General features: G+C 51.5%; 13 protein-coding genes, 2 long non-coding RNA genes, 1 other non-coding gene and 1 pseudogene across 48 annotated transcripts; 7 read left to right on the top strand and 10 right to left on the bottom strand.

Annotated features, from left to right (window-relative positions):
• Nucleotides 1-8,097: 8,097 nt before the first annotated feature.
• SOCS3 (suppressor of cytokine signaling 3) lies at nt 8,098-10,481 on the top strand. Its single transcript, XM_033438633.2, has one exon. It carries the CDS (start codon nt 8,098-8,100, stop codon nt 8,809-8,811), a length of 714 nt encoding a protein of 237 aa, XP_033294524.2. The 3' UTR covers nt 8,812-10,481.
• Nucleotides 10,482-13,828: 3,347 nt separating this feature from the next.
• On the bottom strand, nt 13,829-49,123 carry LOC117203600 (nascent polypeptide-associated complex subunit alpha, muscle-specific form-like). The gene is made up of 4 exons (XM_033439033.2): nt 49,102-49,123; nt 39,890-40,529; nt 24,232-35,926; nt 13,829-18,433 (listed from the first exon to the last, which is right to left on the bottom strand). The coding sequence occupies exons 1-3, from the start codon at nt 49,121-49,123 to the stop codon at nt 35,524-35,526; spliced, it is 1,065 nt and encodes a 354-aa protein (XP_033294924.2). The 3' UTR covers nt 13,829-18,433; nt 24,232-35,523.
• A 36,612-nt stretch (nt 49,124-85,735) lies between these two features.
• Nucleotides 85,736-88,830, bottom strand: LOC117203559 (transcription initiation factor TFIID subunit 13-like). The gene has a single exon (XM_049701789.1). It carries the CDS (start codon nt 86,143-86,145, stop codon nt 85,768-85,770), a length of 378 nt encoding a protein of 125 aa, XP_049557746.1. The 5' UTR covers nt 86,146-88,830; the 3' UTR covers nt 85,736-85,767.
• On the top strand, nt 88,241-89,555 carry LOC117203599 (uncharacterized). The gene is made up of 2 exons (XM_033439032.1): nt 88,241-88,281; nt 88,743-89,555. Exons 1-2 carry the CDS (start codon nt 88,241-88,243, stop codon nt 89,410-89,412), a joined length of 711 nt encoding a protein of 236 aa, XP_033294923.1. The 3' UTR covers nt 89,413-89,555.
• Nucleotides 89,556-89,735: 180 nt separating this feature from the next.
• On the top strand, nt 89,736-94,598 carry LOC101288592 (uncharacterized). Its single transcript, XM_033438634.2, has 2 exons — nt 89,736-90,874; nt 93,129-94,598. Exons 1-2 carry the CDS (start codon nt 90,599-90,601, stop codon nt 93,789-93,791), a joined length of 939 nt encoding a protein of 312 aa, XP_033294525.1. The 5' UTR covers nt 89,736-90,598; the 3' UTR covers nt 93,792-94,598.
• Nucleotides 94,599-95,506: 908 nt separating this feature from the next.
• TRNAG-UCC (transfer RNA glycine (anticodon UCC)) lies at nt 95,507-95,579 on the bottom strand. Its single transcript has one exon. It is a non-coding gene; the product is annotated as a tRNA-Gly (tRNA).
• A 13,936-nt stretch (nt 95,580-109,515) lies between these two features.
• BIRC5 (baculoviral IAP repeat containing 5) lies at nt 109,516-115,992 on the bottom strand. Its single transcript, XM_004275531.4, has 4 exons — nt 115,761-115,992; nt 115,394-115,503; nt 113,113-113,230; nt 109,516-110,040 (listed from the first exon to the last, which is right to left on the bottom strand). Exons 1-4 carry the CDS (start codon nt 115,869-115,871, stop codon nt 109,951-109,953), a joined length of 429 nt encoding a protein of 142 aa, XP_004275579.1. The 5' UTR covers nt 115,872-115,992; the 3' UTR covers nt 109,516-109,950.
• Nucleotides 115,993-116,015: 23 nt separating this feature from the next.
• On the bottom strand, nt 116,016-140,707 carry AFMID (arylformamidase). 6 transcript variants are annotated; one of them, XM_033438628.2, is made up of 12 exons: nt 140,389-140,703; nt 138,427-138,517; nt 137,371-137,421; nt 127,495-127,599; nt 127,365-127,413; nt 126,188-126,273; nt 126,020-126,092; nt 125,739-125,836; nt 125,409-125,487; nt 125,159-125,300; nt 124,845-124,949; nt 116,016-116,152 (listed from the first exon to the last, which is right to left on the bottom strand). In XM_033438628.2, the coding sequence occupies exons 1-12, from the start codon at nt 140,455-140,457 to the stop codon at nt 116,030-116,032; spliced, it is 1,071 nt and encodes a 356-aa protein (XP_033294519.1). In that variant the 5' UTR covers nt 140,458-140,703; the 3' UTR covers nt 116,016-116,029. The 6 variants fall into 6 exon arrangements, with proteins under 6 accessions (XP_033294519.1, XP_033294520.1, XP_049557510.1 ...); XM_049701553.1 differs by lacking the exon at nt 116,016-116,152 and adding an exon at nt 116,161-119,201 and having other exon boundaries at nt 140,389-140,701; XM_033438631.2 differs by lacking the exon at nt 116,016-116,152 and adding an exon at nt 119,217-120,514 and having other exon boundaries at nt 140,389-140,699.
• A 36-nt stretch (nt 140,708-140,743) lies between these two features.
• TK1 (thymidine kinase 1) lies at nt 140,744-150,912 on the top strand. The gene is made up of 7 exons (XM_004275530.4): nt 140,744-140,862; nt 140,951-140,982; nt 142,009-142,119; nt 144,317-144,410; nt 149,405-149,494; nt 149,797-149,916; nt 150,006-150,912. The coding sequence occupies exons 1-7, from the start codon at nt 140,797-140,799 to the stop codon at nt 150,204-150,206; spliced, it is 714 nt and encodes a 237-aa protein (XP_004275578.1). The 5' UTR covers nt 140,744-140,796; the 3' UTR covers nt 150,207-150,912.
• A 1,073-nt stretch (nt 150,913-151,985) lies between these two features.
• Nucleotides 151,986-155,868, bottom strand: SYNGR2 (synaptogyrin 2). The gene is made up of 4 exons (XM_004275529.3): nt 155,696-155,868; nt 153,625-153,862; nt 153,166-153,305; nt 151,986-153,076 (listed from the first exon to the last, which is right to left on the bottom strand). Exons 1-4 carry the CDS (start codon nt 155,792-155,794, stop codon nt 152,879-152,881), a joined length of 675 nt encoding a protein of 224 aa, XP_004275577.1. The 5' UTR covers nt 155,795-155,868; the 3' UTR covers nt 151,986-152,878.
• A 2,777-nt stretch (nt 155,869-158,645) lies between these two features.
• Nucleotides 158,646-165,588, bottom strand: C19H17orf99 (chromosome 19 C17orf99 homolog). Its single transcript, XM_012535119.3, has 6 exons — nt 165,484-165,588; nt 165,105-165,242; nt 164,719-164,748; nt 159,418-159,687; nt 159,165-159,261; nt 158,646-158,927 (listed from the first exon to the last, which is right to left on the bottom strand). The coding sequence occupies exons 2-6, from the start codon at nt 165,139-165,141 to the stop codon at nt 158,921-158,923; spliced, it is 441 nt and encodes a 146-aa protein (XP_012390573.1). The 5' UTR covers nt 165,142-165,242; nt 165,484-165,588; the 3' UTR covers nt 158,646-158,920.
• Nucleotides 165,589-168,733: 3,145 nt separating this feature from the next.
• TMC8 (transmembrane channel like 8) lies at nt 168,734-180,910 on the bottom strand. Of its 6 annotated transcripts, none has more exons than XM_049701547.1 (16): nt 180,187-180,910; nt 176,429-176,582; nt 176,089-176,237; nt 175,593-175,742; nt 175,219-175,301; nt 174,552-174,688; nt 174,123-174,270; nt 173,585-173,755; nt 173,145-173,284; nt 171,552-171,675; nt 171,111-171,208; nt 170,745-170,928; nt 170,459-170,589; nt 170,211-170,369; nt 169,708-169,786; nt 168,734-169,222 (listed from the first exon to the last, which is right to left on the bottom strand). In XM_049701547.1, exons 2-16 carry the CDS (start codon nt 176,578-176,580, stop codon nt 168,965-168,967), a joined length of 2,163 nt encoding a protein of 720 aa, XP_049557504.1. In that variant the 5' UTR covers nt 176,581-176,582; nt 180,187-180,910; the 3' UTR covers nt 168,734-168,964. The 6 variants fall into 6 exon arrangements, with proteins under 6 accessions (XP_049557504.1, XP_033294515.2, XP_004275765.2 ...); XM_033438624.2 differs by lacking the exon at nt 180,187-180,910 and adding an exon at nt 179,597-179,694; XM_004275717.4 differs by lacking the exon at nt 180,187-180,910 and adding an exon at nt 177,220-177,359.
• On the top strand, nt 177,326-194,537 carry TMC6 (transmembrane channel like 6). 13 transcript variants are annotated; one of them, XM_033438614.2, is made up of 23 exons: nt 177,326-177,431; nt 178,674-179,011; nt 179,255-179,300; nt 181,297-181,430; nt 181,585-181,727; nt 181,900-181,995; nt 182,323-182,481; nt 183,785-183,890; nt 184,035-184,128; nt 184,365-184,622; nt 184,912-185,102; nt 185,970-186,114; nt 186,781-186,936; nt 187,361-187,515; nt 187,622-187,703; nt 187,934-188,031; nt 189,063-189,158; nt 189,326-189,401; nt 190,090-190,223; nt 190,364-190,540; nt 190,633-190,711; nt 192,966-193,033; nt 194,263-194,537. In XM_033438614.2, exons 4-23 carry the CDS (start codon nt 181,372-181,374, stop codon nt 194,327-194,329), a joined length of 2,439 nt encoding a protein of 812 aa, XP_033294505.2. In that variant the 5' UTR covers nt 177,326-177,431; nt 178,674-179,011; nt 179,255-179,300; nt 181,297-181,371; the 3' UTR covers nt 194,330-194,537. The 13 variants fall into 13 exon arrangements, 10 of the variants coding, with proteins under 10 accessions (XP_033294505.2, XP_049557499.1, XP_033294509.2 ...); XM_049701542.1 differs by having other exon boundaries at nt 177,333-177,431; nt 178,674-178,726; XM_033438618.2 differs by lacking the exon at nt 177,326-177,431 and having other exon boundaries at nt 178,423-179,011; nt 190,364-190,427.
• A 4,088-nt stretch (nt 194,538-198,625) lies between these two features.
• LOC117203557 (uncharacterized) lies at nt 198,626-200,587 on the bottom strand (annotated as a pseudogene). Its single transcript, XR_004486392.2, has one exon. The product of XR_004486392.2 is annotated as an uncharacterized LOC117203557 (transcript).
• Nucleotides 198,626-328,411, bottom strand: TNRC6C (trinucleotide repeat containing adaptor 6C). Of its 10 annotated transcripts, none has more exons than XM_033438596.2 (23): nt 328,282-328,411; nt 282,002-282,101; nt 281,235-281,256; nt 257,160-257,486; nt 242,065-244,668; nt 235,135-235,350; nt 233,118-233,284; nt 230,101-230,181; nt 228,764-228,821; nt 226,722-226,864; nt 224,957-225,130; nt 223,466-223,612; nt 221,349-221,468; nt 219,141-219,224; nt 218,729-218,960; nt 215,357-215,524; nt 213,818-214,009; nt 213,184-213,327; nt 209,347-209,463; nt 207,335-207,529; nt 206,505-206,575; nt 205,851-205,990; nt 198,626-201,608 (listed from the first exon to the last, which is right to left on the bottom strand). In XM_033438596.2, the coding sequence occupies exons 2-23, from the start codon at nt 282,062-282,064 to the stop codon at nt 201,248-201,250; spliced, it is 5,826 nt and encodes a 1,941-aa protein (XP_033294487.2). In that variant the 5' UTR covers nt 282,065-282,101; nt 328,282-328,411; the 3' UTR covers nt 198,626-201,247. The 10 variants fall into 10 exon arrangements, with proteins under 10 accessions (XP_033294487.2, XP_004275575.2, XP_033294491.2 ...); XM_004275527.4 differs by having other exon boundaries at nt 224,957-225,106; XM_033438600.2 differs by lacking the exon at nt 209,347-209,463.
• A 31,273-nt stretch (nt 328,412-359,684) lies between these two features.
• On the top strand, nt 359,685-362,956 carry LOC125962016 (uncharacterized). Its single transcript, XR_007473299.1, has 3 exons — nt 359,685-360,229; nt 360,580-361,272; nt 362,393-362,956. It is a non-coding gene; the product is annotated as an uncharacterized LOC125962016 (long non-coding RNA).
• Nucleotides 362,957-471,651: 108,695 nt separating this feature from the next.
• LOC117203555 (uncharacterized) lies at nt 471,652-495,833 on the top strand. Its single transcript, XR_007473295.1, has 4 exons — nt 471,652-472,109; nt 473,689-473,774; nt 481,519-481,725; nt 493,123-495,833. It is a non-coding gene; the product is annotated as an uncharacterized LOC117203555 (long non-coding RNA).
• The last annotated feature ends 66,368 nt before the right edge of the window (nt 495,834-562,201 follow it).

The raw sequence follows: 562,201 nt of genomic DNA, 5'->3' as shown, positions 1-562,201 counted from the left end.
AGGCCTTTAGTGGGTGGGAGGGAGAGTGACAAATGAGACAGAAGTGGACAGTGGGAAAGATGCTTGGTGGCAGAGCCCAGGCGCCCCGATGCTGGTGGCGCACCTGTCGCGGACTCTGCTTGCTCCTAGCACCTACAAGCTGGGAGACGTGGGGAGGTGACCTCTCCAGACCTCGGCTTCCCATCACTCTGCACGTGTCCCTTCCTCAGGGGTTCCCTTCAGATGTGCCCCCCTATAGACTGGGTGTCCCCATAATATGCTCACAGCCCCTGTGACTTCTCCTGCACAGTACTTAGCACAGTCGAAATTGATTAATCATGACATCAATTGTGGGAGAACCTTGTACTTCTGGAGAGAGCCTAAGCTCCATGAGGACCCAGAGCGATAAATTCCAAGCACGCAGACCAATCTCTGACACATAGCTGGTGCTCAAAAGTTACCTCTTAAAGAAATGAATGAATGGGGACTTTCCTGGCAGCCCAGTATTTAAGACTCCACGTTTTCAATGCTGGGGACACGGGTTCGATCCCTGGTCAGGCAACTAAGATCCCCCATGTCGTGGGGCACTGTCAAAAAAAAAAAAAAAAAAGGAATGAGCGAATGAATAGTTTTGTAAAGTAAGTCTTGCAGGAGCAAGAAGCGACTCTGAGTAGGTCCACTTACCCCCGAAACCTGGACTTCCAGCAGCATTTTGTTTATAATTATCGGGGTCTTATGAAATCCTGCGCGGGGGGCAGTTCACGTACCCAGGTGAAGACACTCTGAACTCCACTCATGTGAGGCCAGGTGAGTGCACAAGGTGGAAAGCAAGGGACTCGGAGAGCCAGCCCCCAATGTCATACCTTAGAATCTCACCTCTGTCCCTGCTGGAGACTCCCACCTCCCACTCCTTCTGAGCCACTTCTCTGCCATCCTGGCTGGTTCCGGACCTTGGGAGCCTGAGAGAGGATACATCACATCCCTTTGAACTTGTCCAAGAATCAGTGTGTGCCAATGTGTGCTTCAAATTCAGAGGAGCCAGGGACCTTCCTAGGGGTGTCACACACCTCGATGGGGGACTCAGGAGGTTTTCGTGGCAACCCTGCCACTGCAGGGAGCCTGAGTGCAGGCCCAGGAGGTCAGTTCAGATGCTGCGTGCACGCCCGGGGAGAGAGGGTAAGCAGCACCTGACCCAAAAGCCTGGTAGGTCGAGGGCTGCCCACCGCTGTGCTCCAGCAGCCAGCCCATCTGGCTACTGTAGGGCAAGCCGGACCCCTGCGTCCACCTGGTCTCCCACGCATCCTGGCTCTCCAAGGGCATCTGGAGCCCAGGAGCCTGCCTCCGTCCTCACCCCCCTGCCGGCTCTCCCTCTCGGGGCACTGCCACTTCAGCTCCAGGCGCCGGTCCAGGCTTCATTTGCATTACAGCCCAGATGGTTCACCACAGCCTCGCTTCCCAGAACTGCCCGCTACCCCGGTGTCTGTTCCCGGGCGCAGGAAAGGGCACGCACGGGTGCGTGCACAGTAGCCGCTTCAGAGCAAACAGAGACTATTCCCATCCCAGCTCGGGACAGAGCAGGGCTGGTTGGTTTGGGGTCTGGGGAGATAACTGGCGAGATGCTAGCGCCCCTCCTTTTCTACCCCCGACTCCGAACTTGGAACAGATGTGGATTCTTCTTCGAGCCGGTGGAAGAAACTTCTCTCCCCTCCCAGATACCCCCCACACACACTTCGTACTCTCCAGGCCCTCCTAGAGTCACCCTCCCACCCCCTACCCCCTCTGTGGGAGCAGGACTGGGGCCCCCGGGCAGGGGTCTGAGCTGAGACCCAGCCCGAGTGCCAGAAGGGAGAGGAATCTGAGAAGGCAGGGTGGGTAAGTCGGTGGGTTGGTAAAGTGTTTTCTTTCCCTCCCTCGGCACTTTTTCTGGGAAATGCCAGAGGCCAGCTGGGCCTGGAATGTCAGAAGGAACTCCACTGCTCACAGACATCTGAGCCATAAACCTTTTCATTAGCTCTGCCGCCCCTCCCGGCAGAAACAAAGGCCTGCAAACTGGAATGGCGCTTCCGGCTGCGGGCCATTGTCCAGGCCTCCCCCGCCCGCCCCTCAGGATTGTCTAAAGCAGGAAAGAGAGAGGTCGGGGTCAGCCTGGTATGCGACCCTCGGACCTTTCCTCCTGCACAGGAAAGGTCATCCCTGCCATTGCCCTGCGGCCAGCAGGGCCGGCTCCCGCCATCAGTCCCGGTGGGCAGGGGCTTCAACTAAGAGGGGCTAAGTTGCCCAAGGAAGCCCAGCCCTGGGAGAGACTCACTGGGGCGGCGAGGGGCAGGGCCTCCAAGAGGTCAGGTGAGACACTCCCCCCATCTTCTCCAAATTGTCCAAGAGAAAGGGGGGCAGGAGAGGAGAGACCTCATTGCCTCCTGCCTATTTCCTGTAACCATCAACATTAGCCTAGAAGCTCCAGAGGGAAGGAACCAGCCTTTCCCCACCATTGTATCCCCAGGCTTCCCCAACTAACTGGCATGTAGTAGAAGCAGAATCAACGTGGGATAAGGAATATCAGGCCACCGGGCAGTTGAACCCAGGGTGCCTCCTTGCGCTGTAGAAAGCCCACTAGTCTTGAGACACAGGGAGGCCTGGGGCTTGGTATTGAGCAACTCCTGTGGTCTGAGGCCAGTCTCCTAACCCATCTGGCTGCAAAGGCAGCCACCAAACAGAACAATGGCAACGTTAGTGCCCACGCCCAGGCTGGCCCCCGGAGGATACGGAGATCATGTGTGCAAGGATGGGACCTCGTGTTCACCGAGACGTGCCAGAGCTTCCTGTGACCACCCCACAGGCACCAGCATTCCCATCTAAGAGGCTTGGGCAAGAGTTCACCATCTGTCACACACCATGAGTAAGTGAAGCCCCATGGGCAGCTGAAACCGCTGTGTACTTCCCCTCCATCATGAATGAATATCTTTATTATCTTTATGACCAAGCACCTTTGCCTGGAAATGGGATTCTGACTTCATAAGAAATTCTGCAAAGGGAGAGATTCTGAAAAGGCAGGAGGCTCCGAAATCCCTTAACCAGGGAAACAGCACGGAGGGGCAGAGGGGCCAGACCTGGATAATGGTTTCTCACCACTACCCATCCCCAGCAGACAGGGAAAGTGCCTTCGGTCAAGTCTGCCCTGGTCTGGGCATCTCTCTTGCCTGGAAGAAGGAGTCTGGGAGTGTGCCCTGTATTGTCCCGATCTCTCCTCCCTGACTTTTCCAGCAAAGTTTGAGTCTTCACTCCCTTTGTCTTCTGATGAGCAGGCCTAATAGTCTCCACCAACCACACAGGGGCTTCTATACCCTCCTTCCCAGCTGAACAGCCGTTCCTGAGCCCTTCGGGAAAAGACCAAAAGCTACTCTAGAAGAAAGCAGTCAGTAGTATCTAAAAATGATGGAAAACAGAAGGCGACACAATCCCTTATTTAAAGAGCCATTGGGCACTTTCTACGTACCAGTTTCTAGGCTTCCCTAGGAAAAAAATAATCAACTATAGTCCTTTTCCTCTAGGTTAACAGGGGATGAGTAGGGCACGTTTTTCAGCATAGAAGGAGCTACCCTGGAAGTTTACACTGATCTCCGCCAAATCTTGGAGGAAAAGTAGAAATCAGCCAAGGTGTGGAAGGTAGTTCCACCCAGAGGGAAGCAGCCATGCAGAGACCCAGGCCTGGGGAACATTCTGGACACAGCCTGGAGCTCCATGTAGCTGGAGCTTGAGGTGTCAGTGGGGCAGAGGCAGATGATGAAGCTGAGAGGGAGCAGAGAGCCTCAGACGAATACTCACCACAAAGGCAATGGGAACCCCCTGGAGATATTAGAAAGCCAAAGGGAAACTTGGTGACTGGCTGAATCGTTTGAAGACAAGCAGCTTTTTGGAATATCTCTTATATAGGAGATATATAGCTCTCCAAAACATAAAGCCATTTATAGCCATATGTATCCCCTAGTGGCCCAAGCTGCAGCAGCTCAGCCCTCCTCTCCTCCCTCTCCCCGAAGACCTTTCAAAATCATTATAGCTAACATAAACTGAGCATTTAATATGTGCAAGGCACCATCCTAAGCATTTTGCATGCATTGGCTCAGTCCTCACAACCACCTGATGAAGTAGGTACTATTATCAGCCCGTTTTACAAATAAGGAAACTGAGGCACAGCTGGGAAAGTCAGTGGCCCAAAGTCATACAGCTACTGGGTTGTGGAGCCCGGACAGCAGTTCAGTCTCCTGAGTCAGTATGCAGGGAGCCCTGCCCCTCTCCAGCAGGACAGCTTCTTTCAGGCCGCTGGGCATGCGTGATGACCCTGCCCCTCCTCTCTGCTCCTTAAATCATCCAGGCACTCTTGGGCCCACGCTATGCTCCCCGCCAGTCATGCAGCCTTTGCTGCTGGCCCTTGGCAGAGCCCAGGCTCACTTGGGTACTGTGCTGTTGATATTAGGACTTACCGATTTCAGAGGTATGAGTCCCTCCAACCAGACCGGGGAATCCCAAGCTCAGGGGCTGTTTCTTCCTCCTTATCTCTCCCGCCCTCACTTCTGACCCCCTCTCCCCCCAAGAATGAATGATCACAGTCTCATAGGATCATAATTACAACCACTTCTTTCTCATGACGCTCAACATTTGGGGGTCCCATGTCCCCTCACCTCCCCTGTATCCCTGCAGGATTCACCCAGCACTTCTGTGTTCCCAGCGCTTTGCCCCATGCCTGGCAAAGGTAGGCACTCAGTGAGGGTTTTTGGAATGGTTGAATGAATCTAACTTGTGTCAGAGCCTTATAATTTTTTTTTTTTTTTCGGTACGCGGGCCTCTCACTGCTGTGGCCTCTCCCGTTGCGGAGCACAGGCTCCGGACGCACAGGCTCAGCGGCCACGGCTCACAGGCCCAGCAGCTCCGCGGCATGTGGGATCTTCCCGGACCGGGGCACGAACCCGCGTCCCCTGCATCGGCAGGCGGACTCTCAACCACTGCGCCACCAGGGAAGCCCCAGAGCCTTGTAATTTACAAAGCAGTTTCTCATCCATTAACTCAAGGGCTATTCCTTGTGAGCCTTCCTTGTCCTCCACGGGGCTCAGCACAGCAGTGGATGGTCATGGTGGCAGCCTCCTAAGCAATGGATGAGAAAAAGAATGAACTCCTGATTCTACAAAGAAGGAGAATCCATTTCATTAGCCCGCAAGTATCTGGAGGGCAAAGACTAGGTCTTATTCGTCATTATATGTCAATGCCCAGCACAATGTCTGGTACATAGAGTCCAATATTTGTGAAGTGTGTTGAATAAATCAATTTCCCCCTCTGCAGGAGTAACAAGACTTCCTCCTGACTACTGCTCTCCTAACAGAATCCAAAGGGGGAACTGCACTGAATTACTTCCATGTCTAGCATATTTTGATGTGCAGAATCTTTTCTTGTCTTTTTAATCTCAGATCTCTGATGGGAAAAGATTATTATTCCTACTTTACGGATGGCAAAGCTGAATTCCAGAGAGACTGGGTGTCCTGACCACATCTCACTTAGTCCCCTGACATCTGTGGGGGAGAGAAGTGATGGCACAGAGCGAAGACACAGCGGCAAGTTGGAGGCGCAGTGAGGTGCCTATCAGCTCCTAGAGAAGCAAAGGAGCCGTGTCTCCGAGTTCTAAACTCCCGAGGGTCTCTCCCTTCCTTTCTGAGTCCTTATATTCTGTGGCATGGCATCTGGGAAAAGGGCAGCGTCCAAAGCTCTCAGCCCCTGCGTCCTGAGAGATGACAATCTAAGTGCCACTTAAGCTAGTTCTCAGGTGTCTCCAGCACCCCACTGCCTGTTTGGGGACAGATGGCAAAATTTTCCATCCTTTGTAAAGCTGGCCCTGGTTAGCTCAGACCACCCACATCCACGCCGACGTGACCAAGAACAGATCCGCTGTTCACCTCAATCACCTCCTCTCCTCACCCCCGGGGAGAGATCGGGCCCCGACACTCAGAGGGGGCGCACATTCTAGGCTGTCCCGGGCTATCTGGAAGTGGGCTGAAGTGAAAACTGCTTTCCGGAAATCCTCCACTGCTAGACTTTTATTCCCAGGTCTAACTCCAGACTGTGATGTGAATTCTCCTCGGTCCCCCGAGAAGGTCCCTCCCGCCCCAGCTCCTGAGTCAGCCTCCCCACCGCCCCTTCGGGTTCCCGTTCCAGGGCTTGGGGGTGGGGGGGAGAGCAGCACCAAACTCCGCTCCAACTAGCAGACCCCAGGGCGCCCTCTAGCGGACGCGGGGCGCGGGGTGGGGCCATCGCTCGCCCTCGGGCCAGTCCCGCCGCGTTAAGAGCACCTGGCCGGACTCACACCTCACCTCGCAGGTTTGGAGACCCAGAAGTGCGAAAGCGGTTGTTGTTTGCGTTTGTGTTTTTTTGGTGGTGGGAGGCGGCACCCGTGTTGCATCGGCAAAGAACCTATCGGTGGGCCGATGGGCTGAGGCCGGACAGCAGCCACTCAGGCTGCGTCCCCTCCACCCTTAGGACTCCCGGCTTCACCTCGGGGACATGCCCACAGGTGACTGTCGGGCGTCCCCACCCCCCAGGGCTCCCAGGTCCGGTCCCAGTTTCGCGGCCCGGCCTTGGGGTGTCCCCCGTTCCCCTGAGGCAGGCATGGGCCTCCTGGGGCCGCGATCGGGATCTCGGGCGGGCGCGGGAGGGCGAGGGGGTCTCCCCACGAGGTCCGAGAAAAGGAAAGGGGAGCCGGGAGCCTCTCCCGCTCGGCCTCCTGGAACTGCCCGCGCTCTGGGAGCGGCGCCCCCGCCTCTGCCAGAAACTGGCCTTCTTAGAAGGGAGGGGGAAAGTGTGAATGAGAAGTTGGGGGCGGAGCGCGCGCGGGGGAGGGGCCGCTGCCAGGAACGCGCCGCCGGGGCTGGCGCCTAGCCCGCCGGCCGCCCCGGCTGCCTAGCGTTGCGCTTTGTCTCTGCGCGCGTCTCTGCGGGTCTCTGGCCCTGCTCGCGGCCCGCCCTCGGTCGCCCGCGGCCCCTCCCTCCCATCCGCGCACAGCCTTTCATTGCTGCGAGTAGTGACTAAACATTACAAGAAGGCCGGCCGCGCAGTTCCAGGAATCGGGGGGCGGGGCGCCGCGGCCGCGTATATACCCGCGAGCGCGGCCTCAGCGCCGGCTCCGACTCGGACTCCCCGCGCCGCCGTCGCCGCCGCCGCCGCCGCCGCGACTCCGGCCCCGCACGCCGCCCGCCCGGCCCAGCTCCCGCCGCGATCCCTCGCCTCGCCCCCGCCCGACCAACTCGGGGGCGCGCAGGGGGCAGGGCGGGCGTCCCGGCGAAGCCCGAGGGACGCGCGCGCGAGGGCCCTTTGTGGACTTCACGACCGCCAACATCTGGGCGCAGCGCGGGCCACCGCTGGCCACCGCGCCGCCGCCGCGCCTTGGGGACCGTAGGAGGGGCAGCCCCAAGGCCAGAGACTTCGGTTTGGGACCAGGTAGGAAGGAGGGGCGCGGCGTGGAGGGGGGGTCGGTTCACTAGTCCCGGGAGCTTTTCCCGGTTTCCCCTCCCCTTCCCGGGTCATTCCCGGCAGGGAGGGGACGAGATAGGGGGCAGAGCGGATGGAAGCCGGAGATCCCAGGTTCCCGGAATACCCAGGCTGGGGCCCTCGGGCTTCTCGTGTCCCCTCCCTACCCCCATGCCTCGGATTTCTTTCTCCGTCCCTGCCGCCCGGGGCCACCGGACTGAGCGGCGTCCAGAGCGTCCCGGGGGCCCTTCTCCCGCTCCCCACCCCGGCCACGCTCCTGGAGACCCAACTTCCGCGCCCGAGTTTCCCACTCGGCGCCTTCCCAGTGCGCGCTGGGGAAAGGGCTGCCTGGAGGCGGGGGCTGGGCGGGCTCCGTGGGGTGTCTGGGTCGGAACGAGGGCCCAGGCGAGCGCCTCCGGGGCAGCTGGTGTCCCGGCCGCTCGGCGGAGGGAGGGGAGCCGGGGTGGGCCGGGCGCGCTGGAGGGTTCCGGGTACTCACGCGGCGCGCGCCTTCCTCCCCGCAGCTCCCCGGGATGCGGTAGCGGCCGCTGTGCGGAGGCCGCCGAGCAGCTGCAGCCGCCGCCGCGCAGATCCACGCTGGCTCCGTGCGCCATGGTCACCCACAGCAAGTTTCCCGCCGCCGGGATGAGCCGCCCCCTGGACACCAGCCTGCGCCTCAAGACCTTCAGCTCCAAGAGCGAGTACCAGCTGGTGGTGAACGCAGTGCGCAAGCTGCAGGAGAGCGGCTTCTACTGGAGCGCCGTGACGGGCGGCGAGGCGAACCTACTGCTCAGCGCCGAGCCCGCCGGCACCTTCCTCATACGCGACAGCTCGGATCAGCGCCACTTCTTCACGCTCAGCGTCAAGACGCAGTCGGGGACCAAGAACCTGCGCATCCAGTGCGAGGGGGGCAGCTTCTCGCTGCAGAGCGATCCTCGGAGCACGCAGCCAGTGCCCCGCTTTGACTGCGTGCTCAAGCTGGTGCATCACTACATGCCGCCCTCCGGCGCCCCCTCCTTCTCCTCGCCCCCAGCTGAACCCTCCTCCTCGCCCCCAACTGAACCCTCCTCCTCGCCCTCCTCCGAGGTGCCCGAGCAGCCGTCGGCCCAGCCGCTCCCGGGGAGCCCCCCCAGGAGAGCCTATTACATCTACTCGGGGGGCGAGAAGATCCCTCTGGTGTTGAGCCGGCCCCTCTCCTCCAACGTGGCCACTCTCCAACATCTCTGTCGGAAGACCGTTAACGGCCACCTGGACTCCTATGAGAAAGTCACCCAGCTGCCTGGGCCCATTCGGGAGTTCCTGGACCAGTACGATGCCCCCCTTTAGAGAGCAAAGGGCAGGGGTAGGGGCTAGGGGCCCGGGTCCCCTCTCCTCCATGGCACATGGCATAAGCACAAGAATCCAGCCGTGAGAGTCCTGCAGCTCTGGGTGAGCTAGGGGGCGGACAGGCCCCTCCCTCCGGTCCTCCCCCTGCAGAACTGGGCGGGCGGTACCTGGAATGTGTTTGAGGAGAGGGGGAGAGCCACCTGAGCGCCCCTCCCCCACGCCAGTTTCTCCGGAGGAGCCGGCGGGCCCAGGGGGACCACAGCAACGACCTCAGTGGATTCTCTCTCCCGTCCCGCTTTTTCGACCCCCCTGCGCTTCCAAACGGGGGACACTGCGGGCGTGTTGAACTGGTGAGAACTGCCGGGGAATCTTCGAACTTTCCAACGGAACTTGTTTGCTCTTTGATTTGGTTTTAAACAGAGCTTTAAATCTGAGCAGGTCGCGGGCCTGGAAAAGGGTGGATGAGAGAGAGGGCGCCTCAGGGGCCCAGGGCTACCGGCTGGCCAAGGAAATGGTCACCCCCATCGCCCAGCCCAGGTGAGGAGGGTGGCTGCCTGCTCCACCTCTGACACAGGGGAGAAGGGCAAGGGGTGGCCTGAAGGGGACCTTTCCGCTCCCCCTCTTCCTCCCCGTTCGGACAGCCACCAGAAACACAGGTCCTAGAGTGCATCTAATGCCGGAGAGCCCAGGGCCCTTCCCCTGTTTTAAGGGGGGAGTGGCATTTGGAAGAGGATGGACGGCTGGTCAATTCTTCTTTCCCCACCCATGCTATACCTTTCGGCACCTGGGGGATGGGGCTGGAGGAGATGGAGGAGATGAGCCACCTTTGAGCCCAGATCCTGGACAGAGAAGATGGGGGATTCTACTTTGTGCCTCCTGACTATATCTGGCTAGGAGATTTGCCTTAAATGCTCCCTGTCCCATGGATAGGGACTGGCACACAAGAAGCCACACACTCAGCCAATCCAGGCAGAGGCCAAGAGATTTTCAGAGGGGCGTACACCGGCCACACACCATTCGGCGGGGGAGGTCAGAGATGCATGGGTGGGGGGCAGAGATCCATGCCTTCCACCTGAGCGCAGGAAGAATGCCAGCCCAGTGGGTACTAGCTGGCCAGTGGTGCCTGGGCTCTGGCCAGAGCAGAGCCACCAGGCTCCACAGCCCCCCAGACCCTGCACAGCCCTCCCTCCTCACCCTGGGGGACTGGCACAGGCAGGAAGTCATCGAGAGGCCCTGCCACCCAGCTGCTCCCGCTCTGCAATAGCACTGATCAGTGAAAACTTACAGTAATGTAGCGGGGATGGAATTACCTGGAACTGTTCTTTTTTGGGGAAAACTAAACACAAAGTTTTCTGTGTCAGGTATTGGGCTGGGTGGGGCAGCTGTGTGTTGGGGTGTTTTTTTGGTTTTTTTTTCCTGTTATTTTGTTTGGGTTTCGTTTTTGTTTTTTAATAATGTTTACAATCTGCCTCAATCACTCTGTCTTTTATAAAGATTCCACCTCCAGTCCTCCCCTCCCCCACCCAGGCCTTCGAGGCTGACAGGAGATGCTTGAAGAACTTACCAAAATACCAACAACCCAAGTCAGACTTTGCACATATTTATATTTATATTCAAAACAGAAACATTTCAGTAATTTATAATAAAGAGCACTATTTTTTAATGAAGAACCTGACTTGAGCCTTTCTCCCCCGCCCCTTCTGCCTTACTTGCTCTTTCACCCACACCTACACCCTACATCAGAGGGCGGCGGCTCTACCGCCTTGCTGCCCTGGCGCTCCCTGTGATGGAATCAAACTCGGCTTCACGTCACTGACAAGCTAAGGCAGCCACCTAGACTGTACCGAGAGGGGTAATTCCTGCTAGTCTGATTCAGATCTGACCAGAATATGCAAAGCAAGTTCGAAGGAAGCGCTTCAAAGGGCTTGCAGGGAGTATGAACTGAGCTGTGGTCAAAGCTTTTAGAGGCTTCAAGCTATTAGAGGCGCTGGGCTCCTCGTCAGGGAGGTGTTCCGAGAGAGCCCAGACTATGGGGTCCTGGAGGCGACCCGTGACCTCAGCACAGCTGGGTCCATGGGAGGTGGGGGGAGGGGGAGTCCCGATGCAAACCCTGCACTAAGTGGGGCCCTCCCCAGGGGTAGGAGCCCCAGCCTGAGAAGTGGATGGGGCCACATACCTCCCAATAAGAGCAGCCATCTATTCACCTATTTTCAGCCACTCGCACCCTCTGGGCACTCAGAGACCACCTGGGTCGGTGGTCACCTTCCCAGCCACCCCCAGGAGGCTGGTGTTATCACCGCATATTCTCAGGCCCAGCTGTGTGCTCCATGGGAGCGGGGACTTGGACGGGTCACTTCTGATGCCTAGAACGGTGCTCGGTAAATATTTGTTGGCTGACTGGGGGCAGCATCTCAGGTTCACGGAGGTTAGGCAACCTGCCCGAGGACACACCTCTTGGGAATGTGGGAAAGACACAGGTTAGGAATCCGGGAGCCTTTGATTTTTCCAAAGCCCAGGAACTCTCTCTGCCTCCCTTAAGTAAGCACAAAGAATATGCCCGGGGTTGCCCCTAGGTGGGTCCCCCCTGCAAAGTCAAGAGGTTGGTAACCGCCCCCCACCCCCACCCCCACACTCAGCACTAGGGTTCTGCTAAAAAGGCAAACTAAAAGTGCTGCTCTGTGACATTTTCCTTCCATGCTTCTTCTCCCCCAAGGCCCCAAGCCTGACAGCTGGATCAGTGTTCTCCCCAAGTCAGGGGCCCCATCCCCTCCTCTGCCTCGGATGCCTGAAACAAATGCCACAGCCCTCTTCCTGGCCCCCGATAAGCTGCTCAGGAATCAGTGTCCAAAAGGCAACTGAGAGTAAATAAACAAAGTCGTTTTTCTTTCCCATTTCCTGGACTTTTGGGGAAAATAACCTAAAGTGACGAGAAAGGGCGAGGCCAGGCATGGGACCACTGAGTAGACAGAGCACGTTAGGAAGCACACCAGAGAGACTACCACCTCTGGAACTGGGAATGTAGACCCAGGCAAGGTCACCTTCCCAGAGCACAAGGTCAGGTGAGGGGACCCAGTAGGGCCTGGCTCCCCAGCGCCTCGCAGGAGGACGAGAGCCCGGGAGACTTTTGGTAGGCTCTTCCCCACCCCACCATCTGCTGGCCTGACAGCCTCGATGGAACCTTGGAACCCAGAGCACACGAAGGCCCCGTCCTAGGCCCAGAAGGCAGCTGTTTAGCCAGGATGTCCAGAGTTTAGAGGGTGCTAACGGAAGGGGCTGCAGGGGGGAAGTGGCTCTCCCTACCCCTTGGAGGTGGAACTCAGAGGCAGAAGACCCCTGACTCCTTTCCCTCGCTGCCCACCCCACCCTTCTTCCTTCCCATAGGTCTCTCCATTTTCAGACCACAGACCGGACCAACCTTCTGGTTTGCAGACAAGTCAAAGTGACTCCCAGAGAAAGAAAGCAACCTACTGGACTTCACACAGCCAGCTAACGGCAACATCAGGACAAGAATCTCTCAGACTGGTCTGCTCACCAGCACTTCTCCCTGTTTTCCCTCCTCATAGCAACCCGTGTTGCAGAAGTCTTTCTGTACTTCTCAGTCCTTTCAGAGGCAGACACCGCTCCTCCAGAGGACTTTGTGGGCGACCCTCTGTCCTGGCCGCCAGAGGAGGGGTGCACCTGGTTCCCAGACTTGCTAAGAAGCGTCCTGCAGGGCATAGGGAAAATTCTTTGCGGCTTGAGCCTCAAAGGGGGTTAAGCACAGGGGGTTAAGCCCAGCTGGGGGTCCCTGGCCAACAGAAAGGGAGGAGATGGAGCTCCCCAGACCGTGGGCCCTATTACCGTGCTTCAAGCGCTGTAGGAATCCACCCCCAAGAGGTCCTTATCCTCTCCCCGGTGGTGCTGTCTTTGGGCAGGCCTCCTGATGAGTTAGAGCCAGGAACGGGAACTCTGAGGCTTGCTCTGGGGGAGGGAAGGAAGGAGGCCACAGACAGGGGAGCTGGAGATGGAAAGTAAGCGGGCACGTGTGTCCTAGTCTAAGGATGTTTGGGAGGGGGCACCGCCGGAGTACCAGGCAGAGAGAGAGAGAGAGGGCAGAGTCAGATAGCCACAGAGGGAGTCTAAGCAGAGACAGAAGCCTGCGGGGTGGGGGACAATGTGCACAGGGGCGGACCGGGAAGACCGAGGCCGAGGTGGGAAGAACCCGGTCCCGGGCGCACCTTCCCGCTCCGCGTCCCGCCCCCTCCGGATCCGGCGGCCACCGGGCGAGCGGGCAGGCGGGCGCGTCGTTCTGGAGGCCTGCCTCTGCCAGGAAGAGTCACTTCCCGGACACCGCGGGAGCCCTGACGGAGCTATGCGAAGAATGTACGCGCGGAGCCTGGCGGGTGGCATCTCCCGGGCCCGCGCCGCCGCCGCCGCCGCCGCCGCCACCGCAGCTGCCCAGCCGAGAGTGAGCGCGGAGGACAGCCCACGCCCCCGACACGCCCCCGACACGCCCCCGCCGCCCGCGGAGCGGTCGCCGTGGCAACGGAATTACAGGCGCAGAGTGCTGTTTATTCTCAGACCAGTGCCAGGAAATTCGGCCGGGAGGCTGCCAGGCGCACCTCCCTGGGGTGGGGGGCGGGAGAGGGAGGATAGAGGATGGACCGGCGCGCCCGGGGCTCCTGGAAGGAGAGAGGGAGGGAGGGAGGGAGGCAGTCCGTCGTCCCTGGGGGTCACTGACCCCTCCGAGGGGAGGCTGCTCAGAAACCCCTGACTCTTTGTCGGCCATGAGTGGATCAAGTTTTCCCAGGGGAGCCGAGATCCCCCCTCCAGGCCGGCAGCCCCTCCCCCCCAGACCATTGTCCTTGGAGTCCCCCAGCCCCTGCCTGTCAGTCATTCATTCACTCATTCATTCATTCACTCAGCGAGTACCCATTAACACATCCTGTGTGTCAGGGGATTGAGTGTGAGCAAGACAAGGCCCTGCTACTCCTGCTCTCCAGATATTTACTGGAAGTGACAGACACTAGTTAAAATGTAAATAAAATAAACAGTCTGATATTTGTGCCGCAAAGACTCATCTTTAAGTCACATTTCCAGTACCTCGAACATCCACAGTCCTGTCTCATCCTCAGGTACGGTGACCAGCTTGTCCTGGGTTAGTAGCCCTGAATGTCCAGGACATTTGATCACCCTTCCCTCGGGTCACACATCCATTTCAGTGATAGTGAAAGTGAGACTTGGATTACAAGGGCAGTTATTCCAGGGTCATGGAGCTCATTAGAGAGAGCCGGAGGTCCTACCTGAGAAAACAGGGCTTTTTTTGGCTCAACCCTTCTCACCTCCCAGAGCTGCCTCCCTCCCAAGGCTCATGAAAGCCAAAGAACCACCTGCGGCTAGTCCCCAGGGAGTGGATGAAATTGCAGATTCCCAGACTCCAAGCTCAGCTTTTCTGAATCAGAAGCCCCAAGGAGAGTGGGGAATCTCAATACGCAACACCTCCTCAGGTGACTATGAGACCACTCGCTTCCTTTGGGGAAGACAAGCCTGGATCCTCCTCACTTCCCGGGAAAGGGAATATCCTCCTTGAAACTTGACTAAGCCAGAGCTGGGAAATTAGCAGGGAGGGAAGGCCCAGGATCACTGCCCGCACTGGGGCAAGTGCAGACAAGTGCAGTCCTTCCCTCTGCTGGGCTCCAGCCCCTGGGCCCCAGCCTGAGGATGGCAGGGGGAGGAGGACGGTGCTCCTTCCCCCAGTGCTGAGCCCTCCCAGCTGTGCTGTGCTGGGAACAGGCCAGGCATTTGTGAAACCCTGGGTTAGCCTGACCCACTGTCATGAGGACTGCCTGTGGAAGCTGGCGCGGGGAGGGGGATGGAGGGCTGTTCCCAGAAGTGGGGAGAACTCTGGACTTCCCACTCCTGAGTGCTCCGGATTGCAGCACAGCCTTAAGCAACAGCAGTGGCCTGGAAGGCTGCATTGCAGAGAGAATCAGAGGCCCCCGGCTCTCATCTGAAGCCAGGGCTCTGAATACTAAAACTGCGCGCTCTCCTCATAAATACGATCACAGCTGCTATTCGTTGTAATAATCAGGCCCAGCCTTAGAGAAAGGTGGAAAACCTAGACTTAAAAGAAGAAACAAACGATGCAAGTTCGTTATTTACATTACACAATAAAATGTTTCCTCTCTTTCACCTCCCCTCCCCCAAATCTTCTTTTCATACAGAAAATGCTATTTGGTATCCATAATGTATAGGATGATGAAGGTATAGACATGAAACATAAAACCCACGAGGGGGGCTTCCCTGGTGGCGCAGTGGTTGAGAGTCTGACTGAGGATGCAGGGAACACGTGTTCGTGCCCTGGTGTGGGAAGATCCCACATGCCGCGGAGCGGCTGGGCCCGTGAGCCATGGCCGCTGAGCCTGCGCGTCCGGAGCCTGTGCTCCGCAATGGGAGAGCCCACCCACAACAGTGAGAGGCTTGCATACCGCAGAACAAACAAACAAACAAACAAAAAACAGGAGGCTGATGTGATGTGTACACAACCACAGGGGGCGCTATTCACAGTATGAGCTTTGTGGGTGGGGGTCCCACGAAGTTGTGTGATGGGGGCTGCAGCGTTTCTGAGCTTTAGGGTGCATTATTAGTACCTGCTGCTTACCTGCCCAGTGCCCCAGGTGATATCAATGCAGGTGGGAGCCCTGTTCTGGGCACTGTGACCAATGCTGGAGAGATCATTGCCAACCAGGAAACATTCAGACTTCAAGAGACTTACAGTCTGAAAGGGGAACCAGACGTGAAAACCAATAAGTATCCTAAAAAGGAATGAGTATAAAAATAAAATGGTATACAGGGTACATCTGGAGGCCCCCAGGAGGAAATGACCTACAGTGGTTTCCCAGAAGAGGTGACTCTGGTGATGGGAAACAGCAGGTGTTCCCTTGGCAGGCGTGGGACAGCGGGGCATTCTAATGATCAGAAACAGGGAGATGGCCAAAAAAGGGAAAAGAAGGCTTTGGGGAACTTCAAGAAGTTTGGTGTGTCCCCATCAGGCACTTCCATGCCAGGCTCATCTTCTAAACATACTGGTTTCATCCTCACGTCACGCACACAGCCCTTCTCCGTAGGATGCACACTGGTTCCCGCGGCACTTTCCTCTAAGCCGCTTCCAATACATTCAGACTCTCACCCTAGAGGAAAGCTCATTGTCTTCAACTCGCCCACCCACTCCACCCCACACTGGGAGACTTACTTCCTCCCATCAAGGTGGTCTCCTTACCTGCCCACCATAGGCTTCACACCTGTGCTCACCTGTGAGCCCGTTTCACATTGGGGTTATCCCACCAGCCCAGACAGCCCTTCTCCCTCTTCCAATTCTGCCTCTCGTTGGTGGTTGCCAGTTTCCTCCAGGCTGGACTATGAACTCTCTGAAGGAAGAACTCTCTTATTCATTCCTTCGATGATAACTTATTGAATGCCTACTCTGCACCAGGCACTGGATCTTCCAGTTTTTTACGTTCATCACAAAATCCGGCAGAGTCGGTGGCGCCCAATGGAAGCCCACCAAATGCTTGACCCCTGACTGTACAAAAGAAAGAAATGTCTTTAAATAAAGGGGTTTCTGGAGTCGTTAAAATATGATTTAAATCGTTTACAACTTTTACTTCGGGAAGCAAATAGGCATCTTTTCTTTTTTTTTTTTTTGCGGTACGCGGGCCTCTCACTGTTGTGGCCTCTCCCGTTGCGGAGCACAGGCTCCGGACGCGCAGCCCCAGCGGCCATGGCTCACAGGCCCAGCCACTCCGCGGCATGTGGGATCTTCCTGGACTGGGGCACGAACCCGCGTCCCCTGCATCGGCAGGCGGACTCTCAACCACTGCGCCACCAGGCAAGCCCCGGCATCTTTTATTTTTAATACATTGTGTTGGCATGAATAGCACTTTTGTTTTTTTCAGAACACATCCTAATATATTATCTCGCTCTTCCCTCCTTATATAACTCAGAGGTAAGTGAGGCAGCTCAAATGAAATATGTTGCGTTTTCCAGATGAGCAAACTAAGGTGTCAAGAGATTTAGGCGTGCCTCAAGTCACACAGACGGTTAGTGGAAGGAGTAGACTTAGAACACTGATCGCCTGCCCTTTCTACCACTACCTGCACCTGTGTGTGTGAGTCCCCACCATCCAGGACCTCCATTTAGCAGCTACTGTGAAAGCTCCCCAAGGGACCCAAATGGCAGCTGGATCCACACCTGGCTCTTATCCGAGACCAGTCAGCCCTGGGGGACAGTCCTGGGGCTGCCGTTCCATCCATAGAGACTTTGAGTGGTTGCAGGGAACACCAGGGTCATCCCATCTCCCAGCGTCTGGGAGCCTCAGACGTTCAGGGCTGGTGTCCCAATGGACACAGAATTGCCAAGGAAACTCCAGTGAGACCTCTGGCCAACCCAATGTGCAGAGTTTTGCGTAAAGCCTCAGAGAACCCCAATATCACTCTAAACTATTCCTTCTGGAAGCCAGGGGAGGGATGAGATGACCTCTATATCCCCTTCTGTAATACAATTCTATGAAAAGGAGGCTGGAGGGAAAGGAGCCAGCTTGGGAGGGAGGCAGGCTGGCTTTTGAGCGTGGTCCCCTAGCCATTCGCTGCCCTTTTCAGTGTTCCTTGGCACCTGGTGAAAGTAGGCAAGGGGGTCTGGCGGGAAGGCCACCCAGAAGCTATTCAGAGACCAGCCGGCATTGCCCAATCAGGGGGTGGGGACAGTCAATGGAATACTGCCCTACACACTGGGGTTTCCCCACTGGACTCCTCACGCCATCACTCCAGGGGTTGGCTGGGAACTCAGCAAGGACCCTGACCAGGCTCTGGCCAGAGCCCTGGAGTGGAGGGGAGGAGCCTGCAGGCATCCTGCCAGGCCTCTCCAGCCTTAGAGAAGGAGCTGAGAAGGTCAGCCAAGGGGCCCAGCTGCAACAAGAGACCTTGTGCCCACACCAGGGTAAGGACTGAGCTGGTCCATCCTGAGTGGGGGAGGGGAGGGGCCTCAACCCTGGCAGAATATATAAGGCCCTGGGACCATCAGGCCGGACTCCGTCACTGGTAGGAGAGACATCTGGAGAGGAAGCAATTAAAAGGGCCAGAAAACCGGTAGAGGCTGCAGGCCCCTGGGAGAAAGATGGAGAAATGGCCAGAGATGCCTGGAGGACTTCCTGGATGTGCCCGGGCTGGGCACGTTGCTGCGTGCACAGGCCGCTCAGCACATTTTGAGCTCCGTCTGTAAACGCAACGCCCAGTACCGTCCCTCCGACGTGCGCTGTAGATGAGCTTTCCATGGGGTGATGCGTGATGATGAATCACCCCGGTCTAGCTTCCCACTGTGAGCAACACAGTTAACTGGCAGAACACTGACCAGGATTCAGCGGCGAGGTGATGGCAGGGGTCCGAGCTTTCCTCTGGGAGGAGAAAGCTGTCCTGATCCAGGATCACAGGTGTTCTTGGCCTTGGAGGGAGGATTCGAGCAACTGAGTCAGCCTGCCCAGGACTCTGCTCTCTGGTCTCAGCGGCCCTCCCTGCTGGTCTCTGGAGGGTTCAGTGGGAAACAGACAAGGACTGCATGAGAATGCTGTTGGCCTTGGTCTCCCCCTGGCCTGTGGAGTGAGAATAAAGAAAGATTCACCGTCCCATAGGCCCTCTTGTTGGCCCCGACCCTGCAGGGAAAGAACCTTCACCCACATATTTTATTTATTTCACATACTTTCGTGGCCTGCTTCTGACGCGTCAAGCACTATTCTAAGCACGTGGACGGTAGGAACGCATTTAATTCTCCAGCAACTCCATGAGTTAGTTCCTATTATTGTCCCCGTTTTTATAGTGGAGGGAACTACAGAACAGGGATGTAACGTGACGTGCCTAAGGTCACACAGCTAACCAGGAGCAGAGCTGGGTCCAAACCCAGGCAGTTGGGCTGCAGCATCCCTGCCCATGGCCAGCATGTGCCAACCCTTCCGAGACACCGGACATGGGCACAGGAGCCCCGGACCGGCAGAGGGCAGAGCGCCACTGTGTGGCAGGAAAGCTGGGTGTGTGTCCCAGATCACTGCTTCCTGGCAAATGACCTTAGGCGGGTACTTAACAGTCTAGCCGTGGTTCTTAATCTATACACAGGGATCTCAACAAAACCCACTTCATGGATTGTCATGAGGTAGGGACAAGACCATGTCACAGGTTTAGTATTGTTAGCAGGGTCTCCCTGGGACCAGCAAGATTCAAAATGACCTCCCACATTCACCCCCATCCAACCCCCCACACCCCTGCTATGAGGAAAGTGGAGCCCGGCAAGGCTTGGCCACCATTTCCTGTCCTGGGTGGGAGGAGGATGCTTAGGAAGTGTTCCTTCCTGTCTCCTCCTTGGTTTCATCCAAGCCTTTCCTTTCTGTGCCTGCTGCATTTCCTTCTTGTTTTCCACAACTGCCCCCTGTTTGACATTTGGTGCTCGTATGAGTTTCCTGGGGCTGCTATAACAAAGGTCCACAAACTAGGGGGTTTAAAACAACAGAAACAGATTTTCTCACCGTCCTGGAGGACAGAAGTCCCAAATCAAGATATGAGCAAGGGCCATGTGCCCCCTGAAGTCTCTAGGGGAGGATCCTTCCCTGCCTCTCCCCAGCATTTGGTGATCACCAGCAATCCTTAGCGTTCCTTGGCTTATAGACACATCACTCCAGTTTTCGCCTCCGTCTTCACATGGCTGTCTTCCCCGTGTGCCTATGTCTAACTCTCCCTCTTCTTGTATCCAGTCATTGGATTAGGGCCCAAACAAATCTAGTATGACTTCATCTTTAACTACATCTGCAAAGACCCTATTTCCAAATAAGGGCACATGCACAGACTCCACATGGACATGAATTTGGGGTATACCATTCAACCCTGTACTGCTGGTTGGTCCTGCAGGATCTAAAATGAAGAACATTTTTTTTTCTTTCCTTGCGTTTTCCAGGAAGAGCCTAACAAATGTGTCTTTCTTTGCTCTTGGGCAGAGGAACAGGAGGAAGGCCACTTTACACTGCATCCAAGACACCTTGAGCAAAGGACAGGCTTCAAAGGCGCCCAGGGATGGGCCCAGCAGATGGCCTGGCCGAGGGCAGGCCTGAGAGGCAGTCTGCACAGCCGAGGGCAGTGCCTCCTGGGGAGGAGGGAGCATGCGTCTGTAGCCTGCTTGGCATGGCCTGGTCCTCTACAGACATTGCCTCTTTTAGCTGCAGGGATGCTTCCTACGTTTCTCTGGTGAAGAGCTTCAGTATTAGCAACCTCAGGTGATGCTACACACAAGAAAGAGCATCCTCTAGAAAGCTTATTCTGAGCTTCCATGTGCAAAAGACAGGGGAAGGTGAAGCCTCGGGGCCGGGCATGGGAAATCTGCCAGTGCCACCGTTCCTTGGCAATGTCACCTAGGGAAGAGTCCAGGGGATGCCCAACGGCCAGCTCTTTGCAAAGCCCTGGGTTATCTGATGGTGAAGTGGACACAGGAGCGCGGCAGCCTCCACCCCTCAGATGTTCCAGACAACCAGGTTACAGAGAGCTGGGGATATGAAGTTAAGGGACTTTCATCTGCATCTTTCATCCCTGTATCGTCATCATCATCAGAGAGGAAGCATGATGAAGGAAGCTCCAGGCGGTCTGTTAGAGCTGAAAGGAGAGTTCTCAGGTCCTCCCCTCAACAGGGGCCTGCAGCCCCTTCTCTCCACCCCCTCGGCCCCTCACCTACAACTGGAGACTCCGGACAAATCTCTGGCCCTGAGAGGCTTTCTGGGGCGTCCAGTTCTGTCTGACATCTAGAGCCTGGGAAAGGAGGGAGGGAGGATGCCAAGAAGGCATGGGGTTATGCTTGTACCTGAACTACAGGAAGGGGACCGCCCTACCCCAGCATACCCGCAGCTGCTCTTCCAGGGACAGGAAGTCAGCTGAGTACCCAGCAGACAGCGTGCCTGGGGGGAGGGGTTCAGACACCTGGGCAGTCCGCTGGGCCATCCACTACTCTTCCGGGCCACACTGGTTCCCACACCCAGGAGGCCAGACGGACTGGGGATTAAGAGCCTGGGTTTTCATCCCGGTTCAGTTCGCCTCCTCAAAGTTAGGAGACCAGGGCAGGTCTCTGAATCTGCTCCCCATTTGTTACAATGGGGATAATAACGGTCCCCACTTCCTAGGGTTGTTGTCATAGATCAGTGAGCGAACACCCACGTTACCCAGGACATAGTGAGTGCTGGGTCAACACTGGCTGCTCTGATGCCCCTGGGAAGGGGCTGAGCCGTGGACCAACTATTTCTTGCAAATAATCTGGCATTTAACTAGTGGCCTGACCTGCTTGGGGGGAGAAATGGCGCCCTCTTGGCAGCCCCACCTGGTTTAGTAACTCTCCTTGGGAAAGCAGTCATGCCTATCTCCACTTCACACACTGCATGAGCTGTCCCTACACCAGGGCCCCTCTCTGGCTGGCCTGCCCAACCACAGGACAATCAGGCTTTTAGCCAGGCAGTTACAGTAAGCCAGGCCCGCCCTTCCTTACAGGGGGTACCACTGCTCCCCGGCCCCGAGCCTCGGTTCCCAGAGAGGAGACAAAGGGGTATCAGGAGCCCCTTACCGGCCTGGTATGCCGGGGTTGGCTCTTAACGCCCCCCCCCCCCAGGACATGCTGGTTTTTCCAGCGATTTCCAGGGGCCACTTAGTCCTGGCAACCAACCGGTCCAATCTGCAAAGGGCAGCTGAAGCAGCAAGTAATGTTCGGGAGAGGCTGACTCACTTCAGCCAGGCTGGGCCCTCTGTTAATATTCCTGGACCTCAGCCTGGGATTCCTGCAGGTTCCGACAGCAAGTCGAACCATCCTTTTGTATAAGGAGGGTTCCAAGGTAACCCTGAGGGGAAAGGAGGTGGGGAGAGCGCTGGCAAGGGTGTTGATCCCCACGAAGCTCCAGGCCTGGGGGACGGGATGTTGACAAGGAGGACCTAACTGATCCCAGGCCTGATTGAGGAGGGAGGGCGGGAGAAGGGAAAGAGGACCCCATCTACAGTGCACAGGGCACATTACATAATTATTCTATTTTAATCACAACCACCCTGTATGGTAGATATGACTAATCGCTGGTTAATAGATAAGGAAACTGAGGCTGGGAGAGGTTGAGGAGGTTAGCGGGCGGGTGGAGGTCGGTGAGGGGTGGTGGCTGCATGGGCAAAGAGTGAGGTCAGGCACCTTTTAAACTCTCAGCCTCAGGGCCCAAGGAGGGTAACAGCGGGCAGCCTGTGCTAGTCCCCCACCTCGCCCCGCGAGGCGCACCTCTTGGTGGGCAGGGCAGGCACAGAGCCTCCTCAGGTCACCCTGGTCCAAGACTGCATCTGACTGGGACACCGCGGGGGCGGGGGGCGGGCTCGGATTGGGGTGTCCCTGGAGGCGGGTCCTTGCCACCCTTCCCCCGCCGGCGGGATCTCCCGACTCCCCTGCCCGGGCAGGGCCCCGCGCCAGGACCCGGACCAGGACCGGACCGGGACCTCGGTCCGGGCGCGCCTCGGTTTCACCCACCCCACCCCCCTTCCCGGTGCGTGCCCATGGCAACCGCTACTCTCCGGGCCACGTTTAAAGGGGAAGTGTACACACACGCACATGCCCCATCGCGCCGCCAGCTGCGGATTCCTCAGCCCTTCCATCAGCGCGGCCGGCCCCCGACGACGGGCTTCCTCGCGGACTGTGAGGTCAGCGCCCCGCCCCGCCACCCAGCGGCTGGCCCGCGCCCGGCATCCCGGCCCCCAGTCCCCGATCCCTACCGCGCACCCTGGTGCCCGTTCCCCGGCGCGTCCCCGAGCTGGGGCGGTCCCTCGCGCCCACAGCCTGCCGCCCCCGGGCCTCCAGGCCGAGCCCTATTTCGGGCGCTGGCGCCGCGGGCCGGGGCAGCCCTGCCCGGAAGGGAGGCTATTCTGGGCCGGGCAGCCCGAGCAGCTGCGGCCCCAGGGCTTCCCGGCAGGGTGCGCGCCCGGGACAGAGGGCACGCTGGGGCAGGGCTCCCCTCCCTCCCCACCGCCCCACCTTCCTCCCAGGCCGCGCCCAGTTCCCTCCTCTATTTTGGCCAGACCCAGGTCCTTCCCTAGGCCGGGAACATTCTCTGGTGCCAGGTCACTGAGAGAATGTCCAGAGCCTTGTGGCCACGGTGCTCCCTCATCCAGTGCCCACCACGCAGGTGCTGGCGCCTGAGCCTCTCCGCCCCTCTGCTCCCATCTCTCGGTCTGGGGTGGTCTTCCCAGCACCCTGTGCTTGCCTGGGCACAGCCAGTGTCCCCCTGTGTCCCATTTGCCTTCCCTTCCTGACTCCCGCCCATCACCCCACGTGACCATATGGTTCAGTGTTGAATTCCCAGTGCCCAGCACAAGGATGGGTGCCCCCCAAATGGTCATTAAATGAAAGTTGTTAAACTGTCACATTGAGGACACCAAACTCCAGCCCCTTGGGATCTTTTTACATCCTATCCAGCTAACCCGTCTGATGAGCATATGCTCCAGCTGGCCCCTGGATCCCTTCCCCCACCAGAGGGAGTGGCCACTTCCATGGGTAGCCTGGGCTTGGTGGGTGAAGCTTTGAGCATCTCCACATGTGGCCCTGGTCCCCTTGGGTCTACTCTGTAACCTTAGGACCCATTGCTGGACTCATCAGGGCCACGCTCTTCCATCTGTGAACCAAGATAAGAATACTTGTGTCCTATCCCACACCATGGTTATGAGGAGACAAAATATATGCGACACCATCAGACTGCAAGTCACATTCATTATCTAACCTAACCTAAATCCCATCTGAGCACACTCAGGGAAGGGAAGAGGAGGGAAACTAACATTGCCAAATTCTCTGCTAGGTGCTTTATTTATTATTTTTTTAATTTTTTAGGTGTTTTAAATATGTCATGTTTAGCAAAGCACTAATCAAACTTTGTCAGCAGAAGCCACTTGGATCTTGTCAAAATGCGGAGGCCCTGAGATGCTGCATTTCTAACCAGCCCCAGGTGGTCTTCATCCCACCAGCACCGTGTGCACCACGTTAGAAGAAGGGAGGGGGAATCCACACAGCGGTCCACACAGCGGTCCTCCTGGTGTTCAGATGAAGCATTGGAGGTTTAAAGAGATTAAGTGGCTTGCTTCAGTAATGAGGCCAGCGCCCAGGCCCAGCTGGCCCACAGAATGTCCTCTGCCCCTCGAGCCTTAGCTTCTGGGTCCTCAGATGACCCACTTTTAGCCCCAGACTTTTTCCCCCTGCAGTTTACGCCCCGCAGCTTTTCCTTCAAATTATCACACTAATACCTGTGAGTAAAACACGTGTACCAAATGTATACTTAAACTCAATGAAAATAAATAAAAAATCAATTGTATGTTAATAAAAAATAAAACATCGCCACGCCCCAATTCCTCTCACCTCACTCCCCAGAAGAAGAAATACGGTCTACAGGACTTCCCTGGAGGTCCAGTGGTTAAGACTCCGCGCTTGCAACGCAGGGGGCACGGGTTCAGTCTCTGGTCGGGGAACTAAGATCCCACATGCTGCGTGGCGTGGCCAGAAAATAAAGTAAAATAAAAGTCATCTTGAAAAAAAAGAAAAGGAATATGGTCTACAGTTTACTGCCAGTGCTTTATGCTGCCATCTCGTGTTTACACCTTGGGTTGGCCGGGGTTAACACTGTGGGATATGGGTAAAAGGTCAGGCCAAAAGCCACCAGACCTAGGATGGAAATCGTGTGTGAGACAGACAGAGAGAGAGAGAGAGAGAGAGAGAGAGAGCGAGGGAAGAAAGTGTGGTTCAAATATGGGCCCAGGAAGAGTCAGGAAAGCACTTTCTCCCCAGGGCCCTTTACTTCCATCTTTCAGGGCAAGCTGGAACAGGTGAGGGAAACCCAGCTACATGGGCACCCTGGCTCATGAATAAGTAACCCACCGGATGCTTTGACTCACTCGTCAATAGACAGTTGACTTCCTGACGGAGAGGCTAGCGCCCTCACACTGACACGTGTAAGTGAACGGGTAATCAATTGACAATTAATTACAAGTGGAAGTTACTGGGAATCCAGAACTGCTCGTTCAAAACTCCATGGGGAAGGAAGGCCGCGTTTTCCAGATGTGCATCTGTGTCAAAGGCCAGAGCTGCAGCGGAAATACTCCCAGTGGTGTCCTAGTTTCCTGAAAGAATAGCATTTGCCCAGTCTTGAGGGGGCTTACTGTCCGGGGGGGCAGTGGCCCTGGGGCCAGAGTGTGTGGGAACTTGGCTGGCAAGGTCAGGTCCTGGTCCCACCAGCCACTCACTGCCAGTGAGGGTGCGGACACCCTGCAGAGGGCCCTGGATCCCTGGCCTGATACTTGGTAGGTGCTCAAGGTGGGGGAGGGGGAGGGGGGTTACTCCTTTGCCCCTCCTTTCACCTGCTCAGCCCCACTGGGTGCCCCAAATCTATTCCTCAATTCTGGGGCTGAGAAGAGGCTTACAAGTCTAGTTTCCTTTCAAGACAAACATTTCCTCAGACTTGGGTAACTGGGGAGAAGTCACAGGTCTCATTTCTGAGAGGGAAGGAGGCCCACACCACGGGGGCAGGGCTGGGTGAGACGGGGAGAGAGGACTGGGAAATCGCACGGCTCTCACTTCTGCTTTGCGGGTTATGGGCGCCGAGCTGCCCATAGCCCTCTCCTCTCAGAACTTCCTCTGAAGAGCCCACTGGTCATTTGCATATGTCTCATTGAAATTCCCGATCAGAGCTCACCGTCTCCTCCCCTCGGCCCCCAGAGGGTAGCTGGAACTTCACTGGGGAACCAAAGACTGGGGACAAGTGGCCGTGGGACAGCGCTGATAGCCCCAAACCTTCCCCGGCTGATTCACCCTTATTCAGTAGACGGACCATTTTTCCTAGAATGTTGCAACAGGGGTATTAGGGTTTTTCCAGAACTTTCCACCCTCGATGACCCAACTCTGAGCCCCTCAAGTGGAACTCAAGATGACTCTCACTGGCAAGGGTTGGGCACTTGCCCTCTGACCTTGGTGTCCCCTCCGTTTTATGCTTTTCTCACGGAGCAGAGCTCAAGTCTCCTGAGGACGGCCTCATTGTGCATCCAGCCATGCACACAGCAGGCTCTTGGCCTGTGTTTTGCTTTCTTAATACATATTTGTTTAATGGATGGGATGACTGGAAATTACTTACCCCTGATGAAGAAACGGGAAAGCAACACCGCTTTAAAATTCTTTAAGAAAAACACAAAACTATCCTGATTTTACCCAATTCATCTTTTTGCTCCTTCATTTTAGGTTGTAAGCTCTCCAATTCCAAACCTAAGTTCTTAGTCATTAGATTCTAAGCTCTTTGAGGGCAAGGCCAATTCTCATCTATCTCTTCTCTCCCCAATCCCCGGTTCATAGTCACATAGTCGGTGCCCGGTAGATTTTGTTATATTGGATCACGTTGCCTTTCTTAGCCATTATTTAGAAAGGCAACCCGTTATAGAGCCAGACATAGCATCAACAGTTAATCTTGGGCTGAGTTGACGGATCACAGTGGCGGTGGGGATGATGATGGTCCTTATTCCAGTCAAGAGGCTGACGTTTGAGCTCCAGGAAAGGAATTTTCCTTTCTTTTTTTTTTTTTTTTAATATTTATTTGACTGCGCCGGGTCTCAGCTGCGGCACGCAGGATCCTCATCGCAGCATGAAGGATCCTTAGTTACGCCATGCATGAGGGATCTAGTTCCCTGACCAGGGATCAAACTCGGGCCCCCTGCATTGGAGAGTGGAGTCTCAACCTCTGGACCACCAGGGAAGTCCCCAGGAAAGGAATTTCATTGTGTGTGGGGGGTCACTTGCAGGTGATTTCCTATGGGTTAATGACAGCTAAGGGGAGAGACACTGGGATTTGTCAGATGGGTTCCCTAGACGTTAGGGGACGTTTTTCCAAAAAGTTCAGGGAAACTCTGGCCCAAAAAAGCTGTAGGCCCTAGGAGTGAAAATGGGTCAAGGAAAATCATGAAGTAGGAAAAAAAATCCACAGATCAGACGATCTAATCGCAAGTGAGCTCTATGAGAAAAGAGTGCTGGTGGCTGAGGTACGAAAGAAAACACTTCTAGGGACTTGCCTGGAGGTCCAGTGATTAGGGACTTGGCGCATTTCACCGCCGGGGCCCGGGGTTCAATCCCTGGTCGGGGAACTAGCCGCATGGCGAGGCCAAAAAAAAACACACTTCTAGGGAATTGAGGTCATATTTCAAAAAGATGAGGAGAGAAGGGAGGAAGGGAAGGAGGGAGGGCTCTTCACCAACAGTGATCCCTCAGGGGCAGACCCAGTCCTTAGGGGAGAAGACTGAACTGTGTCCATTAAAGGAAGAGGAGAGAGAAAACTGCCTTGATTGGGCACCTACCGTGTCCTGGCCCACCCCCAAACTCTGTCAGTCTCACCCAAGCCCTAAAGAGCAGAGGCTTGGGTATCTTTCTCACGAGGGAGCCACGCAAGGCAGCCACAACCTCACCCCTTCCCCAGACGGCCTCCCAAGGCCATGCGGACCTGCTCCAAGCTTACCTGCTTCTCAATCAAATTCAGAAAGAAAGGAGGGCCGGGGCAGGCTAATAGAGACCTGGAGTCCGAGAGAGGAGAGGAGACCGACCGCGAGAGTGGGCAGGGAGGCTCTGAATCAACTCGTGTCAGCCCAGGGCAAGGCCATCGCCATCCTGGGACCGTGGGGATGGGAGGGGGGAGCTCACAACCCTGGCTGCACTTTCTCTCATCCCTGAGATTGGGCGAGGGACCAGAAGATGGGCAAACCAGGCCCCACTGGGGCAGAAACCAGACTTCGGGAACTAGAAACCAGCGAGTATGATGTTAATCACCAGCAAAACTGTAGAATGAATCATTAAATAAATTCATTTATTCATGCCCTTAGTCAACAAATATTTACGGAGTGTGTGTAAGTACAAGCTACTGTGTTAGGCATTAAATTGGGGTGGACTGTTCCCTAAAGGATCTTAGCGGCTACAAGCAGGGAGAAGATGGTGTATAATTTTTGTAATGGAAATAGGTTCACATGAGAAGTATAGATAAACACTGTGGGGATTCAGAGGATACTTAGAAAAGGCAGAGTATAAGACCTGAACTTGTTTCAGGGAAGGAACAAGACATGTTCATAACAGGTTTATGTAGCAAGGTTTATAAAGGCAAAAAAATTGGAATCCAGTAATGTAGGGTCTGTTGAATAGGTGTCCTGATAATGGAATACTACACAGCCAATCAAAATAGTTTAGCTGTACACTTATTCATATGTGAAGATATTCACAAAACATTAGTAAGTTAAAGAAGCAGATAAAAGAGTATTTAGGTATGATGGCATTTTTATGAATTTTTTGGCATACATACGTCTAGACGTTTTTAGAAACTTGTAGAAATATATACCGAAATGTTTGAGAGATTTGGAATGCTTTACAATTCTTTTTCATCTATCTGGAAATGATAATAAAATGAATACTGACTACCCTTTTTTCAAGGATAAAAAAAAAATTGTAACTTACTATTAGCAACTCAGGCCAAATAAGTCCTTTCTTCTTTGACAGGACTGTCAGATCATAGAAATACTATGGATAGGGAATTCCCTGTTCCCTGGCAATTCAGTGGTTAGGACTCCACGCTTCCACTGCAGGGGGCCCGTGTTCGATCCCTGGTCGGGAAACTAAGATTCCGCAAGCCGTGCAGCTCGGCCAAAAAGAAAATTGCTATGGATATAGAATACCTTGATTCCATTAGCACATTCGGCTTTCTGTGATCGCCTTACGGAAGACACTGAAGAAGTTAGCCTTGAAGATAGCACAGTTAGGTTGTGGCAGGTAGACAGAATTACTAAAAACAAAACAAAAAGCACAGGGCTTCCCTGGTGGCGCAGTGGTCGAGAGTCCGCCTGCCGAGGCAGGGGACGCGGGTTCGTGCCCCGGTCTGGGAAGATCCCACATGCCGCGGAGCGGCTGGGCCCGTGAGCCATGGCCGCTGAGCCTGCGCGTCCGGAGCCTGTGTTCCGCAGCGGGAGAGGCCACAACAGTGAGAGGCCCACGTACCACCAAAAAAAAAAAAAAAGAAGAAACCAACAACAACAAAAAAAACAGAAAAAAAAAGGGAAGGAAGGAAAGACGGAACAGAGTGGGAAATCAAAGGAGAGAAAGAGAAGCAAAGGTGAACACACAGGAGAGGGACAGTCGGGAACAGGGGAACAGATCCGGGAAGTGAGCGGCTAGGAGGCTGCAGAGAAGCCAGAGAGAGACTGGCCTGGAGGTGGGCACCGGCACCAGGCAGCCCCGGAAGGGATCTTTCACCCACCAAGCGGGGTAAGAGGAACAGGTGCAGGGTCGCTGTGGGTGGGGTTTGGGGCCAAGGACTGGTGCTGGGCCTGTCACCCTCCATCAGACACTCAGTCTGCCTGAAGCCATGCCCGAGCACTCGATGTGTCAGGGAGTGCGGAGTGCTGGGAGGCTTCAGAAAATAAGGAAGCCCTCCTCCCAGCCACCCTTCTTGATCCACCCTGGAGCTGGCAGACAAAGTGTGGACACAGGAAAGCCCACGAAGAGTCAAGGAGAATGCACAGCCCACCTCAAGGAGTGACAAAGGCAGGGTGGACTCTGGAGTCAGGAAGACGCCAGTTCAAACCCAGACTTGGTGCTGCTGTGTGGCCTCCAGAAGTTCCTTAACGTCTCTGAGCCTCAGTCTCCCTCTGTGTTATGAGGATACATGAGACAGCAGATGTGCAAGCACTGGGTCACTTTTATGACCACCCTCATAAACGTGGTCACGCCTTAATTTTGAAGTGAGTAATCCCAGCCCTAAGTGAGAAGAAAAGCTGGAATGGTCAGGGTGTCTTGGAGGGAAGACACAGCCTGGGCCCTGAGCAACCTTTGTTCACTAACTAGTCCAGGTGCTGGTTTTGAACCCACTGATCAGAGAGTAGACAGTTTCCCAGCACCGGTCTCCAAGGCAAGCGGGAAATGCCATAGAGCTTGAGCCTTCACAGGCTGGAAGGGCCTGGGCCCCGGAGACCTGGGCACCTGGGTGTCTGTATGACTTCTGGGTGCTAACAAGGTCCCTGGTGAAGGCACCTGGCTGGGGCATCTGGCAGGGTCGGGGACTGACTGCGGCAGCGGCTGCCAGCTTTGCAGACAGTGGGGAATCCTTAAGGAGTGTCCAGCATTGCCCATATGCCCACAGATGGCCATGAAACGCCATAGGCTGTGGGCAGAGCTGGCAGAGGGCAAGTTCAGCCAGCCCCCAGGGGGCCTGGCTGGCGGGGTGCTCCAGGCCCGGCCTCTAGAGTGGTACTTCCTGGGCACATCACTGTGGGGTGCAGACCCCCCTCATTGGGGGCCATGTCTGACCTGGGGCATCAGCTGCTATCCCAGCCTCCAGGTGGGAGGGGTCAGAGCCATCCATGAGTCACTGTGCCCACTTCCTGCCACATGGAAGCCATGGCTGAGTCACTGGCCCCCCAAAGGGGAAGACTGGCCACAAGGCCGGAAAGCTGGAGCCCGATGGTAGCAGGAGCGGTGCGGGCAGGGGGGGCTGGCACTGTGGTGACACTGCTGCCCTGTCCCACAGCCGAGGTGCCTCCTGCAGAACCTGGGGTCCTCCACGTAGCACCGACCCGCAGCCGGCAGGACTAGCTCCCTGCTGGTATTTCCACACCCCCCAACCCCCGGCAGTAATAATTGTATCATGCCCTTCAAAACAAAACAAAACAGAAAAGCCCAACTTTTTGTTTTGAAATAACTTCAGGCTTACAGAAAAGTTTCAAAAATACTACAAAAAATTACCGTATACGCTTCACCCAAATATCCCAAATGTTAACATTATACCACGTTTGTGTTACCATTTTCTTTCCCCCTCTCTCCCCATTTCTCCCCTAGGCCATTTGAGAGTAAGCTGCAGACATGATGCCTCTTTCCCCTGAAACACTTGGGCGTGTGTGTCCTAAAAACAAGGGCATGTCTTACAGAATCAACATCAATGTCAGGAAAGGGACTTTGCATCAGATGCTTTTTATGTGCCTTCTCAGATGCTCCTGGCCTACAGGGTCAGCCCTGGTGGGGGTCTCCACCTAGCCACACCTGGCGGGGGGCCAGCACCCCGAGCTCTTCCCTCCTGCCCCGCCTGGAGTGCTGAAGGACCACTCGGTATCCGTGAAGTCTGGGACGTCAACTGGCTGGAGGGTGAAGCCGTGTATAAATTCCCCCTTCCTCCTGGCGTCTGTGCTCCGGTCCATTTTATTCAGTCTCTTGGAAGACATCCCAGGAGACAGCAATCAGTCACATTACGTTCTCAGGGGCAGGCTGTCACACAGGACCTTGCACTCGGAAGAGAGCCCCATGCTTGGGGTTTAGTGCTCTGCAGTCACCTTGAAATTCTTCATAATTTTATCTTTCAATCTGTGTTTTCTACAGATGGGACGGTGGAGCTTGCACGGGGGATTGCACCTCGGCTCTCACGTGGTCCTGCCTCCCTGCCTTCCAGGGATGGGTTCTTGGTCACGGCTCTCCCACCCCCCCCACCGGCGACCCCTGCCACCAGCATCCCAGCCTTACTGCTGCCCGAGCCCTTCGTCAGCATCCCCCTCAGTGGGTACTGTTCTGCTACCCATTTTACACATGAGATGACAGAGTCTCAGCAAGGTTAACTTGCCCAAGGTCCACCAGCAATTAATGAATCTGGATTCAAACCCAGCTCTTCCTGCTCTGAAGCCCGGGCTGTCACTCAGCCATTGACCTGGTTGTTTATGAGGTCTCTCCTCTGATCATCTAGAAGGAGTGTAATTGATCTCATTCTGTGCACCACGCTGGGACTGTAGATGCAAGAAAAAGCACGGGGCTTGGAGCTGGGAGTCAGGCTGCTGAGACCCACGGGAGCGATGCTGGCACTTTAGGCCACGTGGGGCCAGGACAGGCTCTCTGAGGTGGCCGAGCCGGGGCTGGGCCTGGGCCAGTGCTGCGTTCTTTCCTGAGGCCCAGCTCGCATCTCTACCAGCTGCAGAAAGCGGGTCTGAGTCATCGGAGTCCCTGTCCCTGACTCCTCACCCATACATCGTGCATTCCGGTCCCTGGATCTCGGCAAAACCCCACTAATTTCTTAGTTCTCCCCACCCTCTTCCCTGAAAGAAATCAAAATTTCAAGCTGGGGAGGAGGTCACTTGATCCAAGCTCTTCAGTCTGCAAACGGAGGACCTGGGTTTCAGACGCTTGCATCTGGGTGGAATTCCAACCCTGCACCAGTGAACCTCTCAACATTCTCCTGACTGGGGCTGATAATAGTAGTAACTTACAGGAAGAATCCCCGGGACCATGAAATACAAGGGCCTTCTAGAGAGAGCTCCAGTGATTGCACCTGACACTTTGTGACACCATTACCCACGGGACAGATCTGTTAGGGAGGCGCTATTAGCTTCCCCACTTTACAGAGGAGGAAACAGAGGCTCAGAGAGGTTAAGTAACCTGTCTAAGGCAGCCCAGCTAGCAAAGCAGAGCCAAGGTCTACCAGACAACTGTGCAGAGTAGCCACCCTTCCCACCAAGTGCTGGCCCAGAGGAGCAGCGGGCACTGGCCGCCCGCCCGGGGCTCCCAGAGTCCAGGGCTGCAGCCATCCCACAGCGGCCAGCCTGAAGGAGCAAGGAAACCGACCCCCTCCAGATAAACAAAACACTTCCTCCCCAAAGCCTGGGCCCAGAAGGAGGAGGTGCCCTGCACAACTGTTTATAGAGACAGATGTTTGGGACGGAAAAAGAGAGACAGCCCTCCTCCATCCCCATGGAGACAGAGGAAGTTTGCAACTTGGGCAGAGGCAACTGGAATTGAAAAAGGAGAAGGCGAAAGAAGGGAGGGAACCAGATCTGACCCGCTGGAAACAGTCTGACATTTTCAGATGCTGGTGCCTAACAAAGAGGCGTTGCCATGGCAACCAGGCCTGCGGCCTGGGGGCTGCCAATCCCAGCCGGACCTAGGGCCTCAGCCAGAAGATAAATAAGCACACGTGGGATAAATACCGCAGAAGAGCGAGCAACTAAATGAGCACGTACACGCCCAGGGGCCTCCCAGCCCAGCGGCCTCCCAGGGACCACCACAAAGTGGGGAGGCTACTCACGGCCCCCCTCCTTCTCTCCTTCCTTCCTCGCTCCTTTCATCCCTCTTTATTTTCTTCCATCCCCTCTCTCGCCATCTTTCTCTCCCTCCCTCCCTCCTTCCCTCTCTCTCTCTCTCTTCCCCCACCTCCTTCCTTCCTCCCTAGGTCTTCAACCTTGCTCCTGCCCCGGCCTAGGAACCACATCCCCATCTTCCTGGTGGCCGTTGGCAGATGGTTTCCAGCACAGCTGAGAGCAGAGGACTGCTTTGGCAGTAGAGTGAGGCCCCCGGGGGGCCCAGCATAGCCATGTCCTCTCTCTCTCTGGCTGGAGACCCTGGGCATTTCAGGCTGTAGTTACGGGGAAGGAGGGGGGAGAATGGGAAGAGAGCTTCGGGCTTCTCCTAAGGGATCTGGTTCCTCAGAATTCCTCTGCCTGGCTCCCCAGCCCCTTCTTCTGCACTCACTCCCCTTGTCATCTCACTGCCCCCAAAGCCGTGATGTCCACTGCGGGATCTACACTGTGGCTACCAGCAAGCTGACCTCTCCCAAGACCCTGCTGCCTCACTACACCCCCATCACCGGAATCCCAGCCTTCTCCTCCTCCAGCCCCTCTCCTCCTTGCCTCTCTCCAGGGGAGAGGGGAGGGGGCGGATGGGGGAATGTCTGATGAACTCTGGCCGAGGTGACGGGAATCCCTGAGGCCAGAAGGTTCTGTGGGAAAGAGCTAGAAGGGAGAGCTGAGCTGCAGTGGTCCTGGGGTCAGGGCCTGCCAGTCCAAAGGAGGGGCCCGTACCTTCCTGCCCTCAACCTCAGAAACCTCCCGTGATGTCCCATGATGGGAAGGCAGGCCACAGCTGGACCACATGTTTATCCAGCCTGGCTCGCCCAGGAATGTGCCCCAATTCCCAGGCTGACGATGGGACTGGAAGGTGTCATGGTAATCATCCCCCTTTGATACATGGGGAGATTAACACTTGGCAATAAGGACTGGGCTGGAGGCCGAGTAGAGGCCTTGGCCAGTGGGGACGTGTCCACAGCTGGCGGGGAGGGGAGGCCAGCTGTTGCAGGCTGTGTTACGCACAGGTGGCTCAGATGCGAGGCTGAGGAGGGGCGACGGGTGACTACGGAATGGGATCCGTTGTTCCTGGGTCTAGCCCTGAGAAGGAAGCCCAGAATCGAGTCACAGAGAATGCCACCATACGGAAGGACAGGGGCCTCTGGGAGGACAGAGGCTGTTCGGAGCCTCCCCCAGCTGCCGAGCAAGCCTGGTGCCAAAGGTGAAAGGCAGGCTGGGCTCCCTGATGTCTCGAGAAGCCTGGCCACACCTTCTAGAAGCCTAGCTTCAGGACAAGAGGCCCAGGACTAGGCCCCTGCTGCCCGGTCACCCAGGAAGCAGTCTGCAGGCTCAATTCCTCCTCTGTCCCAGCTAGCTGGGTGACCCTTGACAGGTTACTTAACCTCTCTGGGCTTCAGTTACCTTGTCTATAAAATGGAGATAATAAAAAAAAAAAATGGAGATAATAGCTATGCCTCACTCAGATGTTGTGAAGATCAAAAGAGACAATATGTAGGAAGCACGCTTAATTGTCAAACACTCGTTGAGCACCTACTGTGTGCCAGGCTCAGTGCTGGGCTGTCTATTAGGAAAGAAGTAGCGCAGGGCATTGTGGGTATGTCCAACTGGATGTTCCCACCTGGTCAGGGAAGGGATGTGTGAGCTGTGGCCTGAGGAGGATTTAGCCAAGGGGGCAGCCTAGAACAGGGGAGCAGCAAACTCTAGCCCACAGGCCAAATCCAACTTGCCACCTGTTTTGGTTCAGCCCATGAACAAAGAATGTATCTACATTTTTAAACAGTTGAAAAACAAACCAAAAGAATACTATTTCATGACATGTGAAAATTATATGAAATTCAAATTTCAATGTCCAGTACAGTTTCATTAGAACACAGCCACACGCATTGGTTTGTTAATTCTCTGTGTCTGCTTTTCACGCTACAATGCCAGAGACGCAAATAAGGACCACCTGGCCCTTTTCAGAAAAAGTTTGCTGACCCCTGGCCTCGGGGAAAACATGTTCAAAGGCCAGGGGGTGAGAGAGAGAAGAACTTTCTGGGCCCCGGGAGAAGCCCACTGGGGATGGAGTGGAGCGATTGCAGGTTGGCAGTAGGAGGAGGGAGGCCACAGAGATGACCCACCCACCGTATCCCACCCAGGAGAGGACAAGAGCTGAGGGTGGGTAGGCTCTGCTCAGCTGCCACCAGCCAGGTGCCAACCTGCACCAGCCTGCTGGGGAGGGGTGGGGGGGGGAAGAGGGAGGGGGAGAGAGCTCCCTAGTCCTATCGCCAGGAAGCAAGGAGCTGCCCATGGGGCCATGGGAAGGCTTGGAAATCAGAACATTCCCTATCCTTCCCAAGGAAACTGGGAGAACTCTCTCCTTCTGTGGAGCTCGACTATGCCTTCCTCTCTCAGGAGGCCAAGACTGGGCTCAGGGCTCAGGGCTCAGGGAGGGAGGGATGGGGAGGGTATCAGAAGCTGCTGTTCTTATTCCAGGGGGGCCCAGTAAGGCCCGGGGGGTATTCCCTCTACCTCTCTCCACTCCTGCTCAGCCAGAGCTGGAGGGATGCTGACACAGCAGATGGAGGGCTGTCCCAGGGGCCTGGTGTGGGCCCACATCTGGCCAGGGGATGCCGAGGTCACATGGCCTTCGGATGAGGGCAGAAGGGCATGAATGTTCAAGGATCCCCTTAGGAGGCTGGGACCATGGGGGACTCTCAGGGTACCCTGGGTATCTATGGGGCAAACCATCTAGGTGGGGGAGAGTGCTGCCTTCTGCCACCCCAATGCACTTGGGGGCTGCAAGATTGGGCTTAGGTGGGAAGAGTGGTACAAGCCCACGAGGTTGGGTGGAGGTGCTTCTCCTCTGCGTGGCGTTGGGAGCTGGCCTTTCATTGGAGTGCGCGGGAGAGATGGATTCCTCCTGGGGTCTCCCCTCACCCCACACAGACCTGCAAACCAGGGGTGGCAGGGGTCAGGCCTCCTCAAGAAGCCACCTTTGTACATTTGTCTCTGAGCTCCCTTCCAGAGGTGGGGCCCCTGGGTAGCTGCCTGAGGACTAGACCCCAGGCCACCTCCTCCCCTGAGTATCTGGGGCCAGTTAGAGTGACTCTATCAAGCCCTGACCCTCAGTAGTCTCAGTCGTCTTTGCTGCAGGCAAAGGGACTGGGGTGGGGGTGAGTCGTGGGAAATGCAGGTCCATTCCTGCGACAGGGCTGCAGGAGAGCAGAGTCCTCTGGTTAGACGGGGAGAGCTGGCTGGAGGCAGGGATTCCTGCTGCTCGGGCTGAGCCTGCCTCCGGGCCTGACTTCAGAGGCTCCCTTCTCCTCCGGCCTCCTCAGCAGCACAGCTGCAAGGAGCGGAACCTGCGACCTCAGCCCTCCTGGCCTCGCCACCCCACCCCACCCCACCCCCGCCCCGTCCCGGGCAGCAAGCCCTCCCCAGGCGCTGGGAGGCCTCCATCGGCAGGGCCGAGGCTCCAGGCCAGGTCTCCCGCCCTCTCCTCTGCGCCGTACCCAGTGGGCTCCATCACCCGGGGGAGCCCCACCTCCCGCCATCCTTGGCCGGGGAACCGGAACACTCAAGTCCCTAGATGTTGCCTCACTCTTCACAGCACCTCCCAGCCAAGGTCCCCGCCCTGGCCCTTTCCCACTCCTCCCTCCCTCTCTCCGAACTTCCTAAAGCCCCTCCCCTGCCTGCCTGCAAGTCACCTGACTGGGTCGCTGGAGCCCAGCCCCACCCAGATTCCCCACCCAACTCTCCCAGCTCTGGAAACGCCCGAGAGCCGCCCCAGTGCTGCCAGCCCCCATCCAGTTCCAGCTGCACGCTCGCCCTCCAAGAACGTGCATACACCCACACAGGTGCATGCACACACGTGTACATAACGCACGCACGGTGTGCACAGGAGTGCACACGCGCCCACCTGTGCACATGCAATGCACGGTCATGGGTGCAACATACACACATAGACACGTGCACACGTTCACGTGTGCCTGCACATGCACGCGCGCACGTGCACACACACACACACACACTCTTGCACCATCCAGTTGGTTTCACGCCCCATGCTCCTTCCTCCCAGGCTCCTGCAATGCTCCTTGCATCTCGAATCCCCTCCAGGGGCCTGCACTTGTGACTTGGGGTCAACGTTAGCTCCCCAAGGCCCTTTCCAAAACAGCACCCGCCTCACCCCTCAGGACAGTGGCACTCTCCTGCTCCCAGGAACTGGCATCTTAGGCTACAATCCATTTTTTGCAGCTGAGATGACAAAAAACAAAAGCCAATCCCCTGTCCCTGTCCAATACTGTTGAATGACTGGGGGGAGGGGGAGATCCCTGCCCACAAGGCTCAGCTTCACTGGCAAAGGGACTTTCCTTAGAAGGAGCAGAGGCATCTTGTATCAGCTCTTAACGATTTGGGAAGGGAAGCTGAATAGCTCTTTACTGTAATTCGAACAACTAAATTATTCATCAAGAGCGGCTGACAGAGATTGGACAGTGACCAGAGAGCCAGGAGACCCCGGCCCAGCCCCGTGACCCAAGCCCATGCCCGGCCGACTCCCTGCTCCTGAGGGGCTAGTGAGAGGGGTCTGGGAAGACGGTGGCCCCAGGGGTCCCGCACCAATTCCATCTGGGAGGTGGGGAGGGGGGTGGGAGGAGACTGAATCGAAGGGCCCTGGCCATGTGGGGAGCCACAGGGCTCCTGGCCCCTCAGGGACTTGTCTTAACGGAGGGGTCTCACCTGCTCTGACCAGACGGACCCCAGGCCACAGCAGGCTGGCACTGTCCTGAGAGGCCAAGTGCACAGGGGCCTGGCTCCCCTATGCCATCCCCTTCCTCAGCCTGGAACCTTCCCTGCTGCCCCCAGAGGTTTGGGTTGGAGGGGGCATGCCACAGAGTCCTGCCCAAAGCTGAGGCCTGGCCTCCTCCTCCCACAGGAGGCTCAGGATGGGGGGACAGGGAACAGGTGGCCATGAGATCCCATCCCTCAGATTCAAAACACAGCCCAGCTCATCATCATCCGGGCTCTGGGCACAAGGAGGAAGAGTGGGCGAGAAAGGCCCCCCCCTCCACGGTCTCCTGCCCGGCTTGGTTGGGCCTCCCCAGACACCCACTCAGCCTGTGGCCCTGTACTCTGATGGGGAGGGAGGCAGGGACAGAGAGCTCGGAATGAAGTCCTCAAGCAATTGGTTGGGGGCCCAGCTCTGTCAGTCCCAGCGGAGGGAGTGACTGGAGGAGCGGGGGTGGGGTGGGGGGGGGAGGATGGAGTGTCCCGTAACATCCTCTCAGGTCTGCGAGCAGGAGTCTCCTTTCCCCACAAGCTTGGGGGCGGGGGAGGCTTTCTCTCTTTCTCTGCTCGTCTTCCCTCCCGCCCACGACACCCGGACCTGGCAGGTGCTCTGTAAACACGAATGGAACTTATGAACGTACGAACGATGCAAACGGGGGCCGAAGGATGGAAGGCGATCAATGCGTGAGTGCGCATGCGTGGGGCCACAGCCTCGGCGAGGGAGGCGAGGCAGCAGAACAGGAGGGGAGAGTCGGGAGAGGACAAGAGGAAAGTAAGGGAGAAGGAGAAAAACAAGGGGGAGCCTCGTGGTGGCAGAGAACGTGCTGAGACGGGAGGTTAAAGTCAGTGTCCCCGGAGGGGGGACAGGGAGGGGCGGAGGGGGCAGAGGAAGAGGGCGCAGCCTTTTGGAAAGTGGAGCCCTGGGGGCAGCACGTGCTGACTCACCCGCCTGCCTTCAATTTTCCCTGTTTCCTGGGGATTCTCATTTTATTTTCGGGAAAGCTGCCTGCTCCGTGACTAATTTGTTCTTAAACAAACCAAACCCAGGCGGTGGGGAGGCTGGGCGGGGCCTGAGTCACTCTCCGCCCAGGGGGACCACACCTCAGCTCTGGGCCTGGCTTCCCCCCAGCTCCTGGGGGCCCCTCAGCCCTGGCCTGAAGGTGGCTCCGATGCTCCCTGGTGGGGACACCCTGGGTTTCTAGGGATCCCAGGCTGCTGAGTGAGCACCCTGACTGTCCACTGCCCAGAACAGTGCCCAGCACAGAGCCGACGCTCAGTTCATGTTTGTTGACTAACTGACTGACTCTTTGGTTCCTCGTTCTTCTCTCTCATCAACTCCTCCTTGAACCCTTCCTCTCCCCTGAAGCCCTTCAGTTTGGTGACACAGGTTTTTACTAAGAGTTACCCTTCACCAGAACCATACCCTAAGCTAGACACACAATAAATTCCTTCAGTCTGAATCTACATATCCTTGTCTGGCCCCTTGGGATGTGCTTCTAGCTGCCTTGCCATTTAGGGTGGCTCAGGGGTGTCCATCTGGCAGCAGAGCCAAGTCAGGGGGCAGCCTGCAACCCAGGCATTCTGCTAGGCAGGGGGGAGATGCTGCCCCCTCAGGTTTACAGAAGAGGGCACTGAGGCTTAGGGAGGCCCGAGGTCACTAAGCCAGGAAGCAGCAGATGCAAGATTTGAACCCAGACCTCAGAGCACCTCCCAGTATACCAGCCTGTCATCTGCTACCCTCCACTGAAGTGGGATCCAGAGCCCCAAAGACACCTCAGCCTTGGGCCTGGTGGGGCAGGATGATATAGATCCCAATGGGAGGATCAGGGTGAGAGTGGGGGTGTTTTCTCCAACTCCAGGTCCAGCCCAGATGCAGCCACTAGAATAAGCCCAGGTCTCGGAAGGCGGGGCATGTGCAAGACAAGCCATTGGCATATGGAAAGAAACACAACCTCTCTATTTCTACTCTTTATCTCATCCTTTGAAACGTTCAACTTTTGTGGGTACATGATATATAAACCCAGTAATAGGGTGCCTATGCTTTACAGATAAATCCACAAACTGGAACATTTTCCTGAAGGGGAGAAACAGCCCCCCACCCCCGTCGGCTGCACCCGGGGACTCACGCATAGTAGGTGGCCAATAAACATTCTGTGCCTGAAGGTGTACCAAGCGGTTCTGGTTGGGAGGCAGCGGGTAGGGGGTTCTCACTGCGTCGGGAGACCGGCCCAGCCGGCCCATCACGGGGCCCGGGCCCACCTGCAACATCGCGGGACGCGGCTACGGCCGGCCCCGCCCCCTGCCGGCGCGGCACCACCCCCCTCGGCGCGGCCGCAAGTTTACCCGGAAAGGAGGCGGGCTCGCCTCTCAGCAGCTGAGATACCACCCCACGGCTTCCCCGGCGGGTCCCCCTCCGCCTCCCTCCCGCCCGCCCGGCGGCGCGCCGGATCCACCGGGGCTGACCCACGCCCCGGGCGGCCCTGCGGGGGCGGCAGCCCGCGGGCGCCGCGGTGCCCAGCCCGGCCCTCGGGCGAGGCGGCCCAGGGCTGCCGTCACCGAGCAGCTCCTCGCCAGCGAGCACGTTTCCAGGAAGCACGCGCGGAGCCGGCTCGAGTTCCCGACAGCCGGCCGGGCGCGGGTGCGCAGAGAGACTACGTCTACACCAGCGATCAATGCGCGCCCGGCTCGCCTCCCGCCGCGCGCAGCTGCAAGGGTGCCTCCCATACTTCTTTCTTGGTGGGCAGGTCTTCTCGCCTCCTTGCCTGTCTTTAAAATGAGAGTGTCAGTCAGCCCCACCCCAGAGCCGTGTGAGCATCAGCGGTGCAAGGGCCCAGGACCGTGCCGGCCGAGCCCTCAGAAATCGCCGCTTTTATTGCTACAGAACAAATCCGAGCGCAGGCCTCGCGGGCCAGGTCCGCTGACCTGCAGTTGAACCAGCCGGCTCCTCCCCCTGCACTAGAACTATTCTCTCCCCGCCCCCTCGCTTTTTTTAAGGGGTTCGAGTGATCAGCAAATTATTCCCTTGGAAAAAAACTCCTTAAAAGAAGGCGAGCAGGGATTGCTCTAGTCAAGGGTTGGGGGCCTCCGAGTTGCCTTCCTAACGCGGAGGCTCGCGGTTCTGGAAGGCTAGGAATGACGGGGTGCGGGGCAAGGAGGCCCAGGTGCCCTCGGATCAGCTCAGCTCGGGCTGCGGGAAGTGCCCGAGACGGGCTTCAGCTCAGCTCACCGGCCCCCACTCCTGATTTGAGAGGCTGGTGGGGAGCGGGAGAGAAGGAGGGAGAGGAGGAAGGTGGGGTGGAAGACCTTTGGGAAGGCGCAGGGATGGCACCCACGCTGCTGGGGAGGTCTGACAGGGGAACAGAGGAGGGGGCTGCAGGGCCTTTCCCCCCGACCCGCCCCCCCACCCCCGCCCCGGGCTAACTTTGGGACTTCAAGCACGAAGGAGCAAGGGGCAGGGGGCGGGGCTCCTGCTCTTACCAGGCCACCTGTGTCAGCCCCTGGTTTCCCACAAGACAGAAAGTGGGGTTCTCATGGGGCCAGGCAGCAAAGTCAGAGTAAGATCCCTAAGGCTGCTCAGCCCTGCACAGGGTCCCCCCTCCCCCTTCCCCCCCCCCCCCAGGTGGCTCTCTGCTCACCTGGATGGGGAAAGAGGCCTAGATCTGGGAGGAAACCTGGATCTGAGCCCCCAACCGCCTTAGCCCCCACCAGGCTCAGGGTCCTGCTTCACAGGGATGGCAGTGTGGAGGGGAGACCCCCCCGGTATCCTCAGCAGGATCAGGAGCCTGGGGCTGGGGAGGTTTGGGGGTGTTTGCGATGGCATAGTAAGAAGTGTTGCTGTGAATTCACCTCAGGGTGTCTGGAAGTGGCAGACTGAGGACTTGAGTCCCTTGATGTTAGTTGCAGGGAGGGTTCCTTTGAAGGGGACCCTGGTCTCAGGCCAGGCATGTGGGCAGGCTTTTCGAGGCGCTGTCCTGCTCCAAGGTCCAAGCAGGGTTACCCTCCTGCCCTAAGCCTTCCTGTCTTCTTCATCCTGCCTGGAGTGCATCCATTCATGCATTCATTCAGATTCACGCATGCATTCATTCATTCATCCATTCATGCCTGCATGCATGCATTCATTCACAGATTCACTTCACACATTCATTCACCCATCCATTCATGCAGTCATTCAGTCCCTCACCCCACCTTTGCTGAGTGCCCCTGGTGGGTGAGACACAGGCTAAACCTGGAGATTCCATGAAGGAGCTCCGACTGGGGGGGGGGAGCTCCCCTTTCGGGCCTGGGCGGCCAGGAGCACAGGGGAGAAGCCCCTAAGCCCAAGTTTGGCACCAAAAATAAATTCTTTGAATGGAAATTTGTATTGAGATCAATGTAGACTCGCAGGCAGTTGTAAGCAGTAACAGAAAGATCTCTTTGCTCAGTTCCCCCAATGGTAACACTTTTCAAAGCTCCGTATAATATCACACCCAGCACACTGGCCTTCATGCAATTTGTCCACCTTGGGTGTGGGTCTGGTTGATATAATCCTATCACCTGTGTCTGCCACCAGTCGAGATGCTGAGTAGTGTCACCACCGTGTCACCACCGCAAGGACCCCATGCATGACCCTGTGCACGACTCGGCATCCCCCAGCCCCAAGTCCCTGGCCAGATGTGGATTCTGAGCAGCAAGTAGGAGGCGTTACTCTCACCCTCCCCTCCCCCAGCCCTTGCCGGCTGTGTTTGGTGCCTCAACCTCCCCTCGAGGGCAGTGTGTCGGGTGTCTCCCATCCCTGGCCTGGCACAGTACCTGGCCTGCACTAAGTATTTGTGGGAGGAGGGGGCTGTATCCAAATCAGTGACCCGGAGGACAGGCTTGCCCTGAGGAGGGTGTATAGTATTCTACGGTTTGTGGGGGAAGGAAGTGTGTGTGTGTGTGTGTGTGGTGTGTGTGTGTGTGTGTGTGTGTGTGTGTGTGTGTGTGTGTTTGTATATGCATGAAACATTCAAAACCAACTGTTTGCTTCTGGGAGGGGCAGTAGGTGGCGGGGGAATGGGGGGGGGATGTATTCATTTCTTTTGTCTGCTGTAACAAATTAGCGGCTTCAAACAATATAAATTTATTATCTTACAGTTCTGGAGGCCAGAAGTCTAAGCTGAGTCCATAGGGCTGTGCTCCTCCTAGAGGCCCTAGGGGAGAACCTGTTTCCTTGCATTTTCCGGCTTTTAGAGGCTGCCTATATTTCTTGGCTCACGGCCCCTTTGTTATAGACTGAATGTTTGTGTCCCCCCAAAAATTCATATGTTGAAGCCTTAACCTCCAATGTGATGGTATCTGGAGGTGGGGTCTTTGGGAAGTGATCAGGGTTACATGAAGTCATGAGGGTGGGCAGTCTTTATGATGGCAGCCCGAGCTAAGACACTCCTTCACCATCTTCAAAGCCATTAGACGGCGTCTTCTCATCTCTCCCTGACCTCGTGCCTCCCACTTATAAGGACCCTTGTGATTACATTTACATCCACCCAGATGATCCAGGATCACCTTCCATCCCAAGGTCCTTAAACTTTTTTTAAAAAAATAAATCTATTGGGCTTCCCTGGTGGCACAGTGGTTGAGAGTCCGCCTGCCAATGCAGGGGACACGGGTTCGTGCCCCGGTCCGGGAAGATCCCACATGCCGCGGAGCGGCTGGGCCCGTGAGCCATGGCCGCTGAGCCTGCGCGTCTGGAGCCTGTGCTCCGCAACGGGAGAGGCCGCAACAGTGAGAGGCCCGCGTACCGCAAAAAAAAAGAAAAAAAAAAAAATCTACTTATTTATTTTTGGCTGCGCTGGCTCTTTGTTGCTGCGCTCGGGCTTTCTCTAGTTGCAGTGAGCGGGGGCTACTCTTTGTTGCAGTGCGCAGGCTTCTCATTGCGGTGGCTTCTCTTGTTGCGGAGCACGGGCTGTAGGCACGTGGGCTTCAGTGGCTGTGGCTCATGGGCTCTAGACCGCAGGCTCAGTAGTTGTGGCGCACGGGCTTAGGTGCTCCGCGGCATGTGGGATCTTCCCAGCCCAGGGCTCGAACCCGTGTCCCCTGCGTTGGCAGGCGGATGCTTAACCACTGCGCCACCAGGGAAGCCCCCAAGGTCCTTAAACTTAATCACACCTGCGAAGTCCCTTTTGCTCACTAAGGTAACATAGTCACAGGTGTCTGGGATTCGGTGTGGACATTATTCAGCCAACCCTTTTCACATCCGAATTGTGAACCATACGAATAGATGACCTATTCAAAATACAATGTCAACTAAACAAACAAAGGAGACCCAAGGTGAGGCGAGGTGCCCAGGACGTGGGGAGAAAGCTCTGCGATCGACCCCTTCCTGGGCCTCGGTCTCTCCTCTGAGTGAGGGGATGAGGCAGCATGAATCTGGGACCAGTGGGACCGTGAGGGCTGATTCCACCTCCCAGAGCCTCAGCCTTCTTCCTGTTCAGTGGGGATGGTGACATTTCCTTTCCTCCTAGGGCTGTTGTGAGGATTAAAACACTGAGTACAAATCATCCCAAATGCACCCCAAAATGGTAACCGGTGGTCATGGGAAAGCTAGTAACAGCCACCTGCCGGCTTTGTGTTCGGAGTGACCTGCCGTATTCCCCCCAGCAGAGAGAAAGCAGTGCCCCGCCCATGTCCCACGCTTCTGCAAAGGCTCCTCATGGCCCCCTCCCCCTGTGGCACCTGGCAGTCCCCTCCCCCTACTGAGACCCGGCTCCCTGGGGCAGCATCCCAGCCACACCTGGCACCTCATCCCTACTCCCAGTCATGGAGGTGGCATGGGAGGCTCAGGAACTGACAGCATATGACCCTGGAGTCAGGCGGAACTGGCTTGGAACCCAGTTCTGTCCCCAGACTGGCCATCCACTGCCTTTGTCTGCCCAGCGCCCCTTCCCCTTCTTTCGGTAAAAGGCCCCCAGTAGGCATTTCTCCACCATTCTTGGTCTTTGCGGCTCATTGATGGGGCTGACCTCCCCCATCCCCTGGAGTGGGGAGTGACCCAGGATGGCCCCGTCAGAACATGCACACCCTTGCTGGTCCCAGCATGGGGACAAGACCCAAGCAGCCCCACGGCCAGTCTGGACTTTACCCAGAGCTGCTGCAGCCATTTTTGTCACCGCTAGTGAGAGCCTGCCCGTGAGTGAAGCCAGCAGAATGGAGAGATGGAGAGAGACAGGGTTTAGGTGACACCACTGGCGAATCTGGATCCAGTGGTGCCTGAAGCCCAGCTCTCATCCTGTGCATGTTTCTCGTGGGAACCAATAACACAACCCCCTTCTAACTGCTTAAGCCAGTGTAAGTTGGCTTCACACAGTCCTAATAGCTGTTAGTTAGATGACCCTGGGCATTTCGCGTATATTCTGTGCCTCAGGACATACAGTCAATGACAAAATAATACATGCTCGTATGGTTGTTGTGATACTTATATAAGATAATGAATTAAGTTACCTAATTAGGCACATAGTAAGCTCGGTTGTTATATGATACGAGTTATTACTTTGTAGGAGTTGGGTTAGAGCTGCGTTAATCAAAAGAATAAGCATGACACAAATGAGACCGTGCCATCTCACCAGGGAGAAAAGCCTCATTATTGAGAAACCAGCCATACTGGCCTGAAATCAGAACACCTGTGTTGGGAGGCAGACACCCTCTCCCTCTCCAGAGCCAGCAAGACTCTGGCAGGAGAAAACCCCCAACAGCATCTGTGGACACACGCTAAGGTGACCCCAGAGCATCACATTTGTGTATAGTCTCCTCTTTGTGAGTGTGCGCAAAACCCAGGACTAGCTTCCCACCAACAGAATACGGTAAAGGGGATAGGATCTCGCTCCTGCGATTACCGTATATTATTTAAGACACCATCTTACAGCCTGGAGCTAGAGCCTCAGTTCTTCTTCCCGGGAGCTTCTCCATGGGGTAGTTTGAGCATCCTCATGGAATGGTGACTGGCTTCCCCAAGAGCAAGTGAGCCAAAAGAAGAGGCTACGCTTTACAACCTTGCTCTGGAAATCACACGCTTCCACTTTGTTGTATTCTATCGGTCACATAGATTGGCCTGACTCAGTGTGGGAGTGGCTACTGGGGGTGTGAATACCAGGAAACGGTATCACTGGGGCCATCTTGGAGACTGGCCACCATACGAGGGATGGCAGTAGGGACAGGGGCTGGTGGGGGCTTGGAGAGGGCTATGGGAGGAAGACCCAGGCACTTGAAAAGCTAGAGCACATCCCAATGCCCTAAAGTGTGAGGCCACCCCCGGCTCCTTCCTGAAGCAGTTCAGGGAATGAGCTGATTCAGGGAAGAAAATCACAGCTCCCAGTCTTGCTTCTCCGAATAGGGACGTGGACCCCGCCAGGGAACTGGAGCCCTGCCAGGGGAGGGGCAAGGGGGGGGTACCCCATCCGGACCACCCCTCTTTGCTGCGTGGTCCTGGCTGGTAACTCCCTTCTCTGAGCTTCTGTCTCACCACTCTCCGTGCAGGTCAGCTTATCTCTCCCTCCGTGTAGAGACAGGGGAACTGGGGAGGGGAGAGGGGGGTTAACATCTATTGCGTGCAGCCGTGGGTGGCCCTCTACAGCGCTCTCCCATTTAACCCTGAATGACTCCCATGCTGGGTGCCCTCCAGCCGCATGATCCAGTGAGGAAACTGAGGCTCAGAGGTCCCTAGGTGAGTGGGGTGGAGACTGGGGAAGACTCCGCCCTGATGTCCTCAGGTGGTCGGATCAAGGCTCCTGCACCCAGGGCCCCCTCCCTGGATGGAGCTGGGACTCAAGGGAGGAAAGAGGGAAGGAAATGGTCTGGGGAGGTCAGTGCCTGGAAGGGGGTGTGGGGCTGAGGCTGGGAGAGGGTTGGAAGCCCTGCCCAAGGCAATCCGAGACCCAGGCTCTGACACTGCTGGCCAGCCTTCCCCGCATTGATCTGGGGAGTTCAGGCTCACATCTCTGGCTGCACAGTCTTCCTGGAGCCATCCTGCTGTCTTCTTTGGGGCCAGCCCAACCTGGCTGCAGCAGGGAGGCCCCTGGTGGAAGGAGGAGGGCAGCCAGCACACTTACAGCCAGCTGGATGTTCAGATCTCCTCTGCCCACTAGAAGGCCCTGGGCTCAAGGTCCTGGAAAAGATCTGCCTACTTCAAGGAGAGGGCCCAGCAGGAGCACTGAGGCCAGATTTGAGCAGGGAAGAAAGCTTGTGGGCCTGGAATCCCAGGGCAGAGAACAGGATAATCTCCTGGTCACGTAGGTCAGGTAGACCTAAGGTGCCCCACAAGAGGATTCCTGAAGGCTGGCTGGGGAGCCCTGAGGAATGATATAGGAGAGGGCGCAGAAGTGAGGAAAAGCTGAGGTGTCTCCTACAGAGCCCGGGAGGGCCACTTCTGCCACACCCTCTGGGCTCACTGCCCGGGCTGAGTCCCACCGAGCCCCACCGAGTGCCACCCATGTATCCTCACCACAGCCCCATGGGCAGGGTTATTCCCACTCCCTGTGGACCGGCCGTGAGAGGTAAAGTTGCCACTTCACTCCCTCCCCACAGAGTTGCAGGTTCCGAATCTAGTATGAAGGCTGACCTCTGGAGGACTTTGCTCACTGCTTCCCGTGTATGACCTCATCCACCATGAGAACTAAGAGGCTGGAACTGGTACAGATCCCATGTCATGGATGGAACGTCCAGAGGCGTCCTGTCATGTGCCCAGGTCCCCACTGCCCCTTGGTGCCAGGATTAACATCCAGGCGTCCCACAGGAGCCAAAAGGTGGGAGCAACCCGAGCACCCACAGACGCACGAATAGATAAACAAAACGTACCCCATCCACACGGGGCACCCTTAGTCCAGTGTAATCTTAAAAGAGGAAGGAAATTCTGATTCATGCTACGACATGGATGACCTTGAAGACATTATGATCAGTGAAGTAAGCCAACAAAAGGACAACTACTGTAGGATTCTACTTAATACGGGGTATTTAGAATAATCAACTCCACAGAGACAGAAGGTAGACTGGAGGTTGCCGGGGGCCCGTGGGGAGGGAGGACGGGGACGTAGTGTCGATGGGTAGAGTTTCAGCTGCACAAGAAGAAAGGGCTCTGGAGATGGATGGTGGTGATGGCGGCACAACAACGTGAATGTGCTTTACGCTCCTGGACATGTAAAAGTGGTTAAAATGGCAAATCTTATGTTATGTATATTTTACCACAATAAAAAATATTAAACGAAAACAAAAAAACCCCAGGCATCGATCTCGGTGTCCATGCCGCAACAACCAGACCGCACGAAACTGGCTGCCGCGTCCAAACCTTTGCTCCTCCCTGACTTCACGGTCCCAGGGCAGCGGGAGGAGGACACCAACACCCTGGGACACAGGATCCCACCATCCGGGAGTCCTGAAGATGTTCTGGAACAAACTCCGAGGGCAGCTGTCCCTCGGGGCCGACCGGTAGCGGACTAGGCAGCCAGACGTCAACCGCCCCTCCCCTCGACGGACGCAGATCCTGAGTCTAATATACAAAGGCTGACCTCTGGGAAGACGGTGCACATTGCACCCCCCGGGGCATCCCCACAGAGAAGACAGGCCACGCCCACGCCCTTCACACTCACCTACACACCCTGGGATACTCAGACGGACGTGGGCCTCTGATCCCTGGTTTCAATGCAGCGCACACACAGAGGTCCCCTCCCCCAGGTCCCTTGAGCTTTCAGAACAGCACAGGGGAAAGGGGATCCTTGCCCCACAGGAGCCCAGCTTCCCCCATACCATCCTGCCCATCTCAACTACTGCCCCAAATAAGAGATCGAGTGACCCCAAACATGGGCACCATGGTACCAGGCTCAAGGCAGGCCAGGGCCAAGACCTGTACAGAGACCGCCTAGAAACAGGAGGCCAAAGAATGCAGTGGGCAGCTTGGCAGAAAGACAGACAGAGCTGCCAGGCTTCCAGTAACACGCTGGCCCTGCCCTGACCTCGCCCACCAGCCCAGAGGCTCAGCCAATGGATGCCCGGTCCTGGGCGCCAGCTCCCAGCTGCGCCCGGCCCAGCACAGCTGCTGCAGCGCCCTCCTGGTCACCACCCCCTGTCCCCCGGTGACAACAGGACAGGAACTGGATCCCTGTCCTCTCAGCGTTCCAGCCATGCCGGGAAGGGGGTATCTTTAGCTTTCCTTCCTGGAAGCCCACTGGCTCCCGTCCCACCATGGCCCAGCAGCATCGCCTCCAAGCCCAGGCCACCTCCCCTTCCAGCACCAATTCCCTAGAGGAGGAGCAAGTACCCCAGAAAGGTCTGCTTGGCTGTCTCATCCCCCACCCGGCTCAGGACCCCATGCCCAGCCTGACGTGAGTCTGCTGACCCCAGTCCTTCTCTCGGCCCATCGTGAAGCTGCTGCACTGCACGGGGGGCGTTGGCCCAAACACGCACCCCCACCCCCATCTAATTAGAGGACCTTAAATAGGATTCAGGTGAGAGGGGATGGTAGCGGCCTGCGGTCACTACAAACAGGGGCAGGACAAGGCCCGGGGCTCTTCCCAACAGCGCCACTCTGTCTTCCTGGCAGCAGGGTCTGAATCACAACCTGAACAGCTGTCCATGAAGTGACCTGGGGAGGGGCTCCTACCTGCACACCTCCTGATGCAGGGCTGGGCAAAGTCGGGGTGCGGCTTTGAGAAAGTCAGAGTCTGGAAAACAAAGGACAGGGAGGGACACATTTGCCAGGGCCACGGGGCTGCTGGGAGCAGCCAGAGGAGAAACGCTGGAGTCTCTAGAGGGAAGAAACAGTACCCTGCAGGAAGAGGGCCTGGGGCTGGACAGGTGATAAGGAGCTGAGTCAGCCACAGGGCGGAGAGGACTGGCCCATTCTCGAGCTGCAGGGTGGCCCTGGGGCCTGGAAATGGGCTGAGGGTGCAGTGAGCCCCTGGCCCAGGAATGAAACCAGGCAGGTCAGGCCTGGCCTCACTTGCAGGCCCAGAGAAGACACTCCAGCCTGGATCCCTGGATCGTTAAACCAAGACCATGTTTGGTCCACTCTCGTGTGGTGTGCTGAGACTGCAATGGAGGGAAGATTGAGAAAGTCATTCTGTCTGTGTCCCTCTCCCAGGGGCTTGTAGTTTGTGTGGGAAGGGAAGGCAGAGGGAGCAAAAGTAAAAAGAGAAACAGTGAGCGCCCAGTTAGCTGCGATGCAGGCAGAGAGCAAGAAATGTCAGAAAAAAGGAGTAAAGCAAAATGCCTCCAAGCAAAGGTGAGGGAGTTTGCAGCTGGTTGAGGAGAAGCTCAGGAAGCCTTCAGGAAGGAGGTGGCACTAGAAGGAGGCCTGACAGGGTGAATGCAGAGCGATGGATGGCAGACACGGGGTCAGGGGGCACAGTGCATGGGACAGCATAAAAGGATGGGAGGTGTGCAACGCTCAGGCCTGTGATTTCAGCCACAAGTAACAAAACAGATTTAAGTCATAAAGACAATCACTGTGGGGGTTTTATTTGTTTTCTTTAAAAATATTTTATCTTTTTTAAAATACAATTTTAAAGGTTATACTCCATTTACATTTATTATAAAATATTGGCTATATTCCCCGTGTTACACAATACATCCTTGTAGCCTCTTTTACAACAGTCATTGTTTATATAACAAAAAAATCCAGAGGTTAAGGTTCCAGGGTTGGTTAACAGCTCAAGGATATTGGTAAGGGCCCAAGTTCTTTCTATCCTTCCATGTCACCAGTTTAGGGTGACCAATCATCCTGTTGCCTAAGACTTTGCCAGTTTTAGTGCTGAAAGTCTTGCAACCTGAGAAATCCAATCCAGACTTTTAGTTACTCTAGTGCTGAAGATGCTGCTTCTCAGGGGCACAACATAGTTGCCACAGCTCCGAGCATCACACCCTCATGCAATGACAGTGCACTGAGCAAGAGGAAATGTGGTGCAAGCAAAACGTATTTCTCCTTGAACTTCTCAGAAGCCTACAGAGACACTCCCCTTACATTCCTTTGGCAGGCCTGGGTCTCAGGGTCACCCTGGACCCATCACTGGCAAAAGAAGAGGGGGCTGGTATGACTGGCTAGGCCCCATCACTGTTCATCCCTGGCGCCAGGACTCTGTTAATGCGGAGGAAGGGGGTAGGGCTGCTTGGTGGTACCCAGCGGCGTGAGGACTGGCTGGACAAGCCACACTGGGGGACTCAGCCTGCTCCGAGTGCCAGCTCCGGCCCTTCATGGCAGGTTACCTGTGCTTGCTGCGTTTCACGCTCCTCACCTGAAACAGGGGGACACTAAGAGTGGCTGTCCTTGCAGAACCGTGGGAAGCGCTCATTAAATCATGAAGGGCGTTGAGCGCAGTGTCTGGCAAACACATAAAAGGACGGCAGCTGGTGTCAGTGTAGACCAGCCATGCCCACCGCTTTCAGTTCAGTTCCCAAGACGGCGGATGCTGCAGCGCAGACCCCATGCTCTGGGGCCTCAGTCTCCCCTCTGGAGGAGGGTGTGTGGGAGGGTGGGTGAGGAAGGGTCTTCAAGGGGAGCCTTGAATCTGAATCTTGTTCTTCCTGTACAAGTCTTTTTGTTTATGTACGATTATTTCTTTGAGCTGTTTTCCCAGAAGTGCAAATATTGAATCAAAGAGAATGGACTTTGAAATGATGCTTTATTTTAAATTATGTATGTAACTGATGATCCTTGTAGAAAATTAGAACACACAGAGAAGCAGAAAAACTAATATTAAAACCATCTGGTTGGGCTTCCCTGGTGGTGCAGTAGTTCAGAATCCATCTGCCAATGCAGGGGACACGGGTTCGAGCCCTGGTCTGAGAAGATCCCACATGCCGCAGAGCAACTAAGCCCGTGCACCACAACTACTGAGCCTGTGCTCTAGAGCCTGCGTGCCACAACTACTGAGCCCGCGAGCCACAACTACTGAAGCCCACATGCCTAGAGCCCGTGCTCTGCAGCAAGAGAAGCCACCGCAATGAGAAGCCCGTGCACCACAACGAAGAGAACCCCCCGCTCGCTGCAGCTAGAGAAAGCCCGTGTGCAGCAATGAAGACCCAACCCAGACAAAAATAAATAAATAAAATAAATAAATAAAACCACCTGGTTGACTTTTTTAAAAAATTAATTTATTTATATTTTGGCTGCGTTGGGTCTTCGTCGCTGCGCACAGGCTTTCTCTAGTTGCGGCGAGCCGGGGCTACTTTTCGTTGCGGTGTGCAGGCTTCTCATTGCGGTGGCTTCTCTTGCTGTGGAGCACGGGCTCTAGGCGTGTGGGCTTCAGTTGTTGTGGCACACGGGCTCAGTAGTTATGGCTCAAGGGCTTAGTTGCTCCACGGCATATGGGATCTTCCTGGACCAGGGATCAAACCCATGTCCCCTGCATTGGCAGGCGGATTCTTAACCACTGCGCCACCAGGGAAGTCCCTGACTTTTTATTTTTGGAAAAAGTAAATCATTTTTAAACGCAGGCCCATTTGGGGAAAGAAGTGACTTGTGCCTCAACCCAGTCCTGATGGAGGCCCCCAACCTGGCCAACCAGGGGGCCAGGGATTCACCTTCTTGGGCTGAGCTGGAGGAGGGAGAAGTTGGAGTGCTCTGGCCACCGTGGACTCAAGAAGTGCCCAGAGGAGGGGCAAGGGAGCGGGGGTGTGAGAGACACAGGCTGGGCCCCTGGTGGACCCCCAGGCAAAGCAGCGGCAAGGGAAGGTGCAGGGTTTCACTGGGGCTGAGAGAGTGGGGCTCACACTCACAGAGGGGCTGGATGGTGGAGTGGAGCCTTGCGGGGTCTGGAAGAGGAGCGCGCAAGCAGAAGAAATGGAGCATCTTGAGCTGGGAACGCACTCGTGAGGCTGGAGTCCAAGGAGGCAGGGGAGAGAAGAGGCCGAATCCCGCAGGGCCTGGGGAGCCCTGGGAAGGAGCTTGGGTTATTTCCCGCATGTAACCTGCCAACTTTGGAGACAAATAACAGAAGAACCAAGTGTATGATCAGATTTGTGGTTTAGTTTTTAATTTTTCTTTGGCCGCACTGCTTAGCATGCGGGATCTTAGTTCCCCGACCGGGGATCCAACCGGCGTCCCCTGCAGTGGAAGCGCAGTCTTAACCACTGGACCCCCAGGGAAGTCCAGATTTGTGTTTTAGAAAGATCACCTCTCCTGCTGTCGGGAGGAAACCCCAAGGGGAGTGAGGAAGGAGGACCAGGTGTCTCTGCAGCTGAGAAGCAGAGGGACCAGGACCAGAGAGCGTGAGGAGGGTCTGGCTTCCGGATCTACCCTGAAGGCAGAGCTGGCCTCACTCCTGGATTGAATGTGGGATGTAAGAGGAAGACAGGGGTCAGCGACAAAGGCACTGTCGGGGCCGGATAACTGGCAGCGTGGAGTTGCCTGGAAGACTATGGGACGGGGGCGAGGAGAATGTGGTTAGAGCAGTGGCACCAGTGGCTGGATGCTGACGGATGCCAGGACTGTGTTGGGCTAGTTCTATGTCAACACTGGACCAGCAACCCAAGCTCCACACCCAGTAGAGTGAAGCAGGCTGCTTTTTGGTTTTTAATCTTTTTTTTTTTTTAACTGAAATACCACATATATACAGAAAATGCAGAAATCCCAAGGGTGCAGGTGGGTCAGTTTTTCAACTTAACACGCCTATAACCAGCACCCGGGTCAACCGAGTATCACCAGCACCCCAGAAGCCCCCTAGTAACCTTCCCAAGATATTCATAACCACTCCCTGGACTTCTAACGCTGCATCCTTTTTTCCTTTTTTTGGACTTTTTACGTTGATGGAATCATACAGTGTGAGCTCTTTTCTTCCTGGCTTCCTGCGCTACCATCATGTTGGAGAGATCCGCCCATACTGATAACGCAGGCCCTTGTTTGTTCCCATTGCTGGGTGGCTGAGTCAACATTTATTTATCCATCCTTCTCCTGTGGACGTTTGGGTCATTTCCACTTTGAGGTATTACAGGTAGTGTCGCAATGAACATTCTGGTCCACATCTGAGCGCACACCTGGGAATGGAATCGCTGGGTCATGGGCTATGAATAGGTTCAGCTCTAGGAGCAGTTTCCAAAGTGGTTACGTCAGTGTAGCTCCCATCAGAAAGAATGAGAGTTCCATGTGCTCTAGGTCTTCACCAGTGCGAGGGGCCTCCTGTCCTTTTCGCTGTAGCCATTCTGCAGGGTGGGCAATGGTAGTCCACTGTGGATTTAATATGTGAGCCTTCTTTTGGTTTACTAGCCATTTGCCACGTGGGCATCCTCTTTGCCAAGTGCCTCTTCGAATCTTTTGCCCATTTTCCTTTTGTACCCTTGTACCCTCTGTCTAACTGATGTGCTTTATATATTCTTTTTTTTTTTTGCTCACGCAGGCTCAGCAGCCATGGCTCACGGGCCCAGCCGCTCTGCGGCACGTGGGATCTTCCCGGACCGGGGCTCGAACCCGTGTCCCCTACATCAGCAGGTGGACTCTCAACCACTGCGCCACCAGGGAAGCCCCTATATATTCTTTATATATATAATCTGGGTCCTTTGACAACTGTATGCAGTGCGGTGGTCTCCTTCCAATTGCGACTGGTCTTTTGCTCTCTCACTAGCCAGGCGGAGGCTAGGGATGGCTCAGGGAACTTCAGCACCTCTCCCAAATGTCCACCAGGCCTCCCCAAAGAATATTCCATCTGAGTGGAACAGTGCACTTGCCAGACAAGCAGGTCCCCGAGCCCCAGCTCTCCCTGCAGGGCAGCCCTCTAACCCCCTTTGTAGAATCTTCATGGAAACTCAGGGACCGTCATCGTCCATAGCTAAGCAAGCGTGTGTCCACCTGGACTGTATCCAGGAGAAGAGGTAGGGGTCCAGGCTTAGACCCGAGCATGTCCCCAGTTCCTCCGCTGCAAGCACCTGAGTGGGGCTTTCTGTACATATATGGGCAGAGATCTGGGGGCTGTAGACCCCCAGGAATCCCATGCCCTTTCCCGAGGCAGTTCCTATTTCACACCGGCAGGGACCTGTCCCATCTTCTTACACCTCCCTGCCCTCTTCGTTCACAGATGAACATAACTGCATCCATCCCCAGGCCACCCAGCCTCGCCAGCTGGGCCACCTTGCACGTGAGCAGGACCCCCCCCCCCACCCAGTGCAGGTCCTCTCTCTCCTGCTGGGGACCATCCCTCCTCCCCTCTCACTGTCACCTCCCCAGCAGTCTTCCCTCTACCTCCCACCGCCCACCCCAGACCAGACATACTGGGCCATCTCCCGTCTCATAATCCCTCCCAGGACCCCACGCAGCGCTCTTCTCCCTACCCCCTCGACAGAGAAGCTCCCCGAAATTGGCATCTGTGTCCCTCCCCCATCCACACACAGCCTCTCCTCAGCCCACTCAGGCTGGCTTGTGTCCTCACCGCACTTGTCAAGGTCACCAAAGAGCCACCCCTCACCCCATCCTGGTCCCCTAGCGTCTGCAGCAGCCTCTGACACTGCTGGTCCCACCCTCCCCTCAGACCCACACACCCTCCCAGGGTTTCTTCCTCCCGCGCCGAGCAATTCTCGGTGACACCAGCTGGCCATCCCACTGAATTTAACTCAGTTCTGACACTGTTCACCTGGAGATCCCACAGGTTGAGGGCGCAGTCCCACGAGACTGCCCCCCACTTCAGATACCAATCAGAAGTGGTAGGTCCCTGGGTTACCCACAGCTTCTGTGTAACTTCCCATGACCTCCTCCTCGATTACGCATTAGAACAGCTCACAGAACTCAGGGAAACACTAACACTTACCAGTCTATTATATAATAAAGGACATGAAAGGACACAGATCAGCAGCCAACAGAGAGATACACAGGGTGAGGTCTGCAAGGGTCCCAAGCACAGGCGCTTCCGTCCCCATTGGGGTGGTCACAACCCAGAAGCTCCCCAAACCCTGCCCTTTGGGGAGTTTCTGGAGGCTTCCTCACGCAGCCGTGATGGATCAATAACCCCATTCCCAGGCCCTCTTCCCTTCCAGGAGGATGGGGGATGGGCTGCACGTTCCCAGCTTCTAACGTGGCCTGGTCTTTCTGGTGACCAGTCCCCACCCAGAGTCGCCTCGGTGACTATCGCCCCGGAAATTCCAAGAGATTTAGGAGCTCTGCGTCAGGAACCGGGGTCGAGGACCAAATATCAGCACGAAAGATAATCCGTGTACCCTTAGCACTTAGGAAATTACCAGGGCTTTAGGTGCATTGTGCCAAGAGCTGGGGTCGGAGACCCACATAGATGATATAATATATAGTCACGATAATAAATACACATGTATTTCTACTCACACAGAATCCCCTCACCTTTTCTTTTTTTTTTTTTTGGCCACGCCGCACAGCTTGCAGAATCTTAGTTCCCCAACCAGGGATCGAACCCAGGCCCCCGGCAGTGAAAGCAACGAGTCTTAACCACTGGACCGCCAAGGAAGTCCCATCCCCTCACCACTTCAAACACCACAAAAGGGAAGACAGACGCAGGAAGCAGCATTCTCTTTTAAACGGTACAAAGTACAATGTATGGGTAGTGTCCCCACTGCAGTGCTCCCCGGGGGTTCTCACAAACTCAGCCCAGGGCCAGCGTCACCATCCAGGCAGCTGACCCCTAAGATTGTGTGTTTGGGGCGTTCGCCTGGCAACCTGGCCAAACCCACGACTGGCCTTATTTCTGAGATATTCTCCCCATTTAAGGAGTGAGGCCTTGTCCTGTGGTCACACGCAGGGGACGTCAGCTGGGGCACAGGCTGATAGCCAAGACTGGCACACACTTCGCCACCTGGTGTCTACGTGTCCCGGGGGCTTCGCAGAGTCCAGTGTCCAGCGTTCCCATGTCCCCAGCTGTGCCTCGCCCTCGAGGGGAGTCCTCTTGGTAGTTTATGCCCCATCTGCCTCCTGCACTAATTATGGTCCCTCATTGGCCCCTTGAAAGCCTCCAGCCCTTGGAGCCTCCCTTGGAGGACCTCTCGTGCCCTCCCTCGACACATCATGACCTGTGTCCGTCTTGCCCCTATGAGATTGCCCTGAGTTCAAGCAGGGAAAGCCGGTGTGGACTTGAAGACCCTCTGGCAGAGGGATTCTGGAGAGACCCCAAAGGGCGTGGGCTGAAGCAAGGGTTTCCAGTGTGTGCTCCTGGGCAGAGATGGCAGAGAATTCCGGGGCTCAGGACTAGGTGCACATTGAGTTGGGGAATAACTGATCCAAGACTAAGGGTAGAAAGGTCAGGAAAGCAAAATGGCAGATCTAGGGTCAGTATTAGTATTTCTTGAGTCAGAATGTTCCAGAAATCAAGTGGGCTGGCTGCCTCGCCCAGCAGCAGGCTCCCCGTGGGGGGGGGGGGGCACTCCAGGAGGGACTGACTCCTCCTGGGAATACAGGGAACTGCCTGCTAGGATGCCGTGGATCGCAAGGACACAAAAAACAAGTTCCACCCAGCCTAGACCTCGAGGGGCAGTGATTGGCTCACGTACCTGAGTCATCCGGGGTCCCGGGAAGGGGCCTCCATCAGAGGGGCAGCTGTGAAAGGGTCCGTGCTTCCTGGGAAGCCGCTCTGTCCTCCCAGGCTCTCCTGCATGGTGGAAAGATGCCTTTAAGCAGCCGCAGGGCCTGCGCCTCTGGGTCCAAATCCAACAGAAGATGAACACGCTTAGCTAGCTAAAGCAGGGATTCACATCTTATGGGGCCACATCTGCCCTGAGGTGGGACCTATGTCCTGAATTACCGTGACCAAGGGACTGAGATATCATTAAACTGGCTTAAACCAATCAAGGCTCACCCCTGTGGGTGGAGCTGGGTCAGTGGGGAAAGTGGATAGTGGGGAGGAAAGCAACAAATGTCCACTCTAAGAGGGGGTTGGGTGGATCCTAAAACTTCTATGATTATAAACGCCCAGAGGACACATGTAGCAGCACACGGTGTCCATATGATAGATGTTTAATAGATGATTGTTGAGTGAATAAAATGAAAGAAAGGAAGGATGGAAGGAACAAAGGGAGGAAAGGAGGGAGGAAGGGAAGGAAGGAAGGAAGGCAGATTAAGAGTAGAGGGTCCCAGTGACAAGGAGAGAGTTCCTTCTGAACAGCAGCTGAAGCCTGCTCTTCCCTGGGAGGAGCCAAGCCAAAGGTGGAGAATGAAGCAGGAGGGTGAGACCCACGGGAGGCGATTGCTCGGACCACCAACCAATGGTGTGGGGCCTAAGTGGAGAGGGCAGAAGTCACCTGAGATGAGGTGGGCTGACCAGGGCTGATCTTGGGAGCTGTGGCCCCGACACTCCTTTGAAGTCCGTCTCGGCCAACTTGGCAAACCCGGAGATGAATTCTCGAATCAGAGAAGGGTGGGGCAGGTGTGAGGGACACAGCTGGACCAGGCTGCTGTGGGTGGGAGGCCAGGTGGAAGGGACTGGTCCCCATTCCCTCCTACCCAGTGACCTCAAGCCCTCCTCGGCTGGTCTGTAACAGGCGAGTACCCACGGCACCTGGGGAGGCCTTGGGGGCTCCGGGTAGACCTTGGAGAGCCTCCAGCTCTGGCTGCTTTCCTGGCCAGGACACCGCCTGTTCCCAGAATACTGCCTGCCCCAAAGGCCATTCACCCTGGCTGGTCAGGCTGGGCCAAGGGCAGGGGCCCAGCCCAAGAACCAGGGGTGAAGAATGAAAGCGGTCAGCTGCAAGGCCCCGCGTGCCCACTCGGGCTGCCGGACGCGGATGCTGTAGGTGCTCAGAGATGCAGGTCTGGAGGCGAGTGGACAGTATGAGGGGAGCCGGACACAGGCTTCCGCTTGGAAGCATGAGAATTTCTCTTTCCAAATGGTGCAGTGCTTAGCCTAAGGCGCCAGACGTTGGCCTCGGGGCTCCCACCAGAGTGAAGAGGGGGGTGCCGGGGAGGCCCAGAAAGCTTAACAGATGGTGGAGGCCGAGATCCCTGCTAAAAACCCAGGGTGAACCGGTGTGGGCTAAGAGATGGTACCACTGCAACTGGGGGACCCAGAGGTCTTCCGCCTTCAGCCACGGTTTAGGGGGAGCAACTGACCCGGAGGCCGAGTGAGTGTGAGGCCGAGAAAGAAGGGCTGCCCCCTGGGGAGGGGAGGTCCTGCGGCCTGGGGAGGGCCACCTCTGCCGTTCTTTGCACACTTTTCATATGGAGGTGGCTCCTTGCCTGCTGTACCCGATGACGCAGGGATGGGGCAGTGACAGAGACAGGAGAGCTGGCCCAGCTGCCACATGTGCAGGGTCCAGTGTAGAGCAAAAATGCAGGGCCCTGGGGTCAGAAAGTATTGAGAATTTCAAGATGGTGAAAGCAGAGCATTAAGCCCGGCACAGGGTCCTTCGGGCACACCCAGAGGGAAGAAGAGGAGAAAAGTCCATGGTGGGGGAGCTAGGACATTACAACGGGCACCTTAGGGGCACACTGCATACATACCAAGGCCCTGAGGCCACACGCCAAGGGTCCTAACAAGAGCCCTGGAGTCTGCCTCCCTTCCCATCTCACGTCTCAGTTAAGCCTCTAAAGAATGCCCCTCCCACCCCAGGTAGCTGTCATTAGCTCCATCTTACAGAGGAGGAAGTGAGGCTTGGAGGGGAAGAGACTCAGGGGCATGCAACAAAGAGTTGTCTCAGGCCTGTGCTCCCCTCCCCAGAATTTTGGGGCCCAAGCCCTGACTCCCCCTCCCTGGGTTCAAATCCCAGCGCTGGCCTTACCACAGCTCTGGCAAGTTATTCAGGCTCTCTGGGCCTCAGTTTCTTCATCTATAAAATGGATCTTGTATCAATAGCCCCTACCCTCCATAGGGTTATTTCTCATATATACACAGAATGCGCAGCAACAGCAGTGGACACAGCAAAGGCCCCCAGTACGTGTCCTCCACTGGACCCACTGTGGTTCTTATCTGCTGAACTTCCTCCCCGGTGCCAGCTCCCACAATACCCCCCAGCTTCTAAGTAAGTCTCAGCCACCATCTAGTAAACAGACTTCCACCTGCAGGAAGCCAGACCACTGCCCATCGCCCAGGTAGGACCACACACACACACACACACACACACACTTTCTCCTGCACACACTCACCCTCTTTAGCCCGCCGCTCTCACCGCGGCTGTGCCGGGCGGCTGCACCCAGTGGCTTTGGTGGAGCACAAAGCTGGGCCGAGAAGGTCTCCCTCTAGCGGCCCCAGAAACAGCAGCTGCTCGCTTGGGCCTGACGCCAGACCCGCAGCAGTAGGCAGCAGGAAATGTGCTTTGACCCCAGGCTGAAGCGGAATCCCGAGGGGCCCCAGCTCCCTCCCACCGCCCAGTCCGGCAGGGACACCTGCCTTCGGTGCACTCGTTCATCTGCGCAGTGGGAACCCAGCACTTGCCAGGAGCAGCCCCAGCCGGGGGCTCAAATCTCAGAGCAGAACGACAAGGTCGGAGACCTCCAGAAAGTCCCAGGCCGTGGGGAGCAGAACAGGTCACTGGCAGGTGCTGAGTGCCATGCCAGGCTCACACCAGATCCAGAGCATCAGAGGGATGGGCACAGCGGGGAAGGCGCCCCACAGCCCCTGACATCCCACAAAAGGAGAGAAGAAGGGCGGGAAAAGCACTGCAGCCCCTGGAGGCAAGAAGCTGAGGAATGTTTGGCACTCTAGGCAGTTGGGCTTTGCTGAAATGTAAGGAGGCTGGGGGTGCAGGAAGAGAGCGGGCGGGAGGGGTGAGTTGACACCACGCAGAGTGGGCATAACACGGACCAATGAAAGAAAACGAGTGGCTGGTGGCCTTTGCCATCCTTGTATCACACGAGTGCCTCGGCCATTCCTGACAAAAGATTCCAAGGCACCTTTCCCCAACCTGCTGATTCGGACTCAGCAGGAAAGAAGCCGGAGAACCCATATGTTGACAAGCAGCGCAGGTAATTCTGAGATCAAGTCTGGAAATCACCGGGGTTCTCTGTGGCACCGTCAAATTGCCTGCCAGGCCTGTGATTCTGAGCTGGGGGTTCTGGGGTGAGCCCCGGAAGCTGCCTGTGTAACAAACACCCCAGATTCTAGGGCAGGAGGTGCGGCTGCACTCTGAGGACTCAGGAGGGACCCCAGGGCTAATGGTTTAGGAGGGAACTAACCCAGGCTCTGGTGACCTCAGCCACTCCCACACTCTCTGGGCCTCTGGTCCCACTCGGGAGAGGAGGCACCCTGTCACCAGCCTGCTCCAAAGGTGCTGATGGACACAGACCAGGCTGGGGACCTGCAGCTCCTGCCTTTACTACGGAATAGCCACGTGTCCAGACAGCCTTCCTCGCCTCTGAGACCGGCTTCTGCACAGCCAGATGGGACCGTGAAAGCCCATGTGCTCTCATGAAGCTTCCTTTTTTCTTCTTTTAAAGAAATTGTGGTAAGGGCTTCCCTGGTGGCGCAGTGGTTGAGAGTCCGCCTGCCGATGCAGGGGACACGGGTTTGTGCCCCGGTCCGGGAGGATCCCACATGCCGCGGAGTGGCTGGGCCCGTGAGCCATGGCCGCTGAGCCTGCGTGTCCGGAGCCTGTGCTCCGCAACGGGAGAGGCCACAGCAGTGAGAGGCCCGCGTACCGCAAAAAAAAAAAAAAAAAAAAAAAGAAAATTGTGGTAAAACACACATACCATAAAGGTTGCCATTTTAACCATTTTAAGTGTTTTAACTCAGTAGCATTAAGTGCGTTCGCATTGTTGTGTAACCATCACCACCATCCATTTCCAGAACTTCTCCAATTTCCCACATGAAATCTCTATCCCCATTTAACGCTCACTCTCCATCCCCCCCCCAGCCCGCGGTACCCATTTCACTTTCTGTCACTATGAATGTGACTGCTTTAGATGCGTCATGTAAGTGGAGTCATACAGCACTTGTCCTTCTGTGACTGGTTGATTTCCCTGAGCACAGTGGCCTCAAGGTGCATCCACGTTGCAGACTGTGTCAGAATTTCCATCCTTTCAAAGCCAAATAATACTCCACTGTGTGGATGGACCACATGGTCCCCAGGGTCACCTCCTACTTGATTCCATCCATGGGGCTGCTGCTTCTCAACTTTTCCATCTTACCTCCCAACTGGCAATAATAATAATAATAATAATAATGTTACTTAAATGGACCCCCCCAAAAAAATATGGCCACCAAGAAGCTATGAATGTGATCTCATTTGGAAAAAGGGTCTTTGAGGATGCAATTAAGTTAAGGATCTGAATGAGGTCATCTGGATTAGGGTCCACCCTAAATCCAAGGACAAGCGTCCTGAGAGGAGGGACGAGATGGCCGAGTGGAAGGACCTTGAGCCCACCTCCTCTCCCGAGCACACCAAAATCACAAATAACTGCTGAACAACCAACAGTAAAAAAGACTGGAACCTACCAAAGAAGATATTCTACATCCAAAGCCATAAAGAAGAGACCACAATGACAAGTATCCTTATAAGAGACAGGAGACAGATGCAGAGACACAGAGAGACCTGAGACCACAGAGGCAGAGATGAGAGGGACGTGGCCACAAGCTAAGCAACGCCGGCGGCACCAGAAGCTGGAAGAGATGAGGAGGAATGCTCCCCTTGAGCCTTGGGAGGGAGCAAGGCCCTCCTGACACCTCGATTTCAGGCTTCTGGCCTCCAAAACCATGCAGAATCGATTTCCATTGATAAAAGCCACCCGACTTGTGGTAGTTTGTTTTGGCAGCCCCAGGAAACCAACACAGGGATCATCCAAACGGAGGCCACTGCATGCCCTGGTGACCAGCCCTTCTAAGTCAGTGTGTTTGGTCCCATTTCACAGGCCATGGAGGCTCTCCAGGAGGCCGGCAAAGAAGTTGCTTCATCCTTTTGAAGTCTGCCCAGGGGTCCCTGACTGCTAGGCCGGGCTCCGTCGAATCAGGGGAGACACAGAGAGACCACTTTTTCTGAGAAGGATGTTTTATGCGTTTTACAGGCATCCTTTTATTATGTTTATTATTTACGGCCAGTTTTGGGGACATAAAATGGCAGCTGTATTGTTGGGAGTAAATTTCATTTCCATGGCTTTAAAACACAAATGAACAGTAACCCCATTAGTAGCTGAATATTGTCATAATTCTGTAGAATATAAACTTTACTGCAATAATAATTGTAAAATACCAAGAACCCACTGCAGCAAAATTTGGGGGAATAAATGTTATTGTTGGGCCTCAAACACTAACCAATAATTCCATTCTGGCTGCAAAGGAACCTCATACTGGTGAGCATAAAGTGTTCTGGGTAGGTAACTATAAAGCAGCAACACTGAGGGAATATTTAAAAACTGCAGTGGTGTGACTGGGAATCCATTTTATGCCTCTGACACAAATACAACAAATGATTCCCTTTGCAGTCAAATTTTCAATCATCCTGCTGACAAGAATTTTTTTACTGCTGCTATCATGAAGCTATAAAAGGCAAAAAGAAGTCATTTCAGCTCCAGGAAAGGTGGAATGATAGAAATGCAGCTTCCATGCAAGAAATCTTATGGGGTGGATGGGACTATGGTTGCCAGATAAAAGACAAGATGTTTGGTGCTTCCCTGGTGGCGCAGTGGTTGAGAGTCCGCCTGCCGATGAAGGGGACACGGGTTCGTGCCCTGGTCCGGGAAGATCCCACATGCCGCGGAGCGGCTGGGCCCGTGAGCCATGGCCGCTGAGCCTGCGCGTCCGGAGCCTGTGCTCTGCAACGGGAGAGGCCACAGCAGTGAGAGGCCCGCGTACCGCAAAAAAAAAAAAAAAAAAAAAAAAGACAAGATGCTCAGTTAAATGTGAATTTCAGATAAACAATGAATAACTGTTAGTATATCCCACATACTGTGTGGGATACACTTATCCTACAAAATGTCTGTTGTTTATCTGAAATTCACATTTAACTAGGCACCTGGTCTCCTGTTGTTTCGTTTTACTAAATTTGGCAACTTTTGGTGAGACTAAAGAACAACGATGAACCTCCGCTCCCCAGTGAATTCTTAATGTGCAGAAATGCTGGGATGCCAGGGAACATTCACAGCTGCAAGTGCTCAGAGGTGGCCAAGCGGGTGCTCTTGGTCTCAGTGGGCTTTAAACACACTGGAATCCTTACTTCCGGGCAGTAGGTAGGGCTCCAGCTAGAGCACCAGCTCACCAGGCGGGCGCTTCTGTCTGCTGTGCTGTCCCAGCCCCTAGAACAGCACCTGGCACATAACAGGCACCAAGCAGATGGTTCCACAAGAGATGAAGGAAGGAAGGACAGAGGGAACAGCCTGCTTCACACTGGCCATCTCTGGGCATCATTCTTCATCACGGAGGCGGAACCACCACTTGCCGGCCCATCACCTGCTGGTGCTGTGTCCCTCTGTCTGCTCCTTGTCTCCCCACTGGGATTAAATCCTCTGAAAGCCGCCACTGCACCTCTCTCCTCACGGCCCCGGCCCCGCCCGCCCGGAGACCCTGCACACCGTAGGTGCCCCCGCATCTCTGCTGCCACAGCTGCTGGTGGGGACAGGCCAGCAGCTGCAGGCACCGGCTTGAGTGGCTCTTCTCACCCGGAGTGGGGTCCCTGGTGGAGGCAGGGCCCCCTCCTCATGTGCTTTACATATGCTTTGCATAAACACTACCCTTGGTGGGAGTTTAAAGATCTTTCTCCACCACTGCTGAAGCTTGGAAGTCTGGTGCAGTCAGAGAAAGGGCCTTTTGTGCATCCCTAGGTGGGAAGGGGCAGGGGGCCAAGGTGAGGGGCCTCAGGGCAACCTGCTCCCTGGGGCTGGGCAAGGCTTGCCATGCCAGCCAGAGGGCAGAGGACCAATGCAGGGCCCTGGAGAACTGGGAGAGTCCAGACGCCCACCCCTGCTCACGCTGGGCCTGGGAAGGTGGGCACAAAGGAGACTGGCCCCGGCACCCCACAGGGCTGGCCCCTGAAGCACAGAGGGCAGATGTCCTCCCTGGGGGTTCCTAGGGGACCGACTCCACCCCCAGAGCTGGCCCCTCTCCCAGAGGCCAGGTCACAGGGTGAAGCTTCTGGCCACAGAGAGGGTGGGGATGGAGGCTTTGTCCCCAGATGCTGCGCCTTCCTTCCTCTTTCTGGGAAAGGAGAGGCCGCCCTGCCCTGTAGGCCCTGGGAACCTGCCCAAAAGTCTCTCCCAAGGCCACTCCCGGCTCCCTGCACCTGAGTGGCGGGGAGGGGGCATGGAGTGGGCAGGGGCAAGCAGCACCCACCTCTGAGGGTGAGCCCCAGATCCCAGGGAGCACAGATGAGGGAGGGGGGACGGGAGGGAGTGTCAGCACAGTGGGCAGCACTGCAACCTCCGCCACGTCCCCTGCCACGCCCCCCTGCCACGCCCCCTCTGCCACGCCCCTCTGTCACGCCCCCGCAGAGTGGCGGTGAGAGGCCAGGTCTCCCAGGGGAGGGTCACAGGGAGCTCTGGTGAAGGGCCCTGTCCACCAGCCTGGGAGATGACCTCTCCCTTCCATGCCCGGCAGACCCTTGGACGGAGGCCTCCCTAGGGCCACCTGCCCCCTCAGGGCAGGCAGAGAGCAGCGTTCGTGGAGCTGGGCCGCGTGGGGCTGCGGGCTGGCAGGCGCTCACTTCGGGCCTGGCTGGGACGGCATCTGGGCTGGTGGTGAGGTTGCGAAAGGGGGGCAGGGGGCCCCTCCGCCCCCTCAGCAGGCTGTACCAAGCTGGGCAGGATCCCTCACTGGCCCCTGCTTCTCTTCCCAGCTGTCACGAGAATGGTCCTGCTGTACCTGTCATCTTCCAGGGAGGGGTTAGCCTGGGATTCAAGCGCAAGAGGAGGGGGAGGAGAGGAGCTTGGCTGTGAGGGGAGCAGGGGGGCGACGGGCGAGGGGAGGGGGCGGCCCTGGGCGGGCAGAAGCTGGCGCCCTACCCCGCGTTCTGTCATTACCGGAATCGAGGAGGGCCTCCTGGGGTCTCAGCAGAGCTGCCTGCTGGGAAGTCCCTTCCTCAGAGGCCCCTCCACCCCTCCCACGGGCCCGGCTGTGCCCGCTGCGCCAGCCTGGCCCCTCTCCTGGTTCCGCTGCAGACGATCCCCTGCGGGCCTGAGGCTCGGGGTGGGCATCCGCGCCAGCTGGCTCTGCCCCTCCCGAAGGAGGCCTCCTCCTCCTCCACTTGGTTTACAGGACACCAGGCACTGAGGCCCAGGCTTCTGGGCCACGCGGGGAGCTGAAGGGTGGGTGGGGCCGTGGGCACTGAGCAGGTGGGAGGCCCTGCCTGGCCTGCCTGCCTCTGAGCCCCCAGCAGGCAGGCTCTCCGCGTCACTTCTGCCCATGAGATCCACCCAGCAAACCCGTTCCACAAGGAGCTCGATAACAGGCCAAGGCCCTGGGGACCAGGCCAAGGAGCAGGGTTTTAACTGAAATCTAGCATTTTAACTGAACACAGTCAGCTTATTGGTGAGTAGGGGGTGGGCAGCTTCCTTCTCAACCCCGCTTCCCAGAAGGAAGGAAGTCCATATTGTTAGATGCCACAGCAGCCCTTTTGGGCAATGAGCTCCTCTTCCCAAGATGCTATCAGCCTCCAAATGCCTCATCTTGGGAGAGAAGGAAGGAGTCTCAGTGCCTTCTCTCCTCCCAGTCTCTCCTGCACCCCGGTGCTGCCCAGAACCCTGACACCAGTTCTCAAGGGCCAAGGGAGTCTTGGGCCAAGGGAACAGGCAGGCCTCCCCTGGCAGTGACCTGACAACACCCACCCTACCCTGGCAGGGGCCTAAGGTCACGGCTCAGGTGTAGACCTGCCTTTGAACCCTAGCTATGTGCCTCTGGGCAAGTCATCTATCCACCCTAGCCTCACCCTACACTGTGCGTCAAAGCATCCCCCCACACTGGGTTGTTGGGGGGTTGAAATGGGACGGTGCTCGGGAGTGAAGAGCCTGGCTTGCTGTAAGCTCTTAGCACACGTTAGGCAGAACCACACAGCACTTGCTGCTAAACCCACCCTAACTAGTATCAGTTACAAGAAACAGAAACCCACCTCAAAAGAGAGCTCAAGTCAAAAGGAGATTGAAACACAAACCAAAACCACTATTAGACACTACTTCATACCCAGTAAGATGGCTATGATGAAGAAAGAATGAAAGAAAGGAAGGAAGGAGGAAAGAAAGAAGGAAAGAGAGGGAGAGAAAGAAGGAAAGAAAGACAGAAAGAAAGAAAGAAAAGAGAAAAGGAAGGAAAAAAGAAAGGAAAAAGAATTGGAACCCTTGTGCATTGCTAAAAGGAATGTAAAATGGTGCAGCCACTGTGGAAAACGGTATGGCAGTTCCTCAAAAAGTTAAACATAGAATTATTATATGATCCCGCAATTCCACTTCTGTGTATACACCCCAAAGAATTGAAAGCAGCACCTCAAACAGATACTTGTACACCCATGTTCACAGCAGCATTATTCAAAATAGTCAAAAGGTAGAAGCAACCCAAGTGTCCATCAATAGAAGAATGGATAAACAAAATATGGTCCATCCAGACAATGGAATATTATTCAGCCTTAAAAAGGAAGGAAATTCTGACACACACTACGACATGCGTGGACCTTGAAAACATTATGCTATGTAAAATAAACCAGTCACAAAAGGACAAATATTGTGTAATTTCTCCTAGATGAGGTACCTAGAATAGTCAAATACATAGAGATAGAAAGCAGAATAGTGGTTGCATGGGCCTGGGGGAGGGGAGAATGGGGGGTTAGTGTCTAATGGGGACGGAGTTTCAGTTTAGGAGGATGAAAGCGTTCTGGAGATGGATGGTGGTGATGATTGCACAGCAATGTGAATATCCCCAATGCCACTCAACTGCACACTTAAAAATGGTTAAAATGGTAAATTTCAGGTTATGCATACTTTACCTCAATTTTTTAAAAGTTTAAAAACATCTTACCAAGAAAAAATAAGCAGATCAGACAAATATAAGAAGATATTTACAGTTACGGAATCTGGGTGATGTCCTATGGGGATGTGCTATACCCATCTGCCTACTTTTGTTTTCTATAATTTATTTATTTTTGGCTGTATTGGGTCTCCGTTGGTGCGCGCGGGCCTTCTCTAGTTGTGGAGAGTGGGGGCTACTCGTTGCGGTGCACATGCTTATCGTGGTGGCTTCTCTTGTTGCAGAGCACGGGCTCTAGGCACGCGGGCTTCAGTAGTTGCAGCACTTGGGCTCAGTAGTTGTGGCACGTGGGCTCAGCAGTTGGGGCTCGCCAGCTCTAGATGTAGGCTCAGTAGTTGTGGTGCACGGGCTCAGTTGCTCCGCGGCATGTGGGATCTTCCCGGACCAGGAAGCAAACCCGTGTCCCCTGCATTGGCAGGCGGATTCTTAACCACTGTGCCACCAGGGAAGTCCCCAAAACTATTTTCATAATAAAATTAAAAATAAAAAAGAGGGAATTAAGTTATCAATCCTGCCTCTTCACTCCCTTCTAGCAGAGTTAGGCATCCATGTCCTTGACATTGGGCATAGCCATCTGTCTTAGTTTGTATAAAGTACCATAGACTGGGTGGCTTATAAGCAACAGGAATTTCTCAGTTTGGGAGGCTGGAGATCCAAAATCAAGGGGCCAGCACGGTCAGGCTCTGGTGAGAACCCTCTTCCTGGTTCACAGTCGGCACCTTCTCACTGTGTGCTCACGTGGGGAAAGGGGCTGGGGAGGTCTGTGGGGTCTCTTTTATAAAAACACTGATCCCATTCATGAGACTGGAGCCCTCACCACCTACCAAAGGCTCCACCTCCTAATACCATCATATTTGAGGGTTAGGATTTCAACATCTGAATTTTCGGGGGACACAAACCTTCAGACCAGAGAGCCACGTGACTTGCGTTGACCAATGGGATGGCAGTGATATGCACTGAGCAGACTTGAAATGCGCTTGCACAAGGAACCTGCTCTCTTGCATGGCTGAGACAGCCCCAGAAAGAACACACTTAGGGGCTCTTGCTGGTCTAAGGAGGACAAGAAACATGTGGAGCAAATCTGGACCCAACCCACAGCCCGGAGCCAAGCCTGGATCTGCTGAAACCCAGCAAGCTCACAGACATGACAGCAAAAAATCAATGCTTACTGTGCAATGCCACTGAGAATGTGGGGCTGTTTGTTATAGGGCCTAATTATGGCAGTAGCTGACTGATACACGGAGTTTCTCATGGAACACAAGAGAAGTCACTAGTCTGTACTGCATCTGACAGACAGGTGCTCTCTGGTTAAGACAAGCAGAAAAGTAGCTTATGGGTGTATTGGTTAGCACTGAACAGCCTGCATAGAATAGCACTGCTGGACCCTCACTGCATGCTGTCTGACCCTACCATAGGCCCTGGGAAGGCTGTCTGGACACCAACCAAGAGGACAAATGTCCACCACCAGCGGGAGTGCAAGGAGGGGCTGGAAGCAGGCTTGGGCTCTCAGCTCTGCCTCTGCTCCTTCCTGGGACGCAGACTTCGTCACACAGGCTCCTCCTCACCTCCTGGGCCCTGTGCATCCACATGCACCAGCTTCCCAGGCTTCAGCCACCTTGAGGGAGACCTGCTTGTCTTCCTCAGCTGAAGAACCCCTTAGGTGAGGTGCCCATGAGCTCCCACCATAACCCTGCTGAGGGCAGGGAGGGAGGTTCCCGGAGGTGAGGAAGAGAGGGCAGGGGAAGCAATAGGTGTCACTGTGGTGGGGGGGGGGGGTGTCTCATAGACGTGGGTTCAAGCCTCCGCTCCGACATTCACTCACTTGTGACTTGGGGTCATTGTCTAAGTCAGGTGTGATATGAAAGTCAGTTGTTCGACAACCTCACTCGTAGAACTGCTAGGATGTACGGAAACCCCTGGCACATAGAAGATGCTCAAGAAAAGCACGCAAACAGCAATGCTGACAGCAGCTCTGGAAGGAGAGCTGAGTGCATGGGGAGGGCTGCCGACGACAGGAGCTGTAGGCTGGGAGGGCACACACCCCCCCTGAGCTGTGCTCAATGCACCCCATCTCCGCCCACATCTCCCGCTTGTTAAACACAACAGGAGGCAGAGGAAGAGGGAACCCACTGGCGTGGACCATAGGGCAGCCTTCCGGTCACAGAGCAGGCGGGGGGTGGTGGGGTATGGAAAGATGACAGGGGATATCTGGCCGGGGACATCCAGTTCCCTGAGGGCTGCCCAAGTGAGAGCCCCTTCACTGTGCTTCCTGAGCTCTCCCCCCACTCGCAGACACACATCCTCATTTGAGGTGTCCCCTGGGGTCATCTCCAACCCTCTGTCCCCTCATCTCCAGGCCTATGAGTCAGTCAGTTCCATCCCCCCTTTCCTCCTCCCCACAGATCAGAGCTGTCATGGCTTCTCCATCCCCATTGCGGTGGTCTCGGCCCAGCCCCCGCCATGGCTCATCTGGACCAAGCACTCTGGTCTCCAAACAGCTCCCCAGCTGCATCTCCCCTCCCCAGCCCGTGTGCCCCACGGCTGCATGGCTGGGGTTTCTAAGGCAGGTCTCCCCGTGCCTGCAGGTGCCTGCTCTCCCATTCACTGTGGTCCAGCGGCCACAGAGGCAGGGGCTGACACCCCCCTACCCTGCGCAGTGCTCAGGGCCCCCACCTCCCCTGGGGATCACAGGTGCAGCAGAGCACGGGTCCTCGAGCCAGACAAAAGGGGGTGTGAGCCCAGCTTTGTCACTCCGTTTACTCACATTCATTCATTCACTCATTCATTCAACAAACCCTCATCTGTGCTAGGTTCTGCCCTGAGCTCTGCAGACCCATCAGGGAACAAGTCCACGCCCCTACCTTCATGGGGTCTGCACTGAAGGGTAAGGGAGTTAGTCCTCGTAATGTGCTTAGGACAGGGCCTGGCGTGGAGTAAAGGCTATAGAGATAGTCGCTGTTATTATGAACTGCTAGCACCCACCTAGCGAGCCAGCCGTCTCCAGGCTGACAGCGTCCCGCCCTCCTTGGTCCCACAGATGCCCGGATGTTTACATGTCTGATCCCACCACCACAGCCTGGAGGGCTGGATCGCTGCCTATTTTCCTGTCACCCCCTAGGCCCACACAGGGGCTGGGGGCACAGTGGGCGTGCTGGACTCAGCGGAGAGAGACCCATGGAGCCCAGAGCCAGCCCACAGGTCCCCTGCGGTGGGGTGCCTCTGCCCCGAGGGACATGGGGCCGTGTGCAGAGCCTGGCCCCAGGACAGGAGTCCAGCGTGCTGGGCAAGTGCTCCCAACGTTGGGACATGCCCTGTCCCCACTCCTTGGGGGAAGGGAGGTCCCTGCTTGCCTCTTGGAAGATAAATGAAGCAGAGCTGGGGCGGAGGGGCAGAACCTTGCAGCGAGGGGCCAGCGAGTAGGGGCTCGCAGCCTGTACCCTTCTCTGGGCGAAGGCAAAGTATGAACCCTGGTGGTGCTGAGGGAACCCAGAGTGCAAACTCCACATCTAGCTGTGGGCCGGCGCAGGCACAGTCGGGGGCCTTCCCTTCGTCATCTGCAGCGAAGCATTTACAGTCAATAAACGGGCTAATTAATTCTCTTCAAAGACCTCTCAATTATTCATCCTGGGCTACAGACAGAATAATTAGAGCATCGCCCACTCACAGCTCTGAAAGTAGAAGCAGGCTGGGCCACAGAGCTGAGCCCCCTGGGCCCACACAGCCTCAGGGGTCCCCAGGGGCCCCTCCCCCATAGAGACAAGGCAGGCTTTATCCCTGGGGCTCAGCAGGATGGAACCCCTCTTCTCCCTCAAACTTGCAAGCAGCCCAGATCATTACCCTCACTTCTCAGGGGAGGAAGGCAAGACCCCAAGCAGTCAGTGACTTCTTTTGCCCAACAGCCCATCAGAGCAGACCTACGTACACAAAGCCAGGCTCCGGGCATGCAGCCTCCCTTGGGGGGCTGCCAGGTGTGGGCAGTGGGGCTGCTGGACTTGAGCTGAGCCCTCTCTGCCTCTAGGAGAGAAGTCTGTGCTGGGAGGAGGGGCAGCGGAGGGAGAGGGGAGAGCGAATCCGCCAGCAACTGCAGGCCAGGCTAGGTAGGTCTGCTGCCCCACCGACTGCAGCGGAAGGCACCCTTGGGCGGCTGCAGCCCAGCGGGGACCTTGGGGTTCCACCGGGAGCAGTCCTGGCGCCCCAGCAAGACTCCTCCAAGGCGGCAACGGTGGGGAGCTAGCTTCCCTTCTCCACTCCAACTTCCTGGAGTTGCTGAAGTCCCATCCTGGGGCCCTGAGGGAGAAGGCAGCCGGCCTGCCCCTGTCCACCTTCTCCTCTCCAGCCCAGGTCCCCCACTGCCAGCTCTCACTCCCCTGACTCCCCCAAAGAGCATCGGCTGGCCGGCAGGCGAAGGGTTAACTCCCAGCCAATCCCAGACCGCGCCGAGTAGGGGGTGGGGGGCCCGGGGGCGTGCCTGTCGGGAAGTATGGATTTCTGCAGTGGTTTTACTGGAAAAGCTGTAGCTGTAGGTGGGAGGGGGTCACCATGGCAACTTCTGGCTATGGGAACAGGTTGGCTGGTGGGAACCAATTCTTCCAGGGGCCCAATGGGGCCCTGCTGGCGCTTGGCACCCGGGAGGGGGGCCCTCGGCTGCCTCCCGGAGGATCCTCACTTCTTGGGGCGGCACAGAGACCCTCCCCAACCTGGAATTACCGCCTTCCCCACCTCCCTCCGGCAACACTCCCCCAGGGCTGGGCCCCAGACTCAGCCGCCCCGCCCCCACCCGCTGAAGCGCGCCCCACACCCGAGCTGTTAATCGATGAACCAATTACCCAGGGCCGCCCGGAGCTCGCGGGAATCTCCCTCTGAAAGAGCTTTACCTCCGGAGACATCCTCGACTCCGAGGCCTGGGGTGAAACTCAGGGAATGCCATGCATGAGCCTCCCCTTCCCTGGCCCTGCCCAACCAAGGGAGTCTAGATTCCAGGGGGCCCAAGAGCTCACCCCAACGCGGCCCCTACCCAGCCCCGACCGGGAAGATTCCGCCCAACGCGGCAAGTTCAAGGAAGTCCTCCCCACCCCCAGCATAAACATGCACACCCTCTCTGCAAGGGACAAGGGCCCCGTCCTCCCCCCTCGAAGCCCCAGATGGGGAGGGGAAGGCAGCCCCCACGCACAGGGGGCTCCTGGGTGCACTTCCAAATCTCCATGCCCTCTGCCCCCGTGGAATTCCAGGCAGCTGGGGTAGACGCCACCCAGCGCCCCTCCCCATCGCAGGCGCCCCCTACCCCCAGCCAGACCTCCCATCGGGACCCTCTGCCGAGGCTTCCCAGGCCGCTGATTCAGCCCTCGGCCCCAGAGGGCCTCGTGGGTGCGGCTGGGACGAGGGTTAGGCCAGGGTTCGCTGGGCACTGCCGGTGGGGGGAGTCGGGGGGGCTCCCGGGCCCTCCATGCTCAGGTTCCTGGGGGCCTGGAGGATTGGCCTCGAAGACACCCCTGCAAATCCTGCACACGTGGGGGGGCGGGTGCAAGGAGGGGTGTGTGCACGGGAGGCGCTTCCAGGAATCTCCAGTGGCGCTGCCCAAACGGCCAGGAATAGAGGGCATATACAGGACATAAGCAGCTCGAGGGACCTGCTGGGGAGGGGGGCCAAGTGAAGGGGCAGGCCCGGCCCACTACCCTCCCATTGCTCCAGGAAAGACCACCCGCCTGAGTCCACGTGGGCACCAATCCCTGCTCTGCTGGAGGTCCTTAGGCTGGCGACTCCTCTGAACCTCAGTTTCCTCATCTATAAAATGGGCAGGAAATGTCTCCAGGGGATGGTGAGCACTAAAGAAGACCATAATGCCCCGGCTCGTTAACAGGTGCGGGGTCCCAAGGTCACGCCCATTCTCTTCTCCTGCCACCTCCACCAGGCAAGAGCAGGGACCCTTCTTAAGGCTTCCTGGGTTGCTGCTGAAAGATGTGGTTCTCCACTCTCCTTCGCGTCCACCAGGGACTCACCGGGGAGAACTGGCCCCCTGGAGTGGCGCCCCCTGTTATGGGGATCGGGGCAGGTCAGAGCCCAGAGAGGTTAAGCCGCCCCAGGTGTTAATTCCCGCAGGCCGGATACCCATTGCGGTTTCCCAACGCCCATCAGGGCCTGAAAGAATCAAAGCGACCGTGAATGGGGTCCTTCCTTCCCTCACCCCCGGGCTGATTTAGGGGACGCCTAAACTAGCTTCCCCTGGCTCCCCACTGCTCCTCCACAGTCCCCTCCCCGCCCCCGCTCCTGCCCTGGGCTTCCATCTCGCGCTCTCGGATCTGCCGAATCCCGATAAAACGTTTGGGGGAGATAAGTGCTGCGTATAAATAATTAAGACCACATGCATATTCGCCAACAGAAAAAAAGTTTAAAACCCCCATTCCGGGAACAGCTGCCTGCGTGGGGTCGGGCGAGACTGCCGAGGCCCACCCCTACCCCAGTTGAAGCCCGCCCCAGCTTACCCCCCCTTGCTCCTTGTGGAGGGTCTGCCGGGGCTCCTTCCCCAGAGAGCCCCTCCCCCAACCCAGAGGGACTGTCTCCCTGCTTGGCCCAGAGTGGGCAGAGTGGGCCGGGAGAGGGTGGCAGAGAGGCTCTGAGCCCACCGGTGGGGTGAGGGAGACCAGCACCACCATGGGGGTGGCCCTCACACACCCTCGGAGGCCAAGCCCCTGGCAGGATCCGCCACCCCAAGGCCAAGCACCCATGGATGCTCAATAAACATTTACAGAATAAACGAATGAATGAACCAGCAAACTAACTGACCCCAGGTTTCAGGGGACTGTCTGTCCTGAGCGCTGGCAGAGGGCAGGCAGCCCTCATCCCCAACCAGCTGCTGGCAGACACGTTTCCCAGGTGCAGCTTGTGGGCCTTAGGTGAGAAGGCTGGAAGTACTTCCAGAGGGAGTCAGGCCACAGGCCAGGAGAGTGGAGCTGCCCTCCCACCCCCCCACACCCGCAGGAGGGTTAGCACAAGATGGTGCAGGGCTAAAGGGAGGCTTGCCCTGTCGTGCCCCTGCTCAAGAACCTGCCATGGCTCCCTCCTGACAGCAATGTCTAATGCCTGTGTGGCGCTGTCCCCCCGGTAGCCTGCCCTCTCTCCACAATGCATGCACATCCTGTCTCTCTCGGGGTCCACTTCCCATCTTCGGAAGGAAGGCTCTCCCAGCCCTCTACTCTTGCTTTTCTCATCCACATCTATTCAGGTATTTCCTTAACACCCATGCTCCAAGCCCCGTGCTGGGATCCTGAGAACGAAGGACACAGGTCTTGCCCTCAAGTAGCCTGCAGCCCAGTGAGGGACACTGGCAAGTGACTGGTAACGAGGCTCTGAGGTAAGCCAGGTGCAGAGGAAACAGGGAGAAAAAGGTATGTCTTGGCAGAGGGTTGAGGGCTATCATGGAAAGCTTCCCGGAGGAGAAGACAAGCTAAGCTGAGTCTGGAAGACAGATAGGATTCCTCCAAGTGCAGAAGGGGAGCAAGTCCTGGGGGTGCCTCCAGGCGCTTCCAGCACTGCCCCCTACTGGCTCTACACACACCTGTGGTGCTCGCAGCCAGAACTTTAAGGTATGGGTTCCAGTCCTTACTTACCAGCAAGTTACCCTCTGGGACCTCAGTTTCCTCATTTGTAAAATGGGGATCATGGTCCCGGCCATGCAGAGCTCCTTGTGATCTATCCTTGGCCCTCTGTCATCGGCAGGAGACAAAGCACCCTACCCCAGCACCCAGCACCGCTGGTAAAACTAACAGGTGCCCAGTAGATATTGACTGGTAGATGGATTGAGGACCTCAGCATTTTCTTGCTGATCTTGCTTCCTCGGCACCAACAAATCCCGGCAGGGAGCACTAGCCTCTGCTCACCCGGAACTTGGGGAAACGCAATAACACTCCAGATCACTGGCATCTTGTACTGTCACCCACCCACCTGACCAGGAACATGTGATGGCACAAGCTGTGCCCTGCCCCTGCTCTGGGCCCCACAGGAGCGTGACAAATATTTGTTTATGGGGTTAAGCACTCTAGTAGCAAAGCTCCTCCCAGGGGCCCAGGGCTGGAGAGACAGGTGGGTGGGCTCAGAAGGTGCCACTCCTGCGTGCTGCCCTCCATCCTGAGCAAGGGGTTCTTGGGTTCCTGATCAGAGGGCCCAGCCATGGCTGCCTCTCCCACAGCCCGTGCCAGGGCGAGCTCAGTCTTGTCTCTGTTCCAGATGGGAGGAAGTGCCCACCAGAGAGAGGCCTGAGCCCCATCTATGCCCATGACACCTGCTGGTCCTCAGACCTCCCCCATCAAGCCAGCCTGAGCCTTTCCACTGATGCCAGCTCTCCAGGTCCCTGAATGGAGGACCTTCCTTCATCCTGCCATCCTGGACTTCAAGCTCAGTAGGAAGGGGCCCAGGATAAAAGATCAGAAGCCCTAAGAGACAGTGACCTTCAAACCCTCTGTTTGGACCATGCACCCTCTCATAAGAAATGTTTGAACTCACAACTCCATATGAGCTCATAACTATATATGTACAGTTATTTATAGGTTTCAAGTTTCCATGACTGTATGAATCTATTACCTGCATTATAAAATATTCACAGAAGATAGACCTTTTAAAAGGACGAAATGTAAATCCTAAGCATAAAGTTCTCCTCCCCACCCCAGTAGATTATCCTGTGTGTCCCACTCTGGACACCAAAGTCAGGGAGAGGCCTCTTGGACTCCCCAGCTAAGACGGGGTCCTTGGCAGCTCCCCCGCTTTGGCCCATTCCCCAGCCTCACGTCCCAACCTTCCTCCTTCCCAAAGACTCCCCCTCTGAACTCTGCCACCATGAAGACCTGCTTTCCCTGATACCAGTCATCCTGTCGGAAGCTGGGGAGTCAAGCCCAGGATGTGCAGGGGGCCCCCCAAAAAGGGCCATCTCCCATCCTCTGCAGGGCTGCCATGGGAAGAGAAATTAGACTAGTCTGTGGCACAGGGGACAGAAACAGGCCCACCGGGGACAAGATAACAGAAGGATTAGGGCTCCTTATAAGACAAACTTCCTGCAGTTAGGGCACAGAGGGAGGGTGCTCTTCACTACTAGACAACCGGGTTTCAATTGTACCTCTGGGTAAATGACTGATGCTGGGGCTGTCTCTAGGGCGAGAGGCAGGTGTGCCATCACTAGGAATACCATTCATAAACAAGGTAGGATCTACACCCAGGGCGCCGGATGTCTGTTCCTGGATTCAGAGCCCGGTGGACGCTGGGCTGCCATTCTCGCCCACACTCCCGTGACCTTGCAACTCCTCTGGGGCAGTTGGGGAGGCCCACCCCGGGTGCACATGGCAGGGAAGCCCTGGAATTCTGCAGCAGAAGCCCTTTCCCATCCTTGTCCCTGCGGATAAGGCCCAGGAAAGCTCTCGGGTAGCGGACCCCAAAGCCCCGACTCTTTCTGTCCATGTGAGTCCCGTCCAGGTCTGCTCGCCAGAACCTTGTTTGCGCTTCCTTCTCACACAGGCTCTGGCCCCGGTGGCTGCAGGAGCAGGGAATGGGGAAGCAGGGGAGGTCAGATGGGAGGTGCTCTCCGTGGGTACTCTGCCCAGCCGAGGGGCAAGCGGAGGAGCCCGGCCGCCCACCACCCAGCACCTGGACCCCCAGCCTCCGAGCCTGTGGTCCCTCGCCCTCGGGTCCTCCACCCCCAGCACAGGGTCAGCATACGCGGAGCAGGTCCCACCCCAGACAGGCCGCCAAGCCCATGCCCGGCATCTGACCCCTCTGTGTTCCCCGCCGGGTGGGCTGAGGGGCCAGAGCAGAGGCCCCGGGAACAGGCGAGGGCCCGGTCAGCACGGAGCTGACCCTGCGCCTCGGCCCGGCCAAGTAACAGGAAGCGAGAGGCCGATGCCGGTAAGAGAGCAGATTCGAGAGATTAGCGGTCTGCTGCCTGATCAGAAGCTGCCTGGAGTTGGAGGACAAGTTACTGGAAGGAGGAGGAAGCTGCCGCAGTAAATAACGCCAGGCCCTCAACACTGGCCTCCCGCTGACGGGGCCCAGCCGGGGCCTGGGGGTCGGCGGGGGCAGAAGGTGCAAGGGTCTGCTCTGGTGGCAGCCAGAGCCGGGGGGGCCTGGGAAGGCAAGGAGTCCAGAGGGTCCCCTGGGCCCAGATGGCGGGTCCTGCAACTCAGGGAGTCTCCAAAGCTCTACACCCCGCTCTCTCCTGGCCCTACTGCCTGTGCACACCCAGCCCCTCCTCAGGGAGGCCCTTGAGGTGGGGACCCAGCCCTGGGCTTGCTTGGCTCCCCCCACAATCCTCCCTGCCCCCACCCCAAAGTGATTCCTGGAAGGCTGGCTGCTTCGCAGCAGAATGGAGGGCGCCCTGGGGGTACTGTCCCAGCGGATTTCCCAGGATTCCGGCGCTCAGCCCACCCTCCTGCCAGGCTTCACCCTGGGCTGTTCTGTCTCCCGAGGCCCCCCAGGCCCCTGAGGAGCCCTTAAGACCCAGAGCTCCCTGTGGCCCAACCCCTGGAGCCCAAGGTGTGGGTGCTTCTGTGGAAGGGGTTGGACCCTGACCCAGTACTCTAATCCCGAGAGGCTGAGCCCCCAGCCTTGCACACTCTGGGAGGGGCCCTGAGAGGCAGCAGAGGCCTCCCACCCGCACAGGGGTCACGGAGCTGTAAGGCCTGTCCAAGGCCACCTTTGTCCCCAAAGCCTTGGTGGCATGTGCCTCCCATCTTCCCTTTCACTTCCGACCAAGACCTTCCCCAGCCCCATCTCAAGTGCTCCCTCCCCCAGTCAGGACACTCCGATTCCCACTCTGACCCAGGCAGTCCCCCAGTGCACGCCTGGGCCACGCCTGGGGTGGAGGGAATGCAGCCCCCATGTCACACGGGAACCTTCTCTCCAAGCTGCAGTTTCCACACCACAGGACAAGCAAGTGGCTCAATTTAATGGGAAAACTGAACTTCCAAACTTCAGAAGACGATTAGGAGAATGTCATCATGACCTTGAGGAAAGGAAGGTGTTCTTAAACAAGACATTAATCATAAGGTGGAGGGGGGATTTAATCACAGAAAACAAAGAGCTTGTAATCTATGAAGAATTCTACAGGGGCTTCCCTGGTGGCGCAGTGGTTGAGAGTCCACCTGCCAATGCAGGAGACACGGGTTCGTGCCCCGGTCCGGGAAGATCCCACATGCCGCGGAGCGGCTGGGCCCGTGAGCCATGGCCGCTGAGCCTGCGCGTCCGGAGCCTGTGCTCCGCCACGGGAGAGGCCACAACTGTGAGAGGCCCGCGTACCGCAAAAAAAAAAAAAAAAAAAAAAAGAATTCTACAAAAGTGAAAAGACAATCCATAAAAAGGGGGAAATTTTTTTGCCATACACGTAACTAACAAGGGTTAGTATCCAACATATGGAAATAACCGACAAAACAATTCAAAGAGACTTAATCAGGCTCCTCAAAGGAGCGGAATCTGAAGGCTAAGACCTAAGCAAAGGTGCTCACGTCGGTCAGTTACCAGAAAGAGCAGATTAAAATCACAAGAAACAGCCACGCGTCCACCAGAATGACTGAAGTTTTGAAGTCTGACGATGATGCGGAGTGATGGTGAGAACGACAAGCAGTGGATATCACGGCGGCGTTTAAATCATTTCAGCCACTTTGGGGAAGGTTTGGGAGTGTCTAGTAAGGAGGAGATAAGGATTGCTGCCTCAGCAGTTCCTTCCCAGGCGTTTGCCCTGCAGAAATGTGTGCACTTGTGCCCCAGGAAACACGAGTGTGAATGTGCCTGCTCACAGCGGGGCTGTTTGGAAACCAAGTCTGAAAACAGCCAAAGGTCCCAAAATGGTAGAATGGAGAAATATACCATGACACACAGTGGAAAACCGCACAGCCATGGCAAGAACCAGCTACAGCTGCAACACGGATGAATCTGGCAGGCGGAGCGTCAAAAAAGGAGCCAGGCACACAAGGGCACACATGACCCAATTCATAGCAAATCCAAAACCTAGCAGTACTCGGCTATGACTAAGGACCCATGCATGGCGGCAAAACCATAGAGCAAGGCAGGTAATAAGCATAAAAGTCAGGCTGCAGCACAACTTCTGGCAGAGGGAAGGGGCTGTGCATAGCAAGGAAACTTACTGGAATCCTGGCCGTGTTCTATTTCTTGATCTGAGTGGCAACGACATGGGAGTTCGTTTTATATTTATTTGTAAAACTGTACAAATATGCTTCATGTGATTTTCTGTATTATGCTGTGTGATAGCTCATTACTTTTTCAAAAACACAAGTGCATCTGAGCACCCACTGTACCAGGCACTGGGAATCCGCACAGACTTGCACCCAGCCCTGCTCCTGGCACTAATGGCCCAGGAGCTCGTGGAATGAGGATGTGGTTTCCCCTTGGCCAGCACAGCATGGGGTCTCCTGGCTACCATAACCTCAAGCTCACTGCAGAGCCTGCCTGCTGAGCAGTGAGGCGCAGCCCCCCACTGCTCCCGTTCTCTCCTGGTCCCCCACCCTGCTTGGAATTCCAGAGATGGCTCTGGAGGGAACCCCTCTGATGCGCTGTCACGTTTCCCTCCCCAGTGGGGGAGGCACAGGGGCTTGAACAGGCTCCTCCCATGCCCTACCCTCCCTCCCACCAGCACATATGACCTTGACATACTGTGCCCGGCCAGGGCCCCCAGGCCCAGAGCTCTGTCCCTTGTCATCCCCCAGTCTTCAGAGATGATGGTACAAAGAGCTTTCCCTCGACTCCCAGGCTGTTGGGCCTGGACCCAGGCCAGTGCCCTATAGATCCTGCAGGCTCAGGGCCAAGAGGATGGGATGGGAAGGACATCTCCCCAACCTGTTTACAGGACCCAGGCCGCTATCTCCAGCTCCAATCTGCTGCCTTCCTTTATCTCAGCGGGGCCAGCCCCGGGTTCCCAGCAGCGGCCTCGCCGCCACTCACTTCCTGCCAGCGGCCCAGCGTTACAGGAATACGCACACTGAACTTGGCTCGTGCATGTGTACGTGTGTGTGTGTGAGTGTGCGCCCACACTCCAGAGCCTGCCCCTGGAGGGGTGCCAGGGAGCCTGGGGGTGCCGCAATAGGCAGCCACCCCAGGACTCATATCTCGCTCCCCCGAGAGCCTGCCCCGTCCTCCCACTGCTCTGAGTAGGCCAGGGAAGGGGCTACCTCGGGGACCCCCAGCTTTCCCCAGCATCTGTTCCTCATCCACTCCTGCCCCCTCCTGCACAGGGCCCCACAGCCCGCCACGGTCAGAGCTCCCGACGGGGCTCCCCACCTCACACCACAGTGTCCGCACTGCCTGGGGGTCCCTGGGGTCAGGGGAAGTTGGGCCATGTGTCTCCCTCATCTTCCATTCAACTGGAATTACTGAGTGCTGTGGGCTGGGCTGGGCTGGGCACACAGGACACCTCGAAGGCCAAGAGTGTCCCGGCCCTGCCTATAACCTGCGGTCAGTGACAAGAAGAGACCCTACCTGCACCCCAGAAGGACAGCCACCTCCCTCCCCTGCTGGACCAGGGTCAGGGAGCTTCCCGGAAGGAGCGTCTCAGCTGAGACAAGAAGACAGAGAAGGTGCTAACCAGGGACACGTGCCGCTGACTGGGGGGTTTCCGGGCTGAAGGAGCAGCAGGTGCAAAGATGTCAGGGTGAGAAGGAGGCCAGCACATTTGGGGAAGCAGAAAGGCTGCAGCAGTGTGAGGGAGGTAGCTACGCGGAGGATGCGACCAGGGAGGGGTGACATCTGGGGGCAGGAGCCCAAGTTGGCTTGACCCAGGGCAGTGACTACGGGGTGGGGGTGGGGGTCTGCATGGAGGCAGGAGAGGACCCCATGACCTCCAGGGTGGCAGCTGCGGAGTGGGCTGGACTTGCCCTCTGAGAAGAGGGGGAGGGAAGGGGATCAGCTCAGTGACCTGGGGTAGGGGGCAAGCAAGGCTGGCTGCACCAGGGGCTTCTGGCTTCTTATCTGGGACCTGTGAACTGTCCCCAGCTTACCAACAGGGTGACTCAGATCTCAGACACACACTCTAGGGGGACACACACACACACACATACACACAGGCATACATATGTATACACGGGTACACACACACATGGGCACACACACATACCCACCCCCCCACACATGTGTACAGGCACACCTCATTTTTTTTTTTTTTTTTTTTTTTTTGCTGTACGCGGGCCTCTCACTGCTGTGGCCTCTCCCGTTGTGGAGCACAGGCTCCGGACGCGCAGGCTCAGCGGCCATGGCTCACGGGTCCAGCCGCTCCGCGGCATGTGGGATCTTCCCGGACCAGGGCACGAACTCGTGTCCCCTGCATCGGCAGGCGGACTCTCAACCACTGTGCCACCAGGGAAGCCCAATAAAATATTTTAAATTAAGGTATATACATTATTTTTAGACATAATGCTATTGCACACTTTTTAAAATCTTTTTACTTTTCTCATATTTTATTCCTTATATTGATAGGTTAAGAAAGTAAAATCTTCCTAAGTACTGATTCACAGATAATGCTTATAAGTGGCACACAAAACATTCAGTTTCACAAACAGTAATATCCAATGATCCCCTTAAATGCAATTTTAATCCTTACTTTAAGCTAAGTGCAAGAATAATACAATAAGCTAAATACACACAAAACCTGTATATGCTAAACTACAAAAGTGGTTTCCATAGCCACACATGGTCTTCACATTTCCACAATGAACAAGTACTAACAAATATGTTAATAAAACACTACCCCAGGGCTTCCCTGGTGGCGCAGTGGTTGAGAGTCCGCCTGCCGATGCAGGGGACACGAGTTCGTGCCCCGGTGCGGGAAGATCCCACGTGCTGCGGAGCGGCTGGTCCCGTGAGCCGTGGCCGCTGAGCCTGTGCGTCCAGAGCCTGTGCTCCGCAACGGGAGAGGCCACAACAGTGAGAGGCCCGCATACCGCAAAAAACAAAACAAAACAAAAAAACACTACCCCAAATGCTTGTCCTGGCATCGGCTTTTTCCGCAGTGCCATCCCTGCTACTGAAAGCACTTATTTTTTTTTTATAATTTTGAATTTTACTTAATTTTTTTATACATCAGGTTCTTATTAGTCATCAATTTTATACACATCAGTGTATACATGTCAATCCCAATCGCCCAATTCATCACACCATCACCCCACACCCCCGCGGCTTTCCCCAGTTGGTGTCCATACGTTTGTTCTCTACATCTGTGTCTCAATTTCTGCCCTGCAAACCGGTTCATCTGTACCATTTTTCTAGGTTCCACATACATGCATTAATATACGATATTTGTTTTTCTCTTTCTGACTGACTTCACTCTGTATGACAGTCTCTAGATCCATCCACGTCTCAACAAATGACCCAATTTCGTTCCTTTTTATGGCTGAGTAATATTCCATTGCATATATGTACCACATCTTCTTTATCCATTCGTCTGTCGATGGGCATTTAGGTTGCTTCCATGACCTGGCTATTGTAAACAGTGCTGCAATGAACATTGGGGTGCATGTGTCTTTTTGAATTGTGGTTTCCTCTGGGTATATGCCCAGTAGTGGAATTGCTGGATCATATGGTAATTCTATTTTTAGTTTTTTAAGGAATCTCCATACTGTTCTCCATAGTGGCTTCATCAGTTTACATTCCCACCAACAGTGCAAGAGGGTTCCCTTTTCTCCACACCCTCTCCAGCATTTATTGTTTGTAGATTTTCTGACGATGCCCATTCTAACTGGTGTGAGGTGGTACCTCATTGTAGTTTTGATTTGCATTTCTCTAATGATTAGTGATGTTGAGCAGCTTTTCATGTGCCTCTTGGCCATATGTATGTCTTCTTTGGAGAAATGTCTATTTAGGTCTTCTGCCCATTTTTGGATTGGGTTGTTTGCTTTTTTAATATTGAGCTGCATGAGCTGTTTATATATTTTGGAAATTAATCCTTTGTCCGTTGATTCATTTGCAAATATTTTCTCGCATTCTGAGGGTTGTCTTTTTGTCTTGTTTGTGGTTTCCTTTGCTGTGCAAAAGCTTTGAAGTTTCATTAGGTCCCATTTGTTTATTTTTGTTTTTATTTCCATTACTCTAGGAGGTGGATCAAAAAAGATCTTGCTGTGATTTATGTCAAGGAGTGTTCTTCCTATGTTTTCCTCTAAGAGTTTTATAGTGTCCGGTCTTACATTTAGGTCTCTAATCCATTTTGAGTTTATTTTTGTGTATGGTGTTAGGGAGTGTTCTAATTTCATTCTTTTACATGTAGCTGTCCAGTTTTCCCAGCACCACTTACTGAAGAGACTGTCTTTTATCCATTGTGTATCCTTGCCTCCTTTGTCATAGATTAGTTGACCATAGGTGCGTGGGTTTACCTCTGGGCTTTCTATCTTGTTCCATTGATCTATGTTTCTGTTTTTGTGCCAGTACCATACTGTCTTGATTACTGTAGCTTTGTAGTATACTCTGAAGTCAGGGAGTCTGATTCCTCCAGTTCCGTTTTTTTCCCTCAAGACTGCTTTGGCTATTCGGGGTCTTTTGTGTCTCCATACAAATTTTAAGATTTTTTGTTCTAGTTCCGTAAAAAATGCCATTGGCAATTTGATAGGGATTGCATTGAATCTGTAGATTGCTTTGGGTAGTATAGTCATTTTCACAATATTGATTCTTCCAATCCAAGAACATGGTATATCTCTCCAACTGTTTGTATCATCTTTAATTTCTTTCATCAGTGTCTTATAGTTTTCTGCATACAGATCTTTTGTCTCCCTAGGTAGGTTTATTCCTAGGTATTTTATTCTTTTTGTTGCCATGGTAAATGGGAGTGTTTTCATCTTTAGTGTATAGGAATGCAAGAGATTTCTGTGCATTCATTTTGTATCCTGCAACTTTACCAAATTCATTGATTAGCTCTAGTAGTTTTCTGGTGGCATCTTTAGGATTCTCTATGTATAGTATCATGTCATCTGCAGACAGTGACAGTTTTACTTCTTCTTTTCCAATTTGTAGTCCTTTTATTTCTTTTTCTTCTCTGACTGCCGAGGCTAGGACTTCCAAAACTATGTTGAATAATAGCGGTGAGAGTCGACATCCTTGTCGTGTTCCTGATCTTAGAGGTAATGCTTTCAGTTTTTCACCATTGAGAATGATGTTTGCTGTGGGTTTGTCGTATATGGCCTTTATTATGTTGAGGTAGGTTCCCTCTATGCCCACTTTCTGGAGAGTTTTTATCATAAATGGGTGTTGAATTTTGTCAAAAGCTTTTTCTGCATCTTTTGAGATGATCATATGGTTTTTCTTCTTCAATTTGTTAATATGGTGTATCACATTGATTGATTTGCATATATTGAAGAATCCTTGCATCCCTGGGATAAATCCCACTTGATCATGGTGTATGATCCTTTTAAAGTGTTGTTGGATTCTGGTTGCTAGTATTTTGTTGAGGATTTTTGCATCTATATTCATCAGTGATACTGGTCTGTAATTTTGAAAGCACTTATTTTTAGAAGCTTTAATGTGACCTGGGAAAATGAGTTCTCTTAAAACCTGACAAATAGTATAAGCCCCAAAGATTTTAAATCAAATAAGTCTTCCAACACAGAAGCATTCATAGGGAACTCTTAGTTTCTCAAAAAATTAAAATTAAAAAAATCACTCTTGTTATCTAAAGAAAAGAGTATTAAAACAAATTATGTTAAGACAAATAAACACTCCTAAAAAAAGGTTGTATTTTCTATCATTTTCTCCTTAAAAGAAACACAAACCAGTTCACTATCTTTTAATAACTTAAGACTACTGTAATCTAAAAACTTTAGAATACATGAAACACGTCTTAGCTATCAAAGGTACCATTTAGATTCCACATATTAAACAGCTACAGTACAGCCTACGATGGCACAAGTACACTTAAAACATAAATATTAATTCATCATTTAGACGGTCAGAAGTCAGGAGGAACTGAATGGTTTGCAAGGTACTTTGACTTACATGTGGTCACTAAAATCCAGTAAGTAATTCAAAGTATGGTAATATAATCGCAGGCAATTAAAGGCTCAAATATCACTCTAAAATTGAAGACATGAAAATAAAGACTGAAAACTTTGTGGTTCTCTAGCTTTCATTCACATGGCTAGATATCAGAACCTTACTGTGGAAAATATAGTTATTAAATATGATTTCCCCAGAAAATAATGAAGCTGCAGAAAGTACAAAAGGTGTCAAGAGCCACAGTCACAGTTTGCTTCATCAAATGCTTTTCTAGCTCGTTTCAGTTCTTCATTCATAGTAAACAAGTCTTTAACCCTAGCAAACTTTCCTGGGTCCTTTCGAATCAAGAAGATGATATCTTCAACTTGTACCTGACCTTGTCTTCCAATTGACATTGCCTTGTGAGTCATTTCAGTGATGAACTCTATGACAAGGTCTTCAAGAATATCTACTGACTCAGTATAAGGATTCTGACCATCCCCAAACCCATACACCATACACCGTAATTCTTTAGAAAAAAGTCTCTTTCTTTTACCCTGTCCACCTTCTGCACCTCCTCCAATTTCTTCATTTTCCTCCTCAAAGGTGGGGTCTTCTTCATCTGCCATCCCAGCAGCCAGCCACCTCCAGTGTGCACCCGCTTCCCACGGAGCTGCTATTGCACACTTAAAAGACTACAGTGTAGTGTAAGCATAACTTTTATATGCCCTGAGAAACCAAAAAATTTGTGTGACCCACTTTATTGTGATACTCACTTTATAGCAGTGGTCTGGAACCCAACCTGCAACACCTCTGAGGTGTGCCTTACACTTACATAACAAATACTTATACACACAGTTACATATACCCCCATGTGTGTGCACATGTAAATGCATACCTGTACATGCATACATGCGTGGACATATCAACATGCACGTGCACACAAACTTATACACGTATACATGTACACATACATACATAGACACATTCACACACGTGCATGTGCCTACACAACCCCGAGACCAAGCCTTGTTCAGAGGGTCTCCCCCCCTTGATAAGACCTCAGAAACAGACCTCACTGGCCCAGGGAGAGCCCCCCCACTTCTCCCCTGATAGCCTGAGCTTTCTGGTCCCCCCCACCCCCGCACTGGAAGCCACCACTAGGCGAGGTGGGGGTGGCCAGGTGCCCTGGGACAAGATAGGAGGTGGTAAGCAGCCACCTGGCAGAAGCAATCTCCGCTGGGCCCAGCCTTCCCCAGGAACAGCCCACTCTCCTGGGAAACAGCTCTGCTATGGGAGGAGGAATGCCCAGTTTGGTGACCAGCTGTGTCACTTTGGTGGCATTCTTGGGTAGCCCCCAAAAATGGCAGGTAGCCCCTTGCCCAGCCCCCCCCCCCCCCCCCGAGGTTGCTGTGAGGATTAGCTGGGAGGCTGTAGGGGGGAAGGCTTGGCAAACTGTGAAGTGACTGCAAACACAAGGTCACTCAGTGGTTCTGCCATGGCTGGGAGGTGCCTGGGGATCCAGCTGTTTGCCCCCTTCTCCCTGCTCCCCTGGGAGCCACCATCACTGCCCCAGTCCCTCCCTTCCTTCCCACAGAGGCCTCTGCTCCCCTCCCCCCACTTCCCAGCAGAAGGGTTGGAGCCAGACACTGAGATAAGGGGCTTGTTTTCTAAGGGCCTGGAATTCGGTGGAGATTGAGGGTCAGGGCCGGAGGGCATTGGCGCTGGCGGGAGGAAGGGGGGCGGGGTTAGGGCATAGTGAGCCTTTCCTTGGGGCCCCAGACCCTATGGGGACTTGCAATTTCCACCCTTTCGGGATGGCTCTGCAGGCACAGGGGGAGAGGTGGAGAGCTCCAGTTGTTGGGCCCCATCTCCATCCCTGCTCCCTTTTCCTTCAGGGCCCCAAACATTCCGGCTGCCTCCTACCCCAATTCTCCTCCTACCCCAATCCTTTGCGCATGCTGTTCTCTCTGCCCAGAACACTCTCCCCTCTGCCTTTGTCTGATTAACACCTTAATGTCTTCAAAGCTCAGCCCAATCACTGCTTCCTCCAGGAAGCCTGCCCTGATGCCTCAGCCAGGTCCAATGCAGCTTCTCCCAGCGCCAACAGGCAGCATCCTGTCCCCATCCCAAGGACCTGACCTCCAAGGGCAGGCTGCTTTGCTCTCCTTTATCCCCAGACCCAACCCGGAGCAGACACATGGCAGAAGTCCGATGAAGGTCAGTGTCTGAGAGTCCTCTTTGCTGAGGGGTGCCCTGATCAGAGGTGTGGGTGCCTCTTCTGGTGACCTTCAGCCCCTCAGGACCGACTTCCTCCCGTGAGGAAGAGACATCTGTGGCCCACACTCTGGGAAGGGGAGCTGCTGAGTGGGGCTGGGCACTCAGAGGGAGGCCTGTCCTCCCTGAGTGAGGGAAGGTCACCCTGCAGGAGGCCCAGTCCAGGCTGTCAGGCTGCACCCCACAGCAGCACGAAGGCCCAGGGCCCTGGACTGTGACCAGTAACCATGATAGAGCAGCAGCAGTAGGAGAGCAAGCACGCATACACAGTACTCACTACCAGCCAGGCGCCAGGGTCAGCAGGAGAAGCCTTAAGTCATCAAATCCTCAACAGCGCATTTTGCATTTAAGGAGACTGAGGCACGGAGAGGTTAACTGAGTTGTCCAAAGCCGCACACCTGGTAAATTGGGACTTGAGTCAGTCGGGTCCTTTTACCACTACCTCGCATGGCCCTGGGGGGAGGCAGCCCACCCGTCAAGGGTCGGGGGTATGGAGGAGGGAGCTCTCCATGCACCCCTCTAATTCCACCTCCATCTGAAGTCGGACGCTCAGATGGGTTGCACCACTTTGGGTCCCTCTGCCTGGCACCTAGGCGATGCCTGACACCAGTGGGTGCTCAATAAATCTGTACTGAAAAAAGTAGATAATGGGAAGCTAGTTTTTAGGGGCAACGTAACACAGTGGTTCAGAGCTGGACGCTCCTCGCCAAGTTCATTAGCTCTGTGTGTCTCAGTTTCCCCATCTGTAAAACGGGATGAAAAGAGTACTTGTCTCCTAAGAGCTGTTTAGAAACTTTACTGCGTTCACACTTGTAAAGTGCCTGGGACAGTGCGGGGCACACGGTAAGAAGCACATGAGCGTCTGCTCTATAAAAACTTGCCTGGTTTCGGTTTCTTCTTGGGTAAGCAGAACCCTTCCTCTCCCTCATCCCTGGTTCGCGCGTCGCAGACCGCGACGAAGGTCGTACTACAACTCCCAGCATGCCGCGGGGGCCCTCTCCCGGACTTGCGCGGTGCCGGCCGTGACGAAGGCCGAACTACAACTCCCAGCGTGCCGCGGAGCCGTCCCGCCAGCCACGGTCGGCCGCGGCCGAAGTTCGGAAAGTCCTGCTGCTCGGATCCCGCCGCTCCCGGTCGCCCTCGCCGGGGAGGTCAGGGCGGGGGAGCCGAGCGCTGCCCCCGCCATGCTCCGCAGACTGGCCCGGGCTGCGACCCAGCAGCAAAGGGCCCTCTGGGCGCGGGGATCTGGGAGCCAGGCGGGGATCCCGACGCACGTGGTGGACCTGCGCAGCGACACGGTTACCAAGCCCGGGCCGGCCATGAGGCGCTCCATGGCCGAGGCGGTTGTGGGGGACGACGACTACGGCGAGGACCCCACCGTCCGCGGTGAGCCCGGCGTGCAGGCCGGGGCCGGGGGTCCTCGCGGCGACCCCAGTGCGCTGTCCATGGTGCTGGCGGGGGGAGAGGTGGCCCGGGACCCGGGGTGGCGGCTCAGCTGCAGGCTAGGCATTGCGCTTGGCGTCCTTGCGGCTCAGTCTGACGCATCACTCGAGAGCCTGTTAGAAATGCAGATTCTCGGGCCCCACACCGGACCTCCTGAGCCAGAATCTGCAAGTTAAAACAGGATCGCCGGGTGACTTGACTCATTAAAGTGTGGCCCCACTGCCCGATGAGATGGGTGTTATCTCATCTTGCAGAGGAGGGCTCCGAGCAGCTGAGCCAGGCACTCAAGTTCCCATACCGAATAAATGGCAAAACAGGACTTGAACCCAGGCCTTCTCACTCTAGCACCGTTAGCTATTGTCCTGCACCCACCACCTTCCCACATGAAGACAAAGAGAAAACCCACCTAGAAAAGGGGATTCTCCACAGGCTGCATTACCCCACCCCCCGCGAGGAGTGGGTTCTAAAAACCTAGGGAGTGTTTTCAAGATGGTGACTGGTGCCACCACCCTGGGTTGAGTTGCTGCCTTAATGAACCATTGCTATTGCTGGAGTGTGTAGGACCGTCAGCTGTGCTAGGGGCAAGCCTGAGGGTTACCACTTGAGCCCTGAGGGCCTGGATGTGGGGTCAGGTGGTGATGGGGCTGATCATGCATCCAGCAGCACCCACTTTTGCCTGAAACTTCAAAGATGCTGACCCACTGCTCAGCAGGCCACCTGATGCATAGACAGTCACCCCCACTGAGGGGAGGGAGGTGCTGGGGTTAACGTGCATCCACAGAGAGTGCCTTGGGGACTGGCAGGTGGGGACATGGGACTCGCAGGAAATGGGGACTTTGTGGAGGAACCTCTTAAAAGATGAGTGAAGTGCTCCACCCCCAACCCTGGGCAGGGAAGGGAGTGCTGGCTCACCGGGCAGGGGAACTGCAGAAGCAGAAGCAGAGTGGTGCAAAAGGTGTCTGGGATATGGATGGGGAATGGGGCTGGAGTGGGTGTGCAGGAGAGCATTCCTGTCCCTGGAGGGGAGGCAGAAGGCAGATCCCACCGGTCCTGAATGTCACGGCAAAGGCTTCATACTGTATGCCACAGGCAGAGGGGAGCCACAGTGAGCTTTAAAGCCGGAGCCGGAATCCCCGCCCCCTCCATCCCCCCAGTCTCCTCCAGTCCTGTTCTGGGAGAGGAAGTCAGCAGAGAAACCGCAGGGCCCCACCTGCAAGGGACTGATGGGAAAGGAAGTGAGACAGGTGTGAGGTCTGGGTGGGACAGGAGGGTTCAAACCACAGAGTTTCAGTGTGTGTGGGGAGAACATGGCCCAGGAGGAGGCGGGGCACAGAGGGTCGACTGAGGGGCCCCTGGACCCAGATGTGCAGCCACCAAGACCACAGGCTGCAGCTGGCAGACCAGGGCTGGCGTCCTGCTTGGCTACTCACCACAGCCTTGGGCAAGATGCCCTCATCCGGACAAAGAGCTCATGGGGTCGGCAAAGAGAGGAATTTGAAAAGTGCCATTGTTGATGGGCTCCCCCCGCCGCGCCCCCATCCCTTCCCACCTCAGAGCTTCAGGCCACGGCTGCGGAGCTGCTCGGGGTGGAGCAGACCCTGTTCGTGCCCACAAACACCATGGCCAACCTCATCTCTGGTGAGCGCGGGGTGACTTCCATTTGCCCTCCAGGCCCTCCCTCCATGCTTCTCCCTTTTGTGCTGGGGGCTGTGACAACGTCAGTGGGGCTCCGAGCCATCTGGAACCTGTAACCACACCCTCCTCTCACCCCTTCCTGCCTGGGGGTCCTGCACTGAACTTCGTGACTTCCCAGCATGCTGCCACACCTTTGTAAATTGCCCCTTTATCAAATACTCCGGATTCCCAGGGTGCGAGTGCCCTCTGTTTCCTGCTAGGGCCTGACTGGTGCCCATGCCCTGGGCTGCTTATTCCCCAAACAGCAGCATCATGGCTGGCTTCCCCACGCAGGAGATACCCTGCAGGTGGGCTGCAGGGCACAGGGGTGTAGGGTGTGCAGCGCCCAATGATCCACAGGGTCACCGTCTTAGACTTGTGGACTTAGTGGGATGGTTTTCCAGCACCTGGCAGGAAGGTGTCTTGAAGGGGCGCTCTTTCCTAATTGGCATAAGGCACTTGGGAGCTAGCTGTGGCCTTGGGGGTCAGTCCGGCTGAGCTGGCTGGGGACAGATGGGCCCCATGGGACTCGGTGTCAACGCTGTCCCCCACCCCATCTACCTTAGTGATGTATGACTGCCAGCGCCGGGGCTCCCCGCTCCTCCTTGGGCAGGAGTGCCACCTCCACGTCCAGGAGCAGGGCGGGGTGGCTCAGGTAAGGGCCCAGCACCGCTCGCCTGGGGCCAGCACAGGATGCTCAGCACGTGGGGTGAGAACATGCCTCCCAGGCACCAAGTTGGGACCTGCAGAGGGAGAAATGGTGGCCTCTCCAGGGAAGGCAGTAAGGAGAGCCATTCCCAGATTGACCACACAGGGGCGGGCTCGGCTCAGGCCAGTCGGTTTGCTGGCTGTGCTTGTAACCCTGCTGCCCCCTAGTGGGAACCCAGAGCACTGGGCGCTTAGGGAGGAGGGACCGCAGCCTCCCAAGCAAACATGGTGCCTTCAGTCCTCCCCCACCCTTAGCTGGGATGTCTATGCCCACGTCCACAGCACAGGGGGAAGGCTTCACGGCCCAGAGCTGGGGAGGAGCAGACAGGACAGGGGTAGGAGGTGCTGCTGGACCCCTGGACCTCATCATTTGCACGCCCACACCTGCAGATCGCTGGGGCGCACTCCCACCCCCTCCCAGACCTGCCCCATGGCACCCTGGACCTGGCTGAGCTGGAGGGGCTGGTTGCACGGAGCCTTGGGAGCCGCTCCCACCCGGTCTGTGAGCTCATTTGCCTGGAGGACGCCCACAGCAGCTCAGGGGGCCGGGTGCTCCCCATCGAGTGCCTATGCCAGCCAGGCCTGGCCCCACCACTGTGCCCCCACCACTAGCCAGCTGCCGGCTTTCTGTCCCTCAGGCCCCTCTCCTGGGGTTTAGTCCCCTCTGATACATGCCTGGGTGCCCATCAGTGACCAGAACTTCTGTGGGAGACATGGGTGCGGTTCTAGGCGCAGATGCAAAGGGAATTATTGCCCCAGTGCCCAAGCTTTTCTCCAAAGAGCAGAGACCCAGTCCTCAGGGAGGCGAGTCCCCAAGCGGCACCACCTTGGTCTGGTCTTAGAGCCAGCGTGCAAGGGCTGGGCTCTGCCGCTCTCCCCTGCGAGAACTTGAGCGCTAACTAACCCTCCAGACCTATTCCTCATCTGGGAAAGGGGACTGAGGGCATCCTTCCAATAGGGCTGCGGCGAGGCTTCAGTAAGATGAGGCATTCATTGCTTGGCCCACAGTGAGCCCACCATAAACAGGAGATAAAACCCTTATCCTCGGGCTTCCCTGGTGGCGCAGTGGTTGAGAGTCCACCTGCCGGTGCAGGGGATGCGGGTTCATGCCCCGGTCCGGGAGGATCCCACATGCCACAGAGCGGCTGGGCCCGTGAGCCATGGCCGCTGGGCTTGCGCGTCCGGAGCCTGTGCTCCACAACGGGAGGGGCCACGCAGTGAGAGGCCCGCGTACCACCAAAAAAAAAAAAAAAAAGAAAAGAAAAAAAGAAAAAAAACACCCTTATCCTTGACCCCCTTTCACAGAGGACAGCCTCAGGCCCAGGCCCAGAGTGACTGCTCGGGTGCCAGATGGCCAAGCTTGTCACCAGCCAGCTCTCCTGACTCAAAGCCCTCCTGCTTCCTCAAGGACACAAGCCCAGTGACCCTCCAGTGATCTTCTGGAGACCCATCCTCCCTCTGCCCCTCCCCCCAGCCTGGCCCTCTGACCCCTCCTGCCTCTCACCCCCAGGTGCACCTGCTGGCCCGGAGCTATGGGGTCCAGGTTCACCTGGATGGGGCCCGGTTGATGAACGCCGCGGTGGCTCTGTGCATGCCCCCTGCCCGCATCGTGGAGCGCTGTGATTCTGTGTCTCTCTGTTTCTCCAAGGTAGGGAAGCCGCTGGGCCGCCCCCGACACAGGAGGGTAGAGATGCCCACAGCAAGAGGCCGAGTTGGGTCCCCGAGCTCCTATGTTGACAGCCGCTCACGCTGGGCCCCTCTAACCCCCTCCCCGATGAGGCCACAGTGTCGCCCATCCCTGTCCCTTTTGCCCCCTCCCGAAGACAGAGATGCACACCCATGGGCAGGCAGGCAGGACTCTCCTCTCTTCCCCCAGGGCCTCGGTGCAACAGTGGGGGCCCTGGTTGGGGGACCCAAGGGCTTCACTGAAGAAGCCTGGCGCCTCCGGAAAGCCCTGGGTGGGGGGATGCGCCAGGCGGGGGTGCTGGCCGTAGCTGCCCTGGTGGGACTGACTGATGCTGAGGAGGTGCTGCTGAAGGACCACCAGAACGCCCAGAGGTTTGCCAGAGGTGCCTGGACACCCCCCACTTCCCTTTGGCCCCAGGGGTGTGCCTTGGGGGTCCCCTGTAGCTGGGCCCAAACCCCCAGCAGGTGTGCATCCTTCCAACTCTAGAAGGTGAAGGTTAGCCGCTGAACCAGCAGGGGTGGGATCCAGGTGGTCTATGCTTTACCAGGCCACAACCCATGCAGGTCCTAGACCAGTAGGCACCCAATGCGTGTTAGTAATTTTCTACAGGATCCAGCAGAATGTAGCCTTTAACTTGGGTTGAGTCCTCACAACAACCCCAAGATGTCCCCACTTTACAGATGAGGAAACCTAGACCCCAAGAGGTTAACGGATTTGTCCAAGGTCACGGAGCTGAAAAGTAGCAGAGCCAAGCCTGCCCATGTTAGGAATAAGACTCCCTCTTTTCCTCCCACTACAGTTGGGCTGTCCTCTGCCTTTCCTGGGGTGACACGGCTGGAGTGGTAGGGAAGTGGTGGGGTACTGGGGTTGGGCTCCACTTACCACAGGACCTGGGCTCAGGAACTGGCATCCCCTGTCTGCTCCATGGATCTCACCACCGTAGAGACGAACATGGTGATGGTGAGGGTGGATGGGCTGCTGCCCGAGGAGCTGTGCCAGCGCCTGCAGACCATGAGCGCTGACGAGGTGGCCCAGACTGGCCACGCGGTGCGTGTGCTGCTGTCCCCTGGACTGAGCGGTCAGTGCGAGCCGTGTGGCACGACGATGTCTCTGCAGAGGACACCAAGCTGGCGCTGGGAAAGTGGGCGTTCGTGCTGAGGGCCCTGAGGATGGGGTGACAGACCCTGTGCCCTGGGTGGGATGGAGGGAGGCGGGGAGTGGAGGTGTCCCCAGGGAGTGGGTGGGAGGAGAGGCAGTAAAACAACACCCCTGTCATCCACTGGTCTCCTTGGACCCCTTCACCTCCATGACACATGGGGTGAGGCCTTCCACCTGTTCATCCAGCAAACCTCGCGTGCCCCTGTGTCCGGGACAGGGGCCCAAGCATGCAGGGACAGGTGGGACCCCATGCTGGCTCTCCCAGCACAGTCCAGGGGGCAGCCACATGGCTCATGAGAGCATCTTGGGGACTTGCAGGAGGAAGTGTGAGAGGACACAGAAATGGACACTGGTATTGGGTGGCCCAGTAGGAGGCTGGGACTTTACCTCGCAGTCATCTCATCTGTATTTACCTTTTTAAACAATAAAATTTTAGTGCTTATGAAATAATATGTCATTGCTGCACATAATTTGGGACAGGATCTCCTTTCTAGCAACTCCTGGGGTAATTTAATTTAGGCAGACTCAGTGGTTAAGACCACCCTCCTGCTGAAGTTAACAAGAAAACCTGGACAAAATATATATTTAAAAACCACCTAAGAATAACCACTGTTAACATTTTTGCGTATTTCTTTCTGGATATATACATACGTATGTATATATATGAATCTGTGAATGTGTGTACGTATTTTTTTAAATAGGGGCAACAGGCCATCACATCAGTGCTGTAGAAAGCCCTTAGTAGGAATCATAGGAGGAGGACTAGCTTTGTGAGGGTAGAGGATGACTTCAGTTTGAGAGTGTCGTTTTAGCCCTGGTGCACAAGTAGTTAGAAGTGGTCGGAAGCATAGGCACGGTGCTCAGGAGAGGGCCCGGGCTGGAGGCATGATGGTGAATGTGAGTGACACGAGGAGAGAAGGCATCTGGCGGGCCAAAGAGGCTGAAGCTGAGGACTCTCCTTCTTTGCCTCCCTCATTTAAAAAAAATTATTTATTTATTTATTTATATCGTTTTGCCACACTGCATGGCACGTGGGATCTTCGTTCCCTGACCAGGGATCGAACCCAGGCCCCCTGCAGTGGAAGTGCAGAGTCTTAACCACTGGACTACCAGGGAAGTCCCTGCCTCCTTCCCTTAGAAGAATCTAGATCTATGTATACTCTGGGAGATGCAGCTCCTGGGCTTCCCCAAGGCCCCAGAACCACTCTCCTGTGCTTGAGGGGTGACAATAATACAGAGACAGAAGAAAGCCAGCAACTCTAAACCTCTTCAGTGTCTCCCACCCTGCCCTGCAAAATCTGTACTGTAGTCGTTATCCATTGCTTGGTAACAGACTACCCCCGAACAGCAAGAATCCTTCATTACTTCTCATAGTTTCTGTGGTCCAGGAATTAGGGAGAGGCTTAGCTGAGCAGTTGTGGGAGTTCTTGGAGCTACTCAGGAAGCTGCAGTCAAGACCCTTCCTGCCAATGCAGGGAACACGGGTTCGAGCCCTCGTCCGGGAAGATCCCACATGCTGCGGAGCAACTAAGCCTGTGCGCCACAACTACTGAGCCTGCGCTCTAGAGCCAGCGAGCCACAACTACTGAAGCCCGCACGCCTAGAGCCCGTGCTCCACAACAAAAGAAGCCACCGCAATGAGAAGCCCGCGCACCACAACGAAGAGTAGCTCCCGCTCGCCACAACTAGAGAAAGCCTGCGCGTGGCAACGAAGACCCAACACAGACAATAATTAATTAATTAAAAAAAAAAAAAGACCTGGGCTAGGAGCTAGAGTGAACGTGAAACACCCACTGTGGACTTTGGGCAGCCAGAGACTGAGGCTTGCCTGGGCTGGCCTCACTGAGTCATGGACAGGTCTGTTCTAGAAGCAGGGGAGGGGCAAGTGCCCCTTCTCTCCACCCTCCCTCAGGGAGTTCCAGGATCCCAGGGCCATCCATGTGTGTCTGTTCCAGTGTCCATGCCTGGAGCCCCAGCCTGTCTGCAGTCAGAGAGGCCCAGGGTTAAACTCTCCCACACCCCGACCCCCAGCAAACCCACACGAGAAGCCCTGTGTGAGAGGAGGGAGAGGTCAGGTAAGAGCCACACACAGCTGGTAACAGGGTTTCCCTGCACTGTTTGTAAGCCATGGGCATGTATTGTCTATTCTAAAAAGTTTTAAGAGAGTAAAGGTTTAACTGCACACAGAACGAGCTGATTTCTTTAAGGACAAATTGGCACAATGTTAAATGCTTAAAACACCAGTAGGAAGGGAGGCCCCCACTTAACCCCCAAGCTCTTTGTCCCTCAGTGGGACTCCCTTGATGCCCCCAGAGCTTCCTGTAACTTCCCAAGCAATAAAGGGAGACGGGGGGGTGGGGGGGTGGGGAAGACCGAGGCACAAGAGAGGCCGCCATGGACGCCCCAGCACACACCCCAGACTCAGGAGGGCCCTGAACCTGAAACAAAGGCCAAGGAGGGCTTCAGGTACTGCCCAGCATGGGAGGAGAGGAGCCTCAGCCTCCCTAGACCATGATGACCGGCGTGGGCGGGCCGACCACCTTCCTGTCTGTCTGGCCTCAGAGGAGCACCAGGCCTGGGTGCGCCTCCATTCAAGGAGCCTGCAGTCAGAACTCCAGGCTCTGGCCTCTGCCACCCTGGGTGGCCCCCGCCCAGCCCCTCCCTCTCCACCCTGGCATGGCTCCCCCGCCCCATAGGACTTGCACACCTGCTTGTTCAGGGGCCCACACGGCCCTGGCAATCACAGACATTCCCCAGGGAGCTGCAGACCAGGATCGGGTCCTGGAGCGCCGGCCCCTCAGGAGCAGCAGCACCAGGACGGGGACAAAGGCCTGAAAACAGGGGGAACAAAGGCATGTCCAGCCCCTTCAGCTCCCCCTGCACCTGCACATCCGAGGGGTCCCCCCAGTCCTCAGTCCCCTCCCCAGCAACGCCTGCCCTGGGGAGGGGCGGGGAGAGGACAGAATAGAGGCCTGCATGGGCACGGGCTCTGCCATCTGCTCTGGGGTGATCTGGGCCTAAGTCTTCCTTCCATAAAATGGGTGAATGGTAACTGCTGTGAAGGGTGACTGGGAGACTGGACGAGCAGAGTGGACGAGCGGGCAGCGCTCAGCACGGCGCCTGGCACAGGGGGTGTCTGCCGGATACCTGCTTCTCTCTCGAACTGCCCCCTCCTGAGGACTGGGGTAGCTTTTCCGCCTGACTCAGGTACCTAGGAATGGGGGCAGCTGTGGCACACCAGGACTGATAGGGAGCGGCGAGCGCAGGCCATGGCCTCAAGAGGCCAGGAGGCCCGCTGACCACCCAGGAGCCTGCAGCACCCTCACGCGACCACCACAGGCCGGCCCTCAGCCCTTCGCTGCTGCTTCTTTCTGGGACTCAACGTTCTCACCTCTAAGAGGAGGCTAAACCACTTAGGCCCTAAAGAAACAACAGAGCAGAGGAGCCCCCCAGACATCAAGCCAAAGAAGTCTGGATTCTCAGCTCTGCTCTCAGCCCTCTGCTCACCCCAAGGCCACCCCTCCCAGCCAGGACTCCAGCCAGGCCTTCAGAACTGAGCTCCCAGCCTCCTTCCCGGGGCCTCTCAGGGCCGGGCTCTGACCACCCACTCTCAGGAGATGCATAGGGAAACCGAGCCCCTCTGCCATGACCTGCCTGCCTGGGACTCAGATGCCCACAGAGTGGGGGGCGCCCGGCTGCCGGCTCAGGCTGAGGGCTCGAGCCTCTGTGACCAGGAGGATGCCGCTGGGTGCCTCTGAGGGGCAGGAGCCCCAGGCCAGGGCCACAGACCAGCCAAAGCTGATGCAGATGTCCTGCACATGTCGGGGGCCGTCCCGGCGGGCCGTGTCAGCAAAGGCCAGGTGTGAGTAGCTGATGTAGGTGCTGACCCCTGCCAGGGTCAGGGCGCCTGGGGGAGGGGGTGCAGTGACCACTCAGCGCGTCTGCCTGCTGGGGGCGCCTGCCCTGCCTGGGCCCCTGGCCAAGGTGGGTGCACAGACACAGCCTCGGAAGCTTCTGCCACTGGCCTTTGGGGAAAACGGAGGCTCCAATTCAGTCCTCAAACCTCAGGGCCTCACTCCACAAAACCGCCTTGCAAACAGCACAGCCTACACCCCCAATACATGGTCCCTACTCACATAACTGCTTCCACATATACAGCACCCTCCCATACCCCCTGCAGTTCTCAACACACACACACACACACACACGTACATGGCCAGTGACCTGTACTGGCAGCCGGGAAGGGTGGGGGGAGCTCTGGAGCTCTGATCAGACATCCTGAGCCAGGCCCCTGACCTGCACTTCCGTCCCCTGTTCCTCACAGCTCCCCCTCCCCACTTTACTGGGCCCCAGCCTCCCCTCCTGGCCCTAGCTCAGTGTACCTCTTTCCAGAGGCCCTCTCCCCTCCCCAGGTCTGAGTTTCAGCCCCCTCTTATAACTCCTGTTATAACCCCTGTCCTTCACCAGACGAGGATGCCCTCCTCCTCCGACCCTGCATCTCTGCACAGTCAAAGGAAGAAGACTGGCTTTGCACATAGTGCCTGGTGACCCTGGAGGGCCAGGGGCAAGCAACGAGCTGGGCACTGGGCACCTGCCTGTCCACCCAGGCTCAGAGGGACCAGCCCAGAGAGTCAGCCCCTGTCCCACAGCTGCAGGTTGACGTCAGGGCCTGCCCTCGGTGCCCGCTGTAGGGAATGTACAGTGCTCCCTCGGGACACTGCCCAGCCACAGCAAGAGGCTGACCAGATCTGACCTTCGGGGCCAGGTCTGGATCTCACTGGGATCCAGAGAAGGGACAGAGCCTGGGGTGATGGCTGTGGAACTCATCACCCCAGGCCCTGTCCGTCCCCAACCCCCTAGCTCAGGACCCAGCCAGTGTCATGCTGGAGCTCTCCGTGTCCCTCCCTTTTCTTGCAGTGATGATGGTGATGGGGAGGGCTGGGGTGATCTAGCCTCACACAGGTCCCCTTGGTGTGACATTCCTGTCTCAGAGCCCCCAGAGCTGGTGCATCTGCCAGCACTGGCCTCACCCGGGCCACCCGGGCTCCTGACGGTGATGTCAGATGATCCATTTCCACCGGGTACCCGCCATGCAAGGAAAGCAGAGGTGCAGCCAGTCTGGCCTCTGAGCAGTGGAGCAGACAGGGTGTTCTTGGAACCAGGCCCACTGCCGGCCCGCCCTCGGAGCCAGCGGAGCGCCGCCTAGCAGCTGCCTGCAGACCCTCCCTCCACCCACTGGCCAGTGCCTTGGTTCCAAGCACAATACCAATTCAATACAAATTGCTCCTGCTCTCATTCTCTACACCAAACACCCAGGCTGCTGGTCCCCCTGGCAACTGGCACCTACTCCCTCCTGACCAAGGCCTCCCAAAGGGCCCAGCAGCCCCTGGGGAGGACGCAGGCCTGCCCAGGAGGGAGCCCCAGGCTGGTGTGTTCTGGTCCTCGTGCCACAGCCCTGACAGTGGAGCTGGCCCAGGACACCAGACTCAGCTCAGGGCTGGCCCTGGATGGAAGGGGTCACTGAGGACTGACCCTGAGGAGCCTCCAACCCACGGTCAGTGACAGCCAGCCGTGGGCAGCTGGGGACAGCGGGTGGCTGGCTGGCTGGGGCAGACAGCACAGAAAGGCAGTGAAGAGGACTCCAGGACGAGCTTCCTGCTGAGCTCGGGGAATCCTCGGACATCTCAGCAGAAGATGCAACCCGAGTGCCTGCAACGCTGTGTCCCTGAGGGAGGGCTCGGCCCAGAGCCTGTGGGCTAGATGTACGCCAGCTCATGCACTGTTACTAGCTGCAGTCTGGGCCTGGCTTGGGGTCACTGCCAAGGACTCCAAGGTCCCGTCTCACCCTGTCTGGCAGATGCCAACCCCCCTGCCTGCATTGCCCCCGCACCAGGGTGATCTGGGAAGGACAGGGAACAGGTGCGGGTTGGTCCGCCACCCCAGTGCAGGTCCAGTGGGGCAGTTCCTGGGACCCCTCAGAGATCCTCGTTCCTCCTGCGCCTGGAAGCTCAACCCTGGGGCTCCCCAGCCCCGTCCCTGGCTCTGGGTTCACGATCAGAATCTCTGCCCCTACAGAGGCCCCAGAGCCACCCAGGGCGTCCCTGCCTGCTGCAGCTCAACGGCCAGGGTGGGCCCCCAGGCTCAGAGCAGCGGGGTTGGGGGCGCAGGGGATGGGGCAGCAGGAGAGGCAGCACCCCACTGCTAGGAGCTGCGGCCCTCACAGCCCCCAGACTCACCCCCCCAACAAGAAGCGGCAGCCCATGAAGAGCAGCCGGGGGAAGCTCTGGGCCGGGGAGCCGAGGAGGCCACGGATCCGACCGCACACGACAAGGACGAGGCTCGGGGGCAGGACCACCACGAGGGCTCAGCGCAGCGCTGCCGGGAGAGGGGGTTCAGGGAGCAGGAGGGGACCCGGACCGGCCCCCCAAGGAAAGCCCAGCTGAGTACTTCAGAGCCTTGTCTGCCTGGAGGTCCTCCTTCGTAGGACGCTCGGGACTGTCTTGGCCTTGGCCAGAGGAGGAGCTGGGCCATCTGATTCCCTCTGATGTCTCCACGGTAACCACCTGACCGTCCCAGGGGCCACCCCTTGTCCTGGCACAGCCTTCCTGAGGCCCAGGGTGAGGGAGGCTTCCCAGTACCCTCCCCAACCTCCCAGGCTTCTCTGGGGCAGCAGAGACGTGCCCCCAACTCACCAGGTGGGAGATGCCCACCGGGTAGACCCATTTGGAAACATAAAGGAGAGTCAAGAAGGGGCATAGGGAGGGCAGGACAGGCTGGGGGTCGGGTGCCTGTGGTCACAAGCCAATGGCAGAGCATGGGGGCTGAGGCCAGTCATGGGGTTTTTCAGATACATATGGCAGTGTCCTCTGGGCAACAAAGGGTCCAGCTGGAAGCAGCTCTGTGGGCCTAGGATGAGGGGGTTCTGAGCCTTGCCTGGAGATTAAGGATGGGGAAATGCTTGCCACACCAGCACGCACAGATGAGGTGCTGCGCCAAGGTGGAGGCGTCCAGGCTCTCAGTGGCAAAGGGGTCAATCGGGGGATGCAGCTGTTCTGCCCTAAAAAGCAGAAAGAACGCAAAACCTGATGGGCTGGACCCACCCTGTACTTCTCAGAGATAGGTGGCCTGCAGGGTCTCACCCCCGACCAGAGCCGAGGGCCCCGAGAGGTGGCCACAGGGCCCCATCAGGTTCTCTCCTGCCACTTGGAGTTGAGGCCCCAAACGGGTTTGGACGGCTCAAGACCTTTTGTTTATTTAATGTACAAATAAGACCTACGTGGACGCCTGTCGAAAAGTTTCAAACACTGCAGAGAGGCTGCCCTCAGGCCTCCCTTGGGCCGGCTCACACGTGGAAGCCAGGCTTTGCCTGCACAAGAAAGGGGCTCTCCGACTCTCGCACACACGGGCACACACGGGCACATGTGCGTGCGCACACAGGCAAGCCGGGAGAGCCTTGGAGCCTTGGGCTGCCTGTGGGGTGGCTGAATAAACTGCACTGTCCTTCCTCCCCGGCAGCTCCGAGGAGGCACTGTGTCACACACACGCACAAACGGACCTTGCTCACATACACGTGCACACTCGTTTACTCATGCTCACGCACATCCCTGCCACCCTGTGCACGTCCTGTGCAGTGGAAGGCCCCCAGGCTGGCCCCAGCTTGGCGAGGCCCGCAGCTGGGGTGCGTGTGGAAGCCCGCTGCCTCTCCCCACCCCTCGCCGAAGAAAGTCCTCCCCGCCCCTGCCCGGGTCTGAAGCCACGCGGCACTCTGGTTTTCCGCCTGTGTGTCAGGCCATCGGGGGTATGGGAACAGGGGCCCTGCGCCACAGCCCTGGCTGTGCCTCACAGGGACCGGGGCTAATGGGGTGACCAGACCGAGCCCTGGACGGTAATAAAGAAACAACTCCCAGTCACTGGGATGAGGAACCCTGGCCTTGCCAGGGCCCCAGCTCCCCACACTGGGCCTCCCTCCTGCACACTGGCTCCCAGCTCAACCCCAGGGCCCCTGCAGACAAGTGACAAGAACAGCAGCTGAGCACCCCTGGGTGCTGGGCCTGCCCGTGTCTCCCCTCCCTAATTCCTCCCACCCCGAGCCCTGCATCCAGAGAGGCATCATTCTCTCCCCATCTGACAGATCAGAGCTTGGAGGTTGAGGGACAAGGTCCCAGGTCACCCAGCAGTGTCCTGCCATCACTTCTAACGCAAGACAGGCCCCCAAGGGCGAGGCCAGGGGACCGCCAAGGGCTCCTGCTCTGGAAGGCTCTTGGGTCCTTATGGCGCCACCCAGTGCCCCCCTTTTCATTTCCCACCCTTGGCTAGGCCCTGAGCCAGAGTCCCTTCCTCCTCCGGCCAGACTGTCACCAAGACGGTTGGGGGAAAGGGGTGCCCGAGAGACCCCCTTGTGGGCAGACAGGCAGGGGATGGGGCAGCCTCTCAGAGCTGCTCTGGGAGGAGGGGGTGTGGCCCCTGGGTCTCCGGGGAAGGGGTCACACGGGGGAGGGGCAGCCGGTACCTTCGCAGATGCGCCAGAGCCGCGAGTGGGAGGGTGGCTGCTGTGGTTGCCTGCGTCCGCCACCTGCAGGAGGTACCGGTCGCTGGCCAAGGCGGCACCAGCAGTGCAAAGCTGAGCAGTACGCCCAGCCGGGCCTTGCGGGTCGCGGGTGCAGGGACCGGGTCGCGGGTGCAGGGACCGGAGCGGAGCCGGGTATGGGGGAGAAGAGGGAGCCAGAGGGTGAGGGGGAGCACGGGAAGCTGGCACTTAGGGGGTAGAGAGAGCCGCAAGTGGGGGAAGAGGGCGTTCTGGAACCTGGGGGAGTAGGTCCAGGGAGAAGGGCTGGGGGGCACTTGGTGAGCAGGGCCGGGGAGGGGGCGCTGGGAGCGGGGAGTGGGGAGCCGAGCGGCAGGCGGGCACTCCCGGGGCTCTTCTGGGTGCAGTGCCCCTCCAGTTCGTCGGGAACTCCCACCTGTTGGTGATCAAGTGATAGCCCGCCCAGCTCGCCCCTGAGCTGTGTTCAAATGCCAGCATCCCCAGCGAGCTGGCTGCTGGCTGTGGGTCCCTGGGCAAATTTCTTAATTTCTCTGACCCTCCGGTTCTTCAGCGCCAGATGGCCAGGCTGAGGAGGGAGGGTGGGGCCTGAAATGGCCCGCGCGGGGGCTCAGCAAGCAGCCCGCCACCACCCCGCGCACACATTGGGGCACTCGGCTGCTGGTTGGCCCTGCGTCCTGGTCTTCATCAGTCCCCAGGACCAAGCACCACAGGGATCTGGTGAACTGGGTGGGCTGGTGAGGGGCTACAGAAGGAAGGAGTCTTGCTTCCTTTTAGCTCCAATTACAAATGCCGAGTGAGGCAAGGCCAGCCTCTGCCTGTCCGTCACTCACGCACAAACATAAACGAAGCTTCTCCTAGGACAGGTGTCAGGTGCTAGTGGGGTGGCAGGCAGAGGGGCCCCCACCAGAAGCAGGCCTGTGACATGTGTGGGACGGACAGGCTGGGGCCGTCACAGTGAGGCTCTCTGGGGTTCAATCTTGGGAGACGGGAGGGCCTCCTCTCCAGGTCCCTGGACTGTGCGTTGCTGTCCCCCTCCCCTGATGCAGGGCAGAGACGGGAGTCAGAGGCCTCACTGAGGGTGAAACTTCTCAGACAGCAGCTTCTCGACTTAGGGTCATCCCAGGGCTCTCATTTCCAAGTGCTTGGTTTTCTCAGCCCCCTTTTCTCTACCAGGCTCTTCTAGGTTTGAGGAATATAATCAGGAAGTGAAAGCGGTCCTAGCAAACTTACTGAAACCATACTTCCATTCAGACAGAGAGGCATGGAACAGTGTAGTATCATGCAGGCCACGCGTCGTCCTCACGCCACACCCGGGGGCACGCGGCGGGGTTGGGGTGGGAGTGACCCTAGCTGTGGCGGTCTCAGTACCCTCTTTCCTGACAGCCCTCCCCTAGCCCCTGCTCCGGAAGCTGGGTGCCAGCCAGGGGCCCTCCTCTCTCAGGGGGTAGTGGGCCTGGAGCGTGAAAGAGTCCAGGAGGCAGACAGAGAAAAGCAGGTGCTCAGGGAGTAGCAGCCATCTACAAAGGCGGGGCGGCAGGTGCTGCTGGGAGTGGGGAGGAGGGGAGAGTGGGGTGGAGCTGGAAAAGCAGGTAATGACCCTAACACACACCTCACAATATGACAGAGATGGACACTGCTTCTGTGTGTGTTTAAGCTACGATCGTGACTGTGTTCAGGGAGAACTAGAGGAACCCTGTGGCTGCACGCTCCACACGCTTCCTCCCAGTGCCCCTGCCTCTCCGCCTGAGCTTGTTTGAAAGGGTCTCCTTTGCACCCCATAAAACTTAAACAGAGCAGGATTCAGCTGTCAGGGCCAGCGACAAGTGCTGTTTGAGGCCACTGTGCCTCCAGAGCCCCACGTCTCTGTAGAGGAACAGACATGTATCCTGCTCATGCTGCAGTGTAGATGGCCAGGGGAGCAGTCTACTCCCTACTGCTTTAAAGCCCTGGTGCAGGGTTTTAAACCCTAGATGTGTAAGTCAGAGCCACTGACTGCATTGTCCCCAGACAGTGGGTACTGGTCCTTGAGAGGCCACTTGGATGAATTCCGCCAATCTACTTCTCTTGAGATGGATCCAAATTATACCGTAGCCCAGTGAAAAGGTACCGCTTAGAATGACCCATTATTTCTCATTATTCATCCTCCTTTCATCAATTTGCAATCCAGAACTTGTGAGCACCAAGCCTGTCACCAGGCTGTCGGGACCTCTTCAAAGCCAGCATCAGACCACTACCCCCAAAATCAGGGGCAGGCGTCATCTTTGATAGAAGAAATCCCAATTACATGTGACAAAACAGGGCTGCAGCCAAGCCTCTTTCCTTTAAACTTACACTGAACTAACTCACAGAAGCTGAAAGAACAGGATGCCTGAATCCAGTGACAGGCTTCCTGCTCCAGGCCGACGACGCCATAAATGGCCTCCATCGCAGGACTGGGAAACAGCTGAAACCACTGGCGAAATTACTGTGAGAGCAGCTCAGCACCAGCTATACTACGACTAATCTCACCACATTTGGCAAACATCCTCCAACAGAAAATGAACTTTCCTAAATCACCCTTCCCGACAGGTCAGCTCCTTCACTCAGGGTGCATTATGAAGCGAATTCATCCTGGTAGACTCTTCTGGTCAAAACCAACCCTTCTAAAGGGTTCTCAAATGATTGGGGTCACAGGTGGGAAGCACTGATGTGCAGGGCGGCAGCCGCATGGCTGGTCGCACTCATCCCCCAGGACTCACAGGCCTATGAAGGGCTCATCGTGGCCGCCTTGACAGGCTTTGCTAAGAGGGAAACGGGAGCAAGCCACCCCTCCCCCTCATCACAGAATGCACCTGCTGTCCCCAGAATGGACCCTCCCGTCCCCTCTGCCCGGCACATCTTTCCCTTCCTCATCCATCTGGCAGCCTCCTCCTCGTTCCTGATAGGCAGGATGCTCTGAGAGTTCCTTGTCATCTTGGTGCTCCCACGGACACACTCATATGGCTACTAGGTGGCCTGTACCCTCCCACCATTCAGAGAACAAGGAACCCGTGAGCTCACTGCAGGAGGCTTCAAGCCCTGGACATAGCACCTGGCGAACAACAGGTGCTCAAGTGTCTGAGCGAACAGATGGACAAACGTCACCACCTTGGAGATCAGGTGGAAAACTGCCACAGAAACCTAGGCCCCAGTTTGGTCCCAGCCAGCTGAAATCCGGCTCAAATGCTGTAGCTGGGCCAGTGGAGAGAAAACCTACAGCTCAGTTGGCTCTTTGCTTCAAGAGCTGGATTCACCCAGGGCGAGACAGGAACTCCCTGGCGATGGTAAGCCTGGCTCAGAGCTCGCTGGGCTGTAGACCAGCGAGGAGAGGAGGCTGAGACCTCCTCTCAGCTTAGGCCTTAGATGCTGGAAGCGACTCCAGACGCTGTACTGTAGTTATGACAGGAGAGGTTGGGCGAAGAGTACACAGAAACCCTGTTCTAGCTTTACGACTTCCTGTGAACATTAGTTCAAAATAAAAAGTTAAAACTTGTACAGCGAGGATCCATGGAAGCTCAGCAGGCAGGTGTCAGTTTACATGAGGGCCTTTGTGACAAAGCTGTCTGAAAAACGGAATGGGGACGGTTTACAGCACTAGCCCCCTGGGGTCAGGCTGTTGCCAAAAGCCATCCCCCGCTGCACCCCCTCAAGGCTGGGCACTGTCATTAGACAGTGAGGGCCCAGCTTTGGGGATAGACAGCCTGGATTCAAATTCCAACCTGAATGCTTACAGTTGTATGATCTTGGACAAGCTATTTCACCTCTTTACGAATCTCCATTTCTGCATTTAAAAAATGCGGGTAAGATCACATTAGACTTTACTGGCAATTGTTATTTCTTTTTAAGTGAGTACAACCTGCAAAGAATGGTCAGCATCCCAAGGGAGTGCCAACCTGCAGGCAATGGCTGGCTGGCTGGCTGGCGCTCCATCTTTCCCAGCGCTGAGAATGGAAGATCCCCATTCCCCAGGCTGTCCGCAGGCTCTGACCATGTCACACCTGACACCATTAACCACCAGTTACAACCCTTCCAGACTCCCTCCGACCTGGAGAACCTGAGAGGCAGACACATATTCGAGAGAAGGTTGAGGCTGTTGCCCTTAGCAAGGGTCTTAGACTTCATTAATAGATGTCTAGGAAACTTCCCGACGCTGGCGGCCATTAAGGTCCAGCAATAAATATGGTTTTTAGAACAAAAGTTTCTAGAAGAGGAAACGTGTAAGATGGTCTGAGGGGTCGGCCCCAGCTTTGCCTTGCTCCACAGCACAGCCCGACAAAGCCGAGAACTGCAGCAATACCCACTGTGCAAAGGAAACTGAGCGCAAAAACATTTTCTCCGCTTCTCTACAAAGCCAGTTTGGAAGGACCAGTTATTAAAGTGAAGTATCCATTTACAGATTGGCACAAATATCAAAAATAAGCAGCTGAGATGAATATAAAGGCGGGAGTGCTTTTTTCCCCATAACAAAAACCTCTGCAATATTCTCCAAACTTGGAGGGAAAAATTCATTTTACTCTCTGAGATGTGGCAGAAAAACCTAAGTCTGAGGTGCATTTTTCATAGCCGGTTTATACACGGAATGAGTCCAGATGACACAAACAAATGGTTCTGGGTTCAAGTGGCTCTTGCAGAGGAGCCCAAGGCTGGCTCTGTCTCTCTGCGAGGACTCATCCCTCCCCTGCAACCGCTGGGGCGGGAAGGATCAGTTGGCAGGCTAAGAAGGGACCACCACCAAAAGCCAACAATATTTTAAAAGCCCAGTAGGGTCTGCAGTGTTTGAAATGAAATAGTTTTTATTCTTGGCAACTACCAAGATGACCCCCAGAGGTTTCCAGTAGGACAGTGACAATCCACCCTGCAGCTTAACTTTGTGAAGGAGGATGAAATCAAATCTATCATCTTAACATCAGGCCTCAGCCCTGCGTGAGCCGGCCTCGGGGAGGAGAGCAGGGTACCCGTGCGGAGGTGGTGATGTGGAGAATGTGGCACAGATGTGGAGCAATGGAGACACAGCCATTCAGGGCTGACAGATCGCCTGCAGCAGCCCACCAAGTCTCCACAGCTCTGAGCCAAGTCATTTAGAAGGGATTCAGGCCACTGTACTGTTCCGGGGAGCAGCAGCCAGTGTGCGCCCTCCGCCTCACCAGGGCGGCTAACTGTGCAGCAATTTCGTAAATGACAGTTGCTGCTAGATATTTCCTGCTGCTTTACTTTGTCTCCAAATCCATCTAAAATTCACATTGGTGCCCCCAGTGACTAAGAAAGGCTTTGTGCTTACTTTTAATTGTAGTTTGTCCTGTTCTGTGAAATAATAATTCAAACAAACAAAAAAAAGAAAACAACATTGCAGAATGTTGTGCAGAGGGGCCGAGGGCTTTGTCTCAATTCCTCTCCTCCTCAAATGAAAACCATGTTGCTACAATAAAAAAAGCCAGGTGAGGCAACAAGGTTCTAGGATCCCCACATCACTGGTGAGGAAACTGCAGCTCCAATTCAACAGGCGCCAGTCCCAAGCCCACAAGGCAAGCACACCGTTAGAGGGCACAGTCAGGGCCCGGAGTGGGTGTCCCACATGCCTTTTTTACAACTGCTCCAACTCTCTGCTCAGTCCGTGCTGGTGCTGAAACTCAAATATCACTGAATTTGTGATCTTGCAAGACTGCAAACAACATAAACGACTCATCTATGTTTTTAAGAAGTTTCCCCCAAAGAGGTTTTCCAATCCACTTTTTAAATTAATTTATTCCTTTAGGAAGATTCACATTAGAAAGACAGTGGAATTACCAGCTGCCTAAGCCACATCATTAATGGGAAGCAGCTATTCGAAGAGTATTAGAAATATTAAGAACAGGAACTCCTTCCTTGGATTTTTCGTCCCACCCCTGCCTGCTGTGTCCATGGATGACAGCTGGTCCAGAGCAAAACTTCCCAGGAAGAAGCCCCTCTGTGTGCCCTGCTAACTAAAGAGGAAGAAGCAGTGAGCCAGGCTTCTGGAAAGTTCCTTGTCTGGCACAAAGGACAACCTTCTCCTCGTCCACTATAGAGAAATGTTGCAAACTTTCCATGTGCCACTGGAGGTGAAGAAGTATCTTCAGCTGACCTCAAAAGCAAGAGGGCAGCTCTACTCTCAAGACATCAGTCCTTCTGCATCCCCTCCACCCCCCAGCCACTCACGCTACAGTCATGGAAAGGGCTCTTACACAGATCAAGTCCAGAGGCAGAGTCTAGGGTCTAATCCCATAGCTCCCCCTTGTAAACCTGCAAATCACAAGATGGGATGGCGAGGAACACCTCACACACAGGGCACCTTCAGAGGCGTGGCAGGGATGGGTTTGTACAATCCACCTGGGAGGAAGGGAGCTGCTGAGACACCACAGACCTGATGCGGTAAAAAGGTATAGTCACAGGACCTGCAGCCGACAACGTGAGATAATACAGAGCACCTGGAACATGAGAAGTGCACACAATAAATGGAGATTATTACGCAAATGAAATTTAAAATGGCATTCTTAATCCTGTTTGTCCAGTCACAATGGACCAATGATCACATTCACACATCGCATCTCAGCTGGACAGCCAGTCGTCAGTGTGAAGCCCAGACAGGTCACTGTAAAAGGGCTCTACCCACGTGGACAAACTTCTCCCCTCACCCTAAGTCCAGGAATCAATAAAGCAAAAACTACCAAAGAGAAAAAAGAGAATCCGTCACTGTACTTAGCACCAGCTGTACAACAGAAATAGCCCCTGGCACCGCCTTCAAGGAAAACCCAAAAATACAGGTAAATATTCTAATTTCAAAGTGTTGATGTTCTCCTTTCCTAAGGCACAGTTAAGTGGCCCCAGAGGAAAGCTGGTAATGCTGAGGGCTGTGCCTTGGAAAGGATGTGTCTGTGTCCCTGTGGGGCAGTGACGGTGGGGATGGCGTCACTCCGAGGCAGCTAGCTGCTCAATGGCACAGCGGACTTTCTTTGCAGTTTCTTCAAATTCTTTCTGTTTATTGTTGGTTTCCTTTGCCTGGAAATAAAGAATAGACACATGAAACTGAAGCTCTAGGCATGCTCGAATAGAGATGCCCAGCTATATGGGGTAAATGTCCTCATTCACCTCATCTGCCTCTCTCTCTCTCTCTCTCTCTTTTTATCGGCCATGCCGCTCAGCTTGTGGGATCTCAGTTCTCCGATCAGGGATCAAACCGAGGCCCCAACAGTGAAAGCGCCGAGTCCTGACCACTGAACCGCTGGGGAATTCCCCTCAACTAGCTCTAATTTGAGCTGTCCCACAATAATTATAACAGAAAACACTGATGGACCGCTTTGCTTGTACCAAGCACCATTCTACCTGCTCCACACACCCTAACTCACTCACTGCTCCATGTCCCCATGAGGTAGGTGCCACCTTTATCCCCATTACACAGATGAGGACACCGAGGTCCACAGCAGCAGCCAGCTCAGGGGTACCAGCTAGTCTGTGGCAGAGCCCTGCTCTTCCCCACTACCCTACATTGCTTCTGAAGCTCCCACAGAAAAGTCCGGAGCCCTCTTCTTGTTCACTTAAACAGACGCCGTCAAGCATCAGCGTGCTCCTCAAACAGAGAAACCTTCCACCTGCAGCAGCTCTCTAAATCTGGCTTCCAACCTTTCATTCTGCTAAGTGCTCTCTCCAGGAGGACAAATGACAATCACATCAACAAATCCAGAAACCTCCTCCCTAATTTTCACTCTCCTGATTTCTCTGCCACATTGAAAAACAAACAATAGACTTTTATTGGGTTAAATGTTTTCTAATAAGAAAAACAACAGAGGTAACTTCTTTTCAAAAGAAGGTGGCAGCGATGCAGTAGCAGGAGCAGAGAGCACGTGGTGCACTCCAGGGTCAGACCCTGAGCCCCGGCTCTACCTCAGCCGCACACGTGCCCAGCGTCAGGCCCAGGTGGCTGCCTGACCAGTGGTCCTGTCAAACTGACCAGCAGCATCTCAATTAAATGCAGGGTCTCAGAAATTCACAGCATCACGACAAACAACACTTGTTCCTCGTTTTCAGTATTTGTAAACTGCAACACATAATTATCTCACCTGGATAAACGTTTGCCTTACAGCTGTGTGCTGCAATCCCATAACTGACTTAATAAATGGTTTAAAAGTTCAGCTCCCAACTTATTTCCACCCCACGGTACAGTCGAGGTCCGCACGCCATCCCACCTCCAGGAGCGATGTACCCTAGAGGGGCCATCCAGGAGCTCTAGCAGGAAGCAGACAGGCCTCTGGTTATGCCCATTCCCTGCACTCTGACCCCAAACCTTACTGTCCACATCCATTCACATGCAAATGTGCCTAGGGACACAAGGGGACCTGAATTTTTATATCAGTGATAAATTATTTGCAACAAACCTCAAAATTGGGTGTCACTCTAGAGCAGCCCTGTCCAACAGAATTTTTTGCAATGATGAAAATGTTCAATTGTCTGCACCGTCCAGTAGTCACTGGCCACATGTCGCTAATGAGCAGATAAAATGCTGCTAGTGCCACTGAAGGACTGAATTCTAAATTTTCTTTGATCTCCTTTTCTTTCTTTTTTCCGGCTGCGCCGCATGGCTTGCAGGATCTTAGTTCCCCGACCCGGGATCGAACCTGTGCCCTCGGCAGTGAAAGCACGGAGTCCTAACCACTGGACTGTCAGGGAACTTCCCCCAAATATATACATTTTAAAATGATCTGGGGGACTTCTCACAGCTTTCTCACAACTGTTCCTGAAGTACACAAAGCTTGTCTTTTACCTAGAACAGGAGTGGCAAACTACGCCCTGTGGGACACATCCATCCAGCCCATGGCCCGTTCTTAACCCAATGGCTAAGAATGCTTTTTACATTTTTAAACACTTGTGGAAAAAAACAAAGAAAGAATAATCTCTAACAGAAACTCTGTGGCCCAGGAAGGCTACACACTTACCATCTGCGGCACTTCACAGAAAGTGAGCTGACCCCTAATCTCGAAGGCCCTCCCTAGCCCCCTTCCCAATTCCAGCACTGCAGTTCCCAAGACCTCCATCGAATACACCGCTTTACTGACCACTGATTTCTTCTCACTTCCTGAAAAAATTTTCAATTTTGTCCTTAGCATTTAAAAGGTACCATATTACACAGAATTATTTCTATTGATCTCTAAAAAGGAATACGATTTTCAAGCTGAAAAGGACCTGAGAAACCACAGAAGTCTATCCTCCATTTTACAGCAAGGAAACTACGACCAAGACTGGCCTAAACTCACAAAGTCTGTGAGTGGCAGAGACAACTGGTACATCTGGACTCCCTGCCCAGGGCTTTGCTAAAAATAGATTAAATACCTGAATATTTACTCTCTGTAGAGCTGCCAGATTTAGCACATAAAGATAGAGCCTGCTCAGTTAAATTTGAACATCATATAAACGAGTAATTTTTTTGTAAACAGCCATACAAAATGTGAGATATACTAAAAAAATTACTCCTTGTGTACCTGAAATTCAGACTTAACTGGGAGTCCTGGTTTTCTCTGGCAACCTTAATTCTCTACAGCCCGGGCTGCTTGGGAGCTGCCTCTTTGTGGACTCACTGTTTCACTCTTCCAATAACCCAGTGCAAGAGCCTAAGTTCGCCTGCAGAAATCCCTTCAAGGTCCAGTAGGACTGGTGCTTCTTTCTCCCAACACACATAATGCCCCTTTCCCAATATGCTGTCTACTCTGTGTCCCCAAACCCTCTGTTTCCACCACTGCTAACACATGAACACACCCCATATAAATGACCTACCATCTCAGTTGTCACTAAAGGCAGAAATGCCAGCCTAGCCATCACATGTCCCACCACCAGAGGTAACCGCACACTGAGGACACCTCTACTCAGGGGATCCGTTTTTCTCTCTGCACAACCCCAAGGCCACACTCCAGGACAGATGCTTTTCTACCCTTTTATATCCACACGCACACACATCAGAGGGGCTCAGAAAGTGTTTACTGAGGAAAGGCGTCTATGCAGTGCTTGTGGCGGGCTAGGGAGTTTAGCACTAAAGATGCCGAATAGGATTTGTGCTTGCTTCTTATTCCCAGTAATACATACAATTTTGTTCTTGGCTCTTTCTTTATCCAGTTTTAAAAATTCGCTGAGGGTTAATTCTTCAAACTGCTTCTTGACAGAAAGGAAAGCACAACCAGATGAATGCTTTTTATGTTCTTCTCTAGAAAAAGCAACACATGAGCACGTCAACAGAGAAAATTCAGGTAAAGGGAGAAAGGCAACAGTTTGTTACCACCAGCCCCCTCCCCACCTCACAGACACACACTGCTCTGCTTCAGGAGCAGAGTGTGAAGTCTGAAGTGGACGGAACCAGGGGCAGGACCCACATTCCCACACAACTTGTCTCAGCACCTTCTTGCTCTGTGGACTCCCCCCAGCCCCACCCATATCCTGTGGCTGATGTAGTCTACCTGGAGTCCTTTAGCAATTAGTAGGAAAAGTGTTAGAGTATAAATCCAAAGGTATCACATGTCAAAGCCCTTAAAATCCTCCAGGAACCATTTGCAGTTGTCTCATTTCACTCGAATTATTACATAATCTGTTGGTTTGGAAAAAGTGCACCACTGACCCAGTTTCTCCAGTGAATTCCTCTGCCTCATACCATCATTCTGTGCATTCGGAATTATCCCTGCTAGCGGATAGCACTATAACGAGAACAGTCTGGGGAGTTCCCTGGTGCTCCAGTGGTTAGGACTCCACACTTTCACTGCTGAGGGCCCAGGTTCAACCCCTGGTTGGGGAACTAAGATCCCGCAAGCCGCGCGGCACGGCAAAAAAAAACCAAAACAAAAACCAGAACAGGCTGGAAGGAACACCCAGCCACGCAAATTCCAAAAGGACAGCCAATAGTAACTATAATCTGAAAATATTATAGCACTTGGAAATTCACTCCCAAGAATACAACCAGTATTTCCCCAGTGATACCTGGTATGATCACCATATCATCCCAGTCAATACTGGGTCATGAGAGCAAACACATTAGGGAAAACAGCAACACTCTTCTTGCCAAGAAGAGAAACAACTCCGGTGATTCTCTACGGGGGAAAAAAAGTTCAAGCCGTGGAAGCAATTGATTCTGACAGGAGAAAAAACGGTGCGGGGAAAATGTGGCATTACATTACGGGAATATTGTTGTCTGTATGAATATATGCACACAATAAAAAAAAAACTAGATGCCCTAAAGAACAAAATCTAAACCAAAACTGAGTGTACTACTTTAAGGGGTGGCTTTTGTGCTGTATGAATTACAGTTCAATAAAGCTTCAGGGATTCCCTGGTGGCGCAGTGGTTAAGAATCCGCCTGCCAGTGCAGAGGACATGGATTTGAGCCCTGGTCCCGGAAGATCCCACATACCGCGGAACAACTAAGCCCGTGTCGCACAACTACTGAGCCTGCGTGCTAGAGCCCGTGAGCCACAACTACTGAGGCCCACATGCCACAACTACTGAGGCCCACGTGCCACAACTACTGAGCCCGCATGCCACAACTACTGAGCCTGTGTGCCACAACTACAGAAGCCCGTGCGCCTAAAGCCCGTGCTCTGCAACAAGAGAAGCCACCGCAATGAGAAGCCCTCACCGCAACAGAGTAGCCACCGCTTGACGAAACTAGAGAAAGCCCGCGTGCAGCAACGAAGACCCAACGCAGCCAAAAACAAATAAATTTATTTAAAAAAAAGCTTCAGATTTAAAACCTCTGAAACAAGAAAGGCACCTGGACATCCCTAGGCCACAACAGTATCTGCTCCAGTATTCTGTCTACCCGGAAAGGTATCAAGCACCTACAAGAATGAGCCTTTCTTCAACACTCCACCCAGGAGGACATTCGGCCAAATCAGATTTGATTAGGTTGAAAGCATCACCAAGGTGCTAGCAGAGACTCATCCTTTACAGCAGCTGTTTAGGGCACAAACGAGGCTGGAAAGCCGCAGGTCCTTCAATAATACTTCGAAATTCAGATGTTTTGGGGGGAGCCCAACTCAAAACAAACGGTCCTATGGACATATATACACTACCAAACGTAAGGTAGATAGCTAGTGGGAAGCAGCCGCATAGCACAGGGAGATCAGCTCGGTGCTTTGTGACCGCCTGGAGGGGTGGGATAGGGAGGGTGGGAGGAAGGGAGACGCAAGAGGGAAGAGATATGGGAACATATGTATATGTATAACTGATTCACTTTGTTATAAAGCAGAAACTAACACACCATTGTAAAGCAATTATACTCCAATAAAGATGTAAAAAAACAAAACAAAAAAAACCCCAAACGGTCCTGAAGTAACTGGGGAACCCCGGAAGCCCAGCGAGGCTGGCCTGAGGGACTTACATAGGGTCGTCATCTGGCTCCCAGCCTTCCAACTCCTTGAAGCAGAAGAAACACTGAGCCAAGTCGGGCTCGTTCTCAGTTGGACAGTGGATGAAGCCGGCCGCGGCCATCTGCAAAGCAGAGCTCGGCTCAGGCCCCAGAGCGGAGGGGTTCCCCCGAGATCCGGGAGGCCACAGAGGGGCTAGAGCCCGCAGAAGGGGTCGCCCCAGGGGCCCGGGAACCCACAGAGGGACCAGAGCGCGCGGGAGGGGTCGCCCCGGGGGCCCACAGAGGGGCCGGGGCCCGCGGGAGGGGTCGTCTCAGGGCCTGGGGCGGGGCTCTGGGGGCGGGGCGGGCCTGGGGGCTCCGGGAGGCCGCGCGGACTCACTCGCTCCGGGGTGCAGGCGCAGCCCTCCAAGAAGGGCCAGTTCTTAAATGTGGAGACACGATGGTCCTTGAGGTAGAGCTGCCAGGCCGGGGGCAACGACGGGGTACTCATCCCGCCGCCGCCGAGCGGTGCCGCGATTCAAATCCGGCGGTTGTCGGCCGCCGCGGGGCATGTCGGGAACGCGCCGCCCTCGGCCTTCTGGGAAATGGGAAGCTGGGCGGCGCGGGGTACGCTGGGAGTTGTAGTCCTCCCGCCACATGTCTCTGCTTCTACTCACCAGGCACCGACCCAACCACGCCCCGCGTACTCCCATCCCAGCTACTTGCAAACAGTGGTAGGAAGAGGAGTGGAGAATGGGCCGAAGTCCCCGTGATAGTTTCTTGGAGTGGCACCTGCCGAGCACAAATGGATTAAGCCCTTTCAGCGTGCAAACTGTTATTGTTTTTGTGGGTACCCCACTCCTGGAACCTCCTAGTGCCAGCTTCCTCAGCCAGCCCTTGTGCCGTCCGGGTTGGAACATGTGCTGAGGCAAGTCTTTTCACTGAAGCTTCCTGGAAGTCCAGAAATTGACCCTTGGAGCTTTGTTCTTCCTTTCCCACCAGAATTCCTCAGGAGTTAGATATCCTTTCTAAGTCCCTGCCCCAAACAGACGTGCGGGTGGGGGTCAACAGAGGTGAAGAAATGTGTGGAAACAATGCCCACTGCCCTCCAGCCAGGAGACCTGGGTGTCCTATCAGGGAGGTGGGATTGTTATGTGACTCCAGGAAGTGAACAGCCTAGGACAATCCGCCTGGATAATAGAAATGAGAGCCCAGGGAGCAGGCACCTGCCTGTAGGCACAGCCAGACTGGGTTCAGAGCAGGCCTGTGTAGCTGGTGCCTAGCCTCATGCAGACGCCCCAGCCTTCCAGCTCTATGAACCTGACTTTAAGTGGTTTTTATAGAGGTTTCACAGGCTTGGTTGATCAAATCATTGGCCTTTGGTGATTAATTGAATCACCAGCTCCTCTCCACTCTCTGAAGATTGGGAGGGTGGGGCTGAAAGCTCCAAGCTTCTGATGAAGGCTTGGTCTTTATGGCCACCAGCCCCAGCCAGAAGCATCTAGGGGTTGCTCATTAGAACAAAAGACGCTCCTATCACTCTGGAGATTCCAAAGGTTTTTTAGGAGCTGTGTGCCAGGAATCGGGGACAAAGACCAAAAATATATTTATCACAAAGGCAAATTTGCATTTTTATGTGAACTTTCTGGATTTTCAAGTAGTTGGCAACAAATCCTGATGGATACTGTGATGATCAGACAAAACTGTTTTGAGATCATAAAACATCAATGCTAGATATTACCTTATGGCCATCTAGTTTCACCAAAACTTTTGTGAACACATTTTTCCTCTACTGTAAGAGTGACACATCAATGCTGTAAAAGCAAAAATCATGCAATGGGAAGGAAGTCTTCCTCTCCCCAAAGACCTCTAGCAGAAAGAAACTTTTCAGCAGTTTCTATGTATACTTCCAGGTGTGTATGTGTGTGTGTGTGTGTGTGTGTGTGTGTGTGTGTGTTCATACACCACTTGGCATCCTGTCTTTTCAGGTAACAGCACATCTCAGCTTTATCGGCACCTAGAGATCTCAACATGTTTTATAATATCTGCATGGTGTTTATTGGATGGTCTACCCTAATTCCAATTAACAAATTTCCCATTGGGTATCTCCAATTTTTTTTTTTTTTTTTGCTATTATGAATTGTACTACAGCAAACAGACACACAAACGTGCAACTATGCCTGTAGCATAAACATCTGCAAGCAGGATTGCTGGGAAAGTGTGTGTGTGTCTTTCAACATTTTTTAATATTGCCAACCTGTCCTCACAATCATCAGACCAGGACACGGTTTGCTCCGCCATCTTGTCTGGGTGGATGTTGACCCTGCCTTTTTCATCCTAGGATATTTTAATCAGAGTTCTATCAATACTGATAGCATCTGTATAAAAATATATATCTTCCAGGGAACTCCCTCGCAGTCAAGTGGTTAGGACACTGTGCTTTCACTGCCGAGGGCACAGTTTCAATCCCTGGTGGCGTGGCCAATAAATAAATAAAACTATATATCTTCTGGATCAAACACCATCAAGTCAACGTATTTCTGTGATTCATTTTCTATTTGGCACCAACATATTCCAACTTTTACCATTTAAATTTTTATTTTACTGAAAACTTCAGCTGCTTAGGTCTTTTCCATAAGGTTTTTTTTCCCCAATTATCTGTTTTTGTCTGCGTTGGGTCTTTGTTTTTTTGTTTGTTTTTTTTTGCGGTACGTGGGCCTCTCACTGTTGTGGCCTCTCCTGTTGTGGAGCACAGGCTCCAGATGCGCAGGCTCAGCGGCCATGGCTCACGGGCCCAGCCGCTCCGCGGCATGTGGGATCTTCCCGGACCGGGGCATGAACCCGTGTCCCCTGCATCGGCAGGCGGACTCTCAACCAGTGCGCCACCAGGGAAGCCCCAGCTTATTTGTTTTATACATAATAGTTTATACCTCTTAATCTCCTGCCCCTATCTTGCCCCTCCCAAATTCCTTCTCCCCACTGGTAACCACTAGGTTGTTCTCTAGATCTGTGAGTCTGTTTCTTTTTTTTTTATATTAACTAATTTGTTTTACTGTTTAGATTCCACAGATAAGTGATAACACACAGTATTTGTCTTCCTCTGACTCATTTCACTTATGCCCTCCAAGTCCATCTATGTTGCTGAAAATGGCAAATTTTCATTCTTTTTTTATAGCTGAGAAGTATTCCATTCTGTCTATATGTGTGTGTGTGTGTGTGTGTGTGTGTGTGTGTGTGTATCACATCTTCCTTATCCAGTCATCTGTTGTTGGACACTTAGGTTGCTTCCATATCTTGGAAATTGTAAATAATGCTGTTGTGAACATTGGGGTGCATGTATCTTTTCGAATTAATGTTTTCATTTGCTTCAGGTATATATCCAGGAGTGGAATTGCTGGGTCATATGGTAGTTCTATTTTCAGTTTTTTGAGGAACCTCCATACTGTTTTCCACAGTCGCTGTACCAATTCACATTTCCACCAACAGTGTAGGAGGATTCCCTTTTCTCCACAGCCTTGCCAACATTTGTTTGTGGTCTTCTTGATGATGGCCATCCTGACAGGTGTGAGGTGATACCTCACTGTGGTTTTGATTTGCATTTCCCTGATGATTAGTGATGTTGAGCATCTTTTCATGTGCCTGTTGGCCCTCTGTATATCTTCTTTGGAAAAATGTCTATTCAGTTCTGCGCATTTTTTAATAGGCTTGTTTGTCTTTATGATGTTGAGTTGTATGAGCTGTTTATATATTTTGGATATTAACCCCTTACCCATCGTATCATTTACAAATATTTTCTCCCATTCAGTAGGTCGTCTTTTCATTTTGTTGATGGTTTTCTTTGCTGTGCAAAAGTTTTAAATGTAATTAGGTCCCATTAGGGTTTTTTTGCCTCATTACATTCTTATCCTAAAAGATACAAATAATTCAGATGAAGCCAAAACACCCCCTCCTCGTGTTCCCGACGCCACTTCCCTCCCCCGAGGGGAGCAGAGGTGTTAGGTGTGGAGCCTCTCCAAACTTTTTCTCTCCATAGACACACTCGCGTGCACACACAGAAACGTGTCATTTTGTGAGTATTAGGTAATGCTGTTGAGATGGTACTGTATTGTATCGTTGAGCATCTTGCTCTTTGTCAGGTAATAGTATGTCTTGGAGATGTCCCCCGTTATAAACACAGACCTCGGACTTCCCTGGTGGCGCAGCGGTTGAGAGTCCGCCTGCCGATGCAGGGGACGCGGGTTCGTGCCCCGGTCCAGGAAGATCCCACATGCCGCGGAGCGGCTGGGCCCGTGAGCCATGGCCGCTGAGCCTGCGCATCTGGAGCCTGTGCTGCGCAACGGGAGAGGCCATAACAGTGAGAGGCCCGCGTACCGCAAAAGAAACAAAAAACACACAAAAAAACCCACAGACCTCTTTCTAATGATGGTCGGCTGCTCAGATGTACTTACTCCCTACTGATGAATATTCAGGCTATTACCTATTTTCGCTATCATCAATCATTCTTGAACTGCTAGCTATTCAGAGTGGGCGAGAGAGGGGTGTGGTGGATGGTGGGTGGACCCAGCTGGCTCCTTGGGAACTGAATGCACACACACCCCTGTGTGTGTGGGGGAGTGGCAGAGGAAGTGTGTTCTACCTGTGGATGTCACTGTCCTGTCAGTCAAGGTGTTAACCCCAAGGATAAAATCCCAGGGCTTTACGGGACAAATCCAGACAGGTCAGGTGGAGCCCACGTCAGGTGGAGCCCAGACAAAGGAGTGAAACAAAAACACAGAACAAAAACTGGTTTGGGGAGCTCTTACTCTTCATTTTGGTTGGGAGTTGTCACTTTTGTTTCACCCTCTCAGCAGACTGTGGGCCAGATTCTGGGTATCACACATGGCGTGGACCTGGGCCAGACCTTCCCTGGAACCCGCTCGATCCAGGCCAGGGGCAGGCCATGGAGATTTGTACTCGTGTTCAGAGCAGTGAGGGGAATGGACCCTGGCCGGGGTGGGTGGACAAACAGAGGCGCTGCTGGGCACAGGGAAAACTGAGGCCGGCAAGAATGGGGAGCAGTCGGGCTCTTGGGAGAAGTTTCACAAGTCGGGGTGCATGCTGGCGGCGGGGCTTCAGGTGTCATCAGGACTCCTGGAAGATTGTTTTCAAAATAATCTGCAGCAGGAGGGAAAAATACAAAAGCTCCAGAGTTGGAGAGGCTCTTGTGAGGATCTCTTGGGAGGAATTTGATTAAAGAAACAGGCTACATTTTCGATCACAGAAACGTAATTTAAATGAGTCCTTTCCCACCTCTCATTTGAAATGTCACCCACTCATTGCCCGTTTTTGTACGACCCATGAGCTAAGAATGGCTTTACATTTTTAAACAGTTGGAAAAAAAATCAAAAAAAGAATACTTTTGTGACATGTAAAAATTCCATAAAATCCAAATTTCTGCATCCATAAGTACAGTTTTATTGGAGCAAAGCCATATTTATTCACCTGGGAATTGTTTCTGGCGGCTTTTGAGCAACAGTGGCAGAGTTGGGTAGTTCTGTCACAGACCATATGGCCCTCCAAATCTAAAATATTTATTAGGTTTCTTTAAGAGATGTCATTTATTGGGGGCTTGTTTTTCCCCAGTTAAAAAAAAAGTAATACATGTTCATGGTAGAAAATGTGGAAATTGATTTTTTAAATCCATTGTAACACCACTGGTAAACGTTTTTTGCGGATGCATATATATGCCTCTAAGGGCCTAGCTATCTATGTATCATAAAACTAGGAAGATACTAGGCCAGTTAATTTTTGTGTTTTTGCTCTTACCTCTGAAGCAATTTGACATGTCCTAACTAATTTTCACAAACTTCACTCTGTTACCTGATTATATCATAATTTAACCTCATTAGACATTTAGGTTATTTCCAAGTTTAGAACATTAATAAAGCTACAGAGACTATGTTTCTGTGTTTCTCTGATTATGCTGAAGACAAATTCCAAGCAGCAGAATTACTGGGTGAGTGGGTTTGGGTCCATATTGCCAGGCTGTACTCCCGAAACATCAGGCCAACGTGTGCTCCACAGGATGGGGGAGGCCCGCTTCACTGTGTCTTCACCAGCATTAGGCACTATTATAACTAGAATATTTCCCGTGAGAGGTGGGAAAGGACTCATTTCCAGTTACATTTCTTTCTTTCTTTTTTTTTTTTAAAGATTTTTTGGATGTGGACCACTTTTAAAGTCTTTATTGAATCTGTTACAATATTGCTTCTGTTTTATGTTTTGGTTTTTTGGCTGTGAGACATGTGGGATCTTAGCTCCCCGACCAGGAATTGAACCTGCACCCCCTACATTGGAAGGCGAAGTCTTAACCACTGGACCACCAGGGAAGTCCCATTTCAGTTACATTTCTATGATCACTAATGCAGCTTACTTTTCCCCCATGTTTACTGGCCATTTATATTTCTTTTTGAATTATCACTTATTTTTTGTCCATTTTTTCTATTTATTTCTGTTCTTAAAGAGAAATAAGACCTGCTCTTATTAAGTGGTACAAACTACTGATACTATGTATAAAATAAATAAGCTACAAGGTTATATTGTACAGCACAGGGAATATAGCCAATATTTTATAATAACTTTAAATGGAGTATAGGCTATATAAAAATATTAAATCACTATGTTACACACCTGAAACTAATATAATATTGTAAATCAACTAAATTTCAATTTAAAAAAAGAACTGTTCTTATTGACTTGAAAGTGCTCTTTGTGTGGTAAGGATATTAACTATGTGAATTAAAACTGAACGCTATAAAAGCCTAATGGAGGGACTTCATTGGTGGCACAGTGGTGAAGAATCCACCTGCCAATGCGGGGACACGCCTTCAAGCCCCACATGCCACGGAGCAACTAAGCCCGTACACCACAACTACTGAGCCTGCGTTCTAGAGCCTGTGAGACACAACTAATGAGCCTGCATGCCACAACTACTGAAGCCAGCGTGCTACAACTACTGACCAGCGCGCTTAGAGCCCATGCTCCACAACAAGAGAAGCTGCCGCAATTAGAAGCCCGTGCACTGCAACGAAGACCCAATGCAGCCAAAAGTAAATAAATAAATATAAAAAATAATTTAAAAAAACGTCCTATTGAGGTGGCAGCTAATTGGGAGTGGGGGGGAGGGGGAATTGGAGGAAGGTGGTAAAAGGTACAAACTTCCAGTTGTAAGATAAATAAGCACCAGGGATGCAATGTACAACATGATAAATTTAATTAACACTGCTCTATGTTACATATGAAAGTTGTTAAGAGTAAATCCTAAGAGTTCTCATCACAAGGGAAAAATATTTTTTTCTTTTTCTTTCCTTTTGTATCTGTGAGATGATGGATGTTCACTAAACCTATTGTGGTTCATTTCATGATGTTTGTAAGTCAAATCATTATGCTGCACACCTTAAACTTATACAGTGCTCTATGTCAATTATATCTCAATAAAAGTGGAGGAAAAAGAAATATTAAAAAAAAAAAGTAAAGTTAATCAGGTACCCACTTTCCCAGGAAAAAAAAGTAGTGACTGTATATTTTCCGGGTCCATGGCAAATATTTTCCCCAATCTAGCCTTTGACTTTTTTAAAATATTTTTTTCAGTTGAAGTATAGTCAGGACTTCCCTGGTGGTCCAGTGGTTAAGACTCCATGCTCCCAATGCAGGGGGCCCAGGTTTGATCCCTGGTCAGGAAACTAGATCCCACATGCCACAACTAAGAGCATGCATGCTGCAAGTAAGACCTGGTGCAGCCAATAAATAAGTAAAATTTTTTTAAATAAATAAATAAATTGAAATATAGTTGATTTACAATGTTTCAAGTATACAGTAAAGTGATTAAGTTATATATATATAATATATATATTCTTTTTCAAATTCTTTTCCAATATAGGTTATTACAAGATATTGAATATAGTTCCCTGTGCTATACAGTAGGTCTTTGTTGGTCTTCTATTTCATTTATAATAGTGTGTATAGGTTAAACCCAAATTCCTAATTTATGCCCCCCGCTTCCCCTTTGGTAACCATAAGTTTGTTTTCTATGTCTGTGAGTCTATTTCTGTTTTGTAAATAAGTTCATTTGTATCATTTTTTCCTTTAATTTGTTTTTTTAATATAGTTTTTGGCTGCGTTGGGTCTTCATTGCTGTGCACAGGCTTCCTCTAGTTGCAGCGAGCGGGGGCTACTCTTTGTTGTGGTGCGCGGGCTTCTCATTGTGGTGGCTTCTCTTGTTTTGGATCATGGGCTCTAGGTACGCGAGCTTCAGTAGCTGTGGCACACGGGCTCAGTAGTGTGGCGCACGGGCTTAGTTGCTCTGCATGGGCTTAGCTGCTCCGCAACATGTGGGATCTTCCTGGACTAGGGATCAAACTCCTGTCCCCTTCATTGGCAGGCAGATTCTTAACCACTGCACCACCAGGGAAGTCCCTGTATCATTTGTTAAGATTCCCCATAATAAGTGATATCATGAGATATTTGTCTTTCTCTGTCTGATTTACTTCAGTTAGTATGATCATCTCTAGATCCATCCATGTTGCTGCAAATGGCATTATTTCATTCTTTTTTATGGCTGACTAATATATATACCACATCTTTATCCATTCATCTGTTGATGGACATTTAGGTTGCTTCTTGGCTATTATAAATAGTGCTGTTATGAACACTGGGGTGCATATATCTTTTTGAATTATAGTTTTCTCCAGGTATATGCCCAGAAGTAGGATTGCTGGATCATATGGAAACTCTATTTTTAGTTTTTTAAGGAACCTCCATGCTGTTCTACATAGTGGCTGTATCAATTTACATTCGCACCAACAGTGTAGGAAGGTTCCTTTTCATCCTTAGACTTTTTTGTGTGTGTGTGGTACGCGGGACTCCCGCTGTTGTGGCCTCTCCCGTTGCGGAGCACAGGCTCCGGACGCGCAGGCTCAGCGGCCATGGCTCACGGGCCCAGCCACTCCGCGGCATGTGGGATCTTCCCGGATCTGGGCACGAACCCCTGTCCCCTGCATCGGCAGGCGGACTCTCAACCACTGTGCCACCAGGGAAGCCCCATCCTTAGACTTTTAAAAGGATTCTCCACATTAAAATTGTAATAAACATTTATGTGGCCAACTCCATCCCTCCTTTCCCAACGGAGTTGGTGTTGCTTTTATGCTTACACACAAACAGGCTAATACTTTCTTGTACCTGCCTGTCCCCATCCACACCACAGCCCCATGCAGATCCCACCTGTGTGCCCAGGACCAGCCTCTGCAGATCACCTGGGGCTGTTTCAGAGGGAGGTGAAGTACAGGAAGCAAGCGTGGCACTCAATCCCTATCGTCAAGTCCCCCAACCTCCTGGATGCCAAAGAGCCAGCGAGGTGACTCCCCACGCCCCCTGCCTGGCCACCTCGCCTTATGTGTAGGGGCTACAGCAGGACGCATTCTGTCCACGGTGAAGGGATGCACCCTACCTGGGTGAGCACGTAGTCCTTCTGGGTTAGGTTCCAAAGGATTTCAAAGTGATCCACATCATGGAGCTCTTCAAAGGAGACTTTCCACCCTCCTCGGCGCAGAGTCTGAGTAGGAGAAACGAGGGAAGAGGAAGCATGAGGCTGCGGGGGGCTGGGGGGAGAGGGGCTCTCGCAGCTGCCTGGCACATACCGGGTGCTAAGTATTTATTGAAGAAATGACTGGTATCGTGGGGTCCGTTTGGGTGAAATAAACAGGAAGATAATAAGACTGCATGACCCTCAACCTCGAGCCAAAAGCAGGGTGCTGGGGGTACCTGATAAAGTTCCCTGGACTGTCGGTGGAATTCAGGGCTGTCGTGTTGGCCCACAGTCACCAGGATGCGGCAGGCTGGATCCACAGGCTGTGTCGGGGCTGTCTTCAGGTGCCACTGTGGGCTGTTCCTCTGAGCATCCTCCCTGGTGCAGGGAGTAAGTGTGGTCAGGACAGACAGCAGCCTTTGCTGCACCCCTGGCCCTCCTCGCAGGCTGCAGGCCAGCTGGGGGACGAGCGGACAAGTGACTCACAGGGTTGTGAGGAGAGAGGCGTTCTCAGAGGTGTGCATGACAGGCTCCAGGTCATAGATCCCACTCACCAGGAAGAAGCCTGTGAAGGTAAGGAACAGTCACAGAGCCAGGCTGCAGGTGGGGCAAGATGGGGCCAGCCCGCCTCCAGGGCCAGTGGGGCAAGGCCAGGGTAGGGGGCAGAGAAGCAGCAAAGCAGGCCCTGCTCCCCAGGCTCAAAGCCCCGAGGTCAAGCTACTCACAGCTGTTGAAATTTCAAGCAGCTGTTACAGACCCTCAGGCCCATCAGGGGAGGGTGAATGCTGCCCAGCCAGGCTCAGTCCCCGTGGAAACCTTTGAGGTTGGGCGTGACTCCATGCTTGGTCCAGTTGGCCAGGAGCATCATGGCGGCGAGGTGAGCCCCAGCTGAGTGTCCGCACAGGTAAATTCCCCTTGGGTGGGTCAGAGCAGAGAGCTGGGTTTGCATCCAGTATAACCAAAGCAACAGGCCAGTATCAAGGAGTCCCAATTTGCCTTTTGCTCCAAAGCCAGAGGGGGCAGTTGGGCTGCATCCAAGATTAGTCCACTGTCCTCCCACTCAGTCTGACAAAAGGAAAATCTACAGCGATACCCACTGGTTGCCTGGATACTGTTTCTGGACAAACACGATGCTCTGCGTCACCTGGGCTACCATCTGGTCCAGGGTGCCTGTGCAGAGGGTAGGCGCTATGTCAGGCTCCGCCGGGGGCCCTCTCCCCTCCAAAGCCCACCAGCCCTTGCACCTGCAAGACTACCCTCATTACCTTTGGGGGCAACGTCATAGGCCACTATCACCACAGCCAATCCCTGTGCTGTCAGTGGGCCGACCATGAAGGCTGATGAGTCTTTACTGCAAAAGGAGACAAAGACGTGACAAGTGGAGGCCACTTGGCCACTAGGCTGCTTCTGTGTCCTGTCCACCCAGGGCACTGTCGCTCTCTGACCTGGTGCAGTAAGGGAAGAAGGGAGGCTTTGTCCTTGCGACATCACATGCTAGCTATGGGACCCTAGAGACTATATTTAACCTCTGAGCCTAATTTCCTTCTCTGTAAAATAGGAACAATTATGTTTTTTCTCTTAGGGGGCTGTTTTTGAGAATTGAAGGAGGTGAGACATGTAGAGAGCTTCACAAAGCAAAGGGTAAAACTGCAATAAATGTAGCATTGAGATGATATGCTTGAAGAGCAGTAGGTCCTATAACAGGCAACGCCTTAGTAAGATCCTAGGGAACAACAGTGTCCCTGAAGATCCCAAATTCCCCTCTGCTTATCTTAGGATGCCCCGTGGTCCCAGTTTGCCTGGGACTCTCTCTTTTTTTACCACTGAAAACCCCAGGTCCTGGGAAACCACTCACTTCTGAGCAAACAGGGATGGTGAGTCACTGTGGTTTTCCATTTGATTAGAGTAGACTGAACAGGCTTTTCACTGGGTATAGTGGATCCAATAGTGTCCCCCCCAAAAACATGTCCAAATCCTACACCCCCATACCTGCAAATGTGACCTTATTTGGAATAGGGGCTATGCAGATATAATTCAGAATCTTGAGACGGCATCATCCCAGATTTAGGATGGGCCTTAAATCAAATGCCTGGTGACATTGTAAAAGAAAGGAGAGGGAGGATTGAAATACAGACACACGAAGACCCTGTGAAGATGAAAGTTGAGGTTGAAGTGATGCGGTCACAAGGCGAGAAAGACCCGGACACCCCAGAAGCTGCAAGAGGTAAGAACGGGTCCTCCCCAGAGCCTTCAGAGGGAGCGTGGCCCTGCCCACACCTTGAAGAATTTCAGATTTCTGGCCTCCAGAACTGTGAGGTAAGACATTTCTGTTGTCGGAGCCCCCAAGTTTGTGGTAAGTTGTTGCAGCAGCCCTAGGAAATGAAGAGTCCAGGCAAAGATGAATCTCCCTTTTTCTCCATTCATCCAAATCCCCCGACTCACCTTCCGCTCTGCCAGTATCCTCCATGAAAAAACACGAGGAACGGCAAGGCTGTAGGACAAGACAAAGGGCGTGTGGGCCAAGGCAGGGCTCCCAGCTGAGATCCATGGGGGACCACTAGCCCCCGCTTACCTTCAGACACTGCCTCAGGAAAGTAGATGTCCAGTTTCTCCCCTTCGCCGTCTCCATAGGGGACATCGAGCAGGTTCCTCCTGGTGGCCTGGGCCCTCTTGGTAGCTGTCTCCAGAAATGGACAAGTCGCTGTCAGCACAACCTCAGGCAGAAACTTTTTGCCGAAAGCCCCTTTGGGTTGACCAGTTAGCTCCAGCTATCAGTGCTTCCCCAAGTCCTCATGGTAATCGGGGCTGGGGGTCTGAAACATCCCACAGGTGCATAGTTACAAAGAAATCAGACTGGCCCATCCAAGTGGGGGCCAGAACTATCTGTGACGTCTGTCTCTGGTGAGCTGGCAGTTCTGATGGGCACCATTTCGACCACTACTTTATTACATGCTTATTATGTGTGTTACACTTGGCTATGTGCTCTGGGAAGTATAAACTTTTCCAAGTATTTGGAAAAATAACCTTCTAGGAACTAAGATATAAAATCACTTGAAATAAATAGATAATAAAGCAATATGAATATATAATTGAGCACCATGATGGGAGAGGTCAGAGGGATGTGAAAATTGGCTAGGACTGGGGTCAGGAGAAAGGAGGAAGTACATTTACGTAATTTACCGTAAGTAAATTAAATACCAAAGGCAAAGGCCTAGAGGTGGGATGGGACTCTGTATGTTCATGTTGCAGTAAACAATGTCCCCTCAAGGCCCCACTTCGATCACTGAAACCCAGGAAGCTCAGCTCCCTCCACCACTGGGTGCCAGAGAGTGTAAACTGGTAAGTTCTTCCTGGGGGGCAACTTGGAAATACGTATCAAAGCCCAAGAAGATCATATTCCTTGATGCATAAGTCCTTATCCATACATTTATTATAAGGAAATAATCAGAAATATTCTTAAGGACTTGTTTTAAAGATGCCCACACTAATGCTATTTATGACAGCAAAACATTGGACACAGCCCCAGTGATCTACAATAGAAAACAGGTAAAATACATTATGGTATATCCCCTTTCTCTCCTTTATTTATTTATTTAAAATTTTTTATTTTATTTTTTAAAATTTATTTATTTATTTTTGGCTGCATTGGGTCATCATTGCTATGCGCGGGCTTTCTCTAGTTGTGGCGAGTTGGGGCTACTCTTTGTTGCCATGCGCGGGCTTTTCATTACAGTGGCTTCTCTTGTTGCGGAGCACGGGCTCCAGGCATGCAGGCTTCAGTAGTTGTGGCTCGCGGGCTCAGTGGTTGTGGCTCACGGGCTGTAGAGCACAGGCTCAGTAGTTGTGGTGCATGGGCTTAGTTGCTCCGAGGCATGTGGGATCCTCCTGGAGCAGGGCTCGAACCCATGTCCCCTGCATTAGCAGGCGGATTCTCAACCACTGCGCCACCAGGGAAGCCCCACTCCTTTATTTTTTATCCCAGCATTCATTAATCCTTCATATATTTTTTACTTGTTTACTGTCTGTCTGTCACCCTAACTAGAACATGAGCTCTGAGAAGACAAGGGCTTTGCTGTGCCCACCTCTGTACACCCAGGACCTGGTACATCATAACCACTTAAAAGAAAATTGTGTAGGGAATTCCCTGGTGGTCCAGTGGTTAGAACTCGCACTTTCACTGCCGAGGGCCTGCGTTCAATCCCTGGTCAGGGAACTAAGATCCCACAAGCCGTGTGGTGCAGCCAAAAAAAAAAAAAGAAAACTGTGCTGCTCTGTGGTGACCTCAATGGGAAGGAAATCCAAAAAAGAGGGGATACATGTATATGTATAGCTGATTCATTTTGCTGTACAGCAGAAACTAACACAACATTGTAAAGCAACTCTACTCCAATAAAAATTAATTTTTAAAAAGAAAAGTGTGTAAAAAAAAGAAAGAAAAAGAAAATTATGTAATGAATAAATATTTCAGTAAGTAGTGTTGGGTCTATTGAATATCTGAAGGGAGAAAAAAATAGTTTCCTGATCCCTACCTCACACCACACCAGACCAATTCCAGATGGACCAGATGAAAGTGAAAACAATAAAGCTTTTAGAAAAGGAAATAGGAAATCCTAATGACCTTGGACTAGGCAAAGATTACACAAACAGGACCCAAAATGCATTAATCAAAAAGGAAATACTGGAGGGAGAGTATTTTGCCATGTAAAGAGCGAAAGCAGGTTACGCAAATACCATACAGCACGAACACGGCAATCTTTCTGATACTGAAGATTGGTGGCAAGAGACCTTCAACTTGGGATCCCTGTCCCTGGAAGCCTCCAGATCCCCAACCTCGGTGGCCACGGTTCCCCCGCCCACCGGCCCCTTCCCAAAAATAATCACCAGGGCTCCCTTGGGTTGGGTGATTCTGCAATTCCAGAAAGGGCCAACTAGGTAGATGAAGATAGTTTGCATAGATCGTGTTTATGCAAGTGTGAATAAACTGTTAAAGTGGGCCGCCTCCATTTCTGCTGGACTGCTCAAGGCCAAGAGAAATAAAAATGATGGCAGGTGCCAAGTTTCCCACATGCCTAAAGCAGGGACCAGGCTGCCCCTGCAGGACAGGTGAGGTGGCTGAAAAACCGATTTTGCCATCACCAACACCCCACCCTTGAGTGAGGGAACAAGGCCAGGGGGAGGCTTCTTAGGAAAGGGATGAGGCTGGCTGTGTTCTGTGGGTTCCCACTCCCTCTCCCATGGAGGGGTGGAAGGGGGCTTCCCGTCTCCTAAAGCTTCAAGCGACCAACTGCTCAGAGCCTGATGTGTGACTTCTACAAGGATCAGACCCAAACAGGTTTCACCTGCCCCCAGGTGCCACGCTGGGTGCAGACCACACTGCAGGACACACTTAACTGAATCAATCCATTATAAATAGGTACGTTTTACTTGATTAGAACCATGAGATTCTGTTAAGCAAATCAAATGCATTGCATTTGCGATTATAATTTGAAGTGCTTTTTTCAGAATTCCATCACATCTTGTAAGTTGCGTTGAAAAGTTGACGGGAATTTAATCTGTGAAAGTTATGAGCTATCTGAGCATTAACTTAAAAAAATAAATGAAATGCCATTCATTTTTCTTTTGAAGAAATAATATGTTTATACGGTTAAAAAATATACAACAGGCATTTGCATGAAATATCCCTGCCAAGGTGACTGTTGTTATTAATACGGATATGGACTCTCTCTCCCTTTAATCCAAAGGGCAGCGTATGAAATACATTTCTGCCCTGCCTGTTTCAATTCATATTTCTTGGAGAGCTTTCCCAATCAGTACATAGACAGCTTCCTCGTTCTTTTCTTTTTTTCATAAAGTTAACTTGCTATTCCATCCTATGGCTGCACCTTAATTTATTTAACCAGTAGTGACACTTTTTTTTTTTTTTTTCCGTCGGTACGCGGGCCTCTCACTGTTGTGGCCTCTCCCGTTGCAGCGGAGCACAGGCTCCGGACGCACAGGCTCAGCGGCCATGGCTCACGGGCCCAGCCGCTCCGTGGCATGTGGGATCTTCCCGGACCGGGGCACGAACCCACGTCCCCTGCATCGGCAGGCAGACTCTCAACCACTGCGCCACCAGGGAAGCCCAGTAGTGACAATTTTTAGGGCAAACAAACCACATCTGATCATCAGTAAAGTCTCCTGGCTCCCTCTCTGCTTATCCTGAATCCTGAGTCTTCTCCCCACCCCTACTGAGACCACCCTGGAACCCCTTCACTACTCCCTTGGAAGCAGGGACAGTCCCTCTCCACTCCCTTGCTTTCACCAGGGCTCCATCCAGCCACACGTGTGTGCCGGGTATAACTAGCATCACATCCTGTTGATCTGAGGCGCAAATTCAATCGGAGCCTCGCGTCTTAGTTGCTGAGGCTGCCTTAACGAAATGCCATACAGTGGGGGGGCTTCGACGACAGACATTTTTTTCGCCCAGTTCTGGACACTGGAAGGCAGGGTCAAGGTGCCAGGTGGGGTGATGTCTGGTGAGGGCCCTCCCCAGGGGTGGCAGATGACCTTCTCGCTGTGCGCTCCCGTGGCCTCTTTGTGCTTGGGAGGAGCTCTCCCTCTCTAGGGGGAGGAACCCTCTGTGTCTCTTCTAATAATCCTACTGGATCAGGACCCCATCCTTACGACCTCATTTAACCTTCATTACTTCCTTAGAGGCCCCATCCATCTCTAAACACAGCTACAGTAGGGGTTAGGGCTTCTACACGTGAATTTTGGGGAGACACAAAATTCGGTTCATAACAGCCCCCACACTCCCCCCAAAGGCCCTGGAGCTCCCCTGCTCGCCTTCTCTGAGGGGTTTGCCAACCACCCTCCCACCAGCACTGTGTGAAGGTGTTTGTTCCCGACAAGCTCGTCAACACAGCAGGCTCAGCAAAGGGGAGCAACTTAATTAACGCAAGGGTTCTGGAAGTGTACGTGGACCAACAAGATTTATGCTGTGCCAAAACTAAGAAAAAGATGATGCAATTTATGCCCTAAGCTGAAGAGCAATTAAAACCAAGCAGCTATCGATATTCGTTATCATGCATAAAAAAGTCTTCCTCCAGTATTAAAAAACCCAACCGACCCTGAGCCAGAGAAATTGCCTCTCTCCAGGAGGTGGTATGACGGTGATGGCGGGCAGCTGGCTGCAAGGACAGAGAATGGGGGGACCCACTGCCTCCTCCAGAGCGTGAATCCTGCCAGCCCTCCAGGCGCTGCACTTACAGGCAGCACAGGAGGGCTTCAACAAGACACCCCAGCATAAACCCTATTACAAACTTCCTCTTTTGAAAAAGCAAAACTTCGGTTTCTATTAATCACAGTCCAAAGTGTCACAGCTCTTACAGAGAGAAACTCCAGGTCCCTGGACCCAACTGAGCATCGTGTTAGAGCAATTAGGGGGAGCAGGGGCCTAGAGACTAATGCAGGTGTGGGGCGGGGAGACCCATCAGACAGTCACGGAGAGCTGAAGACCAAGGGTTCATCACATCTGGGGCAGCAATTTAAGAGGAGGCTGGGGCCCATCAGCCTCCATCTAGTTTCAGAACTATTCTCCCCCAGTCTTTTAATTCATTTAGCAAACAAATACTTATATAAGCAGCAGCCTTGTGCCCATTTTGGAATATCGTAGTGACAAAATAATAAAAAAAATCCAAATCACATGTGCCTTACCCCTTAGTGAGGGGGACAAGCAGTTACAGAAAGATGTCAGGTGGTAACATGTGCTACAAAAATGAGCCAGAATCTGAAAAGGCTACATAGTGTATGATTCCAACTATAGGACATTCTGGAAAAGGTGAAACCACGGAAACAGTGAAAAGATCAGTGGCTTCTAGGGAGTGGGCGGGGAGGGGGGAGAGGGATGAATATGTAGAATACGGGATTTTTAGAGCAGTGAACACACATTGGGAGCCATTGTCTGCCAGAACCAGTGGACAAGCTGGAGAAGCTGGGGGAGGTCAGTGGGGTGGGGTTCTGGGGCTCAGTCACAGTGAGTTCGTAGCCAAGTCTGTGATAACCAAAGTCAGAGAAAAACCAAGTTTCCCAGGAGGAGGGAGTGGAAACCAGCAGAGCGGCACAGGCTGAAGAAGTGGAGAGGGGGGTGGTCAGGAGAGAAGACAAAGGCCCCCCTTCTTCCCAGCACCTAGCACAGTGCCCCCGGGGCATGAGGACTTGCAGATGGACAGAGAGAAGTGGTAGTGCTGCAAAAGATTAAAAATAATTTATTGAGGTGAAACTCACATAACAAAATTAACTACTTTAGGGACTTCCCTGGTAGCGCAGTGGTTAAGAATCTGCCTGCCAATGCAGGGGACACAGGTTCGATCCCTGGTCCGGGAAGATCCCACATGCCATGGAGCAACTAAGCCCGTGAACCACAACTACTGAGCTTGTGCTCTAGAGCCCGCGAGCCACAACTACTGAGCCCGCGTGCCACAACTGCTGAAGCCCGCGCTCCGCAACAAGAGAAGCCACTGCAATGAGAAGCCCGTGCACCGCCACGAGGAGTAGCCCCCCCACTCGCTGCAACTAGAGAAAGCCCGCATGCAGCCACAAAGACCCGACGCAGCCAAAAATAAATAAATAAACAAATTTTAAAAAAATTAACCATTTTAAAGTGAACAATTCAGTGGCACTTAGCACATTCACAATGTCATGCAACCATCACCTCTATCTAGTTCCAAAACATTTTCATCACCCCAGAAGAACACCCCCTACCCGTTAAGCAGTGTCTCCCCAAACCCCCCTTACCCCAGACACTGTAACCACTAACTGCTTTCTGTTCCTACGGATTTCCCTATTCTGGACATTTCACCTAAATGTGACCTTTTGTTCCTGGCTTCCTTCACTGAGCATTGTGTTTTCAGGGTCCATCCATGTTCTAGTAGGTATCAGTACCTCATTACTTTTTAGGGCCAAAAACTATTCCATTGTATGGACATATCACATTTTGTATATCCATTCATCTGTGGATGAACATTTGGGCTGCTTCCACCTTTTAGCAACCGTGAGTAATGCTATGAACATGTGTGTACAAGTACTTGTTTGAGAACTTATTTTCAATCCTTTTGGGTTAGAAAGATTTTTTTTTTTTTTCCGTCGGTACGCGGGCCTCTCACTGTTGTGGCCTCTCCCGTTGCGGAGCACAGGCTCCGGACGCGCAGGCTCAGCGGCCATAGCTCACGGGCCCAGCCGCTCCACGGCATGTGGGATCTTCCCGGACTGGGTGGGGCACGAACCTGTGTCCCCTGCATCGGCAGGCGGACTCTCAACCACTGCGCCACCAGGGAAGCCCTGGGTTAGAAAGAATTTTTAAAATTGAAGTGTAGTTGACTTACAATATTATATTAGTTTCAGGTGTACAACTCAGTGATTCAACGTTTTATAGATTACACTCCATTTAAAGTTATTACAAAACAATGGCTATATTTCCCTGTGCTATACAATATATCCTGTTGTTTCTCCATTTTATACATAGTATCTCTTCTAGAAATAATTTTTAAGGCTGTTTATGCTATTAAAAACAAGATTGCACATTATAAGTACAGAACACTTTCTCCTAGGAGAAAAAAAGACTATAAGAAATGATCTCACAGTGTTAACAATGGGTGACAATTATTGACGGTTTTATTTTCTAAAATCCTTTTCAATCAGCAAATGCTCCTTTTGTAATCAGAAAACAATTGTTGCCTAAAAATAGCCAACCTCAGAGAGTGCAGAGCAGGGCTATTATAACGTGGTCTGTGGACAATGGGTGTCCCACACGGCTTGCTACTGGTCCATGATGAACTAAGTAAAAAGGTGGAGGTAAACATTTGGAATACATGCAGTTTGGTAGAATGGCTGTGTCTATCGAACTTAACAAGAAATTAGGGCTTTCAAACAAAAACTTGTACATGAATGTTCACAACAGCACTTTTCACAATCGCCAAAAGGTGGAAACAGCCCAAATGTCCATCAGCGGACGAATGGATAAACAAAACGTGGTCCATCCATACAATGGAAAATTATTCATCCATAAAAAGGAAGGAAGCACTGACTTGCTACAACATGGTTGGACCTTGGAAACATTATGCGAAGGGAAAGCCACCAGACACAAAAGAACACATCTTGTAGGATTCCATTTATACGAAACGTCCAGAATAGGAAAATCCACAGAGACAGAAAGCAGTCAGTGGCTGCCAGGGGGCTGCTTAACGGGTAGGGGCTTTCCTTCTGGGGTGATGAAAATGTGTTGGAACCAGGTAGAGGAGATGGTTGTACAACATCGTTAAGGTACTAAATGCTGCTGAATTGTACACTTTACAATGGTTAAAGTGGTACATTTTATGTTATGTGTATTTTATCACAGTAAAACAAAATTGGGGCCTGTATTTTGCGTGCCTTTGTTTTCTTCCTTTGGTTTTTCTGATGGAGAGGAAAAAGCACAATCTCAGCCTTGAAAGGCAGGAGGGGTCCTCAGAGAGGCTCTCAGTCGCAGGGGTTGTCAATCACGAGGCCCCACCCACCTCACTGGTGATTGGTGCTCCTTGGGCGAGGCGTGGTTTGGGGGAATGGGAGTTTGGAACTGTGCCCCAAGCCGGGTTATACATATACCTCCTTTAGTTTCTTGTACAATGTGTTTTTACTGAGTCTTGTTAATCAAATTTAATAGCTACTGGTAGAGGAAACAGTTCTTCAAACCTTCCTCTGCCGGTGCTCACCCAGCTGTCCCCAGGTGCCCAGCCTGAGAGAGGCCAGGCCTTGGTGGAGGATAAAAATAACCTACTCATTGGAAGAGGGCAGTCCCCACTGCAAGTTCCAGGTCGACGCTGTTAGAATGAATATAGATCAAAAGAAAAACAATTTCATTCTCCGTAGTGCAAAAAAGGAAAAGAGAGTTTACCTTCCTCCCTTTTCTTAGAGCATTTATTTTTAGGAGACTTCATCAAATATCCTTTCTCTACCCCTTTGGGAATGTGTGTAAATATTTTATCTATCTATCTATCTATCGCTGCGCGGCTTGTGGGATCTTAGTTCGCATACCGGGGACTGAACCCCGGCCCTCCGCGTGGAGTCCTAACCACTGGACTGCCAGGGAATTCCCCATATGTAAATATTTTTTAAAGCTAAAAGAGTCTCTTGCCAGTTTTACAACCTAGGAATATTCTTCTCAAAGACCTGGGAGCTCTCCCTTTGAAATATAATTATCGAGCAAGATACCCCATGGGAGAGAAGGACCCTAACTTCTACAGGCACCTGGCTCCAAGTTGCAAAACCACCTCTTGCCTTAAGGATATGGGAATTTCTCGTCTTCCTCTGGATAAAGGCAATTTGCAAACACAGATGGCCACCCTTATGGAATTAGGATGGACTAGGGCAGTAGATAGTGCCCTCAGGTCCTCTTGCTTGAACACAGGTATGCTGATTTTGAGAACAGGTATGCCCTAGGGATATAAGCCTGGCTGTATAAAAGGGTGAGGTTTCTTTCTGGTTTTGCAATCTCCTTACTCAATTAAAAATCATGTTTTCTTTCTCTTCTACCTCTGTGGAGAGGTTTTCTGGGTTGGCGGGGGATTCCACTGTTCATTTTTTCCGCTTTACATTCCTTCGCCATCTCCTGGGAGTTTGACTCCAAGGAGGCAATCTGCAAGTCCAGAGGTCTGGGGAACTCCACCAAGAGAGGCAGCTGGTGGGCACTCACCAACGCCACCTGCCTGTCATCACCCCTTGTCAGCCTGCTCCCCTCTTACCTGGAAGCTCAGCTCTGGGAAGTGGTGACTGTCCCTAGCCACGTGAGCTTGGGTGAGTTGTTTAACCTCATCATGCAGGACTAGGATGGGGTGAGTGAGACACCTCAGGCACAGCATGGGGCAGGGCACCAAAGACTCAGTAATGAGGATCGCTATGGGCTGAAGGCCTGTGTCTCCCAAAAATTCATACCCTATTTTGATGGTGACTTTGGGAGGTAATTAGGTTTAGTTGAGGTCATGAGGGTAGAGCCCTTGTGATGAGATTAGTGGCCTTATAAGAAGAGGAAGAGCAAGTGTTTCTTTCTCTCTCTTTCTGCCATGTGAGGATGCAGGGGCAAGGGGTCTATCTGCAAGCCAGGAAGAGTACCCTCACCAAGGAACCAAATCATTTGGCACCTTTTTTTTTTTTTTTTCAGTTGGCACGTTGATCTTGGACTTCTCAGCCTCCAGAACTGGGAGAAAGAGATTCCTATTGTTTAAACCACCCAGCCTATGGCATTTTGTTATGGCAGCCTGAGCTGACCAATACAAAGATAACATTTAAGTGCAATATTTTTAAAAATCAAAATTAATGCCAAAAAGTCCACGATGAAAGAAATATCAACATTTCCAATAGAGACAGCCTCCAACCCTGCGCATGCATGGCTCCGCCCACTCGTCTGGCCCTGATGCCCCCCTGTTGTCGCACTCACCTTCTTCACCAATGAAATAGGGCAGATGCACCTGCGGCACCTCTGGGCCAGCTGGAGCATCGAAAATAGGAAGGGAGGTAGGATGTGAATGTAAAGCTGTCCATAGGGCTTCTCAGGAGGGATTGCTAAAGACAGTCTCTGAGGGCAACAGCCTCAGAGTCTCTTCTAAGCCCTTGCTTCTTATGAGAGACTCCCTTTCTCTACAGGGTCAGCTCTTTTCTCCCTCAAGACAATTACAATAGACAAACAGGTTTTCTACCAGCTCATGTAGGTTTCTCTGCACACTCAAATATATATTGAGTATATAGAGACATATTTGGTGCAGAGCTAGGCACAGTAGGGGACTCTGAAGAGCCCAGGACACAGCTCCACCCCCTATCAGGACAGGGAGGGCGCTGAAATGTGCTGGAACCAACCCCCACTAGCCTGTCCCTCCAGCTGGCTTATCTCAGTGTAGAGAACCACCAACCCTGGGAGCTCCAGTCAGCCTGCTGACACAAAGCTCATTTGCCAACATCCAGTTTTCCGACTTGGAGGAGAGGCTGGCTGCTCCCTCACCCACACATCCCCCATGGAGCCCACCTGCCCAACCCACTCAAAAGGTGGCAGCACAACACTCTAGAGACCCAGGGCTGGGCTGGGAATTAACCTTGAGACTTCACTAGCTTACAGATTCCCAAGCCCTGATTTCTCTAAAGAAAAAAAAAAAAAGACCTCTTTGCTTTTTGTAGATAGCAACAACATCCCGCATTCAGCAGCCACATTCCTTTTCTCACTCCACTTCCCTGGGCCACTGTGGCCTTAGGGCCTGGGCATAGTTGGCAGGTTGGCTGAGCAGGAGGGGAGGTGGGCCATGGTCACTGCCCCTGCCCTGCCTCCGGCAGTCCTGCAGCGAGGGCTCCGGGGCGCCTGGCCCCGAGCAGATGAGGTGCCTGGACTTTGGGAACTGTCCCGAGAGGCTGGGGCTGGGAGGCCCCTCCTCCCCGCCCTGGCATCCTGAAACACTGCCACATGCTAAAGTCCACCTGAAGCGGCCACAGAGAGAGCCCCCGGTACCTTCGTTTCCTATCTGTGAGTAGGTCCTCAAGGCCTCCTCTGCTCCCAGTCGGACGACCCATCTGCTGGGGGAGTACTGATTCTCCAGCTCCTACGGGACAAAGACACGAAGTTCCATAAGACCTTTGACCTCCATGCAGACTGTGCTCCTGCCCCTCCGCGTGCCTGGAGAAGCCCCTTCCCTGATATCTCAGGCTCTCATAGATGTCCTTAGCTTCCTTCAAGCCCCCCGGTCTCCAGCCTGGCAAGCCACTCCCCACTCTCCCCCCACTAACTAATTAGGCGTTTCAGATACAGCACTGCAGATGCTGCCAGATCCACGGTCTAGAGCAATGGCCATGCCTTTAACCAGCAGGACAGCTTTACAGGGAAATGAGGTCCCATAGATCTGTCCCAGTCAATGCCATCATGGGTACCACTTCCACAGCGGCTAAGGCCACAGGAAGCCAGGGAGCTGGGGTGGCCACTGCAGAGAAAGTGAGGTAGAGCTGATGTTCCCTGAAAAGGTATGATTCTGACTGCAGGTGGATGCAGCACAATCGGTGAAACAGAGGTGAAGAGGAAGGAATCAAAGGTCAGTTTGGAAATGTTGACCAGCCAGATTGCTGAAACACAGAGGTGAGGCTGGGAAGCGGGGGCTGGGGGGTGGAGGGTCTTGAATGTCAAGCTAAGATGTTCAGACTTAACGCAGAAAGTAATAAGGAACCAGGTTTTGGAGAAAGGGCTCAGAGGCAAAACAACAACAACAAAAAAACAGGTGAAGGCTGGACTGGAGAATTTGAAGACAGGTGGCCTCATGGAAAGGTCTTGGGCTCTGGAATCAGATGGGCTGAGCGCCATCCAAGCTCCATCACTTGCAGGCTCTTTTACCCTGGGCAACTTACTGACAGTCAGTTCCCTCATCTGTATAATGGGCAAAACAATAGTACTTTACTTCATTCACATGACTTATAGCTTTCAGCCTTGTGAGGCTGTATACCTTGTGAGGCTGAAAGCTATAAGGCATGTAAATGAAGTCAAGCTAGCCACTCAAATGTGGGTTTCCCCCTCTTCCCATTGAACGGGGTTCTTGGCCAGGGGTCTTTGGATCTGTACAATCTATGCCCGTTGGATGTTTGCAGTCATACCTCGCACACTCTGTGACTGCTATCATCATCATCTTTTATTATTGCTATTATTGATAATAATGAAAATGCAATGGGTTTCTGAAAGTGCTCTGATATTATAGGGGTGTGTGTGTGTGTGTGTGTGTCTATGTGTGAGACAGAGAGAGACAGAGACAGAGAGAGACCGAAAAAGAGAGGTTAGGATTTCTTGGGGGCAGTATCTGTAACTGTCACCACATTCTTAGAGGCGTCCGTGACCAGAGAAAGAACCACTACCTGAAATGTAGGAAAACTAGTTAGGAAATTATAACAGAATGATAAGCATAACAAATGCTTTGCATATGTGGTTTCTAACCCCCATAACCTTCCCTCAGTAAATACCAGCCCTCCGGTATTTACTCCTTCAGGTCTGACACATCCTCCAAACATTGCACAACCTCAGATTAAGGTCCAGAACTTCGGCCCCTTCCTCATCCCGGTTTATGGGTATTGACATAGCCAGGGCTGGACTTCCCTGGCGGTCCAGTGGTTAGGAATCCGCGCTTCCACTGCAGGGGCACGGGTTCAATCCATGATCAGGGGACTAAGATCCTGCATGCCGCACAGTGAGGCCAAAAAAAAGTAGAAAAACATAGCCAGGGCTTCCATTTCCTCTACCCTTAAAATCAGGCTAGCAAAAGCCTACCTGTGGCGAGAAGTAAAATATCAATAAATCACAGTGCTAAAGCTTTCGGGAGCTGGCACACAGTAGGCTATCAACGGCGCCCACAGGAGTGGTTCTAAACTTTCCTCTCAACCCCCATCTCACCTCTGAAACACACTCCTCAGCCCTAGCCTCTCCCAGTGATCCGCCTACCTCTTTAGACATCCTCTTCCAGGGAGCCCCGCCCTCAGGACCTCCGTCCAAGTCGTCCATCCCGTCCATCCCGCCGTGTACGAGCCGACAGGCGGCCGGGCCGCCTTTTTATGCCAGGAGGGCGGGGCTCTGGTCAGGCCCCGTCCCTGGGAGCCGCGCCCACCGCCCTGGTGAGCTGAGCCTGGTGCGCGCGTTCCCGGTCCCTCCCACGAGGGGGCGGGCTGAGGTCAAATCTCCCGCCGGTCCCACAGCCGCACGCTGATTGGCTCCGGGCCGGCGGCGCCGGCTCCCGATTGGCCCGCGCGCCGGGGATAAAGAAGCAAGGCGCGGGAACCGACGAGAGCCTGCAGGGCGGCGGCGGCGGCGGCGGCGGCCGGGCCCTCGATTTGTGATCTCCCTGAAGGCACCATGAGCTGCATCAACTTGCCCACCGTGCTGCCCGGCTCCCCCAGCAAGACCCGGGGGCAGATCCAGGTGCGGGCCGCGGGGCGGGGTCGGAGTCGTGATCGAGGCCCGGGTGTCCGTGCGCACCGGGGCCCAGTGACCTCTCCTTCTCTCCTAGGTGATTCTCGGACCCATGTTCTCAGGAAAAAGGTAATGGCCTCGCGGGACAGGGGTAGGCCGGGATCTCTTCCTCTACTTCCCTGCTTCTCCTCCAACCCCCAGGACCCCGTCCTCCTCCCATGACGCCCCACGACCCCGAGCCTGCCGCCCCTCTCAGAGCCCCGCTTCTAGAGCAGCCCCCACTGCCCGACCCCGCGTTCGCGCCCAGGATGCCTCTCCTCCGTGGGATCCTACCGGAGGAGAAGCTCCTCCCCTTCCCGTCCGGGTCGGAACCTCTTCCCCTTGGGGTCATTCAACCACCGCTCCTTCCGGGAGCTGGTCACAGCTGCTCACCGTTTAGCCCCTCACTAAAGCCCTCTCTGAAGGGTGCATCTACGGTGGCCAGGCTCTGTGCGCCGTGCAGTATCTGTGGCTTCCTTGCAGTGTATGACTGTTTCCTTAGATGGCCCAGGAGCGTAGTTACTCTCCACACTGAAGAGTCAAGCGCTGGTGCCTTTGCTTCCCTGAAGTGATAGAACCAATCCCAGTGAGCCCCCAGTAACTCCCCTGGCCCCCCTTCCTATATGGCGCTGGGGAATCACTCCAGCTCAAATCCCTTGCCCACGACGGTGAGGCTCAGGGTGGGCTCTTGGACTCAGAGACAAAGCACTTCCCTTGTTGCACCAAAAGGTTCTGTGAAGTTAGTTCAGGCTATGTGAAGAACTGTGGGGTGAGATTACTTTGGAATGGAATCTGAACCCCTCTCCTGTGCATGTGGTCTTTGCTTTGCCCCCAACAAAATCACTCCTCCAGCCCTTCCCCGAATCACCTGAGGGCCCTTCTTTGCCACCCTCCCCATAGAGAATGACTATCAGCCCAGGCATGCTCCTCCCTCCTGGGTCGAGACTGAACTCTCTGTGTGGGCCTTTTCTGTCCTCACTGGTCCACGCCCTGCCCTGCAGCCTTCCCATCCATTGGTGGGGCTCAGGCTGTATACCCCTAGAAGGCGGTAAGGAGCCCGACTTGTGCTGATGGGGTCTTCCTCGCCCACACTTATGCATGGGCCTTACCTTGCAGTACTGAGCTGATGAGAAGGGTCCGTCGCTTCCAGATTGCCCAGTACAAGTGCCTGGTGATCAAATATGCCAAGGATACGCGTTACAGCAGCAACTTCTCCACGCATGACCGGTCAGTCCCTGCCCCTTCTGTCCTGTCCCCACACCTTTTGTGAGAAGGCCAGTGACTGTCAGAACTCTTTAGAGAGGATGGTTAATAATGCTGATGCCAGGCAGTGAACCATTCAAATCTGCAAACTTTCCAGGTTGCTTGGCAAGGTACCCTAGAACTTGGCCTTTCTTGGGGCTCTAGCCCAGTGGTTCCTAGCGGGACGTGATTCTGCCCGCCAGCGTCTATTTGCAATGTCTGGAGACGTTTTTTAGTTTTCACAACAGGAGGAGGTAAGGGCATGATGGCAACTAGTGGGTAAAGGGCAGGGATGCCACTACATCCTACAATGCACAGACAGCCCCATAACAAAGAATGATCCAGCCCCAAATGTCAGTAATGTCTGGCCAAGGTTGAGAAACCCTGCTCTTGACCTATGTGGAGGTTGCAGACTGGTTTTGCTGGCCTGCAGGCTGAATTTTATTTAAGTTTTTAGTTGGCTTGTCCTTGCTGACTCCCTGTCTCGTGGCCTTTGTGCATCCCCCTTTTATGTTTATCTGCCTGTGTCCTGTGGACATTTCAGCCTGCAGCCTGAGGTTGGGAGGTTAAATTTAATACCACTCCTGCCGTTCCGTACAGCATTTAGGGCCTGATGGTTTGGAGGCTGAGACACTTTTCTCGTCTTCCAGATTCATCCACCTGAGCCCCCAGCATCAAGGCTGTGCTGTGTGTGGCTTCAGGGTGGGAGTGCGGGGGGCTCTGAAGCTGGGCAGGTGGGTGAGGCGGAGAGGGCCCAGGACTTGGAGTTAAGTTAAACGTTGAGTGACGTTTCCTGGACATGTTGCCTGATGCAGGTCATTTACGTCTCCACGTTTGCTTTCTCATCCCTAAAACATAGGTGTCCGCTGCTCAGGACGTGAGAAGTGTCAGGGGAGGACAGTGAAAGCAGTGGAGAAGATTAGAAGTGCAGCTTCTGGGTCTGTCAGATGGGGGTGGAATCCAGGCTCTGCCCCAGTGTCACAAATCCTCTCTAATCTGGGCTGTAGAGGCCCAGACGAGCTGCAGCAGAGGCCTAGCGCTTGGCAGGGGTGACGGTGCTCCAGAGACGCTGCTCTTGCTGAAGCTGGAACCGGCTTGCGTTGCCTGCAGGATCAAAGCAAGATCATCACTAAGTAGTTGTAAAGTTTTACATAAATATATAGCTGCAAAACTGCAGAGCCGTCAGGAAACTCCTAGCTCCTTGGAAGGGTAGTTCAGAGGAGCAGGCAAAAATGGAAACAGAAGAAAATAACATTGCAGAAAAACAGAAACTAGAAGACAAAGAACAGCATTCCTCTTCCAAAAGGCCTGGCTGTGGGGCAGGGTGGGGTCCACCGCGTCATTTAATGCACTGGAACACTCCCACACATGGCCTTTCACTTTCAGACTCTGCTGGGTAGGAACCTCCCCTCAGGACACACAAGGCAGCGGTATGAATGCGGATCTGAATCCTGACTCTGCCCGTTAATAGCTCTATGATCTCTGAGAAATCCTTTAATCAACCAGAGGAGTCAAACGGAGGGAATCCTAGGTCACTGCACTGCTGGTCGGTGTTCGTGGCTTATCTCTGCTGGTGCGCGCGGCGCCTAGTCTTAGATTCTGGCGCTAATGGTCTGCCCGGGGCCATGGTAGGATTTTCATGGGCCCCTTCCTCTATAAAGAAAAAAATAAAAATATATAATTTATGACTGCATTGATATAAAGACAAAGATAATCCAGACTGAGTTACATTTATTCTGATTTTTAGAAGAAATTAAAATGTTTCATTCGTCCCCAAAGCATCATGGGCCCCAGGCACTGTACCTGATGAAGTAACCCTGTCTGCACCCCACCCCACCACACACACACACACACACACACACACACACACACACACACACACACACACAGCACAGAAGAGCTTTGCATCTGGGTTGAGCTTTACATTGGGCATTGCTAATTTCCAGTCCAAAGCGTGAAGTGAAATAGCTCTTGTTGAATAACTGGTTTTCCAAACAAAGGCCTTTACTCTTCTCCCCAGATGCCTTCCCACAGGTGCTAATTTCTCAAAGCTCTGGGCAGACATCTCAGCCTGCTCTGCAGGTAGGGGTTGCTCATGAGACCATTTCCCTGGCCCCTCATTCTGGTTCCTGGTCTCCTCTGGCTCCCTTCTCTTGCTCACACTCTGGCTTTCTGTCCCCAGGAACACCATGGAGGCCCTGCCAGCCTGCGTGCTCCGGGATGTGGCCCAGGAGGCCCTGGGCGTGGCTGTTATAGGCATCGACGAAGGGCAGTTTGTAAGTTGACTTGTCCTGATAGCACTCTTCCTGTGAACTCAACTGTCCCCCTTTTTCCTCTGCTAATTTGGAGGTTATTGGTTCAATTTCTGATATTTTTATAAGGTAAACATTGTTAACTTGCTTTAACTAGTGTCTGAATACCCTTTGAATTCCCTTTACTGCTTTCTGTGTTACTGTTATATAGAATTTATTGTACCTTAAAAAAAAAAAAATTTACAGGACTTCCCTGGTAGCACAGTGGTTAAGAATCCTCCTGCCAATTCAGGGAGCACGGGTTCAAGCCCTGGTCCAGGAAGATCCCACATGCCATGGAGCAACTAAGCCCACGAGCCACAACTACTGAAGCCCGTGCGCCTAGAGCCCGTGCTCCGCAACAAGAGAAGCCACCACAATGAGAAGCCCATGCACCGCAACGAAGAGTAGCCCCTGCTCGCCGCAACTAGAGAAAGCCCGCGCGCAGCAACGAAGACCCAACGCAGCCAAACATAAATAAATAAATAAATAAATTTTTTTTAAAAAAAGAAGCAACATTGAGCTAAACAGAACCAAACCCTCCCTATACACCAGTGTTGAGAAATCAAATTTTTTGTTTACTGTAAAAATAATTTTTTAATATATATAGTTTATTTATTTACTTATTTATGTTTGGCTGCATTGGGTCTTCGTTGCTGCGTGCGGGCTTTCTCTAGTTGCGGCGAGCAGGGGCTACTCTTCGTTGCGGTGCACGGGCTTCTCATTGTGGTGGCTTCTCTTGTTGCGGAGCACGGGCTCTAGGCGCACGGGCTTCAGTAGTTGTGGCTCGTGGGCTCAGTAGCTGTGGCTCGCGGGCTCTAGAGCGCAGGCTCAGTAGTTGTGGCACACGGGCTTTGTGGAATCTTCCCGGACCAGGGCTCGAACCCGTGTCCCCTGCACTGGCAGGTGGATTCTTAATCACTGCACCACCAGGGAAGTCCGCTTCTTTTTTTTGATTTATTTTTTGGCGGTGTTAGGTCTTTGTTGTTGCGCGGGCTTTCTCTGGTTGCGGAGAGCAGGGGCTACCCTTCATTGTGGTGTGCGGGCTTCTCAAGGCGGTGTCTTCTCTTGTTGTGGAGCATGGGCTCTAGAGCACAGGCTCAGTAGTTGTGGAGCATGGGCTTAGCTGCTCTGCAGCATGAGGGATCTTCCCGGACCAGGGATCGGACCCGTGTCCCCTGCATTGGCAGGCGGATTCTTAACCACTGCGCCACCAGGGAAGTCCCTGCCCCACAGTTCTGTTCCCTGTTTCTATGGCTACTTCCTCCCTGGCCAGCAAGTCAAACTCGAGTTCCCATAACTAGTGTTTATTAAACCTACTGCAGAAACATCACCAATCTTCTGTTCTGCCCTCACCCCTGTGGGTCTTGCTCTGCAAGAAGTTCTGGGGCCCAGAGGTGGCTGCCTCAGTTGCCTCTCAACATGGGACCTGACAAAAGGACTGCCTCTCCCTCCCTTCATCCTTCCCTTGGAGAGTGGTACATCTGAAGACCCCACGCTATAAGCTGAGGGTGCAGTGGTAGGTGGGCAGCTGGATCCTGGGCATGCCAGCCGCACAGTGTCACTCCAAGTGTTGGTCTTACCTCTGTTTCTTTTTAATTTTTTTTTTTGTCTGTGCTGGGTCTTAGTTGCAGCACACGGGGTCTTCGTTGCAGCGTGCGGGATCTTTAGTTGCAGCATGTGGGATCCAGTTCCCTGACCAGGGATTGAACCCGGGCCCTCAGCAGTGAGAGCGCGGAGACCACTGGGACCACCAGGGAATTCCCTAGGAGGGGTCTGGTTTTGTCTTGACCATCACAGTCACAGAATGGCCTTGCCGGAAGTTCGTATTTATAGATCGGGCTCATATCACGTGTTGTGACCATTTTTTCCTCATCAGCAAATACCTATCCTTATGAACATCCCATGTCTTCCACGAGCTGGCCCCTTGGGTGTGGCACTTACAGGCTGTGACGGACGTGTGTGCGGACATCCTGGCTATCGTCCGGTGTATTGGGGTTTATCTACTAAGTAGAATCACTGGTCAAGGGACCGATCTCATTCATTCAGTAAGTGTTTTCTGAGCTTGTGCTGTGTGGCAGCGATGTTCTAGGTGTTGGGGATACAGCCAGGGTCTCACCCTTGCACTTACATTCTAGTTGGGGGAGAGAAATATGTAAAAGGTGGTGGCAACCGGGGGAGAAAGGCACTGTGAGGGGGTAGAGCTAAGGTGGGGATGATGCTTTATGAGGACGGTCAGAAAGGGGCCAAAAGGAAAGTGGGGTGAAGGTTCCCAGTCAGGAGTGTGCTTTTGGGCATGTCTCAGGAGCAGCCAGGAGGCCAGGGGCTTTGGCCAGGTCAGCGGGAAAGACTTTGGCGGTAACCCTGGGAGAGCCTGGAAGCCGCCCAGGGCGTCTCCTCTGCTGGAGGAGCATGGACAGCGTGGGGGGTGGGGGGTGGGGGGAGAGGCATCTGGGTGTTTGCGGAAATCCCCGGCGGTCGAGGGCAGGGTGTTGGCGGCTGCATACACACATCCTGTTCCAACTGCCCTTCTCTTTTGTTGCTCGGGTGGCTGACATCATTTTCCCTGTGTTTCTACTTTTGTAAATTGCCTCCTTCTCTTGGTTGATCTTTCCTCTACAGGACATGATGTAATCGGTGCCAGTTTGTCACATGCTGTAAATATTTCTTCCCTGTTTATTTGCCTCTGGATTTGGTCTGTGCATCTCATTTAGTCTCTACCATTCATGGTGGAACGGTTGAATGTTTCAGTGTCACGTCCTTCGTTCCTGTCCTCTGTGGCCTTTGCGCCTTCAACACCAGCCTGGCTGCCGGGAAGCCGGGCCTCCACCGGGGCAGGGCTGGGGTGCTTCCCTCGTGCATCATGAGGGCGCCACCTCTCAGCAAGATAAGGACGAGGGTGAAACTACTTCTTGGCTTCCTGATCTCCCCTTTCGGTCCTCTCCCCTCATCAAACCTTGTTCAGGAAGTGGCTCACGGCAGGTCAGCCCAGGTGCTGGATCTGCAGGTGAACCAAATGGGTAGACTTGTCACCATCAAGAAACCCCCCGTTACTTTTCTACCTGGATCCCGTGTGGCAATCATTTTTGTCTACCAAGAAAACCCTACGTTTACTAGGTCCTCTGAAGTTCCGCTTTGAATGTAACCTGTATTAGAGTCTATGGCTGCTGTGACACGTACCACAGACTGGGCGGTTTAAACCACAGACATTTACTTCCCACAGCTCTGGAGGCTGGGAGCCCAAGGCCAAGGTGTGGGCAGGGTGGGTTCCCCCTGAGGCCGTGAGGGAGAATCTGTTCCAGTCCTGTCCCCTTGGCGTGCAGGTGGCCATCTGCTCCCTGTGTCTGTCCCTCTCTGTGTCCAAATTTCCCCTTTTTACAAGGACACCAGTCATACTGGAGTGTGACCCTACTGACCTACTTTATGACTGGATACCTCTGCAAAGATCCTCTCTCCAAATAAGGTTCTGAGGTATTGGGGGTGAGGGTTTCTACGTATGGATTTGGGGGGTGGGAAGGGACACAATTCAACCCATAACATAACCTAAAAAATTTAATGGCAATAAGAACAAACGTCAGTAATGTGGTTGGTTACCAGTGGGCATTCTGGGATGTTGCAGACAGCTCTGACCTTACCTTTGATCATTCAGGAACCCCAGCTGGAGGCCCAGGGTTCAGTGTTTGGGTGGGGGCAGGGTGGCATGTGAACAGGGGACAAAGTTTAAGTGGAAGAATTGAAGTCTCTGATGGTGGGCATCGCTGCAGCGGGCAAGGTGGAGGACCCTGAGAGGTCCCCAAACCCTGGTGTGGAAGGACCCACATCTGATGAGGCCTTGACAGGGAGAGTGAGACACAGGGGGTGCTCATCCCAGGGCAGTTTTGCCCCCAGCCCCTACCCGGGGGATATCTGGCAATGTCTGGAAACCATTTTGTTTGTGACAATGGGGGTAGGGTGGAGGGCACTGGCTGACAGCTCCTTGCAGGCTGGGGGCTGCATTTCTGTGACCTGTGATGAGTCCTTTAGAGAAGAAGAGGGGCCTCACCTGGAGCCAGGCTGGAGCCTCTGGGTGGGAGGTGCTGTTTCCGTAGCTCAGGCTCGGCAGCCCTGCAGAGGCCGTCAGATCTGGCTTCGGTGAATCCCGCTGGAACTGATCCAGGTTTTCTAACCCCTCTCCTGGACCTCGTCTTGCTGAGCCCTCAGGTCTTGGTAATTTTGCACCTACATGAACGGCTTGGAGAGAGACCCTTTGCCCAAACACAAGAACTCCCCACTTCACCCAACCCAAAGACCAATCTAGACAGATGATTGACCAGTGAAAGTTCACCAAAGAATTTAAGTAGCAGCCTTGCCCTGAGCCACTTGAAATTTGATTTCCCAAGTAAGTGACCTTTCTGCAGGCCCTGTATTTAGAAGGGTGTGCCGTGCCATCCTGCTCTAAGTGGCCCGTGGAACCCTCACCCCTTCTCAAGGCGTCACACGGGCACATTATGTTTTTAAACAAAAGCAAGCACACAGAGCCTGCCTCTCGGCCATATAGCATATGTCATAAATTATTCGAGGCTCCTGAATCCCTAAACACCACCAAGGGCCTTCCTTGCCTTTTCTTGGGCTCAGAAACGTGAAGTCATTGCCAAGGTCACAGCTAATGGGTCCAACCAAGACCACGGTTCAAGCCCAAGGCAGCCTCTGGCCTGGGCTTTTGACCACTGCGGTAGCAGACTGCCTCTCCTGGTGACTGTTCCGGGTGCTCGGCCTGGAGTGGGGCCCGGGTCTGCCATGGAAAGCTGGCAGGATGGTGGAGCGACTGGGGCTGCTGCAGATGTGCAGGCAGCGTGCCGGGTGTGGGGGGCTGGGGCCACCCTATTCTCGCGCTCCACGCCGATCCAGGTGGCCAGAGCTGTTGGGTCCAGCCACGTGTTCGTGGCTCCTGGAAGCTGCTGCCCAGGGCGGAAGCTCACTCCTCCTCTCACCCTTTCCAGTTCCCCGACATCGTGGAGTTCAGCGAGACCATGGCCAATGCCGGGAAGACCGTCATTGTGGCTGCACTGGATGGGACCTTCCAGAGGAAGGTAAGGCGTCTGGTCCAGGTCTCGGGATGGGACCCAGGAGGGAGGAAGGGGCCGGGGCTGTGCACAGATGGACAGCTCACCGCGCCCTGGATGACCAGATTGCCAGAGCCCAGGCGCTCAGGCGAGCCAGACCCGGCTCCCTGGTTTGCCCCAGACTAGGCCGCCTGCTGCAGGGGCTGGTGCTCTGGGGGAAAGCAAGGTCAGGGCCTAGTTTCCTGGCTTCAGGGCTGTGAATCAGAGGGTTTCAAGGAAAAGCCCACCCGGTGAGGTAAGTGCACACCAGTCTTTCCATGGGAATACAGGCTTTCGGGACCATCCTGAACCTGGTGCCCCTGGCCGAGAGTGTGGTGAAGCTGACGGCGGTGTGCATGGAGTGCTTCCGAGAGGCCGCCTACACCAAGAGGCTGGGAGTGGAGAAAGAGGTGGCGCCTCCTGCCTTCTCCAAGGGGTGGAGGGGCGGGGGTGGTGCTGTGTCCCCGCTCAGTCCTGGCGCTTCCTGTCCCATGGCCAGGTCGAGGTGATAGGAGGAGCAGACAAGTACCACTCCGTGTGCCGCCTCTGCTACTTCAAGAAGGCCTCGGGTCAGCCTGTCGGGCTGGACAGCAAAGAGAATAAAGAGAACTGCCCAGTGCTGGGAAAGCCCGGGGAGGCCATGGGAGCCAGGAAGCTATTCGCTCCTCATCAGATCCTGCAGTGCAGCCCGGCCAACTGAGGCACAGGCCCCACACCCAGGAGAGGCGCTGACCGGCCACCCGCTCCCGTGCCTGCTGCTGCCCCCTGGCGGACGCCTGCCCCCTGCGTGCTGCCCGGCCTTCTCGGAGGAGGAAGCGGGGGTGGGGGGGTGAAGTTTCACCAGCGCCCCTTCCCCGGCCAAGGGCCACGGGCCGGTGGTCTGCACATCACACTTCCCTCCTTGCCTGCCCGCCGGCTTCCCTCAGTTCCCTTCCCAGACTACTCACAATCCACCCCAGGCGGGCGCGGGGCCACTGCTGACGTGAGTCCCTCCCTCTCCAAGCGGCGAGGCCGGAGGCGCGAGCTCCTGTGGCATCAGCGCTCCTGGCTTCTTCCCCTTTTGTGGCTTTTGCTGTTGAGTTTCTGTTCTCACTGGGAAGTCGGAGCACCAGCACCTCTGGCTCAGCACCGAGCCTCCTCTAGTGCAAAGACTTTAGTCCTCCTGCCTGGGACGGGCTCCTGGCCCTTCTGAGGATGGCTGGACTTGTTCTCTCTTACTTCCCTTTGGGCCAAAAGCCCTTCCTGCTCTGGCGATCATTTTCTCCAGAATTACAGCTTCTTCCATGTGGGTGACACCCTGCTGGGGCTCAGATCCCAGGGGCTTGTCTTTTAAAGCAGGGGCTGTGATTTTTCTGTTGTAGTGTGTGATATTAATAACTAATATTAAAATTTACTGGTTGATGAAAGCGTATTTCTCTTTAACTGTCTGGGATTCCCCAGGTCTCACTGGAGACAGCTGTGACCTGATTTAGCTGTGGGGATTTCTTTTCAAATCATTTTCTAGTACTACTGATCTCTTAGCCACAATGCTTTTTAACTGAGAAATGATCGTGAAGTGTGTCCTGAGAGGAATGTCTGCCTGCTCTTCTGTCGGGGCAGGTTTCAGGTCAAGATGGGTGGATGAAGGAGCCTGAGGCCCAGGTTGGAAAGATGAAGCTTTGGTCTGTGCTGCCAGATGGGGCTGTGAGGTCAGGTTTTGTTTGTGAAACAGACACTTGACAGTTCAGAAGCCAAGAAGACCAGCTCTGCTGTGCCTCAGAAAATACGCTGTGGGCAGCTTACACGGAGGCAAGAGTGCGCCAGGTCAGGTGTGGGTGGGGTGAGCCTGGGCTGTAGGTGTGCCCCATGCACATGGGGGTCCGGGTTCCCCACCCTCGCCCCAGCTTCTCCCTCCCCTTTGCTCGCGGTTGGTCCCAGGTTACAAAGGTGCAGTACAGTGATGAGAACGTAATTCCCAAACCCTATTGGTTTTTACTCAGGATTTTGAAACTGTTGGGGCCCACTTTTGACAGCTCCCTGTCTGGGCTCAAAAGGGGAAGCCCCGAGTTGCCCTGGGGGCCCTGGCCTCCTGCCTGAGCCGGGCTTGTTCCCTGGGGCGGGCTGGGCAGTCAGGCCGGCCCCCTGTGTGTCCGGAACAGGCTGCAGAGGTGCTGAGCCCTGTCTATGGGAAGCAGAGGGCCCCTGCCCCTCCAGGGGCACACCAGGACCCTGGCAGAGCGGCCCAGAAAAGCCATGTTGTTTACAGGCTGAGCACAGTTACTATTTTAAGATGCTGATGGGAGGGCAGCGTGAGCAATGAGACCCTGGGTCGGTGGGGGGGTGGGGGTGGCGGGGAGCTGCTAGGCACGCTGGAGGGCCAGACTGCCACAACTCTGTTCAAAATACAGGTTCCATAAGACCTCGGCCAGAGGGTGTACCTCAGGGTGGAATTTCTCTTTCTCCTACCCCTAGACAGAGGCCCCACCCATGACAATGGAGATTATGAATGAGAAAAACATTTATTCCATCTCCAAAGTTAGTCAACAGAATCCAAGGGTGCTGTGCATCTCCCCCAAGGCTCTGCAACACATTCAGAGCAGCCTGGGGGCTGTGGGTGTGCTCCACGCCTCCCAACTAACGGTGCTGGGGTATTTACATAAAGCTGGGTGCTGTCGTCAGGCAAAGCCCCTTCCTGCGGCCAAGGGGTGGGAGCAGAGACAGTGCTGCCCGCCCGAGCCCGCTGGTGGGGGGCGGCACCAGCCCTGCGCCTAGGCTGTCAGGAAGGTGACCCAGAGGCACTGGCACAGAGCCCAGATCCAAGCGAGCAGACACTTCAGCAGTGAGCACGGGCTGCCGCTCGCAGAGCAGGCAGGGGGCAGGGGGCTGGGGGCAGAACGAACCTGAGTGAGGAGGAAAGGAACCCCAGCCCAGTGCCAGCAGCAGAGCAGGGGGAAGGCCCCACAGCCTCATCTTTGGCAGAGACCCCCAGATGGCGGTGGCCACCGAGGCCTGCACGTGGCCCGGCTCCTTCAGGCTGGGGAGAAGCTAAGGCACTTGTCAAACCAGCACATCGGGCCCTTGGAGCTACTTCAGGTGGGGTTGGGGATCATTAAAAGCAATGACAAAACCCATCCAACCAAAAACCCTTCCCTAAAAAATGCCCTCGAGGAGTGGTAGGTGAAGCCCCCTGGGGCACAGGCCAAGGCTCTGAGGCCAGCAGCCAGGACGAGGAGGCATAGGCTCTCTCTCCAGGCCGTGCGTCAGCTCCGACAGGCCCCAGGTGGATCGAGCGGGGCCGGCAGCTCTGGGAGACCAGCCTCGGGGGAGGAGTCCGGGAAGAGGGGAGGCCCCCCAGGCGCCCTCCCTCCTCCCCTTACCATCCCCGGCCGCAGCTCAGTACACGGGGGGCGGCTGGTAGCCCTCTGTGGTCTCGGCGTTCTGGGTGAAGGGCGGCTGTTGGTAGCTGTCCACAGGCGCGCCTGGGTAGGAGGCGTAGGCCGTGCTGGGGTCCAGAGTGGGGTCCACGTAGTTCTGGATGAAGTCATCCACTCCGGCCTTGTAGCGCTGGTAGGCCAAGGAGGCCAGCACGCCCTGCAGAGAGCCCCGAGGTTTGGGTTCCTCAGCCCTCCACCACCCTTCACCAAAGACACCAGGGCCCTGGCCCGTCCTGGTCCACTTACCCAGGAGAAGACAGAAAAGAAGCTGAAGGCGATGGCCGCCCGGGCCGAGTCGGCTCCCACCAGCACGTATTCCGGCTTGGTGGCTGCCCACTGATTGGCAAGGAAGCAGAAGCTGACGAACCACATGAAGGTCCAGAGAGCTGGGGAGAAGGCCAGGAGGGCAGGGTCAGCTCCACGGAGCAGGCAGGAGGGCAGGCACCTCCTGGAGGGAGGAGCCTCCGGGGGTGGAAAGGGCACTGATGCAGAAGCCAGGGTGGGGACAAGAGGCTATCCTGGGAGTCCTTGCTCCAAGTCCCACTCAGCTGCGGAGGGTTTCAGCAGATGGTCTGCTGGGAGGTCTGGGGACCTGGGGCTACTCCCACCCCTCCCAAGCCCTGCAGTCACAGCACCCTAGAGCTCTTGGGACCACTGCCGCTCCTGTTCACCCCAAGATCAAATGGAGGTGCAGCCGGCAGATACCTGAGAAGAGCAGGTCGCTGATGACCAGGTACTTGCGGTCAGTGGCGTTGCTGATCTGGGGGAAATAGACGTCGATCACGAAGAAGAAGGCCGAGGCCAGGAAGGCCAGCACCCCGATGGCGCTGCCGAAGCGGCACGCGTCCTCGTTGCGGTTGAACACGCAGTACTGCTGTCTGGACTCGTGGGTGTTGCTGTAGCCCTCACCGAAGATGCATGAGAACACGATCAAGGCGAAGACCTGAGGGGGAGGCAGGGGAAGGGCTGAGTGACTGCTACCCTCGTGGGACAAACCCCCCAGGTGGCACACAGAGTGGGGCCTCCTCTGCTCCTGCTGTCCCCCGTGCTCCAGGTCGGTGTCCCAGCCCCTCCTGAACTTGGAGAGCGAGCCCCTCCCTCTCCCTTCTCCTGGGCTATCTCCAGACACCAGTCACAAGTCACGAGGGGCATGGCCGGGGATTCCTGGACTGGGGATGGTGGGGAGTGAAGGGGATCTCCTGGGAGGGGACTGCCCGCCCAGCTGTCTGCCTGGAGGATGGGTACTGGTGGTTAGGTACTTGAAGATTAAGGGCAATCGCCCAAACTAAAGCACTCCCACTTTCAGTGAGTTTTAAACAGGATGGGTCACAAAGTCATAAAAACCCAAGCTTGGAGTCTCACCCCCATCACCTGTCTGAGTCACCTCTACAGCACCCAGCCTCTGCCTAAACACCCAGTGATGGAGGGCTCCTCCCACCTCAGGAGAGCCATGCCTCCGAGCCGAAATAGCGTCCCCAGACCCCCACCTCCTGGAGCCCCCTCCACCTCTTCCCTGCTGGGCTCCCCAGTTTGGCCAGCTTCTTTCCTACAAGGAATTCTGGGCTCTTTGGCATCCTGGCCCCTGCCCTCCCAGGGAACCCCAGCTGGCCTCCCGCTCACAGTGGGTCCCACCCACACAGAGCACCTCACGCTGGTCTGCCCAGCAGGCCTGTGGACACAGCTCTGCACGCAGACCCCTGGATGTACTGGGGTGGGGGTCGAGGGGGTGTACCAGCCAGAACGCTGGGAGGGGCTCCAGGCCCTTGCGAAAAGCCTCACGTCACCCGTCTCCGCCCCAAACTGAAAGGCCACCGCTCACCCCTGCCTTATGTCAGCAGACCCGGGACAGTCTGGACGCCTGGCTCCCTCTGGGACCGGCCCAGGCCTCTCCCCAGCCTGCCCTGCCTGCCTGCACAAGGCCCTCTCAATAGGCTCTGGAGCTGGCAGTCACAGGCCCCACCCCCAGCTGGAGATGAAGCCGGAACTCTGGATGCTGGGAGCAGTGTGCCAGCCTGACTCCTGGCACTGCCATCCCGAAACGTGGGCATCTGCTCCTGGAGTCAGACCCCACAGTCAGGCAGAGCGGGGGTGAGAGTGTCACCAGGGCAACGCGTAGGGCTCCAGTCCCAGGCAGGGGCAGGTGTGGTGTGGGCGCCGCATGCCCAGCCCTCTGCCTGCGGGCTGGCTAACAGCTTGTTCAGCTTTGGGCTCCGGTTGTCCGAGAGCATGGGACCTCCCACCAACGCCCCACCCCGGTAACCTGGTACTGGAGCGCTCAGCCAGCTCACATGGAGGGGAACATCCTGGGGTCACCTGATCTTGGATGGGGAAGCAGACCCATGGGCTGCTCTTGAGAGACTCTATATCAGGGCGCCAGGCTGCCCCCCAACCCCACGCACCCCACGTGGCTTCGGAAAGCCCCTTCCTGATGAATTCCCCCAGGGTGGGAGTCGCGGCGTGCCGGCCACCAGTCCTGGAGCCGCCTCAAACTCCTCCCACTGCCAGCAGGGCGACGGGCCTGCTCCCCGCGGTGCCGCCCGGCCATTCCGCGCCCGGGCTGGGAGGTGGGGGGTGGCGGGACCCGGGTTCGGGGGGCGGCGGGGCCCGGGGGGTGAGGGGCTGGAGGGTCCCGGGCCCCGCTCGCCCGCCCCACGCGCGCCGCTCCCACCCCCGGGCCTCGGCCGCCACCACCTGTCGCGCTCTCAGGCTCCCAGCGGCCCCACTCCCCCGGCCTGGCGACGAAGTCGGTTCCCCGAGGCCCCGCACCCCGGCTCACCAAGCACACGGCGCGCACCACCACCTGCGGCTGCGTCAGGAAGCGCCTCAGGTCGAAGGAGCCGCCCGCCTTGGCCGCGCCGTAGGCCCCGCTCTCCATGTCGCCGTCGCAGCCGCCGCCGACGCCGCCGCCGCCGCAGCCGCGGACTGCTGAGGAGCCAGCCCGCCGCCCCGCCCCCTGCCCGGCTCCTCCCCAGGGGCGTGGCCAGCACCGCCCCAGGGACCGAGGGCAAAGTCCGCCCAAGACGAGCGGCGGTGCAGGAGCGGCAGGGTTACCCCGACATCCCGGCCTGCGCTTCCAGCGGCCGACATCCGTCCAGCGGCAGCGGACTCGTTGTCCAGCCCACCTCTCGGCCGGAGTCTCGTCCCTCTGCTCTACTGGTCCGCAGGGCGACTGGAAAGGGCCAGAGAGTCCCCAGGAAGAGAGGGTCGCAAGGAGGGCCCGCCCCCCTGCTCCATCCACTCTTTGCCCCTGCACTCCCGCCTCCGCCTCCAGGAAGCCCCGCCAGACGCCGTCTGGGCCCCATCTGCCCAAGACCCAGGCTCCTACGCACCTCCTCTCTTCTCCCCCATTCTACTTAAACCCCAGGCCACAGCCTGGACCCCTCCCTGCATGGCCTGTCACTCTTTTCTCCTCTCTGGAGCTAAGCCTGGGATGTGGTCGAGACCACCGCCCCTCCCAGTTTTTCCCGAGCCGGGCCCGGCCCCAGGGCCATGTAGGGCCGTGCGTAGGGCCGACTTCCAGGCTCCAAGATGGTGTGCAGACAGAAACGAAGTTCCCAGGGTGGCCGGCAGGGGGCAGAGTTTAATACAATTCTTTCCGGAAATGGTTCAGAGCGTCCAAACTGGGATGGCTCTAGGTGTGTGTGGGTGGGGAGGGGGGCTGGTTCTCCAGGGGCCTCAGGCTGACTCGGCAGGGAGGAATTCCAGACATCATAGTTGCAGGTAAAGATTAATGAGGGGGTGCTGGCCAGGTGGGGCCCAGAGTCCTCCAGGTGAATGGGACGGTGACAGGTGAGCAGTGGAGCCAGAGGACTGGGCCACCAGGAGATGGGGTGCCACTCCAGGGAAGAGGGGAGCAGGGGTGGGGGAGGAAGCAGTGGCCCTGGGTGGGCTGGTGCCTCTGGGCCTTCACATCTACCCCACCGTCTCCCCAGACCTGGATGGACGGTGACGAGCTGCTGAGCGGTGAGGAGAGGGGCCCTCACAGAGCCCCGTCCTCCTATGGACCTCTCCTTCCCCCTACAGCTCCCCCCATCCTAAATCCCTCAAACTAGCACCATGAGTATTTGATGAAGAACACCAGCGCTCCAAGAATCCAGGCTGGTGGGGCTTTTCTTCATTCTTTTCTTCATTTCATTTCTTCAAATGGTGGGTCCTTCTATAGGGGACAAGGACCAGGGCTCTCCTGGGGACTCTGCCCAGCCTGCATCTTCTGGTCACGACCTTGATGACAAAGGAGTTGAGACTCCAGGTTAAGCCAGCATACCTCCCAGCCACCCCCTCCCAAGGCCTCCAGGAATTTTATTGGTGGCAAGTGCATCAGTGCCCTGGGCAGGAGGAGGGGCGTGAGGCTTAGTGACACCACGAAATAAGGTGGGGGCACTGAATCACCTGGAGGCCAAGTACTGGCCCCTGGTCTGTATACCCCCTGTTATAGAAGGGGAAACTGAGGCTCAGAGAGCTGACATGGCTCGCCCATGAGCCTAGCCTCTGGGACAGACTTGGGAGGGAGGGGCGCAGAGGTAAGACAAGGAGAGTGCCAAGGACTCCTGGACAAAGCCCACCAAAGAGGCTGGCCAGGTGTTAGTGAATTGGTCGACCAAACCCACACTGGGGTCCTAGCTCGGGCTGAGACCCCCTGTCTCAGCCAGGGAGGTTTGATTTGCTCAGTCAATAACAAAACGGATGCTGAGACTGGAAGAGCACCAGCTTTCTTCAATGGCCAAAGAATGGAGAAGCAGGAACCTAGTTTGCAAATCAACTCAACCCAATTCAGTTGGAGACACCAAATAAATAGGAGGGTTGGAGTAAAAGGGAGGGGTTTGGAATGAGTGGGAGGAATATTCATGAGTTATCCAAGAACAGGGGTGTGGTTTGGACCTGGAACTGATGCAACTCTCCTTTTCAGTTCTCATAGGGGCTTTTCTGGTTGTCATCATGGTGATCGCCAGCTGTCCTGGTGCTGGTGGGTGTGTCATTTAGCTAACGTATAGAGCGTGTAGTAAGGCTCTAGATCTATTGGAAGTCGAATCCTCCGCCATCTTGAGCCTAGTTGGTTCTAACTGGTTCTTGTTTTTTTTCTGTTTGCTGCTTCCTCCTGAAACTTAGATAAGAGTAATTCGTTTCTCTTTGAGGGAGGGACAGGGGTGTGATTCTGGGGAGACAGCTTTGGTACCAGAGGGGCGGGGAGGATGACCAGGAGACAGAAGTGTCTTAGGAACGAGGGGAGGTGAGAAGTTCGGAGGCAGAGGTGACCACTGCCAAAGGCCAGGCAGGTGGGGCACACAGAGGCCTGCGGTGCCCAGGGTTGGACAGCACAAAGGCCCTGGTCACTTTACAAGTCAGTGAAGTAATAGCCTTCGAGAGGGGACCCCAGGAGGTCCGGCCCCTGCCTCCGGTCACCAGCTGGAAAGACTGACGGGGTTTCCATGGAGGGTAGAAGCCCCTGGCCCACCCTGGTGCCCCGGAGGCTCCATCCTCCTCAGACCAATAGGGAGTATTGGAGAGAGCCCCACCCAGAGGCAGTGGACTCCACGACAAGGCGGCTAGAGCATGGTCAGGGTCAGATAAAGCCGCCAACGTGCTCCATGGGCACTTGGCACACGGTAGGCCCTAAGTAAACTTTTGCAAGTCATGCATAAGCCATACGGCCCTTTCTTTGCCCTGGTGGTGTTACCGAACGCAAGTTCATGTGCCCAACACACTGTGAGGCCAAACAGAACAAAATGTTGGAGTTTGGAGCACAGAAAGTTTTACTGCGGGGCCATGCAAGGGGAACGGGGCAGGGGCGCTCGTGCCCCCCCAAATTCCGAACTCCTCGAGGGCTTTCAGCAAAGCACTTTTATCGGCCAGGTGAGGGAGGGGAGCCGCAGGGTATGTGATCAATTCTCTGATTGGTTGGTGTCACAGAGGTTAACATTATCGATCCTTAGGCACCAGAAGGCCCCTGGGCTACGAACCCATGATCCTCAAGTAGTTAATTTCTTCCATTGGGTCGTGGGTTTTAGCATCTGAAAAATTCAGGAAATATGCCTGAGATACTGTTATCTGGGTACTTCAGAGAGGAGCTACAGCAGAAGATATGGAGGAGGGGTCTGTCCTGGGAAAGCCCCATAGGGTCCTGCTTGGTTCCAACGGCAGCCCTGCCCTACCAAACCACCACCGGCTCTGCCAAGCCAGGGCCCCCGTTGGTCCACATAGGCCATCAGCAGTTCACTCCTCCCCCACATCCAGCACCCGTTTCCTACCTGATCTGCTTGGTCCAGCTCAGTTTCCAAGAAAAGACGGCTATGATGGAGATGAGGCAGGCAGCCAGCGCGAAGGTGGGTCCCTGGGGCAGCTCTCCTGTGAAGGAGGCGGGGGACAGCTGGGCTGGACTTCCGTTAGGCCAGGCCAGGGTAGGCATGGCTGCGTCAGGGCACCCGTCCCTGCTCTTGGCACCTCCCACTGACCTACTCAGAAGTGCCAGCTGCCCCTCTGGAAACCAAGGGGCCCTCTCACCTGGGGGCACCAGTGTGAAGGGAGTGTGCTGGACGCTGATGTTGTTTTCAGCCTGGCACCGGAACCAGTCCGACGTCTGGTTCAGTGGGAAGGAGAAGTTGGCTGGCTGCCCAGGGTTCTGAGTCTGCTGCATGTGGATGTGCCCGTTCCTCCTGACCAGTCTGTAGGTGATGGGTGGGCTGCCCGAGGATGCCTGGCAGAACACCTCTACCCTGAGGCCTGACCCCCTGTCCAACAGGGTGAAGTCAGCTTGCAGCTGGGACACCGGCTCTGGCAGGGTGGGAGAGGGCGGGAGCACAGGTGTGGCTGGGAGACTTTAATGCCCTCCCCCTAGCCAGTTCCCTCAGTACACATGCCTAATGAGCCTAGTGGCCTAACTGACTGATTGCTCCTCCAGGCAGCCTTCTGGATTGCTCCCTCCGCCTCGCGTCTGAGCTTCTACCCTACTTGCAGTGTATACCATACAATTTCATACATGTATTTGGTTTTATTTTCATGTGGTATATTCTGGGTTGCCAGACTGAGCAGCTAAAAATACAGGACACCCAGTTAATTTTGAATTCAGATTAACAATGAATAAAATTTAGGCAGTCTCTTAAAGATGAGACAGTCCAAAGAGGAAGAAGGAAACCAACGTTTAACAAGCACCTTAAGAAAATGCTCGTCTGGCAATTCCTCAAAAAGTTAAAGAATTACCACATGACCCAGCAATTCCACTCCTAGCTATATACCAAAAGAATTGAAAACAGGGACGCTAACAGGCACTTGTACACACATGTTCACAGCAGCACTATTCACAACAGCCAGAAGGTGGAAACAGCCCAGATGTCCATCAGTGGATGACGGATAAACACAATGTGGTCCATCCACATGACGGAAGAGTATTCATCCATAAAAAGGAATGAAGCACTGACACCTGCTACAACATGGATGAGCCTTAAAAACATTATGCTGCGGCTTCCCTGCTGGCGCAGTGGTTGAGAATCTGCCTGCTAATGCAGGGGACACGGGTTCAAGCCCTGGTCTGGGAAGATCCCACATGCCGCGGAGCAACTAGGCCCGTGAGCCACAACTACTGAGCCTGCGCGTCTGGAGCCTGTGCTCCGCAACAAGAGAGGCTGCGATAGTGAGAGGCCCACGCACCACAATGAAGAATGGCCCCCACTTGCCACAACTAGAGAAAGCCCTAACGCAGAAACAAAGACCCAACACAGCCAAATAAATAAATAAATTTAAAAAACCAAAAAAACACATTATGCTGAATGAAATACATCAGACACGAAAGGCCACATATTGTATGATTCTATTCATGTGAAATACCCAGAATTTTTTTTTTTTTTTTTTTTTTTTTTTGCGGTACGCGGGCCTCTCACTGTTGTGGCCTCTCCCGCCGCGGAGCACAGGACCCGGACGCGCAGGCTCAGCGGCCATGGCCCACGGGCTCAGCCGCTCCGCAGCACGTGGGATCCTCCCAGACCGGGGCACGAACCCGCGTCCCCTGCATCGGCAGGCGGACTCTCTGCACCACCAGGGAAGCCCTCATACTATTTTTTTTTTCAAACACTCCTTCATGCAAAATCTTTGAAGTTAAGTAAAGCTCTATCTAGAGTTTAATCTACTCTCCAGGGCACCAGTTTGCAAACTGCTACCAACAATTTCGTCAACGTGACTCTGGGGCCCAACAGTCAACGGCTCTTGGGGCCAGAATCTCCCCACCCCCACCCCCGGGGAAATGTGGGTTCAGGCTTCAGGGTGATGACACTGTTGCTCCCTTCACTGTGGGGAAATGACCTTGACTTAACAAAAATGGAAAGAAAAAGCTGGCCCACCTTCATTTCCATTACGATGGCCATTAATAGAAGCCCGATTTACATAAGTTCACAGACAGAAGCCACTTTCGGTTTTAGTGCCCTACAGGGTAGAGCACTCACTTTTTATTCTAACAAGACCTGTGTGGGTCTTTCCTTTTGATTATTTAGTTTATGCATCTAGCCCACCCATAACGAGGGGTCTATCATTTAATTACAAACTCATCATCTGTGTCTGAACATTTGAAGATAGGATGGCACACTCAGAATTTGATCAAGCGACAAGGACACCCCGGGGACCGGAAGCTGAGCCAGCCAGGGCTGGGGGTGATCGAATGGCTGTGCAGAGCCTCCCGCTGTCACTAAAGAAAGAGCAAGCGGCTTAGGGCTGTGCCCAGGCCGGGCAGTGGATTGCCGTCCAGCTGGGCTTGGAGGCCCTTCAGGATCGCCCCTACCTCTCCCTAGCTTGTTTCTGTGATAACCCAGAAGCTTGGAGATTGGAGTCCCAACCCTGGAGGCCCAATGCATTAGACCTGAGCTCGGGCCCAGGGATCTGATGAGGGTTGAACAAGCAGCCCATCTGTTGAGAGTTGAATTGTGTCCTCCAAAAAGGAAGATGCATTCAAGCCTTAACCCCAGGTACTTGTGAACGGGACCTTATTTGGAAATGGGGTCCTTACAGATGGACTTCAGTAACCCTTGCTGGATTAGGGTGGGCCTTAAAGAGAAGAGACAAAGACACACACACACACACAGGCCATGTGAAGACAGAGGCAGAGTTTGGAGTGATGCTGTCACAAGCCAGGGAACACCAAGCACTACCACAGCCCGCAGGTGAGCCTTCAGATGAAGCCTCCAGAACCAGGAGAGAATCGATTTCTGTGTGGTACTTCGTTAGAGCAGCCCCAGGAAACTAGCACAGCCCCCTTACAAGTGAAGCGGGTTTCAGGAGTGGGGGGAGGGGACAGTTATCAAGACTCCTTGGTACACACTCGCGCTCTGAATCTGTCCTTCAACCGGCCGCGCCCCAGCCCCCCACCCCGAACATTGTCTTCTTTCATGGCAGCCCCACGGGAGACCCCAGGCCTCATCTTCCTGCCCCACCTTTTCTAGGGCTCTGAAAGTCCCCCTTTATGTCCCACCTCCCCCTGCGCCCTCTGGAAGGCTGGTAGGCTCAGTTGCACCAAATCCCAGAACCCTCAAGCTCTCCTCTCACATCTCACCTTCTACACCTAATGGAAACCAGCCTCCCCTCCCCCACGCAGTGCCTGCACCAGTGGTATCTCAGGTGGCGGGGGTTCCTCACAGCCTTCCCAACACTGGCCTGGGATGGCGAGGGCGGGCATCCTCTTGCTATTCCTGGACCACTCTCCCTCCTCCCTCCCTAAACAGCAGCCTTGAACCTCATGTCTTCAGACACTGCACCCTGCCCCTCTGGGTTACAGTTACCTGGAAATGCCCACCATCCCTTGAAGATTCTTGTGCCTGGTTCCTGCTACACTCAATACTGCACTTGCCATGATTCTTGGGGATTTCAAAATACACAGAAACGTTCCAAAATCTTGGCTCTTAACACCCAATATCTCAGGCCCAACCTCTCGTTCCCATTAGTAGTAATCAGTTGTAAGGCTGCCCTTGACTTCGCCAGTTCCCAGCTGCTCAGACCCAAACCCCCCGAGTCATCTTCCACAGCTCTGTCTTTCCCATCCCATCCCATCTATCAGCAAAGGCCTTCAGAATATACCTTGACCACCTTGCCAGGCCTCCTGGCTATCACCCAATCTCTCCTCTGGATCCCAGGAACAGTCTAAAGGCTCTCTGGGATTCTAGCCTTCATCCCCACCCCATCTCTTCTCAACACAGCAGCCAAAATGACCCCAGGAAGAGTAAATCAGGTCAACCCTTCTGCTGTAAACCCTCCCATTGCTATGCCCACAGGGCCCCCCCTACTCAACACTGGCCCCCCACCTCATCCAACACTCCCCTGCCCCTGCTTCCTGTGCTCTGGCCACGCAGGCCCTTGTCCAGGCACATCCTGCTCTACCACTTCCTTCGTGTCCTTGCTGGCGTGTCCCCTTCTCAGTGATGACTTCCCAGTAGATGGTGCCCTCCCTCCCCACCCCCAACCCATGTTCCCTTCCCCTCTTCCCTGCTTGCTGTTCTCTGGGACCTATCACGTTCTAGCACGCTGTAGAATGTGCTTATTTTTATTATCATCTGTCCCTCCGGCCCCACTAGAATGTAAGCTACGTGAGGGCAGGGATGTCTGTTTTGTTTCTGCACCCACCATCCTGGGGCCTCAAGCAGCACCTGGTACCAAACAGATGCTCAACCAGTAATTACTGAATGATTGGATAAATGAATGAATGAATGAATGAATGATGTGTCAGTCGGCTCCTTAGGAGTTTAGTTAGCAGGACTTGCTGGGCAAGAGTCTGAGCAGAAGTCAGGGGCTGGAGGGGGGTGGACCCGCACTACCCAGGTACTTCCCGGAGACCCAGAGGCCAGGGCCCTGCACAGTTCTCCTTTTAGCGGAAACACCATGATGTGTTTTTTGTTTTTTTGTTTTTGATGTGTTTGTTTTTAAAGCAAATAAGGAAATGATAGTTCAGCCCATGCGGCACTCAAGTGAGGTCCACCCTTAAGTGGAATAGAAGCGGCTGCAGCTGCAGCCCTGAGACCAGGGAAGTTATAGGTCCAGACGAGACCAGAGGAAGGGCAGCCGCCCTTGCAGAGATGTGGAGAGGAGGAGGTGACTGACCACCTTGACTTTAAGGGTCACAGGGCTGGAAGTGGGGGCAGGGGAGAGGGCAGGAGAAGGAAGGGGAGTGGAAAGACGGAGGCGGCCAAAGCTGAGGGGAGGAGGGACGGCCACCGGGAGCCTCCCCTCTCACTGGCTCTTACACCAGGCGGCTGGTGGAGAGAGGGGCCCTGACACCTTCCTGTTGCCTCTGAGAGTCAGGCAGTTTCCCCTTTGCTGGACCTCAGGGAGGGGGGAGTTGGGGGAGCCCAGACTTCCTCATTCTCTCACTCGCCCTCCTCCTGGGCCAAGGCACCCCACCAGAATGCCCCCAGCCTGCCCTGGGGTCACACCCACCCCAGGGGCTTCTGCTACAGATCAGGCACTCAGAGTGATTGGGGTACACCTGCCCGGGACACGCCCTCTGCCCACCTCCGCTGGTATTACCCGCCCCCCCACCACACACAGCCCAAGGGGAAGCCAAGCACTTTCCTTGCCCCACGTCACTGTCCCCACCGTCTGTCTGTTGTCCCGCCCACTCCCACCTCCTGCAGAGCTTTCTCTTCTCCAACCCTCCAGGGCCCTGCAGGGGTTGAGGCTGGGGTCCAGAACCTTCCAGTGGTCTAGCAGCAGACGCCACTCACCCGCAACACCCTTCCCCCGGCCGGCCAAGGCCTCTACCGTGGGTGGGGCCTCTGACTCCAGGGTACCCATCTGGGGGTACTCCGCCCTCCAGCATGCTGGGAAACTCACCTTTCTCCTGCTTTGCGGAGCTGCTGGTGGCTGTAAGAGAGGGGAGGGCAGTTAGGAGAGCCCAGGGTGGAGGGGAGGCCAGAGCTCGCTCAGAGAGCCTCATCCTGAGCCCAGAAGGAGGCCCAGGACTCCACGAGCACCTTCACTCACAGAAGCTCTTTGGAGGCCGGAGCCTTTCGTATCATCAGCCCATTCTGCAGATGAGTAGAGTGGGCCCAGAGTGGTGAAGCAATAACTGGCTGGTCTGAGACTCAAGCCTAAACCTTCCCCTCTCTGTCCTGTGCTTCCAGAGGTGTCTCCTGTGCTCCCTAGACCCCTGGACCCTGAGTCTGCCACCTCAAGGCCCTGGCAGCGGCCCCCTCCCACCACGTCCCTGGGCAGCTCACCTAGCGCAGCCAAGCAGAGCAGCCGCAGGACCCTCATGCCTCTGCCGCGCGGGGCCCTCAGCCAGGAGGGCAAGCGCTTCCTCGAGCGAGGCCACCTCCACTCCAGAGCCTCTGGGTGCTCCCTGGGTGGGTGCGTGCCTGCAGCGGGGAGATAACCGGGATGCCACAGCGCCCCAGGGCTGGGCGCGACTCTCCCCACACCCCCAGGGAGTTAGGAGGGGCCAGGAGCCAAACCAGGGCTCACAGTCACCACCACTGCCGAGCTGTAGGACCCCAGGGTAGAAGATGTCCGTGTCCTCACCCTGGAATCCTCACCGGGACCCCCCCACCCCAAGGTGGAGGCACTGGTAGCCAGCAAGGGGCAATTAAGCTTGCTAACCCGCTGATTTTGAGATGAGGGGATTATCCCAGATTATCGAGGTGGGCCTGATGTCATCATGAGGGTCCTTCTGAAGAACTGGTGGGTTGGACCCCTCAGGGCTGGGGGCTCAGGGCAGAGAGAAGAGAGGGAGCAGGTAAGGCGGGACTAGGACCCATCCAATCCCACAGAGGCTTTTTTTTTTAATGAATGAAGTGACTTTATTGAAACACTCCCTGTTTCTACACTGACACAGCTGCATATGTGTTTTTCTCCTGCTATCACAGAACATGGAGCTTTGATTTGCACACAGGTGCCTTCCTCAGGGAGGATGTCCCGCCCCCAGGGAACAATTTGCTTCCTGTGCGGGCTCTTCTCTCCTACAGAGCCTCACAGGTCAGTGGCACTCACATCCCCAGCACAGCCCGGGAACCGGCACCTGACCCAAGGCAGGCCAGTTACAGCCCTGCCCTGGGGCCCCTAGGCCCGGCTCAGGGGCACCCACTGAGGCCTGGGCGTGTTGGGAAGCTGGTCTGGTGGGATGACCCTGCCCAAGCCTGGGCACAGTGTCCTGGAGCTCCCCTGAAGACTGGCTTTGTCACCTCGGTGGTCCCTTCTCCTCAGTGGGCAAGAATCAGCATCTGTCCCTTGCCACCCAGAGTCCTGACTCGTACCCCTGGGGATGTGCTCTGGGGACCCACCTACCTCTCTACATTTGGGCAAAAGCTAATCTTCTCTTAGTTTTCCTAGCGAAATTCCCTTCCAGAAAGTCTGTTCTCACTCTGCCGGGAGGGGTGCGTGGAAGGAACTGACGACTGAAGGCAGGCAGAAGGGTCCCCTCAGCTGTGGGCAATCTGTTGCCTGAAGTCCCAGAAGCTCGAGGTTTTTCCTCTACGTTGTGCTCAGGGCTTCTGATTCGAGCTGAGGCAGCTCATGAGAAGCCTCCCCCTTTTATCGGTGTGTCTGGGGAGCCAGAGTCAGAGCAGAGAACGGTGGGTGGACTCGAGGGACAATTCCCCCAGGCCTTGGTGGGACCGGGGGCATCTCTACTGCCTCACCCCGACTACCCCTCTCCAGCCATCACCTGTGTGCCCCACCAAATGAGGGCTGTTTCTCTGAGCTGTTCTGCGCCTCTTCTCCACAGGCTGCAGGTGTGACAGCACTGAGTAGGTTGCCCCAGGTGAGCCCAGGTCACCTAGATGGAGCGGAGTCAGGGTGTCCGCAAAGCGTTCCTGTCACCCACTAGACTGACATTTCGTGATTCCTGCCCACCGAGGGCCAGTCTCCTCTATGATAAATGGCCTTACCAGCACCTCCTTGCGTCACTTTCCTGGGAGGGTCCCCTGGGTGGGAATCTGTGCTGGGCTGCCTTGACCAGAGTAGCTGGGAGCCCTCTCAGCGCTGGGTGGGGAGAGTCCGGGAGCCCCACCCCCACCCCAAGTGGAGGCACTGGGGCTCCTGCACCTGGAGAGACCCTGGCTTCACTTACTGCAATAACCCCACGGGCCTCTCCCTACCCACGTGTGTCTTCTTTGCTGCTGGTAGACGCTCAACGTTACCGGACCCCCGGGCTCTCCAAGCCCAGCCATAGGTGTGCTGGTTCTGCCTTCACTCTGGTTGTCCTCGTGGGCCTCAGAGCCCAGTCTAGAGGCCTCAGAGTCCCAGTTTCCACAGCTCAGGCCCGCCCGGCCCATCTCTACACCGTGGCTCAGGCCGTTCCTCTGCCTTCACCTCCTGTCGAGTCCTCCGTCCCCCAAGGCCCCGCTAGTCGCCCACTCCACGAAACCCTCCTGCTGACTGCGATGGCTCCCCCCTGAGCCCCGGGTTGCCTCGCTGGGCCGGCACGGTCACAGGGCCATCAGGGCCCCTTCCCATCTCTCCCACTTTGCTCCTTTAGGCCAATGACCATGTTGTAATAGGGCCTCAACTGCTCTCCTAGGAAGGACACTATATAAGTAACTGCTCATTCAGTCCTCACAACCACGCAGAGGAGGGTGGTGTCATCCCCAGGCTTTGGTCAAGCAAACTGAGGCCCCGAGTTTGAGTTCCTCAAGGTCCCGAAGCTCGTCCCCCTCACATCCGGTGATGCACTTGGTGGGTTCTCTGAAGGCACGTGAAGGTGATGAGAAGGACCTGGATGCCTCAGTGCTGCAGGTTCTCCCGCTTCGCACCCAACAGCCTCACCCCTGGGGGCTCGTTAAACCACATCGCTGGGCTCCATCCTTGGAGGAGGTGCGGTGGGGCCTGAGAACTGGCTTTTCTATCAAGTTCCCAGGTGATGTTGGTGCTGCTGGTCCGGGACCACACGTTGACCCTAAGCTGCTAATTAACAACGTGTGTCGCCTTCTTTGGGGCCAGACTGGTTGCCCTCCCCAAGCTGAGCACGTAGCTCCCTGTGTCTCCCGCAGTCTCCTCACCGGCCCCAGAACAGGGCCCGGCACTTGTTGACAGGCGGATGGGTCATGGGATGCTGGGTGAGTGAGAGAGAGGGACAGCGACAGGAGGAGCTGAACCAGCCAAGACTGCAACGACCACGTGAAGCCCCTGGACTGAGGGCGCCGGGCCAGAGCCGCCCAGATGCCGTGTCCAGGCTGGGAATCCAGCCAGGCACTGGCCTCCTGCTGCTGGAAGTAGAGCCTCGTCAAGCACGTCCTGGGGTTTCTCCTGACCTTCCCTCCTGACAGCTCTTTAGGCCAGCAATCCTCAACCCTGGCTGCCGGTGAGAGTCACCTGGGAGCTTTAGAAAGTCCAGATGTCTGGCTGCTGGCTGCACCTGGACCAATGGCGTCAGAGTCGCTGGCACAGGGCCAGCATCTGACGGGGCTTCTCAGGAGTTCTCCGAGGCTGAGAACCACAGATTGAGAACCTCTGCAGCCTCAGCACCCGAGGCTTGGGAATCTTGGACGCAGCCCTGCCTTCCTGGGCAGCGGGCTCCGCTACCTCCCGGGGCCCACACTCGGAGTGTCTCCTGATGCAGGTCAGATCTGAGCTCTGCCCCTTGCTGACTCATAACGTCTGTGGGTCTCAGTGGTCTCATACGTGAAGGAGGAATTACAGGAGGTTGTGTAGGGTGCCTGCAGTCAGAGCACAGTAAGCCCCCACTGTTTGCTCTCACTGCGGCCAGGCCTTCCCCTTCCCGCAGGTGGAGGTCTCTGGACTTTTATAATGGTACTGCCCAGGGTAAACAGTTCCTGAGCACTGCCAATGGATGTGTATTTATAAACTGCATTCATGGGTTACTATACTAACATATTATGCATATTATAAAACATTCCACAAAAATAGAAACTTTTAAGGATTGAGATAAAAATATAAATACAAGTTCCCATATTTTCTTCTTGATGCCCCTAGGTATATGCACCCCACCTTAGGGCACCCTGCTGGAGGGCCCACTGAGAGAGGCGGTGGTCACCTGGGGTCACGAGCGTGGGGCGAGGGAGCAGGAAGTGGGGAGCTGCACACGGGGCCCTGGGGAAGCTCCGGGCGGTGGTGGGGGTCGGTGCTACAGCTCCGAACCGCTGGGGAAGCGGCAGCTACGGGCGGGGACCCGGACACCGCGCAACCCGTTAGGATCCTCAAGGGAGGGTTCCGGCCTGGAGGCCCTGGGTCCCGGGGAGCCCGGGCACGGGAATCCGGGGCAGAAGGATCTCGGGCGCGAACCTCGGGAGTGAGGGGACTCAGGCCCCAGAGAGTCGCCGGAGCCCGGCTCCGACATCAGCCGCGACAGGTCATCCACCAGGTGCCACTTCTCCTGCACTTGCTGGGGCGGAAGAGGGGAGCGAGCGGCCGGTTTACGAGCGGCGCCTCCTCTCACCAGCTGCCGCGGGAGAAGCGGCCACCTCGCAGTAGCAGCCCCGAGGCCCCGCCCCACCAGTTTCCCCTCCCCGCCCCCGCTACGGCCCCGCCCCACCAATCTCCCGCCCTATCCCTAGACCCGCCCCGCCGGGCCAGAGACCACGCCCCTCCCGATCCCGCCCCAGCCCAAGGCCGCGCCCCATCAGGTCCCGCCCCAGCCTGGCCAGAGACCACGCCCCCACCAGTTTCACCTCCTACTTCAGCCCAAGCCCACACTCCCGTTAAACTGGGTCCCCAAGCCTAAAGCCACATTCCTGTTGACTGGTTCCCGGCCGGAGGCACCGGTTCCCTCCCTCCACCTTCCCCACTTCTATCCGCGGCCTGAGGCCACAATCCCGACAGGGTCTTGCCCGGAGTCCGTGACCCCTCCCCAGTCCGGCGGACACTCACCCACACCAGTTGCTTCCGGAGCCCCCGGATGGCCCTCGCGCTGGCCTGGGACTGGGAGACGCACACGGTCAGGACAAGGCTTTGGATAGACGGGGATGCTAGGTCAGTCAGCCCCCCTACTTCCTCCTTCCCCACCCCAGTCTCTTAAAAACCACCTCCCGGGGTCTTCTCTCTTCCAGGTTCCTAGACACCGCTTTCTCTCTCCTCTCCTTCCTCCCACTGGTCGCTCAGCCCCTCTCCTCTAAATGTAGTAAGAATAACAAGCGCGGCAGGCTCACAGCGTGTCTGCACCAGGCGACGTGCTTCCCCAGTGGTCACTTAAAGTGCCCGCTTTACAGGTGAGGGCCTTCAGGGGCTGCCCAGGGGCACAGGGCAACCCCCATGCCACCTGCCCTTGGGCCCCTGGCTCCCTGCGACCTTGGGCTCTCCTTGTCTGGCCCCCAGATCCCATGAGACTGGCTGAGGGTGCCCCCTCCCTCGGCCCCTGCTGCCCTGAAAGGCACCTGAGCAGGATGAGGAGGGGGAAGCTGAAGGCGTGGGAGCCCAGGTAGTGGAGGATGCGCTGGCTAGGGGGTGGGAGCCGGAGGGCCACCAGCTCTGGGACCACCTGCCAGGGGGCTGAGTAGTTGGTGAAGAGGCCACAGTCCCAGGAGGAGCGGATGCTGGGGAGAGACCGCCAGAGGAGGGCCGGTGTCAGTGCTCGGGTGACGAGCTGCCGGCCCGGCAGCCTCAGCCCGTCTGCTCCCCTCACCTGCTGACCACATAGCCCAGGGGCACAGCGGCCAGGAGCAGGCCCAGGATGAGCACCAGCTGGAAGAAGAAGATGGAGCTGGAGGCGCGGAATGGCCGAGGGGACGCCCTGGAGTTCCTCAGCAGGGTGTACTAAGGAGAGAGCAAGGACACAGGGGCCTCAGCGCAGTGTGCAGATGGGAGGTGCCCGGCGGGGCAGCAGCAGGAGGTGAGGGCTGCTCTGCTGCTGGCGCTCGAGGTGCCCACACAGGTGCGGCCCTGCTCCCTCCCAGCCCCCGAGCCCTCACCTTCTTGATGTAGAAGGTGAGGAAGACGAAGATGCTGTTAAGCAGGGGCAGCAGGGGGCAGTAGAAGAGGCCCATCCAGGTGACTGTCTGGCCCTCCACGATGTCCAGCACGTTCTTGGGCAGCAGGAACTCCTCCCGGTCCAGCCAGGCCCAGAACCGGCCCGAGAACCGCTCCACCAGCAGCCTGGGGGAGGGGAGTGCCCAGGTACCCACCACCCAGAAGTGTGTGGACCTCGTTGGTCCTGGCTGTGGACCATAACACACTCACACGGTAACAGGCATGTAGAACTGCTCACCCCTGGCTGTGGCCACTGGCCACCCCCAGACACGCCCACTCCACCCCCGTAGTGTCCCCACGTGGCTCACCTCCTAGGCAGGCTGACAAGGAAGGTGAAGGCCACCGTGAGGAGGAAGTTGAAGATGCTGAGTTTGTACAGCTCCTCCCCCACCGAGTTCTCCCAGCACTGGTCAGAGGGGGCATCTGTCACTACCCTCGGTCCCCAACCGCCCCTCACCCGCCCGTTGGGGGACTCTGTGGTCTAGGAGCCTTGCCTGGAGTCTGATATGATTGCTAAGTTAAAACCCGGGCCTGGGATAAGATTTGAGCAGACAAAGCCCACAGTCTGGGCTGCCTCTCTGCACAGCGCAGAATGTGATGTGAATGGCGCCCCCTGGAGGTGACTGCTGGGTGGGCAACTCTGCCCACAGCCTCTCACAAAGGTGAGACCCTGAGAAGGACGAGGAGCTCAAAGAGGTGGGGCTTTGCAGAGGACAGGAGGGACAGGCCCTGATAGAGTCACCGGCCACCTGGTAGTCACATGCGTTGTAGCCGTAGGACTCACAGCTGGTCTTGTTTCTGCCAAAGCACAGCAAAGTCTGGCCCAGCGAGAAGGAGAACATTCCCAGGCTGGCCAGCTTCAGCACCACACACCTGGGGGTTAGGGGAAGGGGCGGGGACTGTGTCAGGGGAGGAGCCCAGGCACATCTACTCGGGACACAGGTGTGGCTGACATCTGCATGAGCTCAAGTCTCTCCCGGGCCCAGCCCCCTCGAAACCCAGAGCCCAGCCTCCTTCCAAACTGCTCCATGCGTGGCAATATTTCCCAAAGTGCGTTCCCTAGAATCTTGGTCTCCAGATGATTCACAGGAGAATGGTTCTGTTTACATCAGTTTGGGAAACACGGCACAGTCCAGCCATCCTCCCCCCACACCCAGCTTGGAGATTCACAGGCACATACGTGCTTTTATATCATTAATGCAGGTGAGATCTCTCTTCTAGGGCCTATTAATGCCCTAGTCCGTTTACACTGTCCATATATCACAAACACGTGCATGCATACTCCTGAATAACATGTAACTGGATCACACAGGTAGGGTGGCCTAACCCCAAACGATTGCCTGCACGTTATATCAAAGTGTGGACTTTCTTTTTTTTTTTTTTTTTTACTTTTTGTCCATACTCCGCAGCACGTGGGATCTTAGTGCCCCGACCAGGGGTCGAACCCGTGCCCTCTGCATTGGAAGCACGGAGTCTTAACCACTGGACCGCCAGGGAAATCCCATGAAGTGTGGACTTTCAAGGCTGATACACGGCCGGAGCCTGGCTGGGAACAGTGGTTCTTGTGTTGAGGAAGGCAGGGGTGGTGGGGGCTTATTTTTATCTTTCATCCTTTTGAGCATTTTGAATTTTTTTTTTTTACCATGTGCACGTGCTATTACCCATTCCAAGAATAAAATTTCAAAGCAAACACAATCTACCTCGGAATGGGTAGATACGCAGAATGGGCTCCGGACAGCTTCTGTGCCAAGGAAGCCCGAGGAAAAGCAGACCGTGCCAAGTGAGGGGTGGGTGGCAGACGGAAAGAGAACCTGGGCTGGAGCTGTTGTGTGTGTGGGGTCCTGTGGGTGGGTGGGTCCAAGGCAGGACCCGAGTCCTGGGAGAGGAGACAGAGCAGAGCCTGGGGGCGGAGGACGGCTTGAGTTTGAACCTGCACCCAGCAGGCATGGGGAGCCTCCCTTGGCCAAGGCGCTTGACCCTTTCAAACCTCAGTGTCCTCACCTATCCAGTGGCAGTGAGGATGGTCCTAACTTCACAGGTCACGTGAGGGTGTCAAGGTGAGGGGTGTAAACCCTCGGGGCACATGGGAGGGAGCTGTGTTCCTAGGTGGGTGACTGTGGCACCCAACGTGTCCTGGCAAAAACAGTCACTGGCTTGCTTTGGATGGTGGGGACTGGAGAACCTTAGACCGGGGCCCCCCAGACTGTGTGTGGGAGCAGCTGCCTGCCTTCCCTTGCACGGGACCCCTGATGCCAGGTGATAACCAAGACAGGCGGCAGGACACAGCCCTTCCATGCCCTCCACACTCCGTCCCACCTGTCACCCCCCCAGGTGTCACTCACCAGATAAGGGTGAGGTTGACCTCAGTGTTGGGAGGGTAGTTTTCCAGCTGGACCAGGAAAACAAACAGCAGGGGACCCAGAAAGTTGACCAGGGCGATGACCCCAGGGGGCAGGTACTGGAGCAGCAGAAACAGGGACTCCTGTGGGGAGAAGTGGATAAGGGGGTGCCGTGGGCTGGAGGGCCCCCAGCGGCTCCCCTATCCCCTACGGCCCCCTTCAAGTGTAACTCTGGTGCAGGCCCGGAATCTGGAAGCCCACGGATTATTCCCAGTGGCAGCAGGGGGTATCCACAGGTAGAGCCTGTCTGACTTGGTTATGACTTTGGGCAAATTGCTTTAACCTCTGTGAGCCTCGGTTTCCTCTTCTGCAAAGTGGGACCATCCCGTCTCCTCCCCCAGGTCTGGCCAGGATTAAATAAATGCATGTCAGTCGCCTGGCACCTCCTTGTTGTCCTGCGAGTACTTGGTGGCACAGAAGATTGCACTGATGGCCCCAACCACCAGGAGCCCGATGAGGATGTTGACCCGCAGGTAGGTGAGCAGGTGGCAGGCCCTTTGAGCCCGGGTCTGATGCTGCACCATCAGCAAGTGACGCCCCTCCTCCAGCTCCACCTGTCACGGGGGCAGGGGCAGGGGCACAGGTGGGTTAGGGCTGGCCCAGGTGGAAGCGGAGGGGGCTGGCAAACAGCCCCAGGTCGGTGTGCGTGGGGAGAAAGGCTGCCAGGCTCTAGGCAAGGTTGGGGTGACGCTGAGGTGGGGACAGACGGGCTGGTTTTGTCCAGAGCATCCCCAGAGTACCGTGCAGGTGAGCGCTCACACCCAGACACGGCACAGCCCCCGCCTCCAGCTGGAAAACCGTGTGTGCACACACACACACACAGACACACTCCCACACTCAAGCCACACACTCATACAGTCTCACGTGCTCTCACACTCATTCACTCTCACAACTCACACTCACGCACATCCTCACACACACCTTGAACTCGTTGCTGATCTCATGCTTCTTGATGGTAGCTGCCTCCTGCCCCTGGATGCAGAAGTCCCAGGAAGAGAAGACCTTGGCGCTGAGAGGTAACCTGTAGTCCTGGCCCAGGAACATCTTCTGTGGCAGCCCCTTCACCATCCTGGAGGGGGCAGAGGCCAGGGCTCAGCCTCAGCTCGGCTCTGATCTGGGGTGGGAAGTCCCAGGCAGCCCTAAGTGCAGCCTTTGGACTCGGCCTGGGTGGGGGGGTGGGGACACAGGAGCGGTGGCCCCGCTCCTGAGGTCTGCAGCTGGGGATGCAGAGTTCCAGCCCTAGAACCTCCATTGGCAGGGACTCCCTGCCAGCTTGGGGGTACCACGCCAAGCAGGGGTGATCAGGGAAGACCCCCTGGAAAGGGGTGGAGGCAGGGGCTCTGCTCTCACCGCTGTAGAATCCCACAGAAGCAGAGGAGCAGGCAGGCCAGTGGGCTCAGTAAGTAGGCCAGGCGGATGCTGTATATTGAGCTGCTCTCAGGTCCCGCTCGGTACGCGCCGTAAAAGAGATAGGTGTTGTTGAAGGCCTAGGGATGTCAGACAATGACAAGTGAGCCAGGCTGTGTGCTAAGTGTTTTCTTGCTGTTAACACATTAGCCCTCACAGTGACCCCATCAGGTAGAGAATAAGAGTATCCCCATTTCACAGAGGCTCAGAAGGGTTGGGCAACTTGCCTAAGGACACACAGCTTGGAAGAAGAGCCAGGACTGGAACACGGGAGCCTGCACGGTAACCACCCAGTGGCTTCCAGGGATGAGGGTAGGGTGGTGCTTATCCCAGAATCCTGGACACTTTTTCCCTTCTTGTCCTTCAAACCCCGACCCCAGCTGGGCTCTGAGGGCTGTGGGCACATGTCCACGGGCCTGGGCTGTGCACAGTGGCCTCAGCCTCTCTCTGACCCCACTGCTGACCCAGCCAGCCTGTCTGTGGAGGACCGTCTCCCTAGAAGCCAACGTGCCCTTGGAGGGGTGAGGGTCCTCTTAGACTGGGGTTCCCTGAGGCTAGATCACCAGGTTCCCCAGCCTCCCTGGTCCACAGCCAGTACAGACCCACTCACCCTGCCGGTTAAAACATTCCAAAGTAGATTGTTGAACTTGGGAACACCAGTCTGGGGTTGGTGGCCACCAGGACACTGGAGGGCTGTCGAGGAGGGAGAGGGGTCCAATAGGGAAGGGTCCCCAAGGCATAGGTGAGACTCTGCCCCTCTCACTCCATAGCCTCCAATCTCAGGAGGCCTGAGCAGGGTCATGAGGGCATGTCAGGAGGCCTGTTATGCAAAAGGCGAGATCGAGTAGAGCCTCACGGCTGGACCCAAGCAGGACGATGCCCAGGGTTTGGACACAGAGGGTTGGGGCTGTCCCAGTGGACCAGGCCCCACAGGGTTCAGGTGGGCTCGGGGGGCACTGTTCCCTCCGTGGGCCAGGCACTCACTGAAGTTCAGAGCAGGTCCTCTGTCAGGGGGGCGGAGCCAGGTCAGGGGCAGCAGGACGAAGCTGGTGGTCAGAAGTAGGGTCAGCAGGTTAAGCAGCAGCAGGAAGCGAAGAAAGGTGAAGTAGGACTGGATTCCGGTGCCAAAGAGGCCTGCGGGGAACAGCAGGTGGGTCCGGAGGTGCCGAGCCGTGGGCCCAGCTGATAATCTGAGGGTTGTGGGGGGTGGGTGAGCAGCCTCACAGGGACCTCAGTGTAACGGCCAGTCCTGGAGGCTGGCCTAGCAGTACCTCTAACAGCCACCAGGGGTGCCATCATCCACCAAGGTTTGAAGGGTGGCTCTGGGGGCAGAGGGGGATGTGTGAGGAAGGCGGGGTGGGTTGGTGGGGGTGGAGGGGTACAATGGCCAGGGGGATAATGCCCTCCTCTGGTTTCCAAACTAGACATTGAGACTCCAGAGAGGGGAGGCAGGAGGTGGGGATTGGGGTTCGGGTCCTACCCCCGATCTCGTAGAGAGCCCCCTCCCAGAGCCCACAGCCCCGGGCCAGCCGCCGTGCTGCCTCCCCCAGGCGCCGTCCTGCAGTCTGCTGCCTGTGACGCCACTGCTGCCAGCACGAGGTCTTCACCCCCTCGGGCTCCCGCAGCTGCCTGGGATGGGGTGGTGATGGGAGGGGTCCCTGAGTCACCCAGCATGCCCACCTGGCCAGGTAGAGCAGCACCCTGGGCCAGGGAGTCTTCCCACTGCTGGTGATTTCCACCCCCCCAACCAACAGGTGCATCCTCTCCCCACCCCCACTGCTCCTCCTCCGCTGTGTTCGGCAGGGTGTTCGGGCACCCACCGGATGAAGCGCTTGTCCACCATGGCGTAGGGCAGCACCTGCACAGGTTCCTGGGAGGAGCACAGCCGCTCCATCTCCTGCTCCCACAGCTCCTCGCCGGCCGGCTCAGGTTCTGGCTCCCCTGAGGCCTGCACCGACCACTGCCTCAGCATCTCTGTGATGGGGTTGAAGTTGGGGTTGTAACGCTCCCCCTCCTGGGAGGGGATGCTGTTGGAGGAGATCTGGCTCAGTCTCCAGCCACATCTCAAAGCAACGTATGGCCTCAGTTTCCCCATCTGTCAGACGGGGAGAAAGGTCCAAAGGGCTCGGAAAGATGGGACGTCACAAACAAAGCCAAGGCCAGGTGTGGCCACAGTTAAGTGCGGTGGAGCCCAAGGCCCGCTCTGCCCCACCGCAACCGGTTACCAGTGGCCGCAGCCCTTCCCCATCGCCCCCTGGCAAGGGACAATTCCACGTGCCGATTCTCCCATTGGGAAGACCTCTCTGCCGCAAACCCCAGCAGTTCCCTGGATTCAGCATACTGCAACACCTCGAATCTGGACGTGTTGGGACCTCCTCTGTCTTCTACCTGGTGGTCCAGATCCCGGGACTGGGTCCACCCCGGCCCCCCATGGAACCCAAATGGGGAAGCGTGGCTACAGCCCCGGCCGTGGGAAAGGAAGGAAGGGACCCCTCTGCCCCTCAGCAGCGGCTCTCACCCCTTCCCCGCCAGCTGCCAGCAGCTCCTCGGCCTCAGTTCTCTCTTCCACCCCCTCACGATCCCCCCTCCCCTCACGCTGCACCCAGCTCACCTGGGGACAAGGGACCTAGAGACCGTCCTCCGACTGGCTCCCGCCACTCCCGGCGGGGCTGCGAGAGAGCCGAGGGGAGGGGTCACATGACAGGAACCCCAGCACCCCTAGCCGTCGCCTCCCCGCACTCCTCTCTCCCCCGCCTCCGGCACTTCCTCCGCGCTCCACTGAGGCCCGCACTTCCTGAGGGGGCGCGGAGCGCCAGCAGGCAGGTGAGAGGCGCTGCGCGTGCGCGCTGGGCGGGGGTCGGGCCCTTCCCCTCCCCACGGGGGACCCGCGGCTTCTGGGCCGAAGGTCTGACCCTGCGGGGCTGCGGTCCGCTGGGCGCAGGCCCCGCCCCTTATCCGCCGGTAGCCCCGGCTCCGCTCGGCTCAGAGGGCGCGATAGTGCCATAACTTAGGGGGTGGGTCCGACCACTCAGGGCTGCTCGATTTTCAGAGGCCCTAGGCGTTATTTCTCAACTTCCCGCCTCGATCTTTGGCACTTAAGCCGAAGCGGCCCAGCGCCTGGCCTATAGGAAGCGCTCAGGAGCCCGCTGCACTCATGCCCCGCCCCGGCGAGTTGTCTCGGCCCTTTCTCTCTCTCGGGACCCCCTGGGAGGACCCGCGGTCCTGTCCTTCCTCCTTCTCCCTCTCCGCCTCCTTGAGGGCCCCCCTCATCCCTAAAGAGCTCCAGTGTTTTTTCTGCCTCCCTGCCTGCTTCCGCTCCTGGTTTTCCAGATGCCCCCGCCCCCCCGCCCCGCGCCCCATGCCAGGCCCCAGGCTGGGTGCTGGTGCTGGGCACACAGTGAGCATAGAGATAGAGACGGAGCGGGAGAGGGGGGACGGACTAGTAAATGTACATGTCACTAGGAAGTGGCACATGCTCCAACAGGGTTCAATCCCGGAAGGCTCCCCAGAGGAGGTGACTTTCAAGTTGTGCCTGGGATCATGCAAGTAAAACGTGACTGGAGCATGGGTGTGCAGGGCAGGGAGTAGTGTTGGGGGAGAGGCGGGGGCTGGGCAGAGCTAGTTCTCTAGGCTGAGGTGCCTGTACCAAGATCCATCCTGAGGCAATGACTATTTGGGCATCCTGGCTTGGCCCACCTGTCCTCCCCTCCAGGAGGGCCCTCCCCTTCCTTTCTGCCTTCCAGCTCACTTTTACCCTGCCCGCCTCTCAAGTCTTCTCCCAACCAGAAATGGCTCCCACCACTGTCCAAATCCCACCCTTTTCTCAAACCCAAGGGTGACTCTCCTCTGCCGGGCTTTTTCGAGGTCAGGTTTCTAGGTAGAGCTCCCAGGTGGACAAGACTTACACCCTGGCCGATGACACCCTGGAGGCTGACTGACCTCTCGGCCCGTTTCCTCATCTGTGAGCTAGGGTCATCAGTGCCCCCCTCCCTGGCTTGTGGGGAATAACGGAGCAAACAGCAATGGGGACAGCCCCCAAGTGTGCCTCCTCTCTTCCCCACCTAGCACACAGGAAGTGTGCCGGAACTCTGCTGGAGAAACCACGCCCACATCGGGAGGTCGGAGATAACCCCGGGTTCTACCAGCCAGTTTGGGGCTAGTTGTCGCAGGAGGCTGTGCTGGAGGAGGGGGCTACCCAATGTAGTCCTGCAACGCCCGCCGTATCCGTGTGGCTTTGCCGCATGGTGTTATTTTGATAATCGCCCTGGGAAGTGGGAGGGTCCGGAATCATTGTCTCCATTTGAAACTTGGGGAAACTGAGTCCCACAGAAATTGGCTTCAACCGGAGATTGGAACACTTCCAGACACTCGCCGCCTTCATCTTGGTCAGACCTCAGGGTGGGGTGAGAGGAGGGGTCGGAAGCTGGTGGGGAGAGGGCACAGTCGCCGAGGGCTCGACGGGGAGGGGAAGCAGGAGGAGCGGGGCGCGCCCCCCCAGCCGGGTCACGTGACTTGTCCGAGCCCCGTCGCCACGTGGGCCGGGCTGGGCGGAGCAGCACTCTGGCCCCGCCAGGCCTGGTACGCTCACAGGTCGCCCCAGGGCCCTTGGCCACTCCCTCCCTCTGACCTCACGACCCCTCCCGCAGCTGGTGGAGCCCAGACACAGTTTCCGGCGGCCCTCGCGGGGGACAGGTGAGCCGCGCGCCGGGCCCCTCCTCCCCAGCGCCTCCCAGGCCAGTGCCGGGATGCGGATGCCGGGTCGTGGGTGGGGGCCGCAGCTCCGGGGCTTAGGGACCTCGCCCTCGTCCTCCTAGCCCCATCCAATTCCCCTGCGGCCACCAGCTCCACCCCCTCCGAATTCCTTTGGGCCTCTGGGGCCACTGGGCACTGAGTTGACTCCTCGGGTTCTCTTGGATCTCCCTGAGTTCACTACCGGAGTTGACTCTCTCAGGGGTGTCCGGGCGGGGGACGTGAAGATCTCAGCTCACCCCAACAGTCAGGTGGCGGGCGTCAGGGGAGAGGGCGGTGGTGTGCGTCTCTCCGGATGGGAAAGGGTGGGGAGGCTGGGTTTGCAGGTGGGTACCACTGGTGGAAAGTGGGCGTGTGGGAGACTGGCAGATGAGGGGTCCAGGGTCTCTCGGAGTTCCTGCCTTCCCTCGGCTCAGAGGCTGGGCCGCGGCGCTGACTGGGCAGTAGCTGCTCCCAGAGGACTGGCTTCCGGCTGGGGTGGGGTTTCTGGAAACGCGCCCCACCCTGCCCCTCCCTACCTGGCTCACGGCTCAGGAATGGTGCACCCTGGGAGCTCCTGCCCGACTTGTCCCTGCCTGGGCAAGGGTGCCGGGGTGCTGGGTACCAGCCGGACAGAAGTCTTGGGCAGTGCCCAGATGCCAGTGCCCAGGTGAGCCCCCATCCTCCAGGCAGCCTCTGAGCGCCTTCCCTCTCCCTGCTTCTCCCTCCTGGAGAAGGGGTGTGTGGGAGAGGCCTGTGGATCTGAACCTGGGAAGGTCTGTCTTTCCAGGAAGGAATTCCAGCTCTAGGGACTGGATTGGGGGGCACACCCTCAGCCCCAGCTACTTACCATTTCAAGCGGAGTTAAGAGTCCACCTCTGACCTCTCTCTGCTGGTTTCTCCACCCTGTGCTCCTGTGAGAGAGAAGGGGAGGGGGCTTGGACTCTGTGCGGCCTGGGCTCAGAGACTGGACACCCCTAAGTGAGGGCACTGTCTGGGTACAGCCCTAGCGGGACCTGCTCTGTCTGGACACCCTGGCCTCGCCTGAGGAAGCCCCTTGAGCTGAGCCAGCTTTCCTCTGTGCTGAGTTCCCTGGGGGTGAGGGTAGCGAGGAGGGGTGGACAGGGCAGACCGAGGGCTGGGCCCCGTCTTGCTGGGGCAGAGCCTGCAGGACTCAGGGGGTGGTTGGGAGCCTGCTGCCCTTGCCCCACTCCCACGGGCTGAAGAGCCTGGACAAGGCCGCCCTGGTTCAGTTGTCTTGGGTGATGGCAGAGCCCGGACAAAGGCTGCCTGTTCAACGCCCAGCACCCCTCCCCCAGCCAGCTGCCCTGGCCTGCGGGAGGTGATGGAATATACGGGAGTCTCCCAGGAGGGCTGTCAACATTGACGCGCCCAGGCTGGTGTGGAGTGACTCCTGTGGGGGGGATGCAGGGTGGGCCGCAGCCGAGGAGGCCATCCTGTCTGCCGTTCTGTCAGGCGCTGGTGGGGGTGAGGGCCCAGGCTGCTAGCTGTCTGTGGGATTTCCGGCCGGGAGGAAGTGCTGTGTGGTCACGGGCGGGCACAGGGAAGGTCTCAACTGCTCTGACCTTTCCCACCCAGAGGGCGGCATCTCTGGGTCAGAACCCTGGGAATGGAGAACCTACCTACAGGCACCCCACCCGCTCCCCATCTCTCAGGGATGGCGTCACTGAGGAAGCCGGTGGGGAGCTGCCCAGACTCCCCTCACTTCCTTCCTCCTTCCCTCCGGAATGAGCTCCCCCTCAATCCGTTCTGGCCTGAGGATTATTTGGGGCCCCTCACTTGGCCACTCGTTTGGTGTTTGTGTGTGGATGGGGGCAGGATGGGGGCTCAGGCAGCCTGGGCTGGGAGTGGCACCCCCCATGGTCCCCAGGGAGCGGGCAGTGGAGCTGGGTGCCAGGCTAACTTTGCTGTAACGCTTTCTGTCTCATCACGTGGGCAGCGGGAAGCTCCTGAGGCTGTGTCCAGGCTCTGAACTACCCTAGGTCGGCAGACTGGCTGCGGGTGGGCCGCAGATATGTCCCGGTCGCTGGCTTTTGTCCTCAATGTCCCTGAGACCCCACAGGACCCAGAGGAGTAAGTGCTCTGAGGTGGGGCTGGGGGGCTGGGATGTATCACCCCCAGGGAGAGGTGGTCTGGACCTCAGCCCTTCGGAGGGGGTAGGCTGCTGGGACGAGGACTGGGTCAGCCGCAGCCTGAACTCCTGCCCCTTCCCCCATTCTCACCACAGCAGCCAGGAGCCCAGCCCCTATGATGAGAGCGAAGTGCACGACTCTTTCCACCAGCTCATCCAGGAGCAGAGCCGCTGGGTGGCCGAGGAGGGGCTGGAGCTGCAGCAGAGGGTGCTGGGGGCTGGAGCCCTGGGGGCCTCAGGTGAGCCCGCCTGCCCTGGCCCAGGCCGGGTGCTGGGATGTGTGGGCCGGACACGGAGCCTCTCAACCTCTCAGGAAGCCCCTCCTAGCAGCCTGGGGCAGCGGGTGGGCAGGGGATATCTCCGGCCAGTGGTGTCTGTAGAACCTCTCGACGAGTCTTTCTTGCTGGGCAGGCAGTGACCGCCAGGCCTTGCTGGGGCCCGAGGGCGCCCCTGTCTACAGCACGGCCACACTCCGCATCTTGGCCAGCATGCCCAGTCGCACCATTGGTGAGTGGGACCCTCTGCCTTTGGACCCTGGGCTGGGCTGCGGTTTCCGGCGGGGATCTGTGTACCTCAGAGCCAGGCCTCTTCGGCTCTTACCCCACCCCGTCTGCTGCTTGGAGGCCCAGCCCAGTCCCATGCAGCCTCGCCGCGGTCTAAAAACCTAAAAACGACTCCGGAGTCGTCACGGGGATAAAAATATGCTCTTGGGAACCCGGTGGTGCTTGAGGTCTCTTGTGAAAGAACTTTCATGGGTCCTGGGAAGGAGTGGGGGGGCAGCCCCTGCTTCTACATAAGAGGGGCGCGTCCCCCCCTGACCAGCGGCCTCCACAGGCCGGAGCCGCGGCGCCATCATCTCCCAGTACTACAGCCGTACAGTGAGGCTGCGCCGCAGGGCCGGCCGGCCTCAGCTCAGAGATGTGGGCCGCTCAGCCCGGCCCAGCCTCCGCCTGTACGACCTGGAGCTGGACCCCGCGGTCCTGGAGGAGGAGGGTGAGTGAGGGGGGGCCGGAGCCTCGGTGGGGAGGAGGTCAGCAGGCTGGGTCGGGGGACTGGGGTGCAGTGGGCTGTCTGAAGGCCCCCAGCGGTGAGGTCTCTTTGCGGGGGTATGGGAGTGTCTCGGTGTTCTGGCCACTGGCGTAGAGAAGTGCGGGCCTTTCCAGCTGCACAGTGTTTGGCTCATGCAGGCACGCGCTCCACAGCGTCTGTTGAGCATTTGTAGTGTCGCAGACGCTGGTGTTGGCTTTGGGATGTGATGGTGGTAAGCAGACCCAGTCAGCTCTCATGCAGCTTATTGTCTGCCTTGTGAAACAGACAGGAACCAAATAAATGGATAAGTGGATGGTTGAAGCTCAGATAAGGGCAGCTGAGGAAAGGCATGCCGCAGGAGAGTGTCACGGAACCTGTCTAGCCTGGAGCGACCCAGGAAGGCCTCCTGGAGGAAGTGACACTAGAGTCAATGGGGCATGGGCAAAGGCCCTGAGGTGGGAGCCTGCCGGCTTGCCTGAGTATCTCGGAGGCCTGTGTGGCGGGGCTGGGGAACAAGGGAGAGTGGTCATAGGAGGGAGCAGGGCCCAGCTCACAGGTTGGTCTTCAGCCAGGTGATCTCTGGCATCAGTGCCCAGGGGCTTGGGTACTTCCTGGGGCCCTGCCTGTGTTTCCTCTCCCTGTTTACCCAAGGCCTGCAGCTGGTGGGTGACGGAGCAGTGCAGGGTGGTGTGGGCTCTGAGGTCAGGATGGACATCCCAGTTTCATTGTGTAAACCATGCCAGGTGTCTGCTTTCTGGTCATTTTTTATGTGTAAAGTGGGGTTAAAATAGCACCTCCTTTCCAGGGTGGTTGTGAAGATGAAAGGAACGAGGACATAGGGGAGGGGCAGATCTCCAGGTCCCGCCCTCCCCTACTCACCCCACCAGGCCTTGGCATAGTGGGATGTGGTGGGGGCACAGTGGGGACTGCTGAGTGGGGGGCGGACGGGGCTCAGGGGCATTGTGGGGTCAGAGCAAGATGCGAGTGGGGACCCAAGAGGAGAGTTTGGTTCAAGGCAGAGGGGCCACTGGGCTGGGCCTCGGAAGATGCTGGGAGCTTGATCGTGTCCTGAGCTCCAGGGGGTGGAGGTGAGAGAGTGATGGCCAGTGGGGGTGTGGGACAGGTGGGCAGCACAGTGTCCTAGCAGAGAGGAGCCATCGGGCCCGGCAGGGCGGCAGAGGCCTGTGTTGCCGGGGAATGGCCACAGTTGTGGGAGGGAGGGAAGGATGCTGCGGGGAACCTGCAGGGCTCCCTCCTGCTCCTACAGAGAAGCGGGGCCTCCTGGTGAAGGAGCTTCAGGGCCTGACGGTGGCCCAGCGGGACCACATGCTCCGGGGGATGCCGCTGAGCCTGGCCGAGAAACGCTGCCTGCGGTCAGTGCCCCTCGGCCTCGTGCGGACCCCAGCCCCACTTCCTCGGCTGGGCGTGGTGGTTGGTGAGAAGGGCCCTGAGCCTGCGGTGGGCGGGTGGTCCCTGGGAGGGAGTGGACCAAGCCCTGACGCTGCCTCTGCCCCCAGAGAGGAGAGCCGGCCCCCGAGGGGCAAGCGGAGGGTCCGGGGGCGCCATGGGCTCCTCTCCTGCTGCAGCCGGCTGCGCGACAGCTGTATCCTGGTAGGCGCCTCTGGGCGGCTGGGGGCGGGGGCACTGAGGGGGGCCACGTGTTCTCCCTCCGCGTGCTGCTCGTGGGGTCCTCTAGCCTTCAGCCTGGCTCTGGGTGTGATCGACCCCCCTCCCCTAGCGGCTGCCCCTCCACTGCCCCTGCGCTCTAGGCCTGGCCCGGGGTCTGGTTGGGGGCCGGCTCCCCTCTCCAGCCTCGCCTGAGGGCTGTCCTGCTGCTGGCCCCACAGGCGTCGCACAACCTGGGGCTCGCGCTGCTCTCGGGGCTGCAGGCCCTGATGCCCTGGCACTATGCCCTGAAGCGGATCGGGGGCCAGTTCGGCTCCAGCGTTCTCTCCTACTTCCTCTTCCTCAAGACCCTGCTGGCCTTCAACACGCTGCTGCTGCTGCCACTACTGGCCTTTATCGTGGCTGTGCAGGCCGCCTTCCCGCCTGCGCCCTCGGGCTCCACGCCCGCCTTCAGGGGCCTGGAGCTTCTCACAGGCGGGGTGAGGCTTGGTGGGGGCGGGCAGGCGCCCCCTTGTCACGGCTTCCTCCAGGGATCCCCACCCCACCCCTTGCTGCGACTCCGGGAGGGGGGTGCCCTGGCAGCTCCAGGGTGGCCGTGGCCCTTTGCCCACCTCTGTGTTCTCCTCACTGCCCCTGCCCTGGCCCTTCCCCTCTGCCTTTCCCCTCTCCCTGCCCCCTGGGTGCCCTCCATCTGCCTTCCAAGCCTGAGGGTGGGTCAGGTGCAGGGAGGGGGAGAGTCCCTGATGTGGCCGGGCGTCCTCTCTACAGGGCTGCTTCACCCACACCGTCATGTACTACGGCTACTATAGTAACGCGACGCTGAACCAGCCGTGTGCCTCCCCACTGGATGGCGGCCAGTGCACGCCTGCGGCGGGCGGCCTGCCCTACAACATGCCCCTGGCCTACCTCTTCACCGTGGGGGTAGCTTTCTTTATCACCTGCATCACTCTGGTGTACAGGTAATAGCCCTCCACTCTATGACCCTGGCTCTGAGCGCCGTTGATCCACCCATACATCCATCTGTCCATCCATCCATCCATCCAGCTACCCATCCATTCATCCGTCCAGCTACCTATCCATCCACCATCACTTCCTCATCCATTCATCTGTCCATCATCACTCCATCCATCCATCCATCCATCCATCCATCCATCCATGAATCCTGCCTTCCTTCCATTCATCCATCCACACTTTCATCCACGCACCCATCCACTCCACAAACATTTGCTGTGCTCTGCTCAGGACAGGAAGGTAAGTGAGTTTGGTGCATGTCCTTGAGAAGCTTGCTGTCTACAGGAGAAGACGGGCCAATGAAGAGGCTGGGAAACTCCTGGTGTTATGTTGCTCCGGTGTTTTGGAGCATAGGAGAGGAAGTCAGACCAGCTCCCCAGGGCGGTGGCACTCATCCCAAAGAGGGAGGTTAAATAAGGGTGGGCTGGACAAAGGCCGGGGAAGGTGTTTTGGTTATCGGGAGAGGCAGTGCAAAGGCCCTGAGGTGAGCCAGCACCCTCTGCAGCCACGTCTGGGTGGGAGGCAGCCGGCCATGTTGGTGGGGAGTGGAGCCTGACCCCTCTTCTAGCCACCTGTGGCTGGCGGGCACCCTGTTGGTCAGGGCTGATCTAAGAGTGGCCGGCCGTCCACACCAGGAGGCTGAGAGCTCTGGGCTAGAGGTGGGGCAGGGAGAGTGGCTGGAGGCCCATCCAGCGCCGGGAGGGCCCCCCTGAGTGGGTGGTAGGTTTTGGCCGCAGGGAGCATCCCATCTGTCTTCTCCCAGCCTCTGCGCCTTCCGCCCCATCTCACCCTCTGCCTGCCTCTGCTTCTCCCAGCATGTCCCGCTCTTTTGGGGAGAGCTACCGGGTAGGCAGCACTTCGGGGGTCCATGCCGTCACTGTTTTCTGTTCCTGGGACTACAAAGTGACTCAGAAATGGGCCAGCCGCCTCCAGCACGACAATATCCGAACCCAGCTGAAGGTGAGCTGCCCAGGGACCCTGGGGACGCTGTCCCCCACCCCGTGTCCAGGGAACACCAGTCAGGGCCTGCTCCAGTGGGAGAGGGTTAGGGCTGCTCTCGGGCCCTCTCCCCGGAGTCCCCGTGTCCTCCGGCCCCCGCGGGCAGAGGCCTGCGGGGCGCCAGCTGGCACGTGTCCCAGTCCCCGGGGTACCCTGGGGTACACGAGAGGACACTGCCCAAGGCCTCAGGGCTTGAGGGTGGCTGGCCTGGGCCTCGCGGAAGGTTCTCTGCCTGTCTGGGGTTTCCCGCTGCGGGATTCGGGTCAGGGCTGTTCACGGCTTTGACCCGGCTGATGGGCCCCCAGGGAGTGCCCTGGGGCTCCAGGTCAGCGAGGGTATGGCTTTCCACAGGCAGGACAGCTCAGGAGGCAGGGCTGGGGAGGGTGCATGGGAGCGGCTGGGGCAGGCCTCAGCCTGCGGCCCCGTCCTGCGGTCTCCTGGTGCCTGGAGGGGCCCCAGAGCAGGGGGAGCGACAGGCCGTGGCCCCAGGGGTGGGCGGGAGGCGACCCCCGGTGCTCCCCGAGCCTCCCTGTGTGTCTGCTCCACGTGTCTCCTGGGGTGTGGCGCGTGTGTCTGCGTGTCTCTGTGGGTCTGTGCCGCGGGTGACAGGCCCGCTGCCACCCCCAGGAGCTGCTGGCCGAGGGACAGCTGTGGCAGCGCCCCCGGAGGGCGTGCGGACGGCTGCAACAGGCGGCCGTGCTGGGGCTCGTTTTGCTGCTGTGTTTGGGGACCACGCTGGTGTGCGCCCTGGCCGTCTACACCTTCTCAGAGCTCATGATCCAGGTGCGGGGAGGGCATGGGGGGTCCCCGCGGAGGCTCCGGCCGTGGGGTCAAATGCCTGCTTCGTTAGACTGGGCCCCCTGGGGCCCCGCCGCCTCCGCCCGGGCCCTCCCTGGAGGCCACTTCCCTCACGAGCCTTGTTCTCATTCTTGTTCTGTCTCAACACTCTCCCTATTTTTCTGTCCTTTTGTTTTCTCGTCTTCTTTTGGTTTCTCTTTTCTTCCCCCACACCTGTGTTCCATCCTCCGTCCTCCCCCTCCCACGCCCCTTCCTGTGCGGTTTGAACACTGGGCCTAGGGCGGAGGGTGGCGTGCCTGCCACTTCCACCCCCTCCTTCCGCCCCGGGAACCCCTCCTCCGTCTCGGGCCCATCAGTGGACCTGCCTCTGTCCTTGGGGCGCTGACCTCTGGCCCTCCCCCTGCCATAGCAGAGCCGTGTGTCTGCTGAGCGGGACTGGGTGCTGCTGGCCTTGCCCCTGGTGGTCTGCCTTCTCAACTTGGGGGCCCCCTACCTGTTCCGCGTCCTGGCCGTCCTGGAGCGGCACGACTCCCCGGTGCTAGAGGTGTACGTGGCCATCTGCAGGTGCGTGGTTGGATGGGACCGCCAGGTGGGGCTTTCTGGGGCGGGACCTCTGTCTCCCAGGCACCCCTCCCTCAGCCTGTGCACGCCCTCCCCCCTCTTTCCGCAGGAACCTCATCCTCAAGGTGGTCATCGTGGGGATTCTTTGCTACCACTGGCTGGGCCGCAGGGTGGGCACCCTGAAGGACCAGGTGAGGGCGGGCTGGGCGGTGCTGGCAGAGGCGTGGGGCTCCCCAGGCCCCTCAAGAGGGTCTGCCCTGGTCCCAGGTTGGGGGTGGACGTGGTGGCCCCTCACAGCAGCCAGCCCTCACCTCATCTTACCTGGCCCGGTCTACAAGTGTATTGGAAGCCCCGAGGTGGGCATGGGGAGCAGGGGTGGGGGGCACCAGGGCACTGGGGGCTGAGGCCGCGTCCGTTTCAGTGTTGGGAGGACTTTGTGGGCCAGGAGCTGTACCGGCTCATGGTGATGGACTTCATCTTCACACTGCTGGACACGCTTCTGGGGGAGCTGGTGTGGAGGTGAGGCCCCAGGGGCGGGTCCCTGCGCTCACCTCCTGGGCACCTGGGCTCCCCCTGTGGAAGGGCTCCTGGCATCCTCACCTGTGTGGTGGAGGTGAGGGTCACTCAGGCGGTTCTCAGGCCTCTGAAAATCAGGACCTGACCCCAGATTGGGGCCATAAATCTCTACCCGTGACGGCTCTTCTGTAAAATATCGATAAACTGAGAAAAACATTTAGGAGACAGGATGTAACCTATTTTGAGATTGGAAAGGAAAACAGGTTTCAAAATGATGCATATGGTATAATCTGTCTCATACAAAGGAAAAAGGGGTGGGGAGGAAGAACAGAAAGTAGAGGAACGTTTTCAGATGTCCTGGCTATGAGTGCTAGCATTGTAGGTGTCGTTTCCTTCTTTTTGTGTTTTCTTTGAGAACATATGAATTTAATAATAATAAGATTTAAAAAAAGCCGTAAAACAGGGACTTCCCTGGTGGTGCAGTGGTTAAGAATCCACCTGCCAATGCAGGGGACATGAGATCGAGCCCTGGTCCAGGAAGATCCCACATGCCGCGGAGCAACTAAGCCCGTGCATCACAACTACTGAGCCCGTGCTCTAGAGCCCACGAGCCACAACTACTGAGTCCATGTGCCAGAACTACTGAGCCTGTGCTCTAGAGCCCGTGCTCTGCAACAAGAGAAGCCGCCGCAATGAGAAGCCTGTGCACTGCAATGAAGAGTAGCCCCTGCTCGCCACAACTAGAGAAAAGTCCGCGTGCAGCAATGAAGACACAACGCAGCCAAAAAAAAAAAAAAAAAAAAAAAATTTATACCCGGGTATATCCGTACATGCTTAGAAAAAGGACGGAGATGAAGCTGGCTGCAGTGTGGACCCTTCAGGGTGGGACCCCAGGCCGCCGTCTCCCCTCTGCATCACTGGGCACCCTGGTGGGGCGGGCAGGGTCTTCAGCTTGGCGTGCGGGTCGGGGTGGGGACGAGGGTCTGTCTTGGGGATTGGCCCTCCTGCGTGACCCCAGTGGTTCTTCTGCCCAGGCTCATCTCTGAGAAGAGGTCTCAGAGGAAGGGGAAGCCTGAGTTCGACATTGCGGGGAATGTTCTGGAGCTGATTTACGGGCAGACCCTGACCTGGTGAGCATCTCCCACTTGTGTCCCAGTGCCTGGCCCTTGGGGAGGCTGACTGCTTCCCCCTGGGCCACAGCAAGACGCAGCCCTGGGAATCTGGAGGGACCTGACCCTCACTTCCCCGGGGACCCAGCCTCTGGGATGCAGCCCTCTCCTCTCCTTGCTCTCCTCAGGCTGGGGGTCCTCTTCTCCCCGCTCCTCCCCGCCATGCAGATCATCAAACTGCTGTTCCTCTTCTACGTCAAGAAGGTAGAGGTGCCGCTGGGTCCCTGGGAGGGCGGTGGGGCCTGGGGAGATCGTGCAGCCAGGGTGGCCGCTGGGCCGGCAGATGCGGAGCCCTGACCCAAGTGGTATGGGGCTGGCAGCCCAGGGCCACCCTCTGGGGTCAGTCCCACGGGCCACAGCTGACCCCGGTCCCGCCCCTGCATCACTGCCTTTGTCAGGGTCCGTGGTCACTGCCAGGTGCCCGTGTGCACGGGCCAGGGCTTGGGGCCGGGGGGCTGGGAGTGCTCAGGGCCAGGTCCTTCTCCCTGGTCCTGTGCTCCCTCCTCTGTACAGCGTGGATGCTGCGCTGGGGGTGCTGCCGGAGATGACGTTTATAAAGCGTCGGGCACGGTGGAGACCTTCAGTCAGTGGAGGTGGCTTTTAGTATCAACCCTTTCACATGCGGGTGACCTGGCCAGCCTGCCCCCCGTGAGCCTCAGTCTCCCCTCCGTAGACCGGGAGGTAGCCCCACTGGCCCTTTCCAGCCTGTGGGCTGAGATTCTGAGTGTCTGCTTCTCTGCGGGGCTGTCCTGGGGGATCGGCTCGGGCTCCCCCTGCAAGCAGAACACCCCCAGCCCACTGCCGGCCTTGCCCCCTTCCCTCTTGGAGGCCCCACCAGGCCTGGGGGAGGGTGGGTGGCAGGGTGGTGGCAGAGCGCAACCTTTGTCCCCAGACCAGCCTGATGGCCAACTGCCAGGCGCCCCGCAGGCCCTGGAAGGCCTCCCATATGAGCACCGTCTTCATCTCGCTGCTCTGCTTCCCCTCCTTTCTGGGCGCTGCCGTCTTCCTCTGCTACGCCATCTGGCAGTGAGTGGGCCCTCGGCCTCCGGGGGGCGGGATGGGGAGCTGCCCCCTGGGGCCGCTGTGGCTGGTGGCCGCGGTTTGGGTGGTGTGGAGGTGGCCTTTGTCCGGGCTGAGGGGTCAAGCCGCCCGCCCTCTTCCCCCAGGGTGAAGCCCTCGAGCATCTGCGGCCCCTTCCGGACCCTGGACACCATGTATGAGGCAGGCAAGGTGTGGGTGCGCCAGCTGGAGGAGGCGGGCCCCGGGGTTTCCTGGCTGCCCTGGATCCACCGGTACCTGGTGGAAAGTGCCTTCCCCATCTACTTGGCGTCGGCTCTGCTGCTGTGAGTGCGGGGCAGGCCCGGGTGGGGGCCCTGGTCTCCCTCCCCCGGGGCTCCTGCGCGGGGGACCCAGCCTGAGCGGCCATTTCCCGCAGGGCCGTGATCTACCTCAACATCCAGGTGGTGAAGGGCCAGCGGAAAGTCATCTGCCTCCTCAAGGAGCAGCTAAGCAACGTGAGTGCCCCTTGGGCTCCCACCTCGGGGGTGCCTGCTGGCTCACACCCGCGGCCCCTCCACATCCCCCCGCCCCCCCCCACCCGCATCCCCACTAGAGGCCGCCCAGCCTTGCCCGCAGGCTGTCCTTCCCTCCTTGCGCAGTTACTGGGCCTCCCATCACCTTGAAAACAAGTCACTGCCCCGTAGGTCAGAGTCACTTGGGCTGGCATTTCCCCAGACAGGAATGGCCTTTCACCTGGTCCTGTCCTCCCGGGGTCTGGGCTGGCTGCTCAGGGGCACCTGTCAGTGACAGCAGGTCTCCCCTGAACACTTGGTGGGCCCTGACCTCATCCCCAGGGCCCCAACCTTGCCCCCAGGGCCCTGACATCACTCTCCCCACTGCTGTTTCTTCTTTTTTCCTTTTCCTTCCCAGTTTCTCACTTGTGTACTTAATGCTTGAGCCCACCTTGGGGCCAGCTGGTGCCTGTGTCCCCTAGGCGGTCACATCAGGGCTCGTGGCCACCAGCCACTCTTCGTTAGAAATGACTTGGGGGTCAGCTGCTGGGTGTCAGCCGAGGCAGGACAGGGCTGGGGTGCAGCTCGCCTGTGACTCTGCTGCTGGCTAATTGGTGCAGGGACTCTGGGTCAGGTCTTCTTGGGTGGAAGGATGCCCTGGGGACAGCTCCCACTTTTTATACGGTTATAAGTAAGGCAGTACAAGGTAACCCCTCTCCTCCCCTTTCACAAACCGAGGGCAGGGCTCAGGCTGGGCATTTTGGGTGAGGTACAGCTATTGGAAGTGGGCTTTTCCCAACCGGCTCCTGCCCTACCTTGTAGAGTTTTGGGGCCTGCGGTGTCCCGTGGTGGTGGGACGCACAGCAGCGTCGGGAGGGGAATCCCAGCTCCGCCCGCCGTTCCTCTAGGAGCTGAAGGACGGTTCCCCAGGCAGCCCTTGCTGCAGGCTGTGTCCTCCCAAGGCCGAGGCTGGCCCTGGTTCTGAGTCTTTGGGGCCACACTTCTGATCTCAGCCTGCGCTCGGAACATCTTTTCCCTGGCCTGGGCAGGTGGCTTACTCAGGTGCACAGCCCTCTGTACCCACCAACTCGATGGAGAGAAAACAGGGAGGTCTCTTAAGGAGGTCCCACCTCGTAGTGTCTCAGCGCCTTCGTGGGTGAGCCAGGGTCCCCAGCGCCCAGAACGCATCCTGACCAAATTGCTGTTTTCCCTTTGTGAAGACTCCATGCGAGGAATCCAGTCTGACCCCGGGGTTCGATGGGCCCTGAAATCCGCCTGATGTTTACTGGGTCCTAGACTTAAAGCTGTATGTGCGTTTTCACAGTCACTTGTCGAAAGAGCCCTGGGTTGGCCAATACCTGCCCCAAAGACGTCTTTGTCCTAATCCCAGAAGCTGTGAATATGCCACGGTTACGTGGCATTGGGGTTGTGGGATTAGGTTCACAGATGGCATTACAGTTGCTAATCAGCTGACCTGGAGGTGGGAGATTATCCTGGATTATTCGGGTGGGCATGATGTAATCGTAAGGTCCTTAAGAAAGGAAGGGGGTGAGTCACTGTCAGAGAAAGAGGTGTGAGAAAGACTGGACTGGCCATTGCTGGCTCTGAAGGAGGCCATGAGCCCAGGGATGTGGGCAGACTCAGAAGCTGGAACAGGCAAGGATAGATTCTCCCCAGAGGCTCCAGAAGGAACCAGCCCTGCTGACTCCTTGCTTTTAGCCCACTGAGACCCATTTTGGACTTCTGACCTCCAGAACTGCTGTTGCATTTGTGTTGTTTTAAACCACTAAGTTTCCATAATTGATTAGGTCAACAATAGAAAACTAATAAAAGCCCCATGACACAGACATTTGTGTCCCTCTTTTACAGATGGTGACCGAGGTCAGAGGGGAGGTAATTTGCCCAAGACAGACTAAGTGTCAGGGCCGGTTGTACATTGAGTCAGGCTGGGTAGGCAGCCCTCACTGTGCAACTGATCACATTTCCCTTTTCACCTTGGCCACTAGGAAGCTTAGATGCATATAACTATATATGTGTGTGTGTGTGTGTGTGTGTGTGTGTGTGTGTGTGTGCCCACTACTTGGCTCTTGGTATTTCCTTGTCCTTGTTTGGTGCCTCTGTCCCCCTTCTTTAAACTTTTTGTGCTTGTGATGTCAGACACTCTTTGTGAGCTACCCCAAGTGCAGTCTGGAACAGGGCACTTCTGGACGGACACGCGATGGCTGTTTTCTCAGCCTTTGTGTTCTGGCGTTTCTAGGAGGGGGAAGACAAAATCTTCTTAATCAACAAGCTTCAGCGCATCTATGAGAGGAAGGAGAGGAGCAGGTGAGGGGCCCTGGAGGGGAGTGTGTGGGGGAGAAGGAACGGGTGCTGCACCAGGAGGCCTCTTCCCGCCGGCGGTGGGGAGGGAAGTGGCTGCCGGCGGCCCGGGGTGGCCTGCAGCCCCTTGGGACTCCCCTACCCTCTTTCCCCACCTTTCCTCCTCAGGTGTGTGGGGCATTTGGGGGAGGAAGAAAACTTAAGTTTGCTGAGAAAGGAAAAAAAAGAAATGAAGGAACTGTGTGCAGGGGGCAAGGTGGAGCTGGGGGTCTCTCATGCCCTTTCCCTCCTCTCTGCCACCCCTGTCTTTCTTTTTTTAAATATTTATTTATTTTATTTATTTTTTGGCTGTGTCGGGTCTTAGTTGCGGCACGTGGGATCTTTGTTGAGGCATGTGGGCTCTTTTGTTGTGGAGCGTGGGTTCCAGAGTGCATGGGCTCTGTAGTTGTGGCACGCGGGCTCTAGTTGAGGCACGCGAGCTCAGTAGTTGTGGCGCGTGGGCTTAGTTGCCTCACGGCACGTGGGATCTTAGTTCCCCATCCAGGGATCGAACCCTCATCCCCTGCACTGGAAGGCAGATTCTTTACCACTGGACCACCAGGGAAGTCCCTCTGCCACCCGCGTCCTGATGGGTCGGGGGTCAGCCTGGCTGGCCTTCTCAGACCCCTGCCCCCATTCTCCCCGTGAGGTGAACAACCCCCCTGCCCCCCCCCCCACCGAGTGCTGCTGCCTCAGCCCCGGCTGCCCTGGCGCAGGGCCGGGGCTGCTCCTGTGGCCGCACATCTCACCCTTCAACTGTTACCTGCGGCTGAGCCCAGGGAAGGGGAGATGAACTCAGACACCCTCCTGCTGCCTGGACAGACAGGCCACCCACGGGAATGCACACACACCCCTCCTCGACCCCCGCCCGGCCAGGTGGGCCAGCTGAGGTCTGCAGGTCGAGGCCCCTGGGGCTCCCCCGCCCCGACCCCAGGCAGCAGGAGCCCCCAGAACGAGCCATCTAACAAGATCCCCTGCCCACCCCACTCCCTCCCTTGCCGAGGCCTACCGGTGGTGAGTCCCGGCCTCGTCCGGCTCCTTTCACTTCTGTCCAGAGCCTTTCAGCCCTGGGAGGCCTGGAAACAGCTCCTGAGGAAGGCTGCTGGGGATCCTCTGGCCTCGGCTGGCCAGAGGGATGACCGTGGGGCTTCTCAGCCTCCCGAGCGAGGCCCCTTGCCGACTCTGCTTTCTGGCAGGGTTGGTAGAACCGAGGAGGCCGTGATGCCCCCGGCCGTATTCACAGACGACTGGGATGCCCAGTAGGACAGCGCTGGGCCTGCCAGCCCGGGAACCCTGTCACCCTGTCACCCTCGGTTCCCATGGGCCTGCAGGCACAGATGCCGCCTGGAGATGGCCCGCTGGGACACGGGGAAGGTGACGGGAGTCTGCAGCCCGTCTGAGGCTGGAGCACCCCCGGTGGACCCTGCCCAGGACTCTATTTATCCTGATTAAACACATTTTGCGAAGTGGGCTTGTCTCGTGGGAGTCCATGCTTATGTTCAGGCCTGCCCAGGTGCCCAGGGCTGTAGGTACAGCCCGTGGACGACCTCCAGGCCGAGGTCATGGGAACTTGGGCCTCGTGCATGTGCCGCCGCTTCAGTTTCTCCCTCTGGTTCTTCAAGGCTGCTCTCCTTGCCAGGCCAGGGCCCTGCGGCCTACCAGATGCCCGAGGGGCCTCCCCTGGTGCCGGGCTCCCCATGAAGCAGACTCTGTGCGGCTTCAGTATTGAGCGCAGGGCGCCCTTTTCTGGCCCCGCCCCCGATGGCAGGGATGGACCGCGCTGCAGCTTCAGGCGCTGCCCTGCCAGCCTGTGCTGTGCGGGACAAGAACGGGGGTGCGTGGAGGGTGACGAAGTGATGCTCTAGTGGTTCCTGGGGTGGGGGTGGAGGGAAAATATAGGGCGGGACTGGGGTGGGTCATTTGCTGGTAAGCCGTGGGGAGAGGAGCCTGCAGGCGGAAGGGCAGCCAGCGCCCAGGCCTGTGGCAGGAGCAGGGTCTGGCTGCCGTGACTGGTGGGGGGTGACCCCGGGTCTTGCCAGGCTGTGCTTGAGGAGCCTGTGGGATGCCGTGGACCAGAGGGTGCGGGAAGGAGGGGACGGAGCTGTCACAGCCCCAGCGCCCGCTGTCCACAGGAGCTGGGGCAGCGGCCGCCGTGGGAAAGGATGGGAGAGCGGCGATGGGCCCACGTTCCTCATCCCAGCGGGGAACCTGGGAGAGCAAACCTGGCCTGGGGGGGCCAGGCCAGCCCCGCAGTGAAGATGCCACTGCCATTAGCAGTGCTCCCAGCTGGGCCCACGCTAACCCCGAATGGTCCCTCTTCTGAGGACAGTCCCACGCAGGGTGCTCCTGCATTTGGCAGACGTCCAGGGGCAGACTGTCACCTGACTTTCTCGGGCGCCCGACAGATCAGGCAGGATTCCTGGGCCTGTTGTGGCTGGTCCCAGCCAGCTTAAGGACCTCTACGAGTAGCTGGCCTGGGCTGCGTCTCTGAGCATGAGTGCCGCTGGGTGAGGTCGGGTGAGGACACTCACCTGGGCTCTAGGGGCCAGCACCCCCGCAGATGTCTGCCTCTGTGTGAAGAGGATGCACTTTTGGATGGATGGACATAAACTGACCACATCCAGTCTGAGCTGGCACTGCCACCAGCTATGACTGGGCCCACTTCGCCTGCCTTGCAACAACTATGAGGTCAGTCAGGACGAGCTGCTGACGACAAATAGGCGAAAGGCCCGCGGGTATTTCTGCAGAAGCCACGTGGGATGGTCATTTGGTGGCCCGGCTATCGACTCAAGCGCCACCTGAGGTGTTGCTGTGAAGGCATCTTGTAGGTGCTCGGCACCCAGTCAGCTGGCTTTAAGGGTTTTATCCCCAGTGACGTGTGTGGGCCTCATCCAATCAGTCGGAAGTCCTCAAGAGCAAGGCTGAGGTTTTCCGGAGAAGAAATTCTGCCCAGGGCTGCGGCACCACCCTGCCTGGCCCTGTACAAATTCCAGGCTCGCCAGCCCTGCTACTGCTGCAGCCAGGTCTCTTTACAGGCACACCTATCGCCCATCGGAGCTGTTCCTGATACACACGTGGCCTCAAGGTCCTCCAGCTGGAATATTCCGTGGTGGATCCTGTGTGGGGCTGACCCAGCGAGCGATGGCTGTGGAGTCAGATGGGCCTGGATTTGACCCTCATCAGCTCATGGCCTCGGGCACATTCTGTAACCTCTCCCAGTCTCAGTCCTCACCTCGTGGGGCTGTTGAAACAACAGACACAGTCCTACACAGTGCTTAGCACCCTGCCTGGCACATAGCAGTTTTGCTAAGGAAAAAAAAAGCAAAAAGCTAGCTATGACTGCCAAATGAGACGCACTGAACTCTTGGAAATGGCTATTCCAGTGGGTAGGCGGCCGACAGTCTCAGCCTGACAGGCTCCCTCTGACACCGCCTCTGCCCTGGCTGCTCAGTGGAACCAACTGGGGAGATGTGAAAACTCTTGAGATGTGCCCTGGCACTGGGATTTAAAAAACTTTCTGGATAATTCTAACACGCAGCCAGGGTGGAGAACCAGCGAAATGTCACTTAAGCCTGAGGCTTCTGCGCACTTAGGGAGCATTTGGAAATGTGCTTCTGGTTTTCACGATGACTGGGGATCCAGGCTCCGGGGCCAGGCCTGCCACACGGTCTGCCATTAGGGGACGGTCCCACACAAGCTAAGCTGTGAAAACTGATGTGTAAAGCTAGTAAGTTAACTACATGTTTCCACCACGACTCTTACGTGGTTTCTCCTTGATCCACCCCATATGTTCTATTCCTGCAAAGAATCTTCTCGAAATGCCTTCCTGAGTGAACGCGTGCTCAGCACCTCAGCTCCTCGGATCTTGTCGTTTATGCGGTTAGAATCAGTGCTGGCCAGGACGGCTCTCTCCCGGCCTCTCCCCTCCATTCAACAGGCCCTTCTCACATAAAGGTTCTGCCCACTGAGCACCCTGCCCCCTTTCTTTGCCTTCTCCCACGGTATCGCCACAATGATTTTTTTAAAAAGTGCAGCTCTGAGCCTGATTTTTCTCTTGATCCCAGACACCGAGCCTCCTTTTCACCTGTGGCTACCAGGAGCCACCTCCACTCCAGGCCATGAGGCCGTCGGTTGGCTTACCCTGTGTTCCCCACCTGTTCCCTACTTCCCCTGGGCCTGGGAGGAAAGTGCCACCTCCTCCATGAAGCCCGCCTCAACCTGGAGGCACTGGGCTTGTTCTCCTAGGAGCAGGCATGGGGCCGGCTCGCTCCCTGTAGCGATGCTGGACTCACGGGCACTGAACGAACACTTGCAGAAGGGCTGCTCACAGCTCCGGCAGGGTCGGTGCCTCCAGGTGCGTACAAGGGTAGGGTGTCAAGTACATTCCACTGTGCACATTCTGAGTTCCATGAGTTTCGGTCTAGCCTTTCGCTTCTCCTCCGGATGACGGCTCTTCTGCGCTTTCCTCCTCCGCTTTCTAAAGAGGCCAGTTAGAGCCGGGAGCTCGCTGTCTCGCCTGCGGGGGCCAACCCGGGTCCTATCTTCTCGATAAAACGTGGCCGAGGCACCTAAGAGTGGAGAGAAAAAGACACTCACTCTGCTGGTCTCTGAGCGGGGGTCACAAAGGACATTCTGGCTGGTTTTCAAGAGGCTGTCTTTACAATCCTGACGTGACAGGAGCACTGGTGCTGAACTTACTTAAGGTCATGGCAGGCGACCCAGGGGTGGACCTGAGAGCCAGACCCGAGTGTTCTGACTGCCGCCTGAACCCCGTGGGGAGAAGGCTGCTGCTGCTTTGCCCAGTGCCGTCACTTCAACTGTGCTTGTACAAGACGCTCTGTAAAGTTAGCTAAGGCTACTTTACCGAAACGAATGTCTAGGAAAAACAAAAGACCTTTTTTTAAAAAAAAAAAATTTTATTTATTTATTTTTGTCTGCGTTGGGTCTTTTTTGCTGCACGCAGGCTTTCTCTAGTTGCAGTGAGCGGGGGCTACTCTTCGTTGTGGTGAGCGGGCTTCTCATTGTTGTGGCTTCTCTTGTACGGGCTCTAGGTGCGCGGGCTTCAGTAGTTGTGGCGCACGGGCTTAGTTGCTCCGTGGCATGTGGGACCTTCCCGGACCAAGGCTCGAACCCGTGTCCCCTGCACTGGCGGGAGGATTCTTAACCACCGTGTCACCATGGAAGCCCCAAAAGACCTTCACTACTCTCCTCTCTCCGAATATTTCTTATGCCCAAACTGGGTCATGGGTGAGAGCGAGCAATGGTCCTCGGCTGGGGCCACGTCCCACGGCTGCCCCAGATGACACCGGTTCCCACACGGAGCGGGTGGGTCCAGGCTCTACTGCACCTCTCGAAGACTAGTAATAAGATTTCAGTGTGGACTGCAAAACCACAAAACAAATGATAAGATCACAAGTCAAGCAACCAAAACTTGGAGGGTATCTGATTATACACGTGAACTCTGAGGACGGCATAAGACGACACAGGGAATTTCTTACACACAGTAGGACAACTCTCTCTCCCAACACATACAAAGTGAATTTGGATGACATCCGCCTCTGAAAAATAAAAAACACATTTATTTGAACAGCCAAGAAAAAAAATTGCAATTTATTAAGATTCAACAAAGCGTTGTACTTTTGAAAGCAACTTTCGGTGCATTTTCTTCAACAATCACATTCTATGAGGAAAAACATTAAAAGCCACAAACTTGTCTTTTAATCTCAGAGTTACAGACATCTTTAATTCAAAATAAAAGGTCCAAAGAAAAAAACCAAACCCACCCCAACAAAAAACAAAAACAGAGAGAATCTTTACTTCCACCCTCAATTTAAAAATATCAGTTTTCTACAACTCGATGCTAAATGCAGCATGGGAAGCTGTATGTCTGGGTGCACACGGGCACGCACGCACGTATATTTGGTGTACATAACGCAGGGACGTGTACATCAAATATACAGAACGCATGTAATGGCAATGAGATGCACTTACTCTGAGGAAGGTCTGTTTAGCTAAATACACTACTGAACTTGAGAAAAAAGTCTTGAACCAGTTTGTGCATAGTTCATGATCCTCTATAAAACCAGCTTTTGTTGATCTGCAATTTTGCAGGAACTTATTTTTTCTTTTCTTTTTTTTTGTTTTTTTTTTTTGTTTGTTTTGTTTTGATAAAACCATTAAAAAGCTAATTAAAAAAAATGTAATGCACAAGTTTCCTGATCAAGCAGGCAGGGAGCACATGTTCATATATTTTTTTAAACATACTCAAGGGTATGTTACTCCATTGTCTTTCTTTCTTGCAAAACAATCAAAACATTGATCATTTTTAAAACATAAAGCAATTTTTAATATATAAAGCACTCTTCGAACATCTATTTCCTTTGAGTCCATTATTTGGTACATACGTAACTGCTACACGTTAGAGATTAGGTATCTTTCTTCTTTGTGTTTTTTTTTTCCTCTTTTTTCTTTTTTTTCTTTATTTTTTGTTTGTTTTTTAATAACATCTTCAGTGCTAGGAGTTGGGTTACAAAATACATGAAATGGTGTGGAGCTGCCCCTCGGGAACCCTGGCTTTCCTGAGAGCGCATCCGCGTGTGCAAGACAGTGACCACAACTCGTCACCTGGACGAAGGGGACAGTCGACAGAGTCCACGACGGTGGCCGGAGGGGAAAACAACACTGTTCAATCCCAGAGCTCTGAAGTAGCGGATCTGCATTCTGAAAATAGGTTTCTTTACGACGGAAGTCTTTTTTTTTTTCTTTTCTTTTTTTAAATTCCTTTTTAAAATTTTTTTATTTTAAAGTCTGAAGGAGAAAAAAAGGTCTGTAAACAGGTGGGAGCCCGCGCCTCGGGCTCCTCCGAAAGCAGTCACAACCCACGTCCAAGTGCTTGTCTCCGTTCCTCCCGCGGAACCATCCACCTCTACAAGTATCTATGGCCACAGTTCAACGAGAGTTGTTTTCTCTTTAACTTTATATTCCAAATGGAAAAATGGTGCAATACTCTGGTAATAATTTTCTTGCATTAGTCCACGATAAAAAGCTGCTAAAGGTAGGTATACATATTATTTCTCCAGAGATATACACTGTAATTTTTAAACGCAATAACAGAGTCCTTGAGTAAACATTTACACATGAATTGTCACCGGCCCTGTCCTATGAATTCTCTTTAATGTATAGGATTAGCTAAAGGAAGGGCAGGGACACTCAGTGCAAAGTTAGAAGCTAATAATAACAAACGTTTGACCAATGCGCCAAAAAAAAAAAAAAGCACATACTGAATAAAAGGGAAAACCCACAGTTAAATCCCTCACACACTTAACACACACAGAAAGTGCGCACGCACACGCACGCACACACACACGTGCTTCTGTTTCAACACACACACACATAGGCTGTGAACTTAGAAATTTTTCCTAGAGCCTGTTTCTGCGTACTGATGCCAACCTGGAAGTGTAGAATTAGACTTAGAAAGTGTTCACATTTCATTATTGGCCTGCTGGATTCAAGTATTTGCATGTTTGATATGTCTATTTTTTTTAACTTTTAAAAAATATTTTTTGGGATTAAAAAAAATGACATGAAAAAGTAATGAAACAAGGGTAATGTGCATAGGCGGCTCCGTGGGAACAGAGAACAGATCGCAGACCGCTCCTTCCGCTCGGCTCGCTGGTCTGGGCCGCCAGGACCGTGTCCCAGTGATGGACGCCAGCTCCCCCTGATTACGGGGTCCGCCTCTGGTAATGTGCATAATCGTCACAGGCTCGTTTTAAATAGGCTTTCTCGTCTCCCTCCCTCCCCTCCCCACCCCCTTGATAAAATAACCCTTTCCAGCCCACAATCTGAAAAGTGCCCTTCATGATAGAACTATTCTAAGCAGCTTTTATACTTAAAAAATCAAAATGACAACACACCATACAAACATAAGACGACACAAAATAAAAAGCTGTGAGAAGCATCCTGTCATTACACATGACACTGACCCAGCGCAGCCCGCACTGTCTTGGGAACAGTTCGCAAGGACTGCGGCCAAGGTTCGTCTTCAGTACTGGACAGAGGTACTTGAAAGGGCTGCCGGGCTGCTCGGGTCAAGCGGGGTCCTCAGCGACGCCCGGACTGGAAAGGGTCAGCGTTTCTTCCTAGTGCTGATGACTGCGGTGCCCATGCAGCCTCTCCGGGCTAGATGGACTCCCCACTGAGAAGGTCGCCAGGAAGCAGAGTGTTCAGCGGGGTGGGGCTTCCGATGACCCTGCCATCGTCGCTACTGGGGGGGCCCCACAGGCTGCTGGAGTACTGGGGGACCCCGCCCCACAGCAGGTCGCTGCTCCCTTTGCCTGCCAGGCACGGGGCGTTCCAGTGGCCAGTGTCGCTGCGCACCAGGCCGTGGGAGCTGCCCGAGGCGCCCAGCCGCGTCTGGCTGGTCCCAGCGCTGGGCTGCCAGCTGGAGGTGGGCGGCAGTGCTTGGCCTTGGGCTAAGAAACGGTTCACTTCTTCTTCGCCAGCAAACTCGGCCAAGATGGTAGTGTTTCCCAGAACACACCTAAAAGAGCAGGACAGCAACGAAAATAAGAGCTGGTTTTTTGAAAAGATACACAGAATTGACAAACCTTTAGCTAGACTAACCAAGAAAAAAAGAAGACACAAATAAAATCAGAAATGAAAGGGAGACATTACAACTGATAACACAGAAATACACAGGATGTGCCAACAAACTGGATAATCTAGAAGAAATGTTCAAATTTCTAGAAACATACGATTTACCAAAATTGAATCATCAATAGAAAATCTGAATGGACCAATAATGAAAAAGGAGGTTGAATCAATAATCAGCTGATTACTCCCAATACAGAAAAGCCCAGGACCACAGATGGTTTCAATGATGAATTCTATCAAACACTTAAAGGGGAATTAACATCAAATCTTCTCAAACTTTTCCAAAAAACTCAAGAGGAGGGAACACTCCCAAACTCATTTTATAAGGCCAATATTATCCTGACACTAAAGCCAGATAAGGACACTACAAACAAACAAACAAACAAAACAAAAAACAAGAAACAAAACCCCAAAAAACACACACAAAAAAAACAAACAAAAAACCCACAGACCAATATAAATGAATATAGATGTAAAAATTCTCAAAAAAGTAAAGATTCTCAACAAAGTACACGCCGGTTAAGTGGGACTTATCTCTGGGATTCAGGCAGGGGTGATGGTTCAACATATGTAAACCAATAAATGGGATACACCACATTAACAGAATGGAAGATCAAAATCATGTGATCATCTTAACGGGAGTAGAAATAGCATTTGACAAAATACCACGTCCTTTCAAAAAAAAAAAAACAAAAAAAACCCACCATGTCCTTTCATGATGAAGACTCCTCAACAAATAGGGTACAGAAAGAACAGGCCTCAACATAATAAAAACCATACATATACACAAAGCTAACATCATTTTCAATGGTAAGAGGTTGAAAGCTTTTCTTCTAAGGTCAGGAGCGAGACAAGGGTGCTCACTCTCACCTCTTTTATTTGATATAGTATTGGAAGTCTTAGCCAGAGCAATCAGGCAAGATAAAGAAACAAAAAGTATCCAAGCTGGAAGGGAAGAAGTAAAATTTATTTGCAGATGACATCATCTTACATAGAGATAACCCTAAAGACTCCATCAAACATCTGTTGGAAGTAATCAAAGAATTCAGTAAAATTGCAGAATATAAAATCAACACCCAGAGAGCAGTTGCATTTCTTTCTATACACTAACAATGAAATATCTGAAAAAGAAATAAAGAAAAAATCCAATTCACAATAGCATCAAAAACAATAAAATACTTAGGAATAAATTTAACCAAGGAAGTGAAAGATCTATACCACGGAAACTACCAGACTTTGATGAAAGAAATTGAAGAAGATACAAAAGGAAAGCCATCCTGTATTCATGGATTGAAAGAATTAAAAATACTTTAAAAATATCCATACAACCTAAAGCCATCTATAGATTCAATGCAATCCCTATCATATTCCAATGGCATTCTTCATAGAAATGTATAAACAATCCTAAAATGTGTATGGAACCACAAAAGACCCCAAATAGCCAAAGCAATCCTGAGAAAGAACAAAGCTGGACGCATCAAACTTCCTGATTTCAAACAACACTACACAGCTACAGCAATCAAATCAGTATGGTACTGGCATAAAAACAGATACATAGACCAATGGAACAGAATAGAGAGTCCAGAAATAGATCCCCACATATACAGTCAACTAATATTTGACAAGGGCACCAAGGATACTCAATGGGGAAAGGACAGTCCCTTCGATAAATAGTGCTGGGAAAACTGGACGACCACATGCAAAAAAATGAAACTGGACCCCTACCGTACATCACTCACAAAAATTAACTTGAAATGGACAAAAGACTAAACATAAGACCTGAAACCATAAAACTCCTAGAAGCAAACATAGGGAAAAAACTCCTTGACACTGGTCTTTGCAACAAAATTTTGGATATGACAGCAAAAGCACAAGGAACAAAAGAAAAAAATCAACAAGTGGGACTACATCAAACTAAAAAGCTTCTGCACAGCAAAGGAAACCATCAACAAAACGAAAACACAACCTATAAAATGGGAAAAGTATTTGCAAACCATCTATCTGATATAGAGAATATCCTGTAACTCAAATATATACAGAACTCATATAACTCAATAACAAAAAAACCCCAAACAATCTGACTAAAAAATGGGCAAAGGAACTGAATAGACATCTTCCCAAAGAAGACATAGAAATGGCCAACAGACACATGGAAAGATGCTCAGCATCACTAATTATCAGGGAAATGCAAGTCAAAACCACAATGAGGCATCACCTCACACTAGTTAGACCGGCTATCATTAAGAAGACAAGAAATAACAAGTGTTGGTGAGGATCTGGAGAAAAGGAAATCCTCCTACACTGCTGGTGGGAACGTAAATTGGTTAGCCACTGTGGAAAAAGTATACAGGTTCCTCAAAAAATTCAGACTAGAACAACCATACGATCCAGCAAGCCCACTTCTGCGTATATATCCAAAGGAAATGAAAATAGGCTATTGAAGAGATAGATATCTGAACTCCCATGTTTACTGCAGCATTACTTAAATAGTCAAGATATGGAAACAACCTAATTGTCAACAAATCAGTGGATAAAGAAGATGTTTACACACACACACACACACACACACACACACACACACACACACACAGATACAAACAGACACACTGGAATATTATTCAGCCATGAGAAAGAAGGAAATCCTGCAACAACATGGATTAATCCTGAGGGCCTTATGCTAAGTGAGATAAGTCAAAGATAAATACTGCATGATATCAATCATATACGGAATCTAAAAAAGCCAAACTTGTTGAAACATTCGGGAGTAGAATGGTGGTTACCGGGGGCTGTGGGTGGGACATGGGGAGAGGTTGGTCTCAGGGTACAAATTTCCAGTTAGAAGATGAGTGAGTTCTGGGGAGCTCATGTACAGCGCGGTGACTACAGTTAGCAATTCTGTATCCTTTACTTCAAAGTTGCTGAGACAGTAGATCTTAAACGTTCTCACCACAAAAAGGAAATAATAATCATGTGCCCTGATGTGGGTGTTAGCTCCCACGGTGGTAACCACATTGCAATATATAAATGTGTCAAATCAACACTACACTCTAAACTGACACGCTGTTGTATGTGAGTTACATCTCAGAACAAAAACTCAAAACAAACAAACAAAAAAAGCAGAACAGGGGTCATGTGAGCAGAGCAGCTGTGTGTCTTCCTGTGTTCGCCTCGTTGGCGTTCCCCCCTTTTTTTTTTCAATGGGAAAAGGGCAGCTGGAGGCTTCATGTCACAGGCCACCCAGAAATGGTCCTGCAGTTTACGTTTTAGTATAGCTATTTCCAAGGCCAGATTATGACCTTTTTTTCTCACCTTAGACTTCTAGCAGCTATGTTGTGTCGGTGTAGAGAGCACATTCTTAAGGAAGTGCATGAATGGACCATTAAACTTGGGCATCATTTAGGGTCAGTGCAATTTTATACCCTGGGCTAAAAATAGGAATGATTAACTTCTAGGGTCCACACCCCAAGTGATGTCGCTGAGTAGGTCTACTCACACATCTTATCAAAAGCATCCTTTAATCAGGGGAGAGGAGTTGGCTGCAGGGACCACTACGAGGCCCAGCAGTGGGTCTGAATGTGTCGTATGCCTGGAGACATCTTCTATGGACAGAGCATCTTCTATCACTGGGCTCTACATGTGCTCTCTTGGGGGACCATTTCCCTACTGGGTGCGGGGGAGGCCGAGCCACGGCACTTCAGCAGCAGAAGAAACCGACACATCACAAGACACCTATTACGGGGTGAATTGTGTCCCCCCCAAATTCATATGTTGAAGCCCTAAGCCCCAAGACCGCACTGTGCCTGTATTTGGAAAGAGGTCTTTAAAGAGGGAATTAAGGTAATATGAGGTCAGGGGGGTGGCCCTAATTCACTTAGACTGGTGTCCTTAGAAGGAGAGGAAGTCAGGACGCAGACACACTCAGGCTGAGAGACTTGAGGACACAGGACTGGGCAGCTGAGTGCAAGCCGAGGAGAGAGGCCCCGGGGGCAGCCGACCCTGTCCACACCACATCGGACTTCCCGCCCGCCCGCGGTGCTGTGTGGCTGCGGCCCCAGGACCCACCCACAACGCCCAGCCCCCGCACCACCGGGCTGCAGCCAGGGCTGCGCAGGGCAGGGGAGGGACATACATGTGCAGGGACTTCTGGGCCTTGGCGGCTTCCTCCTTGGAGCTGTACCGGACCACGGCGTTGCCTTGGGTTAGGTTCAGGTGGAATGTGATGAGAGGCCCGTGCTGCAAGCACAGCGTCCGCAGGGTGGAGCCATCGATCTGATTAAGGAAGCAGAGGGGCGGTAACACGCGTCCTGGGGGTTCTTCACTATACACGTTTATGAAATCCAGGTGCACGGTACCTTGGGAAGATGTCTGTCCTTGAAAGGGCTTACTATGTGATTATGGTATTAACCTTTTGCACCTTGTAACTTACTGTGTAATTTAAAATCTTGGACATTTCAGTTATAGTTTCTGAGTTGGGCTAACAGAAGAAGGAGAAAACCCTGCTTTGGTTCCGACCCCCTCTCTCCAGAGCACATCACACAGAGCCTCGCGGCCCCCGACCCTGGGAAAAGTGAGCGCAGGCCAAATGGTTCTGGAGCGGGTGCAGGTGAGCAATTCTGTTTATAAGGGGACACTCTTTCAGCCTCGGAAGAGTGAAAGGTGAACAATTCACCAGCAACATGGTTAAATGACCCATGCTGCCGGCGCTGCCTCTGGGCCATGAGTGAGGCCTCGGGTCACCGACAAGGCCCTCAGGCCTGGCGATGCCCCCACCGGGTGCCTGTACCTGGGGCGTGAGGTTGCGGAGAACGAGCCAGCTGCTTGTCCTTCCTGAGGTGTCAGTACTCCAGGCAGAACCTGTGCCCAGGGAAGAACCCGGTCAACAAGGCTGCGGTGAGTCAGACAGCTCTTCCCGATGCCCTCCCGTCTCACCACACGGACGCAGCACGGGCCGAACCTGTGCTCCAAGCCTTTCCCAACCCCCGGAAACCAACCCAGAGTCACAGTCCCTGCAGACCCCTGGGAGGCGGGTGTGGTGGCAGAGACTTGAGAACTGCCTGGAAGTTCTGGTCTCCTCCTCTGCCCCCCTCCCCCACAGCTTTATAATCAATGCTCTAAAATCCCACTTGCTAACAAAAATGAAGCAGACTTGCAGGGCTGGCTTCACTCTCAGCTTCTTAAATGCCCTGTGCACCCGGCTCGTCCCCGCAGTTCAGCAGGGGGCCGGGAGAAGCCTCCAGAACTGCAACTTAGGATGGGGTGGTGCGCTCACACTGGGAAGCGAGACCCTCGTGCTCGTTGATCGGGCCTCTCCAAGGGCCCAGTGCGGCCCCTCAGTGGGTGCCGAGACCGCCCGCCGGGACCTCCTGGCTCCGAACAAAGCTGTGTGTGCGAGCACCCAGGGCTGATGCTGAAACACAGGCAGCAGAGCCTGGGACCAGATAATTCCCGAGGGTCTAGGGCGACTTGGCCCCTCCTAAGCCCTCCCAGTGTCCAGGAGTCCTTACAAAGGAGCTGCAGGACAAAATGATAGGCATCTTCCCTAAAGGACAAGCGGAGCAGGCACGGACACCCCCGTCCCAGCCACCCCGTTTGGACACGAGAACGGACGCGTACCCGAGGAGTAGGAGCTGGTCCAGCCGAGGGGACTGGCTCCCCAGGTGGAGGAAGGCTTGGGATTGGTTAACCCTGGAGGTGGCCTTGTGGGTGCAGTAGTGTTTCTGGGCACCTTCCACAGTTCATGAGACAGAGAGGCTTGTGTGTGAGAGGCAGGGCCAGAGGACCACGTCGATTTAATGTCTGACAGTTTACCTGGAAAGGCAGAGAAGTGGAGCATAGGCATTCCTGAGACAGAGAAGGAAAGTCACGGCAGCGCCTAGGGAATCACACCAGGCGCTCTGGCTCCAGAGGACTGCGTGACCGGAATGTAGCACCAAGTCAAGCTCCCACACGAGGACCACAGGCATCCTCTCTCTTGAATTTCTGCCCAGAGACACAGTCTGCTGGTGTCCGGTATAGATCTTGCCAGTATTTCTGATACTTAATTTGCTAAATGTGCCAGACACGCGCTTGCCACCCAGAAAAACTGCATTTTTGTAGTTCAGTGTTAAAGCTAAACTTAACAAATTCTGCTGGGACACATCTTATCTCATAACAAACTACTCAAGGTCAAGAGCTTTTTACGCCATTTCTTTAGGTGTCAGTCCCCTGTCAAAGCAACGCCCCCTCTGACATAACCCGCCTGAGCTCACGCTGACCAGCGTCATCTTTGCGGCTTTGAGACTCGCTCCCCATGCCTATAGAAACGGGTGTGGCCCAGGGCTGAGCGGTCTGGCATCTTGGCACCTTGGCCGGGGGAAGCCTGCTTTAAGGCTCTTGGGGAGAAAAACCAAAACCAGTAATGACCACCAGCTCCAGCCCCTCCTGTGCCCGGGGCACCTGCCACGCCTGCTTCAGCGGCCCAGCGCTGCGAGGACAGCAGGCAGAGTGGTCACTGTCACCATGCTCCTTGGGCAGCAGGGCAGCACCCAGGCCGGCACAAGCCCCGTGCGGAGCGCCTCTGCCACCCTGGCGGCCAGGGTCCACTGCAGCTTCACAACAACAAATGCTAATCTGAGCAAAGGCGTCACTGATCAGAAAAAACAAAACGCCATAAAAAACTGCCTGAGATATGGGAAGACGGTTTTGTTTGCCCATCTCTTTAGCCAAATGATTGGGAAGCACTAAAGGCCTAATGCATCCCCTTTGTAAACATCAGAGGGAATAAACATTAGAAGGAATAGACATAATCCAGCAGCTCTTTTTCTCTCTTTAAATAAGACGCTAAAGTACATCAAAACGACTTTCTCCCCTAGGCACTGGTATAAAAGGAATTCCTACAGCATTCTTACATGGATTTAAACAAAGGCTGGTGGAATGCAGAAACATATTTGAAGAAATGTATAAACAATAAACCCTCTTTACTTAAGTTCCACCTCTTTTTATAAACCTGTACTGTACACATTCTGTTTGTGTGTGTGTCCATTATCTCTATCCTTGTCTTAAAACTTCCAGATAACAATTCCTTTGAAGTTACTATGACAAACAATTCTCAATTCTCCTCTCAGCCTAAAAGAAATTTCTAACTTGAAAGACTCGTAAGGTCTACACTGAGAGAGGAACAACCCAGGCCCTGCACTGATCCCAGAGACGGCAGTGAAGCACGGGGCTGCTGTGGCCTCCTAGCCCCTGGTGGCCAATGCAAGTTAACAGCAGGTCCCCAGAGGTGGCCGCCTTCACGTCTTTAAGCCTCCTATACCCCTGGTCTCATGGCTACGGCGGGAAGGGAGGAGAGGGGAAAGCAGCTGTGTCACATCCTGCCCTGGGGAGTTTACATAATCCCCGGATCTTCGTGACAGCCCACGGAGGAGGTGTCACCATTCCCACTCCACGGGGGTGGGGGGTGGGTGGGAGCAGTGGTGCCCGAGGCCCCACGGCTGCTCAGCAAAGCTCAGGCCCGCTCTCCATCACACCACATGGCCTCCCAGCTCAGGGAGGAGCAGACAGACCACCAGGAAAAGCCAGGCCATCCGTTTTGTTTGCGGAAAGAGAGAAAAGGCTACCTGCAAGTCGAGAGGCCAGGTGCGTACCTGCAATACTAGGAGCGGGCACAAGGCTGCTGAGAGAGCGACTGTAGCCGGAGGCAGCGAGCGGCCAGGCACTCGAGGAAGGCAGTGTGGCACTCTGAGATGACGGTGGGGAGGACCCTGCAGAACCAAACGCGGCACTAAGAAAGGTGAGCACGGGCCTGCGGGGTGAGCCGCTCAGCTTGGGCCTGAGAGTCCTAACAGCCAAGAACCAGTGTCCTCCTAGGCTGCCGTTTGAGCAAATGGTGGAAAATGAGAGCGTGACGCGGCCAAGACCATGGGGAGGAGAGGAAGACACGGGCACACCACCGCCTCTGGGGGCCCGGGGCCCTGGGAGAGGCCGGGGCGGGGTGCGGGAAACCAGGCAGCAGGAGGGAAGAGAACGACCACCGAGTGTTTACAACAACACGTCCAAGTTCGGAAGGATCCCATGGGTTTCCCCTTCCAAGTAAGATAAAAATAAAAACACAGGGCCAACTCCACCTTTTCACACCTCCGACAAGATCCACAGAGCTGTAAACAAAACTCCAAGCTTTCTGTTACAGATTTTGCCATAAAAAGACCAGCGCTTTTCCTAACTCGAAAGGTCTCACGTATCCCATCTCCCCCATTCGTATTTCTCTTTTGAATACGGGAATAATGAGGAGAAATGTGTGCTAGTAACTGTGTCACTGTGAGCTATCGTGTCCCCAGAACTGCGGTTCCCTCTGTTAAGGACCCTGTTCCTGCTCCTGGGAGGGGGGCTGACGGGGTGTGGCCCCCGGAGCACCCCTGCTGGTGCTGTTTCCATGTCACCCCATCCGTTTTCTGAGGAAAGCAGGAAGCCAGGGAAGAGGGAGGATGAAGCCGTGGTGACTTGTGGGTTAAAGCAGGATGGATCAGAGCTCTTCTGACTTGGCAAGTTACTCAGCCAGAGTGTGGAAGCTGGCCGGGGGAGGGGACAGGCGCACACAACAGTCTGGCTGTCAGGTTTACTACCGTGAACGGAATCTCACAAGACACGGGCCCCTGACGCAGGGCCCCAGCTGGGATGGCACTGAACAACGTCGGGAGTACCCTTCACTGGGACTACCAGGCGTGTGGCACCTCCCAGACTTGTGCGGTCTACAACCTGCACAGCTGTCTACAGCTGCTCTGCTGTAACTGACCTCCTTAGAATATGGCATGAGAGCGGATGAACATTAAAATTTATTTGTAATCTGCAGGTCTTCAATTTTGAAAGATGTCAGCTTTACTGACAACCTAATCGTAGTTCCTGAACCCTCTGCTTCCATCTACCAACAAAATGCAATCAACCCAAGATCCCAAATTATAGACTATTTAACCCTACGTGGCATTTCTTTTATAATTAACAGTAGGATACTTAGATTTTAACAGTGTTCTAGTTTTGACATTTTTAGTTTAATAGTGGAAACTGTCCCATAAAATTCTGGTTAATTTTCCTTTTCGTATCAATTTGTCAGGAGATGGCACAGCTGCATTTTACCATTCTGGTTGCTATTCACCTCATAAAGGTTAAAACTATAAATAACATCCAAACAAATACTGGGCTAATTTAAATTTTTAATATCAAATCAGAACTTAACACCAATGACAATAAATAAAAACAAAAATGCAAATAAAAACCCAACACCTAGTATACTCAGTAAAAAAAAAAATTCCATTATGAAAGTACGTAAAATAAATAAGCCAACAACAAGAGGCCAGTGGCATTTCTCACTCTTTTCCTTCTAGGGCACATTTTCTCCATTTTTTTCTCTGTATTTTATTTATTTGTTTATTTTATTTTTGGCTGCGTTGGGTCTTCGTTGCTGCATGCAGGCTTTCTCTAGCTGTGGCGAGCAGGGGCTACTCTTCGTTGTGGTGCGTGGGCTTCTCATTGCGGTGGTTTCTCTCGTTGCGGAGCACGGGCTCCAGGCGCGCGGGCTTCAGTAGTTGCGGCGCGTGGGCTCAGTAGTTGTGGCTCGCGGGCTCTAGAGCGCAGGCTCAGCAGTTGTGGTGCACGGGCTTAGCTGCTCCGCGGCATGTGGGATCTTCCCGGACCAGGGCTCGAACCCGTGTCCCCTGCATTGGCAGGCGGATTCCTAACCACTGTGCCACCAGGGAAGTCCCTTCTCTGTATTTCAGATCAAGCTGGTCACTCAAAAATACGACAGGCTTTTGTGGCTGGGCCCTGAGCGAGGTCAGCCCCTGGGGCGCCTGAAGGCCCTCGAGTGTTGGGTGCGGCACGTGGGCCCTGGAGAGGGGCGGTCAGCGAGGTCTGGCCTTTGCAGTTTACTTCTGGCCCTGCGGCTGTGGTGCCTTTTGTAAATAAGTTCTACATAAAGATCCGTTCATCCCGCCCCTTCTCTCAGATAAACAAACCAGGAGGTGGGGGAGCCAGGGCTTTCCGGGGCGAGGCCTGGTCACGGGGTGGAGGAGGCGCTGTCCCAGGGCTCCAGCCCCAGGAGGTCACACAGGGCCATGTGAGGCTGCAGGGAGCTCTCTCTGTCCTACAGCTGAGGTCCCGTTTCAGCTAACATCTCTGAGGCTGAGCTTCCCTCTGCCCTGACGTTCGTCTCATCTGCTCAGCTCTGCCCTCGCAACTCCCCTGCCCCTCCAGGACGCCTGTGTCGCATCACGGCACATGCATGCGAAGGCGGAGGTGGCCCACAATGCCCCAGGTGCCAGGGACCACGGGCTGACCATCAGGCACCAGTTGGGAAGCTCTGCTCTGTGCCGAGCAGCCTCGACTCTTTCCAAGGTCTTCTACTGCCCTGATCGGCATGGCTCACCCACCCTCCACAACCTCGAACACACTGACCCACCCGGCTGCCCGGCTCAACCCTGCGGCCACACGCAGGGTGCCGAGGGGCGACGGCCAAGTCTCACCTCTGGCTGTGCCACCCCCCGGTCCCCACCACCTCAAACAGGCTCCACGTCCCACAGCCTCTCGTCCCCCGTGCCACTCATCCGTCCCTGACCTTGGGGTGGCCTGCAATGTCCCTGCTCTGAGATGCAGCCGCCTCGCGACACGAGGAATGCACGGCACTAAATGGGAAGGTGATCTGCGTTTATGGCGCCTTTCTACCCGAACCACAGGCACGCAGAATCCCGTCACTTGAAAGAACCATTGATAAGAACGGCCTCTCCCCCACAGGCCATATTTAGGTAGGAAACCTAAATTAATGTTTTGGGAAATATGTGAGTGGCCTTATTAGTGCTGAGCCTCTCTGGTAAGCTGGCTATTCTTTCCCATTATTAGAATTATGAGGATAAAACTCCGTCAGCAACGGCACTTACAGAGCGTCTTCATTTGCAGGCCTTAAGGAAAGGCAAGTTACTGCCCTTCTCGACGCTGCATTTGAAATCTCTGTTTATGTTCTGTAACCTTGCAGCTCAGCTCATCACTTGCTCTGACTGGATCCTGAAGTCTGAAGAGGGTGTGCCAGACCTTACAGCATCGGGAGCTTGTGCCAGGAAGCAAGTCCTGGGGAAAGATCTGAGGCTTTTTACCAGACTCTTTGAGGAAAGGAAAAATTGGCTGACATGGATGAGTAAAAGTTCACTTCTAGCTCAAAGAATTTCAAGTGGAAACCTTTTTCTTAAAAAGCTCGATGGTTAATATTGTTATTTTATAACACAATGTTTATAAAAAACGATGTGTTAATAAATCCAGCAGAGACACTGAACCCAAATCAATTTCCATTTCCCCGTAAGCACTATGTTGCATCACACGGCAAGAGAAGGTTCCCATCGGACGTGCCTTGCACGCCCCAGCCCCACCACCCACACCCTCCCGCTGCCCTGGAGCGCCTGCACGGAGACCACTGCATGGACACGGGCGGGGCGCCCCCTCACCTCCACTCTTGAGGAGGTAGCGGTTGACATCCTGTATGGTGGTATTGATGGTAGGCCCGGTGGGGACACTTCCAGGAGTGACGTCGGGGTCATTCTCGGGATCTATATTCTGAAGTCCTTTCCAGGGAACTCCAGGATGGAACTCTGGAAAATTCCAAACAAATGAAAATCAACACATGAGTATTAGAGCACCTTCATGTTGCTTCATGATAGCTTATGGAAATGTTTATAATCTGCTAATTAAGTTAAGAGGCACACTTTAGACTTTCTTTAGTAAATCATCAATCCTTCGGAACAAACTAAGTATTATAGCCACCACGCTGGACACTAAGATGGTGTCCAGACGGGAGGATACAGCCCAGACATGCTCTGACCGGACGGGACACAGCGCCCCTTCCCCACTCTCCTTCCCCTCTCTCCTTCCACTGAACCGAGGGCTGCAGAAAACCCTGTGATGCCAACCACACCCACAATTTATCTGATGAATGGATTTCCAATGAAAAAGCCAAAGCTATGGGGTTAAGGCTTCCAGGATTCTCAGCTTGGACCCTGGCTTCTACTGGGCCTAGTCGTTCCCATAGGCTTGGCGTGTTCTGATCGGCTGCCACAGGGAAGCGTGCACACTCTTTCTTACCTGGGGGCCAGTTGATGCTGGAGCCATTTGAGATTTTATCACTGTCAGATTTGGCACGTGACCAGCTATGGGGAACAGCTACAGGAGGACTGGCTGGTGACTCACTGCTCTGGATTAAATCGTACCGGCCATAGGAGTCGTCGATGGAGGACTTAGCTGGAGGCCCAATGCTCAGACCTCCAGGGATAGCACCTGGGGGGACGACAGGGAACAAAGAGCCGAGTGAACAGGGGACCCCGAGTCCCTGTGCTGGGCGCCGGGCCTTGCCCTTTGCACAGGTGCACGAACTGTCAGACTCGGTTTGGCCAGCACCTTCTGGGGGAAGTGACTATTTCCGTTAGCCCAAACTTGGCCTTGAAAGACAAACTCTTTAAGAACTGTTTCAGTTGTTCAAGTTGGAATTCTTGATAAATGCATACCCACACCACGGTGAAGCCCTCTGGGGACAGCCTGTGAGTCCCTGTGGTCAGCTCCTGTCCTTGTTGCTGCCTGTGTCCCTTCCCCAGTCTGCTGCCCTCACTATGGAAGGACAAACAGGCATGTGGACTCGGAGGCCTTAACCCCACCCACCCTGGGCGACTGAGCTCTCTCCTGCCACGGGAAGTGCCCAACTAGCACGTGATGATTTTCTTGTAGAATTAACCATTAGGAAAAATTTTCTTTTTAGAATGCCTTATATCGAGAGAGAATTATACACCCTATTAAATTTCCTTTGCTGTTTATGCTACGAGGAATTTAAGAGCTAAATTTAATGCAAGTGAGATCACCTCCTACGGTTACTAGCTTTCCCCCCCCACCCCCGGCCGTGCCTCGCAGCTTGCGGGATCTTAGTTCCCCGGCCAGGGATTGAACCCTGGCCCCAGCAGTGAAAGCGCCAAATCCTAACCACCGGACCACCAGGGAATTTCCTGGTTGTTAGCATCTGCTGTTTCTCTTTTCTAGGCATTAGATTTTCTATTGTGTTTTATCATTTTGTGGAAAAAATTTTCTCTTAGACAAAGTTTTGGTTGAAGATACAGATACATGAGTGTGCGGCCATGACCTGTACTCTTCGTTGCTCTGGGGCATTTTCAATTACTTCTTGGTTTGTAGCTAAGGCGTGAAAGTTGAGGCTTGGAGAGGTTTGATCATTGACTACCTGGGATCTGACATACTCTGTAATGAAGTGGAATATATATGTTTAACTTACTGAGGTAACACTGGTTTCTGACATCTAAGTTTCACGGGTGTGACACTGCATTTCGACTTTTGTCTACACCACAGGGTGCTCACCACCAAGAGCTTAGTTTATACCCGTCTCCACGCAGTTGACCCCCTTTCGCCATTTCGCTCTCCATCCACCCCTTCCCCTCTGGTTACCACTACTCTAGTTCCCTGTATCCCTGTCTGTTGTGGTTTGGTTTGTTCTCTTGGAATATTTTCTATTCAGCTTTCAGCACTGAACTCTTAGAAGGGAAATGCAGTACGAGTAACAAAACGAGCATAACCAGCGAGTAGGAAAGAAGTGACCAGACTCCAGGCACCTTGGCTCAGACGTACCATGCTTGCTGGGGTTCTGGTCGAGTGGAGAAGCAGCACCGGGTAAGTTATCCATGGGGTTGGGATGTGTCCACTGAGGGAGGCGTGACTGGGACTGCGACGGGTCCTTCACTGATAAACCACCAGTCATGTCCATGCTGCTGACATTCATGTTTGGGTTCAGTCCAGCTAAAAACAAAAACGCTATCAGGATACGTCTGCTCTTCCTCTAAACGTTTACTTTCTAAAGCTCTCCTAGAGAATCAAACTAAGTCTTAATTCACAGCCAAATATTTTAAATGTAACTTTTAATGCTGGAGGAAAAAAAACCCCTTTTTGCCTTTTTAGTAACACACATCTGTAGGAATCTTATTCCTAAATTAGGGGGACGATGGTAACAAATAGTCTTTGATTAAGTAAGACCAATGATTCTCTTCATTTTACTCGCTTTGGTGCCAAACGTGGTCCTGAAGCTTCTCAGTCAGAGCCCACAGAAAAACAGAACCAGTCCAAACAATTAGGAAAGTCTTTTCTGATCTCAGGGCACCTTGTGCAAACTCACCAGATCCAAACCAGTCTCTCAGAGACGTAAACGGTACCCTAAGGTCCCACCGACAGAACAAGCTGGTGGGGAGACCCCAAATCTGCCTTTAGTGAACTCACTTTACAAAAGGCTGCTCTTAAGGAGTTTATGAATTAAACATCAAACTCCCTTAAAGGACTTGAACTATTTCAAAGTGTGGGTGCTGCCGTCTGCCCTGGCTGGAATGTGAGCTGATCCTGGGTTTATTTCTTACAGCTAAAAGCAGGCATGCACTGGGGCACGTGACAAGCGCCCTCACTGTGCTGGGTTAGTGGAGAGAGATGAGGGGGACGATAGCAAAAAGGCTGAAGTAAAGAGTCGCTGATGGGACACCCGTCATGAGCTGAGCAGGCTGCTTGGCCGGACAGAATGACCAGTGCAGGTGTGACCCAGTGTTTCCAGGCCATTTCTAACCTGCGGTTCCCACACCACATGTCCTGGTACAGAGCAAAGGTACTGAACATTTTTGTTCTTAACTTTAAATCAAGAGCTTCAAACTCAAATGCCCGTATGGGCCAAGCAGGAAACACAAATGAAGGTGATGCGGGCCTGGTGGGGACAGCGCCCGCCCTGCTACAGGTGCTACCCGTGCAACCAGTGAATGGAACACAGGCCCAAGGCAGCCATTTTCAAGAGAAGCCAGAAGCCACTTTTGGTTGAAAATTTCCAATTTTTAAATGTTGGCAATCTCACACACACACACTGTGCAGACCTAACCGAACGCCCATGGGAGTCCGACACCACTGGGGGCTACCTTCACCTCCACCCACACAGACCCAGTCAGGTGAGGGCACAACCGTTAGGACGGGCTTCAGACTGGCCTCCAGAGCACCCCAAGTCCCATGGCCGGGCCCCACCCTCCCCGTCTCGTTTCTTTCTGTTCCTCCCTCCACTGGCAGCCAGCCTGGCCGGCCCTCGCCGACACCGACGGCCTCTTCTTCCATGCGAGGCTGGCTCTGCTCCACTGAACTCTACGCGTTTGAGGTCCATGCTTAAACCCTGCTCTGATTCTTCTTTCACCGCGCAGGGTGACCATGCACTCTCCCTTCCCTAAGCCCTGCAGTAACCACGTTGCACTGCCTATGAAGGCTGGTTTTCGTTTTTATACGCCTGGTCTTCCTGGGAAGACGACAAGCTCGGGAGTCAAGACAGCATCCGGAGAAGAGGCTGCACAGGAAGGAAGGCGGACGGGACTTGGAGCTGCTGAGGAAAAGGGGTGAGAACCAGCCAGAGAGGCAATTTTACAAACTAACTTTCTTAAACTTTATTAGCTATCTATTTTAACACATTTATTTTTAAACTTTAATGTGATTATAAAATATTATCAGAAGTATTTTCCATCAATTTTGAAGATTCAAGGCACTAATTTTTTCACTTGTAAGAAAAAGCGTTTAAGGGTAAAGATTTGTGTACTACATCCTCTAAATATAGGTTAAGAGGACAGATGGATACTAGGATACTAGGAAGCTGCAGCTAAACATTTCAGGACAATAGATGGAACTGAATTTTCTTCTAAAACAACTATTGTTAAAAAAGAAGTATTTACATAAGTAGCCAACATTCTACCAAGTGCTTGCTATTACAAAGTACTTTGCCTGTTAGTTCACCAAATCTTTAGAAGAACCCTATGAGGTAAGTATTCCCACTTTACAGATGGGGAAATTGAGGCAAAGAGCTGCCAGGCAGCTTAGTCGTGGGGGCAGTGTGGTGGCCTGATTCCTAAGGCAGGTCTTAACTACTAGACTATTCTGCTTCTTCAGCACAGAGGAAAGTAACGGGTAGGACAATCATGAAGGGACAGAAGAACCGTAGTTTAGCATTTGTCAGTTTTGTATTAAAGACACACCACATTGGTTACATGTCAAGGAGACAGTGCTCATGTGATCAGAACATAGCTCTCTTCTCAGAGGTGCTGGTGGTATTCCACAGAAAGGGACATCATTAGCCGAGATTCGCTGTCACTCACCTGGCCTTTGACCCTCTGGATATGTATTTCTCAGGTAACTAATGCCCTTTGCCCTGTAGCTTCAGACTCTAACAGTCAGCCTGACAAGGCTGAGGCGCTTTCACCCACTTCTGGATCCTTAGAGCAAATTACAGCTGACCCTCGAACAACGCAGGGGTCACAAATCCGGGTATGACTTTACAGCGGCCCTCTGTACCTGCAAACTCAACCAACCGCAGGTCACGTAGCACCGTTATTTACGGGAAAAAACCCATGGGTAAGTGGACCACGCTGTTTCAGCCCGTGTTGTTCATGGGTCAACAGTATTCCCCGTACGATCACTTTCCTGACACAGCCCTTCTGACGGTCTTCAACGTCGTAACCTGTGTCCCTCCTGGTGACCTCGAGGGCGGCACCACATCTGCCACTGGCCTGCGGGTTTCAAGTGCTGGGCGGGCGCCCTACCGGTTGGGGGTGAGGGTGTGCGTGTTGGTCTGGGTGAGTACGCAGTCGTGCTCTGCACTACAGGACTTGTGCGGGCAACCATGGCTTTTTAAGAAGTGCCTGGTTCACGGAAATCTGCACACCCTTCCTGTTCCCAGCAGTTCAGGCTGGAGAGAGCCAGGGATGGAACAAAGCGCCGATTCAACAGTGGAGAGGAGATCATTCTGGTACTACTTTCAAAGATTTTATACTGAAAGCACTTATGGGCGCAGCAAAATTCTTGCTCTGCGAAGACAGCTAGGGTCCCTCCCTTACGAAGGAGACCTGAGACAGCCTCGCTCCGGTTTTGCCTGGAACTGCATTTCTGCCCGGCTATTTCAGCCCCGCCAGGCGCACGCGGTCGGCGTCGACCCGGACTCACCGAGAGGGTAGGGAGCGAAGGTGCTGGGTGAAGACTGCTGCTCTTTGGTCTGCAGGTCGGGGAGGCCGGGGGCCTGGGGGTGGGGGGGGAAGCTGTCCAGGGCCGATTTGCCTGCAGAGGGGTGCAGAGACAGGGGCGGCGGGGGCGGGGGCGGCTTCACGAGCAGGGCCTGGGCCAGCTGGCGCTGGTGCTGCTGGATCTGCTGCTGCAGGTTAGTGATTGTGCGCGCAACCTGCGGGCGGGGACGCGCGGTCAGCGGGTCGGGAGGGCCGCCGGGGCCGCCCTCCTCCCCAGCCCAGGTGACGCCGAGGCTTTCAAAACGGGAGGCTGAGCGAGAGAGAAGCCAGTGACAAGTAACAGGCCAGGGGAGGTGACAGCTAGCGACCCGCTGAGCCACCCGGGGGGCGCCTACTTGCTGCTCCTGTTGTCTCATGGGTCCGGAAACGTTCCGCTGGGCCTGTAGCATCTGCTGCTGGATCTGTAAACGTTGGTACGCCTGTGGACACAGACACAAAGAGAAGCGTCCAGTAGATTATAAGAAAGCCTCAACAAAGGGTTCCACTTCTGTACATTAGTGTAAAAAAAAAAGGCACAGATTCTCGGTCCCCTTACCATCCTGTGGTTTAAGCATAGCGTGAGGCATGAAGCTTTTTCAAAAGGAGACATGTCTTTCCAAAACCTTTCTAGTGCACAGACTTTACAAAGTAACTCAGTCAGTACCCCTGTTTAGTGCTGGTAATGAGGTTTGTCAGCAAATATTTTTCAGTTAATGAAGAGATCAAAATTCTTCTGCTCAATTCATACAAACTAAAAATAAAAAAGAAATGAGGGGAAAATAAAATTTTTTTTCCCCTTATAAAGATGCAAGTTGTCCAGAATGGCTCAGACCATGTGGCAGGACAGCAGTGATCGGCGGCCACAGAACAATACACGTTAAAGGGCTTGTAGCTACCAGGAGCCACGTGTGGCCTTGGTCCACAGGGAGCCTGAGGTCCAGACGTGGCCACTTCTGCCACACAGACCCCGTCCACGAAGCCAGCGAGAATGATCGTCAGATTCTTCCCACCACGAGGCAGAAGGCCGGATCATTTGTTTCGAAAGTTGGCTGAATACTGTAAATTTTTTCTTTACAACATGGATTTTTTTGGGACGTTTTGGGCAAGAGGATTTATTGAAATAGAATCCAAGTAGAAGTAGAGATTATACTACTAGAAATGCCTCATTAATCTGTGAATTAGAGAGGAATAAAATACTTCACTTAAGTGAATCCTTATAGGCTCTAAAACTTAACCTTAGGATGTACTGAAATATCATTTTACCAAGTTTTCCGGAAAAAAATGTTAAAACAGTGTACATTGTTTTTAAAACAGAGCAGATTAAACATAATCCAACATTTTCTTGGTATCTTTTACACTACAGAGGTCAATAAAAATTATGTATAAATAAAGGATTCCAGAACATCAGTACGACTGATAACGAGTTCTGTCTCCCGTCAGAATCCAGCCGTCCTCTGTGTTATCAAGGAGTGGAAAGCTGTTTTCCTCTGCAGTGAGAGCTCTAAATAGCATGTTTCTCAGCTGCTCCCCACTGAGGCCGGCGGTCCCTTCCTGGCGCTGGCGGTAGCACACCGCGCAGGGGCCTTACAGCATGACTGTGAGGCAGCTTGGCTCCCTTTTCCGAGTGAGGTCCAGTCCCGGTCTGGATCCCGTGCCCAGGGCCCTGGGTACTTCACTGCACTGCGGCTTGTCCTAGGTCACCCCCACCCCACCTGGCCACTACCTGGAACCAGACACCCAGACGGTCAGACGTGTGTCTAACAAACGCTGAAGGGTCAGGACTGAGAGCCCCGGGCTCCCCCGTAAGGAAAGGCTGACAGCATGGTTTTGTCTATTGGAGGCTTTTCTCCCTTCATGACTCCTGGTCATTTTCTAGGAGATGAAGCTGTTGGGCAAGACTTCTAAATAAATCAGGTGTCAACGTATTAAAGAAGGAAATAATATACCGGGCCCTTCAGGGAATATAAATTCAGGATGCACCTAGGGATACAATGCCATGGCATTTCATGGTAAAAGCAGTAAGACTGTTGAAAATTAAAAATTCAACGTATGTTAAACTGTAACACTTGCAAGAATTATTAGGCTACATCAGCCTTCCTCAAGAGGGATTCTGAGAAAATCAAGTCCTAATCTCTAAGGCATCTCATCTCCTGTATGTAACGAAGTAACTTCTGTCTTTTGTTTCTAGAATGCTATCTGTGTAGACCAACCCTGGAAGAATTTAGAGAACAATCATGAAATGATTTGTTGGGTTCTGTGGTTCAGATGAGAAAGGCTGGCTGAGAGCTAACAGACACCCTAACTGTCAGATCTGGAAGACTGTGATCACGAAAGGGCCACAGAATCCACAAAGCTTAGTGGACACACCCTTAAGTGAAGAACTTCCTAATTCCTTTAATAGTTTACAAACTTCATGAACGTCTCAATGACATTCCCTGACGTGAAGAAAAGCGTTACGGCGACTGCTTTTCTTCAGTCGGCGTGCATGTTGCTGGCACATCCCCGAGCTCACGGGGAGAAGGCTCTTCCTCTGTCCTAGAACCCGAGCAGATCTACCTACTCACCAGCTGCAGCTGATAGAGCTGGTTCAACATCGTCATATGCTGAGGATTAATTGGCGAGGTTAATAGTGCAGGGTTGAGACCAATGTTTTTTGCTGCAAACTGCAAAAGCTGTGCTTGAACCTGTTAACAAAAAATGCACCATTAGACATGGATTCTCTATTCAAACATTTACTTGTCTGTGCAGTTTTTTGAGATTCAAAACTGAGTAAATGACAGTTATATTTGTCTCAGTGAATTTCAAAAGCCATTAAAAAATTTACAGACATTTTAACATTAGTAGTTTACATGCTTTTGTGGATAATATGAAAGGAAGAAAGGAAGGAAGGGAGGGAGGGAGGTAAAGGCAGATGGCAAGAAAGAGATTTCTTCCTCCAAATATTTTAGTTACGAATTAACTTTCTAGGGCTCTGGGTTACTCCCATCGGTAACTGGTTTCACGTTCTGTCGAAATGAAGCTAAGTGGGCATCGTTTAAGGGTGGGAGACAGCGAAGGCGTGGGTCTCTGGGAGGAAGTTCGAGCCTCCTCAAAGGAGGCCAGTGTCTACGTCTCACACAGGCGCCCTGGACTAGTCCCCGCAGGAGCTCAGCAGATGGCACCGCGGCCATCTGACCGGGGGGCCTTGTTCCAGGGCAGGCAGGGACCCCTTCTCAAGTTGACACGTTCGGGAAGTGGTCTCCCCCTGCTCGTGGGACCAGCCATTCCTCTCGGGGGGCCCGGCTGCCCAGCCTCCCATGTGGCACGTGCCCTGGTGTGGCCGGCCAGCCCTGACCGCAATGGTCAGCCTGCCTCCCTGCCCAACTGGCATTCACTGCTCTGAACCCTTCAGGGGCTTGGCACTGGCCAGCTCAGTGTTTTCCACGGCGTGCGCTGTACGCTTATCACAGCATTTACACAAGATGGTTTTAGGTAGAGCACAGAAGAGTATCTTTTACTGTCGCCTAACGTGTATTAGAAAAATGTTGCTTTTTCTCTTTACGACAGATATGTTCAGTTTTAAGAATAAATTTATCTAAATTAAGAAGGCAAGTCAACTTAAAGAAAACACATTATGTAACAGTCGTGGGAGGCACACAGATGAGTGACGTTCGGGACACGCTGGCTTGCTGTGTGCGGAAGGCTGCTCTGTCTCCAGGACCTGTCTCTGCTCCTGTGCCTTAGCTGGGGTGGCCATGTCACTAGGCTTGGGCAGTGGGACATGAGTGGAGGTGGTATGTCTCTCGCTTTCCCTCTGTCATTGGGCAACGGCCGAGGCAGAGCTGCTACTTTCTGCTCTGTTGCTTGGGGGCAAATTACTTGTCTGTCTCGTCCGAGCATCTGTATTTCAGGGTGTCTTTGCTGTAGCAGCTTACAGTGTACCCTGTTTAATGCATTTTACTGTAGCAGCTTACAGTGTATCCTGTTTAATGCATTTCACTATTATTTTACCCAGATTTCAGCCATCTCAACTCAGTGCACAGATCTCTGGTCAAACAACTGTGGAGGAATAATTACTTCCAGCGAATTCTATGATTTACCATTTTAATCTATTACTGAATATTCTTTTAAGCAGTAAGGACTGTAACACTGTAATTAAAAACTCAGCCCAAAGTCAAAAATTATGGAAATGTTCTAAAAGTAAACAATATTAATATGAGAAAAAGCTGACATTATGCTTTAGAGCTCTGCAAAACAATATCCTTTTCCTTGATTCTATTTGCTCTTTTGTTTTAAAACGATCTAATACTAAAGAATAAACTTAACTCAAAAGTCTGTGATATGGACACTATTATATATTGTCACATTTAGTTTGTCACTAAAGCATTACTCAGTCCTTCACTGCTTCTAAGAATTTTCTTTTATGTCCCAAGCAATTTCACTTGCCACTTTCCTCTCTCACTAATCTAGAAGAATTCAATGGGTTCATCCAAGTAATCTTCTCCAGACCAGGACAGAAGTCCCATCCCTGGCATGTGTCACCCGGCAACAGCACTCTGCCGGGAGGAGGCCCAGTCCTGGCCTGTGGGGCGGGGGCCCTGGGGGAGCAGCTCCGGAAATGCCTCCCAGGGCAGGAGGGTGGGACGGACAGGTTAACACGGGCGGGCTGACTGGCTCTCAGTGTAGCGGAAGCGGGTCTGACCTGAGGGGATAGAAACTGAGGCACTTGAGCACGGAGACTGGGCTGGGAGGAGCTCAGGGGCTGCACGGGCGGCTGTGGCGGCTGCTGCATGGTCCTCGCTGGGGCTGCTCCGCTGCTGCCAAACATGCCCAGGTTGCCACTCGGTGTCTGCAGGGAGGCGGAGGGCGCGTTACACAGTCGCCCGGGAGCAAGCGGGGGGCAAGGCTGCACCTGCTTCCTGCCGCTCTCAACGTGTACCAAAGGGGATGTTTAAGAAGTGCTGTCTAAACTGGGTACAGATGACAGGAGATCTGCCCGCAGAGCCTGCCTATGTCTTTAAATCACAGAAGCCGCCCACAGAGCCAGTTTTAGGTGCCCCCCAACAAGGCCGTCGTGTTCCAGGAAGCTATAATTACACAGAGCCAGGCACAGGAGCAGCAGGCACGGCTGTGTGGGCACCGTCTGTGCTGGGGTAAAGGGCATCATGTGTGGGGACCACTAACCTGGGAGAACAGGACATTTTCCAAAAGGAAATATAATTATGATTTCAACAAACCTGAAATTGAATACGTGAACAAGTCCAGGCAGTTAACTTTGTGTTAAATATAATAACTATATATTTGAGTGCTTCTTTCTACTCTCCTGACTGGGTATCTGATCCCCGGGGCCCGCCGGCCAGGCTGCTGACTTCCCGACCGCAGAAGAGCTGAAACTGGCACCGCAGCCCGGTGGGCAACAAGAGATGGCCAGGATCACGCGGATGGGGCGCCACTGAGAACTGCCGCCGGCCACCCCAAATCTCACAGCATCACTGGAAGAGAAGGCTCAGAGCTGTGTGATGTGAGCCTCCCCCAGGAGAAAATCAAGAAGAGCAGTCTGTGGACGGGAAGAGCGTGACGCGCTTCCGTATCATTTCATTCCAGGGGAGAGAAGTGACACGAAGCGGCCGTCGATCAAAACCCCAGGTCCCTCCGTTCAGGGACGTCTGAGGGTGACTTTCACCTCCCCCAAGAGTGTCAAAGGCAGGGAACAGTGCCAACATCACTCTCTGAAAACCACTGAGAACCTGCAAGAGATGTCACCTCTGTTCTGGGAAAAAGGGGAGAGTATGGTGTTTTCCTGCAGATCAATGCATTTAAGGTTTCGACTGTCAGGAGAGACAGGACGGCACTGCCTGGACCTGTGAACGCATTGGGCAGGTGAAGACGGCTCTGCGGTCCATGTCATTTCACTAGCAGTACTTTAGTACCAAGGGTGTTTTAGTTACATGTAAGAATAAATATAATTTTGAAGCATTTCCTATAACATGGTTAAATTTCAAGAACTGGATTCAATTCTTGACAGCAGTACATCACTTGGAAGGAAATCCTTATAATATTTCAGCTTCCTTTACATATTCAGTTATATTTTCAAATGCAGGCATTAATTAAAAATAAGAAGGTTTGCGTGTCAAACACACTTTCTTAAAGGCAAGTGAGAGAGACCATGGTGGCCCTCTACCAACAGCCTTACCTGTCTAGAAGAATTCAAGTTTTGCATGCCCAGCCCTGAGGCAATCCCGCCCAGGGCCTGATTAGGGAGTGCACTGTTGGAAAGGGGGAGCTTCAGGCTTGGTGAAGGCAAAAATGGTGAAGTCGTGGGCTCTTCCACGAGGCCGCCATCCTGATTGGGGAAAGAAAGCGTGAGCTGTGTGCGGTGCCCGTCCGCACACAAAGCACAAGTTTCCCGGGACACAGAAAGGGATGCGGATGAACAAAGAATTAAAAGATCAAAAATGTGTGGACAGGAAAGTGGAGAAATGGTCAAAAGGAAGAGGGGAAAAAGAAAAAAGAGAAACAGGATTAAGATGCTGTTTTCATTTTAACAATTATTTTACAAACACACATCAGCTTATAATATTCTCATCACTACTGACCCTGCCTACGGGTAGGAATCAGAAGAGAGACAAACACTGTAAAAAGTCTTACTTGGAAAACACTTTACAACCATTTTCAAATAAACAGGCTCCTTTTGAGAAGTTATTAGCAAGGCTCTAGGTATACATTAGGTTGAAATCTGCTGACATTCAAATGTTTTTGACCTACAAACAGCGATTTCATATGGTTTAACCTAATAATAAGGTAAACTATAAAACAGACAAAAATCTTGTTATTATTATTTTTTTACATTTATTGGGTGCCAGGTCCTTTGTAAATTTATCTCATCTAACTTCACAACAAACCTGCAGTATTTATTGATAGACTGATTGATTGCCATGCCATGTGGCATACAGGATCTTAGTTCCCTGACCAGGGAGCAAACTTGTGCCCCCTGCAGTGGAAGTGCAGAGTTTTAACCACTGGACCACTAGGGAAGTCCCCAAACCTGCAGTATTATTTCACATTTTAAAGATACGGAAATAAGTCAGGGTCCCACAGTTAGCAAATAAAAATACAGGGTGTGGAGTTAAACTGGAATTTCAGATAAACTACTAATAATATCTGAGAATAAACATGGTCCAAAAATGATTCATTGTTGTCTGAAATTCCGATTTCTCTGGGCACAGTGGTGCCGGTGCCGGGCAAGGTGAGGTCTCCACTGTGTGGAGTGCTGGCAGAGGACACTGCTAATCTGAGAACAGACGAACTCTCAGCTCTTCTCCTATAAGCTTGCTTTTAGTCTGTTTGTTTGCTTTAAACTTGTCCTTTCTTGCTTCCATTTTTTTTTCAAGGATGAACATTCTGATTGAGTTTAACGGGATGCTGTTTCCCCCCTCTGAGGTCACACCAATCTGGAGAGGGAGCATGACGATACTAAGGGGAATGAACTGGCGACTACACTTGTTGAAACATCTAAGGGGATTTTCCCACAGACCCCTGCGTGTTCTCTGAAGTAGAACATCCAAGCAAGGGCCATGAGACATGGGTGCCCATGCCTAACCACTTCTAGACCCTTTTTCCTGAGATTAGACATGTAATACATCATTTCCAGTGGGAAGAACTGTGCATATAAAGTAAGACCGTAAAACAGAAATTTGATGGACCCTCGTCTATTGGACAAATTGAAGCAGCCAAGCGCACCTGCTAACATGAAAATCAGTTTTCAATTTCAGTATTTTTATTCCTAGTCCCATCATATGAAATATAACACAACCTCTTTTGAGTTAAACATTCATATATATTAGAAAAATGGGTAAAAGTCACTTAAATGTTATAGCCCAATAACTTTTTAATCCAACACAGTGAAAACGAAAAACCCCTCTTGTTAAAAACAAACAAAAAGCCACCTAAACTCATACCTTGTCCAGGAAGGTGGGGCGGTCTGCGGAAGACTCTTTGGAGATCGGTGGGCGGCAGCCAAGGGGCTTGGTGACCATCCCATTGTAGTCGGTCACTCCCAGTCCACGCTTGTCCACGTCCACCTTCTTTTCCAGCAGAGCGCCTGGGGCAAAGCAGACAGAAGCAGCGCTTGAAACGAGACGCCTCGGGGGTCGGCTGCGAGTTCTGAGCACGGACGGGCACCAGCCTACCCCTCAGGGAAGGAGTTAAGACGCTCACCCCCAGAAAACAGGGGCCTCGGGTTGGCTCTGGCCCCTGCTCCTCGTCCCTCGCAGCCATGCCGGCCACCTCTGCCACTGTGGGGCTAGGCCCTTCCTCTCCCCCGGGACTTGTCGCCTCTTTTTCCAAAGAGGGCCCTTCCCTGGCTGCCCTGCCTCATGGCCATCGATTTCCACCTGCTGAGTCCCTACTGGCTGTAAGGACCTGTCCGAATGTCGGGGATACAATACAACGCAAACCAGACAGAGTCTGTCCTCGTGCTCTTCCGATTCAGAGACTGGTGTTTGTTCCACTCCCTCTGACTCTGCGCCGCCTCACGGCTCTGAGGAGGCGGGACTAACTCCCTCCAGCTCACACCGATTCCCTGTGTCCCGGCAGCTTATACCACCCATTTGGCATTTGCATGTGATTATAAAGTTGATCCTCATTATTTGTGAATTCCGAGCTTGTGAATCCACCTACTTGCCTAAATATACTTGTAGCCCCCAAATCAACAGTATGGCGCTTTATGGTCATTTGTGGACACGTGGGGCGGTGAAGAATTTGAGCCCCCGACACACACATTCCCAGATCAGGCTCTCACAAAGCGACAGGTGTCCTTTTGTGGTGTACTTAGGGCTATCTCTGTGCTTTTTGTTGGTCATCGCAGTGGTCCCCACGGTCCCCAAGCCAATGTGCTGTCTAGTGTCCTAAGCGCAAGAAGGCTGCATGGTGCCCGCTTTGTTTAGCAGCTGCTGCAGCAGCGCTGCCCAGGCGGCTGCGTTCAGCTGATGAACAGGGCAGTGCAGCCGGAACAGGGACAGAATGTCACCATCGTGTATAAGGCTGTGTGGGGGGAGCTAAAGTAATGTCTACAGTGTGAGATGAAGCTTCAGAAAAGATGGAAAGTGGCTAAATTTGTGGATTCACAAGATGATAACTTATTTAAAAAAGCATAGCTCACGGCATTGGTGTGAGTCAAAAAGGGAACAAAATCTATGGTCACATTATCCAGGGTCAGGAGGATGTTCAACCCTTCATAGCTAATGCTTTATTATAAAGAAATATGGCACATAATTATTTGTGAGAAATACATATTAAATACGGTGTCTTTAAACAGAAACACACATAAAACAAGGTTACGTGTTGACTGGTTGACAAAAATGCTGTGGCCAGAGGCTCAGACGACCTCAACCCTGTATGTTCCCGAGGAGCAAGGGTTTAGTACTTCCTGATTCAGTGTCTGCAGGGACTTTATAGGACATAAGTACCACGAATGATGCGAATCAGCTGTATTTTACATGTAAACATTTAACATAATTGATATTATTTTTAAAGCAATTCCAGAACTAGGGTTGCTTGTTCCTTGACAGTAACTCTTGTCTCTCAGCCAGCAGGCAATGCTCCCGTGGGGCCTGAGCAAGCCCTGCCGGGCGCGGCACAAGAACAGCTCACTCAGCACCCAATGAGGTGGGCACGTGGTCCCAGTGCCTTTCTCCAAGAGGGTCACTGTCTCCCCACTCAAAATAGATGGAGACAGAAAAAATTCACCTATTTGTTGCAAAAATAATAATAAAAAAAAACCCCAAAACAGAAAAAGCAAACGTAGTTCAATGTGGTGTTTGGCCATTTGTTCCCAGTGCCCACCAGTCCTGAGGGACCGGCCCCGTGGCAGGTGCACATCCTGTGGGTGGTCTTGTCTCCCCAGTGCGTATTCAACCATTAACCCGTGACTCTGAACATCAAAACTCACAAATTGGTACCTTTAAAAAAAAGTGTGCTTTAGGTATGTCATCTTACTTACTCATGGCCTGGTCAAGATTCATATTATTACTCTTCAAGGCCTCTTCAGCTGGCTCTCTCTGTGGAGGGAAACAGAGTTTTCACTAGGACTGCGTGTTAACAAAAGGAAAAGCTTGTAAAGAGCTCTATCACTATTAACTCAGGGAAGTGATCGATATTAACCTAATATTGTTAGATTTTAGAACTAGAAATACTTTTCTTCCATGTGGTTAGAGAGAAATGCCTTCTAAATAAAAAATACTTGTAATAAGAAAATGTACTGAATTGATTTTTAGAGGGAAGAACTTGTATTTAACACTTTAAACCCCAAATGTCCAGTGCCAGGAGAGTCTTACTTCTGACTCTGTGGTTTAGCAGGGTGAAACCTCTCCCAGGGCAGCTGCAGGAAGTCACAGTAAGAGTCAGATTCTAGGCTCTGCTGTAAACTACTTTTCGCAAAAAAATGTAAAGACAACATAACACAAAACACGTAGGTTCATTTTGATAATTATCTCTCTGATTGAAACAGACTAGTCTCGGTGGAGGCCAAAACCAAGCTGGGCATGGTGTTGAAGCACTGCAGGGCCAGTGTGGGCCTATCACCTCACCCGTGGGGAGGCTGGGCCCCCGGCCACGCCCGCACAGGGTCAGGGGCCTGCACCCCACGTGAAGTATGTGGTCCCCTGCTCCAGTCTGGGGCCACTCTAGACCCGTCCTTTAGGGACATCTGCAGCAATCAAAAGGTAAACACTCATTTGAACAAAGATTTGGAAAGAAGACATTTGAAGGGGCTATGTGGCAGACACAGGAGGCACTGCTCATGGTCTGAACTCCTGCCACTGGCTCTTAGGGACTGAAGAGACCGGGAGGCATTTTCAGAAGAAGACCCTAAGATTTCCAACTCTCCCTACACACGATATGAAACTCAGGAAGCAAATAGGTCTGGTTAGGATTCTTTATCTGGACACGAGGGTTTAGTACTTTATACCAAGTTTTCCCTTGAGATCTTGGTCAACGTACTGCATAAACGAATGAAAACTCACTTTTAATTATAAATGAAAAGAAAATATAAAACTGTATAAACCAATGAAAATTAAAAATCACACATCATTTTTTATTCTAAGAAAAGGTTCTCACACCATTCTTGATAGAAATGATGTGGATCTTTGCTGTAGTTCAAAGCAATGATCCCTAAGCAGAAGCGCCCAGGTGAAAGGGGAATTTACGAGTTAGGTTTTGCCAACAATCTCATCCCCCAAGTCTTCCTTCCGTGTTACACATGACAAAGGTGGGCAGGACACAACAGGGCCATGCAGGGCAGGACACATGGCAGGAGGAGTAAAGTAAGACGCCAGTCACCGGGAAGCCCATGTCTGTGAGTTGTTTGATCAGCCGGGTCATGATCCAGGCCTCGTCCTGCTTGCCAGATGTTTTCATGCCCTAGAACCAAGTGTGGGAAGGAGAGTCCATGAGCCACGCTTTAATGCACTTCTCCCGGAAGTGGGAGATGCCTAAAGTTCACGTTGATTTACACGTCACAGCGTCTCTCCGTTACCGCTGAGCAATGCTGTGCTCCACATCGCCCCGACAGTATTCGGCGGCTCGTGCTATGAAATGCTTCAGGGTGCTTCTGAGGTTGGCATATGTGTGCAATTTATGGACTTAAAAAAGCAAGATAATTATTTCTTTTCTCCAGAGAATGAACTTAGTTCATCACAAATATGTACCGCTTCCATTATCAAATAATCATAATAAGTGCTCCCTTGAACATGACCCTATAATAACCATATAAAGTTTACTAAAAATTACATGGCTTTTGCCCTTTTATAAGCTTTATTCTAAAAGATGACAAAATACAGGGTGTTCATTCCAACAGAAAAGATGAAAGGGATCAAAAAAACCTATTAATTTTGTTAATTATTCATTGTTTATGGCCTGTAGGGTGGAGAAAAAAATAAGCGGGGAAATGGCGGTGAGGGAGAGGATGAAGACAAAAGGAGGGAGTCCAGTGGAAAGGAAAGGGCAGCGAGACGGAGAGGGGGCAGCAGGCACCGCGGAAGGGCTGAGCGTCAAGATGTGACCCCTCAAGAATCTCCTGCTCTTCTGCAACGAGGGGGATGTAACAATGCGTCACTACCATACACAGTATTCTTCACAGTGCTTTCAAAACTGAGCCTGCCACAATCACAGGACAGAGCATGTGGGGTGACTGCAAACTAACAGGCTCACTTTCCTCAAGGCAGCGGCTTCTCTAGAGGTGATTTTAATCATTACTCTGTGGCCAGAGCCAGGTTTGCCAAGAATATACAATACTTTAACTTATCAATTTGGTGTTTCTGGTCCCATCATTAACAGGATTATTTGCCAGCCTGATTGTGAAAAGATTTAATTTGAAGTCTGCAATCATTTCTACTCTTTATGAGCAAAAAGCCGTGGTTTTAGTTTCTGGGTTCTGCTTACTGCTAACTGAATGGTTTTCAAATTGAAAAATTTTTGAACAGATAATACATTCACATGATTCAAAAGCAGAAAAAAGGGGCAAATGGAAGCATCTTCTTCCCGCCCCATGACCCATCTGCTGAGCTCTTCTCTCCTTACTCATCCTTCCAGAGAATTTTAAATTCAACAGAGGCCGTTACGAGTACGTGTGTGCCTCACACTCACACACCCATTTTCTCTTCTCTTCCCCTTGCCCCCCAAAAGCGGGGTTGTGCTATACATATACTCTGTATCTTGCCTTTCACTTAGCAATATATTTCGTTGATCTTTTCATATCAATGTTTAGTTTCTTTAAAAAAAACTTTAGTTTTTCATAATACGGATGTAGCATAATTTAACTAGTTACCCCATCAATGTGCACTTAAGTTACTATTTTTTTGCTGTCCCTTGACAAGTAGAAGGTCTGTGTCAAAGTGCTGACGCATCTGTAATTTTGACAGATGACGCCACACTGCCCTCCATTTGGGTTACACTAGTTTACACTTCCACCAGCAATGTACGAGAGTGCTGGTTTTCCTACAGCTTTGCAAAGACAGCGTATTTTGGATTTCTGCTGGGCTGAGAGATGAAAAATGGCATTTCTTCATGTTGTTTTAAATTGAATTCTCTTTCTGCAAGTCAGGTTGAATATCCTTTCACACGTTTAACAGTGACTTGTGTTCCTTTTCCATGGATCGCCTGCTTACATTCTTCGCTATTTGTCTACTGGATTACCGGTGGGTTTTTTTTTTTAAAAAAAAACCAGTTTCTAGGATCTTTCTCTATTTATCAGGAAGGTCAGTCTTCTCTATGACTTACAAACATTTTTTTCCAGTTTGTTATTTGTCTTTTGACTTTGATGATGAAATTTTCTATCAGGTATAGTTTTTATGTTTACTGAAGTTATAAGCCTTTCATTCCATGGCTTTTAGATTTTGGTCATAGTTAGAAAGGCCTCTTCCTCGCCAAGATAGTTTTTAAAATTCTCTTACATTTTTCTCTTTCATATTTGAATTTGCGATCTACTTGGAAGCTGTCTTGGTGCGCATCTGTGCTGTGGACCTCACTTGATTTCTTGTGGAGGCTGTGCATCTGGGTGCAGAGAACTGAGTCCCTGGGGAGTGCTCACACTTCCTGCTCCCAGGACCCCATTACCTCTCTTAAAAACCGAGGATCCTGGGCTTCCCTGGTGGTTGAGAGTCCGCCTGCCGAGGCAGGGGACACGGGTTCGTGCCCCGGTCCGGGAAGATCCCACATGCCGCGAAGCGGCTGGGCCCGTGAGCCATGGCTGCTGAGCCTGCGCGTCCGGAGCCTGTGCTCCGCAACGGGAGAGGCCACAACAGTGAGAGGCCCGCGTACCGCAAAAACAAAAACAAAAACAAAAACAAAAATAACCCGAGGATCCTAAAGAAGTTTTGTTTATATGGGTTGTATTTATTGATATTTACTGTATTAGAAATTAAAACTGATAAATTAAAAAAACTGTATTAATTTGTTTAAAGATAACCATAACAAAGCCATTATATGTTAATATAACAATGTTTTTTAATGGAAAATAATTATATTTTCTAAAACAAAAATTTTTAGTGAGAAGAGTGGCATTGTCGTACCTGACTGAACATCTCTCTACTGTCCGGCTTCACAGAAGCAGCTGGATTCACCCATCTGTCCTTGCCTTCGCTCTGCTGTGACAGCAATGGCATGTAGTCTCTGGAAAACCCCATTCTACGCTCGGCAGAGACCCGCCGAGAGGGCCTCAGGACCACCAGGGTCCTGAGAGCACTGTGAGAACCTCAGATCTCTCTGTCACTGTTACCTGGAGATACCACCTTGAAACTGAATGTTTTTAAGTACCACCACTGATTTTTAGAGTTTATTTCCTTTAGTGTCACACGCACCTTTTGGAGTCCTTTTTTGGGGGCGTTCCCCCAGGAACTGCAGGAGGAGGTGCTTTCTTGGGAAGCGGCGTTGTTCCACATGCCCCCATCCTCGTCTTCCCACTGACCGGCACCGAGGTTCGCATCGTCCCCGCCGCTGCCCCAGCCTTCTTGCATAGATTTTGAAGCTAGAAAGAGAGGGAACACGAACGTATCAGATTCACCATTCCCAAAGCAGACAATGGTGCCCTATAACATCATTTAGGGGGAGGCAGGACAAAAGGGGTGTACATAACCTACCTTTTACTACTTTGTTTCCCTTAGACCTAAGAGTTTAATTTTCCCTACTAGAAATGTAATATACATGTATATATGTACCTATTTTTTTCTTCAAACTTCAGCTATTTGTAGGCTGTGCTGTTCCAAACTCCTTTAACTAACTAGAAGTCATTTCAAAGCATGGACATTCTAACAGTAAATCCTGGAGGCTACTGAAGGAGGCAATCTCTGCGTGATATGGAACGGCTGGTAAAATGCAGAGTCCTGCAAAACGTCACTATCCTCCCTGTCACGTGGTATGTCACGTGGACCAGTGCTCCCCCAACGCGACCATACCCGAGTTGCCAGGGGATCAGGAGAAATGCGGCAGGTCTGTGGTTGGCCCAACAGTCTGCGCTTTTGACAAGCTCCCAGGAGATGCTCCCAGAATGACAGGACGGAGACAGCTGAGGCTATAGGCAGAGGGAGTTTTACAAGTTGAATACTGAGTTTTGATTTCAGGATATTATCTTTCTCCTTTCTTAAAATACAAAGCAATTCTTGGTATAAAAGTTACCCCAGGGCTTCCCTGGTGGCGCAGTGGTTGAGAGTCCGCCTGCCGATGCAGGGGACACGGGTTTGTGCCCCGGTCCGGGAAAATCCCACATGCCGCGGAGCGGCCATACCGCAAAAAAAAGTTACCCCAAATTTTCACTTCCTGGGGAATCTGAAGAAGGACAAAGGTCAGGTGACAGTACTGTTACTAGAGTCCATAAGACGATGAAGACATGAGGCTTACAAGGTGGACAGGCATATAATTAGGCCTCCAAGGACAAATTATTAAAAACAAATATACTATCTCAGTGCCTGAATTTAAATACCCAGGAGCTCCCCATCCTTTAGATGTATAACAAGAAGTAATATAAATGAAATAAATAATCCAGCAGAATGGTTGGTATACAGAGCATACTATCCAGTGTTAACAACGTAACAAAATACTAAAACAATAAAGTTTCATTTTAAGATCTGAGACATTTAATGATGTCCAAAAAAACCACAAGAAACCTGAGCTTCTGCAGCCATGTGAACAATTAATTTTAATATCAGACTTAAATCAGCAAACATATTCATGCTCTTGTCGTAAGTATCACATTGCAAAACAGCCACACGTTACAGGATGCCACTTGGTAAACATGATCTCATTTGTAAGGATGTACATTTTATATGTATACTTATTATACTTTCAGATAATGGGAGGAAAACACAGCATGGTTTTTCTCTTTAAGAAAAGAAAAAGAGAGAGAAGAAGCATAAACCTGGAGAATCTAAAGCAGAATTTTGTTTACTTGAAAGCAAAGCAAGTGTCAGACTGCTGTTAAGTAATGTATGTTTCAAAACCTAATCTCAAAAAGAAAAATGGCCTGGCTTATCCGCCTTGCTCAGTGAAATAGCAAGTTTAAGTAGTTTGAATGGCAGGTAGCAGAACACTGCTGAAGAAGCGTGGAGGCCACTAACCATCAGGCAGCTATGCTTTACTGCTCTGATCCTTGTATTTATTTTTTTGTAAAAAGGAGAACATGGACTTCTGTTAAAAGCTCCCTTGTGTTCTTGTATCAGACAGGGCAAATATTTCTTTATAGTTTTAGTTTAACGTTAGACTTAAAAATGAGGAAAGCGTCCTAAAACACTAATTCTTAAAATTCAATGAGAAGCATCCCTCTAAACAGACTACCCGGGTCCATCTCGAACCGGCCAACCCAGGGCAGGAAGTACGGCTCACCTGGTTTGCACAGGGTTGGGGCGGCAGCGGGGGCGCCGGCTCTTCCAAACGTCACCGCCGGCTCGGTGGGCTGGTCCCCCCATCCGCTGCCGCTGCTGGGCGGCTTGCCCCATGCTGCTGTGCCGTTATCAACCAGGGTAGAAGGGGAGGATGGCTCTCCCCAAGAGTTTTCAGCCTTTGAATGAACATTAGGCATTTCTCCCCAGCCTGACGAAACTGAAAAGGGCACCAGGGGAGAGAGAAAACAATAAAAATGAAACAGAGAGAGAAAGTAAAAATGGTAATTTCAAGTTCAAAATAATTTTGAGATAATCTATCTTTAGGATGGCTTTTAGTAGAAAGCGAAAAGGAGACAATATTGAATCTAATCAGATTTGTTCAGTTTTTTTTTAAGCTGCATTTTTCTCAATCCTGACCCCTACCCACTTAAAAGTCCATTATATTAAAAACTATTCAATTCACAGTATTTGCAACATGATAGAGTGTAAAAGAATAGTTTAAAAACTAAAGTTTAAGAAGTAGCTCTTTTACTTCTGGTATTATACATAACAACCTAAAAGAAATTTCATGTTACATTAATCTCTTATAAAACAATTTACAAGTGGCAAATATACACTGAAAATTATTTTTGCTTATCTTTTGGCCAACCATCAAAGACATATATCTGGGCAAAGAAATGAGAAGATGGCAGATTAGACATGTACAAATAAAGTAATAATAGAGAACCCAGACAATTCTCAGGTACCAGCAGTGGGCTGAGAAAGAGCTGAGGCATTCATCTTTAAAGACGGGAACAGAGTGGAGGAATTATGGATAAGCGTGGTTCCAACAAACACACTGATTGCAAGTATTTTTTGCAAGAATTTTTCAGAATTCTTCTTTCATTCCTCCACCCAGTCCTGTTGCCATAGCACCCTGATCTGGGACTGGGATGCAATGAAACTAGATAAGGGTCCCTAATGAATCCAGGAGGTTATGGCATCACTATCTACAGGCACAGAAGCGGTCACGAGACCAGGCAACAGTAAGGATCTCCCCACCTTCTTTATACTTTAGTAAGAAAAACATTTTATGTTATATATGCAAACTTCACTTTTTCCGAATCAATCCAAATTCTGATCTTTTTGCTTTTGCCCATAAGCTCACTTGACACTACTGATAGTCACAATGACAGGTCATATCACTTGTAGTCTTCATACAGATACAGCTTCTCGGAGACAGAACTGTGAATGTTTTAAATACTAACTGAAGAATAGAAAGCATAAAATACAAGTAGCCAACCACAAATTTTAAGTTATTTGGTTAAAATATGGATAGTACCATCTCCATTATGAAATTTATTAATTTTCTGACCAGAAACAGCATGTGATCAGCTCCCATGATGCTTTACTCTAATAAAATGCAATAATATTGATTCACAATAAAAGTACATGCAACCTATGAATCATTTCAAACTACAAGCTCTATGCTGAGCAATATATTATGTAAACTATTACCAATATCAGGGAAGTTAGCCCTAATTGCTGTTGTCGGCAATTGCTAAGTGTAATATTACCTATAATTACACATAAAACAATAATGCATTTTGGGAGAAGGAGTTTTACAAATCGAAGGGACAAAATTAAATTAGGAAAATTAACACAGATGACAAAAATTATGGAAGTTTGGGGAAGATAAAATAATACAGGTGTTGCTAAAGGCCAATCAGCTATAAAAATACTGATTTACTGTTGGTAATTAAATAACAAACTCACCTAAAATCTGTCTGTCACCCTTATACTGCCATCTCTTTGAAATACAGTACTACAAATTATTTAATTAAGTCAAAAGTGAGAATAAGTGTTAAAACCCTGGTAATTATAGTTAAAGAGGTTTTAATTCCTGAGAAAGCAGCAGGAATGTCTACAGAGTATTTTTATATGAAAGGCAAAGGGTCTGCAAGCGGCAGGTTCTAAAACCTTAGAAATAAATGGAAAAAAAGCCAGAAAACAACATTTACAGTTTACGTTGCTCTCTGGCAAGAAAATAATTTACCTACAAGGCCAAACTAACATACACATCAGAATGAGTGCACCACCTGACAACCGAGAGCCTCTGGAAGAGATGCTAAAAACCCAGGCACACCAGAACGTTTTGATGCAAAGCAAATATTTTCGGTAGCTAGGAGATAATTTTAAATACATACTACTAAAATAAATACGCTCTCCACTTTTAATGTTTATTGCTCAAGTGAATTTGGTATCCCTGTTGTTAATAATTTTATAGAAGTTCTTTTAAAGTTGGGCTTAATGAGGCTGAACAAATTTCTATCTTGCATTAAAACATTGATATTAAAGTGTTAAAAGATGGTCCATGGGATACAGGAGTCACTACCCTCCCAACCTCCCCCTTTTTTTTTTGGCCACACCACATGCGGGATCTTAGTTCCCTGACCAGGGATCGAATCCATGCCCCCGGCAGTGGAAGCACAGTCTTTAACCAGAGAAGTCCCAATTATCTCCCTTCTTCAACTGAACAAACACAGTGCTGGGAATAAAATAACAACAGCAATGAGATGCTACCAGAATATGTAGTTTTCAGTCCATTTTAAATATACAGTAAGTCCCCTACATACGAACGAGTTACGTTCCGAGAGTGCGTTTGTAAGTCCAATTTGTTCGTAAGTTCAACAAAGTTAGCCTAGGTACCCAATTAACACAATCAGCTATATAGTACTCTACTGTAATAGGTTTATAATACTTTTCACACAAATAATACATAAAAAACACGGAAAAAGAAAACATTTTTAATCTTACAGTTCAGTACCTTGAAAAGTACAGTAGTACCAGTACAACAGCTGGCATACAGTACAAGGGGCTGGCATCGAGTGAACAGGCAAGAAGCGTTACTGACTGGAGGAGGGAGAGGAGGTGGGAGATGGTAGAGCTGAAGGATCGTCAGCAACAGGAGACAGAGGGCAAGCTGCACTTTCACTCACTCATCCTGGGTTTGAAATAAAGATACTGTACCACTGTACTCTATACAGCACTGTACAGTACAGTACACAAAAGCACAACCACTTGTAGAGGATGCGTGCACGTGACAATGTACGCCAGACATGTTGTTACCGAACCCAGGTCCGGCTGCTTGCCACTCAAAAGCCAATAAAGAGGCCAGGTTGGTGCAAATGAAAGTTTGCTTTATTTTGGATGCTGGCAACAAGCGGGGAGGGTGGGGAGGGCGGACGCCTGTCCAAAGGCCGACTCCCCCCTCCCCCGACAATCAGGGGGCAACAGCTTTTAGAGACAGAGGGAGGGGGCTACATGTAGAAACAATACAGTCAGCCTGACAGGCATCTTGAAATTGGTCATCAGTGGTCTGACCAGAGTCATCTGGATTGCTTTAGGTACAGTTAATCTTCAGTTCCAGGGTCTGTTCGTTTCCATTTCCTTGAGGCCAGTTCTTGGAATTGTGGCAGCTTATGTCATGGCTACAGCCTGCCCATCATGTAGATAACTTCTGCCACCTGGTGTGGGTTTCACTATCTATAAGACAGCTCACAGGATACGGCTCAGAATACTATCTACAGCCACTGAGGAGGAAATAAAGGTCCTTGACTATGTTTACTGACTAAACTATTATTATTTGGTCTCCTCTGTTTTCCTTTGTTTCTGCATTTTCTCACTTCTCTGATTAAACTAATTCTTTGGCCGAAGTTTTTGCACAGACAAAAGGCAGGCTGAGGACATGGTGGGAGGGGGCAAGGACCCTAGGGTCCTGTTCCGTTTCAATGTGAACTAACTAATGTGATTGGACGTGTGAACGCACATTCACATCTTTGAAAGTTCGCAGCTTGAAGGTTGGTATGTAGGGGACTTACTGTACATTCTTTATCTTTCTATCAGAACGGAGAAAACCAGGGTGCCCAAGTGCTGCAGGCCCAGAAGACTGGCGTGAAAATGAGCACAGAGCAGATAAGAGCCCAGGAAACAGAACCTAGAGAAAGAGAATCTTCACCCGACTCAAAGATTCTCATCCTAAGCACTACAGATAGTTAAGCTGGGAGGTGGCATTCATTCGTTATTCTGTGAGATAAGAAATCAACGCTAGCTTGTTCCACGGATGCTACTTAGAGAGTTCTACAAGTGTGACAGGCACTCCTTGTGGGGAAGAAAGGTTCAGTTAAAAAGTGACCAATTACAATTAAGTGAAGGAAAAATAAAGAACTGAAAATTTAATTGATTAGGCATTTGAGCGCTTGCTATGTGCTTGGTATTTTTAGGTACTAACTTAAGTATTAAGGAGATGGGAGTTTGTTCATAATGATGGCACGTAAGCCTAATGTAAATTTATTACAATGCTTGGATGGCTACTGGCTACTGGCAATTTTTCTTATTTACTGCAGCAACAATTAATTTTTCACATTTGAAATCAAGATAGGTACTTAGAGTGAAGCTTTATGTGGAAGAGTTTGCTCAGTCAGATGCAGAGCATCCCATAATTTTTAGAACGCCCTGTTTCTCGGGCATTTATTTGACACTTCTGTTACAAAAACAGAGGAGTCTATCTGAGGGTTACAGATAAGGGTCCTTTTTAAAGCTGACCACGTGGTCTCAAGTTGCACAACAGCCTCTTAGGAAGAGCTGCCTTTGCCCGTCTTACTGAGTCATCACAGAGGGTAGGTATCAGAAACAGAAAAATAGGTTTTTATTTTAGTGCATTAATACCGATTTTAAATGGGCTAACTCTTTCTTATTGATACGCTGTGTAGCGGGGCAAATGGCATCTTTGTCTCATTTTTCTATTCATTTTGAACTGAAGGTACCTAAAGTGAAAACCTTCATGTGTATCCGCAGGACCTGCACTGACAGGCATCTCCTCCTACTTCTTGAGCAGGACTTCTGATTCCCTGGTCCTCCTTCATGTCCAGCCTGACTTACCAAGTCCCTCAACACACACGAAAGTATAAACAGCCTAACCAAACTGAAACCCAAGAAAAATCTCATACCCACACAAAGCATTGATTGCTCACAGCTCATTCCTCTTTCAGTAACTACTGCGTGGTGCTTAAAATAGAATTCCTCTGGCTGGAGGGGTCGGTGAGATCGATTTCTGAGGTTATGGTGTGAAAATAGTCACGCTCTAACAGCATCTTGCTGATTCACTCCATCTGCAGGTGACTCTACTTTTGAGTATCATTTTTATACCAAAGGATGATGAAAGAGCAACTGAGCTTCTAGGACAGGGCGGCTTGCAGGCAGGACAATGTCCTCCAGCTTCTGCTCTAAGGAGACTTAGAGAAACCGCACATGTGTTTTATCTACCTAGCGAGAGGATTCCCAAATCCAATTTCTTCCAAGTTTTAGTTCATCGAATGGGTGATATGCTTCTTCCATGATTAACTCACGCAATCTCTGCCTTTGGTTATGTTTGTGCCAGAAAACTAAACGATAAAGCAAATATAATATCATTAGAATAAGAATACAATGCAAAGTCAAGTCTGCTTCTGGCTGGGGCCTCCTCCAACCTCATGAGACAGCTACAGGGATTACCACCAGCACAGCTGAATGCCTGGCCAAGGGTAATGAGACCCATTTCCGAGGAGCTGAGGAGAATAGGTGGATAGGTATGTAGAATACGGATTACAAAATGTTCTGGAATAGGAGCGACATTAGCAGTATTCTTCTGGTTTTCTGATTGACATGTGGCACTATGTTTCACTTCCATCCACCGTGGGAGGACACAGCCCTAGGCAAGATATCATGACCCCACCATGTCACTGGTTTCACTCAGATCAAGCCTATAATGGCCTTCATATTTGACTCTAAATTAACTGGGTAGTTATCTCTCTAACCCCTCACCCCACCGCCTCCCAATCCCTCTCAAATTATCTGTACGTCTTAATGAAACCTGACAAAGTTCAGGGGTGAAAGAAACCGTCTCTGGAGATTCTCCCTTAATCTCATTGCTAGATTCAGAGTTTACTGTGAAGATGTTATTCATCAAATGTTTTATTAATTAATATTCAATGTTCTCCTGTGTCTGCACATAGATTTTTAAGTGTCCCAGAGTGTTTATTTCTAAGTGCACGAGATAATCGGGCTGTACTTCAGGAGCTGCTTTCACTTCCTTAGAAACGTAAGTAAGGGCTACGCTTGCAGGTCTGGCTCAGACTTACCCCAGGCCTCCGGGCAGAGCTGAGGCGGCGGCTCTGCTCCAAGCCAGCTGACAGCACTTCACACCCTCCACCGCCAGTGAGACCCCGAGTCTGAGAAGGACTGGGAAGGGCAGCTTACCATCTCTGATCAAAAGGCAGGCATGGGGTATTTCTCTAGATTATTACTGTACTGTGTTCCAGCTCCAGAATGGGTTTGAACCTCCAGACCAATGACACTAGCAATCTCTCAGGTTGGTATCCCCCAGTCCCCAAGCTCCCGGGTAATTCTAACGAAAGTCCTCTGGTGTTGAGAACCAGTGGTTTATCTCATAAGGAAGTGAAGACTTGGGACTTCCCTGGCAGTCCAATGGTTAACACTCTGAGCTTCCACTGCAGGGGGCACACGTTCGATCCCTGGTCGGGGAACTAAGATCCCACATGCCGTGCAGCGAGGCCAAAAAAACCCCACAAAAAACAAAAAAGACTTTGTAATAAGTAAACACAAACTAACATAATGGTCCTCAATCTTTCCTAAGAGGACGTATTTCTTCTTTCCTCTCCTTTCTTTTGAAGGTGCTTAATGTTTTTTTTTTTCTTGAATCAAAAGCTATCAGAGAATCCTACTTAACTTTCTTCTCTTTGGGTGACATTCAATACGATATTGTAAGGTGAAGGGCACTAAAATCAGTTTAATGTTATTTGCTACAAAAACACTAGTCGAGTATGTGTGCAAATGTAATGAGAATAAACATTTTTTTCTTTGCCTCTAAAGGAACACACAGCCCCCCACGTACCTGGACCGAGCAGTGGCGATCGGTTCAGCTGGGCGCTGGCCTGGTGCGTCGGGGGCGCCTCAGCCACGTTTGCGTTGGTGCTCGCGGTGGTGGTGCTGGTGCTGGTGGTGGTGCTGACCGAGGCACTGCTCTGGATGCCCGGGTTGTTTCTGTCCCACATGTTTACAGTTTTATTGTTGTAGTTGCTCGGGTCGCCCCAAGCTGAGGTACCGTCATCAATTTCCATTTTGCGTCTAATAGATGGCGGGGAAGGTTCCTCCCAGCCCGTGGCCTCACTGCTGTCCTTCTGTTTGACAGGGACCGGCCCCCCAATCCACCCTGTTCCTGTCTGTTTAACGGAAGTGGCTCCTCCCCAGTTACTCGCGCTGCTGTCTTGGGGTTTGCTCGCCCAGTTCTGTTGCGGGCCAGGCTTTAAAGACTCTCCCCAGCTTGTCCCTGGATTCACCTTTGCATTTGTGCCATTGCCCCAGCCACTGGTCCCAGACCTTGGAGCCTCGTTCCAGCCAGACCCTGATCGATTGCTGTCAGCATCCCATCCAGAGCCGTTTTTTTTCCCATCCCCCAAGTGTCCGAGGACAGAAGACGAGTCTGCCCAATCTCCCCCTCCTGCGCTCCAGGCGGGATTCGCTTTGTGTCCGTCTCCCCAGTTCTGAGCTCTGGGTTTTTGAGGCTCACCCCAGGTGGGCGACTTGTCCTCCTGATTTACGGTCCCACTCCAAGCGTGGCCACTCTTGGCCGCAGCAGCATTACTAACAGCAGTAGAGCTTATCGTGTCCCCCCAAACCCCGGGGCCATTTGGCGCTTTGCTGCTGCTGTCTCCCCAACCTGTGTTTGCTGGCGCAGCAGCAGGTGGTGAGCTGACCCACCCCGTTACTGAAGAGGTATTTGTACTGTTCATGATGGACCCATCGTTCTTCCCCCCTGAGTTTGAAAGCTGAGTAGCTGCGCAACCCCAGGCCTCTGTCCCATTGTCATTCTTTCTCTCAGACCTTGGGGATTCTTCAAATTCCCAGGCAGTGTTTTGCTTTACTGGAGTCTGTCCCCAACCAGTATTAGACAGAACTCTTGGGTCAAGATCGTTCCTTGGCAATTGGATGTGCCCTTGGTCTAGAATCCCTTTGTCTCGCCTTCGGCCTTCTGTTCCTTCCCTCCCAGCGCTTCCTTCGTTGTGGCTGCCAGAACCGTCGCTGCTTCCTTCACTTGCTGTCGTTCCAGAAGATGCAGCTTTGGCCCAAGAGTTCGTGTGTTCGCTGCCAGGCTGCGTGGCAGGATTCTGGCTGCCGACACTAGGACTCTCCCACCCTGTTGATCCTTTCCCATTGATGTCGCTACTGGAATGCTGGTTTGGGGGCTTTCCCCAGTCCCCGTTCACCCCGTTAGAGGGGCTTCGGCTGGGGTGGCCCCAAGCTCCCGAATGGAGGTTACCGACGCCATGGTTGCCACTGCCCCGCCCCCAGGCGAGGATGCCAGGACCGGCAGGAGGTCCCGAATCCCATGCGTTCCCTCCGTTTCCCTCCTTGTGCACAGCACTGCTGGAGCCATTCTGCTTAGCACTTGATGCCGAGTTCACAGTGTCGCCATTCCCCTGATTGAACCCAGAATTGCTATTTCCTGTGGCAGGGTTACCTGGGGACAGTCCCCACACAGAACTGCTGATTCCTTCGCTGCCACCCCCACTGACTTGAGAAACTGATGATCCGTTAGCACCAGGAAGGCCTTGCAGGTGGGGCGGGATGATGGCCCCCATACCAACAGCCATGCCCCAGTTTGGCAGTCCGTTTGTCTGCACTGCATTGATAGGGTTTGGTGAAGAGTTCAGGGGGTTAGTGTTATTTGGTCCATCAGTGTTAAGGTTCTGAGGTTGTACGCTGAAAGACACATTCTGAGAAGTGGACGTTTGTGGTTCTGTGCTCTCTTGCGGCAGCAAGTTTCCCCAAGCACCTAAAGTGCCCGCTGGGTTCCCATTCTGGTTGCCCATGTTTTGACCTATGGCACTGACTGGACTGCAAATACTGGAAGGGTTGCCTGTCGCCACAGTTCCTTCATGTCCAAGTACAGGCCAGGCAGCTGGGTTGGCATTGGGATTAAGGTTAAGATTAATGCCAGCATTGGAGTTGGAAGCACCCCAGCAATTCTGACTTCTCCCATCTCCGATCATGTTGTCCATCTTTCCATCCCCACCACTGAGGGAGCAGTGAGCCAGGCCGGAGCTGGAGCCCGTGGCTACGCCCCACACTCTGGCTGCATTTCCATTACCGTTTGCTCCCCCCGCCCCAAGGGCACTCTGATTAGAAGGGCTTTGGACGAGTGCGCCGTTGGTGCCATTATTGCCGTTCGTCTTCTTGGTATGTCCAGTGAAGCTGCCCTGGGCACTCCCTGTAGCCATGCTACTGTTCTCTGAGCCACAGCTGGAGGTACAGTCAGTGTCTGTCGTACATTCTGAGGCAGATTCAGCCTCTGTTCCCGTGATGGAAGGCCACGCCTCCTTATCGGTCCTGTCTATTATCACTTTATCCCAGCTGCCGTTGGCTTCGCTCCTGTAAGTGGGCTGCTGTCCCCAGTGGGAACTTTCATAATGCTCTGCCAGCCCGCTGTGGCCGATTTCTGCAAAAGATGAAACAAGTTCAAAGTTAGATTCTCCTCCCACTTATCGGTGAATCAACTGTTAAAACTAGTCTTTGGGGGAAGCTCTTTATTTCGAGTTTTCAATTCTGAATGACAAATACTAAAAAATGACTTCAAGAAAAAAGTTATTTGTCTTCTAAGTAGCTCCCATTCAAAAAAGAGTTAATGCTTCTAAAATTACTTTAATTCTTACCACTACACCATAGTATTGAGAAGATTCACAATGCACATTAGCACAGGAGCATCTGTGAAAGCGTTTGTAGTAAAGAAAGTGGCTTAACTGGAAGCAGTTTGGAATCTATGCGACTATGCAACACCTGTGAACACTCAGCTTCTGGGAAACGCTGGCTACAACACTGAAGCTCGCCTGGATGCTGGGTGCAATTTGCAGTTCTTTTCAAGACTGCTAATGAGTCACAGTATTAGATAGAAGTTACACAGCTCATTTGGTAGAAAAGAATTGTAAATCTCCCGCAGAATCATATAACAGAACCAATATTTGGGGGGTGGGGGATGGAGGGAGGGAGAGAGAGAGAAGTGGTTTTAGAAAATGATCTCTCATGTTATCAACGGTACAAGAGTTAGAACGATTTGATTACATTTATACTACTTTATCTGTTATTACCAGTGATTATGGTTTATCCTGGTTTCCTGTGCATTAATAAAAAATATTCTCAGCGCTATATCTGGTATCTTCTCGGATCTCTATGGATTCCTTCTACAGTTGCTTTCTACTTCCTTAATTTAGTCTTTTCTTTGGAGATCCCCAGAATAACTTTATACGATATCTTCTATAGTATTTATATCTTTTCACTCTTATGATCCTTTTAAAGAAGCTAGTATTTGGTATCTGTTATTTACCTCCTTTAATTTCCTAATTTTTGGGGTATTTCTAACATTGCAATCAAACTTATATTCCAACGAATTTTCCAATAGACTTTATTCGAAGTATGCATCACTCAAGACCTCACACAGTTTAGAAATCGTTGACAGTTTCTTTAAATAGTATGATATACAGATAATTGCAATTAAATATTTCTTCTCTTTTAGAACACTTTCATTATTATGTTCTCTGCAAATTAATTTCAACAAGAAATATCTTACTCACGGACAGTAAAACTGGGTTCCCCCCCGCAATCTCTTTTATAGTTTGATGGAGCTAAAAGAGGAAGTATTCAAAGAATTATCACCATCACTAGAAAGAACATACCAAAACTAACTTCAACCTTAAAAAAAAAAACCCAAACAAATGACTTTTGTTGCCTGATTTAAAAGGAATGTAATGAATTTATCAGCTCCACGCTCTAACCAACTGAGCTAACTGGCCGCGACTAAAAGGAATGTAATGAATTTAGAATGATGGTCTAGGTGATTCTAAAGTAGGCAGGTAGGGACTTCCCTGGCAGTCCAGTGATTAAGGTTCCATGTTCCCAGTGCCAGGGGCACGGGTTCAATCCCTGGTAGGGGAACTAAGATCCCATGTGCTGCACGGCGTGGTCAAAAAAAAAAAAATCAACTGTGTCGCTTGTAAGAGGTTTTTATTCTTCTTTTAAAAAAATGTTTGGCAGCATTGGGTCTTCGTTGCTGCGCACAGGCTTTCTCTAGTTGCGGCGAGTGTGGGCTTCTCACTGCGGTGGCTTCTCTTGCTGCAGAGCACGGGCTCTAGGCGCGTGGGCTTCAGTAGTTGTGGCGCACGGGCTTAGTTGCTCCGAGGCATGTGGGATCTTCCCAGACCAGGGCTCGAACCTATGTCCCCTGCATTGGTAGGCAGATTCTTAACCACTGCGCAACCTGGGAAATCCGAGGCTTTTGTTCTTAAGAAAATAAAGAAGTAAATATTAAAAAAAAAAAGTAGGCAGGTAATTCCAGGTGAAAACTACAAAGGGAAAATGAAGATAGGCAACAGAAAACTTTAAGTATCTAAATTACCATAAAACAATGAAGTTCTTTATTGCCAAATATTGATATTAGGGGTTGGCTCTGCTACCCTGGTTTATGACAATTTCCTCTGTTGGTTTTGCCTATACTATAAAAACTAGCTTATGTAATAACCAATTTAAAGAGATCAACGAGGGCTTCCCTGGTGGCCCTCAAAATAAAGAGATCAATGAGCCACTCATCATTTAACACTGAAAATAAGACCAAGTTAAAAAACAGAGATTATCCCTAAATGCTCATTGACAGATGAAGGGATAAAGGTGTGGTACATATATACAATGGAATATTACTCAGCCATAAAAAGGAACGAAATTGGGTCACGTGTAGAGACATGGATGGACCCAGAGACTGTCATATAGAGTGAAGTCAGAAAGAGAAAAACAAATATCATATATTAATGCATATATGTGGAATCTAGAAAAATGGTACAGATGAACCAGTTTCCAAGGCAGAAATACAGACACAGACGTAGAGAACAAACGTATGGACATCAAGTGGGGAAAGGTGGGGTGGGATGCATTGGGAGAGTGGGACTGACATATATACACTAATATGTATAAAACAGATAACTAATGAGAACCTGCTGTATAGCACAGGGAACTCCACTTCGCTGTACAGTAGAAACTAACACAACATTGTAAAACAACTATACCCCAATTAAAAACAAACAAACAAAAACCAAAGATTATCACTTTTTGTCAGCAAACCTACCACAGTTCACTCTCCCTCGGTCTTGCCTCTGCAGGGACAAGGTTTACCCAAAGGCGGGCCACCTACCTCTTGACTTGGAGAGCACTCACTGCAACCTGCACCCAGCAGTAGCAGGTTACCAGCCTGGCCTAGCAAGGTTTTACATCCATAATGCTTGCTACATATTAGGCAACCAATAAATGTCTGTTGGACAAACAAAAGAATCAATGTATAGAACCAAATATGAGTTTTAGCTAAAGCCACCAATTAGCTGAACAATCTTAAGTCATTTCTCAACTCTACAAAGATGATGATGAACTAACTACCTAAGCCCTAAAGTTCTCAGCTCTAAAATTTATAATCTAGAGTTTATATATACTACATAAGAATCACACAAAAAAATACCTAGCAACATATTTAACACTGTCAATCTCAACTACAATATTGGAGAGAAGATTTTTTTTCTGGTAAAATATACAAAATATAATTTTCCATTTTAACCATTTTTGAGTATACAATTCAGCAGTGTTAAGTACATTCATTTTGTGAAACCATCACCACTATCCCTCATCCCAAGATGAAACAGTATACCAGCAATACACCAGGGTTCCAATTTCTCCACATCCTTGCCAACACTTGTTATATTCTGATTTTTGAATAACAGCCAGCCTAATGGGTGTGAAGTGGTATCTCATTGTGGTTTTGATCTGCTTCTCCTTAATGATTAGTAATGTTGAGTATCTTTTCACATGTAAAGCATTTTTATAATCAAACTGATTTATTTCGTTTAAAATGAACAATCTAAGAACTACATTGTTTGCATATAAAAACCCCATAAAACCCAATGAGTTTTCAATAAATAATGTAAAACAATTCCAAAATATGCCATCCTCCTACTCAGATGGTTTTGTTTTGGAATTTTCTACAAATATTTATAATCAAAACATAAAACTGTAAATAGTAAATATTATTTAATTTCTGACATTATGAGATGATAAAATGTAGGAGCAATGTTGTTGCTTGTGAGAAAAATAAATCTAGATCATTACATTTTGAGCTATAGAACATCCTACATTTTACAAGATAAAATAATTTATAAACTTCTCTATGAGATAGAGAGAGGGTAAGGCAAGTAATGAGTTTAATACAGTAACTAGGGAATTCCCCGGCAGTCCAGTGGTTAGGACTCCACACTCTCAATGCCGAGGGCCCGGGTTCAATCCCTGTTTGGGAAACTAAGATCCCACAAGCTGTGCAGTGCAGCCAAAAAAGAAAAAAAAAAAAAATACAGTAACTAAACCTGAAAAGGGGAGATGGAAAACAAGGAGGAGAAAAATTACATGAAAAACACTGAATCAACATGCTGATAAATACCTGAATTCTCTACTTTCATGGATAGTCCTCTGCCCTTATAGCTTTACAAGAGCAACAAAGGGCCAAGGACCAAAGGCTAACGTTGGAATTAAGGAGATAATCCTGTGAGAAAAAGGATTTTTTTCATTCACGTAAATTTTAAAAATCCCAAATTTCATGAAAAATATTAGTCATTAGGTTAAAAAAAAGAAAACACATCCATAAAGGTGTATCAAGGGTATGTAGCATCGCCGTGCAGCCTGGGCTCTTTCTAACAAGTGTGTCTGTCTGCTGAAGGGATGGCCCCCACAGTGATCAAGTTCCACCGCTCAGTCCTTCCCTGGGGTGGAGAGGAAGAGCTCAAGGGCAGCAGAGCCAGCTCGGCACCAACGAGGCAGTGCTGGCAGGAGCCCCAGCACCCGAGCCGACAGAGGGCAGGATGAAGTCTCGCCTGTGCGTTTACACACTGGAGTCTCTAGGACACTTTCACTTACTACGACTGGATTCTCCTATGAGAATCTAGGAGAATTTCTAACTGTCTCCCCCAGACCCATTCCTGCTTCTCTCCAGTCTCTTCTCAGTAATGCACCAAATAGTCTTTCCAAATGCACCTCCAGCAGATCATGAATGCCTACTCACACACTTCAGAAGGTTCTTAACATCAAACCCACGAGGTATCACCTCACACTGGTCAGAATGGCCATCACTGAAAAGTCTACAAATAATAAATGCTGGAGAGAAGAAAACCCTCACACACTGTTGGTGGGAATGTAAATTGGCGCAGCCACTATGGAGAACAGTACGGATGTTCCCTAGAAAACTAAAAACAGAGTTACCATATGATCTAGCAATACCACTCCTGAGCATATACCCAGACAAAACTATAACTGGAAAAGATACATGCACCCCTATGTTCATGGCAGCACTATTAGAATAGCCAAGACATGGAAGCAACCTAAATGTCCACTGACAGAGAAAGAAGATATCATGTGATATCACTTGTATGTGGAATCTAAAAAAGTTACACAAATGAACTTATTTACAAAACAGAAACAGACTCACAGACATAGAAAACAAACTTAAGGTGACCAAAGGGGACGGGGGGAGGGATAAATTAGGAGTTTGGGATTAACAGATACACACTACTATATATAAAATAGATAAACAACAGGGACCTACTGTAGAGCACAGGGAACTATATTAAACTATAATAGGGAACACTGGAGTAAGGGCAGTTCTGGGAAGGAGAGAAGAAAGGGAGATGACGGACTGAGATCCAGACATATTGAGTGTGGGGCGGTTGCAAGACCTCCGAGCGGATCCGCCCTCAGTCCTGGGAGAAGCAAGTCAGAAGCTCAGATGTTAATGTGCAGTTCATCAGCAGTCTCTCCGTGTGGACTCACGCATCCTTGCAGGTGCTTCATCCAGCTCCTTAAAAGACCATTAGCACCACTCTTCTCCCCTCTTCACTCCCCTCCATCACCTGCTTCAGTAGCTGGATCAAGTGGGGGCTCCCTCCAACAAGCACTGCGGAATCTACGTGTTGTCATCCGCTCAACAGGACACTTTTCTCAAAGGCGAGAACGTGTCTGCAAGTGGTGCATGCCAGGAGACCAGTGCTCCTAACTCAAAGGGGAGCTAAGTGTTCTGGAACTCGGTACACATGGTGGGAAAGGAGACGAGAGAGAGAAGGCTAGAGGAGAGGAGATAAAAGAGGGAAGGAGGTGAAAGCATGAGATGAAATGTCCCCCTGGGAATTCCCTGGCAATCCAGTGGTTAGGACTCGGTGCTTTCACTGCTGTGGCCCTGTGTTTAATCCCTGGTCAGGGAGCTAAGATCACTCAAGCTGTGTGGTGTGGCAAAAAAAAAAAAAAAGAAGGAAGGAAGGAAGAAAAAAAGAAATGTCCCCCAAACACCAAGGGAGTTTTACTGAACGGGTACTTACACCTGTGTTTTGGCACAGACGGTATAAAGGACAGGGGATCACTGCTACTAAAGGAACCTAAAGGAGAAGCTCAATTCTCACCAGTGCACGGAACAGCTCAAGTCCATTTCCAGGTGAGGACTTCTGTCCTAAGCTTGCAAAGACGGCCACCCTTATATGAGGAACTATTTGGAGGGGCTTAAAGTGAGGCTAACAAGTTAATTTGCTATATACATTTATATGTGTTATTACCATGTAAGCCACTAAAAATATTTTTCTACTTAAAATGTTTTTAGTTGTAATGGAAACGGGATAAGGAAACAAAATGAAAGAGACAAATATTACAATGTCTTTCACTGTAATTAAACTTCAGGAACACCAAAATGATATATGGATTTTTCCAAGATAATACCACATTTGGGGGTGTTTATAGGGTCAAAATGAACATTAAATACATTAAAAACCAAAAAGTTAAGGCTAAATGGTAAAAATTCCTCTATGCCGTGGTTCTACAATTTGATTTTCGGCCTTGCTCCTTAGTGTTCCCAGTTCTGGTACATTAAAGAAAGCTCTTAGCCCCAGGATCTTTCTTTACAGGGTCCTCTCTTCCTACAGTTTGGGGCCCCGTACAGAGCCTGTTCCTGTGTGACTCTAGTCACAGTGTCCTCCGATGACAGTTCCCTGAGACACTCACATTCTGCTGAACAAGCATGTTCAACAGCCCTACCGATGAGCTCACAAACACTGCACAGATGAACAAGACCTAGTCTCCCCTCAAAGAACTTTCTGTGCCGAGACGAGCATGAAGCACAAAGGTGCCAGTCTTTGCTCTAGTTTTTTATTTTCCTTCTTTCACTTTATCTTGTTTTCTCATGTTTTTCCTTCTCAAAAAGTTTTAAAATGGGAATCAACTGTGACCTATGTACTTTAATACATATATAAAAAAATAGTTTGGGGACTCCCCTGGCAGTCCAGTGGTTAAGACTTGGAACTCTCAATGCAGAGGGTGCTGGTTTGATCCCTGGTTGGGGAACTACGATACCACATCCTGCGCAGGCAAAAAAAAAAAAAAAAAAGTTTGAATACATAAATGCATTTAAAAGCTGGAAAGGACTTGAAAACTAGAAAGCAGAAAGTTATGATTTTAATGCAATATTTTTGATTTTCAAATATAGACTTAAGTTGATTTGAAAATACCACTCACCGTCTTCTTAGTGCAGTGGTAAAAACCAGACAACAGAAAACAAAGAGCAGAACCTACTTCCCCAAAACACAAAGGAGTTAAACCTAAAGCCACTTTGGAAAAATTAGGCTTTCCCCACTCCCACCATCCTTTCACCACTCAGACTCCTTTAAAGTCTTCTGTGGGTATCTGAGGAGCACAGTTTGACTAGTTCTGTTCTGGGGAGCCCCTGAAGTCTCTCCTCTCTTGCCGCTCATCGTCATCATCACCAACACCACCATCACATCAATAGCATTATCACTCCCACCATCACCACCACCACCATCATCACCAGTAGCACCAGCAATACCCCACCACCACCACCACATATTCTGACACTAGAATTTATCTCTAAAATGAAAACGTGTTACATTTTTAAGGCTATTACTCTCTTTATGTTTAAAGCACACCATTCTTCTTGGGAGAATTTATGACTTCAAAAATATTTGAATAACATGCCTTTCATAAACCAAAGTCTCTTGACTGTGCTATCAATTCAAAAACCCATCTTTTAGTTATAGTCTAAAAGACTCTATGAAAGAAATTTGTGAAATGACTGACTTGTGGGAACAGGCATTTTGAAATGAATGAAAGCTCTAAAATAAACCAAGACTGAATTCTCTTGTAAGTTATTCTCAACTCTCCAGGATAAGCCCACAGGAACTGTTAAAGGCTAAAATCCATGCATCTGTTATGCAGCAAGTTTGAGAGAGTTTATAAATAAGTCTTCCTATCCCTAAGACACCACATATTTCATAGCACTTTCAAGTTCTACGTATTTCCACACACATTAAATGAACTGAACCTTACAAATTACATCTGTTTTACAGATGGGGAAACAGAGGCTCAGAGGCCAGATTTGGAAAAGGTGTTATAACCAATAACCAGTAAGGACTGAACAGAAATGCCTATCTTCAGGATAAAATTCCAGTGCTCCTTCCATTACAACATTCTATCACCAAATGTTAAATTCACTTTTTTCCTGCTGTTTGAATGGTTTACACGTTCTACAAATAGGTGTCTCTATAAAAATGTAAGTAACATAAACAGTCTTAGGTGATTAAAAAGGATCACACGATAGCATGGTTTAAAGAAAAAAGCTTTCTTCTTTTTTTAAATTCCAAAATGTTACCATGTAAAGATAAAATTTTCAAGAAAAAGTGTTTAACAAAGAGCTTCCTAAAGCTACAGTAAGCGAGCTTTTAATTAGGTATCAAATTAATCAGATAGGGAAGTGTGGACAAGATTTACTCAGAAGTGCGCGGGATGCTTAATTATTGCTAACACTGACAAACAGTACGTAGTCCATTCTTTCTCACCGCAGTCCTTTTAACCGAAATGACAGAATAATAAATTATACAGTCATTCCAAATGCCTTCCATAGTTGAAAACACATGAGTGCTACGCTTACTGATAACACACAGTCCTCGGTTTCAAGGGGCGGGATCAACGAAACCATCGTTTTCAGCTTTGGAGAACCGAAGCCACCTCCCTCTCCACTGCCTTGAGTGTGCGTAAAAATCTTGTGGAGAAAGTGCTCTGAGTTCAGAATTCCGTCACTGGACAGACTCCGAGACATCTCCTTCGTCAATTTCTATCAATGGAAGGAATTATGAAATGCAGAACCAAGTGAAAGGTTTACTGCAAACAATAATTAAAGTGTCCAAAAGAAAATGCTTATTGCCTTGTTTTTCTTCAAAACGGCAGGAAACGAGGCTGCTTCCTCCGCGGTCAGACCCTGTGAGAGGCACTGCCGAGCGGGGCGGCGCGGGGCCCGGAGCAGCTCCGCGCGCAGCGGCGGGGTCGCCATCTTACGCGTCGTCTGCGCGCCCCTCGCGCCCCGTCCGAGGCCCTGGAGAAGCAGCTGCTGTCTGCTCCGTGTCGGCTCTGTTTCTGCGGCTCTGCGGGCCGCGGGGGCGAAAGTACCTGCGGAGAGGGGCCGCCCACCCCCTGGAGACGCTACCTTGCGCGCCGAACGCCCGGGCGCCCGCATCTAGGGCAGCGCGGGTTCTCAGCTCCACCCTGTCGCCGCGCGCCCCGGGCCGCCGGCTGTCGTCACCGGGAGGCTCCGTGCTGGCTGCGCCCGGCGACCTGCAGGCGCCCGCGGGGCAGGAGCTGGCGTTGCCCTTCCCTTCCCGGGAGGGAGCCGATCACCCCCTCCAGCGGGAGGGGCGGGGGGAGGCATCCGCGGAGAGGACTTGAAAGCTCTGATTATCTAATTGCAGCTGACACTAAACCGATCTTCCTGCCTCTTAAAATTCGTTCAATTGTCACAGCCATTTTCACTACAGGACCCAGTTACAGCAGCACCAGAGCCACTTTTCCTCGGTTTTTTGAAAGTCTGCCAAAAGAGCAAGGGCGCGTTGCCCACTGGCTGCATGCAAATAAACCGCTGCTCCTTCCTACTCCTTTGTGTTCCGTTCCTTCCTCTTTCCCGCTTTTCCTGAACACACACTAAACGTTCGGCATACCAACACTAGCTATAATTTTCTAAATGAGCCCCATATGTAAATTGGCACGTGTCCAACTTCTTTCCTGCTTCTATCTACAAAAGATCTAAGTAGCAAACACTACCGCGTATTAATCAAAGCCTCAGTTTATGAATGTACAAAGTAGCCACCAAAACAATACATTGTTCTGCCTTAAGCGCAGCGAGAAAGAGTTTTTTCTTTTTTAAAAAAGATAAAAGCTCTCAAGTGTTTCAAGCTGGAGTTATACTGCAGGTTGGCAAAAACATAGTCTGAATAGAAAATAACATTTTTCTGGAAGCTTAATAGGGTGAATCACTACACATATACGACTATATACACTTATCAGTTAAAATTTTTGCCAGTTGGCTAAGTGACAAGGTCACACAGGGGTCGTGGGTCTGGAAAACGAATCGGACCTGTCTCTTGACCACACTGCCACACTGCCTCCATGCCCGGGGACGCCCACCTAGGTCCCTGTGCTGATTCCACTAGGACATGGGATGGCGTCCCAGCAATGCTTTGCATTGACAAAATCAAGCGAGCTCTTTGGAAGCGGGTTTGAGTTGGAGATTCCAGGGAAAGGACCTTAGAAGTCTCATTTTAGGTGAGAAATGGAAGTACTGGCTGTGGCATAACCAGTGCCGGCTGCCAGGACTTCCCCTTCAGTTCAGTTCCTTTCACTTTGCTCAACTAGTCACACAGAGGTTCGGACACTGTCCTTTTAGGATACAATACAGGTTACACAGTATACAGTGCGTGTGAGGCTGCATGTTGCGGACGAATGGAGTATCCTACAGCTTCAAGAGGAGCTTGAGGACAGAAATACTCAAGGGGCTTCACGGAGGGTGGGTGACTGTGATTTGCAGACAGAAAGGGGCAGGGCGATCAGGTGTGTGCATGTGCTGGGAAAGGCAACACTGAGTGTGGCCTATTTGTGAAGCCAGACGGAAACAATCCCAATCAGAACGGAAAGCAGGACCCGGGGACAGAAGGAAACATGCTGGCTGGACAAGGCTGGGAAGGGCACTGAGCCAGGCAGAGAGACGGAGACTGCATTAGGAACTAGGAAACCAGGACAGGTTTCTGAAGGGACCTCTGAAGCTGTGATACCAGAGACTGCTGGTGAAGAGATGAAATTGGTGTAAAACAAAGACTTTTGCTTGGGAGCCAAAAAAATCAATCATTTCTTATTTTATTAATATAAATATATAGATTGATTCCATTTCTCAAGATGTTTTTATGTATAAAATGATGATTTAGTCTTCAATGTATATATTTTAAAAAGTACAAACAACTAGGAATAACTTTCTGGAGAAGGATATTATAATTACAGAGCCAGATACTTTCTTAAAGAATATTACTTTCATATAAAATTTTACTGAATCAATTTCTTGATTACTTTCTCCTTATCTAAGAAGATACCAGTAACATCTTGCACCTCTCGCATTTGGTGAGAACACTGATGCAAGACTGCCAACTAATCTTATAACAATGAGATAAGCCCAGAAAAAAGCAGGGCTATTACACTTCTTTTTCAGTTTTTCAGTTTTTTAAGCGTCTTAAATCAACACCCCAAGCTATACAGGTCTGACTATACAATCTTTGTCTCTGTTAAGATTGGTCGGAGAACCATATTTCAGTGTGGAAAGTAACCATACGTTTGACTATAAACTGGTTGCAGTTAAGCAGATGGGATTATATTCAGTGAATATATTTGATCATTTCTTTCCTTCCTAGCTTTTTGCTGAAAATCACTGACCTACATCGCCTCTACCAGGAATTTAGCAGATGAAAGTAAAGACTATTTGAAGAGACATGGCAAAGCTGTCTAAAAATATTTGTTCCAAATAAAACCACAAAGTCATGGTTTTGAGAAATTCTGCTATAAATACTTCTATGTCATGCTGGAATTATTCCCCATATAAAAAGGCAGCACATGAAGGAAAACAAATATTAATATGAATTGTGACATGTTTCTTTTAAATTCTAATCTAACACAAGAAGCCTCCTTGACTCTCTAATTACAGACCTGAATTTCACTACTATCAGCAAATACGCTTTCGATGCCAGAACCATTGCCAATTGTTAGTTAAATTACTTGAAACGTAAAGATTTAAGAAAATCAGAGATTCATGGCAGTCAAACACATGTACTTTGCTCTTCCAAAAATTTCCCTGAAACTCCAGCAAAGAAATTGTTAAAAGTGTAAATCCATGAGGTCAAGAAGATGGGAACAGGAGAGAGAGGAGATGAGAGATGCTGACATTCTGGAAGCTGGAAAGCAAATGATCAAGTTGCGAGCTCTCCTGGGAGCCCAGAGAAAGTTATCGTTGAACTGCAGGCGAGGACACAACAAGCAGCAGGCGGCGTAGAGCCCCAGACACCGCAGGGGCCGAGCACGGGGAGACAGCAGGCAGGGTTGCCTCAGGATGCTTGAATAAGTTACTTAGAAACACCGCTCCCCATAAAATGCTATTACCTCCCTGCACAGAAAGTATGTGTGCAGTCATGAGATATCCTAGTAACCTGAGGGAAAAGGGTTTTATTTTGAAGTGTTCACTGCAGGGTTCTAAAGCATCTGCCTTGGCAGATTTATGTGTACTGACATAGACCTTTAGTTTCTGGTGAGCAACGAACTAGCTGAAGTAGCTAATGCCATCTGAAAGTGTATGAGGAACAATATAAATGAGTAGGGGGAACTAGAAGTAAACCTTAAGATCTAATTGAAATGAATCGAGCTATCATCTAGCTAGCTTTACTAAGTGTACAGTAAACATGGATCAAAACATGTCCATTTCTATTTCTGGGCAGCAAGTTGAAAGTAGCAAACCAGTTCTCAGACAGAAAGAACGCCGGGTTCTGTGCGGTTTACCTGGCTGGGACTTGCTGGGGTGCGGCTGTGCTCCAGCTCCAGGCAGCGGGGGAGGGCTCAGCCCTGCAGGCCCAGCACCCTGGGTGGGGCTCACGCTGGTCAGAGACCCCGTGGGCAGTGGCTGACCTCTCTTTAACAGCTGCTTCTGTTCTTGCTGGCGGAAGCGTGGAGGCACCTCGCGAGGCAGGTAACGGGATGCAGCTGGCTGCTGGCCGCCGGCAGACGCACGTTTGCCATTGCTGCTGCTGGAGAGAGTGCTGGTGGAAGTACTGGTACTGGTCCCGGCAGGTTGGAGCTGGCTTGAACAGGTCTTAGTAGGTTCTGGCACTAGAAGGAACAAAAGGAAAAGACCCCAACACTTTAGTTATCACCTCCTTCAACCCAAACCAAAGAAAACAAAACCAAAAACTGAGAAAGAAATGACAGTGGAGAGCTTTGGAATCGAACTGCACGAAAGCCCAGAGTTCCAGGCTTGAGACCCAGTTGTCCTATAAATGAACCTCGATCCTGAGCTGTAGCTCTTGGCCAGTTTCCTCATCTATAAGACAGGTGATCACGCTGGGTTAGAGCAGCAGTTCAGCTTGAGCTGGAGTCAGGTTAAAGGCCTGATTCCTAGGACCCGCCCGGGGAATTCACGTGGTTGGAAGGGAGGGGAGACTACAAATCTGCATTTCTAATAAGTTCCCAGGTGAGGGTGATGCCCCGGGTCCTGGGCCCACACTTTGAGAATCACTGCTCTCAGTCTGTGTTTCTCAAATTTAAGGGATCATTAGATGTCCATGAATTTATATATATATTTGTTTCAATTCTGAAGACAATCTAAAAAAAAAAATATATATATATATATATATATGCGTATTCTGGGTTATCTGAATGATTAAGGCATTTGTGGTGATGGTATCGATAGCACCACTACACTCCTCCCAGATTTACTGGAAAAGAACGCCGGTAGGCTAATTTGCAAATGATGCATTAAGTGAAAGCCAAAACGCTATCAGAGTACGCTGCATCAACAAAGGTTTCACAGCAATGTAAACAGGAAAAAGGAGCAGGAGAGTTGAGTGACAGCCCTGCTAGTGAGCATGCCAAATGCAAAAGGTGATCTGAGTGGTGGCCCTGAGTGAGGAATGGAGCACAGGCCTGTCAAGTGCCAAAGAATCTGAGCCTCAAGTTCATTTCCATCTTGAATTTGAAACATTAATATCCTGAATATTATGTTACCCTGTTATTTGAAAAAAAAGTTTTTCAACTTAATTTATAAATGTCTTTGATTTCAGAATTGAGTAAAAGCTATGTGCAAAACGAGTTATACCTAGTTCTCTGTATATCTTGTTTGTATAAGCAGCATTATAAAAACCTTTCCAGTCGACACTGTTTGCCTTTTATTATCCCTTGCGATCAGCCCGCATTTCTCACCTCCCGTAATGGGTTCTGCTGTCCACCCCGCAACCCCATTGTACACAGTCAGTATCCGCGAAGCCTCTGCCCACTGTTTTTCTGTCTCCCTGCCTGGCAAACCCTCAATTCTGGATGAAGCCACTGTCACTGTCCACTCTCTCCACCCTGGACTCGGACTGCTAAGTCTCTCAAGAAAACAGAGCCGTGCAGTTTGGCATCACTATGAACTCCTGGGCCCTAACCTCAGGACACGCTCAGTGCTTCCTGACCAGCCTATGATTTCCTGGGTCTGCCTGGTTCCACTGCTGTCAATGACTCATTCAAAGACCTTCCACTCTCCAGTGATAATGCCTTTATCTCCCATCCCCAGAAGATAAACTGGACCTTATTCTTCAAAGAAATAAAGACCAGCAGGCAAAAATCAGGTTTCTGCTCCTACAATACACATCACACTGTTCTCTGTCCCACACTTCTGTTATTCCTATCCAAGGCTAGTATTATATTTACCAATTCCAAGACTCACGTTTCTTCACATATGAAAATCACTTGCATCAGCATGTGTCTTACCATCGACGGCACATCCCTTCCTCAGTGGCACATGAAATACTGGGGCATCTCACTGCCTATGGTGTCAGAGAGGCACCACAAGACGGCTCCCTCCACGGCTCTGGATCCCGTCTCAGGGACTTTGTGTGTCCTGGATCTTCAACTCATGACATGCTCCAGAGCAGATATAAAGGCTCAAAGTTGAAGACTGGATCTTCGATTAATTCTTTGTTTTACAAATATTTGTATTTTTTCTTCCAGGGCTTAGTAGATGGACATTGCTGAGTGTAAAAGAGAAGAGAAATCCGGCCACCGAGTTCGCGTGTGGAGTGGAGGAGAGCACATTTCCAACCAGTAACCAGGCCAGGATGTGGCCACCCTGCAACCAGGCCCTCCTGGTCAGCACTTAGACATGCGCACACCTCTGCTCTCTCTAGACAGCGGCTCTCCGGCTCTTCTCGACCCACACCCCCCTCCCGACTGGCCTCCTTCTCCTCTCCTCCATCACACCTCTGGTCCAGCTTCCTCACCTGCTGTGTGCCTCTCAGCCAGGTCCTCTCACCCTCCTCTTCCTCCTTGTGGCTGAAACCCTATGCCCCCCTGAGCTTCCTCTGCTTGCCCTCTCAGTCGTCTGTATTGGCGGTGACTGCTGTAGCTGTCCTGAGCCTCTCTTCCTGGGCCTCCACGACACCGGAAGTCCTTTCTTGGATTTCCTCTGACCTCTCCAGCCACTCTTTTCTTCTCCCCAAAGACAGGCTGCTTCTTCTGCCTCTTTAAGGTTCTGCTGCAGACACTAATCCTGGGTCATCTAATCTACGCACAACGCTTCATTTATCAACCCTGTGGTCCTGGTCTGAGACCTGGATGGCTATTAGATACCTACATCGAAGTCTTACGGGCACCTCAAAGTCAACGTGTCCCAAACACTCATCGGCTTTCTCGACTCATTCTTCTTCTGAGTCTTCCCGTTGTTCTTCCGGCAAATGGCTCCAAGTCAGAAACCCAGGTTCCATCCTTGATTACTCCCCCTCTCTCCCCAAACCTATATCCAACCAACCACCAAACGTTGACATTTCTAGCTCCCAAATGTCTCCCCTAAGTAGCCCTCAAACTACTCCCTCAATTTCCATTCCTTTTGCCATGACCAGAGCCTGTTTCTAATCCATCATCCACTGCGGCCAGCATGATCCTTCTGAGATGCAGATCGCCTCCCTGGTTTAGAAGGCTTTGGGGATTCCTACGGCCCTTAGGATAAAGTCCAAGGTCCTAGCAGTTAGCTGTCCTAATGCCCAGTTTTCCAGCCCCCTCTAACTTCACGATGCTGAACTTCCTGCTTCTGGGCCATTGTGCCCCCTCTTCTGTCTAACCACCATGTATCATGAGTCCTAAAACAACATATTTCCGCATTTCAACATCTCGCAAACTGAGATGCATCTTATAATTGATGTTGTATGTATCAGTTTAAAAGGCAATGCTTTTTTTCTAAGTGGTGCATAAAATAATGCATAAAACAATTGATCATATCTCAGATTCAATAAAACATGGTAATTCCTAGTCATTCTTTAAATATCAAATTAAATGTCATTTCCCCTCAGAACCTTCCCTGACTCTCCTAGGCCAGTTTGGGTGTTTCCCAATGCATTCAGCATTGTATATTGCTTAGATGAACATCCATTACATCTTTTTTTTTTTTTTTTTAAAGAAAGTGATAAAACCTATTATAGGTTGATTTTTAACACTTCCTTTTTTTTTTTAAATTTTTGGCCGCGTCGTGCAGCACGTGGGATCCTAGTTCCCTGACCAGGGATCTAACCCACACTCCCTGCAGTGGAAGCACAGTGTCTTAACCACTGGACTGCCAGGGAAGTCCCTATAGGTTGATTTTTAAATGTACAGGGGCCTTCAAATATATTTTTTCCTGATATTGGCCTTTAGCTAATTAAAGTAGCAGAAGTTTCTAAGTATTTACCTAAATGAGTGGAAAACTTACGTCCACACACAAAAACCTCTACATGAATGTGTACAGCAGTTTTATTCATAATTGCCAAAAACCGGAAGCAACCAAGATGTCCTTCTATACGTGAGTGGATAAACAGACCATGGTACATCCATACAATGGAATGTTAGTGTTAAAAAGAAATGAGTTATCAATCCATAAAAAGAAATGGAGGAACATTAAATGCATTTTATTAGGTAAAAGAAGCCAGTTTGGAAAGGCTACATGCTCTATGACTCCTATAATATAACATTCTGGAAAAGGCAGAACTACGGAGACCATAAGGCACTCAGTGGTTGAGAGGGGCTCGGGGGAGAGGGAGGGAGGGAGGGAGGGATAAGCAGGCAGAGTGCAGGAGCCTTTCAGGGTGGTGACACTGTGATACTGTGAGATTGGATACACAACATGAGGCATTTGCCAAAACCCATCAACTGTACAACACAAAGAGTGAAGGCACAGGTAAACTCTGGACTTCAGTTAGTAATAATGTATCAATACTGGTTCATCCATTGTAACAGATGCACCACACCAAGGCCAGGTATTAATAACAGGAGACACTGAGGGTGGGTTGGGGGTGGAGAGATGGAATATATTGGAACTCTTTATTTTCTGCCCAGTCTTTCTGTAAACCTAAAACTGCTCTAAAAAAATAAAGTCTATTAACTAAAAAGACAAAAAACGAAAAGCAGAGAAGCAAATTTGATGTCTCTTTCACTTTCCATTAGGACTTTGCGAACGAAATTGAGAGCAGGGTAGAGGTACACTTGTCTGGGAAACTTAGAACCACTAAATTTATTTAAAAACATGTCATCAGCAGATCAATTCACTTAACTGCACATTTTAATGTATCTGGCCCAAAGGTTTTATTCTAGACCTTGCAGTTGCTTCTTAGGAAGCTCAGTCTGAATGCAATTGGTTCTTTCCTTTTACTACAAAATTCAAAAGAAGCAGAAGAAGAAAAGGAGGAAGAGGAGTAGAGGGAGGAAGGAAGCAAGAGAACCACTAGAGAGCCCTACCTGCCCTTGTTACAAAACCTGTTTCCTTTTGTAGTAACCAACATCGGCTGGCCAGCTACTACCAGGCAAGGCGCTTCCACCCATCATCCTGCCTGTTCAAAGGCTGGAAACGAAGAAAACCTACCTGAACTCAAAACCTGGAGGAAACAACTGGCAAGGACTCAGAAGCAAAGAACCCACACTGAGCCTAAGAAATCACCCCGTCTTACCCTCATGCACACAGACTCCCTCGGCCCAAGTCTGCTAACCAAGATGACAGTTGCTGTCAGGACTGGTCTTCCATGACACTGCTGTTATCTTTTCAAAAGTATCAAAGGACAAATTCAGGGCTATTTTTCTTCAAAACCTTTAGAGGAAAAGGAATTCATGATACAGAAATGAAGAAATAAATGAATGTTATCAGTTACTAGTTTATTTATTTATTTATTTATTTATTGCGATACGCGGGCCTCTCACTCTCCCGTTGCGGAGCACAGGCTCCGGACGCGCAGGCTCAGCGGCCGTGGCTCACGGGCCCAGCCGCTCCGCGGCACGTGGGATCTTCCCGGACCAGGGCACGAACCCGTGTCCCCTGCATCGGCAGGCGGACTCTCAACCACTGCGCCACCAGGGAAGCCCCAGTTACTAGTTTTGAATCTAAACAACCAGTTCTAAGTTATTTGATATGAAATACTCAATTTTCCTTGTGTTATCTGCCTGATGCATTATGTGTAGTCCTTTTTATATCTAAGATAGCCCCTTTTTTTAAAAAATTTTTTTAATGCAGCAGGTTATCTATTTAAAATAGTTATCTATTTTATACATATTAGTGTATATATGTTAATTCCAATCTCCCAATTCATCCCACCACCACCAGCCCCCCACCCCGCTTTTCCCCCTTGGTTTCCATACGTTTGTTTTCTACATCTGTGTCTCTATAAGACAGCCTCATTCTGAGAGTGAAAGTACTCTAGGCCAGTCTTCCCTTTCCGCGTGAATAACTGCTGATTAAGGCAGGAGCCAGCAGGTGAACTAAATGTTTCTTACATTTTTAAAAGGCAGGGAAAAAAACAATGAACAATATGTCACAGAGACCATATATATATGGCCTACAAAGTCTAAAATACTTACTATCTGGCCCTTCACAGGAAAAGTATGACCAGCTCCTGCTGTAGGGATTAGAAACTTCTTGTGCTATTATATTAAGCATCAGACGTACAAATTTCTTAGGGGAAAAATCCAAGTAATGTATGCCAAAGTCTTGTGTGAGCGTTGTTTTAATAACTAACTAACTAACTAATTAGTTTCATGTCTCCTCTCCAATTGTGAGGCTCGCCCTCTTTATGATTACTGAATGAAGGGTAATATGATGCTATTACTCAAGAAAACAAAGGGAACACTTTAAGTTGAAGAGATTTGATCGCTCTCTTAGAAACCCAGGTGCTCTTAATACAGCCTAGCACTGAGCTGCGAGAACAGAATGCACTCTGTTACCCTGTCAACACAGACTGGATGAGCTGCTCACCTCTTCTTCCTATTTGCTCTGCTGGCCCTCTGACCAGAAGCAAGAAGCAGACTTCGAATCTTTGGCCTCATTCCTCTGCCCTGGACTCTGCGGAGAGGCCATCCAGGTTCACGATTAGGACCATCAACTCTAGGCTGACACCCAAATACTCTCTGTTCTATATTGCCCCCAGCTCTAGTTCAGCCTTGACCTTCAGTTGTGTACTGGACGGTGATGCTTGGAAGCTGTCACCCTTCAAACTGAAAGTACCCAAAGGCCAAACAGGATTTCCTGGGCTGAGCCCAGGATGGTGCTGACTGTTGTAGGAAGGTACTGAAGCATGAGGTGTTTCTCACCTAAGTGAACCAACAATCAACAGGGGAAATAAAAGTTACAAGACACAGAAGCATGTGGTATAGACTGGAAGTTGGTCACTTAGCGGAAAGATAACCATGTACTGCTCAACATGGTAGCCACTAACCACATATGGCTACCGAGCACTTGATGTCTGAACTGAGATGTGCTCTAAGTACATACACGCTGCATTTCAGAGAGTCAGTACACAAAAATCTCATTAATTTTTATATTGATGTATTGAAGTGATAAAATTTTGAATATATTGAATTAAAAATATTAAAAGTAATCTCACCTGTTTCTTTTTAGTTTTAAAATGTTGCTCCTGGAATATTTGAAGTTCCTTATGTGGCTCACATTTGTGGCCTGAATTCTATTTCTATTGAATAGCGCTGGTCTAGAAACAGCACTGTCTTCTTGAAGGAGTTAAAGTTTGAGTTGGCTTCTCAGAAATGTGTTAAATTTAAATAACTGTCTGTTTTCATAAAGGACCATCAGTCGTGGTAGATCACAAGCCTTTTCGGGTGAGAGATTTTCCCTTACAATTCTGTACCAGCTGAAGTACTAGCGCCTTATCTCACAAACAGAAAAATGTCACTAGATATTTGCAAAGTAGCTAGCGAGACCAAGGGCCCAGAGTACAGAGCAAGCACAGTATTCCCAATTTACCCACACACTCACCCTCATGGTTGTATTTCTAGCTGCCTGAGATACTAGTGTCGTGGCTGGTGGTCTTGGGGGGGGGGTCACCCTGGATGCTGAGGAAAAGGAAGAGAAGCGTCACTCAGCAGAGGGACGAGGGAGAGGGAACCAAGAATGCTGACCCTGCCAAGTTGCACCTCTGGCCTCTTTTCCATGAGATAGTGATAAACCTTCTTTAAGCTAGTATTTTGCAGATCTTTGAAACTAGCAGGCAACTAACAATCTCAACTGAGAAACAGAGACTCTTAAAATCTGGATCTATTCTTAAAATACAGATAAATCAAATGGTCAGTTTTGACTATCCATACTCTCTTCTCAATCTATCGCTGCCCAAAGAACTAGGCTAGGGTATCAAAGCAATTCTGACGTGCCTCTTCTCAAACAGACCGCGATCTAAGGTGATACCTCAATGACAAAGTCTCAGAAGCCAGTCGACCTGACACATCACTATTTTCACAGTAGAACAAAGTAAGGCAATGGGAATTTTAGCTTGATTCATATGGATCGCCAACAAATGATCTGTTTTATTTAGAAGAAATTAGAATAGCATCCAGTGAATAACTACACAGCTAATAAAGAACTTCCAGCAAGCTGGACACTGGTTCTTTAATAAACCTTTACTTTTTTTATTTTAAATGAGAGCGACACCTGCTGGCGAAAAGGTAAGATATTAAATCCTTACGTAAGAAAGCAAGTCCTTTCAACAATTTTCTTTCCAAGAAACAATTTTCCGCTTTCAGTTAAAAATTTCAGGGGACATTGTCACATCAGGGTCCAAATAGTTTATAAATTCCTACCATTGCTTTTCCAAAACAACAGGCCACAGTATAGGCAGGAAGTTTAGACTGTCCCTTCAGGTGTCTGGGTGACTTCAGGAAGGATCTCCTTTCAAACTTTTGTACGACACCTTGCCATCTCTAGGAGACCAAGACAGAAGGCTCTGCCCTTGCTGACCCAGCCTCCTTACCTTTTATTCTACTCTGGACGACCCCGTTCTCTCTTCTGCTTCTCTAGCCATTTTACATGGCCCAAGCCCCAAAACTGCCATCTGGAAGCCCCCCTTGGCCTTCCTTCCACTATGCTATCCACACCTCTGTACCATCCCAGCCTTCAGCTGCTTTCCAGACTGCCTGAAACTGCAGGCTCAGGAAGCGACGAGTTCTGTACCCACTTCTGCTATTCCAAGCCCCTACTGCTAACGCTCCTCTTATAATCTAACGTGGTCGGCCCAAAGTCCCTTATAGCAACTGTTTCAAACTTTCCCTACCTCTTCCAAATCCTGATACCCACCCCCTTCTCTCAATCTCTGGCTGGGACTCTAGGTTCCTGAGATCGATGCTACTCACTCACTCACACACACGAAGCCTTTCTACAGCCCAGCTCCAGGTGCTGGGACCTTCCCGTGAACAAAAAAGGCAGACTCCCACCTCCTCACCCGCTCCGCTCACATCTCAGCAGGGGAAAACGACAATGAACGTGATGCATTTAAGATAAGCAGTCATCAGAAGGTGCTAAGTGCTGTGAAAAACGAGGAAAGCTGGGCAGGGTAACTAAGGGCTCAAGCTGACTTTTCTCATGTTATCTGCCTATCATTTTCACACCCCACATGTGTCAGTATCCTCATTTATCCTCTCTTTATTTACTTATTTAGGAAATACATAATCAGTGCCTATTTTGTGCCAGGCACTGGGTGTGTTGACGAAAATAAATAGATACGGCTCCCGTCCTTGTAGTTTATAGTCTAGTAAGAGATACTATCTTAAAAATGATTCCACAAATATACAATTACAAGTTGCCACAAGCACGATAAAAGCGATAGGATAAAAGAACCCAGCTTAGGTTAGGGACTCAGAGAAAGCTCCTCTGAGGAAGTGACAGCTAAGCTGGGCCTGGAAAACTGTTGGCTGGGTGGAGCGTGTCTGCGAACTCACGCCCACCAGCTGGGACAGGGCATGGGAGGGTCTTGAAATGGGAAAGGGCTTCCGTGCTTTCAAGGTCTGAAACAAGGCTGGTGTGGCTGGAGCTTAGTGCCCAAGGGAAGAGCTGCTGGACACAAGGCTGGAGAGGCAGGCGGGGACTTTGTAAAGATTCTGGGTCCCATCACTTGGCCGACAGCTGGAAGAGCACTCGGGGCAGCCTGTGGAGGGAGGCCCCGTGGTGTTCCTGTCCCGGCTGCAGCACACTGACGAGTCTGGAGCCTCCAGTTTCGGGCAGAAGTTCTCTGGGGACGGGCTCCTCTGATTACAAACTCACAGAGTCCAGGATGTTGTGACCACTGGCTGTTTAAACTCAACAAGCAGGTGACCTTGATCAAGAACCTGTCTGTCCAGGCTCCAGAGCCAGGGGGTCCTTCTCGACAGCACCTTCCCGGCAGCCATGGCCCAGAGCAGCAGCACCCTCGTTGTCTTGTTCTATAAACTCGGGCGGTTTGGTTCCTGCTATGAGGTACCTTGTGCTGCTTATCAGAAACTGAACAGAGCAGGGGAGGGTGGGGTGCCCAGTGTGTTGAGGTGTTTCCATCTTATTACCCAAGTCATACTACAAGACATTCTTTGTAAAAAAAAAAAAAACTTTATTTGGAAATATTTAAGGTGTACAAAAAGGCATAAAGACCAAATAGTCAACAAACTCCATGGACCCAATCTCCAGCTTAAGAAAGAAAATGTCCCCAATTCCACCAAAGGCTCTTCTCTCCCCCTCCCTGGCTTCATACTCCACCTCCCCCCAGGAGACTGTGGCCATGCGCACTTTGGGGTTTATCATTCCCATGTGCTTCTCTTCAGATGCGGTGTAGTGGCTATGGGCATAGACTCATCTATTTAAATCTCAGCTCTGCCACTTACTGGCTGGTGACCCTGGGTAAGTCACTTAACTCTGTCCCTCAGTGGTGCCACTTGTAAAAATGTAGGTAAGTGGAGGATGAAGTGAGGGTAACAGTACCTCACTGAGAGGGTTCTTTGAGGAGCGAACATTAATATATGTAAAGAGTCGTTTAGAATAGTGTCGGGCACATAGTGAGTGCATGGTAAGTGTTTATATTATGTTATAGAAAAAATGCAATGACACTTGTTGAAGATGGTAAAGCAGAGTTGATACAGGACCATCACAACGGGACCACTGTAATGGGATTTTACAGTGTGGGAGAGAGACTGGGCTCAGCTCGGAATATAGCACGGGCACGTGGGAACTGAGAGTTAAGGAGCAGGGGGTGAGGGTGTCAGTGGATGGAAAATACTAAGCGGAAACATCAGGGGTGAGGGGGTGTTCTAGCTAAACCAACCTAACAGGATTCTTGCTGCAGGCAGGCGGGGTGGGGGTGGTCGTCAGACATCACCTGGGCGATGGTGGAGGAGGAGGAAGGAAACTGGTTAAAGCGACCCAGTGGGGCTCTTGCTAAAACTAGATTTTTACAGGGAGGTGCAGAGATGGGCCTAAGAGAAGGTCCAGGAGCCTGAGAAAGGTTTGGTCAAACAAAGAATCTTTGTCAGTCTTAATAATCCTCTTCCTCTCAGGAGCAATGGGAGGTATTTTAGGCTGATTAAAAACAAAAACCATGGGCTTCCCTGGTGGTGCAGTGGTTGAGAGTCCACCTGCCGATGCAGGGGACACGGGTTTGTGCCCCGGTCTGGGAAGATCCCACGTGCCACGAAGCGGCTGGGGCTGTGAGCCATGGCCGCTGAGCCTGCGCGTCCGGAGCCTGTGCTCCGCAACGGGAGAGGCCACAACAGTGAGAGGACCGCGTACCGCAAAAAAACAAAAACAAAAACAAAACCCAACTTACATTAAATGAATTGCAGATGATGAAGTAAACAAGGGAAGAAGAGAGGCAACACTCAAAGAGGTTAGGCCAGGCGACAACTTGGGACAGACAATGACGGTTGTACTCAGGATCATCAGAGCACTAGATCTCCAGTCTGGCCCTAGACCTCTTCCGTTAATTTGGGTCTCTCATTTCCACTGTTTGAAAAGTGTGAAGCACTATACAAATGTTATTAATGGACAGCCATCCCAGCTTTTTAAAAGCCTTACAGAGCAGCAATCAAAGGTGCCTGCTCAGCGACAGGCACACCAGCGGCAGGCCCCACAGGGGTCGGTTCACAGCTGCAAGGAGGCATGTGCGCGAGGGATCCAGCAGTGACTAGGCGCTCTGTCCGTTGCGCCAGCTCCAAGTGTAAGCACGGCCCTGGAGATGGTGGAAGTCTCTGCATGGGGTCCCGGTTCCTATCACTGTCTTGGTCGTGGGGAGAGGCAACACTGGTGGCAGCTTCCTGACAGCTGGGCTGCGGCAGTGACACCGTGCTCCTGAAGCCAGCAGTACCGGCGGGGCCTCCTGACTCTTCCCCAGGGAGCAGCTCTTCTGGAGGACCCTTTGGGGAGTCATATCTGCCTCCCAGCCTAGGGCACGCCCCCCCCCCGATTTTATAAGCACCCAATTCCCTGTACTTAAACTCATTTCCGCTTAAAATAGCTAGAGTAGTTTCTATACTTTTCAATTCAGCTCTGGTTAAGAGCACAGATTTTTTTTAGCAAGTAGGACATTTAAATCTTTCATTCACCTAGACGGTATCACAGTATATGGTATGAGCTAGATATTCAACTAATGACATTTACTGTAACGGGACTTACCTACGTACACCTGGATTAGACTCTCAGAGGCTACCTCCATTAGCCTGAAGTATGCTGACAAGCAGGCATGCAATGGGTTATAGAAGTATATTTTAAAAGTAAGTTTTTATAGGTAAATGTTAACCTAAAGGGACGTTTTAACCTACACATTTCAATACGTCTTATTTCTAAAATTTGGATGCTTCTACAACTGGTGTATAAATTTAACATACTTTCCTCATTCACCCTCCAACTCCATCAATAAGACATTATTAAATCAATGGTATGCCCTATAATTGATGCTATCTTAGAACTTAAGAAACAGATGTTTCTATATGATAAGGCATAGAATTTCTCTTATGCATAAGACAACACACAATGACAAAAAAGGAAAAATATTTTAAAATCATGCATTAATTCTAGCCATTTCAGAATATATACTCCAAGATTCAGAGTTTCTTAAAAATTTAAATTTACTGAAATGTATATGTTAACTGTTTGCAAAATGTGACTATGAAAGAGAACTATTCTCCTGTGCTGAAATAATCAGTGATTCCGAGGAATATTTTCATTATTACAATTACTTCTGCAACCTCTACAGCAACAAACATTTTAGCGAGATGTTCCCTTAGAACAACAGAGATTCAAGGAGAAGACAGCTATGAGCATTGGTCCATCTGCTGTTTATCGCAGTCCCGGTGGGGTACAAAGCGGTGGCCTTCTGTTTGTTCTGTTGATGGCTTCTGGCTGATCTGTCACCATAGCAACTTTTAGAGTCCAACTCAAATGAGCACAAATTCATTAGCTACTAACTACATTAACTTCGTGTCTGCTGCTAATGAGAAATGCTGTTCAGAGTTTTCTATTCTAATGGATTATAGTTACCTCTCTGAAAGGTATTAAATTAAACGCTACTCTTAATGTATCAGACTGGATAATATGTTACAGTAAAATTATTTTAATAAAGGCTACTAACAATAAGAATCATTTCATTAAAAGGTTACCTTAGGGACTTCCCTGGTGGCGCAGTGGTTAAGAATCTGCCTACCAATGCAGGGGACACAGGTTTGAGCCCTGGTCCGGGAGATCCCACATGCCACGGAGCAACTAAGCCCATGTGCCACAACTACTGAGCCTGTGCTCTAGAGCCCGAGAGCCACAGCTACTGAAGCCCATGTGCTTAGAGACCGTGTTCCGCAACAAGAGAAGCCACTGCAATGAGAAGCCCGCGCACCGCAACGAAGAGTAGTCCCCACTCACCGCAACCAGAGAAAGCCTGCGCACAGCAACGAAGACCCAACGCAGCCAAAAAATAAATAAATAAATTGGGGGGGGGTGGAAAGGTTACCTTGTTTTGGTCCTTGGATTCTTCTACTCTAAGAAAATGTATTACTTGTCACACCGGCAAATGTTTCTAGGTTCTTTTAAACGTCGGCTAGCTGATTTAGAAAATAAAAATTGAAAATTTTGATAACAGCATATGTTAAAGCCAAGTAGCCAATACAGCATTAACATATATTGGCTTTTCTATAACCTTGTCAATACGGACCATCAACTGAAATACTCCCCAAAGAGGTGACACACCGGACAGACGTGAAGGGTAAAGAAAGTCCAGTGAGTGTACAGCTTCTATGTCTGACCTCTTCTCTCTACACACAGAATCATCCAGAGCTGAATAAGCTCTGGAAGCAAAGAGCAAATCCGAAATCTCATGAAACAGAGGTTTTAAGTGGGATTATGTCTCACCAGTGTTCCAGTGTTCTCCCAGGACATGTATATTGCCTTGTGCAGGAGGGCTGTGTGCGTGTGTCTTAATAAACTAATAAATTGTGGAAATGAACTTATTTACAAAACAAAAACAGACACACATAGACAACAAACTTACGGTTACCAAAGGGGAAAGGGGGTGGGGGAGGGATAAATTAGGAGTTTGGGATTAGCAGATACAAACCACTATATACTGGGCTGGTCAAAAAAGTTGTTTGGGTTTTTCTGTACCGTCTTATGGAAAAACCCAAACGTAAAATAGATAAACAACAAGGTCCTACTGTATAGCGTAGGGAACTATGTTCAATATCTTGTAGTAACCTACAATGGAAAATAATCTGAAAAAGAAAAAAATATATGTATAACTGAATCATTCTGCTGTACACCTGAAACACTGTAAATCAACTACACTTCAATAAAATAAATAAATCACGGAATAGCAATAATCCTGAGATGTTTTTCCTCCCACAAAGTGCAGAATCCTACATCCTGCCAGAAGAGGGAGCCCAAGTTTCTCCAACATTTAGTCAGAGAAGGCAGCGGATCGGGGAGGGAAACTGCCCATATTGCTAATTTATTTTGAAAAGCCTCCTTACTGTTCTTAGGAAAAGGAATGTTCCACCTCTATCACGCCCTGGTCTCCATCTACCACTTTCTCCTCATCTCACACCACTCTCTCCCCCTTGCTGATGGCTCCTAGGCCCTGACGGCTTTTTGTTTGTTTAGGGTCCAGCCAGCCAGCCAGCCTTTGCAAGCGCTGCTCCCTCCATACGCGGAAGCCCTTTGCCCTCTCTCTACTCTCCCGGGCCTAGGTTCTCGTCATCCTTCAGGTCTCATTTGAAGCAGCACTCAGTTGCCTTCCCTAATCCCAGCCTAGTCCAGGCTCCTGTGTTCTGTGCTCTCATTAATCAATGCTCCTCTCCTTCACGGCAGTTGGTAACGATACCTATAGCATTGTGACTGATGTTTATGTCTGTTCCCCATAAGACTCTAAGTTCCAGGAGAGTGGGAAATATATCTGTTTTTTTAATAAATTTATTTTTTATTTTATTTTATTTATTTTTGGCTGTGTTGGGTCTTTGTTGCTGCATGCGGGCTTTCTCTAGTTGCGGCAAGCAGGGGCTACTACTCTTCGTTGAGGTGCGCAGGTTTCTCATTGCGATGGCTTCTCTTGTTGCAGAGCACGGGCTCTAGGCGCGCGGGCTTCGGTAGTTGTGGTTCGCGGGCTCCAGAGCACAGGCTCAGTAGTTGTGGTGCACAGGCTTAGCTGCTCCGCAGCACGTGGGATCTTCCTGGACCAGGGCTCGAACCCGTGTCCCCTGCATCGGCAGGAGGATTCTTAACCACTGCGCCACCAGCGAAGCCCCTGTATTTATTTTTTAAATCTTTTTCTCCCCACAGTGAACAGCAAGCGCAAGGCCAATAGTAGGTGTTTAATAAATATCTGCTGGATCAGATGGTTAGCGCCCGGTTGGCCTCTGGGCTCTGCCTACTCTGTCAACATGAGCCGTCCTCCCTACCCCCACCCGTCAGCTTAGCATCTGCAGGCTGAACTGGGCAGCGGTCTCACTGCACCCGCTGCCTCCAGCTCTCTCTCCAACTGTTTAATCCACCTTCAATCTGGTGCTTTCGGTGATCTTTCTAAAACATAAATCTCATGATGTCACTCCCCCACTCAGAACTCTCCAATGACTCTCCTTTTTCATAGGGTAGGCTCACACCTGATGGATGGGTTTGGGATGACTGGCGTAAGGCATCCCTCCTTGTCCTTGTCTCCACAGCTAAGTTAGGGGCCAATGGGAAGAGCAGCCCAGCTCCAGCATGCATTTATCTCACTCTCAATCAGTACTGTCCTTTCCCCCAGTTTTCTCACTTATTTTTAAAAACAGGTTATCTTTTCTCATAGAAATATAAATATAGGATGAAAAGATGATCAAATGAATGTAACTTCAATCCTTTCAGGTAGAAGATGTGGGATAAATAAATCACAACACCCAGAACATTTTATTGCATTCACTTGCTTATATATCCATTTGCTAATACAGCCAACTCTTCCCATTACTATATCTCTTTGAGAACAGAGAACTTATCTCTGCTGTCTGATAGGTATTTATAACCTATTTACTAAATTAATTAGTGAACTAACTTGACAACTCTAGGTGATAAAATGTGACTAATATTTAGCTAATTTATTAATGCAATCTTTAGTATGTTAAAGCTAGATGAAATGTGATCACAATGGAAAGTGCATATCTTCTGATATAACTATCAATACAAATAACTGCAGGCACAGAAAGAAAGGGAAATGACTGAGGCATGCAGAAAACTAAGCTGCAGTGATGAGACTTTCCGGCCGAGTCTAGGGGCCAATTTAATATTAGAAACCAATCTGGAGTCAGAAAGCAAATAACTCAGGAAGCAGTGGCAAAATATTTGAATACACATCCACCAAAGAAGATCCGCAGATGGCAAAAAAGCACATAAAAGTAATGTTCAGCATCATTAGCCGTTAGGGAAATGCAAATCAAAACCACAAGGAGATTCCACATCTATTAGAAAGGCTAAAATTATGAAGACTGACTTTCCAAGTGTTGATGAGGATGCAAAGAACTGTGAAATGGGACAATCACTGTGGAAAAGTTCTGCAGTTTCTTGAAAAGTTAAACGTCCATCTATCATAAGATCTGGCCATTCTACTCCCACAGATTCACCAAAGAACAATGAAAGTGTATGTATATATATCCATGTGGAGATTCGTACATGAATGCTCCCAGGCACTTTATTCATCACTGCTAAAAGCTCAGAACAACTCAAATGTCCATGAACAGACGAATGGATAAACATGTTGTGAAAAATCCAGACGATAGAATGCTACTCAGAATGGTCTCCTGATACACGCAGCAACAGGGACGACTCTCCCAAGTGTTACTAGGCTGAGTGGAAGCAGCCAGGGTGCACACTGTATGATTCCGTTTATGTAGTAGTCTAGAAAAGCTTCTGTAGTGACAGAAAGGAGATCAGTGTTTGCCCAGAGACTGGCGAGGGGACGGAGGGGTAGGAGAGTTGGGTTGGGAAGGGGCACAGGGTACTTTCAGGGGTGATGGATGCTGTCTTGATTTCAGGGATGGCTTCACAGGTGTGCCCATGCCAACATTTATTAAACTGTTCTCTTTAAATACATGCAGTTTATTGTATGTCAACTATAACCCAGTAAAGCGCTTACAAAAAAAAAACAAAAAGAAGAAAGCAATCTGGGCAAACAAATGATTTCTCAGAAAGCAGATTGCCAGCTTCCTTTAGAGCTATAAACTGTAATTTTATGCCTGGAGATCATGATTATGTTTAACACTTCAGTGAAGTTATGCTAAATAGAGATGTGGACTTCACCTGAGACCTATCCAGAAGATGCAGTTAAAGGGGCTTATAACAGACAACAGATAAATTATCACTGGGTTTACTTCCTTTCCTCTAAAATTTGATCAAGAAAGAATATATATATATATATATATATATATATCTATATATATATATATCTTTCCTTAGGTTTTTTTTCCAATAAATTTTTATCCTTTTAAATTGTCTACATATTTAGGGGAAAAATACCACATCTTAATATACTATCTTTTGTTCCCATGGAAAAAATATTCATGCATTTATTATATCTTCCTTCCCTAGGGATTTAATAGTAAAATTAAATAATTCCTTTAAACAGAGAGCAATGGGGTTGAAGAATGACATAGATAATGTTTAAAATCCTGTAAGATACCAACCCATAACTTTCCCTCATATAACAAATCTCTTAGGAATTTCTTCCAGTCTTATTTGAAAATATCCTAAGTTACTTCTTAAAAGGAACTCACACAGTACTGGTGATACATAAACAATATCTACGTCTCCAGTCCCTTCACATGATAGCGGAAAAAATATATAACTGACAACCAGAAGATGAGCGTTCTAGTTCTAGTTCTGCTATTAACTAGCTGTCAAAACTTGTACAAATCGTTTAACCTCTTTGAATCTCATTTCCCATCTAACAGGAATTGGATAATCTCTAAGGATCCTTCAAGCTCTAAGATTTTATTAATCTTGTAGACAGGCAAATAAAATGCCATATTTTATAGAAAATATTGTGCTAAGTACGCTGACTAGATTTTTAGATGCTGCTTTTAAGAGTAACTCATATACTCGAAATAACATGTGCTTTGGTTATGCGGATGTGAACGTGAATACATGTAAATTCAAGGAACCTGGCCAATTTTATGACACAGTATGACTCAGGAAAACACAGACCTGCTGCTTTATAAATACTAACTGCTGATCATTGTGTTGAGAGCCCTGAAGGACTGAGCAACAGAAATCAACTGCCTCAGCTAAAGAAAAGTGCGACCTAAGTGGTGAGGCGCAGAAATCTGGGTTCGTTTCTGTTGCTTTACCTGTATCTGACCCTGAAGTTGGGAAGGCACGCTTTAAACACCAGTTCTCACTTTTTTCACTCATGTTGAGGGAAAGCTTTATAAATATATGTTTAGGGAGTCCCCTGGTGGTCCAGTGGTTAAGACTCCATGCTTTCACTGCCAAGGGTGCAGGTTCAATCCCTGGTCAGGGAACTAAGATCCCACAAGCTGCACAGCATGGCCAAAAAAAAAAAAAATGTGTATATATATATATATATATATTAGAATGAGCCTTAATAGCAGTACAGCACAGTGACCCTCTCCAAGCCCTTATCACTCAACATAAGGCTACTGAAAGAATATGCTTTCAATTGACTTACATTAATAAAAGCATATAAAAGTTTGCTTAAAATTAACAATTAGAAACTGAATGCATGCCAGTCAGAATGGCCATCATCAAAAAATCTAGAAACAATAAATGCTGGAGAGGGTGTGGAGAAAAGGGAACACTCTTGCACTGCTGGTGGGAATGTGAATTGGTAGAGCCACTATGGAGAACAGTATGGAGGTTCCTTAAAAAACTACAAATAGAACTACCATATGACCCAGCAATCCCACTACTGGGCAGATACCCTGAGAAAACCATAATTCAAAATGAGTCATGTACCAAAATGTTCATTGCAGCTCTATTTACAATAGCCAGGAGATGGAAACAACCTAAGTGTCCATCATTGGATGAATGGATAAAGAAGATGTGGCACATATATACAATGGAATATTACTCAGCCATAAAAAGAAACGAAATTGAGCTATTTGTAATGAGGTGGATGGACCTAGAGTCTGTGATACAGAGTGAAGTCAGAAAGAGAAAGACAAATACTGTATGCTAATACATATATATGGAATTTAAGGGAAAAAAATGTCATTTAGAACCTAGGGGTAAGACAGGAATAAAGACACAGACCTACTAGAGAATGGACTTGAGGATATGGGAAGAGGGAAAGGTAAGCTGTGACAAAGTGAGAGAGTGGCATGGACATATTTACACTACCAAATGTAAAACAGATAGCTAATGGGAAGCAGCCGCATAGCACAGGGAGATCAGCTTGGTGCTTTGTGACCACCTAGAGGGGTGGGATAGGGAGGGTGGGAGGGAGGGAGACGCAAGAGGGAAGAAATATGGGAACATATGTTTATGTATAACTGATTCACTTTGTTATAAAGCAGAAACTAACACACCATTGTAAAGCAATTATACTCCAATAAAGATGTAAAACAAAACAAAACAAAACAAAAAACTGAATGCATGGAGAAGCTGAATACCTGATTGCAAAACTTATAGTCCTTTCAAGCAAGATTAGGAAACTAATTAAAATGTACAAATTTTTAAAAGTATATGACTCGAAACCATGAATCATGAATCATATGAAGTTTGAGCCATGTTGGGTCATCAAAATATTCACTTTTATACATGATATAATTAACTTTGAGCTTTTGGTATGAAAAATTATCTTTCTATTTTATGAATTTGAGAAAATCTGGCTAAAACCACTAAATTAAATCCACTTCACCTTTAGGAATATTATAGTTAATCCTAAAAAACCCCTTTAAATCCATGAAAAAACCCAGAAGACAATACGGAAAATTTAGGCTCATAAGGTCATCACATCACATGTAAAGCTATTATTTTCTCTGCCCAAATTAAGGGCAATGCCTCAAATAATGAACAGAGATTACTGATTACCGAAGCAAAACCCATTATAGTGTCCAACACTTAGACACTGGCTACTCCACAGCAGGGATACAATACACAAGTTAATGGTGTTTCGAAACAGGATTATATCTGATTCCTCTTCCCCCTAACTATGAGAACATCTAGGGTGTCACTAAGGCATTGTGTTCTGCTGGCTCTTTCATTGGTCACCAATGCAAAGACAATGTTTAGAAGAATTTACTAAGGACTGTTTTGTTTCTGAATAGGCTTATACAGAGGTTTTCAAGTTGCTTAGTGCAGCTCCTTGAGAGGCAAGGGATGGGGAAGTGTTTAATTAGGGGAAGCAGCAGAGAGTCCATATAAAATGCATATTTATGTATTCATAAAGAGATGCTTTCAAGGATGGTCAACAAAATGTTAACTGCTAAATATCTCAAGATGGAGGGATTTCACTGAACTTTAACTTCTTTTTAGACAATGAGAATATTATTACTTACATTTTTCATCACAGGAGGAAAAATAAGGAAAGGATGATTGAAACAACCCCACCCAAGACTAGAAAGCACTGAAGGAAAAGAGTTCCAGTCACAGAAACATGCTCAGATTCCTACAGTGCAGGATACTCAGGGGTACAGAAGGAGGAGGAAACTGGTGAAAGGTGAGGGTGAATCCACTATTTGCATAAAAGTCTCCAGCGCTTAACTAAGCAGAGAAAATGCAGCTCCCCCCTGACATCAGGGCAGAAATGCTGGGATGCTGGGCACAAATGCTGGCAGCACAGTGTTTCAAACAAACCAACTCGCTTGCCTGAATCTTAAAACAAAAAGAAAATGACCTTAACAAAGAAATCGCAAGGCAGGATTTGAAAAAAGAGGTACTAAATTTAATTTTACTTGTAATTCTGTAAAGCAGAATTTCTAGCACCTGGTTTTCAGATTGCAGTAGGGGAGGAGAAGCATGCTATATATTAGATTAAGCTAATGAAAAAATTTCCATTGAGATTCAGTTCTTCATTTGTCTCTTAAATGAAGATTCATAGTTCAAGTTCAATGGTTATAGCCAGATATAAAAAACTTTTTAAGCATAATTAATGCTATATGAAGACTCGTCTATCAAGAATGGATTAGGCTAGTTATTCTCTAGGAGAAAGCAGAAAGGTATAATATATGTATGTGTATAACATAAAGAGTTCCCTGAAAATGTTTAAAATAAACCAAAATTTAAAGAAGTGAAGTTTCAGTTATTGAGAAAATTAAGTCAAATATAATGCTAACTAGTGGAGGCACTGCTTTCCTAATACCACTATTTACGCCATGTGTAATACTGCAGAGCAAGGAAGTTACTAATTGATATGGTCTAGTTATCTAATTATCGAAATAAAATCAATTCAAACTTCTACTATGTTGATTCAGTGTATTATATAACCTTAGTTATAACTGTAGCCTCTCTCTTAAGAGTATTCAACTCCTGGACTCACTCAAATTGCTAAACTCCTTCCTACATTCTAACAACTCAGGGCCCTGAGACTTCTGGGTGCTGCCTTGTGGTGAGAGCAGGGTTCTCCGGCTTCTTGTGGTTCTGAAGTGGGTCATCACATCTGGCCAGGAAGTCAGAGACCTGGCTCGGGAATCAGAGGCAGGACTGACCCAGCTCTGCTACTCACTAGCTCTGTGACCTTATCTAAGTTACCATACCTCTCTGAGCATCCCTTTCCCGATACAGGATTGTTTTGAAGCATGGTAGGTACTGAGATACAGTAAATGCTTGATGAATGTCTGTCGTGTGCCCTTCCTGGATGCCGTAAGTTCAGGAAGATTCTGGGCACATCAGCCCTGCTGTTCACTAGCTATACAGTCTTGGGGGCACTGGGCAAACTCTCAGAGCTTCAGTTTACTCGTGTGGACACTGCAGACAGTGCCAACAACTGGAACTAATACATGTACAGGGTCTGTCTGAAAGCAGCTGCTGATGAGGGTGCCGGTCTCAGGCCTCCTGACTGCACACACAAAGCAAGGAGCTGGGCGTGTGAGAGAGAGCAAGGCAAACTTGGCCCTGCCCTTCTGGCTACACACAATAGAGTAGGGGAACGACTCGAAAATGACAGAAGGTTAGAAAAGCGGACCTATTGCTCCGTGTGAGCACTCATACTATTCCTACAATGTATCTCAACGTTCAGTCAGGCCCAGCTTGTGTTATTTAACACACATGTCCAGTTGGAAATTCAGAACCACCACCTTGCAGGCAGCTAATTTTGACTGGAACCAGTAATAATGGACAGTCTGAGAAAAATTTAGACCTTGGTGCTGCTAATATTTATTAATGAATTACCTAGCAGCACTGTTAGATTATTGATAATTCAAAAAGCATTTTTTTATTGTTTAGAAGGACGTTAACAATCATCATTGTTCTGAGGCTAGTTATGGTTAGTACAGTTACTGACAAATTGTATCCAAAGGAGCAGTATTTTAGAGAAGATGAAAGGAAAAGATAAAAACCCAGTAGGGTTTGGAGTCAGCAATGAAAATACTCATCAGAACAGTAATAGAAAATAATAACTCTGTGTAAGGTGGCAGGACAATGTAATTCATGATCGCTATACAATCATAAGCAATTTGTTACTATTTCAAGAGAAAATAATTATTATGACAGTGACAACAGAACACTGCTGGTACTGAATCAGGTTGTAAAAACTTCTCAAAATGTTAAAAAAAAAAAAGGAAATAGATGATTCAGAGCAATAATTCTGTACTTTTAAATGACAATTTTAAGAAACCATTATTTCTCATTCATGATCATAATTTCAAAACAACCATGTACCAGGGCCCTTCTGACAAGAGTTTTGTAAATTCACACTACCACTGAGAATGTAAGAGAGAAAAACGTCCTTTTTGAAAACTATGCTGTCTTTAAATATTCTTTTACATGAAATCCATTTCTTACCGTGGCTCTGCTGCGGAAGCTCTGCAGCCGCCTGCGCTGGGGTCAGACGCCCGGGCTCCCTCGAGGCCTGTCCTTACACTAACTCGAGGCCAAGAGCAAGCCACGTAAGTCACACTATCGGCCTCAGTTTCTTCACTGTCAATTAACACCTGCCCTGCTCAATCATGAAGTTCAAATGAGATAACATAAACTCCACTTTCAAAACTATAAATGTCAAACAAAAGTGGAGCCCTTCGCTGTGTCGCTGCCTGAGACACAAGCCTCTGCAGAGCATGTGTCTGTGTCTACATTTATATGTGACAGTCCAAAAGAAATAAAACTTACAATTAATCACAGGCAACCTCTAGTGAGCACCAGCTCTGTGCCAGGCACCAAGCCTTGTCCATGTGGATCTCATATAGTCGTAAGATAGCTCTGTGAGGTGGGAACCATTCACCCCTTACCCTTCTCATTGTAAATATGAGATACCCAAGGCTTAAAGATGTGAAGCGCCTTGCCCCAAATTAAACAGAGCTGGTCTATGCGAGTCCTGAGTGTGTGCTTCCCAGCACTGGACAGTCCCTGAACAAATCAAGTATGAAGTGCGGAGGCTCCGAGCGTGGCTTCCCTTCTGCTTGTCCTCCGGCACATCACACAGAGATGCCCAAGTTCCTGTGAGAACCACATATGTTCCCATCCACACCCATTAAGACAACCATACGCCAATTCTGGACTTGGAAAATAAAAAAGAAACCTTTCACACATTATTAAGCAAAAAGGGAAGAATATAGAAAGAATATACCTCTTTTTATTATAAATAGTCGGCAAAGAGAAATTGGAAGCTTTAAAAAAATTCAATGTCCTTTGGTTGTTCTTACTCAGATTGGACCAACTTTATCAGCTTAATCCTTGATTGGTGGAAATCAAACCAAAGGAAAATTATAAAGCATTGTTTAGAAAGGTAATGTAACGTTCTTTAGGCATTTTAGATTAAGCATATGCCAATTAAATGCAGATGTAAAACCAGTGATAAATGAGGAATTTCACAGGTAATAGTAAAAAGCAGATTCAAAGGCACGGTGAGATTCTTTGTTTTTAACCACCAATTTAAAAAAAAAAGTCATCATCATAAACTTTGGTACTGTCATAAAACGTATCCCCCCAAAATAAAGTAAACTTACCTTTGGTTTTTTGATCAGCAGCCTGAAAAAAAAAATCAGAAACTCTTTAGGAATAATGTGTAGGATGTACACATCCATATGAAAGTTTATAAGCAGACTTTAATATTGGAAACTTTAAAAACAAGTTTTTGCCCAGTTACCTTATTAAAATTTACTACTGGGAAAAATGTATAATTGTCTACATTCTATTAATTATGTGCCAATATTGATCTAAAGGCAAAAAAAATCTATGTGGAAGCTCACTTAAACTCTATATTTTAATACAAACTAAAACGGATACAGTTTTAACTATAAGATGCATTAAACCAGGCAAGAACAATACAAATGGCATAACTTGGTACCTTAAATGCCCTAAAATTCAAGCATGGCCGTAAGATATACAGTAGGACTTTAGATTTTAATATTTACTAGTACAAGCTGTAAAAGAACACTTGCCAAAGCTGCAAAAATTATTTCTAGCTTTTCAAACAAAATCAGTTAAATGGCCCTTAGACATGGCTGCCCCGGACAGTTCAGTTTAAGTAAAATAGCACGGACATTCTTTACTACCAATGACTAAAATCAAAGTCCTTCAAAATACAGCTCTAGTATTTCTGAGTCCTTAAAAAAGACATTCTGTGGCTGTCACCTTTTATCTATATCACTAGCACTCTAGATTGAGCATAGTGAATTTTAAAAGTAATAACCTAACCTCTGTAATGCAATGGCTATAATGCGGTGAGACACGAGTGATGACAGAAACAATGAACTAGGAACTCTAGCCAAACCTTTTTCTGAGCACCTTCCTTCTTTTTCTTTTCTTCCTGCTTTTTCTTTTTCTTTTCTTCCATCAAACGTTCCTCTTTTTGTGTTTCTTGTTCTTTCTCCCTATTAAAAATAAAATGGTATTAGTATAATGTCCATTTTAAAATGAAAAAATGAAAAAACATTAGCTGCAGAAAGTTTTAAGTCACACAGAGTTTCACACGTGGTATAAAGAAGGATATTTTTGAGAAGCAGTGTTAGAAATGGACCTTCACCCGTCCCCCCATCAGCTCCACTTCTCTGTTAAGTACTAGAGCATGTGGCCCTGACTTCTTTGGCAGTGTTCATTCACTGGCCCACATCTGTTGAACACCACCAACCTTTTATCAGGCAGTGTACCAGGAATTAAGGGTACAAGATGGAGAAAGACATAGTCCCTAGAATCCAGCCCCAGACCAGTATTTCTAGAAGTGCTGTCTCAGGGACCACCATCATCAGAATCTACCTATTAAAAGTGTAGATTCCTGGATCCCACACTAGCCCAACCAAATCAGAGCCTTTGGAGGTGATTCTTATGCACACCTTTTATGTTGGCTGGACAAAACAATTGTTTTTTAAACAAAGATCCCTACACAGCATGGTGAGCTACTATAAGGGTACACTGGAACATGGCATAGAACAACACTTGGAAGAGTGAGGTAGCCTATGAGCTACGGCTTAAATGTGGCAAAAGTGTTTGGCTGGCATGGGGTGCTGTGTCAGTTATCCATTTGCTGCCTGTCAGCTCCAGATTCACCCTCTGGCACACGCTTTGCCAATAATGGACCCGTCCCCTCAAGCACCTCTCCTTCCCTGTGAGCGCAATGCAGAGGTTTCCCAGTGAGGGGCGCTGGAGGGGCCTGCAGCAGCAAGGGGCCGTCCCACTGCCTCTGGAACCTGCAGGGTGGGGTCAGCATGTGGCTATGAGGACACCTGGTGAGGACCCCAGCCACGGACCAAGAAAGGGCAGTCTCTTAGCAACCTTGCAGCTCTGGCATGATCTAGTGTCACCTTCCAGTGACCCTGTCAACACAGACACTGTGCACTGCGGGCCTCCTGTTACTTGCCCCACTCCCACACCAGTCTCTGTGGCCTTCTCCCAATGATGTGGCCGCGGCCCTCCTGACGGGGATGCCACGTGCTCCGTGCCCGTGGCACTGCCACTGCCACGTTGTCTTCACACCTGCACGCCTGGCCATCAACTGCAGCTCGCCACCAGGAGGGCTGCCACCAGGGCTCCCACCTCCTGTGTGCCCCTGTGGCGGGCTACCGGCTTTCCCGGGCTGGAGGAGTGCTTCCTTCCTGCTGCCAGCAACTGCCCACTGGCTGACCTGGGCGAAGCTGGGAGCCACTCTGCCATCCAGCGGGCTGCACCTACAGCTTCTTCAGTGAGTGGGAGCTCCAGCCTTGGGGAGGGGCCCCCTCCAGTTGGCCCTTCCTCAGGTTTTCTCCCTCAGCCCTAGCTAGCTCTACAGTTGTTCTCTTACCACAGTTTAATTACTCTTTACAATAAATGTTCCCTGTTTATATCACCATGTAGTTTCTGCGTCCTCACTGGGCCAGACTGACACAAGTGGGAAGGAGGGTTTAATAGACTAAAGCAGAAGGAGCAACGTGCACAAAGGCCTAAGCAAACATCACTGTCCACACACCACTGCTGTTTAACTTATTAATTTTGGAGTTTGTTTTTAACCTGTAAATGTGTTTACAACTACTACATGCATAGGGAGTCTCAACCTAGTGTCAGTTTGTACGTTATTTGAATACCATCATAATAAAAATAACTTAAATCAACAAGGTGCTGGTGATGGGGGGGCACTCAGAGCTTATTCTTCCTTTAAAACAGTGGTTCTCGGCTGCTCATAAGAATCACCTGGGAAGTTTTAAAAACTCGCAATGCCAAGGCTGTATCCCTTTTCAGTGAAATCAGGGAATTGAACTCAGACATCAGCAGTTTTAAAAGCTTCCAGATGACTCCGATGTCCGACCAAGGCTGAGAAACAACTTTTAAAAGGAAGTCAGTACATTTCCCAAGCTTGGAAACCAGCTATTATTCATTGCCTTAGATGATACCTTCCAGGAATATTTTCATGTTAAAGGATGCAGAGACACTAAGAAATCTGTGTTTAAATATTCTTACAAGGTATAGGCAAGCCCTGTGAGTGATGGGTTGTTGCTGTAATCACCATGCTACTGCCACACATCTAGGGAAAAAGTGAACAAATGTTCACTAGGAATGTAGTGTCTGTCCACCGCTACTGTTATACTTTCTTACTCTACAGCATAATGAAAGCCTTAAGTTATCTTCAGATATTAAACTTAATAAAGAAGGCAAGTAGAGCTACATTTAAAAAAAGGCATTCTATAGGAGATGGAATAAAAAGGATCTTTGCTTGATTGGATTACTCTGAAAGTTAAATTAATTAGAACCAGCTATTCCCCCAGGAGTACAGTTAAGGTTTTACTGTACTGGTAAAATAAAGTGCTGTAAATAAACAGCTCACGTAGCCCTGAGATATCTTACACTTCTCCTGCCTGAGCTCATGTTCCTATGACAAAGCACAATTCAAATGTATGAACTTTAATAAAGTTTTTATCTAATATCCCCCTAACTAGCACTAATTTCTTCTACCTCTACAATTCCTGCAATTTTTCATTAATAACTTAAAAAAATCAACACTGAATCTTTTTTTTTTTTTTTTTTTTTTTGCGGTATGCGGGCCTCTCACTGTTGTGGCCTCTCCCGTTCCGGAGCACAGGCTCCGGACGCGCAGGCTCAGCGGCCATGGCTCACGGGTCCAGCCGCTCTGCGGCATGTGGGATCTTCCCGGACCGGGGCACGAACCCGTGTCCCCTGCATCGGCAGGCGGACTCTCAACCACTGCGCCACCAGGGAAGCCCTGAATCTCATATTTATTTGTAAAGTAATACATGCTCATGAGAAAACATAAACGGTGCAAAAGATACGTTAACAAAAAGACAGATTCTTCCTTCTCCAGTGTCCGCAGGCTCTCTCCTTGGAGGTAAGGAGTTTTTTAAAGAACATTCTCTATGTGAATATACGGTTGTGTATCTTTAAAAATGCTTGGATTCCTATTTCTTATCAATTTGAGATAGTAACGATCTAATTTCTATAATGATGGATACGGATTTGGTTCTTCAGACCCCTATCTTCCACCCCATCACTGCTCTGAGTTCAAACGATGAATGGCATTTGCTTTAAAGACAGTATGTTAATGTTCGCTGCAGAGCTAGGTAGGGTACTGTGAGGACATTAACTTCTTGTGTAGCTGCTTTTTTTCTAGAGTTCTTAACTGTTCTTCTTTTCCTTTTGCAATATCCTCCTTACAAAAATTGTTTTTGTTTTTTACACAACCACCCTCCTCCAGTTTAAAAACATGAGCCCTCTCCTCAACTGCATTTCCCAAACTCCTTTCCAGAGCCTCAGTCCAGCTCACTCAGTCGGGAGCACTCTGCTAGAGTTTTCTAATACCCTCTAGTTATTTTAATAAAAAGAAAATTTTGGGGCTTCCCTGGTGGCGCAGTGGTTGAGAGTCCGCCTGCCGATGCAGGGGACATGGGTTCGTGCCCCGGTCCGGGAAGATCCCACATGCCGCGGAGCGGCTGGGCCCATAAGCCATGGCCGCTAAGCCTGCGCGTCCGGAGCCTGTGCTCCGCTGCAACGGGAGAGGCCACAACAGTGAGAGGCCCGCGTACAGCAAAAAAAAAAAAAAAAAAAAAAAAATTTAATTGTGGTAAAATATACATAAAATTTGCCATCTTAACCATTTTTACGCGTACAGTTCAGTAATGTTAGTCACATGGTTGTACTACCAATCTCCAGAACTCTTTTCATCTTGCAAATGTGAAACTCTGTGCCCAAGAAACAACTCCCCACTACACGCCCCCTCTCCCCAGGCCATGGCAACCACCATTCTATTTTCTGTTTCTATTAATCTGACTAACCCTAAGTACCACATTGTGGTTTTGATTTGCAGTTCCCTAATGGTAGTGATATCAAGCATCTTTTCATATGCTTCTTGGACATTTGTGTATCTTTTGGGGGCCTACTCTTTTATCATAGTTTACATATTCCTTATTTTTAACTCTGTATCACTGTGTCATTTCTATCAATCCAGATTGATACAGTGGGAAAGGAGGAACTAACAGACTAAGCAGAAGGAACAGTGTGTGCAAACTCCTCATCATTGCCCATCCATGAATGCTGACCTAAACTTACTAATTCGGTCATCTTGTGACTTCCCTTGTTTTCCTCCTTGAATGATGCCCTCAAGTTATGCTGGAATTGGCTACCTTTTTGTTTCACTGATGGTTTGGCTGAGCATAAATTCTAGGTTGAAAATCAAGTTTGAAGGCACAGTGCCCCTGTATTCTAGCATCCATACCTACTCAAGAGAAGTCTGATGTCATTTTGCTTTTTTAGTCCTTTCTAGGTGCTTTCCCCCCCTCCAAAGCTTCTTTTCACCCCTGGGATTCTGAAATTTCATGATGATGTGCACCTTGGTATCTTTCTCCCCCATTATTTGTGCTTAGTATTTGGCTGATGCTTTCAATATAGAGACATTTCTTTCAGTTCTCTATTTTATTGAAAACATCTTCTGTTTTCTAAACAACACATATTAAGTTTCTTGGAGGGATGATCATAATTTATCTTGATGTTTTCTACTCTTTTTTGTTATTGTTCTCAGTTTTCTGAGTGCTTAACTGAACTTGGTGTTCCAGTCCTTCTACTGAGCTTCTTATTCCATGATATTAAAATTTTATATAACTTTCTTATTCTCCAGTTGCTCTTTTCCCACAATACTGGGTTCTTGTTTTATGGACGCAAATCATTTTTATGCTAGCAGAAGATATCAATTAGGGTTTTTCTGAAGTTCTGCTAAATTTTCTGCATTGTTTCCTTTCTGAACAGTTCTTCCCTTAGACTCCCTTTGATGTGAGAGACTTTTCTCAATTGTCTGGTCATCTTTGGTTTGACCGTTCAGGGTCAAAAAAAACAAAACAAAAAACCAATTATTTTTGTGTGCATGGGCTGGACTTGTTTCCTCATTGGCTTTGCTTTAGGGAGACAGGTTGGGGAGCTGGCTATTTTGCTAAAGTAGCCTCAAAGATGAAAACATGCAGCCTTTCCCCTGATTACCAGGGTGCTTTATTCAAAGTATTAGCTACTAGACCTTAACCACCTAGAACTGCTGAAATTTTCGATGTCATTATTCTGAATTCTGACCATAACCTCCTCTCCTTACTATTTCCACTGTACCCATTCATTATCTTTACCAAAAACTCCTATTCCTTGTCTTCCATTTTCTTCTAAGCTATTTTCATCAGTTCCTTTACTAGAGAGCCTAAACCTTAAGATCATCTCATATGTTCACTAATTCAGTCACTCAGGAACTATACAACTAGCATATGTTATTTACTGTGGTAGGCACCAGGGACAAAAAGAGCGATTGATTCATTTAACAAATATTATAGCAGAGATTACAGCAGTGACAAGGCAGAGTTCATACGCTTTTAAGGATATTCATATAAATAATGCATCAAATAAATGATCACTATTACAGCAGTGATATGTACAAAATGCAACGAGAACATAAAAGTCTGCTGGGTGATGCCCTCCTGCTTATGTTATCTTTCTATTATAGTTAAGGGGACCTTATGTCCTGCTTTAATGAACATTGTGTGCTTCCTTCTGTACTCTGGGCTGTAAGAACCTTGGTGGCAGGACTGTCTTCTGTCTCTGCGGCACCAAGAAAAGCCTGTCATCATTCAGGACATTTCTAGTACCAACTTCTGGTCCATAATCTCAGGTGAAATTTATACTGGAAAAAAATCTTCTATATTTTCTTTTCAAGGGAAACTTTATTTTCTGAAATGACCAAGTAATATTTAATAAATTTCTATCTACCTTTTGAGGCTAGTAAGAAGATTATAAACTGTATTTTTTTTCCTATGTGGAGAAGTTGTGAGATTTACAAGTCAAGCTGTAAGGGAAATAAAGAAGAGGGATAGCCAGGTTGGGAGAATTTCACTTTTAAATTTTAATTTCAACTTAAAAAATTAAATTTAAATACATATGACTTTATATACATGTGTACATATAATCTTATATATTTTTTCCCAATATAACCTTTGCTTTTGTTTCTCATTTGCTTGGCATCCCTTACTCATTCTTTCTTCTCCCTCCACATCCATCTCAAAGGTTCACTTCTCCACCTCTCTTCCAGATGACCCATGTAGCCACCTAGTTCATACCCTTCTGTGCCTCTCTCCATGCTCATGTAATTATATGGAAACATACATACCTATATACGTTTACAAAGGATTTTATTTGATCATTGTTCTGTAACACAGGGATCATGTTATGTAAACTTTTTTGCATCTTGCTTTTCTCATTCAATATATGTCTCTCTCTCCTCATCCCCTCTCCCAACTGACAGATCTAATCCATACCCATTATTTCTAATGGCTACATAATATACCATGGTGTGAATGTTACCATATTCTATTCAGTTATTCCTCTATTCATACACATTCACTTCATTTCCAGTTTATCACCATTACAAGTAACTCCAGCTTTAGTCTATCTAGCTTCTGCTAAAGAGAACAACATTGCTTTGATTAGTGATATAGCTAATGCTTCAGTAATAGTGAAAACTAGGTAAGGAGAAATCTCATTCGGGGATCAACTTCAGGACCCAGAGCAAGTCTGAAGGGGCAAAGTGGACACAAATTACCTCTACTCTGTGTGGCAAGGCATACTGTCATGGGTCCCTAGTATACTGAATTCTACTGGAAAGAAAATATTTTTAATAATCTGGATTTTCCACATGCATACTTCCTTTACTCTCAAATAGTTTAGCAATCGCTGGATTAGGAGGCTTTGGGTGGAGAAAGAGCCACACTCGTATTTTGGAGGCAGCCAGAAGAAGGAAGGGTCGGGAGGTAGGAGACTGCCCTTAAGTGGAGCCTCTATGGGTATCAATCATCTCAGTATTCCTAGCTAACTACACCTTTTCCCAGGGAAACATGATTTGACAGCTGTAGCCACCCTACGCCAAAGTATTCTAGGTGGGAAGTCTTCCAAATTTCCAGTCTTTTATTAGTTGATTACTCCCTTTTTGCAAATGAACGGGATTCAAAAAAGAGGGTGGGCTTGTTTTTGCCTGTGAGGTTTAGTCACCAGAAACTGTAACCTAGTTTCACCTACAGGACACATCACAGCTTATGCTCTGAAGTTAGACTCCAATGTCATGTCATTAAAATATTCACTAATTCAGTGTGTATGTGTGTGTGTGTGTGTGTGTGTGTGCGTGTGTGCGCGCGCGCGTGTGTGTGTTATATGCCGTTATATACAGTTTGGCTAATTCAATTAGAATTTCCTGGCAGGGTTTACGTTAGGAAGAGCTGGTTAAGTGTTATCAGACAAAATTAAAAAGGGAAGGGGAAGGAAGAGGTATCCTGTCCAGTCGTCAAATAAATATTTAAGATTCTTTTCAACATGTGTTTGAATACACGATACAGCCTTGTGGGCAGTACAGAAAGGATAAGACATAAAATAGTCTTAGACCTTGAGGGGAATAGAATCTAATAGGAGAGTGACAGTAAAGCTTGAATTATCCTTAATACTTGATAGACTATGGAAATAAACAGAATAATGTAGTAGACAGCTTATGCTTGAGATTCAGAGTCACAGAACTAGGTTCGAAAGTAAAGGTCACTAGCATAGGAGGTCAAGAACCTGTAGGCTCAAGTATGGGCTGGACTGGGTAGAAGAACTGCACTGTCATGCAGTCATTCAGCGTGACACCAGGACGTGGGGTGGAAAAGGGCACCACAGCTCTGACAAACAAGAGCAGAGGGTGGAAGGGAGAGTTTTTATTTGAGGATTAAAGGAAAACACAGTTAGAGAGAATCTAAGGTCTCCTGATGTTCACAGCTTTGTGTAATGCCCTCCCCGTGAGTGTGGGAGGGACCCGGGACCTGCTTCTCACCGCTAGACTATGGCAAAGGTGACGGAATGCTGCTGCCTTGACTACATTTAGAAGACTCCATCTGTTTAGCAGACTTGCTTTAGTCTCCCTTTCAGGTGTTGGCTTTGAAGAAACAGCTGCCATGAGTCCTACTGCTGCAAGGAAATGAATTCTCCCAACAGCCTGAGTGAGCTTGGAAGCCCACCTTTCCCCAGTCAACTCCCCCCACACACGCGCCCCGCCCATGAAAACCCAGACCTGGCCTTGACTGCAGCCTGCAGTGGGTCCAGCTAACTAACCCATGTCTAGCCCCCTGACCCACAGAAACCGTGAAATAATGAATATGTATTGCTTTAAGTTTGTGGTAATTTGTCATGAAGCATAGGAAACTAATGCAGGTCGTGATTTAAGACTTCCAGGGCAAGCCAAGATGGAGTAAGCCCACCACAGCCTCTCTGCCACTGATTACCACAAAAGACTGGATGAGGTACAATATAAATTCAAAAATACAAACTATGAAAAGTAAACAAAAGCAGGTGGACTAGGCAGAGGAGTCAAAACTTGGGGAGGTGACTGTATGGGGGCGAGTTTCTCACCTACCCTCCTCTTGAAGCTGGTTTGTTGTAATTTTAACAGGAGGTTGGCCCCAGTCACAGAGCTGTGCTGTGCTGTGGTGGCCCAGGCAGCTGAAACCGAGAGAAGCCCACCTTTCTGAACAGAGAATTAGGAAACTGAGCTCTTGTGAGCTAGACAGTGTGGGGGACCCAGAGAGCAACTGGCTGGAGGAGACCCCCAAAGTCTGTGCATAAACTTCCACAGTTCTGGGTTCACCTTCGAGTCATGCGTGTGTGGGACAGACCCAAAACAGCGAAGCAGTTGCTTTGAAAACTGAACTACAACTTCAACTACTCTCCCCTCTTCTCCCCCAAGTCTTGGACTAACCCCTGAGTGGCACACGGGTGGGCCAGGCCCAAAGCAGCATAGCAGGGTGAAAGCTACGGAAACTGAATGACATTTGAACCACTGCCCACAGAAGACGAGACAGACTTTGTGGTCTGAACCTAACTGGGTTGATTGCCTGCTAAAACAAAAACAAAACAAAATAACAGCAACAGAATCAAATGCTCTAGAGGAGTTTAATAGGACTCAAAGTCTATACAACACATTCAGAATGTCCAGGATAAAATCCAAAATTACTCTTCATACGAAGAACCAGGAATATGTGGGCAAACTGTCAGGACAAAGTACAAGGGATACCAACTCCCAGATGACCCAGGTGTTGGAATTATCAGACAAAGACTTTAAAGCAGTTATTGTAACTATGCTCCAGGAGGCAAATAAAGGTAAATGCCCTTGAAACAAATGAGAATATAGGTGTTCACAGCAGATAAACAGAAACTGTAAAAACAGAAGTGGAAATTTTATTCATTCATTCACTTATTGTTTACTTTTTGTCTGTGCTACGCAGCTTGCAGGATCCTAGTTCCTTGACCAGGGATCAAACCCCCATCCTTGGCAGTGAAAGCGCAGAGTCCTAACCACTGGCCCGCCAGGGAATTCCCTCAAGTGGAAATTTTAGAACTGAAAAATAAAATATCTGAATTAAAAACTTCACTAGATGAGTGCAATGAAAGAATGAATGAGGGAAAAGTTTGTGAACTTAATTCAAGCAAAAGAAATGATCTGAAGAACAGACAGAAAAAAGATTGAGAAACATGAAGAGTCTCAGGGACCATGGGACAATACCAAAAGGTCCAACATTCATGTCATTAGGGTTCCAGGAGTAGAGGAGAAAGAGATTGGTGAAGAAAAATAAATCTGCAAAAATAATGGTGGAAAACTCCCCAAAGTTGGTGATATAAATAAATTTACAGATTCAAAAAGCTCTGTGAACTCCTAATAGGATAAACTCGAAGAAAACCCCACTCAGACATATCATATATTAAGTACAAGCAGCCAGATTCAAAAGGATACGTGCTGTATAGTTCCATTTATATGACAATCTGGAAAAAGAGAACAATTATAGGAACATAAAACAGACCTGTGATTGCCTGGGCCTGGGGAGGGAGGAAGATATTACTACAAAGGGGCAGAGCAAGGGAACTTTTTTGGAGGATGACAGAACTATCCTGAATCTTGATTATGATGGTGGTTATATACACCTATAAACATTACATATATATATACTGTATGCATTTGTTGAAACTTAGATAACTGTACACTAGAGAGTGAATTGTACTGTACGTAAACTTTTAAAAAAGTGAATAAAAACAACAAAAACAAAAGCAAAAAATGATTTGTAAATGGTCACCGGGCGAGGCAGGGTGGGGGGGAAGGTGGTGGTTCTGGGGAATGTTGAATCCCTCCCTCATGCATCTTCTTCCCCCTCCATTCCTGGCCTAATGAGAGATGGGGTTTCAATTAAATGGAGGGGGGGACATGGAGTGAGTTGCGAGGGTACAGAGTTAAAGATAAAGATCTTCATTTACCACAGGACCAGTGTACCATAAGACACAGAGGGAAGATGTGGAGGAAAGGACGAGACACTGACTGGGAATGCTGACTGCAGGCACCTTTATTTTAGAAGGATGGAGAAGCATCACAGAGATCTGAAGAGAGGCATGGCAACAGCAGCTGGCCTCGAGGTATTCCAAAAGAACTCTGACATTATTTTCATTTTAGTGCTAATACAGACTTACTACTGTGGCTAAAACACCAAACCAGAACAAAAGCCAGCAGCACCCTTAGTAGGGAGCAGTCTGACTGACCAGACTTCTTAGCAGTTCCTCTCATCGGATAAACACACACTATGGTGCTTGCTGTCTAACCACTGACATATACCCACTTCCCTGTCCCACTAATGCTTCTCTACATCTTATTATCTTCTTCCATTGGCTTTTTGTCACAGAACAAATGATGTCCCTCATTTGGTAGGCTTTTCTCTGAACAATAAAGTTGATTACCTCCGTCTGTTATTTTTGCCGCTCAGCTTCCTTTACTCCTCCCTTTGGAAACTGTGCCCCAATTTCCCCCAGAGTACCAGTCCTTCTCTCACGCTAATGTTAAGGACAGTGGCTCCAGAGATGTGTCTGGCCAATCAAAAAGCACTGCATTTCCTGGGCCATGGTGATTAGATTCAGGATGACTCTGCATGTGAACATCACAGGAAGGACGCTGAACGGAAACTCAAGGCCTTAATCACAGAGGGCCTGGAAATGAAGCTGACGCCAAGGAAAAGAAGCAAAGAAATGGCGTGAGAATTAAGTCTTGGTAATGTATGTCCTTTGAGCCCAGGAACAAGTTGTTCCTGTGGCCTGGTACCTCAGTGCCTTGCCCTTGCCTGGTCCTACTAGGCCAGTCAAGATCCTCCTTGGAACGTGAATCCTGAACTGAGTGGCAAACAGCTGGAACAGATCCATCTCAGCGACTGCAGCCTCCAGATCTGTCCATTAGCACTTGCTACCTAGATTTTGCAGGCTGAGGAGCCCAGCTTCTCAGTTTTTCCTTCAATGATGTCAGCCACCTCATATCATTCCAAAGTCCCTCTTCCCCTCCCCCCTTAATTTGTACAGAGTCACTTTCTGTTGCTTGTAACCAAAGAATCCTGATAAATACAGTTTCTCAACAATCTATTTATTTAATTTAGACTTAGTAAAAGTATGTGCTGACTGGATCTAGCACTATTTAATTATGTCTCAAAACTAATCATGTTCAGTAAACATTTTTAACCACTATAAAAACTGCTTTAGAATTACTGTATCACATGTCAGTTACAAGCATAGAAGTTATAAGTACTGTTTTTCTTTTTTTTTGGCCGAGCCACACAGCATACAGGATCTTAGTTCCCCAACCAGGGATTGAACCTGTGCCTTCCACAGTAGAAGCGTGGAGTCTTAACTGCTGGACCATCAGGGAAGTCCCTAAGTACCATTTTGTGAAAACCTTTTCTTTATTTCATTTCTGAGTTTAAAGTAGCCTCAAATTAAGTCAGAAAATGCCACTATACTTTTTATTGTTGCTCCATTTCCATCGTCAATTTACATAATGATACTTGAATATGTGTACTTTAAATATGCTTAAAATAATAGAAGCAAATCTCCAACCAATCTCTCAGATACAGTAGTCCTGGCTGGCACATCCTGGTATGTAAGCCACAGAGTGGTTATTAATAATGATCAGGATTTCACTGTTTGCTAGAAAATTTTAAAATAGGTACGGTACTGGGTAACCAATGACAAGCATGCTTTACCCAAAAGTGTCTACTTCCAACTACTAAGGAATGTGGAGGTGGGGGACTGTGCTACCGACTTACTGCCGCTCAGCTCCACGCTCAGCTTTTTGCCCACTCTGTGAAAACTGGGACCTTTAAACATTTTCCTTTGCCAGCTGGCACGATGTTAAGCTTTTTCAACAGAGGGTGCTAGAGAGACACGGCAGGAAAAGAGTTTTGCTCTTGGCTGACTCCTAAAGGCCCCTCCCTCCCCCACCCTGAGAACTTCCCAGAGGTCCCCCCACCCTCCCACGCTCAGTGACTTTTCTGCCATCCCTTGTGCCCTATCCAGAGGTCTGGACCTCAGCCAGGGGGGCTCTCACTGGGCACCCCATCTCAGCCCTGCGGGCAGTGGCTACTCCTTACACCGCTATGCCTGCAAAATTTAAAGCTTTCTCTACTGACTAGCAAATCCCTCATTACTCCAATCCCGTTAGAGTTGGCAATTCTTTATATTAAACTTTCCCTGTTCACGTTACCGTTTGGTTTCTCTCTCCTGACAGAAGAATCCTTAAATTAGAGCCTATTTCAATCCTGTCAACAAACCGGAGACTTTTTAATATTGCCACACTAATGAATAAGTAAAATTCACAGATGTGCCTAAATAGCGAATAAATGACATCAAATATAAAACAAGTTAAATTTAATTAATAGCACATAGACCTGAAGTATGCAACCTGATAGGTGTGGAAAAAGACTCGATTTGCCTAATATCACTTGCCCAGTATTTTTTGTTTGACTCAATAATATTTCTATGCTCTAAAACTTGTGATACATCTGGGCGAATTTAGAGAAGGTTCTCCTTCATGATTATGAAGAAGAAAGAACAAAGTCCTGGCACCATATAACCGCAGGCCAGTCACTAAAATGATGAAACAGACACCTGGGGCAGTTATCAGTGAGAGAGCTGGACTGCAGATCATTTCCAGGGTAACTTTCTATTTAAAAATGTTGCAATTCTGGGACTTCCCTGGTGGCGCAATGGTTAAGAATCGGCCTGCCAATGCAGGGAACACGGGTTAGAGCCCTGGTCTGGGAAGATCTCACATGCCGCGGGGCAACTAAGCCCGTGTGCCACAACTACTGAGCCTGCGCTCTACAGCCTGCGAGCCACAACTACTGAGCCTGCTTGCCACAACTACTGAAGCCCGCACGCCTAGAGCCCGTGCTCTGCAACGAGAAGCCACCACAATGAGAAGCCCAAGCACCGCAAGGAAGAGTAGCTCCAGCTCGCTGCAACTAGAGAAAGCCCGCGCACAGCAGCAAAGACCCAGTGCAACCAAAAATAAATAAATAAAATTTAAAAACAAACTCTTTAAAAAAAGAAAAGAAAAAAAAAGTTAAAATTCTGTGAACTAAAAGGACTGTTAACTGTGGACTCAATTTCCGGAGCCATTAAACTAACCTGTGGTCAAAGCTGGATTCTAATTTGGGAGAGCAGGCAAGTGCACAAGACCTGGGCAGAAATAGCTTTGTGACAATCTGCACAATGGAAAAGTCAAATATAAAAGGAGATGATACCACCACCATCCACCCAGTCCCCTGATCCAGAAACATCTGTGAAGCCAGGGTTTATATGAAAGGATAGTAGGAAAGAAGGTTTCAAGGGTCTGTGCTGGAGTCATGAGGTGATAAAGGCGTCAGATGCCTGTCTAAACAGTTTCTACAAAGAAACCTAAGGCAGGAGATAAATTATATGACCAATTTTATTTGTGCAGAAAAAACACAGGTACTGAAAGGGATTGTTAGTATTTCACATTAAAAATGTGAAATACAAAGACTCATTTCAGAAATGATTAGGAAGAAAACCTACCTGAAAAATATCAGTTATTAAAAGAATTAAATTTTCTGTTTTGTTTTTTAAACATACACCAGGTTCATAGAAACAAAACAACAAAGTCTAGACAGAGATCCTACGGGAACCTAATTAAGAAAAAAAGTGTTCTATAATTTGCCATGGTGCTCTTATATAATCAGGTCTAGTCCTTAGTCATTCATTCAACAAACACAAAGCAGTGAACTGTCCACTGGACCCTGACCTGTTCAGTTCTATACTTTGAATAGTAAGAAGTATTTACTAGTCACAGATTGTTGTGTCAGTACCTTAATTACTGTTTTAAGTCAACAACTCTAATACTCAAAGTATGTAACTTGTATGACCTGGATGTCCAATACTATGTTCACATACCAATTTAAAAGAGCAAATGTTTCCTATTACTCTCACAAAGTCAACTCTGTGCTAGTTCCCACCATTTTGGCTTTCTGATTTCTTAAAAAAAAAAAAAAATTCAGAGTTCACCTCCTTAAAGGACTCTAATGGAACCACATCTGGTAACGGATTAGTATAAGTGCTCAGAGCTAACCCACAATCTGCCTTATAGTGAAGCAATGAGCAACTTACTAAATTATGCTACTACTAATGATTCAATTCCTCACTCTGTCCTTTATGGCTTCTTATTAAAACCATGAGAACATACACCAGTTCTACAAAGGAAGAAAAAGTTTCCCTAGCACTCAGGTCCAGAAATAAGTTTTCCAGGGGATACCTCTCCCAGGTGACATAGAGTCAGGCTCTGGACAGCTTCTTTCAGGCCCTAGAGCATGCACATAGCCAAAAACATGATGGGAAAACTCAGGGAACTGTCAAAAACTCAGCAATTCTCTGGGGAGCCAAGGTACATGGTCCAGGTATGAAGGTTTCTGATGGTTTTGCTGAATCCAAAGATAAAACCTAGAAAATCAAACAATCCTCCATAGATACCAAGTTCAACTGAAAATAATAGTTTGAGGTTGTAGTCTGAAAAAACTAATGATAGCAATAGCTATCATTTAGTAAACACTGGGCTTGCAAGGCCTCTTCAATAGACGACCCCAATGACTCCTAAAAACAACTTTGTTAAAATGGACATCACCTGCATCTTAAAAGAGGTGACTGAAGCTCAGAGGATCTCGGTGAGTTGCCCACTGTGACACAGACAGTAAGTGACTGACTCTCAAGCACATGCTCCTTCATCATGCACAATGCATCCCTAAAGAGCACATACGCTTTGTTGTACGTAGTCCAAGAGCAAGAGCCAAGTGCTTCAGATTTAAGACAAGCTGATAGTAAAGCTGACCCCACTTTTTGGAAATTGAAGAGTCCAATTAAGACAATCTCTTAGATGATACATTAGTTACAGTACAGGCAGAGCCACTGTAACTAAGAGACCCCAAAATGCAATGTCCTCAAGACGTTTCTCCCCCAAGTCCGGAGGCTGGCCAGGTACCTTTGCTCCAGGAAATCATCTAGGGACCCAGTTCTTTTCATTCACTAGAGGAGGGAAAAGAAGAATTGCAGAGCAAATCACTTTCTTTTTGGTTCATGCCCTGCAAGTTCATACATTATTTCTGCTCATATCTGATTAACCAGAACTTTATTCATATGCCCATATCTAGATACAAGTACGGCTGGGGAAATCTAGGTGTGCTCATCTAAAACTTCTTCCAAAAGGAAGGAGAAAATGCATTCCTGGGGGAAAATAAACAGTTTCCAGAACTGATGGAGCGCTTCCCCATCTCTATGTGGAGATAAAAAGTAGGTAATTTTTCCAAAACAAAACAGATATACATACACAGATACAGATTTGAGTTTGTGTGTTACTTGAACAAATGATACATAAATCAAGTCCCCAACATTCAACTCTATAGAATATGAGCAAAATGATTTTGGGCAGAAACTTCTTCAAGGGATCAAGATGTCACCAGTTACTTGCTGTGGCAACAGAAAAATCCTAGTAATGCTTCTACAGCATGATTGAGCATCACAAGGTTGCCAGTAAATCTTCCAGAATGAATTTGTTATAAAAATACCAAATTTTATCTAATCTAAGATGCTTTCAAATATAAGATGCACCATTATTTATTATGCACTAAGAAAGAAAAATGCTGCCAATTACACCATGAAATACCATTATTGTCTATAAGATGCATGCCAATTTCAGAGATGTTAAAAGTGGGAAAAATGTGTTTCTTAGAACAAATGAAATACAGTATGCCCCTGAAATAACAAATCAAAGTGATCTACCTTATGAAATTACTGGACAAAAACCAATTAAATTTTAGAAAATAAATTGTTGCTACTAGGCCATTCTTTATGATGATAATATAAATAAATATATGGAGGTCAAACATACACTTCATGAATTTTTAAAAAAACAACTCAATTCTATGGGAAAGTCAGACAGCTACTTTCATAACACATGAATTACAATTTGCTAAGAAGCACAGGGCGGGGGCTTCCCTGGTGGCGCAGTGGTTAAGAATCTGCCTGCCAATGCAGGGGACACAGGTTCGAGCCCTGGTCTGGGAAGATCCCACATGCCGCGGAGCAACTAAGCCCGTGCGCCACAACTACTGAGCCTGTGCTCTAGAGCCCGCACACCTAGAGCCAGTGCTCCGCAACAAAAGAAGCCACCACAATGAAGCCTGTGCACTGCAACGAAGAGCAGCCCCTGCTCGCCGCAACTAGAGAAAGCCCGCACACAGCAATGAAGACCCAACACAGCCAAAAATAAATAAAATAATTAAAAATATATATATATAAAAAATAAGCACAGGGCATTGTGAGAGCACGAGGGAGGAGGTAGTCAGGAGAGCATGGGAGGTTTCCTGTGGAGGTGAGCTAAGCTCTGAAGGATAACTAGCTGAACTGGCAGGGGAACAGCATGGATAAAAGCTCTATGGTGGAAAAGAAATACGGCACGTTTTGAGAACAGCAAGATGACTAGTGAGCCTAAAGCATGGGGACAATGAAGAAATGGCTAAAGCAAGTCTGGTGGGATAAACTGAGTTAAAGTTTTTGGTCTTATCCTCAGAGCAGTGAGAAGTTACTGAAGAATATTCAGCAAGAAAATAACAATCATATTTGTCTTTTTACGAGGTCATTCTAGCTACTACATGGAGAATGGAATATATGTGGATAAGAGTGGACAGGTGGAAACCAATGAGTAGGCTCTGCTGTCAGTCTAAGAGTTTAGAATTGGTAGTTTAGATTTGGGGAGCAGCAGAGGATTTGGGGATGGAAAGCAGGGTTTGAAAATTATTTAGGAGATAAAATGAATAGAACGTGGTGATTAACTGCATATGGGCATAAGGGAGAGGGGAGCATCGAGAACAGCCCCTGGGTTTCTCACCAGTGTGACTAAGTGTACGGCATCGTTCAAGATAAACACTGGAGAAGAACACCCTGAATTTGAGATGCTTGAGCATTAAACTGGGAAGGGAGCTGGCAGCTCGATATATAATTCTGGATTCAGAGGAAAGATTTGGGCTGGAGAGAAGTCTACGGAGCTGTCAATGCAGAGATAAATCAAAGCCATGGCCACAGCTGAAATCAGGTAGGGATGGGGTTAGAAGGAACAGAAAAGAGGGCCGGGGACAAAGACTTAAGGAACATCAGCATTCAGATGTCAGACTCAGGAGGATGAGACTGTCATTCAAACACCCACCCATTATTTATGCATCAATTCTTTATTAGTAACTGGCTACAATATGCCAGACTCTATTTTAGGTATAAGGATATCCAGTGAACAAGATACATTAGCTTCCTATTATTAAGGAGCTTACAGTTTAGTGACCAACCAAATAAAAAACACAAGAAAATAAGATAATTTCAGTTTGTGATAGTGCTATGAAGAAAATAAAATTGGCATCACAACTCAAATTCCATGATGGCATGACATCAGTGATGAGATTTCCAAAATGATGAGTAATTACTGAGAACGTTCCAGACAAAGTATAATCGTCCCTCAACTTACATGAGAGCTGCTTTCCTGGGAAATTCAGTATATATCACAACAGCACACACACACAGACTGTATATACATGTAAAATAGGTTCTGTGTGAGAATAAACAAAATGTTCACCCACCTAAATATCCAGAGGGCTATCCAAAAGCCACCAAGGATGTGGTACCAGGCTTCACTGTATGGGGCTGGTCCAGGTACTACAGAACATCTAGGATCCTTGGCTCCTAACCCACTAAATGCCACTGTGCCTGAACCCAATCGTGCCATAGCTCTAAACACATCTCCATATTTCCAAATGCCCCCCAAAGGAGTTGGTACCTCCCCTGCTGAGAACTGCTGCTTTAAGGCAACAAAGTACACCCTGCTAAATGACACAAATTCCAAGAAATGGAGAGGCACTGAGGTATCCATACTAATGAATTCTAGTTGCAGACATTTCCATGAAGTGGCAATCAATCACTCTTTTTCATTCGATATATACAGTTGACCCCTGAACAACATGGGTTTGAATTGCACAGGTCCACTTATATGTGGATTTTTTTCAACAAATACATACTACAGTACTACACGATCTGAGGCTGGTTGAATCCAAGGTTGTGGAACCACCTATATAGAGGGCCGAATGTAAAGTTACATGCAGATTTTCGGTTGTGCAGCGGACTGGCACCCCTAACCCCCACATTGTTCAGGGGTCAACTGTACTTACTATGTGCCAGACAATGTTCTGGTCCCTGCCTTCACAGAGCTTACATTTTAGAGTTTCTTGTCTTTTCTGGATATATGCCCAGGAGTGTGACTGCTGGATCATATGGTAACTTATTTATTTATTTATTTTTGGCTGCACTGGGTCTTCGTTGCTGCACACAGCCTTTTCTCTAGTTGCGGCGAGCAGGGGCTACTCTTTGTTGCGGTGTGCGGGCTTCTCGTTGTGGTGGTTTCTCTTGTTGCGGAGCATGGACTCTAGGTGTGCAGGCTTCAGTAGGTGCAGCATGTGGGCTCAGTAGTTGCGGCATGTGGGCTCTAGACCACATGGGCTTTAGTAGTTGTGGCATGTGGGCTCAGTAGTTGCAGCTTGTGGGCTCTACAGCGCAGGCTCAGTAGTTGTGGTGCACGGGCTTACTTGCTCCGTGGCACATGGGCTCTTCCCAGACCAAGGATCGAACCCGTGTCCCCTGTATCAGTTGGCAGATTCTTAACCACCGTGCCACCAGGGAAGTCCGAGCTTACATTTTAGAAAACTGGAATAAACACACAACTACTTGAAATAAAGACGATCCAGAATGTGGTTCTTATACTTAAAATCTATACACCCTGGCATCTCTCAGGTAAAAGTACAAAGAGTTTCCTTGAAAATTAATGTTATTTTCTCCATTAACTGTTTGTAGTCATTTGTAGGCACATGTACCATAATAGAGATTTAAACATTCAGCACCCAACAAATGACATCCAACACTGAAAAAGCAATTGTGTACTTTCAAATCGCACTGAAAAAGTTTTTACAGTCTGAAAGACAGTAGCACCTACTGGAAAAGATGCTAATTATAACCAAACCCTTTTGGACTCTAAATACGCTCAGACATAAAAGAAAAGAGTGGGGGAGCTGTGCATTTTTAACCAGGGAATCATTAAAGCACAGAAGTGATCTCCATGGAGAACAGATTCACAGATGGGCAGATGCAGAGAAGAAATTCTGATGTTGGGAAGAAGATGCGATAAAGAGTAAAGAGCTGGTAAATACTGCTAATTAGCACAGTACCACTGGTACACGGTTGACCACAGTGTTAATTTACACTCTCAATAACGCTCAGTTCAGTTCATGGAATTTTCTAAACTTGAAAAAGAAAGATTATGATTGAAATAATTCTATATATAAAATTTTATACTTTTTAAAAATTTATAACAAGGTATTCTCACACTAAGCAAGCTTCACAAATACAATTTTTAATGACAGATAACATAATATTTTCATTGTGTAGACAGACCATAATCTTCTTAACAATTCTCCTGTTATTTACTTAGGTGTTTCCTTTTTATACTGCTTTCATCACTAACCCTCATTTGTGTAGTTTGTTCTGTATTTGTGATTATTCGATTTTGTTCTGTATTTGTGATTGCTGTCTTAAGAGAGGTTTCCAGAAGCAGACTTACTAAAACAAAAGTGTATAATTAAGAGTTTCAATACTTATAGCCAAACTGTTATCCAAAAGCATTTTAATAATCTGTACTTTTTTATTAGCTGAGTATAAGAGTGCTTAATTCAAAATATCCTCACAAGCACTGAGTATTATAATTTTTAATCTCTGCTAATCAGATAGAAAAAGTATCTCACTGGCATTAATTTACAATTCTTTGATTTTTTTTTTTTTTTTTTTTTGCGGTACGCGGGCCTCTCCCGTTGCGGAGCACAGGCTCCAGACGCGCAGGCTCCGCGGCATGTGGGATTTTCCTGGACCGGGGCACGAACCCGTGTCCCCTGCATCGGCAGGCGGACTCTCAACCACTGTGCCACCAGGGAAGCCCTCTTTGACTATTAATTCCCCATATATTGTTAACCTGCATGAATTTTGTTTTCTGTGAATCAACCATTTATATTTTCTGGTCTATCCCTTGGGTTCTTAATTGGTTTTTCCTTTATCAATTTGTAAGAATTTATATATGTTAAATGGATTAACCTTTTATCCTGTTGCTGTAAACATTTTCCCCATTTTTAGTTTGTCTTTTAATTATTTTTAATTTTTAGTTATTATTTTTTTTATTGGCGTACAGTTGTTTTACTGTGTTGTTAGTTTCTGCTGTACAGCAAAGTGAATCAGTTATACATATATGCACTCTTTTATATATCTACTCTTTATATCCAATCAGTTATATGTATACATATATCTTCCCATTTAGGTCACCACAGATCACTGAGTAGAGTTCACTGTGCTATACAGTAGGTTCTCATTAGTTATCTATTTTATACATAGTAATGTATATATGTCAATCCCAATCTCCCAATTTGTCCCATCTCCCCTCCCCCCTTGGTAACCATAAGTTTGTTCTCTAGAAGTGACTCTATAGAGTCACATATGTGACTCTATTTCTGCTTTGCAAATAAGTTCATCTGTACCATTTTTCTAGATTTCACATATAAGTGATATTATGCAATGTTTGCTTTTCTCTTTCTGACTTACTTCACTCCGTATGACAGTCTCTAGGTCTATCCACGTTTCTGAAAATGGCAGTATTTCATTCCTTTTTATGGCTGAGTAATATTCCATTGTATATATGTACCACACCTTCTTTATCCATTCCTCTGTTGATGGACATTTAAGTTGCTTCCATGTCCTGGCTATTGAACATCAGGGTGCATGCATCCTTTCGAATTATGGTTTTCTCCGGATATATGCCTAGCAGTGAGATTGCTGGATCATATGGTAGCTCTATTTTCAGTTTTTTAAGGAATCTCCATAGTGTTCTCCATAGTGGCTGTACCAATTTACATTCCCAGCAACATTGCAGGAGGGCTCCCTTTTCTCCAGCATTTATTGTTTGTAGATTTTCTGATGATGGCCCTTCTGACGGGTGTGAGGTGATACCTCATTGTAGTTTTGATTTGCATTTCTCTAATAAGTAGTGATGTTGAGCATCTTTTCATGTGTCTGTTGGCCATATGTATGTCTTCTTCAGTGAAATGTCTATTTAGGTCTTTCTGCCCATTTTTTTATTGGTTTGTATGGGTTTCCTTTGATATTGAGCTGCATGTCATCTCTTAATTATCTTTGACATTTAGAAGTTTTAAATTCCCATAAAATCCCACAAAAAACTTTCACGAGATTTTTAGTGCAGAAACATTCCTCAAATTGTTTTTATTTTCTAGATTTCTTAATTGCTTTATACAGATGATGCTTTATTTAATGTTTCTTTAGGTGTAGGGTAGACACTAGGATTTATCTTGCCTCCTTTTAGATCAACTGAGTGCCCAGATGTCATTTAGTGCCCAGGACTGAATGATCCTTCCTCTCCCAACTCATCTGTGACTCTGACTCTTCATATATCAAAACCACATAAAACAGATGGGCCTGAAGACCATTCTGCTCCATTAATCACTGTGTGCTTCTGCCAGGACCACACTATTTTAATTATTCCGGTTTCATAAAATTTTGGTTATCTGCTACCACTAGTTTCCCTCATTATTCTTTTTTAAAAATTTACTTAACTATGCTTTTATCCTTCCAGATGAAATTTACAACCATTTTGTCATGTTCGAAAAGAAAAACATGTATTTTTTTTAAAAATAGAATTGCTTTAAACCTACAAATTAATTGAACCAAAAGCTCTGTAGGATTTAATTTTCCTAATTGAGGAAATCTCTCAATGTATTTCCTTCTTCTTTCAGTGAAACTGTCATTTTCTTTATATCTATTTCCTATACATGTTAAGCTCATTTCTAGGTATTTTATGATACTTTATTGTTATTATGTTAGGATCAAATAGTCTATGTATTGCCTAAATGGTTACTGATGGTAGGTATCTAGTCAGACTATTGATTTATCTATACTGCATCAAATAACTTTACAGCAGACCACCTTGGGTTTTCTGGATATACAATCTGTAAACAACCATCTTCTTTTCATCTTTTTATTTCTCATTTCTATTTCATATTGTGGTAGGCAGAATTCTAAGACACTCTCCCCATACTTAGCTGCTGGTTTATACATACTTTCTCCCAGTTATTCAATCAAACACTAATCTAGGCACTGTTGTAAAGGAACTTTGCAGATGTAATTAAAGTCCCAAATCAACTGACCTTAAGATAGGAAGATTATCTAAGGGGGGCCAACCTAATCACATGAACCCTCTGAATCCAGGTTTAGAGGTCAGAGACAGAAGCCAGAAGTTCAAAGTATGAGAAGGATTCAACACAACAGTTGCTGGTTTGAAGATGGAGGATACATGGCTAGGAACATGGTGGCCTTGAGAGCAACCCCCACTGACAGCCAGCAAGGAAACAAGGACCTTAGTCCTACAACCACAAGGAACTGAATTCTGCCAACAACGAGCCTGGAAGCAGATTTTCCCCCAGAGCCTCTAGAGGAGAGCTCAGCTTGGCCGACACCTTGAGTTCAGCCCTGTGAGACCCTAAGCAGAGACCTCAGTCATGCCATGCCAGACTTTTGGCCCACAGAACTCTAAACTAACATTGGTTGTTCTTTTAAACAGCTAGGTTTGTGGTAATTTGCTATGCGGCAATAGAAAACTAACACACCTTATTAACTGGCAGGGACTTAGAAAGCAATGTTAGAGAAGATTAAATACTAATGTCAGTAAGTCTTAGCAGTCAGAGAACAGCTGGCATCAGAAACCACACCAATAATTTGAACAGGGTAGATTTAATAGATCTGTTAACTAGTAAAAGTTGGCTAACTTTTAAGAGGGGCAAAAAAGGTCTCTAAGTGATCCAGAAGCAGCAAATGCAGACAGCAGAAATTTACTACCTCTAGGCTGAGGGTGTACAAATAAGGCGCTAAGAATTTAGAAGAGGATCCCTCCCTGTGGACTGGAGGCAATGTGGCTGCCATAGGACACACAGCTGGTGAGTAGCAAAAAGACCTAACAGAGGGCCCAAGTCAGAGATGGTCCATACAAGGGCCCTCCTAGGTGGCAAATAATCTTCCCCAAGGGTATTATGGGTGGACCAAAGCTGCTCCTTAAGTGCCACTGAGGTGAGAACCACCAGGACTCCCAGATGCTAATCTGCTGACTGCTGCACCAAAAAAGTACATTAGAACCAGGAAGGGAAGCCCCCTTTGTCCCTCTCTTCCTCCTTCCATTGTCTCTCCAGTGCCCCAAATGGGTGGCAGCCTCATAGTCCAACTCAATGAAACTATTCTGTGAACTCTTGTAGAAGCATTCCCCACTTGGAAAGTAAGAACTTCAAACCCCAGCAGAGCTCAAAAGTTTCTAGAATGAAAAGCAGAAATTCTGCAAGTGGGTTATTTGGTATAAAAATTAGTGAGAGAGAGCTTTTAGGGTTTTAGCATTGAGTACAGTAGGGAAAGCTGGTCTGAGAGTTTATACCACATTAAACAAATACCCAGCTCTTCCTAATTTGTGTCTAACAGAAGAAATAGTGATAATGAATTTATCTATTTCTCCTTTTGATTCTGTTGATTTGTGCTTTATGTATTTTGAAGCTATCTTATTATGTGCATACAAATTTCCTAGTGGATTAACTCATTTTGCATTACAAAATTTCCTTTTTTCATTTCTAGGGATGTGTATTGCCTTGAAGTCTATTTTGTCTGATATCACTTAAATTGACCATTTTACTACTTGTTTTACACTTTATTTCTCTCCTTTCTTGTCTTCTTTTGGACCAGTATTTTTTTATTATTCCATTTCCCCTCTCTTTCTCCATTAGCTTTTTTTTTTTTTTGGTAAGCGGGCCTCTCACTCTTGTGGCCTCTCCCGTTGCGGAGCACAGGCTCTGGACGCACAGGCTCAGCAGCCATAGTGATTCTTAAATCTATGGCTTGATAGCATTCATCAGTTTTGGAAGATTCTCAGCCATTTTTTAAATTTCTTTCTTTTTTGACCGTGTCAGGTCTTAGTTGCAGCATGCGAGATCCTCATTGAGGCATACGGGATCTTTTGTAACAGCGTGAGGGCTCTTCGTTGTGGTGCGTGGGCTTCTCTCTAGCTGTGGCACGTGGACTCCAGGGCACGTGGGCTCTGTAGTTGTGGCATGCGGGCTCTCTCATCGAAGTGCATGAGCTCAGTAGTTGTGGCACACGGGCTTAGATGCCCCATGGCATGTGGGATCTTAATTCCCCGACAAGAGATCAAACCCGCGTCCCCTGCATTGGAAGGCAGATTCTTTACCACTGGACCACCAGGGAAGTCCTGATTCTCAGCCATTTAAATATTACTTTTGACCTTCTTTCTCCTCTCCTCTGAGACTCCAAATATAAGTATTTTAGACAGCAAAGTGTCCCATTTGTCTATGTATTTTTTCTTTTCCTTTTTTATCCTTTTGTCTCTGTGCTTTAGCACGGATATTTTCTTCTAATCTGTCTTCCAGTTCATGAATGCTCTTTTCAGCTGTGATTAATCTGTTATGGAACCCTTCTGTTATTGTACTTTTCAATTCTAGAATTTCCATTTAATTTTTTTAATAGTTTCCAGTTTTCTGCTGAAACTCTTATGTCATTAAATTTTCTGAGCATATTAATTGATGTTATCTTAAAGTCCAAGTCTGATAACCCTAATACCTGGATCTTCTGTGGGTGTCCTTATTGTCTGTCTTTTCTCTTGATATTCAGTCTTTTTTTTTTTGAAAGTTTAATGATTTATTTTCAATCCATGACCAACAAGGACCTACTGTATAGCACAAGGAACTGTGCTCAATATTCTTTTTTTTTCATCTTTATTGGAGTACAATTGCTTTGCAATGGTGTGTTAGTTACTGCTTTATAACAAAGTGAATCAGTTATACATAAACATATGTTCTCATATCTCTTCCCTCTTGCGTCTCCCTCCCTCCCACCCTCCCTATCCCACCCCTCTAGTTGGTCACAAAGCACTGAGCTGATCTCCCTGTGCTATACGGCTGCTTCCCACTAGCTAGCTATTTTACGTTTGATAGAGTATATATGTCCATGCCACTCTCTCACTTTGTCACAGCTTACCCTTCCCTCTTCCCATATCCTCAAGTCCATTCTCTAGTAGGTCTATGTCTTTATTCCTGTCTTACCCCTAGGTTCTTCATGACATTTTTTTCCCTTAAATTCCATATATATGTATTAGCATACAGTATTTGTCTTTCTCTTTCTGACTTACTTCACTCTGTATGACAGACTCTAGGTCCATCCACCACATTACAAATAGCTCAATTTCGTTTCTTTTTATGGCTGAGTAATATTCCATTGTATATATGTGCCACATCTTCTTTATCCATTCATCCGATGATGGACACTTAGGTTGTTTCCATCTCCTGGCTATTGTAAATAGAGCTGCAATGAACATTTTGGTACATGACTCATTTTGAATTATGGTTTTCTCAGGGTATATGTCCAGTAGTGGGATTGCTGGGTCATATGGTAGTTCTATTTGTAGTTTTTTAAGGAACCTCCATACTGTTCTCCATAGTGGCTGTATCAATTCACATTCCCACCAGCAGTGCATGAGTGTTTCCTTTTCTCCACACCCTCTCCAGCATTTATTGTTTCTAGATTTTTTGATGATGGCCATTCTGACTGGTGTGAGATGATATCTCATTGTAGTTTTTTTTTGGTTTCAGAAATGTTTCTTTTCTTTTTTTTTTTAACATCTTTATTGGAGTATAATTGCTTTACAATGGTATGTTAGTTTCAGCTTCAAAACAAAATGAATCAGTTATATATACACATATATTCCCATATCTCTTCCCGCTTGCGTCTCCCTCCCTCCCACCCTCCCTATCCCACCCCTCCAGGCGGTCACAAAGCACCGAGCTGATCTCCCTGTGCTATGCGGCTGCTTCCCACTAGCTAACTGCCTTACGTTTGGTAGTGTATATATGTCCATGCCTCTTTATCGCTTTGTCACAGTTTACCCTTCCCCCTCCCCATAGCCTCAAGTCCATTCTCTAGTAAGTCTGTGTCTTTATTCCTGTTTCACCCCTAGGTTTTTCATGACATTTCTTTTTCTTAAATTCCATATATATGTGTTAGCATACGGTATTTGTCTCTCTCTTTCTGACTTACTTCACTCTGTATGACAGACTCTAGGTCTATCCACCTCATTACAAATAGCTCAATTTCGTCTCTTTTTATGGCTGAGTAATATTCCATTGTATATATGTGCCACATCTTCTTTATCCATTCATCCGATGATGGACACTTAGGTTGTTTCCATCTCTGGGCTATTGTAAATAGAGCTGCAATGAACATTTTGGTACATGACTCTTTTTGAATTATGGTTTTCTCAGGGTATATGTCCAGTAGTGGGATTGCTGGGTCATATGGTAGTTCTATTTGTAGTTTTTTAAGGAACCTCCATACTGTTCTCCATAGTGGCTGTATCAATTCACATTCCCACCAGCAGTGCATGAGTGTTTCCTTTTCTCCACACCCTCTCCAGCATTTATTGTTTCTAGATTTTTTGATGATGGCCATTCTGACTGGTGTGAGATGATATCTCATTGTAGTTTTGATTTGCATTTCTCTAATGATTAATGATGTTGAGCATTCTTTCATGTGTTTGTTGGCAGTCTGTATATCTTCTTTGGAGAAATGTCTATTTAGGTCTTCTGCCCATTTTTGGATTGGGTTGTTTGTTTTTTTGTTATTGAGCTGCATGAGCTGCTTGTAAATTTTAGAGATTAATCCTTTGTCAGTTGCTTCATTTGCAAATATTTTCTCCCGTTCTGAGGGTTGTCTTTTGGTCTTGTTTATGGTCTTTGAAGTTTCATTAGGTCCCATTTGTTTATTTGTGTTTTTATTTCCATTTCTCTAGGAGGTGGGTCACAAAGGACCTTGCTGTGATTTATGATATTCAGTCTTTTTACATGCCTAGTTTTGGACTGAATGTTAGTCACTGCATGGAAAAACTGTGGCGATATCTGAGACTGGATGATATTATCTCCCTCTAGAGAACATTTATTTACTTTTGCTTCTGACAGGCACTTCAGAGTAGAGGTGAAATCACTTTAATCTATTTTAACCAATTCAAAAGTAAGTTTCAGTTTCTGCAAGGGTTGGATTTCAGGATGATCCTTATGTTCATCATTACTCCTAGGATAAAACTTTTGTTTGGGGGTGGGGGAAAGCAATTAGGGAGGCCCAGCCAAAAGCCTGGGATGTTTACCAGGGTCCTTTCCCCACTGTCATCCCTGACATCTCTCTTGTGGCCCCCCCATTCCGCCAAGTCAACACTCTACTTAGCTTCTCAGCCTCAGTTTTCAGTTCAGCTCTTCAGTTACAGCTTTTGAGTTGGCAAATGTCTCTGAGGGGTCATGTGGCAGCAAATGTTTATTCTGCCTCTTACCTCCCTTCTTTTGGGAGATCTTGGCCCCTCAAAATCCTCAATGCTGGGACTTCCCTGGTGAGGCAGTGGTTAAGAATCCACCTGCCAATGCAGCGGGCATCGGTTTGAGACCTGGTCTGGGAAGATCCCACATGCCGCGGAGCAACTAAGCCCGTGCATCACAACTACTGAGCCTGCGCTCTAGAGCCCACGGGCCACAACTACTGAGCCCGTGGGCCACAACTACTGAAGCCTGCGCACCTAGAGCCCGTGCTCCACAACAAGAGAAGCCACTGCAATGAGAAGCCCACACACTGCAACGAAGAGTAGCCCCCAATCGCCACAACCAGAGAAAGCCCGCGTGCAGCAACGAAGACCCAACGCAGCTATAAATAAATAAATAAATAAATAAATAAGTCCTCAATACCCTGGTAGCTTCCAATGCCTTCAAAGAGTTGCTTTTTATATTCCACCTAACTTTTTTAGTTCTTGGCAGCAGGGGTGGTCTGATACAGCTAGTCTGCCTTAGCCAGAAGCAGGAGTCTAAGGGATATTGAATTTTACTCAGTGACTTTCCAGGTAGCAGTTAAGATAATCTTATGCTACTGCATGTCTCTAATGCTCTTTAGAAAGAGATTTTAAAGAAATAATGCTAACACTGATGAATTATACTTTCTGTAAATTACTTAAGATTCTCAGATTATATTTATGTTAATAGAAATCTAAAGATAGCTTTGTTGATGTCGTTTTCATGTTTTTGATATAATTACGCTAGCTTCACAAAGGAAAGTCAATAGCTTTCCCTTTTTAAAATTCTGAGACAATTTAAATAGTAAATATTAAAAAGTATAAAAGAATTTATGTTATTTTTATTTTTTATTTTTTGGCTGCACTGCGTGGCTTGCAGGATCTTAGTTCCCCAACCAGGGATTGAACCTGGGCCCTGGCAAGCACCGAGTCCTAATCACTGGACCACCAGGGAATTCCCATGAAATAATTTTATTAACATTATCGAAAAGAAGAAACTTTCTGGAGAGAAATTCTTTTATAATTAAAATTTCTTCTTCATTCCATTTAGGTTTTCTGGAGTCTCAAAGCGTTCTGTGACTACTTAAAAGGTTAAGATCCTGTCCTACCACAAGGTTAAGGCTCAATAAATGTTTCCTTTTGACCTAAGAAGCTGTCTTTTTGTTTCGCACCAGGGCATAAATAACTACTATTCTTGAATCAGGAAGTTGCTTTTCATTACCCAAAGCTTTAAAAGTACTGGAGATTACAGATCTAAGAAAGATATTAGTGGAACTGAAAAGGCGATATTATTGCTCACTCTACTCTCCTCCTCTCCTTTCTCTCTTTAACATATGTGACTGAGTGACTGTATATTTCTTAGGTATCTGATCGTACTGAACAAAGTTTTACCACATTATGATAATTAAATGCCACAGACGATCGATTTAATAAGCACTTCTGGAACCCTGAATGGGGTTTCTCTGTGTGAAATACAGTAAATTAAACGGACAATATAATCATCACAAGAACAAATCCTAACAGTCTACAAAGAATACAAATTCAATCTCTATTCCATGCCTTTTGTTCAAGCAATAATTTTATAGGCCATCTGTGGATCTTTTCTGGATAAAACAACCCCCTCCCACACCTTACAAATCATACTAAAGTGATTACTATGGTCATGTCTATGATAGGGTTAAAACAATACCTCTCTCTAGACTTGAATCACTCCTTTGAAATTACAGTAATATACACACAAATAGATGATAGCACAAATGTGTGGTAGGAAGGAACAGACTTGGCAGGGCTGAATACAGGGAAGATAACGTGTACTTACAATGTATCAAATTTATGCACTATCTCACTTAATTTGTATAGTAACCCTGTAGTGGGCGTTATTATCCACTTCTTCCAGATGAGCAAAGGCTCAGAGAAATTAAGTCACTGAGCTGATAAGTGGCATTCCCAGAAATCTATCCCAGAATTTATACTCCCAAGACCATGCTTATACCAGTGGTCCTCAAATGCTGGTTGTCAGTTAATGAGAATGAACTGCACATATTTAAAGTATACCATTCAGTAAATTTTGATATATGTACACAGCTGTGAAACCAACCCCACTATCAAGTAACTCCAGATAATGCCACAAAATTAGAAAAATAAGGATGAGGAACATTTTTCACAAAGTTACATTCACTTAATTTATAGGACTCTCCTCTAAGATGGTGTCCTTTCTACTTCTTTGCATGGGAACGTCTTTTGTTTTATAAAATAATGATAAGAGCAGATGATGGTGGTTTTCACTCAAATGTCGGGACCACCGGGACTTCCCTGGTGGTCCAGTGGTTAAGAATCTACCTTCCAATGCAGCAGACGTGGGTTCGATCCCTGGTCGGGGAACTAAGATCCCACATGCCGCAGGGTAACTAAGCCCGCATGCCACAACTACTGAGCCCATGTGCTGCAACTACAGAGCCCATGTGCTCTGGAGCCCACCCGCCACAACTAGAGAGAAGCCCACGCGCTGCAACAAAAGATCCCGCGTGCCGCAACTAAGACCCAATGCAGCCATAAATAAACAAATAAATATTAAATGAAACAATTAAAAAAAAAGACGGCAACCATATGTCAGCTCCCACTTCTGCTGTTAAAACTTTACTTGTGTGTGAAGTCCCCAAATCTCTTAACCACAATGCTTTTCTATATTTTCAAAAGAATAGATTTTAGCCCCAAAAGGAAAGGTTTGATTAAATAATATTTAAGAGATAATTACCTTCCTATAAGAATGACACATATTTCAAAAACTGCTATGTGTAGCTTACCTTTATGGGCAAAATTATAAGGAAGGCATCCCCATTCCCTCTACCATCGTTTTCCAGTGGTCATGTGGTTTTTAAATTTTGCTTCTCATCCCCCTCCAGTGCACTGTCCCACTACTCCTACCAACATACTTCAAAACTTAACCTCAACAGATATGCTCATTGCCTTGATGGTGGGGATGGTTTCAAAGGTATATAAAAATTTATTGAATGGTATACTTTAAATATGTGCAGTTTAGTATATGTGGGGAAAAATACCTTAATAAAAATGCCCCAAAAATAATCTCACTAGGGGTATTAAGGTATTTGAATCTTTTGATATGTACTACCATTTTCACTGCCTACAGGTGTTTGTACCCATTTTCACTGCCACATTTTCACTAGCACCATATGAGTGGAAGATTCTTTTCTCATTCTCCTTAGGATTATATTTGAGCTTTGCCAACTGAATATGTCAAAAAATTTTTCTGGTTTCTCTAATTTGCTTTTCTTTGACTACTGGCAAGATAAATTTTTAAATGTTTGATTACTAGTCTCTTTTATAAATTATCTTTTTCTTTGCTCATTTACCTATGTCAAAAGACATAAAGCTAGTGGGGTTTTTTTGGCAAGACCTGGGTTTGAACCCAGGACTGTCTGATCTTACGCAAGTCACACCACCTCTTTGGATCGCAGTTTTCTCCTCTATAAACCCCAGTTTTCTCCTCTATAAACCCCAAAGATCTGCAAATTTTAAATAGCTTAAATTAGTTAAGACTCATTCTTGGAAATGCAGCAGATATACAAGATATAATGCTGGTCGCTAATCCATTAACACCTTGACTATATAGAACATTAAATAGCAATGGTAATATACCCCCAAAATAAAACCAAAAAAACCCACAAAACACACAAAGAACAATTCTCATATTTTTAATAAAAAATAAGATGAAAATGTCTGATAATTAGTATACATATTTTAACATGCATCAAAGCCTTAAGATAGCATTTTTCCTTCTTAAAAAAAAAAAGATGCAGAGTAAATTTAGAGCTATACAGCCATAACCATAATCCAGTTTTCAAACAATTTCATTATCCACCAAAGATCCTTCATGCCAATCCCCATTCTCACCTTTAGCCCCACACGACCACTAAGACACTTTTGGATCCCACAGATTTGCCCTTTTTGGAAATATCACGTAAATGAAATCTGGTTGCTTTCAATTGGTACAATGTTTTTGAGATTCATCCACACTGTAACATGTATCCCAACTTCATTCTTCGTATTGCTGACTAATATTCCATTGTATGGATATCCATATGGATATCCACATTTCATTTACCCATTTACCAGTTGATGGTAGTTTGGATTACTTTCACTTATTGGCTATTATGAATAACTTCCATGTTCATGCTTTCGTGTGAAGATATGTTTTTATCTGTATTGGGTAGATAGGTAGGAAAGGAGCTACTGGGTCATAGGCTAAATTTATGTTTAACTTTTTAAGAAATTGGCAAACTGTTTTCCAAAGCTGCTGCACCAAGCAATTCCCACCAGCAATGGATGAGGTTCCCCGTTTCTTCAAGTCCTTGTTATTGCCTGTCCTTTTGATTGTAGCCATTCTAGTAGCTATGAAGTGGATATGGTTTTAATTTTCATTTCCTGAAATCTAATGATGTTGAGCATCTTATGTGCTCATTAGCTATTTGTATACCTTTTTCGGTGAATGTCTACTGAAATCCTTTGTCCATTTTTAACTGGGTATTTTGTCTTATTATTGGGTTACAACAGTTGTTCTTTATATAATCTGAAACGAGCCCTTTATCAGCTGTATGATTTGCAAATATTTTCTTCCAGTCTGTGGATTGTCTCTTCATGTTCTTAATGGTATCTTTTGAAGCACAATATTTTTAATTTTGATGAAGTCCACTTTATAAACTTTTTTCTTTTTGGATCATGCTTTTGGTGTTTTATCTATGAACTCTTTGTCTAACCAAAAGTCTTGAAGATTTTCTCCTGCACTAACGATTTTATAGTTTCAGCTTTTACATTTAAGTCTATGATCCACTCTGAGTTCATTTTTGCATATGGTGTGAAGTCTAAATCACCTTTTTTTTGTTTTTTGCATATGGACAGCCAACTGTCCTAGAACATTTATTCAAACGACTATCCTTTCTCCACTGAACTGCCTTGGCACCTTTGTCAAAAAATTCACCATAAAGATAAAGGTTTATTTCTGAACACTCAATTCTGCTCCATTTGTCTATATGTCTGTCCATGTGCCAGTACCACACTGTCTTAATTGCTTTAGCTTTATAGTATATTCTTTTTGTTTGCTTATTTGTTTTGGCCACACCACACTGCACATGGGATCTTAGTTTCCAGACCAGGGATCGAACCCGCGCCCCCTGCAGTGGAAGCGCCAAGTCTTAACCACTGGACCGCCAAGGAAGTCCCCCTATAGTATATTCTTAAATTGGAAATTTTAAGACCTTCCTTTGTTTTTTGCCAAAATGATTTTGGCTATTCTAAGCCTTTTGCATTCTCATGTAAACTTTAGAAGCAGCTTGTCAATTGCTGCAAAAAAGAAGCCTTCTGTGATTTTGATGGGAACTGCATTCAATTTATAGATCAATTTAGGGAGAACTGCTATATTAACATCACTGTGTCTTCCCATCCATGAACACAGACTGTTTCTCCAGTTATTTGGATCTTCTTTAATTTCTCTCAGCCATGTTTTGCAGTTTTCAGTGTCCAAGTCTTTCACTTCTTTTGTTAAATTTATTCTCAAGTATTTAATTCTTTTTGATGCCATAGTGAAATTGTTCTCTTAATTTCATTTTCAAATTGCTTGCTAGTATACAGAAGTACAAATGATTTTCATATACTGATCTTGTATTCTGTGACCTTGCTGAACTTGTTTACTAGTTCTAGTAGCTGTGTGTGTGTGTGTGTGTGTGTGTAAGAACTCCTTAGGGTTTTCTACATACAGAATCATGCCAAAGTTTTACTTCTTCCTTTCCAATAAATGCTTTTTTTTTTTTTTTTAACCTGACTGCTCAGGCTAGAATCTCCAGTACAATGCTGAATAGAAGTGAGGAGAATGGACATTCTTGTCTTGTTCCCAATTTTAGGGAGAAGGCATTTAGTTGCTCACCCTCAAATATGAGTTAACTCCTTGTGTTTTGTATGTTTTTCCTATACACCCTTTATCAAGTTGAAGAAGTTCTCTTTACCTAATTTGCTGAGAGGTTTTTTGTTTTTTTAAATCATACATGGGAGCTGAATTTTGTCAGATGCTCTTTCAGCATCTATTGCGATGACCATGTGGTTTTGTCTTTGATTTTATCAATATGGTGTATGACATTAAGTGATTTTAGGATGTTAACCCAAACTTGCAGTCCTAGGATAAATCCCATTTGGTCATAATCCTTTTTATATGTTTCTGGACTTGGCTTCCTAATATTAGACTGAAGATTTTTGTGTTTACATTGATGAGAGATATTGGGCTGTAGTTTAATTTTTTTATGATGTCTTTGGCTTTGTTATCATGGCAGTACTGGCCTCAGAATCAGCTGGGAAGTGTTTCTTCCTCCTGTATTTTCTGGAAATGTTTGTGAAGGCTTTGTATTAGTTTTTTTTATGTCTGACAGAATCTATCAGTGAAGCCAAGACGACCTGGGCTCTTCTTTGTGCCAAATTGTTAATTGCTAATTCAGTTTCTTTACTTGTTGGATGTCCATTCAGACTTTTCATTCTTCTTGAGTCAGTTTTGGTAATTTGTCTGTTTCTAGAATTTTGTCCATTTCATCTATGGTGTCTAACTTGTCTGCACAAAGTTATTCAGAGTATCTACTTAATTTCTGTAAGATCAGTTCTCAAGTCCCCTCTTCATTCTTGATTTTGGTACTTTGTATCTTCTCTCTTTTTCTTGGTCAATCTAGCTACAGGTTTCTCAATTTAGTTGATATTTTCAATTAACCAGGTTTTGGTTTTACTGACCTTTTCTACTGTTTTCTATTTCTATTTCATTGACTTCACTCTAATCTTTATTTCCTTCTTTTTGCTCGCTATGGGGTTTAGTTTGTTCTTCAGTTCCTGGAATCATAAGGTAGAAACTTAAATTATTGCTTTGAGATCTTTCTCTTTTTCTAATACAGACATTTAAAGCTATAAATTTCCCTCTTAGTACAGCTTAGCTGCATCACATGAATTTTGATATGTTGTGTTTTCTTTTTTAAATTCAGTTCAAAGTATTTTCTGACTTTCCCTTGTGATCTCTTCTTTGACCCATGGACTACTTGGAAATCACCTGTTTAATGTCCTATGTACTGTACATGGAAAGAAAGAGGGGCCCAAGGAGGACTCCAAAGTTTGAGCCTGGAGCAACTAGAAGGATGTAAGTGCTCTCCGAGTAAGACAGGGAGGAGTACAGGCAGAGTGGATGCGGGGGCAAGAGCAGGAGTCAGGTCCTGACCCTGTGGGGTGGAAATGCTCACTAAACAGTCATGTGGAGATGTGGAGAAGGCAACTAGCTATGCAAATACTGAGTCTTGGGAGCAGCCCAGGCTGGCAAAACAAAACATAGGAGTCTTCAGGGTATGTATGGTATTTAAAGTCACAGGACTGAATAAGGTCACCAAAGGCGTAAGTGTAAACAGAAAAGAGAAAGTTTACACAGTGAACTCAGAGACGGTTTCAGGAAAGAGACTGGTGTTCTGTTAGGTATGTTAGGACATTTAGAATTTGATCTGGCAAGGACAGAAGCCAATTCAAGCATTCTACAAAGCCATGGGTGCGAAACAAATGTCATCACATGATAACGTCAAACCTGTGACTAATGGTGGCATTCATGATAACAAGATAATGATATCAAGAGACCCAGGTCTCCAGATAAATAGACATTTTACGATATAGACTTATTAATGCCAGGCTTACTGCATATGTATGTACTAAAATTATAATATCCTTAAATTATCCATGTTACTAAAACAAGATCCTTACCCCCACACACCTGTGTTTTTCTTTACCCATATGCCTCCCTACCATTCTCAGTCATTCAATATGTATCTCTTCTGAAAACTGTGACATGAAAGTAAACAAGCAAAACCATTATCCCTCCAACCAGAGAGCCAAAGGAAGAAATAAAAGAGAATATGCTTATTCCAAAGCAAGTATCTTAATCTCTTCACCTTGTTAGGGTTTACAACACTCCATTCCTTCAAACTCTCTGTGTTGAAGAACTGGAAGAAAGACACAATACAGAAGAAAAATGGGTCAAGTGAGAAAATTGCTTTCCAACTGAAATGTGAGATTGAACAGGAAGTAGTAGGAAGTAGTTGAATTAGACAGAAGACAGACAGTTATCATACACTGCTCATATATATCAAAGGCACCTTACTTCTAGCTTATCCCATTAATAACTAGAGCATCCTGGTGTCAAGGTGACACAGATTTTCATAAAAATGCCTTACTTTTTATAATTTGAATCAAAACTAGAATCCCTTTAAGCAGGCTTAAAATTTTCAGTAATGTTAAATTTCAAACAATGTTTTAAGAAAAACCTGCTGCTGTGGCAGAAAAAAAAAGTAATCCATAAGATTTCAGGAGATCTATGTTTGTCTCACAGACATGTTCCTGCCTCAGCTGCATTCTGGATGCCAGACTTAGAAATCAGGGAGAGAAAAGAATTCACTTTCAGGTTTTTCCAAGAGAAATAACATTTCTTATAAACACATCAAAGTTATTTTTCTTTCAATGTACTTTTAGAGCCCCAAATGATACTACTGATATTGGGGCTATCTATGAACCCATTAGACACAGGTAATTTATGTTAACATTTGGTAAATTTTTAAAATTAAAAGAAGCCAAATGCCACACATCAAATTTGGGGCCCCAAGCCATGCTGCGCAGCATGCGGGATCTTAGTTCCCCAACCAGGGATGGAACCCGTGGCCCCTGCAGTGGAAGTGAGGAATCCTAACCACTGGACTGCCAGGGAAGTCCTGATCTCTTAGATCTTTAATGGTAATAAAAATCACTCTGTCCATCTGAATGAGGGGGAACAACTGAACAGCCAGGAGCACAGTCCCAGCAATCAGGGAGCCCTGACCTCTCTGAGGTGCCCTGGTTTCCACATCTATTGATGAGAATAAAGTAGGTAATGTATTAAGTGCCCTGTACTTGGCACACAACAAGCACTCAAAAAAATACAGCTATTATGAAGTTTGGAGTCCTTTCTCCAGTTGTGGTTTTATATCCTCAGAGCAAATAGGCTTAGCAAAACAACAATACATCGAAATGAAAGAAAGCACACTGTTCATCGTATTGCCTCAAGATAAGCCTTTACTCCCATCTCTGAAGTGCAAAGTTTCAGGAGAGGAAAAAAAAAAATGAAAAGAGCAAATGAAAAAAGCGGAGGGGGAGGGTTACAGGAAAGACAAATAAAAGGCAAGAAAAACTTCTGAGTAATCCTAAAGGCTGAATTCTGAAATCAATGTCCACTAATTTGAGATTTAGTTGGAAGACCACAAGCTAAAGAGAAAACCCCATTTTCTTAGGCCATGGGATCTACATAATCAAAATTCTGCCATCAAAGGCTAAATAGGGGGCTTCCCTGGTGGTGCAGTGGTTGAGAGTCCACCTGCCGATGCAGGGGCCGCGGGTTCGTGCCCCGATCCGGGAAGATCCCACATGCTGCCGAGCGGCTGGGCCCGTGAGCCATGGCCGCTGAGCCTGCGCGTCCGGAGCCTGTGCTCCGCAACGGGAGAGGCCACAACAGTGAGAGGCCCGCGTACTGCAAAAAAAAAAAAAAAAGGCTAAATAGGCATATGTGTAAACTAATTAACCACATTTAATAACTGTGCTAAAAGAGTACTTAAATTATAGTTAACATAAACTGATTTTAAGAAAAAGAATTTTGACAACATCCTTTAAAAATTCGATCTGATTTCCAGAGTCCCCCTAGAGGAGTATAGAAAAATACATTTAATATATGCTAACCAGACATTGTGGATTGGCCAGAATGATCCTATTAGTTATAACACTCATTTTTCCAATGGCTAGTATCTAATGATAGTCACCTGATCTGTGAAAGGCAAACCAGGAATTATACCTAAAGTTCAAATGTCCTTAAGAAATGTCACATATTACTTCTTTACAATTTGGTTGGTGGAACTTACTGGCAATGCCCAGAGACCTGAAAAGAGAACTGCCCATTCCTACAGGTACCCACAGAAAACACGGTGCAAAGCATTCCACCGAGGACTGTTAAGATGGACTTATCGCATAACTCTACTCACACCTGCAGGTGCATCCCGTGCTCCCATGATGGGCTGACTAGTTGAAAATATGGTGGGTCACTATCCTAAAAAGACTGAAAAAAAAAAGAAAAAAAAAAGGCAGAGGAAAAGTAGTCATTATCAATCTCTTCCCTTCCCCCTATGATCATCTGTGGAAGCAACATCTCTGAAGAAACAAATGACTCAAAATTGAAATTTTTTAACCTTAGTATCCACAAAATACTGTCGATATTACAAAGACAAAAACATTATTATCCCTGCTATCAAGGAACTCAAAACCTAATAGAGAAATGATGATGATAATTAAGGCTTTTTTGCAAAGCACTAATCTGTAAGTGGCTATGCTGGGGTTTAGAGTCCAAAATGAACAGGGAGAATAAATAGTGCTCATCAATTAAATGCAAAACCATAATACATACAAAGGTACAACAGTGGCTAAAGTTCTTATTCATCACCTGAATGTGGCAAATAAATAATATTTTTGTCTGTTTTAAAGCTTCCCCACCCCGTCCTAGAGGAGTAAAAAAAGAAAAAAGTCTATTTTGTTGCTTTAATTTTTTTCTTTGTTAATAAAGAACATATTATCACTTCTAATAAATTCACCTAACTTAAAAAGTTCTAGTAACTTCAACACAGCCACCATGAACACTGGTATACTACTTACATTATAATCTGATCTCATATTTTCTGGAAATACTTAAGATTTGTTTTCTCCCTTTCTTTTGTCAATATTCCATATCCATAAAGTTTACAATATTATCTGGGACTGTTATATAAAGTCTGAGTTAAGATTTTTTTTTTTTACAGGGATGGTACTAAGAAAATTCAATTTCGTTGCGAGTACTCACCATAATTAACAGCAGAACCCTATTATTACATGGCTCATTACATACTGGGATTTATGCTTGTGAGTCAAATCCCCACCCCAGAACCTCAAACAATAAACTCTCCTAAAACTGCTATATTATGTGCCATCTTTCCCCGATCAGCGTTTTAAAAGGACTCATTTATGTATTTAATCAAACAGTTTAACATTAGCTTCTTTATTTACTTAATTTAAAGCCTCTCTGGAACATCCCAGAAAGAGCAGCGAGCACAGTGTGTCTGACCTCTTAGAATTCTTTCTTTCCAACAGCCCACACCAATCATTTGGTATTATTTTGTCCTGCTGATTTTTCCTAACACCGTTTCAGTGTGCCCCTACCATTATGCTTGTCCAAGCTCGCATCGCCTGACAGACAACCACAACAGCCATGGTTCTCATGCTTCCAATCTCCCCTCCAACCATCCACTGTGTATCAGCTCCATGCAAGTTTCTAATCTACCACTTGGTTCAATATCATGCCCATCAACAACCATCAAAAGTTCCTAACCAGCCAAAGAATGGAGATTCTACCCATATAACCCCTTCTAAACCTCACTGCCAACATGAAAACTCCACGTACAGCTAGGTCTCGGTGTTCACTTATTCAATAAAAATACTGAGTTCCAGCTGCTATGGTTAGGTACTTGCCAAAATGTTCCCCAAACATGGCTTGCCCATTCGTCTCCTTGTAGAATATTCCTTCCATCCAGCCAAATGCTATCTATCAATCTTCCAGGGCCCATTTCAAGTGAAGTTCTGCCTGACCACTGTGACCCATGGGTCCCCTCCCTCTTTCGAATGACTGGGCACTCTCTTTTCACATTCCCAAGTCTGTTCCACTGAACTACACTACAAGGTAGTACCAAAGGGAAAACAGTGTTTGGTGGTCACATAAATCTGGGAAAGGCTGACTGGGCTAACGAAGGTAAACGTTTCTTCTGCTGCTGGACTTCTCTAAGCATCCCATGTGCTAACATGCAGCTTCAAGAGGGGAGATGCGGAACACGGCTGTATAATTACATACCAACGTGGATTGCTGTGAACTTAAGGAAGCTTCACGACATTTAATTGGCATCTCAGTTTTTTGCTTTGTTTGTTTTTACTTGTTTGGTGCCTGTCTCCCTCACTAAGGACACCTCATGGAGGGCAGGGAGAGGTCCATCTTCACTGTGGCCGCTGAACACAGAAGGTATTAAATTTCTGTAGTAAAGGAAGGAACGACATGACCAGGCTTGGGCTTTAGAAAGTGGCTCCGACTCTGGCATCAGAGGACCTAGACATGTTATTAAGGCTCTAACTTCGGGCAAACTATTCAACTTGCATCAGCCTCAGCTTCCCAATCTAGAAAATGAACACAATGTACTACCTACCTTACAAGCTGCTGCTGAGGAATGGAAAACATACATAAAGTGCATCAGTGGGACACAGACCAGAGGAAAAGAGACTATAATCCAAGCTATTAATCCATGTGTGAGGGCTCTGAAGTAGACTGAGTGTAAATTCCGGCTTCACTTCCTACAAGCTGTAGGATCTTTTATTTCCTTCCCTGTCCTCCCTTTCCCCTTTCGTAAAATAGAATTAAAGCACCCATTTTCTGGGAGTGTTGTGAGGATTAAGGAAGATAAACACTCACATCCTTGGCACACTATCACACACAGTAGATGCTCAAATGTTAGCTGTACCTATTTGAAGATTATTTTTAAACTGAGATCTGGCGACCTGAGAGGATGCTTCCTAACCCCCCAACATGCACACACAATTCTCCACTGTCCTCAGTGACTCAAATGTACTTGCTTCCACACAGCCAACATCTGCTGCCCTCACCTACCCCCAAAGCCTCATTTAAGACATCAGCCTCCTGAAGAATAAAGCCCATTGCTGTAAATTCCCTTCCTACACTTTCCCCTCCCCCTGTGCATTTCACATAGAGTGTGAGAAAACATGCAATCAAAGGAGTAATTCTACCCCACCCCCCCAATTCCTGACGTTAAGGTCTTTTCACAGTCCCAGTGGTTGGGAAGGTGATAAGTTTTGCCTCTGCTGCCATTTCCCAGCTTCAGACCTTAACTTTAATTCCTGGTTGCTATCTTAAATTATTCATTTATTAAAAGAAAAATTAAAAACAAATTATCTTTGGTAAGAAAAAATAAACAATGCCTTTGCCAGACTCAACCCAAGCAACTGATTTTAGTTGTGAGAAATCTTATCCTTAATAAGCTAGACTATACACATAAAATGAATCTGGCAAAACACATACGCCCAATAACCACCTCGGCACTAACCACGTTTGGCACTAGCCAGCCTGTGTGTTAGTAAAAGACTCAGTCACAGACAGGGGTTATCCCGCTGCTGAGAATAATTTGACTTGATATTGTGATATTGTAGGTTTGCACTTCAGGCCTTCAGAAGAAGGGCATTACGAAATAGAACAGTGTAATGATTTCTAAAACATTCTAAAGAAGGAAAACAGAGTAGGACTTTAGATTGAAGAAAAAAAGCTGTTCAGGTGTTTGTATTCTAGAGGATCATAGGGGATCACCTGGATTTATACAAGTAGATGGGTGTTCACAGAAAATGCTGTAACCTTATAACAAAGATGAGCTGACATGTCTGCACACTCTTCCATTTTCATATTTCTGTACAAAAATTTTTTTTAAATTTTGTGTCAAAAAACATTTATGAAAAAAAAGGTTTATGAGGAAGTAGAGTGGGATCTAAGCCACATGGTACCTATCTAGCCCATAGGCTGTCTTCTCTGGAGGACAGACTCCACAGGACTCTCTCCTTTGGGCCCTGTACACAAGGCCCAGTGGCCAGGTGATGTGTCTTCAGGCAGGTCATTACCCAACAGGATAGAAGTATTGCAACAAAGAGGCAAACAAGGAGAGGGAGACCCTGAGACAGACAACCTGCTGCTCCTCATTTCCCACAGCAAATGTTGAAATCCATTGGCCTAGAAGAGACATATTTCAGAAGCTGTATTCTTGCCTACCCTTAACCATTACTACATCTTAGAAAACCAAAGTCCCAATGCGGAGCTGGAACTCAGAGAGCTACACAGAATATTAAGAGTTCAAAATAGCAGTGAACGCTGCTTTCCCAAGCCCATTCCTTCTGTTGTGGTTTGCAGCCATGGAGGGCTCAGGAGGGTGCGAACAACTATCTGTGCTACAGCAGGGATGTTTTATGGCTGGATGCCCAGATTGTCTAGCTCTGCACACAGCTCTATAGTCTTTGAGGGCTACAGAGGAAGAATGCATTCTTAACAAACAGCTCTCCATCCCTGCAATAGCTTCTTCATTCTCTGAAAGCATGTGTGGCCAAGAAAAGAATTCATTTTTAGTAAAACTCCAAAAATAGCACAAAGGGTATGAATTTTCACCATATTTTTAACACGCAAATCCTTGTCACATTCCAGTTGGAGAACTGAAAAATAACTATTTTACTTTTCATTAAATAAGTTACAGTTCAAATACATAATTTGCACAAGAGAAGTTACAGGATTATTTTAATCAAGTTATTCAAACAAGTTCACTGGGCAAGGAGTACACATTTTTTGGTTTCAATGTCAAACATACATTCTCTACGTAAGCTTTTATAGTTATTTCTGACAACAAGGAATCTTTATATTTTTAAGTAATTATATTCCTGAAGAGTTGTGTATAAGCTGAATGTTTATGATTGAAAACATCTTAAAGCTTATGTATATTATTTTGCAAAGTAAAGAACGTTCTCCTCATGAATGCACAATTATTTAAAAGCTAATTTGATCTACTCAATACTCTGTAATGACCTATATGGGAAAAGAATCTAAGAGTGGAGATACATATATAGATATATAGATAGATAAATAGATAGATAGATATACACACACACATACACACACATATATATACCTATATATAACTGATTCACTTTGCTGTGCAGCAGAAACTAACACAACATTGTACATCAAGTATACTCCAATAAAAATTTTAAAAATAATAAAAGCTAATTTGTAAAAATGTAGATAGTCATGAACAGACTGGCTTAAAGAAAGAAAATCTGTAAAATGTCCTAAAAAAAAAAAAAAGGCCACTTCATACTCTGCTCCCTCTACTTACATCTATGGCATCTTCAAACAAAATTATTAAGCTGTTAACTGTCTTAATTAAGCAAATAAAATCCAGTCACCTTTACCGTGAAGCCAGTTATCATACAAAATAGACCACGACACTAATACTCTTTGAAAAGATTTCCTTACAGCTCACCTAATAAATAAATAAATAAATAAATAAATTTAAAAAAACATCAGAAGAGCCTCTGAAATTAAGCTGGAATAAAAGGTAAAAACCCACCTGATTGTCTCAAAATCAGGAGTAAGAAGTCAAAACAGTTTTAATCACAGAAAAAGAAAAGCAAAACAAACAGACAAAAACAGAGTTACCTGGTTCCTGCCCACTTACAGCTCTGCCTCCTCAGGGCTCCACCTCCTGCTCCCTCAGCCTACCCAGGTTCCAAGGCTTTCTATAAATCTGTCCCTTGTCATATTCCCTTGCTACCTCTCCATTTCTCATGCTTTCCACACAGGCTTCAGTTGCTCTGGCTGAGTAATCTTTGCTTGCTCCATCCCCAAATCTTAACTAACTCATATGCTATTCAGATATGTGGAATAGCCTCAGACTTCACATCCAATCCATTTTCTTTCTTACAAAATCTTCTCAGATATCACCTTCACACAATAAACCCTGACTGAGAGGTCCATATCATGGAAAACATAAGTATGCAATCTCATGGATCTAATTCCTACTGGGGAAGGCCAAAAATACCCCCCATAAAATAGTCTTTAAGATGGCTCTCAGCCTTAAAATGTTAAGTTGTTAAAGTTATATGATGTCAAAGACATTCTATATGCTCAAATCAAATAACAGAGAAACAGACTTTCACTAGTACTCTCTCTTTTTTTAAGTTTAAAATTAGCATCACTTTCTTGAGTCAAGCAATAGTAAGTTTACATTCAGGACCTTATCACCCCCACTTGGAATTTGGGAAGTAATGCAAACAACCCATTCTCAGCCAGTACTGTAGGAATTTTATCTTCCGTTTCTTTCCAACTGAAAGGTCTCTTCAGTAAGGAAAAAGGCTGCCGCCTTTCCAGCCCTGACCTCCTCCTCCTCCAGCTTGGTTTTGGAAGTGAGCCAGATGACAGCATTTGCAAAAGCACAAATTTATCTCCGCAAAGCCGGCTGTTTAACAAAAAGGTGGTGGTGGTGAGAAATACTGTAATTTAAAGTTTCCTATATTCCCTCCATGGTTTAGTTATAGTTAATCATTGAGAGTCAAATGAAACAATTTGCTCACCTTCCCTCAGAATCAGCACTCTAAGGCAACTACTTGTTCCAAAATTCCTGAGCCAACTAAGTATAAACATAAACCTGTTACAAAACAATCTTTGTCAAAGTGTTAAAACATATGCCACTTGAAAAAGAACAACAATAAACACTGTGAGGAGGAAAACCTAAAATCAACTTTGACGTGTACCCCAGGTTACTACTAAAATATTTAAATGCCAGAATCCAAAACGAAGTAGTTAGGATTAAGTCTCATGACAGCCTCAGTGTCAACTTTATTTAATTTCATACCTTAATAGTAAATCAGAGGTACCAAACAGTAAGGTCTCTGATTTGGACAAGAATATGAAAGACTCAGAACAAAGTAACAACTATTCAGACGTTTATCATCTGTGAACACCAATAATAAAATTAATTCGGATAATACAACTGGGTTAGTCATTTTGAAAACCTCATTTTGCATCATTTCCCCCAACAAAGCATCCTAGGAGTGCCACACAGAAAGGTGTTCAAAGACCTTCACCACCTTCCATGGTTCTGGAATAATGTAAATTTTTTCAAGGTGCCCTCTGCCAACCAAGTTCATCTGGCCTGGGGCTAAGTTTTATCCTTTATTCATTCATGTAGTATTGAAGGAAGTCTGGAATCTATGCGTAGAATTGTCGCACCCCCTACACATTTCAAACTGGCTACCACTGTCTTCGAAGATCACTCAAGCCACATTTCCAGTGCCTCAACTCATCCCCATAGTTACTCAATTCTAAATGTAGGAAATAACTTGCGTAAAATAAGCCTCCTGCGGGGTCAAATTACGTTCAGAGACGTAGCAGCCTCTACACAGTGATCATCAAACTGACCACCTACACCGCAGCACATCCACGTGAACACCGGATACAGGAGAAAACCCGAACCTCAGCAACACAATGGATTAAACCAGCCAGACGCCTCCAACTTGCAACTCCTTAAAGACGCTTAAGTTGGACATCTACAGAGCACCATTTTGAGTTCAGAATCTGCAGTTCATGCCTAGACATAACCGAGCAGACCACTCAAATGGAGGTTCAATCTGACAGAGGCAAAGGTTCGAGACAGTCGCACTCATTTTGCACAGAATCCCTGAGGCTGTCGAGCGTCTTACACCGCAAGAGGTGCAGCCAGGATCTGCGGCTCCTCCTCCCCCGCCCCGCGACGTGGAGGCAGCAATCCTGCATCTTCCATGAGATTCCCAAAGCTGCGTGTAACCTGCAAGCGAAAGGTTCTCCACCGAGTTAACGCGCAGGGAACCCCTGTATCTGTATCTGCACATTTAACAGGCACGAATCTATTAATTAACCTCATCCACCAGGCAAAGGTGCAGACGAGGCGTCGCTCGAGCGGGGGTGGCCCCAAGGCGCTCGGGTTCCGCGCTCCGAGAGCGGGGCAACTGCGGGTCGGCTCCCGTCCCCCGTGCGCATCGCCCTGCAGCCTGCAGCGCGGCGAGCAGCCCACCTGATTCCAGACCCGTGGGAGGCCGAGGGGCTCCTCCACGCTCGCCTAGGCACGCCCGCGCCTGCTCTCCCCCAAACAACGGCGCGGGAGGCCCCACACCGAAAACGCTTGGGTTCATGCATGCCATCAGAAATGCAAAACCCGCGGGTGACTGCTCAGGGGAGCCAATTCCACCAACCGCATCGTTTCCAGACACCACACACGCAACCGCCGTGTGGCCGCGCCGACCGTGCCGATCGCGCAGGGCACCGCGAGCCTCTCTCCCCGCGCGCGCCCGCACCCGGCCCCGCGCAGCCGGCAGCTCCTCCTGCCGCCCTGCGCCGCTCACCCTTCCCGCCGGGACCCGCGACCCCTCGCGCTCCGGGTCCGGCCGAACAAAGGCGACGCCAACGGCTCCGCCGACTGCGGCGGCTCGGAGGCCCAGACCGCGCTCACCTGGGATCCGTCCCCGGCGGCGGCGGCGGCTCCTCGGCGGGGCTCCGGCGGCGCGGGCCTGGCGGCGGCGGCGGCAAAAACGACTCGAGCAGCCGCCCCGGGGCCTGCGGGGCGCTCGGGCGGCGGGGGCCCGCTCAGCGCCGGCGCCGCGGGCTCAGGTCCCGGCGCGAGCGGCGGCGCGGGCGGGTGGGCGGCGACGCGTCCCAGCGGGTCCAGGTCCGGCCCCGGCGACGCCGCGACGCGCCCTCCTCCTCGCACCAGCAGGCGGGACAGCAGCTCCGGCGCGGCCCGGGATCCGAGGCGGCGGCGGCTGCGCTCGGCGCTCTGCTTTCGGCCGGCTCCGCTCCCTCCGCCTCCGGCTCGGGCGGGCCCGCGGCGGCGGCGGCAGGAGCGCGGCAGGCGCAGGGACGGCCCTGTCAGGGGCGGTGGGGGCGGCCGGGGCGGCGCTCAGGGCTGCGGGGCGGCAGGGCCGACGGCGGCGGCTGCGGCTCCCGGGGCCGTCGCGCTGAGGTGCGGAGCTGCCACCGCGGCCATCTTGTTGCTCTAACTGACAAGAACCCCCCCTCCCCCCGCTCCAGCCAGACGGGGCGCTCGCGCCCCCTTCCCCGCCCCGCCTTGGCCTCCAACAGGAAGTCGTCCTGGCCCCTGGCACGTGACTCCACCGTATCTGCATACCGGAGAGCCAACTGGCCAATCGGCACTCTAAACCCGAGCTCCGCCCCCGCGCGCCCCTCCCCGGCCCATTGGCTACTTCCAGCTAAGCCACGCCCCCACCCCTCCCTTAATACCCGCCAGCACTGTAGTTCCCCAGACCGCGCGGGGAGCGCGCCAGGGTACTGGCGGGTACGCGCGAGTCCCGAGGGATCGCGCTCTGCTTGGGGTGCGTGGAAACTCGCGCGGCGTCATTCCTTTTCTTAGGTTGCTGCGAGTCTGCATTAGCGCGGCTCAACCGCGGGGCGAGGACCCGGCTCTGTGCGCCCGCTCGGTTTCCCCAGCCGGCCGGCCCCCTGCGGCTCCCGAGCCAGGGTTTTGCGCTGTATTTTCACCCGTTGGCGCTGGCCTTCTATGCGGCGGAACCCGGAGACGGCCCGGGCGCGCGTCCCGCCCGTGCCGTGCACACGCCCTGCACCTCCCCACCGTGCACACACACGTACACGCGCCGGCCGGGGCCAGGGAGCATCCTGCTCGCCGCCCGCCTCCCAGCCTGCCCCTGCGCGCCCTCTGCGAACCAAACAAGCCTCGCTGCGAAACAGCCCCCGGGAGGCATCCCTGTCCCCGGAGCGCGAGCATCCCGCCCCCACCGCGCAAACAGCTGTTGGGCCGAACCCGGGCGCTCCGGCTCCCACCGTCCACGGTTCCTTCCCGGTGCTCTGCACCCGGTAGTGGTCCTCCATCCCGCCGCTCCTCTTCCATGTACACTAGTCATTAATCGTGGATAAGGTCAGGAGCGATGTGCAATTTAAAAGTCCCTTTTTAACTTTCGGTTCAAGTCACGAGAAGATATTGAAACCAAGATTTCTCTCCATTTTCGTGAAGCGTGGTGGAAGCAGGCCAGCTTTCCCCTTTGTGCGGTGGAGGCTCAGCGGTGCTACTTGAAAGTTGCTCGTGTTGGAGACCATTCCCTATCTACGTGTCCCCGTCTTGAAGAGCAGATGACACGTTACTTTCGCAGTGCAATTTTGTTACCGCGAGTGTCTTGCTTTGAAACGTCTGTGGATGAAAGAGACACAACAAATTCCCCTTTCTCGATTCCCTTCGGGGTCCCATGAGCTCGGCGCCCTCCTTTCTTCTTACTGCCATATTTTAAGCTCTCCGGTAGTCAGAGTCACAAACCACGCTCTAAAATCATCTTCAAATGTCTGTCTGTGCTGGGTATTTCGCCTCCCGAAAACCCTCATCACTTAGAAAGCTTTGAAGTCAGCCGGAGCTGACATAGAGGCTTCTGCCTTTTCCACTCAGCGTTTTACTTACATTAATTTGGTTCTTGACTTCGGAGAAACCTGCATCCTTTGTATTTCTCAAAGATAAAGGTATCATCACATGCTCCAGGAGGGAGCTCAAAATAATAACATCTTCAAAATATTCAGCGTCCACTAAGTAGACTGCTAAATCAATGAGAAATCCAGATGCCTGGGTGGACCCATCATTGCAATAAGCAGAACTTCGCTTTTTGGAAAACTGAACCAAAATTACACGATTTAATATTGGTCCTTGATGTTGAATTTGTGACTGTAACCTCTCAACTTTTCTCCATCTTGTTCTTTTTACTGTCCCCCTCCCTCAGCTTAAACCAGGCAAAACAATTGTCCTCTCCTATTATCTTACACTGTAAACACCTGGAGAAAAGGCAGCACTTATATTGACCATAGTATCTGAACCAAAAATTAGACTCATGGTTTGGCATGTGGGCCTGTAGCAACGGAAAGAATACTTGAAATTAGGGCTGATCCAGAAACATTGAGGTATGTGATGGCCATGAGTGTGGAGACTGCAGTGTCACTTATCAGTGGCTATTTGGGCTGAATAAAGCATGAGCAGCCCCCAGGCAAAGTTGTAAAATGGGTCAGTGCATATTTGGGGTCTGTTATCCCTTTATCAGCCCTGCCACTACCACCTCATAACTAAGGTATGGGTTATAATCTATAAAAATGGGCAAACCCCACAGAATTACATGTAAGAGGATTAAATATTAAGTGTAGCTCTTAAGTTAAAAGGTCAAGGGGGCTTCCCTGGTGGCACAGTGGTTGAGAGTCCGCCTGCCGATGCAGGGGACATGGGTTCGTGCCCCGGTCTGGGAAGATCCCACATGCCGCGGAGCGGCTGGGCCCGTGAGCCATGGCTGCTGAGCCTGCGTGTCCGGAGCCTGTGCTCCACAATGGGAGAGGCCACAACAGTGAGGGGCCCACGTACCGCAAAAAAAAAAAAAAAAAAAAAAAGGTCAAGGGACTTCCCTGGTGGTCCAGTGGCTAAGGCTCTGCACTCCCAATGCAGGGAGACTAGGTTCAATCCCTGGTCAGGGAACTAGATCCCACATGCTGCAGATAAGAGTTCGCATGCTGCAACAAAGACCCGGTGCAGACAAATATGTTTTATAAATTTCTAAAAAAAAAAAAAAATGTCAAGTAGTTAAGGACAGATGGAGAAGACCTGGCTGGACACATCTGGGAGAATGTAGGAGGCAAGCCTGGGATAAGTGTGTGGAAGGTTTGGAGGTGAATTTTGGTTTCATTCAAGGAAGAATCATGAGAGTTATCCATAGAAACTCTAGCTTGAAATGTAACAAGATGCCACATCTCTTTTAAGCAGAAAGACAGGCTGATCACATCCTCATCTCCATAGATATTGCAGAATAAATGACTGCATTGGGCACAAAGGTTGAATTAGCTCAGTGGTTCCCAAAGTGTGCTTTTTGGACCAGCAGCAGTATCAGCATCACCTGGGAGCTCGTTAGAAATGCAACTTCTTGGACCCCACTGCCAGATCTGCTGAATCAGAAACTCGGGGGTGGGGGTAGATGTCTGCAGCTTAATAAGCCCTCCAGGTGATTCTTTTTTTTTTTTTTAGCCTTTTTTGAATTTGTTACAATATTGTTTCTGTTTTGGATTTTTGGCCACAAAGCATGTGGGATCTTAGCTCTCTAACCAGGGATTGAACCCGCACCCCCTGCACTGGAAGGCAAAGTCTTAACCACTGGATCGCCAGGAAAGTCCCCCTCCAGGTGATTCTGATGCACGCTAAAATTGGAGAGTAAAAAATAATAAAGGGCACGTTTCCTTAGGGTCCTATTTGTGTGCGTTACTTGCCTGCCCTCCACTCCCAGCTACTTCCAACCACACAGGGCTGCTTTGCTTCCTCCTGAAGCCCCTGCTTACATCCTCCTACCTATGTTGACTTTGCAAGTAGAATTTGCATCCTAACAGTGGACTCTAAAAGGAAAAAGCTTCAAGACTCAACAAATGATTGCTTTTCAATGAAAATGTAATGGAGAAGGGCTGCTAATCACCAAGCAGATAGCTACCGACTTGGCCTTAAAAAAAAATGTGATGAATGGTGGTCCAGTGGTTAAGACTCTGTGCTTCCAATGCAGGGGGAGCAGATTCAATCCCTGGTAAGGGAACTAAGATGCCACGCGGTGTGGCCAGAAAAAGAAAAAAATATGATGAACTTAAAAGGCCTCTCAGGCAGGCAGCGAGGCATGGGGTGTTGATTCTCGAATTCTGTTCATAAGAATCACCACGGTAGCTTGTTTGAAATACAGATTCATGTGGGTCTAAGGTGAGGCCCGTGAAGCTGCATATTTAACCCGCCCCCAAGTGGTTCTGGTGCAGTCGTCCTCCCACTGCACTGAGGAAAATACTGGAGTAGAGGCCAGAATCTTAAGATATGAGCAAGGCTGAATCTCAGCACCACTGCTCACTGGCTGTTTGACCTTAGGCAGTTTTCTGGGCCTGACCCTTCTCCTTTGTACTAGTTAGAGATTCTCACTGAACAATTATTGAACCTGTGTTATGTGCCAGGCAATGGACTAGGTGCTGGGGATTTAAAGTTGAAAGGCACGGTTGGCTTAGGATTACAATACATCCATGGTGCTGAAGGGGGCAGGAGGGGAGACCCAGGTCACTCTGGAGTGCTCAGAAAGACCTCCCAGAAGGCCCTCTGATCTCAGTCTTGAAGGATGCAAGGGGAGCCATGGTTAGAATGCTGCAATGACCAGGAGCTGATGGAAGGGTATTGAAGACAGAGGGAACAGCCAGTGGAACAGAAATAGAAGAGAGCAGCATAGCACTTTCAGGGGGCTGCAGAGTGTCAGTAGGGTTGGAACACCGAATGTGTAAGGAGAAGTGGGAGTGGTGAGCAGGGGCCAGGTTATAAGGAGCATATCATGTCACATGAAGGACGTTTGGACTTTATATCCTGAAGGCCATGGAGGGCCCTTAAATGATTCTAAACCTTATACTTGGCTGTCCTAGAGATCTCTCTGGGAACATCGTGGATGACAGGGAGAAGAAGGCTAAGACAAGGAAGGTAAGGCAGGGGGTGATGGCACAGGGTAGGACGCCCACAAAGTCATGCAGCCAGGAAATGAGAAACTGTGGAAGGAACTAGAGTGACACTAGAAGTCAAACAGAAAGGATCCCTTTGAAAGATAATTTTAACTCCAGTGGACTCTGGGGGCGGGGGTTGGGGTCAGTATATACATATAGTGAGTAAGGAAAATGGTAAAGGGCGATGCCCAGTTTTCTTGCTCAGTGAGAGCTGGGAGGATGGTGAGAGAGGGGCTACAGGAAGAGGAGGAGGTCGAGCTAGAGGCCTTAGGTGGGACTTTGGGAAACAAGGGGTGGGTCTGCTTGGGTCCGTTTGCAGTTGGAGGCACCGGGGGACAGCTAGTGGCATGGTCAGATCTGCAAGTGAGGAGAGATGTCTGGGCTGGAGAGATCTTTCTGGGGTGGTCTGCATAGGGGTGGATGTTGAAGGCAGGGCATAGATGATTAGCTGGGGGTGTTGGTTAGGAGGGAAGATGTGAAGGCTGAGTACTGAGACTGAGGGACACCAAGGAGGAGGAGAAAGCCCTAAAGGAGTCTGAGAAGGGATCGTCCGAGATTCGGAATCCTCGGTGGTGACCCCATGGAACTGGAGAGGCTGGAAGGGGAAGGAGTTTGAGGAAGGACTCAGTGGTCGATGGTGTGACTGCAAGGCCCACATGGTAAGGACAGGAAGGTGTCCACGAAACTGGGCAACGGTGAGGCCATTTAGTCCTCAGCAGGAGCGGTGGGGGAGCTGGGGGCAGCAGGCTGCAGAGTGAGCTGGAAGGGTGAGCACATAGTTGAAGTGTGATCCCCCAAAAGGATTTGCTGGAGTCCTAACACCCAGTGCCTCAGCATGTGAGGAACAGGGTCTTTGCAGATAGAGTCAAGTTAAGGTGAGGTCTTTGGGGTGAGCCCTAATGCAATATGGCTGGTGTCCCTGTAGAAAGGGGAAATTTGGACACAGACATGCACACAGGGAGAACACCACGTGAAGATGAAGCCAGAGATAGGGGTGATGTGCCTCAAGCCAAGGAAAGCCAAAGATGCCAGGAGAGAGGCGTGGAACAGATTCTCCCCACAGCCTCAGAAGGAACTGGCCCCGCCAACACCTTGTTCTTGGACTTCTGGCCTCCAGAGCTGTGAGACAGTAAATTTCCGTTTAAGCCACCTGGTACGTGGTACTCTGTTACACAGAGTAGTTTGGCAGCCAAGGGAAAGGGGGGAATATGACTAGAGAGGAATTTGAGGCTAAGAAATAGTTTTTTTGATTGGTTTGTTTGGTTTTACTCCTTTAAAGAGGGAGATGGAAGCAGGTTAATATGCTGAGAGGAAATGGTCAGTAAAGGGGACACAGCAAAGAGGAAGATGTTTGTCTGTTTGTTTGAAAGGGGTTGAGTAAGGAGTAGATGCAGGGGTGAGGGGATGGGGATGGGGGTGGGGAGGGGGGTCACTTGTCTTACTGAGACCAGAGGGAGACAGGGGAGATAGCTGCAGAGGCGTGTGTATGTGTACGCACACATGCATGTGTGAAATGGGGAGCATGGTTTGCAAAACACGGAGGGAATTACCACCTTTTTCTTTTTTTTTAAGAAGTTGAAGTGGCCTAAGATTCCTCCTGGGTCTGAAATTCTGTTTCTAAATCTTTTGGAACTCAATGGGTATTTGAATACAAATTATTGTTTTATTCTATATTAATAGTATGACATTTTAATTTGTTGTCTGTGGTGTATTAAACCTAATGGGGGACTTTGCTGGCCGTCCAGTGCTTAGGGCTCTGAGCTTCTCCTGCAAGGGGCACGGGTTCGATCCCTGGTCAGGGAGCTAAGATCCCAGAAGCCACACAGTGCAGCCAAAAATAAATAAATAAACAAACAAATAAACCTAATAGGAAAATATACTCCTGTATCTTTGTTATGGAAACAAATTTCAAACCCCAGACTCCTCAGGCTCACATATTGAAACCACGTATTAGATGTAGCCCTTGAGACTTCAGGGTTTGTTAGTTCCAGCAGCTACCGCTACCCTAACCCATATTAGAAAACCTTTGTGAAGTCTTTCAATAGGGATTTCAGGAGAAAAGTACTCTTGGGAAGATGAATATGCCATTGATCAGTAAGGTGATGAAGTAAGAGGGAGAGAATCACTGAAGGACAAGAAATTAGCTCAGAAGCTGTTGCAGGGATCGTCACATGACATAATGTGAAGAGTCATGGCCTCCTCATTCCTGCCTTTGCTTGCTTCATGGTGAGATTCATAGAAAAGACAAAAATACATAGTGATAACCCTTTCTTCTTTGCTAATTGCATGCCAGGCATTACAATATGCACTTTATACACATTACCTCACTTAATGTTTAAAAATTTTTATCTTGCTACATTGTAAGCATTAAAAACAATTTAAAAACTCTAATCCATGTATATAGTTTTAAAAGGCAATTATAGGGACTTCCCTGGTGGTCCAGTGGTTAAGACTCTGTGCTTCCAATGCAGAGGGCACGGGTTCGATCCCTGGTCGGGGAACTAAGAGCCCACATGCCGCAGGGCACGGCCAAAAGAAGAAAAAAAAAAGGAAAAAAGGCAGTCGCATGCTCCTGATCTTAAAACAGACTCCCAATCTCATGGCCATCCTTCTTCCCTCTCAATTTCTACCCCCAGAAGCAAACATTTGCAAGTCCTTTAGCTGTTTCTTCTGCTGTTAACCTTCATTGTTCTTAAAAAGTTTGCTTATACACTTCCTTCTTGATCTTTCTACTGTAACATTGTGACTTCCTACTTAGAAGATGAGGGTTTGGTTCTTCTACACCAATCCCAGCATCCTACACATTTCTCCTCCTTCAGATGGATAAGATTTCAACAGCAGAATTGGAGGTGAGTTTTCTAGACAGGCAAAACAAACAGCAATAGTTTGAGTAGTACACAGGTCATCTTAGAGGGTTAGAAGGAAACAAAGCTAGAAAGGTAGGTGGAAACCAGACCGTGGAGAGCCGCCAGACTAGGGAATTTGAACTTGACATGTGTGTGTTCAGGAGCCATTGAAAGTTTGAGGCAGGGAACGTGAGCAAAGCTATACAAGGGGCTGGTTATCCAGGCAGGACCGTTGTAGGATGGCTCAGAGTGGGAACCATGACAGTCCAAGCAATCAGTCATTTATTCATTCATTCATCCACTCATGTGCTCTATGGGCCCTGGTTAATGCTCGTCTCCCCCGCTAGACGACACTTCCCACGATAGCAGATGGTGCTTGCTCTTTTTTTTTTTTTGCGGTACGCGGGCCTTGCACTGTTGTGGCCTCTCCCGTTGCGGAGCATAGGCTCCGGACGCGCAGGCTCAGCGGCCATGGCTCACGGGCCCAGCTGCTCCGCGGCAATGTGGGATCTTCCCGGACCGGGGCACGATCCCGTGTCCCCTGCATCGGCAGGCGGACTCTCAACCACTGCGCCACCAGGGAAGCCCAGTGCTTGCTCTTTTGCTCACTGCTCTGTCCCAGCACTAACACAGTGCGTGGCTCACTGCAGGTGTTTAATGAGTGTTTGTGGAAGGAAGGAAAGACAACCGTTGATAATGGAGAGATAAGTAGGGTGGTGGCCATGATGAAAGAGTTGGAGGCAATTCGGAGAGAGCCATGAACTTGGCCACTAATTGGGAAGCAGGAGACTGGGGTTGGGCGGGGGGAGTCAAAGTGACTCATGATGAGCTGGGCAATGGGTAGAATGGTGCTGCCAGGAGCAGGAATAGTAGGGTCCCAGGAGGGTGGGTTAACGTTCAGATGGTAATTCATCTTTAATAATATTTGAGTAAACATATCACCAACCACATTCAGTCTGTTATAAAGTCAACCCAAGGGAGTCTCAACCCCATTTCAAGCAAGCTGTTGCCTGACTTCATCTCAGTGGTGTGGTGGTAAGCTTGGACGTCTGCTCTGCTCTGACAGTGGAGCTGGCTTCCCTCTGGCTTCCTCTTGGCCACTTATTTAGTATCCACCCATTTCTACAACCCATGTCAACTGGTTCCCGGCTGTATCCCCAGTGTGTGACAGATGAAGAGCGCTCAATAAATATCTGTCGTATGAATGAATGGTTTTCTGTACCAGGCGTTACTGGTTTCCCCCTTGCCTGTGGGTGGCAGGGAATGCATCATCCAGAGATGACACTACGGACAGAGTCGGTGAGTATCAGGAAAACAAGGGAGGGAGCGGCATTCTAGGCTCAGAGTTCCATGTGTGTAAAGGTGGGGAAGCCAGTTTGGGGTACAGAATCCGATTCCCCTTGGCGTCCAGGTAATGGAAACCATTCTGACCTCAGACACTCAACTGCAGTTCTTGTTAAAATAAACAGGATAAATAATTAGAGGAGTGAGGCCAGGGAGAAAGTCTCGAGCTGTTGTAGCTGCCCAAACCACAGGTTTCAATCAGTTGATGCAGTGGGAATGAGGGCAGGTTTACTTGGAGCCTGTCACCATGTGTGCCTATCTCCTGGGCCGTGAGCGTGCTCCCCGCCTCCTGGGGACCGGTCCTGCTCTTAGACCAGGGCAGGAAGCTCGGGGACGTGCCCTGTGTTGACTCTCAAAGTCACCTCTGGAACGCAGCCTTTGTGTTGGAAACCACGACTCTGGGAATTATCACTGAAATCTGTCTCATCTACAGCTAGGCTTCAAGGGTCAGGGACCCTTGCAGATGAACAGAATTGGGACTCCAGCGTCTGCAGAGTCTACTTTCTTGCAGAAAGACTGTGTCAGGTACTGCAAACCGGCTTCTTGCAGGGGTGCCACCCATGGTGAACCCCACAAACCAAAATGTGTAGATTCTGGGGTGTGTGTGTGTTTGTGTAGAGCCAGAAGTGGGGGGAAAACCCCAAACTGGTGAAATTCAGAGGTTGCCAAACCTCTAAATTCGGCGTCTGATGTGATCTGGAGTCAGCCAAGAGGTCCTGGGTATTCATCTTATGTAGCCTGGGCAGGGTTCCCAGCTGCCAGTTTTCAGACCACGGGTTTAATGTGATCCTGGAACAACGGAGAAGCTAGATAATGAAGTTCCCACCCTATTTTCTCATCATAGCGACTGCCTGTTTGTTTATTTTATTCTTCCCAACTATAAAATAATAAGGCTCTTTATGAAAAAATGTAGAAAATATGGAAAGAAGAAAAATACCACATTGTCTCAATCCTCAAAGAAGCCTATGCGAACATTTGAAAGTGTTTCCTTCCAGACTCATATCTTAGCATAATTTAAAAAACCAGAGACATGTTCATGCTCTACGAATTGTTTTGGAATTACTCTCTGGGGAAAAGAGAAACATGTTTAGTCTAGGAGTAAAAAACTTTTTCACATTATAATTTTTTCATGTTATTACAGTAAAATCTATAAAAACCATCTTAATGGCATTCATACTGTTTTATCAAATGAATTTGCTATAATTTACATAACGAATCTCCTGCTAGATACAAAAGGGTCTTAGATCTAAGTCCTCATGTCTAATTGGACCCGGGGGCTCTTAATACCATTTAGTGGTACTGCCACCAATGATGATGTAGAGATGCATTTGTAGGGGTCAGCACTGTTTTGCCACAAATGTTTTAGAAAAAGCACCTCCATTGCTTTCTTCCACCTGTTTAAAGATGGAGATTTACCCCTGAAGAACAGATTTTAGTAGCTGCTGCATTTGTTTGGGAAAATCTTATTTCCGTGAGTCTTCATTGTTAAAGCAGGGGAAGCCTTCGGCAGCCTCAGTTTACCTGCTGCCTCTTCACAATCCAACTTCCTTCCCCAGCTCTGCGTGGAGGAGCTGCTGCTTGACCTCGGGGACAGCGGCTGCCCCAGGGGAAGACAGGCCTTGGAAAGCCCACTGGATGCTGTGGTTGTCTGTGGAGTGATGCCCCAGGGACCTGTATGGAGCCCTGCACCCCGGCGATCCCGCTGCACTGCCAGCTTGGCCGAACAGGAGGAAACGACTCCCCAGAACCCCATCAATGACTAGCCCAGGCTCCTCCATCCCGAGACCCGTGTCAAAAGATTCAACACACTTCCCTCAGCTGCCCGGGCACAGCCGGGCCTTTGTGTGTTGGGGTCACTCATGGCTCCTAATTGGCAGTGTAAACAATGGGCCTCTGTGTTTGTTCCCAGAAGACAGCAGCGTTCTGGGGCAATGACACGCGTTTCAATGTGCAAAAAGGAAAAAAAAAAAAAAAAAAAGGGAGCAGAGCCTGACATTCCAGCAAAAATTTCTTTGGAGGATCCTGTACTTTTCACTAAAAAACCTTGTTCTACATCGTCCAGATGGCTGCAGCAGCAAGCTCTTTGGGGCCTGCTGGGTGGGGGAAGCCAAACATGCAGTGATGGGCAGCTGGCAAGGTTATACTGGACATGATGGAAGGGCCTTACCTGCCACAGTGCCTGCCACAGAGTTCCTCCACCCTGGGTCCAACTCAAGCCAAATACGGTAGCCGTCAGAGAGAGAGTGAGCCTCTTCCCCACAATCGGCCCAGAGGACTTGTGAGATGTGGTAGGTGTGTTTTTCATCCCACGGAGTCCTTGAAAGAGGAAATAGAAGGCACTTGTGGCCAGGCCATTGGCACAGGTAGTGGCAGCTCCTACAGCTGTTTGTAGTAGAAACTGAGGCGGGAGTCTTCAGATGCAACCCCGGGCTCAGCAGCCTCCACCTCGCCCCGCCCGCCCCGCCCCCCCTTTGCATCCTGACTCTGGCAGCTGGCGAGGTTGGGAGCAGGGAGGATGGTAGAGCCCGCAGCTGTGCCTCGTGTGCTGCCGTATTAGTTAGGGTTCTGCAGAGAAAGAGAACCGGGGGGGGGGAGAGAGAGAGAGAGAGAGAGAGAGAGAGAGGGAGGGAGGGAGGGAGGGAGGGAGAGAGAGGGAGGGCACGCGCGCTTTATTTTAAGGAATTTGTAACCGAGCAGGACCCCATGGGGCCTTCAAAAACAGAACTCCCCCCCCACCCCAGGTCCTCTACCTGCCTTTTGTCTGGAGTAAACTTTAGTCAAAGAATAAATTTAATCAGAGAAGTGAGAAAATGCAGAGAGAAAGGAAAACAGTCAAGTAAGACAAAATAATAATAGTTTAGCCGTTAAACAAAGTCAAGGCCCTTTAGTTCCTCCTCAAGGGCTATAGGTAGTACTGGTAGCCATGTCCTTTGAGCTGTTTTGCAGTTACTGAAACCTCTCCCAGGTGGAAGAAGTTAACTGTGTGCTGCACACAAGCATGGAGACCCCAGACCCGTCGGAACCAGAAATTGATGATGTTGACTCCCGATTACCTCACCACCAACCAATCGGAAGAATGTCCACGAACTATCACGCACCCCACAACCCCTCTCCCTCACCCTCACCCTGTCTTTAAAAACCTTTACTTGGGGGCTTCCCTGGTGGCGCAGTGGTTAAGGCTCTGCCTGCCAACGCAGGGGACACGGGTTTGAGCCCTGGTCCAGGAAGATCCCACATGCCGTGGAGCAGCTAAGCCCGTGCGCCACAACTACTGAGCCTGCGTGCCTAGATCCTGTGCTTCGCAACAAGAGAAGCCACCGCAATGAGAAGCCCGCGCACCACAACGAAGAGTAGCCCCCACTCGCCTCAACTAGAGAAAGCCTGCGCGCAGCAACAAAGACCCAATGCAGCCAAAAATAAATAAATAAATAAATTTATTTAAAAAAACCCCAAAACCTTTCCCTGGAGGCCTTTGGGGGAGTTTGGGTCTTTTAAGCCCTAGCTGCCCTGGACTCCTTGCTCGGCACCTACACTAAACGCTGCATTTTCCTTCACTACAACCCAGTGTCGGTAGGTTGGCTTTACTGTGCACGGGCAGGCAGACCCAAGTTTGGCGTGGTAACAAACTGGCTCAGGTGACTGGAGCGGGGGGACACTGGCAAGTTTGAAATCTGCGGCAGGCCAGCAGGCTGGAGAGCCAGGGGAGGGACGATGTTGCCATCTCCAGTCGGAGAGCAGTCTGGAGGCAGAATTTCTTCTCCCTCATGGGAGCCTAAGTCTTTTTTCTCTTAAGTCCTTCAACTGATTGGATGAGGGTAATCTGCTTTACTCGAAGTCTACTGGTATAAATGTTAATCACATTTAAAAAATCTGAAAAATACCTTCACAGCATCTAGACTGGCGTTTGACCAAACCATGGGGTATCTTAGTCTAACCAAGCCAAGTTGCCGTGTAAAATTAACCATCCCAACAACCCTGGTGCCCGAGGTGGTAGGTGGGCACTCAGTATTTGTATGGACCACCAACTAGGATTGCCCTCACCTTGGCCTCACCGTTGCTCTCCTCCCTGGCACCTACCCCCAATGACATCCTGTATGTTTTACATAGTTATTTGCTGTGGCCTGTCCTGGATTTGTGTCTGTTTTGTCCTCAGTGCCCAGAGGAGTGTCTGACACAGAGTAGGCCCTCAATAAATCTTTGCAGAAGGAATGAATTTGAAGGGTAGTCGATGCCCACCCGCAGAGCGTTAAGCCAGGGGTGAGGTCCTTGTATGCGCAGGGCCCCGCTGGCTTATGTCACTTTAACAGTACTTTGCTCAAGATGTTCATCGTTGCATTGTAGATTTTTCCTCCCTCGTGGAGGTTGTGAGATCCTGGAGGGCTGGGGCTGTTCCAGGTAATTTTGAGTTCCCAGTGCTTGGCACAGTGCCTGGCACAGACCAGGGGGCTCAATAAAATGCTAAATGATTGAATGGATCCATCGACAACTTCATTATTAATTCTTCGCAACCCTTTGTATCCTGACAGTCTCCAACTTGCCATTTCAACTTTTGCTTCTCATCCCTTCCCACAAGGAATAAATGTAATTTGACTCTCGGAGCTATGCTGGTGATGCTGTGGGCACCCGGTTGCTTTATAGTTGGGCCTATGGCCCATTTCTTCCAGTTGTGCTCACCCTCCTGCATCCCAGGGGTGGACAGACTTCACAGAGCCTCTCCGTAGCCTCCTTAATCAAGTGGAGGGACCTCTTGTGATTCTGAGGGATTTATAGGCACCTACCCACTATTCATGGACTTTCATAGCAATACAGATCCATTAGACAATCATTCAGAGAGAGATTAAAATAATGAAGAATAGTGAAGATACTGTCCTGTTGGAACTCCATTAATCATTTGTGGCTTAAATAAGAAAGAGTTATCATCCCAGCCCATTAAAGAAAGTTGTCAATTAGGCACCATGTTAGAACTTGGAAAATTGTTCCCTGAAGAGAATTTTAGGAGGGCAGCCATGTCCCTGGGATGAATTTATCACCAGAGAGCCCAGTATGGTTCCCTGGATGAGGCTGGGAGTATTTGAAATACCGAGCAAAACGTACTCTCCTCAACACAGTTCTAAGGAGAATCTGGAGAAGGTAGACTGAGGGAGAGTCTTACAAAATCTAGGATCCCCAGCATGGTTTCCTGAGGTCAGATGATCACCCACTTTTTTTTTTTTTTGCGGTACGCAGGCCTCTCACCGCTGTGGCCTCTCCCACCATGGAGCACAGGCTCCGGACGTGCAGGCCCAGCGGCCATGGCCCACGGGCCCAGCTGCTCCGCGGCATGTGGGATCTTCCCGGACCAGGGCACGAACCCGTGTCCCCTGCATCGGCAGGCAGACTCCCAACCACTGCGCTACCAGGGAAGCCCGATCACCCACTTTTAAAAGAATGACCTCTTATGCCCAATTTGAAATTTCAAAATGCTTCAGGTTGTATTTTTATAATAGCATATATTTTAAAAACAACCCATTATAAAATGATTAAATAGATCAATATACCTCATCTCAGTTATCATTTATGCAAAAGCTGTAGGTTGAGTGAGAAAAGTGAAGTGTTAAGTGGAAAAAAAGTAAGACATCAAATATATAGATAATATCATCACAGCTACATAAAAATGTCTGCATACAGGAAAAAAACTGAAAGGAAAAGCACTCCGAAATGCTAAAACTTGTTGTCTTTGGATGATGAGATTATTATTATTTTAAATTAATTTATTTACTTTATTTTATTTTTGGCCGCATTGGGTCTTCATTGCTGTGCTCAGGCTTTCTCTAGTTGCGGCGAGCGGGGGCTACTCTTCATTCCAGTGTGCGGGCTTCTCATTGCGGTGGCTTCTCTTGCTGTGGAGCATGGGCCCTAGGCGCAAGGGCTTCAGTAGTTGTGGCTTGTGGGCTCAGTAGTCGTGGCTTGCGGGCTCTAGAGCGCAGGCTCAGTAGTTGTGGTGCAAGGGCTTAGTTGCTCTGCGGCATGTGTGATCTTCCCGGACCAGGGCTCGAACCCATGTCCCCTGCATTGGCAGGTGGATTCTTAACCACTGCGCCACCAGGGAAGCCCCAGATGATGAGATTATTGATGACTTGTTTTCTTTTGATAATTTCTTATATTGTCAAAATGTTCTATTTTGGGCAAGTATGGATCAGTGCGGTCCCTGCTAGCAGCAGTAGGCATTGCCGGTTTTGTGGTTAAGCTCCGCTTTCCCTGTAGTGATAATAGTCACCCCAGTTTTAATTTAAAGACCTATCCCTTACTTTCAATGACTCACAATGAGTAGTTATTATTATTATATGGTTCCAGTGAACTCACGGATTCTAATCACATATCTCATCCTCCCAGTCATTGGACTGGTAGCGAGATGGATCTCTGATCAAGTAAAGCCCAACAAGCCCAACAAGGCTATTCCATCCTTTTTATTTGAACTACTGGGAAACCAGAGTCTTCCCTGCTGGATGTGAACCTGAGAGCCTATGAGGGGAGAGTCTGTCTGGGAATCAAGCCAAGGGAGTTAAGTGCAGAGATGCGCAGTGACAAGTCCTGGTAACATTGTCCGAGCTCTAGGATGAAGCACGTCTAAAGCCAGGCCTGCCTTCAGCCTTGGGGGCCAAAACATTTTCTTGTGCTTAATCCCATGGGGTTGGTTTTCTGAAATGTGCAGCCAGAGGACCGCTTTCCTATACCTTCTCTTTGAAGAGTCTTCTGTCCTGCTGGGGACACAGATAGATGACTTCCGATGAGCCTGGGCTCTTGGCGGTTCCCTGGAGGAACAGATACCCGAGCTAAGTTTTCATGAATCACCTGACTTAAAGCTGGGGAGCTGTTAGCATCTCGGAGTCCCTAGAGCGCACGGTGTGAAGCAAGGAGTATCACAGGCATGGGGGCTTGACTCCACAGGGCAGGGCTTGAATCCCTGATGTGCTCCTTGGTTCCCAGACGCAGCAACTCAGAGGCCTGGATGAGAAACGCAGGCGCGCGCACAAGCCAGCAAGCTCTGAAGCCCCAAGCTCTGCATGGGGGCCTCCAGGAGCGTCACATCTCCAGGGTCCTAGAGTGGAAAAATCTATGCTCCGACAGAAGGGAATTCTGCCTGAAGGAAGGTTGCGTTTTACTGTTGTCTGGTCCTGGACTGCCAGATCGATCTTCAAGGAGGGAACATTGGGGATAGAAAACCAACCTGGCACTGAAGCGCCTGGGGAAGGAATTTTGCAGTAAATAGGGGTGGTTTTGGATTCACGAGACTATATATGCTGCATAGCCGAGTCGGGGAGGGGAGGGGAGTTTGGGGGTGAGGAACTGGAGTGTATTTTTCTTTCTGTTGCTGGCAAAAATGTATTTGCAGTAGAAATGCTATTCAATGAATAAATAAGTAAATAATGAATAAACCATTAAATCCTGCTTTGGGTTTCCACCGACAGTCGGAAGGAGAAGCAAGTTCAAGTAGATCATCAAAAATGTTGGTGAGAAGCAAGGTGCCAACCGGAGAAGGAAGAAACCGCTGCTGCCCTTGACTGATGTTGCCATAGGGCATGGGGTCCGGTCTGGAAACATCCCTGGGTAAATACTGAGCGGAAAGGGACGGCTGGTTTGATGAAGACAGATCAGAAAGGAGGACTTGAGACCGAATAACCCCCAGGAAAGTCTAGGGATTACAGGCTGCGAGGCGATTTCCTAGGGGACAGTAGTGAAGTGCCTCATTTTATTGAAAATTGGACCGTGTGAAACAGGGTCAAATTACGGGACCTTTCTCAGCGGTTACCTGAGGGGCCTCTTCTCTCTAATTACCAGGATTGCACCGTTAAAAGCAGCCCATTGTTCAGCCGGGCTTCTGAAGGTGCTTGAACGCAAAGCACCACGTGTATCTGAGATTCTCTGAAGTAGTTAATCTACCGGAGTAATGAAAATGTGGTTTATTAGGTTAATTGCTGCCGCAAACAAAACAAAACAAAAACCAAACCAAAAAAGAAAAAGAAAAGCCTCCCAAACTGCTGAGAACATACATTTTGAAAATAGATACATAAGATTGTGCAAATAAAAATATAATTGTGGCACCCCAATTTTCTTCCCCACAAATTAGTGTGGCGGTCACATTACATAGCGCCTGGCCGATAACGAACCAGAAAGGTCCCTGTGTATCTTTGAGCTGCTCTAGGAAGTTTAGGCTGCCCGGGTGTTGTTCACCTTGTGACCTCAGTAACAAACCGGAACCGTATTTCCACACCCCCCCTCACCCCATTCCAATTCACCATGATTATAAAACGCACTGTTAGCCAACAAGTCTCTCTAGACATTGATCATAAGATGTACCTCCATTTCGAGAACACTAGAAAGTGAAAAACATGTTTATTTTCAAATGGAGAAAATGTGGTCGTAAGAGGTGTGATTCGTTTTCATTGTCTCTATTTTTGTCTGTTTCTGCCTCACTCTTTTTCTCACCATTTCTTTCCTCTCCCTCCTCCATCCTTTCTCCAAGGGTTCAGCTTGGAAATGTACACAGGGGGAGGGGTGTGTAGAAAAGACTGGTCCACATTCATGCAGTGAAACGATTCTTGTTTGCCTGTTCTGCATTGCTCACCTCCTCTTGGGAAATCAACCTCCCCGGCAGAAAGGAACAGAGCTTTGCTATCCTCTGGCCTATCTGCACCTATGGGGTGTGATTCTTGCCACTCCCACCCCACCCCAAATCCCTCCACCCGCTGGCCTTGGGTAACTGACTTCCCTTCTCTGAGTCTCCTGCTGAAATAGTGGTAATAAGATCCTGTTTCAAAGATTCTTGAGAGCAGTGAATGGGATGATGCCTTTAGAACTCCACAGAGAGCTTCGGAGAGCTTTGAACACATAGCAGCTGCTCAATAAACATTCAGCTCCTCTCCTTCCTGTGAAACTCTACATAATTTGGGAGATTTCCTTGCTGGCCAGACATGCAAATGGACTCTTTAAATTGAAATAAGCTGGGTTTCTTGGCCATCGTCTCTCAAGATCATGGAGACCCAAGTAGTGTTCTCCAAATATTGAAGAAGCTTTCCAAGTTTGGAAAACTGGGAGGAAATCATGAGAAAGGGAATGGACAGAGGGAACCTAGTGATGCAAAAAAAAAAAAAAAAAAGGCAACCAGGAGGGAAGGACAAAAGAAAGGACGGTGTGACATATCAAAGCTCCCAAGCTCAGGTAAGAACACTCTTCTGGTTGTTTGTTCTGGGTTATGAGAAAGGAAGAGAAAAACCTGGGAGATTTCTGCACGCAGCGACACTGCCTGTTGCCAGAGAGCTCGCGGAAGCTTGATTCACTGAGAATGTGAAGGTGGCCTAGAGCAGTGGTCTTCAAGTGGAGAGCCACTCAGGGGTGAAATCCAGGTTGTGGGCTGTGAAAAATACAAATAGAATAAAATAGAAAAAATAATATTAAAAATAGGAAAACTGAATAGAAGAGAACATCTTAGTGTGTGTGCCCCCTATGAGGGCGAGACCTTTGTGATGCATTTGTCTTGGTTATTTATACACTTGTCTGCATGTGCGTTTCTGGATTGGGTCACATGGTGTCATCTGTCTCTTATTGTGGGTCTTGGCCAAGAAGGTTGGAAAGCCACTGGCCCGGAGAGCCCAGGCAGAAAGGTGTTGCCCAAGAAGGAGTTTTGGAAGTGGCGGAGGGAGCGGAGAGGGCGGCTCCGCTGACCACACTAAAAGGACAAGCCTGCCCTGGAGGATGAGACTGCCTGTGGACGTTGGTCCTGGAGGTGCCTCTGGGCCTGGTTCTCGGGGGCTTGGGGTCCCAGCTGGACTCAGGGTGTAGCTCTTTACCTTGCAACCTTAAACGCCACACTGGCCATCCCAGTGCCCTGATGCGTGTTCCATGGGAAGTGTTTCTGGTTCCAACAGCACATTCTGGGAACATCTCCACCATCAGCCTCCCCTACAACTGGGGAACCTCACCCATTCCCCTCCCGGCCCCTTCCTGCTTTACGGGCTCTGCTCAGGTGAGGGGGCTGGAGATGGAGGACAGGCAGAGCAAAGGGAAAACTTAGCTGTGCTAGTGGGACGTGGGTAGGCAGGGTGGGCATGCAGGGGGTGAGGGCTCTGGCAGCCTGCCTGGAGGTGGGCACCCAGCTGTCAGGCCCCAGAGCCCCAGCTTCATCCAGCCTCAGAGTTGTTGGCTGTGTGGTGTAGAACGGGTGGGTTCTCCTGAAAAGGGATGCGGTTGACGGTGGTTCAGCCCCGTGGGGTCAGTTCTGGGAGGGCAGTTCATGTTGGCCCAGAGAAACTGGGAGACCCCTCACCCCTGCTGCTGCAGACACGTCTGCCTGTCCTATTTGCTTGCTCCCAGGAGCCATGCAAGCTGCAGGCCCTGCTTCCTCCAGTGTTTTGGGTGCAGACCCAGGGGGTGGCAGGAAGAGGCCGGGGGGGGGGGACCTTTCGAAGGCTCTCGAGGCACCTCTGCCAGCCTAGTCACAGCCGGACCCTCCCTCCTTCCCAAGCCCGGAAACGGGGAAGGCGTTTGTCCAGGTGGAAAAGAGGCCCAGCATCCCAGGGAGAAAGGGGGAGTCTGACCCCAAAGGGGGAATATCTGTCTCCCGACTTTTTCCTGGGACAGGAAGGATTTGGAGAGGCAAGTCTCCATGGATACGCCCCTGGGCTGTGGTGATCAGAGGCCAACAGCTCGGCCAGGGCCGCTGTGCATGTCCACCAGCCGTGAGGCATCCGGTGCAGGAAGTGCTGTGGCCTCTGAGGAAGCTTCCACGGCTGCATTAATGGAGCCTCATTCCCCCTCCAGTCAAGACCCGTTCGGGCCGGGCCCATCGAGAGTGTGTGTGTGTGTGTGTGTGTGTGTGTGTGTGTGCGTGTGTGTGTGACCACACACGTGCCCAGAGGAAGCCTTTGCCAGGCAAAAGCAAACAGGAAGAACATCTCTGTGTGTTATATTCTCCAATGACCTTTTAAATATATGACAAACAGTTAAAACAAAAGCCCATTTAGCTTTTATGCCTGTGATTCGTGGTATCCATTCCAGTTAATTACAGTGATTTTAAAACATCTGCATTTAATAAAGAACCTTCCTCTCCCCCTCTTCTCTGTTCACCCCCCACCCCAATCTTTCTTCAGGCCACTGGGCTAACACAGTAATTATCATCTCCACTAAGCCGGGCCACAGCATCAGATGTGCAAGAGACTTCAGGAGGCCCAGAGAACAGAGTGAGGCATGGGGCCCAGAAGGAGGGAGCCGGGGATGGTTCGGCCCCGGCAGCAGGGAGGCAGGCGGGGGAGGAGGGACATAGGAGAGGGCGGGGCTTGAGCAGGTTACCTACCGGCTCTGAGCCCTGCACAAGCCCAGATGGGAGCATGGTGCGGGCAGCATCTTACTGGAGAGGCCCCTATATTCAGGCCCTGCCTAGCTCTCCTCCAGCCATACCCAGACTCCTTGTAGGTCAGGATGCTTGAGAGAGAATGGTCCTGCCTCTGTACCTCTTTAAACTTGGAGCTGAGAATGAGCTTTGCTTGGGGAGGTGCTTTTTCCCAGGGCTAAGGGAGGCAGGATCAGAGAATGAGTTCTCAGTGGGATTCAGCTTGCCCTGCTGGGCCTCGCTGCCACCCGCTGGGACCAGGCTCAGATAAAACTCCAGGGGTCAGACCGCTCGGCTGGGGGGTGGGGGAGAGAGGAGGCAACCCCACCAGACTTCCTTTAGCGGCAGCCCACCAGCCTCAGCACATTCAAAACCCGCTAGAGGAGGGGGTGTGTCTGCCGGCCTGCGCTCCCTGGAGAGGTGGATGGAGACTCCAGAAAGCAGACTCCTTGGAGGAGAAAGAAGACCTTTCTGCAGTTCCTTGAATGCAAATTTCTATCCCACCCCACTCCCTACCCGCCGCTGCTTTCCCCACACCCTGCTTATTTTTCTTCATGGCTGCTACCAAAGCATCATGTTTATTTCCTGCAAGAGGGCAGTGACCGTGGCTGTCTGCTCACTGTCGTAGCGGCGACTAGACTGGTGCTGGCAGAGAGCGGGGGCACGTGGCCACCGCACGATGGGGGCATGCAGCAGTTGCACACCTGGCCGACACACCAGCTCCCTCCGGGGCCTCCGGCTGCACTGCGGGTTCTGCACAGGCAGGGCGTGATGCTGGGGACAGATGCGGTTGTCTTGTTTTGATTTGTTTTGAACTCCCTTTGCCCCCTTTCACCTTGGTCCTCTTCCACCTCCCCATCCCAGCCTCCTACCAGCCCCTTCTGAGCCCCTTTCCTTCTGAGCTGAGGGCTTCCTGCCACATCCTTGAGCTTTTCCTGGAAGGTGACATCGAACCTCTCCCTTGAATTCACAGAAACCTGGATCTCCCTGCCTCTCTCTAGGACTGCCTGCACTTCTGTCCCACTGCATACCCACCTCCCGTTGGGAAGAGATACCTGGACGGCGCCCTCCCATGGATGCTTCCAGGCTAACAACTGCCCCAGGTCCTAGCCCTTCTTCCGCTGAAGAAGTCATTCCGCCATCACCATCATCTGCTGACCCTGCTTCCCTTCTCTTTCCGTCATGGTGGCGCCGTGACCGTCTCTGCGAGCTCACCGCCCTTGTTTGACGACTATGCCAACTCGCTGACCTCCCACTGCTTTCCTCCCTGCTCCCCCCCATTCTCCACTTTGGCCACAGCACAGCGGGAACTCTGTCCCTAAGAACTGCTCCCCTCCTCCTTTGTCCTCCCTCCCTGATTCCTCAACTGTCCCCGAGATGGCCGGCCACTCCTGGGGCTGCCCAGCTTTCGGGATAGGCTGGACCTCACTCCTGAGGCCTAAATCTCACCAGCACACACCCTTTCCTTGCCCAGCAGACAATGGCTCACCTGCCCCAAACTGTGTCCCAAACTTGGGTCAGTGGAGCCATGAAATTTCCCAGGCAGCCAAGTTCAGTTAAGGTCAACGGGCCTCACCAGCTTTAGACCTTGGGCCTGTGGCTTGGCCTCTCGAGCCTCAACGTCCTCACCTGTAACGTAGAGGCAGCGAGTGCTGCCTTGTGGCGCTGGTACAGGTAAGCGAAGAACTGCCTGCTGCCTGCAGAATGATTAGTGCGGGGGCCAGGGCAGAGGATGTGCTCAGTGAACGACTCTACCTAGACTCCTTTTACGGCACCAACTCACAGCCTTGTATCACAGGTACTGGCGCTAGGGTTGCCTTTGCCTCCAGATCACCAGGCCCCCGAAGAAAAGGGACCAGGTCTTGTGTCATCCTTGTAGCGTCAGGAACTTTTCATGGAGTACCTTGTGTGTAGTAGGTATATAATGTGTCATTGAATTGAAGTGGATCAAATCTGGAGTTTTCCCAAATTTTGGTGGGAAGGGATCTGTGGGTCGAGTTGACCTCAGAGTGTTCTGATGGGGACCTCAAATGAGAGCTGACAAACCCACCCAGCTTCTTACCACCAGGAGTAGAAGGGCTCCACTGGAGAGGGGGCCAGGGTCATGCTGGTTATTGGCGAAGACTCGTGTCCTGGAAGGGCAATGTGAAACCTCAAATCTTTCTTTTGGCGTGTGAGCTCACAGCTAATTGACAAGGGCACGTCCTGTGTGTGAGCGGCTAAGATTTTCCATGACGTCAGCAGGACCCAACAACATCCTGGGCTGTCCCAGAGCTTCAGGGCATTGGCTCATGAGGACTCCTGGCAAGGACTAGCCATTGACAGTGGTGAGCCCACGGATCACTGTTAAGGCTCCTGCTCTTGGCAAGTTATGACCTAATGAGAATCGGCATTGTCCAGTGCTGAGAGCAGTGGGCACTTAATAAATATTTCTTAATGAATGAATGAATGTATGAGTGAGTGAACAAGTGAATAAAAGGCCAAAGTGTGGCCATATGCTTTATTTATTTGTTTTTAAAATTTATTTATTTACTTTTGGCTGCGTTGGGTCTATGTTGCTGTGCAGGCTTTCTCTAGTTGTGGCGAGCGGGGGCTACTCTCCATTGCGGTGTGAGGACTTCTCATTGCGGTGGCTTCTCTTGTTGCGGAGCATAGGCTCACGGGCTCTAGAGCACAGGCTCAGTAGTTGTGGCGCACGGGCTTAGCTGCTCTGCGGCATGTGGGATCTTCCCGGACCAGGGCTCGAACTCGTGTGCCCTGAATTGGCAGCCAAATTCTTAACCGCTGCGCCACCAGGGAAGTCCCTCGGGCCATATGCTTTAACCACAAAGGTTTTGGGTTCAATCCCTAACTGTGACAAGGAGCTTTAGCCCTTTCTAGAGTTTAGTCTGTGTTATGTGGTCCTCTGAGGGGCTTTCTCTGGTTGCTTATTAATTCATTCAGCAAATATTTATTGACCCCCCACCATGAGCCAGGCTCTGAGTTCTGGGAAGGGGTGGGATGCAGCAGCCCGGCTCATCACCACTGCGGGAGATCGTCTCCAGCACCGGAAGCCTGTCGGCCTGGGTGGAGCAGAATCCCTGGTAGTGACAACCCGTTTGCTTTCTTGCTTCCTAAATCACTACGCCTGACATTCGCTCCCAGATAGCATTCTGAGTCCAACGTGATGTTCTCATGCCTTTGCTCTTAAGACGAGAAGCCCCAAATAGGAAAGGGTGGGGTGACTTGGACTGGGTTTCTGGCAATTTCAAAATCTCCAGGATCGATTGATCTGTCTGCCCCTTCGTCAGCCGTTCATGAACGAGCCTGGGGGGGTCCGAGCTTTACACCAGTTGTTGCTGGAACACGACCTGCTCCCACGCTTCCTCCACTTGGTGCCAGGCCTGCCAGGTGAACCCCAGATAATGCCGGGCTCTGCTGACGTCATGGAAAATCTTAGCAGCTCATGCACAGGACACACACTTGTCAATTAGGTGGAGAGCTGACTGCCAAAAGAAAGAGGTTTGCGGTTTCACATTGTCCTTCCAAGAGACAAAGCGCTCCCTGCCCTGGCGTCCGAGGAGCGTTTTTCCATGCACGGTGCTGGGCTGCCCAAGTCCAAGGCCGTGCGAGGTGCCCCCAGCCCCTGTTGGGATGTGGGGAGGCGGAGGTGAGGGAGATGCCTCTCTTTGTTCTGGGCACCTGTGACGGTGCAGCTACCTGGGTGGGAGGGAGGGATGGGGGACGCTCTTGGGGGTTTGCTCGTTCGGGAATAGAAATGACAAACGGCTCCCGCTGGGAACCCTGCCAGCCTTCCTGCCGGATCGTTTATCTCAGCGGCGAGTGATTTGCATACTGGCGGGGTGGGAACCGCCGCTCTCAGCGCTTGTTTCCCCTGCGCACCCTTCCCGTCTCCTCCCCCGTTCCCACTCCAGCCCGACTCTGGACGGGGCTGCGTGCCCCACGGCCACCTTGAGTGGGGCCCTAAAGCCCTTGAACCCCACGGGAACAGCTGAAAATGATCACCGTGTCACCAAAAGGCTCCTGTTTCTAAGGGGTGGGGGGGCTCGGGACACTGTGCCCCGCCCTTTGGATGTTCTGATAGAATGGGCCAGGAGGAGGAAAGGGGGAGGGGATGCCGATTGCCCGCCCTGGTGCCAGGTGCCCTCTGCCCCCACCCCCGGGGGCCTAGCACGTTCCCTGAGGGCAAACAGCTGAGAGAGGCAGGATCTGAATCCACATCTGCAGACTCCAGAGCTTACAGGTCACGAGGAGGCCAGCTGCACCCTGAGGGCGTCAGGGGAGAAGAGGGCGGGTGGTGGTGACCAGTGACTAGCCACCACCTGGCCTCGGAGGCTGTGAGCAGGTGGGTGGTGGCCAGAGGTGCTATAGGCGGGGTGGCTCGGTTGTTCTGAAAACCAGACCCTCTTTCCCCTTCCTGCTCCTTCTCTGCTTCCTGATGACCTCATCCTTCCACCCTACATGCTCAGAGACTTCCAGATCCCCCCACTTCGCAGGGCCAGTCGCTCCGGGGTGGCAGCTGTCTGTGGAGACAGCCACTCACCAGTTGCCGGCTTCGTGGGTGAGTTCCTGGTTGAGGGTGTCCCTCGTGGCTAAGAGCAGGGTAGGGGAGTTCTGAGGGCAGCGAAGGCTGGGAGGCCTCACTGGGAGGCCAGGCTCAGTGGGACCGGGGTGTACCCGGGGAGAAGGTTCCCACCGGGGACCCACTTGGACTCTGTGCAGTTGTGTCTAGGCCCTTCCTGCAAATCCCTTCCCAGCTGTCGGCCTCAGGCCAGCGGGAAGCGTCCTACCTGATACTCAGTGAGGGTCTGGGGGCGTTTTGTGGAAGTCCCTTCTCCCCCAGGCCTCTGCCCACCCCGCCCCGGGGATCTCAGTACTGCACTGTGTGGCGGGGCGCTGCCTGGGAATACCCCTCAGCCCCCTGGCCCCGGGTGCGGGTCGGGGGAAACCTGGCTTTCCTTTTTCCTGGTCTGTGAGGAATCGTGCAGGTTGAGTGGGAGGGCCACAGTTCCAAGGGCGGCAACGAGGACACACATTATCTGTAAGAAATGCGAAAACAACAATAAACCCGGCAAAAGTTGCTCTGCTTTTTGTTAATATCATGAACCCATGATTCCCAAAAAACGTCCCTGAAAAAAATTTTTGTTGATCTAAGTTCTAAACAATGGCTGTTACTGTTGGGTTTTAATAATATATATGTAAGCTTTGAATTAACACCTTTTTTTTTTATTACTTAGCCTTTGATAAACATCCCATTCTTTGTCGGAGTCAGTTTGGAAAAGCCCAGTTGTGCTGTTGGCTCCCCGCGCGGGGAGGGCCGCTCCTGTTCATTTGGGGAATAAGTTTATGGGGGTTTGGGGTCGCTGGAGATCCCTTCGGGTACAGTTTGTGGGTCCCACCCCCGTGGAATTGCGCTTTCCTGCTTTTAAACAGCAGATTAGAAATAAACAATGACAGCACAGCGACCGCAGGGATGAAGAGAACTTGACTTACTTCAACTCAGTCATTCTGTGTGACTCCACATCAGTGTTTAAAATTTAAAACAGGGAAGCAGTATGAACCGTGACAAGAAGTATTTATGTTTGGTGAGTACCGATTTTAGTTCATACGTGAAATATTTTACTGAATGTGAACAGTCTTTTTAAGATGAGCATTTATTCTTCTTTCAAAATGATTTTTTAAAATCACACATCAAGAAAAGAATAGCTGTTTACACATTTTATTACAGTTTTAGTTTCCTAGGGCTGAAGTAACACATGACCGCAAACTTAGGGGCTTACTGCCACACAAATCTATTATTTCACATCTCTGGAGGCCAGAAGTCTGAAATGGGGTGTCCCCTGGCCAAAATCAAGGTGTTGGCAGGGCTGCGCTTCCTCCAGAGGCTCTCGGGGAGAATCCTGTACCTTTTCCAGCTTCTAGAGGCTGTCTGCTTTCCTTGGCTTGTAGCTCCTGTCTCACCTTCAGAGCACTTCGCTCTAACCTCTGCTTTTGTCCTTACGTAGCTTCCTTCTCCACTCCCAAGTCTCCCTCTGCCTCACTCCTATAAGGGCCCATGTGATGAATGTTAGGGCCCACCTGGATAATCCAGGCAAATCGCCCCATCCCCAAATCTTTAGTCTAACTATGTTTTGAAAAGTCCCTTTTGTTCTACAAGGTAACATTCATAGTTTCTAGGGATTAGGATATTTTGGAGGGGCTATTATTCAGCCTACCGTAATTACCCCAAATAAATTCGTTGTATGGGGTGTGGGGTAAAAAATCACCCACTCTGGATGTGAAATGAGGCCTGGGGGCTGAGGCCTGGCACGGCCCAGAAAGCTTGTGGAGAACATGTTCTGTCTGAGGGGAGGGGAGATTGCATTTGGACGCAAGTCAGGGATGTGCGTGTGTGTGTGCCCCTTTATGTGTGTGGTTCACTTGCCTGATTGAGTGGTGTGTGAAGGGCGGGTTTGGGGCTGTTTGTAGGGCTATAAAAGCTGGCCCGGCTCCAGGGTCAGAGCTGTTGAAGCTCGGCCCTGGTAGGACCTTCATGCACGCATTATTACCACCTGACATGCATATACAGTATAGACCCACCCTGGTTCATAAGTTATTGAGGGCCTACTATGTGCAGGCACTCTTCTGACACTCAAGATTCAACAGTGAACACACAGACAAGCCCTGCACTCATGGAGTTTATATCACACCCATATGTGTTTGTTTATTATCTGTCTCACCCATAGAATGTATGCTCCTTGAGGGCAGGAACTTCTCCTGTGAATCAGCCACTCCCCAAGTGGCAGCCCACAGTGAGCATTTATTGAATGAGTTAATGTCCCATCGGGACCATCTCTGAGAGGTAAAAATTTGGAATTACGGCTCTCCAAGTAGACATGCCCCAACAGATGACAAAAATGGATTTTCTTTTTTGCACATTATTTATCGTGGCAATGCTGTTGTTTTTCCTTTAACATTTCCTCAAAAGTCTTGGAAATCAGTGTGTATCGTGGGTCCAAGTTGAATTTCTGAACAACTAAATATGGAAGGTTTAACGCTGAGCCTTCAATGGTCATTCATCGTTTTGCTGACACGTATTATGTACCATGAAATCCAGCCAGACTGAAAACATGGTCTTAGAAGCAGTAATTTCCCCCAAATCACTGGATCTGAAAAACCTCCACTTGGCCTTCAGACTTTGTACTGCTTTCTAATGCTCCCCTTTCCCTAAACAAGGCATGTTGCTCCAATACCCTTTGGTCCCCACTCAGCCCTGCTCTCCACTGGGACGGAGAGACAAAGGAGCAGACGGACAGACACTCAGCGTGGAAGTGAACGGGCTTCTCAGTTTTCAGGCAGATGTCAGTCTCCAAGCAAGTTCAGCCTGCTGCTTTGGATTAATTTGGGGGATCTTTCTGATTCTCTTTGGGCCCTGCAGAAAGGGATAAGGGCTTTATACTTTGCCCCAGCTTTTCCTGTTTCAATTCAGAATCTCAGAGCTGAAGCCTCATACTCCTTTAGGAATGTACATAATCTAGGCACTCCGAGTAGGGTGCCAGCCGCCCTGGGGTGGGGTGTGAAGAAAGCGAGACCCAGATGGAACGCCCGACTCCCCAAAAGGCAAGCCCAAGACAAGAGACGGATGAAAGGGAATAATGTTAACTAACATACACCCCCGGAATGGACATAAATTCAGGCTGAGATTCCATCCCCGGGTTCTGATGACATGAACCACAAGAACAAAGCTAAGGGAGATTTTTAAATGTCATCACCAGGCTCCTTTCTGGAATTACAGCTTTGTTATTTATTATGTACCATGAGGAACATATAATTCCTTATGTTCAGCGTTGCTGGAGTACTTTCAGCTCGGCCATCCTGCTGGATTCCACACCACGTCACCATGTCAGTTTGAGTCCTTGGTAGAGTTGCCAGAAGTGGAAAGAGGATTTTTTAAAAAAATAGATGTTATCTAGGATCATCCCAGACCAGGAAAAAAGTTGCAAGAAGGCTGAAGTCCAGGGAGCAGAGTGATGGCCCTAGCCTGCTAAGGACCAGGATTTGGGGAGATATGCGTTGTCCACAAGCGGCATGGTGGGAATTTGCTTGCATAACTGTGATCTAAAAAAAAAAAGCCCAAGTATGTGTGGCCAGTTGGCTGAGGCTCCAGGCTGAAGCTGTCTCCTGGGCTCAGCATCCCTGAGACTCCAGCAGTGTCCCTGGGGGAGAGGGACGAGTGTGCGGCACATTGGCAAATCTGGGCAGCCCTAGCCCGGCTGTATTTCACCTTTATGCCCACCGAGCTTCCTTCTGCTTTCGGAGTGGGGAAATTCAGACATCAATCTGGGCTTTCCAAGAAGTTTCAGTTCCACGTTTTTAGCCCGAGAAGGAGGCACGCTAACAGATTCTGTCCACGTGATGACCAATGGGCTGACCGTGGCTTTCTAGCAACGCTGTAGTGTCAAGTCAGGGTCGCAGGGCTGAACGGGGTGCTTTCTGCTTTTCCCAGGCCATCCTCTCTTCTTTCAAATTCGACCTTCTAAACAAGGCATTGCCACTTGGTCATGATAAGGCAGCCCTTAGAAGGAGACCACATTAAAATTGTTATGTAGCATGCCCAAGACAACGACCATGCAAACTCAATTCTGCAAAAAAATAGTTTAATTGATTTTCTTAAAAAAAAAAATCTATTATGTTTCTGTGGGCCTGTCTATTGAATTGCAACCCCACAGCAGTAAAGAAGAAGCTTTGTGATCGATAAAGCCAAAGTGTATCTTACCCCGAATCAGTTCTGCGGGCCCTTAAGGGGATGCGACCAGCCGGCCTCCCCAGACAGTGACTGGAGTATGAACAACCTTCTCCACGACGGCCGAGATTTATTTCTATTGGCATAAACATAACAAATGAAACCCTGATGACTTTTCTTGCTCTGCAAGCCAAGAATACATCGCATTAGTCATCAGGAAACATACAAGTACACAATTTGCAAAAAGAAAAAAGAAAAGGAAAGCAGTGCATTTTTAAAAAATCTTAGTGCATTAACTCCTCCCGCATACTTAATTAGGATAATAATTTACACCTGGCTCTTTGCTGGTTTTCTTTTCTATTCTCTGCCCCCTCCTTCCCCAATGCTGCTTCAGATTGGTTTCACAAGTGTTGGAAGGTTTTTCTGCCTCTGCGGTGAATACCAAGTACAGGTAACTGCAATCTGACAATCCTGTGTAGAACTAACATTGCTATCTTATCCTCTAAAAAATAATAATGTTGACCTAGATAAGGCACCTGCAATAACACGCGAACGGCAGCTGGGGAAGCACTGCAGACACCATCAGGAAGCATTGGCTGCGGAAAGAAGAGCTCCCTGAACTTGATAAGTAATCTTGGCTGCTGTTAATTTCAGAATTTGTCATTTGCATTTTGCCCTTAAACTGGAGGACACTGCCTGAGGCAGATTCTGAACAGATGCTGTGCAAACTCATCCTGCTGCTTTGAACGGATTTAGGAACAAGCTTTCTTCAAGCCTAGCCCTGTGCTGGCCGATTGCCACCCCCTCCAATGAAGTTGATCGGTATGGCTGGATGGGTGAGGGTGCGGTGGTGCAAAAGGAGGTTGTCAAGGTCAGCGGGGACCAGATTTTGAAAGACTTTGCCTGAGGGCACTGGGGAGCCAGAGAGAGATTATTGAGAGGGGAGAGAGAGTGATCAGATATGTACTTCACAGCCATCTCTGGCTACAGTGCAGGGCTCCAGTTTTCAGGTCCGCTTTTTGTACACACATGAAGATGATGATGATGGTGATGGTGATGGTAGCTAACATGATGGACCAGGCTTGGCTCCAAGTTTCATTTAATCCTCACACCAACCCCAGCAGGGAGATGCTGTTATTCCCCCATTTTACAGACAAGGAAACTGAGGCACACACAGAAACATCCCACATGACAGTGACCGTCGCATGAGCCGCACTCCCTTGGTCAGGCAGGTGTGGAGTTCTTCCCTATTTTAATGCCCCCCAGGAATGCATGCTGGATGAGAAGCACCAAGTGAGGAGCTCTTTAATAGAGGAATAATAACCTTGACTCAGTTCAAATTTGTATTCTAAAAAGAAAATCACTGGGGGAAAATGCAATTATTAGTAAATGATCTCATGTGCACATCTTCCGGCAGGTTAATATGAACCAGTGTGGAGCCCCGGGCAGCTGCGGGGAAATGGGTGGAGGATGGTATACGTGGCAGGGGAGGGACGGTACCCGCCTAGGGACCCCCAGGACCACCCTGCCCTCCTCTGCTCTGCGCCACTGAGAGCCCAGAACTCATTTCTCAGAGGCTTGGGAGGTAATTCCTTAGCACAGTAGCCCCAGGCGGCCTTTAGTGCCAGAGGGTCTCTGAGCTGCACGGTGGAACCCTGGGCCCCACCCCAGGCTGTGAAGTCGGAGTCTCTAGGGGAGGCCTGGGCTCCTGCAGTTTTACTGCCTCATCTGAACATCAGCCAGAGCTGAGAGGCCCTGGGCTGACCCTTTATGCGCTTACGCATCTCCCTTAGGTGTAGTGGCCGCTCTCTGAGAACCAGCTCAGAGGAGGCAGAGCCGGAGGGGCAAGGAGAGAGGCCAGGGGTAAGGGGAGGCAGGGAGCAGCCTCGAAGCAAATTCCTCTTTCCTCCCACCTCGTCTGGTTGACAAAAAGGGCCACAGGCTGGGGACCTTTGGTGGCTGTGTGTGTCTGGCACAGAGAAGGCACCGAACAACTGTATACAGGGTAAAAATGGGTGGACAGTGATGGGGGTGGGAGGGGGGTGGATGGGTGGGGGTGGGGGTGTGTGATGCGCTGGCCACCGAGGCTCCTCTAGTTGATGCTTTCACTGGGTGTGGTCGTGGGGGCAGAAATGGGGAGGTGGCCGAAGATGTGAGGTCTTCTGTTCGCTTTGGCCCTGGCTTCACAGGACACGCTCTTGGAAAATGAAAACCATGTCGGTGTAAAATTAGAGCTTTGACTGAAAGCCAGCCTTGAACACAATTTGTCTTCCGTTCTTTAACTGAGAAGCTGAAAGAGTCTCAGTGTCCGGAGGGGATCTATAAGACTTCTGGTTTCTTGTTCAGCTTTCCAGGTGAAATCCCATCCAAGCGTGGCTGGCTCCCAGCTCTTGAGTTCAGCTTTCTCTTCGGTGGGCTTCCTGGTCAGGACCCCCAGCATCTCCTTCCCAAGGTCTCTTCTGCGTCAGAACCCAGTGTCTCCCGCTGACTGTGAGCCCCCCACTTCCCCCCTTCCTTCCTGGCCTGGCCCCCATCCCCCACTAAGCCAGCGCTATCCTCCTAAACACTGGACAGCCTCTGACCCTGGATGTGACCGGATGCGAAATGAAGAGGACTGGACAGAGGGGTGAGTTGTTCGTAGCGCTCGATTTCATAGTCACTTTAAAGACCTGCCCTCTATTCTGAGATTATATCCTTTCTACCTTTTGGTGTTAGAAGGTTCTTGGTTTTATAAAATGATGGGGATGTTGGATGGCAAATGCTTTAAAAATTGTACTTACTCAGAGAATAAGGTGGCCATCCATGCTCATTCCCTACTTTTCTGTTTTGAAGTTTTGCCGCATGGAGCAATCCAGGTGAGGATGCCACAGGGCGGGGCTTCCCCCGCATAGGGATGGAATTCGGGTGGAGGCACGGGAAAGAGCACTGCTGTTCCAGAACCCCAGTGACCCTTTTGAACACCTCGCTTTCCACCAGCCTAGGCATTGGGAGGACATTCATCTGACGAGCATTGATTGAGCACCTGCTGTATGAGAGACACTGGGTCCTGGGGATACCAAGACGTATGACACCATTCCTGCTCTCGGGTGGGAGGGATAAGACTAAAAGGCAAAAAGGGTCACTTGATGAGAAACAAAGTGCCTTCAGAGGACAGAACCATTGCTGGCATCACATGTCCCCCCAGCAAAGCCACAGTGTTACCTGGGTTAGTAACTGGGCCTGGAGTTCCTTTCTGTTAAATGGGACAGAAATCTACACCTCAAAGACAATACCTGGCGCTTTTCAGATCAACGTATGTGTATATGTCGGCGCCCGCCTTTTACGCGTAAACCCGTATCACGGCATTTTATGGTCATTTGTTAGTGTGTAAGCTTCACGTTGGTGGTAAAGATTGGGGACAGTGATGTTCACAGGTGTGGAATAGGTGTGTCATTTTGAATCTTTAGGGTTAGCTGCAATCTGTGCTTTCTTCTTATGGCTGGTCCTTTCCGCATATGTGCGTGCTAGAGAGAAGGGGAGAGAGAATGGGTGGCCTGGGATAGAAAATGGTTCCTGCTGACTCACATGATCTGTTTTCTCATTGCCTGAGTTTCTAGCGAGATCAGCCAGAAGAAAAATCAGAATGAGAAAGGGTTTCCTGGTAGAAGAGGAGACCATTTTCGGGGTGTGGTATGTGATTTAAGATTTGGTGCCCTGGTCCTGAGATGGGATGAGGTGTGCTGTTTGGGTACATGCGTGGCTTCTCTGTGGTCCAGCTGTTCCAGGGGTCAGCATGCATGCTTGCCGGCTGGAAGGCCACCCTGGGACAGGGGACACGGCGGTCCTGGGAGGCCCCCTGGGTGGGAAGGGGAGCAGTCGTTGCTGGGCACTTTTGCCTCAGGGGGACACAGCACGGTATGGATGGAGCCCCCGCACCTGGAGCATGCGTCCTGTGCCGGCATCGCTGACCACACCGCGACCAGCTCTTTCTGACTCGGGGCCCGCACACACCCTCCTGCCGGGCTCCTCTCCGCACTCCTTTGCCTGGTTGGCTTCTCATCCTTTGGCTCCAGGACCCCCAAACCAGGAAGCCTGTCTTCCTTATTCTGCATCACGGTTTCCTCTCTTTCCCCTTCATGGCACTTGTCACAATTTATTCTGTCGTACTTGTTGGTTTACCTGTTTCTTTGCTGTCTCCCAGCTGGACTGTGTGCCTGTGTCTGGGAAAGGAGAAGGGCTCCGAAACTATTTGCTGAAAGATTGGTTTTATTTAACCCTTTCAGCAATCCTAGGGGTAGTGATGATGTTAGCTGCGTTTTGCAGGTAAGGGAACAGGTGTCTGGAGGGTGAGTCACCTGCCCATGGCCACCCACGTGGGCTGTGGCAGAGCTGGCCCTTGGGTCCCTGCCTGGCCCCCAAACCATGCCTCCTCGCTGCCATCCTGGATCCTGTGCAGGCAACGTCCTGACCCCATGCACAGGCCCCTCTCCTTCTATAAGACATGAGGACACAGAACAAACAGAGAGCCCACTATTCCTTAGTGCTCTGATCCATCAGAGCAGCGTGCCCAGACAGACTCCCAGAGTGTCAAACACACTGCAGCCAACAGCCCTTCAGCTGACCTGCCCAACTGGAAGAGGGGCAGTGGCCAGCTTATTGGGGGGACACGACTCCCACTGTCTGCAACTTCCGGGAGTCAGCCACAGGCAGGAGGGAACCAGCTGGGTTTTCCCCTGGAGACTCCCCCGGCCACCTGCTGTCCCCTTCCTCTTATGGCAGAGTGGCCTGACCAGCTGGCCTTGCCTTGCAGCCTGGGGTCCAGTCAAGAAGTCTCCTTGGGCTTCCCTGGTGGTGCAGTGGTTGAGAATCTGCCTGTCAATGCAGGGGACGCGGGTTCGAGCCCTGGTCTGGGAAGATCCCACATGCCGTGGAGCAACTAGGCCCGTGAGCCACAACTACTGAGCCTGCGCGTCTGGAGCCTGTGCTCCGCAACGGGAGAGGCCACGACAGTGAGAGGCCTGTGCACTGCGATGAAGAGTGGCCCCCCGCTCGCCGCAATTAGAGAAAGCCCTTGCACAGAAACGAAGACCCAACACAGCCAAAAATAAATAAATAAAAAAAAGAAGTCTCCTTATTTTGTGCTTAACAGAGACTCAGATGGCCCTCCGGCAATGCTGGCCTGGGGGCCCGTATCCCCAAGCAGGGAGGGGACTGTCCATCTCCAGAGGTCCTTGCGTTAACACAGAGCCTCTATCACCAGGGAGCAGTGCTCCTCCCCGGGCCCTGTCGGGCTGGTTGCTGCCAGCACCCCCCAGGCAGCCATCAGGGAACCCGAGACCCCGGCCTGAGCGCAGCTTCCCAGTCACCCCTCTCCACCGCCTCTAAGCCCAGCACCATTATTCCTACGCTTGCACGGTGACCCGAGGCTGGAGAGCGTGGGCTTCGATGGGGAGGAGGTGGAGGGAAGGCATGCAAGGGGGCTCTTAAGGAGAAGTGGCTCCTGGGTTCCTGGCACCCGTGTTAAAAAGAAAAAAAAGACCGTAGGAAACCAGCGATGGAGCACCGAGGGGGAACGTTTCACTGCCCAGCCAGGACCCTGAGGCAGTACAGTATCTATTTCAACAACTTTAGGGATGAGGTTCGGGCTGGGGGTGGGGGAATTGGGTAGATCTTTTCAAGCCAAAAGACAGGAACTGTCTCCGTCCCAAGTCTCCGAGTGGCGCTGGCTGGCGAGACCCTGGTTCGGGTGTTGGCTGGGGTCTGCTGAGGATGTGGGGTCCCTTACTCGCATCACAGGGTCCGAATGTCCATTCAGGGCTGCGCCGGTGTGAGTGGCTAGTGGCCAGGCCAGGGTTTATGGCTGTACCTATTTGACTTCATTTTATCTTTTTAACTCTGCAGGGTGGACGTCATCATTCCATTTTATAGATTGGGGTTGGGGGTGGCTGCTCAGAGGGGTTAAGACACTTGTGTGGGGATGCAGAGCCAGGGTTTGGACCCTGGGCTGTTCACCTCCTGGGCTCCTGACTCTTGTGCAGGATGTTCAACCACCAAGCACATCAGCCTCCAAGTCCGCCGGGCTCGCTTCAAATTCTGACTCCTCCACCTAAGAGACCTGGGGCTTAGGGTCTCTCAGAATTCATTTCCCGCTCCGTAAAATGAGGGAATACCAGTCAACTCTCCTCCAGGTTGGAGTGAGGATTAGATGAAAAAATGTATGTAAGACCCTTGGTGAAGTGCCTGCCTTTACCCGCCCATCTGCCTGGGTTGGGGAATGAGGTTTCCATTGAAATTTTCTTTATTTTTTTAAAATAAATTTATTTATTTTTGGCTGTGTTAGGTCTTCGTTGCTGCGCGCGGGCTTTCTCTAGTTGCGGCGAGTGGGGGCTACTCTTTGTTGTGGTGCAGTGGCTTCTCTTGTTGCAGAGCACGGGCTCTAGGCGTGCAGGCTTCAGTAGTTGTGGCGCACTGGCTTAGCTGCTCTGCGGCATGTTGGATCTTCCCGGACCAGGGATGGAACCTGTGTCCCCTGCATTGGTAGGTGGATTCTTAACCACTGCAACACCAGGGAAGTCCCGAAATTTTCTTTAAATAGAGGGGAAATATCCAGACAAATGGAATCTTGGCTCACTACACATGCACACACATTCATATCTATCTATTCACACAATGTACATATATTCATATATACACATATTTATAGCTCTCTATGTATATATATCTATACATACATAGATATACATATATATTCATATCTATATACATATATTTGTATATACATATATTCATATCTATGTACATAGATACATTTATTCATATATGCACACATATTTATATCTATATATACACATATTCATATCTATTTATATACACATATATTCATATATACATATATATTTATGCACACATATACATATATTCATTTATAGCATGTATATTTATAACTATGCATACATATATTCATATCTATACATATGTTTATTATGTGTACATATACATCACAAGTTCATATCTATTTATATACTCATATTCATGTATACGCATATGCGTATCTATGTGTATACACGTACATATGCACATTCATATCTATTTATATACACATATACATATATTCATATCTATGCACACATATACATATATTCATTTATATGCACATATATTTACACCTCTCTATACACACATATATACACATGTGTCCATATCTATCTATATACACACATATGCACATACTCCTTTTGCTTTTCTTTTCTTGGCTGGAAAGTTGGAGGTTTTTACTCCTCCCTAGGAATAATGACATCACAATGACTTTAGAAGCTAAAAGTTCTGCTAAAGGAGAAAGGTTGGTCACTTGCTGGTGTGAGGGGCGGCCTCTCTCCTCTGGTCATAGGCTGGCAGCTGAGAGGAGCCTGCGTCAGCCCTCGGCTTATCTTCCCTTTCTCCAGGTCTCTGACCTGTCAAATCAGCAAATTAACAGGAGAATGTGGAGAAAGATGAACTTGACCCGCACCTATAAGGCTTAAAAATATGGTAATGCAATTAGCAGCCTTCGCAGCCTGATGAAGCCTCTCTAAAATGCTGAGAAAATACCACTAAAGAAAAATGCTTAAGAGCCTCTTCAAACTTTCCAAAATGTGAAGTGCGTCCTTCTGGAGAAAATGGCAATCTAGCCTCCTTTCTCCAAGGTTCAAGATTAATTAGGGGCTTATTTAGTGCATGAATGAGGAAACAAATGAACTCTTGGATCACAAAGCATTGAAACCAATTTTGTAATCTTTTTTTTTTTTTTTTACAATTACATTCCTATCATAAAAGTCTTCATTAGACGTTGTCACGAGTGTGTGTTGTGTTCGGGAAGTGTTACCACCCTGGGTTTTTGACAAGACCACAATCCCTTCCCATTAAAGAGGGCTCTTATAACAAAAGCCTTTTCTTTCTTTTGAACAGCAAAGGGCCGCGGCTTGGAAGGCTAGTCTGGGCTGCAGCAGGGGTGGGAGTGGGGGGGACATGCAACTCCCTACTAGCCCTCCTCAACCTGGGTGCACCTGCCTTTTCTGTAGGCGTGGCCCCTTCCCAATCGGGACAGACTGATGAGGTGCTGGGTGAACGTATCTGGCTCCCTGGATGGTTTGTTCGTTTTTTCGGTCATTTGTGATGACAAGACAGGCCTGGGGAGAGACGTGAGTCCTGCATACCTCTTTCTCCCCCACTGGGTGAAAGAGCCATCGGGTGGGTGGCAGCCAGGGCTTGGGGTGAGACAGAGGCTGCCATTTGTTGAGAGCCTTTGTGTACCTGATGCCGTTCCAGGTGTTCAACAGCAAGGATGGTACCAGGAGTTAGTGATTCAGAGTCCGGGTCTGGGGTCAGAATGCCTTGAGCTGAATGCAGCTGACCACTTCTTAGCTGCATGATGCTGGATGAATGCTCTCAGCTCAATATATGAGTTTCTTCATATATAAAATAGAGGGAGAGATAGTATCTTCCCTTTTCTCATAGAATGAATAAATGAAATATTGTGTATAAGAGGATTTAACTGAACGCTCAGTCCGTAGAAAGTTCACAATAAAGCACAGCTTTAGTTACATCAAAAAATAATGTCATCTACATGACAAAGCTGCAAGGTATGATTTTTCTTATTTTCCAGATGAGGAAACAGAACTCCAGAGATGTTAAGGAACAAGTCCAAGGTCACACAGCGTGTCTCCTGTCCGGGGTCCTGGGCAGATCAGACTCTTTTTTCTTTTTCTTGGCTGCGTGGCTTATGGGATCTTAGTTTCCCAACCAGGGGTTGAACCCGGGCGCTCAGCAGTGAAAGCGCGGAGCCCTAACCACTGGACCGCCAGGGAACTCCCCCCCAGACTCTCATTTATATGTTCGGTTTCTATAGAGATATTTGTGGCCTCTGGATCAACCCTCGTTCCTGTGTCTGTGTTAATTAGCTCTAAGAAGTACACTTAGGTCTGCTGCAGCCAACATTATCCAGAAGGGCTGGCTAATGGTCCCTGGAGATGCCAGTGCTTTCTTCGCGTAGAAGGGCACCTTTGGTGTCAGGATCTGGCTTACCTGGCCATTTTGGTGAATTATCCTGTCTTTGCCCAGGGCTATGTTATGTCCTGGCTCCTGTTCACTGTGGACGATGACCCTCACCCTGGAGGAGCTCTATGTTTTCGAAAGTTAATGCAGCAGGCACAGGACCAACGCGGGCATTGGTGGGAAAGCAGGGGTCCTGTCTGAGAAGCACTGAGCGTGGTTTTGAGGTGCAGTCTGGGAGGTGCAGAGGTGTTTCTCCACTCGGCTCTTCTCCGGGGCAGGAGACAGCCCCAAGGCTGCTCCAAACTTGGAATCTCGGTGGAGAATTCACCCTCACTGCTGTACACCCTCAGCCACAACTCCTTGCAGCTAAAGAGAGACAGGGTGGCGTTTGCATTCCAGAGTTACTTCATGTTTAGGATAAGGCATTCCCTGGGGCTTTGGACATGTGTATCTTTGGGTGCTGCCCTGGAGCAAGAAAGGATGACCCCAGAGGAGGGCGTGGCAGCGGCCTGAGCTCCAGGAAATCTGGCCTCCTGAGGGTTGGTCAGGCCTGCGGTGGGTGGGCAAACCCCCTGCCCTCTGCAAGGCCCTGCTCGTTTGTTCCGTCACCAGAGCTTGCTGTCCTCGATGGACAGGAAGGTGGAAGGAGACAGCGGCCTTCCGAGCGCCTGGAGGTCTGCAGCGACTCAGCTACCAGATGAAAACGGGAGATTCAGAGAGAGCAGGCTTGGATTTGCATCCACTTTGCACTCATTTGCATAGGACCAAGTTCTGCGGAGACCACACCTCTCACTCATCCTTCTGTGGGGGTGGGGAGGGGGGGCTCCTCCGGGTCCTCTCCTTTGGAGAAGAGGAGGGGGGCCAGCCGGAGGAGGACAGGGCCCCTGCCCAGGGCTGCAGGGGCGGGGTGCAGGATTGGCTCTCCTGAGGTCCAGCGTTCCCTGGGAAAACTGCCGGTGGGCAGGGGAGCTCTCCTTCCTTTTCTTGGGGATCATTTTCTCTCTTAAGCCAAAAGCTTGCTGTGCTAACGAATTGGCCCTTGTGGTTTAATCTCAGTTTGGGTCACTTGGCTTTCTGTGGCTGCCAGTAGCACAGTGGTCCCGAGGGCTTAGAAAGGGAAAAATGCATTGTTCTGGGTTTGAATGAAGTACAGAAATTCTGCCATTGTGATCACTTCAGGTGACCGCAGGCTCAGCTGGCCCCTCCCTGGCACTCGCCGGCCTGCAGACCCCCTTCGCCATGGCAGGCCAGGCTAAGCTCGGAGTCTGGGGTCTTCAGTGAGTCCCCTAGGACCTACCCGGGGCTTTCTGATGAAGGGGATTCATCCTAGAGGGTCTGAAGCCTTTACCCTTTCCCGGTTAGAAAGTGGAGGGATTGAGACTGAGCTTTGCGTAGGCTTTGGTGTGACTGTGCCCTTGCTGGACTCCTCACACCCTGACACCGAATTCCAGAAAGTGGAAAACAGTGATGGCAACCTCAGCTACATTTGACCTCTCCTTTGAAAATGGGCAGTAGCCGACCGGCTCATTGCAGAGGGCTTCTATGCCCAGCAGACAGGAATCCCTTCGGGGAGCTTCGCTGGTGGTCCTGTGTCAATTGTCCGCCAAAAGCAAATCCCAGCGCTGCCTCTTGCTGTGTGATCCTGGGTGGGTCTCAAATCTGAGAGCCAGGGGTCAGTGGCATCTGTCCTCCGTGAAGGGTATTCTCAGGGCTGACACCTCCCTTTTCCCCTTCACCACACCCCCACCTCAGTTTAATCAGTTCGGCATTTAGGGCAAAACTCAACCCTCAGCCCTGAGGATCTAGCAGAGGTGGGTCCTGGGATCTGACCTCAGCCAGTGCCTGTCAGTTATTCTTGCTCTGCCGACGGGAGCCCAGCCTGGGGCCTCAGCCACGCCAGGAACACGGTCCTCCCTTGGAAGAATCAGGCGAGTGGCATTTGCCGCAGAGTACCACTGATGGCTTCAAAGGAATCCACAGCTCCCACCCCCCTCCCCACACTGAGAAAAAGAGAAGGGGGATGCAGTGGGGAGAGGCTGAGATCTGAGAAACGCTAAGCAATAAAGGACTTTAAAATAGATTTACTTTAATTATATACTTCGGTAATTTGCTGTAGTTTCCCATCCCATTATTAAATTACAACGGTAACTCATCTAATGGATTTGCACTGAGAAAACATTCATTTTATTTTATTATGTTTTTGTGTGATAGTCTATAATGAAGGCAACAGAGTCTGCCCTTGTACCCAGAATAGGCCGCGGTGGAGGTGTGTGGTGGGGATGAAGGTCAGAGGATCAAGTGGAAGGTCACGATGCTAATTCCTAGGGCAGCCAGGGGCTGTCAGCCACAGGAGCTGAAGGTCGGGGGCTGGCAGGGTGGGGTGATTTGGAAAGAGAGGGCCTGGGGTGGGGTCTCAGGGGTGGAAGCGGGAGGAGTGGAGGATGCTGCGGGCAGGTGAGCCACCCCTTCCCGCTGAGTGAACAAGACGGATTAAACAGGGTACCACCTCCTTCCCTCTGGGTCTGAGCAGACCAGGGGTGGGGGGGCGGATGTGGGGGGAACTGGGAGTAGGTGTGGAATGTTTCTCTTTATCCTCTGTTTGGCCGAACTGCAGAGGTGAGGAGGGAAGGACGAAGATGTGAGAGGGGGTGGCAGGAGTGGCCAAGGACGTCCAGGAACAATTTTCATTTTCTTTGGTGTGGAAGGAGCATCTCCAGAGAAATCCAACGCCACCTGGCCTCGCTCCATGACCCTCAAGTCCAATCCCAGTCTGTGCTCTGATGCGGCTGGACGGGCTGAGTTTGGCATTAATGCCTCTCCTGCTGGGGTGGCTGAGTTTGGAAGGTTCCAGTCTTGGTGGAACCATCCTTGCTTCTCTGTCTCTCTCTTCCCCACATCCTCTGAGCTGATGTCCTTGGCCACCCCTGAACCTCAGCCGTCACTCTGCCTGGGTATCTGACAAACACAGAGATTGAAATAACGTAGGTTTGTGGTCCCCACACCTTGTTGTGGCAGGGATTGGAGATAAGCCACTGGTAGTAATAATAGAACAATAATGACAAAAACATGTTTGAAGCATTTACCATTTGCTTGGCCTTTTTAAAGCACTTTATGCGTTGCGAGGCAGCTGTTGATAATCATTGCTCCTCCTTTCCATACAAGGAAACGGAGGCTTAGGTCAGTCAATAAGACAGGTAAGTTCTAAGTGCCTGATGGAGACCTTAACCTGGTCATGACCCCAAAGCTCTTGCTGGTCACCTCTGGTCCTCAAAGGTTAATGTACCAAAGAGTCACTGCAACAGGCCACAGGCCTGGCTGGAGAGAGACCTTTACAGGGAGCATCTCAGGCGGTTGTGCTACCGGTGAGACGAGACGTGTTGCAGCCGTGGTGGTGGCTCCAGGGTTACCCGCGAGGCCTCTCACGGCCCCAGCTGCTCCTTTTTCTTCGTCGTCTCCTGGTCTGCCTCGGTGCACGGAAGGCGCCCTGGATCCATCTTGCTCTTCAGGTCTGGCCTCTGGTGGCCTGCCTGGCCCCGCCCCCTTGGGGATGGGGACGTGGCCCAGACTTGGGTCTGCCAGGTGGGTCCAGATGCTCGGCACCTGGTGAGGGTCCGGCTTGCAGGCCCGGCCTGCCTGCCCCTCATTGTACCCAACCTACCCAGGCCCACGGGATGTCACACCTGCCCCTGCACCTGCAGCTCACCCCACCTGTCATACGAAGGGCTTTGTTCTGTCCCGCTCTGTGCTCCCCTGGACCCCTGGTCCTCTGTGGCCCCTCTGCCTTGTCCCCAGTTATTTCCCAGGCTTCTACTTGGCCTTGCTCTCAAGCTCCAAGCCACCCCTTCAGGTTCTACTAGGCTCCCCCAAACCCTCGGACTCAGGGCTGCTCCTGGAGGGACTCACGCCTGCCTCACCCCAGCCACGAGGGCAGCCTCTGAGCTGCAGTCCCAAAGCCCACCCTGTGTCCAGGTCACTTGCCATGATCTCGCCTTATGGGGTGAGTCTCTACCTGGTCCCAGCTCAGGCCTCCCCCACTCCCCACCAGAGACTCACCATGCCCCTAGGCTGTGGGCCTGCCGTGGTCTGATGGGAGGAGGTGAGCAGGGAAAATGCATGTCACGGGAACAATGCATCCCGCAGGGACTGGTAGCTCTAATCCATTGTCACCTGTGCTTGGCATATTAGAAAACCAGAGGACCAAATGCCTCCCTGTCTATATGCACAAAGACATCCAGGCAAGTCAAAATAAGTGAACGACATACCGTGTGTCTTATTTAATGAATCCCTGGCAACCAAGCTTCTTCATAATAAACAAATGAACAAGTGCAATTCACCAGCCACTCCAAGCAGGGTAGTACTGGTTTAGCACCGCACCAGAGGCACTGAGATGTTTATGGAAAATTGCTTGGGAGGGCGAGTGTAATTAATGGATAAACTCAAGCACCTTAAGGCAAATTAATTTGTCTCCAACCTTGAGCTTCTCAGCCAGGGATCTAGGGAGGAGAGGAAGGGGAGGAGGTGAGTTCTTCTTCTCCTGATTTCCCACTCTGAGGACTCAGGTACCTTCATCTGCTGCCCCAGGTAACTCAGTGGGCCCGTCTGCGAGTTGGAACCGGATGTGTATGCATGTTTGTGGATTCCAAAAGTGTTATTTCAGGAGCGGCTTTGAGATATTCTGAGCACCAGCATCTTGGTTCCCTTCCTGAAGATCTGGGACATGTCCTTGTGCACCTTCTGTGTCACCGTAGCCGTGCATGTTGCTTCCACCCCTGGCAATCCCACTCTTGACATTGCAATGCTTCTTTAGGATGTACTCTGTCCACCATACGGTAACGTCTTTCTCAGGTAGTGTCCTGGTTTAGGAACTGGGGGGACGTGGAGGGCACAGCACCTCGAGCTGCTCCCTGGGAAGCCTCTGATCCCCGCTGTTCTCCATAGAGGGTGTTTTAGCAGCAGAGTGAGTCTTGATTGTGAAATTGGAATGAGTTCATGTCTCCAGTTGGTGGGGAGCTTTTATTTCTGATCTGGTTTACTGACCATTTATTTCTAAATTACAGTCCTCCCTTCACCCTCTGCTTGTATTGCACGTTTGGTTTCCCGGGAGGCGTCCTGAGTCTGCGGGATGTTCATTAGAGAATGAAAGGAGTGAAGAAGCGGGTGCGGGCAGAGGGAGAGTCTGGATGAGGCTGGCCTTCAGAGCTGTGCTGGGCTGGGCTGAGCCAGCCAGTCCTTTATACTTCATCCATAGGTCCTGGGACGTGGCCTCCAAGAGAGGGTGAGGCCCTGGGCAGGACGCGTCTCTGCAGCTGAGGCCACCCCGAGCGTGCTGCCAGCTGGGGGCAACATCTCCAGCATTAAAGGGGCATCTGGGTGGCATAGCCCAGTGGCCACCCCTTTGTGGCAGTGGACGGGGGCAGTTGCTTGGGGCTGGCCTCACTGGCCCTCCAGTGTGGCCTAGGAATCCCAACTTGGCCTCTGTCCTATTGCTCCTCATGTTCTAGCCACTCCATTCAAGTTCTCTTTGTCTGTGTAGAAAACTCCTACACATGCAGTGAGACCCAGATCAAATTCCCCTCTCCAGCCATCTGTGCTTCTCTCCCCTCTCAGGGCTCCACAGTGCCTCCTCCCTACCTTATCCTAGGATTCACTTTCATCCCATGGAAATGATTTCTTGCAAGCCTGCCTCCCCGCCCGCACTGACCCTGAGTGCCCTGGGGTCAGAGACCATCTTTGATTTCTCCTTGCGTCTTTGGCACCTAGTGCCGTGCCCGGAACTGGGAAGATGCTCATTGGCCTTGTTGGATGAATGATGGAGTGGGAGCAAGTGAAGCATGGTGGGGTACCCTTTTCCAGCCTCGCAGGCCCCCCAGCTGTCAGACCCCAGGCAGAGCCCCGCCCCAGCCCAGGGGCCTCATGTCTGCTGGCCTCTTTGGCAGGAAAGGCCCCGTCATCAGGGGCTTAGCTGCCCCCTGGGGAAGTGAGACAGATAGGCCCTGTTGCTCACACTGACATCATTCCTTGGCCTTTGTTCTCTTTGGCAAACCTCCCTGGATTCTTGGCGGCCAGAGCGTCGTCAGTTTGATGGATGGGCTAGGTTTACAAGGAGCTCTTCCTCTTTGTTTTAAACTCTCTCGCCTTTTATGACTGAGAGAGTCTGGGAGTAGAGGAGGGGGTGATGGCTCATCCTTGCAGGGCTGCCACCCGGCCCTTTAAAGGTTAAGTGTATTTATGTGGCACGTACAGGAGGTTGCGGGGCCTGACAAAACAGGAGAAGGATGATTAATGGCTGGGGTCCTGCAGTCTTGGGATGGGCCGCTGCTGTGGCAGCGGGGAGGGTGGCCACGGCTGCCTCCAAGGTACCACCCAGGCAGCACCCGGCTCTGGCCTTCAACTGGGTTGGGGCACAAGCTCTCCTGGACCAAGAGGAGGACTAGGGCATCTGGAGGGGAGCCTGGAGGGAGGCTGGGGAGATGCTCTCTTGGAGACGATGGGAGTGCTGGGATTTGCACAGCGCTCTCTCTGACCCCTGAGTCCTGCCTTCTCTGCTGCCCTGATAACAGTGGACAAGGGTTCTGGGACCCAGTTCCAATGCGTGTGTGGTTTTCCTCCCACGCCCCAAGCAATTCTCTGACACCAACTGGATGTCCTACAATTCAACTCGATTCTGACATAACCTACCTGGAGACTTACAGGCTCAGCCCCACGAGACTGCCCTCACTTCAGAAGTCATCACAAACCCAGGTTGTCACCTGTGCTTCTGACTGACCTCACACGACTGGGCTTCCAATGACTCCTGCCTGGGGTTTGATTAGTTTGCCAGAGTGACTCGCAGAACCCAGGAAACCCTTTTATTCACTGGTTTATTACAAAAGGATATAACTCAGGGGCAGGCGGATGGAAGAGGTGCACAGGGCTAGGTGTGCGAAAGAGGGTGGAGCTTCTGGGTCCGCTCTGAGTACCCTCCCCAAATCTCCATGTGCTCACCAACCCGGAAGCTGGTTCCTTTGGGTTTCACGGAGGCTTCATGACGTAGGCATGATTGATTAAATCATTGGCCATTCGTGATTGATTCAACCTCCAGTCCCTCTCCTCTCCTGGAGGTCAAGGGAGTAGGACTGAAAATTCCAACCCTCTAATCACAGGGTTGGCTCTGCTGGCAGCCAGCACCCCCCATCCTTAGGTGCAGTTCAAAAGTCACCATAGACCCAGGGGCTTAAAAGAACAGACATTTTATTCTCTCGCAGTGTGGAGGCTGGAAGTCTGAAATTAAGGTTTTGGTGAAGTTGGCTCCCTCTGAGAAAACGTCTCTGGCCTCTCTCCCTGCTTCCTTGGCGGCCCCTGGCTCACAGACACATCAATCCAATCTCTGCCTCTGTCATCCCATGGCCTTCTCCCCTGTGTGTGTTTGTGTCCAAATTTCCCTTTTCTTATCCTTATAAGGATAAGAAGTCATTGAATTTAGGGCCACCCTCATCAGTATGACCTCATCTTAACTGAGGATATCTACAAAGACCCTATTCCCAAAGAAGTTTGCATTCGCAGGTACTGTGGTTTGAACTTGACCATGACCTTTTGGGGGAATGCGGTTCAACCCACAATAATTCAACCCACACAGACACGGAACTCGTGAGCATCACATACTGTTCTTAGTGTCACTCTCTGGCCCTCTTCCCACATTTGACCCCCCTAGACCAACACTCCAGGATAAAGCCCAGTCGAATGGGTCCTGGTGACAGCAGTGTGGTACCAACAAGGATAGCCAGCCGGCGCCAGCCTTGGTGAGATGACTGATCTGGAATTTCCAACCATCCAGGGGACCATGGAACTGTCCATTTAAGCCATCCGGACTGCACAGCAACGGGACACTTCGGGAAGAGGACCCTGGACTGAATACTCAGGGCCCCTTTGTGGGAAGTGTCTGGCCACCTGCAGGCCTCTCAGTGAAGGGTGGACAAATGACCTTGGAACATGGCCCCTGGGGGACATCCCGAGTTTCTCCAGGGAATTTTGCTTGAGAAAGTAGCTCATTGGGAAAGGACGGCCTGGGGCAGCCTGGGAAAGCTGGGCTTGTCCCTGGCTCTGATATAAGGCTAGGTGGATGTTTCTGGCAGAGCGGAAGGGGGTCCTCGGCCACGGTCTCCAGACCTGTTCTCTGGAGGCCCTGACCCAGAGGCCCTGCCATGTGAGCTTGTCTATAACCCTGGAGAGAGGGCATTTGCTGTCTCATGAGGAGGGCAAAAGCTTCTGAGTTGATCCAGCCTGAGTTTGAATCTTAGCACCACCTCTTATTAGCTGAGTGCTGTGGACCACCATTCCTATGTAGAAGCCCTAACCCCTTGGGGCATTTGGGGGGTAATTAGGTTTGGATGAGGTCATGCGTCTAAATCCCTGGATCCCTCATAATGGGATTAGTGACCTTAAGAAGGGGAAGAGACACCAGAACTTGCGCACGCTTTCTCTCTGGGCCATGTGAGGACACAGCAAGTCGGCAGACGTCTGCAAACCAAGACAAGAGCTCTCACCAAGAGCTCGGTCTGCTGGTACCTGATCTTAGATTCCAGCCCTCAGAACTGTGAGAAATAAATGTCTTGTCTGAGCCACCCCGCCTATGGCATTTTGTTAATGCAACCTGAGCTAAGACACTGAGTAACCTTGAGCAAACTCCTTCGTCTCCCTGAGCCTCAGTTTTCTCATCTGCAAAATGGGAATAATAAGTCCCACTTCACAGGATTCACGGAGACTGAGATGATAGCAGGGGCACACAATACCCATCTTGGCACCTGGCACAGGATGGGGCCTTGGTGACTATCAGCCCCCAACACTCCCTTCTCCTGAGCTGGGGAGCAGAGTTTAGCCTGCCCTTAAATGCTTTCATTGGAACTACAGGCTGATTCCTACCGCCGGGGAGTTGGGGAGGGTGAGCCAGTGATCAGAGCAGGTAGGGAGGTGGGAACTGGACAGGGGGTGGACAAATGGTAGGCGATATGGTACTGGGGGGCAGCGAGGTGGTCCTACCACTGAGGCCCAGGCCCAACCCCTAGCTCAGGCAAGGCATCCACCCAAGGAAGTGTGGATGACAGCACGTGTCCCTGAACTCCCAGGCCTGTACGGGCACCTCACATGTCCAGCATCGGTATTTGGTCTCCAGGGTGACCCGTTAGCATCTCCCTATGTCACCCAGTGGTGGGTGTGGACCCAGGCTGCACATCAAAGGCCCTGGAGCTTAGAGCTTGAGCCAAATTCTAAGGGAGACCCTAAGAAGGCAACTAGCGCCAAAGGATGCCAGCCAGCTGTGTTGGGAGCCCCCATCCCAGCTGTCCTGTGGAACCGTGAAACCGAAAAGCCATTTGTAGGGTAGATTGGCACAGTGGCTGGTTCTTCCCAATGGGTGGTCTTAGGCTCATTCTACTCGTTCCTTAGAAGAGGCTCCCCAGCAGGACTGTCCCCAGGTGTCCAGGCGCAGACAGCTTGCCCTCTCTATTTGCTCCCTCTTCCCTATCTCACCCCACCCTGCGACTCCGTCGTCCTGGGGTCAACTCCCAAAGAGCCTGCTGCCTCTGCCTTCAGGGCAGCTTGAGCCAACACAGCAATGGGGGCATCTGTGTGTTTGCAGGAGGGGGCCCCATGTGAAGAGCAGGTTGTTTGGGGGAACGAGGCATGAACACATCTGTACACGGAAGCTGGACGGCGGCCACACAGAGGGAAAGGCGGGAGACTGAAGGAGTTGGAGATATAATTGGTGGAACCAGAGGCCCGGGGGAGGCAGCACAGCTGGGGCCATGCACGGGCTGGGGAGTGAGGCGGGAACCTCAAGTCTCAGGGTGGGAAGGAGAAGAGAGGGTGTCCTGAGGAAGGAGGAAGGAAGCATGCCTGTCCCACGAGCTGGTGGTCCCTCAGCATTGGGGAGGGTGAGAGTGGGGCGAAGGCTGCCAGGTTCTGATCCCTCCTGGTGTACCGCCCAAGTTGGCAAGCAGTCTGACCCTTTTCGACCTTGTTTTCCAATCACCCTAATTGGGGGAATAGCTCCTCCCCTTTGAGACAACTGATGAGAAAGTGCTTGGAAATGAAAAGCATCGTTGGCCGTTTACGATTTTATGATGTATCTCATGCTGCATGATGACACTGTCAAACATTAGTAATTCGGCTACTTCCAGATTTGTAATGATGATCGATGCCCCCAAGACTATAAAATGCCATTGTAAGTGTTTACATTATTCGCTTGGGTGAGTGGAGCTTTGGAAAGGGAAAGAAGGAAACTAGAAGACGGACAAACTTCTGAAAACAAGCAGAGCTTGCAGGAGCATCCTTCTTTCCCTGAGAGCAGAATTGGAATCCGAGTGTGTCCTGGTCTCAGGTCACAGTCCCAGGCATTTTCTCATCTGACACTCACAGCAGCCCAGAGACAGGCAGACCCAGTGCATTGACACCTTTGAAATGAGTCTCTTCAGGGGAGCAGCAGGGAGGGAGGGTGTGTGTGTGTGTGTGCGCGCCACTCACACATACCGGAAGTCCAGGGATACACTGACACAGAGGCTGTTGGGTTAACTCTGCCCCCATATTTCCTCTCTCTGAAAGGCCTCTGCAGAGCCAGCCCAGCTGCCCCCGGGTGCTTTTTAGAACTGGGTTAATGAGCCATGTCCTCAGCTTCAGTCCACCTGTGAGGTGGGTCCCTCTGCCCCGCACTCCCTTCCCCTCTATCAGCGACCCTCTTCGTGGTCACTGTGCTGTCCAGCAGTGGGGACATTGGTCGTGATGACAGTTGCTCTGAGGCTTTGCCAAGGCGACGCTGCAAGGGGCACATTCTCTTCACTGTTTCCATCTAGTAGTTTGTGGCAGACTGGGTTCTCGTTTCCACTTCCTCCTTCCCTCCCTGGATAGAATCTCACACTTGCGTCTTTGCGGGGGGCCTTGCAGTGCTCCCCACTAGAGGGGGCAGAACTTGCCCCCTCCCTGTTGACCCTGGGTGTGGCCACACGGAGCGTTTGTGGACGTGATGTGGGCAGAGGATTTAAGTGTGGGTGCGGGACTGGGACATTCGCCGTGAGCAGAATGGGCCACCTGCAGCTGCCGGTCCCAAAGGGAGACACTGCACCCTGGAATTGCCCATGCTGACCTGTGCCCATGAATAAGAAAAAAAAGTCAATGCTTATCATTGTAAATCATTGAGATTTGGGGAATTGTCTCTTACGCAGCATTATCGCAGCAATAGCTGATGAGTTCGTAGGCCATTCATTCCCTCGACAAATATCAAGTGGTCGCCATGGGTTAAGAGTGCGGAAAGACAGGGTCGCTAGATTGTCCCTAGCCTCCATGGGCCTACTGTATAACAGAGCCCTGGCTTTCAAGCTGTGGGGAGACAAGAGAAAGCCTCTCCTCCATCGCCTGGCTGTTCTTCAGAGTTTGGGGTGGTGAGGATGGGATTGGGCACCCGAACAGGCAGGATGCACCACTGCTCACCCAGAGCTACCCCCCTTCTTACAATCTGCATTATGTATTGGGGTCCTGAGTAATCCTTTTCCCCAGTGATCCCCCTGCTCCTGTCCCTCAGGCCCCACTGGGAAGCAGGGGCGAGCAACAAAATCTTCTTCCTCTTTCTCCCTTTTTCAAACACCAGATCTGGACGACAGCTTAGGACTCATCTAGACCTACCACCTCTTCGTGTTCTCACCTTCAAAGAGACGGGCCCAGGGTCCCACGGCCACAGGGCGCAATGGCCCTCCCCCTCGTCCTGGGGATAAAGCCACACACACGCTCCACTGCCGTGAACCCCTCTATCTGACGTGTCAGGCGAGTCCCCCCTGGTCTGTTGGTCCTCCCAAGCCACACACACTGATGGTAATCAGGAATTGGTGCTTTTATCACGCCAGCTTCTCTTTGCCAGTGGGCGTCTGCAAGGGTCTGCAGGAGAATTAAGATGAAAACTTCCAGGATTGTCTACTTTTCAGGAGCTCTAGGCAAACAGCAGACACAGCCTGTCAATCCCTCAAGAGCCACCAAGGTCGTTTATGTCATTAGACTGGGCAGCGTCATGTAACGGGATGGAGATGCTGAACTCTGTAAGGGTGCCTTAATCACACTTTTTCTATGTTTTGGCCACACCGTGCAGCATGCAGGATCTTAGTTCCCTGCCCAGGGATCGAACCCGGGTCAGTGGCAGTGAGAGTGCAGAGTCCTAACCACTGGGCCGCCAGGGAACTCCCAATCACACTTCTTCTTATGTGTTGCTTCTCACACGCCCCGTGTTACTGGCAGGTCTCAGTTGCCCAGGCCTCAGTGTCCTGCTCCGTGAAGTGGGTGATCAGACACTGCTATGCCTCACTGGGGCTCAGGTTTTCTCAGAATTCAGGGCATGATTTATTTCTATTATCTTCACCAAAAACTTGTGTCTAGTCACCTTTTCTCTAAATTTTCTCCAACTTTCTCTTCGGTGTTTTTCAGGTTAATGAAGAACACGAGAGGCTCTTAAATGTTCTTTTAAGGCATTTCTTGACACCACTGAAGTTTGTTCCCAGGGGGACCCATCTGGGACAATCCCTTTGCTACCTGCCTCACTTCACTGTGTCTTGATCGCCCTGGCAGTGAGATCAGGACGCCGTTCTGCGTCTGTTCTAACAGGTGGTGAGTCTGTGGGCGGTGTAGTGGGCATGAGAGGGGGGCAGCTGTGATGGGCTGGCTGGGGGGAGGGGCATTCCTGCCTTCCTGCCTGGGGTTGAAGGAGATAGTCCTGCCTTTCAGAGTGTGAAGAGATCAAGGGGAAGGGGGACTGAGGAACAGAGCTGTGGGTTCCCTCTTTCTTCACCCTTACCCCCCAAAACACCCGACTGTAGAATCGTTCAGAGAACTGGGTTCTGGAATCCAGTGGCCCTGTCCTTCTGGCTCCCAGCGCCTCCCCAGCTCTCACCCAGTTTCATGGTCTCAGTGGGCCTTTGCTCCAAGAAGGGAGCCTTTATTTGCCACTTTCCTCCCTTCCTTCCATCTGTCCGTTCATCCATCCATTTCTCATTTAACGAAAGGGACCACTTCTTGTCTCCTACTATTGAGAACACAGCCAAGTTTTTCCCCAGTAGTTACAAAAGCCCAGCAGCTGGGCTGAATCCACGTTTTGGGGAGGGAGGCAGGCGGGCGGCTTTTGTATCAGGGCCAGGCCTGCCTGGGATGCAGGTGCTCAGCTCCACGCCAGGATCCAGGCAGGCCGTGGACAGCTGGCTTCCTTGCTGCCAGGGGCCGGTTGCTGCATCTCAGCACATCCCTGCCCCCAGGTACCCAGCTGGCACAGGGACATTTAGCAGAAATGAGCACGATTTAAAGCAATAAGGAGATGGGGTGACCCTCCCCCCACTCCAGGGAGACCTGGAGGCTGTCAGGTGAGTGTGATGCCACCTTAAGTCCTTGGTGAGCAGAGGCCATGCCCCTAGTGGGCAAATGGCCTCTGCTCACCAAGGACTTAAAGCAAAGCTCTTTAAAATTAGTGGCCAGTTTGGCACGCACGTAAGCGACCTTGTAGACTTCCTCTTCATTTTCAAATGTCCCCCGAAATCTTTTCCTGCTACCATGGACTGGAGTGTCTCCTTCCTCCAGCCCCATCTGAGTTGGTGGAAATTGGACACAAAGGTCAAAGGACAGAGATGCTGGAAACAGCTCCCGGAAAGCTAACGCAGAGCTCAGTGACACAGTGACAGCCCTTGCCCTGCATGGTTCATCTCATCCCTCAAAACCTGTGTGTTGGGCTTCCCTGGTGGCGCAGCAGTTGAGAGTCCGCCTGCCGATGCAGGGGACGCGGGTTCGTGCCCCGGTCCGGGAAGATCCCACGTGCTGCGGAGCGGCTGGACCTGTGAGCCATGGCTGCTGAGCCTGCGTGTCCGGAGCCTGTGCTCTGCAATGGGAGAGGCCGCGACAGTGAGAGGCCCGCGTACCGCAAAAAAAACCCCAAAACCCAAAAACCTGTGTGTCTCGGGAGGTGACCGGAGATCACACCTGGGGGAAGGAGAGTGGGGGTGGGTAGGGCCAGCTCAGGCTGGTCCGAGTCCAGAGCCAGGCGCCTGCCCTTGCTGGGTGGCTTCTCTCTGTCTACAGCTGGCCTCCACCTTTGCTCAGCCCGCTCCGTGAAGCAGGAGGGCACCAGGATGATTGTTGGCTGGTCTCCATGGCAACAGCTGATGAGCCTGCATCGGGAGATGGCAGGGCCGCCAGCCTGAGCCTTGGAGTGGGAGCTGGGCGGCGATGGCAGGGGCTGAGAGGAGCTGGAGGGTTGGGGGGTGCAAGATGTGTGGCTCTCCCAGCAGCCATTCGGAAGATGCTCCGTGTCCCATCTCAGTCAGGTCACTGGTTCCGGGTGGCGTTTTGCTCTCTGTGCTGAGAAAGTTTGTTCATTCCACGTATATTCCATGGACATCTACATGTGTTGGGCACTGAGCACACAACTGGCTACAGGACCCAGTTTTGCTCTTAGGAGATTCTAGGTCCGGGTGGTGGTGGGGGACAAGTAGTCAGGTAATTCCAGGCCACCATGATTGATGCTATGATAGTAGAAGTTTGGGGCACGATGTAAGCCCCCAGGGGAGGCACCTAACCCAGACTTGGGGGCAGGAAAGGTAACCAGGAGAGAGGAATGTCTACTTGGCTTCCTGAAGGATGGAGTCAGTCGTGAAGAATGGGGGCGAGAGAGCGATGTGGAGGGAGGAGAGGGAAGCAGGGAGAAAGGAGAGAGGGAGAGGGAGAGGGAGGGAGAGAGACAGGGATAGACTGGGATCTGCGAGCTTCTGAGCGGCTAGGGCCTGGAACCAGGCTAGGGAGGACAGCACAGAGAGGGAAGTGGGGCTTGCCCTGGTCCAGATTAGGAGGGAAGGGGGTGCGTTTGGTCCTCACAAGACCCTGAAGTGGGCATCCTCACCTCCACCTCTCACCTCGTAGATGAGATTGAGGTTCAAAGAGGTGCAGCTGGTAGGGGAGAGGGGGCCCAGCTCTGACTCTGGGGGTGGGTTCTATGGTGGACTCCCCCATGCCGAATCTGGGGGTCCCGGCGTAGAGTTGGGTGGGGTTTGCCGCGCACAGCAGGCTGCCTGTCCGGGAGACTCACCCAAGCAGAATTTCCTGACCTTGAGGGGGATGATGCAGAGAGTGGGCTCTCAGGACCCCGACGAGAGCCCCAGAGGAGAGCAGACCCCCTCCTGGGGAGCCCTCTGGGGTGAGGTCAGCTTTCCGTTCCTCTCTGGACATGTCAGCTATTTCACAGCTCGGGATGCAGAGCCCAGAGCAGGGCCGGGGCCGGACACTCTCCGGTCAGTGCTGTGGCTGGCGCCGTGAGCTCTCACCCTCCGGAGGCTCAGTTCCAGTTGCCGCTGACACGGCTGGAAACGCCATCCACCCCTGGAGCATCTGGTCTGAGGAAGAACCTCGTCTCGCCAGTCCTTTTGCTGTGTCCTGTTTCTTATGTCCTGATGATCTAAAGGCAGCATTAGTGTCTGAACTAAGATGCTGCATGGAGATAAGCCAGCCAGACTAACTCCCCAAAACCTCCGTGTTTAGAGAAACGAAGGCCTGGAAGGTTCTGTGGCTGAACGCTAGAAAAACAGCTTACATCCCCCACCTGAAGAAATAGTCAGGAAATCCCCTTGTTCCCGGGTGAGGAGAAGCAGCACTGCGAGCGGAGGCAGCGAGCGCGTACAAGCCTGGGCCCCTCAGCCGTCAGGGGGCAGGGCCTGCTGTCCTGGACCAGGCCGGGGAGGAGGTTAGGAGGGGCGGGGCTGGCTGGTGAAGGCAGGGGGACTAGTGGAGTTACGAGAGGGTTTGGGGACTGTATTTGGGATGAGAAGGCGTCGATGACCTGTGTGATCTGTCAGGCAAGTGCCTGTGTAACTCCTGTGCGCCAGGTTCTGAGATGGGAGCCAGTGGAGAACATGGCGAGGAAGGAGAGGATGGAGAGGAAGGAGGGGACGGAGAGGAAGGAGGGAACAGAGAGGATGGAGGGGACAGAGAGGATGGAGGGGATGGAGAGGAAGGAGAGGACAGAGAGGATGGAGGGGACGGAGAGGATGGAGGGGACAGAGAGGATGGAGGGGATGGTGAGGAAGGAGGGGACAGAGAGGATGGAGGGGAAAGAGAGGAAGGAGGGGACAGAGAGGATGGAGGGGAAAGAGAGGATTGCTGCTCCTATGTCCTTGGCTTCCTGAGGGTCGCTGGGCAGTGCTTGCTTTCACGGTGGGTGTCTTTCTGCTCTGCTGTCCCTCCTTCCCTTTCTCCCCAGGACCCTCACACATGCACACTCACATGTGGTCACACACATGGGCATTTGCATATGCACACTCGTGCACGTTTGCACACATACCTGCACACTTGAACACAACTGCATTTGGACGCACATGTACATGAAACACACACGTGCACGCACACACATTTGCATGCATAGGTATTTGCATACAAATACACACCCACCCATGTGCACACACACCCATGCACACACGTACACTTGCACACACCCTTGCATCTGTCTCTGCAGTCTCCCTTCTCTCCCCGGGAGCCTCACCTGCCTCCCCTCCACTGGAAGGGTAGGGGCCTGGCCTTGTCGCCCATCTGTCTGCCTCCTGTCTGTCTGTCTCCCAGTGCAGGGGGGCCTCCTGAGGACCGGCTGCCAGCACCGCCGCCCAGCGGAAGTCTCCGAGTGGCAGAGGCTGAGAGGAAACCGCACTCTCGCTCAGGGCGCCCGCAGCTCCTGTCCGCTGGGGGAGGAAGGGCAGCTGAGGCTGGGGAGTCTCCTGAGAGGCAGGGGTGAGATGGCCCAGGGGAGGGAGGGTGTGAAGCTGTTTCTCCCAGTCCCTGTTCAGTGTCAAGGACGAAGCTAGGCCACAGTGCTGCAGGGGAAGAGAGCCCCGTGTTCCCCCAGGTTGGGGCTCCCAGGCACTCTGGCCACCACCCCATCTCCCGCTTCCTGGTCTCATCCTCTGGGTCTTTACACAGCCTGCGGTGGGCAAAGGGCCCTGAGGGAAGTCTCGCCCTGCCTCTTCCAGGGAGTGCCCTCAGCCCAGGCACGGGCCCTCGGGTACAAGCGCCCCCTAGAGTTGTGTGGTGCGGGGTGACCCCTGTCCCATACCCGCTTTGGTTCTTCGGCCCAGCTCTGCCTCAGTCACGGAGGAGGAGGTCTGGGGCTCTGGGGACAGGGCCGCCTGGGAGTTTGGGCTTCCTGGGCCTGGCTGTGGGGGGAACACCCATCCTCCATCCTCCTGTCCTGCCCCTGGGGGGTGGGAGGTACTCGCCTGGCGTGGAGAAGAAGGCTCATTCAGGGCGTGGCTGGGGGATTCAGAGAGAGAATGCTACTGCTGCTCCCAGTTTACGGGCAAGAAATTGGGGTCATGGTCCTGATCACACAGCTAACAGGTGGGAAGCTGGTTTGAGTTGATGTGAACCCGGGCAGGCTGGTTCTTTGTTAAAAAATTTATTTATTTTTATTTTTGGCTGTGTCTTTGTTGCTGTGCACGGGCTTTCTCTAGTTGCGGCGAGCGGGGGCTACTCTTCTTGCGTTGTGCAGGCTTCTCATTGTGGTGGCTTCTCTTGCTGCGGAGCATGGGCTCTAGGCACATGGGCTTCAGTAGTTGTGGCACGCGGGCTCAATAGTTGTGGCACACGGGCTTAGTTGTTCCGCAGCATGTGGGATCTTCCCAGACCGGGGCTCGAACCCATGTCCCCTGCATTGGCAGGCGGATTCTTAACCACTGCGCCACCAGGGAAGCCCCGAGGCTGGTTCTTGAGTCCATGCTCTAACCACAGGGCCATCCAGCTTCTCTTGAGCCCTGAACCTCATGGCTTGCCTGTGACACACCCTCTGTCGTTTCCAGGCAAATAAGCTCTAGCAGGCTCCTCACCCTGGGGGCACTTTGGCCCAGACCTCTGCCTTGCATGGCGGGCAGCCAGCGCCCCCCGCCCCCCCAAGGATGGGGATCTGTGGTGAGTCTTCTCCAGGCGGCTCCTTCTTAGACACGGGTCCTGGTGTTATCGTGTGGGTAAAGAAGGGTGGCAGGACGGTCATTCCAGGGAGGTGCCCAGCTGGTGTCCTGGGTGAGCCCATGGCAGGTGCCCGACTGCCTCTTCTGGAGGGCAGTGGGGCACAGGGCCAGGTGCCACGTGGAAAGGGAGGGGCAGTGGTGGCCTGTGTCCCTGGAATTACCTGGTCCATTTGGCGCCCTGAACCTGCCCTGCTGGGACGCCATGCCTGAGTCTAGGCACCACCCCCCACCTTCCAACTGTCCCCTGACAGCAGTCTCTTGCCCTGGGTGGAGAAGGGTGATGCCTTATGGAGACTGACTCTCCAGGCCCAGCACAGCTGCAGCAGATGCCATGAGGGACCCAGCAGCAGACCTGACCCTCGTCCCGCATGGTCCTGACCTCACCTGTTGCCATGAGGCCGGACACCTACGATGACCCATCTCCTGCCCTTGTTCTCAGGAGGAGAGAAGGGAGGCCCGTCTCCCAGCCAGGGGGCAGCGAGGCAGGACCTCTGGCGGGTTAGCAAATCACCGCACATCTGACACAGCCTCGCTGAGCCTCATTTTCTCTCCTTTTCATGCTAACTTTACTATTAAAGAGCATTTTTAAAAAGAAGACAAGAAAGGGAGAGAGAAAAGGGTAGAAGGGAGAGGGGAATGCCTGGAAATCCTTTTCAGTTCCCACCGCCGCTCGGGGTCTGATGTGAGAGCAGGAAATTGAGGGGCAAGATTTCAGCCTGGGGGCGAGGCCGGGATGGGAAGGAGAGGTGGTGGGCGATGGGTCTGGCTGGAAATCTGCCCACAGCCCAGTCCCACGTCCAGCCCTCGCGGGCGCCCAACAATGATTGAATGAATGAAAGAAAAAAAATCAGTGGATGGAGGTTAGACTCTTCTCAGGGAGCCCTTCCACACCTCTTTCTCCGAGGGATTCTGAGGCTGAGAAAGGCTCAGGGCTCTGCGTTCCTAAGTGAGCATCTGTGGCGAAGAGCCCAGATCACCATCTCCTCCAGACCCTGTCGGATTTGAGTCCCCTGATTTTTCTAAATCAGTTTGGTGGGGCTCAGACCCCAGAAACGCCTTCAGAGCCCCAGGCAGGGACTCAGGTCACTTATTCTGGAGGGAAACCCTGGCTCTGCCTCTCTCTCCTTCTCTCTCTCTGTCTCCAAGTCTCTCTCTCATGCACAGGTGCACACACACACACGTGCACTTTCTCCATATCAGCATATACGTCACACTTACTCCCTCTCTCTTCTGGCTCAGTGACACAAGTTGAGCTGAATCAGAGAGCTGTAGGGTGAAGACTGTGAAGGCACGGGTGCCATGGAAACTGCTTGGAGAGCCCCGCCAGCTGCCACCATCGGCCACCGTTCGGACCCTCTCCCTAGTGTGCCGAGTGATGTTTACTGACTTACCCCTTTGTGTGTCTCACCCCCTCTTTCCACTCTCACCCTGGCTCCTCGGACTCAGCTCGGGAAGCTGCCTGCAGGTCAGGAGAGTAAAGGTGCTAATGATTTTTAAAAACTTAACGGTGTTTTCAGTCTCATCTCCTGGTGCTCACACCTCCACCCCAGGAGGCAGCTACAGATTCGGAGGCAGAAAATGGGATGATGACACACGGAGAGGATGCCAGCCCCTCTGGCAGGCGCTGTGGAAATGGCTGCTGTTGCTGGTGGCAGGAGGAATCCTCAATGTACCTGCAAATCCAGACGTCCTCACAGGGGCCAAAGGCTGGGTGGGCTCTCAAAAGACAATCGGAGTCACACTGGGGACTCTCTCCGGTTGGTGGCGAGATTCGAAGCATCTTGGGCAACTTTGATCTTCCTGAGCTTCTTTTATGTAAACGTGTTGTGCAAACTGAAGCAGGTTGTGAGCTCCTGGCTGGACCCCAACCTCTTCCTCCCTTTGAACCATCATCATCATCACCATCATCTCTCACATTGGCTTTTGCCCTGACAGTTTTAAATCCTTCATTTTATTTCTTTCCAGCAATGGCTTTGAAAAGTTGGCAGGCCAAGTGTTATTAGCCCCACTTTACAAGGTGGGAAAGTGAGACCCAAGGGTTTCAGTGGCGGGGCTGGGACTGGCACCCAGGCCCCCTCTCCCCTCTCAAGGCTCTTTGTGCAGGGCGGCTGGATCACATAGGTCGGCACCTCTGGCTGGGCCATTGGCTGAGGCTGTGGGCAAGCTATCTTGGGTGCTCATGGCCTGAGGCCTGGTGAGGAAGGAGGGTTTTAAGTAGTGAGGATAATAAGCAGGTCCCATCCTCTCCTCCTTCTATGCTCCAATTCCTCAATCAACAAGCTTCTAAGCAGCGTCTCTACTCCCTGCACACAGGCAGGTGCACACACACACGTGCGCCTCTTCATGCGTTTATCCCTCTTGGTTAGGGGGTCCATCCCCACCATGCCATTAAGTGTGTTCTGGCAAAGTCTCTGATGATATTTTTTAAAAAATCTCCTGAATCTATGAGTTGACTGGGCTCAGCTGGGAGGTTCTTCCGCCTGGGGCTGTAGTCATGTATAAACTTGACCAGACCGGAGCCCCCAAGATGTCTCACGCACGTGACTGGCATTTGATTCTGATTCTGGGCTCCTCACTCGGCTGGGGCTGTTGATGGCAAGGCTATGTGTGTCCCAGGCTGGGCTTCTCACGGCCTGGCGACCTGTTTCTGCCAGGGAGTGCCCCAAGAGAGGTCATTTCAAGAAAGAGGAAGTGGAAGCTGTCAGTCTTCTTAAAGACTAGACCCAGACCTGACACAGCAGCTATGGGAGGTCTGATGACATCTTAAGTACCAAATCCAGTGGACCACTGAGGCCTCATCGAAATGCACGTCTCTGGCCGCATGACTTGGCTGCCCTACGTTCACCCTTGACCTCCAAGTCATTCCTCTCTCCTGGTCCTCCCCCTCCTCTCCATTTCCTTCCGGGATCCTCTGATGATTTCTCTTCCCCAGGGTCCTTCCTGCTTGTTTCATCCTCGACCCTCTTCTCTCTCCACCCTCCACGTTGTCCTGGAGATCTCATCCGGCCCCGTGATGCTGATGCCTCATTTGGACCTCGAACCTCCAGCCCACACCTGAGAGCTGGCCCTGGGTCTCCAACCCTCTCCCACACATTCCTGCCCACAGGCAGAATTAAGAATTCCAAAGTGCGTCCGCATGCTCCCAGCCAGAGAGGAAGGCGTCATCTTTTCCCCCAGATTCGTCTCTCCCCACGTGGTCTCCAACTCAGGGAGCAGCACCACTTCATCCCGCCCCCCCCACCAGCCTTCCGACCCCAGCCAGGGCTGCCACAGCGTTCCTGGGTGGTGGAGCAGGCGCTGCTTGGTAATCAGGAAAGAAAAACAGCCAGAAGTCATTTTAAAAAATAAAAGGCAGGAACGTCCATGTCTCAAGGATTTTTGTTTCTTTAGAGGGAAAGCAGATAGATGGTTTTTTAAACCAGAGATCTGGGAGCAGCCCCAGCTTAATTGGAAAACCTCATTCAAACAGGCTGGAGAGACCTCAGGAATGGCAAACAGCTCCTCCCCGCTCAGAGGAATTTCCTGGAAACCTTAATGGCTGCTCTTCCCAACCACAGGCTGGTCTTTCTGGCAGAATTAGCGCAATCGTGTGGTCAGGGTGGCCAGGCTGGAGCCAGCCTGGATGCTTCTGTAGCCTGGGCTCCCTCAGGACCAACAAGTGGGGGCCGGGGGCCGGGGGAGCGTGTGGCGCCCAGGAGCTGAGGGTCACATAGGGAACTGCTGTGCGGTCAGGACCTGCCGGCGGGCTGCTCTCTGGCCTGAGCTAGGAATAGGGCCCGGACCCCTCAGCAGTTCCCTGCCTCCCCAGGAGCAGAGGGGCCGGGGGAAGTGCAGGGGGAGAGAAAGGGTTGATGATTGCTGAGTGCTGGCTCTATGTGGAGCAGTTCCCTGTTGCACTTTTCCTAAGGGACGGTTGGTTACCATCTCCATTTTTCTTAAGAGGAAACTGGCTCAGGGAGGTTAAGAACGTGCCCGTGATGTCACAGAGGAAGTGCTGGAATCCCACCAGGTCTGTCTGACTCCAGCCCAGCCCTAGGTGCTGCTTATCTGGTGGGGGAGAGGCAGGGCAACCCAGGCCTCTGAGGGTAGGCCCAGCAGCACAGGGTCCAGGATGGGGCTCAGCAATGTCAGCACAGGGATGTCCTCAACCAGCGTGGCTGGGCTGAGCTGGGTCTCCCCATAACATGGTGCCTCCCCTCCTCCCGACCTGTTCTCAGACAACGGGCCAGTACAGAACACCCCTCTGCCACTAAGGCCAGGGGCGGGTGAGGAAAGGAGGGGCCGGCTCCGGATCCATCCATAGTGATGGGGATAGGCAGAGAGGCGGTTGCCTCCTCCTTAGCGGGGCTGGGAGGGTTTTAGAGGCTGGTTGGGTCTTTCCGGGTACTCCGCTGGAGCTTTAGGGGTGGAATGACCTGTTCTGGGTATTTCATAGGAATGCAGCCTTTGGACGGTACAACCTCATGAACCGTAGGTCAGAGGCTTCTTGGATGTCAGAACAATCAGGTATGACTGAGTCACTTATGATTTTTCCCTATTGGTGTAGTTATTTTATTTAAGAATGTCTGCTTACAAGGTAGAAGCAAAAATCACACACAGATGGGAGAAAATTTGCAGAAATACAACATGAGTAATTAAAAAAAATTTTGTGTGTGTGTGTGTGTGTCTCTCAAAGATAAAGTCCCTTTAAAAAACCGTGACCACAATCCGTGGTCACACCAGGCAGGCCTTTAATGCTGAAATTCCACTGTTTAGTTACAGATGGCTGTGACTTCCTGTTTGACCCACGAAGGGTGGAAGGTTGTAGAAATAGCAATTTAGAGCAACACCTTCTTGCGTACTTAGCATATGCCAGGACCTGGATGAAGTACTTTCCTTGTGTTAATTCCTTTGAACCTCCCAACACAACTACTACGTAGGCACTGATACTGTACCCATTTTAAGGATGGGGAAACCGAGGCACAGAGAAGTTAAGTTACGTCTCCAGAGCAGCACAGTGTGGTATTCCTGGCTGGCGCAGAGCAAGTGAGGGTGGGGCAGCAGGAGAGAAACGGGTCCAGGTTGGCCTCTCTATTCCAGGCATTCCAGGTGGATTTCCTGGGATGACCATGAAGCCCTGAGAGGCGTCCAGCAAGGAGTTCACCTGTCGCCGGGTTTAATAAAACTTATGCCAGATATTTTTATGTGCTTTTCTTAAAGAGTCCCTGCATAGGTATAAGCTTCAAGTGCCCCAAATCCTGGATCTTCCCCTTCCAAACTCAGCTGTTTAAGAATAACCAGCCTAACCCTCCTTGGGCAAGGGTCTGATAAGCAGGCCAGGGGGCCTCTTCATTTCCGCTTCACCCAGGGGGCTCCTGAGCCCACTGGCCTAAGGCGCAGGCCTGCATGTCGTCCTGCCTTCTGAGCTGGTGAGAGGTGGTGCTGGGGCCTCCTCACGTGCAGGCAGGCAATGGGGTCTTGCTCTTGGTGTTCCTTATTTTATACCTCATGGTGGCCCCAGTCCCATGAGATGCCACCGGGGCTTATTTTCTCTATGCTTCTTCTAGATGTGGAAAACCACTCATTCATTTATTCAACAAAGGTGTGCCAGCGCCCACCGAGTTCCTGGCGTGCAGCCAAGCGGGAGGGACAGTACGGTGAGCAAGGGACATACAGCCGCACCTTCAGGAGCTCTCACTCTGTGGGGGAATTAAGCAGCGTGGGAAGTACATGAAGAGGAAGGAGGTACAGGATCCTGGGTGTGGTGGCCCCGTGCAATGGCTCCTGACACTGTGGGGCATTGCCGGCCTGGTCTGTGCACCTTGCGTGTGTTGGCCAGGAGCGCAGCAGCTAGGTACAGAAGCGGCGTTTCTTTTTTTTTTAATGTATTTATTTTATTTTTGGCTGTGTTGGGTCTTCGTTGCTGTGCGCGGGCTTTCTCTAGTTGTGGCGAGCAGGGGCTACTCTTCGTTGCAGTGTGCGGGCTTCTCATTGTGGTGGCTTCTCTTGTTGCGGAGCATGGGTTCTAGGTGCGTGGGCTTCAGTAGTTGTGGCTCACGGGCTCAGTAGTTGTGGCACGCAGGCTCAGTAGTTGTGGCTCGTGGGCTCTAGAGCACAGGCTCAGTAGTTGTGGCGTGCGGGCTTCAGTAGTTGTGGCGCGCGGGCTCAGTAGTTGTGTCTTGCAGGCTCTAGAGCGCAGGCTCAGTAGTTGTGGCACACGGGCTTAGTTGTTCCGCGGCATGGGGGATCTTCCCGGACCAGGGCTCGAACCCGTGTCCCTGGCATTGGCAGGTGGACTCCTAACCACTGCGCCACCGAGGAAGCCCTAGAAGTGGCGTTTCTTTAATTCCCGGTGATCATAAATGAGGCCCAGAGTCTATTTCTGCAGTTGCATATCCATCACCACTTTCCAAAGAAAAGCTCCATCTGCCTTTTTAGGTCTCAGCACCTGTGCTGGGAAAAAGATGAGGGCCTTGGTCCCTTGGCCCCAGCACTGACCCCTTCCCACCTGGCTCTGGCCAGCACCCTTTGCCCCTTCTCCTCTCCCCTAGCTCAGCCCTGGCTTATTTAAGCAACTTGCCTTTTACGATCTGGTTCCCTCAAGAATGTCTGCCCTAACCTCCTTCTTAAAGGGTCTGTGACTTTTCCCAGTCCCTCTAATCATTTAATCATCTGCCTGGTGTTTGAATAGGGAAGAGCTAGACCCATTTCCCAGGAGGCCCTTTACCCCTTGGCGATTGCCGGCAAACAGGACGCTAGTGGAGGAGACATCCTTCAGACAGTCAGGTGGCAACACAGAAGCGCCAAGCGGTGTTTACATCAAGGGATGGAGGGGATGGCAGCCTGGGCGGGGACTGTGCCTATTTTCTCATCGAGGTCTTCTAGACCCACCAGGTCACATGACTAGGTGGCAGCCATATATCCCAGAGTGATGCCCTGCAGGGTGGGTGGGGCTGATGGTTACTGAGCCCAGGAGCCAAGAAACCTTCTGGGTCTCTGCCGATGTGCTGTAAACTCCCACTTCTGTTAGACTGGTTTGTCTTTAAGCAGCCAAGTCTTTTAATTAATTAAGCATTTATTCAACTGTTCTTGGTGCAGGAGGGCATACAGATGAGCAAGACACTGTCTTCCTGGAGCCCTTTAAGCCCTTTAAGCTCCCTGGAGGTGGAGATGGGACAGCGGGGTTCTGCAGGTGGAGAGGAGTTGGCGGGGGGAGGAAACCAGTATTGATGGTAGAGGAGTGTGTTTAAAACTCGAGGCCAAGCCAATATTTATAATAATTATAAATGGAGTATAACCTTAAAAAAAAAGACTCAAGGCCAAAGGAGCTGCCCTGCATGGAGGCTGGGAGAGGGCAAGGTAGGCAGAGCCACGTGGCTGGCAGGGTGATGGACGTGAGCAGGGGCCCTGGGTTATTACATGAATGAGGGGTTTCAGACGAGTGGAGTGGTGTCTGAAGGCTTGGGGGCTGGCTGCCCGGGTCAGGGGGCACAGACATCTTGAAGGGGACCCCGGTTTCTGGTTTTAGCGGTGTGGAGGGGCCATTCCTGGAAGGGCTGCTTGAGGGGGAGGCAACCAGCTGATTCTGAGAAAACGTGCTTCTCCAGCATCTTTTCAGGGGATGTCCTTTAAAACAGCCTGGAATGAAATGGGCACAGCCTTTGGCATATCCGGCAACATATCTGGAGACAGGGCTCCCACAGGGTGGTGGGTGTGGGGAGGAGCGAGCCGGGGAGCTGGTCTCCTCTGCATTGTTCGATGCCCTTTGTTTCTGGCTCAAAGCTCCTGGGCTTCAGTTGCAGGAGCAGAACCAGCACGCATGGCACGTCCCTGGGCATCCTCTTCCCCCTCCCCTCCGCCCCTCCACTATCACCCTCTCTTTCATCCACTTGCAAAATGATGGAGGCTTGGGGCAGTCTGAGCCAGGACTGCCAAATCAGGTACAGACTCTCAGAGACCAGATGTTTTGAAGTCTGTTTAACAAATAAATCTCTTTGAAGAAGAAAGATGCATATTAAACAAAGATTCAGCTCTGAATTCCGAGCACTTGCCACAGTTATCAATCTCTCCAGGTACAAATGCTCGGCTCAGGGCAGGCATCCTCAGCATGGGATCTTTCCACCAGGTTTGTGGACACATAATTCACTAGCTAATCATACACTTACTGCCCAGACGCTAGATCAGGTCCTCCGTGAAGTTCTGCCTGGTTGTTGGATGGAGAGGGATCGATAACGGCGAGGGACCTGATTGCAGAAACAAGATGCCATGTGGATGGATGACCTTGCCCCCACTAGCACCGTTCCCGGGACCCCAGCCACGTCTGCAGCCATCCACACTGCTAGACGCAGCCAGCATAGAGGAAAATATTTCGATGGGGGATCAGACTATGTGGGTTCTTGGCCTGCTCTGCTCCCTGCCTCCTCTGTGACCTGCGCTAGCTTCTCTCTGCTTCTTCTCATAAGTCACCTGGGACACTGCTGAATTGTGTGCCCCCAAACCCGTATGTTGAAGTCCTAACACCCAGCACCTCAGAATGTGATAGGGCCTTTAAAGAGATGATTAAGTTAAATGAAGCCTTTCAGGTTGGCCCTAGTCCCATCTGACTGGTTTCTTTATGAGAAGAGGAAATTTGGACTCACAAAGAGACACCAGGGATTCAGAGGCACAGACCAAAGACCGTGTGAGGGCACAGGGAGAGGTGGCCGTCCCCAAGCCAAAGAGAGAGGCCTTGGGAGAGACCAAACTTGCCAGCATCTTGACCTTGAACTTCCAGCCTCCAGGACAGTGAGAAAATAAATATCTGTTGCTTAAGCCCCCAGTTTGTGATACTTTAATATGGCTGCCTGAGCTGACTGATACAGACCCCATCACTTTTCTGTCTACAGCCCAGGGTCATTGTAAGGACCCAATGAGAGACTGCCAGTGTCAGTACCGTGACGATTAGTAGGCAATATGTAATTCTCTTCCTTTCTTTTTTATTCCATTAAGGAGAAGATCTCATTTGGCAAAGACACGTCTTTACCGCCTTGCTAACACTTGGAAATCTCCCTTTAAAAAAAAATGGAGGTAAACCTCGCATAACCTAAAATTAACCGTGAACTGTTTTGAAGTGTGTACTTCCGCGGCATTTATTACATTCACGATGTTGTGCAATGATCACCTCTGTCTGCTTCTGAGACATTTCATCACCCCCAAAAGGAAAGTCCACCCCCATTAAGCAATGACTTCCCATTTCCCTTCCCCGCACCGACCCCCCATCCCCACCTCCCATCCCCGGCAACTACTCATTTGCTTTCTGTCTCTATGGAGTTATTCTTCCGGATATTTCATAGCAATGCAATATTCATAACATTTCATAGCAATGCAAAGCCCCTTTCGTACGGGGCTTCTTTCACCAAGCATAACGTTTCAAGGTCCGTCCCTGTTGTAGCCTGTGTCACAGCTTCATTCCTTTTTCCGGCTGAGCATATTCCATTGTATGGGTCGACTGTGTTTTGTTTGTCCATCACCCACTGCTGGACAGAGGGCTGTTTCCACCCTTTGGCTCTTGTGAGTAGCGTTGCTGTGAACATTTGTGTACAAGTATTTATTTGGATATCCCTTTTCAAAATTATTTTGGGTGTATATCTGAGGGTGGAATTCTTGGGTCATATAGTAATTCGACATTTGCATTTTCTAAGAATGGAAGCATGGAAATCTCCCTTTTTCATCAAACCAGAGCAGGCTTCAGGATCCAAACCTCCAGCAGGCAAGAATGCTCAGCTAGACTACGGTGACATCGATTTTTAATGGTACTCGTGCTTAAAGGATCAGAAAATCCAATACTGGGTTTTGATCTGTAGTAGCAACAGAAAGTTTCTTTTACAGTAAGTGTTACTTTAAAAGAAGATTAGGGCTTCCCTGGTGGCGCAGTGGTTGAGAGTCCGCCTGCCGATGCAGGGGACACGGGTTCGCGCCCCGGTCCGGGAAGATCCCACATGCCGTGGAGTGGCTGGGCCCGTGAGCCATGGCCGCTGAGCCTGCGCGTCCGGAGCCTGTGCTCCGGAACGGGAGAGGCCACACAGTGAGAGGCCCACGTACCGCAAAAACAACAACAACAAAAAAAAAACCATTAAGTAAACAGAGGACCATATTAGAAGGTAGATCCCACACGGTACTTTTGTCTGTTTTGTTCCCTCTCTGCCCTCAGTCCCTACATGGTGCTTGGCACATCTTAGGTCCGCAATAAACATTTGTTGAATGAATGAGTCAACTGTACAGAATCCACTTATGGGCACTGTCGTACCTAACAGTCGGGTAGGGTATAGACCTGGCAAATGTCCTGAAGGTGGAGGGCAAACGCCTGTGACACTTGGTACAGAAGCCACCAGACAGACCCGAGGCTGAGGTCCACCCTCACCACTAGCTCATGCTGACTTTGGATAATTTCTTATCTTCTCTAAGCCTCAGTTTCCTCATCTGAAAAATGGGGCTGCTGGGAGAATAAAACCTGCAGATGCACAGAACACAAGTTAGCGACTGCCATTACTAGGATCCGCTGCTGCGGGGAGGACCCCAGGGGTGGGATAAACGCAAGAGGAACGGGGAAGACTCCACCATGCAGCCTCAGTGGGGAGGCTGGCAACCCTGGAGCCTGCAGAGGGTCAGGGCCGGCCCAAGGCTGGCGTGGGTGTGGCTGTGTGCTCAGTACAGCACATGGGAAGTGACGTAATAACAACAGCATCTTGTATTTGTTCAGTGCTGGGTGGTTTACAAAAGTGCTTTCACGTCCCATTTTCTCACTCGATCTGCCTGTAGCCTGACAGGCTGGCAGAGCTGAAGCCGTGATTCCCATTTTATGGAGGAGAAAACCCGCGATGGAGTGAGGTGATTGGGTGTGTCCAAGTTCACACAGCAGGTCAAAGCTAGGGCAGGATGAGTGAATTGGGGACCATCTTGGCCTCGTAGGCCCAAATCAAACACCCCATCGCTTCTCTTGTGGTTTTCAAACCTGCCTGCCCGGTGGCCTCGCCCAGGCCCAGCCTGGGAATCTGTGTTTAAGGTGCCACGCAGCACTTCACGCTGCCTCATTCTGCAGAGTGTGTGCTCCGGGTTCTGAAGCATCTGCAAAGTAGACTCATCATCCTTACCTTGAGCAGACAGAACTATCCTCCCCAAGTTGGGAACTAATTAGGGGAAGCGTGGAGGTACGTGGTATCCCACCAGGGCCTGGAGGCTGCAGTCAGCTGCAGATGGCTGTACGACCCCTGCGTGAAGAAGGACCCTCTTCATTCGTCATCACCTGCAGCCACCTCCCTCCCTTCTGCTTGGGACACTGGTTCCAGACAAAGCTTATTCCTCCGGTGTCATCATGTCAGCGAGCTGGTCCCCAGCTTCCCAACCTACAGACGTTGAACTCTCTGAACTCCCTGTGGTCTGGGCTGAGTTAAAGGGGTAGAGATAACAGGGCGCAGCTGGGGACCTAGGCTGCAGCCGCGGGAGGAAAAAAGCCTCGTCCCAAGTCTGGGGCCGCTGAAGTGGTCTTATGGAGGTGGCACCATGAGCTGGTGTCCCTCCCGTGTTGGCCCATCAGAGTTCTATCGACGTTCATTGGCCTAAAGCCCCTTGGAGAGCAGCAATTTTCAGAGTGACGTGAAATTTATTACTTTCCATCTCTCGGCAGTCTTTCCCCAACAATTTTCTCTCCAAAAATTGTTCCTGCCTCGTCTTGCTGTTTATTTAAATGGTTATTTATTTATTTTTCCTGCAGCTCATCTGAGTATTTCTTCTTTTTTTAATTTAATTTAATTTATTTATTTTACTTTTGGCTGCGCTGGGTCTTTGTTGCTGCACGAGGCCTTTCTCCAGTTGCAGCGAGCGGCGGCTACTCTTCGTTGCGGTGCCTGGGCTTCTCATTGCGGTGGCTTCTCTTGTTGCGGAGCATGGGCTCTAGGTGCACGGGCTTCAGTAGTTGTGGCTCGCGGGCTCAGTAGTTGTGGCTCGCGGGCTCTAGAGCACAGGCTCAGTAGCTGTGGCGCACGGGCTTAGTTGCTCTGCGGCATGTGGGATCTTCCTGGACCAGGGCTCGAACCCGTGTCCCCTGCATTGACAGGTGGATTCTTAACCACTGTGCCACCAGGGAAGTCCCTCTGAGTATTTCTTGATAACTTCACCAGATCTGCTTAAGAACACTCGTTTTTGGTTTGTTTGTTTGTTTTTTGTTTTTCTGGTACACGGGCCTCTTACTGTTGTGGCCTCTCCCGTTGCGGAGCACAGGCTCCGGACGTGCAGGCTCAGTGGCCATGGCTCACGGGCCCAGTCGCTCCGCGGTATGTGGGATCTTCCCGGACCGGGGCACGAACCCGTGTCCCCTGCATCGGCAGGCGGACTCTCAACCACTGCACCACCAGGGGAGCCCCCAAGAACACTCTTAAGGAGAGCCCCACCTCTAGACACACACAGACACACACACACACACATACACACATGACCTGGGCCCCAGACCCCACTTCCACAGGCCCACTGGGGTTCAGGCCATTACCTGATACATCCCATTATCTGATGTAATTACATTACAGCCTGGTCCCCTTTTCTGTCCCCTCTGGCTGGCCTCATCTCGGCTCTGGAGGTGTCCCTGAGCTCAGTTTTGGGCTGCACACAGCTGCTGACAGCCCCCAAGAGCCAGCCGCTTTCTCAGGCTGCTCTGCTGAGAGCACCTCTTGGCTTTGCTGCTTCCTCAGGGTGAGGAAGGGGAGGCTGGCTGTGAGCACGGAGGGTCCTCCTACGTGTCAACGCTAAGACCCCACCTGCGTGCCTCGAGACCTCCCGAACTCAAGGGCTAGGGCTCTAGGAGGTGCCGAGGCCAGGTGGAGCCAGGACACTGGGGAGCGGGAAGGGGAGTGAGATGCCTGGGACCTGCCTTCTGTTCAGTGGGTGGGGCCTCCAGGAGCTTGAATGGAACCCAACAGCAGTGTTGACAGAAGGGACCGACCCTCACCCACCCAGGGGCATGGCAGCCACGGGGACACACAGCCACACTTGGCTTCTGTGGTTTCCCACACAGGCCTAGTGCAAGCGCCAACTAGCTTGGAGACCTTGGGCAAGTCCTCCCCGATCTGGGCCTCAGTTTACTCACCCCTGCTCCCACCTCCCAGGAGTTCCAGAGAGCGTGGGTCTTGTTATTACCCTGCAGGCTGAAACTGCTTTCTGCTTAGGGTCTATTGGTGCTGCCCTGGTCACTTTTGAAACTGGAGTCCTGGTGGATAAACCGTCCAGGGCCTCACAGAGTGCTGGCCCCTGGGTCGGCACTGCTTTAAGATGCAGGCGTTCCTATTAGTCAAGAATGGAGAGCCCAGCAGATTAGGAGTTGACTGCCACCATAAAGAGAGTTTGTTACTCACAGTTCCCAAGAGGAAGGGGCACTCTGTGCCACGCACGGCCACACAGGGAAACACCAAGTTTGGTCAGGAGGCAGGGGAATGGGAAAACGTGGGCAAGAGTGTGTGTTGTGCTTTCCGTGGGAAGGAGCAGGTGAGGCCTGGTGAGCAGGCTTAGGACTGGCTACTTTGAATAACTGCAGAGGGCTCTGGGCACAGGTGCTGTCCCGAGATGTCAGGCACCTGGCCCTGGGGTGATTAGGGCAGGTGATGGTGGTCCTGAGTGTGAGAGCCCCGTAGAGGAGGAGGATGTCGGCTCTGGGCTGGTTGGTCTGTACATGAAAGACGGGCTCCCTGGAAATTATCTCCAGGAATTAGCCAGCCCTGGGAGGGGCAGGCCCTCCAGGGTCAGCAAGGCCCCAGATGACAGAGCACCGAGAATATAGAGAATAAGAAAATATAGTTAATATAGGAACGTAACAAAACCTGTGCTGCATGTAAATTTGTCCTTATTATTTAATTAATAAACTTTTTAAAAGAGCAGCTTTAGGTTTACAGAAAAATTGAGCTGTGAGTAAAGAGACCTCTCATGGACCTCCTACTCCCAGCACACAGACAGACAGACAGACACAGTCTCCCTTATTATCGGCATCTTCCGTTAGTGTGGTGCACTTGTTATAACTGAACCAATATTGATACAGCATGATTAAATAGAGTCCAGTGTTTACATTAAGGTTCACTGGCTGTTGTACATTCTACAGGTTTTGACAAACAGATGGTATTTGTGTGACAAATGTACCCACCCTCACAGTATCATACAGAATAGTTTCACTGCCCTAAACATTATCTGTGTTTTGTCTATTCATCCCTCCCTCCCTGCTAGCCCCTGGTGGCCACTGACCGTTTTACTGTCTCCATAGGGCTGCCTTTTCCAGAATGTCATATATTTGGAATCAGTCTGTAGCCTCTTCAGACTGGCTTCTTTCAATTAGCAACATGCATTTAAGTTTCTTCCACGCATCTTCACGACTTGAAAAGTCACTTCGTTTAATCTTTGAATAATATTCCGTTGTCTGGATGGACCACAGATTAAATATGATGTTTATCCATTACTATTCCTTTTTTTTTTTTGGCTGCGTTGCCTGGCATGCGGGGTCTTAGCTCCCTGACCAGGGATCAAAGCTGTGCTCCCTGCAGTGGAAGCTCAGTCTTAACCACTGGACCGCCAGGGAAGACCCTACTATTGCTTTTTAAAGAAAGACAGTGGGCTTCGTTGTAAGGGCTGGGCTCACAGAAGTTCACAGACAGCCTGGGAGGGGGCCCAACGGGCCAATGGTCTCGGTGCTCGGCCCAAGGACAGGTGATGGAGAGAGTGGACTTGTGGGCTTGTGCAATCTGGGCGATTGTTTCCATTCTCCTCGTGCAAACAGCTGGCTGTCCTTGGCTCTTCTCAGAAAGGCCTTGCAGGTGGAGGTGACACCCTCCTCCATCGAGAGGTCTGCAGGCTCTAAAGTCCAAAGCTGATGGGGCAACAGGGTCCCCAAGTGGGCCAGGTGGCTTCAAGTCTGGACACCATCTCCTTACCTGTGAAATAGGAAACAGCTCTGAGAGGCTAAACATCCTTGAGGAAAGTGCTGTGGGCCAGGAGGGTCCCCCAGGCCTCCCCAGGGCCCTTCCCAGGGACCCCGCCTCCCTGGCATCCGGGGCCCGGCCTGCGGAGCTTCCTGGTCTGTACGGCGGGCTCTGTGGGCTCCTAGCCCTGTAGCTGGCTGTCTGCTCTGGCCCTCCTCGGAATCCCCTTTTTTTCCAGACTTAAGTGAGGTCCACCCAGCACCTGGGACTTAGTTTGCTGCTCTTACGGGGGCTCCTGGCTGATGTGACTCCCAGACACGGTGTCTGCCCTTCCCTTTTTCCTCAGCCGAGGAGGGCCTCCCGCCCAGACTCGTGCGCGTGTGTGCGTGTATATAGAGGCCGGTGGTGCTTGTGGACAGCTTCTCCTCCCCTGAGCCGTGGATCTGGGACCCAGAGATTATTCGGGAATGCATGCTGCCGGCAGAGGCCGTAGGGAGGGGTGCCCAGTCCCGGGGAGGCCCTGGGTTTCCCCCATGCCCAGCTGCTGCGGGCAGGAGGCGGCTCCATCCACCTGCGGCTTCTCATCGGCCTGGCTCCTGGGGTCTCAAAACTGCTCGGGACAACGCGAAGGTCACAGTGGAAACGCGACAGTGAGTCAGTGGAAAAGACTGCCGTTTCATCTTCTCACCCATGACACTCAGATACACCCTAGAGTCACCCAAACACAGCCCCCAGCCCGGTTTGTGTTGGATTCCTCGGAGGTGACAGCGACTCTTGGAGGACACAGGACGGCATCCGGCGGGAGGCTGTCCTGCCAAGCAAGCGGGCGGGTGGCACTGTGTACACGCTCTAATGCCAGGAGTCAGGTTAGTCGTGGAGCCTGTCCTTCCAAACCTGGCTCGCAGTCCTCCTCTTCCAGGAAGGCAGCCCTGATTGCACTCCTTTAACCAACCCCTCGGCTGGTAAGATGCGGCTCCACCTGTTTCCCTAATGCTCTTTACAAGTGCTTCCATCACCCCTACCCAGGTGCTCAGTTGGCTGACCTTGTCCTGGAGGAAGGACAGTGAGGAGAGAATCGACGCTGCTGGCACCTGCCTCAGCCCCTGGTGTGCGCAGGACAGGGTGCCGGGGCAGCACCCACGCCATCGCTTCACTTGACAGGTGGGATGGGTACACCCGCCCTGGCCTCCCCCCAGGGGCTATTGCGGGGCTCACATAAGAGTACATCCCTGAAACAGCTCTGGCTAACGAGCCTTCTGTTTTCTCACTGGGCCAAGGAAGAGAAGTGAGGGCGTTGGTGCCCTAGGTGCTTCTGACCTGCCTGTCTCCTCAACTCAGAGCTGCGGCCATGCATCCCGAGCTTCCCCTGCAGGCCTTGGAGCCACAGAAGGTCCAGGGATGTGGAGAGGGGGAGGGATCCACGCAGTTATTTTTATCTGCTGACGGCTGTCTGAGGCTGCGCGGGCTTCCAGACTGCCGAGAGGCTGCCTGCTGAGCAGAGGGGAGCTTGCTGCCCGGGATGCCCAAGGCCTCCGGGGAGTGAAGGCGACGCCAGAGCTCCCTGGGGCCCTGCTCGGGCCGGGAGAAGCAGGCCTGCCCAACACCCTAGGTGCTTGGCCCAGGACCCCAGGCTCCAGGCTGAGGGTGGAGGTGGCTGGTGGCTTTCGGGGCTGCTCAGCGAGGTTGTCAGCTCCCCCAGCGCCCTGTCCCCCCATGCCTTCCCCCGTCCCTGGCTCGGTTTAATGTCCTCTCCAGCAGAGCAGCTTCTCTTCCTGCAGGTGGAGAAGAGAGATGAGCTTTTGACCACAGAATGAAGACAGCAGGAAATGTGTGAGCAGCTCTCTGGAGGCCTCGGGAGGGAGGAGGGGGCCTTTACTATTCTCTAAGGGCTCATTTTACCCTCCGTGTCCCCAGGACATGAAGCAGTTACGTTATAAACTAGTCTGGTGGAGAAGATCAAAGGCTGGAACTCAGAACCCTGAGAGTCTTCTGCCACTGCTCTGCTGTATGTCTTGGGGCAAGTGGCTTACCCTCTCTGGGCTCAATAGTAAACGGAGAAAGAGGGACTAGATGTCTGGCAAGCGTTTCCTTTCCTCTTCCCAGGGAGGGGCAGCCCATTCCAGGGATGTGGGCAGCCACAGAAAGACTTACGTCTTCAGCTTCAATGCATACCCTGAGGAAGGCATGTCTGAATCTGGGAAACTGCAGGTGGAGGCTATGCAGGGAACACCCAGCCCAGCGTGGATGTGCAACAGTGCCTGAGGATTTGGAGGGAGAAGATGAGGGGTGGGCCAGGCCGGGGCGGAGGCCCCGAGTCCCCTTAGCCCTACTTCAAGGCAGGCTGAGTGCTACTTACTGGACGGGGCTGGAAGCTGGCATTGGGCCCAGGTCATCTATTAGGCGCAGTTTGCTGTAAATAGAATGATACTGTTCACTAAATAGTAAGCTGTAAATAAAAATGACAATAATATCTTCATCATTGATAACTTATCTGTTGGGCAGCGTGCTGGTTGCTTTACATGTCCTCCCGTCCTGTCCACCCAGGGAGGTGATACTGACATTATCATCATTCCACAGACCAAAGACAATGGGGCACAGAGAGGTTAAGTAACTTGCCCCAAGTCACACAGCTAATAAGTGTCAGAGCAGAATTTGAACCCAGCCCTATCAAAGTCCTGGCTCTTAACCTCTAGAACACACTGTCATTTAACAATAATGGAAAAAAGCCTGGAGGGACATGCACTGGAAAGCTCTCCTTCAGGACCCTTTTGTGGAGGTTGAGCTGCTAGATCTACCTGGCTGCAGCTGGCTGGTACCCAAAGAGGCCTCTTTGAGCATCACAGCCAGAAAAAGGAGAAATCCGCCCTCATAGCACTGGCCGTTCCATGTGCAGGGTCCGGCCTGGGCCTGGCTGTCAGGCTGACAGAGCTCTCCTCCAGGGGAGTGGGGAGGGGGCCCTGGGAGACTTGGGTAGGTGGTAGGTGGGGAGTGGTGGCTCTCTGGGCATTTCATTGTTTTAGTGGGAGATCCGGCCAGAGGGGGCCAAGCTTGGGTGACTGTTTACCTCTGCAGGGAAAGAACTGATCCAAAGCACGTAGGTCACACACATGCGTGTGCGCACAGAACTGTGGGTCTCAGTAAGAGGACGTAAGGGAAAACAAGCCTGCTTATTGTATAAATGCCTTAAATACCACCCCCAACTCTGCCACCGCCCACCCCAATCCTCCCCTGACCGTCCAGAGCAAACTGCGCGTTCCACGTCCCCGCCTGGGACGCCTCTACCGGGGTCTCTGAGCCTCAGCGGCTCACTGGCCATGCTTGAACACCCTCCCACCCTGGCATGTCCCCTACCTGGACAGCCACTACAGGGGTCCCTGGGTCAGCCACCCGCTCCTGTGTCTGTGGCTGTGCTTGTCCATCCACAGACGGGAAGATTCGAGGGTCTTCATGACCCGGGAGGGCCTCAGGGGCAGTCAGCTGTCTCCTCGGGGCCCAGAGCAGTGGAGGAGCTGGATGTTACATTCACTGACCTGCTCCAAGGAATTCTCAGGGGACAGCCTAGCCTCCATGCGTCCTGCAGCTCAGACCCCATCCACCATCATCTTGAGACCCCCATACCGGCCCGGCCAGCGGAACTCATGGGGACCTGCCAGCGTGGACCCCACCAGCACCCAGCTAGGTGCGGAGTGGGGTGACAGGGGTCCACTTCCCGGCTGGCCTTAGGATTTTGTGTCTTTCCCCTCTGGTACCCAGGAGTCCCGCTTATCTTTGTGACGTTCTTTACGCTTCCCCTACCTGCCAGGAACTTCGAAGCCCTTCTCCCAGGTGGGCTGGGAGGCAGCTGTGGCTGAGAGCCTCAGGGAGCTAGAGGTGGGTCCGGAGGAGGCAGGTGGTCTCTGGAGGGGAGGTTGAGCGGACGGCGGTGGGCGGCTCCAGGCCCCCCAGGTGCTGGCGCTGAGACAGTCCGCTGCCCCTCCTTCTGGCACAGACGGCAGCTGGGGACCCAGCATTCGTCACCCTGAGGTTCAGAAAGCCTTGGAGCTCCCCTCGTCCAGCCTTCTCCCGTTCCTTTAACAGACGCAGAAACCAAGGCACAGAGACTGTCACACGCTGTATAAGCCACCAGCGGCTAGTGGTGGGGAGGCAACCTGGGTCTGCTCACCCCTGCCCGGCGCTTTCACCATAGCCCCTACTTCACGCGGACCTTTTAGGTTCAACCTCAGCTTCTCACCTGGTGAGGTTTTCCGCACAGCCCTCCTGGTCCAGTACTAACGAAGGACATCCATGCCATTTCTAGAACAACTGCATCTTTTTATTTTGCCAACAGCCGGACCTGGTCTGAGTCTGCCCGGTGGGGGCAAGAGGGGCTCCCAAGGTGCCCACCTCAAGTAGTACTCACTCCCACGCGGGGTCCACCGGGGAGCCAGAGGGGCCCACCTCTCCCCAACAGCCCTGCTGACGGCGGCCGGGTCCCTTCTTTGCCCTTCCTTCCACAAAGGAGCGACAGCCCCAGGTGTGTGGGGACCAGGTCCTGCCCAGGCATCGCTAAAGTGTGGAGAGCCGGCGCTGGGTCAGGCAAACCCTCCCGCGACCCGCTCTGAGCGGACCAGGGGAGAGGTAGGGGGGCTGGCTCCCAGGTGCCCCAGTGAGCCTGGATATGAACCCATAAAACTGACCCCTTTGGGCTGGCAGGAAAAACTCGAGGCCCCAAACCCATTCGCTCGCAAAATAGACTGCTTCTAAGAGGTGACGATGAAACTCTGAGTTCCCACCATGGGTTCCCGGCAGATTATGGACAGCCAGGCCTTTGCTTACAAAAAGAATTTCTAACTTTACTCCAAGACCTGCTCCAGGGTTTCCTCTGCAGAAGGACCTGAAACTTCAGTCCTTAAACGCATTTGATTTTCAAAATCAGACGCCAGTGTGGACATTTCAGAGAGAACTTTTTGTGTAAGACAAGGTTTGCATTGGTCAGCAGAGGTGAATGAGGGGCTAGGGCTCGGAGTGATGGGGTGGGCTCGAGGGGGAGGGAGAGAGGGGAGGGAGGGGAAGACCCAGACCCAGACCCAGACCCAAGAGTGGTCACCTTGTGGGTATGCACACGTGAGTGTGTGAGTGTGTGGGTGGCTTTCTGTTGTCACACCAAGGTGCGGGTCCCAGGTGGAGGCAGTGTCCAAGGCCATGCAGCTGTGTTCCTTCCAGCAGAACAAAGCACACAGGATCTTGGGATGCAGGAGCCAGAAAACAAATAAATAAAACTAGCAGCCAGGGTTATAAATAGATGAAAGCAAGATGAGCTTACAGGCAGCCGCCCACTCCCTCCCCACGTGGGAGCAGCAGCCATGGGGCCAGTTCCACAGCCCCAGACGTTTGCCCTTGGCCTTGGGCTGGGGATGGGAGAGGCCCATCCTCGACCTTCCACCTCCAGCCAGGGCCAGAGCCTGGAGTTCCTCTTCAGAGAAAACCCCTTCTTCCAACTGCTGTCTTGTTTCAGCCACCGTTCAAGTCCCTCCTTCCTTCCCTGGCCAAGCAGGCCTGGCCTTCTCTGCACGTGCCTTCCACTGCTCAGAGCAGAAGGTGATTCGCTCCTGGGGTGGGGATGAGGTTCCGCGTGTTCTTTCTGTTTCCCACCTGGCCCCCAATCCTTATCTCCAAGGCAGTGCTGACCTGTGAGAGTGGACACAGAGGCTGGAATTCCGGGCAGCTGTTCACGGTGCTCCATTTCTCTGGAAATGTCATCCGGAGTCTACCTGAAGTACTGTGCCTGGCTTCTTCACCCTCTCGCTTAACCCTTTTCTCTCTTCAGTTCCAGGAAGTATCTTGAGAAAATGGTCCATCCATTTATCTATCCACCCGTCCACCTACCCACCCATCCACATCCATCTATCCATCCATCCATCCATCTTTCAATCTGTCATCTACCATCCTTCCATCCACTGACCTACCCATCCATCCATCCACCTTTCTACCATCTATCCGTTGACCTATTGATTGATTACTATGTTAAGCACTAGTGGTAACCAGTGGACTCTTCACCTGGTTCTCAATCCCACTTTGCTTGCTCTTCGATATGGGGGCACAGGCTTGTACCCAGGTGAAGGCAATTCAGAAAGAGCGGAGCCGTGGTAGGAAAAGTTCTGGTTGCTATGGAGCTTACAGCCAGGGCTCTGTGCTGAGAGATGTTTATGTCTCAGCTCCCACGTGCAGGTAGGGATGGGTGGCATGAAAGGGGACCATACCGCCTGACCACATGGCACCCAACTCGCATGTGTGTGTGTGGCCGGTGATTCACAGGGTGAGTGTGGCTTAGAAGCAGGTGGAGTATAATAACAATAGTGATAATAATAATAATGGTAATGATCTTTGTCAGTCATCGAGTGCCTACGATGTGCTGGATGCCGTGTCAACCCCTGTGCCCGGATCCTTCCACTGAATCCTTGCAACAATCCCATTTTACAGAAGAAGAATGGAGGTTCAGAGGGATTAAAATTCCCCGGTCTGAGGTCAGAACCTGGGTTGGTCCAGGCACCGTCATCCTCATAAGCCGTGTGACCCTGGTGAAGGCTCTTACCCTCCCTGAACTGCATTTTCTTCAGCGAAAAGCAAGGATCTGCCATGGAGTAGAGGTGCCCCATCTTTTCGAGTCTGTGAGCTGCATTTTAATGTCAAACTCTTTGAGGATCTTCACATGCTGGTGCTTTTATTTTTAGGATTCATGGGTTGAGAAAACTCACAATGACAAAAAGCTACTTTGAATTCAGGAGTGGTTTAAAATCAATTTGTATTTGATTATTCATAACCACATGTATATGCATCTGAAAACGAACCCTGAGATGGGTGTTATTTATTCCGTCTACCCGTACGTGTTACGTGTGCGGATCTGGTCTCTGCATTAAGACTGCAGCCCCCGGGGATCAGGCCACACACTGACCCTTGTGAGTCCACGTTCCATATTCAACAGAGCCAGCAGCTCCTGCTTCCCCATCCCTCCTGGAGAGCAGTGAGATAAGACAGAAGCAGACAGGACGGTGAGCAGAGAGACCCGATGGAAATCGTTGGCAAGACGGAAACAGGAGGGGTGAAAGCGTTTGCAATGACACCCCCGGATGGGCTCCTTGGCGCAGCCAGTGCCTGACCTGCCACGGCTCCCACGCTCACGGGAGCAGAAGGTCGGCTCAGCAGAGCTCTCAGCAGGGGCCGGATGCCTGGGGCTCGGATGGGGGTCCCCACCATGAGTACCTTCTGCACACCAAGGAGTTAGACCTGGAGGGGCCCAAGTGGAGGTGGGACGGGGAGACAGCTGGGAGGAACCCACCACTTCTTTTGAGGCGAGAAGGGGCAGAGGACAGAGCCGAGGAGTGACCCAGGGAGACTGGCCGATTCTGCCCGGGGCCTGGCTGGCTTTGGGCGCCTCCCTGGGGTGGGCGCTTCTTCCTGGAGTCCAGCCAGGATCTCAAAGCGAGGAGTTGTGCTGGTGCAGGGCCTCTACCAGGGGACCACTCCTCAAATGTCCGGATTCCTCGCGGATCTCAAAGCAGAAAATGCAAAAGCCTGGGAGTTGGGTCAGCCTTTTTGTTTTCATTGTTCCTTTCTGAGATTAGATTGGGGTTGACTGCACACGTCAGCATCCCGGCCTCCCCGGGGAACGAGAAGCAGAGCGAGCTCTACGCCCGCACGCCCCCCCAACCCTCGGCCTCCCCGACTCCCTCCTTCCCTCTGTGGCCTCCTCCTTCCCTGTCTCCCCTCCCTGCTGGCACCCAGGTCTCAGTCATGATGCAACTGCAGGCAAAGGAGGCTCGGCGGGGCCTCAGCTGTCACTCCTTTCTCTGGCCAGCAATGTGGCCACCTGCCCGGGGAGGTAGGCTGGGTGGACCGGGGGACTCAGTCTTCTGAAAGCTGCTCAGGAGCTGGAGTTGGACTTTGCATCTTGCCGTCCTTTTATGAAATGATTTCAGGATCATGTAACGTGTTGATAAAGGAGGATTGAAAATGCAATTTTGATTTTCCTGGGTGCCGTGTTAGCACCCCGTGCTCTGAGGGAGCTGGCCACCCTCCCACGCTGTCTAGACTATCCCACGTCCCAGCCCTGCAGTGTTTCACAGCTGCTGCTTCCTTTCCTTCATCTTAGTTTGCAAATCGCCCTGACAGAGTTCGGTATGGTAAGGAGAGGGCGGTCTCTGGCCCTAAAAGTGAGGCTCCCTGGAAGAGGTGATGCTTACCATGAAGAATGAAGGGTGGGTAGGAGCAAGACGGAGGGACCAGCAGGTGCCCAGCCCTGGAAGGGAGAGCATGTGGCCCTGAGGGATGCTGAGGGCCTGGAGGGAGGATGCGGGAGGGATGAACGGGAGCCTGGTCACGCGGGGTTGTGAGGACCACGAAGGACCAAGGGTTGCCATGCGGCGGCCCGAAGAGGCTGTGATGGTTGACTGTGTGTGTCAACTGGACTGGGTCATGGGGCACCCAGAGAGCTGGTGAAAAGCTATTTCTGGGGGTTTCTGTGAGGGTGTTTCTAGAAGAGATTAGCATGTGAACTGGTGGGCCGGGTAAAGCGAACTGCCTTCCCCAGCTTGGGTGGACATCATCCAATCTGTCCAGGGCTTGAGTAGAGCAGAAAGGTGGAGGAAGGGGGAGTTCTCTCTGCTTGACTGTTGAGCTGGGATACACGTCTCCTCCTGCCCTCAGGTTGGAACTTACACCACTGGCTTTTCTAGGGCTCTGGTTTGCAAATGGCAGATGGTGGGACTTCCCGGTGCCCATAACTGTGGGAGCCAATTCCTTATAATAAATCAATCTCTCCCTCATCTCTGTCTCTATCTCTCTCTCCCGTTGGTTCTGTTTCTCCGGAGACACCTGACCAATACAGAGGCCACGTGGGACCCTGCTGTTCAGTGTTCCTGGCGGGTGGGTGTGAGTCCACGCGAACGTTTGCTATGATGCAGGACCCAGCCTCGCCGAGGCAGCCCGTCCACGAGAGTCGGCTCAGCTCACCTAGTTACTAGAAGCCTCCTGACATCAAGCTGAAGGCTGTTTCCCCAGTGCCACCTTCCCTGCCCTCCAAGGGTCCCGGGGCCACAGAACTTATCTCATCTTCCCCTGGCCGCCCCTCATTTTCCCCCGAAGGCCCCCCACTGCCTCCGGTAAGACTTCCCTCTGCCTCATGGACCACACTCCTCCTTCCACGGCTCGTAGGATGTGACACGTAGCAGACACCTTCGAGCATAACAGCCCAGCCCATAATGCTGGGGGCCCATCCTTTAACTGCTTACCCCACGTGGATTCTGTGTGACTCCCCCTGGCCACAGGCGCCTGGGAGAGGGATGAACTGGACCCAGGTTGCGCCCATCAGCTTTCTCTCTTGGGCACTTGGGACGGATGTCACTGGGTCAGGGCGGGCTCTAGGGCAGAGCTGCTGAGGGCAGCCCCCTCCTGCTGGGCCGGCCAGGTAGGGGTCTGCGAGGCCCTGGAAAACCAGCCCACTCCCTGCATAAGCGAAAGTTCCCCTCCAGCAACCGGACTTTGTCAGCAGCACAGTTTCTCTGACCTCCCTTCTCTCCCTCCCCATCCTTACCTGCCTCCCTCTCTCCACCACCAAATGGGCAAACTGTAGTTTGTTAGAATCTCTTTTGCAAACAGGTGTCCAGGGCAGAAGCCAGCAGGAGGTGTGCTCCCGGGGGTGCAGCAGGATGGCTGATCCCGGGGATTCCTTGGCACATGGGGCTTCTAGTAATAAGATCAAGGCCCAGCACAGGTCGCTGGCTCCTGAGCCCAGACAGGAAGTCCTCCTGTTTACTGGTGCCACCACTAGGGCCTCCCGGCACAGGTGTCAACCTGTGGCCACCGGTTACAGCCCAGGTCTCAGGGTTTGTTTCCTCCCCAGTCACTTCCCCAGCGGTCTGGAGCCTGAGGAATGCCTCTTGTTTCTAAGTCCTCTCCCCAGTGTTAATGCTTCCCTTAACGCAGCTACCGTCCCACTCAGCCGGGCTCTGATTGGGATGATTGCTATTATTCTGTTATTGCAATGAACAATAATGATGAGACAACTTCTGCTGAGAGCCCACAAAGCCCCTAGCTTGGGGGAAGCCCACGGAGACCCTTCTCCAGGGATGCAGGGCAGCGTCCCACCACCCCCTGTGGCCCCGGGGGGCCCTGGTGCCACGTGCCTGCTCCACTCCCCCCAGATCCCATGGAGTTGTGGATATCGGGGTGGGAAGGAATGGCTCATGTCACTTGGGGCGACTGTGTCCCCTCACAGAGGGGTCTACGGAGTGGAGGGATGTGCTTAGGACCATCACACAATTAGCCATGGCACCTGAGTCAGACCTTGGTGGCTCCAGCCTTGGGCTCCCTCCCGCGGCTTCCCTGCTCAGGGCCAGCTTCTCAGACCAGCCACGCAGGCCAGCGAACGGGAAGGGTAGTGCCAGAGCGTTCGTCCTCACCAGCCTCTGCCTGGGGTCTTGCTGAGGGTGGCGGGTGGCCGCTGCGGGATGAGGAAGCCGGGAGACGGGGAGGGCCATTCTGCGGCACTGTGATCTGAGTCCGGCATGGAAGGTTCTGGAACGCATGTCCTTCCCTAGGTTCCCTATTCCTGGAGCAGCACCCACCCACTCACTTTATCTCTCCACCTTCAGCACATCCTTGAGAGAGCTGCGTTTTTACAGACACACGCAGGTGTTTGGGTGACGGCCCACGCTGTCTCGCTAAACCTTTAAGTGGCATTTAGGGAGCAACCCCTTCGAAAGGCAGTGGCTGCCCAGGCACTGCTTCCAAGACAGCCATCAACATCTTGCCAAGGCCATTCAAGACATAGATCTCGTGTCTGCGCAGATGGAACACCTGCGCCCCTCCCCCCCCCGGGCAGCAATGTGCTGACTTTGGGGGCACCACGGTGAGGCACCCTCCTCCGTGGCCAGCGTCGGTGCCAGGCTGCCCTTCCCAGCTCCCCGCCCATGGCCAGGGCTCGCCCTCCCTGCCTGCCCGCCCCCCTCCCCCCCAGCTCAGAGCCCAGCGCCAGCCTTTACACACACACATACACACACACACACACACACATCCACACACTTGCCCTCATGAATCTTTCATGGCACTTGGAAAGCTGTTGAGCACACGGCACAGGGCACGCAGGGCTGCAGCTCCAGCGCAGAGCTGGAGGATGGAAGGGGCAGACGCAGCAGCTAGGGGGCAGGGTGGGGGGCACGGGAAGGGGCCTGGACGAGGCTTAAGCCTGAGTCCCGACCACTGCAGGTGAGTGACTGGGGCGGGGTCAGCAGCATCTAGCATCTTCTGGCAGTGGGCACTGCGGCCGACCCCCCCCCCCCACACACACACACAGTGTTGAGGAGAGTCTATGGGTGGTCCTGGAGGGGAGAGAGAGAGAGAGAGATGGAGACAGAGCAAGAGGAAGCAGGAAGATGGCAGGAGAGCTGGGAGCAGAAAGGGAAGGAAGCCTCAGGAAGCCGGCAGAGCAGAGCCTCCAGGGGGGCCCTGGGTGCAGCCCGACGTCCTGTTCATTTCGGGGATGTTTGTCACGTGAGACCCTAAGTCTCCCTCCCCCATACTCAGAAGACAGATGAGGCCACAGACTCAGGATCCCCAGACGCAGTCCCCAGGCCTGGAAAGATGAGCTGTGTGGCCCTTTCCCCGAATCAACAACTAATGTGCCCATCAAACCAATCTTCTGCTAACTCACAGGACACAGGGGGAGGGGGGGCCGACCGACTCACTGTATGAGTCTAACCCTGATGCCCTAAACTTACAGGGTCGTGTCCAGAAGAGAAAATTACAGGCTGACATCGCTCATGAGCGTGAGTACAGCCGTCCTGAACCAAACATCGGCAGATCAGACCCAATGCTGTGTGAAAGGAAGGCTACATCATGACCAAGTCGGGTTTACAGCACTGCAGGAAAGGAGAGTTGTTTTAACAGTGGAAGTTCTATCAGAATAACTCATTGCATTAATGGAATAAAGGAGAAAGGTCACCGTGATAGAGTTTGAGAGGGCATTTGTAGTGTGTGTTCATCTCCATCTCTATCATTTATAGCCACACCCATATCTACGTTTAGTGCGCAGAATACATAAAGAACTTCTACAAATCAATACGAAAAAGGAAAACCAAGTGTATAAAAAGGTGCTCAACTTCATAATCATCATGGAAATACACATTAAAATCACAACGAGATACAGTTATACCATAAACACGCTGAAATGAAAAAGATTGACCTTCAAGTGCGGGTGAAGGGGTGGCCGACTGGAACCCCTCACACCGGTGGCGGGGGTGGAGATGGGTACAACCTCTTTTGACAACTGGCAGTATTGCTAAAGCCAAACATCCGTCTGCCCTACAACCCAATAATTCCGTCCCAGGCATATGCCCTAAAGACACGTGTACAAATGTTCACCAAAAGACTGTTTACAATAGCACCGTTCACAGTAGCCAAACTGGAAAAGCCAGCTGCCCAGCAGCGGAGGATGGGTACATTGTGGTTTGTTCACAAGACAGACCATGCTGGGGCGGTGAGAACCAAAGGACGACTCCACACCTTCAGGGGGTGCATCTCATAGCCACCAGCTGGTTGAAAGATGCAGACACAAGAGCATAAGTACAGTGTAATTCCCTTCACGGAAAGTTAAAAGAAGAGGCAAGATCGGTCTCTGGCGTGGGAGTCAAGCTGGCCCAGGTGCGGGGGTCTGTGACATGAGGAGGCAGGAGGGGACCTGGCGGGTTGGCGATGTTCCCCTCCTGATCTGGCGTTGCTCACACGGGTGTGCAACTTTGTGAACATTCACGGAGTTGGATGTGTAGTTTTACAATTTTCTTTATGTGTATTATACTTTAATAAAATGTTTTCTAAAAAAAGCTGACGTGCCCAATAGCCTCCACAAGAACCTTCGAGAACAAGGTCTGGGGCCCAGCTGAGGATGCCCACTCTGGGTTTGACCCACAGAGATGCGAGATATAAGTGACTGTTGGTTTAAGCGGTTAAGTCGTGGTGTTATTGTGAAGCAGCAACAGATCACAAAGACAGGATGGTGTAGAGGAGACGGGGCATCAGCCAGGAGGCCGGACTGGCGCCCCTTCGGGTCTGTTTCCATCCTGGAGACTCTAGAGCAGGGGGCCCCAATCCCTGGGCCGCGGGCCAGTAGCGGTCCGCAGCCTGCTAGGAACCGAGCCGCACAGCAGGAGGTGAGCGGCGGGCAGGTGAGCGAAGCTTCATCTGCGGCTCCCATCGCTCGCATCAGGGCATCCTCCCCTGCCCGCCCGCCCGTGGAAAACTTGTCTTCCACGAAACCAGTCCCTGGTGCCAAATAGCTGGGGACCGCTGCTCTACAGCTATGTCTTACTCATCTCCTCCTTGATGCTTAGCTCAGTTTCTTCCATAAAGTAGGAACTTGATGCATGTTTGTTAAGGGATAGGTTGCCTTAGCACCGGTTTATGCAGCAGAGAAGCAGGAGGCCTGGCCTATGAGGACGAAGCGTCTGAGCTGCCCTGGGATGGGAGCCAGGAGCCTGGATTGTCTGGCCTGGCTTGGATGTCAGGCAAGGCCGTCTGCGCTCTGCGCACCTTATTGATAAAATATCGGACCCACCCACTCACAGGTTGTGTGGGTCGAGTGAGCTAATGGGACCGCCTATTAAGAGGCCCACGGAGGTAAGGAATTGTTATTATTTGTTATGAAAAGTCACAGGCATTCCTGCTGGGTGACTCACGGGGCTTGGGGACTTGGAGAGTTTCCCTTCCAAATAAGGCCCAGATGCGGCTTCTTGTTGAGAGCTGCGGGAGCTGGTCTAAAGGCCCTGCTACTCCTACCTGACCCTCCTCTTTTGTTCAGAGAGACTGGCCCTGAAGAGATGTGATTCTGGAGTCTTTGTTGAAACTGCTGGACTGTCTCCCCGAGGTTAATGAGGGCTCCCCCCTGCATCGGGCAGGTGGAATGGGGTCACGAGCCACCTTCATGAACGTGAGGTGACTGGGGGCTGGTTTCTGGGTGAAAAGACAGAGAGGACGATGGGGAGAACAGTAACCGGGAGATAGACCCCAATTTTCTTGCCAGGACTTGGAGGGCAATGCCTTCTCACACTTATTCACCACCCTTTGCAGCAAATCATAGTTAATATCAACACTTCAATTTCACATTCAGGGCAGATTTGATTTAAAAGACACCAGCACTCTTTTCTGTTCCTGAGTTGAAGTCCTCATGACTTTTCAGGGGCCTCAGGCAGAAGCAGAAGACCCCAGGGGTCAATCAGACCGTTGCCCGAGTGATCCAGGGTGGGGTGGGGTGGGTTGGGGGGCTTTTCCAGGTGAGCAGGAGAGAGACGCACCCAAAGACCCATGTGATCCATTGGTGATGGCTCCCTGGAGGGCTGGGCTGTCATCAAGGAGGGTGTCTGCCTTGAGAGATGGGGGTGGGGGCGTGATGCATGGGTGCCACGTGTGCAGATCTATTCCCACCTCCTCATTTCACAGGAAAGGGGTGAGATACAGGTTCCGGAACTGGGCTGTGTTACTTCTAGCCCTTCGATCAAGTTACTTAACCTTTCCTTCACTCGGCTTTCTTATTGCCTTGGCATACAAGCACCATGTGGGGTGTGTGTGTGTGTGTGTGTATACATATATATATATTACACTTATCTATATTTATCTATATGTTAACTATGATTTTCTGCTACTCTCATTAAAATTTTAACAGTTTGTGCCTATTTAATGTATCTATTTTTATACCAATACATCAAGGGCTTATTATGTGCCAGGCAGTGTTTTAGGATTTGGAGATACAGCAATGAACAAAATAGACAGAGTCCTTGTGTCAGTGGCACTGATGCTCTGGGGGTTGGGTGGGGCAGATAACGAAGAAGTGGACGGATATACATGTCATCATGTGGTAATGAGTAGCAGAGGGAGAGACGAGAGAAAGGTGGGTGTTGTTCTTTCAGATCAGCCATGGGCCGAATCTGGCTCGCTGTAGCCCGTGTTTATAAATAAAGTTTTATTGGAACACAGCCACGTTCCTTCCTTTGCATGTTGCCTAAGACTTCTTTTAAGTTGAGTAGTTGCCGCAGAGACTACGGCTCCTAAGGCGGAAACGATCTACCGTCTGGCCCTTTATGGAAAAAGTCTGTGGACCCCTCTGTAGAGGATGAGGTCAGGGAAGGCTGCTCAGGGAAAGCAAGGAGTGCGCCCCGCCGACGTCTGTGGGAAGACGGTTCAAGGCCCCAGAGCAGCAGGTGCCACGGCCCTGAGAGCGGATGTTCCAGGTGTGGGGATGTGCTATCTGTGGCCTGGGGCAGCAAGGAGGCTGGTGGGAGTGAGTGAAGCAGATGCATAGATGGTGTGTGTGTGTGTGTGTGTGTGTGTGTGTGTGTTGGAAGCAGGGGCAAGGGGAGAGTATGGGGCCTTGCTGGGAGGCTACTGCAGTAACCTAGTTGTCTTAGACCACAGTGACAGCTTGGAGAAGATGAGAAGTGGCCGATTCTGGGTAAATTTAGAAGGTGAGAGTGGCCAGGATTGGTGGATGAGATAAGAATGTCAGGGTTTTTTTTTAAATTGAGGTATAATTGACATATAACATCATCTTAGTTTCAGGTGTACAACATAATGATTCAGTATTTGTAGATACTGTGAAATGGTCATCACAAGTCTAGTTCACATCCGTCACCATACATAGTTACAGAATTTTTTTTTCTTGTGATGAGAACTTTTAAGATTTATTTCCTTAGCAACTTTCATTATTATTAACTACATAGTATTATTAACTATAGTGCCATGCTGTATATTATATCCCCACGACTTATTTATTTCATAAGTAGAAGTTTGTATGTTTTTAGTCCCTTCACCCATTTTGCCCCGCCCCCCCCCATAGCCTCTGGCGACCACCAATCTGTTCTCTGTATCTATGGACTTTTTCCCTTTTTTTTGGTCTTTCTATGTTTGACTTATTTCACTACGCATAATGCCCTCAAGGTCCATCTGTGTTGTCACAAATTACAAGATTTTATTGTATTTTATGGCTGAATAATGCTCCACTGTGTGTGTGTGCACGTACATGTGTATCTCACAATTTCCTTTTTTGTGTTTTTGTTTTTGGCCACACGGCACAGCTTGTGGGATCCTAGCTCCCCTACCAGGGATTGAACCCGGGCCCTCGGCAGTGGGAGCGTGGAGTCCTAACCACTGGACTGCCAGGGAATCCCCTATCTCACAATTTCTTTATCCTTTCATCTGTTCATGCACACTTAGCTTGTTTCCATATTTTGGCTATTGTAAATAATGCTGCAATGAACATGGGGTGCAGATATCTTTTTGAGTTAGTGTTTTTGTTTTCTTTGGATAAATACCCAGGAGTAGAATTGCTGGATCATAGGGTAGTTCTATTTTTAATTTTTTGAGGCACCTCCATACTGTTTTCCATAGCGGCTGCACCAATTTACATTCCCACCAACAGTGCACAAGGGTTCCCTTTTCTCCACACCTTGGTCAATTCTTGTTATTTCTTGTCTTTTTGATGATAGTCATTCTAACAGGTGTGAGGTGATATCTCATTGTGGTTTTGATTTGTGGTTTTTTTTGTTTTTTTGGAGGTACGAGGGCCGCTCACTGTTGTGACCTCTCCCGTTGTGGAGCACAGGCTCCGGACACGCAGGCTCAGCGGCCACGGCTCACGGGCCCAGCCGCTCTGCGGCATCTTCCCGGACCGGGGCACGAACCCGCGTCCCCTGCATCGGCAGGCAGACTCTCAACCACTGCGCCACCAGGGAAGCCCGATTTGTGGTTTTTTGATCAGTGATGTTGAGCGCCTTTTCATGTACCTGCTGGCCATCTGTATGTCTTCTTTGGGAAAATGCCTATTCAGATCCTTTGCCCATTTTTAAATTGGATTGTTTGTTTTTTTGCTATTGAGTTGTTTGAGTTCTTTATATAGTTTGGATATTAACCCCTTATCAGATAGATGGCTTGCAAATATTTTCTCGCATTCAATAAATTGCCTTTTCTTTTTGTTGATGGTTTCCCTTGCCGTGTAGAAGCTTTTTAGTAGGATATAGTCCCATTTGTTGATTTTTGCTTTTGCTGTCAAGTGAGAATCTCTGTTTTGAACGCCTTAGAGAATTTGTTGAATGAATGTGAACGAAGTGATTTTCTAGGGATACTGAGCTGGTCAGTACCCCAGCACAACATGGAAAGCATGGGCTTCCGTGACCCGCCCTGCCCCACGGCTATCCTTCTAGAAGCCCCAATGATAAGAATCCTCCTGGCACCAGGTGAGTGCTGACCTGTGGACACTCCAGGGTTCATAGGTTCCCTGGACACCCAGTGGCCATCACAAACGGGTCCGCCTCTCTCACCTCCCATAGTCCAGGCTGAGATTTCCTCTTGACCAGCCATGGCCGTAGAGTCCACTGGAGGGGACAGAGAGAGCTGCTGTTTCTTCCCCACTCCAAACCCGCCAGACTCTCACCTCATTATGCTTCTTTTGGCCCTGAGACCAGACTTGCAGGGGAAAAGTTGGAGCCGAGTCCCGGAGGAGCGCTCAGGGAGGGTTTTCATCACCTTTGATGATCTAGCATCAGCAGCAGTCTGCTAATATGTAGTCGCCGCATTCCTGTATTTACACTAATTAGTTAATATCCATGGAGGGCTTTGAAGGTGCCTGAGCCTGAGACGTTTGCCAAGGAGAGTGATTCATAAGAAAAGGAGAGACGGCCAAGATCTTGAGACCACCTCCCACCTTGTGCACCACACGGGGCATCACGAGGGGGTTGCAGGCTCTAACAAGCAGCCTGAGGGGTGAGGCTTCTTTGGAGAGGGAGCAGAGCCCCCCTAGGGCTTGTCCCGGACACTTGGTTCTGGGCGAGCCCCTGTTCTGCTCTGCATTCAGGCCTTCTCTGTGGAGCCCTTGGGAGGCAGAGGAGAGGAGAGGATGAAGAATGTCTGCCACCCGCTGTACCCCAGCATCCCACCCACGCTCATGATCTGGGACACAGGCTTTCAGGATTGTGTTGGGTGGTGCTGGCCAGGCTGTGAGCTGCCTGAGGTGCCCCCGCGTCAGGGTGGGACTCCGGCAGCTGACTTGCTGTGTGTTGCTTCTCCTTGTACTTCCCATAGAGCTCAGTAAATGTCCACGAGCTCGATTAGCTTTCCTTGTGGACGTTTGGAGAGACACCTGCCGACTGGCCATGAGCTGTGGCTTCCGGAGATGCCTCAGCCCCATCGAGTTCCCCTGCTCCACTGGGCTGAGAATCTGTCCGTTAGATTCTAGTGATCACTCCCTGCCTGCCACCTGGTCTGGCCGTTTTGAGGGTGGGGCAGCCAAGAGTCACCTTCTGATTCAACATCCAGAGAAATTGGGAGGGAGTTAAATTGTGGCCTCCCTTGGAAAGGAGTCTGATCCCCTACTTCGGCAAAGGCTGTGGGGAACCTTCACTATTAAAAAAAAATCGCTTTATTGACATATAATTCACAGACCGTATGTTATGAGCTGAATTGTGTCTCCCCCAAAACACTGGTTAAAGGACATTTTTGCTCAAAGGTAAGACCATGGCTCTCATACAAGTTCAAAAGGAATACATGCCAAAGATTTTATTTAACTCATTAATTAATGAAGACACCAGTATAATGTTACAACTGGTTCTAAGAACCTCACATCTGTCTATAGGCAGTCGGGAAGGCTAAAGCAAATTTACAAACATGCAAAACTGGTCTCCATCCACAGGGCAGTAATCAGGTGCCTTCCACTGGATACTCAGCTACATTTCACTGGACACAATGTTTGCGTGTTTCTATGCACAAGGATCATTGCATTATTATGAGTTTTCTTAGGCAGCCCTATTGCACTGCTGACTCAGAGTGCCCTGACCAGTGGAAAGTCCCCTTATTTGTGTGACTTGCGTGAATGGGAGCAGGGAAAGGGGTGCTTGTGGTCTTGCCTTTTCCCCCAACTTATTTTGGAGCCCCCCAAGGCAGACCCTGAAGCAAGTACTTGAGTCCAGTGGTATATTGGGGGATGACCCCCGAGAGCATCGGTTAGGGAGGTAGGGGGATGAGTGGGTCTCTTGGGAGACAGTGTGGCATAGAGGTCATCTCCCGCCAGAGCAAGGGACCAGAGCTATGTCCCCACCATATCTTGTTGGGTTTTGACTGCAGCTGCTTTGCTGGGGAGAAGGTGTGGACGCCCTGGTCTTCTGCTCTGTGCTCTCAGGGCCGAGAAGGAGACACAGGCGCTGGCGCTGGGAAGTCCGGTCAGTGAGCCCAGAAATGGAAAGGGCTGCAGGGATGTGGGCGGGCCTCCCCATCGCCTTCCTGTAAAGCCATGCCAGCCTCTGACCCCCTCTTCCTTGGAGTTCTCTGGAGGGGGCAGGAGGTGGTGGAGGTCTTCTGTTCTCTCCCCTAGTGTGTGAAAGCAGCATAATTTCAGTATCTGCTGGCCCGGGTGCCCGCCCGCCCCTTCCCCTACCTCCCTGAGCAGCAACAGACGACAGAGTGCCTGGCCGTGCCGGGCTGGGAGGCCTGGGATCTGGCTTGGGCAGGATGCAAACCTAGCTACCCTTGGGACCTCTTCAGGGCTGGGGGGCAGAAGAGGGTCCGCCTCAGAGAGCTGTTCGCCCCGCTCTCAACACCATGTGAGTCAGAGGAAACCGGAAAGGGAATAAAAACCACCCACAGCTCAGCGGGCTTGAAGGTGAGCCAGTGGCAGCTGGGAGCTCGGGATCTGGTGGATTTCAACAAGGAGCGGGAGGGAGTCCAGACTTCAGGAAAGAGAGCTGTGCTCCGCGATCAGGGCTGGGGGGGCTACAGAGACTCACTGATGGGTTTTCAGAATTGGAATCGTGTGTCCGGAGTGGCAGTGGCCTCACGGGGTTGGCCGGGGTCTGGAGGGGTCCCCTGCCCGTCACTCTCTCTGCAGCCGGTGCTCCTGTCTCTCCCACTCAAGACCATCCCGACTGGTCCTTTTCCTGCCTCTGACCCAACAGCGACGGGGCCTGGGCCTTCCAAGCAGGGGAGGCCTCCCTCATCCAAGGAGGAGGAAGCAGTTGCCAGGCCCGGGGTCGGTGGCCAGCGAGGCCAGACCAGAGGGTTTCATGAAGAGAATAACGATTCCCAGAGGGGTGGTGGTGGTGGGGAAAGCCTGTTCCCATTTTAATTTTTCCTTTTTGGCAGAAACTAACTTTTCTGTAAAAACAATGAAAAATCAGGGTGGAGTTTCCTCCTCTGAGCACCCTCGGGAGGAAAGCTCTGTGGGCAGGGAGAAGGGAGGGGCCTGGCTGGAGAGAGAGGTGCCCCGCTGGGGCTGGGCAGGCAGGGAAGGCCTTTTGGAGACGGGGTCTGGTCCTGCCGCCTGCTGCATCTTCTGCTGACCTGGGACCTGCCCACCATGCAATTGGCCACGTGGTGGCCTTGACCATAGCTGTCATTCTGTGAAGGTCACTGTTATCTTCCAGGGACTGGCCATTGTGGCAAAGGTCCTGGTGTCCATGGGGAGAGGCAGCTGGGCCCATGCTAACGAGGCAGGGAGCTGGGGTAGCAGGAACAGCCGCCCTTGGTGTCGGGCAGGAAACGTTTCTTTGAGCAGGGACTCCCCCCTGTACTTGCTGTGTTTTGGCACATCTAGGACCCCAGATCTGTGGGTGGTAGATGCATAATGTATGTCCTAGAGTTCTCACCCTGGGGCCCGGCTGGGGCCGCCTCTCCCATGGACCCCTGGCCTCACTCCGAGCTTCCTAAGCATTTACTTTATGCCTTTGCACAGTTGCCCTCAGCCTTCGCTCGAAAGACCCATTGAAATGTCTGGCCTGGGAAGTCCTCAGAGACAGGGACCAGGCTTCCCTGCCTGGGAGCCACCAAGACATGTCTGCGGGGACACCTCCATGCGCCCCGTACTGTTTGTCAGAGGAAGAGACCTCAGCAGGCCACGTGGCGTCAGGGACAGCTCAGAGGCAGGTCCGTTGAAGGGAAGATGCCCTCAAGAATCAGGGGCCGGTGAGCAGCTTAGGGGTTGAGGCGGAAACCCAGGGATCGGGACCTCGCATAGAGCAGAGTCAGCAGCATGGCGGCTGTGGTTAGGAATGGGGGAGGTGAGACATGGGCTGCTGCTCAGAACCAAGTGGCCAAGCACCTGGAGCTGCCTGGGGGCAGAGGACAGGCTCCTGCCCAGAGCAAGGTGGGCAGGGCCAGAGTCCGAGGACCAGAACTCCTGGCTGCACAGGTCGGGGCCGGGGTGCCCCCTCAGTCTGTTGCCCGCTAACTTTTGCCCCTCTGCTGTTCCTTCGAGTCCTGACATAAACACCCAGCGGGGGGATGCCAGCAGCCTTCTCTTCCTGGGCCACGTGCTCAGTGTCACCCCCTGGGTAATGGGAGCGAATAGGAATAAAAATCCAGGGCTCTTGCACTTTTGTCTTTCTGGAACAGGGGGAATAAATGAATGAAGACAAATAGACATACACAGCCCACCTGCCTGCTCGGCTGGCAGACAGAGGGCAGAAGCCACGGGAGGCTGAGGGTGGGTCCCCAGGGACCCAGAGGCTGCCTGGGAAAAGGGGTGCTGCCAGCATCCACGGCCTCCCCAGAAACCAATTCTCCCACAGACACTTTTCTTTGTTTTCATTAGGGAAGATCGCAATTAAACTAATTACACTTACAACAAAAAAAAAAATCCCAGAATAGGGGGGGAAAAAAAGGGAGATCAGCTAAATGCAAATATATTCAGAATGATGTTATGAGCTCGGCTCACCCCTCTAAAATTATCCACTAACCATTACACGCTAATTATCCACCTTTATTTATTTATTTTTTTGCAGTACGCGGGCCTCTCACTGTTGTGGCCTCTCCCGTTGTGGAGCACAGGCTCCGGACGCGCAGGCTCGGCGGCCATGGCTCACAGGCCCAGCCACTCCGCGGCATGTGGGATCTTTCCGGACCGGGGCACGAACCCGTGTCCCCTGCATCGGCAGGCGGACCCTCAACCACTGCGCCACCAGGGAAGCCCCCTATCCACCTTTTTATTGTTTTAGAAAGGAAGAGATTCCTTCTTATTGGAAGGGAATAGAAAGCCGGAAAATGTTGCCATGTACTTTGCCGTGGACCAAAAGAGCCCACATTTGTGATAAAGTCACAAGGAAGCGGGATGGTTCCACAGAACTGAGAGCTTTGCCCTAAAAAAACACACAAAACTGAGACAGGGTTTTCCTTTGTGAACATTCCTCCCGCCCCTTTTTTTGCAAATAGAGTAATTTGTAACTGAACCCCAGGACCTCTATGTTAGCCTCTGTATGGCTCTACCTGGAGGGTCTGGTGAGTGTTTGATGCCCTTATTATTTGCATAATTTTGCTTCTGGTGTGGGGGTGGGACTTGGTTCTCTTCAGGGGCTGTTGTTGGCCTGACTCAGGGCTGAGCCATGAAATCCAGGCTGATGGATGTCGCTGTGTCAAGGATCAGGTGTCGGGGTCACGGCCCAGGTAACAGGTGAGGCAGGAGGGCTGGCCTCCGGGGTCAGGGTGGCATTGATGCGTGTGTCTGTCCAGAGGAATCAGTCTGAATTCCTTCTGAGCACAGAAATCCTTTGTCAAGCCACGTGGTCCAACTTTTGGTTCAGAAGGCGTGCTTAGTAAACCACAGAGCAGGGTGGGGTGGGAGCGAGGGGGGCGGGGATAGGGAAGCCCTGTGTCAAGTGCTCCCAGCTTGTCTGCTCCTGGTTTCCCTTCCCTGTGGTGGGTGTGCCGGGTATTGGGGGGGCAGGTGTCATATCCTCCACTGAATAGACAGGCAATCTCAGCCCTGGGAGTCTGACTTATCCAAGGTCAATTAGCTGTAAGTGGTGGTTTTCAAATACAGTTCTGTAAAGCCCAAAGTTCATGACTTCCTCCCTGCAAGGATATGTCTCAAGAAGGCCACTTCATGGTCTGGGAAATTGGGGTGGGGTGTGTGTGGAGCATCTGAGGCCCTGGAAGTCCCCCAGCTGGAGAACCAGGGGCCATTCCTGCAGATGCCAACAAGGAAAAGCCCCGTGAGGCCAGCAGTGAGGTCCTCGTCCTGGGAGGACAGAGATGCAGATAGAGATGGGCCCAGACGGTCTGGGGAGTTAGGAATTTCTGGACTGTAGAAGTCAGTCTTCGCTCCCTGGGTGGTCCCAGATGTACTGGGGACGTGGGGGGCATAGATCCCCTGGAGCTCCAGTCAAATGCTCTCTAGAGCACTGACCGATCACCCTATGGGGGTGACCCTGGGCTGTCTGCCCCAACTGAAAGGTCCTGCTGCTTCAGCCCCTCCTCCACTCCTTGGGGTCAAGGTTGTGCTTTAACCTTCATGCCATGGTTCCGCCCATTCCATGCCCCCCTTCCACCCCCGCTGCCAGCCACCAGCCTTGGTTGAGCTGCCCCTTGGGATGACTGCTCCCTGGAATCACACCGCCTGGTCCGGCTCACCTGGTATTCCACTTTGCCCTTAAATAACCAGATGGCCCTACCAGGTCTCAGCTGGGGGCTTCCTACTCAGACACCCACCCGATTCCTTGCAGATGAACGCTGGCCACTAGGGAGAATTGAGGCCACCTTAGAGACGAAGTTTTATGTTTATTCATTAATTCATCTGCTAACACACATTTTGTGAGGGTGTCAGATGGGCGGGCGCTGTGCTGAGGAAGGAGGCTAAGCGGGGTCAGCACCTTTGGAAGGCCCACCATGCCGGAGTCCCCTGTTATTGCTTTGCTTGGGGGGAACTAGTGGTGTGTCTGGCTGAGAGGTGCTGGTGGGTGAAGGTAGTCAAGGTAAGTCATTTCCTGGGGCATTTCCAAGACACAAGGAGCAGGTCCAGAGACCTGACTGCTCCTTCCCAAGAGCCAGGAGGTCCTCAGTGGAAGGGGGCCACACACGGACACACGAGGTCTTCCGAGTGGGCCAGCTGGGAGAGAAGCTTCTGTCCCTGAGAAGTCACGCCACCCTAGGCAGGTAGGACACCTAACCCAGGATTAAGGCCCAGTCAATGTGCTCCAAGCGATAAGCTGGGGCCCAAAGGCTGGGAATGCCAGGCCGGTGGGCTTCCTGCAGCGACTGTCCCGGAGGACACAATCCCAGGAGGACTGCTCACCTATGTAAGGTCTAAGATGGCAGGGTGAGCTCCAGGATGTGCGCAGGGGACCAGCTCCTTTACTGGGCCTCGCGGGGGTCGCGCGCTGCAGCAGCTGCAAGGGGACCCTGACCCGGAACCCTGGGAGCCATGGGCTCAGAGCTGCTGGCATCCTGGAGTACTTGCCACACACCTTTCATGCTGACCTCAGTGAATCCTCACAAGGACCTGAGGAAATGGGTGTCATTTTACAGAAGAGGAAACAAGTCTCCTTGAGGGTCAGTGATTTGCCTAAGGACACAGAGATGGCCGCTAAGCAGCAGTGCTGGGATTTGAACTCAGGCGATCGACACCTCACTGCCTCCTCTGCTCAGCGTGACCCCATCTATATTGCTCCTTCCCCCAGACCCACCCCTCCGCCGTTCCCCAGCTGGTTAAGGCTGTCTCCAAACTTTGTCTCCCAGAGCTGAGAACTGGGTGGAGTTCTGGTCCTGGGGCTCCACCCTCAGTGTCCCCCACCTGCAGATCCTCATTTGTTCCTTTTGTGCTGACACCATTTGAGCCTCCTCTCCTTTCCCCAGATGGTGGTCGCACCTGCTGGCCAGTCTTCCAGGCTCCATCCTTCTCTCTGTCCTGCCTGCCTCTGCCGAATGCCAACCTGACTGAGTTCTTCCAGCTGCACACAGGGTAAAGGCCACCCTCCTTGAAGGGCACATGTGGCTTCCAACCTCTAATCATGCCCACCCCATCTCCCTCCCCTCCCCATCTGAGTGCCCCACTGGGGCAGCGTTCAACCACTGGCTCTCAGAATGCACTTTGTTGCTCCAGGACTCCACTCCTTAACCATGTCTCCTCTGCCCAGAGCACACACCCTCATCCCTTGTCTGTTTGGCAAGCTCATATTCATACATCAAAACCCAGCCTCCAATTTACTTTCCTCCATTCTCTTGCCTCCTTGGTCTACTTCTGACTACTCTGAACATATTCTATTGTGTCCTGATCACTTACTGTTATTGATCTGCTCACCAGTCTCCACTCCCCTCTGGACTCTGATTCCCCCCACTGAAGGCATAAACAGGTGCTGGAAGCATCCCTTTCTGCCCAGTGTCTAGTAGAGCCCGGCTCAGAGCGGGTGACCAGAGGGGATCAAAGGCCCCAGTCCTTGCCTACCAGCCATCCCTCAGCCCCTTCAGGAGGCGCCAGCTTGAGCACCAACCTGCAGACATGGGGAGGCTGCCTGTGCTTTACTAAAGGGCCTGCTTGTCTCTAGTACCCTCTGCCTTCTCTGCCGAGAAGACCATCTCTCTTGTGGCCTGAATCCCCTGAACCGCTTCTCCACTTCTTCGCTCAAAGATCTGGTCGTGGCAGAGGTAAAAAAACAAGAGGCAGTTTTGTTCTGTAGAAAAGGAATATGTTCCAGCCAAGTTGGCTGATGAGTGATTTTCTGCAAGTAGAATAATTGGACATGTGTTCCCATGGCAACAGAGCCTTTCCTGGAAACCGTTCAGAGGGGAAGGCAGGAGGCGAGGGACCAGCTCTGGCTCACTGGCCGCTGCAGAGCCATAGTGTCGGGCCGGGCGGAGACTGTGGTGCTGCCTCACTGTCCACCCATCCTTCATGCGCTGCCCTGGCCCCCGGGGCCACGGAAGTCGTTTCCATGCCCTGCTCTGGATGTCCTGAGCTCACACTCACAGCTCCCAGAATCTGTTGTTTTTCCCTCTCCATGAACACAAAATATCTTTTTTAACACACAATATTTTTACAGTGCATGCATTAATGATTTACAAATGCGTGCATGAGCACGGCCCTGGGATGTTCCGAAAATAACCTTTGAAGGTTTATGATGTTACAATTCCCATTTTACAGATATGGGAACTGAGGCTGGCATGGAATAAGTGACTGGTAGCACAGAGGGGCCAGAGGTGTGGCGAGATGCCAGGCAGGTGTGACCCCAAACTCCCCAAGCGCAGGACACTCTCCTCACCCCACCAAGAAGTGGGGGGTTGGGGTGGAGAGAGGTGGCCTTGCCTTAACCTCCCTCCTCCAAGCAGGGAATTCCGGTGACTTGTCCCTGGAAAAGCGGCTCCAGGAGTGGGACGTTCCCAGCTGCTGCTTCTAATGAGCTTCTCTGCGAGATTTCATCAGTGCCTTCCTCCCTCTTCACCTGCAGGATCCCGGGCTCCAATAAGAGTGGTAATTGGATAAAGAAGAGTCAAGCCCATGATTTTATTGCTTGTCCTTTGATCTGGGAAAGCTCCCAGGTCTATGGAGCAAGAGCCACCGTCATGTCTATTTGGAAGAGTGATTGTGTGTGTGTGTGTGTGTGTGTGTGTGTGAGTGTGTGTGAGTGTGTGTGTGCGCGCGCATGCGTGTGTGTGTGTGGGGCAGATGAGGGCAAGTGGAGGCAGGCGGTGAGGACTCTCCAGAGGCTGGAGGGGCTCTGAGGACCTCCAGCTGGGTCCTTATTTGGACAGAGGGAGCAGGATAAGCAGAGGAGGCTCTGGCGAGGTGCTCTGTTTTCCTTCCGACACCTCAGCCCCACCCTGTTCTTCCATCTCAGTGAACCCTTCCTTCCCTGTCCCCTCCCAACCCTGACTATAACTTAAATGACATTCGGTGAGAACAATCTAAAGAGGTCAACACCTTAAATTTTCAGAACTCCTTTCCACGTCCCCTCCCAATGGATGGGGAACTAGAAGCCAGCACATAAATCACTGGTCGGCTGATAGCAGGTGAGCTGGAAGCCCTGCCGCTGCCCATGCGCTGGAGGTGCCTTACACCCTGGTCCTTCCTTCCCTGCGGTGCTTCTCCCCGTCTCCCATGAGGTTTCTCTCCCTCTGCCCTGCACGACATTCTTCTCATTCTACATCTTAATTCCACTATTCCAAATCCCACCGCGTGCTGATGACGCTTGGGGCCCCATAACTCCAGCCTCATCAACATCTCCTGTCCCTCCCCACGTCTCTCCTGCAATGTGATCCTGCCTCTCTCCATTGAGGACCGGGGTTTCATTCCCTTCCCCTGACTCTGGGCTGGGCTTCGTGACTCCCTTGTCATCGGTAGACGCTGTGGATCACATGATTCCTGAGACAGGGTCAGAAAAAGCCAGGCAGCCTCTGTCTGGTCCCTTGGAAGAGTGACTTTCTGACACGCTCTTGGGACATCTTTCTTGGAACTCGGTCACCATCTGTAGGAGACCGAAGGCCCATGGAGGCCCGAGTGGTAAGTGCTCAGATGGACCAGTCCTGCAGAGGCATCCAGCCCAGGTGCCAGGGAGATGCTTCCAGTGCATTCCAGCCCCAGCCATTCAGGTCACCCCTGTACACTGAGCCTTTCCAGCTGAGGTCCCAGACATTGCAGAACAGACACAAGCCACCCACACCGCGCTCCATCCACATTCCTGTCCCACTGCTGTGCGTAATAGAGGGATTATTCTACACCATGTTTGGGGTGGCCGGTCACACAGCAACGGATAACTGAGACAGTCCCTATATGTATATCTCGAGGCCAAGCCTTCCTTCTGATCCATACATCCTACTGCCTGGTGGACATTTCTTAGGTTCCAAAGCACCTGGAATCTTCCATAGGTGGATTAGACTAAAGTGTCCTAGGCTGAAGCATCCACATTTGAAACCCTTGGTGATAACCTGGGCAAAGTTGGACCAAATGAGGTCCAAACCCAACAGACAGGAGAGCGAGCATGGAGTCCAGTTTCCACCTGCCCGTTTACATGCTCATCCTGACCCTTGTGACCGGCAGGGACATATGCTGGAGATTGGCCACAGTGAGGTGTTTGGCCATGGAAGAAAGCAACAGACATGACTGTTCTTGGTTGAAGGCATAACCTTGGCCTGCACTTACTGCCCTCCCACCTGCCAGGACAGCGTGGACATGAGTTCAGCTGAGAGGAGGAGGTGTAAAGCAGTCTTTGAAAGTACGTGGCTGGGGCAGTGAGCGTCCTTCAAGACAGGGAGCGCTGGGCTGCTCGTGGGTTACTGAGGCCTGGGAGGGCTGCTCCCCTCAGCTTCCTGGGTCATCTGCCTCTTTCTGGCCCATGACTTATTCTACCTGTGACCCAGTTCCAGCCAACAAGGTTGAACGAAGCCTCGGAAGGGAGCTTCCCTGGACCTGGTGGCAGCCAACACCTGGCCAGCAGGCCAGGTGGAGTTCTGCTGGTTGCAGTTAACATTACAGATGTGTGTCTCTCTCTGACTTTCACACACACACACATAAAACAGCAAAACAGCCAGCCATCTGGAGGACCCTATAAGAGGACAGAGATCTGAGTTAGAAGACTGCACCCCACTGTGTCCCCCTGCTTCCCTCTGTGTCCTGCTGTTCCCCACTGTGTGTGTTAGATTCTCCCCGTTCTGACCATGTGGTTGCTGCACCTCCCGCCCCCTTGAGGTAGGCGAGGCCAGGTGACATGCTTTGGTGATAAAACGTGAGCAGGGAGATGCCTGCCACATCCTGAAGGAAGCATTGAATTGCCTGTGTGAGACTCGCCAGCACCGGGGAGGAGCCACAAGGCTGAGCCACACCCTGGAAGTCCCCCCGTCCCCCCAGCATACTCACAGGAGCCACAAATCTGTCCTGTTTGCCATCCTTTTACTTTCAACATTCTGTGATATTATAAGAAACACATAGTTTAATTTAAAAAAAAAAATCAGGGGCTTCCCTGGTGGCGCAGTGGTTAAGAATCCACCTGCCAATGCAGGGGACACAGGTTCGAGCCCTGGGCCGGGAAGATCCCACATGCCGCGGCGCAACTAAGCCAGGGAGCCACCACTACTGAGCCTGCGCTCTAGAGCCTGTGAGCCACAGCTACCGACACCACGTGCCACAACTACTGAAGCCCGTGTGCCTAGAGCCCGTGCTCCGCAACAAGAGAAGCCACCGCAATGAGAAGCCTGCGCACCGCAATGAAGAGTAGCCCCCGCTCGCTGCAACCAGAGAAAGGCCGCGCGCAGCAACGAAGACCCAACGCAGCCAAAAATAAATAAATAAATAAGTAAATTGATTAAAAAAAAAAATCAAGTCTGACAATCTGTGTCCTTTTTTTTTTTAATTTTTTTTTAACAATCTGTGTCTTTTAATTCATTTATATTTAATCAAATTACTGATGTGTTAGGGTTTAAATCTCCCATTGTACTATGGGGTTTTTACTTGTCCCACCTGTTCTGTGTTCCATTTTATTTCCTTTCTTGCCTTCTTTTGGACGAATCAGGTGAATACTACTGTTTCATTTCCTCCACCATTAGCTTGTTAGTTAAACTGTCTTTTAGCGGTTATCCTACTAGAGATTACAACACTCTTCCTTGATTTATTAAAGACTAATATAAAGGAAATATAATATTTTCCCACTTCCCAGGCAATGCCAGCACTTCACAAAAGTGAACACTTTCACCATCCTACTTGCCTTGATAATAACTCAATAATATGATCTATTTTAATTTATATAATTTAATGCAATTATTAACATATAAATGTATTTAAAAATAGGATCACACTGTACATCTTGTTCCATAGTGTGCTCTTTTCATTCAGAAATATAGTGCAGGGCTTCCCTGGTGGTGCAGTGGTTGAGAGTCTGCCTGCCAATGCAGGGGACGCGGGTTCGTGCCCCGGTCCGGGAAGATCCCACATGCCGTGGAGTGGCTGGGCCCGTGAGCCATGGCCGCTGAGTCTGCGCATCCGGAGCCTGTGCTCCGCAGTGGGAGAGGCCACAACAGTGAGAGGCCCGCGTACCGCAGAAAAAAAAAAAAAAAGAAAAAAGAAATATAGTGCAGATGTCTTCTGTGTTTGAGGTCTATCACATTCTTTTTTTATTTGAATTTTATTTATTTACTTTTTATACAGCAGGTTCTTATCAGTTATCTATTTTATACATATTAGTGTATATATGTCAATCCCAATCTCCCAATTTATCCCACCACCACCACCCCTGCCACTTTCCCCCCTTGATGTCCATATGTTTGTTCTCTACACCTGTGTCTCTATTTCTGCCCTGCAAACCAGTTCATCTGTACCATTTTTCTAGATTTCATATATATGCGTTAATATATGATATTTGTTTTTCTCTTTCTGACTTACTTCACTCTGTATGACAGTCTCTAGGTCAATCCACGTCTCTACAAATGACCCAATTTCATTCTGTTTTATGGCTGAGTAATATTCCATTATATATATGTACCACATCTTCTTTATCCATTCATCTGTCGATGGGTATTTAGGTTGCTTCTATGACCTGGCTATTGTAAATAGTGCTGCAATGAACATTGGGATGCATGTGTCTTTTTCAATTATGGTTTTCTCAGGGTATATGCCCAGTAGTGGGATTGCTGGGTCATATGGTAATTCTATTTTTAGTTTTTTAAGGAACCTCCATACTGTTCTCCATAGTGGCTGTATCAATTTACATTCCCACCAACTGTGCAAGAGGGTTCCCTTTTCTCCACACCCTCTCCAGCATTTGTTGTTTGTAGATTGTCTGATGAAGCCCATTCTAACTGGTGTGAGGTGATACCTCATTGTAGTTTTGATTTGCATTTCTCTAATAATTAGTGATGTTGAGCAGCTTTTCATGTGCCTCTTGGCCATATGTATGTCTTCTTTGGAGAAATGTCTATTTAGGTCTTCTGCCCATTTTTTGATTGGGTTGTTGTTTTTTTTAATATTAAACTACATGAGCTGTTTGTATATTTTGGAGATTAATCCTTTGTCCGTTGATTCATTTGCAAATATTTTCTCCCATTCTGAGAGTTGTCTTTTCATCTTGTTTATAGTTTCCTTTGCTGTGCAAAAGCTTTTAAGTTTCATTAGGTCCCATTTGTTTATAAGTTTTTAAATCTAGGAGGTGGGTCAAAAAAGATCTTGCTGTGATTTATGTCAAAGAGTTTTCTTCCTATGTTTTCCTCTAAGAGTTTTATAGTGTCCGGTCTTACATTTAGGTCTTTAATCCATTTTGAGTTTATTTTTGTATATGATGTTAGGAAGTGTTCTAATTTCACTCTTTTGTATGTAGCTGTCCAGTTTTCCCAGCACCACTTATTGAAGAGACTGTCTTTTCTCCATTGTATATCCTTGCCTCCTTGTCATAGATTATTTGACCATAGTTGCATGGGTTTATCTCTGGGCTTTCTATGCTGTTCCATTGATCTATATTTCCGTTTTTGTGCCAGTACCATATTGTCTTGATTACTATAGCTTTGTAGTATAGTCCGAAGTCAGGGAGTCTGATTCCTCCAGCTCTGTTTATTTTCCTTCAAGATTGATTTTTGTCTCCATACAAATTTTAAGATTTTTTGTTCTAGTTCTTTTTTTTTTTTTTTTTTGGTGGTACGTGGGCCTCTCACTGTTGTGGCTTCTCCCATTGTGGAGCACAGGCTCCGGACGCTCAGGCTCAGCAGCCATGGCTCAAGGGCCTAGCTGTTCCACGGCATGTGGGATCTTCCCGGACCAGGGCACGAACCCGTGTCCCCTGCATCGGCAGGCGGACTCTCAACCACTGCGCCACCAGGGAAGCCCTGTTCTAGTTCTGTAAAAAATGCCATTGGTAATTTGATAGGGATTGCATTGAATCTGTAGCTTGCTTTGGGTAGTATAGTCATTTTCACAATATTGATTCTTCCAATCCATGAACATGGTATATCTCTCCATCTGTTGGTATCATCTTTAATTTCTTTCATCGGTGTCTTATAGTTTCCTGAGTACAGGTCTTTTACCTCCTTAGGTAGGTTTATTCCTAGGTATTTTATTCTTTTTGTTGCAATGGTGAATGGGATTGTTTCCTTAATTTCTCTTTCTGACCTTTCATTATTAGTGTATAGGAATGCAAGGGATTTCTGTGCATTAATTTTGTATCCTACAGATTTCCCAAATTCATTGATTAGTTCTAGTAGTTTTCTGGTGGCATCTTCAGAATTCTCTATGTATAGTATCATGTCATCTGCAAACAGTGACAGTTTTACTGCCTCTTTTCCAGTTTGTGTTCCTTTTATTTCTTTTTCTTCTCTGATTGCCATGGCTAAGACTTCCAAAAGTATGTTGAATAATAGTGGTGAGAGTGGACATCCTTGTCTCGTACCTGATCTTAGAGGAAATGCTTTTAGTTTTTCACCACTGAGAATGATGTTTGCTGTGGGTTTGTTGTATACGGCCTTTATTATATTGAGGATGTTTCCCTCTATGCCCACTTTCTGGAGAGCTTTTATCATAAATGGGTGTTGAATTTTGTCAAAAGCTTTGTCTGCATCTATTGAGATGATCATATGGTTTTTATTCTTCAGTTTGTTAATATGGTGTATCATGTTGATTGATTCGCATATATTGAAGAATCCTTGCATCCCTGGGATAAATCCCACTTGATCATGGTGTATGATCCTTTTAATGTGTTGTTGGATTCTGTTTGCTAGCATTTTGTTGAGGATTTTTGGATCTATGTTCATCAGTGATATTGGTCTGTAATTTTCTGTTTTTTGTAGTATCTTTGTCTGGTTTTGGTATCAGGGTGATGATGGCCTCATAGAATGAGTTTGGGAGTGTTCTCTCCTCTGCAATTATTGAGAAGAGTTTGAGAAGGATGGGTGTTAGCTCTTCTCTAAATGTTTGATAGAATTTACCTGTGAAGCCATCTGATCCTGGACTTTTTTTGGTGGAAGGATTTTAATCACAGTTCCAATTTCATTACTCGTGATTGGTCTGTTCATATTTTCTATTTCTTCCTGGTTCAGTCTTGGAAGATTATACCTTTCCATGAATTTGTCCATTTCTTCCAGGTTGTCCATTTTATTGGCATAGAGTTGCCTGTAGTAGTCTCTTAGGATGCTATGTATTTCTGCAGTGTCTGTTGTAACTTCTCCTTTTTCATTTCCAATTTTATTGATTTGAGTCCCCTCCCTCTTTTTCTTGATGAGTCTGGCTAATGGTTTATCAATTTTGTTTATCTTCTCAAAGAACCAGCTTTTAGTTTTATTGACCTTTGCTATTGTTTTCTTTGTTTCTATTTCATTTATTTCTGCTCTGATCTTTATGATTTCTTTCCTTCTGCTAACTTTGGGTTTTGCTTGTTCTTCTTTCTCTAGTTCCTTTAGGTGTAAGGTTAGATTGTTTATTTGAGATTTTTCTTGTTTCTTGAGGTAGGCTTGTATAGCTATAAACTTCCCTCTTAGAACTGCTTTTGCTGCATCCCATAGGTTTTGGATCATCGTGTTTTCATTGTCATTTGTCTCTAGGTATTTTTTTGATTTCTTCTTTGATTTCTTCAGTGATCTCTTGGTTATTTAGTAACGTATTGTTTAGCCTCCATGTGTTTGTGATTTTTACATTTTTTTCCCTGTAATTCATTTCTAATCTCATAGCGTTGTGGTCAGAAAAGATGCTTGCTATGGTTTCAATTTTCTTAAATTTACTGAGGCTTGATTTGTGACCCAAGATGTGATCTATCCTGGAGAATGTTCCGTGCGCACTTGAGGAGAAAGTGTAATCTGCTGTTTTTGGATGGAATGTCCTATAAATATCAATTAAATCTATCTGGTCTATTGTGTCATTTAAAGCTTCTGTTTCCTCATTTATTTTCATTTTGGATGATCTGTCCATTGGTGTAAGTGAGGTGTTAAAGTCCCCCACTATTATTGTGTTACTGTTGATTTCCTCTTTTATAGCTGTTAGCAGTTGCCTTATGTATTGAGGTGCTCCGATGTTGCGTGCATATATATTTATAATTGTTATATCTTCTTCTTGGATTGATCCCTTGATCATTATGTAGTGTCCTTCCTTGTCTCTTGTAACATTCTTTATTTTAAAGTCTATTTTATCTGATATGAGTATTGTGACTCCAGCTTTCTTTTGATTTCCACTTGCATGGAATATCTTTTTCCATCCCCTCACTTTCAGTCTGTATGTGTCCCTAGGTCTGAAGTGGGTCTCTTGTAGACAGCATATATATGTTTTTGTATCCATTCAGTGAACATGTGTCTTTTGGTTGGAGCATTTAATCCATTCACATTTAAGGTAATTATCGATATGTATGTTCCTATTACAATTTTCTCAATTGTTTTGAGTTTGTTTTTGTATGTCCTTTTCTTCTCTTGTGTTTCCCACTTAGAGAAGTTCCTTTAGCATTTGTTGTAGAGCTGGTTTGGTGGTGCTGAGTTCTCTTAGCTTTTGCTTGTCTGTAAAGCTTTTGATTTCTCCATCGAATCTGAATGAGATCCTTGCCGGGTAGAGTAATCTTGGTTGTAGGTTCTTCCCTTTCATCACTTTAAATATGTCCTGCCACTCCCTTCTGGCTTGTAGAGTTTCTGCTGAGAAATAAGCTGTTAACCTTATGGATTATTATTTGTCATTTTCTCCTTGTTGCTTTTAATAATTTTTCTTTGTCTTTAATTTTTGTCAATTTGATTACTATGTGTCTCTGTGTGTTTCTCCTTGGATTTATCCTGCCTGGGACTCTCTGCACTTCCTGGACTTGGGTGTCTATTTCCTTTCCCATGTTAGGGAAATTTTCAACTATAATCTCTTCACATATTTTCTCGGGTCCTTTCTCTCTCTCTTCTCCTTTTGGGACCCCTATAATGCAAATGTTGGTGCATTTAATGTTGTCCCAGAGGTCTCTTAGGATGTCTTCATTTCTTTTCATTCTTTTTTCTTTATTCTGTTCCATGGCTGTGAATTCCACCATTCTGTCTTCCAGGTCACTTATCCGGTCTTCTGCCTCAGTTATTCTGTTATTGATTCCTTCTAGTGTATTTTTTCATTTCAGCTATTGTATTGTTCATCCCTGTTTGTTTGTTCTTTAATTCTTCTAGGTCTCTGTTAAACATTTCTTGCATCTTCTCGATCTTTGCCTCCATTCTTTTTCCGAGGTCCTGGATCATCTTCACTATCATTATTCTGAATTCTTTTTCTGGAAGGTTGCCTATCTCCACTTCATTTAGTTGTTTCTCTGGGGTTTTATCTTGTTCCTTCATCTGGTACATACTCCTCTGCCTTTTCATTTTGTCTATCTTTCTGTGAATGTGGTTTTTGTTCCACAGGCTGCAGAATTGTAGTTCTTCTTGCTTCTGCTGTCTGCCCTCTGGTGGATTAGGCTATCTAAGAGACTTGTGCAATCTTCCTGATGGGAGGGACTGGTGGTGGGTAGAGCTGGGGGTTGCTCTGGTGGGAAGAGCTCAGTAAAACTTTAATCTGCTTGTCTGCTAATGGGTGGGGCTGGGTTCCCTCCCTGTTGGTTGTTTGGCCTGAGGCAACCCAGCACTGCAGCCTACCGGGCTCTTTGGTGGGGCTAATGGCGTACTCTGGGAGGGCTCATGCCAAGGAGTAATTCCCAGAACTTCTGCTTGTAGTGTCTTTGTCCCCATTGTGAGCCACAGCCACCCTCTGCCTCTGCAGGAGACCCTCCAACACTAGCAGGTAGGTCTGATTCAGTCTCCTATGGGGTCACTGCTCCTTCCCCTTGGTCCTTATGTGCACACTACTTTGTGTGTGCCCTCCGAGAGTGGAGTCTCTGTTTCCCTCAGTCCTGTCAAAGTCCTGCAATCAAATCCTGCTAGCCTTCAAAGTCGATTCTCTAGGAATTTCTCCTCCCGTTGCTGGACCCCGAGGTTGGGAAACCTGACGTGGGGCTCAGAACCTTCACTCCAGTGGGTGGACTTCTGTGGTATAATTGTTCTCCAGTTTGTGAGTCACCAACCCAGCAGTTATGGGACTTGATTTTATTGTGATTGCGCCCCTCCTACCATCTCATTGCAGCTTCTCCTTTGTCTTTGGATGTGGGGTACCTCTTTTGGTGAGTTCCAGTGTCTCCCTGTCAATGATTGTTCAGCAGTTAGTTGTGATTCTTGCAAGAGGGAGTGAGCGCACGTCCTTCTACTCCACCATCTTGAACCAATCTCCTTATCACATTCTTTTTAAAGGTGAGGTAGTCTTCCACTGTATGGAGGTGTCATCACTGATTAAGGAATCCCTTGTTGATAGACATTTACTATGTATGATTTAGTATAAAGCAAGAGTTTTTAAACACAGGAATTATTTTATATTTGATCTATTAGACTTCAATCAATGTTGTTGTAAACAACTTTAAATATCAATTTAAAATGTAATACAATAAGTGGCTATCTTGTGGAAACTGTGAATATTTCTGACAGGACAAATGAATCAAACAAAACAAAATGAAACACTGTCCTCATATTAAGTGAATGGGCCCTTGTGGCCTCGGATGAAATTTCCAGGGAAATGATATGTTCTGAAAATTGTTCGAGGTCCCAAAAGAGGATGTAGGATGTGGCTGTGATGAGGACACAGGCTGAAGATAAACAGGAAGAGGTCGTTGTACAAAATATATAGGTGGGAAAAAAGCTGCATTTCTAAATTATTATTTTGTAGAACATGTCTTTTTTTTTTTTTTTTTCGGTATGCAGGCCTCTCACTGTTGTGGCCTCTCCCATTGCGGAGCACAGGCTCCGGACGTGCAGGCTCAGCGGACATGGCTCACGGGCCCAGCCGCTCCGCGGCATGTGGGATCTTCCTAGACAGGGGCATGAACCCGTGTCCCCTGCATTGGCAGGTGGATTCTTAACAACTGCGCCACCAGGGAAGCCCCCAGTATGCGATTATAACCCTAAAAAAGAGATATTCCAATTGGTCTCGCCCCTCTCCCCTCTTGAAAAATAAAATCTCCCTTTTCTTTTTTGTGCCTTTGCATTTGGTTCCCGGGATATTTGGGAATTGTAATAGCAATTTCTTTTGCTGTTACAAACAGTCCTGAGACAAACATTCTTAAACTTTTTATACTCGAGGTTAACTTGGAAAAGTGCTATGTCAACAGGGATGGCCACTTAAAAATTTTATATATGTTGCCAAATTGCCCTCGTAAAGCTTCTAGCAATTTGTTCTCCTAAAGTGGTCTATGACAGTACCCGTGGGCAACACTTTATTAAGCTCAGTGGTTTTTGAGCATTTCCCGTGGATTTGGGTCGGGCTTGGGCTGAGAGAGAAGTAGGGTGACTCCAGGTCCTGGTGCTCCCAGGGCAGCGGGGTGGCTGCCATGTGACCGGCCACCAGGCTGGAGACTGAGGAGTTGGAAGTGAGGTGGGAATCCTGCTGGGAGCTCTGTCGCAGGCCGGCTCCTGTCTCACCAGCCTATGGTGGGCAGCTCTGAACGCTGAGCTGTTTTGAGAAGAAAACCTGACCTTGGACCCTATAAACTCTGAGATGCTCTCAAAAGTATTATATACAGAGGAAGGTGAGATGGGAGCCCTGTTGTTACAGGGGGAGGGAAGGGGGGCTATTTCTCAGGCTCTGACCGTAACTCAGATTGTAAAAAAAGCCACTCACACTGGAGGGAGAAACTCCAGTCACACCTAAGTACACGCGGGCTCTTAGGGCAAAACAGTCGGGGGTGGGTCTTAACTGTGTGGAAAGAGGTGGTCCCCCAGACAGCCTGGGACCCCGTAAGTTTCGTTCCTGGAAGGGGAGTCAAGAGGTGGCCTGGTCTCTGTTGCCCTGTGAGATCTCCATTGCTATCTCCAGGGACCCTCTTGCAGGTCTCATTGCCCAGCTAGTCAAGAACGTGGTGGTGCTTCTTCATCTATGATGTTGGAGCACCAGCTGAGGCGGTGCTATGTCCCAGGCAGCGTTGAGGGTGACCTGCTCTAAGGCCAGAGAATGCAGGGCAGCCACACCCACTGACCTGGCTGCCAGGTGCGGTACCTACAGCAAAAATCTCCACCAGGAACGTCGCAGGAGGGATGCTTGAAATTCATGCATCTACAATTCATTTAGAAGATAAATGCGTGAGAAATGCGTGAGTGTCCGTGTGCGTGTCTGCTGCATGCGTGTGTGGTGTGTGTGTGTGTGTGTACGTGCATATCCACGTACCCCCTTTTACTGAGTGTTTTCTCTACAAAGTGCTTTTCCAGGCATAGAAACACACATTGAAATAATACAGCCTTTGCCACCCAGCAGCTCACAGTGGGGTAGAGGCTGGAGAGTGTATCAGTCATGAACCATCCCCAGACTTAGTGCCTATCATTTCTCCGTTTTCCATGGGTTGGCTGGGTAGATCTTTTCTGGGCAGGTGTACCTGATCTGCGTGATCAGCTGGTGGCTGGGCTGGGGCTGGGGGCTCCAGGATGGCCTCACTCACATTCTGGCCAGCGGCAGGCTGCTTGTCCGGGGATCCCAGCTGCGACGCCCCAGCTCTGCTTCATGTGGCCTCTCGCCCTCCAGGAGGTGAGCCCGTGCTTCTTCACTCTGGCCTCAGGGGTCCAAAGTGCACAAGTGCTTCCCAAGCCTCTGCGGTGTCACGTTTGCTGTTCTGTCACTGGCAAAGCCAGTCACGTGGCCAGGCTCAGAATCAGCGGTGCAGGGGCTAAGGGCATGGATGCAGGGGCTAAGGGCATGGATGCAGGGGCTAAGGGCATGGATGCAGGGGCTAAGGGCATGGAGGCAGGGGCTAAGGGCATGGATGCAGGGGCTAAGGGCAGGGATGCAGGGGCTAAGGGCAGGGATGCAGGGGCTAAGGGCATCGATGCAGGGGCTAAGGGCATCGATGCAGGGGCAGGCATGAGCAAGTTGGGGCCATTATTACAACAATTTACCTCGGAGAGGCAAGAAGATGGAAACTGGCAATATAATAAAAGTACAATTCAAACAGTCCACCTTCTTAACAATTTAAAAAATCCTACATAACTCCCAAGGTAGACCAGGAGTGGCCAGTATGGGGACTGACCTTCCGATAGCACCGAACTCTTGCTGGATCAGTCAGTCTTCAACATGGGAAGAACATTTCACCCTCAAAGGTTTAATCATGGGCTTGGCTGCGGGAAAGTCAGCTGCCTATGCATCAGTGAGGCTGCAGCCAGCACTCACAAAAGGGGTACGTGTGGTGGTGTTGGGGGTACAGAGTGCCCTCCGCCAGATGTCTAGCTGGGTCATTTTGCTGTTTAATGTGATTCTCTGCTAACACCTACCTTTAAGCTTCTTCCAGTGAGTTTGGAAGCACTGGGGAGTAGAGCCCCGGCGACCAGGCGTCCGTCCTGCTGTCCTTCTCCATGTAGATATTGATCACAGAGGAGAACACAGGGGGGCAGGCGTGGGTGCAGCCCCGGCAGCAGCTCTGACCTGATGCTGGATGCTCTCACTTCTGCCCATTCAGGGCTGGAGCATTCCAGGGTGCTGGGCATATAGGCTACCCCAATATAGCCCTTGCCTCAGGGAGAAGGAGACGGCGGCCGCTGTGGAAGGGCTTCAGGCGCGGGAAGGGATGTCTGGTCCCTCAGCTCCAGTCAGAACAACACAAATTTCCCTGGGAGCCTGACAGGCATTGCTCAGCCCCTTATTTCTGAGCCCAGACACACCTCCTTTCCCCTTCACCTACCCTGCATTCCTGTTCCTGCTGGCTCTGCACCCTGGAGGGGAGTCGGAGATGACCCAGCAGGTCGCCTGGAATACAGTAAGTAATCAGAAAAGAACCCTGATTCATCGGAGGGCCTTGGCTGCCAAGGAAATTCTCTTGAAGGCTTTGTTGTTTTTCAGCGGCTGCTTCCCAGGGGCAGGACGGATGGTGTTTGCTTTTCAGCCAACTGTCTTTGTGACTCAGAGGCCAAGGCACCCAGGAAGGAGAGGGCAGAAGACCCAGATGTGGGGTGAGGATGAGGTAAGCATGGGCCCCGCGTGTGGGAGCAATGAATGCAGTAACAGTATCAATGTCCGCTAATCAGTGGTGATGTGTATGGAAGCTTTCTCTGGGCCAGGCATTGGGCTGAGGGTTTTGCATATTTGCTCTCCCTTAATCCTCATCACGTCACCCTTGGGGGGTGGGGCGGGGGTGTGTCTACTAATGCCCCCGTTTGGATGAGGAGGAAGCAGAGGTTTCCTGAGAGAATGTCTCTGATTCCAAAATCCCATCTCTTCAAGGTCATGAGATGCTGCCTCTTGGTCCCGGGGTCTCTCCTTGAAGCAAATGAAGGCCAACCTCACAGAACGTGGAAGACATTCCCAGGGCAGGGCTGGGGTGAGGGGCTGCTGGAGGACCGCTGCGACATCAGAAGGGAAGGGGTGAGGATGGGTCTGTCTTGCTCATCTTGGGTGAGGCTGGTGCCCTGCGGACCTCTCTCCACTGGTGCAAGGCTGTGGAGGGCCCAGACACAGCGGGCACATCCGGGCGTACATCTGAGAACCTCTCACTGCCTCCTACAGGCTGGTGTGAGCAGGTGGGAGGTGGAATACAAACGACCATAAACAAGAACCGGGATCTTGAGGTCTTGACCTTTCACAAGATAACGCCCCCAATAGCAGAGCAGACGAAGAGCTCAAAGAAACGGGGCAAACATTTTCTTAACAACTGTGGTGTCATGCCCCGAAGACGCTGCAGACAGCTCGGAGCGCTTGGCCCGCCGGGACCCCTCCTCTTTCTGCCCCCGCAGCTGGGCGCAAGGGCCGTGCTCATTTTCAGCTCCCCCGCCCGGCTGGTACCCTGGCCTGACTCCAAAGCGCAGAAAGGCCATGCAGTGTTCTCTCTCCTTTATGGTCCTCAGAGGCTGTGAGTCATGCGTTTGTATTTTTAGCAACACACAGGAATCTGCTGGATGAAAAAGAATCAAAGGGACACTTGCACGATTAACCTAACAAAGGCAATTAATTTGGATCGAACACACAGGGAGAGGGCTGGCCAGGCAGTGCTCCTGGATCCAGGAAAGGAAAGAGACTGGTGGGCAGGGCTGGCGGTGCCCCCCGGATGGACAGGCTCCAAGGCTTTCCCTGGGCAGCAAAGTGGAGCTTCCTCTCCAGGTGGGTAGTGGGCATGGTCCTGGAGCCCTGCACATTGGGTACACTGGCCTGGCTCAGGGCAAGCCTGTTCCACTTGGAAAGGCTAAAGAGTGGATTCCTTCCTCTTGAGTCCTCCAGCCTCCGAACAAGCTGCATGGCCTCCTGGGAGTCCTGCCCATGCTAGTCACACGTTTTTTCACCATCATCATCCCCATCCCCATCCCCATTCTTATCCCCATCCACCGTCCCCATCCACCGTCCCCATCCACCATCTCTATTCCCATCCCCATCCCCCATCCCCATCGCCATCCACCATCCCATCCACCATCCCCCATGCCCATTCCCCATCTCCATGCCCCATCCACATCCCCCATGCCCCATCCCCATCTCCCATCCCCCATCCCCCATCACCATCACCATCACCATCTCCATCCACATCTCTATCCCCATCCCCATCCTTATCCCCATCCCCATCCCCATCCTTATCCCCATCCCCACCCCCATCCCCCATCCCCCATCCCCATCCCCCACCCCATCCCCATCCCCACCCCCATCCCCATCCCCATCCCCCATCCCCATTCCCCATTCCCATGCCCCACCCACATCCCCCATGCCCCATCCCCATCTCCCATCCCCATCCCCCATCCCCCATCCCCATCCCCATCATCATCTCCATCCACATCTCTATCCCCATCCCCCATCCCCATCCCCATCCCCCATCCCCATCCCCCATCCCCCATCCCCCATCCCCATCCCCATCCCCTTCCCCATCCCCATCCCCATCCCCATCATCCATGGAGATCTTGACTCATGCAGGCACCCTGTTGAACACATGGCACATATTATCTCATTGTCTTTATCCTCCCTAATAGTCCTGGGAAGTAGCCACTAAAACGATCCCATTTTGCAGATGAATAAACTGAAGACCAGAGGGATTTGGGTCTGACCTCCAAGAGGGACCAACCTGAGGATGAGAGCAATTCCCGAGTTCCCTGGACTCCCCTGGGCTCACTGGAGGCCTCTGAGTGGTGACCAACTATCACTGCCAGAGAAAAGAATATTTCCTAGAGTTTGGGGTCTGCCTCCCAGCTCACGCTCCTTATTATTATTATTATTATTTTTAAGTAGATTCTTTCTGAGCAAAGGCAGAGATTTCTTTTGAGCCTTTACTTAATTGATGCAAATCAGGTGAAAATATCTTTAGCTCCCGAGGAGCGGGGTCTGTGTTAAGGAACACAATGGGGTGGCGGGCACAGTCCTCAGCTGCATGGGGCACCGGGGCCTTCTGAACCTTGGTGAGGGAGACCCTGGGACGGGGTGAGGACATGTGGGCCCTGGTGGTGCCTCTGTGCTCGCCAACCTCGGGAACCTGGGCAAGGCCCTAAGGTGCCTGCTCTCCCATCCTAGGCGATGAGCCAGGCCTGACCCGCCTGTGCAGGGGGGAGCAAATGAAATGAAACCCGACCTGCTGGTGTGGCGTGGGTCACCCTGTATCAGTCTCCTGTGGCTGCTGTGACAAATCAGCACAAGCTTGGGAGCTTAAAACAACGGAGATTTATTCTCTCACAGTTCTGGAGGCTTGAAGTCTGGCACCTGGCTGGGCTATGCTCTCTCGGGGGCTCGAGGGGATGATCCTTCCTGCCTCTTGCAGACCCTGGTTCCTTGGCTTGTGGCCGCATGACTCCAATTTCTGCCTCCGTGGTTACATGGCCTCCTCTTCTGTCTCTCTCATCTCCCTCTTCCTCCCTCTGATAAGGACATTGGTGATTGGATTTGGGTCCCACCAGATAAAACAAGAGTTAAACTTAATCACATGTGCAAAGACCCTTTTCCAAATCAGGTCACATTTGCAGGTTCCAGGGATTAGGACATGGACATACCTTTTGGGGTCGGGGTGGGGTGGGTTGGGGTGGGGAGTGGCCACCGTTCAACCCAGCACACACTCCCAGCTGGAAACATGCTGGGTCTCCACTGCTCCTGGGAAAAGCTGAAACTATTAGACCCTGGCATCCAAGATCCTCTTCAGTCTGGTTCCTGAGCCTCTCCAACTTCTTCATCTATTGTAAACATATAGAACAGGAGTCTGACACATACCACCGTTGTCATCACCGTCGCTGTATTTGCCATCATCATTATTAAGGACCTCTTCCAGGAGGCAGTATTGTTCAAGAAAAGCCCTGACATAGAAGATGCAAACCACCCTTTTTGCGTCTGCTCTGCCTCTGGCCCCTTGGACTGTTTATCTAACATTTTGGGGACTCAGTTTCCCTATATAATCATTTGACAATCTACGTGGTGAAGTGGCCGAGCTTTACGCACATAAAGGAAGGGTGAGCTTATGTCTTCCCTGTTTATTTTACAGGATTGTAGGGAAGACAAAATGAAATAAAAATGCGAAAGCACTCTGGTAAATTAAAAAGCATGATGCAAATGAAGTGCGTGATAATTCCCATCCCCCTGGGGTGTAGCCACCTGGATGCTGCGGGGGCCTGAGCTTCCTGAGAAGAACTTGTCATTCATCACAGATCGGCTCCCTTTGCTCCTGGAAAGAAAAGCAGGAAACTTCCGAGGGTCGGACCCCATGGAGAGGTGGCTCCTTAGAGCTGCTGCTTTTGTTAGTTCAGAGCTGTTTCACCCTCTGTCTGGCTGCCTTGTACTGTTGGGAGGCCCACAGGACCCCCCTGAACCCCTAGCACACACAAAAAGGGAGCAGCCCTTGTGCTGAGATGCCCCGTCATGGACATCAACAGCATCTGAGCCAGGAGGGTGCTCCGGACCCAAGCCAGCCCCCTGCAGCCAGCCTTTGCCCCAGGAGCAGACCACCTGCAGAGGATATCTGTGGCCCCAGAGACCTTGCCGGTTACCCCTAAACCACCAATTCAAAATTCAATCACTCTGTTATTCAACAGTATTGGGCATTGCAGGAGAAGTTGCCAATCGCCCACCACTTGGCAAGCGCGACCTGAATCCCCAAAGGGGTTGAGGAGGCTGGTCATTGAAGACCACATCCAACCCAATCCACACCACGGTCCACTGGGTGGGGTATATGCAGACCCACCCACTGGCTCCAGCTCCACCTACCCAGCTGCCTCATCCAGGTGGTCCATCCTTTGAAAAGTCCCTCTCCTCTGTCCAACTGGCACGTGCACGTCGGCACCCCATCCCTCACCCTGTTTGGGCGTCTCAGCATCTTGAAGGCCGATCTCACAACAGTTCTATTGCGATTGCCCTGAGGTTTTTTTTTTTTTGTAAGCATAAAAATAGCATAACAACATAAAACAAGTTTCTGAAAAAGTCTCAGTCACCCATGAGCCCTCCGCCTAACTGTTTCCACCTCGGCCTCTTTTCTCCCCCCCTTACCTGCATCGCACACAGTGTCTCATGGTCCCCTTGCTGTGTATTTGTCACCTTCCGGCTCCTAGACTCAGAATCCTTAGCTCTTGGCTCTGCCCCACCAGTTTCCCAAGGTTATTCCCTCTCTCCCCTTGTACCTTCGCCTTCCCCACCAGCCAGCTCGCTCTTGTGGGGATGCTTCCGTCTGGCCAGGACCATGCCTGTCCTATGTCTGATGTCCCCTCTCGAGGTGCAACCCAGCCCATTTACCCTCCTCTGTGGTGCTTCCCAAACAATCCCAGTTCATTTCCTGGACTGTGGGAGACTCGTAACATGTGCTGAGAATTAGCCTTATTACAGGGACTATGCGGTTCTCTATTACTTTTTAAAAATATCGAAAAGGGTTATCTGGGCCATGGGATGATGAACAAGACTTTATTTCTCCCTTTTAGTTGTTATTATTAAAGAAAGTTGGATCTATTTTTAATCCTTTAAAAATTTTCCAACATTTCATCGTGAAGATCTTCAAACGAACCCATTTAAATGAGGTTCTTCCTCTTAACTTCCTGGTTCTTTCCATCAGGCGGGGATGTGGTCCTGCGTGCGGTCAGGTGAAACTGGTTTGCAAGTGTGTTTGAGATGTTGATGCCAGGTCCTCTATATTACACGGAGATCTGCCATTTTCCTTCACAGGTCCACCATGGGTCAAGGAAGTAACATTTATTGAGCACCTGCTGTATGCAATGGACTGTGACAGGTGTAGGCTGATTCTCAGTCCTCAGAGTCCTCAGACCTCAGACCTATAACCAAACCCAAGGTGGGGTGCTCGACAGAAGAGCTGAGAGTAAAATGGGGGAGGGGGACCAGTGTGGCCAGGGAGGGCAGTGGGGGTACCGCCTGGAGTTGACATTTTAACTGGGTCATGGGTAACTGAGTTGGGATAAGAAAGAAGGTAGAGCCTTCCAGTCTGAGGAAATAGAACCTTGGGGCTCGATGTGGCTCGGTCAGGGTGTAGGATGCAGATGGGAGAAGGAGCTGGAAAGCTAGGTCAAGGTCAGATGGTGAAGGGTGTTGGGCACCAGGCTAAGCATTCTGCAGCAGGTGTGCTCAAGTGGGAGTCACTGGGGGCTCCACAGAGGAAGAGGAAGGAAACATCACTGGATGGGAAGAACGGAGGGGAGGTGGCGGGGGCAGGGACCGATTAGGAGGCAGTTGCAAAGGCTCAGGGGAAACAGAAGCCCACCTTGGCAGGTGGGGTGAGGGTCAGAAATACTCAAGAGCTAGAACCTCTTGATAGTTGACAGGTGTGCTGACAAACCTGCGTGCGAGGATAGGCTCGCATGGTCCCCATCACTTCCGGGAGAGCATCTTTTCAACCCTGAGGTAGTTCCAATCCTAACAGCCCCCCTGCAGCTCAATGGAGCCAAAGTCCCAGGTAGCCGGCCGAGTCCTACCTGCAGAGATTCCCGGTCTTGAAGACCTTAGGAGGCGGCCCCACAGGGGGCTGGGGGCCAGGTGTCTGCTTTTTTGCACATCAGGGAGAGGATTAGAACTTTCCACAAAGGTTGCTGGTTTTGTCCAAAGGAGTGTGAGGCTTTCTCGAATCTTTCTTCCTTCACTCTCTCCTCTCTCATTATCGCAGTGGCGGCGGGCGGGGGGCGGGGGCTTCCCTTGATTTTTTTTTTCCTCCCACTTTAGCCTCCTCTTCTGTGTTGTTTTGTTTTTTTAAACCTCTGTGCCCGGCTCCCATTAGGGAGAGTGCTGTTTATGTCCAGGGCCCCTTAAAAAGGCAGCTAACGGCTCCCTGGCTGCGGTCCTCTCTGCTTGTTTCCCCGGCAACCGGAGGCAGGGAAAACAGAACCTGTCAGATGGAAAATGTCAGTTACAGCAGATCTGGGGAGAGGAAGAAGGGGTGGGGCGAAGGAGGGAGAGGGGGAGGGGGAGGACCAGCTGGCGGGGATATGGGGGGCTCGTCCCGCTGCCCACCCCCAGGCTGGTGCCCTGGCCTAGGCAAGCTAGCCGGCGGGGAGGCTAGCTTCTTGAACGAGGGGGCTGCCACCCAGAGCAGGGGGCTCGGAGCCTTGGGGAGGAGAGGGGAGGAGACTGCCAAACAGGATTAGCAGGATGGTGCCCGGAGGCGGCCATCCCCTGCTCAGCTGATTATCACATTGTTTCAGAGGTAATTTGGTCGGCTTCAGGCACAGAGCCCTGCGTCCTAGAAGCCCCTCCAGCCCCGCTGTTTGAAGCTCAGTCTGAACAGCAGAGGGGGTTTCTGGGAAGGAAAAAGATATCAAATCTTGGCCATCCAAAGACTCTGGAATCTGCTGTCTCGGCCCGCCCTCCGTATTGATCCCTGTCCCTTGCTTTGTGTCAATTGATCAATGCCTCTGCCGAAGAGAGGAACTGCCCTTTAAAATGGTTGGGAAGGAGGTTCAGACGGAGCATTAATATTAATCAAAACAGGCCCCTCTCAAAAGGACGGCGGGAAGCAGAAACAAAAGGTTTGCTGAACAGCCTAGAATATTACGACGGGGAGAAGCAATCAGTTAATGGGACTGGATGCCCGTGAGGTGCGTGTGGGGTGCTCCTGAGAGCAGGGAGAGTGCATGAGTGTGTGTGCGCGTGTGCGAAAGCGTGTGTGCGTGCGCACGCGGTGTGGGCGGTGGGCATGCTCTCTGCCATCTCCTGCTGTAGCTTCCCCAGTCTCCTGATTCCCCAGGAGAAACTCTGCCAGTCTCCCTGGGCCCAGTGGACCCGAGGGGGATGGAGGAGACAGGCTGCAGCCCCTACTGTGTGATTGTGTTGCTACTCAGATGGTGTTTATTAAAAAAAATTAAAAAAAAAAAAACCAAAACAGTGCGGGGACGAGGGGGGGTAGTCGACAGGCTCCAAAGGAGGAGGAGCCAGGACTGGTTCTGTTCATCTCGAGAAGCAGCAGCCCCAGCACAGAGTATCCAGGGAAGGGTTACCTGCGGGGAGCCAGGGGGGGCGGGGGGCAGGGAACGATCCTTCTGCGAGGCTGGACATCAGACAGGTCAGGGATGGTCCTGCTTCAAGGATCTACTAACTCCAGACGCCTCTGATTCTTGGGTTGTGGAGTCTGACAACATGACCTCCGGCTTCCTGGTTGGGGTGGGGAGTGGAAGGGACAGGGTTCAGCCCATAAAGCCTTGGTTTAAGCTTGTAGGAGGCTGGTGGGGCGGTGGGCAGGCTCTCTGCAGGAGTGTCCTGCTTCCTCAGGCCCTGGCTGGGTACAGGTTCGAGGGAAACAGACCCCTGAAAACTCAGTCCCAGGTAAGCATCCTTGCAAAGGAAACAACACTTCCAAACTTAAGACAAAAAAAATGCAACAAGGCAACAAAGACAAAACCCGACACGACAGACCCCCAGACTTCCAGACTTCATCGGTTGCTCTCGAGAGTTAAGCTTTCGGCGGCAGCAGGAGAGGACAACGGAAACCAATTATTTTATTTCACTGTCATCTCTCCGCCAGTGTTTTCTGGGTGGGGACCCTGCCCCTTTCTTCCGTCTCGGGGGACTCACCAAGGACCCCACAGTAGTGGATGTCATCTGGTTATTCTCTGCAGCCGAGCGTGGAGCACGACCTGGTGGCCCCAGCTGCTGAAGGTGACCTTCCAGTCCACGTGGCCCCTGGTTGTTGTGAAGAAAGCCGTCCTGCTAGTGCTGGCATAAATCACCACTGCACGTGCCTCCCTCATAGGCCATATGGACCTTCCTGTTGGGCCGGGACAGACTGAAATTATGACATTTTTCATCTTGATTGACAATTACCTTCCCCTGGAAGTTGGGGAACAGCCTGGCTACAATTACATCTTGTACAATAAAATGAGGGAAATAAAAAAGGAAAGTCATCATTTTATGAAGATGGTCTCCGGCAGTAGGCTCAGGAGGTAATCTTTATTCCAGCTGCTCCCATGTTTTATTATTTTATTAAGAGTTAACTCTCGATTATCCACATGTGAGCCAAAGAGACGATTTTATCCCCACAGCTGTTAGGTCTTATTATTTTATTATTATTGGTTTGGGCTTGTCCCCAGGCTCCATTGTGGGTATGAAAAAGAGTTGTGATTTCTCAGGTTTCTCAAGTGCCCCCTTTGAATTATGTGCAGTAAAAGTTTATAACCTCAGTATCACTCCTCCCTTCTGGGGTGGGTGGCTATTTTTTTTTTTTTTTTGTGGTAAAATACGCATTCCATAAAAGTTCCCACTTAAACTATCTTAAATACAATTCAGTGGCATTTAGAACACTCACGGTGCTGTGCGACCATCACCACTATCTAGTTTCAAAACATTTTCATCACTGCAAAAGGAACTCCCCACCACAAGCAGTTAGGTAGGCAGATAGGGTAGGGGGTCCCCAGAGCAAGAGAACCAGGCATGGCTTTCTTGACATAAGAGAGGCCATGTTGGTCTAAGCCGTTCTGTGATCTAAGCCCGGCCCACGATGCTTGCCCTTGAACAGGTCTCAGTAATCACTGATCTTAGGGAAAGTAAAGGATATGCAGGAACCAAGGAAACGCAGTCAAGAAACAATAGGTCGGCAATAAAACAGAGTCCTAGTTCCTCCTCAAGGATATACATCACAATCTCATACAGTCTTTGAGTTCTCCAGGAACAAAGGCCCCCACCCTGGGGGAGGATGGAATGGTGATGCTGACCCTCCTGATTTCAACCAACTAGAACTTGGACTCTGTTGACCTTTGCCCCAATTCTATGCCGAATTCTCCCCTGCTCCAGCCCCTTCACGAATATGCAAACACCCTTCACTTAAAACGTCCCGAATTTTGCTGTTTGGGGAGGCACTACTTTGGGAAAGATCCCCAGCATTCTCCTTACTTGCTGCAAGTAATAAGAAATCCTTCCTCTCCCACTCTTTGGCTTGGTTGTGTATTTTGGGTTGACGTCCACCAAGAGGTGAACCCAACTTTCAGGTAACAGTTATACCCCATTCCTGTCGCCTTCCAGCCCTTGCGACCATGAATCGGTTTTCTGTGTCTATAGATTGGCCCATTCCAGACACTTCATATAAAGGGAATCATAGGGGCGTCCCCCCTGGTGGCGCAGTGGTTGGGAATCCGCCTGCCAACGCAGGGGACACGGGTTCTGAGCCCTGGTCCGGGAGGATCCCACGTGCTGCGGAGCAGCTGGGCCCGTGCGCCACAACTGCTGAGCCTGCGCTCTAGAGCGCGCGCGCCTAGAACCGGTGCTCCAAGACGAGAGAGGCCACCGCAATGAGAGGCCCGTGCGTGGCAAAGAAGAGTAGCCCCTGCTCATCGCAACTAAAAGGAAAGCCCACGTGCAGCAACGAGGACCCAACGCAGCCAAAAATAAAAAATTAAAAATGAATGTCATTCTTTAACACATTATCTGTGAATAAAGTTTTGTAAAATAAATAGATAAAATAAAGGGAATCATATAATATGTATCCTTTTGTGTCTGGCTTCTTCCTGACCATAATGCTTCCAAGGTTCATCCATGTGGTGGTGAAACGGTGCAACTCAGATTGGAACCTGAACCCACGTTCTTTTAACTGAGATCACACACCTGGTCTCAGGAGTTAATGAGGCTCACGTTCTTGATGTCTCATCACAGAAAGAATTCAGTGAGAGACAAAGTGATAGGTAAGAAGTGGATTTATTTAGAGAGAACCACACTCCATAGACAGAGTGTGGGCCATCTCAGAAGGTGAGAAAGGCACCAGGGTGTGGGGTTGTCGGTTTTTATAGGGGTGGGTCATTTCATAGGCTAATAAGTGGGAGGAGTATTCCAGCTATTTCAGGAAGAGGCGGGGATTTCCAGGAAGTGGGCCACCGCCCACTTTTTGACCTTTATGATGGGCCTTGGAACTGTCCTGGCACCTGTGGGTGTGTCATTTAGCTTGCTGATGTGTTACAGTGAGCGTATACTGAGGCTCAAGGTCTAGTGGAAGCCGACTTGTCCTCCATCTTGGACCCATTTGGTTCTAATCAGGTTATGTTGTGTCCTCAGGCTGTGTCATTCTTTTAAAGGTTGTGCCCTGCCCCCTTCCCTCCTGTTTCAGTAGCAGGTAGCAGAACTTCATTCCTTTTCGTGGCTAAAATAATATTACATCGTGTGAATGGACCACATTGTGTTTATCCATTCGCTCATCAGTTGATGGACCTTTGGGCTGCTTCCATCTTTCGGCTGTTGTCAGCAGTGCTACTGTGAACATCTGTGTTCAAGTGTTTATCTGAACACCTATTTTCAATGCTTTTGGGTGTATTTCTGGAGTGGAGTTGCTCAGTCCCACGGCAATTCTCTGTTTAACTGTTTTCTTTCCAAAGGGGCTGCAGTTTTTACATCCCCACCAGCAGTGTGTGAGGGTCCCAAGCCCTCCACGTTCTCAGCAGCACTTGTCAGCCGGATTTTTTTTTTTTTGGCCAGTCATCTCTTCTTTGTGTCGGTGAAGAAAGCAGGATTTTGAAGGTCAAGCTCTTGCCATTACCTAACTTTTGACCTTGGTTGTGAACGTTTCATTCTGCGGTGCCTTTCTTTTTTTTTTTTTTGCGGTACGCGGACTTCTCACTGTTGTGGCCTCTCCCATTGTGGAGCACAGGCTCCGGACGCGCAGGCTCAGCGGCCATGGCTCACGGGCCCAGCCACTCCGCGGCATGTGGGATCTTCCCGGACCGGGGCACGAACCCGTGTCCCCTGTATCGGCAGGTGGACTCTCAGCCACTGCGCCACCAGGGAAACCCTGTGGTGCCTTTACTCCGGCACAGGTAAAGGGACGTGTTAGCAGAAGGAGGGCTGCAAAATCCTCTAACCTGGGAGCCGGATGCCTCAGGGGAGCCACAGAGGCAGACTTACTTGGGGGAGTCGCCAGGCGGGGGTAGGGGGACCCTTGGTGGGTCTTGGAAGGTTTGGGCTTTGGAGGGGAATCCCCCGTCTGCCATCAGCTGCGTGGCCTTGGGCAAGGACCCTTGATGAGTTTTACTTTCTTCTCAGTGAAATGGTGTCACAGAACCAGTTGGTGTCCCACCCATAGCCCCTTGACAGTCACCTCTGTTTACTCTGATGCCTGAGGCAGTGTCCCCCTGGGAAGAGGTCAGGACAGAAGTGCTGATGAGTTACGTCCCTGGGAGCAGCCCTCCACCACGGGTGCTCAGGGGGTTGATGGATAAGCCCCCAGCCTCTGTCCCCCAGAGTCACTGGGGGATGGAGCCTCCTTTGTCCGCTGAGTTGTACGGATGGGGCACTCTGATTGGCTGCCTCCCGTCCCCATCTCACCTCCCTGCTTCCCCCTCTTGATTAAATGATTTGTACTCCAATCCTGCCTCAGAGTCTGCTTCCTGGGGACACCGCCGCGACTTGGGTGTGAGGATTAGAACATCTACCTGAACCGGCTCGGGGCTGGGTACGCGGTGAGCTCTCCACGGGTTATCAGTGGTCCTCATCACCGTTAAAACAGGCAGTTTCTAATTGTCAGTTTGGTTTGGGGAGCGGGCATCTTCCCCCAGGGAAACGTGAACTGGAAACAAATGTGGAGGCAGATGGATTTGGGCACAGTTTTCTTATTCCATTAACGAGGCTCAATGGGGCGGGTGATGCAAAATCCTGGGCATTTATCTCATGAGGACAGCGCGCAACGTCAGCAGCGGTTTGGTTTGCCCCCTGAGATGCACCTTTGTGAAGCCTGATCGCAAACGAGCAGGCTTCTCCTCTGAGTCTCCCCACTCAGGCGGGGTGGGGAGGGCTGCTGGGTGCGGTAATGCTGGTCTAGAAGCAAAAATTGGCTTCAGATAATCCGCAAAGTGGGTAATCAGCCATGGAAAATTGAGAGGTGGTCATGCTTATTTATACTCATCCTGATAGGGATACTCACTGGGGGAGGATGCTTAGGGAGGGAAGGGCTCAAACCAGGACAGAGCAGGAGGGGCTCAGCTCCGCAGGGTCTTCAGTAGCCCCTTCCAGAATGGGGAGGCTTCCAGCTGGAGCTGACTGCTGGAATGGACACATCTCAGCCCCCTCACGCGCACTTCATCTTTCCTTTAAGAGGCAAGACCCACTGTGATATGTCAAAAGCAGTGTCCTTGGGACCTGAATTAAAATGCTCCCGTCCTTTAAAGATGGAATATTGTTTAACAGGGCTCCCAGATTTCACATTCTTAGCAGGCTCCCCAAACTCCATTTTCCCACCAGATTTTCTTGCTGTGAAGACTCAGTTTACCACTGGCCCAGGACAAAATTCCATAGTCAAAGCGGAGCAATAAAGGATTCTATCTCTGCCTGACTTTCTATGTCTACCCAATTTGCGGCGGGGGGAACGGGGGCTCAAAGGGGACTGGGGGAGGTGGAAAGAGGACAGAGGGGCAGGGACGATCAAGGAATCAATCAATGGCACAAGTGGGCCTGAAGTCCCTGCGCACAGCATCTTCTTGCTATCAAGCTGGCACGTGGTCATGGGTACTTACCAATTATCTTGGGCAAAGATCAAGTTTCTATGGCAACCTGCTCTGCCCTCCCAGCTCCTAAATCCATACAGTTTGGGAGAGCCTCGAGCCCTTGCTTCCCAAGCTCGATCTTCTCAATGCTGTGCTGGTACCATCCGTAGTAAGAGAAACTGGGTCCATTGTGGACCCTCAACCTGGTCCTCCAGCTGACCTCTGCACCAGTCCCTGGCCCTGCTCCAGCTTGGTCATGACCTGTCCTTGGGCCAGCCCAACTTGCTGGTCCGTCTCCACTCATCACTGCCAGCTCCCGTGTCCCCCACCATCACCTGCTGCCCCCAGCAGGCAAGGGGTGGACTGTGTGTTGGGGGAGGGATTGGCAATGGAGACCCACCTGCCTGTCAGAATCCAGGTGAAGGACCAGCACGCAGGCCTGTGTCAGAAGCGGGTGACAGATGAAACGCCCAGATGCCTAGATGTTTGCCCGTTCGGAGTTCTCCAGTTCTTCCCAATTTCTGCATGCCAGGTTACACTCAATGCATTTTAAGACCAAGGAATGAAGGATTTAAGCTCATCTGGGCTCCTGCCCACTGACCCTCCAGAACATGCCAGGCTCCAGCAGTTCTGGCTGTCTGCAGCTGGCCTCTCCTGGGTCAGGATACCCTTCCTCGTGCCTCGGTGGCCGCCATTCTGCTCTCGCTGGCTGGGAATAAGACGCTCCGGATTGCGTGGCTGAAGTTTTCCGCACACCCTTCCTGAGTTCTTTATATAAATACCTCTTCATGGCCGTCACCTACTCCATCACAGAGATCCATCAGATGAAACATGCAAGCCCATAAATTATTGTACAAACCATTCCAAACAAGAAAGGCAATTTTACTTACTGAACCATTAAATTTACATACTTAAATTAGACCCAACCAGACGTTGCATGGGGATGTCCTGGGGCCAGGCAAACAATGAGTTTCAAGAAGTACTATCTCGTGTTTCCCCCCCTCTCACATGAAATTAATGGGGTGCTGCAATTTAATCATCATTACAATCGCATCTGTATTTAGTTACTTAGCTGGGTTTGACCCGCTGCCTTGGGCAGCTCGGGACTCACCCCGGTGCCCTGGCCTGTTCTGACAGCCAGCGAGAGGTCAGCAGGAGGCCGGTGCGTGGCTGCGAGGCTGCTGTGTCCCAGGGATGCGTCACTGGTGGCTACCGTTTCTGCCCGCAGGATTTATTGGAAGCTGCCTATGATTTTCTCATATGTGGAAATCGGAGCCCACATTTGGGAGACACACAGTGGCCCCAAGGGGGTCTCCCTTTACCCCCACGTTGACTCTGACACTGAGTCTGGCCAATTATATCTTTTCAATAGTGCTTGGACCTGCACCTCTTTTTCATTCCCAGTTATTACCTGTATCTGAGTTCAGGCCCCAAACTTTGTCCCTGTGGCATTAATCCAACTTCATGCCCTGGCTGCCAGAGCAACTTATGAAGAATCTAGACCTGACCTTCTCTGCACCAGCTGAGAGTGCTTCAGGGGAACCCCATTGCCTATGGGAGAAAGACCGCTTCCTGGGTGTGGCACTCAAGGCTTCTCCTGCCCTTCCCTCTCGCCCCTCTGTTCTTCCAGCTTTGTCTCTTGTCACTCCCTGTCTTGGCCTTTACTGTCCACTAAAACCAAATTGCCCGGAGTCTCCATGCACTTCCCACCTCTAACCCTGCCACATTCCTCAGAGACTTGCTTATCGAATGCCCTTCCCACCTCTATTTTCTCAGGTACCTGTAACCTGGGGCCGAGGCATCATTTCCTCCATCTCCTCCCTGCAGGTTGGGCTAAACGCCCCAGGCATCTCACGGGCCTCCTTCTCTCACTCACTACTGTGTTTGGAATGATCAGTGAACGTGCCCGTCTGGGGTACCTCGTGTCCATGTCTGAACCCTCAGCACCCATCAGAGTCTGACATACAGGGATGTTCCAAAAATTCTGCCAGGGGGAGGAGATGGCAGCCCATGGACATCCCGGCCCTCTGCGTGTGAGTTCACCCTCTGCTGTCCTCAGCCCTTGGAGGCTCTTAATCTTCATCTGTGTGTGGCCCTGATGGAGAGACTCTCCCACAGTCACAGGGCGGGTACCCAGGCTTCCCAGCTGCTTTTCTGGACAGTGGTGGAAACTGCGTTATAGTTGTGTGTGACCTGGAAACTACCCAGAAGGTGTCAAGAAATTCCTGGTTCAGCGGTAACAGCTCCTTGGTGCTTGTCTCCTGGTCATTTTAAGAAGTGGCCGAGGATAGATCCAAACATCAATTTGCAGGAGGGAGGGGGAGATCTGAGCTTCACCCGGGGTGGGGGCACTGCTGGCTATTTGGGGTGGACACCTACTGTCCGCTCCCTGCTGAGGTCACTCCAGTTCCCTTCCAAAAGGGGACTCGGGGGGCCCTGGCTGCCTCTGCCTATCTGTCCCCAAGCACATCACTGGGTGTCTATTCATAAGGGGAAGCGTGTCGTGACTCATCCTTGCCAGACCACCAGACTTGGAAAACGCAAACGATCTGCAGAAGATGCTGGTTTGCAGAGATGCTTGTGTGAGCACTGCCCCACCCCCACCTGCACGGCAGGGACCTGGGCTTCCCTACTGCCCTACACCCAGGCCAGGTCTCTGCATGCGTAGCGCGTGTGTTTGGTCTATAGCTACACTCCCAACAGAAGTATAATGCCAACCACACCTCTAATTCTAAATTTTCTAGTAGCTACGTTAGATAAGTAAAAAGAAAAGGGTGGAATTAAATTTAATAATACATTTTATTTAAGCCAATATATCCAGAGCATTATTATTTCAACATGTAATCAGTATAAAAACTATTAATAAGATATTTTGCATTTGTTTTTGGAAGAAGCTTTTGAAATCTGGTGTGTATTTTATACCGGCAGCCCCTCTCCATCTGGACTAGGACTCCTGAGCCTCGTGTGGTTGGTGGCTACCTAATTGGACGGTACAGGGGTTCACCGGCTGATATCAGAAAATGCCTTTGTGGAAATGAGCATCCTGAATTCTGTGGCTTGCCTTTCCTCCAATTAGGCATGAGGGGAGAGGCAGGAGTGGGCCAACTTCAGCCGTTCCCCCACTGAACAATACCCAGGGCTGCAGCAGTAGAGAGGGAAAGAGAGGGTGTGCAGCCCCCAGCATCTCAGACGCAGCTGACGCTAAATAAACAGCCTCGGCAGAGGCATTGGGATGAGTTAGTCATCAGCTCTGAGGATACAAGACACCTTAAAATGAGGACCCCACTGACACACCTGCCGGGGATGCTGAGAGCGCAGGCTCTTCCCCCGAGCCCTCTGGGAGAGCCTGGCCCAGGATGCCATTGGGGCCGTGCCCATCATAATGGAGTGAAGGCTTGCACGCAGCCTGCAGCCCGCCTGGAATCTAACCTGGGCCTCCAGGATTTCCCGGGCAGAGCCCACAGTCACTCACATACATCATGATTAATGGCTGGATACCCTGGTGTGAAAACCATTTAAAAAATGGCATTTTTGTCACGGACAGCGTTCCACACAAAGTAAAGGTCGTACATGATAAGAGCATTATCCGTCTTTCTTGGGCAAACATGCTTAACCTTGTAGAGCACGATTCCTCAGCAGATCAGCGAGGCATCTCCTGCGCTTCAGAGGGGCCGATGGTGCAGGTTTTTTTTGCCAAAAGGGATGAAAGCCCAGGCAATGGTGCCACACGGGGGCTTCAGACAATGCAGTGAATTGGCTGCCGGCTTTTCACTGTGTCTGCGGGCACAGGGCACGAGGCCCCACAGCCTGTGAAAAGCTTCGGAGAAAAGAAAGTTCTGCTGACCACTGGCAGCTGCTCTCACCAGCTTTGATTTCCTCTGGATGGCTTTGGAGGGGCCTCCCCCGTCAGGCTGGGGGTCGGGTGGGAGGAGTGCACATCTCAAGCCTTAGCTGCCCAGTCTGGCGCTTGGCCCCCTGACGGTGCGGCCTCCGCCGGAATTCAGACGTGGCTCTGTCTGCTTGATAAGAATGAGATGAATGGGAAAGATTTTGATTGAGACCGGGAAAGGCAGATGACTGGACAACTGGTCTATGTGCACAGAGTAGAAACCCATGCTGTGGAATGCCCTGATTCGGGAGCTGTGGGAGAGACCTGCAAAATAAGCTCAACCCGTGGTCTCAGCCACTCCTAGCACGAGTCTGATCTGCCACGATACCGGGAGGATGGCTCACAGTCTAAGGTGTGTGCAAAGCAGCACAGGTGGTGGGCTGCAGGCCACGCCCCTTGGGCCACGAGAGTGATCAGCGGCCTTTATTCCTGGCTCTCAGCTGCATCCTTCTTATCCTCGGTCACTCACTTACCCCCCATCACCCACTCATGCCCATCACCCACTCACCCCCGCATCACCCACTTACCCCCTATCACCCACTTATCCCCGCATCACCCACTCACCCCCTATCACCCACTTACCCCCCATCACTGCTGCACACACGGTGCTGGGACACCTTTCACGGCCTCCTCACTGGTGGCCTTGCTGTTTTCCACCCTGAACCAGTGTCCCCAAACGAAATCCAATTACAGATCCCTCTGGGCCTTCAGTCCTAGGGAATGGTAATATCCTTTTAACCCAGGTTGAAGTCCATCCCCCTAGTAATGGCTTTCAGAGAGTGGTGTTCTGGTAAATGTTTGACAATCAGCTCTGAAAAACAAATGTGTGTGTTTATTATAAATTTTACTGATAGGAAGGATGTGTGGCACAAATTTACCAAGAATGATAAAATACACAATATCCCCTATTGTAAATTCCGTGCAGCGAGTTTATACTCAGAATGCTTTCACTGATCTTCGCTGAACTCTTGTGTCTGTAGCCAACTCTCGAATCTGTTGCAATCCAACCCAAATGTGATCATCTTTTTTGTGCTATTCCCAGTGTAATGGCAATAAGCTCGTTTTAATTTGAATCTATAGTAACATCCTATCGCTTTCTTAAGTCTAGACAATCAACAAAACTGTATGAATCGAGCTCTAATCTGTAGGGTTTGCCAGTTTCCGTGGTGTAAATCCTCCCACTACGGCCAATTTCAAACGATGACGCTGTTGAACGCGGAGTTGGAAGGAGATGCGGGCTAGTCACCATTATATACTATTTCTACCATACAGCTACAAGAAACGGAATCAATAATAATAAAATGTATTGGAATAATCAGGAAGTGGAGAGTTTTGCATTTTTATTTCCATTGTTTTTTAAAAATTTTATTCAATTGGGAGTGTATATGATTTAATTTTTAATTGTGGGATTTAACGACCAGCTCACAAAATTCCTGAAGATTGAATAATCGGGTCTCTGGAGCAGATAGAAGCTGGTTGCAGCACACCACTGCCGGCCTCTGAAAGCTGCCTCTGCCTGGTCTCCTCTTTCACCTCAGGCTACTCGCTCTTTACTCTGCTTGGCCGGGATTTCTTTGAGCTCTTCCAGCCCTCTGAGCTTTACACCTCCTCTTTCTTCTGCTTGGAACTCTCCTCTCCCTGTCCCTTTGCCCAGATACCTCTGCTTCCCCTGCCTTCCCATCCCCTCCCCTGCTCTCTCCTCCTCTCCCCTTCCCTTCCTTTTCCTTTTTACTGCTTGTAGATTCCAACCTGGAGCCTGGGGTTTAAATTACTCACGTTATTATCTTACTTCCAGTTGCAGCAAATAACGTCACTGCCTGCTGTTTGTAATTGTCGCCGAGACTTCTCTGCATTTACCCTGGATTCCGCCTGCCCTCACTGCGCAGCCAGGGCTCGGGCAGTGCAGAGACAGAGAAGCAGCGTCAGTGGCCAGGGAAGCGCTCTACCTCTGGCCACTCAGTCCCCCACCCTGTACTGCAAGGGCTGGATTGCGGGTTGAACGAGAAATGTCATTTGAATGGCTTTGCGTTTCCTTCAGCTTTTCCCGTTCAACAAAGGCATTATCAGAAGGTCATGTCAAGAACAAAAATCTTAGAGGAGAGTAACAAAAGTGGCCAAGGGATTAGGAAAAGGAAGTATGAAGAAGACGAAGGAAACTAGGATTTTCTCCTTCCTCATTCTAGATCGGGCCCCTCCTTCTCTGGGGGCCCCGAACCGTGTCATCAATATCTTCCTCTCCCAGGCTTCTCCTCCTAGCATCCACGCGGTCACTCTGGACTTTTTCTCCCTCTCCTTCCCTCCTCACATCCAGGCGCTCAGGATTCTTTCTCCCAGACAGTCCAGAATCCCTCAGTGCCCTTCTGGATCTCTGCCTGGGGTTTAGGGGCTGATAGGACGATGGCATCCTCCCTGGGCCTGCTGACTGTGGCCTTGCCTCTCCCACCCAACCTCCTCTCCTGCCCTAGGTCCCTCTCCCCTGCTCCCCAGCCCCAGCCCCAGACCTGCTACAATCCTTCAGCTACCTGCTTCCCCCGCCCCGTCTCCTGCTGGGTCGTTCCTTCACCGGTGTGGCTGCCAGGCCCACCTGTCTCCCCGCTGTTTCTTGCCTTCATGGTTTTATCTCATCATGGTGGCTCGATAAACGTTCTTTCTGTTCCTCTCACCTATGCTCACCTGGCCAGCTGCTTTTTATTCTTAAACCCAGCTCCGTTGCCATCTGGTTCCGGAGACCTTTCCTGATACCTTGCCCACCCAGAAGAGATAAGAGCCCCTGCCCGTGCTCCCTTGTGAAGACGGACTGTCTTTTTTTTTTCTTTGGTTGTGCCACGAGGCTTGCAGGATCTTTCGTTCCCTGACCAGGGATCGAACCTAGTCCCAGCAGTGGAAGCGCGGAGTCCTAACACTGGACCGCCAGGGAATTGCCGACAGGGGCTGTCTTGTTCTCACCTTCATGTTGTCAACACTTAGCACAGGCACACAGGAGGCCAGCGCTAAGCGCTTCTTGAAAAAACGGAACAAAATTTTGGGGGGGCTAGGTACAAAGCAGAAGGTCCGTGGTGGGCACCAACTGACATCTGTTGAATGAACGGGTGGCTGGGTGAGTGGTGCATAGGGAGGCGTGTGTGAGCAGAGGTGAGCGTGGCCGTGTGTTGATGTGGGGAGCGGCTGCCTGGGTGGAGGGACAGGTGTGTGCTTCTGGCTTGCAAACATGCATGTCGTGCATGGGGTGAGCATCCTTCCTAATGGCCTTATTTTGGCTTCTCTAAATTGACTCCTGATGTGCTCAAGTGGGACCCTGGCATCTTTGGGGCTGGAGATGCCGAATGTTGTGGTAATTGTTCTTGCTAATTGCCAGGAAGCAGCAAACAAGAGATTTTTTTTTCCTCCTCTTTAACTGGATTTTGTTATGCTAATTAGGATTGTATAAGGTGTTGCTCTTGAACCTGGAGAGTTAGAGAAACATTTGCATTAATACCTGGGAAGCTGCCACAAAGCCAGCTATTATTTTAATGAGGTTTGAAGAGATGCTCCTGTTTGCAGCCCTACTTCAGGTGTGTGTGCAGATGCGCGTGAGAGCGTGAGTGTGTGTGTGTGTGTGTGTGTGTGTGTGTGTTTGCATGTTGTTTGAAGCATCTGCCTTGTGCTTTGACATTTGCAAGCTGGGCTGGGTGGGGGGCATGTTTTGTTGTCCCTGCGCCCTGCCTCCCCGCACAAATCCTCTCCCTCAGCCCCTCATGGGTAGCCTTGGGGGTGGGGGCGGGGCAGGAGAAGTAATGAGCTCTTAGATTCTGGTCCTCACTTTTCAGGTCTCTTACCACGGTTAATTAAACACCAGTCACCATTTTCCAGATTAGAAAGTGAAAGGGGGGCTTCCCTGGTGGCGCAGTGGTTGAGAGTCCGCCTGCCGCTGCAGGGGACGCAGGTTCGTGCCCCGGTCCGGGAAGATCCCACGTGCCGCGGAGTGGCTGGGCCCGTGAGCCATGGCTGCTGAGCCTGCGCGTCCGGAGCCTGTGCTCTGAAACGGGAGAGGCCACAGCAGTGAGAGGCCCGCGTACCGGAAAAAAAAAAAAGAAAGAAAGTGAAAGGGAAGGCCATTCTGCCCTGGAGCCCCCAGCCAGGGGATGCAGGAAGAGAAGAGAGGCTCTCACTTTCTGGCTCAATACCTCCGATTCTCCTTTCCCTTCCTCCCCCATCCCCTTCCCTGGACCCAATACACAGCTTCAGAGACTCCTGCGCAGGGAAGCTCACGGAAACTCCTCAAGTCTGAAAACCTTACAGAAGCCGTAGATGTCAACTGGGCCTGATTTTCTAATTTCATCTCGTACAAGCTTTCGGGATGCTAACATGATTAAGTTCTTCACACAATTTATTAGCATCATGTTGGAAATCCAGTAGTATATTATACTGTCTGAGTAATCCAATTAGCAAAACGTATTTATTTAATGGGGATATTAGCCACACGCGATCCCACACCAAGTCCCAACCCAGCCTTCCTGGCTCTCCATGCGTTTCCCTGGTGGGAGGGGACTCGGTTAACACGAGAAACTGTGACAGAGGGGGAGGCAGCCACTTTACGGTGTGGGGCGGGGGGCAAGGCGGCCCTGCTTTCAGCCTAGGCAGATATTAGCACCCCCATTTCGCAGACGAGGAGACAGGCTGCTTCCTAAGATTGCCAGGTAATGCAGGTCCGAAGCCTGAGTTTTTGCCACGTGAACACCCCCTCTCCCTGGTTTGTTTCTCTCTCTCCTGGGAGGGGTGAGGGGACAGGTGGCAACACTGTCACAACAGCCCCTCTTTCAGGTGAAAGTTGAAAAGGAACTCTGGCAAAGTGACAAGGACCCCAGCTACTCTGACTCTCCCAAGAGGATGGTGGGGCTTAGCCATCCCTCCTACCCTCTTTCCCTGTGCAGCTCAGGGGGAGGGAGGGTCCTGGGTGTTGCCTGAAGGAGGTGGTGAGCAGGTGTGCTGGCCTCCTGCCAGCAGGAATAACAGGAGAAAACAAAGGGACTTCTCGCTGGCACTGGGCATCCTCGCTTCAGTGTGTCCTCCAGGCTCCCTCTACCTGCAAGGATCAGCCCCTGTGCCTGGCGCTCCCCCTCCTCGGAGGCCCCAAGACAGCCAGAAGGACACGCCCAGCCACCAACTTGGGGCTCCCGGGATCACAGCAGACCCGGGGCTCCCCCTTCCCCCGCCAGGAAAGCGCTTTTTTTTTGTTGTTTTTCCGGTACGCGGGCCTCTCACCGTTGTGGCCTCTCCCGTTGCGGAGCACAGGCTCCGGACACGCAGGCTCAGCGGCCATGGCTCACGGGCCCAGCCGCTCCGCGGCACGTGGGATCTTCCCGGACCGGGGCACGAACCCGCGTCCCCTGCATCGGCAGGCGGACTCCCAACCACTGCACCACCAGGGAAGCCCAGGAAAGCGCATTTTTAAGGCTCCCTATGGAGTTCTCAGCCCCCCCGTGTCCCCACCCCCCAGACTAATAGCCGCGGTGTTCCACCTTGCACATTAATGACAGGTGTGCGGCGGGTTTCCTGACATCACACTGGTCCGAGCCGAGCCGCACACCCTAAGGCAGCTGAAATCCTAACAGCTTTTCCTCTGCCTCCTGCCTCAATTCTGACACCAGGCGCTTTCTTCTTGCTCCCCACGGCTTGCTTTATAACTCTGTCATTGTCATTGATTTTGACTAAAAGAGAAAAAGCCCGCTCGTGCTATTACCGTTCTAAGTCAGGGGGGCAGAGAGCTCTGGGGAGAGCCGGGCCACGGGTTTGGGGCAGGGGTCCACACAGAATGCACCCCACGGATCCTCAGAGGGAGGGTCAGAGCGGCAGAATGAGGGGGCTGGGCGCTGATGGCAGGTGAACGAGGTCCCTGGGGAGCCCTCTGCCGCCTCCCGCCCCCACCTGCTTTCGGGGAATATCACAGCAGAGCCCCTGGGGCAGGTGGCACGGAGGGTTCCGTCTGAAAACGTGCCAGTCTGGGCCCTAACAAAGAAGAGAGGCTGTGAGTCAGCGCCCCACCTCTCCCGCAGCACGCAGCACATTTAGCTTAAGGCCGGGGTGTGGGAGGGCTGCAGGGCTCTCTCTCCAAGGGGAGGGGCTGAGCGTGCCCCCCTCCCACCAGGACCCATGGCCAGGGTTGGTCTTTCCAGCTCTGCGCAGGGGAGAGGGGGGCAGAGGAGGGAGGGGTCCTCCCGGAGGGCCAGGAAGGGGGCGACTCTCCCTCTTCCCCTCCCCGCTCCCGTGTTTCCTTTGCCCCACCCGCTACAGGCTAGGTACTCCCACACTGTAACCCAGTAGAGTAACCCCCTCTTCCATTTTCAAGGTGGCCAACCCTTCTGGGCATCCCCGCCTTCTCTGGGTCGCCAAGGGCCTGCCTGGAGCCCGGCTCTGTCCAAGTCCAGAGAAAGACTCAGAGAAGCCCTGAGGGGCCTCCTACACGGAAGGGGCCCCCCAGTCAGTGGGGCCCTCGGGGAAGTCAAGGCCACCAATGCCCTCCCGTGGGGTGAGATTCCTGTCACGTCAGGGGAACAAGGAGGGTGCCCACAAATGCTGACTCACAGACGGGGGCCATTGCAGGGTGGGGGTGTCTGGTGACAAAGGTGGACACGGGGAGGGGCTACTTGGATTCTAGGAATCCTTGGCTGGGAACTCTGTGCCCTGTGGCCAGAGCTATTGGCCTATCCAACCCATGTGGCGAGGTCCTCTCTATGGGCATCTGGGGCACCCGAGAAGCAGGGCCTCCAGAGCACACTGCTTTCACGTGACTGTGGTCTTTCAGCAGCAGTTTTCATTAACTGTGTGGCCAGATGCAGTTTAATTGGAATCCGTGTATAGCACTTTCACGTGCTTTTGATCAAACACTTTGACCACTGATGCATCCCCATTTCTGGTTTGAAAAATGCATTGACAAAGGGATGCAGGTCCCTCCAGGTGACAAGGCTCTGGTCCTGGAGGAGGGCAGTCAGGGGCAGGCCCCTTCCTGGGGGCTCTGGGCCCAGCACCTGGCCTGCAGGGGAGAGGGTCTTGAGTAGAGCCCTGTGGATAGGCTCCTGCCGGCGGCGTTAGCCGGCTGTGGCTGGGCAGAAACATTGATGCCACTGCCCGCCTTCTGGGGTGCCTGACCGCTGATTCATTGCAACTGCAGGTCGTGGATCCTGAGCGGGCATTTCCTGCTCCCCCCACCCCACTCCCCCTGCGAGTACTGGTAAGTGGGCATCTCAGGGCTGGATTTCAGCTGCTGCTTCCCAGCAGGACAGCCATGCACCCCAGTTCGCTTGTGGCGGTCCAGCCCGGGGAGCTGGCTCTCACTGTGGGATCTGTCAAGCAGTTTCCTGCGTTTGCAGAGCCAGGGCACTGAGAGGATGTGGGAGGGGCAGCTTCCGGCCCTGGGCGTCCTGGCAGCTGTTCCCGGGCAAGAACCTACCCCCACCGCTGCCATTGGTCCTTCTGCCTCTTCTGGGCAGAGTGGGGAGCGATGCCTGCTCCCAGGGGGCTGGTCCATTCCATCCCCCAGGCTGCCCGGTGGAGGCCATGCCCACCAGCGTAGGGGGCCATCCTGGCCAGCCCCGCACAGGGCACCTTGTCGCTGTGCTGCGGGCCGCCGTGCAGCAGCTGCAGCGTCACTTATCCTGTCTGCTGCCAGCTTGGCTGGCCGTCCTTCTCTCCTACCCAGGGCCTCAGCCCTCCCCAGTGCCCTGCTCTTGCTGGAAGAGCAGGCGGGCACTCTGGCCCTGGCTCTCCCTCCATCCTGTCTCCTGGAGTGCAGTGTCTGGTGGCCACGGGCAGCCTGGTGCTGGCTCAGGCAGTGGGGAACTGGACACACTTCTGGAATGCCAGCTCCCCGAGGGCAGGCCCCACTGGCTTCTCCACGGCTGCACCTCCAGGACACAGGGCAGCACTGGGCATGGAGCAGGGCTCAGGGCACGTGGGTGAATAGATAAGTCATCGGAGAGGTGACAATACCATATTCCTTCCCCCAGCCAGGATGGACACATCTGCGCTCTCTCCATGGAACAGAAGCCTAACTTCTGGGAGGTGTGTGGTGGGATGGATGGCAGAGAGGCTGAGGGGTGGGGGAGGCAGGGGAGTGAGGGCAGACCTTGGAGAACTCCAGAAAGGGTAGATCAGCAGTGACTCGCAGGTATCAGGAGCCCCTCCTCCGGCCAGAGTGGCTGGATAGGCCACCCCATTGGAGTAGCTTCAAGAATAGGCAGTGTGGTATAATGGTTACAGCACAGGCTTTGCAGGGACACAGACCTGGGTCCATATTGCTGTGTGACCTTGGGGAGATCTCTTAACCTCTCTGTGCCTGTTTCCCCATTTGTTAAATAGGAATGACAACAGCAATAACAACAGCCTTTCCAGGGTTATTACGGAGATTCAATGTGATAATGCATGAGAATGTTTAAAATAGTGCCTGGCACGTGGCTAATTGTTAATAAATTTTAGAGAAAAGTTGCCAGTAATAATAATAGCCAAAGTGTGGGTGTTGATAAAAGCCTCAGGAAACAAGAGGCCTGGATTTTACAACCCCACAACACACCTGGCTGTGTGATCTTGGGGAATGCGCTTGTCTCTCTGGTCTCCGGATGAGCTCCCTGTTGGTTAGGGACGGAGAGGCCTGGGCAGGTGGCTGCTGGGGTCCTGACTTGGTCCTGTGACCTTTCCGCATTAAGTGATGAGAGGTCTACGGCTCACAGCCTGCTGCTCTAAGAACAATCACATTCCATCCTCACGCCTTCTCTGGGCCATACACTGGCCAGTGACCATGACCATCATATTTCCAGTGAAGAGATGAAGGTCCACGTAGTTAACAACTTGCCCAAATCACGCCTTCCTGGCCACGAAGGGCCAGAGCCCAAGTCTCCAAACTTTGCCCAGAGTTCCTGTGGCCTCACAGTCTGTGGGGTCTATGAGACCTGTTGATTGGTTGGTTGGTTTTTAATACATGGCCATCTATGGTGTTAGCAACCCAGACAATTGATGCTAACGTGTAGAAGGCCCTGCCCAGGGAGTTTGAATAGGAATATTCTGGAATGTACTATTAGAGCACATTACAGCCACAGATCACGGATCTGATGCCCGACAGGTTACACAGTACTCTGTTCACCTCATTTCATCTGTTTTTCCCTATAGCCGCTGAGGTCTTCATCCCATTTTACAGATGGGAATGAGGCTCAGAGAGGCAGGGATTTGCCCACAGTCCCAGAGACAGCAAGTGTTGTAGAGGCAGGACCTGCGCCCAGATCTTTGGTTTCTGGGCCCGAAGGTGCCGTCTCTGAGATCCACTAGCATCTTATGACCTGACCAGGGCCCAAGGGTCATCGAACCTTTGCTCCTCTGGGGAGAAAGCTCAGGCAGAGGCCACATCCCGTTCTCCAGGGAAACCATGCCCTGCCATTGACCCATCACAGCCCAGAGGATGCTGGGAAAATCCCTGTCAGGTGCAGAGACCCCTCCCCAGCCCCACAGTTGTTCTAAAAAGGGAGTTATCTACCCGGAGAACATTCCCCAGGAATAATTGCTGAAAGGCCTAATTTTGGAGATAACCACTGTTATAAATGTCTCATTACTTTAATTAAAGTCTCATCCATCACTGACATGCTGTTCCCTGAAGCACAGGGGCTCAGGCGGCAGCAGCCAGTGTGTACTCCACCGAGAGCCAGAGCGAGGGTTTGCACAGCATCCCCACCCAGCCTCCTTGTTTGGACACTGGCGGCCCTGCCCAACCTCTCACAAATGCCACATTCCCTCCTCCACGGTCCCACGAACCCGTGTCCCTGCAGAGACCTTCCCTGCCCCAGCTGCATGAGAGGGAAAGTCAGCAAAGCCGAAACGGTGCTGGAGGAACCGGGCTGTGACTGTCTGTACAGGAAGAGGTGATGCTAAGAGCAGGCTGTCTCAGGAGACGCTGGGTGCGACCCCACTATCTTGTGCTGGGATGTTGGGGTGTATCTGTCGCAGCAGCGGTCATCATAACCTCCGTTCACGCGTGGCCCTGACTACCCACGTTAGTGTGCTCAGCGTCACGGCAGCTCTGGGAGAGTAACATTCCTGTTTTACACATTCGGAAACTGAAGGGGCAGGACTGAGCCGCCCGAGGCCACTCAGCTCATAGTGACCCAGGTGGGCCTTGAGGTCTGCGTGTCTGACTCTGGAACCTTCCGCATAAGCCCTCATGCCAGAGAAAGTACCATTCCTCAAGGGGAGCGGCGGGGCTGGGCCTGCCGGCCACAGGAGGGCTGAAGGGCAAGGCCAGAGCTGGTTTTGCTGCAGCAGAGACAGAGTGGAGTGAGAGCCCGAAGCCGGGACTGGTGGGGGGCGGGCAGCAGGCGCCAGCCCTGGGTTGGGTGGGGGTGGGCTAGGGTGTGAGGACTTCCTGGTAGGCAGATGAAGGGAGGTGAGGATGGGCAGGGTGGCCTCTGGAGTGTCTCTAGCAGGAACCAGCATTAAGTGTGGCCCCAGGTGGCAGGGCCCAGCCTGTGAGCTGCCTTTCAAGGACCAGTTTGCTCCTCCTGAGAGGTTTCACAAGGACCCAGGGCACGGCGCAGTGGGTGAGGGCAGGCCCAGGTAGATAGATAGAGACTCTGAGGTTGGGAAGGGGCCTGGGTCACGTGGGACAAGGGCAGTGGGGTCTGAGGTCTGAGTAAGCTTGGACACAAGGACACAAGGCAAAGGCATGTTAAGAGGGGCCAGGCTGGAGGGACTGGGAGTGGGAAGCTGGGGTGGGGCTGGGAGACTGGTAGCTTCAGTGAGAAGGAAAACCCCTGGGGTCTCCTTGTGGAACAAAGCCTGGGGAACCTTGGACCCGAGAGGGACGGGCTTGGATGTCAGCCGCGGGGCCTCTGGATCCAGATAAAAGGGACCTCACTCCCTTTCCCATCCTGGGGGGTCCACCCTGACTACACTGATGTGGTCTCATTCTAAAGTTTTGCCTTTTTTAGAATTTCCTATAAATGGAATCATACAGCATGTAGCCCTTTGAGTCTGTCTCTGTTCACTCGGCAGAAGGGTTTGGACATCCATTGTCATGTGGTTGTATCAGCAGCTCGTGCTTTTTTATTGATGAGTAGCGTCGCATTGCATGGAGAGGTCTGTCTGTTTATCCCATGACCTGTTGATGGACGGGGGGGTTGGCTCCAATTTGGGGCTGTAATGAATAAAACTGCTGTGGCTATTTGCCCACAGGTCTCGGTAAGAACATATGTTTTCTCTTCTCTTGGATAAATGTTGAGAAACGGACTCGCTGGGTCATAAGGTGTGTGTGTGTTAAACTCTATGAGAAACGACCAAACTGTTTTCCAAAGTGGTTGGACCTTCCGGTTCCCATCAACAGAGAGCACAAGTCCCATCTGCTCCTCCCCGCTCCCTCATTTGCAAGCCAGGATGAACTTTTTTTTTAAAATAATTTTTTAGAAATTTTATTTTATTTATTTATTTATTTTTGACTGCGTTGGGTGTTCGTTGCTGCACACAGGCTTTCTCTAGTCGCGGCGAGTGGGCGCTACTCTTCATTGCGGCGCTTCTCTTGTTGGGCGGTGGGCTTCTTATTGAGGTGGCTTCTCTTGTTGCGGAGCATGGGCTCTAGGAATGCGGGCTTCAGCAGTTGTGGCACACAGGCTCAGTAGTTGTGGCTCGTGGGCTCTAGAGCTCAGGCTCAGTACATCTTCTCTCATTGTCTTGAAAAAAATGATTTTGATACATGGAAAGGAATCTGTCATATACTCTTGTAAGTAGTAAACCTAATAGACAGGGATTCTGTGTTTACCATTCCTGGCCTTTTCAGAAAAGGTGTTATCCTTACATGTACGCTCATCAACATTGTGATATCCATTGTGCTTGTTTTTCAGTTTTCTTAAAAAGATAGAGTGCATGTTCTGGTCGGGGTCTTGTTTTGTTTTAGCTCACTATCCCTTTTTTTTTTTTTTTTGCAGTACGTGGGCCTCTCACTGTCGTGGCCTCTCCCGTTGTGGAGCACAGGCTCTGGACGCGCAGGCTCGCGGCATGTGGGATCTTCCCGGACCGGGGCACGAACCCGTGTCCCCTGCATCGGCAGGCGGACTCTCAACCACTGCGCCACCAGGAAAGCCCGCTCAGTATCCCTCTTGAAGGACTCACTCAGGGCACGGCACGCAGGAGTCCCTGCTCTGTAAAATGTGCGCGAATACGGTGTCATTCATTTATCTCTTCTCCTATCAATGGACATTGGGACCAGCATTTTGCTACTGCATGTAAGTTGCTATGAATATTCTTGTACATGTCTCTGGATCTGTGGGTGCAAGATGTTCCCTTGGTGGATACTCCGGAATGGGGTGGCTGGGTCACAGGCCATGAGAACGTCCAGGATGAGTTCTCTTCCAACCCATTTTCACCAGCGTCCATCTCCTAAGCCCCTGTCCAACACCAGCTGCTGTGCTGGGCACCTCACTTCATTCTCAAAACCATGCTGTGTGGGAGGTTCTCTTATCCCCATTTTATAGACCAGGACCCTATGTCTCCGAGGGAATGAGTCACTCGCTCAAGGCCACGTAGCTAGTAAATGGCTGGGCCAGAACCAAACCCGCATCCCACGGTGTGGGACAAACTCTTTGATCTCAAGGCCCCTACGCCGCCCCCACCCCACACCTAGCTTTCTGGGGTGTGTCTCTGGGATGGTAGAGGCTGCCTGGACGGAGGCTGGCCCGTGATCAGTGCCTCCATGGGGAGGCTGGTCCCCCATCACGACCTGCAGGCCCGATGCCTCCACACGGGGGGAGATTCCCAGCCCCTGCCTTGTTCATGTTTTACTTTCTCTTAAGTGGCCATGAGAGATGCCATTTCCCGTTACAAAATCTGGCTCCATCCAACCGTTACGGCAAATGGTCCGTCAGCTCAGCTCAGCCCATCCACAGGCAGCAAGAGGAATGAATCAGGGGGAGGGAGTGAGCAGGGACTTTTTTTTTTCTTCCTGGGGTTAAACATCCCAGTTTGAGGTAAAACAAATTCCTCGCTGGAGCTGATCACCTCCAGCTGGGCCGCAGGAAGCCTCATTTAAGCAGGTCATTTAGCCCTGACTCACGCTAACAAGATGACTGGGCTGGGCTGGCTCTACCCTCGCCGAAGGCCAGTCTCTGGGGGATGAGGAGGGCCTGGCAGGCAGGCTACTGGCAGGCTCTGGAGGGCAGGGGATGGGCTGGAGGAAGCCCAGCCTCCTCGGGTCATCTGAGGACCTGGGGTGGGGTTGCTGTCCTCAGTTCTTCGGGGTCTGCATTGAAGGCAGGAAGGAATTCTCCTTGGGCCTGGGCTTGGGGCCCACAGCAAGCCGGTGGGATAAAAATCAAACCAGGAGAGGCCATGATGGACCTGAGAACCTTTGGAAGCACTGCCCTGCCCCCAGGAAGAAGGAGGACACCAGTCCCACAGAGATGGGGCACCTGAGGACATAGGATTGGCTGTTCGTGACAATTCTGCCAGCATCGTCCAGTGTGAGGAGCCTGGCAGTCCCCAAGCCCTTCTGCTCCAGCTCCAATCCCTCCACCCACATTGCAAATTCAGTCTTCTGCAGGGGACCTCTTGTCCCTGGGGATTCCTCAATTTCAGAAAGGGGAGGAAAGAAAGCAGTGGGCGGTGGGGGGAAGGAGATGAAGGGAGGGAAGGAGAGAAAGAGAGAGCGAGCCTTCTGTGTGGGCAACACGACCACCTACCTGGGTGTTATAATTTGAAGAATCAGGAAGACTCTGCCCCAAATAGGTCTCTGTCACAGAGCTTCACCTTCCCTGATATTTCCAGCAAGGCCACTGAGAGACCTAGCTTAAAATGTCAGAGTAATATCTGAGAAGAGCAATGCATTAATTCACTGGCACCCATCAACACCATAGCGAGAATTAGAGGTCCAGGTAGCCCCGCCACTCAGCTGAGACTCAGAAGGACTGGGGCACTAGGTGGAGAAGCTGTGCCAGGAGGCCAGCTGATGTCAGCCATGAAACCCTTTCTGGTGGACACCTATTTATCTATGAACGACCACTGTTTCCCAAGGAACTCAGCCTGGAAGATCCTAGTGGAAGAAATGGTCAAGACTTTGCCCCGAGCCATGGTGACAGCAGTGCCTGTCTCAGTACTCCCCACGGAGGACCTGGCTGTTCTCTCCTCCCATGTGGTTTTGCTCTTCGACTTGGTTCAGCTAGATCATTCTCGTCCCTTCCCATCCCCGCTGTGTATTGCCTCAGTCGTTCCGTCCTCCCATCTCAGTAAAGCTCCCCCGATTCCCACCCTGCCCTTCTGGCTGGAGACAAGCTCTCCAAGCACTGGGTGGATGCCCCCGCTGAGCGGCCCAGTGATCTAGGGACGTTTCTCATCCACCAGAGCCACGCTTTCCAGTGACTCCTCGCCGGTCCTCACCCCTGGCATCATTGGATGACATGAGTGGGTACATCCTGTGTGCCAGGCGTCAGCCAAGCCTTCAAGGCATTCGTTCATTTAATTCTTTTTTTTTGTTTTTCTTTGCGGTACGCGGGCCTCTCACCGTCGTGGCCTCTCCTGTTGCAGAGCACAGGCTCTGGACGCGCAGGCTCAGCAGCCATGGCTCACGGGCACAGCTGCTCCGCGGCATGTGGAATCTTCCTGGACCAGGGCACGAACCCGTGTCCCCTGCATCAGCAGGCGGACTCTCAACCACTGCGCCACCAGGGAATCCCAGTTCATTTAATTCTGTCGACACCTCTCTGCAGGGTGCGCTACGATCATGCCATTTTACAGATGAGGACACCAAGCTCCCCCCATTCTTCTGGCCCAGCACCAGCTTTGGATTCCTCCTTACAATAGATCCCTGTGCCTTAGCCCACCCCCTACCTGTGCCTGGAGGGCTTGAGCAGCCTTGACTGCTCTCTGCCTGGTACCCCCAGTGGGGGCCTGGCTGGATTCAGGCCAGGAGGTCTGGGGGCTCAAGGGTAGTTTTTTGATTTTTTTTTTTGCGCGGTACGTGGGACTCTCACTGTCGTGGCCTCTCCCGTTGCGGAGCACAGGCTCCGGACGTGCAGACCCAGTGGCCATGGCTCATGGGCCCAGCCGCTCCACGGCATGTGGGATCTTCCCGGACCGGGGCACGAACCCGCGTCCCCTGCATCGGCAGGCGGACTCTCAACCACTGCGCCACCAGGGAAGCCCTCAAGGGTAGTCTTGTGTTTGCATTTGGCCTCTGGCCAGTCCTCTTGCCCTCTCACTAGGAGACAAAAGTTTTTGCTGTCTGTTTATTGTTTCTTTGTTTAAAGATCCTGCTTTTCCTTCCAAGTTTTCTATTTCTTCTGTTTGCAACTCAACAGAAAAGAGAATAAAACTCAGGGTAGCACACAAGCTACTTCCGAGATGTGCTGGAGGGGCCTCGCACAGATGAGTCACTTCACATCGGTAGCTTGAAATCGGCCATGGGGGGAGTATTTACAGTATGGGCATTGGCAAATGTTACAGATCAGGGATTTTTTTTGTCTCCAAGGAGAGCTAGCTGTTAAACATGAACCAGTACATACTGGGGGGACCCTGTGGAAGCTCTTTTCCAGTTAGTATCGTGGCCGCTTTGGGAGGGTGCCCTGGGCTCTTGTTCCTCCTTTCCTGCCTCTGCACAGAGCCTGCATCAGGCGGCCACACCCCTGAAGGTTGGTACTTAGCTGTCCACATGGTCTGCACTGCTTCAACTTGACTTGAAATAACTCAACTCCCAGCCAACACCGGAACTTATTTAAACAATAAATACTTGCAAACTGAACAAAACAAGCTTCCCACACAGAGCCGAGTAACGTAACTGCTTTACACAGTGAGTGGGGACACAGCCTGCTCAGCGTCGCTCATTACAAAGTGCAGTCCCGTGGGGCGTTCACCTGTTCCTGTCCCTGGGCCCACCTTCCCGGAAGTCAGAGGCTCCAGGGGTTCCTAGAGGCGTGAGTGTTTGGGATGGGGACCCCGTGCTCAGAACCCCTTGGGCAGGAGGCAGGCCCAGCTGTATGGAGCGATGCTGCGGACTCTTCGTTGACACAGTTGCAGAGAAGATTCAGGATATAAATTTGAAGAAGGATTAACCATTCCCAGAACAAATAGCCCTCGCCTGCTCTCCTCTTCACACACAAACCCCACTGCGTATCCAAGTGCAAACAGGTAGGATGCCTGCCCGTTCCTCTCTTTCCTCTCCCCCTCCCTCTTCCTGGCAACCCTTCTTCTTTTTTTTTTTTTTTAGCTGCATTGGGTCTTCGTTGCTGTGCGCAGGTTTTCTCTAGTTGCAGCGAATGGGGGCTACTCTGTTGTGGTGCACGGGCTTCTATTTGCGGTGGCTTCTCTTCGCGGTGGCTTCTCTTCTTGCGGAGCACAGCCTCTAGGCACACGGGCTTCAGTAGTTGTGGCTTGTGGGCTCTAGAGCGCAGGCTCAGTAGTTGTGGCACACGGGCTTAGTTGTTCTGCGGCATGTGAGATCTTCCCGGATTGGGGCTCGAACCCGCGTCCCCTGCATTGGCAGGTGGATTCTTAACCACTCCACCACCAGGGAAGTCCCCGTCAACCAGTCTTGCACCAACAGAGTCCAGAGTTGGTGGGTCTTGGCTGGCAGGGAAGGTAGCCCACGAGTTGTGGGACCGGGTACGTAGGTCCACCTGCTAGAGTAGGTAGTGGCTAGGTGAGGCCCTCGTCAGTTTTCTGTCTGTTCCTTCAGCTGGTGAGAGGAAAACTTGGCCCCATCCTCCTTGACCCAGCATCAGCAGAGTCTGAAAGCTGAGAACGGGGCAGGGATGCACCCCAGTTGCCCCCACTGGCCTCCCCTCTTTCCACAGACAAGTCACAGAGATTATGGAATTAGCATCTTGATCCTGATCTGGGGCCTGTCAGAATATTCAGATGCATGAGAAAGACAGAAGGAAGAGAAATCATGCTGGTTCCATCCTGTGAAAGTCCAGGAAGAGTCCTTCAAACCCTGGACACTTGGGAGCTTCAGAAATGTGCACTTGGAGGGAATCAGGGTCCCCCATGAATAGAAAGGTTACATATTCACCTGTCTTCCAGGGTCAGGCAGGTACAGGGGGCTGGGTCTGGGGTCACCTGGAGAATGCTGGGTCCAGAGGCAGAGACTGCTCAGGTCCAGGTTATTGCTGTCACAGGGGAGAGAGCCTGGGGTCACCCAGAGCAGCTGGTTTCTCTAGAGGAGCCAGACATACAAGCTGGATTTTTGCGTGAAAGTATATGATTTTAGGTGTTGGCACCCCAAATTTTAAATTAAAAAGCACAGTATGAACAAAACAATGCCTACAGTGGACTGGCTTCTCCATCCACGCCCCAGTTTACAGTTCCTGCTGAAAACCTCCAGGGGCTGGTGGGGTGGTGGGAGAGGAGGGGCGGAGGGCCAGTCTCCTGTCTTCCTGCTTTCAGTTTTCATAAATTTATTTATTTATTTTTAAAATTTTTGGCTGTATTGGGTCTTCGTTGCTGTGCGCGGGCTTTCTCTAATTGCAGTGAGCGGGGGCTACTCTTCATTGTGGTGCGCAGGCTTCTCATTGTCGTGGCTTCTCTTGTTGCGGAGCACGGGCTCTAGGCGTGGAGGCCTCAGTAGTTGTGGCACGTGGGCTCAGTAGTTGTGGCTCGCGGGCTCTAGAGCACAGGCTCAGTAGTTGTGGCGCACGGGCTTAGTTGCTCTGCAGCATGTGGGATCTTCCTGGACCAGGGCTCGAACCCGTGTCCCTTGCGTTGGCAGGTGGATTCTTAACCACTGCACCGCCAGGGAAGCCCTGCTTTCAGTTTTGAAAGCCATGTTTCTTCCAGGGGCTGTTGCCTTTCAAGGTAATTTGATTTTGCTTTTCTCTAGCTGCCTTTGAGCCTCTGAGGTTGCAAGGCATAGCTACTGTTTTATTTGCAGGCTCTGATGATGGGAGAAGGATTTTAAAAGCTGCAACCCTGTCAAGCCAGTTTCCATGGTCTCCAGGGGAGTGGAGAACACTGCATGGGGACAGAGAGGCCCCCAAATGTTCTTGGGCCTCCTTGGGTTGGAATGACCTACTCCCATTGGCTGACACTGGGCTGCCAAAGCTAGGAACTAACTCTCTCTGTTGGCTGCTGTCACATACCCATCCATCCATCCTCCATCCATCCAACCATCCCCCATCCATCCATCCATCCATCCATCCACGTGTACGCGCATGCCCCTGTCCTCAGAAATAGTGTTCCTGCTCCCGCAACTATAATGTTTGCAGCCAGTGGGCAGCAAATAGGGAGGACAAGTGGAGGCCAAGAAATGTAATCCACCTCCCGGGATAGTGGGCAGCAAAGAAGACTTCACTGAGCAGATAACATATGTGCTGGGGTTTGAAGTTTTTGCAGTTTTTGGCTAGACAAAAGGCGGGAATTGTATTTATGGAGGACAGAACAGCATGAGAGAAAGGCGGCAGCCCCATTCAGATCCCAGTGCAGACTCTGGGCAAAGAAATCAGTGGAAAGCAGAGGGGCATCCTTCCCACTCCCCTGGACACACCGTGAGAGCACCTGGCGTGTTTTGCCTTTGGTGCAGAGTATGTCCCTGCGGGTGGTGAGTGGAGTGGGCGATGGAAGGTTACTGATATCAGCAATGGATGGACGGTGGGAGGATGAGCTCCCTCAAAGAGGGTTATAAAAAACTTTTTATCATGATTATTGCTGGTAGAGGTATCCCTTTCAACTTGAACTGAAGATTTGCATTCCTTCCAGCCAAATGCCCAGGGCAATTTCTGATGCTCACAACATTTTGAGGTAAATATACATGTCAGATGAGTAAACCGATGCTCAGAGAGGTTTAGTAACTAGTCCCAAACCACACAGGTCTCTTGGTTCCCAAAGCGGTGCTGTTCGCTCATCCAATGGGGCGGAATGTTCAGCACATCCCACCCACTCTCAAGGTCTGCCCAGGCATTAGTGCACAACACCAGCAGACTTGGGAAATCCACAGTGCTTCTTTTTTTTTTTTTTTTTTGCTGTACGTGGGCCTCTCACTATTGTGGCCTCTCCCGTTGCGGAGCACAGGCTCTGGACGCGCAGGCTCAGCGGCCATGGCTCACGGGCCCAGCCGCTCCTTGGCATGTGGGATCTTCCCGGACCGGGGCACGAACCTGTGTCCCCTGCATCGGCAGGCGGACTCTCAACCACTGCGCCACCAGGGAAGCCCCACAATGCTTCTTAAAACTGTGCATTGCAAAGCTCTTACCTGTTTTCCATTTTTGCTGCTGGGTTCCCTTTGCATGTAATTATTTTGCCAAGGTGACGTTAACGACATGTCCCCTCCACTTACACCGATCATCCGTATTGCTGGGCAAACGCGGGTTCCTTCTGAATTTTGTTGCTTCTCTTCTCCGAAGGTCTCTCCATCATCAGCAAATCCCTGTTCTGCTCATTATTTATGGTGCCTGAGCCCCTGCTCACCTGTGCTTACTGAGGGGCCCTGGCAGATCCAATTTGCAAGCCCAGGAGGCTGTGGCTGTTTCCATGTAAATTAGGAGGGAGGGGGAGGGGGAGGGGGAGGGGAGGGGGAGGGGGAGGGGGAGGGGGAGGGGGAGGGGGAGGGGGAGGGGGAGGGGAGGGGAGGGGGAGGGGAGGGGAGGGGAGGGGGAGGGGAGGGGAGGGGAGGGGGAGGGGAGGGGGAGGGGGGAGCTGGTTGGTCCTAAGCTGTCCTGCCTCATCCGTTACACCCTTTTCTGTGCCTTCCTCAAACCCATGGAAGATGGCACCCCTGTGTCATCTAGGCTCCCCAGAGATGAAACAATGAGCTAGAGTTGAAAACTTAAGGAAGTTTCTGGAAAAGGTAGAAACCAGGTCTCCGGTTGGCTGTTCCCTGGGTGTGAGCTGTGGGAGGTGGAAGGGGGGGTAGCCCTCGGAAACCTCTATGCACGGGAATTCCCTGCGTGAAGCCGCCGGCATCTGTGTACAGAGATGCTCCCCAAAGGGCTAAAGGGTAGGACTGGAGGGGATTTTAACTTTCTTCTTCATGCTTTTCTATAAGCTCTACATTTTCTGCCACTACATGTGTTGCTCTCATCAGAGAAGAAAAGGATGATGGATGTCTTAAAACACACAGAACCTACAGCGCAGCCCCCTCTGTGGCTGGGTGGGTGGGGGCAGGTGTGGTGGGCAGAGTGAGCGCCGCCCGACCTTCACTGGGGTTCACGGACCTCCCGTCCTGACTCAAGTCATCTGGGATGAAGGTTGCAGGGTGGAACACCGGTTCCTCGCCCACACATTAACTGACTTGTTTCAAAGGGAAATTGGGGCTCAATGAGGATACATCTGAAGGTCTGGGTCGCAGGAGAAAAGCGCCACGAGGTCCTCCCGCGAACCATCTCTGGACAAATAGCACTTATATAAATGTTTATCCGAGAAGTGTCTCCCTCATGCACGAGTGGGCCATTGAGGGGAATCAGGGCTGCTTAGGGACAGAGCCCTAACCTTTTAAGGAAAATGTCACGCTTTCCCACAAAGCATCCGGGTGTGATAGAAAGAACCAGAATACTTAGGGTGTTTTTGACTGCCCTTCCCAGCCTCCTGCCAGTCTGATTATCTGCTACAGCCCCCACTCTTGTCCCTGCCCCCTGCCTGGGCTCGCATCCCTCAGGGCTAAAGGCTTCTCCTGCTTCCTGGCTGCACGGACAGCTCCTGACCCATCCCAGATGCCACACTGCCCGGCAGAGCTGGCATCCTTCATTTCGTGATGTGGTCATGTCACTGTCCACCTTCTCTGACATCCTGGAGCGTGCCGTCTTCCTGTACCACTTGTACCTTGAGTCACGAAGCTTCTGACGTTGAAGCCTGCATGTGGAGCCCCTCCCCTCCCATAAGTGAGGCGTTAGGACCAGTTGTTCCATTCCAGTGGGGTGCCATGAGGATGTCGAGGGGTGCCTGGCCAAGGGGGGGAACAGTAATAGGACCACACAAGATAATAAACCGTGGAGAGTACACCTGTCTCCCTCAGATGCCCTCCATTTTCTTATATGGAAGTAAAATTCACGTAAGAGAAAATTAACCATTTTAAAATATACAGTTCAGTGGCATTTCGTACATTCACAGTGTTGCAAATCCATCGCCTCTATCTGGTTCCAAAACATTTCCGTCTCCCCGGAGAGAGACCCTGTGAGAGACCCTGAGAGAGACCCATTAGCGGCCATTCTCCACCCACCCCCTCCCCCCAGCCCTTGCAAACTGAACCTGCTTTTTCTGTCTCTGTGGAGTTGCCTATTCCGGGCACTCCATATAAATGGAATCGTTCAGTATGTGACCTTTTGCGTCTGGCTCCTTTCATTCTGCATAATACAACCCCTTCATCCTACAGACAGGAAGGCTGAGGCCCAGCCGGGTGGGGTGCCCCCTCCGAGCTCACACAGCAGACCTTCCCAAGGACAAGAGGACACGGAGCCGGCATCGGCAGCCACGAGGTGGAAACGAAGCAGAGTGGATCGCATGTCACCTAGAACTTGAGAGCGAGACACGTACTGCCAAAGCCCAAAGCAGCGACTGGATGTCAAACATCTCATTCAAGGAACCAATGTTGGGCATCTGCCGGATGCACAGCCTCTTTCTTGGAGCTTCCAGGCTGGTTGGTCCCAAGCAGAGGCTTTGGTGGAAGATAGATGTGAGTCCGGATGCCCCTTTCCCGCTTGTTATCAGTGGATCCTAGACACGCCCTTTCGGCTCTCGAAGCTGACCTCCTCACTGCTTAAGTGTCTGCACCCACAGAGCCTGCGTTAAGGGTGGGCGAGGGTTAAATGGGGCAATACTGGGAAGTCGACAAATGTCAGCCGTTTTATCATCACGTTGTTATTACACAAGAAGGAAGCTGCTTCCTTTGGGTGTCTCCATCCCACTGGTGAGTTAGCCACACAGGAGAGCCAGGCACCTGTTCAGAAAAGGTGAGGTGCCCTCCCACCAGCTTTGGAGAAAGCGGCAGTGGAGGGGCTTCCCGTCTTGGAGGCTGGGGTGGAGGGTGGAGTGGGGAAGGTGTGTTTGTCCAAGAAGGGACAGAGGAAGGCCAGGCTGGCCTCATTTGTGTCCCTGACCCCCTAGTCTCCCAGGGTGGCCCCTGTAAGCCACCCCGGATTACCTGTCTCCTGCCATCCCTTCTTCTGACGAGAACACCCACCTTCCTCTGTGAGGAGAACACCCACCTTCCTCTGGAGAGATAGTTCTCCGACACGACACGGAGGACTCCGTACACATGACAATTACCGGTTAAAAATGTCTCTGTCTGCTCCAGGCCTGCATGTGGTGTAACTCATGCGGGTAACCACGAAGCCAGCTGCAGTCAGCACTCCCCTCCCCACGCTGCCCAGAGCTCCCAGCGCGCTGGGGCTTCATCTCAGCCACACAGAGAGAGGGGAGCCCTGCCTGTCTGTCTGGAGCAGCTAGAAGAGCCTAATTTTATTTATCTTTAATCAACCCTTTCAGTGTGTTCCCTCTAGTCAAAGGCAGAGCTGGAGTGCCACGCAGGCACATTATTTGTATTTGGCTTTTATTTACCCAGGGAGGTTGCAGTATCTCGTTTGCAGAGACACCCCAGTGGTACCACTCCATCACCCAGAGCCCTGTATGAGCTTGGCACAGGCAGTGCAAGGGGAGGGCAGGGCAGGGCGGCCCCTCGGCCATCAGTACCGGCTGCCTCTCCAGCTCGAAGGCTGGAAAAATACCAGCCAGCCTCATTCCCTCCAGCCTGCCGGGAGACGCCGGGAGCCCTCAGAGAAGAGTGGACCCACCTCCCCGACACGCCGGTCTCCTCCGCGCAGCCTCTCCTGGCCACCCAGCTCCTGTGTCTCCGTCCCCGCAGACAGGCACGGATGGCCCTCCCCGTGGCCTGGCGGTGCTTCGCTGCTCCTGCCTGCAGGACTTCCCTGCAAAGGGGCTTGCTGTCCCTTCTTGGGGTGTCCAGGGCCCCACCACCCCTGACGCTGGGTCCGGCTTCCGGCGGGCACTGAGGGCTTCACCTCCCCCGCCTCCCGCCCCCATCACCTCTGTCTGCCACCTTGTGTTCAGCCTCCCACCTGGGACCCTGGATGACACTGCTCCTTGGCCAAGCTTTTTCCTTCTGTTTTCTGGGGAGGCCTAGGGTGATGGTTTCAGGGTCCAGGCAGTGGAGATGGTTTGTGATTTCCACACTGCAAACCGCCAACAGCCAGAAGGGCCCGCAGCCAGCGTGGCCCGTCTGCCCCACTCTGTCTGCGTGGGGATGCGGGAGTCTGGGAGAGCAGGGAAGAGGATGCAGGAGAATTTGAATTCACTTTGGCCCTACGGGAGTGGAGGGAGAGGGTTGGAGCCCAGGTGGAGCTGAGCCTGTCCTTTCCGTCCTTCCGCTCAGTAAAGTGACAAGATCCAATATTCATTAGTGCCTCCTGAAAGATGCCGAGAGATGCCTCATGGGCGGAGTGGTCACCTCCACCCCCCCTGCAGTTATTTACATAATAACCTGACCTTAGGTTACCTTTCATTAACAAACACATGTGAAAACACAGAAGCAGCTGGCAACATCTCATAAATCTATATTGTTCACCCCGGTGTAGACGGCTTACTTTCACTTACTCGAAAAAGAGGGGGCCCTCTGTTTTGTGTAGCCACCGGGGAGGGAGGCCCCATGGAGGAGGTGGCAGCCTCTAGAGTGTGCACTCACCCGAGAGGACGGTCTCTTCCGGTCTCTTCCTTTGAGTGCCGAGTTCAACCTTCAATTACTTTGCTTACCTGTGTTCTCGGCTTCCCCCTCCTTACTCTCTCCGGGCGTCTGGAGGTCTGAGAGCCAGGAATGGGGGATCCTGCCAGTGCTTGCTGGCAGGATCACCCTCCCTCCCCGGCCGGGGATGCTCACACGCAGTTATGAAATGATACACTATGGTCCTCCAAGAATTACGGGCAGAGGGCCACACGGGTCCCATCTGTCTTCTTACTTTTGGAGGTGTCCCTTCTTCTCTCCGGTGTCTTTGTTCAGTGGGACAGGGAGGGGTTCTGGGGAATTCTGCCTGTTCTGAGCCGTGGAGGTCCCTGAGTGGTATGGGGTGGGACACACCGTCTCTGTTTATCTGCTTGGGACTTGGCGGTATCCCAGGTAGTGGGGTGGGGGGCACCGAGATGATGAGGCCTGGCCTGGGATGAGTGAAATTCTGGGAGGACAGAGCTAAGGAAGGGCTGGTGCCGAAGCTGGGGAGCACTGGACCTCCCTCTCCCCTTCCAGCCTCGTAGCACCTTTCCTTGCAAAGTGTGAATTTACTCACAGGCCCCTGGGTAGCACCTTACAGGCTCAGGGCTGAAGTGTGGACACAAGATGACACTGAAGTCCTGCTAAAAAGGTCCTCTGGGGCTGTAAGGCACCTCCCTAAATGGGCTGGACCCAAGGGCTGGCCCTGGACACCCAGATCCCCAACTTCCCAGCATCCACTCATTTCTTGACCGATGTTTTGAGTCCGAAGACCACACTTGGAATGGCTGTACTGACCATACTCACAGATTGACGTCCAAAGCCCAAGGACCAATTTCTTCATTTATAATTAGAAGAAGGAGGATTGGGCAAACCATACTGCTTGAACCAGCAGACCTGGGCTCTTTCCCTGGAGGCCAACTTTATGGCCAGTTGGCTAGAACGGCTAACATGAATTAAGCACTACCGTAGGCCATGTGTATTAGTTATCTATTGCTGTGTAACAAATTACTCCAAACCTCAGTGGCTTAAAATAACAAATGTTTATTATCTCACACAGTTTCTGGGGGTCAGGAATCTGAGAGAGGCTTAGCTGAGTGGTCCTGGCCTGGGGTTTTTCATGAGGTTGTGGTTAAGATGTCAGCCAAGGCTGCAGTCATCGAAAGCTTTAACGGGGGCAGAAGGAGCTGCTCCTAAGATCACACAGCTGTTGGTTGAAGGCCTCAGTTCCTCGCCATGTGGACCTCTCCACAGGGCTGCTTGAGTGTCCTCACAACCTGGTGGCCAACTTCCCCCAGAGTGAGTGATTCAAGAAGAGGACGAGGAGGAAGACACAATCTTTGTTATAAATTTATTTATTTTTGGCTGCATTGGGTCTTCGTTGCTGCGCGTGGGCTTTTCTTTAGTTGCGGCGAGTGGGGGCTACTCTTGCAGTGCAGGGGCTTCTCACTGCGGTGGCTTCTCTTGTTGCGGAGCACGGGCTCTAGGTGTGTGGGTTACCTGCAGAGCTGAGATTTGGAATCACATAGTGTCAACTTGCACTGCCCGATAGCACTTTGTACAGTGATGGAATTGTTCTACATCTGTGCTGTCCACCATGGTAGCCACTAGCCACACGCGATTACTGAACACTTGAAATGTAGCTAGGGTCAATGTCCTCCAGCTAAAGACCACCAGGAATATACTTGCAGCTGAACAAATTGGATTTATTACTTGCTGCAGAGAGAGATCACACACCCTGGGGAATCATGAGACGACTGAGTGCAGGACGTTAGGAAGAATCTATTATAGGATACGGTCTACTACGGTTGGGTGATTTGGGGGAAGGTCTAAGGAATCATCTCATCTTCATAATGACTCACCGGAAGCATTTTTCTCATTTTACAAACCAAGGCTCTGCACGGTTACGTGATTCGTCTCTGACACGAACGACCGTTCTTCTCCAGCACGTGTGGACCCTGCTCAAGGAGGAAGAATAGAAAGGACCTTGCCCTTGAGTTGCTTACAGCCACTCTGTTCAGGGAATACTCTTTGGGCAAAGGAAATTCCTGCCCAACGCCACTCAGAGGCAGGTGTGGGTGTGGCCTGCTCTGGCGCCAGGTGAGTCCCAGCCCCTGGCTCTGTTCCAGGCCCTCCAAGGAAAGGAGAGGGTGTGGCTGGAAGATGCCTGCAGCATCCTTTTGGCTCCACAGGCTAGTTTGGAGCTTGGAAGCCACGTGCCTGAATCTGAATCCTAATGATGTTTCTGTGCCATGCGCTGACGTTAACAGCGCCTGCCACCACCTATGCCCACACAGCACTCCCCACGCCATCAAGGGGACTCAGTATTTGATATTAATCCCCCCGAAGCCTTTTGAGCTATTCACTCAGTTATTTCCAAACCAATTACGGGCTCAGAGTTTGCAAAGTGGATTGACACTCAGGTTTTCCGGTAGGGACCCCCTCAGCACCAATCTGAGGATGTGGTGATTTAGCAAAGAGAGAAAGGATATAATTTTTTAGCCCCGGGGGAGGCTGGAGGCGATCGCAAATATCCCTTGAGCAGAGTCAGATTCTCTGGTTTAAAGAGGCAGCATCCTCCCTGCCGTAATCGGGCTTCAGGGCCCCTTTAATTTTTATTTTTTAATTTTTTTAAGATGTTGGGGGTAGGAGTTTTTATTAATTAATTAATTTATTTCTGCTGTGTTGGGTCTTCGTTTCTGTGCGAGGGCTTTCTCTAGTTGCGGCAAGCGGGGGCCACTCTTCATCGCGGTGCGCGGGCCTCTCACTATCGCGGCCTCTCTTGTTGCAGAGCACAGGCTCCAGACGCTCAGGCTCAGTAGTTGTGGTTCACGGGCCTAGTTGCTCCGCGGCATGCGGGATCTTCCCAGACCAGGGCTCGAACCCGTGTCCCCTGCATTGGCAGGCAGATTCTCAACCACTGCGCCACCAGGGAAGCCCAGGGCCCCTTTAATTTCAAGGGGGGCAGGCGGAGGAGGTTGGAGGCATCACCAGGTTATGGGGCTGTTTCCTCCTAGGAGCCAGCCCAGGGCCTCCGTTTAATTGGAATAAACTGGGGCAGATCTCTTATCTGGGCCACTGCTTCCCGGAAGCTGCAAGTGATTTGCAGCTCTGAGATGATCCACTGGTCAACACGGCCAGAGGGGATGGAGAGACAGATACCACCTGTTCCTTCTGGGGCCCTGGCTGCCCAGTTGACCTTCTATCCTGGTCTGGTTTCTGGGCGTGTCCCGATCTCCTCTGCTGGAACCTCCCTGGGCTGCCCAAGGTGGGCAAGACCAAACGGGCTAAGTTTCCTAATCCTTTTCTGTGTCCCCAGGTGGGACCTCCAGCAGCAGTCCCACAACACAGCCCCTATCTCACCGCTCCAGAGCCCTGGGCCCAGAGACCCCCCTCCCTATGGGGAGTGAAGATGGTCCAGAGCCTGTGGTTGAGGGGGGAGACCTGTCTCTCTGTGGCCTCACCTCTCTCTGTCTCACCCATGGGGGCCTCTGCAGGGGGCTAGGGGTGGGGCTGTAAGTTAGCCTTACTCGGTTGCCCACGTTCACATCAGTTTGGGTAAACAGAGGAGCCTGCTCACTGGTCAGGAGCATTTAAGTCCCAGCTCTGTTATCTAGAAGAGCAGGTGCACCCACTGGCCTTTCGTGGCTCCAGCTTGCCTCCTGGAGCTCCTGCCCTGCTGCTTTCGTGAAGAAGCTCCTGGCAGGTGGGTTATGCCCCGGGGTGGGGAGAAGAGATGCATAGGAGTGAGGTGGCACGCTGGTAAATGCCCCCAACTGGCTCTCCAGAAACACGCAAGCCCCAGGGGTGGTGTCTGCCGATTTCCGCGGTGTAAGTGCTGCCCCCGCCGCCAATGTCAAGCTGCCATCGTGATGTCACTAAACATGGAACCGGAAAGAGACGTGCAGAATCGGCTCTCGCAGGTCTGTGCGAGCAGCTGCAACACACTGGTGGGTCCGAGAGCGATGTACGGTCCTGAAACCCTGCTCCAGAACCCACCGCAACCTCTCTAGGCGCCCCCTGCCTGGCGCACAAGGGGCCTTTGTTCCTCTGCCTGGTGCCTTTGGGGCCAAGTTGTGCTGGGTCCGTCAGTCGGCGAGGCCTGAGCAGGGGCTGGGGGCAAAGGTGAGCCCAGGATGGGCACAGAGCCAGCATGGCCCAGGCCGTCCTAAAGCATCACATCCCACCCCTGCACAGAACCTCTGTCTAAAGCAAGAGTGACATTCCTAGAAGTTTCCCTAAAATAAAAGGGGAGGGGAGCTGGGAATTATCCTACCTGAGGATCAATAAGGCCTAATGAGAGAGCAGATTTCAAAGCAGGAGAGGATGCACAGCTAATCCTTCCCGAGGCAATTAACCAGAAAGCCACTCTGATGGGGGATCTGATTTCTTTGCTTATTCCCGAATCCCCTGGCTTTAGGGAACCTCAAAGCATAGGAGGCAAAGGAAAATGAAAATAAATCCTGTCTCTTTCAATAAAGCACAAAGGCCTTTCCTCTTTTGGCAGGAGCTGTGCCTGCGTTTCCCAGACGGCAGACGCCCGCATGAGGTCTGGAGAGGCTGAGGGGGCTGGGAGGGAGGGGGGCCCAGCTTCATATCCCAGACGTCGCAGCGGGAACAAGGACCCTTGATAAACACCCTTGCCACGCTGAGCGATCCGACCTGGACGATGCCATCATGTATTTTTCATCTGCCTCTTCCTCGCTGAATAATGAAAGCGGAAAATCGTAAGGTTTGACCGGCATTTACAAGGAGGCTTGACCGGAAGAAAATGAGCTCAAGGGCTCATCGCGGTTAAACTCCTGGCTGCTGCCTCCCGCCCCTCCCAGAGAGGCTCCTTTCACCTCCAGCTGGCAGGCCCACCTTTCCCGACACAGCCTAGCCCAGCCCTTACTCCAAGGGGCTCCAGGAAAGGGTGCGTTTGTCTCTGAGACATAAAAACTCCAGGTTCTGACCAGAACCAGCTGGTGGAAGAGGGATGAGATAAAGGCAACTGGATAGAGGCTGGGGGTGGACACCGGGCCTTTGCCAATTTCCATGGTGTAAATATCCCCACCGCCAACGTGATATGACTGAACACAGCGTTGGATGTGCAGAATCAGCTCTTGCAAGGTGTAATCTTGGGGGTGGGCGGCTGGGATGATCAAGTTCTCCAAGGAGGGAGGGCAAGGGCAGAGAAAGAGGGGAAGGGGTTTTGTGGGCCGGGGGCAGAGAGCTGCCTGGGAGCCAAGGGGTGGGAGGGGGTCTTTACTATGGCTGCACAGTAACCGTGAGACCTGGGCAAGTAATTTAACCTTTGGAAGCTGCCGGTTGCCTGTCTTAACACTGGAGAGAACAGCCATCACCCCCTTATTTCACAAAGCTGTTGGGAGGCTGGGACGTGTCTGCGATCACTTTGCAAAACTGCAGAGTTACCCCCGTAAAGGTATTATGATCACAAGCTAAAAGGAGAGACGAATACTCAATTTTCCTGACTGCGCTGTAACATAAAGAGAGAACGATTTATATACCCACTCACGAGTAAAAATAATAACATAATAGAGAGCATTTTTGGGTAAAGCACACAAGCGAGAAGTGAAGGCTGCGTTGGAGCCAGACCGCCACGCCTCTTAACAGGAACTGCTGGGTCCTTGGTGGTAGTCAGGCGAAGTGCAGGCAGAGGCCTTGAAGGGAATCTCCTTCCAACGAACTAGCCTCGGACACAGCACCCCCAGCTGAACATTTCCCGCGACTGCATTCGCTCATGCACTCGGAGAACTTTTCCTGAGCGATGACCCTGCGCTGGTCTCAAACAGAGATGTACTGCATGCCTGCCCTAGGAGACTCTGTGGTGTGGGTGGGAGATGGTCACATGAACGCAGAATGTGCGAATGGATGAGCGGGGCCCCGATAAAGGCCTGAGCCGAGGGCCCAGTGAGTGGGAGGGGCTCCCCTCAGTCAGTCGGTTCCGGGGGTGCCCACCCCAGTCCGTGGCACACAGCAGCCCCTCGATAAAAGCTGGCTGATGAGGAGATGGGCTGCAGAGACGTACGTGTAGAAAGGACCTCTGAGCTGGATTCAGGGGTCTTGGCCTTGAGTTGGGTCTATAGACCTTCAGGGGCTTGTGGATGAACTTTGGGGAGGTCTGAGGCCCCCTAAGGTTACACATGAAGTGCTGTGTGTGGCCCTCTTCTGGTCTGTGGTGTCCATCACATTTTCACAGTGGTCCGTGATGCAAACAGGGTTCCGATGGGTGGGAAGGCGATGAGTTTGCTAAACAGAAGTCTTGGCTAAGGGCACAGGCAGGGGGCGAGCACAATCTACGTGTCGGGGTGCCGTGTGGACAGAGGCCAGTGCCAAGGGGCCAGTGACAGGCAGGGTCTGAGCAGATTCGAGGGCATTTGGGTCTGGGCTGGAGAAGATGGGAGGCTGCTTAGAAGAGGGTGCGAGGGAGGAAAATGTCTCTGGGGACCAGGAACAGGACGACACGAAGTCAGGGATGGAAGACAGTCGTGCTCGCTCCCCAGCAGGGAAACATGGCCCATCTGGTGGCATCAGACTGTTGTCCGCTAGCTGGTCCCAATCCTGGGTTTAGGCCTCAGTCACCCCCAAGAGCTCTGGTTCTGGTTCAGAGAATCTAAGTCCCAGAGCTTCCAAGTGCAGTGAGAACTTTCTGCTTGGTCCCCCGGGAGCCAGCTTTACTCTTCCTGGGAGGTTGAAAATGTACCAGACCTGTCACCCTGCTGGATGCTGGCCCAAAGTGACGGGAGAGGAAGAGGGAGGCCCAGGGGCTGGGCCGATGGTACCAAGAGGCGTTTCCAGGCCTCAACATGTTGTGTGGCCCCTTGTCTGTCTTCTTTAAATCATCCCCCCTCACACACACACACACACACACACACACACACACACACACATGCACTTTTCTGGGAGCCTGATCGTCACCTGCAGTCCAGAAATGACCTTCACAGGTACTATCCCGGGAATAGCCACGGCTGGCCCACCTGGGAGGGGAGCCCTTCCAGGCAGAAGCATGTGTAGTGCTTGGGGACTGAGTTCTCGGTAGATTTTGTGTCCAGTTACAGTGACGTGCTAATGGGAGGTGGAAGGGAGGAACAGAAGTTTCTAAGAGAGTAGAAGGTACACACGGCTGCTCTTAACCAGCGCTGGCAGGAAGTTAAATACTCCAGGCCCGAGGATTTCCCACCCACCGCAAGTCTACCATCATCCCTTGAAAACGCATGACCTTCCTAAATGACAAATGACACTTAACCTTTCGGTGAAGTTTCAGGAATGATGCTTCTGGTGGTTCATTACCACCCTCTGGTTGGTCCCAGTCACGCCCATGGTGATTGAATTGTAAGGAACTGCCCGCCCCTACGCAAAACGGTCCCAGACTCCAAATGTTTGCTTTTGCAAGTTTTTTTTCCGCAAGTATTTTTCATGATTTCAACTCCCTCGTCCATCTTTTCTACTTTCAATTCTCGCTGGTACTGAGACGGATGCTTCTGCCCTGTCTCCTGGCTCTTTCTCTCCCCCATAATTAATGTGCTGCGGGTAGTGAAACCCAACTATTTGTACTCAAACAGAGCAGGGATATGAAAATGAGTAGCTTGTGAGTGAGACCCGAGTTTCTGGCTGATAAGGATGTGGCTGTATTATACCGATCTGGGCTATTTAGGGACATGTCCCCCCCCTCTTTCCTGTTTCTTGGCAGTGTGCTGCTGGAGATGTTGGACAGTCTGGGAAGGAAGTTAAGAGAATCACGGAGTCCAGAGGAAAATAAGAGCCAATAAGTAATGCCTTCAGTTCACTAAGCATTTATTGTTAAGCACCTGCTGTGTGCCTGCAGGCTCTAGTAGGTATGGAGGAGGACCATGGGGTCCCTTCTGTGCAGTAAAGGGTTAACCTTACCCAGAGAGAGGTTTGACCCTCGGTGCTGACTCCTGGGGGGTCATGTCTGAAGGCTTGGAAGGTCCTGCCTGTTTACCTGGGGACCTCGGGCCACATTGGATAGTCTGTGCCCACAATGCATGGGTGTCTCAGGCTGCCTGGCATCTGCTTGGCTCTGGAGGGACCACAGACAAAGGTCAGCCATGTGGGTCGGCAGTGATGTCTACGTGACCAACTCCCAATGAAAACTCTGGACCCCAAGGCTCAGGGGAGCATCTCTGGTTGGTAACGCTCGGTGAGCACCATCGAACATTGTTGTAGGAGGATTGGGGGCCGTACACATGACTGCACTGGGAGAGGAAGATGGATATTCACGCCTGGTCTCGCCTGGACGCTGCCCTAGGTGCCTCTCCCCACTGCTGACTTTCATCTGTGTCCTTTCCCTGGGATAGACTGTACCCGTGGAAGTGTAACGGCTTTGCCGAGTTCTGTGAGTACTGCTAGAGAATTATTGAGCCTGAGGATGGTCTTGGGGACCCCGGAACTCACACCTGCCCACGTAGAAGATGTAAGCTGGGGCCAGGCCTTTCCCCTCTGTAGGCTCCAAGCCCCTTCCTCATTGGTAAACAGGTTTTTTTCCCCAGAAGATATCTCAGATCCTCAGAGTAGGAACACGGTGTGAATCTGAGGCATGGCTTGGGGGAGCCCGGATAGTCACCAGCGGAAACAACCACTGTCCCATCCCCACTAAACCTTCCAGGACGGAGGGAAGCCCCATTGCCTGATGGTCGCTCTTCCCTCCACAGTGAGGAGTGGGCCCAGTCCTGCGCCCCAGGTCAGCTGTGCAGGGAAGTGGACCCCAAGTAAACCTTGAGCCTGGAGTGGAAGCAAAGAAGATTTTGAGGCATTGGCCCAAGGGAGCCAGACGAGAGCAAGAGACAGGTGGCAGCAAAGGAGTGACAGGAACTGGGAGGGTGAGGAGGGGATGCTTGTAGTGACCTGGGGAGACAGCACTTCACAGGGGCGCGTAGACCTCCTGCATCTGAAGAGCTCACAGTTACGGGCTTAGAAGGATCAGAACGCGATGAAATATATTCAACACACTCAGCAGAGCCCAACTCAGTCTTGGATGATTTGCGCGGTGTTTTAAAATCATGCGAGCCCCCATGACGGACGTCACATATGGGCTGCAGAAGAGCCCTGCTCAGATCCCGGCTGCTTGGGTACCTCGTTATCTCGAGTCTGGGAGAACAGACACTTTCCCGTGTAAGACAGGAGCTGCCTCCACAACATTGGGTTTTTCAGATGCCTTGCCTGCAGTTTGCGGGAGTCTCACCTGGAGAACGGCCATGCTTTTTTTGGGGGGGAGGGTACGCAGGCCTCTCACTGTTGTGGCCTCTCCCGTTGCGGAGCACAGGCTCCGGACGCGCAGGCTCAGCGGCCATGGCTCACGGGCCCAGCCGCTCCGCGGCATGTGGGATCTTCCCAGACCAGGGCACGAACCCGTGTCCCCTGCATCGGCAGGCGGACTCTCAACCACTGCGCCACCAGGGAAGCCCTGTAATTCTTTATTAATGAGGAAGCCCAGAGTACCATAGAATGTTCTTTTTCTGAGATTGAAAAGCACACTTTTCGGTAGAATTTGGCATGCCGATTCATAGAGCCCGAGGCCAACTTAGAAGTGGTTTTGTTCAGTATCTTCATTTCACAGACAAGGAGACAGAGGACTAAGAGGAGATGTGGCCCCTCGAGGCCTTGTGGCCATCTAGAAGCCACGACGGGCCTTAGTGTTCAGCCCTCCTTCCACTGACAGAAACAGAAGAAGAATTTGTTAAGACAATCAAATGTAAGAGCTACCATTTGCAAAGCTTTCAGTGCGGGCAGGGCACTGGGCTGACTTTTACCTTCATTATTTCATTGCATCTTTACAACACCTCATGAGAGTGTTCTGTTTCCACCCCAGCTGGGTGGACTCCAACTCAAGTATGATACTACCCACCCCAAGTTATTGTCAGACCCCACAAAAGGGCTGAGTCCTTCACAAGACTGCTCCAATGTCAGAGGCCAGCCAGGGGTCCCCAAGCCACCCTCACTTCCAACCAGCTGGCTATAGATTCAGGGGTTTTATCTTACGACCACCTCAGGTTTGACAATTCTCTAAAATGACTCATAGAATTCAGGACAGTGCTATACTTTTACTTAAAATTTTATTATAAAGGTTACAGATAGGGCAAGATCCAGAAGGGCCCTGGATACACAGCTTCCATGCCCTCTCTCTGTGGAATCAGGACACATCGTTCTCCTGGTACGTCCATGTGTTCACCAACTGGGAAGCTCCATTAGCTTCAAAACTTACTACAAAACTACAGTGATCGGGGCTTCCCTGGTGGTGCAGTGGTTGAGAGTCCGCCTGCCGATGCAGGGGACACGGGTTCGTGCCCCGGTCCGGGAAGATCCCACATGTCGCGGAGCGGCTGGGCCCGTGAGCCATGGCCGCTGAGCCTGTGCTTCCAGAGCCTGTGCTCCGCAATGGGAGAGGCCACAACAGTGAGAGGTCCGCGTACCGCAAAAAACAAAACAAAAAAACTATAGTGATCAAAGCAATGTACTGACATAAAGGCAGACATATAGACCAATAGAATAGAACAGAGAGCCTAAAAATAAACACACACACACACACGTGGTCAAATGATTTTGGCAAATTTCGAAAATGACAAATGACAAATTTAATGACAAATTTCGACTGTCAAGGCCAATGACAGTCCTAACACCGCATACAAAAAATTAACTCAAAATGGATCAGAGATCTGAACGTAGGAGCTAAAACTATAAAACCCTTAGAATAAAACGTAGGGCAAAAGCTTCATTACATTGGATTTGGCAATGACTTCTTATGATGCCAAAGGCATGGCAACAAAAAAAGAAATGGACAAGCTGGACTTCATAGAAGTTGAAAGCTTTTGTGCATCAAAAGATTCTATCAACAGAGTGAAAAGGTACAGAATGGGAGAAAATATTTGCAAATCATGTATCTGATAAGGGATTAATATCTAGAATACATCAAGAACTTGGTGTCCAGAGTTTTTACTGGGGTTTCATTACACAGGTATGCTTGAGTACATCATTAATTGCATGATTGAACTCAATCTCCAGCCTCCCCTCCCCTCTCCAAACCTTGGGTCCAAAGTTCCAACCCTCTATTCACATGGTTTGTCTTTCTGGTGACCAGTTCCCATCCTGAAGCCATCTAGGAACCTGCCATTGGGTCATCTCATTAGCAACAAAGACTCTCCCATCACTCAGAAAATTCCAAGAGTTTTTGAAGTTCTGTGCCAGGAACTGGGGACAAACACCAGATATGTTCTTCATTATACCATGGAGGACGTATCATTATCATTTAACCAAGAGCTGGCTGAGACTGGGAGAGTAACTTGCTCCAAGTCCAGTAGCTGGTCAGTGGCAACCATGGAACCAGAGCTCAGGTCACGCCCAAATCTTTGGGCTTACTCTTTTTTTTTTCTTTTTAAAATATTGATTTATTTGGCTGTGCTGGGTCTTAGTTGCGGCACACGGGATCTTTAGTTGCGGCATACAGCTACTTCCCTGACCAGGGATCCAACCCGTGCCCCTTGCAATGGAAGCCCAGAGTCTTTTTTTTTTTTTTGCGGTACGCGGGCCTCTCACTGTTGTGGCCTCTCCCGTTGCGGAGCACAGCCTCCGGACGCACAGGCTCAGAGGCCATGGCTCACGGGCCCAGCCACTCCGCGGCATGTGGGATCTTCCCGGACCGGGGCACGAACCCGTGTCCCCTGCATCGGCAGGCAGACTCTCAACCACTGCGCCACCAGGGAAGCCCCGGAAGCCCGGAGTCTTAACCACTGGATTGCCTGCGAAGTCTCGGGTTGTTTGTTTTTCCGACATCCATCCTGTTCTTGAGAGGGACCTGTTGTGACCCACAAAAGGTTAGAAAGTGTGCTTAGGTGTCAGCCATATTGTATAGATTCCAATTTCCATCTGCAAATAAAGGACGGCCACTTCAGCTCTGTGTATTAACCATGTCTTTTATTGTGTGGATTTCTGATGCTTTGACATCTGGGTCTTTGCAGGTACTGGAGAGACCCCCTTCCAGGGTTAGCCAATTTCTAGAGATTGCAAACAACTCACCTGAGTGTGCTTTTTTTTTTTATAGAATGAATTTAAATTTATTTATTTATTTTTGGCTGCGTCGGGTCTTCGTTTCTGTGCGAGGGCTTTCTCCAGTTGCGGTGAGCGGGGGCCACTCTTCATCGCGGTGCTCGGGCCTCTCACTATCGCGGCCTCTCTTGTTGCAGAGCACAGGCTCCAGACGCTCAGGCTCAGTAGTTGTGGCTCACAGGCCCAGTTGCTCCGCGGCATGTGGGATCTTCCCGGACCGGGGCACGAACCCGTGTCCCCTGCATCGGCAGGCAGACTCTCAACCACTGCGCCACCAGGGAAGCCCCGGAAGCCCGGAGTCTTAACCACTGGATTGCCTGCGAAGTCTCGGGTTGTTTGTTTTTCCGACATCCATCCTGTTCTTGAGAGGGACCTGTTGTGACCCACAAAAGGTTAGAAAGTGTGCTTAGGTGTCAGCCATATTGTATAGATTCCAATTTCCATCTGCAAATAAAGGACGGCCACTTCAGCTCTGTGTATTAACCATGTCTTTTATTGTGTGGATTTCTGATGCTTTGACATCTGGGTCTTTGCAGGTACTGGAGAGACCCCCTTCCAGGGTTAGCCAATTTCTAGAGATTGCAAACAACTCACCTGAGTGTGCTTTTTTTTTTTATAGAATGAATTTAAATTTATTTATTTATTTTTGGCTGCGTCGGGTCTTCGTTTCTGTGCGAGGGCTTTCTCCAGTTGCGGCGAGCGGGGGCCACTCTTCATCGCGGTGCTCGGGCCTCTCACTATCGCGGCCTCTCTTGTTGCAGAGCACAGGCTCCAGACGCTCAGGCTCAGTAGTTGTGGCTCACAGGCCCAGTTGCTCCGCGGCATGTGGGATCTTCCCAGACCAGGGCTCGAACCCGTGTCCCCTGCATTGGCAGGCAGATTCTCAACCACTGCAACACCAGGGAAGCCCTCACCTGAGTGTGGTTTTTATATACAAACAGACCAATCCAGAGCCTGTGCCTCCAACCACCTCCTCTATGGGGCTCTCACACTCTGGGCCACTGAACACCTGCCCTAATCACCCCAGGACCAGGTACCAAACGACTAAGGCAGCCTCTATGCCCCACAGCCTCCTGAAATTACTCAAACTGCCCAGTCCTAAGTTTGATCACCCTGCCTCGCCCATCCCTCCCCATGGAAACCACAGTACAGGCTCTCGCCCACACTTCTCCTCTCTGCCTCTGGTGTTTTCCCATGTGACCCTGCATGGCCCGGCGTGCCCCGTCCTCTCGGGAACCGTGAGTCACAGACTATCTTTTCAACGGCAGTTTTCTCCTGATTTGTTGGCCTCACTCTGCCTCAGCTTTTCTCTTACTGTGCTGTATGTTAGAGCACTCTGGCTTCAGCTTTGCAGATGGGGGTGGAGGTCGGGGAGGCTGGCAGGTGCTTCTGCATGAGTCATTAACTTAACTAATGACCAACCTTGCTCATCAGCAGAGGCCGTTCTGGAGTCCCCATGGCAGACCTTTCTCCGCACCGTTTTGGGTGGGTCCAGAGAGGAAATTTTCCTTGGACCTGCGTCATCTCTGCTCCGCAGAGTCCGGGAAGGCCAGAGGATGGCGCTGGTCTCTGCAAAGAGCAGCCTGTGGTCAGGGAAGGCAGCCCACCTGGGTCAGAGGCCGCTGACATCACAGGCTAAATGGATGTTCAGGGAGAGACCCCGTGACAACTGAGTTACAAGAGGCCTCCCAGAAGTTGTCTGACCTCATGGAAAAATCAATGCACCTCTTGTTTTTGTCTCCTGAAATATTTCATCAGTGATGGTCCTTCCCCAGGTGACAACATATTTTATGACAAAGTGCGGCAGGCTGCTGGGCCTCTGGTGGCTTCAGACACAGCCTGACATCCTTCCCTGTCATTACTGATGAGTCTCACCTGCCTGGGGCTGGAAGGTGATGCTTCCTCCCTGCCCCACTAGGGAGCCTGGGAGGGAGACCAGATGCCATAAACGCCATCCGTTTCCGGAGAAGATCCCCGTGGCAGTGAGCAGGCTGGAATCCTAGGATGTCAAAGCTAATGTCAGGGCACCTGGGTCCACCCGAGGCCTGGAGAGAGTCCCCCGCCCTTCAGCAGAGTGTCTGGAGGGGAGGAGGTCCGAGGTTGCATTGCTAGCTAAGGAGAGGGCAGAGACAAAAATGCGAGACTTCTAGTTTCCAGTTCAGCATTTTTTTCTGCTCCTCCAGCGGCTTTTACAAAGTGGCCCCCGTCCCTCCTCCCTCCCATCCTTCTGCCCCACCTCTCCGCCCTCCCTCCCTTTTCACAGACAGCAGGGAGCCTTCCACATGCCAGGTACTCCCTGGTGTTTATTTGCTCAGCCCTGTTTGCAGACGGGGCCTTTCAAGGGGTGAGCAGCATGTAGGAGAAGCAGTATCTGGGGGGCCCGGAGCGCAGGAGGTCTGGAGGCACGCTGCTCTCCTGCGGTCCTGCTTCCTGGCTCCTATCCTTGTCCACGCCCCCCCACCCGCCCCGTCTCCTGGGGACCACCTGCCCCTCAGAGCAGGGCCTCTGGGATCCAGTCAGGGCCACGTAGGGTCACCTGAGGGTTGGAACAGGCCAAGGTCAGACGGCTTCTCTACGTCATCCCTGAGGGGAAACAAGCACAGACACGGTTAACCTGCAGGGGGCAGGGACACAGAGAGGGCTTCGGTCCTTCATCCTTCTCCTCGGGCCAGCTCCCCACGCCCCTGACGATTAGGGGCAGGGGACAGGCCACATGACCTCTCCTGGGGCTCCTTCCGCCTCAGGTCACTTTGTCCTGCCTCTGGAAGGAAGGAGAGCCCCAGGAGCCTCAGTTTCCTCTTCCGCCCCTTCCAGCTGGCTGCCGCGGTCAGTCCCTCTACTGTTCGCCTGTCTGTACCAGGGGGCTGGTGAGCTGAGGCCGGGGTCCCTTCCAGCCCGGCCACGCCCTGGTTGGCGGAGCTAAGGTTCTCAGGGTGGCTCCTGGACCTCCAGCTGTAGAAGCACCTCGGGGGCTTGTTAAGCAGGCAGATTCCCAGGCCCTGTTCCCAATCTCAGGGCTGAAATGGCTGGCTTTGGGGCCTGGGAATCTGCAGGCCTACCAGCACCCTCTGGTGAGGCTGCAGGACCAGATGCCTCAAGGGCAGGACCCGGGGTGGAGGCAGCAGAGAGGTTTGGGCAGGCAGTGCAGGCTGGGGTGCCCCTTGTTAATTGGAGAGGAACCTCCGTTTCTCCTGCAGAGTGAATCCAAGCCCATTAGAAACTGAAGGGCACAGCAGAGAAGGAGAGGGGTCGAGCTGGCCTCCACCCCCGCCTCTCCCTTCTCCACTCAGCCCCTCCCCCAGGCTGATCGCCTTCCCAGAATGGAGATGTCACTCAGCACAGCCTGATCTCAAGAAGCCGAACCCACCTCTTAACAGAGATGCAAATCCCTGAGCCCAGGGACTGAGCTTGGCGGAGGTTCTGGGGGTGCAGGGAGGGTGGGATGGGGAGGCTGCCCCAGTGAGGGGGCGGTGCCCAGCCTGTGCCGGCTGCTTCCTCTCCACTCCATCAGGTCTGGCACATGCCAGGGTACCGGCTCCTGATCCTGGCAAAGGGAAATGAAGTTGCTGCCCCTGAGCTAATTAAGGAGGCAGGGAGGCCGGCGGCTGGGAGCTGGCGAGCAGAGTGGTTGCAGTTGCCAAGTGTCCAACACGCTGCCCACGTGCCAGGGCCGGGGGGCGGCGGCGGGAGGTGGGGGGACGGGAATCCTCCTTGAGCGAAGCCAGCTGTTTTGAGGTCAACTCCCCTCCCCCTGCCTGTGTCTGTCAATTCAGCAGACGGGGTGTCTGTCCGTCTGTCAATTCAGCCCACGGGGCGTCTGTCAATTCAGCCCACGGGGCGTCTGTCCGTCTGTCAATTCAGCCCACGGGGTGTCTGTACGTCTGTCAATTCAGCCCATGGGGCGTCTGTCCGTCTGTCAATTCAGCAGACGGGGCGTCTGTCCGTCTGTCAATTCAGCCCACGGGGCGTCTGTCCGTCTGTCAATTCAGCAGACGGGGCGTCTGTCTGTCTGTCAATTCAGCCCGCGGGGTGTCTGTCTGTCAATTCAGCCCACGGGGCGTCTGTCTGTCTGTCAATTCAGCAGACGGGGTGTCTGTCCGTCTGTCAATTCAGCCCATGGGGCGTCTGTCCGTCTGTCAATTCAGCCCACGAGGCGTCTGTCCGTCTGTCAATTCAGCCCATGGGGCGTCTGTCCATCTGTCAATTCAGCCCACGGGGCATCTGTCCGTCTGTCAATTCAGCCCACAGGGCGTCTGTCCGTCTGTCAATTCAGCCCATGGGGCGTCTGTCCATCTGTCAATTCAGCCCACGGGGCATCTGTCCGTCTGTCAATTCAGCCCACGGGGCGTCTGTCCCCATAGCTGGCACTTCCCAGGGACTTCCCGGAGGAAGGGGACCGAGGCCCCTGCTAGAAGCTCCTGGCACGTGAGAACAGCCTCCAGAGCCGTCCTGTCCAGTACGGAATCTCTGGCCACGTGTAGCTATTTAAACTAAAATCTGCTGCAATGAGGTAAAACGTAAGATTTGGTTCCGCTTTCGCTGTAGCCACACATCCAGCGCTGGAGAGCCACGGGAGGCCGTGGCCACTGTACTGGGCGGTGCAGGTACAGGACCTTTCCATTGTCACAGAATATTCTGTTGGCTAATCTTCAGCAACGGGCCCACCTCATGCTTGCAGCGATTATCCTAACAATTGTTTTCACTGCAGCCTAAATCCACGTACGTTACTCTTATGGAAACTTAGGAGAAGTGAACATGCACCCTGCGCTGAGACCGCCAATCAACTGAGGCGCATTTATTGAGCCCCCGCTATGTCTACATCAGGCGCTGTCCAGAGCCCTGGGGTTGCTGAGCTGAGGGAGACCGTCCCCCACTCTCAGAGAGCAGGGAGCACCGATGTGCACAGCGATAATGTCACCGTCGCTTCTGTGGGACAAGGGCTGTCCTGGAGGCAAGTGTGGAAATCTAAGGGGGCTGAGTTGTTTGGCCAAACCTGGGGTTCAGAGTCAGACTGTGAGGTGTTGCAAGGCTCTGCTCTGTTTTCTGGCACGTTACTGAGAAGATCACCACGAAGGCTGTGTAAGGCTGTGACACAGCTTGTGCTGCAGAAAGACCCACTTTGAACTCCCCATTTAAAGTTTTCCTCTCCCGGGGCTTCCCTGGTGGCGCAGTGGTTAAGAATCCGCCCGCCAATGCAGGGGACACGGGTTCGAGCCCTGGTCCGGGAAGGTCCCACATGCCACGGAGCAACTAAGCCCGTGTGCCACAACTACTGAGCCCGTGTGCCACAACTACCGAAGCCCACGTGCCACAATTACTGAAGCCTGTGCACCTACAGCCTGTGCTCTGCAACAAGAGAAGCCACCGCAATGAGAAGCCCGCACACCGCAACGAAGAGTAGCCCCCGTTCGCCGCAAGTAGAGAAAGCCCACGTGCAGCAACGAAGACCCAACGCAGCCATAAATAAATAAAATAAATTTTTAAAAAAGTTTCCTCTCCCAATGTAACCTCTCTGTAGCACGTTGGTCATGCTCTACCACACCAGCCACATAGTAATAACCCCACATCTGCATCTGCAGACTCTTGCTTCCACACGCCGGACCCTTATACACACAATGGTGTCGGGTTCATCTCCACTTGGCTATGTCACTAGCACCTCATACTCCGTGTATCCCAGACTGAACACACCCGTGCCTCTTTCCAGCTCTGCATCTGACTCTCCTCTCCGCTGCTGGCTAGTGGTCTTTTGAGATTCAACTTCTTGTCACATCCACTGGGAACTTCCCCTAGCTTCTCCTGGCCTTTCCCACCACAGCCCCAGCCTGCACTGGGTCATCCATCCACCTTCTGTGTTGTATCCTGTGTCTGTGTCTGTGGTCAGTCTCTTGGGATCCTGTGAGCCCTTTGAGGGCAGGACACTGCGTTCCTTCTGTGTAGGTCTTGGGTTATCCTAGTTCTTAGCACATAGCAGAGGTTCAATAAATATTCCTTAAATAAGTGGTTCTCCCCAAATAGTGATTGACAGATAGTGGTTGGACAACAGGTGACCCAACTGTGTGGAATGAAAAATAATGAACCTCAGAACAGTCCTGTAATCAATCCCCTATACCAGGAGTCGGGCAACTTTTTCTTAAAGGGACAAATAATTAATATCTTAGGACTTGTGAGCAATGCAGCCTCTGCTTCAACTCTTCAATTCTGCTTTTGTAGCATGAAAGCAGGCGTGGACCTTACACAAATGGGCACACTGCTCCAACAACTGTTTATAAAAAACAGGCAGAGGGCTGGATGTGACCTGCAGGCCATAGTTAGCCCTCCCCTGCCCTACACTGAACACAGCTGGGCTTGAGGACATAGTAGGAAGACTTCTCTCAGGTGGCGCCTGTCCTTTTGTTACTTATGGTCCCAACAGAAACACTGTGTGTGTGTGTGTGTGTGTGTGTGTGTGTGTGTGTACACGTATGTGTGTGTTTGTGTGCATCTGTGTCCACTCACACATATGCTCAAAAAAGTTGCTTAACTTCCCTGGGCCTCATTTCAGCATCTGTTAAGGGAATGATCAAAGCATGGGTTTATTCCCACTCCCCAAGCAATGTTTGTTTTTTTCTTTTGTTTTTTCCAGCATGTTCTCCACTCCCCATCCCTCACTCTCATCACGGTCCCAGGTGGCATCAGTGCCATCGGCAGAGGCCAAGGATGGCAGGGTTGGAGGGGGCGGCGGGAGCCCTGTCCAGGGTAGATCTTGACTCACAGAGCTTTGGGACTAGGAAGTGCGAAATTATCTGGGAATATGTAAAACATTCAAAATAGGGAACAGGTTTCCAGTTTCCTGTGGCAAGACGCACAGGCCTGGGGGAGGCCAGGCCCCCCACCGCCCGCCTGCCCCCCAGCCCCAAGCCTCTACTTTTTCATCGTGAAACGAGGACAGTCCCCCCAGTCCTGGCTCCAGCCTCACCAGGACTTGAGGTCTGCGGCTACAAATGCACTTTGTAAACAGCTCGGGGCTGGACACATGTAAGGAATTAGAGGGTTATTTTTCTGGATTCTGGACCTAGAAGCCAGGCCCTAAGACATGAAGTAATGCTTTGTGTTTGGTTTTGTTTTGTTTTTCTTTGCAAATAGGAGGCTGGAAAGGGTGGAAGGAAGTGGTGGGACCGGAGACAAAATGGACAATGAGAAAAGACGAGACTTTGGCTTGAGGTTTTTATCCTAAGATGGAGCTGCTCTCGGAGGGTTCTGGTTGCCCTCGGTGCGCGCTCCCATCCCCTCCCTGGCCTCCTCTGCTTCCCTCTGTTCCTTCCATTGTTCTAGAGCCAGAGGCACTGCTCCTTGTAGGATGCTGCCTCCCCTCCCCCTTGGAAGGTAGGGACCAGGCCCTTGGGGGGAGAACACAAGGGGGCTGGAGGGACGGAAAAGCCGGGGAGGGGCTGCCAGCTTGTGCCAAGCATGCAGTGCAGTCACCGTGTTCGTTTTTTAAAAGTCAAATCCCTCGTCGTTGGGCTCCCCCACCATCCCCAGAGCCCCTCTATTATCCTTAGGCCATTTGGTAGTTGTTGCTATGGAGACCACAAGCAAAATGGCATATGCAAATCAACACAAGCAATAACAGCGGGAAAGGGCGGGAGAAACCAGCGGTGGGGCGGGTGGAGGGGGGCCCGGAACGCTTCCGCCTGCACCCATAGAGCTTGAGGAAGAAAGGACTCTCGGAGGGTCCGGGCACAGGTCAAGGAGGCTCCAATACGAAGACCTCTCGGCCTGGGAAAATGCAAAGAGAGGGGCTGGTTCCCCCTCCCCAGCCTCAAGCATTAACAGGGGCTGGGAGTGGGTGCAGGGCATGCAGAGGGGGAGCTGGCTTTGGGGGAAGACCCCCACGCTAGGCGAGGCCCTCTTGGCCAGGAGACTTCTGGCTTACAGCCACTTTGGGATGAGCCAGGAAAGATCGGCCCTCCAAACCCGCGTCCAAACCCGGGTCCAAACCCAGGCTCGGCCAGGCCCCTCCACGCCCTCCCTTTGGAAACAGTCTGTGCCCTTCCTCTTCCGCCGGCGTCTGGCTGTGCAAAGAGGCAACTGAACAGCTCAGTTTTCAAGAGGAAAAACCGCAGCCCCCAAGAATAGAAATATGTGAACCTGAGGCTTCTTGATTGAAATAAGGACTGACTCCGTGGAACGGAGATTTGGGGACTTGCCCCTTTTTCCTAGAGGTTTCCCAATCCAGGCTGATCAAAGCCACGGCAGATGCGCTCTGATTGGCTGCGTGAAACCAGGGCCCCAGGACGCTGGGCTCGGAAGCCACCGAGAGAAAAGGCAGAGCCCCGCTGATTCCCTGTCCAGGCTGAGTGTGGGAACAAGCGCTCGTGTTCTCAGGGATGTTTTGTGAAGCAGAGATTAGCGCTCAGTGTGGAACCGCTGTCTGAACTTCAACCCAAGCTGCCAAAGCTTCTAACTAGAATACACGGTCTGCAGAAGTTGCTGGAACCTGGACCGGGGCGGGCCTGCCGCAGGGCTGCTGCCCGGCTCTGCACTCTCCCCCATGCCCCACCCTGCCCACACTCTGCATCTCACCTGGTTCTGCTTTCCCGGTCTCCTTCTCTCAAGCCTTTCTCTTTTGATATCTTGCCAGACGGACGTGGGGTTCCTGTCACCAGCTCCGAGCTCAAGCTGCCACAAGGGGATCCTGCTTTCCTCCAGGGGTGTCATCTCCCCCTCCAGTGAGGTGTAGTACCCAGGGTGGTGTGATGCTGGGTGCCCGCCCCCCTCCACAGAAGACAAAGGGACCGGTTCTGCATCCCCTGCCCTGGGACAGCCAGGGGTAGCCGTATCCTGAGCTCAGCCAGATACTCTCCTGGGACTCTGATCCCTGAACAGGGGGCTCAGGGTGGTCAGGAATGGGGTGATGTCCTTCTCGGTGCTACCACAGCTGCAGGCCCTGCTGCCAGCACCCCAAACTCTGTGAGCACCCCTCCCGCACAAGAGCCTGCCCAGAAATCTCTTTTGCTTCCGTTGGCAGGGGGGGCTTCTGCGTCTGCAGCCAAGGACTCTTCCATTTCCTCACCTCGGTGGCGAGCTTACCAAGATGGGAGGCCCCCGGCAGCAGCATCTGTGTCGCCTCAGTGCGACAGGCGGGCCTGGTGCCTGGTGCTGGCTTCAAAGGAGTGGAGAGAGTTCTAGGGGAGTGAGGAGAAGCCCCGAGGCGCAGGGCCGGGCAGTCTAGCCCCAGAAGGGACCCGGGGCCACGCTTAGTCCCAGCCCCCCATCTCACGGCAAGAAACGGTCTTGCCAAGGGCACATGGCAGCTGTCTGTCCAACCGGAGCCGACACCTGGCTCAGGACACCGATTTTCCTGATGCTTTGAGGCTCCAGAAATGGAGTTTCTCGCCCCTTAAAGTCTCCTGAGCAGAAGGGGCTCCCCGAGTCCCTTTGCTGCCCCTGCATGTCACCGGGGTCCTTCACTTTGCCCTGGAACCCCCCCAGGATCTGCCCCACTCAGCTCCACTTTCTCCTCTCGGTACCCCAGGGTTTCAGCTCCCAGGCTGCCCGCAGGGTTTGCGCTGATTTCCAGGTGCAAAGTGAAGTTGGGCAGGTCCCTCCCGCCACCTACACACACACCTGCAGGAACCCATATGGGGGCAATGGGGGGCAGCTGGGGAGCTGAGCTGGGCTGCAGGAAGGCAGTGGGACAGTCACTGTGGTCACAGGGGAACAAGTCCCCGATGAGGACAGGGGAGGCAGACAATCAGAGGGGTTTCCTCCCTCTCGGCCGGAGACGGTCTCAGGGAGCACCTCTGCTCCGATGGCTTTTCAAGCAGTGATGGCCGAGTCCCCTCCCTGGCAAAGTTCAACTTCCGGCGTGTTCCGCGCTCTCACCTGCGCCTACTCCATGATCTTCATCAGCCTTCTTCTCTCATGCACCTGGGTGCTGCTCCTTCCTGCTTCTCTCTCTCCCGTCCTCTTTCTACAAATGTGCACGTCTGCATCCCACCTTGAAGAAACCCTTGACCGACCCCATACCGCACCCACAACCCCCTCTCTATTTTCTTTCCCAGGCTAATAAAACAGAGAGGACACTTGCGCTGGGCACTCCAGACCATGGCCGTCAGCATAAGGAAGGCCAGTCACACACCCCGGAAACCACGGCTTTGACGGTTCTGGCCCCAGGGCGGCAAGTGCGTAGGAGAGGTCACGAGGAGGCAAGGCCAGGTGAGAGGAGAAGGTGACCTCGACCTTGAGGAGGGATCCAGGAAGCCTTGGGAACTCTGGTGGTTCAGCCAGGCCAACTGGTGAGGACGGTCTCTAGAAGGACGGAAAGGGCTGGGGAGTGGCGGGACCGTCCCTTCAGCGTCACAGTCCCCCTGCAACCCATGCTCCCCACTCAGGTGTGTTGGATGCAGCAGCCAGCACCCCTGGGTCTGGCAGGTTTGTCTGCGTGGCTTGGGATGGCCTGATAGGGTCCCTTCCTCTGGGACTCTCGGGCATTGCGTGTCTGGCTAAGTTTGCCGTAACGATGGTCAGTGAAGGAGGCAGGGGAGGGAGGAATGGCCATGGAAACGTTTGGTTCACCGGAAGAGGAATTATAACTGGGTGGGACGAGGCGGCTGAGCAGTGTAGCGGCTAAAACACAGCCTGGGAACCAAGCTGCACGGGTCAGAACCTGAACCTCAGATTCGCCAGCCTGACGGTTCACGAGCAGGGATTGGGGGCTCACTCTGCGGCCAGCTTCTTGGGCAACCTGGGCACCCCCTCCAACTGGGACCTGGGCTCCCCAACATTGACGGACATTCAGCATCCCTCTGGGCCAGCCAATGCACAGCACCCCGGCAGTGGCGCCCAGACCAATGGCACCAGGGCAGACATGGAGCTGGAGAGCTGAGCAGGGGACCCGCCAGCACCTGCGGAGGCTCCTTGTTGATAAAGAGGGGCAGGGATTCTCGGGGGCGTGTGCGCACGCCTCCAAAGGGAGAAAGGCTCGCCTCGCTCAGTCTCTGCGCGAGTCTCAGGAGATGAGAGCACAAAGCCGCCTTCCACCCAGGGTACTGCTCACTTGGCAAGTGACCCACAGCTTGGGCCGCGTGGGCCAAAAGCAGCAAAAGCAGTGGCGACTGAGAAGTCGAAATGGTGCTATTTCCAAATTAAATCACCCAGGCTGGCCGCTGACGTGCCCTCGTCGGGGACGGAGGGTGGCCGGTTTTGACACTTGCAGAATTTGAACAGCACGTATAGAGCCCCAGGAAACGCTGCCCGACGACAGTGGCAGGACCCAAGGTGTCAGGCCACGCATTTCTCACAGGACCAACTGCGTTTGCCATATTCTATCTCTCAAATTAGGGATGGAGACTAGGATTCCAGGACCATGAGCCTGGTCCTCATAGCCACCACTGGCAGGCACTGCATTTTTGCCCAACAGAGAAGAAAATGGAGACAAAGCGGTGGTCATTTGCCCAAAGCCACGGAGCTGTGACGTGGTGGGGTGGTAGGAACTTGGGTCTGGTTAGGACAAAGGCCCTCTTCCTTTTTTCCTCGTTCATGGTAATTATTCCCCACGACCAGATTATGAGAAGAGGGACCTCTGTGCCTGTGCAACTGGTATTTTATTTATTTACTTATTTATTTAATTTTATTTTTTTTTTGGCGATACGCGGGCCTCTCACTGTTGTGGCCTCTCCCGTTGCGGAGCACAGGCTCCGGACGCGTGGGCTCAGCGGCCATGGCTCACGGGCCCAGCCGCTCCGCGGCATGTGGGATCTTCCCGGACCGGGGCGCGAACCCACGTCCCCTGCATCGGCAGGCGGACTCCCACCCACTGCGCCACCAGGGAAGCCCAGCAACTGGTATTTTTACTGCTATTTTTTATAATCGAGGCCACTGCGTCACAGGGGGCTGCATTTTAACTCACGCATTTGTTCAGCACCAATGCCTGCCAGACCCCACGTGCTGTCGGACTGTCGGATGTGTTAGCGGCACCCCCGGCTGCCACGATGCCTGGCATGGCCAAGAGTGTGCTTTATGGTTAGTCTACCTTACCCAGGGTTACACAATTCATTAAGGGAGAGTTTGGCTTCAAATGCAGAACGATCCAGAGTCTTTCCTTGACGTCACTCTTTCCCGAATGACTAAGCTAGTGAATTTACAGTTTTATGTAAAGTTTATGGTTTTTTTTCCCAGCTTATCTCCTCGAATCCTTATGACGCGTCTGTGAGGCCCACAGGGTGGATGTCAGCATCCCCGTTTACAGGTGAGGAAATGAGGAGGGAGCGGGACTTGCAGGAAGCCCCTCGTGAATGACCAGGACTGCAGGACGGGCCTCAAACCCAGGGCTGATCGTTCTCCTGCTTCTGAGCCCAACGTTCCCAATTATTATTGTCTGAACCCTTACTGCCTCCCCTGCATGGCCTATATTTTGAAATATGGCGCCAACAAAACTGAATGTATTAAGGACGTGGAAATGTGTTTCCCTATTTTTATTGATCAAAGACATCTGTACCTGCCACTTACAGCTCTTGCTTCCCATCCAGCCCCCAGCGGGAGAGGTTTGCCTCTGGTCATTCAACATCCAAAGATTTTGTGCACCTACTAATTGCCAGGCACTGTTGGAGGTGCTGGAGAAACAAAAAGCAAAGGCAAATCCACAGATTGAAAGAGAACATTTGCATATGCGTATCTGATAGAGGACGTGTATCCAGAACATACAACTCAGTAATAAGATCAACAGTTTGGTTTTCTTTTTTGTTTTTTTTTTGTTGCGGTACGAGGGCCTCTCAGTGTTGCGGCCTCTCCCGTTGCGGAGCACAGGCTCCGGACGCGCAGGCTCAGCGGCCATGGCTCACGGGCCCAGCCGTTCCACGGCATGTGGGATCTTCCTGGACCGGGGCACGAACCCGTGTCCCCTGCATCGGCAGGCGGACCCTGAACCGCTGAGCCACCAGGGAAGCACAACAATTCGGTTTTTAAGTTTTCTTTCTTTCTTTCAATTTTTAGGGATTTTTAAAAAAAATGGAAGTATAGTTGATTTACAATGTTATATTAGTTTCAGGTGCAATTCAATTATTTTTTAATGGGAAAATGATTTGGACATATGCTTCACCAAATTTTTATATATATTAAAATATATATATATTTATTATATATATAAATATAATAAAAAATATATATAAAAGCAGCTGAAGCCACGCTCAGCATCATCAATCCTTAGAGCTTCCTGGGATCAGAGGGGCCTTTGCTGTGACCACATCAGAGGCTCATTTCTCCCTCTGTTCAGTCCTGCTACCTTCACTCCCCAGAGATGTTGGTCCTCAGGCCGCTCCCCAACAGACTTTGTCACACAAATCTCTGTCTTAGAGTACGTTTCCCATAAACCCAGACTATGACGAGGGAATTTCCCAAACACCTTGCTAGTCATTGAAAATTAGTCTCAGGTTCCTTCTGGAGAGCTCTCTCCTATTTTTTAAAGCCAGGACAACTTTCCCCCCCAAATACCAATATCCACTTTGAACAGCTGGGGGCTCTCGGCCTGGGTGGAGGGCTCGCCTTACTTGAGTCCTTTTTGGAAGCAAGTTACAACAAAGCAACAGCAGAGGCAGACCTACCGTGGCCTTTCGTACAACCACGTCCTGGAGGGAAGCTAGCAAACGAACTGAAATGGGGGGATTTTTCATCAGGCCGTTGTCTGTTAATCACTCTGCGTGCTTTCCTCCGTGGCTACCTTAATTATATACTTTCCAGTAGAGTTAACCTTGCTCCACTGAAAATCTGTAGCAGAAACAAACGCAGACCCAATGGCTATCCAAGGTAGGACAAGAGGGAGAAAGCCAGTCATCTTAGTGTGGTTGGGACTCAGAGTCCAAGGGACACCTGGATCCGGAGACAGGGTAGAGGTGGGAGAGAGCTCTATCGGCCAGCAGCTAGCCAGAGATGCAGCCTCTTAAGGCAACGTGGGCAGAGCAGGCGTTAGCACAAAGACCTGGATTTGAATCCCAGCTTTGCCACCTGCTGGCTGGGCAGGTCCCCTAACCTCAGTTGCTGTTGCCCAATCTATCAAGTGGAATCGTAATGTCTTCCACGTGCCCTAGCGCCCAGGCCAGGACTTGGAACATTGCAGGGGCTCAAGAAGGGCTGGATGTCCACTAGAGCCTGCGTCATCAGACAACAATTGCGTCCAAAGTAAGAAAACTGGCAGCTCGTTTAACCCGTGCAGAATGATCAAAGGGAATTTCTGGTCTTTTAAGAATGTATTATTATTATATATATGCTGTTGTGGGCTGAATTCTCTCTCCCCCAAATGCGTATGTTCAAGTCCTAACCCCTAGCACCTCAGCTTATATTTGGAAAGAGTGTCTTTTAAAAGATGATTAAGTTGAAATGAGGTCATTGGGATGGGCCTTAATCCAGTATGACTGGTGACCTTATAAGGAGAGATTAGGAAACAGACACACACAGAGGGACAACCATGTGAGGACACAGGGAGAAGACGCCATCTGCAAGGCAAGGAGAGAAGCCTAAGAAGAAACCTCGGACTTCTGGCCTCCAGGACAGGGAGACAGTAGGTTTCTGTGTTGAAGCCACCCGGTCTGTGGGGCTTTAATACGGCAGCCACAGGACACTGACACAGATGCCCACGTACAGGATATACATTCCTGTTTCCACCTTCGCAAACCCCGGGTGTCTCAGGGCAAAACCCTCTGTGCAGCCCCTGCTTCCTGGATCCCTTCACTTAAAAGAGCCCACGGCTAGGCTGCCCTGGCTCTCATCTTGGCACTGTCCTGTCGGTGGGAAGCGTCCAGGCTGGCTGTGGAAGAGCTACACCATCACCCTGGCACAGCCAAGAAAGTCACCCCCGAACCAGAAGGCAATGGGCTTGGAAACCCCCCACCGTTTGGAGTCATCTGTCAGACACCTCCCCTTCGGTTAAACCTCCTGGGACTTAACATCAGAGCTAGAAACACAGCCCCGCTCCTTCCGAAGCCAACCAGCTCCTCTATGGGCCCAGCCCCCTTCCCTGAGCTCACCCACCTACTCCCACCAGCCCCATCAGAGCCCAGGTTCAGCCCAGATACAGGGGTTTGGCCTGTGCTGGCTGCATCCCGGCCCGGGGAATCACAGCAAGGTGTGGCCTGTCCTGCAAGGGCCCAAGAGCCCAGGCTTGCAACGGGGGAGGAGGGGTCATCAACGGGCCCCATCACCCCCTGGGGAGCTAATGCAGTCCTTGGCACCCACCCGATGGACCCAGCTCGCTGGGCAAGCACAGATGAACGTGCCTGCTGCCGGCTAATCACGTTTATTTCCAGAGCCCAGGAAAAAGGCGGAGTCGGCGTCTCAGGAAAGTTTGCATTAATAAGGCAGGAGGCAGAGGCAGCCCGTGGATACGTGCTTTTCATTAGAGGCACAGCAGACATCGTCAGTTTGGTCGTGCTTCTCTTGGCTGCAGGATGGAGAAGAGGGGAGAGAGGAGGCTGCAGGCTGGGGATTGCAGGAGGGGAGGGAGGGCGACTGGGAGATGGAGACCCAGGGGCCAAAGGGGAAGGGGGAGAGAGAGGGGGGAGTGCTGGCGGGAGAGGGCAGAGTGGCTGGGAGGCTGGGGAGAGCAGGAGGAAAGGGATCGGAGAAGCCTGCCTGCCCCTCTCAGGAGCCACTGGAAAACTCTCTGATGTGCCCCTGGACCTCCATCCCTGGGTGGCTCCTCCAGAAAGAAGCCGGGCTACAGCCTCGCCACCTCCCTCTTCCCTCCCGGTGTCCCGAGAGCCCTGTGGTCCCAGGGAGGGTCGCAGCACCACAGCCTGAGGAAGGCCCCGGGGAGGTCAAGGCTGAGCCAGGGGTCCCCCCGGCCTGGGCAGAACTGGCAGCCTCAGATCTGACGGGCAGCAACATAGCTCCATGAAGCAATGATGATTTCATGCTCCACTCTCCCCACCTCGTCCACGAGCCTCTGCCCCGCTGACCCCGGATCACAGCTACTCTGAGTACGTGTCCCTTTATCCCTCTCTATGCCCTGCCCCTCCCCAGACCTTTGGGCACAAGCAACCTGAACCCAGCTGGGGGTTCCTGGACTTATACCTCGCAGAAGGAGGAACAATGGGGATTTCAAAACTCAGGGACGAAAGTAACTCCACGCCTCCCTCATCCCCCTGCCCCTCGGCCTCTTGCCACACATGCCTATATGACCATGTACACAGGTGCACACACAAACACATACACACACGCACACGGGTATGTACACACACAGGCACATACGTACACACGTGCACATGTACACACAGGCATGCAGACACATCCCGTTAAAATTAAGGAGCACAAAGCCAGCGGCCCTTTGTCGATCTGTTGTGGGCTCATCGGTTCCTGCCAACAGAGGTGCCTGTGGTATGGACGATGCCGGGTCCCTGGATCTGAATTCTCCCTTCCAAGTCCCTCTGCGGGGAGGGAACCTCCAGGCCCACCGACAGCGCTGGTTGCCCCAGTAGACACCCACTGGGAGCCAGCTGCTCGCCCAGTCCTGTGACAGGCCCGGGGACACACACAGGGTGACAGGCCCAGCCCTCTCCCCAGGACGAGCCAGCTGAGGAGCCGGAACTGTTCAGAGCCCTTGTGGTGGATCCCGCCTGGGGGAGGCACTAAAATCCAGCCCCCCAGGCCCCTGCGCTAGGCTGATGCAGCAGGTCTGGGTTGCTTGTGGGGCTCCTGGGGTCCTGGAAGGCAGGGGTCTACAGAGGTGGATGAGAAATGAGCTCCCTGGCCGCCCTGCTGACCACAGAGATACTGAGAAGTGAAGGGGCCAGAGATCCGTCCTGGGTCCCATGGATTGGGTCGGGGGCCTTGAGACACAGCCTCTTGCCGAAACCACTGGCCTGCGGAGAAGTCAACCTACACGTCCCCCCACCGCCTCCTGCAACCTTCAGGGGGAGCAAATTGCACCCTTCACACCTCCAGATCCGAACGTCTCAGCTTCTCTCTCCCGCTGTTCTGTGCAAGGACAGCCTTGATTCTGCCGAAATAAAAGCAAACAACAAAAAGTAAAACAAACCCACAGTGGGACATCGCCTCTTGCAGATGCACAGACTGTTGTCTGCAGCCTCCGCAACTCCAGGATGGCAGGCAGCCTCCCCCCAGGCTGTCCCTTGCTCCTGGGCTGGAGGAAATTGCCCAACACGTGGGCGGCCTTCCCTGTCGCCCGCAGATCCTCAGAGACCCCACCCCAAGGCAACAGAAGTCACACCGGACATCCTGCTTCTCTCTCGGGCCCTAGGCTCGGTATGCAGTCCGCCCGGTGCTGGATTCTGTGTGCAAGGAGCGTGAGTGTGGGTACCCAGTGCTATGATGCTGAGAACCGCTGCCGGGAAGCCCTCCCACACGTACCGGCTACTCATCACAACTGCAGCGACCCTCCAGCAGGCACCTGGTGTACACCACCCATCGTCTCCAGGGTTTATGGAGCATCTCACAGACGATTCAATACGTTAGGAACTCTGATGATACCCAATTTACAGATGAGGAATGACACACAGAGAAGTTAAGTAACTTGCCTAAAGTCACACAGCCTGGGACTTCAGTCCAGGCGCTTTGCTTGCAAACTCTGTGTTCTTCGTCATTTTTGTCCTGCTCCCCTATCTAGTGTCATCCCCTAGGGGCCACAATTGACTGGTAGGATTTTACCTTGAATTTGGATTTTCTGGTGCAATGGATTCAGATCCAAAGGGTAATCTGCAGCTAAGGACACAGCAGGTGATGGGAAGGTTGGGAGCCTTCCCCGCAAATAAACTCACCAATTCATGGCTTTGCCCGCTCCCTAGGTATATCATTTTCGCTTTAAAATGACCTTTATTGGTTCTGGCTGTAAGGAAGATCATCTATAAGGAAAAAAATTAAGTTATAATCCAATAATCTACCAAACCAGAGAAAATCATTATTAAAACCTTAACATATTTTTTCTGGTCTTTTTTTGGGGGAAGAGGGTTTCCTTAATTTTCTATTTCGTTCATTTGACAACATGAACAAAAATGTATTTCTCTCTAAAAATGCTTTTACTCTGCAGAGGTGTGGAGAAGAAAACAAGCAAAAGAACCCTCATTGTGCAACCCGGATAACCCCACCGACATCTGAAAAGTCACACACACACACAGAGAAGGGGCACCGTGAAAGATGCCTTCCTGTCACCTCCCCGCCCCTTTCCCTCAAATTAACCCATGTTAACAGTTTTGTGATTCTCTTTTCCAGAAAATGTAAAAATGCGTCCACCTGCAGTTACGCATTTATTTATCTAAACTTTTTCTTTGCACAAAGGGATGGTTTCTTCTAGGCATTTTCTAGGCACTTATTTTTCACGTGGCGGAGATGACACAGCCAGAGCAGTTGCAAACCCTGCGTTTCCCACTTGACGTGATGATAAGCTTTCTCTTGAGACCATTTGCTCTGCCGCTGACTTCCACGCCTGCCCTAAAGGAGTGGTGCCCTGGGTGAGCCTTCCTGGCGCTTTGGGAAAAGATTGTCAGGAGGAGAAGGATTTCAAAGGCCAGGCTTCCGGCAGACGGAGGGGAGCTCATGCTGGTTTTTGGATCGATGCAGCCCACATGTCTTGAGCACCTTGTGTGTACGAGGGTCTACAATTTCCCCCGCTGACTGCTGCCGCATTTTTCTCAGAGGATGGGGGTGGTGATATGGTAAAGGACCTCGTGCGTGCTTATATTGGAGGGCAGGTCTGCTGGATACAGGACCGAGCCAGGCCAGGAAACGGCTGCTCTAAATCATTGCAGAATCCCTCCTAACACCTCCACCCCTGGTCGTGGCTTCAGAGTCTGAAACCATTTTCCTCTTTGCTTCCACGCAATGTGGTCATTGAGAGCAACAAATAAGATACCCGTTCAGGCTGGGCAGGAGGGAGAGGCTGGGAGTCAAGTGACCCACTGTTCATTTTGAGCAGTTGGTACAGGGCCAGGTGGGGAAAAGGCCGGAAGGACAGATGGGCAGTTTGGAATCTCCACCCATCTCTGCAGCTGCCTAAGGCCCTGGCCCAGGGCAATGCGCATGGCATTTGGCCAAGGCAGCTCCTGGTACCAAGGCTGGGCTGCAGAGGCTCTCGGACCTAAAATCAGAGACCAGCACCCCATGCCATGGGTCTCCACTCGGCCACTAGAGTTCTAGGGCTTCTGCAAAGCTAGAGCCAACATGTCCTGGCTCACTGGAGCCCACAGGTGCGGGCAGCACAGCATGGCAGCTGTGCCCACAGACTCAGGCCAGTTCGACCAGGGATTCCTCTTCCTGGAGGAGGGGCTTGGCAAGGTCATGGAACCTTGCTGAGCCTCAGCTTCCTCATCTGTGAAATGGGACAACAGTACTTCCTTCCTTGTCAGGTTAAAGCACATACACTCTCAACAAATGGTAAACAATATTATAATTATCAGGACGTTCCTTGGGCCCTGTGCTGATTGTATTAGTTTCCTAGAGCTGCCATACAGAGTACCACAAACTGGGGGCTTAAAATAACAAGAATTTTTTCTGTCAGAGTTCTGGAGTCCAGAAGTCTGAAATCAAGGTGTCAGCAGGGCCACACTCCCCCAAGGAGACTCCGGGGGAGGATTCTTCCTCGTAACTTCCAGGTTCTGGTGACTCAGCTGTTCTTGGCTTGTGGCCACATCACTCCAGTCTCTGCCTCTGACTTTACATGGTCCTCTTCCCTGTGTCTCAGAGCCTCAGATCTGCCTTTCTCTTATTAAGGACACTTGTCATTGGGTTTAGGGATGAATCAGGAGGAAGGGAGGAAGGATAACTCCAGGGCTTTGGGCGGGAGCAGATTAGCAGGTAAAGAAGAGGTTTAGCTTTGACCTTGAATTTGAGATGCCGTCCACGTGGACGTGTTGAGCAGGCAGGTGGACATAAGAGTCTGGAGTTTGGAGGACAGGTCTAGGCTGAAACAAAAATCTCATTCTGTGTGAGCATTGCCCCCCACCATGTATCCAGTCTTATAGGAAAGGGGGTTTCCGTGCAAACTTCACACTGTCCTGAATCTGAAACTTCTCAAGGCCTCTTCCTAACAGGAGTGGCCAATGACCCTCCTGGAGGAGGATGTTGGCCACTGGAGGCAGAGGCGTGATCTCTGGAGCTTCCAAGGCACACGCTGGCTCGCACACGCTCGGATCCTGGCACACACACCGTCGTGCCCGCCGTGAACACCCTGCATGGGCTCCCTCCCTTCCCCTGCCCTTCTCTGCCTGGCAGGGACCGGGCAGCTCCGTCTCCTCCGCAGGCTTCCCCAGCACACCTGGGCTCTGCGCATCCTGCACGCCCGCCGGAACTCTGCTGCCTGGGTTCAATTCCACGGCTTCTCCCAGTCGCCCACAGCTCGCCCTGTCCATCTCCAGCCCAGTGACTAGCCCAGTGCCTGCCTGGCCCCCAGCAGACGCGCAGTGAGCATCTGTGGAAATGAGCACACTCGTATTTCTGGAGGCCACTAACCGGGAGGGAAGGGAGACAGGCGAAGAAGCACGGAGACCCCAGAGGCCCCGGCTGACAGAGTAACGGCTGATACTTACCAGGAAACGTGACAGATGCGCAGAGTGAACCAGGGTCTGTCAGTCCTCTCAGCCACAATTAGCCGCGGCTCCCCTCTTCCTGGGAGGCTGCTGAGGACTGGCCCGTGGTCGCCACGGGACGCCCTCCACAACTGCACCTTTCCCAGGAGGGACAACAGCCTGGTGACCCTGGATGTCGGCAGGAATGACGATCCTTTGGAACAGGGTTGTCTGTTGTTTATCTCATGGAGCACCAATTATGGCCACTTCAAAAACCCAGGGAACCCTTAGCTCTCGGGGCAGCAATGGCCTCAGATGTCCTGGAAGTCTCCTGTGACTGAGTGGGGCAAGGGGCAGTGACTTGGGGCTGGAGTGGGGACGTTGCACCCTCACTGGGGCTGCCCTGCCACCGTGCAACTCACTTTTCCCGGGTGGCAGCCACAGCCTCTGAGCTCTGTGCAGTTCCCAGAAGCCAAGGCTCTAAGATCAGGTGTGGCTGCCCTGGAGAGGTCATTCTGGGGTTCTATCCCAAACACACACACACACACACACACAAGCAAATGCACTCTGGGGAGGGCAGAGAGAGGCTGGCGGACCCTGGAGGGGACAGTGGCAGCGGGCCGCTCCCCCTTGGTGACAGAACGCTCCATCCCGTTCCATAAGCTGCGTTGGTGCCGCAGATGTGGCCACTTCAATTACATGATGGGCAGGCGGGTGGGCTCTCCAGCTCCCAGCCCCCGGGGAGCCGAGGCCCCGCGGTTGCAGTGAGGTGTGGAGGATGGAGAAGACTCGGTGGTGTTAATGACAGCAGCCCGCACTCGCCAAGCAGCGAGAGCGAACTTGATCGCTCTTTAATTATCTGGAATTGGAGTCGTGTCCTCGCCTGCTTCATGTTCTGGAGGAGGAATCGGGGCATCCATTAATTACCTGATCCATATGTAAAGTGTCACAAATAATTTTTCCAGAGCCAGAGGCTTCTTGCTCCCAGACCAGCATCATCTCTTAATAGCGATGCAGAGTGAAGGGAAAGAGGACCCCGGACACGGCAAGAGGACCCCTGAGCCTGGATCCTGCCAAGGCTGGGTGATAGCCAAGCTGAAGGCTTCAGCCGGGATCCCCCGGGCACCAGACCCTATGGGCTTGGGCTCTTCTGAAGCAGAAAAGAACGGAAGGTCCAGAGACAGAATTAAGAGTTTGATAAAGGACCGTTCCCCGCCTATCAGAGTCTGTTAAGCAGAGAAATGAATGAACATTAAAAGCAGAACATGAAATGAGTTTAAGCGACGGGTCGAAGGATGTGGGTTAGAGAAGAAGGGGTTTCCAGTGGGAGGGGGCAGGGCAGACACGCTCAACTCTCCCCGGGTGCAGGACGTTTCACAACCAGGCTGGGGAGAAGTTTCCTTTTGGAGGGAATTTCTATCCTGGGGAACAGAAAATCACCAGGACAGCAGCTAAAAGACCAAATAATAAGGAGGTCACAGCCCCACCAATAGCTTTAGAAACATGTCCTGGGGGCATTGGGGGAAGGAATAGAGGAGAGAGACAGAGACAGAGAGACAGAATCAGAGAGAGAGAGAGATACAGGGGCTTATTTTCAGCTGAACCATTGGTTTCTAACCACTGACCAGTTTTCCAGTGGCCTAGCTACACTCTCCAGGTGGCCTTATGGAGTACTTAATGGCTTTGAACCTGGGCTCTAGAAAGCTTAAAGTGATGCACGAAAAAGCACAGGTTTGTCTTCCTTCTGGTAAGTCCAACCCCCCACCCCACCCCTAGCCAGGTTTCCTTCTGGGTTGACAGAGGGGGCTGATCTCATGCTGATTCTGGAGATGATGACCATGCTGACTACACGGGTGATGGAAGCAGTGACAGACAGCAGTGGGTGAGTCCCCTCTAACCTGCAGAGCCCTCTCCCGCACATCTCCTCACCCCATTCTCACCATTACCCCATGAGTACGTCCCATCCTTACCCCCATTTTGCAGAAGAGGAGCCCGAGGCCAAGGCCACGCCTAGGTGACTGGTCCAGGTGCCCTGACTCCAGCCCTGCTTTTCCTCCAAGGCCACACTGCCACCCACCAAAAAAGCCCTGGGTGTCCCTCATGTGTGCGGGAGGCATCATGCGGTGTCATTTACATCATCCTGGTCTCCTGGAGCTGGTCTCTAACGTGGATGCTTCTGGGCCTCCAGTGCCCCATAGCTGGAGTCCCAGCCCATTTAAAGGGGGATTTCCTGGACTGTTCGCATCCACACGTTCCCTTACTCTTTCCTGACCCCCCAGTCCCTAGTGAGTGGAGGAGGAGAAACAGCTGCCTCTTTCCGTCCCATGCTTCCCAGCTCCCCCTGCTGCTGGGAGAAGAGCCCGGGAACAAGGGTGAGGCCCCACGAACTCCTGCTCTGGAGCGAAGCAGGGCACCTGCCAGGTACAGGGCCCTTTGCCACCGGCACTGGGATCAGCGCTTGGCCTGGTGTTGGGCTGCGGGCATCAGAGTCTCCTGAGAACCTGTTAGAACACAGAGACCCGCCCTCACTGCAGCGCCCCTGCGGCACAGCGGGGTCTGGGAGCAGAGACAATCCCTCTTGAGTGCCGAGCCTGCCACCCCAGAGCACGCCCCCCACACCTGGAGCACCCCCTCCCAACACCAGAAGCCTCATCCTGCCCGGCCTCATCCCCCGCAGCGTGACTTAGAAACTCTATTTTCTTCTCCTCTAGTTTCCCAGATCTCGGGGGTGTGAGTTAGCCTGTGGCCTGAGCAGCTAGTGTGAAATGAGGAAAATCATTCTAGTGGAAATATATTCTAGGTGGTTGGCCACCCCGGGGTGGGAAATGAGGGTCCCCGTCTGGCCCACCTGGGCATCTCCACTGCCACTGCCGGGACAGAGCTGCTCCAGCTACCGGCCCTCCCGCCCCCAGCCCTGCCCCATCCCCACCCGGCTCGCACCGCAGCTGCCTGGGGATCAGGCTTCTGGCACATTCCAGGAAGAACCACAGCCATTCTGCCATGGATGGGTTGGGAGGACCACCTGGTTGATTCCAGTCTTAGTTGGACCTGAAACTTAGACAATTTGAGAGTGCGGGGCACTTTAAGAAAAAGAACGCCAAGTTACAAACGGTGAGAGGCGGGACAAGCCCCGTGAAAGTGAAGAGCCTGGACTCTGGTGTCCTAGCAGGGATCCTCCGCACAGGCTCCGGGAAGCCAGGGACACCCGGCACACGTGGATGGGTCCGATCCTGGGACAACCCGGCAGCGAGGTGGCCCAGCCAGCCACCTCCTCCTGTGCCCACAGTCCCACCGTGTGCCACAGCTCAGCGGGCTGGTACTTCCAGGACGCCTGCACCAGGGGGCCCAGTCCGCTTCTCGGGGACCTGATGAGAGGACCCCACAACTCTCTGCCTCCTACCAGCTCTGTCTCCCAGACCCTGTCCTCACTGACCCTAAGGCTGCACACACACCCCGCCCCCTGTGCCAAGCTTCCTTCAGCAGGATGCCCAGGTCTCCCGGCCACCCGGACCCCCAGCCTGAGGAAGCGGAGAGCCCTGCCACATCCCTCCTCACTTTCCCCAAGCCCCAGCCCCTCTCCTCTGGGCCCAGCTCCTCTTGACACGGAAGCTCTTTGGGGCTGAGCCTGAACCTGCAGGGGGGGAGGGAGGGAGGGAGGAGAGGGAGGGAAGGAGGCATCCGTGTTTATCTCCTGCTGCCTCTCACTGCCTCACTGCTCTCTCTCTTTTCCTCTCCTCTCAGAAATCTCTCCACCCTCTCCCTCCTCACCCTGCTTTCTCCCCTCCATTACATCTTCCTTACATCTCCTGGAATAAAAAACAATTCTTCTGTGCCACCTAATTCCCCCTCCCAACAGTTTAAGACCATTCTATTAAATAATGTAATCACAAGCATCTCTTTGTTCCGTCTTCAACAGCCGCCCGTTCGCTCTAAAGCTCTCAAGCCCAAGGTCACAGGCCCCTCCACTCGGCTTAGATAAATCTCTCCCATCGCTGAATTCTGACAAATCCCCGCGTCCTCTGGCCCTTTGTTGTATATTCTTTGTTTGAAATATGGCACGCCACGATGCCAGCCTCTCCACCTTTGCATATTAAATCGTGGCCGAGCTTCCCTGGAAGGGAAGGGAAGGGGAGGCTGGGCTTCCTCCCTGCCTGGCTGTGAGGGGAGATTCCAAGTCCCCCTGCCCCATCTTCCCCTCCCCCCATCGTCAGCCAACCCTGGCGGCTCCCACGGTGGTGGAGGTGCTCACCAGCCTTTGTTCTCGCTGCTGGTCCTGAGCACCTTCCTGAAGAGCATTTGTCTTTGCTCCCGAGTCACTGAGTCTTAATAACTTGATTAAATCAAAAGGCGACCTCACAGTCTCCCCCCCTCCCCCACCAGGCAGGGGTGGGTGGGATTGGTGGAAGGCTCTGCCGGAAGGGGGCACTCAGCCGGCCGCACGGGGTGGGGTAGGGGCTCACTTTCCCTCTGCCCCCTGGACCCTGGCATGCTCTGCTGGGCCCATTTCTGCTGCTGGGACACAGGTGGGTGCCCCATCTGCCCTCGGGGACCATAGCTCTACCCCACTGTTTCAGGACCCTCTCCTGCAGCAGTGGGTTGGATAGGGGTCCCCCCCACCAAATTCACATCCACCCAGAACCTGAGGCTGTGACCTTATTTGGGATAAGGGTCTTTGCAGAAGTGATTCAGGTAAGGATGGAGATGGCCAGGTCTTGAGGCCCAAAGTCCAAAGAGAAACAGACAAGGAGGAAACCCAGAGACACAGAGAAGAGGGCCGCCTGATGACAGAGGCAACCTCTGTTGGTGTGGCCACAGGCCAAGGGACACCAGGGATTGCAGTGACCAACAGAAACTAGGAGACCTCGAATGGACTTCCCCTTGGGGCCTCCAGAAGGAACCAACCCCAAAGCCACCCTGATTTTGGACTTCTGCCCTCCAGGACCGTGAGAGAGCACGTCTGTGTTGTTTTAAACCTCCCAGTTTGGGGTACTCTGTTTTGGCAGCCCCAGGACACTAGCCCCGCCTCCTCCCTTCCTTGCAGACAAGACCAGGAGATGTGAATGCTGGGGTTCTGGGCAAGAAACAGTTCAGGTCCAAGCCCTGGAGACCTCCTCTACCACAGATTCCTGGGCAAGAAAGGACAGAAGCTTCCAGGGCACTGCAGGCCCCTCCTCAGGGGGAGTGTGGCCAGGCCGGTGAGGGTCCAGGGCTGGGGTTGCCGCCTCTCCCGGGGTGCCCGCCGCTGAGCTCTCTGTCCCACTGCCTCTCCACTCAGGACTGGGACGTGCCCTGAGGTGGCAGAAAAGGACTTTTTCCTCCTCACATATGGGCCTTTGACCCAATGAAGGCAGAGTAGAAATCATTAGTCACTTCTGCTTCTACCTTAAATGCCCACATCACCGACCAGCAGGCAACCTCCTCAAGGCCTGGCCAAGGAGCCCCGGGACCCCCACCCCACCCCAGCCCAGACGAGGCCCCTGAGAAATGAACAGGTGCTGAAGTGGCCTCGGGTGGACTGAAGGTCTGGTGGCCCTGGCAAGGGCAAGGCCTCTTGCGGGGGGTGGAAGGGAATTGGCGGGGGTGGGGGTGGTCAGTAGAAGCTGCTGGCTTTGAGCCACAAGGAGGGTGTCAGTTTGGGTCCCCTGGGAAGCAGATGCCAGGACGGAATCAAACGTGCAGGAGCTCTGTTGGGGGAAATGGCTGCGAAGGATGACTGGAGGCAGGAGGAGGGACAGACCCTGAGAAGGGAGAGGCCGAAGGAGGGTGGCCTGGGGAAGGGCCTCAGGCCGCGGTGCAGCTCAGGGAGTCTCGGCTGGCCAGGCCGTGGGGAGTCCCACTGGGGCAGGAATGGCGGGCTTTGGTGCCCCCCACACCGTGTGGCTGCCGCCAGGAGCCAGGAGAGACGGGGGCCAGTGTGGGCGGGCACCCCTGCTTCCTGCCCTCACGGTACCTCCCAGCCAAGGCCCTTCTCTCCCTTGCCCGCGGGCACCAGCAGCCTGCCACCAGCATCCTGCCTGAGGACCACGTTTCCGGATTTCTGCGTCCCCCCCTCCTCCCCCCTTCACCTTTTCCAAGCACACTGTTTCTAACGCTTTTTCTCCTCCAGCCTCACTTGTTATTTCTCCTCCTCATTTCCCCTAATTTTGCAGTGCGAGCTCCATGGGGAAGCCAGCCGCTCTGATGCTTTGGGCTTTGCCCTGGGAGGCAGGAGATTAGGAGACTGTTTTCTCTCGTGCTGCAAATTGCCTACAATCAGTGTGAGCTCCAGACACCTTGCTTCCCTGCCCGGTGAGCCCCTCTTTGACCCTCTGAGGGCATCCGGTTTCACGGAGAAAACTGCTGAAGGGACAGGAACCCACCTTCCCGCATGCCTGCAGCTGAGGACAGCAACACCTTCCATCCTGCGCTGAAGGTCATTCACTCCAGTGTTCCTGGGGCTCTGAGCCTCCAGAGTGAGCTCCCCCATCATCCCATTTCCTCCCTCCCCCTCCCTGCTCCCTCCCTCCTCCGTTCCCTCCTCCCTTCCCCCTCCCTCCCTCCCCTCCCCCTTCCTCCCTCCCTCCCTCCTCCTCCCTCCCTCCCCCTCCCTCCCTCCCCCCTCCTCCCTCCCTCCCTCCCTTCCCCCTCCCTCCCGCCCTCCCTCCTTCCTTCCTTCCTTCCATGGTCCGCATGTCTCTCTTTCCCAAATCGTCATCCTGTGCCTGTCCAACTTACCCCCCAACTTCTCCAGACAGACATGCACTCAAGTTCTTCCCAATCTCCTTTCTTTCTTTTTTTTTTTTTTTGCGGTACGCGGGCCTCTCACTGTTGTGGCCTCTCCCGTTGCGGAGCACAGGCTCCGGACGTGCAGGCTCAGCGGCCATGGCTCACAGGCCCAGCCGCTCCGCGGCAAGTGGGATCTTCCCGGACCGGGGCACGAACCCGTGTCCCCTGCATCGGCAGGCGGACTCTCAACCACTGCACCACCAGGGAAGCCCGCAATCTCCTTTCTTAATCCAAGCAATTCTGCTTCTAACCTGGTCACCCTGAACATATGCCAACTTGTACAGCAGACCCGAGCGTATCCACAGTACTCTGCACCTCACATCCAAGGTCCTGGCCTTGGCCTTCCGCCTCAGCTACCTTGGTCACTGGGCATCGGTGGTCACCCCTTCTCCTGGGCGCTCTGCTCTCCCTCCATGTGTGGCTGTGCACGACTCCCTCTCCTGCTTCTCAACCACTTTGCTTTGCCACCAGAGCCTAGCCTCGACCGTCTAAGCGTGGACACTCTCAGAGGCTGGGGGCAACTCAAGAGTGAGGCATGCACCCTGTCGATCCCCTGCAACCCCAGCCCCTGTCCTCGGCTCCTGCCGGGCTCTCCACCCAGATTATTAACCAACGTTTGCTGAGCGTGAGCAGGTACTAGGGACACCAAGGTGGGAATGGCGCTGCCTGGCAGGAGTCTAGAAGCTGGGCAGAGGTCCTTGTAGCACCATTGCCGGCAGCCTCACCTTTCCCAGCAAACTGGGGCCCCGCCGCTGGCTTCATGGGGTCATTGGTACCACTGGACTCAAACCCTGAAGTTATTATTGAGTCTTCCCTGGAGCTCCCCAGTGCCCGTGTCCTGCCCATCTCCCTGGGGCTTTCCTCTTTCCCATCTCTTCTGTTTTCATGCTGGTCCATGACGTCCTCCCACAGACCAAGACTTCTGACCGCCCTATCCTCTCTCTCTGCTGCCTCCAGCCCGCCCTCCACACCCAGGTGAGAGGATGAGGGACGGTGGGCACAAATACAGGCACATGTGTGCATATATAAGCATATCACTAGTAATAAGCATTAGTAATATTCATCCCCCAGGTCTGTCTGTTGGAATGATGAGTTGCATGGTCATCATAGCAGGGGGATGGCTGTCAAGACCACCGGGATTCAGCCTGAAGCCAACCCAGCTGTGTGCCCTTGGACAGGTCACAGTCCCTCTCTGTGTCTCAGTTTCCCCCCCGAGACCATGAAGAGGTGGAGACTAGGGGGGATCTGGTAACAGGAAGAAAGAGGAAGGAAGGGCTGGTCCCAGGAGAGGAAAGGGACCCCTCCTCACTCCTAAGAAGCTGCAATGGCAACATCAGTCTTCAGGGAGGGGGGTGCAGGGAGGGGCACGGGTCTCAGGAAGGCGGTGGGAACCCGTGCACTCTTGGGGTCTTTGACTCCTCCCAGCAAGGAGGAGCCCCTTGCCTACCCGCCTCCCTCCCTGGCTGCCCTTCAATCCTTATCTAGTGAGCACCGGGGGTCTCCTGGCTGTTTCCTCATGCCTGATGTGCATCCCTGCCTTCGAGGATGAATTCCGTCCCTGTCTCTAAGCACGCAGACAAGATTTATGCTGAGTCGAGGAGGGGCCACCACAGAGGCTCGGGAGCCTCCAAGCAGCAACTTTTAATTCGGAGCTTCACGCACGAGAGCAGAGACAAGGGTATCTCCCGGCAGGACTTGCCAGCGAGCAGAGGAGCTGGTCTGCAGGCTCCTTCCTCGTCCGCTTGGTACACTCCTAATTATGACTTGGGCTGCTACGAATGGAGATGAACTAAACCCGTTAAATCTATTTTTTCCCCTTGGTGGGAGGGAGTACGGATTTCGTAAAGATGGAGATTTTAAATTAAGCTTTAAAACTGTGACTGAGCGAGATTTAATACTGACGATTAGCCTGGACAAACAGTTAATCGCACTGGTGGGGTAATTTATATAAGCTCCGTGCAACCGTGTGGCAGGCAGCACGTTGCACTAAAAATTAGTGCAATAAAAGAGGCTGGAGCCTGGTGCGGCAGGGCCTCCTTGGGCTTCCTGGGCCCGCGGGCCTTGGACGGATGGAGCTGGGGTGACAGAGGCAGCATCTGGGGCCTTGGAAAGGGAAATTTTGCCTCTTCCCTCTGGGGTACGTGATGCAGTACATAGAACTCAGCCTTTCCGGAGGATTTAAAGGCTGATCTGCCTCTAGGGAGATATGTGAGCTTGGGCATTGCTCAGTCACTTCGTGTCTCATTTTCCTCATCTGTAAAATGGGGAGGCACTTGCCCAGCAGGTTCCTCGGGGAAATGCAGGGCGAAGGCATCTGTCTCGGTTCCCGGATCATGTATGGTCCCAGGCGATGCTCACTTATCACCACTCTGTCCCTTCTAAACTGAGAGCACCCCTTCGGGCCCTCAGCACCCCCATGTGCCTGGCTCTCAGTGCCCACACGTGGGGTTAACTGGCCAACTTTCTGTATTTATAGCCGCCCGTATTTCTCCCAGACTGCAGCAGCCTTCCCTAACCAGAAAAGACATACTCATCTATGGTAACAGAGCACTGATTTAAAAAAATAAAATAAAATACCACATCAGCAAGACATTTAAAGAAAAGATCTCTGGTTTCCTCTTAGAGGCCGGGGTCTGAGCCACAACCGTTTTTGCCTCACGTCTCTCGAGACTGCGAATGACGGTGGCCACTCTCTCCCTCCTGAGAGCTCCAAATGCATTTTTGTCCACGTCGCGCAGTTTCGTGGGGGTCTCTTTCCACAAGCATGTGACTACTTTCCCCAGGAGTCTAGCCCAGTGATTTCTGTGTGGGGAAAAAAGGAAGGCGTGGATCTAAGTCCCCCCAGGTCAGAGGAGGGTGGGCGGGCAGACACCTGGTCCAGCCTCCATTTGTTGGATCCCGGGTGCCCAGGTAGAGAGCAGAGGGAAGGCTGGAAAGGCTGTTATATCTTCAGCCAGGAGCTGCGGGAGGATTGAGGAATGACTGCATGGTGGGTGCAAGGCAAGCTGGTTGCTTCTGCGCTCAGGTAGCAGCATCTTCCTCCCCTTCCCATCCCACCTGCACTCATCGTGGGCTCGCTGCACAACCTGTGAACCTGGGGGTTGCAACAACGAGAACACCAAACCCACGCCTGCCTCACGAGCCTTCAGTCCAGCAGAGAAATCAGATAAGAAAATAAAGCCTCAGCTCTGTTTGTGAAATGATGATAACTCTTCCCAGGAGCCAAAAGGTAGAAACAACCCAGATGACGAATGGATAAACAAGATGTGTGCGTGCACGCAATGGAATCTTACTCAGCCATTAAAAAGGAGTGAAGTACTGACCCAGGCTGTGATACTGATGAGGCTTGAGGACATTATGCAGAGTGAAAGAAACCAGACACAAAAACACAAATATTGTGCGATTCCATCTCTAGAAAATGTCCCAGAACAGGAGAATCCGTAGAAATAAGGACGCAGCTTCGTGGTTTCGGGGGGCTGGGAAGAGGGGAGAATGGGGAGTGATGGCTAACGGGTGTGAGGTTTCTTTGGGGGGTGATGACAGCATTCTGGAACTAGATGGAGGTGACAGCTGCACATCATTGTGAATGTACTAACTGTTCCCTTTCAAATGGTTCATTTTATGTCACGTGATTTCTACCCCAATTAAAAACAAAAAGCTTCCAAATTGTCAGAACTCCATAAGAGAAGCAAAATAGGGGCTAGTGGAGTGAGGAACCCCTCTGGCTGGCACCGTGGGTCCTCTGAGCTACCCAAATTTGGGTCTGTGAGAGGAGGGGGCCCTCCTGCCTCTAAGCTGAGAGGAGGGCCGGGAGCTTGTGGGCCTGGCCTGGATGTGCTCACCGGGCAGACGCACTGACCACAGGACACACTTCCCGCCCTGCTGGGCTGGCTCTAACAGAGTTAGAGAAGCCACCTCCCAGGGGCTCCAGAGACCCTTGACCCTGAAGTTCCATCACCAAAGGTCCACCTAAGAGGTGGCTAAGGGCGGGAGATGCCTGGGAGGGTCTAGGAGTGGGAGAAGGAACTGGAAGTGGATTCAGTTTGCACAAGTAACACTGTACGTCCACATGTAACAGGCCTTTGCATGTGACCTCCCACTGGGCCCCAGCCTGGACGCTGCCCACGTGACCTCTTGCTGGGCGCCCTCCAACCTGGGTTCTGCCCACGTGACCTCCCACTGGGGCCCCCCCCCACCCGGGTTTTGCACACGTGACCTCCTGCTGGGCCCCACCCTGGATGCTGCCCACGTGACCTCCCTTATTCTCCCACCTGTGTTCTGTCCATGTGACCTGCACTGTGCTCCATCCTGGACACTGCACACGTGACCTCCCACTATGCTCCCACCTGGGTTCTGCCCCTGTGACCGCCAAGAGGCCCCCCTCTGGATCCTACCCACATAACTGCCAGCAATGCTCCCACTTCCCCGCGGGAACCACGGGCTGCAGGCAGAGTTTTAAAACATGAAACAGAAAGTCTCAGTGTGTCTCCCACATAGAAAGGGTCATATTTCATGGAAGATTTTTGGGGGTTCACAGACATTTTTATGGAGACTGGATTGCTTTTCAAAATCTATTTCCTACTATGAATCAAGGTTTAAGAAGTTTGAAAAACACTTTTCTAAGTTAACCCCTCCCCCGACTCTAGCCTCTTTCATACTCTCCTTGCCTTCTAAATGTCTCAGCCTGAGCGCTCAGGATTTTCTCTTTTTTTCTTTTTTTAATTCAAGAAGACCCGAGACAGCAGAAGGGATATGGAGGAAAGGTAAAGGATGGATTGAGTGACGCCAGTGAGGGAGGGCAGACTCCCTCTCTGCTCTAATCCTTCTCTCCTCCATCCTGGAACACACTAAAGGGTTCTCAGATTTGCCTGTGGGGCAAGAGAACGACACAGAACGAAGCCAGGACGGGACAGGCTCCACAGAACGTTGGGCAGCTCTGTGCCTCCTGGGTAGAGTCAGACCACCCTGTCCTTGAAGGCTGCTCTGGAACCGCTGCCCAGGCAGCCTTCCCGATTTCCCAGCTGGAAGCACCGCTCCCTCCTGACCGCCCCCCCAACCCCCACATGCTGCACACCTTGAGGTGTCACGGTCACCTGGGACACCCCTCCCATCAGGAAGAGGCTGGTCTTGGCAACCTGTGAGTCATCCCTGCGCTAACACTGTGTCCTTCACATACCAGGTGGTCAATAGATATCTCCAGATGGACGGCACAGTGCCAAGAAGACAGCCCCCTCGGTCCCAGGACCAAGTGAGCTGAGGCAGCAGTGTAAGGGGGACCGTTGCCCAGCCGTGGACACATGACAGTCCCAACGGCAGACGATCTTTCAGTTTTTTGCTCTGTCAACACAGCTTTCCAAATAAAGGGTGGTCGTGGTGTGGAACAGAGGGGACTGGGAGAGTGACCCGCCTGGTGACAAATCTTTGTAGGTGATTTGTGGACAATGTATGGCAGGAGCCATACACATGCCAACAGTGAGGGACCCAACGCTCGAGCCTACAGAGTCCTCACGAAGCTGCAGGGCGTCCCCAGCCAGCCCAGTATGCACACGCGTGCGCGCGCGCGCGCGCGCGCACACACACACACACACACACACACACACACACACTCAGTTGGTTCTTCCCACAAGGCTGTCTAAGGAATAGGCACTTGATGGCATTGTTGTCAAATGAACAAATGTTACAACGGCAAACATCCTGACCGTGTGTAATGCCAGGCCTGCCCTGAGCATCTCATGTGCATTGGCCCACTTGACCCCCCCTCAATGACCATCATCATCTCTGTTTTGCTGATGAGGAAAATGGAGCTGAGAAAGGTGAAGAAATCTGTCCAAGGCCATCCAGGTGGTAAAAGGCAGAGCAAAGTCTCTACCTCAGTCGCTTTAACCCCAGAGCCCTAGTTCAGAGCCCACCTTCGTGCCCACGACAGGATGCTGTCTCCCAGGAGGACAGATGGATGGGTGCGTGCGTGGGGAGCGGGTGAGCCTTCCTCTCCTTCCGTGGCGTTGCTTATGGCCACCTGGGCTTGCCTGTCATCACACTCCATAAATCTGTACTAGTAAACAGGCTCTAGCTTCAAGCAGAGACAAACTTCCATGAAAGGCAGTCTGTTGGTCCAAAATAATTGCCTCCTATCAGGATGTGTTAAAGCTGAGAAGTAACAAGGGCTCTGTTACCTTAAGATTTATGGTACATGACGTGCTCTCCTCTCCACTACAACACATTTGCATAAAATGCTTATATTACTGCAGCTTCATCGGACCTGAAAATGCAATATGATTCCAATAACATTTCTCTGGAGATAGACAATGGGCTGGAACAAAAACCTGATGTGTTGCCTCAGCTCTGTGTCTTTTTAACAAACATGCCAGGACGCATTTCTAAAATTGCACAACTGGAATGGCATGAAGACCCCCACCTCGCACAGGGCGGCTCGCCAGCTTCCTCCGATCCATCTTACTATTTCTTGAGTGTCAGAGCTTTGCTTTAAATACGCGATCAAGCCCTTGGTTAAGATGCTGGCATTGTTGCAATTCCTCTGACTTGCCTCTCTGGCCTCACTTTGCATTTTCAGTGAAGAGACGTTGTGGTCTGAGGTACTAAGTTTTCTTGATTCACATTCTTTGCTCTTGCCACCAAAGAGATGGTTCAGCGTGGGAACGTGTTCTCGTGAGGGCTGTGAATCACGGGGCGCCAGGCTGGAGGCAGGGGCCTGGCCAGCAGGGCCTTCTACATTCCTTTTCGCCATAGAGGGGGACACGTAGCTGGAGGCGTGGGCAGGACTCAACGGGAGATGCCACTGCCACCTGGTGATGTGAACACTTTATCACTCATGATGGCCCTTTGACATCCGGTGGCATGAAAATTAAGGCCAAGACCAAACGTGTGGGAAGATGCCCAGCCTCATTCGTAATTAAAGAAATGCAAATTGAAACAATAAAATAAGATTTTCGTCCATCCGATTGGGTAAACAGCGCAGACTTTGACGGTAGCCTCGGTGAAGAAGTGGGGGGTGTGAGGTGTTCCCTCACACGTGACCGGGTGCAGTGGAAATGGGAACAACGACTTTAGAGCTTGCTGCTCAGAGTGGGGTCCAAAGGCCAGCATCACCTGGAGTTTGTGAAAATGCAGGTTCCCAGGTACCACCCTGGACCTGCTGACCTGGAAACTGGGGGTGGGGCCCAGCAATCCGTGTTTTAAGCCCTTTAGGTGATGCTCATGTAGTCTAAAGAGACGCACTGGCTTAGAGGACAGTTTGGCTCGAAATTCCACTACTTTTTTTTAATATTACATGTTCTAAATGGTTACTGCTGGAGAATAGGAAGACAACTGATTTTTTTATGATGAGCTACTATCTGGTCATATTGCTGAACCCTCCCATCAGGTCTAATAATTCGTGTGAATATTCTAGGTAGAAGATTCTCTTGTCTGCAAATAATGACAGATCTGTCTTGTGCTTTCTAGTTTGTGTACCTCTTCTTTCTATTTCTTATCTCCCATTCCATCTGCTAGGACCTCCAGAGCGATAATGAATTCTGTTCTGCTTTTAGGAATTATTCTACAGGTAGACATATTTGGACAATGTATGTGAAGATGCCTGTGCAGGAACATTCATTACAGCAGCATCTGCGACAGCAAAACCCTGTAAAATGCCAAAATACCCATCAGTATGGGGCTGGGTAAACCAACCAGGGCCCATCCAGGCGGTGGAATACTATGCAGCCAATAAAAAGGTTGGGGAAGATCCAAATATGCTGCTTTTAAGAGATATCAGACAAACATTGTTTGAAAAGAAAGGATACAGAGGGGTGTATATTGTATAAAGATATACAAACATATGCGATTACGTGTACACAGAGTTTCTGGAAGGATACGCAAACAGTTCTCAATAGTTCCTTCTGGGAGGCTGGAGGCAAGAGGGAGAGGGACTCTTAGGCAAATATTTCTTTTCACTATTTTAATTTTTAGGTTCTGCAATTGTTACTTTTTTCAGTAATAAAATTAGTATTTCTAAAGAATTTTTTAAAAATAGATGAGCTAAGGCATGTCCAGAGGTGAGTGCCTCCCTGCCTGGATCAGGATTTCACAGGCTGGGCTTCACGCTAGAACGCCGTGCGCTGGTGTTTAAGGGGCAGAGGCTGGAGCAGAGCCCAGGGCCTCACAGGGCTGATGTCTCGTTGACCATGAATCCTGTTTCCTGGTGGGCCCTCGTCAACTCAGAGAAAGTAAACACTGGGATTCATTTAGCAAGATTCTCTCTCACAATTTAATTTGAGTAGTTTTACCTCAAACACGATTTCTGTTCTCCAGGACACCCTGGGCACTTTGCCCATCACACTTCATAGAGGTGCTGGGCCAGTTTCCCTTCTACAGCGTGGCCTCGGGCCAAGTGGGTGCGAATCGCCCTGCTGCTGTCAAGCTTAGGACTCTTGGACTTACAGGTTTCCTGACCTCTCTGAGGCAGTTTCCCCATCTGTAAAATGGGCAAAGTAATGCCAATATTGAGGGGATGGTGTGAGGGGTAAATAAGAAGGTGTAAAGTGCGACTCAACAATGTATTCTTGGAAGGGCTTCCTGCCGTCCCACCCGTGGTGCTCAGGGTCTTTACTGAACTCTCTGCATGTTCGTCCAGGGCAGGTTGTGGGCAGGCACCCTTTGGTCTCCAGTGTGTATTCCAGGCGTATGATCCAAGGAGGGCTTCCGACTCCCTTTCGCACGTGAGGAACCTGGACTCAGAGATGAAAGGACTTGGCACAGTCAGTCGTGGAGAATGGACCAAAGCGTGTGGGTTCTGATGCTGTGTCCTGGACTTTGCATGCCTCCTCCTGGACTTTGATATCTTCTTCTGCCACCTGAATCCAACCGCCTCCCCGCTTTAAAACACCATCACGAAAAAGCCAGGTACAAAAACTGAATGTACTCTCTGCCTAGCGTCTTCCCACTTTTATAAGGATGGGAAAAAAATGAGAAGAATGTAAACCAATATGTCAAATGGTAGGATTAGAAGTTGTTTTTATTTTCTTCCTTATCTTGACTTTCTAGAATTTGTACAATAATACGCACCTCCTATGTAAAGGTGGGAAAACTGCATATATATTTATGGTACCAGTTTTTAAAAAATACATGTTATACATCGATACATAGAAAATAGAAAAACATAAACATAGCTACAAAATGATTCCAGTGTAATGTTAAATTCTAGAGTAAGATACAAATCTGCATGTTTAAATATGAAGACAAAAGACAAGGGGTTGGGAATGGAGTGATTTCTGAATGATGGTTATGGAAGAACGTTATGTTCTCCTGTACTTTCTGAAAAGTTAACATTAACTTTTTTTTTTTTTTTTTCCCTGCGGTTTGCGGGCCTCTCACCGTTGTGGCCTCTCCCGTTGCGGAGCACGGGCTCCAGACGCGCAGGCTCAGCGGCCATGGCTCTCGGGCCCAGCCACTTCGCAGCATGTGGGATCTTCCTGGACCAGGGCACGAACCCGTGTCCCCAGCATCGGCAGGTGGATTCTCAACCACTGCGCCACCGGGGAAGCCCCCAACATTAACTTTTAAAAAGACCAAATATCACCTTTTCAGAGAGGACTTTTCTCAGTACTGTATGGGAAACATTCCCCTGCCTGCAGAGAAGGAAATCACTTCTATCCCCTCATCTTCTTTATTTTTATCAATCGCCTGTATCACTACCTGGGATTATACCATGCAGCCAGGTCTTTGTTTGTCTCCCCCTCTGGAGTGTCAGCCCTCTGAAGACACGGACCTATGCCTAGAGCGATGTCCAGCACACGATAGGTGTTTAATTTGCTGGATGAATCAATAGATGGATGGAAAGGTGGATGAATGGAGGAGAAAAGTGCTGACATTGCGGGAACTAGCACCAGAAATGTGTGTTTCATCATCCTGATATGCAATGAGTCCCGACTACATGCCAGTCCCTCTGCTGGGGGTGGGGCACGTGGGGAGGGAAGGGAACTCACATTTATTAAGTAATTTATTACATGTCAGGCTTCACAAACATTATCTCATTTAATCTTCTCAGCGACCCTACAAGACATAGTATAAAACCCATTTCTCTTCTCGGCAGGTGATTCTTCAGAAGATAGGAGAGCTAAGGTGCATGGAGGGCTTCCTGTGCTCTCAGCGCTTGGCAGGTATGGCCTAGTATGACCTCCCAACACCTTGTGCAGGAGGCATCCCACCCACTGAGCCAGAGACCGACCAGATGTGTGGGGCGCTGGGTGGAGGTGGGGCGGAGTAGTTTGGCCAACGTCCACGACACGCAAGGATGGAGCAGGACGCCTGTGCAGCGGAATCTGTAAATGTCATGTGTCGTTTCACGGGGTAGTCCTGTGAGGTTGGAATGAGAAGATGAGTCTGAAATTAATGACACACACAGGAGGCACTCACAACAATGTGTTGAGTGAATATTTGTGGTTCGTGGATGAGAAGACCGAGACTCAGAGCTGGTCCATGACTGCCCCCTGGTCAGGAAATGTAAGTGGGGGATCTAAGGGTTAAACCCAGGTCTCTCTGGCACCGAGACCCCTGTCTTTCCACATTATCAGAGCCAATAAACAAATGATTAGAATGCAGTGGGCCAAGGACTTAGAGATAGGCATAGTCTCCAATGCAAACCTTAAAGGGCAAAGTAAGACAGGGAACAGAAAGGGATTGATAAGGTTTCACCAAGGAGATGGAGGGAGACACCAAGGGCTGGAGGAAATATCCAAGATGTTAACAGAGGTTCTTTTCTGTGGGAGCGATTGCAAGGGCCAAGGGACAGAGGTGTGAAATAGCGTGGGTTATGGGTGGTGTGACTTCAGAGCAGGGGCTGGGAGGAGAGGGGCTGGAAGGATAGACCCAGGCCAGGTCAGAGAAGTACTGAAAGGCCTTGAACTTCATCCTGGAGATCCTGGATCTCAAGCCTGGTTGCACATTAGACCCGCCTGGGGAGCTCAAACATAGACCAGTGACCAGAGCCACCCCAGACCCAAGGAACCAGAAGGGCAGGTGGCCAGCGTGACTGGAGCCTAATGAGGGAGAAGTTGAGCCACAAGGGTCATCGACGGTCCTGCAGGGCCACCGTGAGGACTGCGCTGTTTCTCTGAGGTTGCAACCCAAGTCTGTCTGGTCCCAACACCTATGTCCTTGAGTGGCAGAAGGAGAGGCTCGGAGGGGACAGAGCCTGGCTGAAGGGAGAGACTTCACCAGGATGCTGGACAGTCCCGGAGAGACACCAAAGTCTTCTCCCAGACCTTTGGAGCAATGGGAATCGGGAGAAAGGCAGTGATTCCAGGGATGCTTGACAGGTCAGAAAACAGATCATGCCTGGGTGCTCCAGGTGGGAGAGCGGGGCTCCCCACCTGGTTGCTGCTTGGCTCTGTAAAGCTGCACACCTGCTTGCAGCACCGTTGAGCGCTGAACATCCACATACAGACACCCAGCATGGTCCCCACGAAGCACCCCAGGAGGTCTTGGTTGTCACCTAGCTGTCAGTGGGGTGGGGGACAGGTGGGGAGGAGAAAGACAGACTCAAGGGCAGAGGTTGGGGCAGGGGGTGAAGGAAAGCTTTGTTGGAGCAGGGATTTGGGATGAAGACCCCAACTGGGGGAGTGGGGAGCCCCCCGCCCCTTAGGGAAGTCTGTCGGGGATGTAGGCACGGCTGGGGGCCTGGGGGTCTGGAATCTTTTGGCTGGTGTGATACTCGCCCTGAAGTGTGGGCTTCAGTCCTGTCACTCCAAGAAACAGAACTTGACCTTGACTTGGGGCCCCTCTCCATGTTGGGGCCACTCCCTTCTTAGGGGGAAAAGACAGTGACGCTGGGCAGAAACAGAGGGGGAGGAGACAGCTCACATCCCAGGCTGAGGGAATCACGGCTGGAGAGGGAGGGCATCTATGTTTAAATCCTTGCTGGAATGTCTCACTCTGCCCATTTCCATTTCATATTTCAGCTAAAAAATGATGACAGAGGTTACAGAGCCGCCTCCCCCCCTCCTCGGTAATTACCAAATTAACACATTCTAGCAGGCGAGTCCCCAGCAGCAGCTGCGATGAATGCGTGAGAACAGCTAGCTGCGGAGCCTGCCCCTGCCGGCTTTAACCTCCTTAAACAGCGCGACCCCCTGCGGGGTCTCTGGGGCCAGTCTCCGCCGCATGCCCTCCCTCCCCCTCCGTTTAATAGGCTCTGGGGCCGGGCTTAATGTGCCAGGCAGTGCACGTCCCACCCTTGGGGGCCTGACCCCACGGGTCAAGGAGATGGCTTCCTCACACAGGCAGGAAGCCGGGAAAACGAGCCCCCAATTAATTTATTCAGCCAATTCATTAGGCAGGCGTGGACTGTGTGCTGAGGACTTGTCCAGCCCGGGGCTAGGGGCTGACGGGGAGGCAAGATAAACGTAGGATGGGGCTGCTGCCTTCCAGGAGCTTGCTGTCCAGGGGGGGAACGAGGAAGACGATTCAGTGGCCAGCGTGGAACGGACTCCAAGCTCCCGAGGAAGCCCAGGCAGGAGGATGGGTTGGTTCTCGTGGAAGGTGGCAGGGACGTGGATGGTGGGGGATGTGTGCTGAAGCCGGCACCGGGGATGGGCGAACTGAGCTGAAAGCTAGAGGATGCCCCGCTTCAAACAGGGGGAACGGGTGTTATCTCTGAAATAAGAGCAGTAAAAGCAGGAGTCTGGCCTGAGTACGGCGTGGTCCTATTAGTGATGGAGTGTAAACTGATGATGGCAAGGGAGGGAAAGGCGTGGCTGGGCGGGCGCCAGCTCCAGGAGGACGCAGGACCTACCAGGTGTTTTCAGCAAAGGGAGGGACACACCTGGGCTGCTTATCCCAGGTTAGAGACCAGGAAGGAAGCTGATGCTGAATCTGGTCAAGAAAGCGCCTGCGCTGGTCTCAGGGCCGAGAGGAAGGCAGGGAGGAGCTCGAGGGAGAATTCAAAGGAAGAATCACAAGCTGGGCGCCTCATTAGACACGAGGCTCGGAGAAAGGTAGGTGTTGGGGGTTGAGCCGACTCTCTAGGAGGGAATCCACCAGGGAGGAAGAATGTGGGCGAGAATGGCAGGGGCTTTGGGGTGAGAGCTGCGCTGTGGGCTCTGTGGGAACCACTGATCACGGGGCAGGTATGGGCCCCGGGTGGGGTCCAGAGACTCAGGATGCACCCACCCTCAGGCCGTGACATCCTCAGGAGGAACCTCCCCTCTCTGACCCTCTTCAAAGCACGTCTTGACGGAGGAGGCTCCGGTGCTCGTTTTCCTAATTGACTGAGCTTTTTATTTATTTATTTTTAATATTTAAAAATTTTTTTGCGGTACATGGGCCTCTCACTGCTGTGGCCTTTCCCCTTGCGGAGCACAGGCTCCGGATGTGCAGGCTCAGCGGCCATGGCTCACGGGCCCAGCCGCTCCGCGGCATGTGGGATCTTCCCGGACCGGGGCACGAACCCGCATCCCCCGCATCGGCAGGCGGACTCTCAACCACTGCGCCACCAGGGAAGCCCTTGACTGAGTTTTAATAGCAGACCCAAAATACCGGTCCATCAGCTCCATTCATTTGCTTAGTACAGTTGAAATTCAGGAAGCACTCCTGGGCCTCCACCTGTCCTTGACTGCGGACCGGAACCAGGACGGGAGGGAGAAGGATCACAGGGCATCTTTAAAGGTGATGCTGGACCATGTGGTGCCTCTATTTTTAATATTTTGAGGAATCTCCACGTTGTTTTCCACAGCGGCTGCACCATTTTACGTTCCCACCGATCGTGCACAAGGGTTCCGATTTCTCCACAACCTCACCGACATGCTTATTGTTTGCTTTTTCGATGACAGCCATCCTGACGGGTGTGAGGTGGTGTCTCACTGTGGCTTTGATTTGCGTTTCCCTGGTGATTAGTGATGCCGAGCACCTTTTCTTATCTGTATGTCTTCTTTGGAGAAATATCTCGATGAATGCGTAAATTAATGTGGCATATAGATAAAATGGGATATCCTTCAGCCTTAAAAATGAATGAACTCCTGCCAAATAGGATAACGTAGATGACTCTTGAAGACACGATGTTCCGTGAAACAAGCCAACCACAGAAGGACAAGTGCTGCGTGGTCCTACTCAGACGAAAGATCTAAAACAATCAGATTCATGGAAGCAGGAAGTACGATGCTGGTTGTCAGAGGCCAGGGGGAGGTGGGAGGAGGCAGGTGCTCTTCAAGGGGTACAGAATTTCAGTTGCGCAAGATGAAGAAGTCCTAGAGGTCTGCTTCCAACATTCTGCTCGTAGTTAACAATACTGTTCCGTACACTTGAAAATTTGTCAAGTGGGTAGATCTCTGTTAAGTGTTCTTACCATCATAAGATAAGATGGGGTAAGATAAGGTGGCACTAATGCCACCTGACTGATGAGAGGCTGAGCTAGGGATGCAAAGACAATTTATCTGATATCACGAATATTGCAAATCTATCTGAAAAGAAACCTGTAACGCCCGCACAGAACTAGCCCATTCAGAGCACCGGCTTAGCGACACTCGAAGGAGTGAAACAGGAAGTTAGCAAGGTGTCTCTCCACATTTTCATCTTCAGGTGAGATGGAAAAGTAGGCACTCTGCTTGAATCCCTTACTCCCATCTTGCATGGAAGGAAGCAGAGACAACTGCCGTATAATAAGCACCTGCATTTATAGCATCTCATTTAATCCTCACGACATACAATAAAATTGGAACCATTGCTCCCATTTTGCAGACGAGAAAACCAAGTTTAGAGAGGTAAGTTACCTCTCCTGTCCAAGGGTACCTGTAGGTGTGGCGTCCTAGGAGGGTGTCCCTGCAGGGCAGCGGCTGTGGGCCACCCTGTGGGAAATAGCGGCGAAGGGTTTGAGGATCCCAAAGAAATGAGGTCCAGCTTGGATTTAGCACCTGAGAGCTGGGTATCTTCATGCAGGTTACTGAATAATAGCACCTATTGCAAAGGTTTGTTAAGAGGATGTATGGAGATCATTTACAGCACGTGCCGAGCCATCAATAAATCTTCGTGTCATAGTCATTGTCACCATCGCCATTATCACCATCATCGTCACTGCCAGTGTTATCCAGCCCAGGAAAATGCAGGCAGCCACAGCCCCTCACCCTGCATCTCTTCCCCGCCCCGGGTGTGAATGTCATGTCTTCTTAAATTGGCTATTTCTTTTGAAGACGTCTTAACCAAAGCCCCATGCCTCCAGAGTCCTCACCATGACAAACGTCAGTAACAGTGATGACTCCCTGAGGCTGAATTTTAAAAGAGCATTAAAGATTAGAGGATGCACGGGCCAATTACTAGGACAAGTAAATGACTTTAGAAGTAATTACATATAATTTTTCTTGTTTATTTGGCGTTAGTTGTAAGTGTCCGTAATCCTGGGTCCCAGAGGTCCTTCACTTTGGGTTTGCTTTGGGCAGATGAAGGACCTCGGCCCCAAATGCAGAGGCTGGGGGTGGGGGAAGGGCCCTGGGGCACAGGGACTCTTGGCCTCTCTAGACTCAGCCCGGTTGACTTGCTTCAGATCCACAGACAATTTCATCATCCACCCTCCCTAAACCATTCCTAAGAGACACCTGTCTATCTCAAACTGTGGGAGGCCCCGGGCTGCCCACCAGCCTGTACTCCCTGTGGGCTGACAGGGGGAGGCAGAAGGTGGCACAGGTGTCCTCTGGGGTCTGCAGCATTGCCCAGAGAGGAGGTCATGTGCCCGAAGCATATGTGAAAGGCAAGAGTAGGTCACTAGTGAGAGAGGGGGGCGGCTGGAGAGGGCACTGCGTGGACTGTGGTCAGGAGGAAGTAGAATTTCCAAAGTCACGTGAAAGAGAAAGGGGAGCGTTATGGCTAAGACATTCCCTTTGGTTAAAAGGGATAGAAGCCTACTCAAACCAGCTCAATGAAAGGGTCTACTGTTGGAGGATGTGTTAGCTACAAACTGGGTGGCTTAAAACAACAGAAATGTATTGTCTCACAGTCTGGAGGTCCGAAGTCTGAGGTCAAGGTGTCAGCAGGGTTGGTTCCTTCTGGAGGCTCTGGGGGAGAATCTGTTCCAGAATCCTCTCTGGTGACTGCCAGCAATCCTTGGCATTCCTTGACTCATAGAGGCATCACTCCAGTCTCTGTCTCCATCTTCACATGGCTACTTTTCTGGGTCCTCCATGGTCTTCCCTCTGTGCGTGTTGCTGTGTCCAAACTTCCCTCTGCTTGTAAAGACCAGCCATTGGATTAGGGCCACCCTAATCCAGTATGACCTCATCTGAACCTGATTACATCTGCAAAGACCCTTCTCCAAATAAGATCATATTCACAGGTTCTGGGTGGACATCACCATTCAACCCAGTACAGAAGAGTATTATAAAGATACAAACAATCTGAGATTGACACTAGAGCAGAGCTGCACTTCCCTGAAGCTAGAGTTGGAGACTGGAAAGTTGGGGGACCATGGGTGGCAGCACTGTTGGGCCACTCCACACCCATTGTCCCCTTCTCCTTGCTAACGGAAACTGATTCTGTCCAGTATTGGGCATGCGTGTGCTTCGGGAGGTGGGACCTCCCCAGCCCAAGAGGGAGCTCAGTTTAGTCAAAGCTAATCATGGGGATTCCACCCACCTTGCCAATGACTGTTTTAGGCATGGTCCTGTGATGCCACCCCAGCCAATTAGATTTAAAGGTAAGTATGATGGGGGTGGGGTGGCTTCTGAGAAATAACATTTCCGTGATTAAAAAGAGATGTAGCAGTTTTGCCATGTCAGAATAATGGGTATCAGACTAACCCTGCTGCCATACATGACAACAAAGTTGGGTAAATTAAGAAAAGCAACAGTTTTACCTTGGATGGGCTTTGGACACAAGCTTTGGACTGTAGACAGTGCAGGGCTGAGATTCATGACAGAATGGAAACATATAAGGCAAGCTTCACCTTCACCTGGGATTTCTTCCCAGGAGCATTTCCAAACTAAGGCATGTAGAGCCATAGTATCATTGGGTGGAAAAGGCAAAGAACAAAGTTCAGGATTGCTGAGGAATCTTGAATTTGCAGGGCAGGATACCAGAGGTGAGGGAGCTACACAGAGAAATACGTCCCCAAATTGGCATGGAGTTCACTTGAGTTTGGAACCAAATGCTAAGCAGATTATGCACTGGGCAAGACTACATGAGACCTGACACAGAACAACTCTTAGGAGGTTGTGAGTTAAATGGAGATTCCAAAGGTTGTACAGTGCTGAGAGACATTGAAGTTCTGACCACCCAAAGTGGAGACACACTACTGAATACTCAAAAATTCTGTTGAGACTCCAGAAAGGCTACACCCTAGGAATAAGGCTACACTAGCCTTAGAGTAAGAGCTACTTTACATCCTCTCTAATGATGCTTAAAACCAAGCCACGGCAAGATTAAGCAGATCCACTAGTAAATTAATATCTATCAGAACAAAATGCAACACTTTAAAGACAAAATAATACAGATGACCAATAATGTAACCTCAACAATATCTGGCATACAGTCGAAAATTACTAGCTATACGAAGTAAGAAAATGTGACGAAATTCTCAGGAGAAACACTAAGTCAATAGAAACAGACCCAGAGGCAACAAAGATACTGGAATTGGCAAGCAAGATTTTTAAAAGAGAGAGAGAAAGAGAGAGAGAGAGAGAATCTCAACAGAAACTATATATATATTTTTAATGGAGGTTCTAGAACTTAGAAATTTTTAAAAATTATGGGCTTAACAGCAAAAGAGACACTGCAGAAGAAAAGATCAGTAAACTGGAGGGCAGGTCAATAGAAATTCTCCAAACTGAAGTATGGGAGTGGTGGTGAGGGAAGTGGGCAAAATTGGTAGAATCTCAGAGATCTGTGGGACGATATCAAGTAACCTAAGATATGTATAATGGAAGTCCCAGAAGAAAGAGAGAAATAAAATGGGACAGAAAAAATATTTTAAGAAAGAGGAACTCTAAATTTCAGATTTCATGAAAAAATATCAATCCACACATCCAACAATTTCAACAAACCTCCAACAGGATAAACACAAAGATATATCAGAGTCAAATTCCTGAAAATCAAATACAAAGAGAAAATCTGAACAGTAGTCCAATAAATGATGAATTATATAAAGGGAAAAAGACAGCAAGAATCACCATTGACTTCTTATAAGAAAAACTAGAAGCCAGTGAACAAAAGAATAACATTTTTAAAGGCTGAAAGAAAAAGCTATTGACCTAGAATTTTATACCCAATGAAAATATTCTTCAAACCTAAAGCAAAATATAAAAATTAAGAAATAATAAATAATAAGATAAAATAATTTCTTATGATTCTACCTTTTAACATAGCCTTAGGGTAATCTGGGACCAAATTAGCCCCCAAATAAATGCTGCTCACAAATTATCAAAGCTCACTCAAGAAGAGATAGGTAATCTGAATAACTCTATACCTACTTTTTTTTTTTTTGCGGTTCGCGGGCCTCTCACTGCCGCGGCCTCTCCCGTTGTGGAGCACAGGCTCCGGACGCGCAGGCTCAGTGGCCATGGCTCACGGGCCCAGCTGCTCCGCGGCATGTGGGATCCTCCCGGACCGGGGCACGAACCCGTGTCCCCTGCATCAGCAGGCGGACTCTCAACCACTGCGCCACCAGGGAAGCCCCTAAATTAAATTTTTTAGTCAAAACCTTCCCACACACAAAAAAATAAATCCAGTCCCAGTTGGTTTCACTGGTAAATGCTGACAAATATTTAGGGAAGAAATAATACCCACTCTGCATAAATTCTTCCCAAATCTTAAGAGGAGGGAATACTTTTCAACTCATTTTATGAGGACAGCTTTATCCTGATACAAAAACAAGACAAAGATATTATAATAAAAGAAATGCATAAACCAATACTCCTCATGAACACAGATATAAAAATCCTTTAAAAATTTTTAGCAAAATTAATCCATCGTTATATAAAATAAATTATACATCCTGAACAAATAGAGTTTATCCCCGGAATGCAAGATTTGTTTAACTTCCTAAAATCAGCTAATGTAATTCACCATATTAACAGGCTTTAAAAAATATATATGGTCATCCCAATAGCTGCAGTTAAATCTGAAAATTTCATAATCAGAACTCTTAGCAAATTAGTAACAGAAGGACACTTTCTCAAACACACAAACAAAAACAACAGAAAACTTCAGCTAACATTATACCTAATGGCAAAACTCTGATCAGATAACATAAGGTAAAGATGCCCTTTCTCACTACTTGAATTCAACATTGTATTGGAGTTCCAGTCAGTGCAATAAGGCAAGAAAAAAAAAAAAGGTATCGGATTAAAGAGGAATAAATAAAACTGTCTTTCATCAACAGAAGGCATGATTGTTCACATAGAACATCTTAAGGAATAATTTTTTTTTAAACTGTCACATCTAATAAATGAATTTCTAAAGGTATTAGGCTATAAAGTCAATATGCAAAAGTCAATCAAATATTTATATTAGCAAGAAACAGTAGAAAATGAAAATTTCAAAACAATTTCATTTACAAGAGGATCAAAACTATAAAATACTTAGGGATGGGCTTCCCTGGTGGCGCAGTGGTTGAGAGTCTGCCTGCCGATGCAGGGGACACGGGTTCGTGCCCCGGTCCGGGAAGATCCCACAGGCCGCGGAGCAGCTGGGCCCGTGAGCCATGGCCGCTGAGCCTGCACGTCCGGAGCCTGTGCTCCGCAACGGGAGAGACCACAACAGTGAGAGGCCCACGTACCCACCCACAAAAAAAAAAAATAGGGATAAATTTAACAAAAGACATATAAGAACTCTACACTGAAAACTATGAAAATTGCTGAGCGAAAATAAAGGAAACCTAAATAAATGAAGAGATAGACCATAACCTTGAATTAGGAGAGTCAATATTTTAAGATGTCAATGGCTCTATGGATAAAATCCCAATTAAAATTCCAGCAGGATCTTTTTTTGTAGGAATTGACAAACTGCTTCTAAAATTTATACGGAAAGCCAAAGGACCTAGAATAACCCAATCTTAAAAAAAACCCAATCTTAACATTATCTGATTACAAGATTTTTCAAGCTTTACAAAGGAGAGTGCTTGTGTTCAGTTTGTAACTCCATAGAAGTCCCTGTGAGTTGGTCTTGGGAGACACAGCGTTGCTTGTACTCCCTTTGGCTGCATGTAGCACTGGCCGCTGGACCAGAACACAATTCAGGCAGAGAAGATGGAAAGCGTAAAGAACAATGGACCCGCAAGGGTGCTTACTGAGGTCATGACTGTTGCCTTGATGTTGATTTTTTCTGCATTGCCTAAAATCAAATACAGCAGCTCCATAAATGTCAACAGTACCAGTGAGTAAGGAAAGTTGTAGATGAGTCAATGCATGCGAAAAACAAAGAATGAGTTAATGAATGGATGGATGGATGGACCAGTGAATGACTGGATAAGCCAGTGAATGATCTAATGGCTGAACAAACATCCCGCCATGGAACCAGCAGGGATGTGGTGAGAGCAGGAAACAGCAACTTCTGCTTTTCTTTGATTCTTTTTTATCTCCCAGATCACAGGTACCATTTACTTCCCTCTTGGGGGCTTTGTCCACTGTGGCTGCCAATAAAACAGGACACAATTAGAGAGCGAACCTATAAAAGCAGGGCTTTCCAGTAGCTGAACATATAAAACAATCACCTTTGCTCCGTACAGCTGTCCCCGCACTGAGTTAAAACAGTACTTGGGTTGCCCGTGGTTTTATTTCTGATCACACGTAAGGATGTGTGTCCCTGGCTGACATTTGTTGCTTGTCTTCTATTGCATTTCATCAGCCCGTCTGCCAAGAACCTGAAACAGGAGCCCAGAGCCAGCTTACCCTTGACCAGAGCCCCCATGCATCCCAGGCTCTCTGGCTGGGCTGCACCCCAGTCCCTACTCTCAGTTGGGAGAGTGTTGGCAGCCCCTCTCCTCCACCTCTCAGAAGCTGCCACTGGAGTTGTGGTTTGCACATCCGTATCCAACAAGCGAGAACATCTGAGGTGGACCAGGGCCCTTCCTTTGCGTAGCTCTTCAGGAGAAGGGGCTGAACACACACGGCAGAAGCTCAAGAAATGCTTATTGAATGCAAGAGAAGAAAAAAATAGCTTAAACTTTATGTCTCAAAGCGTCCCTAGATGTCATATTGAAACAGGAACAGAGACTTTCCCACTAAAGGCGATAAGCTTTACGAGTGGAATTTCTAGAATTTCTCCATCAGAGGGCAAGGAAGCACGCTTCTCACATTTCTGGGCATTTGCACTCACACCACACTCAGACCAGGCTGGCCCTGCATACTTGGGAGTGAGGCTGCTGACTGCATTTCTACTGAGATGCCCTTGATCCAGAGAGAGATCTTCATCCTGCCATGCTTGGTGGGTATTCAGAAACCACAGCTTCCAGGATGCTCAGCAGCTGTGTCCAGTGCGTCCAGATCTATCCATCCATCAGGAGGGAGGTGGGCTGGGTCTAATTCTACGGCTTCCTGGTCCTATGACTCTGGGTGAGGGACTTAACTTCTCTGAACTCCAGTTTCTTCATTCGAAAATGGGGCTGATGAAACATACTTGAAGGGTAAAAATAAACGAAATACTGAATGTAAAAATTCACTTTGCCGACATAGGCGTAGGGTAATATAATCCAATAATTACATTGTTGATGGTGATTCATTTTTTTGACATCTACTTCTTCACAAGTTTCCAGATGGGCAGGATATTCTTTCTGTCCCCGCCCCCCCCAAAGCCACCCTGCTCTGTGTCCCTGGAGGCTGGCCTCTAGGAACTGCATCAATCAGGCTCCCTTGTCCTCTGTCTCCTAGTTGGCTTCAGCCAGTGGAAAGCACCAGCAGATGTAAAGGGCAGGAGGAAAAGGGGTCAAGGTATTTATTTCCCCCACTTCCTCCCCGCTGGATCTCTTCCTGGCCATAGCTGATTCAGGATGCAGCTTCTGTCCGACCACCCTCCCTATAGCTACAGGTCTTGGTGAGTTCTGCATACTGCTCTCTCCCCTTTTAGCCCCAGGAGTGGTAACAATTTCCAACTGGTTTTTTTTTTGGAGAAAGAAAATTCTTTAATATAAAAAAGTTGCTATGATTAAAGAGTTTTTCAGAATTTCTTGGTTGTTAGTAAGATTTGAAAGCTTATAGCTTCTATAGTTTAACTTTTGAAACAAGAGGTATATTTGTGTGTAAAGAATGTGGGGATTGGGCTTCCCTGGTGGCGCAGTGGTTGAAAGTCCGCCTGCCAATGCAGGGGACGCGGGTTCATGCCCCAGTCTGGGAAGATCCCACATGCCGCAGAGCAGCTAGGCCCGTGAGCCATGGCCGCTCGGCCTGCGCGTCCGGAGCCTGTGCTCCGCAACGGGAGAGGCCACAACAGTGAGAGGCCCGCGTACCGCAAAAAAAAAAAAAAAAGAATGTGGGGATTCATGAAATTGTATGCAAAAATATGCACGCATATGCATACGTCGTGTTCTGGAGAAAGGCTTCGTAGCTTTTTTTTTTTAACATCTTTATTGGAGTATAGGATAAAAATTTTTAACCCAACTAGCAATATGTGTGCAATTATTTATAAATTAATACATGTACAACTGTAAGAGGTCCTGTTGGTTCTGAATGTCTTGCATGCATTAGATCACTTTCTTCATAGGAATCTAGAAGGTAGGCACTAGTCTTATCCTTTTTTTTTTTTTTACAGATGTGAACACTAAGCGACAGAGAGATTCGGGAATTCCCTGGTGGTCCAGTGGTTAGGACTCAGTGCTTCCACTGCACGGGACATGGGTTCTATCCCTGGTTGGGGAACTTAAGATCTCACAAGCCAAGTGGCAAGATCAAAAAAAAAAAAAAAGAACAAAAAGGGGGACAGAGAGATTTAAATAGCTGGCTAGACCAACCTCAGCACTGTTGACACTTGTGGCCGATCAGTCTCTTTTGGGGGGCTGTCCTGTGCATTGCAGGACGTTTGTCAGCACTCTTGGTTTTACCCACTAGATGCCGGTAGCACCCCCCTCCCCCCACCCCAGGTGTCACCATCAAAAATGTCTCCGGACATTGCCCAGTGTCTCCTGGAAGCAAGATCCTCCTGCATTGAGAACCACTGGCCTAGAGTAACTAGCAAGATGCACATTATAAAATATACACACAGAATATGGAAAAATGTAAAGTATAATACTAAAACTTAAATGCAACTCATAGTTTTAACATTCCCTTCCGGCATCCCAGCGGATGCCCTGGTGTGACCCCTAGAGCAGTGGTCCACAACCTTTTTGGCACCAGGGACCGGTTTCGTGGAAGACAATTTTTCCACATCCGGGGTGGTGGTGTGGCGGTGGGGGGATGGCTCTGGCGGTAATGCGAGCGAGGGGGAGTGGCAACATCTCCTGCTGTGCGGCCCAGTTCCTCACAGGCCGCTGACCGGTACCGGTCTGCGGGCCGGGGGGTGGGGACCCCTGCCCTAGAGTGTGTACACCATCTCTAAGACCAATGTCCTGGTGACATGCTGGAATACAAGGCCATCCTCCGCCCTCAGGAGCATAAAATCCAGGGTGACAAAACACATACGCCAGAAAGGCTCTCGATGTAAGAGAGCAGATTAGGAAAACATGGTCGCAATTGATTCATCGGATTGGTATTTCATAAACGGTGGCAAGTGGTTTCTCTGCCGGATGGGCCATCTAGAATTTCGGGACAAGGGCATGTCACCCAGACCCAGGTTGCAAAGGATCAGAAGGAAAGAAGGGGCGAGACCCTGGAACGCTTTCATGAATCTCTTACCTCTTCCTCTGTCTCTCCGTCTTCGGCTGCTGGGAGTTTGTTCATTTATTTATTCACTCAACAAATATTTGCCCAGTGCCTACTCTGTGCCAGGAGTGGTTTCTGGAGTGGGAACATCAGTGAGAAAACCAGACCTTGCTGCCCTCAGAGGCTGACATTCCAGCATCCTTTTGAGTTCAACCCCGTCTGCCAGCTCCCTGCCTCTGAGCTGCCACCCACGTCTTACCCCCAGAACCTTGTTGTTATGATTCCCTCCAAGTTGGAATTCAAGACCAATATGGAACGGCCAGAGCTGCTCGGGCTGGGTTTCCGTCTCTCAGGCCAAGAGTCAGGACAGGCCCGGGCAGCTGCTCCCTGTTTCCCACTCCTCCCGTGGGGAGCAGAGCGGATCCAGAAAATCCTCGCTCAGGCAGCCCTTTTGCAGTGTGTTTCTGGCGTCAGGAGCCGCACGGATCAAGAAACAGCCAGCTCTTCCCTCTAACACGTGCTATAAAAACACGTGGTGCTCTTCTAACAGGGCTATAAAAATAAAGTTTTTAAAGGCACATTCGGTGGAACTTTGGCCGGGCAGCAAGCGGCAGTCCCGCCTGGTGCCGACGCCGGGGCCACATTCCTCCAGGGCCAGCCCATCCGTCCCCGGCCCTTGACGCTTACGCACAGCCCAGCTCTTCCAAGTGACTCTGACAAGCTGACTGAGGCAGTTCCTGTGTTTCTTGTACGTGTGCGTTTGCAAGAGCCCGACTGCCCGCTGCTGTGGGCTTCTATCTAATAAAGAGCTATAATGTACTGACCGTCCTCCACCATGGCCTCGCTTCACTTTCCTGGGCCATTTACTCCTTTATAGAATTTAATCTGCCGCTGAAATTCACTGAATTATTAAGGGAAGCCTGGGCCCAGTACTGAGATAATTAAACCATTCACTCAGCAAACGCCCACGCGTGTACAGGCGTGGACCCTCTCCGCGGGTCCTGGGCTCTATGTACCCACCCCACACCCCCAGCCCCAGCCCCCAGGGCAGGGGTTGTGCTCCTGACTTAAAATCCTCAGTGACTTATCACCTCCTTTAGAATAAAACCCAAATTCCTCCCCAGGGCCTGAGGGTCCTCCCGGCCCGACACTGGCACCCACCTCTCAGGTCTCGTGCCTTAGGGATGAACCTGCCCTGAACACCCAACCTAAAGGACCCTGCCCAGCGGCTCCCTCCTTTTATCTAATTTAATTTTTCTCCTGCACTTACTGCTGTTTAAAATCATCTTGTTTGTTTGTTTCTCGTCTGCTTTCTCCTGCTGGAATTTCAACACCATGAGAGCAGGGATCCAGCCGTCCTGGTCCTTGCTGAATCTCCATGCTGAGAGCAGCACGTGGTGTGTAACGGGGGCTCAGGAAACATGTCCTGAATGAAGGAAGGAAGGAATGACCTTCTTGGCTGGTAAGTACTCAGGTCCAGGGAATCAGCAGGAGTTAACGGCTCCTGAGTGATCGGAGCACACTTCCCCTCTCCACTTTGCTGTTGTAGGCAGAGTCTGAGGTTTGGGGAAGTGGGGAGGGAGAAGACAGCCAGCCCAGCTTCCTTGGAGCGAGGTGTGGAATTGAAAACTCTCCCCCCACGTTAGTGAAGTTGGGAGCATTCTTGTGACTCCCTTGGACTAACAGCTTGAGGCAGAAGCGACACTGCAGGGCTTTTGAGGTTGGGTCAGATAAGACCCCCCAGCTTCCTCCTTGGTCACTGGACACTCGCCTTTGCAGCCCTGAGCAGCCACGAAAACAAGCCATACCCCGAGGCTGCCATGGTGTGAGGAAGCGCAGGCGCCATGAGGAGGCCACGGCAGGGAAGCCCCAGGCAACAGCCAGATGTGTGCATCAGGGACACACCCCCATGTTGATCCCAGCCCCCAGCAAACCTTCCCAGCCGATTCCCAGGTGTTGTGGAGCAGAGAAAAGCTATTCCTGCTGGGTCCTGTCTGAATCCTGACCCAAAGAATTTGAGAGCATAATGCAGTTATTGTTTTATGCCACTGCATTTTGGGGTAGTTTCTAACACAGCAACAGGAACTGGAAATTCCCCAACACCCTCTGATATGGGTTGAATTAGGTCCCCCCAAAGTCATATGTTGAAGTCCTACCCCCAGAACCTCAGACTATGACCTTATTTGGAAAGAGGGTTGTTTTTTTTTTTTTTTTTTGCGGTACGTGGGCCTCTCACTGCCGTGGACTCTCCCATTGCAGGGCACAGGCTCCGGACGCGCAGGCTTAGCGGCCATGGCTCACAGACCCAGCCGCTCTGCGGCATGTGGGATCTTCCCAGACCGGGGCACGAACCCGCGTCCCCTGCATTGGCAGGTGGACTCTCAACCACTGCACCACCAGGGAAGCCCGGAAAGAGGGTTTTTACAGAGGTAATCAAGTTAAAATGAGGTCACTCAAGTGGGCCCTAATCTGATGAGTGTCCTTACAAAAAGAGGATATTTAGACACGGAAACGCCGCAGAGGGAGAAAAGGTCCTGTGAAGATCAAAGCTGAGACTGGGTGATGGATCCACAGGTTAAGGATGCCCTCCATGGCCAGCAAGCCACCAGAAGCTGGAGAGGGGCCTGGCACAGGTTCTCCCTTAGGGCTCCACAAGGAACCCACCCTGCAGACACCTTGATCTCAGATTCCGGGCCTCCAGAATCGGAAGAGAGGGCATTTCTATTGTTTAAGCCACTCAGTTTGTGGTACTTATTATGACAGCCCTAGGGAAGTGATACAGCCTCCAACACGCTAATGCCCAGTGACAAATGACAAATACAAACAGCATTAAGCTGATGACATCCTGAGGTCGGTGTGCCAAGAGGAGCCACAAAACACATGTTTATTCTGCCCCGCCAGCACGTGAACATCGAAAACACAGACACGAGGCCGCTGCAGCCCTCCCCTCCCCGCAGCGAGCGTCCCTCGACCCAGCTCCCTCCACCAGGCGTGGCAATGCCTGATTAAGACCCAGGATCATTGCCAGCCAAGGTTCTTTTCCCTGATTTATTCACTCCATCCTCAATTACTACCCAGGCTCATCTGGGACCACTTCTACATTCAGAAGTTGGGTTTTGATTCTCCGCGCGATATGGCCTTTCTTCCTGTTCTATCGTTCATTATACATTCAAAGCGCTATGCCTCCTGGTGGAGTGGTCTCCAACAATGGTCTCTTGCATGATTACCACCATGTTACATCGTTCCTAGATTGCCCTTTAAAAATCTTTTGACGTTTTCATTTTTATTCTATTTTATTGGTCTTCCTGGGCAATTTCCTTGGCTCTGTAAAAGAACGGCGTTTAATTTTAAGAGCTGAGAGCTGGGCATCATGAAAACACTAGGAGGACAGCTTATGACCAGGGAAAGAACAAGCATCCCAGTGCTGGAATAGGAAGGATAATGCTACGATTTATTTAGTGCCCACAGGCCAGCCAAATGATGCCCTTATCTGTTTACGGCAGACCCAGCCCAGGTCTGGAGAGGGTGCATTTGAAGTCTAGTGGATCTAGAGTTCCAGCCCCTCTAGCCCCACCCTTCCATGTGGAGCATTGGCTTGGCCCTGACAGTCTGGTCTTGATTTTGTTCCCAGGGCATTGCAGAACCCCTGGCACATAGGTCAATAAATAGTCATGAAAAGAGGAAAGTTACCTAGGGCTGCTGTAACAAAGGGCCACATGTTGGGGGACTTTAAACAATAGAAGTGTATTCTCTCACAGCTCCGGAGGCCAGAAGTCCATGGTCAAGGTAAGGGTAGCGTTGGTCCCCACTGGAGTCTTTGAGGGAAAATCCATCCCAGGCTTCTCTCTCCAGTTCCTGGCGGTTGCCAGCAATCCTTTGCATTCCTGGGCTGGTAGATGCGTCGCTCCAGTCTCTGCTCCATCGTCACGTGGCCTTTTCTGCGTCTCTCCCCTGTGTCTGTGTCTCCAATCTCCCTTTCCTTTCTCTTATAAGGACACCAGTCACTGGATTTAGAGCCTCCCATCCCCCAATCCAGGAATATCTCATCTCGAATCTTTAATTCAGTTACATCTGCAACATCTTCAATGACCTCTTCCCAAACCAGGTCCCATTCTGAGGTTCCAGGTGGTCATGCATCTGCGGGACACGTGCCAACCCAGTGCAGTGGGAGACCGTTGATCACGCCAGGGGAGATACCCACATGCAGAGGGACTGACCATCCTGAGCTGAACCCCGAGGCTCGGCCCCGGGAGCAGCAGGTGTAGAATGCGGAGGTCCAGGCAGGGAGAGGCAGCAGTGTGGAGGGGGCAGCGTTCATGAGAGCTCCGATCCAGGTGACAGTCGGGAAGCTTCTCCCTGTCCCGGAGCTCCGAGCTGAGTGAACGGAGGGGAGGGGGTCCTGTCAGCCAGGGCCCAGCTTCAGGCCCAAGAAGCCCTCCCCTCCTCTGCCTTGGCTCCTGGACCCCTTCTAGGCTTTCCTCCCGCTCTGTCTTCCTCAGCCCTTCAGGCTGCAGATTTCAACACTCCCCGGTCCTGATCCCAGCAACTTCCCTCAAGCCGAAATGGGTTCCCAGGAGTGACCCTCTCAGGGGCAGTTTATTCTGGGAAGAATTTAGACAGGGGTAAGCAGGAAGAGATCTACCCGCGGGCAGAGAAGTTTCTCTGGGCATCTCAACGACTCGGCCAGGTCCTTCATCAGTTTCACCCAGGCGTTGAAACTGAGCCCTCTGTAATTTCAAATTCAGAATTCCAAAGGGAGCGGCAGACAAAGGAGTTCACTTTGAACATCAACATGGTTTCATCAAAAGAACAGGTCGATTCAGCCAAAACAGCTGACAAGAGGAGGATGAACTGTATCCCAGAAGTGGCGGTGACCATCCGCTCAGTCCAACAGACACGGCGGCCCGAGAGACGTCCCCACACTTGAGCTCCTTTCAAAGGTGAAATGCATGGGCGTCTGGAGGACTCTAGGTTTCTGAAGGAACCGACAGCAAGCACTTACTCACTTCTTCCCCTTGACAGAGACTTTTCCTGCCACTCGGAAAGTTCTACCCCGGGTATTTGTGAAGGATGATTGACGATGAGGGATCTTTGTTGTGCTATCAGCTGTAATTATTTTAATTCAAACATACTCCCTTATAGGACTGACATCATAAATGCTGTTTTCTAGAACAAATAGCTGTCAGAGCTGTCAAGCAGATCTGCTTACTGTGTTACATCATTACAATATTTAATTTCAACTCTGCAATTTTTTTGTCCCACAGAACACTTTCAAGATTGTTTCTTCCACACTTATCTGGAAAAATTGGAGCCCAGAAGGATGAGAAGGAAGAAACCCTTCTCTCACATCAAAGTAATTATTGATTTGGAAGCTATAAGTGGAAGGAAGGCAGGAAGGAAGGGAGGGAGGGAGGGAGGGAGGAGGGAAGGGAGAAACAGAGGGGGGAGTGGAAGATGATTGGTTCAAGACATATTTGGGACAAATTTTTAGCTGACCAGGTGGAAGCACCTCATAATTGTTTCTTTTGCTACCTGAGTACTTTCAGGAGAAAGGGCAAACGAGCAAAGTGATCTTGGTGACCTGGTCAACTGCTCCTTTGGAATAATATCAATACTTTTAATGGTTGCATTGAAAGGTCATGAACAAAAAGATGAACTTTAGAAGACTGGGGAACTCAGATCCCATATCAGGTCAGGTTTGATTCAACACCAATAACTTCAGTTACACAGTGTACTGAGCTGCTTTTATTTTTATTTTTTATTTGGGGGTAAATTTTAATCTTGAAAGAGTTTCCAGTTGGGAAAAGTTGTAAGAATAGCAACAGGAACTCCCATACACTTTACCAGATTCACTGCCTATTTACTTTGTGCTTTACCACGAACTCACTCATTCTCTGAACACGTTATTATTTTTTCTTGCACCTTTTGAGAGTAAGTTGGAGGCAACGTGCCCCCTAACCTCTGGATGCTTCAGTGGGCATTTTCCTAAGAACGAGGACATTCTCTTATGTAGCCACAGGACAATTATCAAAATCAGGAGATTTACCATTGATAAAATATTATTATCTAATCCACAGTCCATATTTGTTATGGACTGAAAGTTAACATTCCCCCCAAAATTCGTATGTTGAAGCCCTAACCCCCAGGGTGATGGTAGTAAGAGGCTGGGCCTTTGGCAAGTAATGTGTTTAAGATGCGGTCATGAGGATGGGTCTCCCATGATGGGATTAGTGCCCTAATAAAAAAAGACACCAGAGAGCCCTCTTCTTCACTCTCTCTCTCTCTCCCTCTCTCTCATGTGAGGACATGCGTGGCTTGTCTGTGAGCCAGGAAGAGAGCTCTCACCAGAACCCAGCCATGCCAGCCCCCCAATCTCAGACTTCTAGCCTCTAGAACTATGTTTAAGCTGCCCAGTCTATAGCATTTTGTTATGGCAGCCTGAGAAAACTAATACCCTATTCAAATTTCATCAGTTAGCCAACTAATGTCCTTTATTGCCATTTGCTGCCTGGTCCAGGCCCTAACCTGGGCTCACGAGTTGCATTTAGCTGTCACATCTCCTTTGCTTCCTTTAACTAGAAATAACATCTCAGTCTTTCTTTCTCTTTCTTTTACCATAAAGTTTTTGAAGAACACAGGCCAGTGATTTTATAGACAGCCTCTCAATTTAGGTTTTTCTGATGTTTCTTCACAATCATATGCAGGTTGTGCATTTTTTTCTTTTTTTTTCTTTTTTTACATCTTTATTGGAGTATAATTGCTTTACAACTTTTTTTTTGTAAATTTATTTATTTTGTTTTTGGCTGCGTTGGGTCTTTTTTGCTGCACATGGGCTTTTCTCTGGTTGCAGAGAGCAGGGGCTACTCTTCGTTGTGGTGTGCAGGCTTCTCATTGTGGTGGCTTCTCTTGTTGGGAGCACAGGCTCTAGGTGCGCGGGCTTCAGTTGTTGTGGCACACAGCCTCAGTAGTTGTGGCATGTGGGCTTAGTTGCATGTGGGATCGTCCCGGATCAGGGCTCAAACCCGTGTCTCCTGCATTGGCAGGCGGATTTCTAACCACTGCGCCAGCAGGGAAGTCCCCATGTTGTGCATTTTTGATGGGACGACCGCAGAAATGGTGTGTGTCCTCAGTGCATCATAGCAGGTGGCACACCCTACACATTTGTCCCCATGTTGGTGAAATTAGCCTGATCCCTTATTCCAGGAAGTGTCTGCCAGACCTCCTCACTGTTGAGTCACCCTGCACTCTTTGAATTTGATATGTAATTTATGGGCAGATACATGGAGACTATATGAATATCCTCACCCTAATCATACTTTCACCCACTGGTTTTAGGACCCGTGGATGAGTTTTCTAACTACATCACTCCATCGTCCCTTCCATACTTATTAATTGACATCTGCTGTAGAGAAAAGCTTTTCCTTCACCCTATTTGTGTGCTTCCATGTATTTTGACAATTCTGTCATCTCCAAACTCTTCTCCATACTAACACTACACTTATAAACATTAACACAGACTCAACCGTCAAGAATGTTTCATCCTGGGTGACCGCTTCCTCCAGGGAGTTTCATCCTGGGTGACAGCTTCCTCCAGGGAGTTAGAAAAACCCAGAATCAGGGAAGGATCACTAATGCAAGAACACACTTTTACAGATAGCACAGTCGAGGCTGAAAAGAGAAAAGGGCAATGCCCGGAGTCACACAGCTGCCAGCCGAGAGGAGCAGCTCCAGGGCAGAGCCTGGGCGCCTGTCCTGCAGCGTATTTTAAGAAGCACCAGGGACAGAGCTATGAGCTGATCAGGATGCACTGCCCTTGACTTAGCAACGTGGTCGCAGGGCGTGGGAGATGGAAACTCCAGAGCGGAGGCTTTCTGGGGTTCTCCTCTGTGGTCTCAGTGCCATGTCGTAGACCCTTGACATAGGATGCCCTCCAGCATGATGTGTGGGGGGCCAATGAATGAATAAACACAGGACTGGTTCAAGAGGAACCAGGCAAGTACCTGCACTAAAGCACCACCCAGTAAGACCATAGGAAACGTGCAAGCACCTGGCATGGGACCACCTGCAGGTTATCAGGAGACCCTCTGGAGACGTAAGCCCAACCTACTTCCCTCAGACCTTCCAAACCACTCCCCCCCCATAATTCTGATAACATGCAAGCTTATTAAACAGAAAGTCATCAGCCTTCGGCTTTCTCAACTGAAGATGACAATAAATTTTATTATCTGGAGGTCCCTGCCCCACGCTAGGATTCTGGAATCTAAAACTATAATCTACTTGGGACTTTCCTGGTTTTAATGAATGCAGAATCCTTTACGTAAAACCAAGAAATAATTAGCCCTGACAGTAGAAGCAGAAACAGAATCGTGATTCATGAATCTTCTAATTGTTTTTCCCTTTTGCACATTTTAACCTCCCCTCCCCAGCCTTAGAGTAACATATGTTCTACACACACACGGACAAATAGAATCACACGGGCATAAATGAGCGTGATGGGGTGGGGGGGACGGGGTTCTCAGCCAGCTGCTCCCTCTCTCCCTCTTTGGGGGTCTCTCTGCTCCGGGTACTGAGGCACAGAATCCCATCGCCTTGCTCCCCGGCACAAATGTGCTATAAAACACCCATAAATTCTCCTGACATTCCAGTGACCTTCGTGGGGTCTGGAAGAGCCACATTTCACACCAAAGATGGAGCTGTAAATATTCTCTCTGTGCAGTAAACACTGGGCTGATGCTGGTACCTCACTCATGTCCTCTCCGTGCCTGCCACCTCGCAGAGGAGATTTAGTTACTGCCATGGAAAATTCCAGCCCCAAGGCAGGCAGCTCGCGACGACCCAGTGTCTCAGCATCTTGCTGCTTGTTGCTACTGCCTGTTCTCTCTCTTACACACACACACACACACACACACTCCTATGGTTATAAAGCTGGGAGCAGGAAAGCCCCTGAGAAGATTACACTAAAACATACACCCCCGTCTTATCAGTTCTTTCTGGGTGGTGAGTTTTAGAATGATTTACATTTAATTTCTTTTTGCTCAGCTGAATTTTATTTTGTCTTACAGAATTTTTACGTTTTTAAATAAAATATTTATTGAAAGGCAATAGTCTCCCACTCCAGCGGACCCATCTAGAATCATCCTCCTTTCTTGGACAGGGAGGTGGCAGACCTCGAGGTTTGGACGGGCGGAGGGGAGACCTGGTGGGTTCTTGGCCGAGGGGACAGTCGATGTAGTCATCAGCTCTGGACAGCTAAGAGGCACCTTACGGTTTTCAAAAATAATTTCATGGGGCAGCTGAGAAAATCATGCGTGCTCCTAGCTCAGGGTGGGTAGAGAGAGCCAGACAGATGGCTAGACCAAGCTGCATCTCTCGTCCCCTCTCAGAAATCAAATCCCCGGAGGGCAGGTCTTCCTTCCACCCACCCCAGCGCACTCCCACCGAAGACATCAGGGGTTAATACAAGCTCCCCACCCCCCCTCCCAGGTGTTGCTCCCCCCCCCCCATTTACTTCTGCAATTGTGATGAAGGTCCTGACGGAGAGGGTTAACTGCCTGAATGGTTTGTTCAATTCATTGATTAGCTATTTCTCGGAAGTTCATTGCCATCTCGAGGCAGGGGACGGGGAATTGGGTCTCCGTGGTTTCTCAAGGCTTGAGCCGCTCTCGATGATTAAATGCAACCACAACACATCCATCCTGGGCGGCAGCTCTGCCCAAGGTCAAACCTTCATGCAAAACGGGAGCCAAGATCTGCATGTCTAAACACCAGCAGCAGGAAGGCCTGAGGGACAATTTTGAAAAGCAGGAGAGGAGAAGGAAGAGGGAAGCGAGAAGGCAGAAGAAGAAAGGGCTCATGGAGGGGAAGGAAGAAAGAACATAGGTGAGGTTATAGTGATTCTTACAGGGGGACACTCAGCCGGAAAACCTGGGGTAACCCCTGCTCCCCAAACAAAGGCTACACAGTGGGCTTTCCGCACAGAAGCCTGAGCATCTGAATGGGTAAAAAGCCAAGGGTGAGAGTTAACAATTGGCGCCTTAGCTTGGGTGACCTAGAAACAACCTGAGACGGGCTTCTGGGGAGGACCTGCCCGAGACGTTGACCCAGGGAGCGGACGTGAGGGCGAGAGTGACACCGAAAGTGAGTTGGCCACTGTCAAGAGTGACCTGAGCTCAATACACGGGCCTGAGATGAGAGTCAGGGGTGGAAGGTGGGGCCTGGCCCTTTCTGTCCGGCTCAGGGGAGAGACCCGCACACTTCTGGGAGGCACAAGGCCTCTCCCCAGGGGAGGTGCTGCCAGGATGTCCTGCCGGATGGACGTGAGCCCCAGGGCAGTGAGAGGATGAGGTGCTGCCACCGGGAGCTGCCAATCTGTTCGCCTGAGCAGGGCTAACCCCCTGCCGTCCTTGCTGCCTCCGGAGCTGGGGCCCAGGGCTTTGCGAGACAGCCCCGTCTCACCTTGGGATGCATGCTCCCCAAGGGAAGTAGAGACACATTCACCGAATGATCCCTACAGCCATGAAAATGTGCAGCTGTGCCTGGCCAGGAAGGAGGGCCCGGGGATTGGGGGCCCGAGGAATAAGAGGAAGGGGTCTCCCAGCGACGCAGGGCCAGGGAGGCTTCTCAGAAGAAGTGAAGGGCTGGAGGCGTTCCCAGCCCGTGCCGAGGGCTGCAGCGGAAGGTGAGCGGGCTGGACTTCATCTTCCGAGCCATGAGGAAGCCACTGAGGGCTTGGAGCAGGGACAAATGACATGATCAGATCTGCATTTTGAGAAATGTACGGGAGTCCCCCCTTATCTGCAGGGGATACTTTCCAAGACGCCCAGTGGCTGCCTGAACACACAGATAGTACCGAACCCTTCGTAGACTATGTTTTTTCCTGTAAGTACATACCTATGATAAAGTTTAATGTATAAACTAGGCACAGTAAGAGGTTAATGACAACGAATAATAAAATAGAATAATTATAACAATACCCTGTAATAAAAGTTTTGTGTATGTGGTCTCTCTCTCTCTCTCAAAATGTCTCATTGTACAAATGTAATGCCTTTTCCACCTTAGCTAAGCACTCGTAACGCAGCATGGTGGTATCTTTTGCAGTTTGAGGTGTGACGGCAAAACCAGCACAAATTTCTTTTTCTTTCTTCACAATTTCACAGGTAGAAGATTGCACAACCTCAGCCTACGATTTTTTTTCTCAGTAAGTTGAGAACTTTTACCTTTTCACTTTTTAAAAAATATTTATTTTATTTATTAATTTTATTTTTATGGCCGCATCTGGTCTTAGTTGTGGCACGCGGGTTCTTCGTTGCTGTGCGCGGGCTTCTCTCTAGTTGTGGCGTGTGGGTTTTCTCTCTCAAGTTGCGGCGCTCGGGCTCCAGAGCTCAAGGGCTCTGTAGTTGCGGCACGCAAGCTCTCTAGTTGAGGCGTGCAGGCTTAGCTGCCCCGCGACTTGTGAGATCTTTGTTCCCCGACCAGGGATCGAACCCGTGTGTCCTTCACGGGAGGGTGGATTCTTTACCACTGGACCACCAGGCAAGTCCCTTACCTTTTCACTTAAAGGAAGCATTTTACGGCTTCTATCCGAATTGCCAGCCTTGCTGACTCTTGTGCTTTGGGGCCATTATTGAGTAAAATGAGGGTCACCCCCACCTTGTCTAGAGAATCATGGCTCTTTTTTGAAAAATATATTTATGTTTATTCTTTTCTATATTTTTCAAAATATCTGCAAATGAGGGTATGTCTCCTTTAAAATCAGACTCACAGAAGGTTGACTGTTTTCCTTTTTTATATATAAAACTATAATAGAGAAAAAGCCACTTTTACTGTTCACATCTGTGAGAAAGAGCTTCACCTGGGAAACACAGGCCTGAGCAAATGGTTCAGATCTCTCACTGTGAGGTTTTAGTTACAAGTCTCTGTCTGTCTGTCTCACTGCCACGCGCACACCCACACCCCCCGCAACAGGTGAGCTTCAGTTGCTGCGCTACTAAAACGCTTTTCTCAAGAGAGGTGGAATGACTGTTTTCAATACTTTTAGTAGAACATAAAGGACTTTTCACCAGCCCTTGAACACAAACAAAATTCGGACGCTTTTCCCCAGAGGAGAGAGCCTCTCACCCAAAGGGGCCCCACCATTCCCTTGCACACCCTGAGCCCCTGTATCCCTGTGTCACCTGCTCCCCAGGGGACCTGGGGACACCTGCCCCCTCAGCTTTTCCTCTGTGGTTGGACCTAGGCCTGGCAGCAGGATGGTACCCACAGCAAGTGGCCTGGGGGGCTCCCAGGGCACCCAGGGGCCTCGCCACCAGCTCTGACGACCCCTCGGAAGGAACATCCTCTAGCCAACCAGAAAATGTATGTCCCCTGGTCCTTCCCACCTCTCCCACCCAGCACCAAGCCTCAGCGGCTCTGGGCCCATTCTCAGTGTCTCTAATAAAAATGGTTTTCACGCTCTGATCCTCATTTCTGGGGTCATGCACCCCAAGACACCACAGAGGCGGGAAACGGCTCTTCCCTGATCCCATCCAATCCCTCTAATGGCCTCAGTGACCCTCCTCCCCACTTCCTGGGCCTCAAAATCCTGCAGAACTGGAGCCTCTGAGAAGGTGACATATTTGAGGTCAGGGTTACTTCCCACAGCTATAAAACCCCCAAAGAAAACGGTAAACCAGCCGTGATGTTACAATATCCTCAAATAGCACCGCTGGGCAGGAATGGGGGCTGGAGGGGAGGCCCTGGTGCCCAGAGAGAGAAGAGCTGAGGGTTTTCGAGGCGGGTGGGAGGCAAAGTGGCTCTAGGCCATTTCGCTCCTTTTCAAGGATGAAAGGTTAGGCTGAAAGAGCATTCCACCAGGCTGAGCCGCCGGTGTGGGTCTCCTGCACCCTCCAGCCCAGCCCTGCCCTGACACCCCGGGCACGCGAGCATCAAAGCGAGGCCTCCAGCACCGTCACCAAAGAGGACGCGTGTGCAGGATGTGATTGTCACCGCGATGGAATATATGACGTGAACCATGACAAACACCAGAATGACTAATTTCAAACATTTATTACAATTCTTGAGAGACTTGAAAGCTGTCCCCGCCCTTGATTTTAATAAATGCACTCTTGAAGCAGCCCCTTATCAAAGTGACACAAATTGTGTGGTAAATAGATTATGGTGCAGCTGAAATACTGGAAAATGAGATCAGAAATGCTCCTTCTCTCCCATTTAAAACTCGGCGCAATCCTTCAGTCTGAGACGCAGCAGTGAGGCGGCCACGGGAAGCTCGGGGGTGAGAGAATTAGCACCCGGAGAGGCGGCTCTTAATCGGCTTCTCCCGCAAATCCTCCCCTACAGCAGGACACCTGCGGCCCGGCTTCTCCGGCTACCTCAGCCAGTCCTGCCCCAGCCAGTGGGGTAGGGGTGCCGGGAGGGAGGACGGGGGACCTGCACCTGGGGATGGAGGGAGATGCCGAGGAGGGGCTGCGGGCACTGCCACCCCAAGGGAAGCTGTGAGAAAGAATGTCCCCCCACCTTTTACGGTCCACTATTGGAGAATTCCTGAGCACCTCCTGTGTGCCAGGCTTCGCACTAAGGGTTGGGCGTGCACAGGTGGGCAAGGCCAGGCAGGTGTCCTCAAGGGGCTTCCAGTCTGGAGCAGGAAGCCGACACGCAGGCTGTGAAACGAGACGGCGGTGCAGCCCATGCCAGCTGGGCTGCCAGACGACGGGAGGTACCGGGGCAGCTGCCCCCTGCTCAGCCGCAGCTGACCCGACATCACAGGCATGCCGTGACCAGGACCCTGCCCGGCCCGGGATTCTGGGCACCCGTGTCCAGCTGCCTGGCTCTTCCCCGGAGGATGGAATGACCAGGGAAAGCCCTGTGCATCCTTAAAGAGCAGGAAAAACCCTGAACCAAGGGACGGTTAGAGAGCCGCAAGGGCCCAAAGTGGGCCCAGAGCCCCAAGGGCTCGCCCACCTCGAGTGGTTCCCTCCAAAGTGTGAGACACGGTTAGACCAGTCCTGTGGGTGGTCACTTGGCTTCTTGTCCCTGTGAAAGGCAAAGGTATTGTCTCTGGGTGACACACAAGACCCCGTTCGCCCAAGGATGGTGATGGCAAGGCTGCTGGGGGACAGAGTCAGCCCACTTTACGGGAACTTCTGTGTCAGAATCAGGGGCAGCGGCCATCCCAGAACCTCGTCAGTAACTAATTGCTGATATAACTAGACTCACGCTATATCTCAGTGCCAGTTAATATTCAAATAAAAAGCACGGTGTGTCTATCTATGTGCAGTTCGATTTCCCTATAAGAAGCCTCCTTCTTGAGACAACCTCCTTCCTTCCCTGGGCGGTGGTCCACTTTGCACGCAGCTACCGTGGGGGAAATTTCAAGAGAGGGGCCCAGCAAGCGGTAGGCTCACTTAGACTGGGTCTGGGTCTTGGGGAGGCGAGGGGGTGACCTCCCGATCTCTTCTGCGTGCAGCCGGCCTGAGGACACAGGGGTGCCCACTCACGCTGCTTTCACGGACAGAGAACAGGGGCTGTGATTTCCACGAGGATGTCCCCAGGGTCTGATGTATCGGAGGAGTGATTCTTATCTGTTTTATTTTTTAAATAGACGTTGAATTTAGAAATCAAGTAGTTTACGTATTTAAACCCCAGTTAATATGTATTAAATTTTATTATTTATTAAATATTAATAATTTATGAGGATTTTCAAATTAAACATCAAACCTCTAACAAATTAAGTTTAAATAATTAAGTCTATTATTAGTGGAGCGAGATTACCAGGATGGGGGTGCGAGCAAATGTGTTCCAGAAACTATTTTTCTCGTCCAGAGTGTATAGCCTTTTATTATCTCCATTTTGTAGGTGGGGAGAGGAAGATGCAGGAAGCTGAAGGATTTGACGCCCCCTGGAACACACAGCTGATAACAATTCTGAGATGGGATTCAAACCCGCATCTCTTTATTTCCTAGATCCAGCCCACTGTTTGGAACAGACAAAACATGTTTCCCCTTCCTGACGTGAGAACGGAATGATTTCTCAGGCTAGAGAAGGGATAGGATGGAAAATATGTTGATTTTATTGGAGGGAAGCATGTGAGGAAACGGGTGCAGCTGAGAAAGGGAGACCCAGGTGGGGGCACCTCCCAGGGAGAAAGGAGGGCACTGAACAGCCACGGAGGGCGTGGGGCAGAGGGACAGGAGAGGCAGGTCTGCGGTAAACGCTCTAGGAGGCTGGCACCCGCCACAGGCCCACCCCTCTCCAAGCCCACAACGGGCTGATAGTAGTTGCCCCCAAATTCCTCATCCTAACTCCTGGAACCTGAGAACGTTACCTCATTTGGAAAAAGGACTTTTGCAGGTGTAATTAAGTTAAGGATCGCAGATGCGATCATCTCGGATTTTCTGGGTGGTCCCTAGATCCAATGGTAAGTGTCCTAATAGGAAACAGAAGAGGAGAGAAACAGAGAGAGAAGGTCCTGTAAAGACAGAGGCAGAGACTGGAGTGTTGTAGCCACAAGCCCAGGAATGCCAGTGGCCACCAGAAGCTGGGAGAGGCCAGGAACAGAATCACCCCTAAACCCTCTGGAGGGAGCGCGGCCCTGCGGACACCTTGATATCGGGCTTCTGGCCTCCAGAACTGTGAAAGGAGACATTTCTGTTGTTTTCAGGCACCCAGTTCATGGTAATTCATTACAGCAGCCACAGGAAACAACTATAGCACCAAAGGAAGTCACCTGTCCCCTCTTTGTGACAATGCCATGGAAGGATGCTGCAGGCAGAGCCTGACCCCACCCCGTCATGCCAGACCCCGCCCGTCCCCTTTCTCTGCAATAGCATTCAACACCTGTGCTTGGGGGCTCACCACCCTATCTGCTGGGAGGGGGGAGGGAGTGCAGTGGAGTGGGGATCCCCGTTCCATCACTTGGGCTCAGACCTGGGGGAAGAGAAGGCAGTGACATTGGGGATGAATGCAGACAGGCTCTGATCTTTTAAAAATTCTAAATATGGAATCCAAACTTACAAGGACGTGGGATGTCATGGTTGGTCTAATTGTAAGATGATTCTTTGCTTTACAACCTGCCTCTTCTAAACAGAAACCCCTTTGTCCATTTCAAGTATCTATTGATTTGTGTTTATTGCTGGAACCTACTGCTCCTAATATAATTTCACCTCTTGGGGAGTGACTCCCCACTTGCATTTCTCCCTCTGCCGTGGCTGAACAGCTCCAACTGGAAAAGCCATGTCTTCCCTCTGCCCCTCTCCTCCTCCCAATGGCTGTCCCCACCCTGTCCTATCCCAGGGATGCCCGTCTCCTGCTCGAAAACTTCAACTCCCCCACTGCCTACCAAACCAAACTCAAACTCAGCCACCCTAACTGTAAGGCCGTCATATGTGGCCCAAGCACCCCTCCTGGGCTTTTCTCCGGCCGCCCCATGTCAACACTGAGCCCCAGGCACAGTGAAAGCAGAGAGAGGAGTGACGGCTGCTGGGACAGGCATCCGAGCCATTGGAGTATCAGCCAGTGTTCTCCAGAGAGGGGCTTATTTTAAGGAACTGGCTCTGGTGACTGTGGGGCTGACAAGCCTAAAATTCAGAGGGCAGGGCTGCCAGGCCTCAGGCGGGAGGGGCTGCTGCAGTCTGGAGCCGGATTTCTTCCTCCCCAGGAAACCTCAGTGTTTGCTCTTAAGGCCTTCGACTGATTGGACGAGGCCCACCCACATCCTCGAGGGTGGTCTCTTTCGCTTGAAGTCAGTTGATTGCACATGTTAACCACATCTACCAAATGCCTTCACAGCAATACCTCGATTCATGTTTGATTAAGTAAGCTGAGTACCACAGCCCGGCCACACTGACACGAGACTAATCACCGCATCGTGAGTTATAGACTGCACACAGGAAAGCTGGACGCTCCAGAAAGCACGGCTGGGCTTAGGAAATGGATCCCCTACAGTCCATCTTGGCTGTCGGATCCGGACTCTCCGACTGTTTGGAGACTGGGCCCTGGCTTCTGTTCAGAGACCTGCCCTCCTTGGATGAGGGCTGGGCGGATGGGCCAGCTCTGCTGCCTCCTGTCGGCACCTCAACCCTCTGTGACTCACCACACCCCCTCGGGGGTAGCCCACAGCTGGAGGGTGGTCTCCCAGGGGGACTAACTCATGCCCGGAAAGGCAGGAGAGCAAAGGAAAAGCCTTCTTTTCCTGTCCCGTCCTTATCACTTACAAACCTGAATCTGTAGAGGCTGTTTCGTTCAGAAGGACTGAGCACGGCATTCAGGCTGGGGCTCAGTTCTCTGCAGACATCAGATCAGGGTCGAAAGCTCCCCCTTCCCACTCCCTTTACTCCTCCAGGGGCTGCAGAGGTGAGCGATTCCCACCCGCAGGCGGCCGCCTCCGTGGCCCCTGTGCGATCAGTGAGGCCTCAGACATTTACAACCTCAAAGACAGACCCACAGCCTCTACCCCCACCTCCCACCCCCCACATAAAAGTCTTGAGCACCACAGTCTGGGTTCCGGGACCTCTTTGGACACTTCCCACTGAGGAAATAACTCAGGGCGGTGTCAGGATTTGACTGGCAAAGACGCGGTCATCTCTGACACTTTCCCTGCCCTCGCCCCTTCCCACTTCCTCTCCTTGCTATTTAATCACCTCTGCGTGGGGACCCCAGGGCTTCTTCCCCACCCCTGGGCTGTGTTTTGGGGCCAGGCTGGGCAGAGCCTGGGAAGACTCTGGTATTATGATGGAGAAACTAACACCTGCTTGTCACTATGGCAACCTGCCTAGCTGAGCGGGGAGGCAGAGCGGGCTGGGGGTCTGCATTATCAGCCCTGTGCGGTGGGTTGCTGCGCTGATTACTCAGGAACGTCTCCTCGGGGGGCACCCAGAGGAGGGGCTGCCTCACCGCCCTGGCTCAGCTTGGGTCTGGTCCTACCCCCAGACAGGATATGAATTGCATGACCTCTCAAGGTTGAGATCAGCCAGCAGGAGGAAACTCGGTTTCTAAAACAGCTCGTATCCCCCAAGAGGAAAAGGGATTCCCGTTCCAGGCTCTGGAACAGCCCAGTCCCCAAGGACGCAAGAGGGGCACAGAGAGGCCGGAGACAGGCTGCTTGATCTGACATCCACCATCTGGGAAGAAGGGCTCCACCCTGACATTTACCAATCGCTCCTCGCCTGCTTCTCAACTCAGAGAGGAGACCCAACAGGACTGTGATGGTTTCCAACTCCTGCAGCTGAGTCCACACGCCTCCACTTCCTTACCCGTGGGCTGCTGTCCAGGCTGACTGCCACCTGCACTGCCACCTGCTCTGTGTGGCAGGGTGGGTGTCACATCATTTCCAGCCACCCCCCCCCCCCACCCCCGCCCGACCCCTGCACGGCTACACTCATCCTCCGTCTTTGCTCTCTTGGCCCAATCCTTTCCGGTGCTCTAATTAGGAGTGTGGGTCACTGGTGCCCTGGGCACTGGGGGCGGGGAGGTGGAAGGAGCCGGTAGGAGGCTGGATTCAGCGTCCGTCCTCTGGAGGGAGGCCAGGCAGCAAAGCAGGGTCAGACTCTCCTCCCCTGCCGTATCCCAGGGATATCCCAGCCTGTTGGAGAGATGGAGGAAGTTAATGCCTTCTCATGGGAGTTAGGGCCCTCCCACAGCTCAGGATAAAGGCCAGATTCCAGAACAAGGCTCTGGAGGCCCCTTCCTAACCTGGCCCTGCTGTAATGCAACCCCCACTCTGCCCCCTTTCTAGAATGTTCTAATCATACCGAAACAGCTTCGTGCTTTCCAGACTCTGGGCCTTTGCATACACTGGTTCCTTCCCCTCCTCGCTCTAGGTCTCCTTCAGAGCTCACTTCTTCTGAAAAACTCTTCCAGTTCTGAATAAGGACTATACCAGGTTGAATAACGGTCTCCCCAAAATTCATGTTAACCTGAAAACTCAGAACGTGACCATATTTGGAAATAGGGTCTTTGCAGATGTAATTCGTTAGGATGAGGTGGTACCGGATCACAGTGGGCCGTAAATCCAATGACCGGTGTCCTTATAAGAAGAAAGAGAATTGGAAACACACGGGGAAGAAGTCTGCGAGACACAGAACAGAGATTGGAGTGAGGCAGCTACAATCCAACGAACGTCCAGAAGTGCCTGGAGCCCCCCGAAGCCAGAAGAGGTGGGGAAGGATTCTTCCCTAGAGCCTTTGCAAGGAGCATGACCCTGCATGAACCTTGATTTCAGACCTCTGGCCCCCAGAATTGCAAGAGCATAAATTTGTGTTGTTTCAAGCTCCCCGGCTTGTGGTAATGTATCAGGCAACCCCAGGACACTCACACAGGGACCCCTGATATGAGCACGATACCTCTGGCCACACATCCATCACAGAGGCAGCCGGGAGGTGCACCACTCACGTGGCCGTTCTAGGGCCATCTTTACTCTGGAGCTCCCTGTCGGGTGACCCCAGGCATTGCCAGAAAGCAACACGGGGTGGGGGAGCACCCTGCCCCATCCTGCTCCCTTGGCAG

The sequence above is a fragment of the Orcinus orca genome, chromosome 19 (assembly GCF_937001465.1).
Source record: "Orcinus orca chromosome 19, mOrcOrc1.1, whole genome shotgun sequence".
NCBI lineage: Eukaryota > Metazoa > Chordata > Mammalia > Artiodactyla > Delphinidae > Orcinus > Orcinus orca.
Note: the sequence above shows the minus strand (reverse complement) of the source record. Positions and strands in the feature narration are given on the sequence as shown.

Coding starts and splice junctions, on each gene's coding strand:
- SOCS3 (XM_033438633.2), top strand. CDS start 8,098: ATGGTCACCCACAGCAAGTTTCCCGCCGCCGGGATGAGCCGCCCCCTG.
- LOC117203600 (XM_033439033.2), bottom strand. CDS start 49,123: ATGGGCCGAGAGAAGGACTGGG. Junction 40,530..49,101: donor GGGCCGAGAGAAGGACTGGG/GTCAGCAGACTC, acceptor CTCATTTTAAAG/ACAGGCAAGGAGGCGAGAAG. Junction 35,927..39,889: donor TTATTGGCCACCTACTATGC/GTGAGTCCCCGG, acceptor CCTGGTTTGCAG/GTCTGTGTGGGGTGAGGGGA.
- LOC117203559 (XM_049701789.1), bottom strand. CDS start 86,145: ATGGCAGATGAAGAAGACCCCACCTTTGAGGAGGAAAATGAAGAAATT.
- LOC117203599 (XM_033439032.1), top strand. CDS start 88,241: ATGGCCCTGGGGGGAGGCAGCCCACCCGTCAAGGGTCGGGG. Junction 88,282..88,742: donor CCACCCGTCAAGGGTCGGGG/GTATGGAGGAGG, acceptor CGCGCGTCGCAG/ACCGCGACGAAGGTCGTACT.
- LOC101288592 (XM_033438634.2), top strand. CDS start 90,599: ATGTGCAGCCACCAAGACCACAGGCTGCAGCTGGCAGACCAGGGCTGG. Junction 90,875..93,128: donor CATGGCCAACCTCATCTCTG/GTGAGCGCGGGG, acceptor TCTCACCCCCAG/GTGCACCTGCTGGCCCGGAG.
- BIRC5 (XM_004275531.4), bottom strand. CDS start 115,871: ATGAGTACCCCGTCGTTGCCCCCGGCCTGGCAGCTCTACCTCAAGGAC. Junction 115,504..115,760: donor GCGCCTGCACCCCGGAGCGA/GTGAGTCCGCGC, acceptor TCTGCTTTGCAG/ATGGCCGCGGCCGGCTTCAT. Junction 110,041..113,112: donor AAAGAGCCAAGAACAAAATT/GTATGTATTACT, acceptor CTTTATTTCCAG/GCAAAGGAAACCAACAATAA.
- AFMID (XM_033438628.2), bottom strand. CDS start 140,457: ATGGACGGGATGGACGACTTGGACGGAGGTCCTGAGGGCGGGGCTCCC. Junction 125,837..126,019: donor AAACAGTATCCAGGCAACCA/GTGGGTATCGCT, acceptor GACCCACCCAAG/GGGAATTTACCTGTGCGGAC. Junction 124,950..125,158: donor AGTCCAGGGAACTTTATCAG/GTACCCCCAGCA, acceptor TCTCCTACTCAG/ACTCTGCGCCGAGGAGGGTG.
- TK1 (XM_004275530.4), top strand. CDS start 140,797: ATGAGCTGCATCAACTTGCCCACCGTGCTGCCCGGCTCCCCCAGCAAG. Junction 140,863..140,950: donor AGACCCGGGGGCAGATCCAG/GTGCGGGCCGCG, acceptor CTTCTCTCCTAG/GTGATTCTCGGACCCATGTT. Junction 140,983..142,008: donor CCCATGTTCTCAGGAAAAAG/GTAATGGCCTCG, acceptor CTTACCTTGCAG/TACTGAGCTGATGAGAAGGG.
- SYNGR2 (XM_004275529.3), bottom strand. CDS start 155,794: ATGGAGAGCGGGGCCTACGGCGCGGCCAAGGCGGGCGGCTCCTTCGAC. Junction 153,863..155,695: donor TGGTGCGCGCCGTGTGCTTG/GTGAGCCGGGGT, acceptor CCTCCCCCTCAG/GTCTTCGCCTTGATCGTGTT. Junction 153,077..153,165: donor TCTTTTCTGTCTTCTCCTGG/GTAAGTGGACCA, acceptor GGCTCTCTGCAG/GGCGTGCTGGCCTCCTTGGC.
- C19H17orf99 (XM_012535119.3), bottom strand. CDS start 165,141: ATGAGGGTCCTGCGGCTGCTCTGCTTGGCTGCGCTAG. Junction 164,749..165,104: donor GCTCTGCTTGGCTGCGCTAG/GTGAGCTGCCCA, acceptor CCTCTCTTACAG/CCACCAGCAGCTCCGCAAAG. Junction 159,688..164,718: donor CTCCGCAAAGCAGGAGAAAG/GTGAGTTTCCCA, acceptor CCACCCTGCCAG/AGCCGGTGTCCCAGCTGCAA.
- TMC8 (XM_049701547.1), bottom strand. CDS start 176,580: ATGCTGAGGCAGTGGTCGGTGCAGGCCTCAGGGGAGCCAGAACCTGAG. Junction 171,209..171,551: donor ACAACGCATGTGACTACCAG/GTGGCCGGTGAC, acceptor CCCTCTGACCAG/TGCTGGGAGAACTCGGTGGG. Junction 169,787..170,210: donor CCCCTCCTCATCCTGCTCAG/GTGCCTTTCAGG, acceptor GTCTATCCAAAG/CCTTGTCCTGACCGTGTGCG.
- TMC6 (XM_033438614.2), top strand. CDS start 181,372: ATGTCCCGGTCGCTGGCTTTTGTCCTCAATGTCCCTGAGACCCCACAG. Junction 181,431..181,584: donor ACCCCACAGGACCCAGAGGA/GTAAGTGCTCTG, acceptor TTCTCACCACAG/CAGCCAGGAGCCCAGCCCCT. Junction 185,103..185,969: donor TGCATCACTCTGGTGTACAG/GTAATAGCCCTC, acceptor TGCTTCTCCCAG/CATGTCCCGCTCTTTTGGGG.
- TNRC6C (XM_033438596.2), bottom strand. CDS start 282,064: ATGGAAGAAAAGAAAAAGAAAAAGCAGGAAGAAAAGAAAAAGAAGGAA. Junction 244,669..257,159: donor CCCCAGCAAGTCCCAGCCAG/GTAAACCGCACA, acceptor CATCTTTTGCAG/AAATCGGCCACAGCGGGCTG. Junction 235,351..242,064: donor ATCGCCACTGCTCGGTCCAG/GTACGTGGGGGG, acceptor TGCCCTTTTCAG/TTTCGTCAGGCTGGGGAGAA.